This window comes from Panthera leo, chromosome E1, assembly GCF_018350215.1.
Source record: "Panthera leo isolate Ple1 chromosome E1, P.leo_Ple1_pat1.1, whole genome shotgun sequence".
NCBI lineage: Eukaryota > Metazoa > Chordata > Mammalia > Carnivora > Felidae > Panthera > Panthera leo.
The window spans coordinates 24,650,208-25,226,923 of NC_056692.1; the positions used below are offsets into that span (position 1 = coordinate 24,650,208).

The 576,716-nt window shown below is 39.7% G+C and overlaps 5 protein-coding genes, 1 long non-coding RNA gene, 1 other non-coding gene and 1 pseudogene across 10 annotated transcripts; 5 read left to right on the forward strand and 3 right to left on the reverse strand.

Moving 5' to 3' along the window:
* Positions 1-50,479: 50,479 nt before the first annotated feature.
* Positions 50,480-54,914, forward strand: LOC122205854 (annotated as a pseudogene).
* A 50,316-nt stretch (positions 54,915-105,230) lies between these two features.
* LOC122206221 (zinc finger HIT domain-containing protein 3) lies at positions 105,231-110,692 on the reverse strand. Its single transcript, XM_042915205.1, has 5 exons — positions 110,555-110,692; positions 110,395-110,426; positions 108,594-108,677; positions 107,270-107,353; positions 105,231-105,799 (listed from the first exon to the last, which is right to left on the reverse strand). The coding sequence occupies exons 1-5, from the start codon at positions 110,638-110,640 to the stop codon at positions 105,618-105,620; spliced, it is 468 nt and encodes a 155-aa protein (XP_042771139.1). The 5' UTR covers positions 110,641-110,692; the 3' UTR covers positions 105,231-105,617.
* Positions 110,693-159,716: 49,024 nt separating this feature from the next.
* CA4 (carbonic anhydrase 4) lies at positions 159,717-168,670 on the forward strand. The gene is made up of 8 exons (XM_042915445.1): positions 159,717-159,847; positions 164,382-164,435; positions 165,225-165,380; positions 166,086-166,231; positions 166,350-166,448; positions 166,707-166,773; positions 166,915-167,081; positions 168,056-168,670. The coding sequence occupies exons 1-8, from the start codon at positions 159,790-159,792 to the stop codon at positions 168,248-168,250; spliced, it is 942 nt and encodes a 313-aa protein (XP_042771379.1). The 5' UTR covers positions 159,717-159,789; the 3' UTR covers positions 168,251-168,670.
* A 17,365-nt stretch (positions 168,671-186,035) lies between these two features.
* On the reverse strand, positions 186,036-437,346 carry USP32 (ubiquitin specific peptidase 32). Of its 2 annotated transcripts, none has more exons than XM_042914568.1 (34): positions 437,173-437,346; positions 360,639-360,766; positions 309,250-309,355; positions 304,708-304,826; positions 298,834-298,993; positions 275,630-275,761; positions 273,978-274,085; positions 272,555-272,670; positions 271,514-271,576; positions 269,038-269,121; positions 260,786-260,847; positions 249,537-249,639; positions 239,575-239,770; positions 234,330-234,505; positions 233,406-233,546; positions 227,567-227,726; positions 223,339-223,493; positions 222,012-222,093; positions 221,135-221,209; positions 219,978-220,116; positions 219,664-219,769; positions 217,271-217,444; positions 216,377-216,551; positions 215,548-215,699; positions 214,211-214,322; positions 212,669-212,880; positions 206,168-206,352; positions 201,780-201,866; positions 200,727-200,847; positions 192,722-192,913; positions 190,447-190,735; positions 188,338-188,762; positions 187,744-187,836; positions 186,036-187,034 (listed from the first exon to the last, which is right to left on the reverse strand). In XM_042914568.1, the coding sequence occupies exons 1-34, from the start codon at positions 437,228-437,230 to the stop codon at positions 186,861-186,863; spliced, it is 4,860 nt and encodes a 1,619-aa protein (XP_042770502.1). In that variant the 5' UTR covers positions 437,231-437,346; the 3' UTR covers positions 186,036-186,860. The 2 variants fall into 2 exon arrangements, with proteins under 2 accessions (XP_042770502.1, XP_042770503.1); XM_042914569.1 differs by having other exon boundaries at positions 227,609-227,726; positions 437,173-437,345.
* Positions 196,648-196,754, forward strand: LOC122207524. The gene has a single exon (XR_006196925.1). It is a non-coding gene; the product is annotated as a U6 spliceosomal RNA (small nuclear RNA).
* Positions 248,865-377,874, forward strand: LOC122205925. Of its 2 annotated transcripts, none has more exons than XR_006196301.1 (3): positions 248,865-249,120; positions 252,027-252,120; positions 377,756-377,874. It is a non-coding gene; the product is annotated as an uncharacterized LOC122205925 (long non-coding RNA). The 2 variants fall into 2 exon arrangements; XR_006196300.1 differs by lacking the exon at positions 377,756-377,874 and adding an exon at positions 321,134-322,844.
* A 19,402-nt stretch (positions 437,347-456,748) lies between the features above and the next one.
* On the forward strand, positions 456,749-466,357 carry CE1H17orf64 (chromosome E1 C17orf64 homolog). Of its 2 annotated transcripts, XM_042914735.1 has the most exons (7): positions 456,749-456,920; positions 458,063-458,164; positions 458,422-458,597; positions 459,062-459,161; positions 463,513-463,708; positions 463,916-464,002; positions 466,083-466,357. In XM_042914735.1, exons 1-7 carry the CDS (start codon positions 456,870-456,872, stop codon positions 466,166-466,168), a joined length of 798 nt encoding a protein of 265 aa, XP_042770669.1. In that variant the 5' UTR covers positions 456,749-456,869; the 3' UTR covers positions 466,169-466,357. The 2 variants fall into 2 exon arrangements, with proteins under 2 accessions (XP_042770669.1, XP_042770670.1); XM_042914736.1 differs by lacking the exon at positions 463,916-464,002 and having other exon boundaries at positions 456,753-456,920.
* A 13,469-nt stretch (positions 466,358-479,826) lies between these two features.
* APPBP2 (amyloid beta precursor protein binding protein 2) lies at positions 479,827-529,654 on the reverse strand. The gene is made up of 13 exons (XM_042914734.1): positions 529,225-529,654; positions 508,198-508,286; positions 505,307-505,458; positions 502,703-502,826; positions 496,796-496,964; positions 492,419-492,508; positions 490,663-490,730; positions 490,477-490,582; positions 489,656-489,780; positions 486,686-486,771; positions 484,389-484,579; positions 483,278-483,443; positions 479,827-482,222 (listed from the first exon to the last, which is right to left on the reverse strand). The coding sequence occupies exons 1-13, from the start codon at positions 529,360-529,362 to the stop codon at positions 481,969-481,971; spliced, it is 1,758 nt and encodes a 585-aa protein (XP_042770668.1). The 5' UTR covers positions 529,363-529,654; the 3' UTR covers positions 479,827-481,968.
* Positions 529,655-576,716: the final 47,062 nt, after the last annotated feature.

A 576,716-nucleotide genomic window follows, 5' to 3' on the forward strand; every position in this document is an offset into this window, starting at 1 on the left:
CTAAATTCTTGTTCAGTTATAATGCTTAAGTAGGTTTTGATCAGTTTGTTAGCTGTCGCTACTTCCTCAAATTTCTTTTGAGAATTCTTCCGTTTCATCATTTTGTCTAGTGTTCTGTCCCTTATGCATTTTAAAAGTTTGTAGCATTTTCTGCACCTGCGAACACTGCTATATTAAAAGGGGGTCAAAAACTCTCCAGGGCCTGGCCCCTCAGGAGGTGTTTTTTTGGAGATTGTTACTTGCTCTCTGTTGTGACTTTGGTTATTTTATTATCCTACCTGTAGTGATATTTTGGACCCTCCAGCAGGTGTGCTTTGATTGGTTCCTTGGAGTACTCCTATCTTTTCTCCAGTTGACCCATTTTATTCCTGGTAGATTCTGTCTCTTTTCCTCCCAGACTCGGGGGTTCAAAGTCCTTTGGCTTCAGCACTTCTTTGAGAGACGGAAGAGGTATGAATCCCCTACTTCTCCACCATGTTGGCCCCAATTCGACCTGTATTCTGCTCTTTCTTTTGGGGTGAATTACTTCATTTCATCGTTTTGAAAGGAGAAAAAGAATGAGGTTAAATTTTTTAATTAAAATTAAAAAATTAAAATTAAAAATTAAAAACACACACACACAAATCAAATAAGTGATGCTAGATACTAGGTGTGTTTTGGTCTGGATGTTGAGAGGGGCTTGATAGATTAGAGAAAAAAAAGGGGAAAAAAGAAAAGGAAATCATTTGAAAATTTTAAAAAATGAATACACTGAAATAGAATAAAATGAAATGATGGAAGTAAATAGAATTTGAAAACCTTTACAGAAAAGTAAAAAAATATAGTAGAAAAAATTAAAGAATATTTTTAATAAAAATTGAAAATAAAAATAAATTCTTTTTACTGTATTCAAGATAAAGAAAACAAACAAAAAAGGGGGGGGGGAGAAAATTGAATAGATGGACCAGTGACCAGACTGAAATTACTTCTTTTTCCCCTAGGGGTCAAACTATGAAGTGCTTTATAGTCTGTAAACTAAGAAGGCAGGGAGACTTGTGTTCCTGAAGAGCGAAGTTGGTCCAGTTGGGCAGGGCTTAGCGCAGTGGCTCCATTCTCCACTAGATGGTGTCGCTTAGCACTGGGTGGATTGTTGTGGTGCTTGTAGGTGTGTATGTGCATGCATGGTAGCGTGAAATTGGTGAAAATGGTAGTGTGAAATGAGACCCAGCTATGCAGTCTCTAGTATCAGAACTCTGCTCTCCCCGATCAGCAATCACGCACCTGTCCTTTGTCTTCAGCTTCTATCCATTCCCCACTTTACAATGTCCATGACCAAGCCTCAGGCAGCACCTCCATCCTGAGTTTTATCTCAGATGTGGCTGTGTTTCCTGATCCTTTATTTCTGAGGGACTGTGGTTTTGACCCATTCTGTCCCTCTGAGGGAGGGTCTCACCAAGCAATGTCCAGGTGCTGGCTGCACCCAGGAACATTCAGAGGACCATGCTGCTGAAGATGCCCACAGACTGTGGCTGGGTGCCAGCCTGCCCCAGGAAAAGTTCATGTGATCATGTAGCATGTGATCATGCAGCTTTTCAGGGATTATGACAAATCACAACACAAATGGCACCAGGCTTCACCCCCAACTACCTTGTTTCAGCACCAGCGAATGTGGTTGTTCACCCAGATCCACTGGGGCCTTTGCCTTTGAGGGAGCCACACAGCCTCTACCAGATGTCCACCCAGCAGAGGAACCACTTCTCCCCATATGGCCCGAAGACCCATGGACTTCACTCTGCACCTGGGGATTCGCCCTTCTCACTAGAGCACCACCAGGTATCGAGATGCAGAGTTTCAGACTCTGTGCTCCCCCTGTTTATAGAGTCTCAATGGAATATAAGCCCTCTCCTTTCTCCTTTCTCCCTTTTTAAGTTCAGTCCCTGTGGCTATTTCCACTTTTCCATTTCTCTCCAGCTGCTTTTGGAGGTGTGCTTTTCCTGTATTCTTCCCCCATCTCCATCCTCTCTCCACATGCAAAAATAGCTCCCTGCCTTCTGTGGCTTCTGTATTCCCCAGTTCACCTCTCTGTGCCATGCACCTGCTAATTTCTGTGGTTCAGGTTGTGCAGACTGTTGTGTTAATCTCAAATCAGTTTTCTAGGTGTGCAGGATGGTTTGTGTTGGTCTGGCTATATTTAATGAATGCAAAACACAAAAAAAAAAACCATGCTGTTTTGCCATCTTGGCTCCTCCCCTGTAACGTGAAATTGTGATGGATATATTGCCTGTGGTGTATATTTGGCATGGTTGTTGTATATGTAAGATGTGTGGGAGGTATATTTATGGTGTCTGTGTGGCATATGTCTATTTGTGTTGTATGGGTGATGTTTGGTGTGTGTGCAATGCATGTGTAGGATATATATTTGGTATATGTATGATGTGTGTTTGGCATGTGTGTTTTATGTTTGCTATTTGGCTTAGGTGTTTTGTTTCTGTGATGTGTATGTATTATGTGAGTGCTGTTTCTGTAGTTTATGTGAATGTGGGAATGTATCTGTGGTGTGTTTTTGCTTTAGAGTTTGTATGTGTGGTCTTTATGTGGGATGCGTGTGGTTACTATGTGATTTATGTGTCATGTGTGTGGTATATATATGTATAGTATGTGTGTGTAATGTTTCCAGTATGTGAATTGTGGGTAATGTCTGGGTATGTGTGTGTAGTGTATGCATGTTAATGACTGGTGCATGTGTATTTGTGTCTGGTATTGGCAGTGTGTGTCGTGTCTGTAGTGCATGTATTGTGTGTCTGTTCTGTTTATGTCATGTATGTTTGTTTAATATATGCCTTGTTTGTGTGGTGTGGTTTTTCAACTTTATTATTTCCCAAGGCAGAGTATATGCGCTTCCCTTACATTCCCCCTATAGGTTTTCAAACACTTCTTAGTAAAACAAGATGTTAGTTTAAAGATAGTTTTTCATTACATTTTTAACACTTCTAACTTAGTGAAACAAGATGTTAGGTGAAAGATTGTTTCTCCATAGTGTTGTTTATATGTTGTTATATGTTTATAGAGTTGAGTTATAATTCTACACCTAGGTTTTCAACCACTTCCAACTTAGAGAAAAAGATGTTTGTTGAAAGATAGTTTCTTCAGTGTTTTACAGAGTGGACCATATGGTACTTTCCTTATAATTCCCTGTAAAAATCTTCAAACACTCCTAACTTGGTGACACAAGATGTTAGTAGAAATTTGCTTTCTCCATAGAGATGTTTCACAGAGTTGAATATATGACACTTTCCTTATAGTTCTCCACATATGTTCTCAAAAGCTTTTCCTTTAGTTGAAAGATTGTTTCTCCACAGTGTTAAGTCACAGAATAGAGTTATGACACTTTAGTTTTACTTCGAGGCCTAAGTTTTCAAACATTTCCAACTTAGTGAAACAAGATGTTAGTTGAAAGATTGTCTCTCCACAGTGTTCCTTCACAGAGTTGAGTATATTGCACTTTAATTATAGTCTAGGCCTAGGTTTTCAAGCACTTCTAATTTTGTGAAAGAATATGTTAGTTTAAAGATGGTTTCTCCACAGTGTTGTTTCACAGAATTGAGTATATGGCACTTTCCTTATAGTTCCTTTCCCGGGATTTCAAACAACTCTTAGTGAAACAAGATGTTAGTTGATAGATTGTTTCTCCACAGTGTAGTTTCACAGAGCTGAATACTTTCCTTAAATTTCCTTCATAGGGTTTTAAACACTTCTAAATTAATAAACAAGATGTTAGTTTAGAGATGGTTTATCCACAATGTCTTTTCATAGAATTGAGTACATGGCAATTTAGTTAAACTTCTAGGCCTAGGATTTCAAACACTTCAAACTTAGTGACAGAAGAGGTTCTTTGAAAAATGGATTCTCCACAGTGTTTACAGAGCTTGAATTATGGTACTTTAATGATAATTTTATGGCTTGGTTTTCAAACACTTATACCTTGGTGAAACAAGATGTTAGTTGAAAGATGGTTTCTTCCCATGTTTTTAAAGAGTTGAACATATAACATATTCTTTCCAGCTCCCCACTGAGGTTTGCAAACACATCTACCTTAGTGAAACAAGAGGTTAGTTGAAAGATCATTCTCCACAGTGTTGTTTCTCTTTCACATAGTTCAATATCTGGCACTTTTATAATACTTCCAGGCCAATATTTTCAAACCCTTCTAACTTTGTAAAACAAGATGTTAGTCAAAAGATGGGTTCCACATAGGGAAGCAGAGTTGACTATATAGTATTTTTGTTTCAGTTCCCCACTTAGATTTTCAAACACTTTTGTCTTCATGAAACATGATGTTAGTTGAAAGATTGTATCTCAACACAGATTGTTTACCAGAATTGAGTATACGGCACTCTCCTTTTAATTCCATGAATAAGTTTGCAAACCCCTCTAACTTAGTGATACAAGATGTTAGTTGAAAGATAGTTTCTCCACAGTGTTGTTTCTCAGAGTTCAGTATATGGCAGTTTTGTGATATCTCCATAGGCCTAGGTTTTCACACTCTTCTAACTTGCTGAAAATGTTATTCAAAAGATAATTCCTCCTCCATGTCTTTTCCCAAAGTGGAGTATACTGAACTTTCTGCGAATTCAATGCAGAGGTTGTCAAACATTTCTCACTTATGTAAGCAAGTTGTTAGTTTAAAGACGTCACCTCCACAGTGTTTTTGCTTAGAGTTGCATATAGAGTACTTTCCTTGTATTTCTACGAGTATGTTTTCAAAAACTGAAATATTAGTTGCAAGATGGTTTCTCAAAGTTGGGAACAAACCTACACAGGCTGAATGTCATGTGATCTTGGTCACCAATTGGTGGGCACCCTGCAAAAGCCAGAACTCAGAAAAGGCCAAGACACATTCCTGGTGGGAAACGAGGCCCAGAGGTCCTTTTCTAAGGATACAGTACTGTGCAGAAAACACCTGCTTTCCTGAAAGCCTGAATTCCACCTGGAAACAGCTCCCTTAACATGGGCAAATATCGTGAGATCTCAGGCCAAATCTCCCAAGACATCAGGAACCATCTGGTTGACACCTTGCAAAACCTGGAACTGCCTAGAGGAGGCTCATTCCAGGAGGCAAAGGAGGCTGTGAATTCCTTTTCCATAGATGCGAGATTGTTGAGAACACCCATGCTCCACTGAAACGCAGACTGGCTCCATTTGGTCACGCTTCACAAGACCCAAGGGCAAATCTCACAAGATCTCAGGAGAAATCTCATGAGATCACTGTCGTCATCTAGCAGGCACCCTGCAAGTGCTGGAATTCCCTGGCGAGCCTCATTCCTGAGGTGAAAAAGCCCTGAAATTGCTTTTCCGAGGATTTGAGAATGTTGGGAGCACCCCTTATCCCCTGAAGGACAGCCTGGCTTCCGTTTTGACACACATCTCAATTTCCAGGGGCAAATCTCATGAGATAAAGGGCAATTCTCCAAAGACCTTGGGCGCCTTCTGGCAGTAACCCTGCAAGAGCCAAAACTAGCAAAGCCTCTTTTTCTGGAGGGAAAAATGCCTGGAAGAGCTTTTTGCAGATTCTAGATGGTTGGGATCACCCTGCTCCCTTGAAATGTAACCTGGCTTCCATTTTCACAAAACTAAGGTGACCCTGTGGTAAATCTCATGGGATCTCAGGACAAATCTCATAGATCTTGAGCACCACTAGGCAGACACCAGGCAAAAACTGGAATTCCCTAGCCAAACCTCATTCTGAGTCATGGAAAAAGTCCAGATTTCCATTTCTGCTAATTCAGGAATATTGGGAACACCACTGCTTTCTTGAAAGTCAGACTAGGGGGGAGGGAAGATGGTGGCGTAGGAGGACGCTGGGCTCACTGCGCGTCCTGCTGATCACTTAGATTCCACCTACACCAGCCTAAATAACCCAGAAAACCGCCAGAGGATTAGCAGAACGGAGTCTTTGGAGCCAAGCGCAGATGAGAGGCCCACGGAAGAGGGTAGGAAGGGCGGCGAGGCGGTGCGCACTCCATGGACTGGCGGGAGGGAGACAGGGCGGAGGGGCGGCTCGCCGGCCAAGCAGATCCCCCGAGTCTGGCTGGCAAAAGCGGAGGGGCCTGATGGACTGTGTTCCGACAGCAAACGCGACTTAGCGTCTGGGAGGTCATAAGTTAACAGCTCTGCTCAGAAAGCGGGAAGGCTGGAGGACAAAGGGAGGGAGAGCTGCTGAGCCCCCGGATGACAGAGCTCAGCTTGGCGGGGAACAAAGGCGCTCGCCAGCGCCATCTCCCCCGCCCATCCCCCAGCCAAAATCCCAAAGAGAACCAGTTCCTGCCAGGGAACTTGCTCCTCTGCGCAAACACCCAACTCTGTGCTTCTGCGGAGCCAAACCTCCGGCAGCAGATCTGACTCCCTCCCGCTGCCACAGGGCCCCTCCTGAAGTGGATCACCTAAGGAGAAGCGAGCTAACCCTGCCCCTCCTGCCCCCATGCACCTTGCCTACCCACCCCAGCTAATACGCCAGATCTCCAGCACCACAAGCCTGGCAGTGTGCAAGTAGCCCAGACGGGCCACGCCACCCCACAGTGAATCCCGCCCCTAGGAGAGGGGAAGAGAAGGCACACACCAGTCTGACTGTGGCCCCAGCGGTGGGCTGGGGGCAGACATCAGGTCGGACTGCGGCCCCGCCCACCAACTCCAGTTATACACCACAGCACAGGGGAAGTGCCCTGCAGGTCCTCACCACTCCAGGGACTATCCAAAATGACCAAACGGAAGAATTCCCCTCAGAAGAATCTCCAGGAAATAACAGCTAATGAACTGATCAAAAAGGATTTAAATAATATAACAGAAAGTGAATTTAGAATAATAGTCATAAAATTAATCACTGGGCTTGAAAACAGTATAGAGGACAGCAATCTCTTGCCACAGAGATCAAGGGACTAAGGAGCAGTCACGAGGAGCTGAAAAGCGCTTTAAACGAAATGCAAAACAAAATGGAAACGACGACAGCTCGGATTGAAGAGGCAGAGGAGAGAATAGGTGAACTAGAAGATAAAGTTATGGAAAAAGAGGAAGCTGAGAGAGAGAGATAAAAAAATCCAGGAGTATGAGGGGAAAATTAGAGAACTAAGTGATACACTAAAAAGAAATAATATACGCATAATTGGTATCCCAGAGGAGGAAGAGAGAGGGAAAGGTGCTGAAGGGGTACTTGAAGAAATTATAGCTGAGAACTTCCCTGAACTGGGGAAGGAAAAAGGCATTGAAATCCAAGAGGCACAGAGAACTCCCTTCAGACGTAACTTGAATCGATCTTCTGCATGACATATCATAGTGAAACTGGCAAAATACAAGGATAAAGAGAAAATTCTGAAAGCAGCAAAGGATAAACGTGCCCTCACATATAAAGGGAGACCTATAAGACTTGTGACTGATCTCTCTTTTGAAACTTGGCAGGCCAGAAAGGATTGGCACGATATCTTCAGTGTGCTAAACAGAAAAAATATGCAGCCGAGAATCCTTTATCCAGCAAGTCTGTCATTTAGAATAGAAGGAGAGATAAAGGTCTTCCCAAACAAACAAAAACTGAAGGAATTTGTCACCACTAAACCAGCCCTACAAGAGATCCTAAGGGGGATCCTGTGAGACAAAGTACCAGAAACATCACTACAAGCATAAAACATACAGACATCACAATGACTCTAAACCCGTATCTTTCTATAATAACACTGAATGTAAATGGATTAAATGCGCCAACCAAAAGACATAGGGTATCAGAATGGATAAAAATACAAGACCCATCTATTTGCTGTCTACAAGAGACTCATTTTAGATCTGAGGACACCTTTAGATTGAGAGTGAGGGGATGGAGAACTATTTATCATGCTACTGGAAGCCAAAAGAAAGCTGGAGTAGCCATACTTATATCAGACAAACTAGACTTTAAATTAAAGGCTGTAACAAGAGATGAAGAAGGGCATTATATATTAATTACAGGGTCTATCCATCAGGAAGAGCTAACAATTATAAATGTCTATGCACCGAATACCAGAACCCCCAAATATATAAAACAATTACTCATAAACATAAGCAACCTTATTGATAAGAATGTGGTCATTGCAGGGGACTTTAACACCCCACTTACAGAAATGGATAGATCATCTAGACACATGGTCAATAAAGAAACAAGGGCCCTGAATGATACATTGGATCAGATGGACTTGACAGATATATTTAGAACTCTGCATCCCAAAGCAACAGAATATACTTTCTTCTCGAGTGCACATGGAATATTCTCCAAAATAGATCATATACTGGGTCACAAAACAGCCCTTCATAAGTTTACAAGAATTGAAATTATACCATGCATACTTTCAGACCACAATGCTATGAAGCTTGAAATCAACCACAGGAAAAAGTCTGGAAAACCTCCAAAAGCATGGAGGTTAAAGAACACCCTACTAACGAATGAGTGGGTCAACCAGGCAATTAGAGAAGAAATTAAAAAATATATGGAAACAAACGAAAATGAAAATACAACAATCCAAACGCTTTGGGACGCAGCGAAGGCAGTCCTGAGAGGAAAATACATTGCAATGCAGGCCTATCTCAAGAAACAAGAAAAATCCCAAATACAAAATCTAACAGCACACCTAAAGGAAATAGAAGCAGAACAGCAAAGGCAGCCTAAACCCAGCAGAAGAAGAGAAATAATAAAGATCAGAGCAGAAATAAACAATATAGAATCTAAAAAAAACTGTAGAGCAGATCAACGAAACCAAGAGTTGGTTTTTTGAAAAAATAAACAAAATTGACAAACCTCTAGCCAGGCTTCTCAAAAAGAAAAGGGAGATGACCCAAATAGATAAAATCATGAATGAAAATGGAATTATTACAACCAATCCCTCAGAGATACAAACAATTATCAGGGAATACTATGAAAAATTATATGCCAACAAATTGGACAACCTGGAAGAAATGGACAAATTCCTAAACACCCACACTCTTCCAAATTTCAATCAGAGGAAATAGAAAGCTTGAACAGACCCATAACTAGCGAAGAAATTGAATCGGTTATCAAAAATCTCCCAACAAATAAGAGTCCAGGACCAGATGGCTTCCCAGGGGAGTTCTACCAGACGTTTAAAGCAGAGATAATAACTATCCTTCTCAAGCTATTCCAAGAAATAGAAAGGGAAGGAAAACTTCCAGACTCATTCTATGAAGCCAGTATTACTTTGATTCCTAAACCAGACAGAGACCCAGTAAAAAAAAGAGAACCACAGGCCAATATCCCTGATGAATATGGTGCAAAAATTCTCAATAAGATACTAGCAAATCAAATTCAACAGCATATAAAAAGAATTATTCACCATGATCAAGTGGGATTCATTCCTGGGATGCAGGGCTGGTTCAACATTCGCAAATCAATCAACGTGATACATCACATCAACAAAAAAAAAGATAAGAACCATATGATCCTGTCAATTGATGCAGAAAAGGCCTTTGACAAAATCCAACACCCTTTCTTAATAAAAACCCTTGAGAAAGTCGGGATAGAAGGAACATACTTAAAGATCATAAAAGCCATTTATGAAAAGCCCACAGCTAACATCATCCTCAACGGGAAAAAACTGAGAGCTTTTTCCCTGAGATCAGGAACACGACAGGGTTGCCCACTCTCACCGCTGTTGTTTAACATAGTGCTGGAAGTGCTAGCATCAGCAATCAGACAACAAAAGGAAATCAAAGGCATCCAAATTGGCAAAGATGAAGTCAAGCTTTCGCTTTTTGCAGATGACATATTATACATGGAAAATCCGATAGACTCCACCAAAAGTCTGCTAGAACTGATACATGAATTCAGCAAAGTTGCAGGATACAAAATCAATGTACAGAAATCAGCTGCATTCTTATACACTAACAATGAAGCAACAGTAAGACAAATAAAGAAACTGATCCCATTCACAATTGCACCAAGAAGCATAAAATACCTAGAAATAAATCTAACCAAAGATGTAAAAGATCTGTATGCTGAAAACTATAGAAAGCTTATGAAGGTAATTGAAGAAGATAAAAAGAAATGGAAAGACATTCCCTGCTCATGGATTGGAAGGATAAATATTGTCAAAATGTCAATACTACCCAAAGCTATCTACACATTCAATGCGATCCCAATCAAAATTGCACCAGCATTCTTCTCGAAACTAGAACAAGCAATCCTAAAATTCATATGGAACCACAAAAGGCCCCAAATAGCCAAAGTAATTTTGAAGAAGAAGACCAAAGCAGGAGGCATCACAATCCCAGACTTTAGCCTCTACTACAAAGCTGTCATCATCAAGACAGCATGGTATTGGCATAAAAACAGACACATAGACCAATGGAATAGAATAGAAACCCCAGAACTAGACCCACAAACATATGGCCAACTCATCTTTGACAAAGCAGGAAAGAACATCCAATGGAAAAAAGACAGTCTCTTTAACAAATGGTGTTGGGAGAACTGGACAGCAACATGCAGAAGGTTGAAACTAGACCACTTTCTGACACCATTCACAAAAATAAACTCAAAATGGATAAAGGACCTGAATGTGAGACAGGAAACCATCAAAACCTTAGAGGAGAAAGCAGGAAAAGACCTCTCTGACCTCAGCCGTAGCAATCTCTTACTCGACACATCCCCAAAGGCAAGGGAATTAAAAGCAATAGTGAATTACTGGGACCTTATGAAGATAAACAGCTTCTGCACAGCAAAGGAAACAACCAACAAAACTAAAAGGCAACCAACGGAATGGGAAAAGATATTTGCAAATAACATATTGGACAAAGGGCTAGTATCCAAAATCTACAAAGAGCTCACCAAACTCCACACCCGAAAAACAAATAACCCAGTGAAGAAATGGGCAGAAAACATGAATAGACACTTCTCTAAAGAAGACATCCAGATGGCCAACAGGCACATGAAAAGATGTTCAACATCGCTCCTCATCAGGGAAATACAAATCAAAACCACACTCAGATATCACCTCACGCCAGTGAGAATGGCCAAAATGAACAAATCAGGAGACTATAGATGCTGGAGAGGATGTGGAGAAACGGGAACCCTCTTGCACTGTTGGTGGGAATGCAAATTGGTGCAGCCGCTCTGGAAAGCAGTGTGGAGGTTCCTCATAAAATTAAAAATAGACCTACCCTATGACCCAGCAATAGCACTGCTAGGAATTTACCCAAGGGATACAGGAGTACTGATGCATAGGGGCACTTGTACCCCAATGTTTATAGCAGCACTCTCAACAATAGCCAAATTATGGAAAGAGCCTAAATGTCCATCAACTGATGAATGGATAAAGAAATTGTGGTTTATAGACACAATGGAATACTATGTGGCAATGAGAAAAAATGAAATATGGCCTTTTGTAACAACGTGGATGGAACTGGAGAGTGTGATGCTAAGTGAAATAAGCCATACAGAGAAAGACAGATACCATATGGTTTCACTCTTATGTGGATCCTGAGAAACGTAACAGAAACCCATGGGGGAGGGGAAGGGAAAAAAAAAAGAGGTTAGAGTGGGAGAGAGCCAAAGCATAAGAGACTGTTAAAAACTGAGAACAAACTGAGGGTTGATGGGGGGTGGGAGGGAGGGTAGGGTGGGTGATGGGTATTGAGGAGGGCACCTTTTGGGATGAGCACTGAGTGTTGTATGGAAACCAATTTGACAGTAAATTTCATCTATTAAAAAATAAATAAATAAATAAAATAAACATCATAAAAAAAAAAAAGAAAGTCAGACTAGCTTCCATTTTAACACACTTGGCATGCCCCAGGGTCAAATCTCATCACATCACAGGCCAAATCTTGTGAGACCTCAATCCTCACTGGCAGACACTCAGAAAGTGCCAGAACTGCATGGCCAAGCTTTGTTCCTGGAGGAGAAAAAGTCAAGTAATTGCTTTTCTGTGGATTTGGGATTGTTGGGAGCACCCATGATCCCCTGAACCACAGCTTGGCTTCCACTTAGTCACATTTCACATGACCCAGGGGCAAATTGTTGCAAGATGTCAGGACAAATCTCGTGTAATCGCTGTGGCCATTTGGCAGGCACCAGGCAAGTGACAGAATTCCATGGTGAGCCATATTTCTAGAGGTGAAATAGCCCTGCAATTGCTGTTCTGCAGAATCAGGACCATGGGGAACACCCCTGCGCTCCTGAAACACAGCCTGGCTTCCGTTTGGACACAACTCATGTGACCCGGGGGCAAATCTCAAGAGATCTAGGGCACCATCAGGCAGCAGACAGCAAGGCCAGAACTCCACAGCTGAACCGGGTTCCTAGAGGCAACAAATAACCTCAAGAACATTTTCTCAGAATTGGGACCATTGGGAATTCACCTACTCCCTTGAAACGCAGCCAGGCTTCCATTTGAACACACCTAGAGTGATCCAGGATCAAATTGCACAAGATATCAGGGGCCCTCTGGCAGGTACCTGGAACGCAGTAATTCCCTAGCCAAGCCTTGTTCCTCGAAGTAAAAATGTCCTGCAAGGAATTTTTGGCAGATCCAGGATCATGGGGAACACCCGTAATCCCCTGAAAGTCAGTCTGGATTCCACTTGGAAGCAGTTTGCTTTAGCCAGGAGAAAATCTCATGATATCTCAGGGCAAATCTCCTGAGATCTCAAGAGACACCTGGCAAGATATGGAACCAACTTAGCCGAGGCTCATTCATGGAGACAAAAGGAGGCCCTGACTTGGGAATTGTTGGGAACACTCCTGATCCCCTGAAACACAGCCTGTTTTCCATTTGGACACAGGTCGCCTGACCCAGGGATAAATCTCACGAGATCCAGGACAAAACTCGCCAAACCTGGGGCACCTCCTGGTGGTCACACTGCAAGAGCTGGGATAGCCATGCCAACTATGGTTTTTGGAGAGAAAGAAGGCAAAAAAGGCCTATTCAGCACTTACAACACAATTGAGTACAACCAACTCCTGCTCCCAAGAAAGGCAGACTGGCTTCCATTTTGAAAAACGTTGGGTGACCCAGGGCTAAATCCTGTGAGTTCTCAGGCCAAATATTAGAAGATCTCAGTGCCAAATTCGTGGGCACCAGAGAATAAGAATTTGCCAGCCAAGCCTATTTCCTGGAAGTGACAAAGGTCCAGAATTCCTTTTCCACACAGTTGGGACCATTGGGAACACAGTTGCTGTCCTGGAAGGCAGCCTCTCTTCCAGTTTGACACATGTCATGTACTCTAGGGGGAAATCACATGAGACCTCCAGCCAGACCTCGGGGAAACATGGCCACCATCTGGTGTGAAACCTGCAAGAGCCAGAACTCCCTAACAGAACCTCCTTCCTGCAGGGAAAAATGCCCACAAGGCCTTTTCAGAATTTTGACAAGGTTGCAATCTCCCTGCTCTCCTGGAAGGCAGACAGGCTTCAGTTTGGAAGTGACTTGCAAGACCGAGGGAAAACCTCATGGGACCTCAGGCCAAATATCATGAGATCTAGGGCACAAATAGGTAGAAACAAGAGAAACGCTGGAAATCCCAAACCAAGCCTCATTCCTGGGTGTGGAAAAGGCCCAGAATTCATTTTCTTCTCTTTCAGGAACCTTGAGACCACAGCTTTCCTGAAAGTCAGCCTGGCTTCCATGTTAACATACATAGTGTGCCCCTGGGGCAAACCTCATGACATCACAGGCTAAATATCCCGATACTCAGTGGCCAATGGCAGGCCCCCAGTAAGTGCTAGAAGTCCATAGCCTAGCCTCTTTCCTGGAGGTGAAAAAGTCCTGCAATTGCTTTTCTGTTGATTTGGGACCATTGGGAGCACCTCTGATCCCTTGAAATGCAGCCTCAATTCCCTTTTGACACACCTTGCATGACCCATGGGCAAATCTCCCAAGATCTCAGGTGCACTCTGGCACTTAACCATTAAGCACTGGGACACAGAGCCTGGCTTCTGGAGGGAAAGAAGGCCCAGAAGTCCTGTTCAGAAGATTCCACACAGTTGGGAACACTCGAATCCTGTTCCCCCAAAATGCTCCCTGGCCAGCTTCCATTTTGACAAACCTTACCTGACCCAGGCCTAAATATTACAAGATCTCAGGCCAAATATCATGAGAACTCAGGTGCCATTGGGCAGTCACCCGACAAAAACCTGAATTTCCTAGCCAAGCCTTTTTCCAAGAGGAGAAAAGGGTCCAGAATTACTTTTCCGTAGGGTCTGGACCATTGGGAACATGGTTGCTTTCCTAAAACGCTGTCTGGATCACAGTTTGACACACATCACCTGCCCCAGGGACAAATCTCGTGAGACCTCAGCTCACATCTCCCCATACCTTGGCCGCCAACTGGTGTGCACCCTGCATGAGCTGGAACACCCTAGCAGAGCCTCCTTCATGGGGGAAAATGCCCACCCGGGCTTTTGGGCAGATTAGACAGGATTCCAAACCCCCTGATCACCTGACAAGATACCAAGCTTCCATTTGGACATGCCTGGCATGAGCAGAGAGTTAATCTCGTGGATCTCACATCAAATCTCGTGACCTAGGGAGCCAATGGGTGGATGCCAGGGTAACTCCAGAATTCCTTAGCCAAGCCTTTTTCCTGGTTGTCAAAGAGGTCCTAAATTACTTTCCTGCTCTTTCAGAAACTTTGGGAGCACTGACTTCCTGAAATGCAGCCTGGTTTCCTTCGTGACACACTTGGCATGCACCAGGGGCAGTCCTCATGACATCACAGGCCAAATCATGTGAGACCCCAGTGGCCAACTGGTGGGTCCCCAGCAAGTGTAGGAACTCCAGAGCCAAGCCTCGTTGCTGGAGGGAAAAAGTCCTGCAATCTCTTTTCTGCTGATTTGGGACCATTAAGGGCACCTCTGATCCCGGAAATGCAGCCTGGCTTCCCTTTTGACACACCTTGCATGACCCTTGGGCAAATCTCATGAGATCTTGGGCACCCTCTGGCACTTACCCCTCAAGTGTGGGGACATGCTAGCCAAGCCTGGCTCCTGGAGGGAAAGAAGGCCCAGAAGACCTATTCAGCAGGTCCCACACAGTTGGTAATACCCAACTCCTGCTCACTTTAAATGTCACCTGGATTCCATTTTGACAACAATTGCATGACCCAGAGCGAAATCTGGGGAGATCACAGGCCAAGATCATGAGATCTCTGGCACCCATCAGGCGGGCATGCAACAGAACCGGAATTCCCTAGCTGATATTCTTTCCAGGAGTAGAAAAGCCCCAGAATTCCCTTTCTGCAGGGCCGAGACCATTGGGAACATGGCTGATTTCCTGAAATGCAGCCTGGCTTCCAGGTTGACACACCTTGCGTGCCCCAAGGGCAAATTGCATGAGACCTCAGGCCACATCTGATGATACCTTGACCACCATCTGGTTTGCATCCTGCATGAGCTGGAACTCCCTAGCAGAGCCTCCTTCCTGAATGTAAAAATGCCAACAAGCCCTTTTCAGCAGATTGGACATGGTTGCAATTCCCCTGCTCTCATGAAGTGCAGCCTGGCCTCCAATTTTTCAAACACTGAGTGACCTTGTTGTAAAATCATGGGATCTCAGACCAAAAATCATGAAATCCAGGGCACTGATGGGAGGGCCCCAGGTAAAACCCAGAATTCCTAGAGCAGAGCCTCGTTCCTAGATGCCATAAAGGTCCTTTTTCTCTCTGTCAAGAACATTGGGACAACTACTTTCCTAAAATGTAGCCTGGCTTACGTTAGTTGAAAGATGTTTTCTTTACAGTGTTCTTTTACAACCTTGAGTCCATGGAACTTTTGTTATACTTCCAGCCAAAGATTTTCGAAATCATCTATCTTAGTAAAGCAAGATATTAGTGAAAAGATATTGTACTGTCTTGTTTCAAAAAGTTCTGTATATGGCACTTTACCAAAGGCCATAGGTGCTTCTATTTCTTGAGAGAGTCAACTTGCTAAAAGTTTGTACTAGTCGCTTCATTAACAACAGTCTCCATTCTAGTCTCTAATGAAGAGCTCTAGCTGCTGGCAATAATTTTGAACCCCTTTACTCTATTTTCAAAGTAGCATCTCCCTGGAGTTCCTTCCTAGTGAGTTTCTCAGAATAATATCCTCTGCTTCTCAAGTGGTGAAGTCCTTGTGACCGTGGAATAGGTATTGTAACAGGACAGCCCCTTAATTTGGTTTCAGAAGTATACGGACATCCAGAGGCCTGAGTCATTGGAAGATGCCCAGTAGAGAATGTTTCTATGTATGCTGGACCAGAGGTTTCTGGGGAGAACTGGCCTCCTTTATGGACTGAGAGGAAATGAAGTGAGTCATCTCCTTTCCAGACTGATCCTATTCCAACTTGAAGTGTCGAGCTTTAGTCCTCCTCCTAGCCATTTCCTTACCATGGCTGTGTGTCTAAAAAAATTTTGTTCACACATAGAAGCCATAGAACTGTCACTCACTAAGCTGGCACCCTGGGGTAGGCCACGAGCTCCCACTTTGATCTTGTGCCCAGTGAGAGCCATCAGTGTCTGCTCAACAAAAGGAATGATGGCCTTTAGCCCCTGAGTGCATGGCGCTTGGCCTGCTCTGGTATAGAAGGTGAAGGGGAGCCAGCTTTATTCACTCACCTGGTTGACTGAGTTGCTTTCATCCTGAGAAGCAGACTGTTTGTACATGGGCTGTATGAACCAGGAGAGGATCGGCACAGGAAAGGCCCATTTCAGGAACAGGGAATGAAGTCCTTGTTCCAGCAAGAGCCAGGAAAACCCGATAACTACAGCTCAAGCACTGCTGCCTCTGAAAATTGAAGGAAATAGTGGGAAGGACAGACAAAATTAGAAAATTGTGGCTCCTGAAGAAAGAATAGTGGTTTCTTGCTGACAATGCTCCCTGGTGTAGCTCTGTAGAGGGATCCTTTGCCTAAGTCCAGGCATTTCTTTTTTTTTTAATTTTTTTTCAACGTTTTTTATTTATTTTTGGGACAGAGAGAGACAGACAGAGCATGAACGGGGGAGGGGAAGAGAGAGGGAGACACAGAATCGGAAACAGGCTCCAGGCTCTGGGCCATCAGCCCAGAGCCCGACGCGGGGCTCAAACTCACGGACCGCGAGATCATGACCTGGCTGAAGTCGGACGCTTAACCGACTGCGCCACCCAGGCGCCCCAGCCCAGGCATTTCTTACTCCTGATACAACCAGGTTGGTAGGGCATTGTGCTGGGTACTTCAATCTCAACATTCCCCATATGTCAACTCTAAAGAAGAACACTATCACTCTGGGTCTCCATTTACACAAATTTGCTCTTTTTTTTTTTTTTTTTTTTTGAGAAAAGGCTCTGCCTGGAATCTGTTCAGATCCAGTGTTTGAGAGTAATATCACCTTTTTTCAATTTGGGAGTCTGGTGATGTCCACGTGATGGTGATATAGGTTTTGCATTGGGCCCTTCTCAACTTGGTTCTAGAGGCATGTGGCCATCCAAACACCTAGGGTATATGAAGGTCCCAGGGAGAATGTGTGTGGGCAGCCTAAGCCAGAGGTTAGAGGAGGATCCCGCCTCCCTTGTGGGACAAGAGAAAGGGACTATAGCTATCTCCTTCCTAGATTTACCCATGCCAGTTTGAAATGCAGAACTATGACTCACCTCATAGTCATTCCTATCCCATTTCTGCTATTCTAACTTGGTGTCAGTTCACACTCCAAGACCATGGAGGCTGTCACATACACATCCAGGGTCCAAGTATTGGTGGCGACATTTCAGTCAGTTCCTGAGCTAGAGGGCTCTTGGAGTCTAATATCCCAGAGGACAGTTGACCCTCCCAGCCCTGACCTCTCAGTGCTTAGCAGGCTACAGTCATCATGGGAATGGTTAGTCACATTAACTCCTGCCCATAACTGATGGAGATACCCTCATTCAGAAGAACAGACACTCTGTGCATATGCAGTATTCTCCAGGACCTGATCAGCACACAAATTGCCTTTTGAAGAAATAGTGCACCAAGGCCTCATCCCCACCACTTGGTCATCAGATGGAAGCACATACTTAATATCCCATAATCACTGCTGATCTGATGAACAGAAGCATGCCAAAACCCAAAGGTTTCCCTTTCTTTCTTAAGGTAGAATGTAGGCCTCTTGCTCACAGGGAGCCAAGAGACAGTCCGTAGAAGACTCGTTAGCCAAAGCCCACCAAAGGTTCTTCTGATTCCCGAGCCAGCCACCTTGCTAATACATTCTGCTACACACTTTATTCTCAACATTAGCTAATTCTCACCCATAATGAAGAACTCTGGACCTGCATATATCCATTTTTACCACATTGCTTTATTATCAATCTAGGTTTTCCTTGGGGTGCATAAATTCAGGCTTTTAGAGTAATATCTTCTGCTTGCAAATGTCAATCTTGGCCCAGCCCTTGTGACTGTGAGATAGGTTGAGTTGAAGTGCCCCTGGCATTTTACTTTCATGACTACATGGACATTCAGAGCCCTAGGCATTAGAAGAGATCTAGCTGAGATCTTTTTGTGTGGAGACTGAGCCAAGGGTATTAGGTGGGAGGTGGCCCATTTTCTAGGATGAGGGGGAATGAAGTTAAACATCTCCTTTCCACATTGATCACATTCCCATTGGAAGGAAATGGCAAACAAACTTTTGTCCCCTGTGCAGCCATTCTCTTCCCCTTACTACACTTGTGGCCATATCTTTCTTTGCCCTTTGGAGCCAAGAAGCTGGCACTCAATTACCCAGCACCAAGGGATGGGCGGATTTTTCCCACTCTGTTCTGCACTTGGTGACAGCCATCACTGTCTTAATCCCAAAGGAAAATGACCCTCCTATCCCTGAGCTTGGTGGTAGGCTCTCTCTGGAATGGGGCTGGGGGTAGGGAAGGGGAGCCAGCTTGCCTCATTACTTTGTCTGATTGCAGTGACTTCATCCTGATAGCAGACAGTTCACACAGGAGTTGTAAGCTCAGGACCTGGTCAGCAAAGAAAGAGCTCTTTAGAAGGAGATGGCACCAATGCCCATTCTCACACTTTGGATCAGCAGCTGGACTCAACTCACAGGTGCAGCACAGTCACTGCTCACTCCACTCCCTGATGGGAAAAGCAAGAAAACAGACAAAGCTCCAGTGCTCTCCAGGCCTTTCTGAGTGAAGACAGGTCAGTTGCTGACAGGACACCCACATGGAGACTGTAGAGGACTTTTTCCTCTAAGCCCACTGGTGTTTCTTCTTCGTCTTCACACAGCCAGGTTGTTAGGAGCTTGTGTTGGGCACTGGCTCCACACAACTCCCTTCCAATCTCTGAAGAGCTCTTTCCTTCCATATACACCTTTACATTTCTTTGCAATTTTTAAAGCATAAAGTCCTTCCCTGAATCCATTGAGAGGGAGTGTCTCAGAGTCATATCCTCTGCCTTCAACCTAGGAGTTGGGTCCAGTCCTTGTGACTGTGGGAGAGGTTTTGCCACAGGGCCCACTCTTAATTAATTAATTTGATTTCAAAACTATGTGGATATCCAGATGCTCAAGGCATTTTCAACTTGCCAATCAGAGGAAGTTTGTGTGTAGGCTGCGCCAGAACTTGGGGGAGATAGTTGGCCTCCCCTCCGGGCTGAGGGGAAATGTAGTTAGCTCCTTTCCAAGTTGATCCCAATTTCCATTGGAAATTTCAAGCTTTGGCCTTGTTTTATTTCTTAATATGTTTTTCCTCCCTGAAAAGCCATGGAACTGTCAGTCACTCAGCTGACACCTTGGGGTAGGAGGAGTGCTCTCATTCTGGTCCTGTGATCACTGAGAGCTAGTAGCATCTGCTATACAAAGGAAAGATGGCCTTTAGTCCCCAAGTGATTGCCGCTTGCCATTCTATGGTATGGAAGGTGAAAGGGAGTCAGCTTATTTTACTCACCTGGTTGATGGAGTTGCCTTCATTCTGCAAAGCAGACAGTTTGCCCATAGGCAGTATGGACCAGGAGGGGGTCGGCACATGAAAGAGCCCTTTCCAGGAATAGGGAAGGAAGTTCTTGTATCAGACTTCTAAGAAGCAGAACCCAATAGCTACATCTCAACCACTACTGTTTCCATCAACTGATAGAAAAAGTGGGGCAGAGACAGCCATAATTCCTGGCTTCTAACAGAATGAAGGCTCCTTGCTGATAGGGCTCCCAGGTGTGGCCCTGTAAAGGACTCCCTTTGCTGAAGACTGCATGCATTTCTCATCCCAGATATAACTAAGTTGATAGGAGAATGTCCTGAATACTTCATTCTCCACATTATCCAAATCTCATGTGTGATGAAGAACTCGCACTGTGTGTCTTTGTTTCCACCCCTTATCCCTTTTTTGAAAAATTGTTCTGCATGAAATGTATTCAGAGAGTGTTTTAGAGTACTATAGTCTTCTTTTAACTTGGGAGTCTGGTGGTGTCCTTGTGATGGTGCTATAGGCATTGCATTGGGCCCTTCATAATTTGAATTCAGAATTATATGGCCATTCCCAAACCTAGGGTGTATGAAGGTGCCCAGGTAGAATACTCATGGGTTAGCTAAACCAGAGGTGAGGGGGGGATCCTGCATCCTGGGTGGATTAAGAGGAAAAGAAGATAGATATCTCCTATCTCAATTTGACCTATGCTCATTGGAATGCAGAACTTGACTCACCTTGTAGTTATTCCTATCCAATTGCTGCTTTTCTGACTTGGTGTCACTTCACACTCCAAAACCATGGGGCTATCCCTTACACAACCAAGGTCCACGGATTGGAGTCAAGTTTTCAGGCAGTTCCTGAACCAATGGAGTCATCTCAGAGTCTGATATCCCAGAAGAGCCTTCAGTGCTTAGCAGGCTACAGTACTTGTGGGAATGGATAGCCACATGGATTCCTGACCCTTAATAAATGAAGATACCCTCATTTTGAAGAACAGACCATTTGTGCATGTATAGTATGCTCCATGACCTGATCAGCGCACAAAAATCCCTTTGAATAAATAGTGCACAAAGGCCTCATTCCTGTCTTTTGATCATCACATGGAAGCACACTCTTCATATCTCTATCATTGATGTCACAGTAGATATACTGATACAATGGGCAGAAGCACTGTGAAAGCCAAAGTTTCACTCTATTCCTTAAGGTAGAATGTGGGTCTCTTGCCTACAAGGCTCTAAACAGCATCCTTTGGAGTACTCCTGTAGACAAAGCCCACAAAAAATTCTTTTGCTCCTGAGAAAGCCAGCTTGCTAATATATTGTGGTAGTCAGTTTATTCTAAACATTATCCAATTCTCATCCTTAATGAAGAACTCTGGCCCTCTGCATATCAATTTTCACCAATTTCATTTTCATCTATCAAAAATCCTCTTGGAATACATGCCATTCAGTATTTCAAATAATATCCTCTGCTTGCAAATGTCCAATCTGGACCAGCCCTTGAGACTGTGAGACAGGTTGTGCCAAAGGGGACGTGGCATCTTGGTTTCATGACTACATGAAAAGCTAGAGCCTTAGGGTATTGGAAGCTGTCCAGCTGAGAACTGTTTATGTGGAGGCTGGGCCAGAGGTATTAAGGGAGGATATAGCTTCTTTGCTGGGCCTAAGAGAAATGATGTTAAACATCTCCTTTCCACACAGATCACATTCCCATGGGATGGAAATATTGAGCAAACGTTGCCTTCAGCAACGGCTCCCTTCAGCCATTCACTTTCTCTTATTGTATTTATGATTATGTGTTTCTATATGCTTGGGAGTCATGGAGCTGGCACTCACTCAGTGGGCACCAAGGAATGGCCATTGGGTTCCCACTTTCCCCACACTCCATGACAGCTATCAGCATCTGATATCTCAAAGGAGAACAGCCCTCCTATCCTTGAGATTGGTTCTTGGTTATTTGCAGCAAGAGTTGGGGGAAAGGGAGCCAGCTTGCCTCATTGCCCTGCTTGATTGAGGTGCCTTCATTCTGAAAAGCAGACATTTCACACAGCAGTACGCTTCAGAAGCTAGTCAGCACAGAAAGATTACTGAAGATTGCACAAATGCTCATTTCCACACTTTTAAAAAAATATTTTTAATGTTCATTTATGTATGAGAGACAGAGAAACCAAGCACGAGTGAAGGAGAGGCATAGAGAGAGGGAGACACAGAATCCAAAGCAGGCTCCAGGCTCTGACCTCTCAGGACAGACACGTGGCTTGAACTCACAAGCTGTGAGACCATGACCTGAGCCTGTCAGCCACTTAACTGACTGAACCACCCAGGAGTCCCTCATTTCCACCCTTTTGAGCAGCAGATGGTGGCACCTCACAGTCACCACACACTCACTGTTCACTCCATTCCCAGATGGGAAAAACAAAAAAAATGGACAAAGCCTCAGGATTCTCCAGGTCCTTCTGAAGGAAAAAGGAAGGCTTTGATGACATGGCTCCCAGATGGAGACTGTAGAGGCCTTTTTTGCTAAGCACACATGTGTTTCTCCTTCACACAGCCAGGTTGCCAGGAGCTGTGGCTGGGCAGTTCCTTCTCCACATAATTTCACTGAAGAGCTCTGGCCTTCCTTGTACATTTTTACACATATTTTCTCTTTTTTTGGAAACAAGGTCTTCCCAGAATTCATTAGGAGTCATGTCTCAGAGTCACACCCACTGCCTTCCACCTGGGAGTCTGGTCTAGTCCTTGTAACTGTGGGAGATATTTTGCCACAGAGCCACATAATTATTTAACTGCGTTTCAGAAGTATGTGAACATCCAGAGGCCCAGGGCATTTGAAGGTGTCCTGCAGAAAATTTTTGTGTGTAGATTGGGGAGAGATTTTGGGAGGGAACTGGCCTCCTTCTGGTCTGAGGGGAAATGAGGTAAGACATGCCCTCATCAAGTTTATCCTAATTCCCACTTGAAATGTTGATCTTTGGTCCTCCTTGTATTCATTCCATTCCCCTTGCTGCTGAAGTTTTGGCTATGGATTTTTTTCTGCCTTAGGAAACATGGAGCCATCACTCACACAGTTGGCAGTCCCTCCTGCATAGGCCGCAACTCCCACTCTGGTCCTTTGCTGAGTAAGAACTATCAGTGTCTGCTCTAACGAAGGAAATATGGCCCTTAGTCCCTGAATGCTTCATTCTTGGCCTGGTGTAGTATGGAAGGTGAAGGGGAGGCAGCTTGACTCACCAATATGAGTGAGTTGCCTTCATTTAGAGTAGGAGACAGTTTGCACATGGGCAGTATGGACCAGGAGATTGTCAGCAAAGCATGAGCCCTTTGCAGGAATAGGGAATTAAGTTTTTTCCAGACGCCTGAGAAAGAGCCAGCAGAACCCAATAACTTCAGCTCAACCATTGCTGCCTCCAACTGATGGAAAAAGTGGGAGAGATAGACAAAGCCAGATGTATCTGTCTCCTAAAGAAAGAATGCAGGCTTCTCACTGACAGGGCTCTCAGGTGTGGTCCTTCAGAGGGCTCCCTTTGCCTAAGCCCACAGGGATTTCTTATTTCGGATACAACCAGGTTGATAGGAGACTGTGCTGGGTATTTCATTGTCAATGTTCTCCAAATTTCATGTGTGATGAAGAACTCTGGCAGTGTGTATCTCCATTTCCATCACTTAGCCCTTTTTTGGAAAATTGTATCTGCCTGAATCTTTTCAGAACCAGTGTATTAGAGTACTATCCTCTTCTTTCTGATTCGGAGTCTGCTGGTGTCCTTGTGATGGTGCTATAGGTATTGCATCGGGTCTTTCTCTATTTGGTTTTAGAATTCTGTGGCCATCCCCCAAACCTAGAGTGTGTGAAGGTGCCAAGGGGAAATGCTGGTGGGTGGGGTAAACCAAAATTTTGTAAGGATCCCACCTCCTATGTGGGAAAAGAGGAAGGGAAGATATATATCTCCTTCCTTGACTGGACCCATGCCCATTTGAATGCAGAACTTTCACTCACCTTGTAATTCCTTTCCCACTGCTGCATTTATAACAAGGTTTCAGTTTACACTCCAAAACCATAGGGCTATCCCTTACGTGACCAATGTCCAAGTATTGGAGGTGAATTTTCAGGCTGTTCCCTAGCCAATGGAGGGCTCTCAGAGACTGATTTTCCAGAAAACAGCTAGCCCTCCTGTCCCTCAGCCCTAAGTACTTAGCAGGCTCCAGTAATTGTGGGAATAGGTAGACACATGGAATCCCATCCCTAATTGTAGGATATACCCTCATTTTGAAGAACAGGTAGTCTGTGCATGTGTAGTATGCTCCATGACATGATCAGTGCACAAAAAACCCTTTGAATAAATAATGCACAAAGATGTCGTTCCCATCTTTTGATCATCACATGGAAACACATTTTTCATATCTCAGTGTCACTGATGCCCCTATCTACTGATAAGATGGGTAGAAGCACTGCAAAGGCTAAAGTTTCCCTCTATTCCTTAAGGTAGAATGTGAGTCTCTTGCCCACAGGGCTCCAAGCAGCATCCTTTGGAGTTCTCCTGTAGCCAAAGCCCACAAAAAGTTCTTCTGATTCCTGAGCAAGCCAGATCGCTAGTATATTATGCTAGTCCGTTCATTCTAAACATTATCAAATTTTCATCCTTAGTGAAGAACTCTGGCCTTACGTGCATCAATTTTCACCACATTGCTATTTATCCATCAAGAATCCTCTTTGGTTCCATCCAAATTCAGTCTTTCAGAGTAATATCTCCAGCTTCCAAATGTCCTATCTGGACAAACTCTTGTGACTATGGGACAGGTTGGGCCAAAGGGGATTTTGGTTTCATGACTACATGGACATCCAGAGCCCTAAGGCATTGGAAGGTATCCAATCGAAAACTACTTGTGTGGAGGCAGGGTTCTGATGGGTATTAGATGGGAGCTGGCCTCCTTGCTGGGCCTAGTGGAAATGAAGTTAAACATCTGTCCACATTGATCACATTCCTATTGGATGGAAATATTGAATGAACTTTGGTCCTCCATGCAGCCATTCACTTTACATTCCTGTATTTCTGACTATGTATCTCTTCACCCTTAGGAGTCCTGGAGCTGGTACTCATTCAGCAGGCACCAAGGGATGGGCGTGATGTTCCCACTCTGTCCTGTGTTCAGTGACAACCATCAGCATCATATATCCCAAAGGAGAACAGCCAACCTATCCCTGAGCTTGATGCTGGCTGTTTGTAGTAAGGGGAGGAGGGGGAGACAGCTTGCCTCATTTCCCTACCTGAGTTACATTCCTTCTTTAAAAATTTTTTTTGTGTTTTAACATTTTTTTTCATTTTTTGAGACAGACAAACCATGAGTGGGGGAGTGGCACAGAGAGAGGGAGACACAGAATCTGAAGCAGTTTCCAGGCTCTGAGCTGTCAGCACAGAACCTGATGAGGGGCTCAAACTCACAAGCCTCTGGATCATGAACTGAGCTGAAGTCGACCACTTAACTGACTGAGCCACCCAGGCAAAGCGAGGTGCATTCCTTCTGAAAAGCAGACAGTGAACACAGGAGCAGTAGACTCCAATTTTCTCCTTTACAAGAAGATGACACCAACACCCATTTCCACACTTTTGAGTAACAGGTTGGTGCACCTTAAAGATTCAGCACAGTCACTGCTCACTTGTTTCCCTGATGGGAAAAGCAAGAAAATCAGGCAAAGCCCCAGGGCTCTCTAGGTCCTTCTGAAGGAAGAAGGCAGGCCTGTTGCTGACAGGGCTCCCAGGTGGAGACTGTAGAGGACTCTTGTGCTAAGCCCTCAGGTGTTTCTTCTTTTTCTTCACACAGCTAGGTTCCAGGAGCTGGAGCTGGAAGATACTTCTCCAAATAATTCCCCTTCCATTCACTGAAGAACTCTGGCCTTACTTATACTTCTTAACACATCTTTTCTCTTTTGTAGAAACAAGGTCTCCTCTACCCCCAATGTTTATAGCAGTGCTTTCAACAATAGCCAAATTATGGAAAGAGCCTAAATGTCCATCAACTGCTGAATGGATAAAGAAGATGTGGTTTATATATACAATAGAATACTGCCTGGCAATGAGAATGAAATCTGGCCATTTTTAGCAATGAGGATGGAAATGGAGAGTATTATGCTAAGTGAAATAAGTCAGTCAAAGATGTATACCATGTTTTCACTCATATGTGGATCTTGTGAAACTTTTTTTAATATGAAATTTATTGTCCAATTGGTTTCATACAACACCCAGTGCTCATCCCAACAGGTGCCCTCATCAATACTAATCACCCACCCTCTCGTCCCTCCCACCCCCCATATACCCTCAGTTTGTTCTCAGTTTTTAAGAGTATCTTATGGTTTGCCTCCCTCTCTCTCTCTAACTTTTTCCCCCCCTTCCCCTCCTCCAGGGTCTTCTGTTAAGTTTCTCAAGATCCACATATGAGTCAAAACATATGGTATCTGTCTTTCTCTGCCTGACTTATTTCACTTAGTATAATACCTTCCAGTTCCATCCAGGTTGCTACAAAAGGCCATGTTTCATTCTTTCTCATTGGCACATAGTATTCCATTGTGTATATAAACCACAATTTCTTTATCCATTCAGCAGTTGATGGACATTTAGGCTCTTTCCATAACTTGGCTATTGTTGAAAATGCTGCTATAAACATTGGGGTACAAGTGCCCCTATGCATCAGCACTCCTGTATCCCTTGGGTAAATTTCTAGCAGTGCTATTGCTGGGTCATAGGGTAGGTCTATTTTTAATTTTTTGAGGAACCTCCACACTGTTTTCCAGAGCAGCTGCACCAGTCTGCATTCCCACCAACAGTGCAAGAGGGTTCCCGTTTCTCCACATCCTCGCCAGCCTCTATGGTCTCCTGATTTGTTCATTTTAGCCACTCTAACTGGCGTGAGGTGGTATCTGAGTGTGGTTTTGATTTGTATCTCCCTCATGAGTAGCGACGCTGAGCATCTTTTCATGTGCCTGTTGGCCATCTGGATGGCTTCTTTAGAGAAGTGTCTATTCATGTTTTCTGCCCATTTCTTCACTGGGTTATTTGTTTTTTGGGTGTGGAGTTTGGTGAGCTCTTTATAGATTTTGGATACTAGCCCTTTGTCCAATATGTCATTTGCGAATATCTTTTCCCATTCTGTCAGTTGCCTTTTAGTTTTGTTGATTGTTTCCTTGGCAGTGCAGAAGATTTTTATCTTCATGAGGTCCCAATAGTTCATTTTTGCATTTAATTCCCTTGCCTTTAGGGATGTGTCAAGTAAGAAATTGCTGTGGCTGAGGTCAGAGAGGTTTTTTCCTGCTTTCTCCTCTAGGGTTTTGATGGTTTCCTGTCTCACATTCAGGTCCTTTATCCATTTTGAGTTTACTTTTGTGAACGGTATAAGAAAGTGATGTAGCTTCATCCTTCTGCATGTTGCTGTCCAGTTCTCCCAGCACCATTTGTTAAAGAGACTGTCTTTTTTCCCATTGGATATTCTTTCCTGTTTTGTCAAAGATTAGTTGGCCATACTTTGTGGGTCCAATTCTGGAGACTATTCTATTCCATTGGTCTATGTGTCTGTTTTTGTGCCAATACCATGCCGTCTTGATTATAGCTTTGTAGTAGAGGCTAAAGTCTGGGATTGTGATGCCTCCCACTTTGGTATTCTTCTTCAAAATTACTTTGGCTATTTGGGGTCTTTTGTGGTTCCATACAAATTTTAGGATTGCTTGTTCTAGCTTCGAGAAGAATGCTGGTGCAATTTTGATTGGGATTGCATTGAATGTGTAGATAGCTTTGGGTATTATTGACATTTTAACAATATTTATTCTTCCAATCCATGAGCACGGCATGTTTTGCCATTTCTTTATATCTTCTTCAATTTCCTTCATAAGCTTTCTATAGTTTTCTGCATACAGATCATTTACATCTTTGGTTAGGTTTATTCCTAGGTATTTTATGCTTCTTGGTGCAATTGTGAATGGGATCAGTTTCTTTATTTGTCTGTTGCTTCATTGTTAGTGTATAAGAATGCAACTGATTTCTGTACATTGATTTTGTATCCTGCGACTTTTCTTAATTCATGTATCAGTTCTAGAAGACTTTTGGTGGAGTCCATCGGGTTTCCATGTATAATATCATGTCATCTGCAAAACGTGAAAGCTTGACTTCATCTTTGCGAATTTGGATGCCTTTGATTTCCTTTTGTTGTCTGCTGATGCTAGCACTTCCAGCACTATGTGAAACAACAGCGGTGAGAATGGACATCCCTGTTGTGTTCCTGATCTCAGGGGGAAAGCTCTCAGTTTTTCCCCATTGAGGATGATATTAGCTGTGGGCTTTTCATAAATGGCTTTTATGATGTTTATGTTCCTTCTATCCCGACTTTCTTGAGGGTTTTTAGTAAGAAAGGATGCTGAATTTTGTCAAATGCTTTTTCTGCATCGATTGACAGGATCATATAGTTCTTTTCTTTTCTTTATTAATGTGATGTATCACATTGATTGCTTTGCCAATGTTGAACCAGGCCTGCAGCCCAGGAATGAATCCCACTTGATCATGGGAATAATTCTTTTTATATGCTCTTGAATTTAACTTGCTAGTATCTGATTGAGAATTCTTGAATCCATATTCATCAGGATATTGGCCTGTAGTTCTCTCTCTCTCTCTCTCTCTCTCTCTCTCTCTCTCTCTCTTTTTTCTGGGTCTCTGTCTGGTTTAGGAATCAAAGTAATCACTTCTCGGCCTTTTGGCTAAGATCAAGTGTGGTTTAGGAATCAAAGTAATGCTGGCTTCATAGAATGAGTCTGGAAGTTTTCCTTTCTACTTTTTGGAACAGCTTGAGAAGAATAGGTATTACCTCTTCTTTAAATGTCTGGTAGAATTCTCCTCGGAAGCCATCTGGTCCTGGACTCTTATTTGTTGGGAGATTTTTGATAACTGATTCAATTTCTTCGGTGGATATGGGTCTGTTCAAGTTTTCTATTTCTTCCTGTTTGAGTTTTGGAAGTGTGTGGATGCTTAGGAATTTGTCCATTTCTTCCAGGTTGTCCAGTTTCTGGCATATAATTTTTCATAGTATTCCCTGATAATTGCTTGTATTTCTGAGGGATTGGTTGTAATAATTCCATGCTCATTCATGATTTTATCTATTTGGGTCATCTCCCTTTTCTTTTGAGAAGCCTGGTTAGAGGTTTATCAATTTTGTTTATTTTTCAAAAACCAACTCTTGGTTTCATTGATCTGCTCTACAGTTTTTTTAGATTCTATATTGTTTATTTCTGCTCTGATCTTTATTATTTCTCTTCTTCTTCTGGGTTTGGTGTGTCTTTGCTGCTCTGCTTCTATTTCCTTTAAGTGTGCTGTTAGATTTTGTATTTGGGATTTTTCTTGTTTCTTGAGATAGGCCTGGATTGCAATGCATTTTCCTCTCAGGACTGCCATTGCTGGATCCCAAGGCATTTGGATTGTTGTATTTTCATTTTCATTTGTTTCCATATATTTTTAAATTTATTTTCTAGTTGCCTGGTTGACTCATTCATTCTTTAGTAGGGTGTTCTTTAGCCTCCATGCTTTTGGAGGTTTTCCAGACTTTTTCCTGTGGTTGATTTCAAGTTTCATAGCATTGTGGTCTGAAAGTGTGCATGGTATGATCTCAATTCTTTTATACTTATGAATGGCTGCTTTATGACCCAGTATGTGATCTATCTTGGAGAATGTTCCATGTGCACTCGAGAAGAAAGTATATTCTGTTGCTTTGGGATGCAGAGTTCTGAATATATCTGTCAAGTCCATCTGATCCAATGTATCATTCAGGGCCCTTGTTTCTTTTTTTATCCTGTGTCTAGATGATCTATCTATTGTCGTAAGTGGAGTATTAAGTTCCCCCGCAATTACCACATTCTCATCAATAAGGGTGCTTCTGTTTGTGATTAATTGTTTTATATATTTGGGGGCTCCCATATTCAGCCCATGGACATTTATAATTGTTAGCTCTTCCTGATGGATAGACCCTGTAAATATTATATAATGCCCTTCTTCATCTCTTGTTACAGCCTTTAATTTAAAGTCTAGTTTGTCTGATATAAGTATGGCTACTCCAGCTTTCTTTTGACTTCCAGTAGCATGATAGATAGTTCTCCATCCCCTCACTTTCAATCTGAAGGTGTCCTCAGGTCTAAAATGAGTCTCTTGTAGACAGCAAATAGATGGGTATTGTTTTTTTATCCATTCTGATACCCTATGTCTTTTGGTTGGAGAATTTAGTCCATTTACATTCACTGTTATTATTGAAAGATATGGGTTTAGAGTCATTGTGATGTCTGTAGATTTCATGCTTGTAGTGATGTCTCTGGTACTTTGTGGTCCTTGCAACATTTCACTCACAGAATCCCCCTTAGGATCTCTTGTAGGGCTGGTTTAGTGGTGATGAATTCCTTCAGTTTTTGTTTTGGAAGACCTTTATCTCTCCTTCTATTCTGAATGACAGACTTGCTGGATAAAGGATTCTCAGCTGCATATTTTTTCTGTTCATCACATTGAAGATTTCCTGCCATTCCTTTCTGGCCTGCCAAGTTTCAGTAGATAGGTCTGCCACTACTCTTATGGGCCTCCCTCTGTAAGTTAGAGCCTGTTTATCCCTAGCTGCTTTCAGAATTTTCTCTTTATCCTTGTATTTTGCCAGTTTCACTATGATATGTCATGCAGATCGATTCAAGTTATGTCTGAAGGGAGTTCTCTGTGCCTCTTGGATTTTAATGCCTTTTTCCTTCCCCAGGTCAGGGAATTCTCAGCTATGATTTGTTCAAGTACACCTTCAGCCCCTTTCTCTCTCTCTTCCTCTTCTGGAATTCCTACTATACGTATATTGTTCTGTTTCATTGCACCACTTAGTTCTCTAATTCTCCCTTCATACTCCTGGAATTTTTTTTATCTCTCTTTTTCTCAGCTCCTCTTTTTCCATAATTTTATCTTCTAATTCACTTATTGTCTCCTCTGCCCCTTCAATCCGTGCTATGGCCACCTCCATTTTATTTTGGACTTCATTTATAGCATTTTTTTAGCTCCTTATGACTGTTTCTTAGTCCCTTGATGTCTGTAGCAATAGATTCTCTGCTGTCATCTATGCTTTTTTCAAGCCCAGTGATTAATTTTATGACTATTATTCTAAATTCTTGTTCCGTTATATTGCTTAAATCTTTTTTGATCTATTTGTTAGCTGTCGCCACTTCCTGGAGTTTCTTTTGAGGAGAGTTCTTCTGTTTCATCATTTTGGGTAGTCCCTGGGGTGGCTCCCAACTGCAGGGCACTTCCCTGTGCTGTCCGGAGTAACTTGTGTTGGTGGGCGGGGCTGCAGTCAGACCCAGTGTCTGCATTGTGTACCATATCTTCCCCTCTCCCAGAGGCAGGACTCACTCTGGAGTGGTGTGGCCCCTGTCTGGGCCACTTGCTCACTGCCAGGCTTGTGGTGCCTCTTTGATGGGATCTGGAATATTAGCCAGGGTGGATCCGCAAGGGGCGCAGGGGCGGGAGGGGCAGACTTAGCTCACTTTGCCGTCAGTGGTCCCCTGTGGGAAGAGCCCTGCAGCACCGGGAGGGAGGAATATGCTTGGCTCCAGAGACTCCATTCTGCTAGTCTTCTGGTGATTTTCTTGGTTTTTAGGCCAATGTGGGTGGAATGTAAATGATCAGCAGGATGAGGTGAGCCGAGTGTTCTCCTATGCCACCATCTTCCCTTGAGTCCTAAATAAATGTAAATAATATAAAACAGGGGCACCTGGGTGGCTCAGTCGGTTGAGTGTCCAACTTCAGCTCAGGTCATGATCTCATGGTGTGAGTTCGAGCCCCGCATCGGGCTCTGTGCTGTCAGTTCAGATCCTGGAGCCTGCTTCCGATTCTGTGTCTCCCTCTCTCTCTGCCCCTCCCCTGCTCATGCTCTGTCTCTCTCTCTGTCAAAAATACATAAACATTTAAAAATAAATAAATAAATAATATAAAACATTTAAATAAAAGAACAGAGCACACTGACATATTTCAGAATGGTTCCATTTTTCCTCTCTGTGCTGGCAGCATGAGGGGATTTTTCTCTCAGCCTCTCTAAGAGAATTTGGTGGATCTCTTGAAGGTAAAACTCACAAAAGTGTGAGCACACTTCCCTAAGACTTCCCCTCCCCGCCTCAAGTTATTAAGTCTCAGACTTGTCCTCATGGAACCTCCAACAATTTATCAATTATCTAATTCCAACAGTTTCTGCTCTTGTAAGTCATGAGTCTATGTATCTGCCTGTCTGTCTCTGCAGTTTTGGGAGTAGTTTGCCCTGTGACCTCAATTCTATGATGAATTTAGAAGACTTGTTGATTTCAGTTTGTCCAGCCTTGTACTGATTAACATAGAGTGGTGACTTCCACGTCCCTTACATATGGAATTGAAAACCAGAAGTCTCAGTGCAACTTTATAGACTCATGAACTTGAAAGCCTACACAAGCAACTCTGCCAACACCCAACATCTTTGCTTTTTGAAGCACACTGCTTTTATTTTGGACTCAATTATGTCTAAAGTAACTAGATGTTTTGTAAACATTGGAATTTGGGACACAGAACCAATGCAAGATTACTCGCCAGGAACATGGGAGGAATAGATGCCATTTGCAATGATCATGATAGAGCGAGAGAGTAGGATTCAGAGGGCAACCCTAACTTTAACCCACAGCAACAGACAAACACTGAATGTGAACCTTAAGCCTGACCTTCACACTGACCATTGCCCTCAATTCAGCCCTCTATGGAGGGTTCTGCATGCTGGCGGATCAACCACTACTATCTGCCAGGCACTAACCCTAATTCTAGTCATGACTCTGTCCCTTCCTGGGCCCATATCCCTGGAAATTGTGCCATTTGCAATGGGACTGGGGGATGGTAGTGGCCTGTCCACCAGTACCTGGAAGTACTACCCAAAGGGTTGAGTTGAGGGCAAGTGTTAGGATGTGGGTCAGGAATATGGATCATGTTCAGGACTAGGCTGATGGTATCGGTTATGATTAAGTGTTTGCCCACAATCCTACACTTGAATTCCATCCCAGTCATTGCAAATGTCACACCTTCCTTTTCTGTTCCTGGCTGAGTAATCTTGCATCAGTCATGTGTCCCAAATGCGTTGTGTCCTCAGAACTAGCATTCATGCACAAGTAGGGTCAGAGCCATGGCTAGGGTTACAATTAGGGTGAGGAAAATGTTAAAGGTGTATCTGATGGCAGTTGAAAGATCTACAGGGAGGGCTCATTTAAAGTGAGTGTCAGTGTAAGGGTCAACCTTAGGGTTGACTTTAGAGGTAGGCTGATGATGTGGCTTAGCATTAGGTTTTCACTCAGAATCATACTCTCTGGTTCTATGCCAGTCTTTTTGAATGTCACCATTTTGTCTTATAAGCCTGGCTGAGCAGTGCTGCATCAGTCATGTGTCCCATATCTATTGTTCCCTTAGTCCTGGCATTCTGGCTTTGGTAGGGACAGAGCCATGGCCAAAGTTAACATTAGGGAATAGGAGATGGTAGTGACCACATTGCCAGTAGTACTGAACACTCCCCAAAGGGCTGAGTTGAGGGAGAGTGTTAGGTGAGTGTGAGGTTTATGGATTGTGTTTCCTAGGCCTCTTGGGTGATGGTGAGGGTTAGGTTTGGGTGCTTCTCACAATCCTACACTTGAGCTCCATTCCAGTCATTGCAAACAGTACAACTGCCTTTTCTATTTTTGACTGAGTAATCTTGCATCAGTCTTTTGTCCAAAATTTCTTGGTTGGTCAGACCTGGTATTTGGGCCCAGGTAGGGACAGAGTCATGACTAGGGTTAGGATTAGGACCTGGGAGTTTGTAGGAGTCAATTCGCCAGCGGTGCAGAACCCTCCCTGGAGGACTGAGTTGAGGGCAAAAGTCAGGATTTGTGACAGACTTTGGTTTTGTTTCAAGGGCTAGGCTGATTATTTGCTCTAGAGTTAGGATTTTGTTCATAATCCTATTCTTTGTATCCTGGTCCTTGAAAATTGCACTGTATCCTTCTTTGTTCCTGGCTGACTCATCTTGCATCACTCATGTGTCACAAATCAGTTGTGTTCTCAGAACTAGAACTCAGGCCCAAATAGGGCCAGTGCAATGGCTAAGATTAGGTTAGGGCATGGAAAATGGTAAAGGCCCATCTTCTGGCAGTGCAAAGACTCCACACAGAGAGCTAAGTTGAGGCCAAGTGTCAGGGTCTCCATCAGGGTTTGGTTTTGGGTAAAGAACCAGGTTGATTGTGTGGTCTAGGTTAAGGTTTTCACCCAGAATCATACTCTCTGGCTCCATTGTGGTCTTTGTCAATGGCACCATTTCCTCTTATGTGCCTGGCTGAGCAATCTTGGGTCAGTCATGTCTCCTACATCCATTGCTTCCTCAGACCTAGCATTCAGGTCTATGTAGGGCCAAGGGCTGTGCCTAAGGTTATGGTTAGGGTGAATAAAAATGGTAAAGGCTTATCTGCTGATGGTGTGAAGAAGTACACAAGGGCTCAGTTGATGGTGAGTGTCTGCATGAGGGTCAACCTTAGGGTCTGCTTCGGTAGTAGTCTGATGGGGGGGGGGGTTACTCAGTATCATACTCTCTGGTTCCATCCTGATCTTTGCAACCAGCACCATTTCTTCTTATGGGTCTAGCTGAGCCATCTTGAGTCAGTAATTTGTCCCAAATCCATTGTTTCCTTCATCCTGTGATTCAGACTTGGATAGGGAAAGAGCTATGCCTAGGTTTAGGGTTCAGGTCCAGACAATAGTAGGGATCTATCTGCCAGCAGTGCCCAGCCCTCCTCAGAGAGCTCAGTTGAGGACAACACTAAAGGTAAGGGTGAGGCTTAGTTTTCAGCCTTAGGAGCTAGGCGGATTGTGTGGCTTAAGGTCAGGTTTTCACACAAAATCGTATGTTCTAGCTCCATCCTCATAGCTAATGGCACAGTTTCCCACTGTGTCCCTGGCTGCATCAACTTCAATCAGTCTTGTGTCCCAAATCCATTGTCTCCTGAGGATTGAAATGTGGGCCTGGGAGGACCACATCCATGGGAAGGGTCAGGGTTGAGGCTCAGGAGACAGTAGGACCCTATCCACAAGTAGGGCATGATACCCTTTCTGAAGAGGTCATTTGAGGGCAAGGGTGAGGGTGAGGGTCAGCCATAGTGTTGGGGTGCAGAGACTGATGGCATGCAGTCCAGTTAGATTTTCAGCCTGAATCATACCCTTTTGCTCTATCCCAGTGATGGCCAGGGCACGGAATCCTGCTGTGTTCCTGGCTGAATAATCTCGCGATGGTCGTGTATCCCAAATCGTTATTTTTTTCCTCAGACATAGGTTTGGGGCCAGGTTAGAACCAGTGCCAATGCTAGATAGTAAGATTAGGGGCCAGGAAATTGTAGGGGCCTATCTGCTGGCAGGGAGAAGCCCTACATGGGGGACTGAGTTGAGGGCGATGGTCAGGGTGAAAGTCAGGCTTAAGGTTTACATTAGGGGCTAGGCTGTTTGTGTGGATTAAGGTTCAGGTTTCGCTCTGAATCCTACTCTCTCACTTGATCCAGTCATTGGAAGTGGCATTAATTCCTACTATGTAACTGGCCGAGTAATCTTGTATCAGTTCTGTGTCCCCAAATCATTGTTTCCTCAGATCTGGAATCTGGAACCAATTTGGTAGGGCCAAAGCCATGGTTAGGGTTAGGGTTAGGGTCCATCAGATGATAGGGGAGTATCCGTCAACAATGCAGAGCCCTCCCTGGAGGGCTCAGTTGAGGGGGAGTTTTGGGGGGGAGGGTAATGCTTAAGATTTGGTTCAGGGGCTAGGCTGATGGTGGGGGTTAGGGTAAGATTCTCCCTCATAATCAAACTCTCTGGCTCCATCCTGGTTGTTGCAAATGGCACGATTTTTTTCTGAGTCAGTCATTTGCCCCATTTCTACTGTTACCTCCAAACTGAGGTCTGAGCCTGGGTAGGGCCAGAGGCATGGCTCAAGTTAGCTTTAGGGTCCAAAAGATGGTAGTGGCCTGTTGGCAGTAGTGTGGAGCACTCCCCAAAGGGCTGACTTGAGGGCAAGTGTTAGGGTGAGGGTCAGGCTTATGGATCATGTTCAGTGCTAGGGTGATGGTGGGGTTAGTGTTATGTGTTTGCCCACAATCTTACACTCAAGCTCCATCCCTGTCATTGCAAATAGCAGAACTTACTTTTCCATTCCTGGCAGAGTAATCTTGTATTAGTCATGTTCCCCAAATTCCTTGTTTGGTCAGACCTGGGTAGGAACAGAGTCATGATTAGGGTTGCACTTAGGGCCCAGCAGATGGTAGTTGTCTAAATGCCTGCAGTGCAGAACCCCCCACAGAGGACTGAATTGAGGGCAAAAGTCAGGATTTGCAACAGGTCTTGGTTTCAGGCGCAAGGGCTAGGCTGATTGTATGGTCTAGGGTTAGGATTTCACTCAGAACCTTACTCTTTGGTTGCATCATGGTCATTGAAAATGGCACCATTTCCTCTTTTGTTTCTGGCCAAGTCATGTTGCATCAGTCATGTGTCCCAAATCCACCGTTTCCTCAGAACTAGCATTCAAGTCCTATTAGGGTCAGAGCCATGATTTGGGTTATGGTTAGTTCACGGAAAATGGTAAGGGCCGACTTGGAAGGCTCAGTTGAGAGAAGTTGTTAGGGTGAAGGTCAGCATTAGGGTCAGGTTCTGCAGTCAAGAATACTCTATCCAGCATGAGAATCATTCAGAGTATGAGGAGAGTTTCCCAGATGACCAAAACTAAACCAGATCCTCAAGAAATATTAAAAAGGACTCTTTCAGTGGAATGGAGAGATGAAAGTATCAGTATAGAGTTAGGAAACACAAAGAAGTTAAGTGAATTTTTCTGTAAATAAACCAAAAAAGTCACCAAAAAAAAGGATATAAAACATAACAACATATACCTCAAATGTATGGAGGAAAGGAGAAAAGAAAGGTTTCAGTTAAATGATGATCAACATAATCATAATCATATGTAGTAGAGGTTATATATAAACCTAAACATTACCATATCTGAAAACCACTAATACGCAAAGAATTAAGATAAAGGAATCCAAGTATATCACTAAAAAAATCAGACCTAAAAACATCTGCAGATTAAAAGTGAGAGGATGGAGTAGCATTTGTCATGCAAGTGGTTGTCAAAAGAAGGCTGGAGTAGCAATTCTTATATTAGACAAAATAGACTTTAAAACCAAGATTGTAGCAAGAGACAAAAAGGATACTGTATCATAATCAAAAGGACATTCCAACCAGAATTTATAATAATTGTAAATATTTATGCACCCAATTTAGAAGCACCCAAATACATTAAACAGTTAATAACCATAGGGGACTTTAACACCCCACTTACATCAATGGACAGATCATCTAAACAGAATATAGACAAGGAAATATGACTTTGAATGACACACTGGCCCAGATGGACTTAACAGATATATTCAGATCATTCCATCCTAAACACATTCTTTACAACTGCACATGGGACATTCTCAGAACACGTCACATGTTAAGTCACAAAATAGATCTGAACAAATAGAAAAAGGCTGAAGTCATTCTATGCACCTTTTTTGACCACAGCATTATGAAACTAGAAGTCAAACACAAGAAAAAATCTGGAAAAAACACAAAATACATGGAGGTTAAATAAATAACATGCTACTAAGCAATGAATGTGTCAATCAGGGAGAAAAAGGAGAAGGAGAGGGAGAAGAAGGAGTAGGAGGAGGGGAGGAGGAGGAGGAAGGGGAGAGGAGGAGGAAGAGGAAGAAGAGGAGGAGAAATTTTAAAAGTGCATTGAAAAATACAAAATCTATAAAGAACTTATCAAACAACACACCAAAAACAAATAATCCATTAAAGAAATGAACAAAAGACATGAATTTTTCTGAAGAAGAAAATTCTTCAGATCACTCATCATCAGGGATATACAAATCAAAACCACAATGAGATACCACATCACACCTGTCAGAATGGCTGAAATTAACAACTCAGGAAACAACAGATGTTGGTGTGGATGTGGAGAAGGAGGAACCCTTTTGTACTGCTGATGGGAATGCAATCTGTTGCAGCCACTCTGGAAAACAGTATGGAGTCTCCTCAAAAAAATCAAAAACAGAACAACACTACAACCCAGAAATTGCACTACTAGGAATTTATCCAAAGGCTATGAAAGTGCTAATTTGAAGGGGCACATGCACCCCAATGTTGATAGCAGCACTATCAACAATAGCCAAAGTATGGAAAGAGCCTGAATGTCCATCGACTGATGAATGGATAAAGAAGATGTGGTGTGTATATACAATGGAATACTACTCAGCGATCAAAAAAAGAATGAAACCTTGCCATTTGCAACAATGTGGATGGAACTAGAGTGTATTATGGTAAGCGAAATAAATCAGTCTGAGAAAGACAAATATCATATGATTTAAATCATATGTGGAATTTAAGAAACATAACAGATGAAACTAGGGGAAGAAAAGCAAAAATAAGATAAAAACAGAGAGTGAGACATATAAGATAAGGGAGACAAAAGTAAGATAAAAATAGTGAGGGTTGCTGGTGGGGTGTCAGGTTGGGGGGATGGGCTAAATGGGTGATGAGCACTAAGGAGACCACTTGTTGGGTTGAGCACTAGGTGTTATATGTAAGTGATAAATCACCAAATTCTATTCCTGAAATCATTATTATACTATTATGTTAACTAACTTGGATTTAAATTTTTAAAATGTGCATGGAAAACAACGGGAATGAAAATATAATGATCCAAAACTTCTGAATGCAGCAAAATCGATTCTAAGAGGGAAATTATACCAATACAGCCCTACCTCAAGGTTCAAGAGAAATCTCAAATAAACAGCCTAATCTTGCACCTAAAGAAACTAGAAAAAGAACAACAAACAAACCTAGAACCAAAAGAAGGAAGGAAATAATGAAGACTGGAGCAGATATAAATGATATAGAAATTAAAGAGAAGAAAGAAAGAAAGAAAGAAAGAAAGAAAGAAAGAAAGGGAGGGAGGAAGAAAACAAAAACCATAGAAGGGATCAACGAAACCAGAAGCTGGTTCTTTGAAAAAATCAATAAAATTGATAAACCTCTAGCTGGGCATTTACAGAAAAAAAAAAACATAAAATAAGAAAGGAGAAATAAAATGAGAAAGGAGAAATAACAACCAACACCACAGAAACACAATTATAAGGGAATATTGCAAAAACAAAAAACAAAACAGCAAACTGCCAACTTAGAAGAAATGATTAAATTCCTAGAAACATATAAATGACCAAAACTGACACAGGAGGAAATAGAAAATTGGAACAGACTGATACGCAGAAAAAAAAAAAAAAATCAGTCGGTATTTAAAAAACTTCCAACAAACAATATCCAGGACCAGATGGCTTCACGGGCAAAATCTACCAAGGCATTAAAGATTTCATACCTGTTCTTCTTAAACTATTCCCAAAAATAGAAAAGGAAGGAAAGATGAATTCATTCTATGAGACCAGCATTATCCTGACACCAACACCAGGTAAAGAGAAGTACAGGCCAATATGCTTGATGAACATACATACAAAAATTCTCATTACAAGAATAGTAAACATAATTCAACAACCCATTACAAAAATCATTCACCATGATCAACTGGGATTTATTCCTGGGTCACAAGTGCAGTTCAATATTCACAAGTCAATCATTGTAATACATCGCATCAATAAGAGAAAGGTTAAGAACCATAAGATCATTTCAATAGATTCAGAAAAAGCATTTGGCAACATACAATATCCATTCATGATAATAATTAAAAAAAAACCTTTCAATAAAGTAGGTCTAGAGGGAACAAACCTCAACCTAATAAAGGCCATCTATGAAAAATATAGCTAACATCATCCTTAATAAGAAAATACTAAGGCCTTTTCCCCTAAGGCAAGAACAACACAAGGATGTCCACACTCACCGCTTTCATTCAACATAGCACTGAAAGACATAGCCAAAGCAATCAGACAACAACAATAAAAAAGGAAATCCAAATCAATATGGAAGAAGTAAATCTCTCACTATTTGCAGGTTATAGGAGACTATAGTATCCTATAGAAAACCCTAAAGACTCCACAATAAAAAATGACTAGAATTGATCAATGAATTCAGTAAAATCTCAGGATCCAAAAATCAATGTACAGAAATTTGTTGCCTTTATATAGACTAATGGAAAGAGAAATTAAGAAATTAAGAAAACAATCTTGGGTGTTGTATGGAAGTGATGAATCACTGAATTCTGCTTCTGAAATAATATGTTAATTAACTAAAATTTAAATTAAACAAAGAAAAAAATCTTAACAGTCCACTCACTTGGTCATGGTCTATTAAAGGGTTTTGACAACAGTGTGAGATATACTGTCTAACACCATCATTTTAAATGGCTGTATCATGTCCTGCTACCAGAGGAAACAGATCCTCTCCATCTGAGAAAGAGGCATCCTATTCAGAGATCTTAGTGTCAAAGCAGAGATGACACATCCCTACATGAATTCTTTGTGCAATTCTCTAATCACTGTCTTTTGTTTCTAGAAGCCGACTCCTCCCTACCAGAACCAAAGGTAATGGCAGCTGAAATCACAGCAACAATCGCCCTCCAATGAAAGAGTTGAGGCCCCTCTCACTACTGAAAAATGAGTGCGCTTATCTCTAAAGGGCTCTAGTTTCAGGAGTTTGGTGAAATATTTTTTCTGGTTTGATGGATGAGAAACTACACCAAATCTATTGTCCTATTTTCACTTTTCTAAGGATGAGTGAGGCTGGATGTTCGTCACTTACAGCCATTTCCAAAATGTAGCCACTGCTCTCAGTTCTGGGGTGAGCCTGCTGGACACACAGTCTCCTGGACATCCCAGGGGATGCAGACTGTGATCTATGTCCAGTCAGGAAACTTCACTCCTTGTAAAACCACTAACCTGTTAGTTACTGGCTTCTAACCAGCAGAATTCAGCTGGAGTGATGGGAGGTCATTTTCAAGATTTCATGACACAAATTCTGTCATTTTCTTCTTACTTGTTTTGTCCTGTGTTCCATCTCTATGTCTCTCTACTCCCCTCTCCCTCCCTCCCCTCTCTCTCTATTTCCTTACCTTCTCTCTCTCTCTCTCTCTCTCTCCCCACTTTCTGTCCTCATGTCCTCCTTCTGTTTCTCCTCTACCCCTGGAAATGTGGAACCAAGCACTTAAGTTTGGGGCTACCAAGGTCTCCTATATAGGAGAGACACAAACAAGCTCCCAGGTCAACAGATTGAAATAGGCTCCCAGTTCAAACTGAATTCTGACATTGCCATGGGAGTGAACTTGGGAGTAAAGTATCACCCTGTTGAGTCTCGGTTAAGACCACAGCCCTGGATTCATAGAGACTGTGAGGCAGTGTCATGCAGCAATGCTGTGCCTGGATTCCTCTCCCACAAAAATTGTGAGCTTTTAAATATTTGTAGTCTTAAGATTCAAGACATTTAGACAATGTTGTCATAGAGGAATGGACAACTAACAGTCTACCAGGTCTCAACATCTGGTCTATCCTCTGCCTCCTCCCTGCCTCTCCCCTCCCACGATCCCACAGCCACATTTTTCACCTTTCTAATGTTTCTAGACAAGCTAAGTTCCATCACCTATTCTCTGCAACAGCAATATCTTCTCCCTGACACAAAGCAGACATGTGCAGGGTGGTTTCCTCTTGCCTCTTGTCATTCTGGCCCCAACAAATGCCACCTCAGTGAGGCCTCTCATACCTTTCAGTGACTCCCCAGCCTATCCTCACAGCACACTCATTATTTTTGCTATTACAGTTCTTGCCCTTTTTTTCACGTCTTGTCTTTCATACTTTTGTTCATCTCCCCTCCAGACTGTTAAGACCTGGCAGGCAGGGACCACTCAGTCATTGTGAGCCTTGCACTTAGGCCCACCAGATCCCCAGCACAAGGTGAGTGCTTGAAGAAGTTACTGAATGAATAAATAGAAGTACTTTGTATCACTTATCTAGATTTTCACCAGTTTATTCAATTGAGATAACTATTAGTAATAGGAAACATATGTTGGATCTGAGGCAGGCGAAATCCAGAATGACTTCTGCATGACATTTCCCTTGTTCAGTTGCTCCAGCAAAACTCAGTGGGCACGACTGACACAGGAAGCTGCCTGTTCTCTGGGATCCATCACTCACACTGGAGCCACAGTCATAAAGATGACCAAACAATATCAGTACCTTTATGTGGCTGACATGAAGGCAGTTGCCCTTTAAGGTCCCAGGGTAAATCTCAGGACTTACAGGCTCCAGGGCTGTGCAAGGGATCTCAGGATTCTGCCCTTCCCCTTTCTCTGTCCATACCCAGTGTATACTCTTTACTCAGGAGGCCAGGAAAATGACACCCTATTTCCAAATGAAGATCCTGGGGGTCCAACAAGGACAGGTATTGTACTTGGACTCCAGACTCAGCATACAGTGCTCTGACATGCCCTTCCCTATTCCAAGTCCTCACCAATCCAAGTCCCCAAGCCTCTCTAAAGTCTAAAAGACTCCCAGCCAGTATAAAGCATTGCTCTAATATCTCAGAACACAGTGAGTCATTGATGGAGAGCCAAGGCCAATTGACACTTAATGATTATATGGAACTCTGGAGAAATCCACTGGGAATGCAATATTATACAGGAGAACACTGAAGTCTTTTCTTCTGTAGCTATTGACTAAACTAAATCATAAACCCAGGAAGCCACAGAGTTGGACTGCAGTACCATAGTCCTTTCCTCTGGAGCCTGGGCCAGTGACGGCCCTGGGTCCAGCAGAAACCTACAAACTTCAGGAATTCCTTGCCCATCGTTGGGCCTTTGAGCATGCAGCTATGAAAATGGATGCTGCTGCCCCATGGCGGGGCTCTCTGTAACCTCTTTCTTCTTTCTCTCTTGTCACAGTGTCAGCTCTTTCTTAAACAGAACTTTAGAATGTGTGTTCCAGAGCACATTTGGGGATTTGGACAGTAAAATGACCCCAAATCAAGTGGACATGATTCCTCCCAGAATATTAGAGTCTCTCATTTCTAAAGCAAACATGATGGGAGGGGCTTGAGCCATGGCCTAAAATGACAGACGCCAGCCTTATCCTCTGGACTCTTCCACCTCCTGTTATCTGGGGAGGTTCTATTCTCTTGATCATAGCAACCACCCCAAAGTACAATGAGAGATTGCATACATAACTACAAAAGCCAGTTCTCAAGAGGATGTGATGTCAGGCTCCGTTAATACTGGATGGGGTGTCAGGTGGGGAGTGCTCAGCCACACCTGCATACTTTATACAGGTATGGAGTATATTCGTTTACTTTAGATAGGCATAAAGATCTGCATAAAACAGGCAAATGTTTGGAGCCAATGAAGAAAAATCAAGTCTGTGTCCACCACCATGTATGCAGGACATCACTAATCCAACAGTGCATGAGTGTGCTCCCTGCCTTATGAGGCATGGTAATGCAGCAAAGACTCTGCTCAAGAAGTAGGTCTGAAGCAAACACCCCACCTCAATACCACCCACTGTTCAACCAGACAGAAGGACTATATCTCAGAATTACACAATCTGCTTCCACATCTGCCTCTGCTGCTAGCCATACAGGGATTTGTCCTTCAGAAAGACAGATATCCTTTCCAAAGTCACACAGTGCTCCAATGGTAAAGTTCTTTCTTTGGTTAGGGTTAGATTTGGGCACATGTAGTAGGTGTCAAAGTAATAGTGGCACAAACAGGATACTGAGGTGTTTCTTTTTCATATAAATAAAACTGGATGTGGCTAGTCTATAACTGATTATGGATTGTCTACCATAAGAGATCTCATACCATTGATCTCCCTGCCCTAACACCTTAGTATATGATTTCCCTTTTTAAAACTTAAAAAAGCAGAATCTATACTTAATGCACTATGGTAACAATCAGTATTAATCAACCCTACTTTGCATTGCTACACATTTGTACACATGCATTTTTCAAAGCCATACTGTTCATATGTTCTAAATCAATTATTCACAACTTAAACGATGAGCAAGATATCTGAAAAATAGACAGCTTATATAAATCAATACCATTCACCACTACCTCCTTCATTATTGGAAGGCTTGCATCCCCAGGAATACCTTTCCTAACAGGCTTTTATTCTAAAGACCTAATCATCGAGACTGACAACACATCGTATACCAACACCTGAGCCCTACTAATAACTCTCATCGCCACATCCCTGACAGCCACCTATCGTACCCGAATCATATTCTTCACACTTCTAGGACAGCATCATTTCAATTCCTTAATTTTAATCAATGAAAATAATCCCCTCCTAATCAACTCCATCAAATGTCTTTCAATTGAAAGTATTTTTCCGGGGTATCTAATTTCTTATAATATCCTCCCAACAACAATTCCACAGATAACTATGCCTCATTATCTGAAATTAACTACCCTTGCTGTGACTATTATAGATTTCATTCTGGCATTAGAACACAACCTTGCAACTAAGAACCTAAAATTTAAATATCCTTCAAACCTTTTCAAGTTCTCTAATCTCCTGGGATACTTCCCAATCATTATGCACTGCCTCCCACCAATAGCAAACCCAACTATAAGCCAAAAATTTGCATCAATGTTACTAGACATAATCTGATTAGAAAATTTATTACCAAAATCCATCTCCTATTTTCAGATAAAAATATCAACTGCTGTATCTAGCCAAAAAGGATTAATTAAACTATATTTCCTTTCTTTTATGATTACCTTAATTCTTGGCCTATTCCTACTTAATTTCCATAGTAACCTCCATAATCACCAATACACCAGCAAGCAAGGATCAACCAGTGACAATAACTAATCAGGTTCTGTAGCTATATAAAGCTGCTATTCCCATAGCTTTTTTACTAAGAAATCCTGAATCACCTGTATCACTCAATCACCTGCATCATTAAACTTAAACACAACCTCAACCTCATCTTTTTAAAAATATAGGAAGCCATTAACAACTCTGCCAATACCCCTGTAATAAACATTCCTAACACAGTCTTATTAGATGCTCAAACCGCAGGGTACAGTTCAGTAGCCATAGCTGTAGTATAACCAAACACCACAAGTAACCCCCCTAAATAAATTAATAAGATTATTAAACCTAAAAAGGATCCCCCCAAATTTAATACAATTCCACAACCAATACCACCAGCCACAATTAAACCAAACCCACCATAAATTGGGGAAGGCTTTGAAGAAAAACTAACAAAGCTAATCACAAAAATAGTACTTAAAATAAATACAACGTACGTTATCATTATTTCCATATGGAATCTAACCATGACCAATGATATGAAAAGCCATTGTTGCATTTCAACTATAAGAATTTAATGACCAACATCCGAAAATCCCTCCCACTCATCAAAATCATCAATGAGTCATTCATTAACCTCCCTGCTCCATCCAACATTTCAACATGATGAAATTTCGGCTCCTTACTAGGAGTTTGCCTCATTCTATAGATTCTGACAGGTCTATTCCTAGCCATACACTATATGTCAGATACAGCAACCGCCTTTTCATCAGTAACTCGTATCTGTCACAACATCAACTTTGGCTGAATCATTCGATACATACATGCCAACGGAGCTTCCATATTTTTCATCTGCCTATTCATGCATGTAGGCCAAGGCATGTACTATGGCTCTTACACCTTCTCAGAAACATGAAACATCAGAATCATATTATTTACACTCATGTCTATAGCCTTCATAGGCTACATCCTACCATGAGGCTGAATAACCTTCTGAGGAGCTACCGTCATCACCAACCTCCTGTCAGCAATCCCATACATCGGAACTAACTTGGTATAATGAATCTGATGAGGGTTCTCAGTAGATAAACCCTAACACGATTTTTTGCCTTTCACTTTATCCTCCCATTCATTATTTCAGCTCTAGCAGCAGTCCACCTTTTATTCCTACATGAAACAGGATCTAACAACCCCTCAGGAATAGTATCTAATTCAGATAAAATCCCATTTCACCCATACTATAAAATCAAAGACATTCTAGGTCTTCCATTCCTAATCCTAACACTAATATTACTTGTCCTATTTTCACCAGACCTTCTAGGAGATCCAGACAACTACACCCCTGCCAACCCCCTAAACACTTCACCACACATTAAGCCCGAATGATGCTTCTTATTCACATATGCAATCCTTCAATCTATCCCTAATAAACTAGGAGGAGTCCTAGACCTAATTCTCTCTACTTTAATTCTGTAAGTCATTCCGCTATCCCACACTTCAAAACAAGGAGGAATGATATTCTGACCACTAAGCCAATGCCTATTCTGAGTCCTAGTAGCAGACTTACTAACCCTAACATGAATTGGAGGACAACTAGTAGAATACCCTTTCATTACTATTGGTCAATTAGCCTCTATCCTATACTTCTCAACCCTCATAATCTTCATACCTATTTCTGGCATCATCAAAAATCGTCTTTCAAAATGAAGAGCCCTTGTAGTATATAAAATACCTTGGTCTTGTAAACCGAAAAAGGAGAAAGCCCTCCCTAAAACTTCAAGGAAGAAGCAGCAGCCACACCATCAGCACCCAAAGCTGAAATTCTTTTTAAACTATTCCTTGCAATACCAGAAATCGACCCCACAACTTTCATAATTCATATATTGCATACTTTCATACTGTGCTTGTCCAGTATGTCATTTTCCCATTATGATGCAAACCAAAGCATGTACAATGCATCTATTAATATTATATAAGACATACTATGTATAATTGTGCATTGGACAGCTTTATGAGCAGTCTCTCTATGGATCTCAACTGTCCAAAAAAGCTTAATCACCTAGCCTCGAGAAACTAGCAATCCTTGCTTGAATATGTACCTCTTCTCAGTCAGGGTCCATTTCAACATGGGGGTTTCTATTCTGGACCTATACTGGCACCTGGTTCTTACCTCAGGGCCATTCTAATTCTTTAATCCTACAGCCATCTCAAATAGGACATCTCAATTGACTAATGACTAATTAGCCAATTTCACACATAACTGTGGTGTCATGCATTTGGTATCTTTTAATTTTTAGGAGGGGGTATTGCTATGACTCAGCTATGACCGTAAAGGTCTTGATGCAGTCAAATAACTTGTAGCTGGGTTTATTCACTATGCTGTGTCTCTATGCTCACACAAATAAGGTGCAATTCAGTCAATGGTTACTGGACATACACTTTAACTTCAATGCTTCAACAGGATGCACACACGCACACACATATGTACACACATGGATGTAAACATACACACGCACATGCACATGTATACACATACACACACGTACACATACACACACACACACACATATACACGTATTTATCCAACAGATAAGCAATTAGTTTAACCAACCCCACTTATGCCCAGTAACCCTATGGTGAGAATACATATTTATTATTGTCCTGCCAAACCCCAAAAACAAGACTAAATTCGCATCCAAACATAAGGCCTAAGTATGTCTTTATAAATACACCAAAAACATCCCAACTAAATATTAGCTAAAAATACCAGTGTTACACATCGATTCACAGCTATCTATATATACAAAACCTTAAGCTCTAATTCGTCCTTATTGAGCAATATTCTCTCACAACTAATTCCATTAAACCAATTAACTAACCCAATATATCCCTTGTTAATGTAACTTAAACACACAAAGCAAAGCACTGAAAATGCCTAGATGAGTTGTCAGACTCCATAAACACAAAAGTTTTGCCCTAGCCTTTCCATTAGGTATTAATAGGATTACACATGCAAGCTTCCTCGCCCTGGTGAAATGCCCTCTAAATCGTTAATGATCCAAAAGACCGGGTATCAAGTACACAACAATGTAGCTCATGATACTTGCTTAGCCACACCTCCCACAGGATACAGCAGTGATAAAAATTAAACCATGAATGAAAGGTCGACTAAGTCATATTAAACAAGGGTTGGTAAATTTCGTGCCAGCCTCCAAGGTCATATGATTAACCCGATCTAACAGACCTACGGTGTAAAGTGTGTTATAGAGGCATTCCACGTTAAAGTTAAATGTTAACTAGGCAGTAAAAAGCTACAGTTAACATAAAAATATAGCACGAAAGTAACTGTAACACCTTTGACCACACGATAGCTAAGACCCAAACTGGGATTAGATACCCCACCATGCTTATCCCTAAACTTAGCTAACTAAATAAATCTATCCACCAGAGAACTACTAGCAACAGCTTAAAACTCAAAGAACTTTATATCCCTCTACAGAAATCTGTTCTATAATTGATAAACCCTGATGCGCCTCATCACCCCTTGCTAATCCAGTCTATATACCACCGTCTTCAGCAAACCCTAAAAAGAAAGAAAAGTAAGCACAAGTATCTTAACCTAAAAAAGTTAGGTCAAGGTATAACTTATGAGGTGGGAAGTAATGGGCTACATTTTCTATATTAGAACACTTTTCAGCGAAAGTTCTTATGAAATTAAGAACAAAGGGAGGATTCAGTAGTAAATTTAGAATAGAGAGCTCAATTGAACTGGGCCATGAAGCACGCACACCCCTCCCATCACCCTGCTCAAGTGAAAAAACTCAAAGGCAATCTATTCAAATTATAAAAAACGCAAGAGGAGACAAGTCATAACGGCAAGCATACTGGAAAGTGTGCTTGGATAAACAAGATGTAGCTTAAATAAAGCATCTGGTTTACACCCAGAATATTTCATATCAAACTGACCATCTTGAGCCAAAACTAGCCCAAACAACCATAAATTCAACTAACATAAAACACTAAATCAAAACATTTAGTTAATTCTTAAAAGTATATGAGATAGAAAGTTAAGTTGAGGCTAAATAGAAAATATCATAAGGGAAAGATGAAAGAAAAATTGAAAGCACTATACAGCAAAGATTACCCCTTGTACCTTTTGCATAATGAATTATCTAGAATAACCTAACAAAGAGAACTTAAGCTAGGCTCCCCAAAACCAGATGAGCTGCCTATGAACAATCCTTACAAGATGAACTCAGCTATGTTGCAAAATAGTGAGAAGATTTGTAGGTAGAAGTGAAAAGCCTAACAAGCCTAGTGATAGCTGGTTACCCAGAACAGAATTTTAGTTCTTTAATTTTTTTAACGTTTATTTTTGAAGGGGAGAGAGACAGAGTGTGAGTCGGGGAGGGGCAGAGAGAGAGGGAGACACAGAATCCGAAACAGGCTACAGGCTCTGAGCCATCAGCACAGAGTCCGATGCGGGGCTTGAACCCACAAACTGTGAGATCATGACCTGGGCCGAAGTCTGACACTTAACCGACTGAGCCACCCAGGCGCCCCTGGTTCAACTTTAAACTTACCTAAAACACCAAAAATTCTTTTTTTCTTAAATTTTTTAACATTTATTCAATCTTAGAGACAGAGAGAGACAGAGTGTGAGTGGGGGAGGGGCAGAGAGAGAGGGAGACACTCTGAAGCAGGCTTCAGGCTCTAAACTGTCAGCACAGAGCCCGATGTGGGGCTCGAACTCACAGACCATGAGATCATGACCCGAGCTGAAGTCAGACACCTAACCAGCTGAGCCACCCAGGTGCCCCAAAACCCCAAAAATTCTAATGTAAGTTTAAAATATAATCTTAAAAGGTACAGCATTTTAGAACTAGGATACAACCATTTTTAGAGAGTAAGCATAAACATAACCATAGTTGGCTTAAAAGCAGCCATCAAGAAAGCATTCAAGCTCAATAATTAAAACATCTTAATATCAAAAATATGCAATCAACTCCTAACTCAATACTGGGTTAATCTATCTAGCAATAGAAGCAATAATGCTAATATGAGTAACAAGAAATATTTCCCCTGCTCCTTATGCCAGAGCAGATAACCACTGGTAGCTAGCAACAAGATAAAAATAATCTAGCCTATAAACTAAATATCAAACCAATTGTTGATCCAACACAGGCATGCAACCAAGGAAAGATTAAAAGAAGTAAAAGGAACCTGGCAAACATTAAACCCTTCCTGTTTACTAAAAACATCACCTCTAGCACTTCTAGTATTAGAGGCACTGCCTGCCCAGTGACATTCATTAAATGGCTGCAGTATCCTGACTGTACAAAGGTATCATAATCACTTGTGCCCTAAATAGGGACTTGTATGAACAGCACCACGAGGGTTTTACTCTCTTACTTCCAATCCGTGAAATTGACTTCCTGTGAAGAAGCGGAAATACAACAATAAGATGAGAAGACCCTATGGAGCTTTAATTAATTGGCTCAAGGAGACTACACCAACACAGCTGACAGGGACAATAAACCTCCACATGAGCCAACAATTTAGGTTGGGGTGACCTCGTAGAATAAAACAACCTCCAAGTGATTCAGGTCTAGACTAACCAGTCAAAAGTATAACATCACTTATTGATCCAAACTATTTGATAAATGGAACAAGTTACCCTAGGGGTAACAGCGCAATCCTATTTTAGAGTCTATATTGACAACAGGGTTTATGACCTCAATGTTGGATCAGGACATCCCGATGGTGCAGCAGCTATCAAAGATTCGTTTGTTCAATGATTAAAGTCCAATGTGATCTGAGTTCAGAATGCAGCAATCCAGGTGGCTTCTATCTATTAAACAATTTCTCCCAGTACAAAAGGACAAGAGAAATGAGGCCTACTTTACCAAAGCACCTTCAACCCAATAGATGATATAATCTTAATCTCCAAAGTTTATCTATTTACATCTCCGGAGAGTTTGGGTTTGTTGGTGTGGCAGAGCCCCGTAATTGCCTAAAACTTAAACCTTCATAATCAGAGGTTCAACTCCTCTCCCTAATAACATGTTTATAATCAATATTCTTTCATTAATTATCCCTATTCTCCTCACCATAGCTCTCCTAACATTAGTCGAACGTAAGGTACTAGTGTATATACAACTTCGCAAAGGACCAAACATTGTGGGGTCACATGGTCTGCTCCAACCCATTGCAGATGCCATAAAACTCTTCACCAAAGAACCCTTACATCCTCTATATCTATATTCATCATAGCACCTATCCTGGCTCTCTCATTAGCCCTAACCATGTGAATTCCTCTCCCCATGCCATACGCACTCATCAACATAAATTTAGGAGTACTATTCATATTAGCTATGTCAAGCCTCGCTGTCTACTCAATACTATGGTCAGGATGAACCTCAAATTCTAAGTATGCTTTAATTGGAGCCCTACAAGCCATAGCCCAAACAATTTCATACAAAGTTACACTAGCCATTATTCTCCCATCAGTATTACTAATAAATGGGTCTTTCACACTAGCCACACTAATTACTACCCAAGAACACATATGACTAATTCTTCCCACATGGCCCCTAGCCATAATATGATTCATCTCAACATTAGCAGAAACCAACTGAGCCCCTTTCGATCTAACAGGAGAATCAGAGCTTGTTTCCAAATTCAACATAGAATATGCAACAGGTCCCCTTGCCCTATTTTTCCTAGCGGAATATGTTAACATCATCATAATGAATATTCTCACAACAATTCTATTCTTTGGAGTATCCCACAACCCGTATATACCAGAACTATATACCATCAATTTCACCATTAAAACTCTACTCCTAACAATCGCCTTCCTATGAATTTGAGCATCCTACCCACGATTCTGATATAACCAACTGATACACCTTTTATGAAAAAACTTCCTACCCCTCACCCTAGCCCTATGCATGTGACATGTATCCTTGCCCATCATCACAGCAAGCATTCCACCTCAAACATAAGACATATGTCTGATAAAAGAGTTACTTTGATAGAGTAAATACTAGAGGTTTAAATCTTATTTCTAGAATTACAGGACTTGAACCTAATCCTAAGAATTCAAAAATCTTCTTGCTACCATATTACACCATATTCTACAGTAAGGTCAGCTAAATAATCTATCAGGCCCATACCCCGAAAATGTTGGTTTATATCCTTCCCATACTAACTAAACCCCCTATTCTCATTATTATGATTCAACTGTCATCTCAGGAACCATAATCACAATAACAAGCTCTCACTGACTAATAATCTGAATTGGCTTTGAAATAAATATACTAGCCACTATCCCTATTCTCATAAAAAGATATTTAACCCATGAGCCATAGAAGCATCTACAAAATATTTCCTAACACAAACAACTGCATCTATACTCCTAATGACAGGAATAATTATCAATGTTCTATATTCAGGACAATGAATAATATAAAAAAAAACTCAACCCCATAGCATAAATTATAATAACACTGCTTTGGCAATAAAACTGGGCTTGGCTCCATTTTACCTCTGAGTTCCTGAAGTTACACAAGGAATCTCCCTATCTTCAGGTCTAATTCTATTGACATGACAAAAAAATCACACCACTATCCGTCCTCTACCAAATCTCACCTGCCATTAACCCCAATTTACCACTAACAAGAGCTATTATACCAGTCCTAATCAGAGGATGAGGGGGACTCAACCAAACACGACTACAAAAAATCCTAGCATACTCCTCAATCGCCCATATAGATTGAATAACAGCTATCATACTATACATCCCTACAATAACAATTCTAAACCTAGCTATTTACATCATTATAACACCCACCAGCTTCATACTATTCATACACAGCTCCACCACAACAACACTATCCCTATGACAAACAGGAAATAAAACACCCCTGATCACCTCACTCATTCTGATATTAATATTATCTTTAGGAGGTCTCCCGCCACCCTCAGGATTGATCCCCAAATGAATAATTATCCAAGAATTAACAAAATGGGATAATTATTATACCCACACTACTAGCTATCACAGCATTACTCAACCTATACTTCTATATACAACTAACATACGCCACAGCACTAACCATATTCCCCTCAACGAACAATACACAAATAAAATGACAATTTGAAAGTACAAAAAAATAACTTTTTTATCCCCTCTCATCATAATCTCAACCATACTACTCCCATTCACACCAATATTATCCATTCTGGATTAGGAGTTTAGGTCCAAACAGACCAAGAGCCTTCAAAGCCCTAAGTAAGTCATATAGATTTAACTCCTGCACACCTTATTCTAAGGACTGCAAGAATCTATATTACATCAATTGATTTCAAATAAAACACTTTAATTAAGCTAAGCCCTTACTAGATTTGTGGGCTTCCATCCCTTGGAATTTTAGTTAACAGCTAAATACCCTAATCAACTGGCTTCAATCTACTTCTCCCACCACCTAGGAAAAAAAGGCAGGAGAAGCCCCGGCAGCGTTGAAGCTACTGCTTTGAATTTTCAATTCAATATGATACTTTACCAAAGAGCTTGGCAAAAAGAGGACTTAAACCTCTGTTCTTAGATTTATAGTCTAATGCTTTACTCGGCCATTTTACCTAAGTTTATAAACCGCTATTTTCCACTAACCAAAAAGATATTGGCACTCTCTATCTCCTATTTGGTGCCTAAGCTGGCATAAGTAGGAACCACCCTTAGGCTTATAATTCAAGCTGGACTTGGCACCGGGCACTCTATTGGGAGATGATCAAATCTATAATGTAATTGTCACTGCCCATGCATTCGTAATAATCTTCTTTATGGTAATACCAAGCATGATTGGAGGCTTTGGGAATTGATGAGTACCATTAATAATTGGAGCACCTGATATGGCACTCCCCCCAATAAATAACACAAGCTTCTGACTTCTCCCTCCATCCTTCCTACTCCTGCTCACATCATTGATAGTAGAGGCCAGCTCAGGAACCTGGTGAATTGTATATCCCCCTCTAGCTGTCAACCTAGCCCATGAAGGAGCATCCGTGGATCTAACAATTTTTTCCTTACATTTTTTAGGTGTCTTTTCAGGCTTAGGTGCTATTAACTTCATTACTACAATCATTAATATAAAAACCCCTGCCATATCTCAATATAAGACACCCCTTTTTGTCTGATCCATCTTAATTACTGCTGTCCTGTTACTCCTATCATTGCCAGTATTAGCGGCTGGAATTACCATATTACTAACAGATCAAAACCTAAATACCACTTCCTTTGATCCTGCTGGAGGAGGATGTCGCATCTTATATCAACACTTATTGTGATTCTTCAGACACCCAGAGGTTTATATTCCAATTTTACCAGGCTTCGGAATAATTTCACATATTGTTACTTACTATTCAGGCACGAAGGAACCCTTTGGTTATATGGGAATAGTATGAGCAGAAATATCTATTGGTTTCTTAGGTTTTATTGTATCAGCCCATCATACATTTACTGTAGGAATAGACATTGACATATGAGCATACTTTACATCAGCCACCATAATTATTGCCATTCTTACTGGAGTAAAAGTATTTATCTGACTTGCTACTCTTCATGGAGGAAACATTGAATGATCCCCTGCTATATTATGAGTCCTGGGCTTTATCTTCCTATTTACCGTAGGGGGCCTAACAGTCTTGCAAACTCTTCATTAGACATTTTTCTTCATGATATATACCATGTAGTAGCCCATTTCCATTATGTATTATCAATAGAAGCAGTATTCACTATTATAGGAGGTTTTGTTCACTAATTCCCCCTATTCTCAGGATATACTGTTGATAATACCTGAACAAAAATTCATTTCACAATTATATTTGTAGGTGTTAATATAACATTTTCCGCTCAACATTTCCTTGGATTATCTGAAATACCTCGTTATTCTGATTATCCAGACGCATACACAACTTGAAACACAATCTCCTCAATAGGCTCTTTCATTTCACTAACAGAAGTAATATTAATAATATTTATAGTTTGAGAAGCCTTTGCATCCAAACGAGAAGTAGCAATAGTAGAATTAACGAAACTAATCTCGAATGATTACATGGATGTCCCCCTCCATACCATATATTTGAAGACCCAACCTACATGTCCTTAAAATAAGAAAGGAAGGAATTGAACCCTCTAGAACTGGTTTCAAGTCAATGTCATAACCACTATGTCTTTCTCAATAAAGAGACATTAATAAAAAGATTACATAACTTTGTAAAAGTTAAATTATAGGTTTAAATCCTTTGTGTCTCCATGCCATATCCCTTTCAACTAAGTTTTCAAGATGTTACATCCCCTAGTATAGAAGAACTTCTGCACTTTCATGATCACACATTAATAATTGTATTTCTAATTAGCTCCCTAGTTCTCTACATCATTTCACTAATACTAACAACCAAACTTATACATACAAGCACAATAGATGCCCCAAAAGTAGAAACTGTATGAACAATCCTGCTGGCTATTATTTTAATTCTTATTGCCCTACCCTCTCTAAAAATCCTTTACATAATAGACAAAATCAACAACCCTTCTCTAACCGTAAAAACTGTAGGGCATCAATGATACTAAAGTTATGAGTATACAGATTACGAAGACCTAAATTTTGATTCCTACATAATCCCCACTCAAGGATTAAAACCTGGAGAACTGCGACTGCTAGAAGTTGACAATCAAGTAGTACTGCCAACAAAAATAACCATTCATATACTAATCTCATCAGAAAATGTCCTGCACTCATGGCCCTCCCATCCCTAGATCTAAAACCTGATGCCATCCCAGGCTGACTAAATCAAACAACACTAATGGGCACACAACCTGGACTATATTATGGCCAATGCTCTGAAATCTGTGACTCAAACCACAGCTTTATACCTATTGTTCTTGAATTGGCTCCATTAACATACTTCGAAAAATGATCAGCATCTATACTAGAAAATTATTAAGAAGCTAAATAAGTATTAACCATTTAAGTTAAAGATTGGGAGTTTAAATCTCTTAATGATATGCCACAACTAGATACATCAGCTTGATTCATCACTATCATATCAATATTCATAATGCTATTTATTATATTTCAACTAAAAATTTCAAAACATTCACACCCAGGAAATTTAGGACCCGAATCTTCAGTAACACTAAAACAACCTAACTCTTGAGAAAAAAAATGAATAAAAATGTATTCACCTCTTTCATTACCCCAATAATAATAGGACTACCTATTATCCTAATTATTCTATTCCCAGTCATTCTATTTCCTCACCTAATCGACTAGTCAATTACCATCTGATTTCATTACAACAATGATCAGTTCAACTGACATCAAAACAAATACTAGCTATCCATAGCTACAAAGGACAAAACTGAGCTCTAATATTAACATCCTTAATCCTATTCATTGGCTCAACAAATTTACTAGGCCTATCACCACACTCATTCACACCTATCACCCAACTATCAATAAACCTAGGAATAGCCATTTTCCTGTGAGCTGGCACCGTAGTCACCAGGTTCCGATATAAAACGAAAGCACCCTTAGCTCACTACTTCAGGGAACACCTTTCCCCTAATCCCTATACTTGTAGTCATCAAAACCATTAGTCTCCTTATCCAGCCAATAGCTTTGGTCATACAACTCACAGCTAATATCACAGCAGATCACCTGTTAATTCACTGAGTTGGACGGGCTACTCTAGCCCTAATAAATATCAGCACCACTATCACTCTCATTACCTTTATTATTCTTGTCTTACTAACAATTCTTGAATTTGCTATGGCCCTTATTCAAGCCTATGTCTTTACCCTGTTAGTAAGCCTATACCTACATGACAACACCTAATGATCCACCAAACCCACACATATCACATAGTTAACCCAAGCCCATGACAACTCATGGGAGCTCTCTCAGACCTACTAATAACTTCAGTACTGGCAATATGATTTCACTTCAACTCAACATCATTATTAACTATAGGACTGACAACCAACCTGCTAACAATATATCAGTGGTGATGGGATATTGTCCAAGAAAGCACATTTCAAGGCCCCCATACACCTATTGTTCAAAAGGGCTTGTGGTATGCAATAATTATCTTCATCATTTCAGAAGTATTTTTCTGGAGATTCAGGGAGGAGCCAAGATGGTGGAACAGCATGGAAGTTTTTGTGTGTCTCATGTCCATGAAATCCAGCCAGACCAACACTAAACCATCCTACACACCTAGAAAACTTACTGGAGTATTAACACAACAATCTACACAACCTGAACCACAAAATTCAGCAGGCACATGATGCAGAGAGCTGAACTTGGGGAGCGAGAAGCCGTGAAAGGTAGGGAACTACTTTTGCGGCAGAGAGAGGACAGAGACTGGGGGTGGGGGAGAGTATGGGAAAAGCACCCCTCCCCAAAAGCAGCTGGAGAGAAAATGGAGAATTGGAAACAGCCGCAGAGACTAAACTAAAAAGGGAGAAAGGAGAGGGTTTAAATTCCATTAAAACTGTAAACAAGGGGACCACAAAGGCTGCAACTCCACAGCTTGATACCTGGTGGTGATCTGGTGGGAAGGGCGAATCCCCAGGAAAAGAGTGGGGTCCACGAAGTTCTTGGGCCACACAGGGAAAAGCGGTTCCACTGCTGGAAGGACATTTGGTAGAGACTGTTGAAGCCATCTGGTCCCAGCATACCCCAGAAGGCAGCCACATTCGCTGGTGCTGGGTCAAGTCGTTAAGGGTGAAGCCTGGTGCCAGATGTGTGCTGTGATTTTCCATAGTCCCTGAAACGCTGCTGCTACACTGTCTCTCAAACATTTTCTGGGACAGGCTGGCACCTGGCCACAGTCTCAGGGCACCGGCAACAACAGGGTCCAGAGGGCATTCCTTGGTGCAGCCAATTCCTTGGCCATTGCTCGGTGAGACCCTCCTGCAGAGGGGCAGAACAGGTCAAAGCCACAGTCCTTCAGAATTAAGGGGTCAGGGAAAAAAAACAAACCTTGGGAGAGAGGTACTGCCTGAGACCTGGTCATGGAGAGTGAAAAAGATGGAAGTGGACAAGAGCTGAAGACAGAGGATGGGTGCGCAATTGCTGATCCAGAGAACAGACTGGGTAGCTGGGTGGCGCCATTTTCACTGCTCCCGTGCATGTGCATACGCACCTACCAGCACCTCAACAATCCACCCCAGTAGACTAGCAGCACCACCTAGTGGAGAGCAGAGCTGTTACACTGAGCCCCGCCCAACTGGGCCAACTTCGCTCGTCAAGAACACAAGTCTCACTCCTGGCTTAATTTATGGACTATAAAAAGCTACATAGACTGACTTCTAGGGGGAAACGAAGCAATTTCAGTCCTACTTCAATCTGTTAGCAGTTTCATCTATTCAATTTTCTTTCTTTTTTATTTTTCTCTTTTACAATTCTTTTCTTTTTCTTGGATACAGAAAGAGAAAAAATTCATTTTTATTTTCAGTTTTTATTAAAAATATATTCCTTTAATTTGTATTACTATATTTTTTAGTTTTGTGTAAATTTTTTCAAATTCTACATTACTTTCATCATTTTATTTTAGTCTACTTCAGTGTATTCACCTTTTCAAATTTTCAAACAATTTCCTGTTTTCTTTCTTTTTCTTTTTTTCTTTTTCATTTCTTTTTCTTGAATGCAGAAAGAGAAAAACTTCATTTTTACTTTCAATTTCTATTAAAAATATTTTTATTTAATTTTTATTACTATATTTTTTGCTTTTATGTAAATGTTTTCAAATTCTATTTTACTTTGATACTAGCAAATCGAATTCAAGAGCATATAAAAAGAATTATTCACCATGATCAAGTGGGATTCATCCCTGGGCTGCAGACCTGGTTCAACATTCACAAATCAATCAATGTGATACATCACATTAATAAAGAAAAGAAAAGAAAAGAAAAGAAAAGAAAGAAAAGAAAAGAACTATATGATCCTGTCAATCGATGCAGAAAAAGCATTTGACAAAATTCAGCATCCTTTCTTACTAAAAACCCTCAAGAAAGTCGGGATAGAAGGAACATACTTAAACATCATAAAAGCCATTTATGAAAAGCCCACAGCTAATATCATCCTCAATGGGGAAAAGCTGAGAGCTTTCCCCCTGAGATCAGGAACACGACAGGGATGTCCACTCTCACCGCTGTTGTTTCACATAGTGTTGGAAGTGCTAGCATCAGCAGACAACAAAAGGAAATCAAAGGCATCCAAATTCGCAAAGATGAAGTCAAGCTTTCACGTTTTGCAGATGATATGATATTATACATGGAAAATCTGATAGACTCTACCAAAAGTCTGCTAGAACTGATACATGAATTAAGAAAAGTCACAGGATATAAAATCAATGTACAGAAATCAGTTGCATTCTTATACACTAACAATGAAGCAACAGAAAGACAAATAAAGAAACTGATCCCATTCACAATTGCACCAAGAAGCATAAAATACCTAGGAATAAACCTAACCAAAGATGTAAAAGATCTGTATGCTGAAAACTATAGAAAGCTTATGAAGGAAATTGAAGAAGATACAAAGAAATGGCAAAACATTCCATGCTCATGGATTGGAAGAATAAATATTAAAATGTCAATACTACCCAAAGCTATCTACACATTCACTGCAATCCCAATCAAAATTGCACCAGCATTCTTCTCGAAGCTAGAACAAGCAATCTTAAAATTTGTATGGAACCACAAAAGACCCCAAATAGCCAAAGTAATTTTGAAGAAGACCAAAGTGGGAGGCATCACAATCCCAGACTTTAGCCTCTACTACAAAGCTATAATCAAGACGGCATGGTATTGGCACAAAAACAGACACATAGACCAATGGAATAGAATAGAGTCTCCAGAATTGGACCCATAAAAGTATGGCCAACTAATCTTTGACAAAACAGGAAAGAATATCCAATGGAAAAAAAGACAGTCTCTTTAACAAATGGTGCTGGGAGAACTGGACAGCAACATGCAGAAGGATGAAACTACACCACTTTCTTACACCGTTCAAAAAAAAAAAAAAAACAAAAAAAAACAAAAAAAAACCAAGAAAACTCAAAATGGATGAAGGACCTAAACGTGAGACAGGAAATCATCAAAACCCTAAAGGAGAAAGCAGGAAAAAACCTCTCTGACCTCAGCCACAGCAATTTCTTACTTGACACATCCCCAAAAGCAAGGGAATTAAAAGCAAAAATGAGGAGCGCCTGGGTGGCTCAGTTGGTTAAGCGGCCGACTTCGGCTCAGGTCACGATCTCGCGGTCCGTGAGTTCGAGCCCTGCGTCGGGCTCTGTGCTGACAGCTCAGAGCCTGGAGCCTGTTTCCGATTCTGTGTCTCCCTCTCTCTCTGCCCCTCCCCTGTTCATGCTCTGTCTCTCTCTGTCTCAAAAATAAATAAACGTTAAAAATAAATAAATAAATAAATAAATAAATAAATAAATAAAAAATAAAAGCAAAAATGAACTGTTGGGACCTCATGAAGATAAAAAGCTTCTGCACTGCCAAAGAAACAATCAACAAAACTAAAAGGCAACCGACAGAATGGGAAAAGATATCTGCAAATGACATATCGGACAAAGGGCTAGTATCCAAAATCTATAAAGAGCTCACCAAACTCCACACCCGAAAAACAAATAATCCAGTGAAGAAATGGGCAGAAGACGTGAATAGACACTTCTCTAAAGAAGACATCCAGATGGCCAACAGGCACATGAAAAGATGCTCAATGTCACTCCTCACCAGGGAAATACAAATCAAAATCACACTCACATACCACCTCACGCCAGTCAGAGTTGCTAAAATGAACAAATCAGGAAACCATAGATGCTGGCGATGATGTGGAGAAATGGGAACCCTCTTGTCCTGTTGGTGGGAATGCAAATTGGTGCAGCCACTCTGGAAAACAGTGTGGAGGTTCCTCAAAAAATTAAAAATAGATCTATCCTATGACCCAGCAATAGCACTGCTAGGAATTTACCCAAGGGATACAGGAGTGCTGATGCATAAGGGTACTTGTACCCCAATGTTTATAGCAGCACTTTCAACAATAGCCAAATTATGGAAAAAGCCTAAATGCCCATCAACTGACGAATGGATAAAGAAGATGTGGTTTATATATACAATGGAATACTATGTAGCAATGAGAAAGAATGAAACATGGCCGTTTGTAGCAACATGGATGGAACTGGAGAGTGTTATGCTAAGTGAAATAAGTCATACAGAGAAAGATAGATAACATTATGTTTTCACTCTTATGTGGATCCTGAGAAACTTAACAGAAGACCATGGGGAGAGTAAGGGGGAAAAAAGGTTAGAAAGGGAGGGAGCCAAAACGTAAGAGAGTCTTAAAAACTGAGAACAAACTGAGGGTTGATGGGTGGGAGGGAGGGGAGGGTGGGTGATGAGTATTGAGGAGGGCACCTGTTGGGATGAGCACTGGGTGTTGTATGGAAACCAATTTGACAATGAATTTCATATTAAATAAATAAATAAACAAACAAACAAACAAAACCAAAATAACAACAAAAACAAAGTTCTACCTGGGAGCCATTCAGAGCTATATACTGTGTTTAAATTAGAACATTCCAGCATCCATGGGGCTGTGTCAGCTACACAACCCATGTCCAAAAACCAATGTGGAGATCCCAGTCAGTTCACAGTCAGTGTCTTGCATCCCAGAGGAAAGCAGACCCCTTTGTCCCTGGGGGAGTGGCTATTAGCCAGCTAGGGTAATTTTGGAGATGGGTAACCAGCTGGCCTCCCTCCCCTGGCTAACAGAGTTGCCTTTATCCTGCAGAGTAGATGGTTCATGCATGTGCACTCTGCTCCAGGCCATGATCAGTGCACAAAGGGACTTTGAATGAAATACTGCACCTAGACTGGGTTCTAACCACTTGACCATCAGCCAGGAGCCCCAAACAGCCACAACTGAATCACTGCCACCCCTGTCTACTAATGGGAAGGGCGAGATACATACCCAAAGCTAGGGCTTTTCCTCCCTTTCTGGAGGGAGAATGCAGTCCCCTTGCTGACAGGGCTCCCAGATGTAGCCTCTATGAGGCTCCCTTCACCAAAGCCCACAGGTGTTGCTTCTTCCTGAGACAGCCGGCTTGCTGGGAGATGGCACTGGTCACTTCATTCTCCACATCATCCCATTTTTATAACTAATGAAGAACTCTGGCCCCCTCTGGATCTTTTTCACCCCTTTGCTCTATTTTCAAACTAGGTCTTCTCTGGGGTCCATTCCATGTAGTCTCTCAGTAGCTGGGGATCCTAGTCCAGTCTTTGCAACTGTGTGATAGGTTTGGCCACAGGGCCCCTGTAAGGTTGGTGTTAAAAACTATGCAGGCATCTAGAGGTCTAGGGCACTTGAACGACCCAGAAGACAGCATTTGCCCTTAGGCTGGGTGAGAGGGCTGGGAAGGGAGCTGTCCTCCTTTCCTGGCTGAAGGGACATAAGTTACATAGCCCTTTCCAGAATGGTCCCATTCCTATTGGAAATATTGAACTTTGGCCCTCCCTATGACCATTCCCTTCCCATGGCTCAATGTCTAATGATGTCCCTGTTCAGACTTAGGACAATGGGGGTGTCACTCACTCAGCCAGGGCCCAGGGGTAGTTCTTCACACAAGCCTGTGCATGTTGGAGGTGGGCAGCAACCAAGGCAGGACAGCCACTACTAATGGCAGCACTTGCACTTACTCAGACTTGGATTAGCCTTCCAGCTGGGGCACAGAGGGGACAGGGGGACCACAGGCATCTGTGGTGGGTACAGGTCATAGCTACAAGGAGTTTTCTGTGTCGGGTGCCAAGGCATGAAAAGCCCTGTGCATCAGGCAGTTCCATAGCAGCCTCAGTGGCCCAGCAAAGCCACTCTGTGGCCATGGTGTGGCAACCATGGCATTGGCCTGTGTAGTACTGTCTTCCTTCAGCATACTCAACAGTAGCAACAGTGACAGTTCTGGCTTGCAGGACCAGTTCCACAACAGCCCTAAGGACAATGGCAGAAGGCAGGGACTGGCATATAGAGCAGCACCTGGTGTTTGCCTCCTTACCCATTCACTTCTCCCAGCCCACATTTGTAGGATTATGGTGCCTTCACATGTTTACCCTCACATGAAATGGGAATAATGTGATGTGTTGAACAAAGCCAAAAATAACGTATAATGAGGATGTGCCGAGTAAAGATGCTGGCTAGTGTCCAATATGCCTGGAAGAAATTCAGAGGGAGGCTCTACAACAGGGTTGCCTTGTCTATCCCTATATCATTAAGGTTGCATTGGTTTAAAATAAATAGATCTTTCTTTTAGCATCTTTCAGATATTATAACAACTTCCCATTTTACAGTTATTCTTGTCTTTTCAAGATGCTTGAAAACCTGGGAGGATCTGTGGATATGTCCCTGGAAAAACAAAAACAAAAACAAAACAAAGGCCTACTTGGCCATAAATCTGAGCTATGCAAGACTCATGCAGAGATGAGCAATCATATAGGGGAAAATATCCTGCTGAAGAACCAGGAGCCCTTTGGGCAAACATGCCACAGTCATAAGGAATGGACCAGAATCCCCAGTTGAGGGCCAATGGTATGACTCTGAGACAATCACATGGAATGAACCCCAGGGAGGGCTCAGAGTTAGAGCAAAGGGGTACAAATGGATACAGGGAGGGCTAGAGTTCCGCATCAGGGATAAGAATGAGATAATGTGGAGAGTGACTATAATTAGCACAGTCTTCCCCAGATCGCTGACTCAGGAATGAGAAACAGCTGTGGACTTGACCAAGGGTGCCCACTATAAGTTCCACCTGGGAGCCCAGACAGCAAGAAGTCTTCTCAGATTCTTCTTCATAATCAGAGGGAAATCCCTGGCTTTGGATATGTGTCCTGACCTTTCCCTCAGTACATAGGGGCAGCAGTGATACAGTAGTATCACAGTGTGCTTGTGGCTGATGGGTAAGTATTTGGAAGTGGGACTTGGTGCAGTATTCCATCTAAAGGTGATTTCTGTGATGAGCAGATCCTGGAACATCCTGCCCACATGAAAACCTGCTGCTCTTCAGAATGAAGGGATCTCCATTATTGAGGGTAGGGAGGCCAACAGGCTACCCATGTTCATGCATACCCTGGCCAGCTAAGCAAGAACATGTACTATGGAACTGAAGGGCCACCTCTCTCTGAACTATCAGACTCAGAGAGCCTTCAATTTTCTTAGGAATGGACTTGGAAACCACCACCATTCATACAGACATGGCTGTGCAAGTGACCCCATGCTTCTGGAATATGAACTGAGACCTAGCTAGAAAAGCAGCAATGGGATGGGGAAGAGTACAAGCAGTGCCAAAGTTCTGCATCTCTAATGGGACTGGGATCCACCTGGGAAGAATATATCTCTCTTAATTTCCTCTCACCCAGACAGGAGGCCATCTCCCTTCCTAAAACCTCTGGCTTAGCCTACACACAAGCATTCTCCACTGGGCACCTGCAGATGCCCTAGGCCTGGTGATGTCCACAAATTCTGAAACCAAATTGCAGGGGTCCTGTGGCCAAACCTCCCACCCACTCACCACGATTGTACCAGATTCCCCACTTAATAGGAGAGGATATGAGGGGAGCCTGTGTGGCTCAGTTGGTTAAGCATCTGACTTCATCTCCAATCATGATCTCAGTGTTCATGGGTTTGAGCCCCACACTGGGCTCTGTGCTGACAGCTCAGAGCCTGGAGCCTACTTCAGATTCTCTCTCTCTCTCTCTCTCTCTCTCTCTCTCTGCTCCTCCCCCCATTCATGCTCTATCTCTCCCTCTCTCTCAAAAACAAACCTTTTAAAAAATAGAAGCTATGACTCTGAGTCACTGGCTCTGACAGGATTCTAGGGAGAACCTTGTTTACAAGCAAGGGCAATTATTTACAAATGCTATAGTAGCCTGCTAAGCTACAAGAGCTCAAGGACAGTAGGACCAGCAGTCCTCTGGGATATCAGACTCTGAGATCCCTTTATTTCCTCAGGAACTGCCTAAAAACTTGCCTTCAAAACTTGAACATGGGTTGTGTTCAGACAGCCCCGTGGTCTTGGAGTGTGAACTGTGACCAAGGTAGAAAAGCAGAAAAGGGATATGAATGACTGAGTACAAGGTGAGTAGAAGTCCTGCATCAAATGGTCAAAGTCAAATTGAGGAAGGACATATCTATCTTGCCCTCCTCTTGTTCCACACAGAATGTGGGGTCTCCCCTAACCTCTGACTTAGGCTATCCACAAGCATTCTCCATGGGCACCTTCACCACAGACTCTAGGTTTGAGGATGACCACATAATTCTGAAACCAAATTGAGAAGGGCCCACTGCAATACCCATATCACCACTGCAAAGGCACAACCAGACTCCCAGCTGAAAGATGAAGATATTACTCTAAGGCACTGACTTTGAATAGATTCCAAGCAGAACCATTTTTTTTTTTTGACAAAAGGGATAAGTAATGGAAATGGAGACACTCATTGCCAGAGTTCTTCATCACATATGGGATTTGGATAGCGTTGAGAACGAAGTACCCAGCGCAGTCTCCTATCAACATGGTTGCACCTGGAATAAAAAATGCTTGTGGGCTTAGGCAAAGGAAGCCCTCTGAAAGACTACACCTAGGAGACCTGTCAGCAAGAACCTGCATTCTTTTATTAGGAGCCAGAGATACCTGGCTTTGTCTGTCCCTCCCACTATTTCCACCAGTTGATGGAGGCAGCAATTGTTGAACTGTAACTATTGGGTTCTGCTGGCTCTTACTCAGGGAGTCTGGAACAAGAAATTTTTTTCCTATTCCTGGAAAAAGCTCAGCCTGTGCTGATGACCTCCTGGTCCATACTGCCCATGTACAAACTGCATCTCACAATGAAGGTCACTCAATCATCCAGGTGAATGAGGGAAGCTGGCACCCTTCACCTTCCATACCACAACAGGCCAAGCACCAAGCACTCAGGGACTAAAGGCCATCATTCCTTTGGTATAGCAGACACTGATAGGTCTCATTGAGCACAGAACCAGAGTGGGAGTTTGCAGCATACCCTGGGGTGCCAGCTGAGTGAGTGATGGCTTCATAATCCTAAGGGAGAAAAAAACAGAGTGAAAAATACAGCAAGATGAAAGGAATTGATGCAAGGAGGGCCAAAGCTCAACATTTCCAATGGGAATTGGGATCAAAATGAAAAAAAGATACCTTAATTCATTTCCCCCATTGCCCAGAAGGAAGCCAGCTCCCTTCCCCAAATCTCTGTCCCAGCCTACATACAAACATCTGCTGGGCACCTAAAAATTCCCTGGGCCTCTAGATGGCTATAGACTTCTGAAACCCAATTAACTAAGAGGGACCCCTGTAGCAAAATATCTCCCACAGTCACAAGGACTGGACTAGACTCCCAGGTGGAACACAGAGAATATGACTCTGAGACACTAACTCTGAATGGATTCTGGTAAGAACCTTGTTTCTACAAAAGAGTAAAGATGTATAAAGGTGTATAAGGAGAGCCAGAGATCTTCAGAAATTGGAAGGGGAATTACGTGAAGAAGGAAGTACCTAGGACTGGAGTGAGCAGTGACTGTGCTATAGCTGTGAGGTGCCCCCTGGTGTTGCTCAAAAGTGTGGAAACGGACATTGATGCCATCTTCCTGTAAAGGGCTCTTTCTGTGCTGACCAGCTTCTGAAGCCTACTGCTCCTCTGTGAAGTGTCTGCTTTTCAGAAGGAAGGCACCTCAATCAGGCAGGGCAATGAGGCAAATGCCTCCCTTTGCCACCCCTTGCTACAAATAGCCAAGCACCAAGGTCTAGGCTAGGAGGGCTATTCTCCTTCATGATATCAGATGCTGATGGCTGTACCTGAGTGCAGGACATAGTGGGAACCCAATGCCCATTCCTTGCTGCTTGTTAAGTGACTGCCAGCTCCATGGTTCCTATGAGGGAATAACCACATAGTCAGAAATACGGTAAGGGAAAGGGAATGGTTACAGAGAGAACCAAACTTCATTCATATTTCCATCCAATGGGAATGTGATCAATGTAAAAATGAGATATTTAACTTATTTCCCCCTAGGCCTATCAAGAAGGCCAGCTCCCCCTTAATACTTCTGGCCCAGCCTCCATACAAACAGTTCTCAGCTAGATCCCTTCCAATGCCTTAGGGCTCTGGATGTCCATATAGTCATGAAACAAAATGCCAGGGCACCTTTAGGTCAACCTGTCCTACAGTCACAGGGGCTGGTCCAGAGTGGACATTTGCAAACAGGAGATATTACTCTGAAGGACAGAATTTGTATGGAACCCAACAGGAACTTTGATGGATAATAAAGCAATGTGGTCAAAATTGATATACAGAGGGCCTGGGTTCTTCATGAAGGATGAGAGTTGGATGTCTAGAATAAATTGACTACCACGATATATTAGCAAACTGGTCTGCTCAGGAATCAGAAGAACCATTTGTGGAATTAGGCTACAGAAGTACTCCAAAGGATGCCCCTTAGAGCCCTGTGAGCAAGAGACCCACATTCTATCCTAAGAAATAAAGGGAAACTCTGGATTTCAGTGTGCTTCTGCCCATGATATCAGTAGATAAGGACAGCAGCCCTGTGAGATATGAAGAATGTGCTTCCATGTGATGATCAAGAGGTGGGAATGAGGCCTTGCTACACTATTTATTCAAAGGGCTTTTTGTGCGCAGATCAGGTCATGGAGCATACTGCACATGCATAAACTGTCTCTTCTTCAGAAAGAGAGAAAAGGAGCAGGAGCCATGAGGCTACCCACTCCCAGGATTACTGTAGCTTGCTAAGCACCAAGGGTTCAGGGACAGGAGGGCTAGCTGTCCTCTGGGATATCAGACTCTGAGAGGCCTCTATTGACTCAGGAACTTCCTGAAAACTCGCTTCCAATCCTTGAACCTTGGTTGTGTATGAAACAGCCCCATGGTCTTGGAGTGTGAACTGAGACCAAGTTAGAAAATCAGCAATGGGATAGAAATGACTACAAAGTGAGTCAAAGTTCTACATTTAATGGGACACGGGTCAAATATAGTAAGGAGGTATCTGTCTTCCCTTCCTCTTCCCACACAGGAGGTGGGATCCTCCCCCAACCTCTGGCTTAGCCTACCTACAAGTGTACTCCCTGGGCACCTTCACAGTCCCTACATTTATATATTACCACATAATACAGAAACCAAATTGAAAAGGGCCAAATGCAGTAACTATATCACCATCACAAGGACATGCCCTGACTGACAAACTGAAAGATGAAGATATTACTCTAAGACACTGAATTTGAATAGATTCCAGGCAGAACTACTTAAAAAAAAAAAAAGCTTGGGATGTCTGGGTGGCTCAGTCAGTTAAGCGTCCGACTTCGGCTCAGGTCATGATCTCACGGTTCGTGAGTTCGAGCCCCGCGTCGGGCTCTGTGCTGACAGCTCAGAGCCTGGAACCTGCTTCAGATTCTGTGTCTCCTCCTCTCTCTGCCCCTCTCCTGCTCATATTCTGTCTCTGCCTCTCAATAATAAATAAATGTTAAAAAAATTTTTTTTAAAGGCTAAGTGATGGAAATGGAGACACAGACTGCCAGAGTTCCTCATCAGACCTGAGATTTAGAGATTGTTGACAATGGAGTATTCAGCACAGATTCCTATCAACATTTTTGTTCCATAATAAGAAATATCTGTGGGCTTAGGCAAGGGTAGTCCTCTGAAGGACTATACCAGGGAGCCCCATCAGCAATAAGCTTGCATTCTTTCTTCAGGAGCCAGAAATTCCTGATGTTCTGTGTCCCTCCCACATTTTGCATCAGTTGAGGGAGGCAGCAACAGTTAAGCTGTAGCTATTGGGTTCTGCTGGCACTAGCTCAGGAGTGTGGAACAAGGACTTCGTTCCCTATCCCGAAAAGGGCTGTACTTTTAATCAGTTAAACACTTGGCCTTTTCCTATTCCACAAATAGAGTGTTTCAATGAGTTTATTTGAAAGTCATTAACCAGTCTTGAAATAGGGTAGTTTTAAGCTGTTAAGGATAAGTGTTTATACAAAGAAATTTGAGAACACTGGTTACTTCATGTATTTTAAAAAATATTTGGGGGGCGCCTGGGTGGCTTGGTCGGTTAAGCGTCCGACTTCGGCTCAGGTCACGATCTCGCGGTCCGTGAGTTCGAGCCCCTCATCGGGCTCTGTGCTGACAGCTCAGAGCCTGGAGCCTGTTTCAGATTCTGTGTCTCCCTCTCTCTGTGACCCTCCCCCGTTCATGCTCTGTCTCTCTCTGTCTCAAAAATAAATAAACGTTAAAAAAAAATATTTGGATATTTTACTGAGCACATGGCTGTTTCAGGCAGTTAAGCACCTGTACATTCCCTAGTGATTATACAGAAGGATATAAGCACACTTCTTATTGGATAAATCTAAGGAGCTAACTCAAAGATGCCTTAGCCACAATGGTGTTTGTGGCAATTAAGTGCATGGCCATTCCCTTTTGATAATAAAGAGATTTTAAACAAATACCCAGTTATATCCACGTTAAAAGCCAAATGAAAGACATATCAAGCACTGTATAGTTAGTCCCTTCCATAGCGTTTATACAAACAAGTTTAAGAACAGTTGTGATTACAGGTATTTAAAAGGAATTTGAAATCCTCATTTACAACACAGATATTTCAAGCAGTTCAGCACATGGGTATTCCCATGTTCATACAAATGGATGTAAGCACACTTCTTACTGGATGTTTATGAGATGCTAATTCACAAATGTGTTAAGAAAATCTTTTTTTCTAGGAATTAAGAACATGGACATTCCCTCATATGAATATAGAGGGTTTAAACAAAAGTTACTCCTAGATATACACTTAAAGCTACATTAAGAATGTTTAATTACACTGTGCTTTTAGGCACCTAATGGTAAGCCATTTCCTAGTGCTTCTACACAAGGGTTTAAGAATACTTCTAACTACACTTCCCAAAGGCTTTTGAAAACCCTCTTGGGGTATAGGGTACTTTTCAACAGTAAAACCCAAGTGTTTATACAGAGAGGTTGTGAGGAAAGTGTTACTATGTATGTCTATGAGGGACAGGATTGTCACTTGAAGCACAGTGATGCTTTGATCTTAAGCACGGGGCCTTTCCTTATGGCTTATATAGAATACTTTTTAAAGTTTTAAATTCCAGTTAGTTAACATATAGTGTAATATTAGTTTCGGGTGTAGAATTCAGTAATTCCATCCACCCTTCCATACCACACCCAGTACACATCACAAAGCGCACTCTATAATCCCCATCCCCTGTATAACCCAATCCCCACCCATGTCTCCTCTGATAACCACGTTTGTTCTCTAGAGTTAAGAGTATATTTCTTGGTTTGCTGATCTCTTTTTTCTCCCATGATCATTTATTTGTTTTGATTCTTACATTCCATACATGAGTGAAATCATACGGTATAAGTCTTCCCTGACTGACTTATACTGCTTAGCATAATACTCTAACTCCATCCACATCATTGCAAAGGACAAGATTTCATTCTCTTTCATGGCTAATATTCCACTGTGTGTGTATGTGTGTGTGTGTGTGTGTGTGTGTGTGTGTATCACATCTATATCCATTCATCATTAAATGGACATTTGAGCCCTTTCCATAATTGGCTATTGTTCATAATGCTGCAAAAAAACATCAGGGTGCATGTATCCATTTGAATTGGTATTTTTGAATCCTTTGGGTAAATACCAGGTAGTGCAATTGCTGGATCATAGGGGAGCTCTACTTTTTAAATGGCAATTGTTGTAAATTAATTTATTTGAGATGGGGGGTCAGAGAGAGGGAGGGAGAGAGAATCCCAAGCAAGCTCCACACTGCTAGTGCAGAGCCCAACAATGGCTCAAACACATGACTCTAAGGAGTCCATGTTTTTAACATTTGAGGAAACTTCATACTGTTTTTCAGAGTGGCTGCACCAGTTTGCATTCCCACCAACAGTGTAAGAGCATTTTCCTTTCTTCCCATCCTTGCCAACACCTGTTGTTTCTTGTGTTGTAGCCCTTCTGACAGGTGTGAGTTGATGTCTCATTGTAGTTGATTTGTATTTCCCTGATGATGAGTGATGTTGAGCATCTTTTCATGTGTATTTGGGGAAATGCTCACCTTGTGTGTTCCCCTGTGTGCTCCTTTTCCTCTCACCCTTTTCCCCAGTGAGGGCTCCCTCTCCTCTGCAGCACCCTTGATCTGTTCCTCCCCCAAACTACCTTTCTGTACTTTCTACCTTCTTTGATGTAGCTTCTTTTTCCCCCGTGTTGTGTACTTGTGTACTTTGTTCTTTCAGTCTTCACATTGGTTTCTGGAATATTTAGAATGATTTCCTAGTTATTAGCTATGTTCAAGGGACAAGACTACACTGCTTCCATACTAGCTCTCCCAACACACACTAATAAAGAATGTTTCAACAAAATTTCTATAAGATGTGAAAGGCTACATGAAAGGCACTTGAACAGTGTAGTCTTGGGCGGTTAACCACAAGGTGTGTATGGTGTCTACAATGTGTGTCAGGGGGTACATGTGTGGTGTGGTATACATTTGGGGTGGTTGTGGTTGAGTGCATTTGTCTGTTCGGTATGTATGGTATGCATGGTGTATATGTGGTTTGTGTCTGTGTATGGCATTTGTGTGGTGTGTGTATGGTGTGTCAGTGGTTTTTAGGTGGTATATGTGTCTTTGTGTGTGCTGTAAGTGTGGTATGCATCTTGTGATTGTGGTATATGTGTCATGTGTGTATGCTCTACATAAAATATATGCTTGTGTGTGGTCTTTGTATGGCATGTGTGTTGTATATGTGGTGTATGTGTGCTTTTGTGGAGTTTGTGTAATATAAGTGTGATGTGTGTGGTGTGTGTGATGTCTGTATGTCATGTATGTAAGGATTATCATGGTGTGTCTGTTGTATATGTGGTATCTGTGTACTATAAGTGTGTTTTGTGTGGTATATGTTTGGTGTGTATGTAGTGTATGTATAGAGTGCGTTTGTGTGGTATATGTGTGGGGTGTATTTGTGTTTGTGTTGTATGTGTATAGCGTGTAGTAAATTGTGGAAGATATCTGTCTGGTGTGTATGTGACATATGTGTGATGTGTTTGTGTGGTAATCATGTATCATATGAGGTGTTTGTACTATATGTGTGCTGTGTGTTCAGTGCAGGTGTGGTGTAGTTGTGTGGTATATGTGTTATGCTTCTGTCTATATGTGCAGTGTGTGTGGCATACATGTAGTTTATATGTGAAGGAGGTGGCATGTATCATCTGTATATGTGGTGTATGTTTGGTGTGTGTGGTGTATATGTGGAGTGTGTGTGTATATGGTATATGTGTGGTGGTTTGTTTGGTAATTGTGTGTTATATATATGTTGAGTGTGGTAATAGTGTTTGAGGGGATATAACTGTGGGTATATTGGGCACATATGATCTGTGTTGGATATATTTGTGGTATATGCATAATGAGTGTGTGGTGTATTGCATTTGTGGTGTATATGCATATGTGGTGTGTGTAATGTATGCATGGTGTGCCTCATGTATGTGTGATGTAGGTGTGTATGTAGTATTCGTGTGGCTAATGTGTGTGTGGTAGTGCAGGGTGTGTGTATATGAGTTTGAAGTGTCTTGAGTATGTTGTATGTGTGGTCGTGTGGTATATTTTTGATAAATGTTTTGTGTTTGTGTGTTATGTTTGTGTAACGTGGTATGTGTGGTAAATGTGTGGTGTTTGTGTGTAATTTGTATGCTGTGTGTTGCATGTATTACATGTGTGTGTTATATCTGTGCTGTGTATGTGGTGTATATATGGTGTTTGATGTCTGTGTGTGGTATATGTTTGGTGTGTATTGGTATATCTATGGTGTGTGTGTGATATACCTTTGGTATGTATGTATATGGTATGTCGTGTTGGGGTGAATGTGTGTTGTGAGTATCGTGTATGTGTGGAGTTTGTGGGTTGAACATTCTTTGTGTAAGTGTGTGTGGTATGTGTGGTATGTATTTGGTATATGTGTGGTGTGTGTGTTGTTTTCCTTTGGATTTACATGTGGTATTTGTGTAAGTGTTGTTTGTGTTGGTATATTTGTGGCATGGTGTGTGTGTGTGTGTGTGTGTGTGTGTGTTGTATGTGTGGTCTGTGTCTTTGGTGTGTGTGCTATATGTGTTGTGTGTGAGAGATGTATGTGTGGTTGTGTGTGGTGTATGTGTGTGTGGTATATATCTGGTGTGTGTGTTGCTTGGTATTTTTGTGATGGGTGTGGTGTTTGTGTGGTGTGTGGGTGTGAAGTGTGCATGACGTATGTGTTATATGTGTGGTTAGTGCTTGTGTATGTCCGGTATGCATTGTGTGGGGGTGGTGTGTGTGGAGAGTACATTATTTCCATGTGCTGTATGGGTTGTGTGGTGTGTGTGTGTGTGTAGTGTGTGAGTAATATAGGCGTGGGTCATGTGTTATGTGTGTGTGATATGTGGTGTGTGTGTGGTATGTGTGGTATTTGTGAGATAAATGTGTGGTTTGTCTCTCATGTATGTGTAGTGTTTGGCAAACATGTGGCATGTATTAGGTATATGTGTGTTCAGTGTGTGGTATATGTGTGTTGTGTGTGGGGTGTTTGACATGTGCAATCTTTGTGATATATATGAGGTGTGTGCATGTTTGGATGTAGTATATTTTTGGTTAATAGCTGATCTATGTTTTGTGTGTGGTATACACATGGGTGCAGTATATGCGTGATGTTTTTGGTGTGTCTTCTACGTGTTGTATATGTTGTGAGGGTGGTGTGTATGGTGAGTCTGTAGTGTATGTACATTTTGTGTGTTGTGTGTAATGCATGTGGGTAATATATGCGTGGTGTGTGTGTGGTGTCCATGTGGTGTATGTATAGTGTTTGTGTGGTTTTGTTTTGTGTGTGGCAAATACGTGTGGAAGTTTGTGTAGAATATGTGTGCTGCATGTGGTAAGTATGGTTTGCATGTCATCTGTGTGGTTTATGTGTGGTGTGTGCATGTCGTGTGTGTGGTATCTTATGGTAAGGATTGGTGCATGTGAGGTATGTGTGCGTGATGTATGTGTAATATGCATGTACTGAAATTGTGGCGCATTTGGTATGTGTGGTGTGTTTCATGTCTTTTGTGTGTGTGGTGTGTGTTTCTGAAATGTGTCTTATATGTACAATGTATGTGTGGTGTATGTTTGGCTTGTGTGTGCATGGTACATGTATGTTGTTTGTGTATTGTGTGTGTGGTATATGTGCAGTGTGTGTGCTGCATGTGTTGCATGTAAGTGTGTTGTCTATGTGTGGTTTGTGTGCAGTGTGTGTGGAGTATGTGTGTCCTATATGTTCAGTGTTACCTGATGTGTAGGTTCAGGTTGTGTGTGTGACGTATATGTAGTGTATACATTATTATAGTTCTATGTGTGTGTGGAGTGCATGTGTGTGATGCATGCACTGCGTATGAATAGTGTAGCTATGCTGTGCTGGGACATGTATCATCTGTGTGAGTGTTATATGTGTGTGGTATGTAAGTGGTATTTGTATGGTGTACATGTGTGTGGAATATGTGTAGTGTGTCTGTGGTGTCTGTGTGGGCCTGTGTTTTGTGGAAGTCTTTGTGTTTGTGAGGTATATATGTTGTCTGTGTGTGGTGTATGTGTAGTTTGTGTGTGTGGTAAACATGTGGTCTATGTGTAAAATGTGTACTATATCTGTTGTGTGTATATGTGTGGTATACATTTGCACATGTGTGTTGTGTGTAGTGTGTGTGTGTACACTGAGTGTGGCATTTGCATGATAATGGTGGTTGTCCCCATGGTATGGATTTGATTTGTGTTTTGTGGTGTTGTTTCTGGTTTGTGTTTCATGTGTGTGGTGAGTACATACAGTCTCTATGGTGTGTATATTGTGTGTTGTGTTTCTCATGTGTGTGTAAGTGGTGTGTGTGGTGTATTTGTCCAGAGTGGGTTGTGTCGCATGTATTGTTATTTTTTTTCAATGTTTATTTTTCAGAGAGAGAGAAAGAGCACAAGCAGGGGAGGAGCAGAGAGAGAGGGAGACACAGAATCCAAAACAGGCTCCAGGCTCTGAGCTGTCAACACAGAGCCCAATGCGGGGCTCGAACTAACAAACCATGAGATCATGACCTGAGCCAAAGCCAGATGCTTAACTGACTGAGCCACACCAGTGCCCCTAGTGTATTGTTATTTTATGTGTGGGGGTTGTGTAATGCGTGTGTCATGTATTTGTTGTGTGTGTTATAGCTGTGGTCTGTGAATGCTATATGGGTAATGCCTGTGTTATATGGGTGGCGTGTGAGTGCTTCATGTGTTGTGTATTGATTTGCATGTGGTAAATGTGTGTGGTATATTTTTCTCGTGGAAGTGTGGTACATGCAGTTGTGTGTGTTGTATGTATCATGTGTGTGCTTTCTGTGTGGCATGGGTGTGTGTTCAGAGGATATGTTTGAGGGGCGTGGTGTATGTTTGGTGTGAGTGTAAGTATGTGGTGTGTTTGTGTTTGGAATGAGTGCTTATGTGTGGTATATGTGGGCTGTATATGTGCTGTCTGGGGTGTCTGTGGTATGTACGGTGTGTGTGTGTGGTATATGTGTGGTGTGTGCATGTGTTGTATATGTGTTTAGAGGGTGGTATATCTGTGGAGTGTGTGGGTGGAATAGTGTTGGTCTGTTTGTGGTGTATGTATGGTATATTGTGGAGGGTGTGCGTGGTATACATTGGTGTGTTGCTGGTATATGTATGGTATGCCTATGTGTATGCCGTGCATGTGCTGTGTATGAGTGAGAGTGTGTAATGTATGTGTGGTGTATATGTGATGTATGTTTGATATGTGAGGTGTGTGTGACACGTATGTGGTGCATATGTGCAGTATAGGTGTGATGTATGTGAGGTATATGTCTGGTGTGGGTGTGGTGTATGTGTGTTTCCATGTGGCATATGTATGGTTTGGGCAGTGCATGTGTGGTGTGTATGTGGTATATATGGAGTGTCTGTGGTGTGCGTGGTGTGTATGTGGTATATTTGTGGTGTGTGGGGTGGTGGTGTATGTATTGTGTGTGTAATTTATATGTTTTGTATGTTGTGCACGTATTTTGTGTGTTTAGTGTAAGTGACATGACATGCTGTGTATGTCTTTCATATGCAGTACATGAGTGGCATGGGTGTTGTGTATATGTAGTGTATGTGTAGTTTATGTGCAGTGTGTGGTCTTTGTGTGGTGTTTTGGCATTTTATGTGTGATGTAGGTGATATATATTTGTGGTGGTATGCTTCCTATGGGTGATGGGATGGAGTGGAAGTGGTGTACGTGTGGGTTGTGAAGTGTCTTGTGGTGTGCATGGTGTGTATTTGATGTGTGTGTGGTATAAGTGTGGTATGTGTGCAGTGAATTTGGGTTGTCTTTGTGTGTGTAGTATAGGCATGTTATGGCTGTGATGTGTGGATGTATGCGTGGTATAAGCTGTGGTATATATGAAGTGTATATGAAGTATATGTGGAGTTTGTGTGTGTGGCATCTGCATGGTGTGTGTGGTGTATGTGTCATGTATCTGTGCTTATACTATATGTGGGCATATTATGTTTCTTATGTGTGGTGTGTGTAGGTGGTATATGTGGTGTGCATGATGTGTGTATGAGCATTGTGTATGTGCATCAAGTGTGGTGTATGTATCATATTTATGTAATGTTTGTGTTATTTGTGGTGTGTTTTTGATGTGTGGTGTATGTATGTAATGTGTGTGCTGTATCTGTTGTTTTTGGTGTGCACAGTTTGTGTGTGGCATATGTCTGGTGTGTGTGTGTGGTGTGCATCTATCAGGTATATGTGTTGTATATATGTGGACGAGGTATGGTGTATGTGTGCAATGTGTGTGTGTTTTGTGTGTGAGTGGTGAAATTATATTGTATATGTTGTGTGGTGTATATTTAGCATGTGGTTTGGTATAAATGTGGTGTGTTTGTGGTGTAACTATGGTGCATGTGTGGCATATATCTGTATATGTTATATGTGTGTTGTTGGTGCAGTTTGTGTATGGTACAAATATGACATATGGGTTATATGAATCCTGTATGTGGTGTATGTGTTGTGTGTGGTCTATGTTTGCTGTTTGTAGTGTGTTTAGTTTGTGTGTCACGTGTGATATATGTGTGGTTTGTGGTTTTGGTATATGTATGCACTTGTGGCTTATATGTGGTGTTTGATGTGTAGTGTATTTGTGGTGTGTCGTATGTGTGGTTAACATGTGTTGCATGTGTTGTGCATGTGTAGTGTTTGTGATGTGTGTGTCGAGTTTCTATGTGTGGTGTGTTTTTGGTTTATCTGTGGAATTTGTATTGTATCTGTAGATTTTTTGATTTTTTGATGTGTGGGCATTGGTGTGTATGGCAATATGTGGTAGTTGTGTGGTGTGTATCTGGTGTTTGTGTGTGAGATATATGTCTTGTGTGTGTGTGGATTAGGTATGATTTATGTGCAGTGTGTTGTGTGCATTTGTGCGTGCAGTGAAATTATAGTGAATATGTGAGTTGTGCATATTTGTCACATGTATAGGGAATATGTGTGCTGTGTATGGTTTACCCATTGTGTATGTATGGTGTAAATCTACATTACACCTGTGCTGTTTGTGTGGTGTGTGTTTGCTTTGTGTGGTGTGTTTGTGGTGCATGTTTAGTGTGTGTGGTGTATGTATATTGTGTGTGAGTTTTAAGTTGGGTGCTTTTGATTTATATGTGGTGTGTGTGCGGTGCATGTGGTGTGTGGTATCTGGTTGGTTTTTGTTGTATGCGTTTTGTGTGTGGTATGTACAATGCTTGTTTGAAGTGTCTGATGTGAATGTGGTGGTACACATGTCGTGTGTGTGGTGTGTGTGGCATGTAGTTATGTGCTTTTGTGTGTTGAGGGAGTGGTTTGTGTAATATATGCATGTCATATATATGGTGTATGTCAGGTGTCTGTGCAATATATGTAGTGTTTGTGTAATGTAAGTGTATTTTGTATATGGTGTATTTTGTACATGGTATGTATGTTGTGTGGTGTATGTGAACTGTGGTATCTTTGGTTTATGTGTCACATGTGTGGTGAATGTATGGTGGTTGTGACGTATGTGTGCGCGTTTCCATGTGTGGTGTGTGTGTATGTATAATGTGTGTAGGTAGTGTGTTGGGGTGCATGTGCTGTGTGTGTGGTATATTTGTGGTGTATGTGTAATGTATGTGTTGCATATGTGTAGTGTGTGTTTGGCCTGTGCATAAAGTGTGTTTCTGTGTAAGTAGTGTGTGTGGTATGTGTGTGGCATATATGTGGAATATGTATATTATGTCTGTATGGTTTTTTGGTGTGTGTGTGTTGTATGTGTGATATTTGTGTGCATGGTGTATCTGTGGTGTGAATGTGGTGTATTCGTAGTTTGTGTGTGCCATATGGGTGGTTATTGTGTGATGTGTATACTATTTGTGTGTGTGGTATATATGTTGTGTGTGGCATATATGTTCTGTGTGTAGCATGCTTGTACAAGCATATGTGTGGTAATGCTGTATGTGTAGTGTGTGTGGCATATGCATGCTGTGTGTATATTATACATTGTTATATGCATCATAATGAATGGTGTATGTGTGGTGTGTGTGTGGTATGTGTTTAATGTATGTGCTGTGACATTGTGGTGAATATGTGTTGTGGTGTATATGTTAGGTGTCTTGTGTGTGGGATCTGTGAAATATGAATGCTACATGTGTGGTGCATGTGAGGTATGTGTAGTGTGTGTGGTGAAATTGTGATGTACATGTTGTGTATGTGGTGTCTATTTGGCGGTTGTGTGGGGTATATATGGTGTATGTGTACTGATGTGTAAGTATGGTGTATGTGTGGGGTGTGAGTGGTGTGTTGTGTATGGTGCATGGATTTTCTGTGTGTGTTGTATGGATGGAAAATAAGTGGAATCTGTTATGTGGGTATGGAATGTGTGTTGTGTGTGGTGTGCATTTGCTGAGCATGTGTGAGGTATATGTGTTGTGTATTTGTGGTGAAGGTGTGTGTGTGATGTATGTGCTCCTGTGAGTGGTATTTGTGTGGTGTATTTAGGTGTGTGTGTTGAATATGTTCAGTGTCTGCAGTGTATGTGTAGGGCTTGATTTGTGTGTATTGTGCATGTGTATGTGTATGTGGTACATCTGTGGTGTGAGTGCAGTGTATGTGTAGATCTTAGTGTTTACTATATGTTGGTTATTGTGCAGTATATGTTAACTGTGTGGTATATACAAATTGTGAGTGTGGTATATATGTGGAGTATATGTGGTGTGTGGTCTGTGCAGTGTGAGTATGTGTGTGTGTTATATGTGTGACAGTGAGTGGCATATGTGTGGTATGTGTGTTTGTGGTACATGTTTAAGGTGCGGTGACATTACAGTGTCTGTGTAATGTATGTGCTGCGGAATTGTGTACACAAGGTGTTTTAGTGAAATGTTTTCTATATATGGTACATGTGCGATGTGTGGTGTGCGTAGCATGAAACTGTGGTGGATATGTTGTGTGTGGTGTATATTTGGCATAGGTGTGGTATATATGAGGTGTGTCGGAGGCATATCTATGGTGTATGTGTGGCATGTCTGTGTCATATGTGTGTTGTCTGGTGTGTGATGCAAGTGTGTCATGTATTATGTGTGGTGTGTTTTGCATGTTGTATGTTTGATGTTTCGTTTAAGTGTTTTGTTTCTGTGCATGTGATATATGTGTTATGTGAGTGGCGTTTTTGTGGTTTATGTGGATGTGGAAGAATATGTTGTGTGTGGTGTGTTTTTGCTGTAGAGGTTGTATGTGGAGTCTTTACATGTGTGTGGGACATGTGTGGTTATTTTGTGGTATATGCATCATGTGTGTGGTGTGTATATGTGTGGTATGTGTGTGTCACATGGGTAGTATGTGTTGTGGGTACTGTGTACATGTGTAGTATATGCATGATTATGATTGGTGTATGTATGTGTGTGGTACTGACAGTGTGTGGCGAGTGTGTGCTGTCTATGGTGTGTGTTATCTGTTTTGGGTATGTCATATATGTTTGCTTAATATACACCTTGTTTGTGTGGTATATGTGTGGTGTATTTGTGGCATATGTGGTGTGTCATATATGTGTGGTGTTGGGGGCATATGTGTAATGTGTGAGGGGTATTGCATGTTGTGTGTTGGTATATGTGTGGAGTGTGGGTGGTGTACATGTGGAGTTTTTGTGTGTGGTACCTGTGCAATGTACGTGTGGTTGTGTATGCCTGGTTTGTATGTCATGTGTGGTATGTGCATGTTGTAGGTGTGGTATGGGTGTTTTGTGTGGTGTGTGTGTGTGTGTGTGTGTAATGTATACGTGTTGTTCCTATGGTGTGTGCATAGTGTATGAGCTGTGAATGCATGGAGTATGTGAGTGTGGTATATGTGTGTATGTGAATGGTATTTGTGTGGTTTAAGTTAGGGTGTGTATGATGTGTAGGTTTTGTGTCTGTTGTGTGTGCAGTGTGCATTTGTAAATTTGTGCTTAATGTATGGTGAATGTGACATGTATGTGGTGTGTGTGCAGTGAAAATATGATGTATATTTGTGGTATTTATTTGGCATGTATTGGAAGGTATATGTGTGGAGTGTGTGTGATGTATCTATGCTGTATGGTGGTGTAATGAAGTTTATGTGTGTGTGTTTTGTGTAGCATGTGTGTGGCAAATGTGTAGTGTGGTGGTATAGCTATGGTGTGGGTGATGTATTAGTGTGGTGTGTGTGTGCTATACATGTCTTTGGAATAAGTGTGGTTGGTGGTTGTTATATGTATGATGTGTATGTGATATTTGTATAGTGTGTGAGTGGTGTTTCTGGGATATCTGTGAGTGTATATAGTATATGTGGTCTGTGTGTGGCTTATATTATGTATGTGTTCTGCATATATGTGGTTTGTGTTTGGTGTTAGAATTACATGTTTGGTGTGTGTGAGGTGCAGTATATATGCAGTATGTGTTCTTCATTTTGTGTGTGTGCATGTTTCTGGTGTGTGTGGTATGAGGATTGTGGCATTATGTGCTATATGTGTACATGTATTATATGCTTACTGAATGTGTGGTGTGTCTGTAATAAATGTGAGGTATGTGGAGAGCATATGCAGTGAATATGTGGTGTGTTTTTTGGTGTGGTATACGTGAATGGTATGTGAGGTATGTGTGGTGTATGTGTTATATGTGTGGCGCATGTAATGTATGTGTTTGAAGAATATGTGTGATGTTTGGTGACACTGTTATCTGTATGGTATATATGTTGTCTGTTGTGTGCTTATGCTGTGTTTGTGAATTAAGCTTTCTATGTGCGATGCATGTAGGGTGTGTGTGGTATGTGCAATAAAATTGTGATTATATATCATGCATCTCAGGGGTATATTTGGTGTGTGTATGACATATATCTATAGTGTATTATGGTGCTAGTCTGTTTTATATGTGTTTTGTGTGTGACATGTGTGTGTGCTATAGGTGTAGTATGTGCAATATGTATGTGCATAATGTCTGTGTTACGTTTTTGTTTGATATATGTGTGGTGGGTATGTTTGATGTCTGTGTGTAATGTGTGTGCATGATATGTGTGGTGTGTGAATAGTGTTTGAGTGGTGTTTGTGTGTAGTAAATGTGTTGTGTGTGATGTTTGTTGTGTGTGTGCAATTGTTATATGTATGGTTGTTGGTTTATGTAATTTTGGTGTGTGTGTGATGTGTGTGGTGTATGTGGTGTGTGTGTAGTGTGTATCCAGTGAGTATGTGAAGTATCAGTTTGGTGGCATGTGTGTTGTAGGTGTATATGTAGTATATGTGGGGTGTACATGTGGCATATATGTGATATGTCTAATATTTGTGTGATATTTGTGTGGTTTCTGCGTAGTTCTTGTGTGGTGAAGGTGTGGTGTGTTTGCTGGCATGCCATATAATTGTGTATGTGTTGTGGGTGTGACACGTGACACATGTTACATGTGTGGTGTATATGTGGATTCTGTATTTGTGGTGTCTGTGCTGCGTATACGTGTGTAGTTCAGAATTGTATATGTGGAGTGTGGGGGGTTGTGTTGGTTAGGTGTGTGGTGTATGGGTGAGACGTGTGTATTTATGTGGTTCATAAGCACTAAATTCCTGGTGTATGAGTAGTGTATTTCTGTGTGTGGTATAGGTGAAGCATCTGTGTGGAATATGTGTACTGTGTTTGTAGTGTAGTATATGTGTGGTGTTTGGTCTGTGATTTATATTTGGTGTATGTGATGTATGTGTGTTATGTATGTTACAAGTAAATTGGTGTAGTGCAAATGTGGTATATGTCTATGTGATTTATAAGCAGTATGAGAAAGAGCACATGGGTGTTCTACATGAGGTGTGAATGTGTATGGTACTTTAGGTATGTTGTGGTTTGTTTCATGTGTGCTATATGTTTAGTGTTTATGTATTACATAGGCATTGGGTGAGGTTTATGTGTGGTGTACAAGTGGGATATGTGTGGTGTGTTTTTGGGGAGTGTTGGCTATATGTTGGTTATTGTATGCTGTATGTAAAACAAGATTAACATTAATTTGGTATGTTAGTTTAAAGATGGTTTCTCCAGTGTTCTTTCACAGGGTTCAGTGTATGGCAGTGCCTTATAGTTCCATGCACAGGTTTTCAAACACTTCTAACTTAGTGAAACAAGATGTTACTTGAAAGATTGTTTCTCCAAAAGTGTTGTTTCACACAGTTGAGTATATGGCACTTTCATTATACTTCTAGGCCTTGGTTTTCAAACATTTCTAACTTTGTGAAACAAAACTTTAAGGATGGTTTCTACTCAGTGTTGTTTCAACATAATTGAGCATATAGCACTTTCCTTATAATTCCCTGCATAGGTTTTCAGACACTTCTAACTTAGTGAAACAAGATGTTAGTTGTAAGATGGTTGCTCCACAGTGTTACTTCACAGAAATGAGTGTAGAGCATTTTCATTTTACTTCTAGGCCTAGATTTTCAAACACTTCTAACTTGTATCAACAAGTTGTTAGCTGAAATATGGTTTCTCTACAGCGCTGTTTCACAGAGTTGAGTATTGGGCATTTTCCATAGTTTCCTCACATAGGTTTTCAAACACTTCTAACTTAGTGAAACAAGATGTTAGTTGAAACATGGTTTCTCTACAGTGTTGTTTCACAGAGGTGAACGTGTGATACTTAGGTTCCTTACAGTTCCCCAGATAGGTTTTCAAACACTTCTAACTTAGTGATACAAGATGTTAGTTGAAACATGGTTTCTCTACAGTGTTGTTTCACAGAGTTCTGCATATGGCACGTTCTGTACAGTTCCTCGTGTAGGTTTTCAAACACTTCTAACTTAGTGAAACAAGTAGTTAGTTGAAAGATGGTTTCTCCACACTGTTGTATCACAGAGTTGAGTGTATGGCATTTTCATTATACTTCTTGGCCTAGGGTTTCCAAAACATATCACAGTGAAACAAGATGTTATTTGAAAGACTGTCTCTCCACAATATTGTTTCACAGAATTTAGAATATAGCACTTTGTATATTTCCCCACAACAGATTTTCAAACACTTCAAACTTAGGTAAACAAGATGTTATTAAGGTTTCTCCACAGTTTTGTTTCTCAGAGTTCAGTATATAACAGTTTTGCTATAGTTCTAAGCCTAGGTTTTCAACCACCTCTAACTTAGTGAAATAAGACATCAATTGAAAGATGTTTTCACCAACAGTGTTGAGCACAGAGTTGGTGTGTAACACTTTCCTTATAGTCCCCAGAATAGGTTTTCAAACACTTCTACATGGTGAAACAAGACGTTAATTGACATATGGTTCCTCCACAGTGTTGTTTCACAGGGTTAGTATATGGCACTTTCCTTATACTTTCTGCATAGGTTTTCAAATACTTCAAAGGTAGTATAATGAGATAACAGTTGACAGATGGTTTTTATACAGTGTTGTTTCACAGGGTTGAGTATATAACACTTTCATTAATTTCTAGGCATAGGTTTTGAAACCCTTCTAACTTAGTAAAACAAGGTGTTAGTTGAAAGATGGTTTCTCCACAGTGTTCTTTCAGAGTTCCATATATGAAACTTTCTTTATGGTTACCCACAAATACTTTCAAACCCTTCTAACATAGTAAAATAAGATGTGAGTTGAGAGTTGGTTTCTCCACAGGTCTTTTTCAGAGTTTAGTGTATGGAAATTTCATTATACTTCTAGGCTTAGGTTTTCAAACATTTCTACCTTATTGGTTGAAGATGGTAGCTGTAAGATGGTTTTACCAGTTTGTTTCAAAGTTGTGTATGTTGTGTATATGGTGTTTGAAACTCTTGTTTCAACACGGTTTCAAACACTTCCATTATAATTCATCACATAGGTTTTTAAACACTTCTAAAATAGTGAAACAAGATTTTAGTTGAATGGTTGTTTCTCCAGTGTTGTTTCACATAGGTGAGTATATGGCACTTTCATTATACTTCTAGGCCTAGGTTCTCAACTACTTCTAACTTACTGAAACAAGATGACAGTTGAAGAATTGTTTCTCCTCAGTGTGGTTTCAGAGAGTTGAGTATATGGCACTTTCCTTATAGTTCCCCACATAGGTTTACAAACACTTCTAAATTAGTGAAACAAGATGTTAGTTAAAAAATGATTTCTCCAATAGGAACCCTCTTGCACTGTTGGTGGGAACGCAAACTGGTACAGCCTCTCTGGAAAACAGTGTGGAGGTTCCTCAAAAAATTAAAAATAGACCTACCCTATGACCCAGAAATAGCACTGCTAGGAATTTACCCAAGGGATACAGGAGTGCTGATGCATAGGGGCACTTGTACCCCAATATTTATAGCAGCACTTTCAACAATAGCCAAATTATGGAAAGAGCCTAAATGTCCATCAACTGATGAATGGATAAAGAAATTGTGGTTTGTATATAGAATGGGATACTACTTAGCAATGAGAAAGAATGAAATATGGCCTTTTGTAGCAACGTGGATGAAACTGGAAGGTATTATACTAAATGAAATAAGTCAGAGAAAGATATCACATGTGTTCACTCTTATGTGGATCCTGAGAAACTTAACAGAAGACCATGGGGGAGGGGAAGGAAAAATAAAAGTTAGAGAGGGAGGGAGCCAAACCATAAGAGACTCTTAAGGACTGAGAATAAACTGAGGGTTGATGGGGGTGTGAGGGAGGGGAAAGTGGGCGATGGGCATTGAGGAGGGCACCTGTTGGGATGAGCACTGGGTGTTGTATGGAAACCAATTTGACAATAAATTTCATATTAAAAAAAATTAAAAAAATAAAGTTTTAAGTATGAATGACCATCATAAAGAACAAATAAAAAAATATGAATTTTGTTTTTTATTTGCTTTTGAAAATGAATTTTATTTACTTATTTATAATATTCCAGTCTAAAAAGTCATGGAATGCATTAAAATCTTAGTGGATTTGTTTCCATGATTTGTTGCTTATTGCCTTTTCAATATGAGTGAATAATCTTTTGTGTGTGTAATCTGCCTAGATTCTGTGTTTTACTATAGTAATTGCCTATTTTTTGCGTTCACTTTAAAGAAACAACAGTATCTCAGTCAGGAAAGAGCTAATTTTTTTATGATCATGTTACTTTGTTTACTATCAAATATTTTATGATCACATTAATAAAATAGGTAAGCATGTAAAAAAAATGGTTTATTCACAGTATTGTTTCAGAGTTGAATACATAGTACTTTCCTTACAGTTCCCTGCAGAGGTTTTCAAACACATCAAACTTAGTATAACAAGATGTTAGTTGCAAAAGGGTATCTACACAGTGTTCTTTCACAGAGTTCAGCATTTTCGTTATATTTCTAGGCCTATGTTTTTAACACTTATAACTTAGTGAAGCAAGACGATAGTTGAAAGATGGTTTCTCCACAGTGCTGTTTCATAGAGTTGAATCTATGGCACTTTCCCTCTAGCTCCCAGCATGGTTTTGCAAACACTTCTAACATGGTGAACCAAGATATTATTTAAAAATGTTTTCTCCACAGAGTTGGCTCACAGAGTTGAGCATATGGCACTTTTATTACAATTCCCAGCATAGTTTTTCAAACAATGTTAACTTAGTTAAACAAGATGTTAGTTGAAAGGTGGTTCCTCCAGTGTTGTCTCACAGAGATGAGTCTATGGCATTTTCATTATACTTATAGGCCTAGGTTTTCAAACACTTCTAACTTAGGGAAACAAGGCGTTACTTGAAAGATGGTTTCTATACAGTGTTGTTTCAAAGAGTTAAGTATATGGCACATTCTTTATAGTTCCTCGATAGATTCCTAAACACTTTTAACAAGATGTTAATTGAAAGATTGTTTCTCCACAGTGTTGTTTAACACAGGTCAGGACATGGCACTTTCCTTATGGTACCCCGCCTATGTTTTCAAACACTTCTATCTTACTAAAACAAAATGTAAACTGAAAGATGGTTTCTTCACCATGTTGTTTCACTAAGTTGAGTATATGGCACCTTCATTATACTTTTAGACTTAATTTTTCAAACACTTCTAACTTAGTGAAAATGTTAGTTGCATTATGGTTTCTCCAGTTTCTTTCACAGAGGTCAGTATATGGCCCTTTCCTTATACTTCCCCGCAGAGATTTTAAAAGTTCTAACTTTGAAACAAGATGTGAGTTGAAAGATGGTGTCATTTCCAGAGGTCAGTATATGGCACTTTCATTAAACTTCTAGGCCTAAGTTTTCATAAATTTCTAATTTAGTGAGACAAGATGTTAGTTAAGAGTTGTTTTCTGTACAGTGTTTTTTCAAAGAGTTGAGTATATAGCATCTTTGTATTACTTCTAGGTCTACCATTTCAAACTTTTCTAACTTTGTGAAACAAGGTGTTGGTTGAAAGTGTTTTCTCCACAGTGATGTTTCACAGAGCTGAATATATAGCACTTTCATTATACTTCTAGGCCTAACGTTTCAAACACTTCTTACTTTGTGAAAGAAAACGTTAATTGAAAGATGGTTTCTCCACAGTGAGGTTTTACAGAGGTGAGTATATGGAACTTTCCTTATACTTCCCAACATAGGTTTTCAAACACTTCTAACTTAGTGAAACAAGTTGTTAATTATTCACTCAGTTAGGAGTGCTTGAGAACCCAGGCCTAGAAGGATAACAAAAGTGCTATATACTAAACTCTGAAACAACACTGTGTAGAAACCGTCATTCAACTAACATCTGGTTTCACCAGGTAACAAGTGTTTGAAACCTAGGGCAGAGTAAGTATATAACGTAAGTGCCACATACTCAACTCTGAACCAACACTGTGGAAAAACCATCTTTCAACTAAAATCTTGTTTCAAAAGTTACAAGTGTTTGAAAAAGGCAGGCCTTGATGTATAATGAAAAGTGCCATATACTCAACTCTACAAAACAACACTGTGGAGAAACCATCTTTCAACTAACACCTTGTTTCACTAGTCCTGGAAGTTTAACGAAAGTGCCAAATACTCACCTCTGTGAAACAACACTGTGGAGAAAGATTCTTTCAACTAACATCTTATTTCTCTGAGTTAGAAGTGTTTGAAAATCTATGTGGGGAATTATAAGTAAAGTGTCATACACTCAGCTATATGAAACAATGCTGTGAAGAAACATTCTTTCAATTAACATCTTATTTGACTAAGTTAGAAGTCTTTGGGAGTAAGGCCAAGATGGAGGAGCAGCATGAAAGTTCTCAGCTTCTCTCATCCCTGAAATGCAGCTAGATCAGCAACAAACCATTTTGCACACCTAGAAAATTGATCTGAGGATTAAAACACAATCTGCATAACTTGAGCCTCAGAACTCAGCAGGTATGTGGTACAGAGGTGAATGAGGAAGAGAGATGCCACAGAGGATACAGAACTGTTTTTCTGGAGAGAAAGGGGGTGGAGGGTTCAGGAAAAGCACTGTCCCCCAAAATAGCTGGAGACAGAAAGAGCAGGAACACTCACAAGGGACTGAACAAGAAAGGAGAAAGGAGAGGGCTTCAATACCATCAGGACTCTAAAAACAGGGGAGAGAAGAGTTGGAAATTCTGTAGCTCAATACCTGGCGGTGCTCATATGGTATGGGCGAATCCCCAGGAGCAGGCAGTGAGGTCTGATGGGTCTGTAGGCCACACAGCGAGCACAGTTCCCCAGCTATGAGGACATTTGGTAGAAGCCGTAAGGCCTCCCCACTGGCAAAGGTCCCAGCAGACCACAGAGAACAGCCACGTTTGCTGATATTGGAACAAAGATGCCAGGGTGTTGTGAAACCATTTGTGTGTTGTGATTTGCCATAATCCCTGAACTGCTGCCACTATGAGATCTCACAAACTCTTCCTGGGGAAACCCAGTACCCAGCCACAATCTCAGAGTCTCTGCAGCAGTGCAATCACATGACTGTTCCCAGGGGCAAGCCGGGACCTAGCCATTGCTTGGCAAGACCCTCTCCCAGAGGGTTGGAGCGGGTCCAAGCCACAGGGCCCTCAGAAATGAGAAGTTTGGAAACATAGCTAAGATAAAATTTGGGAGGGAGGTACCACCTGGCAGGCTGATGGCTTGGATGCAGACAGTGTAGAAGTGGGGACTGGATGGAAGCTGGAGACAAAGGAGGGGTGCTTGATTGCCAGTGAGAGTGTTGTTCATGGGCCAGAGACAGGGAAGCTGGGTGAAGACATTTTCTCCTCCCCCCGCAGGTGCATATACATGCACACGCCTCCGACACCTATCCACCCCAGTAAGCTAAGCAGCGCCACCTAGTGGAGCACAGAATCATTACACCAAGCCCCATTCAACTGCGCCAACCAAACACTAGAGGACCACCAGAAGTCTCTCCACCAACTTAGGGTACGGACTATAAAGTGCTTCATACTTTGCCTTCTAGGGGAAACTAGATATAATTTCATTCAGATTTCATTCTGTTCACTGGTCCATCTATTCATTTTCTTTCTTTTTCTTTTTGTTTGCTTTTCTTTTCTTTTTTAGGGGTATAAAAAGAACATTTTCTTTTTATTTCCCATTTTCTTAAATTTTTTTTTAATTTTTTTACTACTTTTTTACTTTTTATAAATTTTTATTCTACTTTATTCATTTCATTGTTTTACTGTATACATTTTTTTAAATTTGTAAACATTTTCTTAATTTTTCTTTTCTCTTTCCTTTTCTTTCCCTTTTTTCTCCATTCTATCAAGCTTCTTTCAACAACCAGGCCAAAATACACCTAAGATCTACCTTCTTTTGGATTTTCGTGTTTTTTAATTTTTTAATTTTAATTGTTTAATTTTTCTAATTCTTTTTCTTCCTCCGAAATGACTAAAAGCACAAATTCACCCCAAAAGGAAGAACAGGAAGAAATAACACCCAGGTATTTACTCAACGCAGGTATAAGCAAGATGTCTGAACTATAATTTAGATTCATGATAATAAGAATACTAGCTGGGGTTTAAAAAAAAACCCAAATCCCTTTCTGCAAAGATAAAAGAACAAAAATCTAGTCAGTCCAAAATTAAAAATGCTATAACTGAGATCCAATCTCAAATGGATGCCACAGCAGCAAGGATGGATGAGGCAGAACAGCAATTTGGCAATACAGAAGACAAAATTATGGAGAACAATGAAGCAGAAAAAAGAGGGAAACTAAGGCAAGATAGCACAATACAAGAATTAGAGAATTCAGTGACTTATTAAAAAGGAAACACATCTGAATCATAGGAGTCCCAGAAGAAGAAGAGAAAAGAGGGGTAGAAGGTTTATGTCTGCAAATTATACCAGAAAACTTTCCTAATTTGGGGAAAGACACAGACATCAAAATCCAAGAAGCACAGAAAACTCCCATTACATTCAACAAAACCAACCATCAACGAGGCATGTCACAAATCCAAAAAATACACAGACAAGGAAAGAATTATGAAAGCAGCAAGGGGGAAAAAGTACTTAACCTATAAGGGAAGACAGATCAGGTTCACAGCAGACCTATCCACAGAAACTTGGCAGGTCAGAAAGAAGTGGCAGGATATATGCAACCTGCTGAATCAGAAAAATATGCAGCCAAGAATTCTTTATCCAGCAAGGCTATCTTTCAAAATAGAAGGAGAGGGGCGCCTGGGTGGCTCAGTCGGTTGAGTGTCTGACTTTGGCTCACTGAGGTCATGATCTCACGGTTTGTGAGTTCAAGCCCCACGTCGGGCTCTGTGCTGACAGCTCAGAGCCTGGAGCCTGCTTCTGATTCTGTGTCTCCCTCTCTCTCTGTCCCTAACCCACTCTCATTCTGTCTCTGTCTCTTTCAAAAATAAATAACAAAAAACATTTTAAAAAATTAAAAAACAACAACAACAAAACAAAATAGAAGGAGAGATAAAGAGTTGACCAGACAAACAAAAACTAAAGGAGTTTGTGACCACTAAACTGCCTGCATGAAATTTTAAGGGGGATTCTCTGAGGGGAGAAAAGATGAAACAAAACAAAAAAGGCCAAAAGCAACAAAGACTAGAAAGGACCAGAGACCACGACCAGAAACTCCAACTCTACAGGCAACACAATGGCAATAAATTCTATCTTTCAGTACTTGCTCTAAATGTCAATGGACTAAACGCTCCAATCAAAAGACATAAGGTATCAGAATGAACAAGAAAACAAGATCCATCTATATGCTGTTTACAAAAGACCCATTTTAGACCCCAAAACACCTTCAGATTGAAAGTAAGGGGATGGAGAATCATATGTCATGCTACTAGTCACCAAAAGAAAGCTGGAGTAGGCATACTTATAACGGAGAAACTAGATTTTAAAATAAAAACTGTAACAAGAGATGAAGAAGGGCATTATATCATAATTAAGGGGTCTATCCACCAAGAAGAGCTAACAATTATAAACATTTATGCCCCAATGTGGCACCCCCAAATATATATATCAATCACAAACATAAAAAAAACCTCATTGATAATAATATTATAGTAGGGGACCTCAACAACCCACATACAGCAATGGACAGATAATCAGCAGCTAGAACTGATACATGAATTCAGCAAAGTCACCAGATATAAAATCAATGTAAAAAATCAGTTGCATTTCTATACACCAATAATGAAGCAACAGAAAGAGAAATCAAGATACTGATCCTATTTACAATTGCATCAAGAACCATAAATACCTAGGAATAAACCTAACCAAAGAGGTAAAAGATCTGTATGCTAAAAACTATAGGAAACTTATGAAACAAACTGGACCCAAAGAAATGGAAAAACATTCCATGCTTATGGACTGGAAGAACAAATATTGTTAAAATGTCAATATTACCCAAAGCAATCTACACATTCAATGCAATCCCAATCAAAATTGCACCAGCATTCTACTCAGAGCTAGAACAAACAATCCTAAAATTTGTATGGAACCACAAAAGACCCCAAATAGCCAAAATAATGTTGAAAAAGAAAACCAAAGTGTGAGGCATCACAATCCTGGACTTTACCCTCCAGTACAAAGCTGTAATCATCAAGAAACTATGGTATTGGCACAAAAACACACATAGACCAATGGAATAGAACAGAATAGGGAACCCAAAATTGGACCCACAAATGTATGACCAACTCATCTAACAAAGCAGGAAAGAGTACCCAAGGGAAAAAAAAGACACTCTCTTTAGCAAATGGTGCTGGGAGAACTGGACAGCAACATGAAGAAGAATGAAACTGGACCACTTTCTTACACCATACAATAATAAATTCAAAATGGATGAAAGACCTAAATGTGAGACAGGAAATCATCAAAACCCTAGAGGAGAAAACAGGTTTCTTTGACCTCTTTGATCTCAGCCGCAGCAACTTCTTACTTGACACGTCTCCGAAGGCAAGGGAAATAAAAGCAAAAATGAACTAAATAAAAGCAAAAATGAACTACTGCGACCTCATCAAAATAAAAAAGTTCTGCACTGCAAAGGAAACAATCAACAAAACTAAAAGGCAACTGACAGAATGGGAAAAGACATCTGCAAATGACATATCAGATAAAGGGTTATTATCCAAAATCTATAAGTAACTTACCAAACTCAACACCCAAAAAAACAAATAATCCAGTGAAGAGATGAAAAGACATAAATAGACACTTTTCCAAAGAAGACATCCACATGGCTCACAGACATGAAAAGATGCTCAACGTCGCTCATCATTAGGGAAATGCAAATCAAAACCACAATGAGATACCACCTCACATTAGTCAGAGTGGCTAAAATTAACAACTCAGGAAACAAGAGATGTTGGTGAGGATTTGGAGAAATGGGAACCCGCTTGCACTGCTGGTGGGAATGCAAATTGGTGCAGCCGTTCTGGAAAACAGTGTGGATATTCTTCAAAAAATTAAAAATAGAGTTACCCTATGACCCAGCAATAATACTACGAATTTATCCAAAGGAAACAGGAGTGCTGATTCAAAGGGGCACTTATACCCCAATATTTATAACAGCACTTTGAATAACCAAATTATGGAAAGAGCCCAAATGTCCATCAAGTGATGAATGGATAAAGATGTGGTTTATATATACAATGGAATACTACTTGGCAATGAGAAAGAATATAATCTTGCCATTTGCAACAATGTTGGTGGCAACTGGAGGGTATTATGCTAAGTGCAATAAGTCAGAGACAGATATCATGTGTTTTCACTCGTATGTGGAGGTTGAGAAGCTTAACAGAAGAAGATGGAGTAAGGGAAAGTTTCAAACAGAGAGGGAGGCAAACTCATAAGAGACTCTTAAATACAGACTGAGGGTTGTTGGGTGTGGCGGGGAAGTGGGGAAAATGGGTGATGGGTATTGAGAAGGGCACTTTTTGAGATGAGCAATGGGTGTTGTACGTAGTGATGATGCATGGGAATCAATCCCAAAGCCAAAAGCACACTGTATACACTGTATGTTAGCTAACTTGACAACATATTAAAAAAAAGAAAGAAAGAAAGAAAAGAAATTCAACAAGTAAACAATGGCTTTGAACGACACACTGGACCAGATGGACTTAACAGATATATTCAGAACATTTCATCCTAAAGCAGCAGAATATACATTCTTCTCCAGTGCACGTGGAACTTTCTCCAGAATAGACCACATACTGGGACACAAATCAGCCCTCAACAAGTACAAAAAGATCGAGGTCATACCGTGCATGTTTTCAGACAATGCTACGAAACTAAATCAACCACAAGAAAAATTTGGAAAGACAACAAATACTTGGGAGATTAAAGAACATCCTACTAAAGAATAAATGGGTCAACCAGGCAATTAAAGAATTAAAAAATATATGGAAGCAAATAGTCAAACCCTTTGGAATGCAGCCAAGGCAGTCCTAAGGGGAAAATACATTGCAATCCAGGCCCATCTCAAGAAACAAGAAAAATCCAAAATACAAAACCTAACCTGACACCCAAAGAAAGTAAAAGCATGAGAGCAAAGAAACCCCAACGCCAGCATAAAAGAGAAATAATAAAGATTAGAACAGAAATAAACAATATAAAATCCAAAAACAAAAACAAAAACAAAAATAAAAAACCAATAGAACAGATCAATGAATCTAAGAGCTGCTTTTTTGAAAATATAAACAAAATTGACAAACCCCTAGCCAGACTTCTCAAAGAACAAAGAGAGAGAACCCAAAAAGATAAAATCATAAATGAAAGAGGACAGATCTGTAGCCCTTGGGTGGCTCAGTTGGTTAAGCATCCAACTTCAACTCCGGTCATGATCTTGCGGTTTGTGACTTCAAGCCCCGCAGCAGGCTCTGTGCTGACAGCTCAGAGCCTGGAGCCTGCTTCAGATTCTGTGTCTCCCTCTCTGTCTGCCCCTCCCCTGCTTGAACTCTGTCTCAAAAATAAACATTTTTAAAAATTAAAAAAAAAAAGAAAGAGGACAGATCACAACCAATACAACGGAAATACAAACAATTATTAGAGAATACTATAAAAATTATATGTCAACAAATTGGACAAAATAGACAAATTCCTAGACACCCACACACTACCAAAACTCAAATGGGAAGAAATAGAATATTTGAACAGACCCATAACTAGTGAAGAAATTGAGTCAGTTATTAAAAATCTCCCAACAAAAGTCCTGGGCCAGATGGCTTCCCAGGCCATACATTTAAAGCAGAGTTAACACCTATCCTTCTCAAGCTGTTCTAAACAATAGAAATGGAAGGAAAGCTTCCAGACTCATTCTATGAAGCCAGCATACCTTGATTCCCAAACCAGAGACCCCACTAAAAGGAGAACTACAAGCCAATATCCCTGATGAACATGGATACAAAACTTCTTAACAAAATACTAGTAAATCAAATTCAATAGTATATTAAAAGAATTATTCACCATGATCAAGTGGGATTCATTCTTCGACTGCAGGGCTGGTTCAATACTCACAAATAATGTGATACATCACACTAACAGAAGAAAGGGCAAGAACCATATGATCCTGTCAATAGATACAGAAAAAGCATTTGACAAAACACAGCATCCTTCTTAATAAAAACCCTCAAGAAAGTTGGGATAGAAGGATCATACCTTAACAACACGAAAGCCATATATGAAAACCCACAGTTAATATCATCCTCAATAGGGAAAAACCAAGAGCTTTCCCCGTGACATCAGGAACATGACAGGGATGTCCACTCTCACCACTGTTGTTTAACATAGTGTTGGAAGTCCTAGCCTCAGCAATGAGACAACAAAATGAAATAAAAGACATCCAAATCAGCAAAGAACTAGTCAAACTTTCATTTTTCGCAGATGATACAAGATGATATGATACTCTACATGGAAAACCCAAAAGACCCACCAAAAAGCTGCTAGAACTGATAATTGAATTAATCAAAGTTGCAGGATACAAAATCAATGTACAGAAACTGGTTGCATTTCTATACACCAAAAATGAAGCAACAGAAAGAGAAATCAAGAAATTGATCCCATTTACACTTGCCCCAAGAACAATAAAATACCTAGGAATAAACCTAACAAAAGATGTAAAAGATTTATATGCTGAAAAATATAGAAAATTCATGAAAGAAATTGAAGAAGACACAAAGAAATGGTCATCTCCAAAAGTAAGGGAAATAAAAGCAAAAAATGAACTATTGGGACCTCATCAAGAGAAAAACTTCTGCACTGTAACGGAAATAATCAACAAAAGTAAAAGGCAACCAATAGAATGGGAGAAGATATTTGTAAATGGTGTATCAGATAAAAGGTTAGTATCCAAAATCTATAAGGAACTTACCAAACTCAACACACAAAAATCAAACAATCCAGTGAAGTGGGCAGAAGACATGAATAGACACTATTCCAAAGAAGACATCTACATAGCCAACAGACATATGAAAAGATGCTCAACATCACTCATCAAGGAAATACAAATGAAAACCACAATGAGATACCATCTTAACACTGGTCAGAGTGGCTAAAATGAACAACTCAGGAAACAACAGATGTTGGTGAGGATTTGAAGAAACGGAAACCCTCTTGCACTGTTGGTGGGAATGTAAACTGGTGCATCTGCTACGGAAAACAGTGTGGATGTTCTTCAAAAAATTAAAAATAGAACTACCCTACCACCCAGCAACAGCATTACCAGAAATTTATCCAAAGGAAACAGGAGTGCTGATTCATATGGGCACTTGTACCCCAATGTTTACAGCAGCACTTTCAACAATAGCCAAATCATGGAAAGAGCCCAAATGTCCATCAACTGAAAATGGATAAAGAAGATGTGGTTTATATATACAATGGCATATTGTTTGGCAATGAGAAAGAGTGAAATGCTTTCACTTATGCTAAGTGAAATAAGTCAGTCAGAGAAAGACATATACCACATGTTTTCACTCATATGTGGAACATAAGATACTTATCAGAAGACCATTGAGGAAGGGAAGGGGAAAAAATATTTTCAAACAAAGAGTGAGGCAAACTCATAAGAGACTCTTAAATACAGAGAACAAACTGAGGGTTGAGGGTTGTGGGGAAGAGGTGCGAGGAAGAGTGGGAAATGGGTAATGTGTATTGAGGAGGGCACTTGTTGGGATGAGCACAGGGTGTTGTATGTAAGCAATGAATCACAGGAATCTATGTATACAATGTATGTTGGATAACGTGACAATAAATTATATTTAAAAAAAAAAGAATGAATGGGTTAACCAAGAAGCTAAAGAGGAAATTAAAAAGTACATGGAAGCCAAGGAAAATAATAACACGACAGCCCCAAACCTCTGGGATGCAGCAAAGGTGGTCATAAGAGGGAAGTATATAGTAATTCAGGCCTTCCTAAACATACAACCTAACCTTCCTATACAACCTAACCTTACACCTTAAAGAGCTGGAAAAAGAACAGCAAATAAAACCTAAAATCAGCAGAAGATGGGAAATAACAAAGATTAGAGAAGTCAATGATATTGAAATTAAAAAAAAAAAACAAACAGATCAATGAAACCAGGAGCTGGTTCTTTAAAGAATTAACAAAAATGATAAACCTAGCCAGACTGAACAAAAAGAAAAAGGAAAGGACCCAAATAAATAAAATCAAGAGTGAAAGAGATCACAACCAACACTGCAGAAATAAAAACAATAAGAGAGTATTATGAGCAATTATATGCCAATAAATTGGGCAATCTGGAAGAAATGGACAAATTCCTAGAAATATATCAATTACCAAAACTGAAACAGAAAGAAAAAGAAAATTTGAATAGACCCCTAACCAGTAAAAAATTGAATTAGTAATCAAATATCTCCCAAAAAGCAAGAGTCCGGGGCAAATATGGCTTTCTAGGGGAATTCTACCAAACATTTAAAGAGTTAACACCTATTCTTTTGAAGCTGTTCCAAAAAACAGAAATGGAAGGAAGATCTCCAAACTCATTTTATGAGGCCAGCATTACCTTGATTCCAAAACCAAAGACCCCACTAAAAAAGAGAACTACAGACCAATTTCCCTAACGAACACAGATGCAACAATTCTCAACAAGATACTAGCCAACTGGATCCAACAATATATTAAAAATTATTCACCATGATCAAGTGGGATTTATACCTGGGATATCCACAAATCAATCAATGTCATATATCACATGAATACAAGAAAGAATAAGAACCATATGATTCACTCAATGGATACAGAGAAAGCATTTGAAAATACAGCATCCTTTGAAAAAAAAATCCCTCAAAAGTAGAGATAGAAGGATCATACTTCAAGATCATAAAAGCCATATACAAGAGACCCACCACTAATATCATCCTCAATGGGAGAAACTGAGAGCTTTCCCCATAAGGTCAGGGACAAGACAGGGATGTCCACTCTCACCATTGTTATTCAACACAGTATTGGAAGTCCTAGCCTCAGCAATCAGAAAACACAAAGAAATAAAAGGCATCCAAATTGGCAAGGAGCAAGTCAAACTTTCTTCACTCTTCGCAGATGACATAATACTCTATGTGATAACTCATAAGATTGCACCAAAAACTGCTAGAACTGATCCAGGAATTCAGCAAAGTCTCAGGATGTAAAATCAATGCACAGAAATCGGTTGCATTTCTATACAGCAATAATGAAGTAGCAGAAAAAGAAATCAAGGAATCAATCCCATTTACAACTGCACCAAAACCCATAAAATATCTAGGACCAAACCCAACCAAAGAAGTGAAAAACCTATACACTGAAAACTATAGAAAGCTTATGAAAGAAACCGAAGAAGACACAAAATAATGGAAAAATATTACATGCTCACAGATCGGAAGAACAAATATTGTTAAAAGGTCGATACTTTCAAAAGCAATCTACATATTCAATGCAACTCCTATCAAAATAAAACCAGCATTCTTCACAGAGCTAGAACAAACAATCCTAAAATTTGTATGGAATCAGAAAAGACCCAGGATAACCAAAGCAATCCTAAAAAAGAAAACCAAAGCTGGAGGCATTACAATTCCAGACTTCAAGATGTATTACAAAGCTGTAATCATCAAGACAGCATGGTACTGGCACAAAAGGAGACACTCAGATCAATGGAACAGAATAGAAAACCCAAAAATGGACCCACAAAGGTATGGCCAACTAATCCTTGACAGTAGAAAAGAATATCCACTGGAATAAAGACAGTCTCTTCAGCAAATGGTGTTGTGAAAACAGGACAGTGACATGTAAAAGCAGCATGAACCCAAACCACTTTTGTACACCATACACAAAACTAAACTCAAGATGGATGAAAAACCTAAACGTAAGACAGGAAGCCAAACTCCTAGAGAGGAAAGCAGGCAAAACCTCTTTGGCCTCAGCCGCAGCAACTTTTTTTTTTTCCTTTTTATTTATCTTTACTTTTTTTTTTTTAATTTACATCCAAATTAGCATATAGTGCAACAATGATTTCAGGAGTAGATTCTTTAGTGCCCCTTACCGATTTAGCCCATCCCCCCTCCCACAACCCCTCCAGTAACCCTCAGTTTGTTCTCCATATTTATGAGTCTCTTCTGTTTTGTCCCCCTTCCTATTTTTGTATTATTGTTTCCCTTCCCTTATGTTCATCCGTTTTGTCTCTTAAAGTCCTCATATGAGTGAAGTCATATGATTTTTGTCTTTCTCTGACTAATTTCACTTAGCATAATACCCTCCAGTTCCATCCATGTAGTTTCAAATGGCAAGATTTCATTCTTTTTGATTGCCGAGTATTACTCCATTGTATATATATGTATATATATATATATATATATATATATATATATATATGTATATGTATATATATATATATATATATATACCACACCTTCTTTATCCATTCATCTATCGATGGACATTTGAGCTCTTTCCATACTTAGGCTATTGCTGATAGTGCTGCTAGAAACATGGCGGGGGGGGGGGGGCATGTGTCCCTTCGAAACAGCACACCTGTATCCTTTGGATAAATACCTAGTAGTGCAATTGCTGGGTTGTAGGGTAGTTCTATTTTTAGTTTTTTGAGGAACCTCCAGACTGTTTTCCAGAGTGGCTGCACCAGCTTGCATTCCCACCAACAATGCAAAAGAGATCCTCTTTCTCTGCATCCTTGCCAACATCTGTTGTTGCCTGAGTTGTTAATGTTAGCCATTCTGACAGGTGTGAGGTGGTATCTCATTGTGGTTTTGATTTGTATTTCCCTGATGATGAGTGATATGGAGCATTTTTTCATGTGTCGGTTGGCCATCTGGATGTCTTCTTTGGAGAAGTGTCTATTCATGTCTTTTGCCCATTTCTTTACTGGATTACTTGTTTTTTGGGTATTGAGTTTGATAAATTCTTTATAAATTTTGGATACTAACCCTTTATCTGATATGACATTTGCAAATATCTTCTCCCATTCTGTCAGTTGCCTTTTAGTTTGCTGATTGTTTCCTTCACTGTGGAGAAGCTTTTTATCTTGATGAGGTCCCAGTAGTTCATTTTTGCTGTTGTTTCCCTTGCCTCCAGAGACGTGTTAAGAAGTTGCGGCGGCCAAGATCAAAGAGGTTTTTGCCTTTCTCCTCGAGGATTTTGATGGCTTCCTGTCTTACATTGAGGTCTTTCATCCATTTTGAGTTTACTTTTGTGTATGGTGTAAGAAAGTGGCCCAGGTTCATTCTTCTGCATGTCGCTGTCCAGTTTTCCCGGCACCACTTGCTGACGAGACTGTCTTAGTCCATTGGATATTCTTTCCTGCTATGTCAAAGATTAGTTGGCCATACGTTTGTGGGTCCATTTCTGGGTTCTCTATTCTGTTCCATTGATCTGAGTGTCTGTTCTTCTGCCAGTACCATACTGTCTTGATGATTACAGCTTTGTAGTATAGCTTGAAGCCTGGGATTGTGATGCCTCCTGCTTTGGTTTTCTTTTTCAAGATCGCTTTGGCTATTCTGTCTTTTCTGGTTCCGTACAAATTTTATGATTATTTGTTCTAGCTCTGCGAAGAATGCTGGTGTTACTTTGATAGGGATTGCATTGAATATGTAGATTGCTTTGGGTAGTATCAACATTTTAACAATATTTGTTCCTCCTATCCAGGAGCATAGAATCTTTTTCCTTTGTGTGTGTGTGTGTGTGTGTGTGTGTGTGTGTGTGTGTGTGTGTGTCTTCTTCAATTTCTTTCATAAGTTTTCTATAGTTTTCAGTGTATACTTTTCACCTCTTTGGTTAGATTTATTCCTAGGTATTTTATGGTTTCTTGTGCAACTGTAAGTGGGATCGATTCCTTGATTTCTCTTTCTGTCGCTTCATTGTTGGTGTATAGGAATGCAACCGATTTCTGTGTGTTTTTATATCCTGCAATTTTGCTGAAATCATGAATCAATTCTAGCAGTTTTCTGGTGGAATCTTTTGGGTTTTCTATATAGAGTATCATGTCATCAGCCACAGCAACTTCTTACTCAACGCGTCTCCAGAGGCAAAGGAAACAACAGCAAAAATGAATTATTGGGACCTCATCAAGATAAAAAGCTTCTGCATGGTAAAGGAAACAACCAGCAAAACTAAAAGGCAACTGACAGAATGGGAAAAGATATTTGTGAATGACATATCAGATAAAGGGTTAGCATCCAAAATCTATAAGGAACTTACCAAACTCAACAAATAATCCACTGAAGAAATGAGAAGACATGAATAGACACTTTTCCAAAGAAGACATCTGGACACGTGTTGAGTAAGAAGTTGTGGCTCACAGACATGTGAAAAAATATTCAAGATCACTCATCATCAGGGAAATACAAATCAAAACCACAATGAGATACCACCTCACACCTGTCAGAATGGCTAACATTAACAACTCAGGCAACAACAGATTTTGGCAAGGATGCAGAGAAAGAGGATCTCTTTTGCATTGTTGGTGGGAATGCAAGCTGGTGCAGCCACTCTGGAAAACAGTCTGGAGGTTCCTCAAAAAACTAAAAATAGAACTACCCTACAACCCAGCAATTGCACTACTAGGTATTTATCCAAAGGATACAGGTGTGCTGTTTCGAAGGGACACATGCCCCACCCCCCATGTTTCTAGCAGCACTATCAGCAATAGCCTAAGTATGGAAAGAGCCCAAATGTCCGTCGACAGATGAATGGATAAAGATGATGTGGCATATATATATACAATGGAGTATTACTAGGCAATCAAAAAAATTGAAATCTTGCCATTTATAACAACATGAATGGAACTAGAGTGTATTATGCTAAGTGAAATTAGCCAGAGAAAGACAAGTATCATATGACTTCACTCATTTTTGGAATTTAAGATACAACACAGATGAACACAAGGAAGGGAAGCAAAAATAATATAAAAACATGGACAGAGACAAAACATAAAACATAAAAGACTCTTAAATACAGACAACAAACTGAGGGTTTCTAGAGGTGTTGTGACTGGGGGGATGGGCTAAATGGGAAAGGGGCATTAAGGAGGACACCTGTTGGGATGAACACTGGGTGTTGTATGTAGGGGATGGATGAATCACTGGATTCTACTCCTCATTTAAATCATTAGTGCTAACTTGGATGTATAGTTTTAAAAAATTAAGAAAATAAAAAGAAGTGTTTGAAAACCTATGTGGGGAATTATAAGTGCCATATACTCAAGTCTGTGAAACAACACTGTGGAGAAACCATCTTTCAACTCACATCTTGTTTCACTAAGTTAGAAGTGTTTGCAAACCTATGGTGGGGGGAAGTATAAGTGCCATATAGTCAAATCTGTAAAACAAATCTTTGGAGAAGCCATCTTTCAGATAACATCTTGTTTCACTACGTTAGAAATGTTTGATATCCTAGGCCTAGAAGTACACTGGAAGTGACACATACTGAACCCTGTGAAACAACACTGTGAAGAAAACCATATTTCAACTAACATGTTTCACTGAGTCAGAAGTGTTTGAAAACCCATGTGAAGAACTATAAGAAAGTGCCACATACTCAATTCTGTGAAACAACATGTGGAAACACCATCTTCAAGCAACACCTTGTTTCACTAAGAAGTGTCTGAAAACCTATGTGGGGAACTATAAGGAAAGTGCCATAGAGTCATCTCTGTGAAACAACAGTGTGGAAACTGTCTTTCAACTAACATCGTTTCACTAAGTTCAAATGTTTGAAAATATAGGCCTAGAAGTATAACGAAAGTGCCAGTCAACTCTGTGAAACAACACTGTGGAGAAACCATCTTTCAACTAACTTCATATTTCACTAAGTTAGAAAGTTTGAAAACCTAGGCGTAGAATGATAACAAAAATGCCATATACTAACCTCTATGAAACAACACTGTGTAGAGACCATCTTTCAATTAACATCTTGTTTCAGTAGGTTACAAGTGTTTGAAAACCTAGGCCTAGAAGTGTAATGAGCTCTTGGACCATTGACTTACCTGCTTGTTATTTGCTCCACTGGAATAGGAGATAAACCAAGTGATAATTTGAGGAAAAATGCTAAATCCAGTGCTATTTGAGGGAATAAGCTGTCATCACAACCCAAACTGCCATATATTCAACTCTGTGAAGCAACACTGCGGAGAAACCCATCTTTCAACTAAGTTCATATTTCACTAAGTGTGATGGGTGTTCTTTAGAGCCAGGTTTGCTTCAGGTATTCACTTTACCTCCTTACTCTATGTAGTGGCACGAGGTAGCCATTCACTGAAAAAGTACCTATTCCAAACTTCTTCAGCAGATGGGGTGTTGCTGCAGAGCCAGGCTACTAACAGTTCTAACCAACATTTCATTTATTTCTTCCTTGTTTCTGGGCAAACCCTTTAGCCATTTGTTCCTGGTTAACTCAGAAACACATCCAGAAGCTGCACGCAGGTGCCACAGCCATCAAGTGCACATGGCAGAAATGGAGAGTCAGTATCTGACTCCAGCAGTCAGGATGGGCAGTGGGTAGTCTGGTATCAGGTGGCCCTAGGGTGGAAGGTTGACCCTGCCACCACACACTAGATGGCCTCAAGCTCCTCATGTACGAAATACCAGCAACACTGCAGGGTGGTTCGGACACAGAAAGAGTGGCATAAGCAATTCTGGGAATATACTAAAAACCACAGAATTATACACTTTATTCAAAGAGGTGAATTTTATGGTCTATCAATTAGATATCAAGGTTATTAGTTTTAAGGTAGCACATGTAAGACCTAAGTACAGTTGCTTTGGGTATAAAGTTCTGCCACATGGCGCCAATCTAGTTGAAGGTATCCAGCTGTTGACCAGCCAGGTGCCCTTCAGTTTACCTCATTAAGCTGTTTTATTAAACATAGTTTTGATTTCCCTTAAGAGAGCTAATAAATTGAACACTACAAAGCGGCATTCTTCTTTTAAGATCAGAATGGCCTTCCTTGCTTCTAAAGAACTGGATGGTGTAGATGAAAAACACGTGTCAAGTTCCTCTTCCCATGGGCTCCCTCCTGCTGCCCCAGGCACAGACCAGCCTCCTGGTGGCAGTAATCCATCTCTGGCCCCTAGGCCTGGACTTGGCCAATGCAGCTGTGGGTGTATGCGGCTTTCAGAGGAAGCTGGTGGTCTGGGCCTGCCTCCAGCTCCCCATGGCCAGCCCAAGTAGCTTCACAGTCCAGACAGCACAAGAACAAGCTGGTGTTGCATCCATCCAAGCGCTGCCTCAGGTAAGCTGTGTGACAGGATGGCAGTCCTGCCCACCATGGCTCTGGGTCCCTCATATCTTATAGAAGGCAGGAAGCAAAGCCCAGGAGTCCACAGTGGGAACAGGACTAATGCTGGGACCAGAGCCATCCTGACCCTGCTCAGGAAATCAGAAACCTGAGATTCCCAGCTAGCTGCAGGTCTGGGCTGTTACCATCATTACAATTAGGAATTTTCCAGAACCCTTTCACTTTTTAAAAACTGCCCAAGTCTTCTGGTATCTCCTCTGAATCTCCATTGAATTTGCCCCACTTTTTAAAGATTTGGGTTTGATGACAGCTTATTCCCTCAAATAGCACTGGATTTAGCATATTTTCCTCAAATTATCACTTGGTTTATCTCCTGTTCCAGTGGAGCAAATCAAGCAGGTAAGTCAGTCGTCCAAGAGTTCTGTTTTTATAGTATGGGCAGTCAGAGTAAAAGAACCAGCATGGAACGTGGGCTAATACTCAACCTACTACATGGGGTCACAGCAAAGATTAAGTGACACTGACAAGGCAAAAGGAAGGAAACAGTGAATTTCCATACCAGAGGAATTACTCTCTAGGGCATAATCTGGATAAAATCTCCCATGACAGCACGCAGGCTAGCCAGAATGTAAACAGAAGTATAACTGTTCTTCCAGTTGTAAGTAGTTTTATGACAGGTAATAAATACTCCTAGTAGGGGAGAGCTCCCTTGTGCATCACAAAGAATGGATGTGAAATTTTATGTTTTAATATAAATTAAATATTTGGACTCTGGACTTTGCCAGTGGTTTAGAATGAGAAAAGAATGTTAACTGAATCATACCAGTACTTGTCCACGACCTGCATTTCTAGCATTTGCTCTAGGCACCCATACAGGTGGCATTCCTAGAAGCCAGAGATAAGCTATATCTCTCTCTCCAGGGCTCCATCAAGTTACACTGCAGAAAGTGTCCATTGTCTTATACTGACATCTGCCCTGAACCTTCACCCTATAGTGTTACTGGCTTTAATCAGGTTATGCTGGAAAGACACAGCTTGGGCCATGTGTGAGTTCTTCTCACCTTCTAGTCTCACCTGGCTGGGCAGTCCTTTGGTGCTTTGTGTCCAAAAGGCCTTTTCCTGCCAGCTGCCTTGCCAAAGACATTTGAATGACACCAAGCTGCCAAACTACTCCCACAGCAGCTCTAAGTACACATGAGCAAGCAACAGCTCCCGCCCGCAATCCAGGGCTGCTGCAGCCACCAGTGGCGTGGGGCTCCCACCTACATCTCAAGCCCTGACAGATGTCACGGGTTGGTTACCAAACCGTGACTAAGAAACCTCAGGGCCACAGAGAACTTCCCACATTTACTACCTTTGGGCATCTTCGATTCCCCACAAACAGAACAGGTCAAGTCAGCTTGAAATTAACCCTAAAATTTCAACTGGGATATCTGCATTTAGTTCCTTTAAAAAGAACAAAACCCTCAGGTGCCTGGGTAGCTCAGTCAGTTGAGCATCTGACTTCGGCTCAGGTCATGATCTCACGGTTCATGAGTTTGAGCCCCACATTGGGCCCTAGTGCTGACAGCTCAGAGCCTGGAGCCTACTTCAGATTCTCTGTCCCCCTTTCTCACCGCCCCACCCCTGCTTGTGCTTTCAAAAATGAATAAACATTAAAAAAAAAATTAAAAAAAAAAAAGAAAACCTTACTATTTAATATGTTGATTTATTTAACGTAATTTCAAGCAATTATGAACTAAGGATGAACAATGCAATTTATCAGAGAATCACATCTTGATTTTATTTAGCAACACTGAGGAAGTTTTAATTCAAATGGGTATAAAACTTGACAAAAGATATCATTTGTAATGTCTAACCTGTACCAAAATTAAAACATTTAAAGACAACTATCTGAATGTCAAGTTCTCTCTCCATAAAGGGCTTGCCACCTTGAGTGTCCCCCATCTTGCCCGAAATCCATGCCACAGTTTTTGACATAAAGACTTATGCGGCCTACCCTACATCAGGTGGCCTATGCCCTGGAAGTCACCACCCTTGCTCACAGGACCCCACACTAGCTGTTCTCCTGGGAGGAGGAGCAGGCAAGTTCTGAGAGCCACGCACATGATTGAGCAAGCAGCACAATAATCCATCTTAAGAATCCTCATCCTGGGATGGTTCCACAATCCGTAAACAGCAGTCAGCAAACTCTACAAACAAGGGTTCCTGCATGTAGGCCCTCATGAGTTTTGCCTTGTTATCCCCCTGATCGAGGCTGACCATCAACTGTCTAAGGTGTGGATTGAGCAGTAGGCTTCTTAATGCTGCAGACTCCCCTTAAAAATGAACAAGAAAGCCAATGTGAGTTCAAGTGGGAACAGATGGAGATAGATAAAAGCTAAATGTTTCTAATGCAACAAATATCAAGAGTGCTGTATCCCCCTTAACCTTTAAAACCAAGAACTGAACCAATGCTTCACATAAATAAGGTGAGATCAGCATATCAAAGGATTTCCAAGTTAAATGCTATCACAGATTCTTGTTCTTGGTATCTCTGTAAATAATTTAACTTTATGCCATTTCAATTAGGAAAAAATATTTTACCAGGACAAATATAAAAAATAATAGCACTAAGCTGTTGGCATGTTTTTGTTCTTCATAGGCCTGAAGGTTCTCACTGGGTGAGGACAGTTACACTACATACTCTGAATGCTGTTTAAGCAAACACTTGATCCTTGCAAAGCAGGATCTGTAGCAATGAACGGACACACACATCTGCATGGTACTTTGCAGTTTGAAAAACTTTTCACACCTACCCTCATATCTCAGCTTCACCCTCAGTATAACTAATCACTACCATGGGAATGGGTACCAAGCAGTCAGCCTACGTTGAGATGGAAACAATGAAAATTTCCATCTTTAGAAACTACATTGGCTTACTAATCACACACAGAACAGAACTGCTATAAGGGCTGACTGCACAGTCCTACACAAACGCTGGGCATTGTTAACACCTGCATCCCTCTGAAAAATCAGATCCTGGGATTGCCCAGTCTGCATTAATGGCTAGACCATACACTGTGCCCTGGGTACATGGGAATAAATGTAGGCCCCTGCCCTACAAATTGGTGTGGGAGAGAGAAATTACTATAAAATATGAGTGGTGTATTACAAGGCCTGATGGGAAGGCAAAAAAGGGCTTACTTCTGAGAACAACAAAAAGTCAAGAGAAGTTTAGCTGAGGAAAGGTAACCTGAACCAAGCCTTGAGGGAGAATTTTGTCAACCCACAAAAACAGGATTCCAGAGCAAGAGAGTTGTAGGCAGGCTGGGAGGTGTTGAATGAAGCCCTCAGTGTTCACAGAATCATGCAACATAAGGGCTCTGCACGCCATACTCAAGTGCAGCTGACCCTGAACAACAGGCTTGAACTGCACAGGCCCACATATACAAGGATTTTTTCCCCCATAAATACAGTGCTGTGTTTCTCTTCCTTATGATTTTCTTAACATTTCCTTTTCTCTCATTTATTGTAAGAAGACAGCATATAATACATATAACATACAAAATATGTTAATCGACTATGTTATATTGGTAAGGCTTCTGGTCAACACTAGAATATTAGTTAAGTTCTGGGGGAGTCAAAAGTTATACACAAATTTTCATTGCATGGTAGTTGGGGAGTGAAGCCGAACCCCAGCACAGTTCAAGGGTCAACTGTATTTATTAATAACCAAAAAATCACGTTATTCTTTGGATTAAATGTTATCAGTAATTGACAAAGAAGTAAACACAGCAAAGACTTACCTAAATTCTTTAAATTCTGCAAAGAAACTCTGTCCTCTTCCTCATCACTATTGAGAAAATCAGCTACAGAGTCATCATCATCATCTGAGGAATACAGAACACAATCAACTAATTAGGACTAGAAACAAAACCTAGATGCCAGATTTTAACAACTACTGCAATAGATTAAAAATGTGCACACAAGTGACAATAGCAGGACAAAGTAGGTATAGACAAAACAAAAATGACTTTTCTGGAACTTATAACTGTACCAACATTCCTCTTTTTGGAAAGGGAATGAGAGCAAAAGCAAAGAATTAGTGACTTTAACAAGCACACCCTAGTATTCACATACTTGTTTATTCTATGTGTCTCTGTGGTCTTCTGGACAGGAGCCTGATTTTCCAATTCCTATCACCCCAGGTCCCCTCACTATGGCTCCAGCCCTGTCAGGACCCAAAAAACTAGGTGTTCTATAAAAACCTGCTAACACAGGGGCACCTGGGTGGCTCAGTCGGTTAAGCGGCTGACTTCAGCTCAGGTCATGATCTCTCAGTCTGTGAGTTTGAGCCCCGCGTCGGGCTCTGTGCTGACAGCTCAGAGCCTGGAGCCTGTTTCAGATTCTGTCTCCCTCTCTCTGCCCCTCCCCTGTTCATGCTCTGTCTCTCCCTGTCTCAAAAATAAATAAAAAATGTTAAAAAAAAATTTTTAAAAACCTGCTAACATGAATGCCCTGTGCTTTTAGCATGGCCAGAAATTTCTGGCACTGCCTGAACCCAACAAGGAAGTTTCTCAAAAGGCAGAAATAGGCTATCCCCATGCTGTGAATGTTCAGGCAGCAGGAGGGGCTGCTTTCAGAGACTGGCATGGTACATGAAACCCAGGAGATACTGAAGTGTGGATAAATGGATGAGACAGCCCACTCCCACAATAAATCCATAGAGTCCCAGCAGCATGAAGGTGACCTAGGCCAAAGGCAGTCGCCCACCCAAGCCTAGCTCAGGTGAACTGACAGCTCCAGCCAGGCCCATGGAGGGAAACCTGAAGCCATGACTGGAAAAGGATCCTACCAGCAGGGTCCCTCCCCCCTCATCCCCAAACCACAGCTACAGGCTTTATCCCCTCTGCCTCTGTCCTCCTTGTTTCTTGCCCTTAACAATACCTTCAGGCTGCTCTATAATACATAACAGGTGCCCCACTCCTGGTGCTCCAGGCTAAGGAAGGTGCTGCTCCTTAATGAAGCCATCGTTCCTGACTCCCTGCCCCAACCCACATCTCTTTCCTTTCAGCTTCTTTTATTTGAAACCTTTTCCTAGGTTGGCTGGTTTGAAATCAACCAACCCACCTTTGTCTTCTGCAGGCTTTATAGTTTTTGCAGTAACAGCTGATCTTTTTCTCTCAATAGGACGAGTTTCAGGGTTGCACTCCTCTGAAAGAGACACAAATCAGGCGCACATCACTTCTACTTTAGCAACAAGGCTGCACCTCTCCACCAAGCCAGCATCTAGGTGGGAAGCTATGTTCAGGGTAAGGGATGTGGGTAGGGATGATGGATGCAAAGGAAATGAGGGATCAAATCACAGGGCAGTATCCAGAAAACAAGCAACCCTGGGCTTGGCAGAGGGTGGAGGAAACAGGTCTTGTGTATCCTGAGGATCTGTCCCCATCCAACTTACTCTGCAGAACCTCACAGGGCTTTCACCAAGATCAAGTGGCACACTGACTTCAATTACCAAACTATTTTCTCAGCAGTTTCAGACACTAAATTTGCATGTGCCACGTGCCAATTACACAGATAAAGTCATCAGGCCCCCATCAAGGGGCTGAGTCTTAGAGATGGCAGTTGGAGAGATGGAGAAAAGTCTGATTTACATCACCTGAGAGGGCCGGGAGACAAAGAGGAGGCACTTTCAGGTGGAAAGAGCATTCCTGGCAGAGGGAAAGGTCTACGGCTGGACCAGACCCCTGAAAGAACAGGGTCAGGAGCAACCACATGGTGATGAGCAACTACCAGTTGATTGACAGGGCAGGCCTGGCAGGAGGCTGGGGCCCACACAAGTGGAGGAAGAGCAAAAGAATACCACAAAGGGAGGTTGGCCTTTCTTCCCAAGACCAGTGTCTCTCATCAAGGGCACTGTGGTGTTCAAGAACGAAAGGTCTTTAATGGTGTGAGCCTCACACACCACAGGCTGTTTATCTGAGTCAATACCAATTGCCAGAATTGCCCCCCAACCCTCCTCAGCTACTGTAAAACAGAAACAGTGTAACAGTGCGTCTCCCTAGGGAGAGCAATACCCAAGTTAAGAATCACTGGCTTCCTTTCCTAGAGAGGCTGGAGTGTTCAACAAGGGAGTTAATTACTCAAATGTGCATTTCAGGAAAGACCTTGGCGGCAGCCCGGCCACACAGTTGAGAGCTCCAGATTGCTCCAGATTGCCTTAGGGATTCTTGGGCCACCCAGGGCTGCACAGCCAGAGCAAAGCCTACCCAACCCGGCTCCACAACCCTATTTCCAGCAAAGCGGTTCTCCTTCTTTCCTATCTTGAACCAAAAAGTTTCCTTTGAAAATGCTCCACGGTCATTAGGGTTAAAAAAAACAGCAGGGGGAGGGAAGCAGCTTGAAATGGACCTCTGAGTCAGAGTCTGGAAGGGGGGACACGAGAGGCAAAAAACCAATGAGGAACTTTAACAAAAGAGTCAACCCAGCATGCGGTCGCGGCAAAGGGTCCCTGAGGACTGAGAAGAGACCCCGAATTGGAGTTAAAATGTAGACTAATCGCTCCTTATTGTAAACAGATCTACCTCGTTGTTTCTAACAAAACATTTTTGAAGGAAAGAAAACGTTCTCGTTAACCTCAGCAAGAGCAGCTTCTGCGTCAGAATTCTAAGATGAAGAAACTACTAGGGTCGACTCTGTCAGACCAAAGTAGCCCAGTATTTAAAATAAGAAAGAAAAGAAAAGAAAAAAAAGAAAAGAAAAGAAAAGAGAAAGTCTATAAAAGAAAAGGCAGGGCAGAAGTTTTCACTGTTCGAAACCCGAGGAAGCATTCACAAGTAGAGGTTCCCCGTGGGACGAGGCAGGGATTGACGGGGGTTGCCCACACTAGGGGAGTGCCGGGGGCTCAAGCGGGGCGCCGGGGTCTTACCTTTGTGCTTCCGGAAACATCCCACGGAGCAGCTGCAACAACAGAGAACACGACCGCGTCAGCCCGGAAAGCCTCGCGGACCCTCCCGCAGCCCCCGCCGGGTCCCCGAGCCGCCCCGCAGGCTCCACCCGGCCTCCTCCCCCACGACCCCCACTCTTACTAGGGCACACGGCAGGCGGGGCAGCGGTATTTGGGTTTCTCCAAGCAAATCACGCAGACGACAGCGCTACTATTCAGCGACGCCATGGTCGCTCCCCAGCCTCACTCTCACCCGCAAGCGCCAGTCTCTGACGGAAGGTACCACGTGCACGCCCTTTTTTTTTCTGTTTCCTTAACCCGGACCAATCGGCGAGCAGCACTTGCTGGCAGTCAAAAGCAATGGATCGATCCTGCTCATCGCTCCAGTCCTGATAAGTAGACAGTCGATATACTCGATGCGCATCCAGTAGCAGCTTTGGCTTCCAGGATTAAGTCACAGTTGTCGTTGGAGAACTTGCTATGTATCCCTGTCCTGTCCCTAAGGGCAAGTCACTGTTACTCTCCAATTCTGTTGCCCCACATGTAAAAAGAATACGTGGGACTAAATGTCATTTACCTTCTGGCTTGGACTTTCTGAATCTTGCAAGGGCACTGGGTTCTCACCCCCACCCCGGCCCCCCACATCTCGTTTGCTTATGTCTAGCAAATGAGAAGTCCAGACCCTGGCCAATTAGATCCATCGGTTAGATCAAGTGACGTACATGTGCTTTTCCCAGCATAGGCCCTTTTTCTCTCAGGGAAGAAAGATGAGACTTGACAACTGCCAAATGTTTATTGAGCTCCAAGTGACAGCAGTGCACTGCCCAGAGGCTGGGTTGGGGACACCCAGGCAGTAGCAGCCACAGCCTCTTCCCTCTGGGAGTTCAAAGCTTAGACCTAAGGCAGGAGAGAGAGGTGAAAGAGAAGAGACTCTGTCTTAGGGTCCTGCCGGTGTTAGCCTGCACTTGCACAGCCCTGAGAGAGTGCCTCTTCAAATTTCACAACATACACTCTTCACTTGACTCACCCAAGTCACAGCCCTGCGTGGGATATCTTGGTCAGGGAACAGACGAGTAAGGTCTGGCCCAAAGATGGGGACCTGGCCTAATAAGTCTGGATAGGTAAACTGTGATGGGCCTTGAGTGGCACCTCAGGCTTTGGGAATAGACGATCGTGTTTTATTGACAGGCTATGTCTCCTTGAAGCCCTCAGTACTGCCCAGCCTAACCAGGGCTCCCACCCCACATTGTGCAGTGCCCACCTAGGGCCATAAGTCATTCTCACTCCTAAGTGCCTCCTCCCTGTGTTGGCCCATAAGTCCACAGAATCCCACTACTATAGGGCCCCACATGACTGTCATTGTCTTTGTGGATAAATCTGTTATGACCAAAGCAGCTGTTTGAGTCTTGGTTCAAACCCCTCCCTGAATATGTGACTTTTACCCTCTCTGAGGATTCTCACCTATTAGTGTGGATTTTCAGGCCTACTTTCCTGAGCTGTTGAGAAGCAGAGAGAAGACCATGTATAAAAATGTTTGTAATTTGAAGCACTACAAAAGGCTATTTATGTGATACCCAGAGTCTGTAATTTCTGGATCTTGGGTCTGAACCCTATAAATGCAGGTGTCAGGCCCCAAGTCCCTCAAGGCTAGGGTCCTGAACAAAGCTCAAGCCCCTCCAAAAGGGTTCTGCCATCAGCCTCAAAGGGCCACACTTGGGTGGGCAGAACAACTATCCATCCCTCTCTTGGCTTTGCTAAACTCTCCCTGGGACGCTGTCCAGTCCATAGTGCTGAAGTGGCATGGCTCTCTACCTGCCTTGGCATGCAGCTGCCTCTGTGTAGACCAGGACCAGCCTGAAATCCAAGACATGTCTACACTGACCCAATAATCAGAAGCATTCCCTGTATTCTTCCACAGTTGTAACCATCCCAGAACCATTCCAGAAGGTTCACAAGTACCTGAGAAGGCCAGAGATTAGTGATTAGCACACTTGGATCCTGTGCCCTGTCTGGCACCCGGTAGGAACTTGCTGTGTGTGGACATCACCACTGCCCACTCCATATTCTTCCTGTGAGTTGTGTTTGGAGGCTGAGGCCATAAAGAGTCTCCACAGTTTTCAGCATTCAAACCCTTCTCACCCAAATCCAAGCCACGCTGATTCCTCTACCTTCGGGTCCAAAGGTGATGACATCAGCAAAAAGAGAGTTTCTGGAATTCCTCCCATGCAACATTCTGCCCAGTAAAGACACTCTTCTACTCTGGGAGATCCCCAGCTCTCCCAGACAGCCGCACCCCTCCTGCTCCAATGTCCAGGAAAGGAAGTGACTCAGGCGATGAGGTTGGGGAACACCAGGAGGTCAAGCAAGCCCAGTATGCAAGCCTCTTGGCAATGGCTAGTTCAGAGAAAAACGACACGTATGACTCCAAGCCCAGCAACTACATGTCCACACTGATAAAGCTAAGCTTAGCAGCACCCTGGTTTTCCCTGGACCCCCACCACGCCCATCCTAGCGGCTGTCTAAGGCTGTGTCGCGCCTCCCCGTGCCCGACCTGGAGAGAGGTGAGGTAATAATCAAGGCAGAATGGTTTTCAGAGCTCCACCGCCTGGCAGGCTCTGTCCAGCGCATTCCGGGAACCAAACCCAAAGTCTGGCGCTGTGCGTGGAGGTCCAGGCCCGGCACCCAGCACCGCCAGAGGGCGCTCCAGGCCCACACTAGCCCTGGAGTAGCTGCGCTCCAGCGGAATTGGAGTAAACTCCACCCCATTCCTGGCTGGAGACTAGGCTGTCTCGCAGCACCGGGAAGGGTAAACTCAGGCACTGGCGCGCACCTGGAACACCGCCAAGTGGCAGGAAAGAGCGTGGAGAGCGAGATGCTGAAGCCGGCGACCGGATGGGCAGGAGTGTCTCCTCCACAAAAACAAGGTGCATATCAGCAGAGGTCCCCAAAGGCAACTAGCCTTTGTCCAGGGACAACTTCCAGATGCCTATTGCCCCACGCTTCCTGGCATTCCTATTGGGTGGAGCTGCAAACTGGCCACGCACGTTAGCTGATGAAAGTTTAGCCGTACTTCGGGAGCATGGGGTTACTAACTAGGGCCTGAGCCACTGCCCTGCACCTTCCCCAGTGCCATGATGGGGCAGGCAGAGAGATCTAATCGCCCAACATGAGCTACGTGTTGCAGTTGTCAGAGGCGGAGGATCCATAAAGTTGGGCTCCCTGATGCCTTGCCAGATCTTAGTTCTTGCTGCAACTCTAACACCTCTTTCCCTCCCAGGGCATGGGGATCCCAGGGCCAGCACCAGGAGAAGTGTCTGAGATTGACATCTTTAGGGGACCTACTGCCTTGTTCTCATCTGCTCACCTCTGTTTCTCCTCTGGTATTGAAGTAGTTCAGATGTTAAAGTGAGTAGGGTTGTTGGTGGGAGTCAAATAAAGGAGGCCTGAGGTTCAGGTGGAGTGATCAGTTTCCAGCTCTCTGCATGTTATTTTATAGCAGTGAAATGCTATTCATTCCCCAATTCTAGACAGTAACAGTCTGACCTATAGTTAGACTTCAAGGAAAACTTCAAAAGAACAAAAGGGATAAAGAATAATTGCATTATTCCCAGTCCCAGAACCATTGGGAGAGCACAGACAAAAGAAGTTACCATTGTTTTATGAACACACTCATCCTACCACCCAAACCCCACACTTTTCTATTTTTCACACCCTCTCCCACTTGCAGACCCACAAAGATCCCAACCTTAAATTCCCTAACACAAACAGAGATCAAAGGAATCAGGACTTCCCAGCCAGATTCTCCAAGAAGACTCTCAGGACAGGGAATGGATCTGGGGCTTTGCACAAACTTCTTAACCATGTGACAGAGATGCTTAGGAGCTCTCCTCAGTGAGAAGTAGGTAAGAGGAAGTGAGGCCCAAATTTCCCTTCCCCTCTCTTAAAACTAAAGACAAAATAAAGACAAGACAAAAGACAAAAAAAAAAAAAAAGACAAAAACCATGAGAAATTTTCATTAGCAGATCTGCACAAGAAAGTTATTTGGGCCAAAGGAAAATAATATAAATAGAAATTAAAATCATAATATGATACCACCATACTCTGTACAGAATGACTAAAATTTAAAAGACTGGCAATACCAAGTGCTGGCAAGGAGGCTGCTATGGTCTGAATTTGCATTCCCCCAAATTCATATGTTGAATTCCCAACCCCCAATGTGATGGTATTGGGTGGTAGAGCTTTGGGAGGTGATAAGGTCATAGGATGCTGTGCTCATGAACAAGAGTGTGCCTTTGTATAAGGGACCCCAGAGAGCTCTCTTGCCCTCCTTCCACCTTGTGAGAAAATGGTGGTCTGTGAAACAGGAAACAAATCTGCTTGTGCCTTGCTCTTGGACTTCCCATTCTCCAGAACTGTGAGAAATAAATGTTCTTGTTTAAGCCACCCAGTCTATGGTATTTTTGTTATAGCAGCCCAAATGTACTAAGTCGGAATTGGTACCAAGAAATGGGGCGCTGCTGTAACAAATACCTAAAAATGTGCAAGCAGCTTTGGAAGTGGGCAATGGGTTGAGGCCAGAAGAGTTTTGAAATGTATGCTAGAAAATGAGATGCCTACATTGCCATGAATGAACCTTTAAAAGGTAATTCTGGTGAGGGCTCAGAAAGAAAACAGGAGAGCTGTGGGAGAAAGCCTCCATCTCCTTAGAGAACCCCTAAGAGGCCATGAACTGAACATTGGTAGACATGTGGACAGTGAAGGCAGTTCTGGTGATGGCACACAGAAATGAGGAGCATGTTATTGGGCACTGAAAGAAAGGTGATCCCTGCTGTAAAGTGACAAAGAACTTGGCTGATTTGTGTTTGTGTGCTGATATTTCATGAAAGGTGTCCACCTTGCAGGTGATGGAACTGGATGTTTAGCTGAAGAGATTTCTTTTTTATTTTTATTTTTTAAATGTTTATTCATTGTTTGAAAGAGAGAGAGAGCATGAGCAGGGGAGGCACAGAAAGAGAGGGAGACACAGAATCAGAAGCAGGCTCCAGGCTCTGAGCTGTCAGCACAACTTGAAACCACAAACTGTATTATTGTGACTTGAGCCAAAGTCAGAGGCTCAACTGACTGAGCCACCCAGGAGTCCTTAGCTGAAGAGATTTCTAAGCATTGTGTGGAAGGTGTGACTCGGATCCACCTAACAGTTTATGGTGAAATGTGAAAAGAAATGACTTAAAGGTATAATTGTTGAGCAGACAAGAGCAGAACTTAAAGATTCTCAGCCTACACATATTGCAAAAAATGAGACACTAGTGATGAGACTAAGTCACCATTTGACCAGGAGGTTAGTGTGGATCAGTCATCTCAATAGAAGCCAGGCGCTATTCTTGAAAAAACACTGGGATGATGGAAGAATGTCCCTGAACACTATTCAGAAATCAGCAGGCTGCTGTGCCCACGACAGGCCCAGAGTACACAGCCCCTAGACAGAAGAGTTTTCAAAGGGTGGGACTGTCTCACTGGTTCAGAGTGGCCAGGATGCTCCCAATCTCCTCAGAGAAACCCCTAACCCCCTCAGAGAGTTTCAGGCAGAGCATCAGCCAAAAGGGATTATTCTCAGTCTTTATAGTTTAATGTTGTTTGCCCTATTCTATTTTGGACTTCCTTAGGACCTGTTACTCCTTCTTTCCTATTTCTCCCTTTTGGAAGTACATTAGTCTGCCTTCTTTGGTCTCTGCCAGTCTGTTTGATCTTATGGTTTCCCTTATAGTGGCCCTGATTTTAATATTTTATATTCTTCCACATCCATCTCCCTGCTACATATATCCATTACCCTATACATGTGCTTCTCACTCAGATGCTGGCTTGGTAGAGAAGTGCAACCCTGTCACTAAAATGGAGAGGACATGTCACCTGAGATCTGTGTCTCTTTCAGTGCAGTGCAACCCTTACACTCCTTCTCCTGTTGAGAAATAAAATTTAGCTGTTACTGCAAAAACTAAGCTAAAGTAGCATCCATATAGAAGGTCCCTTTCTTCCTGTTGTGTCTGCAATTGACAGCAAGTGATAGGGTCTGAGAGCTCTTCCTGCTAGCCTCCCCACTCGATTATAAACAAGGTTTTCTTTTATTAATTCCCACATTTCCCCCTTTCGATCAAGATATTTCTTTGAAAGCATCACTGATCAAGAGTTAAGTTTCTCAGGGCACCTGGCTGGCTCACTTGGTGGAGCATGTGACTCTTGATCTTGGGGATGTGGGTTCAAGCCCCACGCTGGGGCTTAAGTAGAGATTAACTTAAGTAGATATCACTTAAAAATAAAATATTTAGGTCGTATCAAAATAACACCAGCATTCTTCACAGAGCTATAACAAACAATCCTAAAATTTTTATGGAACCAGAAAAGACCCCAAATAACCAATGCAATCATGAAAAAGAAAACAAAAGCTGGAGGCATTAAAATTCCAGACTTTAAGATATATTACAAAGCTGTAAACATCAAGACAGTATGGTGCTGGCACAAAAACAGACATTTAGATCAATGGAACAGAATAGAGAACCCAGAAAGGTATGGCCAACTAATCTTTGACAAAGCAGGGAAGAATATCCAATGGAATAGACAGCCTCTTCAACAAATGGTGTTGAGAAAACTGGACAGCGACATGCAGAAGAACAAACCTGGACCACTTTCTTACACCATACATAAAAATAGACTCAGAATGGATGAAAGACCTAAACATAAGACAGGGGCCATCAAAATCCTAGAGGAGAAAAGCAGGCAAAGGTCTATTTGACCTCAGCCATAGCAACTTCTTACTCAGCATGTCTCTGGAGGCAAGGGAAACAAAAGCAAAAATGAACTATTGGGAACTCATCAAGATAAAAAGCTTCTGGGGGTGCCTGAGTGGCTCAGTCAGTTAGGCATCCAACTTTGGCTCAGGTCATGATCTCTCAGTCCATGAGTTCAAGGCCTGTGTCGGGCTCTGTGCTGTCATGACAGCTCAGAGCCTGAAGTCTGCTTCAGATTATGTGTCTACCTCTCTCCCTGCCGCTCCTCTCTCTCTCTCTCTCTCTCTCTCTCTCTCTCAAAATAAACATTTAAAAAAGTAAAATAAAATAAAACAAAATAAAATAAAATAAAAAGATAAAAAGCTTTTGCACAGTGAAGGAAACAATCAGCAAAACTAAAAGGCAACTAACAGAATGGGAAAAGATATTTGCAAGTGATATATCAGATAAAGGGTTAGTATCCAAAATTTGTAAAGAACTTATCAAACTGAACACCCAAAAAACAAATAATCCAGTGAAGAAATGGGCAAAACACATGAATAGACCTTCTTCCAAAGAAGACATCCACATTGCTCACCGACATGTGAAAAAATGCTCAACATCACTCATTAGCAGGGAAATACAAATCAAAACCACAATGAGATACCACCTCACACCCGTCAGAATGGCTAAAATGAACAACTCAGGCAACAACAGATGTTGGCAATGATGCAGAGAAAGAAGAACCCTTTGGCACTCCTGGCAGGAATGCAAACTGGTATAGCCACTCAGGAAAACAGTATGGAGGTTCCTCAAAATATTAAAAATAGAACTACTCTATGACCCAGCAATTTCACTACTAGGTATTTATCCAAAGGATACAGGTGTACTGATTCGAAGGGGCACCTGCACCCCAATGTTTATTGCAGTGTTGTAGACAATAGCCAAAGTATGGAAAGAGCCCAAATGTCCATTGACAGATGAATGAATAAAGAAGATGTGGTATATATATATACAATGGAGTATTACTAGGCAATCAAAAAGAATGAAATCTTGCCATTTGCAACAACATGGATGGAACTAGAGTGTATTATGCTAAGCAAAATTAGTCAGAGAAAGACAAATATCATATGACTTCACTCATTTTTGTAATTTAAGATACAAAACAGATGAGCATAAGGAAGGGAAGCAAAACTAATATAAAAATGGATGGGGACAAATACAGAAAACAAACTGAGGGTTTCTAGAGGGGTTTTGGGTGGGGGGATGGGCTAAATGGACAAGGGACATTAAGAGGACCCTGTTGGTATGAGCACTGGGTATTATATGTAGGGGATGAATCACTGGATTCTACTTCTGAAATCATTATTGCACCATATGCTAACTAACTTAGATGTAAATGTAAAACAATAAAAAAGGTCAAGAAAAAAATAAAAATAAAATAAAATATTTAAGGGTGCCTGGGTGGCTCAGTCAGTTGAGTGTCCAACTGTTGATTCTGGCTCAAGTCATGATCCCAGGGTCATGAGATTGAGCCCTGAGTTGGGCTCTGTGCTGAGGATGGAGCCTGCTTGGGATTCTCAATCTCTCCCTCTGTGCCCCTCCCCCACTCGCACATGCTCTCTCTTTCTCTCTCTCTCTCTCTCTCTCTCTCTCTCTCTCTCCCTGTCTAAAATAAAAATTAAAAAATAAAATACAAGAAAATTGAAACAAACAAACGAAAAAAGAGTTTCTCCATACTTAGTGGTTTGTCCCTCAGGACCAGGAAGAATCTTTCCTGGTTGTCATGTCCTACATCAGAGGCAAAATGCATAGCAATTGGAAACTACTTAAGGCCACATTTGAGTAACAAGGTTAGAAAGGACGACTCTCAGGTCCTTCCCATCTAAACTCCATATCTTCCCAAGGTTGTGTCAGAAATTATCTTGAAGCATTGAGCCAGCATCACCTTATTGGGTATATTATTGGTTTTTGGTTTTTTTTTTAAGTTCTGTAGGCAACAAAATATAAAATTTAAAACAATTATACAAAACAGAAAGAGTAACTTAACAATTCCAAATTGTATCATGGTTCTAAATCAGGGCTCTAGGTCTCAAAGGAGCCAACTGAAATATTTATTGGCACTTATCCAGACTTAGGAAGGAAGGTTCATCCCATGAAAGCAAAGCTGGAGTCGTGTATACTTCCTAAAGTCTCTGCTTAAATCAGCCACAAAAGGGGAATAGTGAATAGTGTAGGAGCACACTGAAAGAACTAACCAAGTGCATTTGGGAAGATACAGGGCAGGTATAAACATGGAACAGTAGCAAATGAACTTTTTGCAAAACAGCAAAACTTCAAAGATGTTTTATTTATTATTTATTTTATTTTATTTTTAATATATTGTCATATTGGCTTACATACAACACCCAGTGCTCATCCTAACAAGTGCCCTCCTCAGAGCCCATCACCCACTTTCCCCTCTCCCTCACCCCCATCAACCCTCAATTTGTTCTCTGTATTTAAGAGTCTCTTATGGTTTGCCTCCCTCCCTCTCTGTAACTATTTTTTCTCCTTCCCTTCTCCCATGATCTTCTGTTAAGTTCCTCAAAATTTACATATAAGTGAAAACATGATATCTGTCTTTCTCTGACTGACTTATTTCACTTAGCATAATACTCTCGGTTCTATCCACGTTGCTGCAGATGGCAAGATTTCATTCTTTCTCATTGCCAAGTAGTATTCCATTGTATATATAAACCACATCTTTATCCATTTATCAGTTGATGGACATTTAGGCTCTTTCCATGATTTGGCTATTGTTGAAAGTGCTGCTATAAACATAGGGGTACATGTGCCCCTATGCATCAGCACTCTGTATTCCTTGGGTAAATTCCTAGCAGTACTATTTCTGGGTCATACGGTAGTTCTATTTTTAATTTTTTGAGAACCGCCACGCTGTTTCCTAGAGTGGCTGCACCACTTTCTTTCTTTCTTTCTTTTTAACGTTTTTATTTATTTTTGAGACAGAGAGAGACAGAGCATGAACGGGGGAGGGTCAGAGAGAGAGGGAGACACAGAATCTGAAACAGGCTCCAGGCTCTGAGCTGTCAGCACAGAGCCCGACGCGGGGCTCAAACTCACGGACCGCGAGATCATGACCTGAGCCGAAGTCGGCCGCTTAACCGACTGAGCCACCCAGGCGCCCCTGCTGCACCACTTTCTATTCCCCCCAACAGTGTAAGAAGGTTCCCATTTCTCCACATCCTCGCCAGCATCTATAGTTTCCTGATTTGATCCTTTTAGCCACTCTGACCGGTGTAAGGTAGTATCTCACTGTGGCTTTGATTTGTATTTCCCTGATGATGAGTGATGTTGAGCATCATTTCATGTGTCTGTTGGCCATCTGGATGTCTTCTTTAGAGAAGTGTCTATTCATGTCTTCTGCCCATTTCTTCACTGGATTATTTGATTTTCAGGTGTGGAGTTTGGTGAGTTTTTTTCTAGATTTTGGATACTAACCCTTTGCCCGATATGTCATTTGCAAATATCTTTTCCCATTCTATCAGTTGCCTTTTAGTTTTGTTGATTGTTTCCTTTGCTGTGCAGAAGCTTTTTATCTTCATGAGGTTCCAATAGTTCATTTTTGCTTTTAATTCCCTTGCCTTGGGAGATGTGTCAAGTAAGAAGTTGCTGCAGCTGAGGTCAAAGAGGTTGTTGCCTGCTTTCTCCTCTAGGGTTTTGATGGTTTCCTGTCTCACATTCAGGTCCTTTATCCATTTTGAGTTTATTTTTGTGAATGGTGTAAGAAAGTGGTCTAGTTTCATTCTTCTACATGATGCTGTCCAGTTCTCCCAACACCATTTTCTAAAGAGACTGTCTTTTTCCATTGGATACTCTTTCCTGCTTTGTCAAACATCAGCTGGCCATATATTCGGGGGTCCAATTCTGGGTTATATATTCTATTCCATTGGCCTATGTGTCTGCTTTTGTGCCAGTACCATACTGTCTTGATGATTACAACTTTATAGTAGAGGCTGAAGTCCGGGACTGTGATGCCTCCTGCTTTGGTTTTCTTCTTCAGTATTACTTTGGCTATTCGGGGTCTTTTGTGGTTTCATACAAATTTTAGGATTGTTTGTTCTAGCTTTGAGAAGAATACCAGTGCAATTTTGATTGGGATTGCATTGAATGTGTATATTGTTTTGGGTTGTATTGACATTTTAACAATATCTATTCTTCCAATCCATGAGCATGGAATGTTTTTCCATTTCTTTGTATCTTCTTCAGTTTCCTTCATAAGCTTTCTACAGTTTCCAGCATACAGATATTTTACATCTTTGGTTAGGTTTATTCCTAGGTATTTTATGGTTCTAGGTGCAATTGTAAATGGGATTAGTTTCTTTATTTCTTTTTCTGTTGCTTCATTGTTAGTGTATAAAAATGCAACTGCTTTCTGTACATTGATTTTGTACCCTGCTACTTTGCTGAATTCATGTATTAATTCTAGGAGTCTTTTGGTGGAGTCTTTTGTAGAGTATCATGTAGTCTGCAAAAAGTGAAAGTTTGACTTCTTCTTTGCCAATTTTGATGCCTTTTATTTCATTTTGTTGCCTGATTGCTGATGCTAGCACTTCCAACACTATGTTAAACAACAGTGCTGAGAGTGGACATCCCTGTCCAATTTCTGATCTCAGGGGGAAAACTCTCAGTTTTTCCCCATTGAGGATGATATTAGCTGTGGGCTTTTCATATATGGCTTCTGTGATGTTTAAGTATGTTCCTTCTTCCTGACTTTCTTGAGGATTTTTATTAAGAAAGGATGCTGAATTTTGTCAAATGCTTTTTCTGCATCTATTGACAGGATCATATAGTTCTTTTCTTTTATTAATGTGATGTATCACATTGATTAATTTGTTAATATTGAGCTGGCCCTGCAGCCCAGGAATGAATCCCACTTGATCATGGTGAATATTCTTTTCATATGCTGCTGAATTCAATTTGCTAGTATCTTGTTGAGAATTTTTGCATCCATGTTCATCAGGGATATTGACCTGTAGTTCTTTTTTGTGGGGTTTCTGTCTGGTTTGGGAATCAAAGTAATGCTGGCTTCATAGAATGAGTCTGGAAGTTTTCCTTCCCTTTCTATTTTTTGGAAGAGCTTGAGAAGGATAGCTTTAAATGTCTGGTAGAATTCCACAGGAAAGCGATCTGGTCCTGGACTCTTATTTGTTGGGAGATTTTTTTTTGAAAAAAAAAATATATGAATATATGAAATATATATGAATATATGAAATTTATTGTCAAATTGGTTTCCATACAACACCCAGTGCTCATCCCAAAAGATGCCCTCTTCAATACCCATCACCCACCCTCCCCTCCCTTCCACCCCCCCATCAGCCCTCAGTTTGTTCTCATTTTTTAAGAGTCTCTTATGCTTTGGCTCTCTCCCACTCTAACCTCCCTTTTTTTTTCCTTCCTCTCCTCCATGGTCTTCTGTTAAGTTTCTCAGGATCCACATAAGAGTGAAAACATCTGGTATCTGTCTTTCTCTGTATGGCTTATTTCACTTAGCATAACACTCTCCAGTTCCATCCACGTTGCTACAAAGGGCCATATTTCATTCTTTCTCATTGCTGCATAGTACTCCATTGTGTATATAAACCACAATTTCTTTATCCATTCATCAGTTGATGGGCATTTAGGCTCTTTCCATAATTTGGCTATTGTTGAAAGTGCTGCTATAAACATTGGGGTACAAGTGCCCCTATGCATCAGTACTCCTGTATCCCTTGGGTAAATTCCTAGCAGTGCTACTGCTGGGTCATAGGGTAGGTCTATTTTTAATTTTTTGAGGAACCTCCACACTGTTTTCTAGAGTGGCTGCACCAGTTTGCATTCCCACCAACAGTGCAAGAAGGTTCCTGTTTCTCCACATCCTCTCCAGCATCTATAGTCTCCTGATTTGTTCCTTTTGGCCACTCTGGCGTGAGGTGGTATGTGAGTGTGGTTTTGATTTGTATTTCCCTGATGAGGAGCGATGTTGAGCATCTTTTCATGTGCCTGTTGGCCATCCGGATGTCTTCTTTAAAGAAGAGTCTATTCATGTCTTCTGCCCATTTCTTCACTGGATTATTTGTTTTTTGGGTGTGGAGTTTGGTGAGCTCTTTATAGATTTTGGATACTAGCCCTTTGCCCGATATGTCATTTGCAAATATCTTTTCCCATTCCGTTGGTTGCCTTTTAGTTTTGTTGATTGTTTCCTTTGCCGTGCAGAAGCTTTTTATCTTCATGAGGTTCCAATAGTTCATTTTTGCTTTTAATTCCCTTGCCTTTGGGGATATGTCAAGTAAGAAATTGCTACGGCTGAGGTCAGAGAGGTTTTTTCCTGCTTTCTCCTCTAGGGTTTTGATGGTTTCCTGTCTCACATTCAGGTCCTTTATCCATTTTGAGTTTATTTTTGTGAATGGTGTGAGAAAGTGGCCTAGTTTCAATCTTCTGCATGTTGCTGTCCAGTTCTCTCCGCACCATTTGTTAAAGAGAGTGGGGAGATTTTTGATAGCTGATTAAATTTCTTTACTAGTTATGGATCTGTTCAAATTTTCTATTTCTTCCCATTTGAGTTTTGGTAGTGTGTGGGCATTTAGGAATTTGTCCATTTCTTCCAGGTTGCCCAGTTTGTTGGCATACAATTTTTCATAGTATTCTCTGATAATTTCTTGTATTTTTGAGGGATTTTTGTAATAAATCCATTGTCATTCATGATTTTATCAACTTGGGTACTCTCTCTTTTCCTTTTGGCTAGAGGTTTATCAATTTTGTTTATTTTTTCAAAAAACCAACTCTTAGTTTCATTGATCTGTTCTACTGATTTTTTTATTCTATGCTGTTTATTTCTGCTCTGACCTTTATTATTTCTCTTCTTCTGCTGGGTTTGTAGGTTCTTTATTGTTCTGCTTCTAGTTCCTTTACATGTGCTGTTAGACTGGGATTTTTCTTGTTTCTTGAGATAGGCCTGGACTGCAATGTATTTTCCTCTTAGGACTGCCTTTGCTGCATCCCAAAGGGTTTGGACTGTTGTGTTTTCATTTTCATCTGTTTCCATATATTTTTTAATTTCTTTAATTTCTTCTTTAATTGCCTGGCTGACCTATTTGTTCTTTAGTAGGATGTTCTTTAACCTCCATGAATTTGGAGGTTTTCCAAACTTTTTCTTGTGGTTGATTTCAAGTTTCATAGCATTGTGATCTGAAAGTGTGCATGGTATGATATCAATTCTTTTATATTTATTAAGGGCTATTTTGTGACGCACTATGTAATCTATCTTGGAGAATGTTCCATGTGCACTTGAGAAGAATGTATATTTTGCTGCTTTAGAATGGAAAGTTCTAAATATATCTGTCAAGTGCATCTGGTCCAGTGTATCATTCAGGGCCATTGTTTCTTTCTTGATTTTCAGTCTAGATGATCTATCCATTGCTGTAAGTGTCTATTTCAGCAGTTACCACATTCTTACCAATAAGATTGCTTATGTTTGTGATTAATTGTTTTATATATTTGGGTGCTTAGAATTCGGTGCATAAACATTTATAATTGTTAGCTCTTCCTGATGGATAGACCCTGTAATTATTATATAATGCCATTCTTCATCTTTTGTTACAGCCTTTAGTTTAAAATCTAGTTTCTCTGATATAAGTATGGCTACTCCAGCTTTCTTTTGACTTCCAGTATCATGGTAGATGGTTCTCCATCCCCTCACTTTCAATCGGAAGGTGTCCTCAGGTCTAAAATGGGTCTCTTGTAGACAGAAAATAGATGGGTTTTGTTTTTTATCCATATGATACCCTCTATGTTTTTATTGGAGCATTTATTCCATTTACATTCAGTGTTATTACTGAAAGATATGAGTTTAGAGTTATTGTGTTATATGTAGGTTTCATGCTTGTAGATATCAGTCTCTTGTCCTTTGTGGTCTGAGTGAAAACTCAGAATCCCCCTTAGGATCTTTTATAGGGCTGGTTTATTGATGAATTCCTTCAGTTTTTGTTTGTATGGGAAAACCTTTATCTCTCCTTCTATTCTGAATGACAGGCTTGCTGGATAAAGGATTCTTGGCTGCATGTTTTTCCTATTCAGCTCATTGAAACTTTCCTGCCACTCCTTTCTGGCCTGCCAAGAGTCAGTAGATAGGTCTGCTACTACCCTTATGTGGTAACTACCCTTGTAGGTTAAGGCCTGTTTGTCCCTAGCTGCTTTCAGAATTCTCTCTTTATCTTTGCATTTTGCCAGTTTCACTATGATATGTCATGCAGAAGATGGATTCAAATTATGTCTGAAGGGAGCTCTCTGTGCCTCCTGATTTCAGTGTTTGTTGCCTTCCCCAGATAGGGGAAGTTCTCATCTATGATTTGTTCAAGTACACCTTCAGCCCCTTTCTGTCTCTTCTTCTTCTGGAACTCCTATGATACAGATATTGTTCCGTTTCATTGAATCAGTTCTCTAATTCTCCCCTCGTGATCCAGAATTTTTTATCTCTTTTTCTCAGCTTCCTCTTTTTCCATTTTATCTTCTAATTCACCTATTCTCCTTTCTGCCTCTTCAGTCCTTGCTGCGACTGCCTCTATTTTATTTTGCACCTCATTTATAGCATTGTTAAATTCATCATGACTATTTTTTAGTTCCTTGATCTCTGTAGCAATAGATTCTCTGCCATCTTCTATGCTTTTTTCAAACCCAGAAATTAATCTTATGACTATTATTCTAAATTCTTGTTCAGTTATATTGTTTATATCTGTTTTGAGCAATTCTTTAGCTGTAATTTCTTCCTGGAAATTCTTTTGAGGAGAATTTTTCAGTTTTATCATTTTGGCTAGTTTTCTGTCCCTTCTGTGTTTTAAAAGCTTTTTATGTGCCCTGCACCTGCAAACACTACTATATTGAAGAGGGGTCATACACTGTCCAGGTCCTGGCCCTTCAGGAGATGTTTTTGGGGGAGTGTTATTTGCTCTCTATTTGTTGTGCCTTTGGTTACTTTATCTCCCTACTCGTAGTGATGTTTTGGACCCTCCACAAACCAGTGTGCTTTGATTTTTTTGTTGAAGTAGCCCTGGAAAGGAAAACAAACAAACAAAAAATAAACTGAAAACAAAAACACACAAACAAACAAACAAACAATAACCAAAAACACCAACTACAACAGGGTGGAGGCGGTGCTGATGGAAGAGGTCTTATCCAATACAAAGAGAGAAATGACAGGGGTGGGGGGAAAGAAAGAATAAAAATTGGCCAGAGAAACTATACTGCTTAATCCAGAGAAAGAGAAAGGAAAATAAAGGGGGAGGAGAAAGAGAAAAAGAAAAAGAAAATAAAGTTATTCAGAGAAACTATACAGCTTAATCCAGAGAGAGAATGGAGAATAAAGAAGGGGGTGTGGAACATGTATCAAGAGAATGGACTAAATACGTCTGCTTAAACAAACAACCAGAATAACCAGACTGGAGGAGGGAAGAAATAAGAAGGAGAAAAGGAAGGAGTAATGTATCTATATAATAAGAATTGTCCTAGTGTTAAACCAGGCAATGCAACACCGCTTCTCTGGAGGAGGGGCCATTTGGTTCCTCAGTGTCTATCCCATTCCAGTAGATACACAGTTCCCCGTCATGGAGGTGAAAGGTTTGGTGCAGGTGAGTCCAGCCTCTGCTATGGGTCTCACTGTCCAATCCCTGAGGCCCCACCTTGGTGGTTATGGGGAGAAAAATGGCAATCCTCCAGTCTCTCCTCCACAGACCCGGTGTCCCAAACCACTCTGTTCAAGCTGTCCTCACTGTGCCACGGGCATAAATGAGGCAGTTTGTCTCACTCCCCTGATTTCCATGCCTGGCACTTGGGATTCAAACTCTCACTCTGCACATCCCAGCAATTGGGAAGTGTCTCTCTGTGCCACCCGATATGTAGTCCCTGGCTGGTGGGTGCAGGCAGGCTTTGTCCTATCCCACAGCACTCCAGGGAGGGGATTGCTTGCTCCTACTGTGGACTGCACCCCTGATCTAGCCATCAAGCCCCGGGATGCCTCCCCTCCTCCCCGGTGCACAATCTGGGCAGCAGGCCTCAATCCAGAGCAAACCCCATAGTTAGAGATTGGATCTTTCTCCACCCCCGTCCAAGGTTTTTCTCTTGTCCAGATACAGTCCTATGCTTCTCCAGCCACTCTTCCTCTTCTCTTTTTGTCTCTCCAGAGAAGCAGATCCCTTCCTTCCATTCATCTTATCTCTCCCAGTTCGCAATCATGAATCTATGACCCATCAGGTTGTCCCAGTGGATCCCTGGACATCCAACTGTCTCTTTTCCTCCCAGACTCTTGAGATTCAAAGTCCTTTGGCTTCAACACTTCTTTTTGAGAGAAGAGAGAAGTTTGGATCCCCCTACTTCTCTGCCATGTTGGCCCCTCCCCCTCCAAAGATTTTTTTTAATTTTTTAACATTTATTTATTTTTGAGAAACAGAGTATGAGCAGGGGAGGGGCAGAGAGAGAGAGGGAGACACAGAATTCGAAGCAGGCTACAGGCTCGGAGCTGTCAGCACAGAGCCTGACACAGGGCCCAAACTTACAAACCACGAGATCATGACCATAGCCGAAGTTGGACACTTGACTGACTGAGCCACCCAGGTGCCCCCAAAGACGTTTTAAAGTACTATTGTTGTCTCAAAAAAACTGTTTAGAACCAAATGTGTTATCAATAATACAGTCCCTAAAGATGTAAATTCAGAAACCATGAATTTCAATAAGAATCCAGAGTCAGATAATAGTTCCCATGAAAGAAGACTTTTGTGAATTCAGAACCTTGTAACCCTTCAGAAAAGGCAAGTAAAAAATAATTTGTCACAGGATCATGAGACTGTTTCCAAAAGGCCATAATCATAGAAGAGGTTTGTCCTTTTGGTAAGGGTTTTGGGAAACTTGGACAAGGACATTTTTTTGCCACAAAAGAGATAGAAGAAGCAACAGTGAAAAAAGGGTATACAGGCCAAGTCTGGACATGTTGGCAGAACTGTATCTGTTTCAATTCCTGGAAATATTTACTCTCATTGTCACCAGATGGCAGGTCCAGTCAAGGTTTTGTGTTTTCTTTACATGTGTCATATGCATCCATGAGTCTATTCCCTGGAGTTTGGTGGCACAAGGGATGGCAAGCAGTTCCAAAAAAGGGTCTTTCCAGTGAAGTTGAAGAGTCTTTCTGGAAGTGTCTTTCTTTCCTTCCTTCCTTCCTTCCTTCCTTCCTTCCTTCTTCCTTCCTTCCTTCTTTCCTATTTTTTTAAAAATGTTTTTAACAGAAACTCTTTATTTTCTTTTTTAAGTAAATTCTACACCCAATGTGGGGCTCAAACTCACAACCCCAAGATCAAGAGTTGCATGCTCTACCAACTGAACCAGCCAGGTACCCTGGAGGTATCTTTTCTAGTAGACTAAATCCCCAGGTTGCAAGGTGTGATACTTTAGGTCATCTTCTCCAGGGAGTGCATGGTGAAAAGACTGTTCTATCAAAACACAGTTGTTGTTTTTTTTTTTAAGTAGCCTTTAACAACACAGGGCTTGAACTTACAACCCTAACACCAAGAGTTGCATGCTCTACCAACTGAGTCAGTCAAGTGCCCCAAAGAATGGTTATTTTTAATATGAGCAATTAGGTCTTTACAATATTGAAGTATATCTCCTTTATCAATAGTGGATCAAAGGAGGCAAGGGCCAAGTGTATTGGACATCTTGTTCCAAGGGGTAGATCTGAGATATATAAGAACCAATGGCAATGCTTTCAGCCAAAGTGTTTGGAGGGGCTTTAACAAGTTTTGCCAATTGAGTCCTAACAGTGTCTTTAGTGTGTTCAACTAACCCTAAGGATGGAAATGGTATACACAATGAAAACACAATGAAAAAGTTGTAAAACTGACCAAATAGCACAGAATTGTCAAAGCACCTGACTGGTAAAATAGGTTCCCTAATTACTATACAGTTTGAGAGGGGTTCCCCAGGAAGGGATAATCTTTTCCAACAGAAAAAGCATTGGCCTGTCTACAAGAGAAATATTTTGTACAGTGAGAACACATACAAACCATGACTAAAACATATTTATTCAACATATTATGAAATATTGAGAGAGGAAGTTGTATGAAATCCATTTGTTTGAAAAGATTTCCCTGGACTGTACTTTGGAAAGGTGCAGAAAGTGAGGTAGCCACTTTTTGCAGCCTTATTAACTTTCCCCCACAAATACTAGTTTATGAATGCTATCAGTTTGTCAGGTGATCAATGGGTCAGTGCATGTACAATGGTAAGTACTGGGGATTTTAGAATTTCTGGTAGGGCCAGATTATTATTTGGTTGAAATCAGAGTGCTCTTTTATTAAGGCAACAATTATTAAATTTCTAATTAAAATTTTCCCTTTCTGGGACAATTCTGGGATGTCTCTTGTCAACTTTTTCAAAATATCATTTGGGATAACATGCCCTTGAACCATGACAGAGGTTTGGCTGTTGGCTTCCTTGAAAGCAGCATTTTTGATGGAAATATCAGCAAGGTAGTTTACTTTGGCCTCCAAGGAGTTGAGTCTGGAATGCCCAGGAATCTTAATAATCACCAGAGCAACTGGAAAAAGTACAGCATCCAAGGGGCAACTGGGTGGTTCAGTTGATTAAGTGTCCAACTCTTGATTTAAGCTCAGGTCATGATCTCACAGTTCATTGGTTAGAGCCCCCTGTCAGCCTCTGTGCTGACAGCATGGAGCCTGTTTCAAATTCCCTGTCTCCCTCTCTCACTGCTTTCCCCCCCGCCTCTTTAAAAAATAAATAAATAAGCATTTAAAAATATATGGCATCCAATAAATTTTTGGACATAGGAGCCATTTTAAAATCCTCTTCCCTGGGTTCCTTGGTGGCTAAGCTGTTTAAGCATCCAACTCTTGATTTTGGCTCAGGTCCTAATCTCATGGTTTCTTGAGTTTGAGTTCAGTGTTGGGCTCAGAGCCTGCTTAGGATTCTTTCTCTCTCTCTCTCTGCCCCTCCCTCGCACGCTCTCTGTCTCTCTCAAAATAAATGAATAAACTTTAATTTTTTAATGTTTATTTATTTTTGAGAGAGAGAGCTAGACAGAGTGTGAGCAGGGGAGGGGCAGAGAGAGAGGGAGACACAGAATCCAAAGCAGGCTCCACACTCTGCACTGTCAGCACAGAGACTGACATGGGGCTTGAATTCATGAACCATGAGATCATGACCTGAGCCAAAGTCAGACCCAACCAACTGAGTCATCCAGGCACCTCTAAATAAACTTTAAAAAATAAAAATAAAAAATAAAATTCTATTCCTATTGGAAGTAAGGATATCTTATTGTTTCCATAATGTTCCAAAGCCATGAGCTACCCCAAAGGCATACCAACAATCAGTATAAATATTTGTAATTTTACCCTTGGCTACAGTCCAAGCTTCAGTAAGGACATTTAATTCAGCCTGTTAAAGGGTGCCTGGGTGGCTCAGTCAGTTAAGCGACTGAATTTGGCTCATAATCTCACAGTTTGTGAGTTCAAGCCCTGCATCAGGATCTATGCTGCCAGTTCAGAGGCTAGAGCCTGCTTCAGATTCTGTGTGTGTCTCTCTCCCCCTCCCCTGCTCATGCTCTGTCTCTCTCAAAAGTAAATAAACCTTTAAAAAATTTTTAATTCAGCCTGTTGGGCTAAAGTACCAAAAGGTAAAGATATTGTCTCAATTACTTCCAAAGGAGTTACAATAGCATACTCAGCACAACATTCATCCTTTAAATAAGAACCATCAGGAAACTATGAATAATCTGCATTTGTTAGAGTTTTCTGTAAATTTCCAAGGGGAATCAAAAAGTAGTCGGTCAGTGTTAAGTTGTGAGGGGTTTCATCTGGGTCCAAATGTAGTTCTCGTTCCCAGATCAAGTATTCCCTAAGTATTGAACCTGAATTTGAGCAAACTACATATTTTTCTTTGGAGACTTTATGTCCCTTTAAGGCCAAGAGTTTTAATAGGTGGATGCTGTCTTCCTGTGAAGAGGATTGAGAAGGGGAACAGAGAAGCAAATCATCTACTCTCTGCAACCAAGTGGAGCTTGCAGAAATCTATCATCCAAATCAGCTTTTAAGATTTGTGAAAAGTAAGGACTCTGTGAAACCCTGGGGCATGCTGTCTATATATATATATATATATATATATATATATATATATATATATATCTTTCCATATATCTTTCCAAGTGTAAGCAGAAAGATATTGGCTATCCTTATCAACTGGAATACTAAAAAGTCACTGCATACATCAATCACAGTGAAACATTTGCTTTCAGTGGGAACAGATGTCAGTAGCATGTGGGATTTCGGAACAACAGTGTGCCCAGAGATAGCAATGTTATTTATTACTCAAAGGTCCTCCATCCTCAGCCACTGGGTTTTCTCAGTAAGAGTATCAGAGGGACTACCGTAGGCCTTAAGTCTAAGGCCTTAAGACTTGTAATCTTCTATTACGAGCTTGATGCCTTAAAAGGCTTCATTATTTTTAGGGTATTGATTAATGCTGGAGAAAGTCTTTGAGGAATACATTTGAATCTTTTCATTTGCAAGTTTATTTACTTTAATAAAGAGAGAAAGAGAGGCAGAGAGAGGGAGAGAGAGAATCCCAAGCAGGCTCCATGCTCAGCACAGAGCCAGATGCAGGGCTCAATCCCATGACAGCAAGATCATAACCTGAGCCAAAATCAAGAGTCAGACACTTAACTGACTGAGCCACCCAGGTTCCCCTGGGTGAATCTATTTGAATCTTGATTGGAGGTGCATTGTGGATTCTGCCAAAATCAGTTGGGGTTTTTGCCCATAAAGAGGATGGTAGCTGATACAATAGGAATAAATGATCGGTGTCCCCAGACTCAGCTACAATGCTATCAGAGATGGAACAAATAAAAGACGTTGAAAAGCCATTTAATTCCTCTGGTTGGGGGGTGCTTGGGTGGCCCAGTCAGTTAAGTGTCCTACTTCAGCTGAGGTCATGATCTTGCAGTTCATGAGTTGTTCAAGCCCTGCATCTGACTCTCTGCTGTCAGCAGGGAGCCCACTTCATATCCTCTGTTTCCTTTTCTCTCTGCCTCTCCCCTGCTCATGTTCTATCTTTCTCTCAAAAATAAGTAAAGATTTAAAAAAATGTTTAACTACTACCATCAAATTCTAAAATTAATTCCCCCTTCAGGGGGAAATTCTGGCATGATACTTTTCTAAGAAATATCAGCCCAATAAATGAATAGGGGCAGAGTAAGGAGAAAAGGATGCGTATCTCTCAAAGGATCTAGAAAAAAGGAAATAGGTTCAGTGACAAGAACCTGTTGAAGTTTATTAGAGACCCCCACTCCTTGAAATGTTTTAGTAATCCAAGCCTTCACCTTTATCTCCACAGATGTTTCAGACACAATGTGGCAAATTCCTTGTGGAAAGACAAATTGACATTAGCTTACTGCCAAATGGTTGTTTGCAAACATTTTGAGATTTTGGTATAATGAAGGTAGAGCACATAAAAGAGTATATCACTTGGTAAAGTTTTCTTTATTAAAAACTAAGGTTTGGTCCACTTTCAAAAGTAACTATGTGCCAAATCCCTACTTCGTCCCCAGCCAGAATTTCAAATCACATTTCATTCTGGTTTTGTTTAGGTGATCACACCGTTCTCTTCCTAAGTGCTCATGGGGAGTCTGTAAAGAGGTATCATAAAATGTCATGGGGGGAAATTACACAACAATTAGAAAAACTTTAAAAAGTACCTAAATTTTAAAAAAATTGAGTATCTAAATAATGGAATGTTAATCCTGTGTACTAAAAATACCAATTATCCCCTAATTTATCTAAACATTCAAAGAAATTCTTTTTTTAAAAAAATGTCTAGTTATTTATTTTGAAAGAGCAAGCAGGAGTGGGGCCAAGAGAGGGGAGAGAGAGTCATAAGCAGGCCCTGCATCACCAGCACAGAGCCCGGTGCCAGTCTCGATCCCATGAACCATGATATCATGACCTGAGTCAAGATCAAGAGTCAGATGCTTAACAGACTGAGCCACCCAGGCACCCTAATATTCAAAAAAATTCTATTTAAAATGACCCCCATCAAAAGTTTCTGGCTAAATAGGTCTTCATTGAATGGATCTGTGTTTTCTAAGCAGGATTTGACTTGATAAATCGAGCCACACTTTAGGCTTTGAGTTCAGGGATGGTGTGGGTGAAGCTCAGTAATCACAGCCTTTAATGGAAGTGGACAGAGGCTAGGAAGAGATGCAGCCTTAGTATAGGTCCTGGGAGTAGTGGGGCCCTAAGACAACTCCCAGAGGACAGGCTGTGGTGTGGATGGAATCCCATATACATGAGGAATGTGAGGCCCAGAGAAGTTCAGTGACTTGCCTGAAGTCACCCAGCTTCCAGTGGCAGAACCAGCCTTCTGACTCAGTTCTGTCTGGTGCTGAGTCTCCCCCATCACCTCCTTGAGCCAAACAGTTGGATACTCACTCTGCTATGCATAGTTGGGGAAAGCAGCAGCCATGTGCAGCCTCCAGCTGTGTTTCTGAATTAACCAAGAAGTAGCTGCTAACAGAAAAAGGAGAAAAATAGAAATGTCATGAGAGGTGTTTTGTATCTGTCCCTAAACTGACACCAGTATTACTGTAAAGGTTTGAATATATTATCCTTCTTCATAAAGGTTAAATTTTAAAGTCAGCACAAAAAAAGTCAGAAATTACCTTGAAAACCAACCCTCAACCCATAGCTTGGAGAAATGCCTGCATGAGTAAGAGGCTGGGGGGCTGAGAATGTCTAAGTGCCCAGCAGAGTCTCATCTTCATCCCAGGCTCGGCCCAGGACACTCAGGGAACAGAAGGGAACTGGATTGGCCTGAGCCTGTTGTAATTCTTTCTCTGTCTCTCCTTCCCTCACTGCCATTTCTTCTGTATTTTACTTTGGTTCCAGGGCCCTCAGCTGAATCTATCTGTAACTTCTCAAAGCTCCAGTTGAAAGCAGTGGGACACCACTGAGGGTCAAGGCCCCACATTTCCCTGAGCCCTGAGACCCCTGCCCTGGGAGTGCTACATCCCCCACCCTGATTCTTCAGGTGACATTCAGACATTTCCCAAATGCTTGTGAACTGGATCATGTCACATGGCACTGGAGCAAGAGTGGTTTCATCTGGTCAACAAATGTGGCTGCTCCTCTAGTTAGGAGAAGAGAGGTTGTAGTATGGCCTCCTTGGGATTTGGGGGCCATCCAGGGGCAAGAGATGAGAGCCCCTCAGTGCACAGCTGCCTGCATTTGCCTCCTTCATCCCCTTGCCCAGCCTCGAGGAACTGGCTCTGGCCCCCTCAACACTCCAAAGGCCTCTCCCACTATTCTTGCCTCTACCCATTTCCATTCTTCCCTTTGGACATTTTCTTTCTTTTTCTTAATGTCCTAATTACAATAGTTTTATTCCTTGTATTTATTTTCTTCTGTCTTTAGTTTTTATTTCTCTTTTTACATTTTATTTTATATTTTTACTTTTATTTAATTTATTTTTAAAATTTACATCCAAGTTAGTTAGCATATAGTGCAACAATGATTTCAGGAGTAGATTCCTTAATGCCCCTTACCCATTGAGCCATCCCCCCCCCACAACCCCTTCAGTAACCCTCTGTTCTCCATATTTAAGAGTCTCTTATGTTTTGTCCCCCTCCTTGTTTTTATATTATTTTTGCTTCCCTCCCCTTATGTTCATCTGTTTTGTCTCTTAAAGTCCTCATATGAGTGAAGTCATATGATACTTGTCTTTCTCTAATTCACCTTAGCATAATACCCTCTAGTTCCATCCATGCAGTTGCAAATGACAAGATTTCATTCTTTTTGATCGCCAAGTAATACTCCATTGTATATATATACCACATCTCCTTTACCCATTCATCCATCGATGGACATTTGGGCTCTTTCCATACTTTGGCCATTGTCAATAGTGCTGCTATAAACATTGGGATGCATGTGTCCCTTCAAAACAGCATACCTATATTTCTTGAATAAATACCTAGTAGTGCAATTGCTGGGTCATAGGGTAGTTCTATTTTTAATTTTTTGAGGAACCTCCATACTGTTTTCCATAGTGGCTGCACCAGTTTGCATTCCTACCCTTTGGTCATTTTCTAAGGAGCTCAGGATCTGGCCATTCTGAGGAGTCTTGTAATCCCACTTGTGACTGTGCCCTGGACTTGCCTGTAACCTCCATTGCTGTGGGTCCCCCTGAGCAGGGTGGCAAAGACTGCTTGGTGGCCAGCAGGATGATTCCTTTTAACCTGGGGTCCTAAGCTTTCTGGTGAATGCTTATGAGGGCTGGTGGGCCCACCACTCACTGTCTCTATGTAGAAGTAAGAGGATGATGAGAACTGCCAGCTCTGTGAAGGCACAGTGGACCCCACTGCCTGCCCTCCTATATTCATGGGACCCACTCGCTTGGACTTGGAATTTACCTGAGCACTCTGACCATATTTAGCTTCCCAGTGCCTGTGGGCAGGCAGAGGTTGCAAAAGGGGAGACTGCAGATGATAAAAGCAACAAAATCCATTACAACAAGAACTGAGGTTCTGGGCTCTTAGGCAAGAGACACAGAAGGGCTCTTAGACAACAGACACAGAACAGGAAAGCAAACCATGAAGAGCACAGAAGAAAAGAGAGGTGGGGGGGGGGGGGGAAGAGAGAGTAAAAGTGATAAAACTGTGCCCAAGGTAGGAGAAAAGCAAAGCAGAATTGTCTCCACAGGGCCTTAGGGGTAAGGCTGTGTGGGTGTCTCACTATGTGTAGAAAGGACCCACTTCCTCTTTCCAAGCCCCCTGCCAAGAATCTGGTCCCCCTGAAGGGAGACCACATGGCTGAAAATGGTCAGTGGTGGTCAGGAAGTGGTAGGGGGATAATTCAGCTCCCTCCCTAACTCCAGTCCCTGAATTAGAGCTATATACTGATTTAGGGGCTAGAGTTGTTTTCCTCCCCTGGTTGGGCACCTCCTCTGACAGAGTTGTGGGGTGGGTTACCTGCCTTCTGATGGATGCAAACAACCTGTCCCACAGGCTCATTGAGGAGATGAAAATCATGAGATCCAGGCTCCCTCAGTGTCCCCACTAAACACCACTCCAGTTTAATCCCCACCTACCCCATCTTGCACAGGCTGATTAGTCACTGGGCTATGGCTCCCAACAATGCCCATTGACCTGACTTTTTCACAGACTACTTGTGTGTAAGACGTGTACAACTTATTTTCAAATAGTTCAAAACAAGAGTGATAATAACAATTGTGTGTGTGTGTGTTTACTCAAGAGACTGAGAAACAGAGAAGGAGGGAGAGAATGAAAGCAGAGTATAGTAGAATGTTGGCAAAATACTACCAATAGCTGAATATGAGCAATGGGTTTACTGAAGTTCTTTGCTCCACCTTCTCCAGTAAATTTTAAAGTATTTCAAAATAATAAGTTTAAAAATTAGCATAGCTTTTAAAAAGTGCCCTTTCCTGGGGAGCCTGGCTGGCTCAGTTGGTTAAGCACCAGACTCTTGATTTCGGCTCAGGTCATGATCTCATGTTTCATGGGATGGAGCCCTGTGCTCAGGCTCTGCCATGACAGTGCGGAGCTTGCTTGGGATTCTTTGTCTCCCTCTCTCTTTGCCCCTCCCCACTGCCCTCTCTCTCTCTCTCTCTCTCTCTCTCTCTCTCCGTCTCAAAAGAAATAAACATTTACAAGAAAAATATTTTTAAGTGCCCATTCCTGCACCAAGGCCTCCTCTGGATTTTTACTATCATACAAACATGCTAGAGCCCCATTGCCCATAGGCCTTTTCTGATAGCACAGTACTATCCACTTCTACCTGATATACCTGCTCCTATTTAAGGGAACACTTGCAGACAGCATTTTTTCCTCCCAATCAGATCCAAACAACTCTGTTTCTCCTGGTAGTTGACAAGTGATCACTCTTTCAGTCACATTCTCAATTTTGGGGGACTGGAAGAGACAGCTGTGGCCTGAGACCAGTCTTGCTGCCTCAGCCAGCATGGCTGGCTTCACAGCAACAACAAACCCCAAAACTGTGTCCAAAAATGTATACAAAACTGTGTCCAAAAACTTGAGAGCATGTTGGGAGGTTCTAGTGCAGCTGCATGATGCCGTTCGGTTCGTGGAGTGACTATGTAGACTGAGGGTCCACATGCCTATAACAGGAAGCTGAATTCGGGGCTGCTGTTTGGTGGTTTCTCACAGGTTTAAGTTGGAATGAAGTTTTCCAGATATTTCAGGTCTGACCTAGCACTGGCTTTCTCCTGCCTCGCTAATTGACTTGGGGTGATTCCCAGGCCTTCTCTGGGTCAGTTGCTGGTGGTAGAGTTTGCTAGAAAGGGTGAATCCCGAGGCAGGGATCCAGCATCCCTGTGGAGCCTTTCTCCACATCTGCATAATGCCATAAGTCCTGACACTGGCTAATGTGGAATGGTGGCGCTGGCTGGGTCATGTGACACTTACCTCGCTGCGCTGGGACAAAAACAACCAGCCTCTCACCTCACTACCCCCATCCCTTTACCCCCTCTCCCCCGCTCCCGCTAAGGGCCCACCCCAGCAACTCTCCTGAGAAGGTCTAGTTAAGAGCTGAGGAGTCAACCCAGCCAGGCGCCAAGCGCTTGCTCCAAAGGCGCTGTCCAGCCCGTGGTGCTGGAGCATCCTGGGCCTTCCCGCCAGAGAACAGAGAATAGTCCCTGCTTGCAGTCACCATCCCCAACCCAATAGACTCCACGCCTTGTTCACAGTGACCTTTTAATCGGCAAGGATGCTTGTCTGCCTCATCAGGTTTAAAATGGAATTGCCTTGGAGGTCTGAGTTTCCCAGAGGGATCCAAGGGAGGGTCAATGTTTTCCAGGGGCCTCTCAGCATGGGAAAATGGACAGTACTCAATTCCTGCGCTCCATTCTAGAATGAGTAGGCATTCACACACTGTGGGCATCTCCACTGCCCTCTCGTAACTTGTTCTATAAGTTGTGTGGAGAGATTGGGCCCAGGGGAGGGTCCACTCACTTTCCAGGAACTCAGTTCTTCCCAACTTGCATCCAAACCCGGTAGGCCTGACACCTGAAGAATATGAGGTTAGAAAATCCCTGGAATTCCTCCTATACACACTCCCTGCAGTGAAGATGTTTCTCTTTCCACTCTGGATGACCCCCAACTTTTGTGGATGCCAACAGCCCCTCCCACCCCACCCAATGTCCATGCAGACAGGGGACATCAGGTGTCCCCAGTGAAGGGCTGTGCAACTTAAAGTCTAGACTCTTGTCCTCAGAAAAGTAAATGACACAGTTGCCCAGCATAATCATGATGGCAGTAATATTGGGCAGCATGAAGAATCAGGGTACACTCCTTAGGGAAAAACTAGTCCAGAAAAGAAGACTGGTAGGACACCAAGAGAAGCAGACATATGGCTGCACTGGTGCCCACGACCAACCCCACATATGCCCTGACTTGTCCTGAATTCCATTGGCAACCATCATGGCAGTCCAGGGCCCAGTCATACCTCCTTAACATCAGCTGAACTTCAGTTCAGGCTGGAAGAGAGAAGGGGTACTGGCTGAGGCAAATGGGTTTTGAGAGAACACTCAAGAGGAGCTGAGCATAAGGTCATTTAACAGAAGCAAATGTCATGTCCTGTTCTCCAGAAATGTGTGAAAGGATGTAGGTCCAGTGTCTATGACCACCAGCAGCCCCAGTTTGAAATTCTCCAAGCTGTAGAGAGCATTCTGGCTGAACATAGCTTGCTGGTCCCCAGAGGACCATGTACCCATGCAGAGATTAATTCAAATCATGGGGAAGGGCAGATAGTGGCCTCAGGATTGTTAAACCATCCAAGAATGAGGTTTCATAAAATCAATTATTGTGCTGCATAGTGAATCATGTTGCTTGACTCTTGAAACCTACCCCTCTCCTTATCCAGGGTGCCTGCTGGTATATCCTGGATGAGTGTCTAAAGATGGGCAGGGCCACTCAGTCCACTGAAGGCACACACCTCTGTGGTTTAGAGTGGACAGTCTACCAGAACATGAGAAGGTCTAATCCCCAACACATGGGCTCCATACTGTGGTCCCCATGGCAATAGATAATACTTAATGTCACCCTGGGCATCATAATTACCCAAATCAGCAGACAAAAAGGATATTAGCAAACCTGTTAGGCAAATGGGATGACAAAGGAGCAAGAGAAGGCATGGGACAGTCACCAAAGGCTCCAGAAAAAGCCTAAAGGCCAACTTCTGGTGGTCATCTCACCACACCATCCTTCCTATCATCTGCTCTCCACTTCATCCATCAAGGAGCTGATGCTTATGGAGGTCCCTCTCAGTCAGAAGCTAACAGCTTTGGCTATCATGGTAAATTTACAAACAGCGACTCTAGGCTCTCAACAACATAATCCTAGGGGGACAGGAGGAGGGCCCTTGTGCCTGAGGACCAATGTGCCACCGCTTGGCTGGCCCCACAGCCAAGATAAGGACCCAAACAGTGTCCAAAGAAGAAATGATGCTTCTGGGATGACCCTGGGGAAGGGCCTGGAGGAAGTGCATATGTCTTCAGGATTTGATTTCCTCCCACACTTGCTGGGCCCTTAGGCAGTGAACCAGAAGTGCTGCCTCATCTTCTCATTGCAGTGGTTAAACCACAGCTGTGCCATTCTGTTGTTGGGAAAGAATGTGAATCCACACATGTCCAGCAGGCCTGGCAGAATGAAGGAAACTGAAGGGCCACTGCAAGAGATTACCAGGAGAAGGTTCCTGCCAAATTGAATAGGCATCCACATGAACTAGAAGAATTTCACAACCTGGATGACCTGGGGTGAAGCAGCATGCAGAGCAATAACACCCCCACTCACACTTGCCCAGGGTAGTTCCTGTCCCCTCTTCTTCCCTCTCTACGAGCTCAGAACATGAAAAATTGGAGGCTAAGGTTGAGGAAAATCTCCCGAATGTTAAAGAAAGGAGAGTTATAGAATAGCCTTTTTTTTTTTAAAGATAAGACACTTAGATGATTAACTTCATATTTGTAGAAGTTCTGGAAAGAGAAAATGGTTGAGAGGAAATTATTAGAATTTTTTAAATCTCCATAATGGAAAAGCATGAGTTGAGAGGCTGAAGGGACTCAAACTACATAGTCACACAAATGGATGAAAAGTACCACACAAGGCACTGCACTGGGAATTTTAATAATGCCTCTGGATAAAGAGAAGATCCTAAAACTTTCTGCAAAAAAAAAAAAATTCATTACACACTAGGGACTAGAAATTGCCACAGCGTACTGAAATAATACAGAAGAAAACTTCAAACTTTGGAGAGAAATTTATCTCCAACATAGAATCATATATCCATTCAAAACATCCACCAAATGTGAGGTTATGTAGGAGAAATCATTAAATGCTCAAGGTCTTGGGATTGTCTGTCTGGCACCAGGTTCATGGGTTCAAGCCCACATTGGGTATGAAGACTTCTTTAAAAAAATGCAAACAAAAAAAATGTTTAAAGTCTCAAGAATTTACCTTCCATGTTCCTCTACCAGAAAACTGCTAGAGAATGTACTCCACAACAAACACAAGGAAATGAACTAAGAATGAAGAAGCTGTAGAATCTAGTAAAAGGGGATCTAGTACAGATGGGGGTACCCTCAGGATCCTCAGATAGAGGGGCAGAGATGCTCTTGGGTGGCAGTTATATGGTAGCAGCACTAGGCAGCTGCCAGTACAAATAGGAGCAAGAGGTCTGAGAGCTCCAGGAAGTCCATAGAGAAAAGGGGCCAAAAGGACATGATGGGATTCAGCATGATCAAGTGGGTGTTTTCCAGCTCTGATGGTCAGGTTGTGAAAGAATTAGTAATAGGTAGCAGAAACAGAATAGAGTCCAGAAATAGATCTACCTTATATGGTCAACTGATTTTCAACAAATGTGCCAAGGCAATGCAACAGGAAAAGAACAATCTTTTCAACAAATTGCCATATGCAAAAACTAAAACAAAGCAAACAAACAACAAACAGAAACAAAAAGGGCTTCCACCATATCCTTACAACTGTATAGAAAAATCAACTCAAAATGAATCATGGACTTACTGTGATGAGGTAAAACTATAAAATTCTAGAATAAAGCATAGCAGTGACCAAGGGTTTGGAAAAGGTTTCTTAGATAGGACATAAAATGTATGAACTATTACCAAAAACAAAAACAAAAGACAAGCAAGTGAAAAATAAGTTAACTATTAACTACAGAAAAACAAAACATTCTTAAAATAGGAAATTCAATCTGATTGCATTATATGGCTCTCAATATTTACATGATAATAACAATGGAGACATAGCATATTGACTTAATTACAAAATGTAAAACATTATATTGGAGTGCAGAAAGAAGTACAGGCTAAATCCACATCAGAACAGGAAGTTTGAACAGATGTCTAAAATTAAAAACCCTATAAGTAACAATAGAAGCATGTGATTTAAAGATACAGACATAAATACTTCCAAAACTGCAGAACAATTTGAAAGCAGCTGCCTCTGAAGAAGGGAACTTGTGTAGGGCATGTGGGACACCATGCTATTTTTGCCATAAGCCTTACAGTACTCTTTCTTTCCAACCACTCCCCCCCCAAATTACTTAGAAATAAATAATTTTAAATGACACCAGAGGGCCACTGGGATCTAGGTGTGTGGGCCTCAGCCAAGTCCAGTCTGGTGAGCAAACCTGAGAGATGCCAGCAATGGGCACTGCCCTATTCTGCATTCTGGAAGTCAAGCTTTGTCCAGGAGCTAAGGCGTGGCCTACTTCATTGTCTAGTTCAAGTAGGTCTCAGAGAACCCTCTCCTCTTACTCATGCTTGGCACACCACCTCACTCTGTTCCCACTACCTCCTAGTCATAGCCCTCGTCACAGCACTTCTCACCTCCTGTCCTCACCTGTTTCCTTGAGTGTCTCTTGAAGGAAACTGAGAGCCCCCAGAAAGCCTGGAAGATTCACTATTCATCTTCTTCCCCCACCCCACCCCAACTCCAGTGTCTGGCCCAGGGCTGGCACACTGTGGGACTCAACCTTCTCCTGCATGGATGTTGGCAGCCTGTGTTCATGGACAAAGAAGGTATTATGAAAGTAAAAGTGCTAGGTCATGAGCAAGACCCTGGCAGGTGGTTCCCTCTGCCCAGTTTGCCACTTCCCACCCACCTTGTACAAGATGTTCTTGTACCAGCTGTGGCACTGCCATCCAGAGGACTTGTGACTGTCCCAGGAGCCTCTGTCCTCTCCCTGCCAGTCGTCAGCACTGCACCTGCCCCTGTGGGAACAGACACAAGTGGGAGGCAAATGAGGGGTAAGAGGGCTATGCAATAAATCATTTCCAACAAGTAACCCAGTAAATTTCTGGGGTTTCATAAGCACATGCTAGGCATGGCACCAAGTGCTTTATGTGCACTGGCTTTTTAACCAGCTCAGAGTCCATTTTACAGACAGGGCACCAAAGGCTTGGAGCTTGGGGTGGGCATACCAGGCTCTCTCTCCTGAATTATGCTTTGGTCCAAATCCAGATATTAACTCACAACTTCAAGTCAGAAACCTGTCCCTCACAGACAAGTGACCCGGCATTTCCAAAAAGGATCCCTGGCCTGACCCAGAAGTGGATGATCAGGTCTTTGTGGTCCCCAGTACATGAGCTCTCCAAGGCCCTAGGTACATGGTAGGGTATTCTGGGACCCCCCAAGGCCCAAGAGTGGTAGTGAAGAGCAATGAGAAGAAGTTTCCAGGGGAAAATATAAATAAACCAGATAATATGAGATTTGGATTCTGTTCTGCCTAGACCCATACTAGATGTGGGAGAGTGAGCGCCCACACTCCTGGTTCTGATGGGTCAGGAAAAGGCCCAGTACACACCCTGGAACAGAATCTTCAGGTCAGGGTTATTGGGCAGAAGAATATCAGGCATCTAAACCAGTCATCAGGCAGGAGATTGGGGAGTGCTTCCTGGAGGGGGTGAAGAGTGACCAAGTCTTACAAGATGAGTAAACTTTAACCAAAAAAGGGGGGAAGGGAAATCCAAGCCTAGGGAACAGAATGAGAGAGGGCACAGAGCTGGTGTGTACAAGAGCATCTGGTGAGAGGCAGGAGTACTGAGGTAAGACTAGAGAAGAGGTACATGAGGCCAGAAAAGTGAACTTGTTTGTTGGAATTACTGATTTTATAGGGGAAGAAACAGGGTGGGAGCCACTTGACACTGGATGATGGAGCTCAATTATATTTGAATTATAGAAGAGAAAGCTGAGGTCCAGACAGGACAGTGGCAGAGCTGAAATTTGAAGTCCCTCCCAGGGCTCCTTCTATGCCCACCGTCCTGCCTTTGGCTCACTGGGATCTCCAACCTCTCCCAGACCCTGTCATCTGCATCCTCTGAAAGGCAGTGATACCAGGAAGAGTCTACAGGGACTCTGGTGTCCCTAGGTGTCTGTTGAGATCAAACCCAAAACAAAATAAGGCTTAATCAACAGCCAGGACTCCCAATCCAGCTCTCTGCAATGGAGAGCAAAGATAAGAAAAGCTCCCTTCTTGCCAGGCTTGGACAAGCTGTTGCTCCCCTCCTTTCCCCTTCACCCCAAACCTACGTGTCCTCCCTGGGCTACTGAGGTAATCCTGGGGGAGTGAACAAAGCAGGGGGAGGGCTGAAGGTGGTCACTGGAGTATGATGGGGCCTCCTTGGCAGAGAAAGTGAAGGAACATTTTGCCTTTAAATACTTTGAAATAGCAACAGACATAAGAAATAAAAAATAGTCCCTACAACACAGATGGCACATGTTCTCTTGCAGCCTGGGGGTCCCACCTTGCAAGATCCCACGCATGGAAGCCCAAACTCACTCCAGCAAGAGACTGGGACCAGAGCTTTTGTGGACTTTCCAAGTGTATTTATTGATATTCCTGTGGGCCCCTGAGGGCCCTGCCAAGGTTCCTAGTGTCTGCTGAGGATGAAAAATCATGGCTCCTGACATTCAGAACTGATCTGACATTCATAATTAGACCTCAGTGTTGCTACAAACTGTTCTAACACTCACAGCCAAGTCATTTTCTTCTCCTGTTGGACATAAACAATCAACAAAACCAAGCTCAGACATGGTTACTCTGAGACCATGATAAAGTGAGACAAAATAAGGCCACTTCAAACTTTCTAAGCACAAAAACAAGGTCACTGTACCGACACCCATAAAATACCAAACTTACCGCTCTTTTGGCTACAATAAATGACTAATATATTTTTAGCAGCTTTATTGAGATATAATTCATATATCATATAATTCAGCCATTTAAAGTGTACAAGAGACCCCCTGGGTGGCTCAGTCGGTTGAACGTCCAACTTCAGCCAGGTCATGATCTTGCAGTTCATGAGTTCAAGCCCCGCATCAGGCTCACTTCTGTCAGCACAGAGCCCACTTCAGGCTTCAGATCCTCTGTCTCCCTCTCTCTTGCCCTCCCCCAGCTCGCACTCTTTCTTTCAAAAATAAATAAACTTATAAATAAATAAACAAATAAATAAGTGTACAGTTCAGGGCGTCTGACTGGCCCATTCAGTAGACCATGCAACTCTCAAACTTGTGGTCATGAGTTCAAGCCCCACATAGAATTTATATTACAAAAAATTTTTTTTGATAAAGTGTACACTTTAGTGGCCTTAATTATAATCACAGGATTGTGCAACCACCACTGTGGCAAATTTAGAACGTTTCCATTACCCCAAAAAGAAACACTGCACCCCTTAGTCATCACCTCCAAATTCTCTCATTTCCTAGGCAACCACTAATCTGTCTATTGATTTGCCTATTCTGGACATTTTATATAAATGGAATCATACAATATGTAGTCCTTTGTGACTGTCTTCTTTCACTTAACATCATGTTTTCAAGTTTTATGCATGCTGTAGCAATGCATCAGTAATTAACTCCAGTGATGGATAATTTCATATGTCAACTTGTCTGGGATACACACACACACACACACACACACATATGTTTATGTATGTGTACAGATATACGCTACTGGTTCTGCGGCAGTGTGCACCAAGAAGCTTAACCTTCATGCATTTGACCCCAGTAATTCTACTTCTAAGAATGAACTAATTCTACTACTAATGAAATAACCAAATTGAAATAATTTATTTAGCATCATGCTCATAGCAGCATTGTTTTTAAAACTAAAAAACTTAGAGGGGCGCCTGGGTGGCTCAGTCAATTAAGCATCTGACTTCAGCTCAGGTCATGATCTCGGCAGTTCACAAGTTCAAGCCCCACATCGGGCTCTGTGCTGACAGTCTCCCTGTCTCCCTCTGCCCCTCCCCTGTTCATTCTCTCTCTCTCAAAAATAAATAAGCATTAAAAAAATTAGAAACAATCCAAATATCTAATAGAAGAATGGCTCAATCATGGTCCACCCTTCATTAGATGTGGGGGTGTCCAGAAAAAATTCTGCAGGAAAATACAGATGTGAAAGCATCAAGGGGGGTGAGGTTACAGGTAGTTTTTAATTTCATCTACAAATGCCAACATCCTGAGTTTTATGTAATACCTCATTTTGACTTAAAAACAAAATGCAGGAAATATAAAAGTACAAGTTATAAATCCTCACACAAGGAACTGGAACCCTCATACACCGTTGGTGGGAATGTAAAATGGTACAACCACGCTGGAAAGAGTTTGAATTTCTTAAAATGTTAAACGTACACCTACCAGATGAACCAGCCATTGAAGTAATATAATATTCTTTTCTAGGAAGGTTGTATTATGCTTCCTCATAAAGGTTTCAGCACAAATAGCAAGAAGTATTAAAAAAAAAAAAAAGACCTCCAACTACCCTTAAGCCTGGAGAAATACCTGCATGCTTAAGAGAAAACAGGAGCTGAGCCTGGCTGGGGGCAGAGGTGCCTCTCCTAGGGCCTCAGGCTCACTTCTGGAATGGAAGAGGATGAAATGCCTGCACCTTTAAAATTATTTCTTTTTCTCTTTTCTTTTTTGTTTGCCAATCCCCCATCAACTTTATCCATGATACACTCTACCACATGAGAAAATACCCCATCAGCCCCGCCTACTTCCCAGGGGTAGAAGTCAGGCAGCCTAAAAGCAGTTACGTTATCAGCAGACATGTCTCTCAGGCTGATGTCAGCGGTTTTACCTTAGCCATGGCCTTCTGAATGAAGCTTTTAGAGCAGTAACACATGCAGCCAGTCTTTCCCCAGTTCAGGACACCATCTCTGGGGAAACAGAGGCATGGGGAGAGGAGGGGGTTGCTTGCCAGCAAATACTGTGCTCCAGTTTCATGTCTGGACCTGGCATGGTGCTGGAGGCCCAGGAAGACACTGGCTTTGCACTAACAGTTAAGAGCCATGCCTCCCCCAATCAGACTGTGAGTTCCCCAGGGTGGGAGTTGTGCTCTTAATCCAAGCTACTCTCATCAGGAAGGAGGCTGGAGACCCCAAAGCTCTATATGCTTCTTTCTCTGCAGTGTCCACCTTCGTTGCTCTACAGACAGTTCCAGGCCTCTCCTCATACATTATCTATCCAATTTTAGGCCTTTCTGGGCCTGGGATCCCCTTGGCCTGCCACTGACCCTCTCCCATCCACAGGTCTACAAAGGAACCAGTGAGACCAGAGGCTCCAGTAGCACCTCCCCACAGGAACTACCTTCTCCTGGCTTTCCAACGCTGAGAGGGTAGTTTAGGGGGAGCCCCACTCAGCAGTCTGAGTCATCCAGAATGCACCTGACCGCCTTCCCTACCTGACCTGCCTCCCCAGGCTTGCCAGCCTACTGGGATTCTTTTGCAGAAGTTTGTCTTGAGGTGACCAGGCAGGCCATACTTTACTGAGAATCAAAGCCTCATCAAGAAGAATGCCTGTAAGGCCAGGAGAGCATCTGAGAGGCAACTAAAGTCAGACTGTCCTAGATTCAAACCCTAGCCTTTCTTTCTGCAACTGTGTGATCTGCACTAATTTAATTTCTACCGGCCCCACCTGTGTGGTGGGCATTGTCACAGTACACACTTCACAGATTGTGAAAGGAGTCTATTAAATGATGCATACAAGTTGCTTGCATTATGGTGGGCAGAGTCATGTAGTGAATGTGCATCAATTGGGAACTTCTATTATTATTCTGTTATCATGATTATATTCATCAGGAGAGCCCCCACCCCCAATCCAGGCTAGGCTCCAGCTCTTGAGAAGGTGCTCATACATGTCATGTCCTCTCCTGCCCATTCAGCTCCTGACTGGACTGCTGCACCTTGGAAACATCTGGTTTGCTGACTCTGAGGATGAAGCCTAGCCCTGCAGCTGATGGATGATGCCAAGTGTGGGGATAGGGTGAGGGCCTGTGTCACACACCCAGGCAGGCCCTGCCTGGAAAAGGGCCAACATTGGTGAGACTGGGTGGGAGTCCAGAGGGAGAAATCTGGAATGTGATACCCTTGATGAAACCATTAGCTATAGGTCCCTGCCCTGTATGCTTCTCCTCACCCCGTCTCTGATAAACCAGGCAGCAGCATGTCCACTATAGGTGAGAAACAAGAGTTTGAGGATTTATAAAGTGGTAGTGTAGACTGGGGCATAAAAGTCTTGGGTTCAAGTCCTGCCTCTGACATTTATGGGGGCCTTTGGTGAGTCTCCTCACACACCAGAACCTAAATTTCCTCTGTCCATTTGTCACAGAACAAGGTGACAAGTGTCACATTGGGCAACATAGGGACTCCAAGAGGCAAAGTGGGTATTAGCAAACCCATTAGACAGATGAGAAGACAGAGGGGCAAGAGACGGCCTATGACAGTCACCAAAGGCCCAGAGAAACCTAGACCAACTTATGGTGTTCAGCTCACTGAAACACCCTCCTCTATGTAACTCACTGTCCATCTCATTTATCAAGGAGCAGATTCTGTCCCCTCCGTCAGATCCAAACAGCTCTGGTTATCATGGTAAATAACAACTTACTCCAGGTTCTCAACAACATAATCCTCCTTGGGGGACAGGAGAAGGGTTTTTGTGCCCTGAGAACAAACATGCCACCCTGTGGCTGGTCTGACAGCCATTGCAAGCCCATGTACAATACCCAATGAGGAAAGTAGACTGCCAGTCAGACCCCGGGAGAAGTGGGGGGGACATGAAGGAAGTACAGGTGCCTCCCACACCTGCTGGGCCCTCAGGAGATGAGCCTACAGTGCTTTTCAGCTTCTCATTGCAGTAGTTGAGCCACAGCTGTACCAAGCCATCATTGGGATGAAGGTGAATCCAAACACACCCAGCATGTTTGGCAGAATGAAGTAAATTCAGGGGTCACCAGGATAGGTTTTCCTGAAGGCCATGGAGGAGCTCTTCCACCAAATTGAATGATTGACAGCCTAAGCATCTACATATGACCATCATGAACCAGAAGAATCCCACTACTGGGGTGCCTGAGGACAAGGCTGGGGAACACGATGCCGGGAGGTATACAGAGCAATAACCTCATCTCTGTACACACATCCAAAGTGGTCACATACTCCTCTGCCCAATCTGTGAGTCCAAAACAGGCATAAAGGCTCAATGAAGGATGGGGCAGCCAAGGCACCAAGCCACCAAGGCCCATCCAAAGATAGACACATGAAATATGTGTCTCTTGGGTATAACTGATCTCAAGGGGCTGTGGATTACACAGTGAGGGCCCCTCACCCACTGCTGATGAAGTCACTGGGAGGTACTAATTACAAGAACCTCTGTGATCTAACTGGTTCCTACCTCCCAGGTACCTCCCCAAGACTCCACCTTGAGCCAGAATTGGCTTGTGGCTTCCTCCAATTACCCACACTCTCCTTTTCCCTAAGCCTTTCTAGGCACATGCTATGCTTTTCACCTTCTGGAATGCATTTCTTTTTTTCTTTTTTTTTTTTTCTTTTGGAACGCTTTTCAACCACTGCCCCCTCAATTCTATCCTCAGCCCCATCTTCCACATCACTTCATAGTTTATTCATTCTCCTTATTATAACCTCAGCTTTAACATCAGCTGCCACTGAAGGACCTCTCAGGACACGTAGGTTTGGTTAGCACCCTGTGCGTGCTCTGGCATCAGTCCCAGGTACCCCCACTGTGGCCCATTAGACTCTGAGCATTGAGAGGGCAGAGGTGGCTCATGTTGTAGCCCTGATACAGCTGCTGGCACACAGGAGGGATTTAATAATAATAGCTGGTACTTGAAGGAATGAGAAGGGCATCTTGACACTGTTCTCTCCTGGAAAGATTGTTCTGTTATGGAGGGGGGATGGGGAAGAACACAAGATCAGAGACAGAAGGCTGAGTCAAATGGAAGTCATAGGTCAAGAAGACTATGTGAAGGAGAAGCTGGGGAGTGTTGGGAGGTTGAGAGAGGAGTGTGCCTAGGGCTTCTCAGTGAAACCCCCTGTAGTCATCAAATGGGGAATCCCCAGATACACGAGGATCCTAGTCTGGGGACCCCAATCTCAGGGCTCAGAGGGTCCCTGTAGGTGTCTGATCTAGTCAACAGCCCCTGGTTTGTCCTCATCCTCTCCTCAGCTGCTTTCTCTCCCCTATGAAGGCTTCCTTAGACCATCTCTTGCAGGTCCTGCACAGCACCACACTCCCTTACATTCTCTGCATCAAATTCAACAGCCAGGACAAACACAGACCATACACCAGGAAGAGGTCATTAACGTAGGGCCTGGCCTCTCTGCACAAAGACTAGCCTGGCCATGACCTGGGCTGATAAGGAGTAGGACCATCAGCTCTGAATGAGGTGAGCAGAGGAGGTCTCTCAAGCTGGGTCTGACACTCTGAAGGGCTGTTCTCACCTGTTCTGGGAGGGGTACCAGGTATGTGGTACAGTCTCTGCACTAGACAAGGGCTTAGCCAATAAAATACTGTGGGCTTCAACCCAGCCTCCCCCAGGATGAGACACCTCTTCCAAGTAACAGAAAGGCCCTCTCTCTTAAACCATTCACAGGCTCTGTGTCTGACTGGGGTGGGTGAGCCCTCCTACACAGACCATGCCCCAAAAAAACCCATACCCCTTAACAGTCACTCACATTCCCCCCTGATACTGCCAGCCACAGGCAGTCACTAATATTTATGTCTCTATGGATTTGCAATTTTGGACATTTCCTCTAAGTGGAATTATGTAATATGTGGTCTTTCATGAACTCTCTTTAACTAAACATTTTCAAGTTTTATGTTGTAGCATATATTAGAATTTTCTTTTTATGACTAAATAATATTCTATTGAATGAATAGAATACCACATTTTATTTATCCACTCATCAGTTGATGGACACTGGATTATTTCTACCTTGTGGCTATTATGAATAATTCTGTTATGTACAGCCATGTGCAAGTTTTCACCTGAATATGTTTTTACTTCTCTTGGGTAAATACTTAAGAGTGGAATTTCTGGGTCACGTGGTAACTCCATGATTAACCTTTTGAGGAGCTGCCAGCAGCATTCGTGCTTCCCCACAGATCATGCTGATGGCCTCTACCCATGCCTGGTACTCTCCAGGGCCCTTTCATGCATTGTAGGGGGAGCAGAACCAGTCTAGCTCAGCCCCTCTTATCCCCTGGCCAGCATAACCAATAGTGTGACCCTGTTATTCCTCAAGTCCTTGGAAGTAAAGCATAACCATAAGAGACTAGGGCTAAATTTGGGAACTGGGTTTTCTGGCTGTCTCCTGGTCACTAAAGGATCAGATTTTCTGGGGATATAAAGTGATTTCCTGAATCCACTGATGTCTTAGAAAAACTCTGACATTGTTCATTTGAAATTTCAAGAGTTTCCCAGGTGTAATCTGAAATCAGTCCCCATATCCAGGGTCGGGGGGGGGGGGGGGAGGAAGCAAGGGACCTTACATATGATGCTTATTTTGGCCAGCTGCAAGATGAGTATATCTCTGCACCCACCTGACAAAATCTTAAGAGTTTATATAAAGGCCTTAACTGGGTTCAGTTACATATACAACCAAGATGGTCTCAACAACACACTCTCTCAAGGTTCTGTCCTTGGGTAGCTTCTAGTGTGAGGAAGGCAAGCAGCTGAATGCACATTCCAAGGACAGGGGAGAAGGTGAAGAACCTCCCTCTGATTGCCTGTGTCTAGCGTGAGGGTTAACCAATGGTCTTCTCAACAGACATTGCCCTGCTCTACCTCACTATGTAACTTGGGACAAACTATAGCCCCATCTACAGACCTATCTGTAAAATAAATTCAGACTGCCCCTCAATCCTGAGGTTCTCCCCATCACATTATTTTCATAACAATGTCAATACATCTTGCAACTGGATAAACCTGGATTGGCACCAGCAGCTGGGTCCTGAGACAGTTATTTCACAGAGATGCTCTCAGGGCAGTTCTGAGCCACTGGCATACAGGAACCCACCTTTCTTCAGTCAGACCACCCACGCTGGCCACGCTGAGTAAAGCAAGACAAGGATCATTCACTGACAAATATTTGTGTAGCTCCTAGAGTAGCACTGCTCTGGGAGAAGCCAACCTCATTCCTGACCTGACTGAGCTCAGGTCCTCAGGGTTGGGAGAGATTGATGAGGGAAGAGACAAGAGGACCACACCCAGTGGCATCTGCTGTCGGAGCTGGGAGCCTGGGCCCAAAGGCCCCAGGCTAGGGAGACATCACCCAATTGGAGGTGTTGGGACATTTCAGGCCTGAAGGGATGTACAAGCTTGATCAGGAAAGGTGTTCTGGGTAGGTGGAATCAGAAATACCAGGAGACTGAAACAGCTAGGAGCCAGACTGGTGCTGGGGGACTGCCAGTGGAGTGGCCATGGGCAGAGATGAGCAGGACAGTTTGGGTTAATATGAGCTCAGGAGATGAGGTTTTATGTATAGATGGAGTTTGGGGGGGGGTAATATATTTTTATTTAATTTTTTGAGAGAGAGAGAGAGAGAGAGTGCACACAAGCTGGGGAGGGGCAGAAAGAGAGAGAAATCCCAAACCAAGTCCACATTGTCAGCACGGAGCCCAACATGGGGCTCGAACTCATAAACTGTGAGATCATGACCTGAGCTGAACTCGGACATTTAACCAACTGAGCCACCCAGGAGCCCTGATGGAGTTGTGTTTAACAGAAGCACTGGGCCTCATCCTGTTCCCAGGGAAAGGATGGGGGTCCTGTCCAGGGCACACCACCTGTGTTTGCCCTCCCATAACCATAAATTGCTTCCCTAAAGTGTCTCCCCTCTGCCTTTGTCCACTCATTTCCCACCTACCATTGCATTCTGACAGAGGGGCCCCATGACCAACCTGGAGGCTCTGGGGACATTGTGGCTGCTAGAAGGCCCTGGCTGGGATGCCACCTAGCTCAGAGATGTGTAATCTGAATCACACAAAGGGTTATTTTCATGTTTCCTAGAAACACTCCATAACTTCCCTCACTGTCACCAAGTCAGTGTAGTTGGATTGCTCTACCTCCCTCCCCTGAAATAGCCCTCCCATACCTCCATTTCTGCTCAGAGGTGTCCTTATCTTTTCTTTTAACGTGGGGCAGGAGGTAGAGGCTGCATACTTGGGCCTGAGGGTGCAGGAAGGAGAGTTTTTCACAACAAGCACTGGTGCTAGAGTCTATACTGGAATTCCAAGTGAACAGGAAAGAGGCTCCAGGGCCATAACCAGGTCTCTGCCTTCAGCTCCTGGCTCCATGGTCCTGGAACACCAGCCTCTCCCTGTTAGATCATTTCAAGCTCCCTCCCTCCCTTCTTCCCCCTTACCTCTGACCTCTAACTCTGGCCAAATCCCCTGAGCACAGGCTCCAAGCCCCATCCATCCCTGGGGCTTGTGGCCTGGCCCAGGAGCTTGGCCCCACTGGCCCACCCTTTCGCCTTGCTTCCCAAATAGAATTCACAGTGGGGGAGTAGGGCTGTCATTGACCTTATAGAGCTCCAGCCAGCACCTCAAGGGTGCTGTCCATCTCGTGGTACTGAACTTCACGACTACTTCAGCGCCTATCAGGAGCTGCATCCCCCACTGTAACCTCCACTCAAAATCCAACCCAAACTCTAGGACATGTTCACACTGGTCCAATAACCCGCATGGATCATCCTCTATTTCAACAGTTCAAACCATCCCTGATTTGAACTGGAAGCACGCAGGAGATCCAAGCTTCAAGAACGCAGAACGTGACCCAGCTGAGGGCTCCACAAGGGGCTGCTGGTCCATGGGTCCTCAGAGTTACCATTTTCTGCCTCCTGGCCAGCCCTAAGAGGGTGGAGATCCAACCAAAAGACTGCACCCCACTCCTCACCCCACCCTCATCCCCATATCTGCTACAAAATGAAAATGCAGAGCACCCCATTCAAAAATTGTCAAGAATGTCAAGAGGGTGACAGCAGAAGTCCAGCCACTCTGTGACTACACAAGTCCCACACTCAGGAAGCCAACCCTGCCCTTTTCCACCCCACATAGGTCTCATTAAACTTTACATTTCAGAGTTAGCTAGGGGTTACCTACTATGGCAGCCACTTGCTTCCCACCTTCCTTGGTTGCCAGAAAAGGGAGGCAGGGAAGATTAATCTAACCATCCCATATGTACCCACACATAGCTCTTACCAGAGGCAGGAGGTCAGCTATCTATGCAGCCTTGCTAAATCTCAGCTTCTATCTGCCGTTCTGACACCTCCATCCCACCCCAGGGTATGCAGAGCCAGGGCCACACCTGAATGAAGTGTCTAAGGTGGGGTACTTGCTGACACATTCTCAATTATTTTTCTCAGTTTCACTTCTGATATCTGAGAGTAGTTCAGATGATAAATGAGGTTGCACAAAGTAGTAGCATTCAGGAAGTCTCTTGGGAGGTAAAGTTCTGGGAATCAGGGGTGGACCTAAAGAGTTGTTTTCCAACTCTCTGAATCTATTTTAGTGTCATTAAATGATGCCCTTCCCACAACTGAAAAAGAAGCACCAGGGCAGGACAGACTGATACAGTTATCGTGAAGAACTTCCAAACTGTAAAAGGTCCTGATAGGCTGGAAGCGCAGGGACAGCAGAGGGCGCCATCTCTGTGCAAACCACAGCGGGGAGGAGGCATCCACAAGCACGCACTTTTTCCTCATAGCCTCTCTACCTTGCAGATCTATAAAAGAACACCCCCACCATCACCTCACAACCCCACACACATGTTCCCTATCTTACAGGCACACCAGAGGTCAGAGAGTTAGAACTCCAGACTCAGATCCTCCAATTGGCCTCTGAGGGTCCTTTGGGGGCAGGGAGGGGGGACCTCACAAATCTTTTGCCTTGTCCTTTACCGCACCTCCAAACTATTCTCCTGAACTGATGGTAGTTCTGCTCAATGAGGAGCTGGGGGAAGGAACTGGGATGCCTGGTTTCCCTCCCAAGCCTATGGCTCTGCTTCTCCAGTGAGATGTTCCCTGCGGTGTTATTTACAATGGGAAGTCAGCTGAGGACACAGGCTATTGTGGAACTACAAAATGACAATTGCAAAGGCTGTGAGGTAATAGGACTCATGTTTACACTGAAATGTGAAGTTTAAAAAGTAAGACACAAAGCTGTTCATTATGTCAATAGTGTTTTGCGTAATGATCAAGACTGAAAGAAGATGGAAAAATTCAACATAGATTAAGGTGGCGGTGATTATTCTGTTTAAAGCTTTCTTTCTTAAAAATATGTCAAATTGTAAAATAGCTGCCTCTGGGAGATGAGGTTATTGGTGATTTTTTCCCCATGCATCTTTCCAAATATTCTACAATGAGTAGGTATTATCTGGATAATCAGAGAAAAAGAAGTACACACACACACACACACACACACACACACAGAGTCTGTTCTCTTCATGTTGCCTCAGCATGAATTGAGGAGCGAGCATTCCCCTTTCCTCCAAGGTTGCCTTTTTCTCCCTACCTGGTTCAACCTTCATCACCCTCTTTAGAGTTTTTTCTGCTCCAAAACCAGAATGTAAATGAATACACTTGGAAAATCCAAAGCAGCTCTGATCTCAGCCTCCTGCTTGTGTGAACCTGGACTCCTGTAGCTGAGACAGTGATAGGAGAGGGGACAGCCATGGGAGTTTTCCTGACCTCTCTGCAGGGCAGGAAGAGAACATATGTCATTTCCATTGCTGGATCATTCCATGCTTTGTACTGCTATTATTCCAAAATGTCCAGGGCAGAAATTTCCACCAGCCCCTCTACTAAGGAGGTCCCTATCCTGCTCCATGAGAGCCTCCAACTCTTTCCCCTTCTTCCTGCTTCCCCAGGATTCTCCCTACAGACCAGAGAAACAGGGTAGGCATGAAGACAAGGGAAGAGTAACTACAGGTTTCACAGGTGCTGGCAGGAAAGGAGATTTCTTATCTCTGCTAGAATATGGCAGAGATCCCTGTTGGGGAGTGCTGGAGAGCAGGATATTGATTAAACCTTGTCCTGCATGTGGGTTTCATCTCAACACCCAGGGACACAAACCTGGAGTCTCTGCAAACATTTCTTTGAATCATCTGCTAATCATAGAGGCCCTGAGGGTGCAGAAAGCAAGAGGAGATGGAGGCTAGGCGTCTCAATGGGAGGGAGGTGTGTGTGTTGTGGGGGAAGGGATGAAATGGCATGGAAAGAGTATGGGGAGGAGAACAGGAGACCAGGGTTCAGACCTCAGCCCTGTTTTCTCTTTGCTGGGCAACTTGGGTGAGTCACTACCCTCTCTGAGTCTCAGCTTCCTCTTTTGTAACTCAAAGAAGTTATTAAAGGTCCCTGTCCCTTTCTAGGGCCAAGCAACCCTCTCTGAAGAGGTTTCCTGACCCAGAAAATCACGGTCTTGATATATACCCCTCATCAAAGGAAGTATCAGTACAACCTTCTAACTCCAACATCTGATGCCAAATGCCCCTCCAATCCCATCTCTTGGCACCCTCACCTCTCACTTGGTGATTATCCATCCCACTCTATGTCTCTTCTCATCCTGTTCTCTCCGACTGGATTTCCCTTCTCATTTTGGGTTAACACCTACTTGTCTTCTAAAACTCAGCTTGGGTCTCATCTCCTCCAGGAGGCCTTCTCCAATTCCCCACTTACTGGCTGGGTTAAGTACCACTTCCCTGGGCTCCTATAATATCAAGGGCATATTCTATTTTTGCCCCTAATGGTTAGTAATTACAGCTGAGGCTTATTGAACTTTACTAAGCTCCTAGACCTCTACCAGGCTATCTACCCAGCATCACATACTTGGATCCTAACCATACCATGTGAGGGAGTGCTGTCTTCATCTCCATTTTCCTTAACCTACTGAGCCACCCAGGTCTCCTTTCCCCATTTTCCTGATTAGGACATTGAGCCTGAGGGCTGGGGTTGGGATGTGAACCCAGAGCAATATTGCCTAAAGCCTGTTCTAAGCTTCTGCCTTATACTCTGCCCACCTTACCGCCTGAACATAGATGTGGTAGTTTTCTCTTTAGGGGTATACATTAAGCCTTCCTCTGACCTATTAACACCAGGAATGCAGTATTCTTGTTCCCTGTGCTTCCACCCCATGCCAATCAGAGTCCCAACAAGGGCTGAATCTGAATCTCACATTCTTGAGTCCGTGCAGTTGGGGCTGCAGGCTCCTTGCTCCTCAGCCTCCCTCACCCCTCCCTAGGTCCTGGGAGTCCAGGAAGAACCTTTCCTGGGCCTAGCCCAATGTCCCACCTGATGCCACATCCACACCTGCCTAGGGTCATGTTTAATTCAGGTAAAGGGACCTTCATTTAGAGGTCATGGTGACATGCGTTAATGTGCTAGCCTGGGCCAGCCTATCTCAGACTTAGGTCACAGAATTCTCACAACAACCTATGAAGAAGATAGGATATGATTTTCATTTTACAAATGAGGGAAACTGAGACTCAGATGACCTCATAGAGCAAGTGTGTCGAGCCAGAAGTGATCCCAGGGTTGTCTGCCCTCAAAGCCCTTTAGTTTTCCCACTGCTTCTGTCCTGCTCCAGGGCCATGTGAGTGAACATCCCCAGAAGATGACAACCGTGATTCATGTCTGCACCTGCCACAGGTCAATGGCTACACCCAGGAACCATGAGGCAGGTTGTGAAAGTCTGGGCTGGGCAGGCGCTGGCTCACAACTGGTTCCCAATAACTGTTTATTGACAGAGGTCACCAGGGTAGAGATTATCATCCCCACTTTATAGATGAGGAAGTTGCAATCACAGAGGAGTAGGAAAGTTGCCCAAGGCCATCCCTCAGTTAGAGGAAGAACAGAGACCTGAATGCAGGACACTTGGGGACCCTGGGCGGAATAAGAGGAAAGAGCCTGTGCCAGGGCTGGGGCTGGTGGGCCTGGGCTGGCAGCTTTATGGGTCCTGTAAGTCACTGAGATGCGTCAGGGCCCATCCCAGCTCTAATGATACCTGCTTGAATGAGGGCTTTGTCCTCTCCAGGGGAACAGGGCCCTGAGCCTAGACAGTGACAGGTGACTAGTTTATAGCAGGCCAGGACAGGGGTCTAGGCTGGGAGATAAGGCTGGGAATGTTAAGACTAAAAGTGGGGGGCCTCCTGACCTGTGTAACCTTGAAGAGATGACATATAGAGAAGGAGCCACCCTCTGACCTCCCACATTGCAAATGTACAGCCTTTGTGGTGTCCGTGATTAAGGAACATTCATGAGGATGTGCCCAGACTTAACCTCCCCCCATTCATGCCCCATGCCTCAAACGGTACACCATACCAGGGCCTGGTTCTCCCCCCTATCTTGTTAGCCCCAGTATCTTAGGGGGCGCACTCAAAAGTGTGGAGTAGGATTACCTGGGTGTAGCTCTCCCACCCACATTCTTCTCCCCTGGGAGGCCCCAATGGAATGGACTTTGAAGGGGATCAGTAGCCCCTTAACCCCACCAAAGGTTTCCAAAATCTCTCCTGCAGTCAAGGGGCTGGCCTGGGGTCACAGGGAATCCCTGAAGTAGATTTCATTCCCAGAAATAGAGTTCCTTCTCACTCCATTCCTCAGTCCTGAAAGATATATTTTTATAGCCCCATGGACGTAAATCCACTCCACAGAAAAGGCCCTAGGGTGTGGAATCCCTCCCCTGACTCCCATGGTCCTGGTTGCTGATTAAATTCTAAAGCAGTGTGGACAATAGAGCCCTAAGCCTGGTGTGGACGCCCCCTCTCCTCTCTGTAGGATCAAAGTTGCTCCTTGAGGCTGTGTGATCCTGGGCCAGGACGGGGGGAGTGCTGATTAGAGCCAGGACTCTAAGGAGGAAGCCCCTTTGCCTGGATAGTTCTAGGGGAGACAATCCCTCTTCAGAGGTCCCTAGCTTAGGTTCAAAGGCTGGTGGGGGCTGAGAGGTTGGCAGCGGATGGGGAAGCGACTAGACCAGAAAACAGGGGCTTCCTGTTGATGAAGGGGGCCCAGGCCCACTGCTTGATTCCCTGTCCCTCTTCCTTACCCAAGTCTGAGCCTTTCAAACTCCCACGGAAGCCTTCACCAGATGTGGGACTCACAGTACCTAGAGCCATGAAGGAGTCCAGAGGCATTGCAGCAGGGGGGCCAAAGCCAGGAGAGGGAGTACCCCTCCTGAGACAAGAGGCAGCTTCCTCTCTATGGCGGCCCTCAGCCCAGTTCCTTCAAGAAAACTTTCCTTTCCCTGGCCCTCTCTGAAGATCCTGACAGACAAGTGAACTAAGGGTCCATTCAGACCCCTGTCTTTTCTCTTCCCATCTCATCTTAGGGGTTGGGGGGGCCTCAAGAGGAACCAGCCCCGTCCCTCTGACCCCATAAGTTTCTCTCTCACTGAGCCCTTGGACTCTACTTCTTAGTTCTGCCGCCTCACCGCACCCTTGCTCTGGCCATCACAAAAACACACAGCAATTTAGGGGCGTCTTCACTGTTGGAAGAAGGGTCTTTGGTCTGCTTAGAAAATAAGTTTGGAGCAGCCTAGGAGGAAACAGAAAAGAGATGATACCCAGAGTATCAGCGACCACTGAGTGAGAAAAGCAAGCCTTCTTTCTGAGGACACCTGTTTCAACGAACACCCGTACACATTCCTCAACTCCAGCATCCTTCGGAGGCTATGTACACCCGCCTCAACTCAAGCCCATTCCAAGGCCCCGGCGGACTGCTTCCGAGGCGAGAGGGCTGCGCAGGGGTCCAGGCCAAAATGATCAAAGGCAGGAATATGGACACCCACCGTTGTGTCGAGCAAGTACCTCGCGAAGTCGCCACCCTGTTCCCAAACCGGAGACCCCGTGTGGGATGGGGGCAGGGGGCTATGGCGGGGAGGGCACGACCTCTGGGCAGAGAGGAGAGGAGCTGGCGGAGGAAGGGAAGAGGATTGTTCCGGGCACAAGGCACAAGGTGGCTCGGCAGGGGGTGGGAAGGCCAGGAGGGGAGCGGAGGATTTCAGCGCTGGGACAGGACGCGGGGAGGAGAGGCTCCGCCAGGGGGAGGAGCTACTCTCCGCGTCCCGCTGTCGGGGCTCCCTCCCGTAGCGGCTCCGCTATAAAACCCGGTCCCGCATGATCGCGGCACCCCCGGAGGCCTCCTCGGCGCGCGCCCACCGGCTCTGCGGCGTGTTTGCTCCTGTGAGGGATGCGGCTGCTGCCTGCGCTCCTGGCCCTCGCTGCTGCCCGGCCCTTGGCCTGCGCAGGTGAACGCGCGGGCTCCCGCCCGGCCCCTCTGCGCCCCCAGCCATAGTGCGCGCGAGACACCGGGCGCGCGTCGGGCTCTGGCTGCCTGGGTACCGCCGCGGCGACGGGGGCGAGCGGATGGGACGGGCGCGAGCCAGTGGGCGCACACGAACGGGCACGTGCGGCTGTGGAGCTGGTGTGTGCACGAGTGTGGAGGGCTGCGGGGGGCGCGCGGGGCCCTGCGGGACCTCGGCCCTGCGAGCGTGACAGTGATGAGGATGCTTCTCCCACCCGCCTCGACGCACGCAGCGGTTCTTTCCCTTTCTGGAGTTGCGTGCGCCTTTGCTCCTCAGACGGTCGCAGTCCGTCCCGCCGGGGCTCGGTGCTGAGTGGCTGTCCCCCTCCCAGAGCACGGGTGCAGATTGTGTGCGGTGGGTCCCTGGTATCCCCCCTTCCCCCCCCCCCCGCCCCCGGGTTCCTTGTCGCCTGAGGCTGCCTGTCCCCTTCACTTCCCCAGCCCCCAGCACTGTACTGGGAGCCTGCAGGCTAGGGACACTGGGAGACCCGAGGCCCTGGCCGAGCCGGTCTTTCCGGCCAGGGTGATTTTCATGTAAAGATTAATGTGTGTCCGAGCTCTTAATTATTCGTCTAGATGGGAGGTGGCGGGAGTGGTGTGTTAATATTTGATAAAGAGCCGAAAGCACCTCCAGCCGCACAGGGCGCAGAGATCCGGGGAGGCATCTTTTCTGCGACCCCACGGGGACGGTCTCCTTTTCAGGAAGCCCCCATCTGCTAGTCTCCAGCTTAGCTACCCCTCCGATGGTCCCCCTAGGGGTTCACCCGGCTAGACTTACTCTCCAAAGCTAGATGCTCCTCTCTTTGGAGTTCTGGAATTGAGTGGTGAGGGTGTCCTCAGGAGCAGAGGAGAGTGTGTGCCCTTTGCAAGAAAGATTTAGCTGGCCGGTTGTGTGTGTGTGTGTGTGTGTGGTGTTCCGGGGGGAGGGGGGGATGAGGGGAATCTTGCAGAAACTGTTGGCTTCTTTCTAGGAGAGGAGAAAAGAGAAAAGACAGGGTGTGAAAAAATTTCTAGGTAAAGTTGAGAGTTTGAAACCCGCTTCAGTGGGCTTAGTAGAAAAAGAAAAAAGAAACAGTTGCAATTAATTCGGTTGTTTTGTACCTGTGTGGTGGTGGGTAAATCACTTAATCTCAAATTTCTCATTTACAATATAGGGATAGTCATTCTGACCTTAGGTGTTTTAAGGATTCAAATAAGATAATGGGTGTAAGTACTTAGTGCAGTGCCTGCATGGCGCGTGGCAGACTCCCCCAGATGTGATGACAGTGATGGCTCTACCACTGCCTGGGACCAGCCAGCCAGGAATCTTTCTCAGCTGCCCCTTCATGCAAGCTGTGCTCTCCTTAAGTGCTGAGGCTTTTTCACTGGGAACTATCTTGGGACCTGTCTTCCTCCACCCATTTCATCCCCTTGGACATTTGAGGCTGAAGAGTGATGAGGCTGCACATCACACTCCCGAGTATCTGCTGCTGTGGAAGGTGAAGGAGGGGAGAGGAACATAGACTTCTTCTGAGCCCCAGAACCCTGGCCAGGAGTTGCTGAGACTTTGCCAGGACATACTTGGGTTTTTTGCTGAGCTGGTTTCCAGGATTCCTCCTTCCCCACAGAGTGGGAGGGTAGCTTGAGCAAGGTCCATCAGAGAAGTTCGGTCACCTCTAAAGAACAGAAGGGTGGTGGGCAAGTGATTGGTGATGTGGTTATGTCTATTACTGCATCCCTGGTCAGAGCAGGTCACCTAGGTAGAACTTGGAGTTTGGAGCCAAGATCTGTCTGTGGGGAGCCTCTCTTGCCCTATGGAGATGGACTGAGGCAGCAGGCTCGTAATTATTTGCAAGGGCAGCCCTCTCATGAATGAATATAGGAACCTGAGCTGGTTTGCGACCCTGCCGCCTCTTGCTTGAAAGTCCCTCCCCTCAGCCCAGGGACGTAGACCTGACCCCTGGCCTCATCAACATTATGTTTTCCTGGATCTTGACTCCAGAAGAGAGTAGTTACAAGAGCATTCAGCCAAGCAGGGCAAAAGTCTCCATGATTAAGACAGTGGATCAGAGGTCACCATTCCAAAACCAGGAGCTGTAGCCAGAGTCAGGGGAACAGCAAATTCCTAAGAAAGGCTCAGTGTGAATCAGATGGGCCCTGGGGAGGCTGAGAGGGGGTTCCGCCCTTCAGGACTCTGATGTAAGCAAGGCTTCCCCTGGAATGGCTTCCCCTTGGGCCTCCCAGTCAACCTTGGAAGCCCCTTCTGCCTTCAGGACCTTTGAGAGGGGAAGACATAGGAGAATTTTTTTTAAATTTTTTAATGTTTATTTATTTTTGAGAGAGAGAGAGAGAGAGAAAGAGAGAGTGCAAGTGGGGGAAGGGTAGTGAGAGAGGGAGACACAGAATCCTATACAGGCTCCAGCCTCTGAGCTGTCAGCACAGATCCCGATGCAGGGCTCAAACTCATGAGCAATGAAATCATGACCTGAGCCAAAGTTGGATGCTTAAGCAACTGAGCCACCCAGGTGCCCCAAGACATAGGATAATTATAACAAGGAGCCTTCCATGGGTGTGAATGACCTTCCATGTCATTCAGTGTCTGCTCGGACACTGACCAAAGTCCTGGGTGTTTGGTAGCAGTTCGTTCTGAGGGAGAATGAAGGGCTCAGAAAAGTTCACGTAATCCTCCTGCAGAGATTGAGCAAGAGGCAGAGCCAGGACTGAGGCCAGGTGAACAGGCTCCAACTTCAGAGCTCTATCTACCTGCAGAGATGGGCCTGGGTGGGAAGTGGCCACAGCTCCTTGCAGAGTTGACCCGCATGGAGGTTCCTCAGATGCAGCAATTTCTGGGAACAGCAGAGCCCAGTCCAGGGCAGGGACAGATTGTTGTGGGGAAGACACTGCAGGGACTGTCAGACTCTGAATGAGGCTGAGCCAGCTTTGACCCAGAGTTGGGAAACTCAAAAACCCTAGGTGACTCTGAAGGGCCTGGAGTGAGAAAGTGCCCTGTTTTCTGTGGATGCTCACTCTCCTGACCTGGAGCCCCTCCTTCCTTCCCCTACCAAGAACTTGACCTCCTACTGGCTCCCTCCTCACCACATCCCCATTCCAGGGACTCCAGAGGAGGTGGGGTGGAGGGAGGCAGCCTGGCAGGAAGGGGGAGATGTGCTCAGAGACCTTAGCTCAGCTGAGTGGGAAGCTATGCTTTTCTTAGGAATTTTCTCATCCCTGAGTTCTTTCCAGCTCACTTCATTTGTCTCCTCTCTGCCCAGCCTTTGGCCATCTGTGCACTGATCTGAGGCCAGAGGGAGGGAGGCCAGAGAAGGGAAGGACCCATTAGGGAGTTTACTATGTTCTAGGTTGCCTGGAATACTCTACTATCTCTCATTTAATCCTCCCACAGCCCAGTGAGGTGGATGGTATCAGCTCCACTTGACAGATGATAAAACTGAGGCTCAGAGAGATTAGGTGACTTGCCGCTAAACCTGCCGTGCCCATGTGGCCCAGCCAGGATTCCAGCTCTGGATCAAATGTTTTGTCTATCCTGCTGCTTCAGCCTTTTTTTTTTTGTAATCAATAGACTATACTTATAGAGCAGTTTTAGGTTTACAGAAAAACTGAGCAGAAAGCACAAAGGGTGTCCCCTCTGCCCTTGCAGTTTCCCCTGATGGTAACATCTTGCATTTAGTGTGGTAGGTTTGTAGCGCTGCCTCTTTTCAGAGATGCTGGTTCTACTGCCCTGAACCAGAGCTGGGATTAGAACCTGAATCTGGACCCATGAACCAGGATTGTGAGATAATGGGACAGGGGAAAAGGCCTGACTGCCTTTCGAGATGGGTTGTGAGAGTTTAGCCCAGAATGGGTCTTAATAACACAAGAGGGTGTGTGTTCCAGGGAGGGGCTAGTCTAATCTCCTCCATCATCCGGATCAACTCTGGGAAGAGGGCCAGGCTGAACCTGGCTCTATTGTCCCAGGAAGGGAGACTGGGCTAATACTTCTCCTGTGCTGTTGCCAGAACCGCCCTTCCAGGTTTAGGGTGGGAGATGCAAGGGAGGAGGGGGCTGAAAGCAATTGGAAGAGAGTGTGGAGACCAAGCCCGGGGTAGAGCTGGTAGCCTCAGAAGGCCCCCCTAAGGTCCCTCAAGGGTGACTTTTTTGCCTGAGGAGTAGTGCCCTGGGCATGATGTGCTGTGGGTCAGGACACCTGGGGCCTGGCTGATTCTACTGCCTCCGCCCCATCCCTATATTTTCTTTAGCCTCCTTCCTTTGGGCCCTCTGTCCCAGACTCCAGGAATGCTCCATCCCAACCCAAGGGGGTCTCTGACTCTATGGATATTCCTAGCCTCTGACCCACCATGTATGTGCACACGTGCGTGCGCACACACAAACACACACAGAGACAGTGTTGCTTGTGCATACACAGCTCAAGTGCATTCCTAGAGACATGTGTGCACAAATACACTGACACAGACTTCATATCCTTCCTCTGCCTATTCCAGATTCACACTGGTGCTACGACATTCAAGCCAAGGCCTCCAACTATGCTTGCCTGGGTAAGTATAGCACGTCTTACTGACAGGCCTTTCTGTGTGGTGGGGACTGCCCAAGTCAAAATGAAGACCCAGGGAGGGTGGGAAGGATAAGGGTAATGATGGCTCCTTAGTCAGATATCAGTTCTTCATACACACACACACACATACACATACACACACAGTCCTGGTCCTGAGGAGACAGGGAATGTAGAGTGACCTGAATCGTCCCTGGCATCTCCTGTCACTATCACCAAGAGGATGTCTTCTATCAAATAAATCAGCAGTAGCATCAGATGTAAAGATACATTTTGCTCTTTTTTTTTTTTTTTTTTTAAGTAGGCTCCACGTCCAGTGTAGGGCATGAACTCATAACCCTGAGATCTAGAGTCACATGTTCCACCGACTGAGCCAGCCAGGTGCCCCACATTTTGCTCATATAACAAAAGGAAGAGTTGGGTCTGTTCCAGTGACACCTCTTTGGGTGGACCTGGGAAGTTGTCCTTTGCATTTTCCCCCCAAATTTGATCCATGCCCCCACAGTCTGCTTTCCTCTGGTCTGTACTGTGTTTCAGTGACTGGTGCTGCCCCATTCCCAAGCCTCTATCAACTGGCTACAGGGAATCAGCCTCCTCCAGGTCTGCTTCCCTGCCTCTTAGTCCTCAGATAATGCTTAACATTAGTCAGGCTTTCCTAAGCCCCCTTCCAGGGCACTCCTCTCCACAGCTTCCAAGCACCTTCCCATCCCCCTCCTTGAACTTGAGGAGGTGCTATGTGCCCCTGACTCTCAGCCCACCCTCCCTCCTTGCTCAGGGCCTAGCCAATGGGGTGGAGACTGCAAGAAGAACCGCCAGTCCCCCATCAACATTGTCACTACCGAGGCACAGGTAGACCCAAACCTGGGACTCTTCTCCTTCTCTGGCTATGACAAGAAGCAAAAGTGGAAAGTCCAAAACAATGGGCATTCAGGTGGGTCTCAGGCAGATGGGATAGGGGACCTGGGCAGGCATGGGCACCTGGTCCGGGGACCCTTGAGTTCCAGAAGACTTGGATGGGTGGGCTCCTCCAGGGACGACTAGGTGCAGGTCCACCTTTGCTGAGGAAGGACTGCAAAGCCTAGCAGTGGGAGGGTAGGGGGAAACAGGAAGGGCCTTAGAAAGGAGGGAACACTTCATAGTATTTTCAGTACTTTAATCAGACCGGTCTGCTATGGGAGAAGGGCAGCATTCTAGGAAGAAGGAACAACATGTGCAGAGGCACAGAGGTATGGAGCAGCTTGGGGTGCTCAGGGAACTACGTGTGGCTCCGTGTGCCTGGTGGACAGAGAGCAAAGGTAGGAGGGATCAAAGTCCATCCAGGGTTGGCCAAACTGAACCCAGGGGCAGGTGACCCAGGGCTGAGGACTCTGGACATTGCCTTGAGGACACCAGGGCACCAGGGAGAGGGCTGAATTGCATGTTTGGGATGTGCAGAGGGAGAGGCAGGCAAAGAGGCCAATAAGAGGCCAGAAAAAAATCTGGGCCATATCACCTGTCCCATTCCATCCTATTTCCACAGGCCCAGGCATGTAGCCTACGAAGGGTCAGAGGTAGGAGAGAAGGTTCTGCCTAGGTGGAATTGGGAAGGGCTAGAGGAGGTGGGTGCAAGGACTCTGTCCCCTCTTGTGCCCTCCAGTGATGATATTGCTGGAAGATGAGGCCTCGGTCACTGGAGGAGGATTGGCTGCCCGCTACCGGGCCAAACAGATGCATCTGCACTGGTCAAAGGAGTTGGATAAGGGCTCAGAACACACCCTCAACAAGGTTCGCTATGCCATGGAGGTGAGTGCCCTTTCCTGGGTTGACACCTTTGTTGGGCTCTGGGTGGACCTGCCTGTGGCAAGAAAAGTGGTCCAGCCGCCTCACAGGCCCTCTCTCCATTCCTCTCACTCCCCACCAGATGCACATAGTACATGAGAAAGAGAAGGGGACATCGAGGAGCGAGAAAGAGGCCCAGGATCCCAAAGATGAGATTGCAGTGCTGGCCTTCTTGGTGGAGGTGGGGCCCTCATCCCCCAGGGTCTGAGAGGCTCCTTCTTGGATCCAGAGATCTGCAAGGCAGGAGGGGACTGGGGGGATCCAGACTTCCCCTCTGTTTCTCAGTGACTTCTCTGCCCCCAGGTGGGGAGCCCAGAGCCTCTCAGGGCCTCAGTCCCAGAAGCTGCCTGCCCTCCCCACCACAGTCCAGAAGAATGGGCTGGTGGTCACCCCTGGCTCTCCACATGTCCCTGTCAAGCCCCCTTCTGTTCTGTTCCAGGCCGGATCTGAGGAAAATGATGGCTTCCAGCCTTTGGTGGAGGCGCTGTCTTATATCCCCAGACCCAGTGAGTGGCTGGGGGTGAAGGGAAGAGAGGAGACTTCTTCTTACAAAGGAAGAGCTAGGGTGATGCAGTGGCCTGGGTTCTCAGGGATCCCCTGCTTCTCCCACCAACTGACAGTATCCTCTGTTTCTGCCTCTGCCCCAGAGATGAACACCACAATGAATGACAGCATCAGCCTGTTAGACCTGCTCCCCAAGAAGGAGACACTGAGGCACTACTTCCGCTACCTGGGCTCACTTACCACTCCAGGCTGCGAGGAGAAGGTTGTCTGGACTGTGTTCCAGGAGCGCATTCAGCTCCACAAGGACCAGGTACCTAGGACCCAGCCAAGGGTGTGGCCCCCCACTGCCCAGTTCCCCACACCATTCCTCTGGATCCCCACAGAGGCACCCTGGACTGGGGTGGAGATGGGTCACCAGGGAATCCATAGACATTCCTTGGGGCAGACAAGACAGGTCTGGCCTATCCCATCCCTGGTTTGAGGGCTGGAGGGGAGGCTATGGCAGAGGAGGTCAGAAAAGGCTCCCATGCTGCCCGCTGTAAGTAGGTGGGAGTTGTCCAGCTGAGGGCAGGGAACCAATGTCCTGAGGAAAGGGATCAGCATGGGGGAGGGTCCAAGGCTGGCCAGGAGCAGCTGAGAGAGGGTCAGGATAGCCACAGTAGGAACAAGTCCATTCATTCAACAGATGGTGCTCGAATCCTTATAACACACTAGGCTCTAGGGATAGAGCAGTGAACCAAAGGGCCCAAATCCCTGCTCTAGTGATACTTGCATTGCAGAACAGTGGTTCTCAAAGAGTGGTCCCTGGACCAGTGGCATCAACATCATCTGGGAACTTGCTCAACATTCACATTCTTGGGCCTCACCCCAGTCCTACAGAATCAGAAACTGTGTGGGCGGGGCCTGGCAAAGTGGGGCCCAGCAAGCATCCCCCCTTCCTCGCCCCCAGCTGTGATACTACTGCACACTGAAATCTGAGACCCACTGTTCTATAGTAGCAGTGATAATACAGCAGTGATCAGTGACTGTGGGGCTGCAAAACGGTGAGCTGTATGTCCTTAGCTTCCCAGCTAAGTGAAGCTAATAGGAACTAAGCCGCCACCAGTGCCAAGTAGTCTATATCCCCTTTTTCTTTTCATCTGCACAAAACCCTGAGAGTTAGAGATTCTGAGCCTCCTTATTAGTGAGGGCTCAGAGAAGCAAGGTTACTGGCCTGGGGTCACACAGCAGGAAATGTAGCTATGCTTGCTCCCTGCTTCCTGTTGAGCCCTGCCCCTTCCACAGATCGCTGCGTTCTCCACGAAGCTCTACTACGACTCGGAGCAGAAACTGAAAATGACAGATAATGTCAGGCCACTGCAGCTCCAGGGACAGCGCCTGGTGTTCAAGTCTCAGGCCCCAGGACAGCTGCTGCCCTTACCCTTGCCAACCCTGCTGGTCCCCATGCTCACCTGTCTGTTGGCTGGCTTCCTTGCATGATAGCTCACTTCTGGACACTTGACCTCTGCTCTCATCCCATAGAGGCCTGGGGCTTCCATTCCTCAGGCTTCCTAGCTTGGATTTTGATGATGATTAAACAGATATATTTTTGGAGAAGCCTTTCTCAGGTCTATTTTTAGTTTCCATGACTGTCTCTGTTCTGTTCCCTTCAACCCACCGCCATTCCAGGGTAGGAGCCTTAAGGCCTGGATATTTCTTCTACGCAAGGACCATGGGGCATCCCCTCCTACCTTTTGCCCCCCTCCCACCTTTTTTGAACTCTCTGTCTGCATCCCATTTGGAGAGATGCAAAGATAGCTCTGAGTTCCAATACAGCGAAAGCCAGAAAAATTCTGGGAACCTGGGTGGCTCAGTTGGTTACACTTTTGACTCTTGATTTCGGCTCAGGTCATGATCTCACAGTTTGTGAGATCAAGCCCTGTGTCAGGCTCTATGCTGACAGTATGGAGGCTGCTTGGGATTCTCTCTGTCCCTCTTTCTGCCTCTCCCCCTCCTCCATTTCCTGCTCTCTCTTAAAATAAATTTTTAAAAAGAAAAGAAAAGAAAGAAAAGAAAACCAGAGAAGTTCCAATCCAGCCTCTTCATTGTATAATGGGGGAAGCTGAGGCTCAGAAAGGAGAGGAGAATACGTGGAGGCCACAGAGGGGGCTCTGGCAGAAGTGGCTCAGGATCCAGCCTAGCACTTTCTCCTCTGTACTAGGGGTGGAGAGTGCAGGTTGTGTGTGGTACAGCCTAGGCAAGGTAGGTGGGAGGGGGTTCATTTATTTGTCCAAATATTTCTTGAGCATCTATGTTTTAGGCACTGGGGATGTGGCAGGGAAGACAGACAATAAATGCCTGCCTGCCCTCCTGGAGTCCACAGTCTAGTTAGAGTCACTATAAATAAAATATACACACTGTACATGTATCAGAAGGCAGCAAGAGCTATGGAGAAAGATACACCAGGAAGGGAAGGTCGTTAGGGAAGGTCTCCGCAGACAGAGGCAGACTTTCCATCAGGAAGCCAGCAGGTATTCATGTGTGGAGGGGAGGGTGCCTGTCAGAGGAACAGGATGGAGACCAGCCAGCAGGAGTGGAGTGAGGGAGGGAGAAACTGTGTTAAGAGAGCTGGAGGGAGAGGGGGGAGGGGGAGGAAGGGGGGAGGAGAAAGGGGGAAAAGGGAGAGGTCAGTTGTGTGGGGGGCAGGAGGGGCTTGCACTAAGACATTATAAGGATGTTGGTTTTGAATGTGAAAGAGCTGGGAGCCCCTAGAGACAGCTAGCTAGAGCCTGATGTGCTTCATTGGGAAACAGCTAAGGGGTGATGAGTGAGGGGAGGCTGCTGCAGGGATCCAGGAGCTGATGGATCACAGGTCTTTGAACACTTTGCAAGTGAGACCAGGAAGAGGCAGGTATGGGCGGAAGGGCCCAGAAAACTGGAGGAGAAGGAAATAAGGGCCCCATGGACAGGTCCCAAGTCGGCAACCCAGAGTTAAGGGGCCCCAGGCTCTGGGATCTCATCATCTAGGGCAGGGCTGGATTTTGGAGGAGCATGAGGGTGGGGGAAGGGGAGGAGAAGGGGCCTTGCTAGGTAAAGAGGAGGCCAGGGCCATGTCTGTGGGGACAACCTCTCTAACAGTTCCATCTGTACACGGTGAACTTCCCCGCAGGAAGACATGCGAGCTAGTCAGGCACTCAAGGGATTCCATTATGCGATGCTAGAAGCCCTGGCAGGCATACTGTCGCTCTCTGAAGGGGAGCTGGTTGGCAGAGGTGACCTCTAAGCCCTCTGCCGCCCTGACACCCTCAGAGCCCCTGACTGACCACTCCCAGCAGAGCCTGCCGAGAGGGAGAAGCCTCCCCTCCCCTTTCCTTTCGTGACCAAGAATAAGCACCCCTCTCCCTTCACCAGTGACCACACAGCCGTGGGGGTGGTGTTATGGTCACCATGACAACAGCAGGTGGCGTGTGTCAGCAGGGGGTGTGTGGGCACCAAACCTGTTCTTTTTGGTTCCTGGTGCAGCCTGTGGGGGATCTGAGATTTTTTGTACCCGCCCCCTCCCACCCAAGGCTCAGGGCTCTCAGAAATCCAAACTCCCCCCCTCCCCAATAAAGCCCCACCCCTATCCCTGCCCTCAAGGCAGGATTCAGTAAAAAACAGGGCAGCAGAACCCGGAAGTCCCAACTCTCTCCAAGGGACTTAAAGGAACCCCTGCGGAAGGCATGTGACCCTCTCCTGTCCCCCTGACCCCACAATAATAAACCTGGCCAGTGGAGGACAGAATCAGCACAGCTTGTTCAGGTCCCAGGGCTCAAGCCTCTCCCCTGACTTCCCCTGCGTGCTTAAAGCTGAGTAGGTGCCGTCAGCACATGATTCATAGCAAGGTCATTCCCAGCCAGTTACTGCAGGAGCCATTCCTGGAATTAGCCCCCATATCCTGGAGGTTGAGATTGACAGGCAATCCCTCTTGTGGGGTGTGTGTTCTTGAGAGCCTCCTCTTCTGAGCAAATTCAATCCCTCCATGCTGCCCCACCACCACCCTGGGCAGATCCCTTTCTAGAGAGGCCACTCTAAGTTCCTTGTGCCCAACCCAGACTGGCTTCTGACACAACGTGGCCAGAGATGATAGGGGTCACCAGGGGCAACCTTATTCAGAAAGAGAGTCCTGCCTGCCTTCCCCACAGCCCTGCTTTCATTTACTTCTGATGCTCCTCAGTCATTGCATCAGGCATACAGTGTGTACACACACACACACACACACACACACACATGCACACTCTTCACTGCCGCTGGCCAGGCCTGAGGAAGGCTCAGTGCCTGACAGTTTTGGTCAGCACCTGACTTCTTTGAGGTTACTGGCTCCGAGCACAGACCATGATTCACATTCATCCAATGCCTGCTGAGGGCCAGACATGGACCTCTCTACAATCCTTGTAAAGGGTGGCGTTATTTCTTTGTTGCACAGATAAGGATGCTGAAGCACGGAGAGGGGTTAGGAGACCTGTCAGAATTTGGGGTCACTACTCTGCACCTCCTTGGTTCCCACTGCCACTTTTGGCCTGTGGCAGTTCCCAGAGAGACAGATCTTTGGATCGGGGGTAGGGTGGGGTCTGTAGCACCCTGTCCCACCCTGTCTCCCTTGGCTGCTCTGTATCCCTGATGGCTCTTCTCTCTGGCCTCCCTCTCTGGCCCCGTTTAGGTTTGGCATCTGGGTGGAAGCCAGGGGCTAAAAATACTCCCCATGTGTTTAGATGATTCTTGGAAAATAAACTTCCCCATCTTGGCTCTCAGTTTGCACACTTGCTGGTCCTGCTTCCTGTGCTCTGATCTGACAGTGCCTGGAGTATATGGGGGGGTGGGCGGTGGGCGGGTGGGGAAAGTAGAAGGGTCTATAGGGGCCCAGCATCATGGGCGGTGGTGAAGTGAGCATGCACATGCATACCTGTATGCAAAAAGGTCACCATGTCACAAAACTCTAGGGGTGCCTATATGGAGACCACATTGTGAATAGTATCCCCGTGTGGTGGGACCACCCTGAGGCTCTGTGCTTATGTGTGGGAAGAGGCAGGGAAGCTGGTGGCCTTGCAGGCCTGGGAACAGGGCTCCCATGTTTCTGGGCCTGTTTATCCATCTACAAAATGGGCCAAGCTTGACCCTTCCATCTAACTGGGCCTAGCTATCTTCAGGCTCCTGCTGGTGACCTTGGGAGGAAAGCCAGGCCCATCTCTGTGGGTGGGGCGCTGCTCCTGCACCTTGAATTACACATCTAGCAGGCTATGTTTGTTTATCTGAGTAGGGACAAAGGCATTATCTCCTCTAGGGACTAAGGACATGTCCCTGGGCCCAGGCAGCCCTGGGGAGGGGCTTCCTTTGGAGGACAGCTACAGGACAGACAAGTCACAAGCCAGTTCCTTCCTCTGAGCCTTAGCACCAGCTGAGAATGGACACGTGGAAGGCTCTTCACATTCCAAGTGTTGGCTGCTGCAAGGCCTGGGAGGAGAGGGAGAGGGCCAGGGGACAGGGAAGGGACAAAGGTACATTTTGATCTTTCAACAAACACTATTATTTCCTCTGTGCCAAGGACTGAGGATTCAGGTAAAAAAAAACCAGTCTGTGCTCTTTCCCCAGGACTTCTGACCCAAGGGCAGACACATAGGGCACAGCAGTACCAGGTCTACAAAATACAGGCATAGACACATGGGAGCATGGGCCCCAGAGCCACACAGATTTAGATTGTAGTCCTCTTCCACAGCTGTGAAAGGCAAGTGAGAAGCCTTTGGTAACTTCATTCACCTACCTTTCTTTCTTCTTTCTTTCTTTCTTTCTTCTTTCTTTCTTTTCTTCTTCTTTCTTTCTTCTTTCTTCTCTTTTAGGTTTATTTATTTTGAGAGGGAGTGAGAGAAGGTGAGTGGGGCAGGGGCAAAGAGAGAGGGAGAGAGAGAGAATTCCAAGCAGGATCCTCACTGCCAGCGCAGAGCTTGATACAGGGCTCAAACTCACTAACAGCAAGATCATGAACTGAGTTGAAATCAAGAGTCAGATGCTTAACCAACTGAGCCACCCAGGCGACCCATTAATTCATCTTTCTGAGCCTCCATTTCCTCATCTGTAAAATGGGCATGATGATGATTTACTTCATAAGGTCAGTGTAAAGATGAAACAAGATGCCTGGCCAAGAGTTTGTATTCAATAATTTGTAGTTATCATTATGATTGTTTTTATTAGAGCACTGAAGGATGGGTAGGACCTACAGACAGAGAGAAACTGACCACTTCCAGAGATGGGAGTAGGGAAGAATATGTGGAGGTCAGGATTCTGAGGGGTGATGCATAGATTTGCCCCTGTGGTAAGGAGTAGGTATGAGATGGGCTGGCAGTCCTACTATGGAAGGGAGAAACTGTAAGACCCCTCCAGGGGTCCACTTCTCCACTCAGACACCCTGATGTCCCCCTCCTAGCACTCCACCCCACCCATACACAGAGCAGTCCACTGAGGCAGGCCCCCCAGCCTGACCTTTGCCCAGAGTTCACCAAGGTCACTCAGAACAACAGAGAGAGACAAGAGGGGGAGGCCAACTGAGGCCCAGCCTGCTCTGCAGCTCTCATGTTCCTGCCTTATTGGGTGGTGGTCCAGGTTAGAGTTTGGCTGAGACTATCCAAGGCCCCTGCCGCTTTCCTGCTGTGGGATCCATTTCATTTTCCTCTGGTCCTTCCTCAGGAGCAGCAGGATTACCACATTTGCCCTCTGATGGGTCCTTTTCTCCACTGCTGGTTCTGTCCCTGGCCATCTGCCAGTACACCTATTACACTGTCTGGATTTGCTGCAGGCTTCCCCCAGCTTATGGTCTGTACCCACCCAGTATTGCCTGATAAATTTGAATTTCAGATAAACACTTTTTTTTTTTTTAGTGTATCTCCAAAATTGCATGGGGCATACTTATACTAAAACATTATGTTGTTTAGCTGCATAAGCATCTTGATTTTGTATTTACCAGATGTAGTGACCCTACCCTCATTCCATCTATGTCAGGGAAACTGAGGCCAAGAGGAAGGGCAGACAAAAGGAGGGGTCAGAGACCAAGGCAGCCACCACTTCCTCCTTGGCCATCTCCTCTCCCTCCCACTGGCCACACCCTCCAGGAACTGATAGCACACTGGTTGAGGGGTTTTCCCCTTCCCTGCCTGGTATTGGGTTCCCTGTTGGAAGGGCAGCTGGGTACACTTTGCAGCAATGGACTTCCTCCCCACAGTTTTCCAAAGACTTGGGAGAGGCCAGTGCCAAGGCCTCATTCCTTCTCCTTTGGCCTCTGCTTGACTCCCGCTTCCCTGAGCTGGAGGGCCAGTGTCCCTTCCTGCAGCCCCGCCACCATCACACCAGCCACCTCTTGAGGAAGGGAGCCCTCAGGCAGCGTCTGGCCGCCGTGTCCAGGTGGGGTCAGAAGGGGCTGGGTGCCAGGGTTTTATTTACAAACTGAGGAGAGACTCAAGAGGTGCAGAACACTGCGGGCGTCGGAGTGCTTATTGGCGTCACAGCCTGGAGTACAGGAAGAGGACCCAGACACCAGTCAGCAGCTGAGTTCCCTCTGTCCATCAGACACCCTTCCTCCCATTCCTTTCGCCTTGTAATCACCCTGATCTGTTTTCCTACCTTCAGCTATCATTATCTGCATGCCAGGCCCTTTGTAAGGTACTTTACATCCACTATCCCATTGAATCCTGACAGCAATCTTTAGAGCAAGAGCTCCCACTGGCACAGCCTCTTCAGGGCAGCAGGCATTTCCATCCGTTTGTAGTGGATGATGTGCTGCCCAGCTCAGAGCCCTAGGAACGGCTTGTCCCAGCAGTGAGCACTGTCAGAGTGTGGATGCCTTTAGTTGTCAGCCTCTCTAGGGGAAGGAAGCCCCTTCACTCCAGGTCACACTCCTTTCTGCAGCAGCCTCTAGCCAAAAACCGATCAGCATGGGGGGATGAAGAGTTAGCCCAATTCGAGGTGACTCCAAGGGACCATTCCAGCTCCAGAGCTCTTGGTGGGGCCAGCCAAGGTCACCACCGGGCCTGTGTGGCAGCTCCATCCCTCCCTTATCCTACCCTGCTTCCTTTGCTCTCTGCCACAGGTGTTGGAAGGTCCTAGAGGCACTTCTTAATAAACATCTTGTACACTGAACTCTGTCAGCTTCCTGGGGAAGCCAACCTGTGGGGCAGTTTGGGCTCATCAGTGCCCCAATGGCATAGAGCACATAGTAGACTTTCAATCAATACTGGATTGGAAGAACCCAGGCACAGGCATTGCTAGTCCTGACTCTACGCAAATAACAGTATACTAATAGCAGCTAATATTTATTCAGGTAAAACTATTTGACATGCTTTATGTCTCAATCCTTAAAACAAGCTTCTGAGATGTGCATTTCTATTTTCTCCATTTTCAGAGGAGGGAACGAAATGCAAGGGACCCATGAGTGGCAAGTGGTACAGTGGTGCTGGGACTTGGACCCATACAATTTGGTACTCATGCCCACCCTTGGATCATCACCATGCTCTGCCATTTTTCTGAAGGAAACTGAGGTTTAGAGAGGTAAAGGGACTTGCCCCTGCCAGCCAATGGGTGGCTGCCAGATCTACAAACTCTACGGTCTGCGCTGCTTCCCTTGAACTGGTTGCTGCTGGCCTGGAAGTGCTTCCAGGGAAGCTTGAATTTAGAAGTCACTAGCCAGCCCGAGACATGTTGTTCCCTAGACCTGAACGCTATCCCCTGCCCCTCCCTACTTGTGTTTTTCTCGTGAGGTTAACACGCCAACCAAAACCCAGCTCAAAAGGGACTCCTTTGTGAAGCCCTCCTCAATGTCTGCTCTCCACCTTCTTCCCCACCAAGATCTCCTGAAGGAAGAAGATTTGAAGGGTCGCAGCCTCTTAGCCATCAGAGTATGGAAGTGCCACACCTTGGCTGGCCACACAAAGCGGGGCAGGCAGCAGATGTTTGCAGGATGAATGAATTTAAAAAAATGATAGCAAAACACAGAATTAGCAGGCACCATTCCAGGGCTGGAACTAAATATTTACCTTGCCCACGGGGCAATCCTGAGAGATAAGCCAGGTTTTCCAAGCTCTATTTATGCTGACTTTCCTTCTGTGACTGACACAATCAGCCTGGTTTTGTTACAGTTTGAACAGCTGTTTCCACATGTAGGGCCTGGGCGTAGGAGATACTTGATTCTGGGCTTTCACTGTTCCCCAACATCGTGTGTCCTCCTCATGGTATTTGCTTCCCAATCCTTGGCCCGAGGTGACACTGCCCCTCCAATCTGTGAGCCTGGACTGGCCACAGTCTCCATAAGTGAGTGAATTGGGCCTTTACTCTAGTTTAAGTTGTGGGTTCATGCACAGCCACAGGGTTAACAGCTTTATCAGGAGCTGCTTGGAGTATGTAGGACAGATTTGCCAGGGTCTACTGCCTGAGTGGTCACCTGGGAGACACCTCTTAAGGGAAAGGGGTTGGCTGTGATATGATGGGTCCAAGTAAAGGGTCATAGGGGAGGAGGACTTGGAGTTCAGTGTGGCATTTATGAGTCAACCTCTGGGATTCACACTGGAGTCTGTTAGAAAGAAAACCTCAGGCCCAAAATGGAGTCACTTATGTTAAGAGCCCAATGTCAGCAAACCAAGACTTAATATCTAACCTAACTGCAGTTTCAGGTCCCCCTAGGAATGTAACCTTTAGCCAGTCAACCTGAAATTTCCTGGTCAGCACTAGGAAATTTACTGATAGACCCCTTCCATTGCCCTTAGGAGGGTGACCTCGCCTAAAACAATGCTTTTTTTTTTTTTTTTTCTTTTTGCTAATAATTTCCTTTTTTCTGTGCCCTGTCTGCCTTTAAAACCCTTTTCTTTCCTGCAGCTCCACGGAGCTCCCTTCTACTTGCTAGATGAGATGTTGCCTGATTTATGAATCAATTAATAAAGCTAGTTAGATCTTTAAAGCTTACTTGGTTGAATTCTTGTTATTCAACAGGTCATAAAAGTTATGGACGTGGCATATGAAAATGGAAAGAGCAATCTCATCTAAACAAAATGGAAAGAGCAATCTCATCTAAACACTAACACTGCTTGTGGGGGCCAGGCAGCTCTGATTTGGGATCAGGCAGCTGATTTGGCAGCTCTGATTAAGGGCCTAGTGAGCAACTCTGCCCCTGGTTTTCACTCTGTGAGGGGACATTTGGGGGAGGAAGTGGTAGTTTTGCATGAGGGGACCAGAGATTGGATGTTCCTGCTCAAGGGACACCACATGACAAGCTGAAAGGATTAGTTTAAGACATACTTGAGGGGCACCTGGGAGGCTCAGTCAGGCGTCTGACGTCGGCTCAGGTCATGATCTCACGGTTCTTAGGTTCGAGCCCCACGTCAGGCTCTGTGCTGACAGCTCAGAGCTTGGAGCCTGCTTCAGATTCTGTGTCTCCTTCTCTTTGCCCCTCCCCTGCTCATACTCTGTTTCTCTCTCTCTTCCTCTCTCAAAAATAAATACTAACAAATTTGTGTGTGTATACCTATATAGATATAGATGATATAGACAGATGATACAGATATAGATAGAGATATAGATAGAGATAGAGATAGAGATATAGATGATATACTTGAGATACCCTCTAGAGGCTGCCTTCAACATGTACATGGGGAGTGGGACTTTATGGGGATAAGAGTAAGGTCCAGGGAAACCCGTGTAATCACAGGGAGTAACCATTCACTGAGCCTGAGGCTGCTGTGGCCAGGCCAGCACAGCCGGCATATAAGCAGATTCATGAGGCGCTGCAGTGTGGAATCTGGTGATAGTTCCAGTTCAGGGAGGGGGCCTGTGCTCTAGATGAGGAAAAGGTTTTCCACAACGGACTATCAATGCAAACAGGGTAACAGATGAAATGTTTCATCCAAGCCTTTGCCAGGCACAGTGCCCAAGCTGCTACCTCCAGAAAGGTGTTACCTAGGCAGTGTAGCAGTTCCCTGACCTCAAATTTCTTTTTCTTTCTTTAAAAAAATTTTTTTAATTTATTTTTGAAAGAGACAGAGACAGTGTGAGCAAGGGAAGGGCAGAGAGAGAGAGGGAGAGAATCCCAAGCAGGCTCCACAAAGCACAGAGCCTGATGCAAGGGCTCAAAGCCACAAAACTGTGTGATCATGACCTGAACTAAAATGCTAAACTGACTGGGCCACCCAGGTGCCCCTCAATGTTCTTTTCAAGTAAGTAATGGAGTTTAGACTTCACTCCAAATTTATAGTGATTATTTCCTTAGAGTCCACACTAGGCATGCTTCTCTCTCTCTCCCTTCCTTCTTTGCTTTCTCTTCCTTCCTGTTCTCTCTCTCTCCACTTCTCTCTTCCTTGCTCTTTCTTTTTTGACATAGGTTTCCCTCACTATCCAAAAGTAGAGCATTTCTATGAAACCTCCCATAAACTGAAGTGTTGTAAAGTGAAGAGTATCCCCCACTTTCTGAAAGTTCATGTTGTGCCACTTAGCTTTCATGAAAGATCTATATTAGTATGGTAGTGGCTTTTTTCAGAAAAGTGAAAATCCTCTTTGGATTTCTTTCAGTTAGTGAGAACAGGTACTAATGTAGGTTGTCTGTAAAAGTGAAGTGCGATAATGTGAGCTTTCAGAAAGTGGGGGGATACCTGTATCCATTTTGGATTGGGGTCTAGCATTTCCATCATCATGGAAGAGGATAGAAAATTAAAGTTGGGCTCATAAACCCTGGGGGAAAAGACAATGGGCTGCCTCTTTGGGGCTCACCATAGCCCCAGTCGAATGGAAGGCAGCTGAGGAGTTGGCCTGCTGTGTGATGAGCCTGCCATGGTGGTTGGATAGACATGTGGTATTTGGTTTAGGCCCAGGCTTACAGGGACAAACACCTGGGTAGAATGGTTAGGCTCAATTGTTCTCCCTCCCTTCCCGGGAAAGGCCAGGAAGGAAAAGGCCCCAGTTTAAGGGAGGAGGCATTGTCCTCAGTGGTTAAGCATCATCAGGTAGCCCGGTTTGGCAGGGGGCCAGTAGGGAGCACAGGAATCTCATGGCTGCTATAGCTGGTGGCTGGCTTCCCAAGAATAGCTCATTCAATTCTCATCTTTCCTATCCTGCCTCTGGTACCATCACATCCCTGTTAAATGCCTGATATTTTCAGACAGTTCAAAGTTCAGTTTGGAGCTACAGGCCTTGAGTTGACCCAGAGTCCTTTTTTCCTCCCTCCCCAGTCCCACTTCCCCTCCTACGCCCTCCTTCCTCCTTCTGTCCAGCTCCCAAGGCCCCTGGGCCACCAGAAGTGGAGATAACAAACCTAGGATGTTAAGAGTCAGTTAAGAGTCACTTCATGGCTGTTTGCTCCCAAGAGTTTTTATCTTCCAGGAACAGGAGGAGGAGGCTGTTCTCAGGACATCCACTTCCTCTCCTTATGTAACAATAATACTTCATATTTGCATAAGTGTTATCTGTTATAAAATGGTTTCACATTACCTTTTTTTTTTTTAAAGTTTATTCACTTATGTAAGTAATCTCTATACCTAACATGGGGCTCGAACCCACGACCCTGAGATTGAGTCATGTGCTCTTCTTTCTGATTGAGCCAGCCAGGCACTCCATCACATTCTCTTTTTCATTCAGTGCTTACCACAACACTATAGAGTAGTCAGGGTCATGGCAACCCTAATCCTTCATCAAAGAAGCCCACTGGCGGAGTTTGGAGAACTGGGTTGGTGAGCCTCGGAGATGTGAGGGGAGTGGGGTGTCTGGAGAGGGCATGAAAGCACCACACCTTTTCCCACATACCTTGTCCTATGTATCTAAGCTGTTCCTGAGCTGTATATTTTTGTAATAAGTAATCCAGTTGGGGAGAAAAAAAGGCAGCCATGCGGGTTCAGAGTGCTTGACCATCTTGCCAGAGCTTAAGTGGTGGATGACAGACTCCAGCCTAAGCACAAGTGAGGTATGGAATAGAAGCAGCCAGAGTAACCTGAGTTTGAAAGCAGCTCAGAAATGTTCCATGTGTGGGACACTTTGGACAAAAGACTTAATTTTATTTAGTCTCGGTTTCCTCATCCATAGAAAGGGATGATAATGCATCCCTCACAGAGCTGTGGTGAGCATTTAATAATGAATGAGGCATGCATAGCATGGGATTTGGTAAGTAGGAGATGTCCACTCAATGTCTGAGCACCCCTTCTAACTGTTCTGGTTCCAAGTGCCAGACTATCCTTTATGCCATGTAGTAGATACTCAATAAACATTTGATGTATGAATGATAAACTCTCCCTTCCCCAACTCTCCCGAAGTGAGAGGATGTTTATTTACAGCTGCAAGCAACAAGGAGTGGCAACAGTGTTTCTTCAGCTGACACAATGGAAAGTCATAGGCCCTGGGGCTGCCTCCTTGTGGATACCCAGCCACGGGCACCAGGTGCTACCTGTGGTTTCTGCAGGGAGGGAGGCAAGACTTCACTCTAATTCCTGGCTGTCTTTTCCTGCCCAGATGTCCTGAGAGTAACAAAATGGCTTTGGAGAGATCCACCCTGAGGCCACAGTGATTTCCAGACCAAATGGAAATCTTGTTGCTTGGGACAATTCTCTGGGAGCTCCTCCAGCACTGCATGACAATTTTCTGTATGTTGAGAGGCCAAAGGTGCTTTAATGGGCGTCTGACCCCACACATTAGAGCACTCACAAGTTGCTCAAACAGTACCCTACCTCCCCCCTCACTTTAACCTGAGCAACTCCAACCTCACCTGCTCTAGCCACCAGTCCTTCAGATAAAATGCAGTTGTAAGGCTCCAGGCCCAATGTTCCAAATTAAAAGTTGAAGACCACTGACTTAACACAACCCTTTCATTATTCACAAAGGTGAATAGGAACTGAGGTGCAAAGGAACAGGTGACCTGTTCAAGAGAATACAATTCTTTTTTTTTTTTTTTTTTTTTTTTTTAAGCAGGCTCCATGCCCAGTGTGGAGCCCAATGCCAGGCTTAAACTCACATCCTGGGATTATAACCTGAGCTGAAATCAAGAGTCGGATGCTTAACTAAGCCACCCAGGCGCCCCCATACAATCCTTCAAGGAGCAAACAGACTAGATTTCTAGTTCATTGCTTTCTGTGGTGGCAGCTAAGATGACTGCCCTGAACTTGAGGCTATAGCAGCCTTTGGTAACCATAGGTATCTCCTGATGCATTCTGGGAGGCTCTCTGCTGATCACCAACCTGAAGTCCCCTTCCTTCTACTTGACCTATAAACCCACTGAGCACTGGGGTTTAGCCATCAGTAGCAGAGGATCCTGCTGAAGAGAATTAAAGAAGCCTGCTTCTGTGGCCCCCAAAAGCCTTAGATGCCCTCACCAGCTCACTCTCCTTTTTTGGGCCTCCTCTCCTCCCATTCTCGAGGCCACACTCAGCTCCTCTCTCAGCTTGCCTTCTTCCTTTCCAAAGCTCTTCTAGTTTTTCTCCCACCTCTTGACTGATTCCATTTTTTCTTCCACTTACTGGTTGGAGTACCATAAGCCCAGCACCCTTCTGTGTTCCTCTTGGGCTTGCGGTAAGGTTCAAAGTTCATTATGAACAGAAATGTCAGCAAAAGGGGATTGTGTGTATGAAAAAGAGAGTTAAATTATGGCAAACAAAAACTGTTTGCCATAAAATGGTCTAGGGGGGCCTGGGTGGCTCAGCCAGTTAAGCTGGACTCCTGATATTGGCTCAGGTCGTGATCTCTTGGATGGGAGATAGAGCCCTGTGCTGGCACAGAGCCCGCTTTGGATTCTCTTTCTCCTCTCTCCCCCCCCCCCCCCCCCCCCACTGCCCCTCCCTTCTCTCAAAATAAACATTAAAAAAATCAATAAAATGGTCTAAATGTAGTGTGTACTTATGTAAACCATATGAAAATGTTTTGCAACCATACCAAAAACGTGGCATCGTGAAACTTTTATAACTGGTCTGATCTTCAAAGGCTTTCACAACATGGTTCCTGTTATCTTCTACCATGCTCCCCAAGCACCTTTAGCTCAGCCTACAGGTCTACATATCTCTGCTTCTTTGTCTAGACTGCCAGACTGTTTTGCACACTTCTGATAAAATCTTGCTCTTGCTTCATGGCACAGCTCACTTCCCTTTCCCATTTGGTTTTTCCAAAGTACTTTGTCAATAGCCTACTGTTTAGTGTCCTCAAGTCAGCACTTCATCAAAGACAATTATATGCAGGGACCTTTGGTTAATTACTATTACTCCTCCTTGCATGTGTGCATGTGCGCATGTACAGATCATCATTCCCTAATTAGACTGAATACTGATTCATTCCCTGGAACAGTGGTTTCCGTAAATGACCAATCTGAAGACCAGTGCAAACTGGCTGGTTGTAAAACATTCTCTCTTGAGGAACTTCTTAAAATGCAGATTCTTGGACTGCATGGGAGAAGATCTCATAAATCTTACTGTAGAGTGATATGGAACACAGGTTTAATAAGACAATGATGGGATCATCACTTTAAACAAGCTTCTAGTTGATTTTGATGATACTGATGAATTGCCAGATTGGGAACTGCTGCCCTAGAAAACTTAGCACAGAGCTCTATACCTAGAACGTGCTTACATGTTGTTAGCTTCATGCCTCTGGACTGCTAATGAACTTGATCATAACATTACTTTTACAGTATTTACCTGTGTTCTGTTTCCCTAAATGAGGAAAGAATATTGAGTACCTAATATGTGTCAGATTCTGTGCTTATTAACATAGATTATCTACTCCTTATAATAACCTTTTGAAGTGAAGTGGTGTTCTCATCGGGCATGAAAATTTGAGCACCTAAGGAACTTTTTAGTGCACAGCTGTTATAATAGCAGAGCTACAATCTGACTTCTAATTTTTTTATTTATTTTGAGAGAGAGAGAGAGAGCACACATGGGGGAGGGGCAGAGAGAGAGGAAGAGAGAATCCCAAGCAGGCTTCTTGCTGATAATGTGGAGCCCGATGTGGGATTCGATCCCACAAGCCATGAGCTCATGACCTGCACCAAAATCAAGAGTGGGACTTTCATCTGGGTTGCCCAGGCACCCCTACAATCTGACTTCTGATTTAAATCCATAACCGTCTGACTTACAGAGGGCATGTACCTATGGCTTGTATCTGGCTTGCAGATACGCTTTATTTGAACAGTACAATGTCTACAATTTTTTAAAAACTGCCAACATTTCTAAATTGGGTATTTTGCATTAATATCTGGATTTCTGGTTTCTCTTTGGGGGAAAAAAAGATATGGTAACATTGGAGCCCACATTCCTGCATGGCAACAATCAAAGGGAGCCTTTAGATGGATGTGCATCCTAGAACCCACCTTAGTCCCTACCAGTCCCCATTCTCATCCATGGCTGAACCCGCTTCTCTCACACTCTGTTCCCAAACCTGGTCCCTACAGGCCTCTGAGTCTGCAATTCTTGGACTCTTATTTACTATCTTGCTTCCCCATTGTTCAGGAAGTTTGGCAAACCTAAAGACATCCTATTTTTATTTGCTCTGTCTTGTATGAGTCTCTGATCATAGGGGTGTATTCTGGATTTTGTGATGTCAATACTAGGGAATCTACAGATACATCATCAAGGGAACTGGAATCTCTTTTCCCTAAGCTAATATTCTGGCTCTGGCCTAGTAAAATCCTATATACAACCTTTAAAATAGTTGGGGAAATGTGGCAATTCATCAGTTTGCTTCAATTCAGTAATGTCTACATTTGAGAAAGGAGCCCACAGAGAGCAATGCCACCATGTGGTGGAGAGATTTTTATGTAGAAATGCTACCTTCAGTCAGAGAGACTGGAAGGCTGACGACCTCTCTCAATTTATTTATTTATTTATTTATTTATTTATTTATTTATTTATTTATTTTAATGTTTTATTTATTTTTGAGACATAGAGAGACAGAGCATGAACAGGGGAGGGGCAGAGAGAGAGGGAGACACAGAATCCGAAGCAGGCTCCAGGCTCCAAGCTGTCAGCACAGAGCCCGACGCGGGGCTTGAACTCACAAACCATGAGATCATGACCTGAGCTGAAGTTGGACGCTTAACCGACTGAGCCACCCAGGCACCCCAAAGACCTCTCTCAATTTAAAGGGCCACTCAGAAACTAGAAACAGAGACACAGACTGGCGCTTTAGGAACTGTGTTTTAGTGTTGATGACTTTCTGGATCCTTTTTCTGTTTGTCTCCTTAAACAAGCTACCACTGCTGCTGATTCAACATGTTTCATCTATACATTTTTAATGTGTATTCCTGTTATTGAGAATGTGAGCAAAGAGCTATTAAATTCTTTTAGCATTAGTATAGCAAGAGTCAAAACAAAACAAAACAAATCTTTTTACAAAACATGATTGAATCTCATGGGGGTAGGATTTCACATTCAATGAGCACTTACCAAGAAACTGCCAGGCTTTTATACACTTCATTTACTTAAGATAAGGCTGAGAGGTACGCAGTCTATTTTTAAAGATAAACAAACAGGGACTGAGGGTGAAGAACCCACAGCCCTAAATCTTCAACTCTTCTCAATACTGCCAATTGCTTCCCTGGAGGGCTCCCAGAGAGACAACCAGGGACATCCTTGGTTTCTCAGCATCCCCTAGAAACCCAGGATCATTTCAAGGTATTATTCAATGAGAAGTCTTCCTCTTCACCTCAACTCCTAATCTGCAAGAAAACTATCATTAAGGCCTCCTACATCAATTCTCCATTCACCACCAACTCTGCAGCCCCCGCCTGTCCACACTGCCCAATGCCTTCCAAACAGTTTCCTAACAGGGATGTGAGCAAAGTTTAAATCAATTCAGCTGGCCACTGCAGGTATCTTGTTCTACCTTCAATAGTTTCCATTCTCTCAGAGATGGAGCATCCACTCTATAAGTCAGGTACGTATTATTCGAGTAGGAGAATTAAATAGGGTCACAGAGAGAAAAGGCTGAAGAATTTGACTTTTTTCTTTACTTGTATAGAGGAAAACCAGCACATAGATGCATCCACAGTATTTAATTTGTTTGGATAATAGTTACAGATAAACAGGTACACTCCATATACAATTACCAATACTTTTTTATACAGTTCATATTTCAGTACATCAACACTATTTTATTTACACTCTATTTATGTACATTAACATCTTTCTAAAGTCAGTGCATTGTCAACAAGTTTTATACAGTAATTTACAAGGTGAATGTAGTTAATAGTTAATTTAATAAATTTTCTGCTAGTCATGAATTAAAAAATTAATTACAACCAATATAACAAACACAGATCAAACAACATTAGTAGATTGTGCTACCTGCTTAAATAAAACATCTGTAAGTAAATTATTTAAAATCTTCCACTTTTTCATGGGACTTGTCCAGGTAGAAATGGACAGATTTTTATATAACTGAAATCATGAAACTTACAAAGCCTGCATTTTGTCTGACTTTATAATATTTTATCATTTAGGCCACTCCTTCCTACTTGTAATTACGGTCTTTTTCTGAATAGCGTTTAAACTTACATAGCCATTTAAGGCAACCTTTCCAAATGCTCTGAGAAGAACTGAATAATAACCGGCCTCAGATATCAGAATACAAATGCTTAATTACATTGGTACCTACTATCTATGAGGAGGGAAGGTTAATGAAATCTGACAATTAATGAGAATCACTTCCAGGTTCCAGATTAATAAAAAAAGACTGAAATAAAAGTGAAATGTTCACCTCACATATATTTAAAAACAACACAGGGGGAAAAAATGCTGCCTGAAATAAATAACATTTATACTTTTGTTCCAGTTTTGAATTATCAGAGGAAAAAATGAAGTAAGCAAGAAACGTAACTTTTGATGACCATTACTGTGAAATTATTAAAAAAAGAAAGAAAAAAAAGACAAACTCCAGAATTAAAAAATAACAGACATGCAAAAAAACCAAAAGTTTACTTCCTAAACCCACCAATTAAATTAAAAATACACACTATCAGTGTTTGGGATGTGTTTTGTTTTTAAATTTAATATGGGGGCAAAATACCCCATATTCAAGTTAATTTATAGCCCTTACAGCCATCAAATACGAACAAGTTTTAAAAAATTCATTTGCATGTATTCTCTCTTTTTCTAAAGTGCAAAACAAAGAAACAAAGAACAAACAACCACTAGTTGTAAAACACCATCCAGCTTAGATGCCACTTTCCCTCTGAGAAGCTCTTTGTGCAACATGGGCATGTGACGATGGTGCAAATGTTGGCAACTATCCTACTGCACTCAGCAGTGGTGGGGGATACATTTTTGAGGACACTTGAAGTAACCTCAAGGTAAGATGCCTCTATCTGGAGGGCTCTTTTAGCTGGATTTCCCAGGATACATTTTTTTTTTCCCTACAAGGTCTCCAACCAAGGCCCTGGGTAGAAGGCACACAGCTCTTAAGAGATTCTCCCTTTCAGACTGACCACTTATATACATGCCTCTGCCATGAATGGCTGGTTGTGTCTCAAACACAAACACGACAACAGAAACAAAAAGCAAGAAAGGCATAGAAATAGTGGGAAAATGGTTTAAAAAATAAATAGAAAAATGTGTGTCCATGCCGTAAGAATCCTTTGCACGCCTTCTGAACTTGCTTTCTCACATCTTGTCAATAAAATGGAATAAAACTTTAGGAAAAAGGAGGTAGCATATCATGTCGTCCCCAGACAACACTACAATTTTTTGTTTTACTTTGACTCCAAGGAAATTCTTAGCATTTTGTTATGATTATTGGTAAACTCTACACTCACTACATTTGTTTATATCTGGACAAGCACAATTTAGTTCTTATTTGGTCCCAGGTGGCTGGTGCCAAACCCTTTTGTTTACAGGCTAATGGTGGGCTCCGCCTGAAAGTTCTCTACCAGAGAGCTTGTGTGAGACACTTCCAAACCAAAGTATTACTACTGTTATGCTAACTGCTATTTTAATTAGGATTTTTATTTTGTGCTTCAGGGTCACAGGATAAAATAACTACATTTAGCTTGCCTTTCACAGAGAAACTTCTGCCAAATGTCAGCTACAGGGAGTCATCTCCCTCACCACCAGCCTGTCTAGCAGCCAGAGTGGTAGCTTTACTGTAACACACAATACTTTTTGTAATCGGACTCAAAGTCTTCATCCATGCTGCTTGTGTCTGCCATCTTTTTGCCATCGATCTTTGGCAGAAATTGTGCATAGTCTATCCCCTGCTGCTCATAGAAAAGAATGTAGGCAGAGTCGGTGTCAATTTCATCAGGGTGAAGTTCCTGAAGAGGCAAGAAAAGCCTTTAATAAAAAAGTCATTACTATGCTGGCCCTAAATCCTTGCTAGGGAAGGGAGCACCAACCCTCTTTAATTACTAAACCAGACTGATTCCAATCAGCTTAACATTTTGGCTGTCTGATACCTGCCCTAAACTAAGCCCCATTATTTTCAATGTTTGTTTTGGGGAAAATATTCTGACCACAGACAGTCAAAAGAATGACTAAAAGCAAACAAAAAACCATCAAATTCTAACAGCTCAAAAGATAAGAACTTTTTCTCATTAACAAATACCTTCTTTTTCTTCACCGTCCATGTTTTCATTCTGTGCTCTGTACATCATTTAAAAAAATACTTTTTAATGTTTATTTTTGCGAGAGAGAGAGAGAGAGAGACCACGAGTGAGTGCGAGCTGGGGAGGGGCAGAGACAGAGGGGGACAGAGGATCCAAAGCAGGCTCCACACTGATAGCAGAGAGCCCGATGTAGGGCTTGAACTCACAAACGATGAGATCATGACCTGAGCTAAAGTTGGATGCTTAACTCACTGAGCCACCCAGGTGCCCCTGCACATCGTTTTTGTTCCTTTAATACTGAAGACACCTATATACTAACAGAAATATTTCCTATTGAGTACAAAGTCTATTATTTCAGCAAATGTCCCTCAGATCTGTTGACATTTGTTTCTTTTATTCAAAGACGGGGGATATTTACCTTACAGCTGCTGTCATTATAACAGTACCACTTGCTGTTTGGGTTTTTGGCATAAGTGACGTAATGGCCCCCACCCAGAATTCCTGAATGGCACTGTAAGAGAGAAGAAAGTAGAGGTATGTTAGTAGTTAACAGTAGTCTGGTCAGGGCACAGTACTAGGACACAATGGGGAAAATACCAATCACTTAGGTGATTAAGAAAGATGTTTTGGAACCATTTACCTTTTTCTAAAAACAAAACAAAAAGAAAAATCAAAATTTAAAAGCTCCAAATCTTACCATTTTACACTTGTAATTATATTTTAGAAAGAAAAAGTTCTTAGGAGTACATAATTTTTCATGACTTGAACCCATGACTCCAATTATAATGATTACATTACTATGCCCTGCATACACTGGGAGTATCTTGAATTCTATCCAAAAGGCCAAGATATCTACTGCTAACTTTGTCTATCACCAAGCTCAATGCCCAGCAAATAAGCAGGTCCTGAAAAAAATGACTGACGAATGAATGAATTAATGAATGAATGAGATGAATGAACAAATCATTGAAAAGTGCAGATCATTCTGAAAACCCTACAACAAACCACTTACCGAAATTGCATATAGATTATAAATAGGCTTAACACGAACATCTTCTCTTTGGTCATCAGTGCTGTCTTCTTCACTGTGGTTTTCAAGCTGACCATTGCTGTAGCCATTGCCACATGCCTCATGCTCATAAAGAAATCCATTGGCCAGAGCTACTTCGTGGTCCTGGGGGGTGACCAGTTCAGTTTGGCTACCCCCCATCATGTGCCCCCGGCTCAAGGAATCAGCCAGCTCACAAACTTGCCCACCTCCATTCTCTTTGCTGGCATCCAAGTTCTCCTTACTACTTGACAGTTTATTTTTGCTGCCAATCTGGGGTAGCCGGAGCCTCCCTTTGCTCCTCCCTAAAGTCCTAGGGCTACTGTTAGGGCTGCTATTTTTGCTGGAGGGACAGCTAGTTCCACTCTTTCTTGACGAAGACGGAGAACCTATGAAAGGGAGAAAAGGAAAAGATTCTTAAATCCAAATGCCACAAGTTTAACCAGCCACCAAATGCTAACTTTGAAGTAAACTTCACAAGTGTACACATACAGGTAAATACAGGGGTGTTCTGACCAGCTACTTTTTATTCCTATCATGCAGTGACAAGTTATATTCTTGTCTTCCTCAGGCCAAGCTCCTAAAGGCAGCAATGTCCTAAAAACGTGAAGTACCATGTAGGGACTTAAAAACAGCAGAAAGATGAGGGGCGCCTGGGTGGCTCAAGCAACTGGTTGAGCATCCAACTTCGGCTCAGATCATGATCTCACTGTTCGTGGGTTCAAACCCTGCACTGAGCTCTCTGTTGTCAGCACAGAGCCTACTTCAAATCCACTGTACCCCCCCTCTCTTTCCCTCCCTCATTCTCTCTCTTACTCTCAAAAATAAACGAAAACATTAAAAACAAACAAACACAACAGGGTGCCTGGGTGGCTCAGCTGGTTAAGCGTCTGACTTCGGCTCAGGTCATGATCTCATAGTTTGTGAGTTTGAGTCTTGCGTCAGGGTCTGTGCTGACTGCTCAGAGTCTAGAACCTGCTTTGGATTCTGTGTCTCCCTCTCTCTCTGCCCTTCCCCTTTCTCTCTTTCTCTCAAAAATAAACGTTGACAAAAAATTTCGTTTAATAAATTTAAAAAAACAACAGAAAGATGAAAAATAAAAAAAATAAAATAAAAACAACAGAAAGTTGTACACCTGAGACAAATATAACACTGTGTAATAATTATACTGGATTTAAAATAAATAGAATAAAATAAAATAAAATAAAATAAAATAAAATAAAAAATAAAATAAAAAATTTAGGTCAGATTCAGTTCAAAACAAACAATTGGAGGAAGGCATAATACAAATACATACTCTCCTTTGTTAAATTAGATTACAGAATATGATTAAGTACTTACTATTGGTAGGCACAGTATTGGGAACTCTCTACTATTTCTACCTCTGTAGATGCTGTAAGGTAGTGGGTCTCAAAGTTTTTGGTCACAGCCTCACTCACTTCCATATATACTCTATATACTCAAAAATTGCTGAAGACCTTAGAACTTTTGTTTATATAAGTTATATATCAATATTAATCATATTAGAAATTAAAACTGAGAAATTTAAAAAATACAATACATAAGCACATATTTCACTGACAGTATCATCACATATCATGTTGGCTCTGACTCCACTACATATCTGTTAGAGAATGAAAGTGAAAAGGTGAATACTGTCTTAGTATTTTTATGAAAGAACTTCTAATCCTTCAGGTCCCCTGAAAGGGTCTCTCAGAGACCCTCTAGAGGTTGCCAGACTATACTTTGAGAACCTCCGACGTAAGGGAACAAGGATGACAACTATTATTCATGATCACCATATATGTCAGGCATTACGTAAAGTGCTTCACTCTTGATGCAGCAAATCCTCAGACACTATGAACTTTTACAAATGAGAAGCTGTATCTCTTGCTAAAAGTCACACAGGTGACTCAAATCTAGACAGGTCTGGTTCAAGATAGGTTCCTTCTACCTCACACCAAACTGGTGCTCCAGAGTGGAAGACAGGGAAACATGCAACCTACAGGGGTCCCAGGAAAGCCCCTCTCAGGGTGACATCTGGGCTCCATGAGGCCCTTCAGGCTTCCTCACCTTTAGGGCTACTGATGATGTTTGCACTGAGTGAAGACGGGCTCTTGCTCAGGAACACATCTTCTTCCCCAGTTGAATTCTGAGCATCCACTTTCTTCACCTCTCCTGGCAGAACCCTGGGTTCAGAGAGGTCATCCCCCTGGGGTGTGAGTGGCTTACACTGACAAAGAGCCGGGTCTCTTGGTACCAAAAAAGCACTAGGGTCAAAACTTTCACGAGGAAATTTAACAATTTTCTGTGATTTTATCCATCGGCCATTTACAAATTGAAATCGTTTAAGGTGAATAATCTGGAGAAGGAAAGGTAGAAAACAATTACATTAAAGGGCTCTGAAGATACAAAATTACATTTAAAAAACCTCAAGTCTAATACATTTTCAAGAATATATACATTTTTTTCAAAAAGAATGCATCTTATTATTTAATGGAGTTATCAGTGGGGCCACTGGCCTTTAGATATATAGCTAACCTGATAATCTCCCTAATTTCATAGTCTATGCATATCCAAAATTCTCTCCCAAATTTCTGCAACATCCTGGGTGTCTGTATTTTGCATGTTTTCCTCTGTTTCCTGGGCCTGTCACCCAGACTGACCTTTACCTTTCTCTAACATCACAGAAAATCCATCCACAAATATACTCATGAAGACAGAAGACTATACTGAATATTTTGAAGAAAAATGGAGGAATTTTCACAGATGAAACTTACCCAACCTCCGATAGGAGGCTTCTCATTTCTTACCATATCCTTTGGTTCCTACCAGGGAGTTTCAATGTCCTAAAGAGCATAATAAGAATCTCCCTTCTCCTTTTTGCCCTCTCTTTTCTTTTCCAAGAGCAACAAATTCCTCTAATCTTTATACAGTGTTATAATACAATCTAGTGTGGGCACAGATCTTTGGGTGGCTATCTCTATCCTAAATACTAACAATTTACTATTTATATAAAGAGAAACTCTTCCTAAGGGACATACTGGTATATGGATCTACAGCAGTCCACCAAGCTCTCAACATAATATTTATTTTTCATTATTCTTTAAAGATATCAAAAACATAGTTTTTATATAAATGCCTTTACTGCTTATGTTCTATGTGATTATTATACAAGTATATATAATTATCAAAACTCACCAAACTGACATTTAATCTATGCATTTGATTTCATGCTAATTATACCTCAATTAAAAATAAACTTGCCCCCTTCCCACCTACCTATCCCAAGCCTGCCCTGCCCTTTTCGTCTCTTCCCAGAGTTCTCATCCCTGGAGCTAGCTAATCAATGTTATTAATTTCCTAGGCATCCATTCCTGGGAAGTCTTTCTGGTCTAAGTAAAGCAAAACCTACATTTACAGTCTCACATAGTAATAAAAAAAAAAACATGAATAAAAAAGTACACACAAGGTCTAGTTAAAATATATCAATGCCTGGGGCACCTGAGTGGCTCAGTCGGTTAAGCGACTGACTTCGGCTCAGGTCATGATCTTGTAGTCCATGAGTTCGACCCCCACATCAGGCTCTGTGCTGACAGCTCAGAACCTGGAGCCTGCTTCGGATTCTGTGTCTCCCTCTCTGCCCTCCCCACTTGCACTCGCTTGCACGCTCTCAAAACTAAACATTAAAAAATATTCTTTTAAACATATCAATGCCTTACATTTACATTTGCTATGATACTTCTACCTGTACAGAAAAAATTTTCTTAAATGAACAGGAAGATCTGTCACTTCAAACTCTCCTGATGAGCAACAGAAGCATCTTCTATTCCATGAAGGAAAAAGGCAGAAGTAGTAAATCACGTGTAAAAGAACACATAAGCCCAAGTGCACCTGTGTGCTTGTGCTGTGGCCATGTGACCAAGCACAGTGGGACTGGAGACTGAGGCTCAGCTGTACTTCTACATAAGAGCCTAAAGGGCGAGCATAAAGATTCTCTCTCTAGAGCCACAAGTGCTTTCACCTTCTCCTGAAGTTCAAATTCACCAAGATGCAGAACTTGTGGCACTTCTCACATACTGCACTGAACTACAATTAATGGTCTCTCTCTCCAATTAATGACTTCTCTCTCCTTCTAGCCTGTATGCTCCTTCAGAGCAGAACTGGTAATAACACGTGTAGAACAATTAATCCCTGTGTGCAACACAAAATCCTTGCACAGCACAAGTGTTTTAAGCACTGCCACAGGGAAGGTTTTATTCTCAAAAGTAACAAAATTCCTATTAGTTCATGGCTTCTTTCTTTTATGCTAGGCTCCTGCTCTCTCTTAGGCAGGGCTGAAACATACCAGGATAGGGGGAAGCCTCCAGAGATCCAGCTTCTTGGTTGCCAAGCAGTGGGTCTTACACTTGGAACAATAGTACATCTCATTTTCCCCTAGTTCCTCCTCACTGGTGAAAGCACGGAGGCAGCTGTCCAGGTTGATGGGCTCAGCTTGTGCTCGCCGACTCTGTTCTACACTCTCATGCTCATCTACAACCTGGAAGTGGAAGGAATAAGAGGAATTGGAAAAGGGGTGTAAGGGAGGAAAGGAGTTTAAAATGATCCCATGGCTATGTATCATGTTAGGTGACTCACTCTCGTTTTACTCTACATGAGGAAAAAGAAAACATAACCCAAACTAGAGTCTTTGAGCAAATACCATACTTCCACATTTACTTCCAGAATTACATCAGTAACATCCTGGATCAAATTTCTATTTATATGACCATAATAGCTTTTCTTGAAAATTTTCTGAATTCTTCAAAATGACAAAAACAAGGAACTGCCTATTTTACAACTTTTTAATTATAATGGTATGTTTTATTTATATATATAAAAATATATATTTGTATTTGACATATATATATATACACATATATATGTATATTTATATAAATCCAAAACAGTATCATTTCAACATGTGATCAATAAAAGAATTATTGATGACATATTTTAGATTCCTTTTTACTAAGTCTTTGGAACTATAATACTTCTTAATTTGAATCAGGCACATGTAAGTGTTCAATAGCCACATGTGACTAGTGGCTATTGCACCTCTTTTTTACAATTCTGACATCCTAAAACAGCTTATATGTGAGCTCACCCTCAAGTCAGGGGTGATGAGATTAGGCCATTTATTTTCAACCACAAAGACAGAACATTATCAATATGCTGCAGGCTTTGTAGAGGCTAGGAGAAATAATATCATCACTGGAACACAGATGCCAGTTATAGATTAAATAAGAAAGGGTACCAGAAAAGCTCACCAGGAGAAGGCAACATACCAGAGCATGAAACCTCATGGGATAAAACTCATTTGCATAGTAAAGTCATGTAACAGAGTTACCAGAATACCATGTGTATCATCTGTTTCCTGCCTCATGGGGCCTTTTCATCTGAGGTGGCAACAAAGAGATGGCAATAAAAGCAAGAGCAGGCTCAAAAAAAGCCTATGTTGAGAAGGCCCCTAATACCTGCCCAAATCTCTCTAGTTCTATTGACCAGCATGCTAGACTTTGGAGTAAAAAGGACATAAGTCTAATAAAGGAGAGAGAGCAGAGGAGGTAGTGTGCACGTGTGTTGGAAGTAGTGTGGGGTCAGGAAGGAGAGGAGGACGTACCTAGAATGCAACAGAAAAGGAAAAATTCTCCCTCTCCTGTTCTGGGTTGCCACTTAACAGCAATGAAGAACCATAGTGGGTGAGGCCTAGCACCAGGACTTTGAATGCTACCATAAGACTTCACACACAGATCTTTTCACCCCAGCACGGGTCCTCGACACTCACTAAGTCCAACAATAAGTGCCTCTCTTTCTGGGCAAAGGGCACACACAGGTCCATCACCAAACTTCTTACTCTGTTCCCTTTTTGAACTCATGATAGAACATTGAGCTGCCTGGCTTACAAACTGGCATGGCTCAGCACATTCAGTTTACAACAGGTTTTCATGTGTGGCTTTTTCCTGACATGAGAGGATAGCTAAGTCACAGGCTGTCAAATGCTAGGGCTGATCATGCAATTAACAGTTTTAGCATTGCATCACTGTCCATTTCTAAAGACCTCACATAAAAAGAGGAACTTAGAGGAAAGTTCTCTATTTCAGAATGATAAATGTACTGCCGTCTTTCCTGATACTAACTTTCATCATCTTTAGAGCTGGTCATCTGAGGGAAAAACTGACATGCTTCAATGTCAGTGAAATATGTTGCATCATGGTTGCTGGAATCAGAGTAGAAAAAGAGTAATATTCTTTTCTCATAGCCAGTTAAACATTATCCCTATTATTTCTATCAGGGATGCTTTATGGCCTACCACAAATTACAGTAAGCTGGTAAAGATACTGTTGATCTTTATTGACTATATTTCTTATGGAACACACAGGCTAGATGGAGAAAGGGAGGAAGGTTGACCAAAAAAAATGCAACTGACAATAATTTTTATTTACCAATAAAATTTCCCTAAATGACAAAGATTCCCTTTTTACCTCTTGGGATCCATTCCCAGATCCTCCACCACTATTCAAATAGTTTAAATCACTCATTGGCACCCTCCTCCTTCTTCTGCTTGAAAGCTTCTCCTTAACACAAAACATAAGGAATTGGGGTGCCTGGGTGGCTCAGTTGGTTATGTGTCTGACTTCGGCTCAGGTCATGATCTCACAGCTTGTGAGTTCGAGCCCTGCGTCAGGCTCTGTGCCGACAGCTCAGAGCCTGGAGCCTGCTTCGGATTCTGGGTCTCCCTCTCTCTCTCTACCCTTCCTCTGCTCATGCTCTGTGTCTGTCTCAAAAATAAATAAAAACATTAAAAAATTTAAAAAAAATTAAAAATTAAAAAAACCAAAACATAAGGAATAAAGTCATAGCTTTCTCACATGATAAAGAACATTAGAAAAAGAGGGAGATATAAGAAGCTATCTAGTTCAATTATCTATTGAGGAATGTGAAGTCTAAACAGGTGAAAAATAAAAAGACTAAGAGCAATGGTCTTTTTTTTGTTTACCAAATAAAGCATTTACATAGAAATTTTGGAAAGCATGGAAAAATATAAAAAGGCAGGGAAACTTTTATTCTTAATACAAAGACAAATATTGTCAAAATATTGGCAGCTTTTCTTCTGTCCTTTTCCTAAATAGTATATATTTTTTAATATTGAAAAGATTTTTTAGTATATGTAGTTTTATACTTTGCTTAAAAAAACAAAAACCAAAAAACCATGAGGGGTGCCTGGGTGGCTCAGTCAGTTAAGCATCTGACTTCAGCTCAGGTCATGATCTCGCGGTTTGTGGGTTCGAGACCCGTGTTGGGTTCTGTGCCGACAGCTTGGAGCCTGCAGCCTACTTCTGATTCTGTGTCTCCCTCTCTCTGCCCCTCCCCTGCTCACGCTCTGTCTCTGTCTCTCAAAAATAAATAAATGTAAAAAAAAACCCAAAAAACAAAAAACCATGATACTTCTTTGACTAGGTTTATTCCTAGGTATTTTATGGTTTTTGGTGCAATTGTAAATGGGATTGATTCCTTGATTTCTCTTTCTGTTGCTTCATTATTGGTGTATAGGAACATAAGAATGCAACCGATTTCTGTGCATTGATTTTACATCCTGAGACTTTGCTGAATTCATGGATCAGTTCTGGCTGTTTTTGGTGAAATCTTTGGGGTTTTCCAAATAGAGTATCATGTCATCTGCAAAGAGTGAAAGTTTGACTTTCTCATGGCCGATCTGGATGTCTTTTATTCCTTTGTGTTGTCTGATTGCTGAGGCTAAGACTTCCAGTACTATGTTGAATAACAGTGGCAAGAGTGGACATCCCTGTCATGTTCCTGACCTTTGGGGGAAAGCTCTCAGTCTTTCTCCATTGAGGATGATATTAGCAGTGAATCTTTCATATATGGCTTTTATGATCTTGAGGTATGATACTTCTATCCCTACTTTCTTGTGGGTTTTTATCAAGAATGAATGCTATATTTTGTCAAAAATCGATACACTGAAAACTACAGAAAGCTTATGAAAGAAATTAAAGAAGACACACACACAAAAAAAGGAAAAATATTCCATGCTCCTGGATTGGAAGAACAAATATTATTAAAATGTCGATACTACCCAAAGCAACCTACGTATTTAATGCAATCCCTATCAAAAAAACACCAGCATTCTTCACAGAGCTAGAACAAACAATCCTAAAATTTTTATGGAGCCAGAAAAGATCACAAATAGAGCAATCTTGAAAAAGAAAACCAGTGCTCGCTTTGGCAGCACACATACTAAAACTGGAACGATACAGAGAAGATTAGCATGGCCCCTGCGCAAGGATGACACGCAAATTTGCGAAGCGTTCCATATTTTTAAGACATCCAGATGGCCAACAGGCACATGAAAAGATGCTCAACATCTCTCCTCATCAGGGAAATACAAATCAAAACCACACTCAGATATCACCTCAAGCCAGTCAGAGTGGCCAAAATGAACAAATCAGGAGACTATAGATGCTGGCGAGGATGTGGAGAAATAGGAACCCTCTTGCACTGTTGGTGGGAATGCAAATTGGTGCAGCCACTCTGGAAAACAGTGTGGAGGTTCCTCAAAAAATTAAAAATAGACCTACCCTATGACCCAGCAGTAGCACTGCTAGGAATTTACCCAAGGGATACAGGAGTACTGATGCATAGGGGCACTTGTACCCCAGTGTTTATAGCAGCACTCTCAACAATAGCCAAATTGTGGGAAAAGCCTAAATGTCCATCAACTGATGAATGCATAAAGAAATTGTGGTTTATATACACAATGGAGTACTATGTGGCAATGAGAAAGAATGAAATATGGTCCTTTGTAGCAACATGGATGGAACTGGAGAGTGTGATGCTAAGTGAAATAAGCCATACAGAGAAAGACAGATACCATATGTGTTCACTCTTATGTGGATCCTGAGAAACAACAGAAACCCATGGGGGAGGGGAAGGAAAAAAAAAGAAAAAAAAAAGAGGTTAGAGTGGGAGAGAGAGCTAAAGCATAAGAGGCTCTTAAAAACTGAGAACAAACTGAGGGTTGATGGGGGGTGGGAGGGAGGGGAGGGTAGGTGATGGGTACTGAAGAGGGCATCTTTTGAGATGAGCATTGGGTGTTGTATGGAAACCAATTTGACAATAAATTTCATATAATAAAAAAAAATAAGAAAATAAAAAAATAAAAAAATAAAAAATTTGAGATAATCAGGAAAAAAAGAAAAAGAAAAAGAAAACCAAAGCTAGAGGCATCACAATACCAGACTTCAAGTTGTATTACAAGGCTGTAATCATCTAGACAGTATAGTACTGGCACAAAAACAGACACTCAGATCAATGGAACAGAATGGAGAACCCAGAAATAGACCCACAAATGTATGGGCAACTAATCTTTGACAAAGCAGGAAAGAATATCCAATGGAATAAAGACAGTCTCTTCAGTAAGTGGTGCTGGAAAACTGCACAGCGACATACAGAAAAATGAACCTGGACCACTTTCTTACACCATACACAAAAATAAACTCAAAATGGACGAAAGACATAAACATAAGACAGGAAGCCATCAAAATCCTAGAGGAGAAAGCAGGCAAAAACCTCGTAGACCTCAGCCGCAGCAACTTCTTACTCAACAGGTCTCCAGAGGCAAGGGAAACAAAAGCAAAAATGAACTATTGGGACTCGTCAAAACAAAAAACAAAAACCAAAAAACTTCTGCACGGCGAAGGAAACATTCAGCAAAACTAAAAGGCAACTGACAGAATGGGAGAGGATATTTGCAAATGACATATCAGATAAAGGATTAGTATCCAAAGCCTATAAAGAACTTATCAAACTCAACACCCAAAAAACAAATAATCCAGTGAAGAAATGGGCAAAAGACATGAATAGACCCTTTTTCAAAGAAGACATCCACATGGCTCACAGACACATGCAAAAATGCTCAACATCAAAAAAAAAACAACAACAACAAAAAAAAAACCCCAAAAAACAAAAAAAACCCACAAAAAATTAAAAAAAAAAATTAAAAAACAAGAAGGGGCAACCTGGGTGGCTCAGTCGGTTGAGCGTCCGACTTCGGCTCAGGCCATGATCTCACAGTCTGTGAGTTCGAGCCCCATGTCAGGCTCTGTGCTCACAGCTCAGAGCCTGAAGTCTGCTTCGGACTCTGTGTCTCCCTCTCTCTCTGCCCTGCGCCCCCCCCCCCCCCCCCCCGCTCTGTCTGTCTCTCTCTGTCAAAAATAAATAAACATTAAAAAAATAAAAATAAAAAATGCTCAACATCACTCATCATCAGGGAAATACAAGTCAAAATCACAATGAGATATCACCTCACACTTGTCACAGTGGCTAACATTAACAACTCAGGCAACAACAAATGTTGGAGAGGATGCGGAGAAAGAGGATCTCTTTTGCACTGCTGGTGGGAATGCAACCTGGTGCAGCCATTCCGGAAAACAGTTTGTGGAGGTTCCTCAAAAAATTAAAAATAGAACTACCTACAACCCAGCAATTGCAATAGTAGGTATTTATCCAAGGGATACAGGTATGCTGTTTCAAAGGGGCATATGCACCCCAATGTTTATAACAAACAGCACTACTGACCATAGTCAAAGTATGGAGAGAGACCAAATGTCCATTGATGGATGAATGGTATATATTCTTCCATCTTCAGATGGAAGATGTGGTATATATTTATACACATTTGCAACTATGTGGATGGAACTAGAGGGTATTATGCCAAGCGAAATTAGAGAAAGACAAATATCATGACTTCACTCATAAGGAATTTAAGATGCAAAACAGATGAAGATAAGGGAAGGGAAGCAAAAATAATATAAAAACAGGGAGGGGGACAAAACAGAAGAGACTCATAAATCCAGAGAACAAACAGAGGGTTGCTGGCAGGGTTTGGGGGGGGGGGGGGGAGGGAGGGATGGGCTAAATGGGTAAGGGGCATTAAGGATTCTACTCCTGAAATCATTGTTGTGCTATATATGCTAACTAACTTGGATGTAAATTAAAAAATAAATAAAAAACCAAACAAAGCCATCACATCGTTAAGTATCATGGTAATCATGGTAAAAACTCCTGGTAATCATCATTTTCAATGACTGCATAATATTTTATCAAATTTATATACTATGCTTTATTTAACCAATCTTCTAATGTGGGACAAATACAAGTTGTGTCTAATTTTTTTAGTGTTCTAAAAAATGCTATGATGATTATTTGTCAGCATTAAAGTATTTCCCTAGAATAAATTCCTGGAAGGGAAATTACTGGAATAAACAACATAAAATATATGGGTAATAATGTCAATTTTGAACCAAGGTAATCACTTTGTCTACGTGACTCACTAAGCACATGCAGAAACCACAGGTAGGAAGAGAAATTTAGTAGGAAGAAATTAGTCATGTGGCCACAGTCCCCACCAAAGCAGGATATCTCAATAGCAAGTTGGTTTCCATGGTATCCTAAGAGCATCACTGAAAGTGGAAATGGGGTGAGATTTAACAGGTCACGTAGGCCCTTCTTTCTATAAGCAGGATGTCCTCCAGAGCTTTTCAGATCATACACTGGAAATTTCCATCAAGAGCCACATAAATGCAAAAGCAACTACAATTCTTCATGTAACTAAAAAAAAAAAAAACAAAAAACCCGTTGATTCTGTTGCTTTTATTTCTCCATCAGATTCATCATATCTCTATCCACCAACTATCTAGCCAATCTATCCTTCAACAATATTTGGCAAATATTTTTATTGTTAGTATGGAGTTATTAGTCTTTTTGAAGTAACATTTTCAAAATGTAAAAACTGTTTTCCCAGTAGAGGAATGCTAAGTGTGAAGGAATAGCCATTGAGATACATTCTTAGGTGCCCAGTCTTAAAACATTCAATCTTTCCTTTAATTTTTCTGATCACTATGCCCAGTAAGCAGCTGTAGCCCTGGGATGCCTTCGAGCTAAGTTACAGTGTTACTAAATGCTGCAGATGTAATAATAATTAATACATAGGCAAAGAGGTATTTATTGCTTGGAGGCCAAACAATATAATGTCTTAGTCATACCCAGAATTTCGAGATTTACTTATTAGTGGTGTTTTTTGAAATGTAATGTCCCAATACAAGTAACTCTGTAAGTGGGAAAACTGAAACATCCATGTAATCATGTCAATATATTAAGTGGCTTAGAGAATACCAATGAATGTTTTTCTGATTGTATTTAGATCACCTAAAACAGAAATGTCACAATACAGTTAAACTGGGAAAATTTTTACTTATGAAAACTACCATCTTATGGTGGCCTTGAGTACTTACCCTTTCCTGTGATGTTTGATAGCGGAGGTGAAGAGCTGTGGGGTCCCAATCTACAGCAATATAGGCATTTCCAATGAAAGCTCTGTCTTCTCCACAATCAATTTTACAGCCTCTGCAAAATCTAAAGGGATGAAAATGATCTACTAAGGAATGAATAATTATGAAAGAATCAACATTTTCTTTATCAGAAATATTTTCTCTTTCTACTTCTCTACTTTCTTGGGTTCAGAATCGGTCATGGGCCTCTAACTTAAGACTGATAAATGTATGAATATGTATTAGTAATTATTTTTATTTTAGGGAAGCATGCTCATTACTTCTCAAGTCTTTGGTTTTTCAAAGCACTTGATAACCATTTGTTAATCCACATGAATGTGTGGACTTTATGGAAGATAAATGACGCGGGGATTGGATATTTGAGATAATATACCTCTAAGAAAATTCTAAATTTAGTCATTTAATACTCTGAGGAAGGACAATTCATCTGATATAACAATGCCTATTTCCTTGTTTGTAAAGTGGCACATTAAATAAATGTTTGTAAAAATTTATGGGAAGGGAAGGACCATGACAAAGCCATGATTTCAATGCCTATTTAGATTCCATTTGCTAAGTCTATTATAGTTCTCTGAAGGTTGTTGACTTTAGCACTCAGATATTTCGCAAGCTGCAACAATACTGACCAATCAGTCTCCATAATTCTTCTAAAAGTCAAAAACAGACTTCCACGAAGTCTAGTAAGTAGACTATGTTCTACTGGGCTCAGAATGCTAAACTGATTTATATATAAGGAGCAGAAGGTATAAAATAATAAATGTTAATCATAAACTATGAATTTAATGAGGATCACAGAGTTTACAAAACCAGCTAAGGCTCAAGAGCAAAACTTAGCTATGGACCACATAAGAAAAAGATGAATCAACAATTGCGATGTTTATTTCAAGCTTCTTATTATTTAGTATTACTTCTAAAAACTGGAAACCTTATGCAAAAGGTATAATATCTGAAGCTGCAATGCTACTAAAATTTTTCTTTTGCATAAGATTACTTTACCTATACCATGGGCACCAAGCACAGGAGTTCCCATCTTTCTGCACAACTCGTAGAGTGAAGGGATACTGATAGCCCATACTGTCATCACTGAAACAGAACATAAACCAAACAGTATAAAAAACATTTTTTAAAAATTTGTTTTATTTTTTATTTTTTTAAATTTACATCCAAATTAGTTAGCATATAGTGCAACAATTTCAGAAGTAGATTCCTTAGTGCCCCTTTACCCATTTAGCGCACTCCCCCCCACAATCCTCAGTTTGTTCTCCATATTTATGAGTCTCTTCTGTTTTGTCCCCCTCCCTGTTTTTATATTATTTTTGTTTCCCTTCCTTTATGTTCATCTGTTTTGTCTCTTAAAGTCCTCATATGAGTGAAGTCATATGATTTTTGTCTTTCTCTAATTGACCAGTTCCATTCATGTAGTTGCAAATGGCAAGATTTCATTCTTTTTGATTGCCGAGTAACACTCAGTTGTGTATACATATAAACCACATCTTCTTTATCCATTCATCCATCAATAGACATTTGGGCTCTTTCCATACTTTGGCTATTATTGATAGTGCTGCTATAAACATGGTGGGGGGCATGTGTCCCTTCGAAACAGCACGCCTGTATCCCTTGGATAAATGCCTAGCAGCGCAATTGCTGGGTTGTAGGGTAGTTCTATTTTTAGTTTTTTGAGGAACCTCCATACTGTTTTCCAGAGTGGCTGCACCAACTCCCATTCCCATAAAAAACATTTCTATTTGAGGTCTCAACTCCTTTTCATTTTTTCTTGAAGTAACCCTAGGAAGGGGCATCTGTCAGAGCAGTATGCTCATGGTTGACAGTTCAATGCTAGTTATTTTAACCCATTAGCAGCAGCCCTGTACCAACCCCACTTAGGGCTCCCATGTTGTATCCCTGTTACAGAAGGTAGACAGACTAGACTGCCAGATGTCTCTAAGAGAGGCCATGTGGTCCACACAAAATTTTAAGATAAGCTAATAACCTTATAAGCTAATAAGCTAATCATGAAATCAACTACCAATTATCCTTCAGCCCTAATTCTATCACAAGATTTAATTCACATTAAACTAAAATAATTAGACCTTTCCATGACAAGAACATTGCCACAGCACAGAAAGCCGAAAGATCATAATGGTTTTTAGAAGAGCGGACTATATATAATATATATATATATATAAAATATATATGTATAATAATATATATAATATATATATTATATAAAATATATATTTATATTTACATATTTCCTTTTTTTTTGTTTTGTTTAAGTAATCTCTACACCCAATGTGGGGCTCAAACTTACCACCCTGAGATCAAGAGTCACATGTTTTTCCAACCGAGCCAGTCAGGCACCCCAGAAGCGTTCTTTAATCAGAATCCTGATGTGGTACACTGTGAGGCACCCTTTTCCCTGCCTTAACTACTCAAAGCTATAAGCTACCTAACATTTTTAGAGTAATGTCTTTTAACTGCAAGACAGCCTTGATTCTCCCACTTAAACAAGTATTTTTCTTCATCCTTGCCCCAATAAGAAGCAATGCAAGACACCACATTTGGCAATTGGTAGTAGCTGTTACATGGTGGCTAAAGGTAATGAAACCATGATAAGGACTTTGCCACCTCCAAAACGTTCAGTTCCAAATATCCTACTTTGCAATAGCTACCTCCTAACTTTTTAAATCGCTTATTCAAGTATCACTACTCTAACAATTCTTTGACCAAAGAGAAATTTCTAATTACTGCTCTCAAATCCTCACTTTCCTCCTTATCCACTGTCGCTCAAAATAATAATCTTTTATATAGATCCTCGATTCCAGGAATTTGTCCATCTAATCTAAACATTCAAATTTATTGACAATAACACTCACAAAAATAGAGAACTGTACAATGAACCCCCATGTATTGGTCACCCAACTATAATCATCATCAACCCTCAGCCACTTTTAATTCACCTATACCCTTAACCTAGCTCTATAGATTCTTTCATTCCATTAAAAAAAATGGGAAAATATACATAAAATTTACCATTCAACTTTTTTTTAAAAGTAGGCTTCAAGAACAGTGTGGAGCCAAACATGGGGATTGAACTCACAACCATGAGATCAAGACCTGAGCTGAGATCAAGAGTCAGACGCTTAAGCAAATGAGCCACCCAGGCACCTGTACCATTTAACCATTTTTAAGTATACAATTCAGTGGCATTAAAGGCATTCACAATGCTGTCTGTGCAACCATCACCACCATCCATCTCCAGAATTTTTTCATCTTCCCAAACAGAAACTCTGTACCATTAAGCAATAATAATACTCCTTTCCTCCCAAACCCTAGTAACCTCTAATCTAATTTCTGTCTATGAATTTGCCTACTCAAAATGTCTCATAAAAGTGAAATCATACAGTATTTATCCTTTTGTATCTGGCTTATTTCACTTAGTATAATGTTTTCAAGGTTCAACCATGTTGTAGTGTGTATCAGAACTTCATTCCTTTTTATGGCTGACAAATACTCCACTGTATGTACATACCACAGTTTATCCATTTGTCTGCTGATGGACATTTGGGTTGTTTCCACCTCTTGGCTATTGTGACCCACTAGACTATTTTGAAGGAAATCAGAGGCATTTTATCATTTTCATTCATAAATATTTCATTGTGTTATCTCTAAAAGACTCTTACTATCTTTTTTATTGCCTGTAGGACTATTTTCTCTTTATTCTAACCTCCATGCTTTCATCTATACCATTCCATCTATACTAAAATAGCTTTTGCAAAGGTCACCAAAGACTGCCATTTTATCAATTCCAGTGGTCAGTTCCCAGGCCTCTTCTTACTAAATCTCTCTGTAGCATTTGAAACTGATCCTTTAAACACTTCTTCACTTCTGGGACACCACTCACTCCTAATTTTCTTCTTTCGTCACTGGCTGCTTCTTCTCAATCTCCTTTTTTGTCATTTTTCAACCTCTAAATGTTGAAATGCATCAGGAATTACATTGGCGGGGGGGTGTCTTCTCTATCTCTTACTCTCTAAACGTTATCATCTGGTCTCAGGGATTTAAATACCAACTATTTGTGATGACACCTATATTTTTATATCTCCAACAAAGGACACTGAAGTCTATATCCCACTTAAAAATATAACATACATGTTGAATTTAACTTGATTCCTGTCATCTCTTGCTCAAACCTACTCCTTCCTCAGTTTTCCTCACATTAAATGTTACCACCATTCACAAACAATTGCTCAGGCTGATAACCAAACTTGGGTTCCTCTTTCCCTCATACTCCATATCCAATTCATTAGCAAGCCCAGGGAAAAGTCCTCATCTGGAAGTTCTTCAATTTAATCGCACTTTCACTTCAAATTTAATCTTGCCCTATTGTCATTTTTACTTAACACGACATTCCTCAACTAAATTGCTTATTATTTGCAGTTTTCCTTTAAGATTTATTCTTTTTTCTTAAATTACTTTTTTTTTTTTTTAATTTGAGGGAGAGAGAGAGAGATAGAGAGCGCACAGGGGAGAGGGACAGAAGGAGAGAGAGAGAACCTTAAGCAAGCTCCGCACTCAGCAAAGAGCCTGACGTGGGGCTTGATCCACAATCCTGGGATTATGACTTGAGCCAAAATCAAGAGTCAGACACTTAACAGACTGAGCCATGCAGGTGGCCCTCCATGTTAAACTAACAAGGCATGGAAACAATCCAACTGAATCATTTGTTATGGTATGGGGGTTTTTCAGAGTTCATGTATAGAAATGTACATGACTGTTTCCATTCTGCATTCCAGCAAGTTGAGAGGATACAAACTCCCTGGTGAATTTATACTCCCTAGTTTTGCAATAACAGAAGTCAAGGATAATACCTGAAGCATTTAAAGCATTAGCAGGAGGGACTTCAGGTAAGAGAGTACACAATGAAAGGATTATTAGACACTAGAATGTCTAGGTCATGAAAGGAAGTTGTACAGTCTCTCCTACTCAATAGATCAAACCACATGGTTGAATTATATGCTTTCTGGATGGCTCTTCAAAGAGTGATTAACTTAACATGGAATGTGTCCTATATATTACATAGAATTCATATAAATTCTTCTTTTTAAAAATTTTTTTTTTAACGTTTATTCATTTTTGAGACAGAGAGAGACAGAGCATGAACAGGGGAGGAGCAGAGAGAGAGGGAGACACAGAATCTGAAACACGCTCCAGGCTCTGAGCTGTCAGCACAGAGCCCGACGCGGGGCTCGAACTCACGGACCGTGAGATCATGACCTGAGCCGAAGTCGGACGCTTAACCGACCAAGCCACCCAGGCGCCCCTAAATTCTTCTTCTTGAGTTTGGAAACCACCTGTCCAGGCTTATCGCCCTCTCAACTCACCAATCCTGAGCATGGTTACTGGCTTCCTGAGGTGGGAGTGGGCTGGCTAATCGAGACACCTGAATCCAGACCGCATCATACAGGTCCTTCTTCCGGGTATGCACAGTACATGGAACAATCAGTGGCATTCCAAAGAGGCTGGGGCGATTCTTCTGAGATGAAAGGAAATACAGTTCTGTCCTCATCTGTATGTACAAACAAGAGAAGAAAGGGCTGAGAAGACAGGCCTTTGATTCCTCCCTTTCATTCTAAGAGCCAATAACAGGCAACAGTATCATTTTCAAAGTAGTCCCTACCACACTTCTCTTTATTTATAAAACCACGTTTAATTAATATAGAGAATATGGTTATTTAGAGTGGAAGGTTGAAGATTGAAGTATTGCCAGTTTTAGAATTGCTATCAAACTTTTCAGCATTTAGTATTTTCAAACTAGTTTTCTCTGATAAATATTTCTCACACACACAGAACCACATGTAAAAACTAGTAATAGTTTCCTAACTCAAGGTTTTTAAAAGCACTTAAAATCCTTTCTCTAGAAAGGATGCCAGTAAACCAAACTGCCTCAAAACACAATTTTCTAATAAGGTGTTGACAGCTGTTGTTAGAGCAGCAATTCCTAAACTGTTGGGAAGATATGAAACCCAGCCATTTAATGTTATAACAACTTATGCACCTTCCTAAAAGTAGCTGAGCTGACTTTAGTCTTTTTTGTTTTTTTTAATTACGTAATAGAATAAAAGTAAAGTAAACTTCAAAAATATTTGCTTTTAGTATGTTAAGAAGATTCCTTAATATAGAGATACTGCACAGAAGTAGCTTGGAAATGGCTGTTTAATAAAACAAAAGTTTAGTATAATAAAAGGTTGACTGCAATTAAGGATTACTCAAAAAACTGCTGAGCACTTGGACATTTAATTCTTTAAGTGTGGTCTTTGTGTAGTAGTTAGAGAAGCTAAATCAACAACTTACAAACTCACCAACAGTTAGCTAGTTTCTTAAAGACTTCTATTTCAGATTCTCAAGCATTTTATCTTGCCATTATTCATTTTTTAAATTAAACCCTTTTTTTTTTAAAGATCTTATTTTTAAGTAATCTCTACACCCAACATGGGGCTCAAACTTACAACCATGAGATCAAGAGTTGCATGCTCTACCAACTGAGCTAGCCAGGCACCCCTTGCATTATTCATTTAAGCTTAGCTAAATACATGATTCTAAGACTGTATTTCATGTGCTGATGTTCTTATAAGACTCACAGTTGATACGTGGACAGAATTCAGAATAACTATTTTTCAAAAACCTAAAAACAGGGGCACATGGGTAGCTCAATCAGTTGAGCATCTTACTCTTGATTTCAGCTCAGGTCGTGATCTTGTGGTCATGAGATCAAGCCCTGCATCAGGCTCTGTGCTGGATGTGGAGCCTGTTTAAGATTCTCTCTCTCCCTCTCCTTCTGCCCCCCACCCCTGTGTGCACACTCTCTCTCTAAAAAAAACAAACCAATAAAACAAAAATCTAAAAATATAGGTTAATTCTTCTCTCCTTAAACTTCTGCTGTTCTTCCACTCTCTCAGCAGATGACTTATTTTACTAAATAAATGAGATCATCTAAGCAATGACCTCTTCATTCCTCAGTGTAGCTCTTTTCTAAACCCACAAAAAATTTTCATCCTCTTGAAGGTAACTTCTCCCAGTAGCACTGGGAGATACTACTCAGTTCCTCATGGGAATAACACTCCCAGCTTTCCTATACCAGAAATCCTCCTTTTGCTCTCTCCTAACAACTTTTCCTCCCAGCTGGAAAAACTCATTTGGCCCAACTGTTCAAAGGAGTTTTGCTCCATTTCTTTACTTGGTTATACTGCAAAACTTCAATTTTCACTCTTTCGATTTCTCTGGTCCATGTAAACCACTTCTTTCTTTTTTCCTTTAAATTGACTTTTCCTTTATTTGTCACATCAATACCGTTTTCCCATTTCTCTATTTTCTGAATATTCTTGCCTAGGTTGCCTTGTCTCATTCTTATTCATCTTTTACCTTGTAGAAAGGAGGAGACAAAAAATAAACTACTTTCAAAGTAATTCAATCATGAGATCAGAAAGGTCTGAAAGAAGGTGGCAATAAAAATGAAGAAATGGTAAATTCAAGTAGTATTTTAAAATAAGATATTAAGGGGATGGGGACCCTGGGTGGCTCAGTTGGTTAAGCATCCGATTTCGGCTCAGGTCATGATCTCACAGTTCGTTGAGTTCAAGCCCTGCGTTGGGCTCTGTACTGGACAGCTCAGAGCCTGGAGCCTGCTTCGGATTCTGTGTCTCCCTTCCACTCTGCCCCTCCCCAACTTGTGCTCTTTCTCTCAAAAATGAAAGAATAAACTTAAAAAAAAAGAAAAGAAATTAAGGGTTGCCTGGATGGCTCAGCTCGTTGACTGTCGGACTTCAGCTCAGGTCATGATCTCATGGTTTGTGAGTTCAAGCCCCCATATCAGGCTCTGCTGTCAGCACAGAGCCCACTTAGGATCCTCTCTTCTCCTCTCTCTCTGCCACTACACCACTCGTGCTCTCTCTTTCTCTCAAAAAATACATTGTTTTAAAAAAAAAGAAGAAATTAAAGGGCATAGTGATATACTGAATATAGGGTTTTAGAAGAAAAGGGGAGAAAAAAATCTAAGGATACTCTCAGCCTTTAGCTTTTAGATGGAAGAATGGTGTTGCCTTTCACAGAAATAATAGGAAAAGGGACTTGACTTGAGACAGACAGATGGTAAAATCAATTTTAGGTATTCCTAAAGCACCTGTCTAGATCATGAAAGAAACTGGAAATCGATAACTGGTTAAAAGGTGAAAATTAAGAGTTGACAATGTGGCTTTATGGTCTAATAATTACAAAAAAACTGTATATAATGCTTTAGCACTTACCAAGTGCTCTATAAAACATATTCATGAAAATTCAAGAGAGTGGTTTTCCAAGACTTTTTAAAAAGTACATGAGAATTCTTTATTTATGATCTGATAATACTTGGTTAAAAAAAAGAGAGAGAGAGACATAGGGAAATGCTGATGGGAGTAGTTGGAGCTGTACTTAAAGCCAATACCAAGTACAAATGGATGCCTTAATTCTCTATCCACTCATATAATCCCATACAATCCCGTCTAGAACGTGGCCCATAGAACGTCATCTACGTTGTCAGGTGCTCACTTTAAGTCATGAGTTATTAATTCGAAAGGGTAGACAAGTACATTTTAAAGAATTATCACAAAGCAAATAGCTGTATAATCACTAGTCAAGACAGAATACAGCTAGCACTCCAAAAGCCTCCCTCTGCTTCCTCCCAATCACAATTTCTTCCTTCCTTCAAAAGTTCAGTTTTTCTAATTTTATGGTAATCACTTCCTTGCTTTTTCTTTATAGTTTCATAGGCTACGCATAAAAACAGTAAATTTCATTTTCCCTGTTTTTAAAGTTTTTATTTATAAAAAGAATCATATGTCTTATATTTCTTTTGTGTCTGGCTTCTTTTCCACATTAGGTTTATGAAATTCATTTATGTTGGGTACAACTCTAAATTCATTCATTTTCATTGCTGTAGAATATTCTATCATATGAATGTCTCAACTTCCTTATCCTTTTTCTACTACTAATGGACATTTAATGTTTTTATTTTTTGTTTTCAGCTTTGGGCGATTACAGATAATGCTGCTAATGCTAATGCTGCTGAATGAATATTCTTGTACATATCTCCTGATACACACGTCTGTTTGGTAGATGCTTAAAAAGGAGAATTGCTTACCTTTAACTAGAAAACTACTTTCCAAAAGAGCTGTATTAACTTATACTCTTATTAGCAGTGTATGAGAGTTCCTGTTGCTCAAATATCCTCATCATCACTGTTAATCAGTTTAAGCTGCTCTGGTGGGTGTGCGGTGATATGCTAATGGAGCTTTAATTTGTATTTCCCTGGTTAGTAGTCTGGCTGATCACTTTTTCATATGGTTACTGGCTATTTGTATATCCTTTCTGTGAAGTGCTTATTTAAAATTAACCATTTTTTATTCAAAAATTTTTTTTATTTGAGAAAGGGAGAGACAGAATAAGCAGGGAAGAGGGGCAGAAGGAGAGAGAATCTTTAGCAGGCTCACAGCACAGAGCTGAGGCTCAACTGTGGGGCTCAATCCCACAACCCTGGGATCATGACCTGAGCCAAAATCAAGAGTCAGATACCCAACTGACTCAGCCACCCAGCGCCTTGAATTGTTTTTTAATGATTTATATGAGTTCTTTATATTTTCTAGATTGAGTCTTTTTGTGGTTATAGGAGTGGCAGACATCTTTGACTCCAAGGCTTGCCTTTCTATGCAATGGCATCTTTTGATGGAACTAAAGTTCTTAATTTTAATGATGTCCAATTTATTAATCTTTTCCTTTATGGTTAGTGCTTTTTGTGTCCTATTTAAGTAGTCTTTTCCTACATCAAGGTCATGAATGTATTCACCTATTATCTTCTAGGAGCTGTTTTATTGTTTTGCTTTCATATTTAGTTCTGTAGTCCACCTGGAATTGAACATTATGTGGTAAGAGGTAGGTGTCAAGTTTCATATGGCTATTCAATTATCTCAGCACCATTTACCAAGAAAATTGTCTTTCTCTCACTGCTCTGCAATGCTATCTTTGTTATAACTCAAATGTTCATACATTTGTGAATCTGTCTCTGGGTCTCTATTCTAAACCACTGTTAACTACTTGTCTTTTCTCATACCAATATCACAATGTCTTAAGTACTTAAGTGTTATAAAATAATTGTAATATCTTGTAGCTCAATTCGTCATGCTTTACTCTTCTTCAAGAGCGTCTTGGTTATTCCAGTGCTTTGTATTTCCACATTTTTTTTTAATTTTAATTTTTTTTTACTTTTTTTTATTAAAAAAAAATTTTTTTTAATTTAGTTTGAGAGAGAGAGAGAGCAGAGGAGGGGCAGAGAGAAAAGGAAAGAGAGAATCCCAGGCAGGCTCCGTGCTGTCAGCACAGAGCCCGATGCAGGGCTCGAACTCATGAACCATGAGATCATGACCTGAGCCAAAACCAAGAGTCAGACGCTTAACCAACTAAGCCACCCAGTGCCCCCGCACCCTGTTTGTTTAAGTTTCTTTATTTTGATAGAACACAGGAGGGGCAGAGAGAGAGAATAATTTTTTTACTTTTTAAGTAAGCTCTGTGCCCAACATAGGGCTTGAACTTATGACCTCAAGATCAAGAGTCCCATACTCAACTGAATGAGCTAGCAGAGGTGCCCTTCTGCTTCCACATTTTAGCATCAGCTTATCAAGTTTACATACACGAGCATACATACATATAGTAAGCATTTATATTGGGATTGTGCACTGAATCTGTAGATGAGTTTGTGAAGAACTCAGATCTTTGAAATAGCTGGTCTTCTAATCCATGAACATGGTCTATTTCCCTCAAATATTTATTTGAGTCTTCTTTAATTTTTATCAATATTTTTATTGCTTTCCATATAGATACCTTGTGTATCTGTTGCAGTTTATTTCTAGGTACTTAAATCTAATGACAAGTGCTATCAGTAAATCTCATTAGTGAACAGCAGAGGGAGAAGCAGAAGATCATGTAAAGATGGAGGCAGAGATTGGAGTTATGAGATAAGAAATGCCTATGGAAGTTGGAAGAGGCAAGGAAGGATTCTCCCCTAAAGCTTTTGGAGGGAGCACAGCCCTGGTGATTTCAGATGTCTTGAGATACCTATAGAACTAAGAAAGAATAAATTTCTGTTGTTTTAAGCCATGAAATTTGTGCTAATTTGTTACAGCAGTCCTAGGAAACAACTTGTTTTTACCCAAGAACGTTCCTGTTTCTCTCCAAAAAAAACCAACCAACCAACCAACCTCCAAATACATCCATGCTTACATGGCAGAGAAGATGTATATGCCTACGTGAAAATATGAGAGACACAAACTTTTAAAAAGGAAGTAGTATTTGGATGTAGCAGCCATCCTGTTGCTGCTTAATATGAGTGAGGAATGACACTTCAAATTTTTAAAAAATGTTTATTCATTTTGTGTGTGTGTGTGTGTGTGTGCGCGCGTCTGTGTGTGTGTGTGTGTGTGTGTGTGTGAGAGAGAGAGAGAGAGAGAGAGAGAGAGAGAACAAGTGGGGGAGGGGCAGAGAGAGAGGGAGACACAGAATCTAAAGCAGGCTCCAGGCTCTGAGCCATCAGCACAGAGCTGACACAGGCTTGAACCCACAAATTGTGAGATCATGACCTGAGCTGAGTCGGACACTTAAACGACTGAGCCACCCAGACGCCACTGAGGAATGGTATTTCATACAATGGCCAGCATGTGTGATACTAAATCCTGGCTCTGATCACTTACAATAACACCCTGAAAGTGAACACAATGAAGAGGCTTCAAAGACAGAAAGTGGCTATGTTTCACAAATGACATTGGTTAAGATGAGCAGTAAGTTGCCTAATTTAAACTAACCATTTTTCGGTGGACTGCAATGATGTAGCCTGTAAAGGAATTGTCAGGAAGAGATGGCATATGACCATTCACCATTCCATTTGTGAAGTTCTTCTCAGTTCCACATGGCACAACAGTGTTTGGCATTCCATTGGGTATAAACATTGGTCGGGGCAAGTCTCCATTGGTTGTTAGGGTCAACATTCCATTTGTAGATGGGGAAGAGGAGAAATCTACAAATTCATAGATAAATACAGCATCATAAGCTTGTGGTGTTTTCATCTTTGCTCTTTTCTCAAATAATGTGGGGACCAAGACCACTGTAGTAGAGTCTCTTTTAGCAAAGGACAGGGAGAAATCACAGTTCAAATAATAATTCTGGACTGACTGGAAGATTTTAATTTCAGATTTTCCTTCTATAACTCACACTTAAGATGAAATGACAAAGCAAGAATAACTGCTGGAAGTAACTGCTTGGAAGTATAAGTAAAAAAAAAAAAAAGTTGCTTTTCTTTTAGTTTTCTGAAAAGTAGAAGTAAAATTTTTGTAAGAATCTTTATCAGCATCATACTGTCACATACAAATAGTTCTGCCACTTGTTTTCTTTTCCCTCTCTACGAATTCATTTCTCTATTCCCCTAAAAATGTTCAGTTAAAAACAACAGTCTCTAGCTAGATGTTCCTTTATTTTTTCATTTTAGTTTTTAAAAAAATATTTTTTAGATTAGTTTTAGATAAAGAGGAAAGTACAGATTTCGCATTTGTCCCCAAAAATGCAAAGCCTTCCCCATTAGCAACATCCCCCCAACCAAAGTGATATATTTGTTACAAATGATGAAAGATGCCTTTTAAATTTAAATTATATTAAAAATGTATTTCTCTTAGTCTCAACAGTGCTCAACAGTCCATATGACTTGTGAATATTCTATTGGATGGAAAAGATTACAGAAAATTTCCATCATTGCAGACAGTTCTATTGAACAGTGATTATCTAAACAAAAAAGCAGTATTAAATCATCCATCAACCCACTATCGATACTCTACTAAGTGCCAACAAGAGGAGCCTCATTCTCTATGAGGCCCTTTATAGTCAGGAAATAAACCTAATTATAAGCAGTATGAAGAATAGACCAACAATGTTAATGGTCAAAAAGATTTAATTGATAACCATATCAAACCACATGCATATTAAACAGATTCTTTTTTTGTTATTTCCTACCCCCACTTAAATAGATTCTTTTTGTCATGTTTATTGTTTTATTCTCTGATAGTATATTATATATCTCTCACACCATTTGTTGCCATGTTAGTATCAGATAAAAGAATTAAGAGATCTGAATTCCAGTGGTAGACTTAGTTAAACAAGCATCTGCTTGTCACTTACATTGCCTGAATTTTAGGTTCCTCATCTAAAAAATGAGGAATCTGAGCCAAATGATCACCAAGGTTTCCATCAGTCTCCAAAATTCTTTTGCCTGAATATCCTTAGCCCAAATAAATATAAACCCTTAGGCCAATATTTTAAAGCCGAAATAACGAGAAGGAGCTCTAGTTCTACTTTACCTGTCTGTGTTGGACTAGAAGCTGAAATTGGAGATCCAGGAATGGGAATTTCAAATGCACACAAAAATCCACTCACTGAGAGTCTCACTTTTTGGTTGTCTTGAGGGAAATTCTACAGAAAAAGAGGATGAGAAGGAGGAAATGTTTCATATAAAATGGAAAATCATTTGAAACAAACGTCTTAGATGGTTTCACGAATAAAACAAACAAAATGACTGAATAACTTTTCTCAAACAGCTAAAAGATGAAAGCTTGATAAACTGACTGAAAACTAACCTCACTGACAAAACATGCTATCCCATTCCATAGGAAAGAAGTTGTTTTGAATAACTGATGGCTTAAGTTTTGTCCTTCATTTCAAGCATCTAAATCCCAAACCTCAGAGAGATCTTACCTTTGCATTACACATGAGAAAACATCAGTTGGGAGTTTGTTCAGAAAGCCCAAAGATGAATATGAATAATATCAATGGTAGGAGTTCAATTGAGGGTAGGCAATATATTATTATTTTATTAATTTTAATTTTTATTTATTTTTGTTTCAAGCTTTTACTTAAATCCTAGCTAGTTAATACATATATAGCGTAATATTAGTTCCAGGCAACGTATTTATTAAATTGCTTGCTTCTCCAGCTGGTATGCACGAAGAAGTGATTTATGTCAATTTGTCTTTGCTCTCTAACATCTTAGTGTGTTGAAAGGCCAGGTATATATATTCATAAATAAATAGTAAAAACATACATTTATAAATATGTAAAATACTTTAACCAAGGAAGAATTCTAGTAAGAGTGGTAATACAAAAACCTGTAAAGTGTAGCAGCAGTAGTCACTGGGGGAAATCTATACTGTAGTGATGTAGCTAGATTACTCCATACAGATAGCGCTAGGCTTATATTTCCCTTCTTTTAAAATGCCACTATCAGGGTACCTGGGTGGCTCAGTTGGTTAAGTTAAGTGTCCATCTTCAGCTCAGGTCATGATTTCATGATCATGGGTTTAAGCCCCGCATCAGGCTCTGTGCTGACAGCTCCCTGGAGCCTGCTTTGGATTCTGTGTCTACCTCTCTTTCTGCCCCTTCCCTGCTTACTCTCTTGTCTCTGCCTCTCAAAAATGAATAAAAATGTTAAAAAAAAAATTTTTTTTAATGCCACTATCATTATTACTTCTTTATGCTGGTAGATACCCTTTTTAAAGTTTCAGGGATGGGAAACTGTTAAATTTTGTTCATTCTTTGTTGTGTTTTGATATCCCCTTCAGTCATTTAATAATTAATTGAGAAAACTGTGATCTTTAAAGGATGGAATCAAGGGTATCCTAGAAAGAATAATCAATATTACCTTTATGTTGGACCCATGTACTTCTGCAAGAAGGATCTGTTCTGATTTAAGTCCACAGAGATCGCTCAGCTGTTTTTTTAAACCTGTGTACTTTTCATCCATATTCAGTCGTAGTCCATATCGTACAGGGGTAGTACCATCCAGCTTAATAACTAGTAAAGAGAAAACATCTTTTAAGTATAATGCACATTTCACTGAAAGCTCTACTGTGTGTGTGTGTGTGTGTGTGTGTGTCTGTGTGTGTGTGTGTGTGTGTCTTGGAAACAGCAAACGTTTCAGTCTAGAATTTTTATTTTACATGTAAACTACAACAGATGGTTGTATCATCAGGGATGATACTGAGTGAAATCATTATTTTTTGATGTTCATCTGATATAGAAGGGTGAGTGGTTTTGTAAGATTTTAAAGAGTTTCTGGCATGTTTGAAACTAACAGAGGTATCAATGGGCACAAGGCGTGGTCCCATGTTCCAGGGTCTGGAGTTCCTGCCTGAAATTACACTGTTGGATTATAACATGCTGACCAATTTTTATGATAATACATTATAATGTTTGTTTATTTGGGGGGGGGGGCAGAGAGAGGGAGACACAGAATCCAAAGCAGGCTCCAGGCTCTGAGATGTCAGTACAGACCTTGATATGGGGCTCGAACCCATGAGCCATGAGATCATCCTGAGCCAAAGTCAGACACTTAACTGACTAAGCCACCTAGGGACCCCTATGAGAATGCATTATAAAGAAATGACTATACTTAGAAATTCAAATTCAGGCTACCTGATCAATGTAGAAGACATTGAAGTTAAGTAGATTTTCAGAACTTTGTGACCTACCTGTTATTTCTAAGTGCATATAACTGTCCATTGGTAGTGGCAAAGACAAAAAATTGAAAGGGTCAAATCGGACACTTATATGCCCACACGTTTTGCATCTGACTTGGGACCTCAGCTGCCCATGGAACAAATCCACAACAATCGATCTATTCCTTCTCAGATGGTTGTCCCATGCCTAGCAAGGAAAAAGGTCAGAGAGCTTTCTTTTTTCAAAATTCGAAAAATAATTATTTCTACATAAATTCAAATAAATTGGTTAAATATTTTAGGTTTAAATGCCAAGAATATAACCCTCTGAAACTAATGTAACATTATGTCAACTATACTCCAATAAAAAAAAAGAACATAATCCTTAATCTTCATTTAAGATATAGAAACTTTCTGCCTGCAAATTTACAATTCAGATATGTAATTTAAAATGTACTGGCCTACTGAGATAGGAGAGAAAACCAGTTCTTGATTAGAATGTGATTCTTTCTGTTCAACCTAAATGATATTAAATTCAGAGGGAAAATCCCATTTTTTTGTTCTTATCATGGTAACAATGATGAGAATTAAAGTTCTTTGTCCATTAAAGAGCAGATAAAACATACATATTCATCACTGTACACATCATTTTAGCAATTATGGGGACTCCTGAAGTTCTACTGAATAAGTCCTGCATCCTTTCCCATAAGTTTACAATGTAAAAAGGCAACATTTAAAATTTTTCATTAAAGATGCCTTGTTTTGGCATTACTGAACAAGAATCAAGCAGAGAAATATAAATTCTTTTACTTCCATAGTAAAATTTTGATCACAGAATAGTTTAGTTAGCATTCAACTTGTACAACACACATCTGTGGCCAGAACATTTTATCTATTGCTTACATTAGAAACTGAAAACTGACAAACCTCTGCAGCTACTTCCCAGTCTGGTCGGCCATCACTGTCCTTCAGTTCCACATAGGGCTTCTCATGGACTCGGTTAAGATCTTCATGGAGACCATCCAAGAGAAAAGCCAGAAGTTCTTGGGAGTCTTGTTGCTGGAACCCATTAAACCTGGGAGCATATTTTGCTATGGTCCACTATAAATATAACAGAATCAAACTCATTATTTGCTACCCCATAAAATTTGGAATGAACATGCCCCATAATTCAATCAGAGGCATTTTAAGAAGATAAAGTATTTAGTCTGCCTCCATTTCAGCAAATATATTTGGAATAATCATGAAATCTCTCGTGTCTTAATTTCAAATGACAAAAAAAAAAAAAAAAAAGGGAAGAAAAACAAAAAAGTATTTTCATTAATTCTGTGTCCCAGTTCAGTATCATATAAGCAAAAAGTTCTTTAGGTACACAGACATTATTTAAGACAGGTAAAGACAGAAATATATATATATATATGTATATATATATATATTTTTAAGGTTTTTATTTTGAGAAAGACAGAGACAGTGTGAGCAGGAGAGCGGGAGAGAGAGAAAGGGAGAGAGAGAAATAATCCCAAACAGGCTCCACACTGTCAGCACAGAACCCAATAAGGGGCTTGAACTCCCGAAACTGTGAGATCATGACCTGAGCCGAAATAAAGAGTTTGACACTTAACTGACTGAGCCACCCTGACACCCCAAGACAGAAATATTAAAATAGCATTTGCTTTCATTGAAAAATTCCTGTTACAGTTTTCTTTTACAGTTAACCTATCTAGTCTTATAACCTTTTATTACTAGAGGCAGAATAGCCTCATGTTTAACTCTGAGGACTTACTATCTTGTAATCTTGGGCAAACTATTTAACTGCTCTGAACCTTAGTTTCCTGAGCCATAAAATGAAGATAATAAAATGAAGATAATATAATGCTTTATATTACAGGACTGTTTAGAAGATTAAAGGAATTAATACACACAAAATATCATTAGAATAGTGCCTGGAACATGAAAAGATGCTCAACATCGCTCCTCATCAGGGAAATACAAATCAAAACCACACTCAGATATCACCTCACGCCAGTGAGAGTGGCCAAAATGAACAAATCAGGAGACTATAGATGCTGGCGAGGATGTGGAGAAATAGGAACCCTCTTGCACTGTTGGTGGGAATGCAAATTGGTGCAGCCACTCTGGAAAACAGTGTGGAGGTTCCTCAAAAAATTAAAAATAGACCTACCCTATGACCCAGCAGTAGCACTGCTAGGAATTTACCCAAGGGATACAGGAGTACTGATGCATAGGGGCACTTGTACCCCAATGTTTATAGCAGCACTCTCAACAACAGCCAAATTATGGAAAGAGCCTAAATGTCCATCAACTGATGAATGGATAAAGAAATTGTGGTTTATATACACAATGGAGTACTATGTGGCAATGAGAAAGAATGAAATATGGTCCTTTGTAGCAACATGGATAGAACTGGAGAGTGTGATGCTAAGTGAAATAAGCCATACAGAGAAAGACAGATACCATATGTGTTCACTCTTATGTGGATCCTGAGAAACTTAACAGAAACCCATGGGGGAGGGGAAGGGAAAAAAAAAAAAGAGAGAGAGGTTAGAGTAGAAGAGAGCCAAAGCATAAGAGACTGTTAAAAACTGAGAACAAACTGAGGGTTGATGGGGGGTGGGAGGGAGGGGAGGGTGGATGATGGGTATTGAGGAAGGCACCTTTTGGGATGAGCACTGGGTGTTGTATGGAAACCAATTTGACAATAAACTTCATATATTGAAAAAAAAAAAAAGAATAGTGCCTGGAAGTGGTTAAGTTGTCAAATTTTTAGCTATTATGATTATTAATTTAAACTAAGTTTAAAGTTTTTGTATTATTTTTAAATAAAGATAAAAAATAACCCTAACTTTACTACATATGATATTAATGCAAAATTTGTATCCATGAATTTCAGTAATTAAATTCTTTCAGTTTTTTTAAATTCTACAGATAGAATTAATTACTTTAGTAATGTCAAAAATATATGGAGTATCATTAACTAGACTCAGAGGTATATCTTGCAGTTAGAATACTGTTAATAGTAAAGGACTAACAATGGAAGATTTACTATACATACAAGTAAGATATCTGATAAATTAGTAAACTGAATGACATTCCAAATTTAGACTGTGACTTTGTTTCCCAGTATTTTGCATACATCTGAACAAGTAAAAGTATTTGACATCTATGTCTAGTGAAGGATCTAAAAAACATTAGTTAAACTAAAACTAAAAAAGCTAAACATAAAAAGCATGTGGAGAAAAAGAATTACTTAAACAACTGCTTAGGACTTAAATACTTTCATATTATTTTAATCTGCTTACCCGAAGCTTTAATGGGGCGACATTCTTCTGAGTTCCACTCCAAAGTTCCTGTACTAAATCCCCATAGCACTTAGCCATATGCCCCTTCATACCAATGGGATTTGTCCTAGAAGTTTAAAGAGGAGAATTTTTGCCAAAGATTCTCATAAATCACAATCACAGAAATGCCTAGCATCTATTTTCTCACATCAAAATATCTTTTTTAAACAAGTATGTCTTTCCCCTCATTTCATACTAAATAGGGCAAATACGACTTTTGGGTTCATATCAAAATTATAAAGAGAATATATATATGAATCAGGAAATATTATTACCTGTTGAGTTCATAAAGATGTCTCCCTGAGATAAAATACTGTGTCAGTGGCTGTGTGTTACTAACACACTGGATGCTTGAGTTCATGAAGCATGTGTTTCCCAGGTTACTCAGACCTGTGGCTCCTTTTTCTGTGGGAACTGGAACAAACAATATGAGAAAGAAGCTTAGCTATAGTAAGATGTCACAGACCAAACAGTTACTTGTATTTGATGCAAAGATTTTTAAAATTCTTTCAGTTGGCTAAATGGAGCTAATACTTCTTTATCCAGTCTTGGAATGCTAAAAGTAGAGAAGGTTTTTCATGGGATGTCACTGGCAATCATGATAATCCAAGTTCATTTGTGATCTAAAAGTAGCAATGATTCTCTTTAACTGCTATGATAGTTTTTTTTTTTAATTTTTTTAAATGTTTTTATTTATTTTTGAGACAGAGAGAGACAGAACATGAGCAGGGCAGGGGCAGAGAGAGAGGGAGACACAGAATCCGAAGCAGGCCCCAGGCTCTGAGCTGTCAGCACAGAGCCTGACGCGGGGCTCAAACTCACGGACTGTGAGATCATGATCTGAGCCGAAGTCGGATGCTTAACTGACTAAGCCACCCAGGCACCCCTGCTATGATAGTTTTTTTAGAATTCAAACAATTCTCTCCTAGTATCGGGTCTCTAAAAAGATATAAATTATTTAATTGTGAGGTTAGAAAAAATGTGATGCTTCAGGAAAAAGTAAAGTAAAAGGGGAACTAGTTCACTTTTGAACTAGAGGGCCAAAAGTTGTTAACACTTCAATAGATAAGAAAATTAAAAAAAAAAGAAGGAGTTGGGGCGCCTGGGTGGCTCAGTCGGTTAAGCGGCCGACTTCGGCTCAGGTCATGATCTCGCGGTCCGTGAGTTCGAGCCCCGCGTCGGGCTCTGTGCTGACAGCTCAGAGCCTGGAGCCTGTTTCAGATTCTGTGTCTCCCTCTCTCTGACCCTCCCCTGTTCATGCTCTGTCTCTCCCTGTCTCAAAAATAAATTAAAAAAAAAAAAAAAAAAAAAAAAAAAAAAAAAAGAAGGAGGAGGAGGATGAGCATAAGCAGAGGAAGAAGAAGAGGAAGAAGAAGAAGAAGACGACGACTTTTAAGATCATCTCTTTAAAAATAATACATCAGAGACTTACCCTTGTGTCTATCTATTTTACTACTGTTTGCTATAAAGGACATTTCCTCAGGCCAACTCATATCTTTATTGCGAACTGGAAAGACAGAAAATGTGTTAATTTGTTATCTATATCCATTTAATTGCTTCTGTTTTTTTTTTTTTTGAAAAGAGTTTATTTCTAAATAAACCAGAAACTGAAAAAAAGGGGTTAATTTTGTAATTGATTCTAAACTATTCCAACTCTATATTGGGGACTTTACAGTCACTTAATTAGAATTCATTAGTAAGCTATTCCCTCAATTACCTGCCTGAATTAAAATTATACTCAAGTATCGATAAATGTAATTAAAGCTCTTAAACTCAATGCATTAGAATTATCACAATTCCTTCTTAAATTGTGACAACTGTTAGAGTAAAACTCTATTTTAATACAAAGGCAGCTAGCAATGTTTCCAAAAATCTTGATGGGAAAAGACACATTTTAAATTTTCAATGACACATGCATGCCACTATGTAAATGTACATGTGAATATACAAGTAAGCTTTGTTGGTGAGTGACCAGTGTTGATGACTAATGAAAGCCTGTGCCACTAACTGTGCCAGAAAGTTAGTTTTCTTACTCAAACTCAAAAAAAGCAGCTTGAAATTTCTAAGAAATTTTGTAAATTTATAACCAAATTCACTTGTTTCTACCCACCATTTCCATCCATTGCCAGCCAATGAATGTAGACATATTTTTCTTTTAAAGCAATCTTGATAGTATGTAGGATTACATAAGACCTTAATAGTTTTTCTTTACTATAATAGTTAGAAAAATTATAAAATGAATTATTGAGTAACTAAACCTTAAATTCTTTCCCTAAAATCTAATATAGATGCATGCTTCCATCTTGTACCTTCAATTACCAGATGCTGCTCATCCTGGATTTTCAAATATTCCAATCTATGATCCTCATCATCCAGAAGAGTAAGGTAATTCTGGTAAGGAGGAGGAAATGTTTTTGTTAAATTGATTACTAAATTTAAAACAAAATGGAAATAAAATAAAAATGAATGACAAACACATCCTTGAAGTACTATAACTTATGTGACAGATATGTGGATATTATAGTTGTTCAGAAATATTAATAATTTAGTTGGCAACATGAGAGAAAAACAATGTCAACTTCATAAACAAATACTTTATGTCTCTAAAACAAAGTTATAACAGAATTTTGGGGAGATCAGAAGACTCACCATACATCAAACCAAAATTCACTGAGATTTAGATTTTCTGAAGCACTTACAGAACTTTTCTCTAGTACCTGGTATGAAATTCAGTAAACATGTTTGTGAACCAAAACTAGGGGTGTCTGGGTGGCTCAGTTGGTTAAGCATCTGATTTTGGCTCAGGTCATGATCTCATGGCTTATGAACTCGAGCCTGTGTTGGGCTCTGTGCTGACAGCTCAGAGTATGGAGCCTGCTTTGGATTCTGTGTCTCCCTCTCTCTCTCTCTGCCCCTCCCCTCTCATGTCCTCTCTGTCTCTCTCTGTCTCTCTGTCTCAGGTCATGATCTCACAGCTTGTGAGTTCGAGCCTGTGTTGGGCTCTGTGCTGACAGCTCAGAGCCTGAAGCTTGCTTTGGATTCTGTGTCTCCCTCTCTCTCTCTGCCCCTCCCGCTCATGTCCTCTTTGTCTCTCTCAAAAATAAACATTTAAAAAAAAGAACCAAAATATAAAATCATACAGGACAATTACACGTTTTTGTTTGTGCTCGCCCTATTTAAAGTGCTCACAAAGTTAAGTCATTTAATTCTAAGCGAGATCTATTATTTTGCCTGTTTACTCATGAGAAAATTGAGACAGTTAAGTAACTTGCTCTGGGTTATACAGCTAAAGTGGCAGAGACAAGATTAACCCCTGGCAGTGTGGTTCCAGGAATCGTGCTATTCACTATTATACCATACTGTCTCTCAATGGTGATCATAGGAGGATGTTACAAAGAGGGAACAATGGAATGCAGAACTGGTTAAAACTATTTATGATCCAATTTCAAAGTATAATCTGAAAACACACTGCATATATTAGGAAGAACATATATGCATTTAATAGCGCTGCCTCTGAGGAAAGTGGGAGATAGAGGTCAGAGGTTGGGAACAAAGAATTTTCACTATATACTTTTGTACCATTTGATTCTTTTCAACATGTGTATATAAATTACCTTACAACAGGAGATGACTTACCTCACTGTTGTACAGCCACAGACGCATATCTTCCTCTTTGATGCGTAGCCTCTGAGATAGATATTCATGAATTTCCTTGATGGTCTGCATTCGACTAAAACAGCCTGTATAGGCTAAGACCCGCTTTAAGGGCGCATTCGGAGAAGGTACATTTCCTATGGTCATAGTAATCATGATAAGGAAAACGGCAGATATAAAAAAGAGCTCCCTGATCAGCAATGACTATTTCAGAAAATAATGATGAGAAATGAGAATTATAGCTTTAATAATTTTAAAAATTAAGAAGCTTTAGGGGTGCCTGGGTCTCTTAGTTAAGCATCCGACTTCGGCTCAGGCATGATCTCGTGGTTTGTGGGTTCGAGCCCCACGTCAGCCTCTGTGCTGACAGCTCGGAGTCTGGAGCCTGCTTCAGATTCTGTGTCTCCCTCTGTCTGCCCCTCCCCCATTCACACTGTCTCCGTCAAAAATAAATTAACATTAAAAAAAAAAGAAGAAGCTTTAAAATAAAGCTGTAAAATGAAGACAGGGGACCAACTGTGTTAAAGTAAGTTTAAAGTCAGTCTTAACTTTGAAAGGAAGAGCAACAAAATCAGAGGCCCAAATTAATAGGCAGTATTTGGATCCCAAGAAAGGTGGCATGTATCAACAATTGACCCTGGTATCTTGGCTGTCCTCGGCAGGGTTATTATGTGCAATAGCAAAACCAAAATTCAGTGTAAGAATGGGGAAGATAATATGGGACTGGATTTGAATTCCACAGTTAACTGGATTCATTGAAAAGAAAACCACTGGCCCAAAATGGCATCACTTAGGTTAAAGCCTTAAGTCAATAAACCAGGACTTAAAACCTAACCTAACTGCAGTTTCAAACCCCCAGAAATGTAACCTTTAACCAGTCAACATAGGAATTTCTTTGTCAGTACTAGGAAATTTACTGATAGACTCCTACCATTCCCCTTAAGAGGGAGACCTTGCCTAAAACAGTGGAATCTTTGCTAATAGTTTCCCTTTTTCCACTCCCTACCTTTAAAAACCTTTAGTTTAAAAAAAAAAAAAAAAAAAAAGGGGGCGCCTGGGTGGCTTGGTCAGTTAAGCGTCCGACTTCGGCTCAGGTCATGATCTCACGGTCCGTGAGTTCGAGCCCCGCGTCGGGCTCTGTGCTGACAGCTCAGAGCCTGGAGCCTGTTTCGGATTCTGTGTCTCCCTCTCTCTCTGCTCCTCCCCTGTTCATGCTCTGTCTCTCTCTGTCTCAAAAAAATAAATAAACGTTAAAAAAAAAAAAAATTAAAAAAAAAATAAGAAAAAAAAAAACCTTTCCTTTTCTGTAAGCCCTTGGAAGCTCCCTACTACTTGCTAGACAGGATGCTGCCAAATTCATAAATTGATTAATAAAGCCAATTAGATCTTTAAAATTTCCTTGGTTGAATTTTTGTTATTTAGCAACCTGACCCACTTTCTCCCTTTTTTTAAAGTTTATTTATTTTGAGAAAGAGAGCAAGAGAGCGTGACTAAGGGAAGGACAGAGGGAGAGAGAGAATCCCAAGCAGGCTCCACATTGTTAGGGCGGACAGAGCCTGACGTGGGGCTCAATCCCACAAACCGTGCGATCATGACCTGAGTCAAGATTAAGAGTTAAATGCTTAACTGACTGAGCAACCCAGGCACCCCCTGACCCACTTTCTTAAAATAAACTATCTGTGAATTACTAACCCTATCATTCTCAGTCATTAAGTGCCCCAATAACCTGGCACATTAGTACAATTACATAAGAAACTTTTGTTTAGAATTCTAAGTAGGCATACACTCTACCAAGCAGAGTTAAAAGTGAAATCAAGAACCTTCCCGTGAATAAAAAAAAAAAAAAAAAAAAAATCGCCCTGCTGAAAAGGTAGGAGGAAAACCGTATGGCCTGCCTGCCCAGTAAGAAGATAGCAGACATGATCTTTAATTCCTAGAGGGCTCAAGAAACAAAAACAATGGCAGCAAGGGAAAAGAGTGAAAAGTAAAGAAAGAATATATTATGTTTAACCACATACTTCAAAAGAGAAGGTGGATGAAATGACAAGGGATTATGGAAGTCAAAAATTGTTTGCTAAAACAATCTACTAAACCCTGGTTAATTTTTCAGCCAAAAACCCAGGCAAGAGTTGTAGCTTAAAATGGTCCTCTCTAGCTATATAGCATGTTATAGTTTACTGAACAACCCAAAACAAAACAAAAAAACCCTTAGCATATCAATATAATCCACCTAGGGTACAAGTATACATGCCAGGCAATTTTCTACCCATTCAATGGAGACTTAGCTTTTTTCCCCTTATTAAATGCATGTAAGTCTTCATCTACTAAACAAAGCAGAGAAAAGTATTGGTATCATCCACTTTTTAAAGAACTTCCAAAAAGAATTCACTCACCTACAATAGGTTGAAAAATCATATAAGAAACAAAGGCCTCTGTAGCTTTCTCTGTCAAAAAGGCTACATTGAAGGCTTTAAACATGGTTTGTACATCTGTCACTTCAAAAGGAGTAAAAGAGCCTAGTAAATAACCCTTAATACATTGAGTAAGAAGAAAGATGAAAACTATGTTACAGCAGAACAAAACCCAACCATGATCAATTTTAAACACACAGCACAGCAAATCTTTTACAATCATCAGTGAGCAAAGAATAATTCCTAACAGAAAGTAATAGAGCAAATTTCTCCAATTATACATCAGAGGATTAGTTATAAGATTACAGCAAGAAAGCATCTTTTTTACAAACTTCAAAATGATTAATGATTGATTTCAGAACTAATTAGTAAGGAATAAAAATTTCAAATTAAGAATAAATTTAGAGCAATAACTACCCAGTTCTAGGATTCAAAAGCATTTGCAAGTGTAGTGTCCAAGTCAATTTCCATGGTCTTAAGCCACATAAGAAATTTATTTGAATTCTAGACAGTTTTTATAGCATAGCTCATTAAGCAGGCAGCCACTTATTACACATACTTTTGTGTTTTTGAATAGCACCAACAAATCTAGTGGAATTTACAGAAGCAGCAAAAATCTAGGATCAGCACAAGAGTTACAAAGAATACTTACTAAAAGCACAACAACACATTTTTCCTCTCATGTTATCTTTCAAAGAGAATTGAAAAAAATATATGCTAGGGTGCCATGGAAGCAAGGCAAATACTTTTATTCAACGGAAAATTAAATCAAGAATGTTTCACAGTGATTCTATTTCACTGTTCCTTGATTTTGACATTTTCCCCAAAGACAAAATTTGGTTAGGTAGAAGCCAATGCTTTGCTATAATTCTTACCAAACAATATGTGTAAGAATCTCCATATATAATTTGAATATAACCTTTAAGAAAGGCATAAAACTAATTCTATTTAATTTCAAGGGAGGGATGATAGTGATTATAGAGTTGGTTTGGGTTCTTACATACTAAGTTATATTAATTATAATAACATTGTGGCATTATTAACACAAAGTCTGAGATTTTGTGTAAATGGATGAACTGATTACTTCTGCTGAAGAACAATGTCAAATATTTACAAAGTAAAAGCACAAGGCAAGTCCTGCCTGTCAATAAAATTTAACATAACAGAGAAATCAAGGGGGAGCTTTTTGTATGTAATACATCAAAATGGGAACTTTCATGTCATTTTGATAGGCTTGATGTTTTTCAAAGCCAATGTATCATTATAGTTTTCAAAAATATATCCTTCATTTTATATACATTATCTGTCTTTTTATAAAGGCTCTGTGGGCCAAGCATGAGAAATGTATCATGTTTTCTCAAAAAAAGTCCCCCAAAACACCAACAAACAAAAATATGATATTGCAAAAGAAATTACTTTCAGATATTTGAGTGGAGGTGAAAAGATTAGTTCGTCAGTCACAGACTGACAGATTTTACCTTAGGTCAAGGAAATAATTTACAATGGATGGTTTTCAAAGAAAAAAAGTATATGAAATATATTTCTATTTATTTTCTTTGTATGTTGACTAGCCAGAAAAAGAAACAACTCTTCTCAGTTTGCTGCTGAGATTTTGCCACTACCCCATCTAGTCTTGTGCATGACCATAGATCTAAGCCCCATTGATGATTTACTGATTCTGAATGAAAGCAGATGGGAATGTGTATTAGTACAGTGGCACCAGACTTCGAGCAACTTGGGTTTTGTTTGTTTGTTTGTTTCAACAAATGCATGGTATTCTTGCTGCATTCTTAAGTTACCTCTTGGTAAATGCTGAGGAAACATTCTCAGGCTCATCATACCCATATTCACCCAGATGTTAGACTGCTGTGTCCGAGTGGCAGGCTGCTGTCTTAGGAAGAGAAGATATCGAGGAAATAACTCTAGCTCTGGGATTTCTGTCTTGCTATTCTTGATTACCTGTTGTCATGAAAGATATAATGTGATCACTATAAAAGAAGAAACAAAATTTGTCATTTTTATCTAATTTCTGAGATGTATGTATGTATGTATTTAGAGCAAGCAAGGGAAGGGCAGAGAGAGTGTGGGAGAGAGAGAATCCCAAGTAGGCTCCCTAGTGTCAGCGCAGAGCTTGGTGTGGGGCTCGAACCCACGAACCGCAAGATCATTACCTGAGCTGAAATCAAGAATTGGACGCTTAACTGACGGAGCCACCCAGGAGCTCCATGGACAAATTCCTAGGACTAGAGGTATAAGTCAAAAAGTATGGAAGGTCGTATCATTAACTACAAGTCCTTTTGCCAAAGCGTAGCAATTTTCTTAAAAGTGTATGAACGTACTTCTCTCATAAGATATTCTCCGAAATGTATGAACATTTATTTTACAATATTCTCAGAAACCTATGAATGTGCTTCTCTCATAAAACCTTATCATTGGACATCATTTGAAAACACCTTATTTCTTCAATAAAGAATATAATAAATTTGCTTCAATTTTTATTTATTATATTACTTAGGATAAAAATGTTTTCATATAAAAATTTGCTATCTAGGGGCACCTGGGTGGCCCAGTTGGTTGGGCGACTGGCTTGATTTTGGCTCAAGTCATGATCTCACCATTTATGAGAATAGGCCCCACCCATATTAGGTTCTGTGCCTGCTTGGGATTCTCTCCCTCCTCTGTCCCTTCCCTGCTCTCTCAAAAAAAAAATAAAGAAAAAAAAAACCTTTAAAAAAAATTTGCTATCTATGTTCTACTGTGTAACTGGTTTGTTCAGTGTATTTTTGTCTATGATTAAAACAACTACATTGGATGTACAAAACTAAGACTTATGTTGTTGAAACAGGATTTTTCTGGGGCACCTGGGTGGCTCAGTCAGTTAAACATCTGACTCCTGATTTTGGCTCAGGTCAGGATCTCACGGTTTGTGGGATCAAGCCCAGTATCAGGCTCCGTGCTGACAGCACGAAACCTGCTTGGGATTCTCTCTCTCTCTCTTGTTCTCTCTGCCCTTCTCGCTTGTACTCTCTCTCTCAAAATAAATAAACCTTAAAAAAAAAAAAAAAAAGAAACAGAATTTCTCAGTAATCCCCTGCAATAATGTGTTTGCCAGCCCAAAGATACAGGAAAACATTTCATTATAAAAATATTGCTCTATGAATTTTAAGAGTTGAACATTATCAAATTAGTATTCCAAAAGGATAGCAGAATTAACACTCTTTAAAACATAAAATTCTACATAATGTTTAACAGTCTCCAGTGATCAGGCTTTATTTTATTTCCCTCTGCCCTAGTAACCAGTGTTTTCTGCAATAGAGCATTTTTCAACACCAAGAGGGGGCAGTAAAGAACCAGATAAAAACAATGATACAAACCACACTTTTAGTACTTTTTCTTAAAATTCTGACAGGCTATAGTATGGCACTCGAAAAGCTCCACTTGGGAGGTTTTTCAAATCCTACTTAAATGATAAGCAGTAACTCTCTCCCTGGTATTCTCCTCTAAGACTGCTAGAAGAAGTCTGTCCACTTCTAAACAGGCGCTGACAGCTACAAAACCAACCATCATTCTTATGGTTTCAGTTTTACATGATTTGAGGAAAAATTAATAATTCAGTATCTGAGGCACCTGCCTGGCTCAGAGGAACATGTTACCCCTTGGTCTCGGGGTAGGGAGAGATTACTTAAATAAAAAAAATAATAACAGTATCTGTAGTTGTAAAGCTATATAAAAACATACCTTTGGCAGAATCTGAACTGATAATGAAGTAGTTTTTATAATGCCCATCTTGCTTGCCAAGATAAAAGTGCTTTCGTGAGCAAATTACAAATTAACAAATTCTTATGTACAAACATACAAAACACATTTATTTACATTTTAATTATTCTTGTCTTTGAACTTCTTAACCTCAGTGACAACTGCAAACAACAGATGCAATTCCATTTACAGGAATTTACCGTAAAGAGATCACCACACCATGTTGGGAAAGAAAACGCTCGCCAGAAATTTTTTTTTCCAGAAATTTTTTTTAATAATTAGGTGCTAGAGGCAAACTAAATGCCTATCAGTAGGTGATTAGTTAATAAATTATGATTTATGTACATATGCAAGTGTATATGTATGCAAAGTATATAAAGGAACACTATGCAATTACTGAAAATAATGGTACAGATCTAGATTTACTGACCTAGAATGATATCCACAGCATCTATGTTAGATTGAAAATAGCAGGTCACAAAACATCAGGTATAAGATGATTCAATTTCATAAAATTACCCACACATATCTACTTACATATGTATATGTATGAGTAGGCACAGAGGAATGCACACTGCTTAGAAAGATACACACCAAAATGTTAATAGTGGTTATCTTTTAAGTAGTAGGATTTGGCATTATTTTTATTTCTTTGTTTTTTTGTGTGTGTGTGTCACTTATCACTGAGCATGTACAACATGTACAAATTAAGTATTTTTAAAAAATATTTTATTTATTTATTTATTTAAAAAACATTTTTTTTAACATTTATTTATTTTTGAGACAGAGAGAGACAGAGCATGAACGGGGGAGGGTCAGAGAGAGAGAGAGAGACACCCAGAATCCGAAACAGGCTCCAGGCTCTGAGCTGTCAGCACAGAGCCCGATGCGGGGCTTGAACTCACAGACAGCGAGATCATGACCTGAGCTGAAGTCGGACACTTAACCGACTGAGCCACCCAGGCGCCCCTATTTATTTTTGAGAGAGAGTGAGCACGAACAGAGAAGGTGCAGAGAGAGGGGGAGAGAGAGGATCTGAAGCGGGGTACACACTGTCAACAGAGAGTCAACGTGAGGCTGGAACTCCCAAACCATGAGATCATGATCTGAGCTGAAGTTGGACGTTCAACTGACTGAGCCACCCAGGTGCCCCCTTGGTGTGTATATGTATCTATATACTTTAATAATTTGTATTTTATTTAGAGAGAGAAAGAGTGAGCACAGCAGGGGAGAAGGGCAGAGTGGGTGGGGGGAGGAGAGAGAGAGACAGAGAAAGAGAGACAGAATCTTAAGCAGGCTCCACACTCAGTGCAGAGCCCAATGTCGGGCTCAATCTCACAACTGTGAAATCATGACCTGAGCTGAAATCAAGAGTCGGACGCTCAACTGACTGAGTCACCCAGGTGCCCCAAAGATATTATTTAAATAAATAGTATGACTTATATAAGTATGAAGGTGAAAAACATTAATTTTTAACCTTGCCATGGCAATACATTTAATATTCTCTACCTGAAAACACCATATTTAAATTTTTTTACAGCACTTTTTCCTGTAAGCAGGCAAATTTAGAGATTAAAAAAATACTATTAAGCCAGTAAAATGCAGCTTTGATCTAGTAAAATTACTTTAATATTTGTCTGACCTCAATGTAAAAACATGACCTTGCATGGGGCTCTGAAAAACTCATTTAATAATTATAATGATGATGATGATAATATTAGCAATAGTCAATATTTACTGACCACTTACTATAAATCAGATGCTGTCCTAATCATACATATTATTTAATTATCAAAACTCTAATGAAGTAGATATTGTTATCTTCATTTTACAGAGGAGGACACTGGGATTTAGAGATTGGAACACTGGTAATCCAAATCTAGGCAGCCTCTAAAACATCAAAGTATATATGTGTCAAACATAATTATCAACAATGTTTTCCCTGTAGATATAGAATATTAAGATACAGCAGGAAAGTCCCAGAAATTAAGGGGTGCCTGGGTGGCTCAGTCAGTTAAGTGTCCAACTTTGGCTCAGGTCATGATCTCAAGGTTCGTGGGTTCAACCGTGTTGGGCTCTGTGCTGATAGCTCAGAGCCTGGAGCCTGCTTCAGATTCTGTCTCCCTCTCTCTCTGTGCCTCCCCTGTTAGTGCTCTGTATCTGTCTCTCAAAAATGAATAAAAACATTAAAAAAATTTTTTTTAAGATACAGTAGGAGGGGCGCCTAGGTGGCTCAGTCGGTTAAGCAGCCAACTTCAGCTCAGGTCACGATCTCGCGGTCCGTGAGTTCGAGCCCCGCGTCGGGTTCTGGGCTGATGGCTCAGAGCCTGGAGCCTGCTTCCGATTCTGTGTCTCCCTCTCTCTCTGCCCCTCCCCCGTTCATGCTCTGTCTCTCTCTGTCTCAAAAATAAATAAAAAAAAAACGTTAAAAAAAAAAAAAAAAGATACAGCAGGAAAGTCCCAGAAATTAAGTGACTAACTGAAGGACTACCCCCCCTCCTGATAAATAAAGTATATATAAAGACTATAGATAAAGAATAAAGTACATATAGTATATATATCTATGTATATTCATATTTATATGTATCTGTTTAGGGGTCCTGATGACAAATACAGTAGGAAACTTTTGGAGCCAAGAAACACAATACTAAATTCCTGATTCCAACTTAAACACAATTTTTAATAAACATTATTATCAATAACTCAAAATCAACATCAAAATTATACACTAGAGCTTTATAGCAGATTTTACTCTTTTTAGAAGTGATCTAAGTAACTGTATCTCATCCATGCAAACTTTCCTAGTATAAGAAAGTTCTATCTTGGGGCAAGTTCTATCTTGGGGCTGCCTTGGTGGCTCAGTCAGTTAAGTGTCCAACTGCTGATTTCGGCGCAGGTCATGACCACATGGTTTGTGGTATTGAGCCCCGCACTGGACTCCATGCTGTCAGCTTGGGACTCTCTCTCTCTTCCTGTCTTTCTGCTCCCCCCCCACCCCCCCACACGCTCTCTCTCAAAATAAATAAATAAACGCTTAAAAAAAGAAAGTTCTATCTCAGACATTGTATGAAGGAGAGTGTTTCTTGATCTACAAAAAGAACCTTTTTACAAAGTATTTTACTGCATTTACAATGCAAAGTATCAGGGTAATGAGTCCTGTTGTTTACTGTATAAGCACAACAGATGTTGTATAGTAAACTCATTAATATTTTGATATTATATACTTCAAGTCTTTTAAATTATTTTAGAACATTTTATTTATGCTCTGAATGACTCATCCTAGTAATGGCAACAATCAGCATTCACAAGCCTTGAATTCCTGTTATCATTTGTTGTGATCATTTTTGTGTCCTTCCTTCAAAAAGACAAAACACAAAAATCTACCAACAGCTATGGGAAGAATCAATCCCTAACTGGATGCCTGTGTGGTTAATGCAAATTACAGTTTCAGAAGTAACTACTACACCACTTCCTCTATATTCACTGAACTTTTTGGCACCGGCTTTCAGACTTCTGCTCAGCCTAAGTCCTGCATTATCCTAAAGTCTGTGTTTATGTGGATGACTTATTTAATAGCCTAGCCTCATAATATCCTTGACTTTACTTAATTCAGTGACTATTCTCTCCACTCCATGTAGCCACACACTCCCATAAACACATCACTGAAGAGTTGGTACCTAAAACAGTGCTCAGTAAATGTCTGAACAAATGAATGAATACATGTAAAAGGAACATAAATTTTGTTCAACTAATTTACAGGTACTGAGTATTCTGCTGTCACAGGTAAGAACTAATTTGTAGATAGTGAAATTCATATAGAAAAGTAACAGAAGACCCAAACTAGGACTGTTCCTTAGATAAAGCACTACTAGTTATACTTACAGGTCTAGGAAGGGCCAGGTTTGCTCCATACCAGTGATAAAGTGCTCTCCACACAGGTTCTGGAACCATTTCATAATCTCTTCCGTGGATCAGCTGTGGGGTTCGTTTTAATCGTCCTCCTTCTAGTGTTAACGATGTAGCCTTAGAAAGAATGGAACACAAATGTTGATTTTTAGTATTTTTAGTATTTTACAGAGTCTTGTGTTTTAACATAACCTAGACACAGGAGAACAAACACATATGTCACGACTCAGTTTTATGTTACTGGAAAAAAAATGAATTTTCTATAAGAGATTTTTATTTTTAACTTTCAAAATAAATTATTTAAGGAAGATAACTCAAGGCAAATTATTTGAAAAATCATTAGAGCATCTGGAAATAAGACTGGTTTTCACAGATTTCTTTCAAACACAGTAGAAAATATTATTTTAGGAAAAAAAAATCCACATACACATAAAATTACATTTTCACAGTAGCTGTCCTAAGAATTTTTTTTTTTTTTTTACATTTATTTATTTTTGAGAGACAGAGAGACAGAGCACAAGTGGGGAGGGGCAGAGAGAGAAGGAGACAGAATCCAAAGCAGGCTCCAGGCTCTGAGCTGTCAGCACAGAGCCTGATGCAAGGCTCAAACTCACAAACTGCAAGATCATGACCTGAGCCGAAGTCAGACTCTTAACCGATTGAGCCACCCAGGAGCCCCAAGAATACTTTTAAAGATTACTACTGCTTCTATATCATAAAATATTCTCTAAATCATAAAATATTCTCACAGATGTGTACTATGCAGACATATCCGTCTACACCAGGTTAATTAAGTGAATCATGAATATATGAATGTTGTGCTATGTGTTAAAACCCCTAGAAAGAAATTTATTTGCCACTTGAAAGAGAATTATTTTAAGTAGATGTCAAATCACTTACCTTTACTGGTTCTTGAGTTACTAATGGCTGGTTATCAATAGCCCCTGGTTTCTGAGGACTGAGATGCAACAAAATGTTCCCATTGGCTCCTAGCAAACATTGGTTGTTGTTGTCAGAAGTGTTATGCTGTCGAGCAAAGCACATATCTGCCCCTGGTGTGGCAGAATACAGAAAGCCTGTAAGGGAAAAGAGGATGGAATCTCTTTATTTTTAGTTATTATACATAGGCTTGAAGATATGAACTCAGTGTCCATGTATTATGCTATTTTTGTGTTGGCATGTCAGTCAGTACAGTATAATATTCTGATAACTCTGTAGAAGATAGGAAATATACATGTATTTTTTTCTGGAAAACACCTAGCATAACACTAGGTGGAAGAAAAGCTTTAAAAACTGTCACCAAATGGACATTTGGCCAACCTCCTAAAATATCTAGTAAGTCACAAGAATTACACATCCTTTGACAGAAAAAGAAGTATGGCCAAATAGCTGGGCTCTCACACAGTCACCTCTAATTCTTCTCTTCCACCTATAAACACATTCCAAATGTTCTTAGTAGATAATGGTGATAAGAAGAAGTATTAAAAAAAAGAGGGGGGGGAGGAAAAGAGGGGAAGAAGAAGGGGTAAGGGGTAGGGATAGGGGGTAGGGGGAGGAGGAGGAGAAGTCTCTAAACCAAAGGGAAGGAGCTAAAACAAGAATAGAAGAGTACCAGAGGGGAAGGAATGGTTTCCTAATAAACTTATTTCAAAGGAAGACATACAGGTTACAAAAGAAAGATGCACACAGAAAAATGATTAATGATGACCTAGAGTTGTGAACCTCAATGGTATTTTAAGGTATTTCAAGTCTAAACTATAGGCTAATCTAGGGTAAACATTCTAGCCATCAATCACTTTAAATCTCCTATCTGTGGCACTGCTTAGCCTGTGGATAGCACAGGTCAGAGTGAGCACATATCAAAAAGGACCTTAAGGGGCGCCTGGGTGGCGCAGTCGGTTAAGCGTCCGACTTCAGCCAGGTCACGATCTCACGGTCCGTGAGTTCGAGCCCCGCGTCAGGCTCTGGGCTGATGGCTCAGAGCCTGGAGCCTGTTTCCGATTCTGTGTCTCCCTCTCTCTCTGTCCCTCCCCCGTTCATGCTCTGTCTCTCTCTGTCCCAAAAATAAATAAACGTTGAAAAAAAAAAAAATAAAAAAAAAAAAAAAAAAAAAGGACCTTAAGAGGGTTAAGAAATAATCTTGGTGTTAAGGCTCATGAGAGGGAGCACTTATAGGGCTGCTAAGTGATCACTATAATGTCAGATGGGGAACAAGGAGTAGATTCTACAAAGAACTTTGTAGAGAAGATGCTAGCTCTGTCCAATTTGAATGCTCCCTCCATGGAAAGGAAAAAAGATCTCAAAGATGAAATAACAAGAAAGTAAGTCTAAGAGTCCTGCTACTGTTATCAGCAGAGTAACAGGGATCAACTCAATTCAGTTGGGCCACAAAAACATCAAGCCATTTCATCCAAATGTATAGAAACACTGAATTTTAGATAGGTACCAAGGAGTGAGGGGGATTATGGGAAGCATTATGACTTTTGTCAATAGTTTTACAAAATAATCCCCCAGTTCTGGCCTGAAATGTCTGTAGAATCTGGTATGAGGATGCTTTAAATCCAATGAAAGCAGAGAGAGTCTTGGAGATGGAAATTTAGACTTTTCTCAAAAATGGTCTTCTTAAATCTAAACTTATTAACAAAATATTTTTTAAGTTATTTTGAGAGAGAGAGAGAGAGAGAGAGAGAGAGAGAGAGAAAGAGTAAGAGAATGAGTGAGAGAGACAAAGAAAGAGTGAGCGGGGACAGGGCAGAGAGATGGGGCAGAGTATCTGAAGAGTATCACAATGTGGGGCTTGACCTCACAAACTGTGAGATCGTGACCTGAGCGGAAGTCCTATGTTTAATCAACTGAGTCACCCAGGCACCCGACAAAATAATTTAATATGGAGAGAAGTGGCTTAATCAGTGAATATATTTTCAAATTGAGAGATTAATGAAGTAGAATATAGAAGAGCTTCTCTTTGTAAAGCTACTAATGAATTCAAGAAACATAATTGACCATTTCATTCAAAACTTATTTCTGTGAATGGGCCAGCATTACCTTGATTCCAAAACCAGACAAAGATCCCACAAAAGGAGATTTCCCCATGGATACAAAAATTCTCAACAAGATACTAGCAAACCAAATCCAACAATACATTAAAAGAATTATTCACCACGATCAAGTGGGATTTATTCCTAGGCTGCAGGGCTGGTTCAATATTCACAAGTAATACAAAAAAGATAAGAACTACACAATCCTCTCAATAGATGCAAGAAAATTGTTTGACAAAATACAGCATCTTTTCTTGATAAAAAAACTCTCAAGAAAATAGGGATAAAAGGAACATACCTCAAGATCATAAAAGCCATATATGAAAGACCCACTGCTAGTATCTTCCTCAATGGGGAAAAACTGAGACCTTTCCCCCTAAGGTCAGGAACATGACAGGGACGTCCACTCTCACCACAATTGTTCAACATAGTGTTGGAAGTCCTAGCCTCAGCAATCAGACATCAAAAAGAATTGGCAAGGAAGAAGTCAAACTTTTACTCTTCGCAGACAACATGATACTCTACGTGGAAAACCCAGAAGACTCCACCAAAGAACTGCCAGAACTGATACATGTATTCAGCAAAGTCACAGAATATAAAATCAACATACAGAAATATGTGGCATTTTTTTTTAACTTTATTCATTTTTGAGAGACAGAGCATGAGCAGGGAAGGGGCAGAGAGAGAGGGAGACACAGAATCCGAAGCAGGCTCCAGGCTCCAAGCTGTCAGCACAGAGCCCAACGCAGTGCTCGAACTCACGAACTGTGAGATCATGACCTGAGCCAAAGTCGGATGCTCAACTGACTGAGCCACCCAGGTGCCCCCAGCCAGAAATATGTGGCATTTCTATACACCAATAATGAAGCAGCAGAAGGAGAAACCAAGGAATCAATCCCATTTACAATTGCACCAAAAACCATAAAACACCTAGGAATAAACGTAACCAAAGAGGTAAAAAAGATCTATATGCTGAAAACTATAGAAAGCTTATGAAAAACTGAAGACACAAAAAAAATGGGAAAACATTCCATGCTCCTGGATTGGAAGAACAAATATTGTTAAAATTGTTACTATCCAAAGCAACCTAAATATTAAATGAATTCCCTATCAAAATAACACAGAATTCTTCACAGAGCTAGAACAAACAATTCTAAAATTTGTACGGAACCAGAAAAGACCTCAAATAGCCAAAACAATCCTGGAAAAGGAAAAACAATCATAATTCTGAACTTTAAGATGTATTACAAAGCTGTAATCATCAAGACAGTACGATACTGGCACAAAAACAGACACATAGATCAATGGAACAGAATAGAGAACCCAGAAATGGACCTACGAATATATGGTCAACTAATCTTTGACAAAGCAGGAAAGAATATCCAATGGGAAAAAGACAGTCTCTTTAGCAAATGGTGCTGGGAAAACTGGACAGCAACATGATGAAGAATGAATGTGGATCACTTTCTTACACCATACACAAAAATAGACCCAAAATTGATGAAAAACCTATACGTTAAGACAGGAGACCATCAAAATTCCAGGGGAGAAAACAGGCAACAACCTCTTTGACATCAGCTTGCAACAACTTCTTAATAGATATGTTTCTGGAGGCAAAGGAAACAAAAGCAAAAACGAACTATTGGGAGCTCATCAAGATAAAAAAACTTCTGCACAGCAAAGGAAACAATCAGCAAAACTAAAAGGCAACTTTTGTAATGGGAGAAGATATTTGCAAATGACATATTGGATAAAGGGTTAGTATCCAAAATCTATAAAGAATTTATAAAACTCAACACCCAAAAAACAAATCCAGTAAAGAAATGAGCAAAAGACATGAACAGACACTTTTCCAAAGAAGACATCTACATGGCTAACAGATACATGAAAAGATGCTCAACATCATTCATCATCAGGGAGATACAAATTAAAACACAGTGAGATACCTCACACCACCTCATACCTATCATATTGGCTAAAATTAAGAAATCAGGAAACAATGGATGTTGGTGAGAATGCAGAGGAAAGGGAACACTTTTGTACTGGTGGTGGGAATGCAAACTGGTGCAGCCACTCTGGAAAGCAGTATGGAGGCTCTTCAAAAAATTAAAATAGAGCTACCCTACAACCTAGCAATTGCACTACTAGGGATATATCCAAAGGATACAAAAATGCTAATTCAAAGGGGCACATGTATCCCAATGTTTATAGCAACACTATCAACAATAGCCAAATTGTGGAAAGAGCCCAAATGTCCTTTGAATGACAAATGGATAAAGAAGATGTGTATATATACACAATGGAATATTGGCAATCAAAAAGAATGAAATCTTGCCATTTGTAAAAATTACAACAATGGGGATGGAACTAGAGTGTAGTATGCTAAGTGAAATAAGTCAGTCAGAGAAAGATAAATATCACGATTTCACTCATATGTGGAATTTAAGAAACAAAACAGATGAACATAAAGAAAGGGAAGGAAAAATAAGATAAAAAGAGAGAGGCAAACCATAAGAGACCCTTAAATACAGAGAGCAAACTTATTGGATGGGTTGCTGGATGGGTGTTGGGTGGGGGGAGTGGGCTTACTAGGTGATGCACATTAAGGGGGGCACTAGTTAGGGGTGCATGGGTGGCTCAGTTGGTTGAGTGTCCGACTCGTGGTTTCGGCTCAGGTCATAATCTTATGGTTTTGTGAGTTCGAGCCCCACATAGGGCTCTGTGCTGACAGAACAGAGCTTGCTTGGGATTTTCTCTCTCCCTCTTTTTCTGCCATCCCCCCATTCACACTGTCTCTGTCTTTCTCAAAAATAAATAAACTTTAACAACAACAACAAAAAGGAAGCACTTGTTGGGATGAACACTGGGTGTTATATGTAAGTGATGAATCATTAAATTATACTTCTGAAATCATTATTACATTATATGTTAACTAATGTGGATTTAAATGAAATTTAAAAATTAAAAAATAAAACACCCCCTCCACCTCAAAACTTATTTCTGTGAATGAAAGCCTGATTATATCCTACCAAGCACACTCTCTGACAAAGTATACTTCTTTAAGAAGTAACCCTGAATAAACTTTATGGGAAACAAGTCATACTTACCACTGCCAGCCGTTTCTGAGGCTTCAGACGCAGTAGAAATGTTGTCTGAAAATCTCTCCTCTGTGGTGTTCATATAACCGAGGCCGCCACCTCCGATTCTATCTTCACTTTGCTCTATAGAGTGTACTGCTGTTCCAAATGAGTGTTTTCCTCCATTCAGAATAGATGATGGCTCAATTACAACAGGGCTGGCATCCTAAAAATCATGAAGTCAGAGATTTAGGCATAAGATGAATCCCCAAATTATCTATTGCTTCTAATTCTCCTATAGTTAGCTACCACCAATTAAGAACATTTTTTTAATAGAGAAGATACAATTTTTTAAAATACTTTTTAATGTTTTGCTTTATTTTTGGGAGAGAGAGCACGAGCAGGAAAGGGGCAGAGAGAGAGGGAGACACAGAATCCGAGGCAGGCTCCAGGCTCTGAGCTGTCAGCACAGAGCCCAACGCTTGGCTCGAACTCACAAGCAGCGAGATCATGACCTGAGCCAAAGCCGGACGCTCAACCGACTGAGCCACCCAGGCCCCCCCAAGAACATTTTACCATATAACTAAATTTTAATTTCTTCAAAGGGGAAGAGGTGGACTGGGAACATATTGCAAAGCACTCTGTAACACAAAGTGAGTGAATGAATGAGTGAGTGAGTGATGTATGTATATATCTATTTTTGAAGTAATCTTATGCCCAATGTGGGGCTTAAACGCATAACCCTGAGATCAAGAGTCACATGCTCTACCAACTGAGCCAGCCAGTCAGGTGCCCCCGACATAAAATTATTTAGAGTTTATTCTGTTGAAAATTGAAAACCACGGAAGATTTTTTTTGATATTAAAAAATTAAATATTTGCTCTTTTTATTATTACAGATTATAGTGTTACTGTAGGAAATCTAGAAAAATATGAACAAAAATATTACAAGTATTCAGATTCCAGCATTTAGCATTAGTTGACACTTTGATGTGTTTATTTTTTTGTGACTGAAAACATGTATGTATATGTAAAAAATAAATAGCATGGAGTACATAGTTAGAATTATGGGGAGTGCTGTGACATACCAGCTATTCGGCCTTTCACAGTAAGTAAATTTCTAAGCTCCAGTTTCTTCAGGAGTACAAATCAGGATAATATTCGTATTTATCTTAGAGTTATTGCAAAGATTACATGAGCAACACATGTAAAGTGCCTGGCATTTAGTAAATGTGAACTATCATTCTGGTTGTTATTAAATTTTATTTTTTTAATTTTTATTATTAAAATGTTTTTTATTTTATTCATTTTTGAGAGAGAGAGAGAGAGAGAGAGAGAGAGAAAGTGAGAGTGCAAGCAGGGGAAGGGCAGAGAGAGGGGAACAAAGGATCTGAAGCAAGTTCCATGCTGACAGCAGAGAGCCCAAGGCAGGGCTGGAACTCATGAACTGCGAGATCATGACCTGATGACCTGAGCCAAAGTCAGAAGCTTAACTGACTGAGTCAGCTAGGCACCCCAATATGTATTACATTTAAAAAACAGCATATGGGGGCGCCTGGGTGGCGCAGTCGGTTAAGCGTCCGACTTCAGCCAGGTCACGATCTCGCGGTCCGTGAGTTCGAGCCCCGCGTCAGGCTCTGGGCCGATGGCTCGGAGCCTGGAGCCTGTTTCCGATTCTGTGTCTCCCTCTCTCTCTGCCCCTCCCCCGTTCATGCTCTGTCTCTCTCTGTCCCAAAAATAAATAAAAAACGTTGAAAAAAAAAAAAAAAACAGCATATGGTTTCTTTTTCTTTCACTTAACATTATATTCACAGGATTTTCCTGTGAGAGGGTTTCAAACAGGGGAACACTATAATCCATTTTTTGCTTTAAAACTACAGAAAGGACTAGAGACAGAAACTGAAAATTGAGACACAAGTTAGAAGACTCCTACAATAATTCAAGGCAAGAGATGATAAGCTACTATACCATAAAGCTAGATTCAGAAATAAGGAGATGGAGAGAACATGGACTTAGGATATGTAGGAGGTGAAAAAAATTGACAACTACATGAAAAAGAGGCAAAGATAATTCCAAAGTAGAACCTGAGGTGCTGGTGAAGACAACTAGATGGGAGCTGACACTTTCATAAGGTAAAGTATGTGAGTTAATGGGATCATTTGGGGAAAGAGCTTATTTGGGAATATTCTTGTTTGAGTTACCTAGACACTTGAGTCCTGTGTTCAGGACAGAAAAAGAGGCTAAATATAAAATTCTGGAGCTCAAGAGACTTCCTAAAGCATAAGAAAATGTTGTATGTAGAACAATGAGAGAACAATATTTACAGAATAGGCAATGGAAGAATCTGAGAAGGACACTGAATCTGAATGATGAGAGAGAAATCAAGAGATTTTGCAGTACCAGAAGCAGAGACTGCTTGCATAGAATTATTTGCTACTAAGTTTAGTAATGGAAAAACAGAAAGATAAGACTTGCAGAGAAGCAGGAGGAAAGGTGCTATGAGAATGTGCATTGTGAATGTTTTTAGAAGATTAGGATATTTGTAACTGAGAGGGGAAAGAGAAAGACTGAAGGAATTAACCAGTAAAACAAGATCCCGTAGGCATCTGAGGAGATACACAAGAGCATGGGTAGAAGAACTCAAGTGGCATTCAGTAAACACTGACATGCATTTTAGTAGATAAAATTGATCACTGAAGGCACTGCTCATAAAGTAAATAATTGCAACCCAAGAAAAAAAACACATCAAATTTAAAAGACAAACTCCAAGTAACAGCATAGCAATAGCACAGTGGGTGCTTTAGTTTCTTTTAATGCAATTATAGCATCTCTAATTTTAGCCCAAACAGGGAGACACTGTATCAACATTTTATTATATGCTTTCTCCTCTTTGATCTATAAACCAGGTGAATACCATCAATTTGTAGATCCTTCAGAAGCCAGTTCTGAAGAAATTTCAGTGCCTTTAATAGAGTGGCAAGAAGAATGAGAATAAAACCCAGGTTTCTACAGCCCAATTCACTTTATGGATTAAATTTTTAAAAACAGCAATTGTTTAAAACTTCAAACAATTCAGAAGTATACAAATTCATATTTTAAGTTTTATTTATTTTGAGAGAGAGAGTGAGAGAGAGAGAGAGAGAGAGAGAGAGAGAGAGCAAGCAGGGGAGGGGCAGAGAGGGAGAGAGGGAGGGAGGGAGGAAGAGAGAATCCCAAGCAGGCTCTTCACTGTCAGTGTGGAGCCCAATGCAGGGCTCAAACCCACGAACTGTCAGTGGGATTCTCGGTCTCCCTCTGCACTCCCGCCCTGCCCGTGCTCTCTCTTTTAAAATAAATAAACATCTTAAAAAAAAAAACAAAACAAAACAGATTAATGTGCTAATCTAATACTTGATCTGCTGATATAACATTTAATAACTTCTCTTTTTAACAGAGAACAGGCTTTAACACTAGTCTTTAAAGGGCAACACTATTTAGCTAGAATTTGATATTATATCTTATTTTCACTGAATTTATTTTTATTTGACCTATTTCTGGAGTGTGACACTGATTTTCTATTTAAGATAGTGATATAGGGGTGCCTGGGTGGCTCAGTCGGTTAAGCATCCGACTTCAGCTTAGGTCATGATCTCGCGGTCCGTGAGTTCGAGCCCTGCATCAAGCCCTGTACTGACAGCTCAGAGCCTGGAGCCTGCTTCAGATTCTGTGTCTCCCTCTCTCCCTCTGTCCCTACCCTGCTCGTGCTCTGTCTCTCTCTGTCTCAAAGATAAACATTAAAAATATTAAAAAAAAAAAAGATAGTGATATAAAGTTTACTCTTAAAATATTTACATAAAAATGATAAAATATAATTAAAATGATAAAGTTACTTACATAAACGTATTAAGCAAATAATAGCATGGGTATTATATGGCAAAATAAGATGACCACAGTACAGAAATGACTAGAAATTGGGAATCTACATTAAATAGGATTTTGGGTCATTGGCATACACACACACACACACACACACACACACACACACATATATATACACACATACATATACACACACACACACACACACACACACACACACACATATATTTTTTAAGTAAGTTCTATGCCTAACGTGGGGCTTGAACTCATAATCCAGAGACTGAAGAATTGCATGCTCTATCGACTGAGCCAGTCAGGCACCCCATAGTATTTTAAATTACACTATCCATCAAAGTCAAAATTGTATGGACAACAGAACAAAAGAACCAAAATGACTCATGGCCAAAGAAGTAGACATGTAAATTAGGTTTGAGTAGTTTACATCATTTATCATACGTTTGGCTTTCAGTGTGTGGATTTCACAGCAATTTCTTAGAGATAATACTTATTTTCTCAAAGTTTTTCTGATATTGAGTTCATATCAGCAAAAATGCATTAAATTTAGATTTCAAAAGAAATTTTCAGTGAACAAAAATGACTTATATTACTCCAATGGTTTCTGATTTATTAGGTTTGGAGTGGAACAGAGGCATTTCTTTTCTTTTTTTTAAAAGGTCTTTATGTGATCCTATTATGCAGTGAAAATTGATAGCCATTGTCCTAGTGAGGATTATTGTCTCAAACTTCTGTTTTCATAATGTGCTGCAAATACTGAGAGTATAGTAGTAACTGATTGCTTATTGAATGTATTACTTGCTCCGGAACTTGCTTTTCAGTTCCAATAGTTGATTTTTTTTTTTTTTTTTTTTTTTTCTTATCTGCCAATACAGTCTTCTTCCTTCGGGGAGAGACATTCTGGAATTTCTCTTTTAGCGGTTCTCCAACTTAGTGGCACATTAGCATCACTTGGGAAGCTTTTAAAATCCCAAGGCCAAGGTGGCACCCAAATCAATTAAATCAGAATTTCTGAGGGTGAGATCAGGGCACCAGGTGTTTTTCTTTTAACCCAGGTGATTCCAGTGCACAGTCAAGTCAGAGAACCACTTTTCTGGAACAATGTGCACACCCCTGAAAAAGTGGCAAATTACATATAGGCTATTTGCTTTGTATTCAATGTCTTCCACATAAAAATAAATAAAATCTGAGAAGGAATAGAGGTCATGGGGGAAGGATGCTCTCAGGATAAGGCAATATGCCTACCACATGGCCTACTGTCAGTCCCACCCACCAGGTCTGAACACAGGTTCTCTTCTTGGCAGTGAATTTAGGTTCTGATTCCTTATTAACTAGACAATCCCATTTCTACAGGGTTTATAGTTGTGATTCCCACAGTCTTCTACCAATTCTCTGATCTCAGGAACAAGATTACATGGAATGGGATAGAGAGGAAGATAAAGAATCCTAAAACTTAACAACCCACAGAGGTCAGTCTCCCTTGTTTAAAGATCAAGGGCCCAAAGCCAAACTCAATCTGGGGTGTGGGTGTAAGGAGTGAGTTGCTAACCAAGATACAAACTGCCTCTAAAAACAGCTGGGAAGGGGGCCTGGATGGCTTGGTCACTTAAGCATCTGACTTCAGCTCAGGTCATGATCTCATGTTTCGTGAGTTCGAGCCCCACACTGGGCTCTCTGCTCTTAGTGTAGAGCTTGCTTTGGATCTTCTGTCTCCCTCTCTCTCTGCCCTTACCTCACTCATGCTCGTTCGCTCTCTGTCAAAAGTAAACATTAAAAAAATAATAAAGTTAAGCTCTTCTTAAAAAAATAAATAAAATTAAAACTCTAAACAGATTCAGATTTTAGTGAGCTTTTGGGTCATTTACTTCTTTCCTATAAAGAAGGAGTAAGACTGATAGCATAGCCATTTTGAAAGAATAACTTTTGAAAAATTAAAGTCTTCTCCTAGATCACTCCGTTATCGTCCAGAAAAATCACTTTATTTTTGCTGTAACTGTTCTTGACCTTAAATGGTGGGTGCATAACTATCACATGGTTGACAGGAAACTCTTTTTAAAATTTATATTCATTTCTCTATTCCATTTATTTTAAGTTTGTTTATGCACTATAATTACTTTAAGTTTTACAATAATTTAGCAATTGAATGATTTTAATAGCTTATCAGAGACTGAAATCTTTGCTGCCAGTGACTGCACACTGTACCATATGCTTTTAACATGGTGCAGTGAATGATAACCTTTTTAGACTTAGAGAATAAGAGCTTTTCTTCACTTATTTCCCACTGTTCCAACTAGAGTGGTCTGTCTTCTCACTGTCTGACTTTCTTTGCTATTCTAGGAATCTACTGCTCTCGGTGTCCGGCACTGACTGAAACTGTCACCATTACTCAGGTTCTTTCTTCTTTCCCCTTCCTCCTCTATTTTTCAGGTCATTGCTTCCACTCTTGCTTTCGGTGAAATTATCAACATTTTCAGTCAACTAATCTTTCCTTCTGCATGTTAAGCAAACCAATAATAGTCATATACTGTAGTCACTGGCTCTTTCTGAGAGTGTTATTTCCAGTTGCTCTGGAAATTTTTTTCCCCTAAATATCAAAGGATCTTTTGTTTTGTTTTTAGTGACTTCTGGCTCTGGAACTATTAGCAACTGTCCTGTGTTTTTAAGAAGATAGGTCTCTACAGTAGATAAGGTTTCACCCAGGGTGAAAATTTTCCTCATTCTCTTGAGTCGATGATTCCTAAAAGGGCTATGTGGCACTTTAACATACGATAATTCTATTTTGAGCATTTCATGATTCCTTCTGAGTTGTATCAAATGATTAATGATGTTCCAAAATAAGGGTCAGGATTCATTTTCTTCTCTATCAGTGATGATGCTACTTCTTTTTACACATATGTATATTCCAAGTATTAATTAACTTAAGCAACTACTAGTTATGCCAATTTTATATTACATCAGTCTGCAATGCTGGTTTTCAAAAAATGGAAGGCAGTATAGAGTAACGGAAAAAGCACTAAGGTAGGAATCAAGAGACCCAAGCTCTAGAAATCTAGATTGAGTAATAAAGTAATTGCCTAATACAACTCTGTGCAATTACAAAACCTAAAGAGACCTCAGAGGCTTTGTCTATAAATTCAAAAAAGAGAAGTGCTTCAAATGTTTCTTAGATTAGAAGCATTATGTAATAATAATAAATCATAATAAACAATAAGACTAGTACATGAGTACTAGTACTCATGAGTACTAGTACATGAGTAGTAATACTGCTCCCTCAGTTCTCAAACAGGAGGAAAGACAAACATATATACTACAATGATGACAAACAGAAAAGATTTCACCATTTCTCCTCATTTACATTTTTACAAAGGGAGATTTCACATGGTAGAAATACCTTTGGCTCATTAATGAACAGATTGCATGAGCATATCAAATATTCAACCTCAAGTCAATCATAGCAAATTTGAGGTAAACCACTACAGAGTATGCCATTTTATGGAGACATTAACTAAAGCTAATTGATGGTCTTATTAGGTGGGCAGATTAAGCCCACAGTAAGATCAAATTACCCAAAACAATAAAAACACCAATTAATTTTTCTTAAACAAAGTATTTCCCAAAATTGCTATATACTGCAAAGGTAAATAGAAATCATTAATTACTATTGCTACTGCTGCTAAAACCACTGTTAATATTACTACCATTACTTCCCTAACTTTACATAGGGTTTCTACTTGCCAGGCATGGGGCCAAGTGCTTCACAAATGTTAATTTATTTAATTCTTTATAACAACCCTATTGAAATAATCTTGTTGTTCATATGAAGAAACTGAGGTAGGGAAAGGATAAGTAACTTGTTTAAAGTCATACAGCAAGTAGCAGGTCCAGGACTCTACACAAGGAGTACAAGCTCACTGCTATTATCCTATACTGTTTTCTCAGGCTATTAGGTAATATTTCAGTACTTACTATGTACCAGACACTGTCCTAAAATGCTTCATAGGGGCGTCTGGGTGGCTCAGTCAGTTGAGCGTCCGACTTCCGCTCAGGTCATGATCTCACAGTTTGTGGGTTTGAGCCCCACATAAGGCTCTGTGCTGACTGCTCAGAGCCTGGAGCCTGCTTTGGATTCTGTGTTTCTATCTGTCCCTCCCTGCTCACGCTCTCTCTCTCAAAAATAAACAAACATTAAAAAAATTTTTTTGTTTTAAATGCTTCACATGTATCAGCTCCTTTAATCTTCTTAACATGCTATGATGCAGGTTACTGTTCTTTATCTCATTTTACAGATGAGGCCCAGAATGTCATTTTTTAAAATAGTTATTTGCATATAAAACAAAGTTACCTTTTATTTACTAAAGATCACTTTTCTAATACATATCTTCAGAAAAGACTGCTCTTACTCAATTTACATTTTTCCCCCTTATTAAGTAAGTTGCCTTAAGTCTCTGCTACTTTTCCCTACACATAAATTGATACCTTTCTCACAACAGTTAACCAGTTTCATTTTAAAGTAAACTTTAAGTCTGCATTTGACAGACATACTAGACAACAATACAGAATGCCACAGTGGAGAGAATATGATACTTAAGTGTAGATTTCCACCTCTATATCTCTCCCTTACTACCCTCCACTAATTCTTTTCATGCACAGAAGGGTTATGAGAAGCAAGAGCAAATCAGGTTTGTGTTCTCAACACTGCACTTCTGTCTATTTATGAGAGATGTGCTGCTAAAAACAAGACCTCTACCATGTTCCTACAGGAAATAAAAATAACACTTCAAAACACAAAATGAGGATTTTCTTTGAGTCTGTAGCCAGTAAGACTTTAATAAACATTAATTCTAAGGCCAATTTAAGAATATAAAGAACAAAAAGCATTTCAAGAAAGACTTGATGCTTTACCTCAATGTTTTCATTTTCTACCTACAATCACCATCATTACCTCCTACAAGGTTTGAAGTCATTTGCCTACTTCTCCTTCAAAAACATCAGTCTATTTTTTCCAATTAACATATTTTATATGTGAAAACACAATATTAAACTCTGCAAAATGGAAACAGAACCAGTTAGAATAATGAAGTAAATAATGTGAACATCTACTAATATTCTGATAAATAAGCAATGACACAAAAGGACATACAGGAAAAAATATGAATCAAACTATCAGGTTAGTGATCATTTGGTTGGTGACCATTTGGTAACTAACGATGAATCTATAGATCAACTGGCTCTCCAAAAATGGGAGAAATATGATTCCTAGCATTACTCTGAGTCTTTTCATACTGAAGAAAAATCCATTCTTTGTTTTACATAAGACTCTAGGGGTGCCTGGGTGGCTCTGTCAGTTAAGCATCTAACTCTTGACTTTGGCTCAGGTCATGATCTCATAGTTCATGAGATTGAGTCCACTGACAGTATGGAGCCTGCTTGGGATTCTCTCTCCCTCTCTCTCTGCCTCTCCCTCACTCGCGTGTGATCTCTCTCAAAATAAACAATCAAAATACACACATACATACATAAAGACTCTAGAATTTTCACTGAGAATTCCTCTTTTAACTTTTTATTTGGAACAATGGCAGATTATCATTTAGAAACTGAATCTAATGTTAGTCCTGAAATTAACTTTGTTGAACAGAAAAATCAACACTTCTTACCCAAGGGTCTTCAACATTTTGATGAAAAAGGTGAACAAATGAAGGATAAGGTAAGTGATGTGGTTGAGATACCACTGGCTTAAAAGTCAGACCTTAGGTTTGATCCCAGTAAGCAAGATATTTAGGTCACCTTTAATTTCAGCCTTAGGTACATCACAGGTAAAATGAATATAATACCACTTTTCTCCCAGGGATATTGTGAGCATTAAATGAGATATGTAAAATGCATATACATGCACCCATGCGTCCATTATCACCTTCCTCACAGAGTTGTTTCAAGGCAGGAAATTTATGTGGCAGTACAAGCACAGAGCTTGGTCTATAGCAAATATATCACACAGGTACTCATTTCTTTCCCCATCAAATCCTCATCTATGTAGAAGGATTTTATTACTGGCCAGGAGCCACCAAAGTCTGATAGAGTTGAAAATCCTATGAAATATTACATGGGGGGGGTCATACTCACATATTTGACATATTCTTTCCACTGCTGCCACCACTGCATGGAGATGATAAACCAATTGTGTCCTGGTTGCAGACCATACCTGCTCTCTCGTTCTAACCATCCTCTGTACATACAAAAGACATTCAGTATATCAAATAATATGAAACAGATGACCACACATCCACATATTATCATTAGAAATTTTTACAAAGGAAAAACATGACACATATACTTGGGGGACTGCCATAGTTTAAATTAGTGAAACACTGGTAAGCCAAATTTAGGAGTCCTAAATACCACTATCAGGCTTCACACTGATGTTTTAAAAACAGCTTTACTGAAGACTAACTTACATAACACAAAATTTACCTGAATTCAGCGTACAGCTCAATGATTTTGGTAAATTTATAAACATGTGCAACCATCACCAGAATCCAATCCTAGAATATTTCAATTACCCCCAAAAGCTATCCTGTACCCACATTTAGTCAAGTTACATTACCACCCTCAGCCCAGGAAACTACCAGTCTATTTTCTATCTCTTACAATTTGCCCTTTTCTGAACATTTCATATACATGGAATAATACAACACATGGTCTTTTATACCTGGCCTCTTTTCCTTACCATAATGTTTTTGAGGTTCATCTATGTTGCAGCAGATATCATTAGTTTGTGCCTTTTAATTCCATTCCAAATATTACTTAAAATCATTCCAAAGGTCTGTATACACATTTTGTTTATCTACCTAACATCTGATAATCTGAAACTGGCAATCTATTTTCCAAAGTGGCTGCACCATTTAACATTCCCATCAGTAAGGTACAATGGTTCTAGTTTTTCCACATTCTTGGTAACACTTGTTATTGCCTGTCTTTTCTATCAAACGTTCAAGTGGGTATGAAGTGGTAACACATGGTGATTTAAAAAAAACTTTTACAGAGGAGAAATTCATAACATAAGGTGTTGATTGCCTATTTTGAATGTACTAATGCCAGTGGACTGTTATGCTTTAAATGGTCACTTTTATGTTATGTGTATTTCTCCAAAACATTTTCATACATCCCAACTGAGTAGTGATACATTAGGCAGTTATTTCCTATTATTCCCTTCCCCCAGCCCTTGACAATCACCATTCTGTTCTCTTTATCTATTCACTTACCTATTCTGGATATTTCGTATAAATAGAATCATACAATATGTGACCTCTTATATCTGGCTTTTTTCATTTGTGAGGTTCATCCATGTTGCTGCACGTAGGAATACATCGTTCCTTTTTACAGCTGAATAATATTCCACAGTATGCATATACCACATTGTGTTTACCTATTCATCCACTGATGGCTACTTGGGCTGTTTCCAATTACTACTTATTGTATACAGTGTTGCTATGAACATTTGTTTACAAGTATTTGAGTCCCTGTTTTCAACTCTTTGGGGTATATACCTAGAAGTGGAATTGCCAGGTTACATGGGATTCCATGTTGAGGAACTACCAACTTTTCCACACAGCAGCTATACCATTTTATATTTCCACAGTGTCCCAATTTCTCCACATCCTTACAAAATTATTTTCCATTTTTTTAAATTATAAATATCCTAGTAAGTGCAAAGCAGAATCATTGTGGTTTTTGAGTTGCATTTCCTTAATGACTAATGATTTTGAGTATCTTTTTACGTGCTCGATGACCATTTGTAGGTCATCTCTGGAGAAATGTGTATTCAAGTCCTTTACCCAGTTTTTAATTGAGTTTTCTTTTTGTTAGTGAGCTGTAGGAGTTAGTTAGTTGACCCCTGGTTAGTTGACCCCTGGCAGATCTGTGATTTACAAATATTATCTCCATTTTATAGGTTGTTTTGTCACTTTCTTGACAATGTCCTTTGATAAACACAAGTTAAAAAAATTTTTTTAATACTTATTTATTTTTGAGAGAGAGAGAGAGAGAGAGAGAAAGCAGGGGAGGGAGGGAGGGAGAGAGAGAGAGAGAGAGAGAGAGAGAGAGAGAGAGAAAGGGAGATACAGAATCTGAAGCAGTCTCCAGGCTCTGAGCTGTCAGCAGAGCCTGACATGGGTCATGAACTCACGAACCATGAGATCATGACCTGAGTTGAAGTCAGATGCTTAACTGACTGAGACACCCAGACGCCCTGATAAACAGTTTAAAATTTTGATGGTCAGGGGCACTTGAGTGGCTCAGTTGGTTAAGCGTCCCACTCTTGATTTCAGCTCAGGTCATGATCCCACAGTTCCTGAGTTTGAGCCCCTCAATGGGCTCTGCACTGACAGTGTAGAGCCTGTTTGGGATTCTCTCTCTGTCCTCTCTCTCTGCCCCTCCCCCCTGCTCACGTGTGCACAATCCTTCTCTCTCAAACTTAAATTAAAAAAATAAAAATAAATAAATTTTGATGGTCAAATTTATCTATTTTTTCTTTGGTTGCGCATGGTTTTTGTTGTCACACGTAAGAATTCAACTTAAAATCCAAATCACTTTTGAAAAAAATATTTTTCCTAGATACAGAATAAAAGTACCATTCTGCTCACTCCTGGATTCCAAGATTTCTGATGAGAAACCTGCTGTTAATCTTATTGAAGATCTACTGCATGTGGTGGGTAGCTTTTCTCTTGCTACTTTAAAAATTTTCTCTGTCTCTGGCTTCTGATCATCTGATTAAAATGAGTCTTGGTGTAAATCACTTACAGTATTATCCTTCTTGGAGCTCGATGAGCTTTTCTAATGTTTAGGTTCATATCATTTATCAAGTGTGGGGAGTTTGGACCCATTATTTCTTCAAGTATTCTGCCACTTTTTCTCTTCTCCTTCTGGGATTCCTATGTGTATGATGGTATGGTTGCTGCTATTTCAACAGGTCCACTAAACTCTGTTCATTTCCCTTAGTTCTTTTGTCTTTCTACTACTCAGTCTCAATAGCTTCAATTGACCTATCTTTAGATTTTAACTTCTCTCAAACCAGGCTTTATAGTTCTTGATATATAAAAAGAGTGTAAAAAAACATTTCTAGCTTGTAGGCTGTATAAAATCAGGTAGTGGACCAAAGTTAGCCAATGGGCCACAGTGTAATAATCCATGGCTTAACATATAGTCTGTCCTAGACAATATCACATGTGTACTTGAATATGTACCCTGCTGTTGTTGGGTGGAGTGTTCTGCTGCTGGGTGCATATACATTTACAACTTTTATATTTTCCTGAAGAACTGCAACTTACCATTATAAAATGTCTGTGTAGTAACAATTCTTTGTCTAAAAGCCATTTTTTCCTAAATATGCATGGTTATATTTATTTCAGCATTTTACTTTGAATCTATTTGTGTCTTTGAATCTCAAGTATTTGGATTAAAAAAAATCAGTCTAGCTTTTGATAATTGTTTAATCCAATTATATTTAAAGTAATTATTGATATGGATTTGTGCCTACCATTTTGTTACTTGTTTTCTATTTATCTCAAGTATTTTTAATTTTCTATTCCTCCTTTACTTCCTTCTTTTGTATTAGATTGTTCTGTATTAGATAGCATATCATTTTAATTATCTTTTTAAAGAAACTATATTTGGGATTATATGCTTATGGCTGCTTTAGAGTTACAAAATAAAGCTTAACACATGCTACTTCAGATTAATACTAATTTATTTCAGTAAAATATAGATGCTGTTCAAATATAGCTCTAGTTCCCATTCTCTTGGTTGTATTATTGTCATGCATATGACGTCTTTTTATCATGTAAGAACAACATAGCTTTCAAATTATTGTCTTATGATTTTGTATTTTAAGTCAGTAAAAAGGTGAAACAGAAATGTATTGGTATATCATTATGTTTACTGGTGCTCTATATTTCTTTATGTAATTCAAATTATTGTCTGGGGTCACTTTGTTTTAGCATGAAGAAGTTCCTTCAATATTTTAAGTATTTTATTCCTTCAGTATTTAAGACATGTTAACTAGCAATAGTGTTTGTATGGACTGTTTTCAAATTACCTTAATTTCTGAAGGATAATTCTGCTGGATAAAGAATTCTGGGTTAACAGTTTTCCCCTTTCAACACTCTGAATGTCATCACACTGCCTACCGACCCCTATCATTTCTAAAAGAAAAAAAAAAAAAAGGTCAGCCATTAATCTTATTGCCTTCTACAGAAGGAGTCATTTTTCTCTTCCTGCTTTTAAGATCTTCTCATTGTAACTTTGAACAGTTTGACTGTGATATGTTTAGATGTGGATCTGTTTTTAGCCTGCTTGCAGTTTGTTGGGCTTCTTGGATTAGTGACTTTCAATACTTTTAGAAGATCCAGCCATTATTTTGTCAAATATTTTTTCCTGCTCCTTTCCTCCTTTTGGGACTTCCATTATGTGTGTATTGGTATACCTGTCTCTGGTGTTTCACACACCTCAGGTTCTGTTCATTTTTATTTATTCTCTCTGCTCTTCATACTGGAAAATCTCTATTGATCTATATTCTATTTTGCTGATTATTTCTCTGCAACTCTAATCGGTTGCTGAGTCCCTGTAGCGAATTTTCATTTCATTTATTGTAATTTTCAACTCCAGGATTCCATTGAGTTCACTTTTAAAATTTTTATCTCCTTATTGATATTTTATATTTGACTAGTTATTGTCATTATATTTTCCTTTAAATCTTTAAACAAAGATTCCTTTAGCACTGAAAACATTTATAACAACTGCTGTGAAATCTTTGTGTCCTAAGTCAAACATCTGAGGCTACTTCAGTGACAGTTTCTATTATCTAGTGTTGTCACCACCACCACCACGGTATATAGGTCACGTTTTCTATTTTTTGTATGTTTCATGATCTTCTGTTATTGAGAACTGGACATATTTGATATATGTTTCACCAACTCTGGATTCTGATACCACCTGTGTGTTTTGCCTTGTGACTTCCTGGACTAATTCTAGAGTCTGTTTCCCCTGCAGTGTGAGGCAGCTCAGTTTTATTATTTTTTACAGTTAAGTTTGGCTTCCTTGGGAACAGCATAATTTACTGATCAGACAATAACTGGTGAGGGGCTATGCTGAAACATCTTGAGCCAGTAATACACTTTTTCTTGATGGAAGAGTTCGCAGTTTGAAAAATGATGCGAAGTTCAGGCAGATAACGAACTTCCTTGGTTTTTACTTTTTGCATGTGCAAGGTCTCACATTCAATCAGGAATGAATAGATAGCTACAGTCTCCTTGGTTTCTGCTGAGCTTGGGCCTAGCCTTGTATATGAGCAGGCTTCCAGATCATTTGTGATATGGTGAAATATATCAATACTCATTAGGGTCATCTTGTTCCCTGGATCTCTTGGTTAAAATTTTGACTGGCCTGTCAGTCTGATGTTTTCCTTAATCAGTATCTCAACCCCAAGCTAATGATGTTCCTTGATTGTTTGCCAACATGATTGTCATATATATTATATGACATATAAATATTGTCAAATTATGACTATATATATATAAATTACTTGTTTATATATATACACACACAAAATATAAATATTGTGTATATGCACAATTTTCTTGGGCAGGCATTCATGCCTGTCCTATTCCAAATTAAGTCAGCCTTGTCATCTCTGCCTTGGTAAAACTACCATGTTGGGTAGGAAGGAATGGGAACAGCCCCAAGTAAAATTACCACAGATTCCCATTATCCTTACCAAGGTTTAGTGGTTTTTCTTGAATAAATGCTTCCCAATTGTCGAATAGCTTTGGTCCATTTCCAAAGTCCTAAAATAGCTGGCTGACAATTTTGTACAATGTTCTATTTTGTCCAGTTGCTTTTCAGGGAGGATATGCTGACATCTTCACTCAGCCATTGCAGAAATACTAATTTTGATATAAATTACTGATTCTTTAAGTTAGAGAGAAATATTTCTTTCATCTCATTGCATATATACCAACCCGATTCATACTTTAAAAATCATCCGACAAATTCAAATGAATTTCTAGGAGTAAAAATGCAGGCAAAATAACACAAAACTCAAAAGTCAAAAATGAAATGAACACTTTGGAATCTAGAATTTAAAATTCAGATTTAGTAAAAATAAGGAATACAGAGGCAGATTATTTGTGTTTGCAATGAAAAAAGTCATTGACTTGATCCTGCCACTTCCATGCAATTTTTGGTAATAAGTTCCTCAACTTTTGTGTTCTCAGTTTCCTCTTCTATAAAATGGGATGGTGATACTAATTTAAAGCAGTTATTCTTTTTTTTAATATAATTTATTGTCAAAATGGTTTCTGTACAACACCCAGTGCTCATCCCAACAAGTTAAAGCAGTTATTCTAAGGAATAGATGAAATAATGCAAATGGAACTACTGTGTAAAGAACAAAGTTCTATAAAAACATGAGATTTTACCAGTATTATATTTTAAAATAGGGATGCTATAAGCATTTGCAAAATAATTAAACCAAGAAATGTATATACAGGTTATACAGCATTTTTTAAAGTTTTTATTTTAATTCCAGTTAGCTAACATACAATGTTATTTTAGTTTCAGGTGTACAATATACTGATTCAGATTCAACAATTCCATACATCACCTGGTGCTTATCTAGATAGCATTCTTAATATGTATACTAAGTCATACTGACTTCAGAAGATATTAGCATGTGATGAAATTAGATTACAATACTGTAAGAAAAAGCTACTGCAGCTACATAAAAGGCTTTCAGTATTTCTTTACCATATCTCATTTGTACATTTCAATGTACTTTAAAATTTTATTTTATGACAGTTAAAAATCAGAAAAAATCAAGACAACACTGTCAACATCTGAATACAAGATGAGTAAATAAGAATGAGTTTTCTGAGCATGAAAATTAAAATGACTACATGAGACTAGAGTTTTTATGAAAACATTTTCAAAATGGATACAGCTAAAAATTCTTTTAAAAAATAACCATTTTTTAAAAGAACCCAGTTTTTGTTAAGTTCATTTATTTTAAGAGAGAGAGAGAGAGCAGGGGATGGGCAGAGAGAGGTGGGGAGAGAGAAAATCTGAAGCAGGCTCCATGCTCTCAGCACAGAGCCCGATGCAGGACTCAAACCCATGAACTCTGAGGTCATCACCTGAGCTGAAATCAAGAGTCAGACACTTAAGTGACTGAGCCACCCAAGTGCCCCTAAAAGAATCTATTTTACAAAGATGGAAAATATATTTGCTACTTAAATTAATCTGAATCTCAATTGGCATTTCTCTTTAAATGTTAACTACATAATCCTTCCGGTCCTCAGGTATTCCAAACAACTCTATTCAGTATACTCTCTTATCAAGCAGTCATACACCAGAAGAAACTACTGAAAAATTTGCATACACACTAGTTTCAAGAGTAAGTGACAAACTATATATTGAATTTATTCTAAAAGCCAAGTTTAATAGTGATTCAGTCTTGTTTCTGAAACTTCCTACACAAAAGTAGTAACACTAAAGCAATGAAAGATACTTGATATATTAAAAATTGAATTATAGCCATAAAAATATGCAGGCCTATTAACCTAGATATTTCACCTCAAGTAATACTGCCTAAATAAATACCTAACCAAAGACATACAGAATTTATTACTAAATTACTAAATTATATTAAATAGAGATTAAAAAATAGGGGATGAATGGGGCCTACTAGCCAGTCATTTAAATTATAAAAGGCTTTTATTGATATGTAAAAGTCTCATTTGATGTAATCTGCAGTGAAAATGGAGGCCAAAAGTAAAAGAGTGTTTTGAAATATCCTTCGTTCTTTCCTTTTATTTAAAAAAATTTTTTTTAATGTTTATTTATTTATTTATTTATTTATTTTAAAGTTTATTTATTTTTGAGACAGAGAAAGACAGAGCATGAACGGGGGAGGGTCACAGAGAGAGGGAGACACAGAATCTGAAACAGGCTCCAGGCTCTGAGCTGTCAGCACAGAGCCCGACACGGAGCTCGAACCCACCGACCGCGAGATCGTGACCTGAGCCGAAGTCGGACGCTTAACCGACCAAGCCACCCAGGCGCCCCTTAATGTTTATTTTTGAAGAAGAGAGAGAGTGTGAGCAGAAAGAGAGGGAGACACAGAATCCAAAGCAGGCTCCAGGCTCTGAGCCATCAGCACAGAGCCCAATGCAGGGTTCGAACCCACGAACTGAGAGATCATGACCTGGGCCAAAGTTGGACGCTTAACTGACTGAGCCACCCAGGTGCCCCCCTTTCTTTCTTTTAAATGTTTATTTACTTTTGAGAGACACAGTGTGAGTGGGCTAGAAGCAGAGAGAGGAAGACACAGAATCCAAAGGAGGCTCCAGGCTCTGAGCTATCAGCACAGAGCCTGACATGGGGCTTGAACTCACAAATGACCTGAGATCATGACCTGAAGTAAAGTCAGACACTTAACTGACCGAGCCACGCAGGCATCACGAAATATTCTCATTTTTAAAAAAACATTTACAAATCCCATCAGAGGCATACATATGTGGGTATATGAATATAAAAGTGTCAATAGTGCAACCATTAACAAAATGAAAAGGCAATCTATGGAGTGGAAGGAAATATTTGCAAACCACAGATCCAATAAGGGCTTATATCCAAAAAAAAAAAAAATATATATATATATATATACACACACATATATATATGAAATTCATTACCACTTAATAGTAAAAAGATAATAATAATCCAATTTAAAATGGGAAAGAACCTGAATAGATGTTTTTCTAAAAAGGACATACAAATGGCCAAAAGCTACATGAAAAGGTACTCAACACCACTAATTATCAGGGAAATACAACTCAAAACCACAATGAGGTACTACTGCATGCCTGTTAGGATGGCTATTATCAAAAAGACCAGAGAGAATATCCATTCACAGATGTGGAGAAAAAAAGAATCCTTATACACTGTTGATGGGAATATAAACTGGAATAGTCACTATAAAAACTAGGTTTCACATGAAATCAAAAAAAGAACTACCATATGATCCAGCAATCCTACTTCTGGGTATAAAACCAAAGGAAACAAAATCATGATCTTGAAGATGATAGCTTTACTTCCATATTCATTGCAGCATTATTCACAAAAGCCAAGGTGTGCTAACAACCTATGTGTACAATAATGAATGAATGGATAAACAAAATGTGGTGTGTGTGTGTGTATATATATATATATATATATATATATATATATATATATATATATGATAGAAACAAAATGTGGTGTATATATATACACATACATATATATATGTATATGATGGAATATTATCCAGTCTTAAGAGGAAATCCTGTCATTTACAACAAAATGCATGAGTCTGGAAGGCATTACACTAAGTGAAATAAGGCAGGCAAAGACAGACAAATATTGCATGGTATATCACTTATATGCAGAATCTTAAAAAAAAAAAAGAGTTGAATTCAGAAACAGAGAGTAGAAGAGCAGTTGCTGGAGGCTGGGAGAATACAGACAGGCTGATAAAAGGGTACAAACTTTTATAAGATAAATAAAGTTTGAAGATGTGATGTATAATATGGTGACTACAGTTGATAACACTGTAGTGTATAACTGAAATTTGCTAAGAGAGTAGACCTTAAATATTCTTACAATTAAAAAAAAAGGGATCCAAAATCTATAAAGAACTTATCAAACTCAACACCCAAAAAACAAATAATCCAGTGAAGAAATGGGCAAAAGACATACATAGGCACTTCTCTAAAGAAGACATCCACATGGCATACCAACAAATGAAAAAATGCTCAACATCACTCATCATCAGGGAAATACGAATCAAAACCACAATGAGATACCACCTGACACCTGTCAGAATGGCTAACATTAACAACTCAGGCAACAACAGATGTTGGCAAGGATGCGGAGAAAGAGGATCTCTTTTGCACTGCTGGTGGGAATGCAAACTGGTGTAGCCACTCTGGAAAACAGTATGGAGATCCCTCCAAAAATTAAAAATAGCACTACCCTACGACCCAGAAATTGCACTACTAGGTATTTATCCAAGGGATACAGATATGCTGTTTCGTAGGGGCACATACACCCCAATGTTTATAGCAGCAGCACTATCAACAATAGCCAAAGTATGGAAAGAGCCCAAATGTCCATCGATGGATGAATGGATAAAGGTGTGGTATATATATATACATACACATACAATGGAGTATTACTCGGTAATCAAAAAGAATGAAATCTTGCCATTTGCAACTATGTGGATGGAATTGGCAAAATTAGAGAAAGGCAAAGATCATATGACTTCACTCATATGAGGACTTTAAGATACAAAACAGGTGAACATAAGGGAAGGGAAGTAAAAATAATATAAAAACAGGGAGGGGGACAAACATAAGAGACTCTTAAAAATGGAGAACAAACAGAAGGTTACTGGAGGGATTGTGGGGGGGGGGGTGGGTTAAATGGTTAAGGGGCATTAAGGAATCTACTCCTGAAATAATTGTTGCACTATATGCTAACTTGGATGTAAATTAAAAAAATAAATTTAAAAAAAGGAAATATGTGAGGGAATAGTGATGGATATGTTAACTTGATGGTTGGAATCCTTTTACAATCCGTACCCATATCAAATCAAATTGTACACTTTAAATATTTTACAATTTTAGATATCAATTACACCTCAATACAGTTGAAAAAATGTCAACAGCAATTACCTATAAATACAGAGATGATGGGCTTTTTTTTGCTTCTTTTTATTTAGCTTTACTTTATAAAAACCTTTTTACAATAAACATGAACTATTTTGTAGTAAGGAAAAATTGCAACCTTTCATCTTATAAAATATCTTTTTTTTTAAAGTTTTTTTATTTTGGGAGAGACAGCATGCACATGTGAGCAGAGGAGGGGCAGAGAAAGAGAGAGGGAGAGAATCCCAGGCAGGCTCAGGACTATCAGCACAGAGCCCGACATGGGGCTCAATCTCATGAACCGTGAGATCATGACCTGAGCTGAAACCAAAAGGACGCTTAACGTCTGAGCCACCCAGGTGTCCCTAAGATGTCTTTCTTATTTCAAAAAATTAAATTCAGTACTTGGTGCAATTTTAAAGCTAAAGAGAATATGATTTCTAAATTAATCCAATCCCTTGGTTAGGAAATTATTTTAACAAAAATATTTCAATATAAACTAATTTGGAGAAACAAGGTGTCACTATAATGATTATATTAAAATGGGACATGTTACTTAATAACAATATATTTCAAGTGTCGGAAATTTCAACTATATAATGAAAAGTACACTGATTGAAACTATAAACTTACCTAATAATTTGTCCTTCTTCTTCAGGAGTAGCTGGTCTTAACCCCAGAACTATGTGACATACCTAGAGAAAAAAGTGGTAAATCAAACTTCACGGGTGCCAATGACTGGACTGTATAAAATTTCACATGCTCTGCATGAGTTCCATTTTGTAGATGGGAATCTGAATTAGCAGTAGCTTTCAACTGATGAATTATCAATGTTTGAACTTTAAACTTGAGCTGTTTGTTTGTTTTCTAAACAAACTATTTCAATGGAGGCCAACTTCCAAATCTCTGTGTGAGACAGGAAAGAAAGGAAGGGAGGGAGGAAAACGGAGATAGAGACAGAGACAGAAGAAAAGAACTATTTACCAGAAGATTTCATTAATACTATGTATTTTAAGATATCTCACACAGGGAATATTATTTTCTTTCCTGAAATCTGAAGAGCAAATCATGGCACTCAAGGAGAAAGGCGAGGGGAGATGCAGAGGATATAGGAGACAAAAAATATGGGTAGCATTTCAGTTTAATCAGTTCAAAGAGAAAAAATTATTGCCACTAATGCTAAATAAGCTTTTTAAAAATATACTTTTTAAGGCTCATTTCCTCTATGTGGCTTCTCTAAATATCATCAACAGATGTAATTTTTCAATATTTTCTCATGAAAAATTTCAAAAACACAGAAAAGTTTAAAGAATTTAACACTGAACATGTCATACCCATTATCTAGATTCTAACATTAACGTTTTATTATACTTGCATCTATCCATTAATTCATCCATCCTTAATTTTTGGATGCATTTCAAAGTAAATTACAGACAGTAGTACAGCTCTTTATAAATACATCAGCATGGCTAACATTAACCAGAGAGTTCAAGATCTGTTTACAGTTTTACCTTTTGAGGTGACATTTACGTAACAACAAAATCCACAAATTGGGTTTTTGAGATTTATCTATTTAGGAGTAAGTAGTTCATTGTCATTACTAAGTAGTAGTCCATTGTTTGAACACACCACTGTTTTATCCATTCTCATATTGACAGATATGAGCTTTTGAAACCTATTTTTCTAAGCAAACTTATAGAAAATGGAAATACACATGCTTACAAGTGAACAAATCTTAAGTGTACAGTTCAACAACTTTTCACAAAGTAGTATCTATGAAACCCAGTAAAAAAACAACTGCTATCTCACCCAAAGCCCACTTTGGGTTCCTTCACAGACACCACTGCACCTCTCTGATGTATCCACTATCCTGAATACTATCACCATAGAATAGGTTTGGCATGCTTTTGAACTTTTTGGTTTAGTGTTTTCAGCTCAAGTTTATGTAAGATTCATCCATGTTGTTGGGTGTAGCAATATTAGACTTATTTTCCAGTGCTTTAAAGTATACCACTGTATGCACATGCCACAATCTACTTACTATGTATTTATTTATTAATAAGTATTTGGGTCATTTTCTGGGGTTTTTTGGGCTACAACAAATAGTGATTTTAAGAACTTACTTGTAGGTCTTTTGGCGCCCAGATAACACCAGTTTCTGTAGGTTTTACATATGGAGTAGACTTTACGGGTCACCAGGTAAATATATGTTCAACTTTCATAAATACTGCCAAACAATTTCCAATGTGTTTGTAATAATTTACAATTATTACAAATTGTACAATTACATCCTATTGGCAATATATGAGAGTTCCAGGTGCTTGTTATCCTCACCAATACTTCATATCACTTAAAAACTAACCATTCTGGGGTATGTCTACTGAATTTCACATGTGGTTTTAATAAGTATGTCCATGATGACTAAGGAGCTCCTTTTCATTTATTAACTACTGGGACATTCTGTTTTGTGAAGCATCTCTTCAGGATTTTTTTTCACATTTTTATATTGAAGTTTTTGCCTTTTTCTCATTGATTTTTATTCTTTGTATGCCCTAGATACAAGTCTTGTCAGATGCAGGTTTCATAAATATCTTCTCCCACTGCATAACTTATCTTTTCACTTTTTAAATGGTAGCTCCTCACTTAAAAAAAAAAATGACTTGTTGTTTATTTAGCTTTTTGTTTTGTTTTGGGGTTTTTTTGTAGATATTTTATTTTTATTTTTTTTAATATATGAAATTTATTGTCAAATTGGTTTCCATACAATACCCAGTGCTCATCCCAACAGGTGCCCTCCTCAATACCCATCTCCCACCCCCCATCAGCCCTCAGTTTGTTCTCAGTTTTTAAGAGTCTCTTATGCTTTGGCTCTCTCCCACTCTAACCTCTTTTTTTTTTTTTTTTTTTTCCTTCCCCTCCCCCATGGGTTCCTGTTAAGTTTCTCAGGATCCACATAAGAGTGAACACATATGGTATCTGTCTTTCTCTGTATGGCTTATTTCACTTAGCATAACACTCTCCAGTTCCATCCACATTGCTACAAAGAGCCATATTTCATTCTTTCTCATTGCCACATAGTACTCCATTGTGTATATAAACCACAATTTCTTTATCCATTCATCAGTTGATGGACATTTAGGCTCTTTACATAATTTGTTTATTTAGTTTTGAGAGACAGAGACAGAGTGAGCATGAGTGGGGTAGGTGCAGCGCAGGGGGTGGGGTGGGGGAGGGAACAACAACACGGGATCTGAAGGAGGCTCTGTGCAGACAGCAGAGAGCCCAATGCGGGCTCAAACTAACTGTGAGTTCATGACCTGAGCCAAATGGAGACACTTAATCGACTTAGCCACCCAGGTGCCCCTAAAAAAATTCTTAATTTTACTGAAGTCCAACTTAGAAACTTTTGCTTTGTGGTTAATGCTTTCTGTGTCCTAAGAAGTCTTTGCCACCTCAAAGGCACTAAAATATTCTTGCAAATTATTTTCTAGATGCTTTATCTTTACCTTTCAAATTTATTAGATTTATAATCCCACTTGGATTAATCTTGATATATGGGTAAGAAGGAAGAATAATAATGCATTTTTCCCCACAGAGATACCAATTGACCCAGTACACCATTTATTGAAAAGATCACCCCTTCCCATATGCAATGCAAAGTCTTCTTTGTTATAAGTCAGGTGATCACATACATGTAGGTCTGTTTAAAAACTCTCAATAGTGTTCCACCGGTCTATTTGTCTACCTTCACGCAGGTATCACATCGTCTTAATACTACTGTTTTATACTAAGTCCTAATATCTGGTAATGTAAGTCCTCTAACATCGTTCTTTACATTATCCTGGTTGCATTTGGCCTTTTCCACTTCTGTATGTACTTAGAATCAGCTTGTCCAGTTCCACAAAAACAATGACAACAATAGGCTTTTTGGCATTTTGATTGTGAATGCGCCACATCTACAAACCTATTTATTTATTTATTTATTTATTTATTTATTTATTTATTTATTTATTTTTAAATATAATTTATTGTCAAATGGCTAACATACAGTGTGTAAAAGTGTGCTCTTGGTTTTGGGGATAGATTCCTGTGGTTCATCGCTTACATACAACAACCAGTGCTCATCCCAACAAGTGCCCTTCTTAATGACCATCACCCATTTTCCCCTCTCCCCCAAGCCCATCAATCCTCAGTTTGTTCTCTGTATTTAAGAGTCTCTTATGATTTGCCTCCCTCCCTCTCTGTTTATAACTAGTTTTTTCCCTTTCCCTTCCCCCATAATCTTCTGTTAAGTTTCTCAAGATCCACATATGAGTCAAAACATATGGTATCTGTCTTTCTCTGACTTATTTCACTTAGCATAATACCTTCCAGTTCCATCCATGTTGCTACAAATGGCATGATTTCATTCTTTCTCAATGCCAAGTAGTATTCCATTGTAAATATAAACCACATCTTCTTTATCCATTCATCAGTTGATGGACATTTAGGGTCTTTCCATAATTTGGCTATTGTTGAGAGTGCTGCTATAAACATTGGGGTATATGTACCCCTGTGAATCAGCACTCCTGTATCCTTTGGATAAATTCCTAGTAGTGCTATTGCTGGGTCATGGGGTAGTTCTATTTTTAATTTTTTGAGGACCCTCCACACTGTTTTCCAGACGGCTGCACCAGTCTGCATTCCCACCAACAGTGTAAGATGGTTCCCATTTCTCCACATCCTCACCAGCATCTGTTGTTTCCTGAGTTGTTAATTTTAGCCACTCTGACTGGTGTAAAGTGGTATCTTATTGTGGTTTTGATTTGTATTTCCCTGATGATTAAGTGACATTGAGCATCTTTTCATATGTGTCTGTTGGCCATCTGGATGTCTTCTTTGGAAAAGTGTCTATTCATGTCTTCTGCCCATTTCTTCACCGGATTATTTGTTTTTCGGGTGTGGAGTTTGATGAGTTCTTCATAGATTTTGGATACTAACCCTTTATCTGATAAGTCATTTGCATATATCTTTTCCCATTCCATCGGTTGCCTTTTAGTTTTGTTGACTGTTTACTTTGCAGTGCAGAAGCTTTTTATCTTCATGAGGTCCCAATAGCTCATTTTTGCTTTTAATTCCCTTGCTTTTGGAGATGTGTAGAGCAAGAAACTGCTGCGGCTGAGGTCAAAGAGGTTGTTGCCTGCTTTCTCCTCGAAGATTTTGATGGTTTCCTGTCTCACATTTAGGTCTTTCATCCATTTTGGGTTTATTTTTGTGTATGGTGTAAAAAAGTGGTCTAGTTTCATTCTTCTGCATGTTGCTGTCCAGTTCTCCCAGCACCATTTGCTAAAGAGACTGTCTTTTTTCCATTGGATGTTCTTTCCCGCTATGTCAAAGATTAGTTGGCCATAAATTTGTGGGTCCAATTCTGGGGTCTCTATTCTATTCCATTGGTCTATGTATCTATCTTTGTGCCATACCATACTGTCTTGATTATAGCTTTGCAGTAGAGGCTAAAGTCTGGGATTGTGATCCCTTCTGCCCCTTTGGTTTTCTTTTTCAATATTACTTTGGCTATTTGGGGTCTTCTGTGGTTCCATACAAATTTTAGGATTGTTTGTTCTAGCTCTGAGAAGAATGCCAGTGCAATTTTAATTGGGATTGCACTGAATGTCTACAAACCAATTTAAAGGGAACTGACACTGACATCTTCAAGATGCTGAGCCTTCCAATCCATAAATATGGATTATCTCCCTCTGCATTGGTTTTTTTTATTGCTTCTATAACAAATTATCACAAATTCAGCATCTTAACACAAAGTAACTTTATTATCTTATGGTTCTGTAGGTCAAAAGCTAGACACGGGTCTCACTAATTCAAAAATCAAGGTGTCAGCAGAGCTGCATTCCTTTCTGGAGATGAAAAGAACACACTTCTTTGCCTTTTCCAGTTCTAGAGTTCACCCACATTATTTTGCTCATGGCCCCTTCCTCTATCTCAAAGCCAACAAGTTTGCATCTCTAACTTTCCTCCAACGTCATCTCTCTCTCTCTTTCTTCCTTTCCCTCCCTCCCTCCCTCTGACCACAGCTGGAAAAGGTCCTCTACTTTTAAGGACTTATTTGAATTAGACCCATCTGCTAGGCTAATCTCCCTATCTCAGAGTCCTTAGTCCAATACATCTACAAAGTCCCTTTTACCATGTAAGATAACGTATGCACAGGTTCTAGGGATTAGGGCATGGATAACGTGGTGGTTGTGGTGGGCATTATTCTGTCTACCACACTCTTTAAAATTTGATACTTTTTGATAATGCACAAGACAGAACACCCCGATTATGTTTAGAATACTTCAAAATATTGGCCACTGAGTTTATGAAGGACTGAAAATAAAGATATTACCACAGGGATGGTTTTCCAATTTTGTTAACACTTACATATGTTACACTTAAATACCTAAAACACTCAGCCAAGAGGGATCTTGGCAAATAAAGTAAGAGTATAATTCAAGCTTTTATCACTAGACTTACCAACTAACTCTACCAATTTTAAGACACAGATAACAATTAAACCTTAGCGTAGCATAATATAACTTAGCATAACTTAGCATATCAGTCTTCTTACTCATATACTAAGTGAACATACAGTTTTAAAAGCATATTGAATATGAAATAAATACAGTAAAATATAATGTTAAAATGTAGGTGATAAGTATTCATGTGAAAAACCTTTTAGCTCTTCATAATATAATGTTAGAAACACACATACACAAAGGCAAATCTCAAGCATTTGGTTATTTATAAATTAGAGTCAGAAAAATACTGCCACTGCAAGTTCTTGATAAGAATGAGAAAAAAAAAAAAGAATGAGAAAATAGGAAAGACAATACAAAAGAATCAAAATGTTATGCTATGCAATAGCTACAAGATGATATAGGCATAAGCCTAAGTGATCTAAAAGTTATGAGATAAATAAGGATATTATTTTAAATGAGATAAAAATAGTTGATCAATTTTCATATTACCAATTTTCATATTACCAAGTCATTTCTGTTTGGAGTAGTGACTTATATTATTTTTGTACGTTTATATTTTATAAAGCCATCAAGTTAAAATCCCTGCTGAAAATTGTAACTGATGTGGAACAACTGATTGATATAAATGGATATTATAGGTTTATCAGATTGTGTGTGTGTATGTATACACACACACACACACACACGTGTATGTGTGTATATATATATATATATATATATATATGTGTGTGTGTATATATGTGTGTATATATATATATATATATATACATACATACGTGTGTGTATGTATATGTGTATATATACGTATATGTATGTGTATGTATACGCACGTGTGTGTGTGTGTGTGTGTGTGTGTATGTAATTAGTCATTAGCTATCAGGAAGAGACCAGTTTCCATTTATTCTAGCATAGCCATGTTTATTCTTTACATAAAACAGAAGAACATGATAGATATAAACATAACAAACTTCTGACCTTCACAGGGGTATAAGGAAAGAAAAATAAAATAAGGAATCTAAAATAGGGGCACCTGGGTGGCTCAGTTGGTTAAGCATCTGTCTTGATTTTGGCTGGTCATGATCTTGCAGTTCATGAAATCGAGCCCTGTATCAGGCTCTATACTGACAGTGTCAAGCCTGCCTGGGATTCTCTCCCTCTCTCTCTGCCCCTCCCCTGCTCGCTTACATCCTCTCTCAAAATAAATAAACTTAAAAAAAAAAAAAAAAAGAGGAATCTAAAATATCACTATTAAGTCAACTTAAATATTTGTGAAAAATTATAAAAAATGGAAACCATAAATTATTGTTTTTAATTGAAGCAAGAGAAGAACTACAACTAGGAAAATAGTTGAAATCTGGCAAGCCTTATGACTTAATGTTCATTCCTGGCACCTTTTCTCTCCTCCTTCTTCAATTTTTGTTTCTTCTAAAGAATTTTTTAAAAAATTTAGAAACAGCCTTGCAGCCAAGATAATCTCCTAACTGGAGACACTGTGTACATTGAAAATTCTACAGCTGCCTACTTATGATTCATCTTTCTGTTCACACTGCCTCACTTATTAGGAAGGACCTTTAAAAAAGACAACAGTGAAGAAAAATAAGAAATTATGATGGCTTTTGCAATCTAAATTATTATCTATGCATCTAACATGCTGGTCTATCATGAATTATAAGATAAATATACATAATCAGCTATATTCTACTTTTCTATCTCCCATGATTTTGAGATGCTTCGGTGGGCTCTCACCCTCTGTCTTAGCATCTTTCAGGTGTATACAGGATAATGTAGTTTTTTTTAATAATTTAAAAAAAAAATTTTTTTTAATGTTTATTTATTTTTGAGACAGAGAGAGACAGAGCATGAACAGGGGAGGGGCAGAGAGAGAGGGAGACACAGAATCTGAAATGGGCTCCAGGCTCTGAGCTGTCAGCACAGAGCCCGACGCAGGGCTCGAACTCATGGACCATGAGATCGTGACCTGAGCCGAAGTCGGACGCTAACCCACTGAGCCACCCAGGCGCCCCTAAATAATTTTTTTTAAATGTTTATTTATTTATTTTCAGAGAGAGAGAGCACGCGCGTGAGAGCGCACAAGTGGGGGAGGAGCAGAGAGAAAGGGAGAGATAGGAAGAATACCAAGCAGGCTCTGCACTAACAGTGTAGCCTCAGGGCTCAAACTCAGGAACCATGAGATCAGGACCTGAGCAGATATCAAGAGTCGGATGCTTCACCAAGTGAGACCTCCAGGCACCCCTACAGTTCTTTTTATAATATGCGGTTTTGTAGCTGAGTTGCAGTTATACTACACAATGAAACAGATGTAGAACTACTGGTACTATTACTCTCTGTACCTGTCATTTACTTCAAACCTACCTGGAAAAGGAGATTCAAAAACTCATTGGCAAGAACATTTTTCACGCTCCAAATCTGGTAGTCTTCTAGAGTAAGATGGCCCATCTGAAAGAGAAACAATGTTTAAAAAGATCTCATGTAAAGAATGTCCTCATTTTTACTGAACTTGAGTAAAATCTGATTTATTAAATGTATATTGGTCATTTTTATTTTAAAGCAAACAAATAACTTAAAGTAGATGCTGCATGTTCATCTGAAAACTAGGCCAGCTAGGATAAGTTTAAAAGCAACAAAACTCTCTCAAAGCAGTCAATGGTAATGAGGATAATTTATCATCAATAAGCTTTATCCTCCAATAACCTGGGAAATAATTCACATTATCTTCTGCTTCAAGGGTTATCTAGGGAAAACCACAAAAGGCTCTGAATAAAGTGGAGTATTTACTAATTAAAAAAAAATTTTTTTAGTATCTATTTCTGAGAGACAGAGCATGAGCAGGGGACAGGCAGAGAGAGAGGGAGATACAGAATCTGAAGCAGGCTCCAGGCTCTGAAGCAGGGCTTGAACTCACAAACTATGAGAGCATGACATGAGCTGAAGTCGCCACCTATTTACTAATTTTTGAAAGCAAAAAAGCAGACTCTGGATTATGTCCTTTCATTCTAACAATTTTCTACAACCTTCTTAGAAATATCTACCAATATTATCAGACTTCTTAGACATTTAAAGGAATTTGATAATAAATTTCTGATATATCAAAAATGAGTATCTATATAAGATTTTCCCAAAACAAATTTAATAATTTATAAGTTGAGTAAAGGCAGCATTTTTATAGTGTCAATGTGTACAAAAAATTCCATATACATATAAAGGCAATATAACCAAATATTTCTTACTGCTTGTGTTCACATAATTACTTATCAATCTTAGATGAATAATGTTTTTTGCTTTCATTATTTAATGATATTGATATGTTCTCTTTTCATTATATGCTAACCACATTAAGAAAAGATTTTCAATTACTACAGTTATGATTATTAGCTTTCACAATACAACTTCTTAGTATGTTAATATTAAATCCAAATTTAGTATGTTAATACTAAATCCAAATCCAGTATTACGCTTTTTTTTTTAATAAAAAAAAAAAGCATAATATTGACATAATCTGTCTCTAGTGAACAGCTTTGGCTGAAGGGCCCAAGTTTTATTCTGAACTGTTACTATTTCATTATTGTTGCTACATGGAGATGGAACAGCTAAATTAAATTATCTTCTTGTTAAAGTTTACAATAGAGCCAGAAGTAGAAACTCCATCTTACATAAATAGACAGCAATAATTCCTACTATTTATTATTCAGAAAAAAAAGTATTAAAAATTGTACCTCTACATGAGGCATTTTCTAACAGAAATTGTTGCAGGTTTCTACGCATATCAAATAGAAGTGGATACCTTAGTTTCTGGTAGAGAGAGGTAAACAAGGGAGACTATCTGTACTGCCAAAGCTCAAGCCCTATAAAACTCACCTCTGTTACTGAGCATTAGTTAATAAGCCTATGATGATTCCTTCTAGAATCATGATTGAAGAAAGAAAAAAAAAAACTAATGTCACTTATTTTATCTAAACCTCTGTAATACTACTGTAGTCTACATCCTACCAATCTGGTACTTGGTACATGTCAAAATTTGAAGGGAAAGGCTCAAAATAACTCAAATATGCCTCACATATGTGCATTATTTTCAACTTCACACGGTGACACAAAGACATTACAGTAATGTAAGCTATAGGAATAAACCTATTATAATATCCTTACTAATAAATGTTGTCAAACTAAAAAAAAAATAAATAAGAAGAATTTATTCTTTGTTAAGTATATGCTTACTCTTGGTATTACGTGATTATCCTGGCTGCTATTAAATAATTCAGAAGACATCATTATTAATACTATTAGAAAAAAATAATTTAGGAATATATGTATCACCCAAATTGAGATAAAAAATCATTTCTATCATCCCAGATATCCTATGGTCCTTCCCAATTAATCCATGCATTCCCCAAATCACTATTCTAATACCTATCACCATTTATCAGTTTTGCCTCTGTTTTTGAGTTTCACATAAATGGAATCACACAGTAAGTACTCTTTTTTGTGTGACTTTTTTTGCTCAATATAAGGTTAGCCCTACTATAACTTATTAAAATGGAAGAAATAAATATTATAAACCATAGATGTCAAGGGCTATGTCTATTTAATTTTTATAAAACATCTAGTTGTAAAATATAAGTTTATATATATAAACACTTAAGGAGCTGTTTAAAGACGGAATGGGCTATCTTTAGAGACAACTTCGTGGTACTATAACTGTAGGTCCAAATAAACCTTTGGTGGAAGTGATGCAGAAGGGATTCAAATATGTATATAAGCTATATATCCTAATTCATTGTACATGGTATTTTCAGAAAAGAATATAATTTATCCTAGCCCTAGCTAGACTCACCTTTGTGGTGTCATGTGCATTCAATATGCCTTCTACAATGTCAGATAGATCCGTATGTAATTCCTTAAAAAAAAAAAATCCAAAGGAGTAATTAGAAAAGAGTAGTTACATTTTATTATTCAATGGCTACAGAATACTGTATTTTAGTCAAGTATTGTTAATTTTTTTATTTAAAAAATTTTTTTAATTTTTTTTAACATTTATTAATTTTTGATACAGAGCATGAACGGGGGAGGGGCAGAGAGAGAGGGAGACACAGAATCTGAAACAGGCTCCAGGCTCTGAGCGGTCAGCACAGAGCCCGACACAGGGCTCGAACCCACAGACCGCGAGATCATGACCTGAGCGCAAGTCGGATGCCTAACTGACTGAGCCACCCAGGCGCCCCTATTTAAAAATTTTTTAATATTATTATTATTATTTTACAGTGTTATATTCATTTCAGGTATACAATACAGTGATTCAACATTTCCATACAACACCCAGGGCTCATGACCACAAGTGCCCTCCTTAATCCCCATCATCTATTTAACCCATTCCCCTACACTCCTCCCCTCTAGTAACCATCAGTCAAATATACATTTTTTTTTTTTTGAGAGAGTGTGTGCATGTGGGGGGGGGGGGGGGGGGGGGGGGAGAGGGAGAGAGAATGTGAAGCAGGCTCCATGCTCAGTTGGATCGCATGAACCTGGGATCATGACCTGAACAGAAATCAAGAGTCAGACACTCAACCAACTAAGCCACCTAGGTGCCCCAAGTATTTTTTTAAATTACCTTAATAAGTTCTTAGGTTTCCTTTAAAAAAAATTAAGACAATTTTCCTGTAATTTCATTCTTTACACAGTAAGTTCAGTTTATTAAATTTTCTAAGATACATTCTCTTTCCTATTTTGTACCTTCAGCTATGAATATTTTGAGTATGTAGCATTAATATAGCAACTCAAAATAATAACAAATCCTTTTCTCTCTCTTTTTAAATTCTCCACTCCACTTTCCTATTGGAAGTTTACATACAACAATATGTATACAATCAGAACTTACTGGTATATCATCAGTGCGGTTGTCCTTCCACACCTCTAAAAGTGCAACCACCATGTCTCTCAGTTCAACCCTGGAGAGAACTCCATCACGGTCAACATCAAATACCTTGAAACAAACTAAAGAAAAGAAACTCTTATGGAGGAAAATTACTTTTCTATTCTGAAGTACAATGCCTTTTACTAGACGCTGACCTAGCAAAATTAGTTTCTCAAGCAAGTATATTTGGATTAAGTTCTCATCTGGAGCAGACTATAATATGTCATTAAAGTCCTCTAAACTTGTAGGGCTTCCTGCATTCTTCGTAAATCTCTCTCTGAATCAGTACCTGGGTTACAGTCCTATGCTTTACCCAAATTTAGAGTTAAATTCCTTGCAAACTGATTAAAAAAGGGGGGGGGGGGAGTTACTATACAATAAATATCACAATATCTCACAGGTTTTGAGGAGGCAATTCAAGCCTTTATATTACTTTCTAATATTTAAAACTGATAAGTTGATTTTTATAGTGCTGAAAGTATTCCATTTACACGGAATATCAGCACTTTGCTAATTAGCTCCAAACAAATCACTATAGTTACCTTCTGTTAGCCCATCAGCAAAAAAAAAAAAAAAAAAAAAAAAAAAAGTTAAAAACAAATTTAAGGTGATAATTCACCTCATTTGAGATGCAAAATTTTGGCCTCCTTATTTAATATTAGAACTTTAATGGGAACAAATGATCTACCATAAAGTCAGATTGTAGTAATGGCATATCATCAGGGAAGAATTCTGAATTTTTAAAATTAAGTATCTATTTCATGTTTGTGAAGCTGTATTTTAGAAAGACAGTGATGATGACCCTAGTAAATACATTAGAATTAGGTTCCAATTAAATGTAAACTGCTCCATTTTCTCATATCTGGTTAAGATTTAACAATGTAATATACTTATGCTTGTAAATTATGCTACAATAACATTTTAGCTAGGTTAAAGAGACCATTTTAGTATTTAATAAAATTATGTTTTGATCATAAATTTCATCTTGCTAATAAAATATTAATGTATACAAGTGACAGAAAATGAGTTGTACTTTAAATTATGCAAGACACAAAATTCTCTATAGACTACCAGAATATATTTTCCAAATGCTTAACACTGTCAAATATATTGTAAGTGATATAGTTCATTGATCATGAACTGCAAATTCATCAGGAAAATCAATCCCATTATTAATCAAAAAGATCCCAAACTACTCCACAGTAAAAAAGAAGAGATGAGTGAATCCTTAAACTGACCTCAGGAAAACCTCAACATGAGACTAATATTTACGAACCTGACAATGTGATAAAAATTCAAGCCTTAATACACAGATGATTTTATATAGATGAATGCTAATTCTTTCTGTGTAGTTTGCAAATTTTGTGACAAAGTTTAACACACTTACATTTTTGTCTTTCAGCCAGGGGTCCCCTACAACAGGCTGATAACCCACAAGATATCTCCTTAAAATCTATGTGATTGTCACGATTTTCATCAAAAGCATTAAACAAACCTGTAAAATAGGAAAAGATACCATAAATCACAGCCAACAAGTCTCCTAATATTAATAATATCATGTTTATGAAAAGAGGCATGACTCCCACAAACTGGTCAAATTAAAAAAAAAAATTGTTTATCAGTAGCTCCTACTGCCTCAGGAAGTATTTTTCTCCTGGCATAATTAAAATTAAAACTAAAGACCATAGCAGAAAACACATTCCTATCATCCTGTGTTTGGTTATATTTGCCTGTTTGTCTCTATCTTCTATCACTTGTAACAGCTAAAAATGATGATGGCATGTAAAAAATTAAAATAAATTGAAAAAAATTAAGAACTGAAAAAATAATCAGAAATTACTATTATCCTTACTTAGATTGAGAAGAAAAAGGAAAAAAGGAGAAAAGCTGAACTGTATACTTAAAGATAATATATGAGCTCCCATAAACCTCTTTCATTAAGCAAAGAAAAACATGTTACAAACAAAAGAAATTCTGTACTGCAGTCTTCTTTGTAGTTTATGTTTTATAAATAAATACTTAAAATCAAAAACAAAAGAAAATTTGTAATCTTGTGGTTTTCAAACTTTTTAACTCAGGACTCTGAGATCAAGACCTGAGCTGAGAATAAGAGTCGGATGCTTAACTCACTGAGCCAACCAGGCAACTCTGGTTTTCAAACTTTGTGTAAAACATAGAAATGGAATAATTTTGTTCTCAAATAAAATGGTTTTTCAACCTGCAATTCTAAAAAGGTGAAAACACAATTGTACTGTTGAAGTAAGGTGGAAAAGCCCAGATCCCCATCTGTCCTGGCTCCCCCAATAAGTACTTCTAAAGTACCCCAGGAATCTGAAGAACACAGACTATATTTCAAGAATTCTGTGCCCTTAGTTTAAAGAGTAGAAAACTAAAGCTCAGATGGGGTTAAGTGATTTGCCAAAAGTAAGAAAAGTTAAGAAGAACACAACCCAAATATTCAGATCCCAAATATGATTTTTATGATATTATCCACAATTATTCTTTGTATTCCTAATTAAAAAAAAAGTTATAGCAATGAAAAGTTTAGAGCTAGCAAGAACCTCAGAGATATTCCAGGCTAGTAATTTTTAAATCTTTTTTGGTAGGGGGAAGGATATAGCAGTGGAACCTTCTTATGTAGAAGAAAAATAGTGGAGGCACTTGAGGTGAGAAAGAGGTGGACTTATGGGTGGAAACCTGGAGCTTTACCCACACAGTGGCCACCACCCTATTCCATGCACCATAGGCTAAGACACTTCATTGGAATACAGTGACTAACTTAGTCCAACTCATTTTATATTTGAGGATATTCAGGTGCAGAGAGAGCTAACCTGATTTATGAAAGGTTACACAGGTAGAATAGGAAGCTCAAGACTACAATCTTCATTCCCCTTTTCGTTTTTTTCCCACTAAACAATGCTATTTGCAAGAAATTTGCAAACTTATAACATTATGGCATTTTAGAGTTAAGATGGATGTAATGGTTAGAAATAAGAGATGGACTCAGGTGTGTTTGCCATTTGTAGAAAACAGACCTACCTTCACTTAGAGATGGACGAATGGGTGGTGAAACCAATGGGCCAAATGTCTCTAAATCAAATCGTCCAGTCCGGGATTGAGCCTTTAGCAACCAATAGCGTTTCTCCAGATCAATGATGTCTGATTCTTCCACTGAGAGTCAAATCAAATAACATTATAAAACCTCAGACTTCTCTTCTGGGCAGTTAGTTCATCCTGATCACATAACTTCCAAGGATATATTTTACTAATTTTCTGATTCAATTGTTAAAAATAATAATTACCTAAAACAAAACTCTGGAAGACAAATACGTTCTATCTAAAATGGCATGAGAATTAAATCTGAATTAATATAAAAGTGGTTTTAAAAATCAGGAAAAAATGTTCACAATTTCCCATTAAGTAGGCTGCTTAAACCCAACATGTAAAATAATAAACAACTGAGACATTTCTTTTTGGCTTCCTATACCACTTTTATCTATACTCCCTTTTCATAATTTTCAACTTCTATCTTGGATTTAAAGATTTTATATACATATTCGCTCCTGGTTACACTGTAAACATCCTAACAGCAGGATCCATGTCTGATTCATCCTGTCAATATGGTAACTACTTACACATTCAATACTTATTAAATAAATAAAAAAGAATATGAAAAAGATGCTATAAATGACAAAAGTCAATAAATGACAGATGAGGTAGGATAGGATTTACAATGTGATAAATAATAGGTGCATCATGAAAACATGAATGTCCTTCACCCCTCATACATCAGAAGGCAGACTAAAAAATTACAGATATGCTCCAACCACAGTTACATTTTCCATGTGCTGTTCCCCGCCACCCCCGCCCCCCCACCCCATGCAAAGAAGTAAGATTTAGAAAGCAAACAAAGTGAGTCCTTCCAGTGCCCTGGCTTTTTGCCTGCAATCACCTTCCAGACCTTGGCAAGATTGGAGGAACCTAAGCAGTGAGAGATTTCGCTGAGTTAAACAGAGAAGTTATAGTTCTGGGAGGTTAAGATAGCCGAAATTTGCAAAGCAGAATACTGGAGAGGAAAGAGTTATACAAAGAAAGAGCTCCAGAAATCTGCATAGGACTCTTGTTGAGTTTTGGCAGAATAGTAAGCTATGTATGTATATAGTGAAATTCATTTGAGGCTGGGCTAGGAGATACCTAAGTTTTGGCTAGCCAGAGTAGAGACACTTTCCTGAACACAGGGAGTAGATTAAGAAGGTCACACTTAATTAGAAGGGAAAAAACTCTAGAGTAAATGCTACTTCAGACTTAATAAAGCTTTAAAAAATTTTTTTTTTATGTTTATTTATTTTTGAGAGACAGACAAAGCACAAGCAGGGGAGGGGCAGAGAGAGGAGACACACAATCTGAAGCAGGCTCCAGGCTCTGAGCACAGAGCCCGACACTGGGCTTGAACCTGAGAACCATGAAATCGTGACCTGAGCCAAAGTCAAATAGTTAATGGACTGAGTCACCCAGGCATGCCACCCTAATAAAGCTTTTAAAAAAATCCTTGAAAATGCCAAGCTGATCCACAAGTAATTTACCGGCCTATCAAAAGAAAACAAATTCCTTTTAAAGGAAGAATCCACTTAGCCATAACATTCATAATGTCTAGCATCCAAAAAAATATGACACAAGCAGGAAAAAGTGATCCAAAATCAGGAAAAAATTAGTCAATACAAAAACCTATAGAAATAACAGAGACTTTGGAATTAGCAGACAAGGCTTTAAAACATCTATTGGAAACAGCTCAAGAATTTAAGGAAAACCATGACTACGTTGAGGGGAAAAGGGGGGGAACTAAAAAAGCACCAACTGATACTTTCTACTTATTTTTTACAATTTTTTAAATGTTTTTTTAAATTTATTTTTGAGAGAGAGACAGAGCGCGAGCAGGGGAGGGGCAGAGATAGGAAGACACAGAATCTGAAGCAGGCTCTAGGCTCTGAGCTGTCAGCACAGAGCCCAAGGCAGGGCTCGAACCCACGTACCGAGAGATCATGACAGAGCTGAAGTCAGATGTCCAACCAAGCTACCCAGGCATCCCCCAACTGATAGTTTTTTAAAAATATGTTTATTTTGAGAGAGAGCACCGGAGTCTGCATGTGTGTGCATGTGCACAAGTGAGGTGGGGGCAAAGAGGGAGAGAGAATCACAAGCAGGCTCCGTGCTGGCAGCACAGAGCCCGATGTGGGGCTTGATCTCATGAAACTGTGAGATCATGACCTGAGGTGAAACCAAGAGTCCAAAGTTCAACCGACTGAGTCACCCAGGTGCCCACCAACTGTTATTTTGATGAATACAAATATTTGAAATAAAAAATTCACTAGAGAATTTCATAGCAATTTAAAAACTACAAAGGAAAGATCAGTGAATATGAAGACCAAGCAACAAAAACTATCCAAATGGAAGCATAAGGAGAGAAAAAAACTGAAATATTAGAACCGTACTGAACTATAGTATCAAACAGCATAACATGCATGGGGTCCCAGAAAGGGAAGGCAGAAAATATCTGAACTAAAAACAGTTGAAAATTCCCCCAAATTTGATGAAACCTATAATTCCACAGATACCAAAGTTCAATAAATTCTGTGCAAGAAAAATTCAAAGAAAACCAAACCAAGGCAAGTCACAATCAAATTGCTAATAGAAAAAATTTAAAGCAGCAAAAAACAGAAGCAAAACCTACTACAAACAAGGGAACTATGATAAGCAATGATTTCCCTTCAGAAACAAGGGAGCCAGGGGTGCTTGCATGGCTCAGTCAGTTAAGTGTCTGACTCTTAGTTTCAGCTCAGGTCATAATCTCAACAGTTCATGGGGTTGAGCCCCATGTCAAGCTCTGTGCTGACAGCACCTGCTTGGGATTTTCTCTCCTTTTCTTTCTGACTCTCCCCCACTCAAAATAAATAAAAAGTTGAAAGAAAAGAAAAGAAAAGAAAAGAAAAGAAAAGAAAAGAAAAAAAGAGAAAAGCCAGAAAACAATGGGGGAAAAATGTTGAAAGAAAAAAAACCTGTTATTTTCATATTCTATATCCTATGCAAATATCCTTCAAAAAAGGGGAGGGGGGATGAAGAACTTTTTGGACAGACCAAAGCTCAAAGAATTCATCAACAGCAGAACTGCATCAAAAGGAATATTAAAGGATATTCTTCAGACTGAACACCAGATAGCAATCAGTATCTATCTATCTATCTATCTATCTATCTATCTATCTATCTATCTATCTATCTATCTATACAAAGGAATGTTGAAAACAGGAAATGCCCAGTCTTTAAACTTCCATGGGGCGGATATCACTGACCATACAAGATTTTGGATAGGAGCTTGATGGCAGCTTTGGTTAGACTAAGTTTTTCTTCAGTTCAAATGCTTTGAAAACTGAGTTCAGATTTCTATTCAAGAGAACCCAGAAACTGCTAGCTTTTGAAACTAGGGGTCCATAAACTCCAGCCTGGAGGCTGCATGCATGTTCATATAAATAGTGTTTTATTAAAGCACAGCCACACCATTTACTAACATATATAATTTATGGCTGCTAACGTATTACAATGGCAAAGTTGAGTAATTGTGATAAACAGATATATGGCCCACAAGTCTGAAATATTTACTATCTGCCTTTTTTAAGAAAAGGTTTTGCCAATCTCTGTGTTAGACCTTGAAAGTGCATGACTGCAAGACTTCAAAACTGAGACTACACAAAATGACAGCACCTAGGGACCAAAGAGCCTTGAGACTGTGACCCTTCAAGAGTCTGAGATTTTAAAATTGTTAGGCCATAAAACTGTAAAATCAAGAGATGTCTTTTCACTTCTCAGCCTGCCCCCAATCAGCAAGATTTCCACCTGAGAGAACTGGGTGGCAAAAATTATCTTTGTATGTAGGGTTCCTTCAGATTCAAATCTGAAACAGGTTTCTCAAAAGTTTGGCTACTTTTTCTTCATTCCAGCACAACTTGTCCTCAGGCAGGCTCACTCCCCTGCCAGCCTTACTTCCAACCTCAGCATCTGGCCTGAGATTTGAAAACACCCTATATACCCTTGATCACCCAGGAAGGGCTTTGTCTCTCTGGAGTTTCACTTTCTTTTCTTTTTTTTTTTTTAAAGTTTATTTTCATTTATTTATTAATATTTATTTTATTTACTTATAGAGAGCAAGCAGGTGAGGGGCAGAGAGGGGACAGAATCCTAAGCAGGCTCTGCCACCAGCACAGAGCCCGATGTGGGGCTCAAACTCACATACCTTGAGATTGTGACCTGAGGTAAAATCAAGGTCAGATGTTTAATCGACTGAGCCAACTGGGCACCCTCTTTTTTTTTTTTTTCTAAGATTTCTTTGTATGCAATGGCTTTATTATTTTTTTTTTTTAGTTTATTTTTGAGAGAGAGAGAGAGAGACAGACAGACAGACAGACAGACAAGTATGCACACAGCAGGGGAGGGCCTGAGAGGGAGACACAGAAGCAGGCTCCAGGCTCCAAGCTGTCAGCACAGAGCCTGATGCAGGGCCCCAACCCATGAATGGTAACCTGAGTCAAAGTTGGACATTTAACTGACTGAACCACTCAGGTGCCCCTGCATGCAATGGCTTTAAAGAAGAGTATGATTGTTTCGTCTATGTAGTGATTTCATGTTATTACAGCGTAAGTGAAAGTCTTTTATACCCTTCTACTTCCCAACCTAAAGCAGAACCCTTCAATTAGCATTTAACATGAATCTGAAAATTCTCACCAGTGCAATAAGATATAAATATGAAAGTACAATATTAGAAAAGAAGAAGCAAGGTTATTCTTTGTGTAAAGCAGAATGCATATCAAAAAACTCAGTTTTTTACAAATTATAATTGGGTTTAAAAATCTATAAGGATACAAAAACATATACAAATATCCATGCTTTTCTTATATAACAATAGCATGTAAGAAAATATAAAAGACAAAAAACACAAAAATAGCAATTCCCCACAAGAAACAAATATCTAAAAGTAAACTTTAAGATATAAATGAAACTTTTATGAAGAACACTTTGTAACTAATATTACAGATCTGAATAAATGAAGAAGCATACCATGGCCCAACAGGGCCTTGATAGAGGCATACCATGGAGTTAAACAGGGTGTAAGATCACACTGTGAGGGTGGTATAAGAGTAGAGATCTGAAGGAGGCAAGGGGACAAATCACAGAGAAAAAACTTTCTAGAGAACAAGGAAGGCCTCAAGATGAAAGCTTGCTTAGCAAGCTCAAGGAAAACAAAGAAGATCAGAGTGGCTGAAATGGAGTTAATGAAGGGGAGAATAATAAGAGAGTAGTAGGAGATAAAATCAAAGAAAAAATGGTCAGATTATGTCATTGTGAGAACTATGGGGTTTTTTTTTTAATGTTTATTTAATTTTAAGAGAGAGAGAGAGCAAGAGAGAGCAAGAACAAGCAGGGGAGGGGCAGAGAGAAAGGGAAGAGAGAAAAGGAAGACACAGAATCCAAAGCAGGCTCCAGGCTCTGAGCTGTCAGCACCGAGCCTGAAAGTGGGGCTTGAATTCATGAGTCATTAGTTTATGACCTGAGCCGAAGTCGGATACTCAACCTACTGAGCCACCCAGGTGTCCCCCTATAAAACTTTTTTTTTAACGTTTATTTATTTTTAGAGAGAGGGAGAGAGACACAGAGCATGAGTGGGGAAGGGGTAGAAAGAGAGAGAGGGAGACACAGAATCCAAAGGAGGCTCCAGGCCCTGAGCTTCAGCACAGAGCTAGATGCGGGGCTCAAACCTACCAACTGCAAGATTTTGACCTGAGCTGAAGTCGGACGCTTAACCAACTGAGCCACCCAGGCGCCCCACTTCACGAAATTTTATTTTACTTATTTTTTAATGTTTGTTTGTTTGTTTATTTTGAGAGAGAGGGAGAGACAGAGTGTGAGTAGGGGAGGGGCAGAGCGAGAGTGAGACACAGAATCCGAAGCCCGACGCGGGGCTCTAACTCACAAACCGTGAGATCATGACCTGAGCCAAAGTCGGACGCTCAGCCGACTGAGCCACCCAGGCACCCCTAAAAGAAATTATATTCCTTTTACTTGACTTCCAAGGGGCTCCCTGGACTTAAAGCTAATATCTATTTTCCTTTCCTACCTCCATTCTTTTTTTTTTTTTTTAAGTTTATTTATCCATTTTGATACAGAGAGAGGGAGCAAAGCCAAGTGGGGAAGGGGAAGAAAGAGGGAGAGAGGGAATCCCAAGTAGAATCCACACTGAAAATGTGGAGCCCAATGTGGGGCTCAAACTCACGAACCTTGAGATCATGGCCTGAGCCAAAGGTGAACACATAAATGACTGAGTGAACCAGGAGCCCCCCCTACTCATTATACTGCCCTGATGCTATGCCTAAAACCTAAAAAAAAAAGAGGTTGTTACTTAAAAGATCTAAGAGTAAAATTCTTTTGAAAGTAAAATATAAAAATAACACTGCACTAGGAACATAGAATTTTGTGTAATTATACATCAACAGATGGAAGAAATGAGATATTCAGAAAGCCAGTATTGTAATTTACTCTGAAGCAGAAGAAAACTCATGGAAATGACCACACCTGCCATAGGCAAAAACAAAAAAGGCCTTGACAATATGTACCTGGGGTCAAGTACACTGGTTCTAACTTGTCCCCATTTTACAAAGAAGAATGCTCTCTTGGGAAGTTCTTAACTTTGCTATCTCCAGAATAGTCCTCTTAATGATCCATAAAATCTATGAACAGGAATTCTAAGAGTGACAATGAAGTTACCCTACACTTTGGCATTTAAAAAGAACTAATTACTTATTAATTATTAAAAGTAACTATACACTGAGGAACAAGATTACTTGTTTTTGTCAAATTACACAAAATCATTGTTCATAGTTTTAAATAATGGGCTAAGTTCATTTTTAAAATTTTACAGAAAAATCATCAAGGAAGATTATGATACAAAAAAGATAAAATTTTCATACAAGAGTACACACTGTCATAGATTCTCTTTTGTAACTAAATATCAAATATACTACATTCATTGACACTGTAACCTCCTGATGAATCCACCTTTGCAAAGGTCCAATAATTTTGAAACTAAAACTAAATTTTAAAAATATGCAAAACTTCTACATAAGTACATAGTTTTCATTTTTTTTTAAAACAGAGGTATCTATCAAATACCTATATAACTGAATTTACTAAAAAGGAATATTTAGGGGTTCCCAAGTGGCTCAGTCAGTTGAGCGTTCGACTTTGGCTCAGGTCATGATCTCATGGTTCATAGTTTCGAGTCCAGAGTCGGGCTCTGTGCTGACAGCTCAGGGCCTGAAGCCTGCTTCAGATTCTGTGTCTCCCTCTCTCTCTGTCCACCCCCCACCCCCGCTTGTACTCTCTCTCTCAAAAATAAATAAACATTAAAAAAAGTTAGTAAGGAGAGTAATCACAGGAGTCTGATATATAAACTGAGATAGCACTACTGTTTCCTTTTCCAAAATAAGATACCTGGTCACTTCATTTACAATGTATGAAAGAAAAAGAAACCTTTTTGTTCCTGCAGAGAAACTGCTTTCTCAAATTCTAAACTTTCTTCTAAGTAGTAGATCTACATATAAAAAATCTGACCCTGAAACAAAACAAGGAAGACAGTAGCCTTGACAGAAACTATGTTCTCATTTGAATACTTCTAGGTACTGACCATATGCTCAACAAGTACTTCTGATTAATTAGTGTTTATACAATACACTAAATTAGAAACACACACAAATCACACTGACTTGACTCTCAAAATTTTTTACCTTTGATAACTGTTTATAAATCTCCTTAAAAAGCACAATTTCTTTGCTAAAGGAGAAATGCGGAGGGGCGCCTGGGTGGCTCAGTTAAGCATCAGACTTCAGCTCAGGTTATGATCTCATGGTTCATGGGTTGGAGCCCCGCATCAGGCTCTGTGCTGACAGCTCAGAGCCTGGAGCCTACGTTGGATCCTGTGTCTCCCTCTGTGTCTGCCCCACCCCTGCTCACTCTATGTCTCTCAAAAATGAATAAAGGCTAAAAAAAAAAAAAAAAAAAAAAAAAAAAACCAAAAAAAAAAACTTAGAAAAAAAAATGTGGAAAGATGTGTTGAATATATTTAAAAGAAAAAAAAAAAGATCAGATCGTCATGGTCACCAATTAAAACCATGCTTTACAGTTCCCTCTTACGCTTATGTGATCTGTTCATATTTTGGTTATAGACTGCATGCAATTCATCATCAAATATTTGCCAAAAGCAGGCTAAAATAAATTATATATATTATTACATTAACTGGCAACTGAAGTGCTGGGAAGAGGGAAGGGAACTAACTTTATTTTCACTTAAAGAAGTTAGAGGTAATGACTGCAATAATAATTACTCTACTTGCAACTCATAGATCAATATCAGAACTTATATTTTACTAGCTAAATACGAATGAATCTATCACCCATCTAAAAGTATAATTTTTTTCTGGTTCACAACAGCAGCACACCATACTCCCAACATTCTAAATAATTCCTGGCCTACACTTGGGCCATCCTAATCAAGTCCCATCTTACCAGAGGTTCCAGCTGCAGAAATAGCTCTTTAATGCCAGAAATGGGTTCTCATTAAAAACAAACAAACAAAAAACTGGCAAAACATCCAAGCGTTTTCAAACAGTAACACATTTCTTGAACACTGTTGAGGAAGCAACCTGTTCACAAATGCAACGACCTTCTGAGATCTACTTAAAATGGCTGTAATCCTTACATCTCGTACAACCGATAAGAGGATAATGAAAAAGGGACATGGAGATTTACTAGGGGTTTATGGTCAAAGAATCATTGACATACTTTTTCTCTTATTGAAAGAAGGTGCCAGCAATGCCAGCTAAAATGTTGCAAGGGAATATAATAACACACATATTTTTAATTGAGATAATAAATGCTAAAATAGAAACAATATAAATTTAAATTAGACATCAAAAGAATAATCAAAATGCATTCAAAATTAGCCCAAAATACTACATTAATTACCTCAAATCCACTACTAAAAAATCTGAGTTATTCATCAGGCTTATTCATTCTTATGATACATTTTAAGGAAATTCCAAAAGTTCTTTCTTAGTTTATTTAGAGACACGTTTACACGAAAGAATAGGCACAAATATTTTCTTCCAAAAATATGGCTAAATTATATGAAAATATCAATATTAAAGAAAATAACTCTCAATTCATTTTTATCTTGTTAGTTTTTGAGAGAGAGAGAGAGAGTGTGTGCACACACAAGCAGGGGAGGGGCAGAAGGATAGAGATAGAGAGAGAATCCCAAGAAGTCTTCACATCCAGCTTGGAGCTCAATCCTACCACCAGCTATGAGATCATGACCTGTGCTGAAATCATTGAGTCAGATGCTCAACCGACTGAGACACCCAGGCACCCCTCAATTCATTTTTAAAACATAGTTCTTAAATCATAGTTCTTCTACTGCCCAATTCATTTCTAAGTATCCCAAGGGGGGAAAAAAAGGAAATTGGAAAAGTGAATCTGCAAGATTGTCTGAAGTGAGTCTGAAGAAAATGGTGCACCACAACCACAACTCCTTCTATCTCAATTAACAAGTTACTCATAAAAGATTGAAGAATAAAATGACTGTGTGTCCATAAACTGCCTTCATCTCAATTTTGGCACCTAGTAGCCATCTGATCTTGAGAAAGTTTCTTTAACTTCTCATAGTCTTAGTTTCCTTAGTTTTAGAATATGAATAAAATGAACCTCAGAGAGGGCACAAGGATTAAATGAGAGGATATACAGAGTGCACATAGTGCCTTCTTTAGTAAGTGCTCAATCTACACTAATTAGAACTCTCATAAAGAGAAATTAAGAAAACAGTCCTGTTTACAATTGCATCAAAGAGAATGAAATACCTAGGAATAAATTTAGTCAAGTAGATAGAAGATCCGTACTCTAAAAACTGTTAAGACCTTCTTTAGTATTATGTTTAGATTCCTTTCTCTTTATTTTTTGTGGGTATCTATTAGTTTTTGGTTTGTGGTTAACGTGAGGTTCATATATAATACCCTATATATACAGCAGTCTATTTTTTTTTCTTTTTTTTTTTTTTTCAACGTTTTCTTTTAATTTATTTTTGGGACAGAGAGAGACAGAGCTTGAACGGGGGAGGGGCAGAGAGAGAGGGAGACACAGAATCGGAAACAGGCTCCAGGCTCCGAGCCATCAGCCCAGAGCCTGACACGGGGCTCGAACTCACGGACCGCGAGACTGTGACCTGGCTGAAGTCGGACGCTTAACCGACTGCGCCACCCAGGCGCCGCTACAGCAGTCTAAGTCTGTGGTCACTTAAGCTCAAACACATTCTAAAAACACTACATTTTTACCATCTACTTCATATGTTTTTAACACTATATTTTACTTTTTATTCTGTGTATCCCTTAATTATTACAGAAATAGTAGACTTTACTACTTTGTCTTTTAACCTTCATACTAGCATTACAAGTGGTTGATCCCCTACCTTTACTGTATGTTTGCTTTTACAAACAGATTTTTCTGTTTCATAATTTTCTTACTTCTAGCCATGGCCTTTTCTTTTTCACTGAGAGAAGTCCCTTTACTATTTCTTACAAGGCCAGTTTAATGGTGCTAAACTCCTTTAACTTTTGTTTGTCTGGGAAACTATCTCTCCTTCAATTCTGAGCGATAACCTTGCAGATAGAGTATTCTTAGTTGTAGGGTTTTTTCCTTACAGCACTTTGAATATAACATGCCACTCCCTCTTGGCCTGCAAAGTTTCTGCTGAAAGATCAGCTCATGGTCTGATGGGGGTTCTCTTGTATTTGCTCTTACCACTTTGAAGTTTCTCTTTTATCTTTAATTTCTAACATTTTAATTACTATGTTTCTTCATGTGGATCTCTTTGGGTTCACCTTGTTTGGAAAACTCTGTGATCCCTGAACCTGGGTGTCTGTTTCCTTCCCCAGATTAGGGAAATTTTCAGCTATTATTTCTTCACATATGTTATCTACCCCACTTTCTCCGTATTCTTCTTTAGAGACCCTCATAATGCACATGTTAATATGCCTGACATCCCAGAGATCCCTTAAACTATCCTCATTTTTAATAATTCTTTTTTCTTTTTGCTGTTCAGCTTGAGTGCTTTCTACCACTCTGTCTTCTAGACTGCTGATCCATTCTTCTGTATCATTAATCTGTTGATTCCCTCTAGTCTATTTTTCATTTCAGTTACTGTATTCTTTACTTCTGATTGGTTCTTTTTTAAAATTATTTTCTATCTCTGTTGATGTTTTCACTGTTTATTCATTCTTCTCCTGAGCATCTTTCGATGAGCATCTTTAGTTTTTTTTTGTGTGTTTATTTATTTTTGAGAGAGAGAGAGAAAGGAAGGGGCAGAGAGAGAGGAAAACACAGAATCTGAAGCAGGGTCCAGGCTCTGAGTTGTCAACACAGAGCCCGACGCAGGGCTTCAACTCACGATCCTTGAGATCATGACCTGAGCCAAAGTCAGACAACTGAGCCACCCAGATGCCCCTAGGTGAGCATCTTGAGGACCATAACCTTCAAGTTTTTTATCAGGTAGATTGCCAGCTTATCTCTGTTTCATTTAGTTCTTTTTCTGAGGTTTTATCTTGTTTTTTTCATTTGGAACATATTCCTGTGTCTCCTCATCCTGCCTGTTTGTTTCCATGTATTAGGTAGATCAACCACATCTCCCAGTCTTCTTTTTTTTTTTTTTAAGTTTATTTATTTTGAGAAAGAGAGAGAAAGAATGCGAGTGGGGAAGGGGCAGAGAGAGAATCCCAAGCAGGCTCCACACTGTCAATGAGAAGCCCAACGCGGGGCTCAAACTCATAAACTGTGAGATCAGGACCTGAGCCGAAATTGAGTCAGATGCTTAACCGACTGAACCACCCAGGTGCCCCACACATCTCCCAGTCTTCAAAGAGTGGCTTTATGTAGAACATGTCCTGTGGGGCCCAGAAGCACAGTCCCGCTAGCCACCAAAACCAGGAGCTCCAAGGGTATCCCCTGGGTGGGCTGTGTGTGCATTTCTATTACACGGGGCTGTGACTGCTGGAAGTGCATTGATAAGTGGAGCTGTCCCTAGCATGACCGGCTTAGATGCCCCGATGCAGTTACTACAGGCACATTGGTAAGGTTTGGCTGCCCTGCTGAGGCTGGAGCCAGTTTGGGAGGCTGCTGGTCCAGGCCAAAGCCACCCACTGGATGCAGCATGGTGGGAGCTGCTTTGGGGTCCCTGGTTCTGGTGGAGGCCACCCAATGGGTGCTGTGGAGTGGAAGCCATTTGGAGGAGTACTAGACCCAGCTGAGGTCACCTACCAGACAGATACGGTGGAGCAGAAGCCGCTTTGAAGAGTCACCTGTTTGGGAGAGAGAGTTAGGGATGGAAGGATATTGAGGCAGGGTGAGTGGTGCTAGCAAGGCAGATGTAAAGTATCAGAAATGGCACCTACCAGCACTAGGCCAACTAAGTAAGAGTAAGAAAAATGGCAACCGCCTGTGTTTCTGTTCCAGGAGAAAGTTCCTTCAAATCCCTGCCCCTTCAGCACATGCACTAAAACTAACGAATAAATCTCCTTTACATATGACCCTGGGGACTTCAAACCCCTGCCTCTGTGCTCTTGGAGTGGATGGATTTGTGCACAGTCTACTTTTAAGAGCAGAGTCTCAGGTTTCCTAGAGCTCAATGGGTTTCCTATAGCTCAACAGCTTTCCTGGAGTTAGGCTCTGCTGTTTCAAATCCAGGCTTTGTGGGAGCTCATCTTCCCAGTGCAGGTCCCCAGGCTGGGAATGTCCAATGTTATGCTTGAAACCCCTTGCTCTTCAGGGAGGACTTCTGTGTTTGTGACATCCCTTCTGTTTAAGGGTCACCACACTGGGGGTATTAGTCCTAACTACACATCTCTGCTCCCCTCCTACCTATCTCCATGTGGCTTTTTCTTTATACCTTTAGTTGTGGAATAGCTGTTCTGCTAGTCTTCAGGTTGTTCTGAGAAAGAGTAGTTCTATATGTAGTTGTAGTTTTAGTGTATCTATGAGAGGAGGTAAGCTCAGAATCTTTCCACTCCACTCTCTTGATCCTCTTCAGGTCTAATCTTAGGTATTTAAATAGCAAATTATGAGAGAAAAACACAACAGCTCTGATAAAAATTTGATTAAGATCTACTCAAATATTAAAAACTTGAACTCTGGGCTAATGTTCTAATTCAATTTCTTTTTTTCTTTAAAAAAATTTTTTTAATGTTTATTTTTGAGAGAGAGAGAGAGAGAGAGAGAGAGAGAGACAGAGCATAAGCAGGGGAGGGGCAGAGAGAAAGAGGGAGACACAGAATCCGAAGCAGGCTCCAGGCTCTGAGCTGTCAGCCCAGAAACCGATGCAGAGCTTGAACCCACAAAATGCGAGATCATGACCTGAGCTAGTCAGCCACTTAACCCACTGAGCCAACCAGGTGCCCCATAATTCAATTTCTTAAGCTTAAAAAAGATACGGAGGCACCTGGGTGTCTCAGTGGGTTAAGTGTCCAACTCTTAATTTCAACTCAGGTCATGGATCTCTTGGTTCCTGGGATGAACCCTGTGTTAGGCTCTGTGCCGTGAGCAGCTTTCCTGGAGTTAATCTCCAGCTTGGGATTCTCTCTCTCCATCTCTCTCTGCCCCTCCCTACTCACACATGCACACACACTCACTCTCAAATAAATAAAATTAAAAAAAAATAATAATAAGGTAACAATAATCTGGAATTTGCAGTTCTGAAAAATGTACCTGCCATGACAAAATCTAAAATCTTACTCTCACTCTGTATTGAATACAAATAGATTCCCCAGTTTCACTTGTGATTTAAATAAAAGAGAACATCTGATTAAATATGGCAGTGTGTTCAACTTACTATGACTTTAAATTTTACTTTATAATTGTATGTGAAAAATAAAAGGCATCTGCATTCTAATATAAATGTTACTTACAAGTGAAAAATTGTAATTCCTTTTTGTTTCCTAGATATCTTGGCTCATTACACAAATTTAAATGTAGTCACTGATGCTTTAAAATAAATATTTTCTGTCTACTTATAAATCAGTTAATAACATTATTTTTTTATCCTAAGTTTCCACATTCAGGACACATTATTTGAAAAGTTTAATGTACCAAATATCCTTTGAATGGAAGAGCCTGCAAAGAATTTAGTGGTGAATTGCTTAGCCAGAAACTGAGAATGTATAGGTAATATGATAAACCATAGCCATCAGAATGCAAACCTACCATGTCAGAATTTCTAAATGAAATTTAGCAGTAATTCTGACTTTACGATAATGTTTTCATATAAGCCCCATGAAGAAAGTAGCTATTTGCTGAAGCCCATTGCAACTGAGACGTGGACAAGTTGATTTGTGTACAGATCTACAACCCTCTGTTATGAAACTGCTTGCTTCCAAAACAATAACTCTCTAGAGATAATGGGTAAAGCTCACTGATATTTGCAAGCCAAGTGTCCAATGATAAAAGAGGTTACATATTCATTGTAAAGCACCCATTCCACAACAGGCACCAAGCTGAGTCCTTTAGAAACGGTATTATCTCATGTAATCCTAAAGGGTAGACCAATATGCCACCCCAAATATCCTACTTGGCATAAAAATTATATTGAGTTGAAGGCAATTGAGAAGAAGCAGATAAAAGAAAAGCTCTCTGCAAACTCCCCCTACCTTTTGCCTAATTTGTAAAGGTGTCTTCCCGCTCCTCTACCAGAAAGACAGAAGTAATCACCAGAGACTACTCTAGACCCTTATCAACCTGGAGATTGTACCTGATAAATGAATCTATATAACAAACCTTACTAGCCAGCCCTACCATTAGTTTCTCCACACATTTGCCTTCCCATAATTTGCCACCTCTAGAAACTCAGTCCTTTTGTCTTGTCCCCTCTCTACAAAACTATTGTTCTTTGCTAAGATGCTATATAAACTCCAGGTCTAACCACCATGCATAAGCAATGTTAATAAACTTGTTTCTCGCTTGGTATCTGCCTCCTGTGAGTCTAATTTAAAGGGCTCTATCGGGGCACCTGAGCGACCGACTTGGGCTCAGGTCATGATCTCACGGTTTGTAGTTCAAGCCCCGCGTTGGGCTCTGTGCTGACAGCTCAGAGCCTGGAGTCTGCTTCGGATTCTGTCTCCCTTTCTCTCTGCCCCTCCCCCACTCATGCTCCGTCTCTCTCTGTCTCAGGAATAAACAAACATTAAAACAAACAAACAAACAAACAAACAAACAAACAAATAAAGAGCTCTATCAATGAACTCAAGATGGGTAGAGGAAGAAAGACTTCCTCCCTACATGCCTTACAACACTCCTGTGAGGTAAACTGTATCATTACCTCTGTTTTCCAGAGGAGGAAAAAGAAGTTGAGAGATTAAACAAATTTCCCACTGTTACATGAGTAATAAGCAGCAGGCCCAGTGTCTGACTCAAAGTCTGAAGAACTCCGAAACATCCTATCTGTATTCCTCAAAATATAGTTCAGAATTACCTTAGATGTCTATTGCCCACTGAATAAAATCATGATTATAGAACCAATAACCAACATGTTTAACACCCTCTCCAAATAATTCTAATGCTCAATGAAGGCTGGTAACTACCAATATACCATGGTAGCTTTATATGTTTTTATTAATATTTATTTATTTTGAAAGAAAGAGAGAGAAAGAGAGAGCACAAGCAGGGGAGCAGCAGAGAGGCGGAGAGAGAGAATCTAAAGCGGTTTCTACGCTGTGAGCACAGAGCCCAATGTGGGGTTTATTCCCATGAACCTCAAGATCATGACCTGAGCCAAAATCAAGAGTTGGACACCCAACTGACTGAGCCACCCAGACGCCCCCATAGTAGGCTTATATTTTATTAATTTTTTATTTTGGGATATTACTCTTACAAGAAACAAGGATACAACAAAATTCAACTAAGGTGCTAGCAATTTAAAATGTTATAAATAACTGAGAAAATTTAAAGCATAGCATTTCTTCAGACTTTTACCATACACTACTGACTTATTTCCATGGCCACCAGGGAGATCCATGGGTGTACTATAGGAGTAGATAAAATAATTAGTTTAGTGCTCTATACTCCTAAAACAACATATAACTCCTGCTTACTCCTGGGGAAATCAAACGTTTAAATGAGTACTTAGAATGTAGACTTTTAGTAGCTAAAAATTTTTCAATACTTTACAGTCCAAAAACTTGCATTTAGACCACTGTACTAAGAAGAACTCAAATATGAACTGGATAAGAGCCTTGTCCCTATGGGACTTGTAACTTCTGAGGGGAATCAAAGCCACTTCCAAATGACCCTAAGAGAAGGTAAAAAGCATCTTAATTGCTTTAATAGAAATGTAAGATGTGCAGGAATGCAAACAGTAAACTTAATTCAAACTGAAGAAAAATGGAGAAGGCATGACTAAAGAGCATATGGATTTGGCTTTGAGGATGAAGAAGTATTTCAATTCTTAAGAGCTGAAAGATGAAATGCAATCTAAATAAAGGAATATTAGAAGTGATATACGGGGGCGCCTGGGTGGCTCAGTCAGTTAAGCGTCCGACTTCGGCTCAGGTCACGATCTCGCGGTCCGTGAGTTCAAGCCCCGCGTCGGGCTCTGTGCTGAATGCTCAGAGCCTGGAGCCTGTTTCAGATTCTGTGTCTCCCTCTCTCTCTGACCCTCCCCCGTTCATGCTCTGTCTCTCTCTGTCTCAAAAATAAATAAACGTTAAAAAAAAAAAAAAAATTAAAAAAAAAAAAAAAGAAGTGATATACAGAGTAACTATAAAAGCCCATGGGGTATAATCATGGAATATTGACCAGTGCTCTGTAGTTGAAGCAGAGAACACATATAAAGAGAAATGAATATGGAAAATTAAGAACAGGAAACTATGCGACCTTAGAGCCATGCTAAGGAGTTTAAACTTTGTTCTATAGAAAATGAAGATTCCTTAAAGGCTTCTGAAAAGAAAAAGTATTTTTTTAATGTAAACTAAGCAACAACAACAACAACAAATTTGCCCTTCATTCTCTCCTATCATTAACATATACTCAGATAAATAAGGACAAACATTGCAATGATGGCAGCAAAAAAGAAACTCTTAAGAAATAAGGCTGAATTAAGATTGATGGGGTCTAATGTGAAGTTTGACAAGGAAAAGTCAAAGTTAATCTCAAACTGGATGACTGGAATTACAAATACTATTAACCATGATAGAAAAGACAGGAGGAAGAACATGTTTGCTTTTTGAACCTTTAAGATGGGTTGAAAACAAGGAAACATGCATTTGATTTTACATATGAGATTAAGATGTTAGAATATATGGAGTGAATACTCGACAGTCAAAAAGAATGAAATCTTGCCATTTGCAACTACGTGGATAGAACTAGAGGGTATTACACTAAGCAAAATTAGTCAGAGAAAGGCAAATATCATATGACTTCATTCATATGAGGACTTTAAGATACAAAACAGATGAACATAAGGGAAGGGAAGCAAAAATAATATAAAAACAGGAGGGGGACAAAAACATTAGAGACAAATATGGAGAACAGAGGGTTAACTGGAGGGTTTGTGGGAGGGAGGATGGGCTAAATGTGTAAGGGGCATTAAGGAATCTACTCCTGAAATCATTGTTGCATAGATGCTAACTTGGATGTAAATTTTTTAAAAAATTTAAATTAAAAAAAATAATAAATAAAATATAGAAAAAAGAAAAAAAGAATATATATATAGATATAGATATAGATGATATAGATATATAGTGGAAAAAAGGAACAATAGGCCCCAAATGGAGTCACTTGTGTGGAGCCCCATGTCAACATACCAAGACTTAATATCTCATCTAACTGTAGTTTCAGCCTTTCCCAGAAATGTGACCTTTAACCTCTCAATCTGGAATTCCTGATAAGCACTAGAATAAGGTAATCTGCCTGAAAGACCTCAGGCATTCCCCCAAAGGAAGATGACCTTGCCTGAAAACAATCTACTGTTTGTTAGAAACTCCTTCCCACCCCCCACTTCACTCTCACTCCTGCTCCCTCCTATCTATAACTCTTCCATTTTGTGGAGCTCCTCAGACCTCCTTTCTATTTACTAGATGGGATACTGCTCAGTTCATGATTTGAATAAAGCCAATTTGATCTTGAAATTTATTCAGTGGAATTTTGTTTTCCAGTAATACTCAGGAGGTATTTATTAAAATGAATATACAGTTTGGGGTGCCTAGGTGGCTCAGTAGGTTTAAATGGCTGGCTCTTGGCTTCAGCTCAGGTCATGATCTCACAGTTCACTGGTTCGAGCACTGCATCAGGCTCCACAGTGACAGTGCGAAGCCTGCCTGGGATTCTTTCTCTCTCTCCTCTCTACCTCTTCCCCAATTGTATGCACAGCCATGTTCATACAGGTGCACATGCTCTCTCTCTCAATATAAATAAATAAACTTAAAAAAAAATGACTATACAGTTTGAGATACCTCAAGACCAGAAAACTCCATCAAGGTATCACCCACAAAGATATGAAGTATAGGTGAAGCAATGGAAATGGCTGTAATGAAACAAAGCACACACATCATTTAAGAATAAAACAGAGCTAAAGTCCAACCCATGAGAAACCCTTTCTACATTTAAAAGATAGAGAAAAAAAAGGAGAACAGTAAAGAAAACTCAAATAATTAAAAACTAGGAAACTACAATGGTTCCAAAGCCAAAGAACGGAATTTCATGAAAACTGAATGGTCAATAGTGCTAACAATGCTGCAGAGAGACAGGGGTAGATAGAATGACCCTAAGAAGAAACCATTTGGTTTAGAAATTAGAAGGTCATTATTACAGGTGAAACAACACATCTACATTAATATTTGCTGTAAATTCAAGGTAAAATTTTTTTAATAAGGCAAAGGCACTGTAACTTTCAAATACTATTAAAACTTCAAAAATCTTCCCAAGTGATAAAAAGCTAAAAATAGAGAAGATCATCTTTAAATAAAAATGGAACCATATAATGGGATAACATTTTTAACATTTTGATAATTATTTTTACTGATTGAATTTAAGTAAGTCAGTCTGTAATCTTTAATAATACAGTGCTTTCTGGGAGTGCAAGCTGGTATAGCCACTCTGGAAAACAGTATGGAGGTTCCTCAAGAAACTAAAAATAGAACTACCCTATGATCCAACAATTGCACTACTAGGCATTTATCCACGGGATACAGGTGTGCTGTTTCAAAGGGACACATGCACCCCCATGTTTATAGCAGCACTATCAACAATAGCCAAAGTATGGAAAGAGCCCAAATGTCCATCGATGGATGAATGGATAAAGAAGATGTGGTGTATATATATACAATGGAGTATTACTCGGCAATCAAAAAGAATGAAATCTTGCCATTTGCAACTACGTGGATGGAACTGGAGGGTATTATGCTAAGTGAAATTAGTCAGCCAGAGAAAGACAAATATATGACTTCACTCATATGAGGACTTTAAGAGACAAAACAGATGAACACAGGGAAGGGAAACAAAAATAATGTAAAAACAGGGAGGGGGACAAATCATAAGAGATTCATAAATATGGAGAATAAACTGAGCGTTACTAGAGGGAGTGTGGGAGGGGGGATGGGCTAAATGGTTAGAATCTACTCCTGAAATCATTGTTGCACTATATGCTAACTAATTTGGGTGTAAATTTAAAAAATAATAATAATAATTTTAAAAAATAATACAGTGCTTTCCAAAATAAGCCATAAGCAGTATTTGCATTTGCAAAGTATGTCAGACCTAATTTCACTTTAGGCAACTGACAAAGACTTTCTCCTTGACCATACTTAAGTCTCTTTGAGCCCTCTTTCTGACTAGGCCTCCAACTAAGCCCCCATCCAGTCTCTGGCTTGCTCAAATCCAGTCTTAGCTAAGAATGCTGCTAAGTCGTCCCCCTACCCTTGATATCTGATCAAGTTCCTCATACCCCATCTCTGATGAATAAGTCCTTGGCCTTATCCCCCTACCTTTGATGCCTCCTCTTAGTAACTTTCCCTCCAGTGACCACCTCATCCTGCTCCTTGGCCAGAACTCCCTACTTGTCCTTGTTATATTTAGAATCAAGACCAATCTTTGTCTCCTACTGCAATACACCACTACAGAAGTCTTGGGTTGTCTTTCTTACCATTTTAACAAGCGTCAGAGTAATTTTTTCTATAACATGAGTCATTAGGGGCGCCGGGGTGGCTCAGTCAGTTAAATGTCTGACTTCAGCCCAGATCATGATCTCATGGTTTGTGGGTTCAAGCCCTGCATCGGGCTCTGTGCTGACAGCTCAGAGCCTGTAGCCTTCTTCAGATTCTGTGTCTCCCTCTCTCTCTGCCTTCCCCTGCTCATGCTCTGTCTCCCTCTGTCTCTCAAATATAAATATTGAAAAAAAATTAAAAAAAAAAACAAAAACAAAACCATGAGTCATTAAAAGAAAGCAGTCACACTCTTAGCATATATTAGCAGAAAAATAATTCACCACATAATCACAAATGAAAGCACGAGTTCAGCAAAATATCCGTAAGACTGACAATTTAAATATAAATCTAAGTTAAAATTTACAATGAGTATAAAAAGATTCCCTAATTTTTTATGCAAAACAATTTTTTTTAAAGGCTTTCCTATCAAAAATAAAAACAAGAGCACTGAAAAGTAGTAGAATCAAGTCCATTGCCTATTCATGCCAGAATTTATCAGAACTTCTGGTAATAATGGAATGAAAATGGGCAGAAAAATAGCTGCTGTGTAATTAGTAGCCAGTCATAAGTTGTACAAAGCAACAGATACAAGTAGCACTTAACATCCAGGCCCTCTATTCAGTTAATAAATACTTATTTTTTAAGGGCTTGGCACAGAGGGAGAAAAAGCAAAGAATAATATAGATTCTATGATTTAAGAGAGATGACATGTACAAATAAATGGAATGCTATAAATAATTTCAGTAAGAGGTGGAAGTGATAAGTTCATCCAAGAAGGGTACAAAAAAGGTGTTATGAAAGTTCAGAGGAATGAGAGATGATTTCTCACAGAAAGACAAGAAAAAGTTTCCTGGAAACAAAGGGGCATGTGATTTAAGTCTTCAAAGATGACTAGGATTTATAGGGAGAAGTAAAGGGAAAGGCACTCCAGTGTTAAGAAGCAGCATAAGCAAAAGCCCAGTGTAGGTACTTTTCTGTACCCACAGAAAAGAATAAAGGTTAACATTTAAGGTCTATGCAGTGGTTACTTCAATGATGTCCCTCAAAAATCCATGGTCACCTGGAACCTCAGGATGTGACCTTATTTAGAAATAGTGTCTCTGTAGATATAATGAATTCAGCATCCTGAATTAGTCTGGGCCATAAGTCCAATAACTGGTGTCCTCATAAGAAAAGGAAAGGACACAGAGAGATACAGAGAAGGCCACAGGAAGATGGAGGCAGACACCAGAGTTATGCTGCCATAAGCAAATCCTGGGGTCACCAGAAGCTGGGTGAGGCAAGGGAGAATTTTTCCCCAGGGCCTTCAGAAGGAATATGTTAACACCTTGATTTCAGCTTCCAGAACTGTGAGAAAATAAATTTCTGTTATTTCAGTTTACAAATTGTGCTAATTCGTTACAGGAACTTTAGGAAACTAATACCACTAGGTTAAGGGCAATTAGTAGAGGGCTATTGTGAAATAGTATGTAATTGGTCTCTGCCCCTGGTTCCTCCTAATATTTAGTTGTGACCAAACTCTTGTTAACTTCCCGAGTGATAAGGGTTTCTGACACAGTGGCCCTAAATCCCTTGTAATTTCCTGGGTGATACTCCAGTACTTTGTTCTAATGCCTGAGGTGACTCTTAGTGGGCTTCTGGATAGAGGCTGGTCACCAGGAAGACCAAGCCATAATCAGAAACTTGGAACTTTCAGCCCTACTCCCCATTTGCTGGAGACAGGAAAGGAGCTAGAAACTGAGTAACTGATTATGCCTACATGACGAGGCCTCTATAAAAATCCCAAAGTATGGGCTTTAGCGAGCTTCTGGATTGATGAACATATCCATGTGCCAGAAGGACTGACACATCCCAGCTCCTGGGCTTGGGACCCTTCCAGACCTTGCCTCTGGTTGCTCATCTGTATGTTGTTTTTTTTCTTTTTTACACAACCTTTATTATATATTAAGTCAATAAATATAAAATGTTTCCCTGAGGGGCGCCTGGGTGGCTCAGTCAGTTAAGTGTCTGACTTTAGTTCAGGTCATGATCTCACAGTTGGTGGGTTTGAGCCCTTCTTCAGACTTTGTGCTGATAGCTCAGAGCCTGGAGCCTGCTTCTGATTCTGTCTCCCTCTGTCTCTGTCCCTCCCCCACTCTCACTCTGTCTCTGTCTCTTGAAAATAAATAAGTGTTAAAAAAAATTTTTTTTAATGTTTCCCTGAGTTTTTATAAGCTCTTTTACCAAATTATCAAACCCAAAGCATAGGTAACATCTAATTTAGAGCTGTTTGATCAGAAGCACTGGCAACAACCAGGATTTATGATTGGCCTCTTCTGTGGGTAGCAAAAAAATGGTCTTGTGAGACCGAGTCCTAAACCTGTGGGGTCTGTGCTAACCCCCCCGGGGGAGATAGCGTGTCAGAAGTGAACCAAATTGCAGAACACGCAATTGGTATCTACAGAGCATTGAGGAATAACTTTGTGTGGGGAAAAAACCTACGTATTTGAAGTATAAAAGCATTCAGTGAGTACAGAAAAAAAAAGTTTTCTTTTTCAGCTATGTACTCAATGCTCCAGCATTTTTAAAAAATGTTTGTTTTATGCGCGCGTGCAAGAGAGAGAAAGAGAGAGAGAGAGAGAGAGAGAGAGAGAGAGAGAGAGAATCCCAAGCAGGCTCTGCACTGTCAGCGCAGAGCCTGATATGGGGCTCAATCCCACAAACCAAGAGATCATGACCCAAGCTGAAATCAAGAGTCCGTTGCTTAACCGACTGAGCCATGAAGGTGCCCCATAAAGCTCTAGCATTTCATTTTATTACACTCTGGAAGAAAAAAAACACTGACCGGTAAATTTCTCCTTAATAGGCATATTCTCATATTACTAGGCAACTGTATTAAAAGTGGACAGAAAACAATGAAATGCCATTACTTACAATGTGTGACTCCAGCTAGAGTTTGGTAGAAAGTGGGAGTATCACTATCATCAGTGAGGGTCACATAAACACCTCCAGATAGTAGCCAACGAGAGAAGGTAAAAGCATCTTTGTTTAGAAGAAGCCAATTTCTAAATTTTTCATAGTTTACTTTTTCACCCTAAAATTAAAAGGAAAAAAAAATACATAGGCTTAGTCAAATTTTAAGGTATCTTACTTAAAACTGTACAATTTGAAATTTGAAATTTGTTAACATTTATCTTGCTAATATCTACAAAGAAAGGATTATCTAACACTACAGGGTGTATATTTGGAAATCAAACTGTTTTAAAAAATAATTGTATTTTCAGAACTTCCACTTGCATAAAATCTATGCAATTTAGTTGTAAATCACTTCATCAATTCATTAAAGCAGTGCATTGTTACTAATAATTCACATATTATTTTCTAAGGTATATCCTGAAATCAGTAAAGTATTTTTTCCTCTTTGTAAAAAAACAGTTTTATTGAGGTATTATTGGTATACAAAGATACTTAGTATGTACAATTTGATGAGACTGGACATATGCAAAACCTATGATACTATCACCACATCAAGATGGTAAACATAGCCAACATTTCCCAAAGTTTCCTTGCATCTTTGTTTTTACTTGTTTGTTTGTTTGGTTGGCTGGTTTGTGGTAAGAACATTTAACATGAACTCTACCCTCTAAACAAATTTTAAGGTGCACAATAATGCATTATTAACTATGGGCATTATGTTATACAACAGATCTCTGTAATTCATTTAGCATGACAGAAACTTTATACCCATTGAACCGCCCCATTTTCCCCACCCTCTAAAAGTGCATTTTTTTTCTATATTTAATAAGGCCAATTTTTTACTTGCCTTATCCCTCTTCTTCAGCACCTTAAACTTTAAGAATGAGCATATTTTAATTAAATATGTATGGTATTAAAATGCTCTTTTAAATTTCATTGGCAAATTAAAAACAACTATCCAGGAGCCCTCTTCTAGAAGGCATCACTAAAAACATGTATTCACAAGTCAATTAGAATACAAAAAAAACAAGTAGATTGCTATTTCTTTGCTTTTTTTGTCAAGTATTTTGTCTTCTACATCTCTGGATTAAAAAAAAAAAAAAAAAAAAAAAAGTATCCCGGATGAGAAAGAACATGACATAGCTGTGCAAGTCAATTTCTTAATCTGGAAGACAGGAGGACCGAGGGTGAATGAGGGCCGGATGTTTCTGAGAAAAAGACAGAAGCAACCCACATGGAAATACAATGAAGAATGACATTCAGGAGCCTATCAGGTCCATTCCTGATAGAAATATTAAGGGATACAAATAATTCCTAACCTAAAAGAGATATGATAGAAATCATTTATATACCGTTCGGCAGCATCCTATTAAAATACAGCAATATGCTTAGCTTACTAGTTTCAGAACATTTAACAGTGCAATCAAAACATCTAGACAACATTGACAGTCTTGTTTTTCTGAATGGAAGAATATGGCATTCAGACTTGCTGCAGGGATATGGGAGGACATTGCCAACATGTTGAGAGATTAGGGATCATACCCTTATTCTCTCTGTTCCCCATGTTTAGTTTAGAAAGAGGATTAGTAGTATAAATCCCATAAGCTCATGTACATTTTTACATATTAACATCTCTGACACTGGGATGAATTTTCAAACCAAGAGTATCCTTCAACTAAAACTGGCAGGTCTTTTCTCTCTTTATAATACATAAAGGTACATCTTATAATCAATGGGATTGTAGATGAAGCAAAACATGTAGCATCAATGGTTTCAGTGAGACTAAGATGTTATAAAATGTACCCTCATGTACAAGAAAGCAAAAAGTTGCTAATTATAATAGGCACTTCTACCACCTTCACATATCATTAATATTGAGTATTTACAATTCCCTAAGCACTGTTCTGAACATTCTTTTTTAAGATTTTGTTTTCAAGTAATCTCTCTACCCAACGTGGGGCTCAAACTCACAATCTCAAGATCAGGAGTTATAAGCTCCAATGACTGAGTCAGCCAAGCACCCCTAAACATTTCATATTAATTTAATCTTCAAAGCAACACTCTATTCTACCGTCCCCATTTTACACATGGGAAAACTGAGGTTTCAAAAAGTTAATTAATCTAAGATCTAAGATAGAGTGGCAAAAATATGATTAAACCCAGGTAGTCCAAAGTTTCTGAGCCTAAGCTATGCACCACACTTCCTGGCTGACTTAGTGAAATATAAAGTAACCACTGAAATCCACCTGTCCATTCAGATCACTGCATAACTGGTAGCACCAAAATGCCATCTGTTAAACCTGACTTTTTATGTTTTCGAGTCATGGGTGTCTTCTAAAACAGAAAGCAAAGGCAAAGTTTCCTTTTATAAATTGTCACAATAGCAGTTTAGAAAAAAAAAAATCCAGTAACATAAAAGGCAAATAAAAATAAACAGACTCCTAAAATTGACACATCTTTTAAGAACAATATGAATTTCCATCTTAAAAACTGACAACCAAAGAAAATATAAGAAAAGAACAATACAATTCCTATGTGGATTCCTTTATAACTTCATCTTTTAAGGCTAAAAAAAGCATAAGATAGAAAAAGTTGAGGGGCGCCTGGGTGGCTCAGTCAGTTAAACTTCCGACTTTGGTTCAGGTCACAATTTCACAGTTCGTGAGTTCAAGGCCCATGTCAGGCTCTGTGCTGACAGCTCAGAGCCTGGAGCCTGCTTCGGATTGTATGTCTCCCTCTCTCTCTGCCCCTCCTCTGCTCACACTCTTTTTCTCTCTTTCTCTCAAAAATAAACGTTAAAAAAAATTAAAAAGGAAAAAAAAAAGAAAAGGCTGAAACCTATTCCATGTCACTTAAATCTAGGTGCTAGGTCCACATCATTTAGCTAAAGTGCTTCTCTTTATAGTTTTGGTGGCTTTTTAGGATTGCAAAAAACAACACAAAACATTGTTATGGGAGGTCCAAATAAGTCTTTTCTAATATAAGTAGACTCATACTGAAACATGGTAACTTGAAAAGCAAGGGTTTGCACACAATCAGACACATTACTCAGAAATTACAGCACGTAATATATTAAATAGTTGAATCAGATAAAAATTAGCCCATTTACTGTGATTTTGTTTGTTTTGTTTTGTTTTTAACCAACTATAAGTATCTAGTGGTTTAAATAGCCATCTACATGAGTATTCCAAAACCAGGGCCTCTCATTTCTTTGATCTTTCCTTTTCCAAAGATCTTGTCCTTCATACAACACTTAACTGCAGACTTAACTAACAAGTCTTACGATCTTATTATAATAACTGTTCCCTTTCCATTAAGTGCAATTTTAAGCATTCCACTTTCCCCCTTCGCTACTTTCTCTTATGAGCAAACTTCTTTTGGTATCCTAACTCCAGTGAATTTTTTAACTCCACAGGACCTCCACCAAGGACCTTCCTCTACATTGCCAATTCTAATGATCACTTCTCAGTGATCAAAAATCAACTCATTTGACCTTTCAGTTTATTTGATATAAACACTCTTTTCTATTAAAATATTTTCATCACTTGGCTTCCAGGACACCATTCTCTTTTGGTTCTCCTCACAGGCTATTCCTTAGGCTCCTGTTGTGAGTCTTCTTCATTTCATTAACCTTTCAACCCTGGAGTAAAGGACTCAGTCTTCCAATCTGTTTTCTATCTAAATTTACTCTAAGATGATCTCATCCTCAACTCTAAGCCAACAAATCCTATCCTCTGAATGCTAATTTATATTTCAAAAAGCATAGTTGGCATCAGTTTAATGTCTAAAATGATTCTCAAATTTAATTATGTCCTAAATCTCTCTTGATATCAAAACCCCAAACCTCCCCCAAGTAGTTTTAGCCATCTCAATTAATGGAAACTCCATTCACTTACTAAATCAAGTCAAACACTTTAGGCATCCTCTTCTCTGCCACAGCCCATAATCCATATAAGATCCTGTCAACTCTCCCTTCAAAATAAATGCAGAATCTGAAAACTTCTCACCACCTCACTGCTATATTATGATCTACATAATCATCACCTCTTACCTAGATTAGTCACAGATATCTTGTATGGACTCTGTTTAGCCTACCCTGTACGTAAGAGCCAAAATGATCATGTTTAAAAAAAGAAAAAAAAAATCATGTATTTCTCTGCCCCAAACCCTCTAATTGGTTCCACCTCACTCAGGGTGAAAATCAAAGAACTCATACTGTCCTAGAGCCATATGTAATCTCCCCACTTCATCTCACCCCCTTCCCCAACCTCTGTAACTTCTACGAGTCTCTTAATCTAATCCAGCTCATTTGGCTCCTCTGTTGTTCCTTGGACATATCAAGCACACTCCAACTCCAGGCCTTTGCTGTATTCTCTTCTTAAAAAATGTTTTCCTCCAGATTTCTGCATAGTTTGATCTTTCTTCCTTTAAATTCTTGGTTCAAATGTCACTTTATGTGACAAGCCTTTCCCAACTACCCTATACAAAATACCAACACTCTGCCACCTCCTCCCCATCACCACCTATCCCCCTTATTCTACTTAATCTTTCCCTATAGCACTAATTATCATCTCATATATGTACCTGCTATTGTGCCTAAATTTTGGAGAACTGGGTAGCTAGCCACATTGAACTCCCATCAAAATGGGAATATGTACATAAAACTTAATAAGAAAAATATATATTCTCCAAGATGTACAGAGTATTAATGCATTTTACATCTGTGTGAAAAATTCAATTAATCAGGCCTGCAAAGATTAGGTTACTTTTTTTGGACAGGAAATGTTTGTTATTGGAGAGGAAAACCATAGCCTAGCTTGTCTTGAAGTACTGAAATACTATCACAGCAACTTGCAGTGCAGGAAGCCAATCCTTTTGCACCAAACACACAGAAATATGGAGTAAAATATAATACCATAACCACTACTAAAAACTGTACAGCCAAGTTGAAGGCAAGATACAGAAATCTCCAGGTGCTATCAACACAGAAGAAACTCAAAGCCAGAGTAGTGAAAAACTAAAGCTACAGAGTCCAAAGAGCTATGAAAACCAGATACATGCATATAGCTGGAGTACTGACAATCAAGGCCTTTACAGTTAGGAAGGCGACTAAACTAAAATGAATAAAACCCACAGCAGTGAGGGACTGTCATATCTATAAAACGCAAGTGGCTCAAACAGCCACCCATGAGGAATCATGCAGCATTGAGTGTGCTGCAGGAAAACATCAGAAAATTCTAAAAGGGTTTTTTTATTCTACCATCTTTAGGGCATTTCCCATATTAGCAGACCTGTGAAAAGGAAGAAAAAAAAGAATTTTCTCTGTTAAAGATAGACATTTTCTACTGTTTTTCTATAATGAAAATATATTATTTATGAAAATAGAAGAAAACGACAGGTTTTTCACACCCAAATATTTCACTATGCAAATCAGCTAAGTCAAGTAAGTGATAAAATAGACCTTGATGGGTGAGAGTCACAGAATGACTTAAGGTCAATGATACACTATAAGATGAAAAGCAGTGGCACGTATGATCACCAGTGAGTGTGTATGTATTGGTGTAAGAATGTGAGTGTGTTTTATTATCCCTTAAGTATAGACAGTTGTCTTTAAAGTAGAACTGGAAATTTTAAGATTCACAAATATAACAGTATTAAGTGTCATGGACCCTTGAGAATAGCACACAAATAAATGAAACATCAACCATTAAAAACAAAAATGTCAAGAATATGCTGCACATAAACATCTATTCATCATAGCTAAGCTCATTATATAACTAAGAGTTAATACTTTGTAACAGGCAGGGATGAAATGTAAACCTTTAAATATACCTCTGAGAAACACTTCCTGAGTGTATCTGGGACTTTACCATCCACCACATGGAGCATTCTTTCCATTTCTTCCCGTACAACATAGCTCCCAGATTCACTTGCAAAAAGACTAAAAATGTCTAGAAGAAAGAAAGAATAAATTAAACTTACCATAGATTAAATATACCCTGGCAGAAGTAGAGAGGGAAGAGAGAGGTAAATATTACTAAGTGATTACTAGTGCCAAGCACTTTATCAATATATAATTTAATTTATTCCTAAAAAAAAAAAGAAAACTAACAACGCAAATTAAAACAACAATATGATATCTTTTCAAACATCAAATTTGCAAAAATGTTTAGGTGTGACAATACAAAGTGATAGCAATAAAATGGGAAAAACAGGAACTACTGTACACTGTTAACGAGAGTATGAATTACTGCAACCACTTTAAAGAGTAACTTGCCAAAATCTGGCAAAAGTGATGTATGCTAGAAATTCAACTTCTTTTTTTTAATTTAAAATTTTTCTTAATTTGAAAAGAGAGTGTGTGCAAGTGGGGGAGAGGGACAAAAGGAGCAAGAGAAAGAATCCCAAGCAGACTCCACACTCAGCAAGGAGCCCGATACAGGCCTCAATCCAATGACCCTGGAATCATGACGTGAGCCAAAATCAAGAGTCATTCAATCAACTGAGCCACCCAAGCACCCCTAGAAATTCAACTTCTAAGCAGCTCGACTTCCACCCTCAAGAAACTTTCATACGTGTGCACAAGAACAACAATGTTCACTGGAATATTATGTATAATAGCAAAACTTAGAGGAAAAAAGATAAATATCTATCAATAAGAAAATAGGTAAACTGACATACACACACAATGGAATACTACATAGCAGTTAGAATATAGGAACTAAGAGCTTCAAGATGGATAAATATCAAAAACATTCAGGGAAGGGATACCTGGGTGGCTCAGTGAGTTAAGCATCTGACTCTTGATTTCAACTCAGGTCATATCTCATCGTTCCTAAAATTAAACTCCATGTCGGTGCTCAATCCCTGCTTGGAATTCTCTCTCTCTCCCTCTCTCTCTGACCCTCATGCACTCTCTCTCAAAATAAATAAATAAACTTAAAAAAATATTCAGGTAAATATTTTTGGGATTGTAAAGCAAATTATAAAATAATCTGTATCATATACCATTTACTTAGAAAGTTTAGGGGGACCTGGGTGGGTCAGTTGGTTAAGCATCTGACTTGTGCTCAGGTCATAATCTCACGGTTTGTGAGCCTGCTTGAGACTCTCTCTCTCTGCCCCTTCCCCACTTGTGTTCTCTCTCCCTCTCTCAGAAGAAATAAATAAACTTTAAAAAAAGTTTAAGAAGTTTAAAATCTGCAAAACAACTGAAGATACGTTTAAAGGTATATAAAATATCATAAAGGTAGAAACACCTGCATGAGGAACAAAAGATCACTATATTCATGAGAGTGGTTACAGTTGTAAAGGGAAGAGTGGGGGGGCGCCTGGGTGGCGCAGTCGGTTAAGTGTACGACTTCAGCCAGGTCACGATCTCGCGGCCCGTGAGTTCGAGCCCCGCGTCAGGCTCTGGGCTGATGGCTCGGAGCCTGGAGCCTGTTTCCGATTCTGTGTCTCCCTCTCTCTCTGCCCCTCCCCCATTCATGCTCTGTCTCTCTCTGTCCCAAAAATAAATAAAAAACATTGGAAAAAAAATTAAAAAAATAAAAAAAATAAAAAAATAAAATAAAGGGAAGAGTGGGAATGAGACCATGGAGAGATACAGAGAGACAGCCTCACTTTGGATGTAATACTTTATTTCCTAAAAAATAAGATCCAGCACAAATATGACACAATGTTAAGAAATAATAAAGCGGGTAGATGTACATATTGTATGTATGTTTGAAATACTGCTGTTATGGATTGAACCGCATCTCCCAAAAAGATATGTTGAAACACTAACCTCCAGGAACTTATGAATGGGACCTTATTTGGAAAGATAGAAGATAGAAAGATAGAGGAGACATTCCATCCCTTTGAAGGCCCAGGGGGTTTCATTGCTTGCCTTCCCACATCCCACGGAGGATTTCTTCAGGGGGAGTATTTGCTGGAGTGCTCTGACTACCTGTTACGGGTTGAACTGTGTCCCACCAAAAGATGGTAAAGTCCTAACCCCAGCATCCACAAATGTGACCTTATTTGGAACAGGGTCTTTGCAGATATAATCAAGTTAAAGTAAGGTCATTAGGGTGAGTCCTAATCCAATATGACTGATTATAAGAAGAGAAGACAAAACACAGAAGAAAACCATGTGAGGAGATAGGCAGAAATTAAGAGTGATGCACACACAAGCCAAAGACAGCAAGGACTACCAGCACCAGAAGTTAGAAAAAAGGAAGGATTCTTCCATATAGGTTTCAGAGGGAGCAGGGCCCTGCTAACATTTTCAATTTGGACTTCTAGCTTCCACAACTACGAAATACGTTTTTGTTGTTTTAAAAGCCACTTAACAAAAGTTTGCAGTACTTTGTTATGGTAGCCCTAGGAACCTAATACAATTGTATAATAAAAATAAAAAAAGAATTTAGGGGCGCCAAGGTGGCTCAGTCAGTTGAACGGCCGACTCTTGATTTTGGCTTAGGTCATGATCCCAGGGTTGTGGGGTTAAAGCCTAGTGTAAGGCTCTGCGCTGAGCCAGCTTAAGATATTCTCTCTCCTTTTCTCCCTGCTCCCCGCCCACCCTTCTTCCCCACTAGCACTCTCTCTTTAAAATAAAAAAAGGAAGGAAGGAAGGAAGGAAGGAAGGAAGGAAGGAAGGAAGGAAGGAAGGGAGGGAGGAAGGAAGAAAGGAAGGAAGGACTTTATATGTTTGTGTTTATGATGCCCCCAAATGTTATTTTTAATTACTGGCTGCCTGGAGCCACAGTATCTGTTTGTTGGCAGAGGAGCGCTAATTTGAAAAACCAGGATCACAGTTAAATTCCAAGTTGGTTCATGGATACGTTCAATATCTTAACTGTGATAATGTGGGTATATATACGTCCCCAAACCTATCAAAGTCCACACTTTATATGTGTGCATTTTATTGCAAGTCAATTATACTTCAATAAAACTATAAAAAAAGAAATAGATTAAAAAGAACAGCCTAAATTTAGGATTAAGAAAGAAGATTCTGAGGGATTTAGGAGAAGCAGTCAGAAGGCAGGTTAGAAAAGGAAGAAGGTTGGGGCGCCTGGGTGGCTCAATCGGCTGGGCGTCCGACTTTGGCCTAGGTCAGGATCTTGTAATTTGTGGGTTTGAGCCCTGCGTTGGGCTCTGTGCTGACATCTCGGAGCCTGGAGCCTGCTTCGGATTCTGTGTCTCCCTCTCTCTCTCTCTCTCTCTGCTCCTCCCCTGCTCATGCTCTGTCTCTGTCTCTCAAAAATAAATAAATGTTAAAAAAAAAGAAAAAAAGAAGAAAAAAAAAGAAAAGGAAGAAGGTAAATCTGGAGAACAAACAGAGGGTTACTGGAGGGATTGTGGGAGGAGGATGAGCTAAATGGGTAAGAGGCATTAAGGAATCTACTCCTGAAATCATTGTTGCACTAATGCTAACTAACATGGATGTAAATTTAAACAATAAAAATAAATTAAAAAATAAAGAAAAGGAAGAAGGAAGAGAGAAAACCCAGCATCTGGTGGCCAAGGGTTAAAACCTAGGAATTTTCAAAGTAAATGTTTCTTTACTTCTCCTGGGAAATTTTCAATAAAACTTTCACCCCAAAAAGAAACCCTACATTCATTAGTAGCTGCTCTCCATTTTCCTATTCCCTGCCAGCCTCTGGAAATCACTAATCTACTGTGTCTATGCATCTGCCTAATCTGGACAATTCATATAAATGGAATTACATACCATGTGGCCTACACTTTGACTGGCATTTATCACTTTAACATAATATTTTCAGGTTCATCCATGTTGCAGCATTAGTACTTTATTCTTTTACTGTTGAGAAGTATTTTACCATATGGAGGTATCACATTTTGTTTATGTTGAATGCAACAGTTGATGGATAATAGGGTTGTATCCATCTTGCAACTACTGTGCACAGTGCTGCCATGAATACTCTTGTACATTTTTTTTTTTTTTTTAATGAATACATGCTTTCAATTTTGGGGTGAACATACTCGAGTGGAATTGCTGGGTCATATGATAACTCGATGTTTAGCAGTTTGAGGAACTACCTAACAATCTTCCAAAGTGATGGTACCATTTTACACTCCCAGCAGCAATATATGAGGGTTTCAACTTTTCCACTCTTCACCAACTCTAATTATTACCTATCTTTCTTATTTTAGTCATCCTGGTAGGTATGAAGAAGCATCTCACTGTAACTTTAATATATATTTCCCTAATAAGTTTACATTGACCATTTTTTCAAGTGCTTATTAGCTACTTGTGTATCTTCTTTGGAGAAATATCAACTCAAATGCTTTCACTGTCATCAGAATTTTCAGGTAAATTATTCCGCACACAAATGTAGTATTATCATTTTGAGATATTAAAGTACGTACATTTTGCCTTCTCTTCATCTCTGCCTCTTGTAAGAAGGACAAGTCCAACTATTAAGTTATTGAAGTGCAGTCCTTTGGATGTTCCACCAAAAGAACAGTATATCACCTAGGAGAAAATGATAAAGCCAACATTAGAGGTTTCAGTTGTTGAGGAATTTGAGGCTCATACCACCTTTACCAAATCTTGTCTCTATCTCCAAACAAGACTCTGGTAAACTTTAGTAAAATGATGTTATACATCTTGTTAGTGCACTCAGCCAAAAATACACTTTATCTATTCTACTATATATATATCACTGGCTCACACACTAAATATTCTTTCTCTTTGGAATCCTTACAAAGGTCAAATCAGATAAAGGTTCAATAGCCCCAATAATGTGGTAAGAATTTTGTGTAATTACAGAATTTCCTTCAACCTCTGTAAAACTTACATACATTTTGATTTGAAAGATCGACATCTGGGGCCTCTGAGTGGTTCAGTTGGTTAAGCGTCCGACTTCGGCTCAGGTCATGATCTCAAGATTTCTAGGTTCGTGGGTTCAAGCCCTGTGTCGGGCTTTGTGCTGACAGCTGAGAGTCTGAAGCCTGCTTCAGATTCTGTGTCTCCCTCTATCTCTGTCCCTCCCCCACTCATGCTCTGTCTCTGTCTCTCAAAAATGAATAAACATTAAAAAAAATTGAAAGACTGACACCCTCTGAATGTTCAAAAATGGAATGACAATCATATTGCAATATATAAATACACCAAATTAACACCTTGTATACTTTAAATTTACACAATGTTATATGCCAAATATATTCAATTTTATAAAAGTAAAAAATACAGAAACCCCTCAAGATGTTTTATACACTCTTAGAAAGGAGTATCCTAGTAATCAAAACTAAAGAAGAAAAGCTATGCATAAGAAAGGGACAGCAAAAGCAATGACATAAATTCATTCAGTTAGTAATTCTTTATTGAGCGCCTAAGGTGATATTGTGATATAATAAGAAATAAATATTTGGTCTTCCTCCAAGTTTCTGACACAAGAGCTTCTAAAACTCCTTGCTGAATGATATAGGTAAAAGAAGCATCTTTGGTTATTTACCCAATAAGTCCCTTTCATTCATATCTGAGTTTATGCTAATGAAATGACTCTTGGTGGGCCTTTACAAAGCTTCAGAATGTGAGCTGGTAGTCAGAGGAAAAGATGTGATTAGAGGGTTAGAATATTCAGCAGCACTTCCCAATCTCCAGGAAGGGAAGGGTGCTGGAGATTTATTTAATCACCAATAGCCAATAAATGGCCAGTGATTTAATCAGCCATGCCTGCATAATGGAACTTCCATTAAAAACCCCTAAACCAGGGGTTGGTGAAGACATCAAGGTGCTAGCAGAGGGGAACACCCAGAGATGGCATGGAAGTTCTGCATACCATCCCCCTCCCTGCCCACCTTCACCCCTTGCCCTTTGCATCTCTTTCCATTTGGCTGTTACTAAGTTGCAGTCTTTAAAAAAATAAACTGATAGGGGTGCCTGGGTGGCTCAGTTGGTTAAGCGTCCAACTTCAGCTCAGGTCATGATCTTGCGGTCCGTGAGTTCAAGCCCTGCATCAGGCTCTGTGCTGATTGCGCAGAGCCTGGAGCCTGCTTCAGATTCTGTCTCCATCTCTCTCTGCCCCTCCCCTGCTCACACTCTGTCTCTCTCTCTCTCAAAAAATAAATAAACATTAAAAAAAAATTTTTTTTAAATAAATAGGCAATAATAAGAGGAGGGGCCAAGATGGCAGAACAGCATGGAAGGTTTTTTTTGTCTGTAGGACCTGAAATGCAGCCAGATCATCACTAAACTACCTTGCACACCTAGAAAACTGATTTGAGGACTAATATAACAATCTGCACGACCTGAACCACACAACTGGGCAGGTATCCGGAGTGGAGAGGCGAACTGGGAGAGAAAGAAGCTGCTGAGGACAGGGAGCTGTTTTTGCCTGGAGAGAAGAGGACATGCCAGGCGGGGGGTGGGGGAATACAGGAAAAGCACCCACCCCTGAAAGCAGCTGGAGAGAAAAAGGAACAGTGGAAACAGCCACAGGGACTAAACAAAAAAGGGAGAAAGGAGAGGGTTTAAATTCCATTAAGACTCTATAAACAGGTGGAGCGCAGAGTCTGAAACTCCACAGCTCAATACCTGGCGGAGCTCTGGTAGGAAGGGGAAATCCCTGGAGACAGAGTGTGAGGTCTGAGGGGTCCGAGGGCCACACAGGGAGAGGTGGTTCCCCTACTGGGAGGACATTTGGTAGAGGCAGTGTGGCCTCCCCACAGGCAAAGGTCCCAGCAGATCCCTGAGAATGGCCACATTCACTGGTGTCAGAGCCAGGATGTTGAGGGTGAAGCCTGGTGCCAGATGTGTGCCGTGATTTGCCGTAATCCCTGAAATGCTGCTGCTACATGACTGCACAAACTTTTTTCTGGGAAGGGCTGGTGGCTGGCTGCAGTCTCTGGGCATCAGCAGTGGCACGGTCTCCCGAACGTTCCTGGGGGTGGCCAGCACCCAGCCACTGCTGAGCGAGACCCTCCCCCAGAGAATAAGTACAGAAATGAGGGGTTGGGAAACACAGCCCCATCTGAGATAAAACTCAGGAGGGAGGTGCCGCCGGGCAGCCAGATGCCTTGGTCACACACAGTGTAGAAACGGAGAATGGACAGAAGCCAGAGACAAAGAAGGGGTGCTTGACTGCTAGTAGGGAAAAGCACAGAGTTCTGACACTAGAGACTGGGTAGCTGGGTGACTCTATTTTCACCCCTCCCATGCATGCCCCTACACACCTACACCCACAACAATCTACCCCACTAAGCTAAGCAGCACCATCTAGTGGAGAATGGAGCCATTACACTAAGCCCTGCCCAAATGGGCCAACAGCACTCTTGAAGAACACAAGTCTCTCTGCCTGCTTAGTTTGAGGACTATAAAGTGCTTCATAGTTTGATTTCTAGGGGAAACCGGATGTAATTTCAATCATATTTGACTCTGTTAGTCCAACTATTTAATTTTTTTTCTTTTCTTATTCTTGAATACAGAAAGAGAAAAAATTTATTTTTATTTTCCATTATTATTAAAAAGATCTTTAATTTTTTTCTACTATATTACTTTTTTGTAAATTTTTTATATTCTATCTTACTTCCATCATTTCATTTTATTCTGTTTTATTGCATTCATTTTCTCAAATGTTTTCCTTTTTCTTTTCTTTCTTTCCTTTTCTTCTTTCTCCCTTTTCTCTATCAAGTTTCTTTCAACAATGAGACCAAAACACACCTACGACCCAGCATTCTTCATTTGATTTTGTTGTTAAGTAATTTTTTTTTACTTTATTAATTCCTTTTCTTTCTTCAAAATGACAAAATGAAGAAATTCATCCCAAAAGAAAGAACAGGAAGAAATGACAGCCAGGGACTTAATCAACACAGATACAATCAAGATGTCTGAACCAGAATTGAAAATCACAATAATAAGAAAACAAGCTGGGGTTAAAAACAGACTAGAAACCCTTACTGCAGAGATAAAAGAAGTAAAAGCTAGTCAAAATGAAATAAAAAATGCTACTATTGAGCTGCAATCTCCAATGGGTGCCACAGCAGCAAAGATGGATGAAACAGAGCAACGTATCCTCGATAGAGAGGACAAACTTATGGAGAATAATGAAGCAGAAAAAAAGGCACACTAAGGCAAAAGAGCATGATATAAGAAATAGAGAACTCGGTGACTCATTAAAAAGGAATAACATCAGAATCACAGGGGTCCTAGAAGATGAGGAGGGAGAAAAAGGGGTAGAAGGTTTATGTGAGCAAATCATAGTGGAAAACTTTCCTAACCTGGGAAACACAGACATCAAAATCCAGAAAGCACAGAGAATGCCCATTAGATTCAACAAAACCAGCCATCAACAAAGCATATTATAGTCAAATTCACAAAATACTCAGGCAAGGAAAGAATCCTGAAAGCAGCAAGGGAAAGAAGTCCTTAACCTACAAGGGAAGATAGATCAGGTCTGCAGCAGACCTATCCACAGAAACTTGGCAGGCCAGAAAGGAGTAGCAGGATATATTCAATGTGCTGAATTGGAAAAACATGCAGCCAAGAATTCTTTATACAGCAAGGCTGTCATACAAAATAGAAGGAGACTTAAAGAGTTTCCCAGACAAACAAAAATTAAAGGAGTTCATGACCACTAAACCAGCCCTGCAAGAAACTTTAAGGGGGACTCTCTGAGGGGAGAAAAGAAAAAAAAAAAAAAAAAAAAGACCAAAAGCAACAAAGACCAGAAAGGACCAGAGAACAACACCAGAAACTCCAACTCTACAGGTGACATAACAGCAAATTTGTATCTTTCAGTACTCACTCTAAACATCAATGGACTAAACGCTCTAATCAAAAGACACAGGGTAACAATGGATAAGAAACCAAGATCCATCTATATGCTGTTTACAAGAGACCCATTTTAGACCTAAAGACACCTTCAGATTGAAAATAAGGGGATGGAAAACCATCTATCATGCTAATGGCCGCCAAAAGAAAGCCAGAGAAGCCATACTTATATCAGAAAATCTAGATTTTAAAAGGAAAACTGTAACAAGGGATGAAGGGCATTATATCATGATTAAGGGGTCTATCCACCAAGAAGATCTAATAATTGTAAACATTTATGCTCCAAATGTGGATGCATCCAAATATATAAATCAACTAATCACCAACATAAAGAAACTCACTGATAAGAGTAGGGGACTTCAACACTCGACTTCCAACAATGGATGGATAATCTAATCAGAAACTCAACAAGGAAACAATGGCTTTGAATGACACACTGGAACAGATGGATTTAACAGATATATTCAGAACATTTCATCCTAAAGCAGCAGAATATACGTTCTTCTCCACTGCACGTGGAATACTCTCCAGAACAGATTACATACTGGGACACAATTCAGCCCTCAACAAGTACAAAAAGATGCAGATCACATCATGCATATTTTCAAACCACGACACTACAAAACTCAAAATCAACCACAAGAAAAAAATTTGGAAAGGTAACAAATACTTGGAGATTAAAGAACATCCTACTAAGGAATGAATGGGCTAACCAAGAAGTTAAAGAGGGAATTAAAAAGTACATGGAAGCCAATGAAAAAGATAACACCACAGCCCAAAACCTCTGGGACACAGCAAAGGCGGTCATAAGAGGAAAGCATATAGGAATCCAGGACTTCCTAAAGAAGGAAGAAAGGTCTCAGATACACAACCTAACCTCATACCTTAAAAAGCTGGAAAAAGAACAGCAAATAAAACCCAAAAACAGCAGAAGGCAGGAAATAATAAAGATTAGGGCAGAAATCAATGCTATTGAAACCAAAAACAAAACAAAAACAAAAACAAAAACAAAAAAAAACAACAGTAGAATAGATCAATGAAACCAGAAGCTGGTTCTTTGGAAGAATTAACAAAATTGATAACCCTCAAGTGAGTCTGATCAAAAAGAAAAAGGAAAGGACCCAAATAAATAAAATCAAGAATGAAAGAGGAAAGATCACAACCAACACAGCAGAAATACAAACAATAATAGGAGAATATGAGCAATTATATGCCAATAAAATGGGTAATCTGGAAGAAATAGACAAATTCTTACAAACATATGAACTACCAAAACTGAAACAGGAAGAAATAAAAAATTTGAACAGACCCATCCATAGCCAGTAAAGAAATTGAATTAGTAATAAAAATCTCCCGGGCGCCTGGGTGGCTCAGTCTGTTGGGTGTCCGACTTCGGCTCAGGTCATGATCTCACAGTACGTGAGTTCAAGCCTCACATCAGGCTCTGTGCTGACAGCTCAGAGCCTGGAGCCTGCTTCAAATGCTGTGTCTCCTCTGCCACTCTCTCACTTGTGCTCTCTCTCTCCCTCTCTCTCTCAAAACTAAATAAACATTAAAAAAATGTCTTAAAAAAATTAAATTTATTTTAAAAATCTCCCCCCACCCAAAAAAGTCCAGGGCTAGATGGCTTTCCAGGGGAATTCTACCAAACATTTAAGGAAGACTTAACACCTATTCTGTTGAAGCTGTTCCAAAAAATAGAAATGGAAGGAAAACTTCCAAACTCATTCTATGAAGCCAGGATTACCTTGATTCCAAAACCAGATAAAGACCCCACTAAAAAGGAGAACTACAGACCAATTTCCCTGATGAACATGGATGCAAAAATTCTCAACAAGATACTAGCCAACCGGACCCAACAGTACATTAAAAGTATTATTCACCATAACAAGTGAGATTTATACATGGGATGCAGGGTTGGTTCAATATCCGCAAAACAATCAATGTGATACATCACATCAATAAAAAAAGAACAAGAACCACATGATCCTCTCAAAAGATGCAGAGAAAGCATTAGGCAAAATACAGCATCCTTTCTTGATTAAAACCCTGAAGAAAATAGGAGTAGAAGGATCATACCTCAAGATCATAAAAGCCATATATGAAAGACACACTACTAATCTCATCTTCAATGGGGAAAAACTGAGAGCTTCCCCCTGACATCAGGAACACAACAGGGATGTCCACTCTCACCACTGTTATTCAACACAGTGTTGGAAGTCTTAGCCTCAGCAATCAGACAACACAAAGGAATAAAAAGCATCCAAATAGGCAAGGAGGAAGTCAAACTTTCACTCTTTGCAGACAACATGATACTCTATATGGAAAACCCAAAAGATTACACCAAAAACAGCCAGAACTGATCCATGAATTCAGCAAAGTCGCAGGATATAAAATCAATGCACAGAAATCGGTTGCATTCCTATACACCAATAATGAAGCAACAGAAAGAAATCAAGGAATCGGTCCCATTTATAATTGCACCAAAAACTATAAAATACCTAGGAATAAATCTAATCAAAGAGGTGAAAAATCTATACACTGAAAACTACAGAAAGCTTATGAAAGAAATTGAAGATGACACAAAAAATGGAAAAACATTCCATGCTCCTGGATGGGAAGAACAAATATTGGTAAAATGTCAATACTACCCAAAGCAATCTGCATATTCAAAGCAAACCCTATCAACATAACACCAGCATTCTTCACAGAACTAGAACAAATAATCCTAAAATTTGTATGGAACCAGAAAAGACCCCAAATCAAGCAATCTTGAAAAAGAAAACCAAAGCTGGAGGCAATCACACTCCTGGACTTCAAGACGTATTACAAAGGTGTAATCAACAAGACAGCATGGTACTGGCACAAAAACAGACACTCCTATCAATGGAACAGAATAGAGAACCCAAAAATGGACCCACAAACATATGGACAGCCAATCTTTGACAAAGCAGGAAAGAATATCCAATGGATATTCTTCAGCAAGTGGTGCTGGGAAAACTGGACAGCGACATGCAGAAGAATGAACCTGGACCACTTTCTTACACCATACACAAAAAGAAACTCAAAATGGATGAAAGTCCTAAATGTAAGACAGGAAGCCATCAAAATCCTCGAGGTGAAAGCAGGCAAAAACCTCTCTGATCTTGGCCACAGCAACTTCTTACTCAACATGTCTCCAGAGGCAAGGGAAACAAAAGCAAAAATGCACTATTGGGACCTCATCAAAATAAAAAGGTTCTGCACAGAGAAGGAAACAATCAGCAAACTAAAAGACAACTGACAGAATGGGAGAAGATATTTGCAACGACATATCAGATAAAGGGTTAGTATCCAAAATCTATAAAGAACTTATCAAACTCAACACCCAAAAAACAAATAATCCAGTGAAGAAATGGGCAAAAGACAGGAATAGACCCTTTTCCAAAGAAGACCTCCACATGGTTCACAGACACATGCAAAAACGCTCAACATCATTCATCATCAGGGAAATACAAATCAAAATCACAATGAGATACCACCTCACACCTGCTACAATGGCTACCATTAACAACTCAGACAACACCAGACATTGTTAGAGGATACAGAGAAAGAGGATCTCTTTGCACTGCTGGTGGGAATGCAAACTGGTATAGGCACTCTGGAAAATAGTATGGAGGTTCCTCAAAAAATTAAAAATCGAACTACCCTACGACCCAACAATTGCATTAGGTATTTATCCAAGGGATACAGGTGTGCTGTTTCAAAGGAGAACATGCACCCCAATGTTTATGGCAGCACTATCAACAACAGCCAAAGTATGAAAAGAACCCAAATGTCCATCAATGGAGGAATGGATAAAGAAGATGTGGTGTGTGTGTGTGTATGTGTGTGTGTGTGTGTGTGTGTGTGTGTGTGTGTGTGTGTGTAAAGGAATATTACTTGGCAATCAAAAAGGATGAAATTTTACCAGTTGCAAATACGCGGATGGAACTAGAGGGTATTACACTAACCAAAATTAATCAGTCAGAGAAACACAAATATATGACTTCACTCATATGAGGAATTAAGATACAAAACAGATGAAGATAGGGAAGGGAAGCAAAAATAATATAAAAACAGGAAGGGGGACAAAACATAAGAAACTCTTGAACAAACAGGATTGCTGGAGGGGTTGTGGAAGGGGAATGGGCTAAATGGGTAAGGGGCACTAAGGAATCTATTCCTGAAATCATGGCTGCACTATATGCTAACCTGGATGTAAATTAAAAAGTTAATTAATTAATTTTTTAAAAAAGATGTGGTATATATACACGATGGAGTATTACTCACCAATCAAAAGAATGAAATCTTGCCATTTGCAATTACGTGGATGGAACTAGAGGGTATTATGCTAAGTAAAATTAGAGAAAGACAGATATCATGACTTCACTCATGAGGAATTTAAGATGCAAAACAGATGAACAGAAGGGAAGGGAAGCAAAAATAATATAAAAACAGGGAGGGGGACAAAACATAAGAGACTCTTAAATGTAGAGAAGAAACAGAAGGTTGCTGGCGGGGTTTTGGGAGAGGGAATGGGCTAAATGGGTAAGGGACATTAAGGAATTTACTCATGAAATCATGGCTGCACTATATGCTAACTAACTAGGATTGTAAACTAAAAAATAAATTTATTTAAATAAATAGAATAAAATAAACTGGTAATAGTAAATAAAGTGCCTTCCGGAATTCTGTGAGCCATCTAGCAAATTGTCAAACCCAAAGAGGAGGTCATGGGAACCCTAGATTTATAGCCAACTGGTCAGAAATACAGGACTTGAGACTGGCATATGAAGGAGGGGGCAGAACTGGAGGTCTGCACTAATTCCAGGTACTTATCTCAGAATTGAATCGAAATTATAGGACATCCAGTTGGTGTCCAGAGAGTTGAAAAATTGACTGATATAGGGAAAAACCCCATACATTTGGTGTCAAAAGTGCTGTTGTTTAAAACAAAGTGACCCAGTTTTTACCATGCAGAATTTTTGTCGAAAAATGTATGATTAAGAATAGTTCAAACCCAAAGCAATCTGTAGATTCAATGCAATCCCTATTAAAATACCAAGTATTTATGGGGCGCCTGCACGGCTCAGTCGTTTAAGCGTCCAACTTTGGCTCAGGTCATGATCTCATGGTTTGTGGGTTTGAGTCCCGTGTCTGGCTCTGCCTGCTTCAGATTCTGTCTCTCCCTCTCTCTCTCTGCCACTCCACTTGCGCGCGCACACTCTTTCTCTCTCAAAAATAAACATTAAGAAATTTAAAAAAAGAAAGTATTTTCCACTGAACTAGAACAAACAATATTAAATTTGTCTGGAACCAAAAAAGACCCCCAAATAGCCAAAGCGACCTTGTGAAAGAAGAACAAAGCTGATAGTCCCAGATTTCACGATATACTATAAAACTGTAATAATCAAAACAGTATGGTATTGGCATAAAAACAGGCATATGGATCAATGGAACAGGACAGCCCCAAAATAATAACTGACATTTATGTGATCAATTAATTTATGACAAAAGAGGCAAGAATGCACAATGAGAAAATGTCAGCCTCTTCAATAAATAGTGCTGGGAAAACTGGACAGCTATAGCTTTTGGCTATTTACCCAAAGAAAATGAAAACATTAATTTGAAAAAATACATGCACCCTTATGCTTACTGCAGCATTATTTATAATCGCCAAGATATGGAAGTAACCCAAATGTCCACTGATGGATGCATGGATAAAGATGTGGTTTGTGTGTACACACACACACACACACACACACACACACACAGGACTTTTACTCAGCCATAAAAAAGGTATGAGATCTTGCCATTTGCGACAACATGGATAGACCTGGAAGGTATTATGCTAAGTGAAATAAATCAGACAGAGAAAGACAGAGAAATCAGACAGAGAAAGACAAATCTTGTATGATTTCACTTATATGTGGAATCTAAACAAACAAAAAGCAAAAAACAGACCCACAGATATAAAGAAATGAAGGCTGCCAGAGGGGAGAGGGTGTGAGGATCAGCAAAATGGGTGAAGGGGAGTGGGAGATACAGGCTTCTAGTTATAGAATGAATAAGTCGCAGAGATAAAAGATGCAGCATATGGAATATACTGGTCATTGGTATTGTATAGTGACTGACGGTAGTTACACTTGTATAGAGCATAGCATAATGTATAGAGAAGCTGAATCACTATGTTGTATACCTAAAACTAATGTAACATAGTGTATCAACTATACTTCAATAAAAAAGAATTCAAGAAATAAAACTTACATAGTAATATGAAAAATGAAAATATATATTTATGAAGTGATATTTAAAAATATATTCAATAACACTCTTGACAACTGATGCCAAAAATTATGTATCTCTGGTGCCACTAACAGAAAAGCCTAGCAAAAACTAGTCTAGGGAAATGGTTCCAGATCAGAACATAAAAAACACTTTAAAAAAAAACCTTAACAGGGGCACCTGGGTGGCTCAGTTGGTTACACGTCTGACTTCAGCTCAGGTCATGATCTCACCACTCATGAGTTCGAGCCTTGCATCTGGCTTTGTGCTGACAGCTCAGGGCCTGGAGCCTGCTTCCAATTCTGTGTTTCCCGCTCTTCGTGTCCCTCTCCTGCTTACCTTCTCTTTTTTAAAAAACCTTAACAAATATACTTTGTGGAATAACTATTTTCACTTGGTATAACTAAAAATAAACTGCATAAACTGGAGGAAGGTAACAGAAAAAACCTCTATCCCTGAGACAGGGGTAGAAAACATCATAGACCTTTAGATATCCCCTACCATTGGGGAGAGGCAGAATCACTAAGAAGTGGGGATACACTGTCACAGCTTTAAACTGAAACAAAAACATGAAACAGAATGCGTCCCCCCCAACTAGCACCCTCACCCACTTCCACCACTGTGTTAGCAAACACTGAAGAATAAATAAGATCAGTCTACTGCTGGGGAGGGAAGAGCATACAAAGAAACCCTTTCTGAAGTATCATAACAACAAGAAAATAAGATAAAAAGTTGAAGGTAGAGCAAACATTTGAAGAATCCTCTGGCAAATGAGACTCCACCCTAAAAAAGGTAACCCTAGACTTGAATTTGAAGCCTATAGTGCGCTATGGCTAAGTATAGCAATACAAAATACAGCTCAACCACAGATGAGACTGACTCAACTACTCATGCTAAACGCCTAGCCAGGCATAAATACTATCTTCCTCAGTCTCTACTGTCCAACATAAAACATCCACCTTTCAACCACAAATTATAAGTTACACGAGGAAGCAAGGAAAAACATGAATAGTGAGTTCAGTAAAGCTTTGGAATGGTTCAATAGTAAATTCAACAGAATCAAGTAATAGATTGTACAAAATGAAACAGAAGGGGAAAAAAATGTGTGGGTAGAAAAGAACAAAACAAAATTCAAGAGCTGTGGGATAATCAAATGATTTAACACACATGCAGGTGTAATCCTAGAAGTAAAAGAGAATGGAGCAGAAGAAACATCTGAAGACATAAATGCTGAGAATTTCCCAAAACAAAGACACAGACAGAAGTTGCTCAGACAATAGGTAGGATAAATTATACCTCTAACCCCACCCCCAAACCATATTCAAATAGACAAATCATATTCAAACTACTCAGAACCAAAGATAAAAAGAAAATGTTTAAGGCACCCAGAGGAAAAAAGACATACTGTATTGAAACATTTCTCACTGAAAACTAAGTAAGCCAGAAGACAGTCAAGTGACAAGTTTACAACACCAAGAAGAAAAACCGGAATCCTATACCCAGAGAAAATATCTTTCAAAAAGAAAGGTCAAATAGACTTTTCCAAGAAATGAAAACAAATTAAGTCATTACCAGCAAACCTGCACCACATAAAAGGGGGAAAGAGTACTTTAGGTGGAAGGAAATCGAATACCAAACCAGACACATGTATGTACACAAAGGAAAAAGAATAAGGAACAGCATAAATGAAGGTACACAGAAAATATAGTTGTTCTCTTATTTTTAACTTCTCTAAAAGATAATTGGCTGTCTAAAAGCATAACAGTAAAAATTTAATGTGTTTATAGCATATGTTAAATTAATACACATGACAGTAGCAAAGATGGGAGAAAGGAACCTAATACACACTGTTGTATACTACAGGTAAAATGCTATATCACGTATCTCAATCTTTATGTTGCCAGTCAGTAAGAAATTACTTAATCATAGCACTACAGTGTTTAACCCAATACTAACTCCATTAATAAATTATTTTTATAATAATAAAAACAATAGCCAACATTTAAATGCTGGAAAATACTGGTACCTCACTCCCAAAATATAAGAACAGTAATAACTTTCCCAAACCACCAAGTTCAAAAGTTCATCTGACAGATGAGGAAAAGAGGCCCAGGAAAATCACCATATTTTCTGAATTCTAAGACATATTTGTATTTTCCAGCATTTTTAATGTTCCAGAAATCATGACGCATTCAACACATCTAATGTGTAATATCTTTCTTCATCCCCCCAAAATTATTTCTAAAGCAATAGTTACATTACAACTGACAATGCTTTAACATTTATGAAATACTAAGTGCCATGCTCATTACCTCAGCTTTGTTTTTAGGATTGGTGAGAGGGGGTGTGCAAAGGATAGCAAGGATATTTTGATGCTACTTTTAAAAAAAGCACGTGTTTGTTATTATTGTAACTGGTTACAAGATCTTTATTTAAAAATCTCTTTGGCGATTTTCTGTAGCTATTAAAAAATAAGGAAGAATAAAAAACATTTCTTAAATATTTGGTAGCCATGAATATCCAGACTGAGACCTGGCATACTGTTATACTAATGTGGCATAAAAGTGGTATAGAATTGATGGTTGTGGTAATGATCTCACTAACCCCCTTTCAGATAATGATATCATCCAGTAAATAATATGATGAGTTCAGAAGAGAGGGAAATTAATCTGCATTTTAAAAGAGAAAGACTTATTCTATAATATATCAAGAACTCTTAGCATGTAGTTAAAAGATTTTTTTAAAAAGGCAGAGGTACATAGGTCTCCACAGTTAAAGAAAGGTTGTGCTGTGTTTCAACCACTAGTATATGCCCTGATCCTTCTCTTCCACTGTATTTTGGCTACAAGTTACAAAGGTATTCCACTATTCCTTGGGAAAGTAGTAAGTGATGCAAACTGTTTCATATCACGGCATTTCAAGTGAGAGAGACTTGGGTTTGAAGCCAGGCTTTATTAATTTATTGGCTCTATGATCTTAGGCAAATCACTTAACTTCCTGAGCCTTAGTTCCATCCTATTGCATACAGGTGAAGGAAATATGTCACATGTCTTCTCATTCCAGGACTCAGGCTGAAAAGCTGCTCCTGTGTGTAAATGCTATTCTCAGGGCAGAAGACAGAAAGCAGAGCTTGACTCCACTTTGTTAATAAGAATTAATTCATGATCAATGACCTCATGACTTTTCTCTGAGTAAATTCTACTACAGCTTTTAAACTGTGTGATTAATAGTCAATAGAACCAAATAAATATTTTTAATTTTTGCTTCATTTTACATAATTTTCATGAGGATCAACATTTTTCTATTTAAACTTTTAATGAAGATTTGATTCATCAATTAGTTTTACTCCCTTATCAAAATTTTTCTATGTGATCTTTTGAAGATGTTATTTCTTTCAAAACTAATTTTCTCACAACACAGCAGACCTAAATTTGTTAGTGAAGAATTGATTTTTCTGGAAATGCCCAGACAACAACAAACTTATCCTGTGCATTAAAAAAAAGCTGCTATACAGTTTATTCTTAATTTGATATGTAAATATTTTATTATGTATCTCTACAAGATACTTTAAAAATACAACCATACTAGCATTACTACACTGAAAACAAAACAAAACAAAAAACAACACAAAACACGATTTCCCCCAAATTCTTATGTTGAAACGCAATGTGAGGTGGGATGCTTTGGGGGGTGATTAGGTTGTGAGGGTAGAGCCCTCATGAATGAGATTAGTTGCCCTTACAAAAGAGGCCTGGGAGAGCTCCCTGAAGACATAGCAAAGACGGTTATCTAACGAAGCAGGAAGCAAGCCCTCACCAGACATTATAGGTGTGGGCATCTTAATCTTAAACTTCCCAGACTCTAGAACTGTAAGAAACCAATTTCTGTTGTTTATAAGCCATTCAGAATATGGCACTGTATTACATCCCAAACAGACGGAGACAAAAACTAACAAAAATTCCTTAGTATCACCAAATATTTAGTCAGTATTCAAGTTTCCCCAATTGTCTCACAATTTTTTTTGCAACTTGTTTGTTCAAATCAGGATCTAAAACATATTATAATCGGTTGCTAGATTCTTAAGTGTCTTAATATGTACATTTTCTTTCTCTCTCTCTCCTTCCTCACAATTTATTTGCTGAAGAAACCAAGACATTGGTCTTGAGTAGTTTCCCAAAGTCTGCATTTTGATGATTCTGTCCTCTGTATTTCCAAGGGCAATGGTAGTCAGTTCCAGAGAACTGATCAAATTTAAACGATATTTTTTGGCAAAAACCATCTCCCAGTTGGTACACTGTATCTCCATCAGGAGGCACATAATGACTGCTTCTCTTAGTATATCTTTATGATATTAGTAGCCATTGATGGTCACTGCCTACATTCACAAATTGATTAAAGGTTAAAAAATGCTGGTAAATATAATCCTACCATTTTTTTGTTAATTGGCTAGAATACTTTATTTTATTTTATTTTTATTTTTATTTTTATTTTGAGAGTGAGAGAGACAGAGCATGAGTGGGGAAGAGGCAGAGAGAGAGGGGGGGAGGCAGAATCCGAAGCAGGCTCCAGACTCTGAGCTGTCAGCACAGAGCCTGAGGCAGGGCTTGAATGCATGAGGGATCATGCAAGAACCCTCATGACCTGAGCCGAAGTCAAACACAAATGACTGAGTCACCAAGGTGCCCCTAGAATACTTTTATAGTGAGAAAACTCCCCTAATCTACTATTTGGCCTTCCTGATACACACACACACACACTTTTTTATTTTGAGAGAGAGAGAGAGAGAGAGAGAGAGAGAGAGAGAGAGAGCGCATAAGCAGGGGAGGGGCAGAGAGTGAGGGGATCCAGGGAAACCTCTATGCTGTCAGAGCCCGATGCAGGGCTCAAACCCACAAACTATGAGATCATGACCTGAGTTGGATTAAGAGTCAGATGCTTAGCCACCCTGGCACTCCACTGAGATATATTTTGTATACAAGAACGGGGGGGGGGGGGGGGACAAATAGTTGATTAGAGGTGCTAGGGGTGCTTATTGCTTGGATATTAGTGATTGTTTCTCAGACTTTTCAGTGGACAGTGCTGGAAAACACATCGTGAATTTATACTTATATTCCCATATACACATAATCTTTTCCTTCTCTTCTCAACTAAATTAATCACTACATTTTTATATAGATTAAATGTTTCAATATGAACAATGTTTCAATGTTCCTTCCTAGAGGGCATTCTGAAATAAGGTAACAGGGAGGTAGGATAATGAGAAAAAGAAAGTAATTCCAAGGATATCTTCAAAAAGGGTATATTTAAGCATAAAGCATGAAAATACTAAGCCTAGATAGATATTTGTAGAAGAGACTTCTGATGCTCTCATAAATCTACTTCTCCTTTCTTTTGGGGCAAAAGACAAGGAGACATTTCCTCATGCTCCTTCCAATTGAAAAGAGCTATATGACTATTTGTGGCCAAAGGGTTAATGACAGAATGACATACACCACTTCTGGGCTAAGTACCTAATAGCAGGGAAGAGACCCCTCCCTAGCATGACCACCTCTACCATGGTGATTTATAGCTCTTTCTGACAAAGGAGTTGTCATGGAGAATCACTAACTCCATCAACAGAATTTTTCTTAGTGAAAAATAACCTTGTGTTATCTCAAGCTACTACTGTGGGGGAAACGTCTGTTGCAAAAGCATAACCTCATCTCTATTGACTCACAGAGTTAAAAAAGAAAAGGGTACAAATGCTAAAAGTTAAAAAATATATATTTTCCCAAAGACCATGATTCCACCAACCTATATGCCTAAGATTTATCTTTAGGTAATTTAATGACAAATACATACTAATATGAATACACAAAATGAGTCACACTGTATGTTGCTGAAGTTCAATGAATAATTCAAGTACACAATAAGACCCACAGTACATAATCTACAAAAACATGACGTGCTCATTTGCATAAAATATACTTAACACCCATAAAATTTCAAATATTGTTATTCAAATGCAAAGTCTGATTCTCTATATATATGTACTGAAAAAATGTTTCCTTTTACAGATAAAAAGTATTTCTGTCTACACTACTGTCTTTGAGGAGAGTCTATTACAACAAAATGTGTTTTTTTCAAATGCATTTCATTATACTAATCAAATTTTCCTTTTCTGTAATTTCTATACCAAAATATCATTAAGAGAGAGTCAGACTTAGCTCCAAAAAATAATAAAGGGCCCTTGAAGTTCTGAATAAGATACAAGAGCATAATGTAAATTCCATAAAAAAAGAATAAATACTAAGGAAATGACTATCAGGGATTGGGAGGCCAAAGCTCATAAGAGTTGACCAGTCAGAAGACAAACCTCAATTAATATCCAGTGCTTTTAGAAGGGACCCCAGAAGGGGCGCCTGGGTGGCTCAGTCGGTTAAGCGTCCGACTTCAGCTCAGGTCACGATCTCGCGGTCTGTGGGTTTGAGCCCCGCGTCGGGCTCTGGGCTGATGGCTCAGAGCCTGGAGCCTACTTCCGATTCTGTGTCTCCCTCTCTCTCTGCCCCTCCCCAGTTCATGCTCTGTCTCTCTCTCTCTCTCTCTCTCAAAAATAAATAAACGTTAAAAAAAAAAATTAAAAAAAAAAAAAAAGAGACCCCAGAAGAATCAATCCTTACTATTAGAGCTGTTAAACAAGATTTAGAGCAAAGACTACTTTAAAACAAGCCTCAGAACGATTAGACTAATCTGCAATTAATTTCACCATATGCTAGAATAAAAGACTGGCAGCATTCTTTAACTGAACACAACAAAATTCAAGTACTCAAGACAGAAAGTTTATAATATCCAGCAGATGTAAGCAATTACTAGACATAAGAAGAAAAAGGAAAATGTAACCAATCACCAGAAAAAAAATCAGGCAAAAGAGAGAGAATAAAAACTGGCATAAAAGAAGCTGAAAATAACTATTAAATAAGCTTAAAGATTTTTTTTTGACTTTTTTTTTTTTTTTTTTTTTTTGAGACAGAGAGAGACAGAGCATGAACGGGGGAGGGGCAGAGAGAGAGGGAGACACAGAATCGGAAGCAGGCTCCAGGCTCTGAGCCATCAGCCCAGAGCCCGACGCGGGGCTCAAACCCACAGACCGCGAGATCGTGACCTGAGCTGAAGTCGGACGCTTAACCGACTGAGCCACCCAGGCGCCCCAATAAGCTTAAAGATTTAAATGAAGACATGAATATGAAAACTGAAATTATATTTTAAAAGAAAAATGTAATTGTTAGAGTGAAGAAAATAACAATACCTGAAAAAGTTTACTATAGAGCTTTAACAGCATATTTAACACTGGCAAATAAAAAAATCAGTGAACTTGAAGACAGGACAACAATAACTATCCAAACTGAAGTACAGTGAGAAAAAAAGGCTACAAATGGGGGGTAAGGAGGAGATGGAAAGTAAATAAAAGAAGATCAGAGTCCCAATAATACAAAAAAATCACTATTTTGTATACATGTAACTGGAGGCCAAGAAAAGGGAAGACATATTTGAAAGATAGTGGCAGAATATCTCAAGTTGATTACAGATCCAAGATGCTCAAAGAACCTCATATAAGATAAACATAGAAAACCAAGGGGTGCCTGGGTGGCTCAGTCGGTTGAGCATCTGACTTCAGCTCAGGTCATGATCTCGTGGTTTAGGAGTTCAAGCCCCATGTGGGGCTCTGTGCTGACAGCTCAGAGCCTGGAGCTCTAATACTGTAGCTTTGGATACTGTAGCTTTGGATTTCTGTAGCTTTGGATACTGTGTCTTCCTCTGTCACTGCCCCTCCCCCCACTCACAAGTCTGCCTATCTGTCATCTCTCTCTCAAAAATAAATTAACATTAAAAAAAGAAAAAGAAAACCAAACTATATCATAAATTTTTGAAAAAACAATGAAAATCTTGAAAGCACTGAGGGGAAAAAGGACACATTACATAGCAAAACAAAAATAAAAATGATCACTGACTTCTAATCAGAAACAATGCAAGCCAGAAGACAATAAAAGGAATCCATCTGAAGTACTGAAAAGAAGAATAAAAACTTCCGCACACTGCCTAGGATTCTATATTCAACAACAAAAGGCCAAACAACCCAGTTAACAATGAGCAAATGAAAAACAAAAACCAAAGAAGGAGACTTTATAACAAAATGGGCAATGACTTAAACAGACATTCATTTCTCCAATTAAGATATACAAATGACCAATAAGCACATGAAAAGATCCTCAGCGGGGCACCTGGGTGGTTCAGTCGGTTAATCCTCAGACTTCAGCTCAGGTCATGAGTTCGAGCCCCACATGGGGCTCTGTGCTGACAGCTCAGAGCCTGGAGCCTGCTTCGGATTCTGTGTCTCCTTCTATCTCTGTCCCTCCCCCACTTGTGCTCTGTCTCTCTCGGTCTCTCAAAAATAATAAATGTAAAAAAAAATTTTGTTTTTTAAAAATCCTCAACATCTTAGTCATTAGGGAAATGAAAATCGAATAAAACTATCTTTTAATCACTAAATATATCAATTCTTACATTTTTCTATTACTTTGAAAAAGGGCTCAATTAAAATCTTTATAAAACTGAATTTAAAAATGCACCTTTCTAAGAGGTCATATATGAGAAATAGACCAACTCCCTCATATTCCTAACCCAGTTAACCTAGAAGTTACAAAAAAAAAAAATTAGATTCCATATTATGACAAAGATCATGTTCTAGAAATTTTAAATGGTACAGTAATCAAATTAACCAATAAGAATTAAAGTAAATGTATGCTTACTTTATTTAGACAAGTGTTTGACAAGATCTCATAATATTATATTTTAGATATTTCCATAGACTGTGGGCTGAATATTATAGTTAGGGCCATGCAAATATGGCTGAATGATTATAAACACAAAGAGTATTGATTAAACAATTCTATATTTTCCTTGGGAAAAGGCTCTAAAGAAGTTCTAACTGGACTCTATTTTGATCTAACTATTAAACATCTTTTTATCAGTGATTTGGATTTGACATAGAAGGCATATGTATTAGTTCTGTAAATGACAAAAGTGGGAGGAATGGCTAATAAAATAGGTAACATATAGTATCAAATTCATCTTAGGCTAGGGCACTAGGCTAAAGGCAACAAGATTAAATGTATTTAAATTAGCTTCTTAAAAACTCAGAACATATAAGGATAGAAAAACAAGATTAAGCTTGAAAATTTTAGCTAATAAAGCTATGACCTTTTTGCTTAAGTTAATACAATTTTATGCTGCATGGTAGTGATTAAAGAATTAAATATTCTCTTACTGTTCATTAATCTAATTCGATCTAGATAGAGAACAGCATGTGATTAACCAGTATGCATATTAACTATGGTTAAGAAGCAGCAGGGGAAAAGGACACGTTCACATGCCTAGAAAAGAAGGTTCCAGTTTCCCAATTCAAACAGCTGAATTCCATCCCTATGACATAGCAGATTTCCAATGAGCGGTTCTAGTAGTACAAACTTCGGGATCATGATACTGTACCAAAATCCCCCGGTGGCTTCTAGTTCCACCCCCATCTCTAAAGCCAGAAAATGAGGCTGGGACTAGGTCAGGGGAATATACCTAACTGTTTCAATGCTTCCAAATTTAAATGGGATGAAACCAAAAAAATTTTTTTTCATTGAATTTATGACATCCTACATCTTCAAGTTGAGTTGTCACATCAGTTTACAACATTAAACAATTAGCAAGATTTAAAAAAAACTTGAATACTGTAAGAGAAATGCTAAACAGAAGGATGTTGTGAGTGAAAAACCTACTACTTTTTTTTTCTTTTAAGTTTTTTACTTTGGGAGACAGAGACAGCACAAGTGGGCAGAGAGGGGCAGAGAGAGGGAGAGAGAGAATCCTAAGCAGCCTCTGCACTGCCAGCGCAGAGCCTGATGTGGGGCTCAAACTCACCAAACCGTAAGATCATGATCATGAGCTGAAACCAAAAGTCAGACACTTAACTGACTGAGCCACTCAGGTGCCCCTGACAAACCTACCACTTTTAAAAGTCATTACTTACAATGAGATATTATTGAGCCATAAAAAGAAATGAAGTTCTAAAACATGCTACAATATAGATGAATTTTGAAAACATTATGTAAAAAGTGATATAAGCCACACACAAAAAAAACAAGTATCATATGCTTCCACTTACATGAAATATTTAGAATAAGCAAATTCAATACAGGTAGAAAGTGGACTGTGGTGGGGGAGAGGGGTGCATTATTGCTTAATGGGTACAGAATTTCTGTTTGGGGTGATGATAAAAACATTTTAGACAAAGATAGTAGTGATGTGTCCCTAATACTGTGAATGCAATTAATGCCACTAAAATGCACTTAAAATGATTAAAATGGCGGGGCGCCTGGGTGGCTCAGTCGGTTGAGCGGCCGACTTCGGCTCAGGTCACGATCTCGCGGTGAGTCCGAGCCCCGCGTCGGGCTCTGTGCTGACAGCTCGGAGCCTGGAGCCTGTTTCCAATTCAGTGTCTCCCTCTCTCTGACCCTCCCCCGTTCATGCTCTGTCTCTCTCTGTCTCAAAAATAAATAAACGTTAAAAAAAAAAAGTTTAAAAAAATGGTTAAAATGGCAAAATTTGTTCTATATATTTTACCACAAATGCATCTCTGCCCTCTCTAGCTTAGTAAGATCTAGCAAAGAAAGTGAATTACTTCAGTCCTGACCACTGCAAGTCTGTAGTGTCATGGAATTACTCACAAAATTTAAAGACTGACTAGCAAAATCAAACAAAACCTAACCCAAAGGTAGCCCTTAAATAACTTACAAGTAGTTCTAGTTATTAAGAAAGAAGGAAATCATTCCCAACTTACAAATGCACTATACACCTACAGTTTGTAAAAATGACTATTTAGAATACAGAATGCATTTTCCCTTAGTAATTAATGATCAGATTTCCCTAGGTAGCCCCCAGAATTCTACCTAAATTATAATGTGGCTATAATACTGAGTAATTAACAACAACCATGATAAGGACTTTAAAGGCATATTACTGTGAATGTATGTATTTCATCTGTATTATCATTAACTAAATAAGCTTGGGAGCTAGTATAGGAATGCAGTCATCATTTACAAATATTGTTTCCAGAGGGAAATGCTTCCACTCTGTGATAAGAAAGGTGAATAAAAAGACAACATGAATATGTCCCCGCCCATCTCTCCTTCCTTTCCTGGTCCTTCCTGCTGGGATTATTAGACAGACAAAAATAAGCTAAAAAACAGAGTGAGCAGCTGGAGGAGGGGCAGGAGATATTATCAGGTCCCTACATCCCAGAAATGGTACATCTAGCCAAAATCACATTCACAGAACCTGGACTACCATTCCCCTAAGGATGGATAATCAAGATAGTAACATGTTTGTGACTGCCTTTTGCCCATTCCTTCCTATTATTTTAGGACCCTAGGTCAAGTCAAGAAATAATGAGGCAACTGATCACAGAGCATTCTTTCTGCACTATATTCACTGACTACTGGCAATAATAAACCTGCAGGGAAGTTAACAGTACCAGGGAATGCTAGTGAGGTGCTGTCACATGCCAATGCTGCCCTGGGACTTTAAAAAGATAGGGACTCTAAATACTATTTTGAAGAATGATGATAGTAACTTTGTGCTAAGACATTGTTTTCTTACTTGTTCCCCCAGTAACCACAGATACACATTTAACAAATAAATAGCCTTTGGGATATCTTATTATCAACCAAATTTGAGGAACACCCCACTAACCCAAACACATATTCATTCTAGGCAACAACAACAAAAATAAATAAGTGGGACTATATCAAACCAAAAAATGCCTGCACAGCAAAAGAAACCAACAACAGAATGAAAAGGCAACATATGGAATGGGAGAAGATATTTGCAAATATTCGCAAAATATGATAACATATATATGTTGTATGATACCATACAATGCAATAGTGCGCGCGCGCACACACACATACACAAACCTGATTTTTCAAATGGCACAGGAACCAAATAGACATTTTTCCAAAGACATACAAGTGATCAATAGGTATATGAAAAGGTGCTCAACATCACTAATCATCAGAAACTGAAAATCAAAACCACAATGAGATAGTATCTCACATCTGTTAGAACAACTATCACCTATAGACAAACACATCAAAAAGTATAAAATATCAGGAAATGAATTAACCAAGAAGGTGGAAACTTATACTCTGAAACCGTAAGACAATGATGAAAGAAACTGAAGACCCAAAGAAATGGAAAGATATATTGCACCCATGAATTGGAAAAATTAGTATCGCTAAAATATTCATACTACCCAAAACAACCTACAGAGACAATGTAATCCCTATCAAAATTCCAATGGCATAGTTCACAAAATTGGAACAAATAATCCCAAAATTTGTATGAAACCATAAAAGATCCCCAAAAACCAAAGCAATCTAGAGAAAGAAGAACAAAGCTGGAGGTATCACAAATCCCAGATTTCGACCTATACTACAAAGCTATAATAAAGTCAAAACAGTATGGTACGGGCACAAAAACAGACACACAGATCAATGAATAGAATAGTGAGCCCAGAAATAAACCCATGTTTAGAAGGTCAATTAATCTTCAACAAAGGAGATAAAAGGAACAGTCTCTTCAGTAAATGGCTGTTAGAAAAACTGGACAACTACATGAAAAAGAATAAAACCAGGACCACTTTCATTATAGCATATACAAAAGCAAACTCCAAATGGACAGAAACCTTAATGTAAGACCAGCAACCATAGAGCTCCTACAAGAAAACATAGGCAATAAGCTCTCTGACATTAGTCGTAGCAATATTTTCTTTTGGATCTGTTTCCTCAGGCAAGGGGATCAAAAGCAAAAATAAACAAATAGGGCATCAAACTAAACAAAACTCTTGCACAGCAAAGGAAACCATGAGCAAAATGAAAAGGCAACCTACTGAATGGGAGAGGATATTTGAAAATGATATAACCGAGAGGAGAGGGAAGATGGCGGCGTAGGAGGACCCTGGGCTCACCGCGCGTCCTGCTGATCACTTAGATTCCACCTACACCTGCCTAAATAACCCAGAAAACCGCCAGAGGATTAGCAGAACGGAGTCTCCGGAGCCAAGCGCAGACGAGAGACCCACGGAAGAGGGTAGGAAGGGCGGCGAGGCGGTGCGCGCTCCACGGACTGGCGGGAGGGAGCCAGGGCGGAGGGGCGGCTCGCCGGCCAAGCAGAGCCCCCGAGTCTGGCTGGCAAAAGCGGAGGGGCCTGACGGACTGTGTTCCGACAGCAAGCGCGACTTAGCCTCTGGGAGGTCATAAGTTAACAGCTCTGTTCAGAAAGCGGGAAGGCTGGAGGACAAAGGGAGGGAGAGTTGCTGAGCCCCCGGACGACAGAGCTCAGTTTGGTGGGGAACAAAGGCGCTCGCCAGCGCCATCTCCCCCGCCATCCCCCAGCCAAAATCCCAAAGGGAACTAGTTCCTGCCAGGGAACTTGCTCGCTCCGAGCAAACACCCAACTCTGTGCTTCTGCGGAGCCAAACCTCCGGCAGCGGATCTGACTCCCTCCCGCTGCCACAGGGCCCCTCCTGAAGTGGATCACCTAAGGAGAAGCGAGCTAACCCTGCCCCTCCTGCCCCCGTGCACCTTGCCTACCCACCCCAGCTAATACGCCAGATCCCCAGCAACACAAGCCTGGCAGTGTGCAAGTAGCCCAGACGGGCCACACCACCCCACAGTGAATCCCGCCCCTAGGAGAGGGGAAGAGAAGGCACACACCAGTCTGACTGTGGCCCCAGCGGTGGGCTGGGGGCAGACATCAGGTCGGACTGCGGCCCCGCCCACCAACTCCAGTTATACACCACAGCACAGGGGAAGTGCCCTGCAGGTCCTCACCACTCCAGGGACTATCCAAAATGACCAAACGGAAGAATTCCCCTCAGAAGAATCTCCAGGAAATAACAACAGCTAATGAACTGATCAAAAAGGATTTAAATAATATAACAGAAAGTGAATTTAGAATAATAGTCATAAAATTAATCGCTGGGCTTGAAAACAGTATAGAGGACAGCAGACAATCTCTTGCTACAGAGATCAAGGGACTAAGGAACAGTCACGAGGAGCTGAAAAGCGCGTTAAACGAAATGCAAAACAAAATGGAAACGACGACAGCTCGGATTGAAGAGGCAGAGGAGAGAATAGGTGAACCAGAAGATAAAGTTATGGAAAAAGAGGAAGCTGAGAGAAAGACAGATAAAAAAATCCAGGAGTATGAAGGGAAAATTAGAGAACTAAGTGATACACTAAAAAGAAATAATATACGCATAATTGGTATCCCAGAGGAGGAAGAGAGAGGGAAAGGTGCTGAAGGGGTACTTGAAGAAATTATAGCTGAGAACTTCCCTGAACTGGGGAAGGAAAAAGGCACTGAACTCCAAGAGGCACAGAGAACTCCCTTCAGACATAACTTGAATCGATCTTCTGCACGACATATCATAGTGAAACTGGCAAAATACAAGGATAAAGAGAAAATTCTGAAAGCAGCAAGGGATAAACGTGTCCTCACATACAAAGGGAGACCTATAAGACTCGTGACTGATCTCTCTTTTGAAACTTGGCAGGCCAGAAAGGATTGGCACGATATCTTCATGTGCTAAACAGAAAAAATATGCAGCCGAGAATCCTTGATCCAGCAAGTCTGTCATTTAGAATAGAAGGAGAGATAAAGGTCTTCCCAAACAAACAAAAACTGAAGGAATTTGTCACCACTAAACCAGCCCTACAAGAGATCCTAAGGGGGATCCTGTGAGACAAAGTACCAAAGACATCACTACAAGCATAAAACATACAGACATCACAATGACTCTAAACGCGTATCTTTCTGTAATAACACTGAATGTAAATGGATTAAATGCGCCAACCAAAAGATATAGGGTATCAGAATGGATAAAAAAACAAGACCCATCTATTTGCTGTCTACAAGAGACTCATTTTAGATCTGAGGACACCTTTAGATTGAGAGTGAGGGGATGGAGAACTATTTATCATGCTACTGGAAGCCAAAAGAAAGCTGGAGTAGCCATACTTATATCAGACAAACTAGACTTTAAAGGCTGTAACAAGAGATGAAGAAGGGCATTATATAATAATTACAGGGTCTATCCATCAGGAAGAGCTAACGATTATAAATGTCTATGCGCCGAATACCGGAGCCCCCAAATATATAAAACAATTACTCATAAACATAAGCAACCTTATTGATAAGAATGTGGCCATTGCAGGGGACTTTAACACCCCACTTACAGAAATGGATAGATCATCTAGACACACGGTCAATAAAGAAACAAGGGCCCTGAATGCTACATTGGATCAGATGGACTTGACAGATATATTTAGAACTCTGCATCCCAAAGCAACAGAATATACTTTCTTCTCGAGTGTACATGGAACATTCTCCAAGATAGATCATATACTGGGTCACAAAACAGCCCTTCATAAGTTTACAAGAATTGAAATTATACCATGCATACTTTCAGACCACAATGCTATGAAGCTTGAAATCAACCACAGGAAAAAGTCTAGAAAACCTCCAAAAGCATGGAGGTTAAAGAACACCCTACTAACGAATGAGTGGGTCAACCAGGCAATTAGAGAAGAAATTAAAAAATATATGGAAACAAACGAAAATGAAAATACAACAATCCAAACGCTTTGGGACGCAGCGAAGGCAGTCCTGAGAGGAAAATACATTGCAATGCAGGCCTATCTCAAGAAACAAGAAAAATCCCAAATACAAAATCTAACAGCACACCTAAAGGAAATAGAAGCAGAACAGCAAAGGCAGCCTAAACCCAGCAGAAGAAGAGAAATAATAAAGATCAGAGCAGAAATAAACAATATAGAATCTAAAAAAACTGTAGAGCAGATCAACGAAACCAAGAGTTGGTTTTTTGAAAAAATAAACAAAATTGACAAACCTCTAGCCAGGCTTCTCAAAAAGAAAAGGGAGATGACCCAAATAGATAAAATCATGAATGAAAATGGAATTATTACAACCAATCCCTCAGAGATACAAACAATTATCAGGGAATACTATGAAAAATTATATGCCAACAAATTGGACAACCTGGAAGAAATGGACAAATTCCTAAGCACCCACACTCTTCCAAAACTCAATCAGGAGGAAACAGAAAGCTTGAACAGACCCATAACCAGCGAAGAAATTGAATCGGTTATCAAAAATCTCCCAACAAATAAGAGTCCAGGACCAGATGGTTTCCCAGGGGAGTTCTACCAGACGTTTAAAGCAGAGATAATACCTATCCTTCTCAAGCTATTCCAAGAAATAGAAAGGGAAGGAAAACTTCCAGACTCATTCTATGAAGCCAGTATTACTTTGATTCCTAAACCAGACAGAGACCCAGTAAAAAAAGAGAACTACAGGCCAATATCCCTGATGAATATGGATGCAAAAATTCTCAATAAGATACTAGCAAATCAAATTCAACGGCATATAAAAAGAATTATTCACCATGATCAAGTGGGATTCATTCCTGGGATGCAGGGCTGGTTCAACATTCGCAAATCAATCAACGTGATACATCACATTAACAAAAAAAAAGAGAAGAACCATATGATCCTGTCAATCGATGCAGAAAAGGCCTTTGACAAAATCCAGCACCCTTTCTTAATAAAAACCCTCGAGAAAGTCGGGATAGAAGGAACATACTTAAAGATCTTAAAAGCCATTTATGAAAAGCCCACAGCTAACATCATCCTCAACGGGGAAAAACTGAGAGCTTTTTCCCTGAGATCAGGAACACGACAGGGATGCCCACTCTCACCGCTGTTGTTTAACATAGTGGTGGAAGTGCTAGCATCAGCAATCAGACAACAAAAGGAAATCAAAGGCATCAAAATTGGCAAAGATGAAGTCAAGCTTTTGCTTTTTGCAGATGACATGATATTATACGTGGAAAATCCGATAGACTCCACCAAAAGTCTGCTAGAACTGATACATGAATTCAGCAAAGTTGCAGGATACAAAATCAATGTACAGAAATCAGCTGAATTCTTATACACTAACAATGAAGCAACAGAAAGACAAATAAAGAAACTGATCCCTTTCACAATTGCACCAAGAAGCATAAAATACCTAGGAATAAATCTAACCAAAGATGTAAAAGATCTGTATGCTGAAAACTATAGAAAGCTTATGAAGGTAATTGAAGAAGATATAAAGAAATGGAAAGACATTCCCTGCTCATGGATTGGAAGAATAAATATTGTCAAAATGTCAATACTACCCAAAGCTATCTACACATTCAATGCGATCCCAATCAAAATTGCACCAGCATTCTTCTTGAAACTAGAACAAGCAATCCTAAAATTCATATGCAACCACAAAAGGCCCCGAATAGCCAAAGTAATTTTGAAGAAGAAGACCAAAGCAGGAGGCATCACAATCCCAGACTTTAGCCTCTACTACAAAGCTGTAATCATCAAGACAGCATGGTATTGGCACAAAAACAGACACATAGACCAATGGAATAGAATAGAAACCCCAGAACTAGACCCACAAACGTATGGCCAACTCATCTTTGACAAAGCAGGAAAGAACATCCAATGGAAAAAAGACAGTCTCTTTAACAAATGGTGCTGGGAGAACTGGACAGCAACATGCAGAAGGTTGAAACTAGACCACTTTCTCACACCATTCACAAAAATAAACTCAAAATGGATAAAGGACCTGAATGTGAGACAGGAAACCATCAAAACCTTAGAGGAGAAAGCAGGAAAAGACCTCTCTGACCTCAGCCGTAGCAATCTCTTACTCGACACATCCCCAAAAGCAAGGGAATTAAAGGCAAAAGTGAATTACTGGGACCTTACAAAGATAAAAAGCTTCTGCACAGCAAAGGAAACAACCAACAAAACTAAAAGGCAACCAACGGAATGGGAAAAGATACTTGCAAATGACATATCGGACAAAGGGCTAGTATCCAAAATCTATAAAGAGCTCACCAAACTCCACACCCGAAAAACAAATAACCCAGTGAAGAAATGGGCAGAAAACATGAATAGACACTTCTCTAAAGAAGCCATCCAGATGGCCAACAGGCACATGAAAAGATGTTCAACGTCGCTCCTTATCAGGGAAATACAAATCAAAACCACACTCAGATATCACCTCACGCCAGTGAGAGTGGCCAAAATGAACAAATCAGGAGACTATAGATGCTGGCGAGGATGTGGAGAAACGGGAACCCTCTTGCACTGTTGGTGGGAATGCAAATTGGTGCAGCTGCTCTGGAAAGCAGTGTGGAGGTTCCTCATAAAATTAAAAATAGACCTACCCTATGACCCAGCAATAGCACCCTACCCTATGACCCAGCAATAGCACTGCTAGGAATTTATCCAAGGGATACAGGAGTACTGATGCATAGGGGCACTTGTACCCCATTGTTTATAGCAGCACTCTCAACAACAGCCAAATTATGGAAAGAGCCTAAGTGTCCATCAACTGATGAATGGATAAAGAAATTGTGGTTTATAGACACAATGGAATACTACGTGGCAATGAGAAAGAATGAAATATGGCCTTTTGTAGCAACGTGGATGGAACTGGAGAGTGTGATGCTAAGTGAAATAAGCCATACAGAGAAAGACAGATACCATATGGTTTCACTCTTACGTGGATCCTGAGAAACTTAACAGAAACCCATGGGGGAGGGGAAGGGAAAAAAAAAAAAAAAGGTTAGAGTGGGAGAGAGCCAAAGCATAAGAGACTGTTAAAAACTGAGAACAAACTGAGGGTTGATGGGGGGTGGGAGGGAGGGGAGGGTGGGTGATGGGTATTGAGGAGGGCACCTTTTGGGATGAGCACTGGGTGTTGTATGGAAACCAATTTGACAATAAATTTCATATATTAAAAAAAAAAAGTTAAAAAGGAGCACAGAAAAAAAAAAAAAGAAAATGATATAACCACAAGAAGTTAATATCCAAAATATGTAAAGAATTATCACAGGACACCTAGGTGGGTCAGGCGGTTAAGAGTCTGACTTTGGCTCAGGTCATGATCTCGCAGTTCCTGAGTTTAAGCCCCACATCAGGCTTGTGTTGACAGCTTAGAGTCTGGAAACCACTTCAGGTTCTGTGCCTCCCTCTCTCTCGCTGCCCCTCCCCCACTCATGCTCTGTGTCTCTCCCTCTCAAAAATAAACATTAAAAAAAATTTAAAAAAAACAAAACCTCACACAACTCAATATCAAAAGAACAAACAATCCACTTAAAAAATGGGAAGAGGACCTACATGCACATTATATAATAGAGAACACATACAAATGGCCAATAGGCACGTGAAAAGATGTTCAACATCACTAATCATCAGGGAAAGGCAAATCAAAACCACAATGAGAAATAAGCCAGACAGACAGACAAAAACTTCATGGTATCACTTACATGTGGAATATTTATTTTTAACAAATTTTTAAAATTTATATCCAAGTTAGTTAACATATATTATAATGATTTCAGGAATAGAATACAGTGCTTCATCACTTACATATAACACCCAGTGCTCATCCCAACAAGTGCCCTCCTTAATGTCCATCACCCATTTAGCCCATCCCCCCACCCTATACCCCACCAGCAAATCACAGTTTGTTCTCTGCATTTAAGAGTCTCCTATGGTTTGTCTCCCTCTCTGTTTTTATCTTATTTCTTCCCTTCCCCTATGTTCATCTGTTACATGTGGAATATTTAAATAAAAAAAAAGAAAAGAAAAGGGATTCACACTCTTAGAAACAGAGTAGGAAAGTGGTTGTCAGGGGCTGGCGAGTGGGAGACAGGTTGGTAAAAGTGTACAAACGTTCAGCAGTAAGATGAATAAAGTTTCAGGTTCTACTGTAAAACATGGTGACTATAGTTAACATTGTATTATATAATTCAAACTTGTTAAGAGCTTAGAACCTAAATGTTCTCATCAAAAAAAAAAAGAAAGAAAGAAAGAAAGAAAGAAAGAAAAGAAAAAGAGAAGAAAAGAAAAAAAGGAACCCCCAAGAATTAGATACTACCAAAGGAAACTGTCACATTGTCAATTAAAAACAAAAAAGTAAATATCTCAATTCACTTGTAATATAAGACATCTTAACTCTGATAGAATACATCCAAAAAATGGTAAGATCCTTCTCTCTAGGAAGGCAAAGTAGGTGGCCAGGGGACTGGGTGAAAAGGAGATTTTTCACTGTTCGTTCTTCCCCCTTTTTTTTTTTTTTTTTAATTTTGAACCATAAGGATATATCATTTGTTTAAAAATACAGAAAGAGGGGGGAAAAAAAGCATTTCCTACTTGCCCTCACAAATTATAGAGTACCATCAGAGACATACATAACTCGGGCAAAAAATGAAGTCATTGTCACTAGGCAAGATACTTTTCCAAGTAAGACAATGCTACACATTTTATATAAAAGTAAGAGTCAACATGACAAATCAATGTAAAAGTCTGCAATTCTCAGTGAAACACAGTTGTTAACTCAGGAACCAAACAGAAATGAGTTCAAATCCTAGCTCTTCTACTCAGGGATTGTGTGGTCTTGGATAAGTTATATAATTTCAACTTAAGTTTAGAAAACAAGATTAATAATAATAGCACCTATACCCCACATGGTATATAGAATGTGGTGTAAGAATTAAATATGATTTACATGTTTAGCATAGTGCCAAGTACATGGTAAATAAGTCCATAAATGTTATTTATTTTCATCATCAGTTGGAGGCAACATAGAAAAGTAGTTAATATGGATTTGGATACTTGGACTTGAATCTTGGATCTATGCATTAGCTTTTAATATTTTAGATAGTAAACTAACCTCCTTAAACCTCAGTATTTTTCCTCATTCATAAAATGGTAATAATATCATTACTTGCATCATGAGAAAAGTCATATAACTTAAACAAGATGTCAAATAAAACTTTGTAAATTCACTAGGCAAACACAATCTTAACCAAGTGTTCAAAGTTAACATCCCCAATAACAGGATAAACCAGCTACATGTGGTTGTTCAAAGCACTGAATGACATGTTCACAAAGTAGCTAATAAAGTAACAAGCATATAGTATTAATAAAGAACAACCAAAGTTCTTCATAGTTACATAGTTTCTCTGAGGGAAAGGTTTGGTTTCAAATAAACAAGTTGCTTTTATTTGTACCTTGTATAATATTTGCAAACTGTTATTATATATAACTATGTTATTGCCAGTTTTGAGTTCTCAGGCTGAAATTATCCATGAGGATGAAACAAACAACTTTGCCATTACAGCATGATGCTCTCAAATGACCTAATAAGTAGACTAATGACAATTAAACAGTTCAGGTAGTATCTCTTTGGAGTTTAAGTGTAGTAAATATCCTATTATCTTTCAAAATAAATACACTGGTGAGGGCTTAATGTGGCTCCCAAGGATTATTGAAAAAAATAATCCTAACCCTATGAGGAAAAAAAAGAGACAATAAAAAATAAATAGGGGCTATTTTTCAGTTCCAAAAACTTTTCGATACACAGCTTTGAAAAAAACAACAAACTCACGCCAATTCCTGTCCTTACCTACACCCTTTGGTAGCTTATACTGACCTAAACTCTGTACCACTCAACCATTACATAAATACTATATAACTCTATGAGAAATGGGAAAAACAAAACCTAACTCAATAACTTGAATAAGAATGTGCCAAATACTGTATCAACAGCTGGATTTTATCTTATTAACAAGAGCAACTGGAATACTCATTATAAAACAAGGGAGGACAGGTTATAAATATTTTAAATATCATCATCAGAACAATGTCACCCACACAATAAATTTTCAGTCATCTGTTGAAAATCTCAAACTGAGACTTAAACAACCAAGAATACATAAGTATATAAACCTATTTCCAGTAGTCAAGGAAGATGCTCCTAATTAAATAAAAATATTTTCAGAAAGTAGTAAGTAACTAACCTGGCATATTAGAACATGGGCATTTATTACCACAATTCCACAGACACATGGCCACATGCAGGTTCTAAGGATTAGGACCTGGAGAGTCTGGGGGGCCATTATTCAGCCTAACACACTGTCCAATCAGAACACCTATAGTCCCAAGAGGGATGGAAAACTCCCATTTTTTTCCCTCTCTGTTGTCCTACAGATTGGCTCTGGACACAATCACAGTAGTGGAAAGTGTGGCACCAGCCTTCTGATAGGTAAACTGAAAACGGCAGCACCAGGGAAAGAGAAAGCACTATAGATACTGAAAGGAGGAAGGAGCTCAGGAGAGTTGGTTTTGAACTCCTTGGTTCATCTCCTAACTGCACATGCATGGATCAGAATCTAAACATCACCACAAAGTCTGAGAACTAAAATTTAGGACAGATCACTGTCTAGGTTCCAGACTGGCCACTGGGTGGTGCACACATGAAACATATCCAAATAACACTGCACGGCCTTTGATAACTCAACATTGAGCCATCAACCAAAATGGAAAAAAAAAGATAGATTGGAACCTGCAGCCTAAATGATCAACATCAATGATCAACAACCTAAGACAACAAATATATCAACCTCTCCATAGATTTTTAAGAGAATCAGGGACACCTGGTGGCTCAGTTGGTTAAGCAGCCAACTTCAGCTCAGGTAATATCTTGCAGTTCGTGAGTTTGAGTCCCACATCAGGCCCCGTGCTGACAGCTCAGAGCATGGAGCCTGCTTTGGATTCTGTGTTTCCCTCTCTTTCTCTGCCACCGCCCCTCTGTCCCCCACCCACCCCAGCTTGCACTCTGTCTCCGTCTCTCTCAAAAAGAAATAAATGTTACAAAAAAATTTTTTTTAAATAAAGAGGATCAGAATCTCATAGCATTGTATTAAAAATGTCTGGAATAGGGGCGCCTGGGTGGCGCAGTCGGTTAAGCGTCCGACTTCAGCCAGGTCACGATCTCGCGGTCCGTGAGTTCGAGCCCCGCGTCAGGCTCTGGGCTGATGGCTCGGAGCCTGGAGCCTGTTTCCGATTCTGTGTCTCCCTCTCTCTCTGCCCCTCCCCCGTTCATGCTCTGTCTCTCTCTGTCCCAAAAATAAATAAAAAACGTTGAGAAAAAAAAAAAAAATTAAAAAAAAAAAAAATGTCTGGAATAAAACCCAGAATTACATAGCATGTAAAGACCAGGAAAGTCTCAATTCAATTAGGAAAAGACAATCAACAATTACATGAGACAGATACTAGATTTATCAAAGACGCTGGGGGAGCCATTATTAAAATGACCAAAGAAATGAGGGTAAACTCACTGTTGAACAGAAAGACAGAAAGTCTTAGTACAGAAACAGAAGATATAAAGAAAAACCAAATGGAAATTTAAGAACTGAAAAATACAGTAACAACAACAAAAAATACCACCTCGCTAAATCTACTAATTGGAAATTTGGGAAAACAAGCTCCTCTTTTAAGAATGACAACTCTGGGGCTCCTGAGTGGCTCAGTTGGTTGAGCATCCAGCGTCAGCTCAGGTCATGATCTCAGTTTGCGAGTTCAAGCCCTGCGTCGGTCTCTGTGCTGACAGCTCAGAGCCTGGAGCCTGCTTCAGATTCTGTCTCCCTCTCTCTCTCTGCCCCTCCCCTCCTCACACTCTGTCTCACTCTCTCTCAAAAATAAACATTAAAAAAAATTTTTTTTTTTAAGAATGACAACTCTTTGGGGCACCTGGATGGCTCAGTCAGTTAAGCATTGGACTTCAGCTCAGGTCATGACCTCACGGTTCGTGAGTTCAAGCCCCACGTCGGACTCTGTGCTGACAGCGCAGAGCCTGGAGCCGGCTTCGGATTCTGTGCGTATCTCTGTCTCTGTCTCTGTCTCTCCTCCACCTGCACTCTGTCTCTCAAAAATAAAATAAAAACGTCAAAAAATTTTTAAAAAAAGGACAACTTGTGAAAGCCAATTCTATTACTCACTAACACCTAAGTATTATTTTAATCAGATGGCTTCCTTCATAACCCAGTGGTTCTAAATGAGAAAGAAATATTTCAACTTTGTCACAACTTTAACCATCCCTTTTTGATAAAGTGCCCACCGAGTTTCCACTCAGTAACTACTGAAAAAAGTTAATGAACAGAAATAAATAGTATCAAATCATAACTACTTATTAGATGGAGAAAACAAATTAAAATTGACTACCAGTTACAAAACAGGTCTACTGCTTCACAAGATGTATTTAATATATCTTGACACTCAAGATGCTGTTTCTTTCATGTGAGAAGGGTAGGTCCCTCTGCAGATCTAAATCATATTTATGTGTTAAAACAATGTTCTTAGAAAGATGAATTTAATAAGTATTACAATATACAAACCAAGAAAATGTATGCTGTGACTTAAATCCAATGGCATTTCATCTCTACATTAGTGAATCTTCATAAAAATTTATTAATACAAAATTAATAACAGAATACTGTAGATACCACTTCACACCCACTAGGATGTCTATAACCAAAACACAGATACTAACAAGGTTGGCTAGGATGTAGAGAAGTTGCGACCCTCACACACCATTGGCGATAATGTAAAATAGTACAGCCACTTTGGAAAATAGTCTGGCAGTTCCTCAAAAGGTCAAACACAAAGTTACCGTATGATCCAGAAATTCCATCCAAGGTATATACCCAAGAGAAATGAAAACATACATCCACACAAATGCACATGAATGTTCATTGCATCACAATTTATAACAGCAAAAATTATAAATAATGCCAATATCCATCATTAGATGAACAAAGAAACAAAATGTGATATATCCATACAAGGGAATGTTATTCGTCAATAAGAAGGAATGAAGGACTGATACACACTGCAACAGAACATAATGTTTTTAAGATCTAAGTCAAAGAAGCCATCTAAGCCACAAAAGACCATATATTATATTATTCCATTTTTTTAAATGTTTATTAATTTTGAGAAAGACAGCATGTGAGCAGGGGAGAAGGGGAGGGAGAGAGAAGGAGAGGGAGGGCAGGAAGGTGAGAGAGAGAGAGAGAGAGAGAGAAAGAGAGAGAAAGAGAGAGAGAGAGAGAGAATTCCCAAGCAGGCCCAAGCCCAGCATGGAGCCTGATGCAGGGCTCGATCTCATGAACCATGAGATCATAACCTGTGCCGAAATCAAGAGTCAGACGCTTAACTGACTAAGCCACTCTGGAGCCCCTATATGATTCCATTTTTATGAAATGCCCTGAAAGATAAATCTATAAAGATGGAAGTACATTAATTACTATATTAGCCTAGGGCTGGTAGAGGAGGGTATGGAGAAAATAGGGATGACAAAGGTATAGGGTTTCTTTTGAGGGAGAGGAAATTGGTTGTGGAGTGATGGTTGCACAACTCTGTGAACAAACTAAAAAGCCATTAATTGTATCCTTTCAATGGGTGAATTGAATAACATATATTATATCTCAATAATTAGGAAACTATTAGAGAAAAAGCTATTAGGAAATAATACTCATGTTTCATTTAAAGCAAAGGTCTGTTATACATAGCAAAGTTGGTTTAACACATTTTTCTGAAGACTGCTCCTATAAGCCTTTTTACTCCTCATCTAAAATTTTTGGAAGTCAAATGTAAAAATAAGAAAGAATGAAGATAGGAAAAATAGTTCAGAATAAATCTTATGTATGTACTGTATGCCAATATGGTTTTCTATATAAATTTCAAAACACCACTGGAAATTTGGAAATTAATGAGAAAATTTGTCATTTGGAAATTAATGAGACAATTATTCTTCAGAGAATACTATTAAAGTTGCCACCAATATATAAAATAACTTAAGCAAACTATTTTGTCTACTACTAATTTCTATGAGTAATGCCAACTATAAACTGGTTTTAAAAAGTATACACTAGGGGCACCTGGGTGGCTCTGTTGGTTAAGTGTCTGACTTTGGCTCAGGTCATGATCTCGTGGTCCGTGAGTTTGAGCCCCGCATCGGGCTCTGTGCTGACAACTCAGAGCCTGGAGCCTGCTTCAGATTCTGTGTCTCCCTCTCTCTCTGCCCCTCCCCCGTTCATGCTCTGTCTCACTCTGCCTCAAAAATAAATAAACATTTAAAAAAAAAAAAGTATACACTATTTAAGGGGCACCTGGGTGGCTTGGTCAGTTAAGCATCTGACTCTTGATTTCAGCTCAGGTTATGATCTCATGGCTTGTGAGATGGAGCCCCACATCAGGCTCTGTGCTGACAGTGTAGAGCCTGCTTGGGATTCTCTTTCTCCCTCTCTCTGCCCTTCCTCCACTCATGCACACACTCTCTCTTTCAAAATAAATAAACATGAATTTAAAAAATGATAAACTACTTAAAAAAGCTAAACTCTACCCAGAATCCGTAAAAAAAGAAAACACATTTTTAGAGATGCTACTAACTTGATTCTGAAGAGTATCTCAGCTTCTTTCACATTAGACAAGAAAAAAAACCTAATTCTTTTTTTTTTTTTTTTAACGTTTATTTAGTTTTGAGACAGAGAGACACAGAGCATGAACAGGGGCGGGTCAGAGAGAGGGAGACACAGAATCTGAAACAGGCTCCAGGCTCCGAGCTGTCAGCACAGAGCCTGACGCGGGGCTCGAACTCACGGACCACGAGATCATGACCTGAGTCGAAGTCGGCCGCTTAACCAAGACTGAGCCACCCAGGCGCCCCAAAAAAATACCTAATTCTTAAGCCTGATTTTTCCTTTCCTCTGAGGTCAAGTGCTTCATACAGGTGGAATTTTAAATTTATTTTTTAATTTTATTTATTTTGAGAAAGCACTGTACAAGAGCAGGGGAAGAGGAGAGAGCAAGAGAGGGAGAGAAAGAATCCCAAGCAGGCTCCATGCTGACAGTGCAGAGCTGGATCCCACAACTGTGAGATGATGGCCTGAGCCGAAATCAAGAGTCAGATGCTTAACCGAATGAGCCACCCAGGTGCCCTACAGATGGGATTTTATATCTAGTATTTTCCCACTGTTATTATTAATGGTAATTTAACAACATGCAAATGATGTGATTAAAATTCATCCTCAATTCACCACCTGTATTTTATCTTGATGTCCCACATTACTTCAATGGCAAATAAAACTAATTAAATTTTGCATCAGTTATTTTATGCACAGTTGGGACACGGAAGGCCAAAAAGCATAAAAGTCCATGGAATATTAGAGGATAGAAAGACAGCCTGATATAGATAGATAAATAGAAAGATAAATATATACAAAGTACATATGTATGTATCACAACTAAAATACTTAAGCTAAAGTACATTTGGAAGACCAGTATAAAAAATTAACTTTTGTCTCACAAAAAATTATACTAAAAAACTGGTGGAATGTTATGGGATGATTTAGCCACAGATATGAAAACTAAGCAAATGAAAAAATAAGCTTAACTGTTAACTCCAGGAAAATAAAAAATAAAAAAAAATAAAGAAAACTAAATCATAACATACCATGTTGCAAAAAATATTTATATATCATAATACTGTAGGGGCGCCTGGGTGGCTCAGTTGGTGAAGCATCGAACTTCAGCTCATGTCATGATCTCATGGTTCATGAGTTCAAGCCCCCTCTGTGCTGACAGCTCAGAGCCTGGATCGTGCTTCAGATTCTGTGTCTCCCTCTCTCTCTGCCCCTCCCCCACTCATGCTCTGCCTCTGTCTCTCAAAAATGAATAAACGTTCAAAAAAATTTTAAATATATATATATATATATATATATATATATTCATAATACTGTAAAAAACAAATACTGATTTATCCAAAAACTGTGATATACTGCACTGAGAAGATGTGGAGGGGAGTGTATAAGAAAGCTAAATATTTCCTGCAATTGGAAAGCAAAGAGTAAAATCTAAAATCAACTAAGAAACAGCAGTAAAGACTACTAGTTAGTAGACAGATATATAAACCAGAAGCTATTTCTAGAAAATGGTTGCCTCAAGATTGAGGTAGGTGGGGGGACTCTTGGTTTTTAACTAGCTCTTTCTGATTCTGCTTTGACCATGTGCATATATCACTATGATAAAAAAATTAATTGAAAAACTTGATTTGCAAAGCAGGTTAACTGGCTGCTACTGGAGAAGAACTCTAGGTAATGGGAATAAAATGGAGGTTTACTTTTCACTAATACTTCTGTAAGTTTTAAATAGTGAGCCACAAGCATACATTACCTATTTCTTTTAAATCAATTCATAAATAATAGGTCACAGGATTATAAAACATGAAATACAGAGCAATTGAAAATAAGAGCACTATAATTCAACTTAAATAATATAACTAAAACATTCATTGCATATATTTTTCAAAAGGCAATTTTATTAAATAAAATTTTCATCTATATAGGAATGACTAGCCTCCACAGGACTGTCCAATCTATTTAAATAAATTCCTGTGTCTACTCACCCTGGATGATAATACAGCTTGTATGATATAGCTTGTGGCAGAAACTGTTAGCTGTCTACACAATATCCGTTTTTTCTTTCCTCCTCAGTAACAGAACCTCAATTTTTTCCATGATATTAGTGATCAATCATAAATCAAAACTTGCATTTCAGATCATCTGCTCTTATAATTTGATTTGGGGGCCCTTATTGGAAACAAGGTTTATTTTCTCATTCAACTGAGACTTAATGTTTTTGGTCACATGGAATTCTTCGACCTCAGTATGAGAAATGCTGTAAAATGCCTTTTCTTTTTAAGGTTTTATTTTTGTTTGTTTTTGTTTTTATCAGTTGGTTGTTTTTGCACATTAATTTTTTTTAATTTTTTAAAAAATCTTTATTTATTTATTTTTAACTTAATTTTTTATTTTTTTAGATTTACATCCAAATTAGCTAGCATATAGTGCAACAATGATTTCAGGAGTAGATTCCTTAATGCCCCTTACCCATTTAGCCCACTTCCCCCCCCACAACCCCTCCAGTAATCCTCAGTTTGTTCTCCATATTTATGAGTGTCTTCTGTTTTGTCCCCCTCCCTGTTTTTATATTATTTTTGTTTCCCTTCCCTTATGTTCATCTGTTTTGTCTCTTAAAGTCCTCATATGAGTGAAGTCATATCATTTTTGTCTTTCTCTGACTAATTTCACTTAGCATAATACCCTCCAGGTCCATCCACGTAGTTGCAAATGGCAAGATTTCATTCTTTTTGATTGCTGAGTAATACTCCATTGTATGTATGTATGTGTATACATACACGTATGTATACACATACATACATATATATGTATGTATGTATATATATACCACATTTTCTTTATCCATTCATCCATCAATGGACATTTGGGCTCTTTCCATACTTTGGCTATTGTTGATAGTGCTGCTATAAACATGGGGGTGCATTTGTCCCTTCGAAACAGCACATCTGTATCCCGTGGATAAATGCCTAGTAGTGCAATTGTTGGATCATAGGGTAGTTCTATTTTTAGTTTTTTGAGGAACCTCCATACTGTTTTTCAGAGTGGCTGCACCAGCTTGCATTCCCAAGGTTTTATTTATTTTTAAGAGAGAGAGAGAGAGAGAGTACTAGCAGGGGAGAGACAGAGAGAGAGGGAGACAACAGAATCTGAAAAAGGCTCCAGGCTCTATCTAAACTGTCAGCACAGAGCCCAATGCGGGGCAGGAACTCATGAACCATGAGATCGTGACCTGAGCTGAAGTCAGATGTTTAACCAGCTGAGCCACCCTGATGCCTATCTCTTTGAGGTTCCACCAGAGGATCACTAAAGGAAAATTCATGCGCATAGGACAGAATAATCTATAATTTAAGTCCCATTTCCCCAAAAAGACTTACCAAATTTTATTTATATAGATTATGACCCTCTCAAATTACTTTATTGTTAAAGAACAAATTGTTAAATTTGTTAAAGGGAAAATGTTAAATACTATTTTTAGAAAAAATGAAATAATGCTATTTGCTCCATATTCTTAAATATTGTTTTATTATATCTGCCCTACAATCCATATTTTTTTTTCACATAAGAATTATCGTAGAGCTTCATAGGCCTGTGTCAGGTATCTATCCTGCAGAACCATTGACTATTAGATGTTAAGCACAAGTCCATATCATAAAATGTTTGTGTAACACAAGAGTCCAAAAATAAGTTCTAATACTCTTCTTAAATTCAGAGAATAGAGTACTCCATATTACTTCCCTCCCTTCCTCAAGCCAAAAGAAAAGGAGCCTTGCCTAAACAAAGTATCCAGGATACCTCTGTATATTACCTATTTTTAAAAATTTTTTTAATGTTTTATGATTTATTTTTGAGATAAGAGTGCAAATGGGGGAGGGGCAGGGAGTGGGGATGACAGAATCCAAAGCAGCTCCAGGCTCTGAGCTGTCAGCACACAGCCCAACATGAGGCTCGAACCCACCAGCTGTGAGATCATGACCTGAGCCAAAGTCGGACACTCAACCGACTGAGCCACCCAGGCGGCCTGTACATTACCTATTTATATCTGACAGACTGCCTGTCTGACCAATAAACTAATCCTAGAATTAACTGGACAAACCAGATTACCAGCTCTGTTTGTCTTAGGTAACTTCCTGTTGCCATCATACCCAATAGCAAGTCCTGAGATTTGGTCTCTACCTCTTTTCTCGTCTCTAAAGATACCTTGTCTTAGGTCTTCTTAATTGTCTAATTAAGTCTTAAGACTTAATTGTGTGTGACTTGACACAATTACAAGTCATACAGCATAAAACCACAGTGTCACCAGACATCAGTGAAGTAAATTATTGGTATACCTTCTCAATTAGCTTGGCAGTGGTTTAAAATAATTAAATAATTTCTTAGAAGTTCTGGGTTGTAACTCCCCTTCCATTCACTAACATCCTTAAAGCAAATATTTGTCTCTTTTCATAGTTGATCTATTCCCACCTCAATGAAAAAGCTGAAGTCTCCTTATACCCACAGGTGCTTTGAAAGCCTATTACAGGTTCAGGTTCAACCACTAGGTTTCAAGTCAAAACTGCTCTCCTTGGAATCAGTCAGTGTTCTGAATTCTGCCCGTGGAGAATCCCTGGCTAGCTTTTTTTCTTTGCTGTTTTCACACCTTAATCCATAACCTGAAAACTGGATCCTTGCCCTCACAACTGGCTCCTTGTCCTACTTTATTATGCATACTTTTCTTGGAAACTGATTATCCTGGATCTTCTATTTTTAATGATCTCATTCTGGAATTTCCTTGCTTTAACTTCAAGTTTCTTAAAGTGCAATTTAATCCATACCTTCAGATCAGGAGAGAAAAGGCAGAATTCCAAATTTATCATTGAGAATTCCTTCCTTTTCACTGCCCCAACTTTCCCAGCCTAACCTAGCCTACATCCTTTCCCCTCCATTCCAGACTGATTTCAAAGGCCACTAAAACATCATAAATTTAATGGCACTTCTAACTTCTCTAATTACAATCAAGCTGGTCATATACCTAATTCTGACAACAATTCTGATCAAAAGTTTGGAGGTTCTTTTGCCTCAGAACTTAAATGACTAGGAAAAGACCCTGAAGTAAATTAATAAAGTTAGAACTAAAGCCCAAATATTTAACAAAGACTGAAAAGGAAATGATACATTTTATCAATAGTCAATTTTTATATTTCAGGCTCACTTTTCCAAGTAGTATAAGTGTTCTTCCTGAAAAACACAAAATGTACATCCAATTAAATATTTTACAAGGTTTTTGAGGGATAACTGAAGTATAATAAACTGCATATATTTTTTATTAGTTCCATTTAATTTTATTTTTTTAAATGTTTATTTATTTTTGAGAGAGCTAGAGCATGAGCGGGGGAGGGGCAGAAAGAGAGGGAGACACAGAATCCAAAGCAAGCTCTAGGCTCTGAGCTGTCAACACCGAAGGGCTCGAACTCACGGACCGCAAGATCATGACCTGAGCCAAAGTCGGACACTTAACTGACTGGGCCACCAAGGCAGCCCTAGTCCCAGTTTTCAAACTGCACGTATTTAAAGTATACAAACTAACCAGTTTTGTGATGCCATGTCATACAACTGAGAACATAACATTTTTATCACTTCAAAAGTGTCCTAATGTCTGCATATAATCTATCTCTCCCTCTTCTTCCCCCTGTACCAACAACACCCAGTAAGCTTCCTTTCAGGATAACTTTGCAATTTCTAGAATTTTATATGAATGAAATAATAAGCATGTGTTCTATTTTTATTTGGGTTCTTTCACTTAACACAATGATTTTGAGATTCATTCATGTTTTTGCATGTATCAATTGATCTTCCATTTTATTGCCGAGTCATCAAATATAATTTTACAAAGTAGTAAAAAGAAAATCCTCATTGTGAAAACATCTTACTATATTTATGATGTCTAGAACAGATATTTTTAATATGCTTCTGTGTTTTTTTAAGTCTACTTATTTATTTGGGGTGAGGGGAGGAAAGGAGGGGCAGAGAGAGAGGAAGAGAAAGAATCCCAAGCAGGCTCCACGCTGTCACAGCAGAACCCAACAAGGGGCTCAATCTCAGGAACTGTGAGCTCATGACCTGAGCCGAGATCAAGAGTCAGAGGCTTAACTGACTAAACCACCCAGGCACCCCCGCTTATTTTAAAAGGAAGAATGTCACAGAAAAACTGCACAATGAAGAAATATATTTTATTAATCACCTCTGGAAAAAAAGTAAGAATTAAAAATTTCAATGATCTAACTTTAGCAGCTAAAAATACAGGACTACGTTTCTTTAAAACTTACTCCCACGGAAATGAAAAAAATGTAAAACAAACAAAAAAAAAGGCACCTGTCTGGCTCAGTTGGAGTATGAGACTCTTGATCTCAGCGTTGATAAATTCAAGCTGCACACTGGGTATAGAGATTACTAAATAAATAACTTAATCCTGTGGATTAATTTTTTTTAAAAATTTTTTAATGTTTATTTTTTGAGAGAGAGACAAAGTATGAGTAGGAGAGGAACAAAGAGAGTGAGAGATGAGAGAATCTGAAGCAGGCTCCAGGCTCTGAGCTGTCAGCACAGAGCTTGACACGAACCATGAAATCATGACCTGAGCCAAAGGTGAATGTTCCAAGCACACCCCCCCCTTTTTTAAGAGAGAGAGAGATCACACACAACCCAGGGATGGAGGAGTAGCGGGGGAGAGACAGAGAGACAGAGAGAGTGAGAGGGAGAATCCACAGCAGGCTCCATGCTCAGCTTGGAGCCCAACATGGGGCTTAATCCCATGAGCTTGGGATCATGACCTGAGCCGAAATCAAGAGTCAGATGCTCAACTGACTGAGCCACCCAGGTGCCCCTCCCATAGAATAATTTTTAAATGTGTATTATTGAGAAAAGTTAATATGGGAAGAAAATAAAGCAATAATTTTTACTGTATGTACTGTAACCCATTTATTACATGCTGTCCAAAGTTCAAAGAACTTTTATGCATTCACAAAAAATCACAGGCATTTTACAATAAATATCTAGTTTAAATAATGTGTATAAATGAAAGATTCCTACTAAAGAAAAATACTATAAAAAAAAGGATGAATTATAGTAAAGACTTCCTTTCTAGCTAAATATAAAAACATTTTTCAATAATTTGCCCTCCTATACTAGTTTGCATACACATAGGAGGATACACTGTTTCTTATGCCATTTATTTCTGAGAATATATCCTTGAAAATCCTAAAATTGGCTGAAATGTCCCTTAACTACAAAATTAATCCAAAAATCCTAACTTTTATTATATTTTACATAATATTTGAAGCTACAATATATGTAGTTATATTGCTTATACATGTGCATTGCTTATAAATTTTTATTTTAAATTATAATGTATATAATCTGCAATGTTAACCATTACAAAGCTAACAATTTTTTAAAGTCTGTCATTTTTCATAATAGCATATTATTTGGGTAATATCTCAGATTCTTAGAAAGGTGCTGCAGGATATTCTTATAACTTTAAGAAGAGGATAGGAAAACATGAATCCTAAAGCTCTAAGTATAAATGACTCAAAACACAAATTTTTTCCTCTTCATATTCTCAAGCAGCTACTCAGAAAAAGTATCAAGGTATTACATTTAAAAGTACATTAAGAAAGGATTCTCACATTTATCACTTAATGACAAAAATAAATATAAAAGTCCAACTGTATTTATAACTCTTTTCCCTACAATTTAATCTAAATACTGAATGTAATAACTCACACTAGTCAAAGATGACAGACTCAAAAGATAGTAACTACCATACGCAAGGCAAACAAAATAGTTCCATTTCTGTGACAAACAAATTTATTAGGTAGGTACTCAATAAAAGAAAGTTATGTTTATTCCACCTATGGGCATGGGGAGAAAAGGGAAAAGGTAAGAATTCAGATGTCTGCCCTCTACATTCACCCAAGTTTAGCAATATTAGTTGCTTTCCCTATCATTTAGAATTTTTATATGAATTTTATGTTTCTATAGTCAAACTTAGCTAAATCTCACCAGCTAAATTGTAGCAGTTTTGAACATGGTTATAAATTAAATCTACCTTACTTTACCCTATAATACCAATTAAGGAACATGCTATTGGAGAGATGTGTTGATCAAGACCGACTTAAACAGGATATTAATTATTTTTGTCATCTCCTACACCAGTCATGTCAGTAGCTCAGTTAATAAACCAATTCAAGTAAATGAATATGCATAAGTTAATTTCTCTAAGAGTATTTTTCAGTATCAATATAAATAATTTCAATGACAGCTGTAATACCACTTAGAAATTCATAATTTGTGTAATGTACTTGATGTAATATTTTAGATAAGAAGTTCACTAGTTCCATTATGCTCAATGACATATCAGCTCCCCTACTTTAAACTCTGTTTTTCAAAAGTTTATGAAGCTGTTAAAAACCACTCTAGAGGGGCGCCTGGGTGGCTTGGTCGGTTGAGTGTCCGACTTTGGCTCAGGTCATGATCTCACAGTCCGTGAGTTCGAGCCCCGCGTCGGGCTCTGTGCTGACAGCTCAGAGCCTGGAGCCTGTTTCAGATTCTGTGTCTCCCTCTCTGTGACCTTCCCCCGTTCATGCTCTGTCTCTCTCTGTCTCAAAAATAAATAAAAACATTAAAAAAAAAAAAAACCACTCTAAGATAGGGGTGTCTGGGTGGTTCAGTAGGTTAAGCATCTGACTCTTGATTTTGGCTCAGGTCATGACCTCGTGGTTGATGAGTTGGAGCCCCATGCTGACAACAAGAAGCCTGCTTGGGATTCTGTCTCCCTCTCTCTCTGCCCCTCCCCAGCTGTCTGCCTATCTGTCTCTGCCTCTCTGTCTCTCTCTCTCTCAAAAATAAATAAACATTTTTTAAAAAATCACTCTAGATAAAATTTGGCAGTTAAGAACCAAAAAGACAATAATGCACATTTTTTTAAAGTCCATATGTATGTTTACAAGAGAGTGAAATATTCTGTCAATATTTTCATCTAACAGAATCCTTGGAATCTTTTCTGTCCAGAAATATTGAAATCTTGAAAAACAATGAAATTTAAGAACCAGCATAATTACACTGTGAACAAAAAGTGATGCAGTTAAACTCTAGTAAACGTTTTACAGATTCTAGCTACAGAGAAAGATTTTAAACCAGAATCCTGCTTAGTGTTCTCCTGTCAGCTATAATATCAAGATCAGAATTTACCATAACAAATGAAAACATTAGCTATTCTTCTCTGGTGGATATAAATACATTAGTTATTTCAGTATATGACAACAGTCAATGATGAGTAGCATCAAATGCTGACAATAACTTTGAGTTGTCAAGGAAGTTGTTTTCATCATTTAAGAAAATCCAACATAAAGGGATATAATAAAAATACAGATCAACTAATATCAAAACAAGAAAACACTAATCATAATTCTGTGGTCAGTCCCCCTAAACCTAGACTATCTAGTAAATACATGTCCCTAGTCCCAATATGAATACTTCAGTATAAACTTACCACCTCTAACGGAAAAATATCCTACTGATCAACTGTTTTCACATGTTGACCACTGTGTCTGAAAATACACCAGGCTCTAAGATTGCTTTCACTTAAAATGTGTATTTTCCTCTCATCTGGAAAAGGTTAAATGTTCAAAGACTGCAAAAGTTAGCAAAGCTGACTTCACAAATATTGGTTTCCTAGTCATTGTTGTAATAAGATTTTGCAGAATAACATAAATATTTTTTAAAAATCATTAACAAATCAAATACTCATTAAGTTTACACTATGCACAGCACTCTGGGATGTATTTTTTAAAAGCCATAAAGTCTGCCCATCAAGAATCATAACTTAGTTGAGAGACAAGATTTAAATGAATAATTAGCGAACAAGCCATTATTTCATAAAATGTTGTGCTACATAGTAGATAGAGGCAGGCTTTAATACCTATAAGGAATCAGAGTAAAACAATGTAGGCTAAAACTGTCGAAGGGAGCTATAAGGAGAAAGGTGGAATGGTATTACTCTACTAACCAGTCATCCAGAGTTGAAATCAATCCTAAAATAGAAATTTAAGAGTTTCCAGTTAAAAGAAATCATTAATGAGTAGGTACTCATTAACGAGCTACTCATTAATGATTTCTTTTAACTGGAAACTCTTTAAATTCATTAAAATGGTGAGAACTACTTTTAAGTGAATGTGAAAACAATAGGAAATGATTACAAATTAATACTACATGGAAATATTTTGTTATTAGAATTTCTTTGGGAGAATAGGAGTTGGGGGATGGGTGATTCCCTAAAGAAAATATAAGCACTGGTTTATTAAGAACTAGTGGCTTTGCTTCCAAAAAGGCCAAATTCAAGTATTATACATCTTTCATTTACTTACCATGTACTTCATTTTTACTTTGTTTTCTCAATCCCCTCAAATTTTATTCATTTAATATTCTATTCAAATAATATGTGGTTACTACTATTAGCAAGGTCAGAGTTGCATCAAAATATTTAATTACACTAATCTATCCTAGAAACAAGAGACGAATGAAATCAAAGCTTAAATTCTAAAAATTGTAAACTGTCATGAGTTCTTACTCTTAATCCAAAATGTCTTGAAATTTATCATAGCAAGTCTTCAGAGAAGGTAAAAAAAATGGGAATTCAGTTCTAAATAAATCTCTTTTGCTCTAAAAATATACAGCTTCTCTCTTCTAGAAAATAACTTAGAAACTTACCTTGGCTCCTTAATTAACATATTAAGGACTAAAGTTATTGTCTTTTTAAGTTTAACGTCCTTTTGCACTAAGATTCTAAAAATATCTCCCCTTGGGGTGCCTAGGTGGCTTAATCAGTTAAGCTTTGACTCTTGATTGACTCTTGATTTCAGCTTAGGTCATGATCTCAGGGTCATGAGATCAAGCTGTATTGCATGCTCCCGACTCTACCCTAGGTGTGGAGCCTGCTTAACAGTCTCTCCCTCTCCCTCTGCCTCTCCCTTGTCGCACACAGAAGCTCACTCTCTCTCAAAAAAAAAATTAAAAAGAAAGAGAAAAAAAAAAAACCTCCCCTTGCTCTCAAAAAATATGTTATTACATTTCCTTTAAAGAAAAACACTGATTAACTAGGAAATGAACTTCTCTCCCCACCCACAATTAGCAGCTTAAATGGTTCCTGGGGCTTTTCTTATAGAGATACTGACATTAAAATAATGCTGTTGTGCCTCAAAACATTAACTTCAGAATCTCACCAAGAGTACCCTCTTCACCCAAATTTAAGGCCAAACTTCTCCATAGGATTGTAAGAAAGATCTCACAAAGGACATCACTTCATTTATAAATCCTATCATTTAACTTATTTCTCTGCAGCTGTAGAATACAGATCCTCCATTCTGAGTCTACCTACTAAGACTAAATCCAAGCTTCAAAACTTGAATTTTGAATGGGAAATTCACATCCATTTTATTTAAAATGTGCCATTTCTCCTTCAATAAATTACTCTGCAAATGTGAATTATACTAATAAATTCTCTCCCTTTCCCAAACACACAAAAGCTGATGAAATCTATCTACTAACACACCTATCTCAGAGAGATGGCTAAAATAAAACACAAGCTCATTTTATATAAATGTTAAAACTATTCCAGAACTCAGCTTTTTTAAGTTCTTTCTGAGCTTTTTGGGGTTCACTCATCCTTTTGAGATTACAGTGTGAGAAACTATTATAAAGACTTCATTTTCTGAGAAAATACCAGAGACTAATCAAAGATAAAGTACTTAGTTCCTTATCATACTTTACAACATACACAATATACTATACATACTAATCAATATACACATGCTAATAGTACCTGTCCTCACTTAAAATAAGCCTATGTCAGTAAATTAGGGCAAAAAAAAACTAACATCATCACTAAAAGCATTTATAGAATTTATATGTGTTTAATACAGTGCTAGAGTTTACACCAAAAGGCATTAACTACAATGAAACTGAAACCTGAAACTATCATTGTTTACAAATTGTTTACAATTTAAAATTAAGATCATTCTTGTAAAATAACTACCTTAATTATTGTAGCCAGTGATGACTCTCAACAGAGTCCAAAGGACAGAGGCAAGATCCCTGAAATAGTTTTGGGTGGAATGAAATTTATGGAATATTTACATAAAAATTATGTTGCAAGGAGTTCCACTTCCACCTTATATGTACAAAGTCTGAAAGAGAGTTACTCCTAACCTAAAAAACAGAAAAAGCCAGATAAACTATCATACAACATTTCTTGAGCCTGTCAGAGGCAACCAAGTAGCCTGACATCCCAGGAAGAACAGATTCCTCCAAAACATAGGATGCATGAATTGCCTGTCCAATAGCAGAGCATGGGAGGAAGATGCAGGTGCTACTAAAAAAGAGTAAGAAAAAGAAACAGCTAAAATTTTAACTGATCTGTTTTCTGTTTCCATAGAGTTGGCTATTCCCACCATTTCATACAAATGGAATTTAAAAAATTGTGTCTTTGTGTTTGGCTTCCCTGACTTAGCATGTTTTACGGGTTCATCCATGCACATATCAGAAAACTTCATTCCTTTTTATTAACAAATAATATTTCACTATATGGATTTACAACATTTTGTTCAGTTGACAGACATCTGATTTCTGCAATGAAAACTACAAAACATGAAAAAAATTAAAAACCAAATGTAAAAACTTCCTAATTTCATAAGTCAAAAGATTTAAATATTGTTAAAATGGTTAATACTCATGCTGAAACAGAAAGCTCAATAAGTAGTATTAAGAAAAAAGTTAACTCTATCATAATTCTGAAACAATGGCAGAATACATAATTTTACACAAGAATACATTTAAGAGAATTAATGCAACATATATCCTGATCCAAAAAAAGATAAAAATTAAAAATGCAAACCCCATATTATGTAAACCTCAGGTTCAAAAGCACACAACACAGGTTAGAAACAGAAACTGTCATTAATTAAGAATGGTGAATTATGGTTCTTTATAATATACCAAACCTAAAATTCCTATAATTTTCAGTGTTTTATTAACAGTTTCAGTGTTTTATTGTCATTTCATATTCAGAATAACATAGTGCATATCTGTGTCTATAGCTATAAAATAATTAACTATTTTTAGAAAGAGTATATTTATATAAACTTAGCACATTTTACCTCTATGTAAAATTTTTGGTAGAAATTAAATAAGCCTTTACAGGTTCCAGTGAGCTAGCATTTCATTTATAACACTTAATTTTAATTTTTTTTTTCCTACTGTTTACTTACTTTTGAGAGAGAGAGACAAAGCACAAGTGGGAGAGGGGCAGAAGGAGAGAGACACAGAATCCGAAGCAGGCTCCAGGCTCTGAGCACAGAGCCCAACGCGGGGCTCGAACCCACAGACTGTGAGATCATGACCTGAGCCGAATTTGGACGCTCAACCAACTGAACCACCCAGGTGCCCCAACACTTAATTTTATACAATTAACTTAATTAGGTTTTACTAAAATGGAAAGGTTTTCTTTAACACAAAATGTATAAAACATATTCCCAACATAAAATTTATGTCAGAGTAACAAAGTTTGTAAGAATAAGAAGCCAGTCATACAAATGGTCCCACGATTATAATCAGTGGCTATTAAAACTCAAAAATATAAAAGTACAACTGCAGATCTGTGTTACTCCCCTATGGCCTCTAAAAACACAATCATACTGACATCTAAAATAAGACTTGCTTTAAGATAAAGGGAGGTAAACCTTTGAGAGACTCTTAAATACAGAGAACTGAGTGTTGCTGGAGGGGAGGTGCGTGGGGAGATGGGTTAAAGGAGTGATGGTCATTAAGGATGGCACTTTTAGGAATGAGTACTGGGTGTCATATGTAAGAGATGAATCATTGGGTTCCACTCCCAAAACCAAGACTACACTGTATGTTAACTAACTTGAATTTAAATAATAAAAAATGAAATAATGAAATGAAATATAAAAAAATAAAATATAAAATAAAATAAATAAATAAAATAAAATAAAATAAAATAAAAGTAAAAATAAAATAAAATACCTGTTTACCTACTTGGCAAGAAAAATAACTGTGAGGAAGATTATACATGTTAAGGCCAGAAGGCTCCTCAGGAACTCAGGCTGGTGGGTAACTATCTCAAAGGAAAACCTAGAATATAAAGATTACCTCAGCAACTTTTGGAGGCACTCCATCCCCAAGCACCTCCCTGATGAAGCAGTGTTGGCCCATATAGTATGAGAGTCCACAGGTCCTCTTGAAGGCATCTTTCAGTCGTTTCAGCTCTACGTCGGTAACTGTAATCCAGAAATTGAAGAGGGTAAGAAACCAGAAGAAAAACGAAGTCTTTCAAAATCTTCGTTTTTTCAAAATAAGTGTTGGCAAGGATGTGGAAAAAAGGGAATCCTTGTGCATTGTTGGTGGGAAGGTAAACTGATGCAGCCACAATGGAAAACAGTATAGAGGTTCCTCAAAAAATTAAAAATAGAAATAACATACAATTCAGCAGTCCACTTCTGCGTATTTGCCCCCACCCCCCCTTCTGAGCATTTATCCAAAGAAAACAAAAACACTAATTTGAAAAGACAGATGTGCCCCTATGTTCACTGCAGCATTATTTACAATAGCCAAATTATGGAAGCAACCCTAAGTGTCCACGAACTGATAAATGGATAAAGAAGATACGGTATAGATATATCTAGATATATAATGTGGAATATTACTCAGCCATAAAAAAAATGAAATCCTGCCACTGGCAACAACATGAATGGACTCAGACAGTATTATCCTAAGTGAAATAAGTCTGACAGGGAAAGACAAATCCTGTATGATTTCACTTATATGTGGAATCTAAAAAAACAGAAACAGACTCATAAATACAGAGAAAAAACTGGTGATAGCCTGAGAAGAAAGAAGGGATGAGGTGATGGACAACATAGGTGAAGGAGATAAAGAGGTACAAACTCCCAGTTATAAAATAAATAAGTTACAGGGATGTAAAGTACAGCATTGGGAATATAGTCAATAATAGTGTATTAACTTAGTATGGTGACAGGTGACAACCATTTCATTATGTATATATATATATATATAGTTTTTTCAATTTTTTTAATGTTTATTTATTTTTGAGAGAGACAGAGCCCAAGTAGAGTAGGGGCAGTGAGGGAGATACGGAATGCGAAGCAGGCTCCAGGTTCTGAGCTGTCAGCATAGGGCCCAACACGGGCTGGGACCCACGAACCGTGGATTATGATCTGAGCTGAAGTTGGACACTTAACCAACTGAGCCACCCAGGCATCCTTCATTATGTATATAAACATTGAATCACTATGTTATATACCTGAAACTAATATAATATTGTATGTCAACTATACAATTGTTTTTAAATCAAATTAAAGAAATCTTTACATTTTTCCAACCAAATTCCAAATAAAAACTGGCCCTAAAAAATATAAATATTACTCCTAATAAAATATTATTCCTAATAAAATATTACAAAATATTATTCCTAATAAAAATAAGGAATACATATCTCTTTCCAGATAAGTATGACAAAGCCAAAGATATTTTGTCATAATTCCAATACTTTCCAATCTAACGAAGAAAATAAATGGGAAAATTGTTGACCCACTACTTTCCAACAACAGAATAGTAAACATACAAATTTTAGGCAGGGGCAAGGAAGAGGTAACAAGTATTTCAAATTAGCTGATAATCTAAATGCCATTAGATTCTGCAATTAATATGTTTTCAGCAACAATGCATTCATTTCCTTTGGATAAAAATTATATTATCTGTACTTCTTCAGCACTTATCTATCCATGTGAAGGACAGATCCCAAGTTTAGCTTAAATTTTGTCATCATTTATAAAGAAAGTAATCTTCTATAAAGAATTATTTTAACAAACTAACATTTTCTTTCCTTTTTTTAAAAAAATGTTTATTTTTCAGAGAGAGAGAGAGCAGGGGAGGGACAGAGACAGACAGACAGAATCCCAAGCAGGCTCTACCCTGTCGGCACAGAGCTCGATGTGGGGCTAAAGCTCATGAACTGTGAGATTATGACCTGGGCAGAAATCAAGAGTTGGATGCTTAACCAACTGAGCCACCCAGGCACCCCTAACAACCTAACATTTTTAGGCCCCCACTATCAAAAAAATTAGAGTCATTACTTTATTTTAGGGATTGCAGACTTTTTTCACTGAATAGAACAATATCTGTCTACAAGGACAAGAAAAATACCCTTTAATATTACACAGTCAGTTCAAGGATCATAATGGAGGCAGAGAAATGGTAGCTTTAGCCCAAGCTGGAGGAAAAGAAGACTGGACAGAGAGAATGATTACATAAAAATTTAAAGGCTAACCAAAGCCAAAGGAACAAAGGCATATCAGGCAGAGATAATAGTTTGTTTCAAAGTACAATGATGTATGGAATGTATGGAGAATTCTATGTTACTAGAACAAAATAAACAAGGCAGGGGCAGTAAATGATAGACCTACATAGGCGGTCATTTGACCAAGGCATAAAAATTTTGCTCTGTCATAATAAGGAAGGGATATGGTCACATTCAATTCAGATACAAACTCCTGGCAGATAAGAAACAGGACATAGATACAATTCAGACAGTTTATTCTGCTAGTAGTGTAAAGAAGCAAAAAGTAGACTGCTAATACAAGAAAAGGAGAAGCTAAATCTGGGAAATGTGTACAAGGAAGTCAGTAGAACTTGAAGCCTGAGTGAGAAGCTATCTAGAATACTACTCAGTATTCTAGTCAGGGAAACTTGTAAGGTGGCATTTCCATGCAGAAAGGGAATGTAAGATCATAAAGAAAATTAAAGAAATTAATTAAAGAAAAAAATTAAAATTGAAGAAAAAATTTAAAGAAAAATACTTTACTAAAAATATTTTTCTTTAATTTTTTTCTACTATATTCTTTACTTTTGTGTATATTTTTTCAAATTCTATTTTACCATCATCATCTCATTTTAGTCCACTTCAGTGTATTCATTTTTTCAAATTCTCAAACGATTTCTTTTTTTTTCTCCCCCCACCCCCACCTTTTTTTCTCTAATCTGTCAAACCACTTTCAACACCCAGACCAAAACACACCTAGGATCTAGCATCATCTATTTGATTTTTGTGTCTGTGTGTATTTTTAATTTTTAATTTTAATTTCCTTTATTTCATTTTTTCTACCTCATTAATTCCTTTTCTCCCTTCAAAATGACAAAACGAAGGAATTCACCCCAAAAGAAAGAGCACAAAGAAACGACAGCCAGGCATTTAACCAACACAGATAAAAGCAAGATGTCTGAACCAGAATTTAGAATCACAATAATAAGAATACTAGCTGGAGTCAAAAATAGATTAGAATCCCTTTCTGCAGGAAAAAGAAGTAAAACATAACCAGAATGAAATTAAAAATGCTATAACTGAGCTGCAATCATGGATGGATGCAGCGGCGGCAAGGATGGATGAGGCAGAACAGAGATCAGTGATATAGAGGACAAACTTATAGAGAATAATGAAACAGAAAAAAAGAGGGAGATTGAGGCAAAAGAGCACAATTTAAGAATTAGAGAAATCAGTGACTCACTAAAAAGGAACAACATCAGAATCATAGGGGTCCCAGAAGAGGAAGAGAGACAAATAGGAGTAGAAGGTTTATGTGAGCAAATCATAGCAGAAAACTTTCCTAGCCTGGGGAAAGACACAGACATCAAAATCAAGGAAGCACAGAGGACCCCCATTTGATTCAACAAAAACTGAAAATCAAGGCATATCATAGTCAAATTCACAAAATACTCAGGCAAGGAGAGAATCATGAAAGCAGCAAGGGAAAAAAAGTCCCTAACATACAAGGGAAGACAGATCAGGTTTGCAGCAGACCTATCCACAGAAACTTGGCAGGCCAGAAAGGAGTGGCAGGATATATTCAGTGTGCTAAATCAGAAAAATATGCGGCCAAGAATTCTTTATCTAGCAAGCCTGTCATTCAAAATAGAAGGAGAAGTAAAAAGTTTCCCAGACACACAAAAATTAAAGGAGTGTGTGACCACTAAATCAGCCCTGCAAGAAATTTTAAGGGGGACTCTCTGAGGGTAGAGAAGATATATAGATAGATAGATAGACAGACAGACAGACAGATAGATAGATAAATACCAAAAGCAACAAAGGTTAGAAAGGACCAGAGAACATCACCAGAAACTCCCAACTCTACAAGCATCATAATGGCAATAAATTCGTATCTTTCAGTACTCACTCTAAACATCAATGGACTCAATGCTCTAATCAAAAGACATAGGGTAACAGAATGGATAAGAAAACAAGATCCATTTATATGCTGTTTACAAGAGACCCACTTTAGACCTAAAGACACCTTCAGACTGAAAATAAGGGGATGGAAAACCATCTATCATGCTAATGGTCAACAAGAGAAAGCCGGAGTAGCCATACTTATATCAGACAATCTAGACTTTAAAATACTGTATCAAGATGCAGAAGGACATTATACCATAATCAAGGGATCTGTCCAACAAGAAGACCTAACAATTGTAAAAATTTATGCGCCAAATGTGAAAGCACCCAAATATATAAATCAATTAATCATAAACATAAAGAAACTCATTGATAGTAACACCATAATAGTAGACTTCAACACCCCATTTCCAGCAATGGACAGATCATCTAATCAAAAAATCAATAAGGAAACAATGGCTTTGAATGACATACTGGACCAGATGGACTTAACAGATATATTCAGAACATTTCATCCTAAAGCAGCAGAATATACATTCTTCTCCAGTCCACATGGAACGTTCTCCAGAATAGACCATATACTGGGACACAAATCAGCCCTAAGTAAGTACAAAAAGATCGAGATCATACCGTGCATATTTTTAGACCACAATGCTATGAAACTCGAAATTAACCACAAGAAAAAATTTGGAAAGGTAACAAATACTTGGAGACTAAAGAACATCCTACTAAAGAATGAATGGGCTAACCAAGCAGTTAAAGAGGAAATTCAAAAGTATATAGAAGTCAGTGAAAATGATAACACCACAACCCAAAACCTCTGGGACGCAGCAAAGGCGGTCATAAGAGGAAAGCATAAAGCAATCCAGGCCTTCCTAAAGAAGGAAGAAAGATCTCAGATACACAACCTAACCTTACGCCTTAAGGAGCTGGAAAAAGAACAGCAAATAAAACCCAAAACCAGCAGAAATAATAAAGCTGGAAATAATAAAGATCAGAGCAGAAATTAATGCTATTGAAACCAAAAAAACAGTAGAACAGATCAAAGAAACCAAAAGCTCATTCTTTGAAAGAATTAACAAAATTGATAAACTACTAGGCAGTTTGATCAAAAAGAGAAAGGACCCAAATAAATAAAATCAAGAATGAAAGAGGAGAGATCACAACCAACACAACAGAAATAAAAACAATAATAAGAGAATATTATGAGCAATTATATGCCAATAAAATGGGTAATCTGGAAGAAATGGACAAATTTCTAGAAACATACACACTACCAAAACTGAAACAGGAAGAAATACAAAATTTGAACAGACCCATAACTGGTAAGGAAATCAAATTAGTAATCAAAAATCTGCAAAAAAAACAAGAGTCCAGGGCCAGATGGCTTTATAGGGGAATTCTACCAAACATTTAAGGAAGAGTTAACACCTAATCTCTTGAAACTTTTCCAAAAAATAGAAATGGAAGGAAAACTTCCAAAGTCTTTCTATGAAGCCAGCATTACCTTGATTCAAAAACCAGACAGAGACCACACTAAAAAGGAGAACTATACACCACTTTCCCTGATGAACATGGATGCAAAAATCCTCAACAAGATATTAGACAACCGGATCCAACGATACATTACAAAAAGTATTCATCACAACCAAGTGGGATTTATACCTGGGATGCAGGGCTGGTTCAATATCTGCAAAACAATTAACGTGGTTCATCACATCAATAAAAGAAAGGACAAGAACCATATGATCCTCTCAATAGATGCAGAGAAAGCATTAGGCAAAATACAGCATCGTTTCTTGATAAAAACCCTCAAGAAAGTAGGGATAGAAGGAGCATACCTCGAGATCATAAAAGCCATATACGAGCGACACAACACTAATATCATCCTCAATGGGGCAAAACTGAGAGCTTTTCCCTTAGGTCAGGAACAAGACAGGGATGTCCACTATCGCCACTGTTACTCAACACAGTATTGGAAGTCTTAGCCTCTGCAATCAGACAACACAAAGAAATAAAAGGCATCCAAATTAGCCAGGAGGTCAAACTTTCACTCTTCTCAGATGACATGATACTCTATATGGAAAACCCAAAAGATTCCACCAAAAAACTGCTAAAATTGATTCATGAATTCAGCAAAGTTGCAGGATACAAAATCAATGCACAGAAATCGGTTGCATTCCTATACACCAACAATGAAGTGACAGAAAGAGAAATCAAGGAATCGATCCCATTTACAGTTGCACAAAAAAACCATAAAATACCTAGGAATAAATCTAACCAAAGAGGTGAAAAATATACACTGAAAACTATAGAAAGCTTATGAAAGAAATTGGAGAAGACACAAAACAATGAAAAAATATTTCATGTTCACAGATTGGAAGAATATTGTTAAAATGTCGATACTACCCAAAGCAATCTACATATTCAATGCGATCCCTATCAAAGTAACACCAGCATTCTTCACAGAGCTAGAACAAATAATCCTAAGGAACCAGAAAAGACCCCAAATAGCCAAAGCAATCTTGAAAAAGAAAACCAAAGCAGGAGGCATCACAATCCCAGACTTCAAGCTATACTACAAAGCTGTAACCATCAAGACAGTATGGTACTGGCACAAGAACAGGCACTCAGATCAATGGAACAGAATAGAGAACCCAGAAATGGACCCACAAACGTATGGCCAACTAATCTTTGACAAAGCAGGAAAGAATATCCAATGGAATAAGGACAGTCTCTTCAGCAAGTGGTGATGGGAAAACTGGACAGCAACATGCAGAAGAATGAACCTGGACCACTTTCTTATACCATACACAAAAAGAAACTGAAAATGGATGAAACACCTCAATGTAAGACAGGAAGCCATCAAAATCCTTGAGGAGAAAGCAGGCAAAAACCTCCTTGATCTTGGCCGCAGCAACTTCTTACTCAACACGTCTCCGGAGGCAAGGGAAACAAAAGAAAAATGAACTAACTGGGACTTCATCAAAATAAAAAGCTTCTGCACAGCAAAGGAAACAATCAGCAAAACTAAAAGGCAACTGACGGAATGGGAGACGATATTTGCAAATGACATAACAGATAAAGGGTTAGTATCCAAAATCTATAAAGAACTTCTCAAACTTGACACCCAAAAAACAAATAATCCAGTGAAGAAATGGGCAAAAGACATGAATGGACAATTCTCCAAGGAAGACATCCAGATGGCCAACCGACACATGAAAAACTGCTCCACATCACTCATCATCAGGGAAATGCAAATGAAAACCACAGTGAGATACCACCTCACACCTATCAGAATGGCTAACATTAACAACTCAGGCAACAACAGATGTTGGTGAGGATGCAGAGAAAGAGGATCTCTTTTGCATTGTTGGTGGGAATACAAGCTGGTGCAGCCACTCTAGAAAACAGTATGGAGGTTCCTCAAAAGGCTACAAATAGAACTACCCTACAACCCAGCAATTGCACTACTAGGCATTGATCCACGGGATACAGGTGTGCTGTTTCAAAGGGACACATGCACCCCCATGTTTATAGCAGCACTATCAACAATAGCCAAAGCATGGAAAGAGCCCAAATGTCCATTGATGGATGAATGAATAAAGAAGATGTGGTATATATATATACAATGGAGTATTACTTGGCAATCAAAATGAATGAAATTTTGCCATTTGCAACTACGTGGATGGAACTGGAGGGTATTATGCTAAGTGAAATTAGTCAGTCAGAGAAAGACAAAAATCCTATGACTTTACTCATATGAGGACTTTAAGAGACAAAACAGATGAACATAAGGGAAGGGAAATAAAAATAATAATAATAACAACAATAATAAAAACAAGGAGGGGGACAAAACAGAAGAGACTCATAAATATGGAGAACAAGCTGAGGGTTACTGGAGGGTTTGTGGGAGGGGGGATGGGCTAAATGGTTAAGGGGCATTAAGGAATCTACTCATGAAATCATTGTTTCACTATATACTAACTAATTTGGATGTAAATTTTAAAAAATAAAAAATAAAAAAAATTTTTAAAAACCACAAATAAGCAGCACAATAAGTCAGAGACAAAACCACAGAAATCAATGCTTACAGTATCTGCAGACAAAGAGAAAATACTCTAAGAATACTGAATAGGAATAGTTAAAACAAGGAAAACAAGAAAGTATAGTCTCCAAAGGACAAGAGAAAGGGACTGGTCTACAGTCTTGTGTAAGACAGAAAGGACCCAAAAAATAAAGACTGAAGAGTCCCTGGCACATAGATTAACATTCAATAAACGTTCATAGTAGCGAGAGAAACCTCATGGGTTTGACAACTTGGGATTCTCTCTTCCTCTCTTTGCCCCTCCTCAACCCATTCTCATTCTCATTCTCTCTCTCTCTCTCTCTCTCTCTCTCTCTCTCTCTCTGTATGTGTGTGTGTGTGTCTCTCAAAAATAAAGAAATAGTGTGCCTAGGTGGCTCAGTAGGTTAAGCGTCTGACACTTGTTTTCTGACTCAGGTTTTCGGCTCACAGTTTGTGAGACTGAGCCTCTCATTGGGCTCTGTGCTGACAGCATGGAGCCTACTTGGGATTCTCTCTCTCCATGCCTGTCCCGCTTGTGCTTGCTCTCTCTCCTCTCTCTCTCAAAATAAACATTCAAAAAAATGAAAAAGTTAAACAAAAATAAATAAACTTGCCAAAATACTAGAAACAACTCCTTTGTCCATAAACTGGTGAAAAAATAAATATGGTATATCCATACAAGGAATGGTAATCTGCAATAAACATAAAGAAACTACTGATTAATGCAACAACATAAATGAATCTCAAAAATGATACTGAGCAAAAGAAATCAGACACAAAAGAACATACACTGTATGACTACATTATATCAATATCTTGCAGAGGCAAAACTAGCTATGATGACAAAGACAACTAGTAGCTGACCAATGATGAAGTAAAGGGTGTGTGGGTGGGACTGTAGGGAACAGACTGCAAAGAGGTAGGAGGCAACTCTTCTGAGGTGATGGAAATGTTTTATATATTTGACTGGGGTGGCAATTACACAAGAGAAACATTTGTCAAAACTTATTAAGCTGAATACTTAAAATTTGTGCATTTTATTATATCTAGATTATATTTCAATAGAATAGACCTTTAAAAAATGAACAGCCAAAAAGCACCAAATATTGAGGAAGATTCCAACAAGGGAAGGTACCAAAACAAATAGGGGTGAGAGGAATGAATAGAAATAATGGAGAAAGAAGAAAACAATTACTAAAAACCTCCAAATAATCTTAGAGAAGGATAAAAAGAAAATTATATCCAAATAAGTACCAAAAGTCTATGGCCATACCACCCTGAACGCACCTGATCTTGTCTGATCTCGGAAGCTAAACAGGGTCGGGCCTGGTTAGTAGTTGGATGGGTACCAAAAAATGTAATAATGAGAAAGTAAGAATAATCTCTTGAGCCCTTTCCCAGCCAACTATAAGAGAATGTTCTACATCAAAATGAGAGGATAAACAAAAGAAAGAAAAGGGACCTAGGAAACACGGACTCCAGCATGACAGAAGTAAAGGGAATCCCTGGGCTGATTATGATATGACACCCCAGGATGACAGCTATACAGGAGGCCTAGAGGATAAGACCAGATCAAAAATGAAGAAGAAGGGCTCAAGAAAAAAAAAAGAAAAACAAGGAGGACAGGACAGTAAACCAAAGACAATAACCACAGTGGGAATAGCTTTAAGAAGCATTTCACCTTCAAAAAATAAATCTCAAGGACTAATTTTACTTTAGGTTTTTCTTAACAACCTAGAAAAAAAGAGGAGAAGCATTTCAAAGTACAGCTGAACCTTGAACAATACAGGTTTGAACTGCATGGGTCCACTTACACATGGACTTTTTTCAATAAATATATTGAAAAATTTTTTAGAGATTTGTAATTTGAAAAAACTCACAGATGAGCTGAAGAGCCTAGAGATATTGAAAAAATTGAAAAGGTATGTCATGAATGCATGAAACATATGTAGATACTAGTCTATTTTATCATTTACTATCATAAAATATACAAAATCTATTAAAAAAGTTAAAATTTATCAAAAACTTACACACACAGTCTGTACATGGTGCCATTCCAACTGAGAAATGTAAACAAATGTAAAGATGCAGTATTAAATCATAACTGCATAAAACTAACTGCAGTATTACTGTACTACTATAATAATTTCGTAACCACCTCCTGTTGCTATTGCAGTGAGCTCAAGTGTTAAGACTGTCTGCTTCAAACTCTATGTGATGCTAATCATTTCCACATGAACAGTTCATCTCTCCAGTAAACTGTGTATCACAGTAAAAAGTGATCTCTCATCGTTCTCATGTATTTTTCATCACATTTAGTGCAAAACCATAAGCCTTGAATGACACCAAGACCCACACAAAGTGCCACTGGTGATGCTCTAAGTGTACCCAAAAAGCAGAGAAAAGTCTGAAAAAGCTGAATTGCTTGATATGTACCACAGATTGAGGTCTGTAGCTGCGGTTGCCCATGATTTCAAGATAAATGAATCCAGTGTAAGGACTGTTGTAAAAAAAGAAAAGGAAAATTCATGAAGCCATCACCACATCTGTGCCAGCAGGAGTGAAAACCTTGAACTTTTTGTGAAATACTTTTTGATCTTGTATTGAAAATGCAGCTTTTATGTGGGTGCAGGTTGCTAACAAGAAAGGCATACCTGTAGACTCAAGATTCTTCAATTCAAGAAAAACTGAAGTCCTTATATGACAACTTACAGCAAAAGGAAGGTGAAGGTTCTAAAGCAAGCTGAAGAATTTAATGCCGGCAAAGGACGGTTTGAGAATTTTAGAAAGACGTTTGGCTTAAAAAATGTAAAGGTAACAGGAGAAGCAGCTTCTGCTGAGCAAGAGGCAGCAGATGAATTCTCAAATGCCATTTAGAAAATCACTGAGAAGGATATCTGCCTGAACAAGTTTTTAATGCAGACAAAAGTGCTGTATCCTGTGAAGAAAATGTCACAAAGAAAAGAACATTTATTAGTAAGGAAGAGAAACAAGCACTAGGATTTAAGGTGGGAAGAGATAGGCTAATTGTACTGTTTTGTGCAAATGCAGTAAGGTTCATGATCATCAACTATAAAGTTGCTAACACCTGAGCCTTGAAAGGAAAAAGATAAACATCAGCTGCCATCATTGGGTTGTAGAGCAAGAAGTCTCTGGACAACAAGAATCCTTTTTCTAAACTGGTTCTACCATTGCTTTGTCCCTGAAGTCAGGAAGTACCTTGCCAGTAAAATCTACTTTTTAAAATTCTTGGGGACACCTGGGTGGCTCAACCAGTTAAGCATTCAACTTCAGCTCAGGTCATGATCTTATGGTTCGTGAATTCGAGCCCCACATCTGGCTCCACGATGACAGCTTAGAGCCTGGAGCCTGCTTCGGATTCTGTGTCCCGCCCCCGACCTCAAAATTAAACATTAAAAACAATTTTTAATAAAATAAAATTCTTTTGATTCTCATCTTTATTAAACTTTGGACAATGGACCCTGTGGTCAGGGCTGCTATTGCTGCTGCTCCTGGTAACAGGACAATACTAGTGCCACTCATACCACCTGTGCCAAATGCATTCTGCACAGTTTCAGCCTCTGTGTCAGCATGCCTTGAGTCAGAATCTGGCATGTGGTCACCAGAGTGGTGGAGCCTCACGCCATGTCCAGCTTCAAAAATGTCTGGGAAACTGGGGTTTCCCCTCTTATGGACGAAGGTGGTCTCTACCTCTATTAAGAGTCTTTAAAAAAAAAAAGAAAAAGAAAAGACTCTCCAAGTGTGGAATCCCTTACACAGGAAAAGGGGTAGAAATTCTGGGGGTGGACACTGGAATTGAGGAATGGAAAAACAATGACAAATTTCAATTTTTGAAGCAGTGATCTGAGACTAGAACTTGGTAGTCTCAGGTTTGCTTAGAGGAATGAGTGACTAATCACATTTTTCAAATAAAAAAAATTCTTCTGATATTGAACAATGCCCTTGGGCACTCAGAACGCCATAACTTTACCATCAAAGGCGTCAAACGGTCTACTTGCCCCCAAACACAGTATCTCTAATTCAGCCTCTAGATCCAGGGGGTCAGGTCATGAAGACCTTTAAGGCTCATTACACACAGTACTCTGTGAAAAGGACTGTCAATGCTATGGAAGAGATCCCCGATAAGAGAGGACATCATGAGGGTCTGGAAAGATTACACCACTGAAGATGTCATCATTGTTACACAAAAAGTAGTGAAAGCTATCAAAGCCTGAAACAATAAATTCCTGCTGGAGAAAACTGTGTCTAAATGTTATGCATGACTTCACAAGATTTACAACAGAGCCAATCAAGGAAAACATGAAAGAGTCTGTACATATGGCAAAAAAGGTGGGAGATAAAGAGTTTCAAGATAGGGATCTTAAAGAATTTCAAGAGCTAAGAGACACCACACCAGAAGGCAGAATTTGATGGAGACACATTGATGGAGGTAAGTGTTTCCAAACCAGTGCCAGATGATGACAAAGAAGAGGTAAAAGAAGCAGTGCCAGAAAACAAATTGACATTAGACAATTCAGCAGAAGGATTTCAATTAGTCAAGACTGCTTTGACTTCTTTTTTGACCAGGACCCTTCTATGATACCATACCAATGCTGACGTCTCCTGTATGACATTTTTAGAAAAATGAAAAGGCAAAAAAGTCAAATGGAAATTATAATGTATTTCCATAAAGTTACATTGAGTGTGCCTGCCTCTCCTGCCTCCCCTTTCACTTCTTCTGCCTCTGCCACCCAAGACAGCAAGACAAGCCCTCCTCTTCCTCCTCCTCAGCCTATTCAACATGAAGAAAATGAGGATGAAGATCTTTATGATGATCCACTTCCACTTAATGAACACTAAACAATTATATGTCATAGTTAATAAACTTATCTTGGGGCACCTGGGTGGCTCAGTTGGTTAAGTGTGTTTGTGAGTTCAAGCCCTGTGTCGCTCTGCATTGACAGTGCAAAGCCTGCTTGGAATTCTCTCTCTCTCCCTCTCTCGCTCTCTGCCCCTCCCTGCTCATGCTCGCTCTCTCTCTCTCTCTCTCTCTCAAAATAAGCAAACTTAAAAAAAATTAAACTTATCTCTTGTATATGTGTCTTCATGTGAAAATCAGTAACTGTACAGCAAGAACTGTAGATGTTTCTGTGTCATCATAATCATCGAACTATTCACCACATAGAACATCATGTGCAAAAAACTCATGTGGAAGTGGATAGCCTATCTTTATGATGACATTTAATATAAAATCAATAATGTATTAATAAAGTTTTCTTACTGTTTTATAACTTTGCTTTCAAAAAACTATATTACATACAGTATGTCTCTCTCATAATTGGAGAAACTTCATTATCAGACTATCACAGGGTTGCTGTTTTTTTTTAATGTGACAATGCTTCCAATACTGTATTATGAATAGGACTACAATATTGTATGCCACAAAAATTTCATAATGATTCATTCATTAGAATGAATTCTTTAGGAGTACCTGAGTGGCTCAGTCAGTTAAGCATCTGACTTCAGCTCAGGTCATGATCTCACAGTTTGCGAGTTCAAGTCCACATCACAGAGCCTATTTTGGATCCTCTGTCTCCCTCTCTCTCTGCTCCTCTCCTGCTCATGGCTCTCTCTCTCAAAAATAAATAAATATTTTTTAAAAACTGAAGAGAAAAAAAAAGGAATTCATTAGGGTAGGCTACTGTGAAGCAATCATATGAGTAACACCAGGCTACCACAAAGCAATCATACTTGATACTTCTTCACTATAAATGAATGAATCATTAAACCTGTAAATATGAATGTCTTTTTCATATTATCATTTTTGATGCCTAAATGTTAGGAATACATATAACATCTACAATGTTTTATATCAAAAAAGAGAATATTCTTGTAGATACAGACAATTCATCTTGTAAACATATGACACAAACTTAATACCAATAAATACAATATAGTGCTATAAATGTACTTCCTCTTCCTTGTGATTTTCTTCTTTTTTTTTTAATGGTTAAGGCCTTTTTTTTTTTTTCATCTTTATTTTTGAGACAGAGAGAGAGAGAGAGCAGGGAAGGGGCAGAGAAAGAGAGGGAGACACAGAATCTGAAGCAGGCTCCAGGCTGTCAGCACAGAGCCCAACATGGGACCCCAACTCACGAGTAGTGAGATTCTGACCCGAGCCAAAGTGCTTAACCGACTGAACCACCCAGGTGCCCCTCCCTGTGATTTTCTTAATAATATTTCATTTTTGCTAGTTTACTTTATTATAAGAATTCAGTACATTATATATATAACATACAAAATATGTGTTCACTGTTTGTGTAATCAGTAAAGCTTCCAGTCAACAGTAGTTAAGATTTGGGGGAATCAGGGACACCTGGCTGGCTCAGTCAGTGGAGCATGCAACGCCTCATCGCAGGGTCATGAGCTCAAGCCTCACATTGGCTAAAGATACCACTTTAAAAAAAATTTGGGGGTGGGGAGTAGGGATCAAAGTTATATGTGAATTTTCGACTGCACACGGGGTCAGTGCCCCTAACCACCAAGCTGGTCAAGGGTCAAATGTATATCTGTAACATTCGGCATGAAAGTTAAGAAACCAACCAAAATCTTTTTGAAAGCTATAGGGACAGAACTGTAATCCCTCCTCAAACAGGAAGTGTAAGAGAAGACAAGAGAACACCAAAGGCAAAGAATAAGGGAGAAATTTTCTCATATCAAAACAGATTTTCAAGGAAATTTAACACAAATCTCATTTAACAAAAAGCCTTGGTGATTTCAAGACATCTCAGTTTTTAAAATACTCAATTGGTAAGAATTAGCAACTCACAATCAAATATCAAGATCTGGTAATAAAAAGAAAGTACTGGATAATCACTTTCTGATTGTAGCACAAAAGAAGTAAAAGCAATTACACAGAAAGGGCAAATACTGGAACAGAGATAAAACAAAGATTATGATATTCACCACTGAAACAATCCTTCCAGTAAAAGCATTCTGAAATGCAAATCATAAAAATTATAATATTAAAAGCTACTGGGGGCGCCTGGGTGGCTTAGTCAGTTAAGAGTCCGACTTTGGCTCAGGTCATGATCTCACAGTTCGTGAGTTCGAGCCCCGCATTAGGTTCTGTGCTGACAGCTCAGGGCTTGCTTCGGATTCTTTGTCTCCCTTGTTCTCCGCCTGTCCCCCACTCGCACTCTCTCTCTCAAAAATAAATAAACATTAAAAAAAATTTTTTTTAAAGCTACTGAACTCTTATCATATGCCCAAACACTGTGCTATGCAATGCGGAACACAAACCTTCAAGGAATCCATGGCTAAGAGACAGACTCATGAATAAATAATGACAATATAGTAAATATAAAAGACATAGCTGGGCACATAGGAAGAACACCTAAAAAGAGAGAACAAGTGCTCTAAAACTACACTAGTACACACAACTTACAGCAAAACAGCAGCATCTAGTGATTACTTCCATATACACTTTCTATAAAGGTCTCTATTGTGAATTCTTCCTACATTTCATCACGTATAGCATGACATTCTAAAAACCTATCTAACCTGTAATAAACCTAATATAGCAACTTATCAACATAAACAGCCTAACCACCACTTACAATGTTTTTAAGAGAAAACTGCAGTACTCTGTGATAAGATTTACAGGTTTTATCAATTGACTGGGACTAATGTAACTGGACTTGAGTTAACTATGATGAGAAGGACAACAGATAAGTAACTTCTGGAATTCCCCTTGTGCTTTAAGGCCATCAACCTCCCCATCTGGATGGGAAAATGAAAAGTCCTCAGATGTAGACAATGGTGCTAGTCACCAATCTGGGCTTCCTGGACACTCTCCCATCCCAGATTTTCCCATCCTCTCCCATCATTTAGTTTTCTGAGCAGGGCAAAGGAAACAAAGTACTCTGGTGAGCTAAGGGGAGGACACTGAATTCACTCCAAGCAGTCTGTGTCCTGCTGAAGAACTACATCTTCAGGGTAATGGGTGCTAACAAGAAATCCATGTTTCTTCGGTACTCTCCACTATTTCTAAACCACATTCCCTCTGATCCTTTAACAACACTATCAATAGATATTATCTAAATAAATGAAAATACATGCATAATTCCAACTGAAAAGGCCAGAAACATCAGCTATCTCCCCTACACTTGACTATTCTCAGATCTGACACTGACACTGGAAAGAAAAGTTGTATTAATAAAAATATTCAGTGGCTCCTTTGTTCTTGAATAAAAGTTCAAGCATTAGTAAAGAGTGATGATGCAAAGCTCAAAAACTGAAATACCTACAGGGATGAATGAGGAGGGCAATACAAATGATGAAGTGGGCCAGGTGGGGTATGTGGAACCCTAGAGAACACATACCTACAGGGTGCAGCTGCTTCTAAGTTCCAGGCATTTGCTGCAACGTAGCAATGAGGAAACCAAGAATATATATGTGTGTGTGTGTGTGTGTGTGTGTGTGTGTGTGTGTGTGTGTGTGTGTGTTGTTTGTGTGAAAGCTCTCTCCTTTAAAAGCGTTGGCAACTAACTTTTTAAAAATTTTAAACAAGATGCAGTTTCGATATGTCTAGCCAGCTGCCACATTTGATAACCTCTGGCCAAATGGTTAAGGGCAGAAAGAAAACATATGCGTGTTTAAATTGAACAAGGTCACTTACTAGCTATGAGAACATGGGCAAGTTCCTTAATATCTGTACCTACTCTTCTGTAAAATGGATATAGACATATGGAGTTGACAAAGACAAGAAAGTAACGGATGCTCAACAAATTACAGTCTGGGAGGAAGGGATTTCTAGCAGTAATGAGGGTGTACCTTGTTCATTTTCTATTCCTAACTCTGGAAAAGGTATGAAAATGAAGATTGGAAAAAGAAGGTACAAACCCAAACAACAATAAATTTTTCTTCCCTTATCCTCTTTCCTCCTTACCATAGATCAATATTACCATCCCAGCTGACCCAGCTACCGTCTAACATTGGAACAAAGGGGAAGAAGAAAGAGTGCAGAAGAGGAAGAAGGGAAATATCAAGAAGGCAACAACTTCTTTAGCTCTTGACAGACAAGCATAAGGGAAGGGCTATTGTAATTCATTGTAACGAATGTATCAAAACCACTGTGTTAGATTAAAGCATGAGTGCTGTTTTACTCAAAGCCAAGTAGGTCATATTACTAGGAGTATTCATCAACGCCCTAAAATATAAAAGGTCATTAACATTCCATAAAATTATAAACAAAATCATCCTTTGTAAAAAAAAATTTGCTACCAACGTTACATAAAAGAAGCAAGTCAGGAGTCAGTTCATATTAATAGATGAAAGGTTCAATCTGGTAAGTCAATCTGTATTCACTGGCTACAGGCTGGGCTAAATATGATATTTACTCAAAGCATGCATACATTCTCTTGCTCTATTTTATTTATCTACCAAAGCTCCTAATCAATCATACAAAAGCTGCTTGAACTAAAGTCACCAAGAATTCAATATGTACTCATTTTAAAAATATGACTACTTTCCAACAGATTACAGAATGGGGCTTATTATATCCAACCCATAGATAAAACACAAGAACTACTTCAAAGTTCACAAAATCCAAGACATCTCTAGAGGGTATTTTTAAATTTGTTTTTAAAATACAAACAAGCAGAAAAAGCATTTCATTGTCTAGCAGTTTTTAGTTACATAGTAATCCAAGTATATTCTGGGTGGCCCATAATACATGAGATATAAAAAGTAAACAGATCTGTGTATTTCACCTAATTTATATATAATTGGCAACAGTGTGCTGGGTTCTATGAGGGACACAAAGACAAGGTATTGTCCTCGGTGTTTTGTTTTGTTTTGTTTTTTGTCTTTGTACTTGGTTTTAAAAGCTTAAAATCTGCCAACAAATACTTGAGTTTTATTCTGGTGAGAGTGTGAAAGAAGTATAACAAGGTGTAAACTTTGTTAAATAGGAATTCAAATCTGAAAGCTATTTAAAGAGTAAATTTAAGAGTTCTATTAAGTGTTCAGTGCTCATATAGACACAACTTTTTCCACACTGAAAAAAGTTTACATTTTGAAAAAGAAAGCCTAGAGAGCCATATATCATCAACCCTCATACAAACCCACCCCGTCTCATTTTATTTCATTTTCTGATAACAGAGGAGAAGGAAGAAGGGTCACTGGACCTCAATTTGAGATTTCCAGGATTATGGAAAAATATTTACCAAAATGCCTACCATCTATCTGCATCTGCTCCCTGGACAAAGAAACAATGCAACAAAAGGGAAAGAAGACAAGATTGAGAAAGGGAAGAAAAACATTAAGAAAGTTAACAAAGCTGAAGAGAAAGATTAGGTAGAAAATATTAGACAAGGGTGCCTGGGTGGCTCAGTCAGTTAAGTGTCTGACTCTAGATTTTGGCTCAGGTCATGATCTCACAGTATGTGATATCAAGTCCCACACTGGGCTCTGCGCTGGCAGTACAGAGCCTGTTTGGGATTCTCTCTCTCCCTCTCCCCCCAAAAATAAATAAATTTTAAAAAATATATAAGAAAAACATGCAAAGGAAACCAAATACATTTCACTGGTATATGTAATAAAAAGTTGAAATGACAAGACTGTCACTTCTTCTACAGTCACAAGCCTATCCAGATCTAAGAGGAGCAACCAGAGATCTAAGAGGTACAAAACCAAAAGGGAGGAGAAGACAGAAGAAAAACACGTGATATGCTACCCAACTGGGAAAGATCAAAATCCCATCTGTACTACACCTAAAGGTACCATTTCAGAAATCAGAAGTAACCTAGTCTTAAAGAAAAAAAGGAAGGAAAGGGGACTGCAATTTATTTCTTCACAAAGAACTTCAGTATTCAAGATCTATTAAAAGACTAAGGAGGAGGGAATGCAAGCTGGTGCAGCCACTCTGGAAAACAGTATGGAGGTTCCTCAAAAAGCTAAAAATAGAACTACCCTACAACCCAGCAATTGCACTACTAGGCATTGATCCATGGGATACAGGTGTGCTGTTTCGAAGGGACACATGCACCCCCGTGTTTATAGCAGCACTATCAACAACAGCCAAAGTATGGAAAGAGCCCAAATGTCCATCAATGGATTAATGGATAAAAAAAATGTGGTGTGTGTGTATATATGTGTATACACACACACACACACACACACACACACACACACACACACACACACTGGAGTATTACTCAGCAATCAAAAAGAATGAAATCTTGCCATTTGCAACTACGTGGATGGAACTGGAGGATATTATGCTAAGTGAAATTAGAGAAAGACAAAAATCACATGACTTTACTCATATGAGGACTTTAAGAGATAAAACAGATGAACATAAGGGAAGGGAAATAAAAATAATATAAAAACAGGGAGGAGGACAAAACAGAAGAGACTCATAAATATGGAGAACTGAGGGTTACTGAAGGGGTTTGGGGGGGGGGGGGGGGAATGGGCTAAATGGGTAAGGGGCACTAAGGAATCTACTGAAATCATGGTTGCTCTATATCCTAATTTGGATGTAAATTTTTAAAAATAAAAAATAAAATTAAAAAAAACTTTTTAGTGTTAAAAATTACAAAACACTGCTGACAGAAATTAAAGAAAATCTAAATAAATGAAAGTAATCAACCATAAAGAAAAAAAGACTAAGGAGTAAAGAGGCGGGGGAGGGAGGAGGGGGGAGGGAAGAGGGAAAGGGAAGAGGGGAGAGGGAGGCAGAAGAAAAGACATGTAGTCCAAGGCAAAAGGATGAGAAAAAGTAGTCTAGTTTCAAGCGACTCCCATATCTAGATAGATTCTAGAGCCTTTTTCCCTCAGAGTTTAAGTGACACTTTTCTCTTTTTCCTTAGTCAACTTCACTTCTATAATGCGTTATGACTTAGCAAGGCAATGGAGACACTGTTCCTGGGAAAGAAAATCAAAGATGAAACAGAGCTAGTGAAAGTTGTAGCTAAGATTTTTTAAAAAGGTAGGGGTAAGCATAACCTGAAAATAATCCATTTATAAAAATTCATTTACAAAGCAGAGCTATCGAGACTAATTCTGTTTAACTTTGTTTTAAGCAATAAGTACCTTCAAATCAATGAACTAGGAATTTCAGAAATTTCTCTAATTTTATCATTTTAATGTAGGGATGCCTGGGTGGCTTAGTCAGTTGGGCTCTTGATTTCAGTTCAGGTCATGATCTCACGGTTCAAGCACTGCATTGGGCTCTGCATTGACAGTGCAGAGCTTGCTTGGGATTCTCTCTCTCTTTCTCTCTCTGCCCCTCCCCTCTATGCTCTCTCTCTATCTCTCTCTCAAATAAGCTAAAATTAAAAAAAATTAATGTTGTAGTCTGTATATCCTATATATTCATCATCTGTAGTTCCTAGAGGCAATTCTGAACTGCATGTGGCCTGAAAGCATAACAACATTCCTCCTTTTTAAAAATTGTACTTTTAGGGGCGCCTGGGTGGCTCAGTCGGTTGAGTGGCCGACTTCGGCTCAGGTCATGATCTCATGGTCCGTGAGTTCGGGCCCTGCGTCGGGCTCTGTGCTGACCGCTCAGAGCCTGGAGCCTGTTTCGGATTCTGTGTCTCCCTCTCTCTCTGCCCCTCCCGTGTTCATGCTCTGTCTCTGTCTCAAAAATAAATGTTAAAAAAAAAAAATTTTTTTTTTTAAATTGTACTTTTACCTGATTTTTCTCAACAGTCATTTATTAAATGCTACTATGTGTCAGGTACTATCAAGATGAATAAGACCCAGTTCACACATTCTAATACTTCAAATTTTAGTAGGGAAGATTGGCACACTCCAAATAACTGCAATACTAGATAGGAAATGTTAAAGCAGAGATATTAAAATGGAGTCCCAAAATAGGGAGTGATTAATTCTGAGTTGGTGACTAAGAAGGGGTTCCAAGAGGTATTGATTCTTGGGGTGCCTCAGTCGGTTGAGCATCTGACTCTTGATTTCAGCCCGAGTCATGACCTCAAGGGTCGTGGGTTCCAGCCCCGCATCAGGTTCTGTGCTGACAGTGCAGAGCCTGCTTAGGATTCTCTCTCTCCCCCTCTCTCTCTGCCCCTTCTCTGCTCTCGCTCACTCTTTCTCTCAAAATAAATAAATAAACTTAAAAAAAAAAGAGGTGTTGATTCTTTAAGTGAAGGGGATCACCTGACCAAAAAAAAAAAAAAAAAAAAAAAAGGCTAAAGGGTATTCCATGCAAGAAAAACACATATAACAGAATGAAGTAGCACAGACAATCAGGGAACTGCAAATAGTTTGATATAAATGGAGTATACGGTGCAAGAAGCAGAGCTATAGGGATTGAGATTGGAAGGACAACTGGCAAAAAACAGAATCCTACTTTATTGAAGGTGATAATGTTCCCAACTAAACACTACTATACTTTCCAGCTTCCCTTGCAACTAGAAATGGCCAATGAAATGTAGACAAAATTGCTAGGGAGGACCTCTAAGAAGACTCCTGAAGGGGCACCTGGGTGGCTCAATCAGTTAAGCGTCTGACTTCGGTTCAGGTCATGATCTCATGATTCTCAGGGTCAAGCCCTGCAGGGTTGTGAGTTTGGGCGACACACACACACTCACATATACATATACTCAAAGGCAATCCTGGTGAGGTTTAGAAAGAAAGCTACAGATAAAGTCCTTACCATCTTAAAGAATATATCATGGGGGCGCCTGGGTGGCGCAGTCGGTTAAGCGTCCGACTTCAGCCAGGTCACGATCTCGCGGTCCGTGAGTTCGAGCCCCGCGTCAGGCTCTGGGCTGATGGCTCGGAGCCTGGAGCCTGTTTCCGATTCTGTGTCTCCCTCTCTCTCTGCCCCTCCCCCGTTCATGCTCTGTCTCTCTCGGTCCCAAAAATAAATAAAAAACGTTGAAAAAAAAAAAATTAAAAAAAAAAAAAAATAAATAAAAAAATAAAAAAAAAAAGAATATATCATGAACAGGGGTGCCTGAGCCTCGGTGGCTCAGTCAGTTAAGCTTCTGACTCTTGATTCCAGCCTGGGTTACAATCCCAGATCCCCCAGTTGAGGGATCCAGCTCCATGCTGAGCATGGAGCCTCCTTGGGATTCTCTCTCTCCCTCTGTCTCGGCCTCTCCCCTGCTTGAGATCTCTCTCTCTCTCTCTCTCTCTCTCTCTCTCAAAATAAACAAACATTTAAAAAAGAATATATCATGGATAGAATATAGGTTAGGAATATGAACATTAAAGGCCATTCTGGTGAGATACCAGACAGAAATTAGGAACATGTTACTGGAAACTGGAGGGGAGATTATCCTTGTTAAAAAATGGCAAAGAATTTGGCTAAACTGTGTTCATGTTCTAGTGTTTTCATAGAACACAAAACTTTTGAGTGACAAAATTGGATATTTAGCATAGAATATTTCTAAGCAAACTGCTGAAGACTTGTTTTCTCCTTACAGCTTTTAGCAAAATGTGAGAGGAAAGAGATTAAGGAACTGGTAAGCAAAAAAAAAGACTTGAAGATTTGGAAAATGCTCAGCCTCTCCATGCTACAAAAAATGATAAAGCTTATTATTCTGAAGAGAACACTAAGGGTGTGGCTGAACAACTATTTGATAAGAATAGTGTGGATGTGAGCCACAAATTTAATCAACCACCTCAGCAGTAGCCAGGAATAAAGATGGGATCATAGAAGCAGAAATCCTGCCAGTTGGGACTAAAGGGAACAGAAAAAAAAAATGGGATAGAATGAAAGACAGCTGTAAGACTTCTGGGATTCTACAGGATGAGACAATAGAGTTATCCAGCTTTGAATATGAATTATCCTTCAAGAAAAGAGCAGACTGACCCCAAAGGTGATACAGAGCTACTAGGGCTACCACCCCCACCACAGGTCCAGAGGGCAGGTCTGGTTCTTCCTCATTTCAAAAGGTGAAGCCTCCTAGGTTTGGGAGTGGGGAACCAAGAAGCCACCACCCAGTGCCTCAAGAGCAAGGCCATGGCCCAGTACCCAGGAGCAGAGCTGTTCCACAGAACCATGAGAGAGGCACTGACTTCCCAATGGACCTGGAGACCAATGCTCTAAACCAAAGAGGATTGTTCCCAAAAAATAACAACTGATGGAATTTGCCTTGCTAAGTTTTGAACTTGGAAAGTTTGCCTCTTTCTTTCCAATTTCTTCCTTTTGGAACGAGAATGTCTACCTTGTTCTGTCCCACTACTATATTTTGGAAGCATCTAACTTTGTCTAGATTTATAGGTTCAACAGCTGGAGAAATTTTCCCTCAGGATGAGTCCTATCTCCAGTTTCAACCATGTCTGGATTTAGAGAATATTTAGATGTGACTCTAGGCTTCAGACTTTAGATATGCTGCTGGAATGAGCTAAGATTATGGGGGCTATCAGAATAGAATGAATGGATTTTAGATGCAAGGAGAATATTAATTTGGAGGACCAGGGGTAGAATGTTATTGACTGAATTTATATGTCCCCCAAAATTCATGTTGAAACCCTATACCCTATCTAGGCTATATTCGGAGCTAGAAAGTAAGGTTAAATGAGGCCATAAAGGTGGGGTCCTGATCAGATAAGGTAAGATTAGCATCCTTATAACAAGAAACACCAGACAGCTTGAGAGTTCAGGCACAGGGAGGAAAGGCCACGTGGAAACTCACATAAGGAAGCCATATGCAAGCCAGAAACAAAGCCTTCCTTCACCAGAGGCCAAACCCTGCCAGAACCTTGATCTTGGACCTTTCAGCTTCCAGAACTGTAAGATAATTAATTTTTTTTAAATAGTTAATTTTTAAAGTTTATATATTTACTTTGAGAAAGAGAGAGAACATGAGGAGGGGAAGGGCAGAGAGAGGGAATCCCAAGCAGGTTCTGCACTATCAGCTCGAAGCCCAATGCAGGGCTCAAACTCACAAACCATGAGATCATGACCTGAGCCAAAATCAAGAGTAGGACTGAGCTACCCAGGTGCCCCTAATTTCTGTTTTTTAAGCCTTCTCGTCTATGGGATGGCAGCCCAAGCAGACTAACACAATTTCTATAGTGCCAGTAATAAATAGGTCAATTCCACCTTTCTGATTTAGATGGAGACGCTTTTAAATGGCTTTTGCAGGGTCATAAGAAGAAATTAAAGCTCACTGTCCTTGAACAGAAAATAAAATATGTACTTTAATGATGGCACCAAAAAAAACCCAGTATAAAAGAAAGAACAGTAGAATGTTCATCTCTCTTACAATTTTTTTTTGTCTATAACAGTAGTTATCAACCTTTTTCTGTGGTGCCAGGATGGATGTTTTCATTTTATGGGCAATCCCTGAACCTTACCTGTAACTACACTCTTTTCACTTCCGGTCAAGAAATCATATGTATATGTGAAATACAGGAACGGTAATCCACACTTGGTATGCTTTTTCCCCCCAAAGTTCAGTACTTCGTATTACTCATTATATGGCTATAAAATATTCCACAATAAGCCATGGTATGGTACTGGTGTTCTATACTATTATGTACTGCCTTATTAACCTTTTTTCCAAAGGTAAAGTCTTATCTCTCCAAGTAGATTTTAAGTCTCTCAAAAGCAGAGACTAGGTATAATCTATTGTTTCTCTCTCACAGAGACAAAGTAGTGTCTTGCATTCAGATTTACGCTAAAATATAGGAGTTGCTGTTTTGCCAGTTTGGTTCCAAAGGAATAGATAAAAATTTAACAACTTCTGAATCAGAGGATAACCACAGAGGTAAACAAACACCGGGAAATATGCTTTTCACTGCCAAAGCTGAATAAGAATTTCCAAACACAGACGAGGCAAAAAGCAGAAAGTAGCAAAGAAATCACAACCAACATTAATTTATAAATATGCTTGGTGAACTTCCCTACCAAAAGACTCTCTGGCAGGCTACCTACAGCAAAAGTTACTGCAAAGCCACTTCAGGTAAATAATAAAGTGTATCCCAGATGGAATATCTCAGACAAGAGGCAGCCTACTAACATTAAGTTTTTTGCCACTAGTGACTTTGTCGAGGACACAACTTCACCAGAATTTGAGAATGTATCTCAGGCTAACTGGTATTGTAAGTTTTTTCTTATGAAAAAGGGTAAAGCAAAGTTAAAGGGTTAAACTCTCATACATATTCATAACCTTTAGTCAAATGGCAAAAAATTGAAAATTCTGAAACTTGCCTATTATTTGTTCTATAAACTAAAATCTCTAACAATATATATTGATCACTTCCTTCAAAGTAGACCTTCATTTTTCTTTTTTTTTTTTTTTCCCAATGTTTATTTATTTTTGAGAGAGAGACAGAGCGTGAGCAGGGGAAGGACAGAGAGAGAGGAAGACACAGAATCTGAAGCAGGCTCCAGGCTCCGAGCTGTCAGCATAAAGCCCACCAAGGGGCTCAAAGTCACAAACGTGAGATCATGACCTGAGATGCTTAACTGTGACTGAGCTACCTAGGTGTCCCAAAGCAGACCTTCATTTTAATTCTAAATTGGTTAGTATGAATTTTAAGGGTTAACAAAAAGTGTACAAGGAAATTACCTCTAAATAAGACAATGTAAAAAAATAATTTTAGTCATTATATATTTATTCTTCTAAAAAGATTAAAGGACTTCTGAGAGCCACCATTTTCCACAATACCTCCATAATGCAGGGAAGAAGTTTCCAATTTTTATACGTGAGACCAAAAGACTAATTTCACAAATAAAAGACAATGCTAACACTATAACTACTGATTTTGATCCCTAAGCAATATTACCCTCAAAAAAAGTAATGGCTCATAGGATTTATTATGATGTTTATACAGATTGTTTCTGTGGTCAATAATGGTAGATTTGGTTATGGTCGTACCTACAGGCCCAAAATATATATTTATTATAGTTTAAATTCAATGAACTTTATACCTATTCTGAATTCTGTCCATCAAAATACACAAAATTGAGATCATTAAAATTCCACTGCTAAAGGGATGCCTAGATGGCTCAGTTGGTAAAGCGTCCAACTCTTGATTTCAGCTCAGGTCATGATCTCATGGTTTGTGGGATTGAGCCCCACATGGGGCTCTGCACTGGCAGCGCAGAGACTCTTTGGGATTATCTCTCTGCTCATCCCCTGCTCACACTCAAAAATAAATAAGCTTTAAAAAAAAAATTCTGCTGCTAAGACCCCTGACCAATCCAAGAAACAATCATACCAGATTCAAGAGTATTAACTACATTGCTTCTGAATATCTATACCTCCATGTCTCACAGGAAGATCTCTAAGTATCAGGCTCTTCATCTTCTTTGAAAGCATGTATTAGAAAGGCAATGAGGGCTGCCTGGGTGGTTCAGCTGGTTAACTCACGGTTCATGGGTTCATGAGATCAAGCCCCGTGGCAGAATCTGCACTGTCAGCTCAAGCCTGCTTGGGATTCTTTCTCTTCCATTGTCTCTGTCCCTCCCCGACTTGCACACATGCGCTCTCTTTCTCTCTCTCAAAATAAATAAACATAAAACAAAAAAAGAGAGCCCAATTGACAGAAAAAAAAAAAAAAAAAAAAGACTTAAAAGAGCACTTCATAAAAGAGGATACCCAAATCAATAAACATTAAAAGAACATCAAATGTTGGCAAGGATATAGACAACTGGAATTCTTATTCATTGCTAGTGGGAATGTAAAATGGTATATCTGCTCTGGAAAAAGGTTTACCAATTTCTTATTAAGTTAAATATATACCTGTCCTATGAACTAGTAATTTTACACTATTTACTTAAGAGTAATGATAACATATGATCCCAAAAGATTTATACAAAATGTTCAAAAGATTTATACAAAGTGTTCACAGTAACTTCATTAATGAAAGTCAAAACCTGGAAATGACCCAAACATTCATGAATAAAAGAAACAAAAAAAATGATACATTAATATTATAGTATACTATTCTGCAATAAAAAAAGAAAAACCTGATACATTTAAACAACGTGGATTAAGCTCACCAGGCAAAAGAAGGCTGGTTTTGAAAAGTATAAAATCTGCCTACATGAAAAACCAATAAACCTATCCCAGATACATAAGAACAGTCCTACAGTTACAAATATCACCAGCTCAGGGCACCTGGGTGGCTCAGTCAGTTAAGCGTCCAACTCAGGTCATGATCTCATGGTTTATGAGTTTGAACCCTGCCTCGGACTCAAAGTTGACAGCATGGAGCCTGCTTGGGATTCTCACTCTCCCTCTCTCTTTGGCCATCCCTCTCTCTCTCAAAAATAAATAAGCTTAGGGGTGCTGGGTGGCTCAGTCGGTTTCAGTGTTTGACTTCCGCTCAAAGTCATGATCTCACAGCTTGTGAGTTCGAGCCCTGCGTTGGGCTCTGTGCTGACAGCTCAGAGCCTGGAGCCTGCTTCTGATTCTGTCTCCCTCTCTCTCTGCTCCTCCCCTGTTCACTCTCTCTCTCTCTCTCTCAAAAATGAATAAACATTAAAAAAAATTTTTTTTAAGAAATAAGCTTAAAAATATATATATCCCCAGCTTTTCACAAATCAACAAAAATTCCCTAAAAATAACTCATCCCTCTATATGACTAATTTTATTGTTATTGTGCTTCATCTAGTATTCCACAGTATTGTTTTACTGCAAACATACAGTATTTCAGCTAAAACAATGACTTAAAATTTCTGAAAGCTACAACCCTAGAAACCTAATCAGCGTTCATAACACTGTTTCTATGGAGAAATAAATGTTAAATTCTGTGAAAATTAGTAAAAGGAAACATCATTTATAATGGAGTCTAGAGGCCAGCAGGGGGAGCTCTCATGCCCAGTACTCTTGTCCATTGCAGACCCAACAGGAAGAGAGGAACTTTACAGGTGGATACTACTCTACTATCCTGGCAGAAAGAAGCAAGTTTTTTTCCTGCCCAACAACAGCCCAGCCAATGAGACACAACTCAGCCAACGAAAAGCCACTAAGACCGCCCAGTCTCCACTAATGGACTTATTTATAACAGCCCTCCCAACATTCCTCCTTTCCTCTTATAGAAAAGGGTATAACCTATCCTTTGTTCTGCAGACAAGCCATAGCTTGTTTGTCCTGGATTGCAATTTTCTGCTATTCCTGAATAAAGCTATCTTTTGCTGGTAAAATAACTGGCAGTTTTATCTTTAAGGTTAACAATTCTGAATAAACTTTTAGAACTCAATCTATACATAGAGTACTTAAACTAGACTCACTCTTAGATTTAAAAAAATAAGAACAAAAACCACATGTTCCAATAGTTTAATCCAATATATTTCTCTAACCTCATTAAATCAATAGTACAAATCTAATCTTCGATAGTGAACAAGTCTACCAAAATTACATTTTCACAAATCCCTTTAAGCAGTCACAATATTTTGTTTTGACTCTAAACTCAAACATAGAAACACAGCCTTTTGAAGGTAAAGCCAAAAATAACCATCTCTCCAAAGTTTACAAAATATCTATTAGAAAAAGAATGGTAAAATATAAACTGAACACAAAAGGAGAAATAATACACAAGAAATCCCACAATAGAAAGAGAAATTTCTATAAATATGACCCAGGAAAAGCACAAAAAGCAAACTAGTGATTAAATTATGGCTAGCATGATGGGGCGCCTGGAGCCTGCTTCAGATTCTGTGTCTCCCTCTCTCTGCCCCTCCCCTGTTCACACTCTCTTTCTCTCAAAAATAAAATAAACATTAAAAAAAAATTTTTTAATTGTGGCTACCATGAGTAGATTGCAAAGCTAAGTATAGATACATTAATTTAGTAGAAAAGAACAAGTTCTGGACTAGATCTGTATATCTAATATAACAAGGAAAGTATATAAAAGACAATGGCTACTTGAAATATGTAAAAATGTATAGGAAGCAATCAGAAAAAAATCAGTTACAGGTCAAAACCTCACAACTGAAAAATGGTACTAGAAAAATGTAGATAATGCAAAATTCAAAGGAGAACATCAGTAAAGTAAGGCAAGTTTTAATAAAGGCAATGTTACTCCGTACATCACAAATATCAAAGGCCACTGAAAGTAGATGAGAACAGGATATTGATGAGGAGAATACTTCCTAAGGCTTTGATTCTACCTTCTGGGGCATCTCAGAAACTGACAAAATATAGCTTATACCATGGTTATAAGACCAGGAAGAATGTCACTTCACAAAAGAATCTAAAATGTTCGGACAACTCTGGTTTCTCTTCAGACTGAATAAATCTTTCACCTTTTACTAAAAAAAAAATAATAAAAGGTTCTGACAGCAATAAGCTGATGAAAATTATAAATATAAACCTTAGAACCAGAAGCAGAGATATATACAAAGGCTCCAGCTAAACCAAACTACTTAGCATTTCCTAACCATATTATGCTCACTTGCCATCATCCTTACAATGTCCTCTGACTATTATCCCCGATTAATCTAACTGGGCCAACATCCTTCAAGACCTGGTTTAATGTGTCTTCCTTATTTTTCAGAAGTCTTTTCCAAATGCTTCTGTGCCCTGCTACCTACAGTTAGAGGTGTCTCTTCTACAGAATGACCTTGCTTATAATCACTTACTCAGTATCAAACTTTCTGTTTTAACACAATACTATATTTTCTAATTTGTGTATCTCCCCTCTGCTCTTTGAGAACAAAGAAATGGACTTATTTATCTTATCAAAGAATCTTAAATATTATTGATGTATAATAAATTTTTGGATAAAGTTTAGATTTTTTTAAATGATTAAACAAATGTTCTATCTAGTCTCTCATTCACAGACTCCCACTTCTAGAACAATACTAACTCACAGTAAGGGCTCAATAAAATGTTTTTTCATTAACCTAACCTACATCTGATGTTTGCCATCACTAAATGTGACCATAATGTAAATGTAACCATAGTACAAGTATTATCTCCTCACAGCCTTCCTCAGCTTAAAATCCAATTTGGAATCACATTCATTTAGTAACCTACTAAATGAAACCCAGATGAGAAACACAGAATTTATAATGTTAATTCTAAAAGTGCTGGAATAGGTGTAATTTAAACATTTACCTGCCCAAAGGCAAGAAATCAAACAATGGCTTTCTTAAAATCTCTTACACGTGATAAATGCATCTTTTTTATCATTAAAAACATATACCCCAGGGGCGCCTGAGTGGCTCAGTCGGTTAAGCGTCAGACTACAGTTCAGGTCATGATCTCGCAGTCCGTGAGTTCGAGCCCCGCGTCGGGCTCTGTGCTGACAACTCAGAGCCTGGAGCCTGTTTCAGATTCTGTGTCTCCCTGTCTCTGACCCCCCCTCCCCCGTTCATGCTCTGTCTCTCTCTGTCTCAAAAATAAATAAACATTAAAAAAGAATTTTAAAAACATATACCCCATACTCAAAAATTACATATTTATATAATTATGTAGTATGTTTTCGCTTCAAATGACAAAAAGTGACAAATTTTAGAAAAATAATCACACAGTATCAAACAAGGCAGATAAGATACAACCCGTACACAACACAGTCTTGTTCCAAAGATCCTCCAAATTATCTTTTTTTTTTAATTTTATCAAACACTTCCTCTTTGCCAAACAGTATTTTAGTTGTTTTACAAATATTATTTCACTTAATCTTGTAAAAATCCTATGGAGAATGAAAGGGCGGGCCTACGCCGGCCGACTCCATCTTGTTCTGTGTTCTCCACCTTGAGTGACTATGTCCCCGACATGACCCCTTTTCCGGGAAATTCACAGAAACCTCAGACTGCGCCTCCTCCCCTTGAGTAACCTCCCGCTCACCCGTTCAAACTTTCTGATCAAAACACGCCCAGCGACCTGCGTAACAGGACTCCGACCCTTCCCCAACCAATCGGCTGAGGCCACGACCCTTCCCCAGCCAATCGGCTGAGGCCACAGCCATTACCTCACCAACTGCCCCTAGACCCCTATAAAACCTTTGTGCTTTTGAAACTCGCTCTCTCTCCCTGGTATCTCACCGCTGCGTCGGTGCAGGTAGGGGATTGAGCTCGAGCTAGCTCGAATAAAGGTTCTTTTGCTTTTGCATCGGACTCGGCTCCCTAGTGGTCTTTGGGGATCACGAATTCTGGGCATAACATTTGGGGGCTCGTCCGGGATCCCCAAGACCCCTGAGGGACCCCCGACCCGGAGAGCCTGACTGGCCACGGTTAGTGTCTGTTTGTTTGTTCTGTCTTTTCTGTGTGAGCTCACTTCTGGAGTTCTGGTAGTGCCCGACGCGGTCTAAGTGGACGCACTGGAGGACCACGGGCCGGGAGTTTCGGAAGACGTTCCGATTCTCCCTTCTGGAGGGACGTGGAATCCCCTCAAAGGTCTGAGACGAGGCGGGTCGCTCCCGCTGGTCGGCGTGAGGCCGTCGTCTTTGGAGGGACGTGGAATCCCCTCATCGGTTTTGGAGGGACGTGGAATCCCCTCAAATGTCTAAGCTAGCTTTCAGTTTTGCTTCCATGGAGTTGGAAGATTTTCTAGGGGCCCTCTGTTTGTCTGTTTTTGTGTTTCTGTTTTGTTCTGTGGACTTACTGGACGGACGTTATGGGACAGACTCAGACTACTCCTCTAAGTATTATGATTGATCACTTTAAGGATGTGAGGGGAAGAGCTAACAACCTCAGTGTGGAAGTCCGAAAGGGTCGGTGGCAGTTTTTTTTGTTCTAGCGAGTGGCCAACTTTCAATGTCAGATGGCCACCAGAGGGGACCTTCGACCTCCCTACCATCCACCGAGTCAGGAGTATCATCTCTCAGCCTAAGACGGGCCATCTTGATCAGCTCCCTTACATTATCACTTGGCAGGACCTTGTGGAAGACCCACCCTCTTGGCTTAAACCCTTCCTAGCCCCGCTCCCTCCGGAGCCAAAACCCATTCTTGCTTTGCAGGGGACAAAGAAGAAGAAAAGTCTTATCCAGCCTTCAGCACCCCTCTACCCTGTCTTACAGGGGGGTACTGAAGAAGAATTAATTTTTCCTCCCTCGTATAACCCCTCTAGGATGCTGGAAGAACACCATCCTCCCCCTCCGGGGGAGGCAGACGCTGTTCCGAGAGCGGGAGGCGGAAACGCTCCAGTGGGAAGCCCGCCCTTCACCAGACAAAGGGCTCAGAGGGAGCAATCCGCCTCCGCCGCCAACTCCACTATTCTGCCCCTGCGAGCCACCGGACCCCCAGACGCGGAGGGGAACCAGCCCCATCACTATTGGCCTTTCGCCACTAGTGACCTCTACAATTGGAAAGCTCAGAATCCTAAGTTTTCCGAGAAACCGGCAGGGCTTATTGATTTATTAGACTCTGTTCTTTTTACCCATCAGCCCACGTGGGACGATTGCCAGCAGCTTTTGCAGGTCCTGTTCACGACTGAAGAAAGAGAAAGAATCGTCAACGAGGCCCGAAAACTAGTTCCGGGCACAGACGGGAATCCCACCACCAACCAGGCTCAGATAGATGCCTCCTTCCCCTTAACTCGGCCCCAGTGGGATTTCAACATGGCAGAAGGTAAGGAGAGGCTCCGGGTCTACCGCCAGACTCTAATGGGGGGTCTCCGAATGGCTGCTAGAAAGCCAACCAATTTGGCCAAGGTAGGAAATGTACAACAGGGAAAAGATGAATCTCCGGCTGCCTTTTTAGAACGGATCATGGAGGCATTCCGTACCAATACCCCCATGAATCCAGAGGCTCCGGAAAGCAAGGCAGCTGTTATCATGGCCTTTGTAAACCAATCGGCCATAGACATTAGGAGAAAATTACAGAAAATAGATAGACTAGGAGAAAAAAGTCTGCAGGACTTACTGGTGGTAGCCGAAAAGGTATATAATAACCGGGAGCTTCCTGAGGACAAGCAGGCTCGCGCCATGGCGGCTGCCAGCAGTAAGCAGACTCGAGACCTGGCGAGAATACTACTAGCTACCACTGCTGACTCCCCTGAGGAACGAGACCGCCGTCTCTGGCAGCTGGCAGACGACGCAAGAAAAGGTAAAAGAACCACCAAGGGGGGGAAGCAGAGGCTGCAGAAGGATCAGTGCGCATACTGCAAGGAGATAGGGCATTGGGCCCGAGATTGTCTGAAAAGGGCCGGCGGGAAAGGAAGCAAGACTGATCGAGTAAAAGTCCTAGAGCTAGATGAACTAAGTGATTAGGGGAGTCGGGGTTCGGACCCTCTCCCCGAACCCAGGGTAACTCTTAAAGTGGAGGGGACCCCTGTTGACTTCCTTGTCGACACCGGAGCACAACATTCGGTCCTCCGCACCCCACAAGGAAAACTAGCCAGCAAGAAGTCCTGGGTACAAGGGGCAACTGGTATGAGCCAGTATTCATGGACTACCCGAAGAACAGTAGATTTGGGAATGGGCCGGGTATCCCACTCCTTTATGGTAATACCAGAATGCCCCTACCCGCTGTTAGGACGGGACTTACTGACCAAAATTGGAGCTCAGATAACTTTCAGACAAGGGGGGCCTCAGGTCACCAATGGCAAGGGCCACCCCATCCAGGTCCTGACCATGAAACTGGAGGATGAATACCTCCTCCACCAGGAGGCGCTCCCGAGAGAGGATAATATAGACAGATGGCTACAAGAATTCCCCTCGGTTTGGGCAGAGACTGGGGGGGGGGATGGGACTAGCCGCTCATAGGACCCCAGTCCTGGTAGAGCTCAAGCCAGGAGAGAGTCCGGTAAGGATCAAACAATACCCCATGTCACAGGAGGCCCGGAAGGGGATCCAGCCACACATCCGGAGACTACGAAGCCTAGGGGTACTAGTTCCTTGCCAGTCTGCCTGGAACACCCCCTTACTGCCGGTCAAAAAGCCTCACACAAATGACTACCGACCGGTACAAGACCTCCGGGAAGTAAATAAGAGGGTCGCGGACATACACCCAACTGTTCCCAACCCATATACTCTCTTGAGCTCCTTGGCGCCCTCCAGGGTCTGGTATACTGTACTAGATTTAAAGGACGCCTTCTTCAGTCTGCCGCTGGCACCCCAGAGCCAACCCCTGTTCGCCTTCGAGTGGCATGATCCGGAGGAGGGCTACAGTGGGCAACTCACCTGGACACGGCTACCTCAGGGATTCAAAAATTCACCCACCATCTTCGACGAGGCACTACACGAGGACCTGGGTGAGTACAGAAGGGAGCACCCTGGCCTCACCCTCCTACAGTACGTAGATGACATCCTGACTGCTGCTGACACGGCCAAAGACTGTGAGCGAGGGACCCAGGACCTGCTGGCTACCCTGGGGGCTTTAGGGTACCGGGCATCCGCGAAGAAGGCTCAGATATGCAGGGAGAGGGTAAGTTACCTGGGATATATCCTGGAGGGCGGACAGCGGCGGTTATCATATGCCAGAAAAGAAACTGTCCTAAAGATCCCTACTCCCACCTCCCGAAGAGAAGTGAGGGAATTCCTAGGATCAGCCGGCTACTGCCGCCTCTGGGTTCCAGGTTTTGCTGAGATCGCCAGGCCCCTATATGAAGCTACCAAAGAGGGGAAAACATTTAAATGGACTGAAAAAGAAGAAATTGCCTTTAATCAGTTAAAAAAGGCCCTCCTAAGTGCCCCAGCCCTGGGCCTACCAGACATTATGAAACCCTTCCACCTCTTTGTAGACGAACATAAGGGAATAGCAAAAGGGGTTCTAACTCAAGCCTTAGGCCCCTGGAACCGCCCAGTGGCTTACCTGTCTAAGAAACTAGACCCAGTGGCTGCCGGCTGGCCGCCATGCCTAAGAATTATTGCGGCGACAGCACTCCTAGTCAAGGATGCAGACAAACTGACCCTAGGACAGGAGATCTGGATCACAACCCCACACGCCATTGAAGGGGTCCTGAAACAGCCTCCTGATAGATGGATGAGCAATACACGTGTGACTCATTACCAGAGCCTCCTACTCAACCCTCCACGAGTGCGGTTCCACCCCAGTGCAGCCCTCAATCCTGCAACCCTGCTGCCCGACCCTGACCTAGGTGCTCCACTACATGACTGTGCGGGAATCCTGGAACAAGTACATGGATTCCGGATGGACCTGACCGACCAGCCCCTCCCCGATGCCGAGGCTACTTGGTTCACTGATGGCAGCAGCTTTGTGCGAGATGGACACAGGTATGCGGGTGCAGTGGTGGTCACCGAAATGGACACCGTATGGGCGGAGGCTCTACCCTCCGGAACGTCAGCCCAGCGAGCGGAGCTCATAGCCCTCACCAAGGCGCTGATGCTGGGAGCTGGAAAACGGCTTAACATCTACACAGACAGCCGTTATGCATTTGCCACAGCTCATATTCATGGGGCAATTTATCAGGAGAGGGGGTTACTGACGGCAGAAGGACGGACTATAAAAAATAAGCAGGAGATACTTAACCTGCTTACGGCTTTATGGCTTCCTGCCAAGCTAGCCATTATCCACTGCCAAGGGCACCAAAAAGCTGATAACCCAGTAGCTAGAGGTAATCGAAAGGCTGACCAGGCAGCCAAGGCCCTTACTCCAGTCCCCACCATGACCATACAACTACCGGACCCGGGAGACCCAGTTTTACCAGACCAGCCCAAATACTCCCAGGAGGAGTTACAGCAGATCAAGAAACTCCCCATGGCCCAGGAGATAAAGGGATGGTGGTATACACCTAACAAGGAGCTCGTGCTGCCAGACCGGCTCGGAGTCTCAATATTAGAGCACATGCATCGGTCTACTCACATGGGGGCCCGAAAATTAAAAGACTTAATCCGACATGCCGGAATCAAGATTCACCAACAGGACACCAAAATAGAGCAAGTTGTATCTGCCTGCAAGACCTGCCAACTCACCAACGCGAAAGCCACATCAAATAAAAAAGGAACCAGGCTCAGAGGCACCAGACCGGGAGCCCAATGGGAAGTCGACTTCACTGAAGTCAAACCAGGAAAGTATGGTTATAAATATCTTTTAGTATTTAGAGACACCTTCTCTGGCTGGGTGGAGGCATACCCAACCAAGCATGAAACGGCTCAGACGGTGGCTAAGAAGCTACTAGAAGACATCTTACCCAGGTATGGTTTTCCTGCCATGGTAGGATCAGACAATGGACCAGCTTTTATCTCTCAGGTAACACAGGCAGTAGCCAAGGCGGTGGGGGCAAACTGGAAATTACATTGTGCTTATAGGCCCCAGAGCTCAGGACAGGTAGAAAGAATGAATAGAACCCTAAAAGAGACCCTTACCAAATTAACCATGGAGACTGGCGGGGACTGGGTGACTCTCCTACCGTACGCCCTTTACCGGGTTAGAAACACTCCTTACACTCTGGGTTTTACTCCCTACGAGATCATGTTTGGCAGGCCACCCCCTGTTATTCCCAGCCTTCGAGCTGAACTTCTTGCAGAGTTTAAAGATCAAGAACTTTTTCTTTCCTTGAGAGGGCTCCAGAGGGCGCACGAGGATATTTGGCCGCGCCTCCGTGCCATCTACGAGGCTGGCCCGACCCCGACACCTCATCAGTACAAGCCGGGAGACTGGGTCTATGTCAAGAGGCACCACCGAGAGACTCTCGAGCCGCGCTGGAAGGGACCCTACATTGTAGTGCTGACAACCCCCACCGCTCTCAAAGTAGACGGCATCGCGACCTGGGTCCATCACACCCACGTTCGGCCAGCGGACCCCTCCTCGATCCGGAAGGACTTCGTCACGCGATGGGCCATCAGTCGGGACCAACACAACCCGCTCAAGCTCAAGCTCAAGCTACAGCACATTCGACCCACCTAATATTGGTAACTCTGTTAACTCTGCTTGTCATTGCTCATGCTACCGGGAGTCCCCACACCCCCCCCAAAACATCACCTGGCAGATCATAGATACCAGCTCAGGGACAATACTTAATTAGACCTCCCAGAGCCACCCCAGGGACACATGCTTCCCAGAACTTAGCGTAAACTTCCAAACTCTGTTCCCCTTGTCACCATAAATGCAGCCGGTCCCATGATTGGGTCCGTAAGTTACATGACAAGGGGGGAATGAAAGGGCGGGCCTACGCCGGCCGACTCCATCTTGTTCTGTGTTCTCCACCTTGAGTGACTATGTCCCCGACATGACCCCTTTTCCGGGAAATTCACAGAAACCTCAGACTGCGCCTCCTCCCCTTGAGTAACCTCCCGCTCACCCGTTCAAACTTTCTGATCAAAACACGCCCAGCGACCTGCGTAACAGGACTCCGACCCTTCCCCAACCAATCGGCTGAGGCCACGACCCTTCCCCAGCCAATCGGCTGAGGCCACAGCCATTACCTCACCAACTGCCCCTAGACCCCTATAAAACCTTTGTGCTTTTGAAACTCGCTCTCTCTCCCTGGTATCTCACCGCTGCGTCGGTGCAGGTAGGGGATTGAGCTCGAGCTAGCTCGAATAAAGGTTCTTTTGCTTTTGCATCGGACTCGGCTCCCTAGTGGTCTTTGGGGATCACGAATTCTGGGCATAACAGAGTAGATATTGTTACTATTCCCATTTTACAGATGAGGAAGTTGAAGCACCAAAGTCACTTTTCTGAGTTCACATAATTAATGAGTGGCAGAGGCATGATTTGCATGCACAAAGTCAGGCTCCAGGGTTCATACTCTTAATCTCTGCTATGTTGGGTTTTTTGGGGTTTTTTTTAACATTTATTTTTGAGACAGAGAGAGACAGAACGCGAGTGGGGGAGGAGCAGAGATAGAGGGGACACAGAATCCGAAGCAGGCTCCAGGCTCTGAGCTGTTGCCCAGAGCCTGACGTGGGGCTGGAACCCACAAAACATAAGATCATGACCCAAGCTGAAGTCAGATGCTTAACCAACTGAGCCACCCAGGCACCCCATCTCTGTTATGCTTTTAAAAAGAAATTTGAATGGTAAGGTATGGTGAAGTTAGTGTACTTCACCAAGGCTGGTAGCATTATACACTGGTAAAATCCTTTTGTAAAATAATATGGCAATACTTAAGAAGAGCCAGAAATGTTCATGTGGTTAATTCTTGGGAATTTCATTTAAAGAAATATTTAAGAGTATTGTTACAGATGGTAATAAAGACTTCACAGAAATATGAAAACGTGTTTGTAATATAATATATTAACAGCCAAAGATTATGAAAAGTTTACAAATATATACACAAATGAATGACAATGTGCAAATAATAAAGTGGTTGTTGTATTGGGTAGTACTGGGGGATAATTTTTTAAATTAGTTTTTTATTACACAAGCAGTAAGTAAACAAATTCTTCTTTTAAATTCAAACAGTACATATAGATAAGGCTAAAGACATCGCCAAATCTGAGTCACTTCTTCCCTCTAGTCCTGATCCCTATCTGTCCCTCACACTTTCCCAAGAGATAATCAATGTTTGGTCTGTCTCCTTTTAGATCTTTTTCAATGCTTTTATAAGTACCCATAGAAACTTACAGTGGTATCATAATATACATACCACAATGCAACTTACTCTGTTATAAATGTAGCTCATTCCTTTGTGTACTGAATAGCATTCCATTACATAATACTAGACTATCTAGCTATTCACTTATTTTTTTTTTTACTGTTTATTTTTGAGAGAGAGAGAGAGAGCGAGCTTGAGCGAGACAGGGGCAGAGAGAGAAGGGGACACAGAATCCGAAGCAGGCTCCAGGCTCTGAGCTGTCAACACAAAGCCTGACATGGGGCTCTAACTCACAAACCATGAGATCATGACCTGAGCCGAAGTCGGATGCTTAACCGACTGGGCCACCCAGGTGCCCCTAATAGCTACTCACTTATTGCACAGTTAGGATGTGTCTCATTTTTTCCTTCATACAACACTTGCTATGAAAAATCATGGGCATGCCTCCTTGGAGAAATATATACACATATCCATATGCTTCTCTAGTAAGCAGTAGGTCATTCACATTTTTTGGTTTAATAAATATTGCCAAATTTCCTTCCAAGTGACTCTCCCAATTTACATTCCCATAATTATCCTTCTTTTATCCGCTATTGTTTACACAGTCTCCAAATTCAAACAAACAAAAATTCCTAAAAGAATCCCATATAGCCCATCTTAGTGTAGCTGTTTAAAATAGAGAGGGGCGCCTGGCTGGCTCAGTCAGAGGAGCATGTAACTCTTGATCTCGGGGTCATGAGCTCAAGCCCCATGCTGGTTGTAGACATTACTTAAAGAAATAAAATATATAGAGGCGCCTGGGTGGCTCAGTCAGTTGAGCTTCCAACTTCGGCTCAGGTCATGATCTCACAGTCGGTGAGTTCGAGCCCCGCATCGGGCTCTGTGCTGACAACTCAGAGCCTGGAGCCTGCTTCAGATTCTGTGTCTCCCTCTCTCTCTGACCCTCTCCCGTTCATGCTCTGTCTCTCTGTCTCAAAAATAAATAAACATTTAAAAAAATTTTTTTTTAATAAAAAAATTAAACATATAAACATATATATAAAGGAGAAAATGAATCCCTATTTCTCTTGTTACTGAGAAGATATAAATCTAGCTGTCTATATTATATCCTAGTTTATATCCCTGAGCATAACATCTATAATTCAAAGCAGAAAACAGTGTGGCAATTCATATACTGCTTGGCCTTAGTGCTCAAAGATATAATGTTGATAGTACTGCTCTGTGTGGGTTTGTAGAAACTAAAAGTGGATCCAGTCATTTCTTCTACATCCATACAAAGTTGTTCTTGGCTTTACCACAACACACATGGTTAGTACAGGTTGTAGAATATATTGTGGCTCCATATCTTCACTTCACAGACTGCCAAGGCCTGTAATCAAAATGAACCACCCTATCTTTGCAGAGTGTCGGTTTGGACCATCTGCCACTACTTCTGTTCCCCAGTATCCCTAAGCTTTGCTGCACTGCATAAAACAATTGAAGTAGTCTAAGAGAAAATTGTGCTTCCACCATCCTATTGGTTTTTATTAACAAGCATATGTGAAGAAAAAAATAATACAGAATGGAGTCTGTGCTACACAGTAAAGCTACTTTGTCAATGAATGAACCAGTAGTAACTTATAAACAGAGTATAAATGAAGAAACATGCAAGTTGTACAACTTTTCTTCTACTAAGAATGACAGTTCATATTATGAAGCATACCAAACATGCCACTTTATAGTTAACAACTTCAAATAATTCAAGAATGTGTCTTTGAAAACTGCCCATAAGAGAAGAACATAAATCAAAAAAGACACCACTTAGTTTATGGTCACAGAAATCTACTGTATACTTAAATGCTGCAGGAGAGTCTTAAAAATGTCATGAAAAAAATGCCTTCTTTTATTTTCCATAACATAACAAAATGACTTTTCAACATATGCTGATGACAAGTTTTCTAGTTCATTCACTTGCTCCCAGCAGTTTCTCAAATCAAATACACAATTTATCATTCTTCTGGTTCATAAGCTTCTGACTACCAGCAACATGGCACTCATCAGTTCAACTATATTAAAATATAAGTTTACAAGTACCCTCTTTTCTGCCAGAGGGGAAAAAAAGCTTAGTCAAAACATCTAGTAGCCCAAATCCCTTTGGAAATTTAACCAAAATGTAATGACAGGTTATCATCAGTGCTTTAACCTTAAACATATTAAAATTAGTAACAGCTGTTGCATCTAACCTAGCATTTTACTACTTTTTAAAATTTTAATTCTAGTATAGTTAACATATAGTGCTATATTAGTTCCAAGTATACAACATAGTGATTCAACAATTTTATACATTACTCAGTGCTCATTGTGATAAGTGCACTTTAATCCCCCTCACCTATTTCACCCATCCATAGCATTTTACTCTTTAAAAAGCACTTTCACAGAAACTATCTCATAAGATTTTTTAAATAGTTTTATGAGATAAGGATAACATATATATCTGTGTTGATGCTTTTGTTCTAAGGAGAGGAGGGAGAAAGGAAGGGATAAAAGGCAAGGAGGGAAAGGAGGCAGGGAGGCAAAAAAAGTAGGAAGACAGGAAGGAAGGAGGGAAGGCCATCGCCCACATAAACGTAGGCCCACACATAAGTACGTATGTTTTCAGGTTCCCTAAAGGAACCAGTGATGTTTTCCTTTCACCAGCATCCCCCCAAACCTGCTAAGCCAATCACTTTAAATACCCATGAATTTAAAATCATTTATAATTTCTTCCCCTTTGCAGAAACTTTATTATTCACTAATATGTTCACAGGGTATGTCCAATCCTCCAATTAGTTTTCACAAATGAGAAAGCCACAAATAGTAACACACATTTACATCACCAACAAATGACTACAGAATTAAAAGTCAGACCTTTTAGGGGCGCCTGGGTGGCTTGGTCGGTTAAGCGTCCGACTTCGGCTCAGGTCATGATCTCACAGTCCGTGAGTTCGAGCCCCGCGTCAGGCTCTGTGCTGACAGCTCAGAGCCTGGAGCCTGTTTCGGATTCTGTGTCTCCCTCTCTCTCTGACCCTCCCCCGTTCATGCTCTGTCTCTCTCTGTCTCAAAAAATAAATAAACGTTAAAAAAAATTTAAAAAAAAAAAAAAAAAAAGTCAGACCTTTTATAATCTACCATCGGTACTAGCCAAACACATAATATTCAAGTTGGAAGCTGTTACCTTGTGCCTTTTAATTAAGAAATCATGAAATTTTTCCTACAGTTCTATGAGAATTCACCCATCCTTATGTATCACTAAGATCCTTGCTGAAAGGCATTACAAAAAAACTACCTTAGAAGAGAACAAATTAATGTAATTTGTAACAAAAAAAAAAGTTGGTCAGAAGAAAACATATTAATGAAATTTGGAATTATTCTTGTCCTCTTCCATACAGTTTTTAACACTCTTCTTGGCAAACTGGGGAATAAGAAAACATAGAGTATTCTATTCTCAATGCTGCTGTCACTTGGGAAGAATTACTGTTGAAAACAAACTGATATCTTGGCAGCCATACGTTACAAATGACAAAAATGTCATTTTCAGTACTATTAATGGTAACAACATATACGATCTGACAGAACTTCATATGCTATTCTTTCTCATATCAAAAGCAAGTCTGAAAAAAATCACATAAATGGGTAAGAGTCAGGTGTGGACAATACTGAATTCTTTAAAGAAATTTACATATTGGGGCACCTGAGTGGCTCAGTCTGTTAAGCGTCTGACCTCAGCTCAGGTCATGATCTCGTGGCTCACAATTTCGAGCCCCGTGCCAGGCTCTGTGCTGACAGCTCAGAACCTGGAGCCTGCTTCGGATTCTGTGCCTCCCTCTCTCTCTGCCCCTCCACACCCCTCGTGCTCTGCCTCTCTCACTCTCACTCTCTCTCAAAAATAAATAAAAAACGTTAAAAAAAAAAGAAATTCACATATTTACAACTGTCAAAATGAGCTCTTCTCAAGAGTGTTTACCAATACTTTACAACTAGAAAATGCATACCAATCTGGTAATGACAATGTTTTAATCTGAAAATTTTAAATTAAAATGATAATAGGGGTGCCTGGGTGGCTTAGTCAGTTAAGTGTCTGACTTTGGCTCAGGTCATGATCTCGCGGTTCATGGGTTCAAGCCCTGCATTGGGTTCTGTGCTGACAGCTCAGAGCCTGGAGCCTGCTTCAGATTCTGTGTCTCCCTCTCTCTCTCTACCCCTCCCTTGCTTGTGCTGTCTCTCTCACTCTCTTAAAAATAAATAAACATTAAAAACATTTTTAATAATAAAATCTAACAGCTTCAAATTTTTGTAGAAAGGCCTCATGTACCATAGATACTTAATTTTCATGAATATTTTAGATATTCTTCCTGATCTTAGATTTTCAAATAGCAATAATACATATTCTTTCTATCCTAAACTCTCATTCACAAATTTTAGACAGGTACCTAACTATAAAATTATTAGCACAGATGGCAAAACACTAACACTAACCCATAAGCATGGAGGAAAAAGTCATTACTATTCCACTAAACACTCAGGTAGAACAGACAACAGCATTACCAGTTTATGGTTTGAAGAAAAATGAAAAGAAAGTTATTTCAACAAATGAAAGTTAATTTGTTTAAATGATGAAAATGTTCATTGTTTTCCAATTTTCCTTATCAACCAAACTCTAATTATTCAGTTAATCTAGTTTCATAAATGAGTTTTCTTCTTTAAAAGAGATTGCATTTTAAAGTTGAATGTAACTTTTAAGTCAATTAATCTGTAACTAAAGAATGACCTTCCCTGTATTCATTCACTAAATATTTCCCAAGGAATTTTTGTCCTATTTATGTACAAAAATTTTATTACTTTTTTCATTACTCTACATACACCATGACTTCATGGCAGTGGTTATTGAGTCATCAGGAAATAAAGTAATTTACTAAAAGAATCCATTTAGAAAAGGCATTTTTTACAAATAAAAATTTTTATGTAATTTTATTAAAATACCTAAAATAATGTCACAGAATAAACATATATAAGAAAAACTAGAATGAAGCTATCAAAGAGAGTTTGGCCTTGAACCCAAACTCCTGCAAAGGGTAGGTTTCAAAATGACGTAAGAAATTAATTCATACTGGGAATGCAAGCTGGTGCAGCCACTCTGGAAAACAGTATGGAGGTTCCTCAAAAAACTAAAAATAGAACTACCCTACAACCCAGCAATTGCACTACTAGGCATTGATCCACGGGATACAGGTGTGCTGTTTCAAAGGGACACATGCACCCACATGTTTATAGCAGCACTATCAACAATAGCCAAAGTATGGAAAGAGCCCAAATGTCCAACGATGGATGAATGGATAAAGAAGATGTGGTATATATATATACGTATGTATATATATATATATACATACGTATATATATATATATATATATATATATATGTATATATATATACGTATGTATATATATATACATATATACACACAATGGAGTATTACTCGGCAATCAAAAAGAATGAAATCTTGCCATTTGCAACTACATGGATGGAACTGGAGGGTATTATGCTAAGCGAAATTAGAGAAAGACAAAAATCCTATGACTTCACTCATATGAGTACTTTAAGAGACAAAACAGATGAACGTAAGGGAAGGGAAACAAAAATAATATAAAAACGGGGAGGGGGACAAAACAGAAGAGACTCATAAATATGGAGAACAAACTGAGGGTTACTGGAGGGGTTGTGGGAGGGAGGATGGGCTTAATGGGTAAGGGGCACTAAGGCATCTACTCCTGAAATCATTGTTTCACTATATGCTAACTGATTTGGATGTAAATTTTCAAAAATAAAAAATTAAATTAAAAAAAAAAGTTTGTTTTAAAAAAATAAAAATTAAAAAATTAAAAAAAATTAATTCATATGTTTAATAGTAATAGTTCTAGTATCCTGACACTTAAAACTAAAATGAATATTTTATTAAACTTTTAGAAAAAATAAATATAAATTAGATTTGGTAAGAGTTTGCTATTGATTCTTGATTTCTATAATTCTGAAAATATTCTAATTTAAGTCTATTGTTGAAAGCTGGGTACTGCTTGTCTCCCAGAGCTAGAAACACATTGCTATTATGAAAGTGGATAAGAATCTTAAGCCCACTTTTTAAAAGAAACCATATACCTACCTCAAAGAACCACATAAGCCAACAGGCAATAAGCAAATTTTAAAAAAGAAAATGCAAGGGTTGACAGTAAATAAAAATTCCACCTAACCAAATATACTCTGTTTCATAAAACACAGTTCCTCCTTACTGCAACAGAAATACAGTACAGTTTGATCCTTGAACTACATATGTTAGAAGCACCAATCCCCCATTCCTCTTTGCCTGCACAATCAAAAATCTGCATCTCGAGAGGGAGAGAGAGAGAGATAGGAGATGGAGAGGGAGAGAAACTTGACTCCCCCAAAACTTAACTACCAATAGCCTAAGCTTTAACAATAACATAAACAGTCGACTAACACTTATTTTGCATATTGTATGTATTATACATTGTATTCTTATAATAAAGTAAGTTAGAGAACATTAAGAAAATCATTAGGAAGAGAAAATATATCTGCAGTATTATATTATGTATTGAAAACATCGTATTAAGTGGACTCATGCAGTTCAAACTCATGTTGTTCAAGAGCAAACTGTATTTAGAAATAGTAAGTACTTCATGCTATATTGCAATAGTGGATAGTGTACCACTTGCTTACTTATTTTAATGTAAATTTAAGCTTGACAGAGTTATATAAACATTAAATTGCTTTCCATTCCAATATGTAATTTTTTGGTGTTTGGTTGGTTTGTTGTTTTTTATTTATAGAAATCAAGGGGAAGGGAAGTTCTATTGCTGATAGTTAATAAGAAATCCTGATATAAAAATCTAAAGAACTATCTCAACTTCAGGAAAATCTTCTCACCTGAGGGCCTGGATTCAAAAACAAGGTTACTAGTTGTGGGGTCATTATAAAAATAACAAACACTGAAGAGAAAATATATGTTAAACTGAAATCCTAGTTAAAAAACAAAAACACAATAAACTGTTAAAACTAAGAATTGAATCTGGCCACAAAAAATAAGCACAAAATAAACATAAAATAAACCTAGGAGTTTATTTTCGTTATTCTGCGGAGTAAGCACTTCATAGTTGTCAGCAATTTCCTGATAACCATACATGGTTTTATAAGCAATCTCAAGATGGCAACATTCTGAAGTTGTATTACATAAAAGCAAAAGGTGTACCAACACTTCCCAAACAACTAAACAAAATAATTCAAAATAAGGAAGTCTAGACTTCATATGATGCAATGAAAGTTTCTCTGAGAAAATACACAAGTTTCTGATATGAGAATAAATGAAGGAATAATTGCAACAGAATTTAAGAGACAAAAATAGAAATTACTATACATATTCAAATTATTTTTAAAGGATTTTTTTAATGAAAATGATTCCCTGACTGATATTTGATTAGCTACTTAGCAACTAAACAAAAAACAAAATCCCTCAAATTTAGATCCTTTTAATACACTCCAAAATAAATTTCAGATGAATGAAACTAAGCTGAATACTAAAAATATGAAGTCATACATTAGAATCAATTATTTTTCAAGCATATGTTAAGGTAAAAATGTGAAACCAGAATGATACAAAATATATAGTTGGCAGATCTAACTACATACAAATTTTGAGCTCATGAATATTACTCAGCCATAAAAAAGAATGAAATCTTGCCATTTGCAACAACATGGGTGAACCTATATGGTATCATGCTAAGTGAAATAAGTCAAAGGAAGACAAATACTTATATGTGGAATTTAAAAAACAAAACAAATAAGCAAAACAAAACAGAAACAGACTTATAAATATAGAAAACAAACTGGTGGCTGCCAGAGGAAAGATGGGCAAGGAAAGAGACTAAATAGGTAAAGGGGATTAAAAGGTACAAACTTCCAGTTATAAAATAAGTCACAGGGATGTAAACTACAGCATTGGGAATATAGTCAATAATATTGTAGTAATTTTGTATGGTGACAAATGTTAACTACACTTACAGTGGTGAGCATTTCATAATGTATATAAATGCTGAATCACTACGTTGTACACCTGAAACTAATACAATGTTGTATGTCAACTATACTTCACTTTAAAACAAAAATACATAAATAAAAAAGAAAATAGCAAAAAAAGGCAAACACATTGAGAAAATATCTGCAGCAAATCTGTCCAATGGTTAACACTCAAGACATTTATTAGAAAGAGTTCTACAAATTGATTTAAAAAAACAATTTTAGGAAATAGAAATGTTAATAAGAACAAAGGACAAAAAGATAAATGATGAGGACATGCACCTACCAACAATGTGGAGAAAGGTTCTACCTTGACAACTAATCCAGAAAATAAAAATTAAAGCAAGGTGCCATTTTAGACTATTAGCAAATAAGAGGGTTTTTTGCAAATTATAATACCAAATTCTGATAAATGTTTAGTAAAATCAACACTCAGAAAATAATCTGAGTCAAAAGATGATTATTTCTGGAAATATAAGGAAATAATCCTAAAAATGGGGAAACTTAAATGATGTTCATTTCAGTATAATGTAATAAGTGAAAAACTGGAAGAAATTTAAATATAAAGTAATAAGGCAACAGTATATTATGGGCAATCTAAGCAATGGAATATCATGCAACCAAGAAAAAGTATAATTATGAAAATATTTTGAAAAAAGATATGCTATGTAACAAAAAAAATATACAGAGTTCTGATAAAAGGACATTGGATTGAAACACATTTAATTTCACCCCCTTTTTAAAGCCAATAAAGGAGTTCTTTTAGACACTTTTTTTTTTTTAAGTAGTCTTCACACCCAGCATAGAGCCCAATGTGGAGCTTGAACTCACAACCTTGAGATCAAGAGCTGAGGTGAGATCAAGAGTCACATGCTTAACCGAGTGAGCCACCCACATGTCCCAAAGGAGTTTTTTTCTTTTTTAAAGGCATAAACCCAAAGACAAAACAGTCATAAACTAAGAAAATTATGGAAGTTGAAATGAAGACAGTCACATATTAAAGGACTTAGCTGATGTAAGAAAGCTGAATCCTAAGCTGCCAATAGGAAAAGATGGGCTTTTTATACAGAGGAATCCCATAAAGATTCAGAATTAGTGGGATCAGGGTACTTCCAAAAGATGTAAGAGGGTAGGGGTAAAGAGGGAAGTTGTGCTATTGGCTCAAATCTATTTAAGTAGTGACATTCCAAAGATCCCCAAACCCATTCCAGACAGCCTGGCTGCCAAGTCTCCCCACCCATGACAATATACTAGAAGTGTATTGTCTGGAAGATGTGAAACACCAGAAAATCTCTGGACATCAGACATAAAATGAGGTTAACTAAACTACTCTAAGAACAGAAGTACTGGGGCACCTGGGTGGCTCAGTCAGTTAAGAGTCTGACTTCATTTTGGCTCGGATCACGATGTTACGGTTTGCAAGATTGAGCCCAGTGCGGAGCCTGCTTGGGATTCTCTCTCTCCCTCTCTCTCTCTGCCCCTCGTGCATGTACACACACACACACACACACACACACACACACACACACACGTGCACACTCTCTCAAAATAAATATTTTAAAAAGATAAAAATAAAATAAAAACAGAGGTATTAATGGCGATTAATTCCCATGGATGGGAATGTTAAGACATCTCCTCTCTTCCTCTGAGCTTCCAAAATCTGGCATCCAGACCTTTACCTGCCAGACAGAAGAGCTGAGGAGAATTTTCTGAGAAAAGGCCTAAAGATACTAACTTGGAAGTTGGGAGGAGGTTCCACATTGAAAATGCTCAGCAACAAGTCCCACTAACACAGAACTTATAATCAGCTTTATGAGCAGATAAACAAGATTACTAGACATCTGTATAAAGCCTGTAATAATAAAGAAGCAAAAAAACAGGAAAAAAAATTTTTGAAGAAACAGTCTATAGAAGGAGGAACAGAAACTTTTTGAAAATGTATCAATATCCTCAAAGAGATAAGATTACAACAAAAGTGAAAAAAGACAACATACTATTAAACAAACAAAAAAAGGCTCTTAAAGGATCTACACATGGTCAACGTGCACAAGTAAAGGTGTTCAACATCAACAGTCATCAAGGAAATATAAATTAAAAACCACACTGAGATACTACTTCCCACCAATCTGAATATCTAGAATTAAAAGAACTCACAATACCAAGCACTGGTAAGGAGGCAGAGCAACTGAACTAGCACAAGTGAAAAAAATTATTATACAACCACGTTGAAAAACTATTTGGTGGTTTCTAAAAAAGCTAAACATATACTACTCTATGACCAACCATTCCACTCCACTCCTAGGTATATAAAAAATATATGTCCAGAAAGACTTATACAAAAATGTTTAAGCGATTTTATTCATAATAGCCAAAATGAGGAGACATCCAACTGAAGAATAATCATGTTATATTCATATAGAATACTACTCAGCAACATGGATGAATATCACATCTTTTAGATATTATGTTGAGCAAAAAACGGCAAACACAAAAAGATATATATGATTCCATTTGTACTAAGTACAAAAACAAAGGAAACTAATATATGGTGATAAAAATCAGATAGGTAGTTGCCTCTGGTGGGTGGGGATGACTGACTGGCATGAAGGATTTTTCTAGAGTGATGGAAATATTCTATATCTTGAATTTGGTGATAAGTACAAAGCATTTGTCAAAATTGAACTGAATACTTAAGATCTGTATCTTTTTTTGTTGTTGTTTAATCCTTACTTTTGAGAGGGAGAGAGCATAAATAAGTGTGGGAGGAGCAGAGAGAGGGGGAGACACAGAGTCCGACCTGTCAGCACAGAGCCTAATGCCAGGCTTCAACTCACCAACCGTGAGATCATGACCTGAGCCAAAGTCGGACGCTTAACCACTGAACCACCCAGGCACCCCACTTTAGATCTGTATCTTGATAGGAGTATAGGTTACATGGGTGGAATTTTTTCATTTTGGGGTTTTTGTGCATAGCCATGGGCTTTATTAGCACATTTCCTCATGAGCATCAGCCTACAGCCTTACTCCAGAGGTAACAGTTTTGGTAAAGTTGGGTGTACGTACTTTTAAATTCATTGAAGTATACACGTGAGATTTAAGCATTGTATATGTAAAATTTTATTACATGTAAATTTATCTCATGAAAATTTTCAATAAGGAAAAAAACTAACAGCTCTTAAAAATGAGAGCAAAAAGACAAAGATCAATTAAAAGATTAGAAGGTAAGGTTAAAGAAATCTCCCCAAAAAGTAGTAAAAAGACAAAGAGAAAAAGGTAAGCTAATCAGAGGATCAGTCTAGGAGCTCCAACATCCAAACACAAGAAGTTCAGAAGGAAGAAATTCTAAGAGAAGAAATCATCTATGAGATAATCAAATTTCTCAGAACTGAATTCAGGACATCAGCCTTCAGGTTAAAGCCCATATTTACTAGCAAATAGGTGAAAACAGTCATACTAAATGACATCACTGTGAAATTTCAGAACACTGCAGATAAGTATCCTATAAGCTTCCAGAAACAGAAACAAATACAATGGCCCAAGAATTAGAAAGGCACTGGATAGCTCAAATCAACATGGAAAGCCAGGCTAAAAAAGAAGCATTACTTTTTCAAAATTCTAAAAAAAATGATTTCTAACTTAGAATTCTAACTCAGACAAACTTCCAGTCAAATGCGAGGACAGATACAAGGTATTTTTATTTTTTTTAATTTACGTTTTTAGTAATCTCTACACCCAACATGGGGCTCAAACTCACAACCCCGAGATCAAGAGTCACTATGGACCAGGTTCAAAGAGTAACCAATCCAGTTTGAAACCAGTTCACAGTCCACATGAAAACATCAGAAGAAACTCACAATATGTGATAATCTTGAGAAGAGACTTGGGCAAGTGACAAGAGTGTATTTATGGTTAAATTAGTGATAAATACTCAACAAACACAAATAAATACTACAATTATTAGCTCTAGGGAAAACAAAATTGTACTAGAAAAAGAACCATAGCTTACTACATAACTTGAGCTGTGTACCATATGTGTACATGGTCATAAGGTAAACATTAAAATATTTATCTAACCAAAATTACCATACAACTATAGTGGCAGGATGAAGTAACAGGGAGAGGGGAAGAGGAAGTGGCTAAGGGAGAAGGAAGGGGAAGAAAGCTAAATTCTCATGCTCTGAAGTGGGAAGTCAACAGAAAATGCCTAAAACTGAAAAATCAGTAGCAAACACCAAAAACCAACTAAGAGAATATAAAATGGTACTTTCTCGGAAAGAGAAAATACCAAGATTAGGCAACTGCTTCTTATTCAACAAATTTTTTATTCAACAAATCTTATACAAACTATTTAACACTTTAAACTATGTGAATGTATAACATTGATAAAAATAGACATCTCAGAAAAAAACAAGATATAAAGTTGCATGTATGTTATGATTAAAATAATATAAAAAATATAAAACATTTATGAGAAAAAAGAATAAAAGCAAATAATTAGCAGTGTTAGGTGACAGGATTATTAATGGAATTTTCCTCCTTTCCCAATTTCTCAATAATGTTATAATGTATTATAATTTTTAAACAAAGTTTACAAAGGCACTGTTTGTTGTCAACTGACAACCTGTTTGCTTACAATACTATCTCCTCTACATATACCACCCTACTTGCAATGCCACCTGAACTGATCGTCTTTTATGACCTGAGTTAAAACATCACTTCTTTCCTTTCATTTCCAGACTTCTCTCTCTCTCTCTCTCTCTCTCTCTCCAATAAGCTCCTTGAGGCTAGTATCACTTCTTACTTGTCTTGGTAGCCCTAGCACTCAGCACAAAGCCTAGAACATTACGTAGGCATTTAATAAATAACCAATCAATCATTCAATTATGTAGTTACTCCAATAACCATAAGAAATCTAAGTGCTTTTGTCATATCAAAGCACAGACCATAATTTTTTAAATATTTATTTATTTTTGAGAGAGTGGGGGAGGGGCAGAGACAGGGAGACACAGAATCCAAAGTAGGCTCCAGGCTCTGAACTGTCAGCACTGAACCTGATGCAGGGCTCGAACTCATGAACCACAAGATCGTGACTTGAGCCGAAGTCAGATGCTTAATCAACTGAGCCCCCCAGGTGCCCCAACACAAATACTTTTAATGGTGATGCCAACAAATAGCCTTAATTTTTCTGCTGCCCAAAAGATTTTTTTAAAGCTGTTATAAAATGAAGTGAATAAATTAAAGAGCTATTAAAGGACATCTGGCTGGCTCAGTGGGTGGAGCATGGGACTTTTGTAAGTTCGAGCCCCATGTTGGGTAGAGAAATTACCTAAAAAACAAAATCTTAAAAAAAAAAGAAAGAGCTATTAAAAGCTTCACAAAACACAAATCTATTTTCATGAAACTGATTATACAACACACAAAAACCATTTTACATATTAACTTGAAAAAATTAACTTTAAAAAAAGTCACAAAAATTTTACAATAAGACTTTCATCCCATTGGAATACCAAAAGAAATAGAACTTGTTATTACATCTAAATGGGAAAGAAACACAGTCTTTCATGAACAGGACTAAAAAGTGATGCTTTTGGTGGGGGGGGGGGGGGGGGGGGTGATAAGAAAAATAGTTTTAAAAATACCAATTAAAATTTTTTTTAGATAACAAAGATACACAAAGAGACAATAAAAACCACCTTCAACTTCACAGCACAGACATAATCTATTAATGTTTTGCAATATAGTTGACCCTTAAACAACTTGGGTGGTGGGGTACTAACCCCACCTCCAGTGGAAAATCCATGGATAATTTTTTGACTCTCCAAAAACTTAACTACTAATAGCCTACTGTTGACTGGTAGCCTTACCAATAACATAAAGTCAATTAACACATATCTTGTATATGTATTATATACTGTATTCTTACAATAAAGTAAGCTAGAGAAGAAAATGTTATTAAGAAAATCATAGGGAGGTCACCTGGGTGGCTCAGTAGGTTGAACATCTGACTCTTAATTTAGGCTCAGGTCATGACCCCAGAGTCTTGGGATCAAGCCCCACATGGGACTTTGCACTGAGCATGGAGCCTGCTTAAGATTCTCTCTCTCTCCCTCTACCCCTTTCCCTGGCTTGTGCTCTCACACACACTCTCTCTCTAAACCAAAAAATAAAAAATAAAATAAAATAGTCTTATCACTAAATCTTGTCGGTGAAAAGAGAGTATCTTTGTTAAGGTAAGTAACAAATAAAACCTCTAATCCTACAAATCTCCCTACAGAAACAAGTACATCACACACTGTCTATATTAAAAGCAATAAGCTCACACAATTTTATAAGTGTAAGAAAAAAGCTGAGGTTATTATATAGGTCAGCTTGAGCTTCACATCCTTTTCTCTATAAACCACAAACACATTCCTACTTTCTTGAAATCAAATCCTCACCAAAACGAGTATTTTATGAATAATTAGAGACAGTAATATTAATTCTTCTTAACATAAAGGCAGTCCTTGCTTTGCATGGTTACCATATTCATGAATTTCAGTTTCTACAGGTTTGGTTAAATAACACAAGCCCTTCAAAAACACAGTTCAAATTTCAGTACCACATCATATTAACTGTAAATAATTTCAAAAAATACAAACTTCACGGCTGGTTCTTCAGTCCATGAATCCCGATGTAAATAAAAGATGCGCATTATAATCAGTGACCAATCATGTCACTTCTTTCAAAGCCTGTCTATAATTGGCCCCTATGTAGCTGTTAGAGAGAAGGTGTAATTGTTGTGTGATAAATCCAAGTGATATTTTATGAAAATGGATAATCAAAAGAGGGAACTGGCCAACAAAGATAAAAATGTAGCAAAGAAATGAAGTGATAATGATAAATTCCAATTAAACACAAATGGACATTTAGAAGAAATAGCTGACCATGGAAATGTTGACATTGCTACCTTTCAAGGGACACTAGATATGCATTCAGAGGAACTTAGTGAAAGGTAAATGGGAAAAATAGCCATGACAAAACACCAAGATGTTCCAGAAGAAGCAACACTGGTCAAAAAAAAAAACAAAAAACAAAACTTTTAGAGAGCTCACAACATACTTTCACAACATTGAAAACACAAAAGAGAAAATGTTGGAAGCTAACCCAAACTTAGAAAGGAATGACAATGCACCAAAGCATAGAAAAGATGCCCATTCCACATTTTAAGTTATGCAACAAGGCAAGCGTGAAACTACTCTTGACAGGTTTTTCCACAAGGAAATAAAACACTAATTCTGATATTTTATGTTTTATTTATTTTATTTTTTTAAGTTTATATATTTATTTTGAGAGAGAAAGAGAGGAAAAGCACGCATGTGTGAGCAGGCGAGGGGCAGAGAGGGAGAGAGAGAGTATCAGCACAGAGTTCAACACAGGATTCTATCTCACAAACTGTGAGATCTTGACCTGAGCTGAAATCAAGAATCAGACACTTAACCAAATGAGCCACCCAGGTGCCCCCATTTATTATTTTTTTAAAGTAAGCTCTACACCCAACATGGGGCTTGAACTCACGACCCCAAGATCAAGAGTCCCTACTTCTAACATTTTAAATTACACTGGAGTACATAAATATTATCATTGGGCATTTAAAGGAATATCTATAATGCACTGTAAATTACATAAGATGAAAGAATTTGCATTCTAGGACCATAAACATATATACAAACTCATGAAGTATACAAAAAACACATACACTAAATTACCTCTTCGGTTAACACTGTTTCTTCTTTTCCTATTTTAAATATAGTAGAAATAAATAAATAAATGTATGTATATATGTATGCATGAATCCAAGTAGTAGAGCTGAGTACATCTCATGGATAAAGCCAGAGTTATGATTACCTTTATGCCATCAACTTTGGTAGAGGCAATGTGACAAAACAATGCAGAAGTAAGCTGAAAATGACAATCAGAGCTGAGATGTAAATTCTAAGCATAAAATGACAGCAGGACAAAAATATCAATAGCAAGTAAAAAAGTAAATATGAATTTGATGTGCCATTTTTTTTCTGACAATCTTTAATCTCTAAAATAATATAGTAAGACAATAATTCATATCTTCCAACATATGTGAACAGAAAACAATAAATCAGAATATGCACTGCACTTTCACTATCAATTAATTTTTTGCCAATATTCTGATTTTTTTTATTTTATGAAAAGTAACAACTTCTAAAAGATGAAGAAAATTTAATTTCTTCCCTGGAATACTCTAACTGCACTAAGTTACAATATGTCAATAATGGCATTAATGTTTAACACAACATTTAAGTATTAATAATCAATTAAAGTCAGTTATCCAATATTCAAATTTGGAAAAAAAATTTCAGACTGACACAGCATATCAGATTCCAGTCCAAAATAAAAGTTTCTGCTAATATATGAAGCTACAAAATGCCACTACCAAAAGATAAGAACTTCTGGAAGAATCATTAGATGAATGGCTAACAATCTCTATTAAAAATGCACACAGAACAATGCTATAATAAAATTTTGATATGCAAAAGACTACATCTAAGGGATTACATAGTTAAAAAGAAACCTCTTACAGCCAATATTTATCACCCTCTTGAACTCACCTATTAATCTATATATGCCCATTAAGATATATTAACTTTTAAGAACCTATCGCCAGACATTAAGTTAAAAATACACAGGCAGAGCTCTCTTTTAAAAAGTGCCTCTTATACCCTCTTGCACTTTCAACAATAGCCAAATTATGGAAAGAGCCTAAATGTCCATCAACTGATGAATGGATAAATAAGTTGTGGTTTATATACACAATGGAATACTACTTGGCAATGAGAAAGAATGAAATATGGCCTTTTGTAGCAACGTGGATGGAACTGGAGAGTGTTATGCTAAGTGAGATACGTCATACAGAGAAAGACAGATACCATATGTTTTCACTCTTATGTGGATCCTGAGAAACTTAACAGAAACCCATGGGGGAGGGGAAGGGGAAAAAAAGTTAGGGAGGGAGGCAAACCGTAAGAGATTCTTAAAAACTGAGAATAAACTGAGGGTTGGGGGCACCTGGGTGGCTCAGTCGGTTAAGCGTCCGACTTCGGCTCAGGTCATGATCTCAGTCTGTGGGTTCGAGCCCCGCATCGGGCTCTGTGCTGACAGCTCAGAGCCTGGAGCCTGCTTCCGATTCTGTGTCTCCCTCTCTCTCTGCCCCTCCCCTGCTCATGCTCTGTCTCTCTCTGTCACAAAAATAAATAAAAACATTAAAAAAATAAATAAATAAACTGAGGGTTGGTGGGGGGCCGGGGGGGGGGGAGAGAAAGTGGGTGATGGGCATTGAGGAGGGCACCTGTTGGGATGAGCATTGGGTGTTGTATGGAAACCAATTTGACAATAAATTTCATATTTAAAAAATTAAAAAAATTAAAAAATTAAAAGTGCCTACCTAAAATAAAAGATCTTAAAATATATAAATGTCATCTGCATCACTAAGTAGCAATCATATAGTCTCTATTCCAGCAGCATATAGAACATATAAGCCTTAGGCAACCACAGCACTTCGGCTAACAAAGATTAAATTTTAGAATTCATGAAGACACAAGGCACTTCTCATCCTTCAGGAAGAGACTACCTGCTACCATTTGTGTATGTGTTTGCAGAATAGAGGCTGACTTTTTTCATGTTCCTCAAAGAATAGCCTGACTTTCCACCCTGGCTAAGATTCGATAATAAAGTTGGCTCTCCTGACAGCACTGCTTTTACGAGTATTGTTCGTTTTTAATTTATCCATGAAATGTGTGGATTATTTGGAAAATTATTTTTAAAGGATTCTCTTTATGGAGGGGCAGAGTCTTTGCATTATAGGAAGTAGGGTTCTCTCTACCATGGTTTTCTGCAACTATGAGGTCAATCTTTCAGGGTTTTGTGGCTTTATCTCTGCATAATCTAAAACTTTAAATTCCAAACTGCCTGACATCATCAAAATTAAAAACTTCTGAGTAACAAAAGATACTATCAAGAGCATGAAAAACATCCCACAGAAAGGGAGAAAATATTTGCAAATCACATACAAGCATACCTCATTTTACAGTACCTCACTTTTCTGCACTTTGCAGATATTGTTTTTTACAAATTGAAGGTTTGTGGCAACTCTAACAGCATCATTTTTTTCAATAGCATTTGCTTATTTCGTGTCTCTATATCACATTTGGTAATTCTCTCATTATTTCAACTCTTTCATTATTACTATATTTGTTATGGTGCTCAATGATCAGTGATCTTTGATGTTACTATTGTAATTGTTTTGGGGCATCACGAACCATGCCCATATAAGACAGAAAACTTAACTGATAAATGCTGTGTATGTTCTGACTGCTCCACCAACTGGGCATTCCCTCCCTGGTCACTCTTCCTCTCCTCAGGCCTCCCTACTTACTGAGACTCAAAATTGAAATTAGATCAATTAATAATCCTACAATGGTCTCAAGTGTTCAGGTGAAAGGAAGAGCCCCACATCTCTCATTTTAAATCAAAAGCTAAAAATGGGGGCGCCTGGGTAGCTCAGTTGGTTAAGCGTCTTAATTTGGCCTAGGTCATGATCTGGCACTCCATGAGTTCAAGCCCCACATCAGTCTCTGTGCTGACAGCTCAGAGCCTGGAGCCTGCTTCCAATTCTGTGTCTCCCTCTCTCTGCCCCTCCCCCATTTACACTCTGTGTGTGTGTCTCTCTCAAAAATAAATAATAAACATTAAAAAAAATTTTTTAAATAAAAGCTAAAAATAACTAAGCTCAGTGATTAAGCTTCAAAAGCACGCTGAAACCTAAGACAGGCCAAAGCCAAAAGCCAGGCCTCTTGCACCAGTTAGCTAAATTGTGAATGCAAAAGAAAGGGGTTTTTTCCTTAATATTTATTTATTTTTGAGATAGCGCACACAAGTAGGGGAAGGGCAGAGGGTGGGGGGGTGGGGGAAACAGAGGATCCGAAGTGGGTTCTGTGCTGTTGCCAACGCACAGAACCCAATGTGGGGCTTGAACTCACAAACAGTGAGATCATGACCTGAACCAAATTCAGACGCTTAATCTACTGAGCCACCCAGGCACCCAAGAAAAATTCTTGAAGAAAATTAAAGCACTATTCCAGTGAACACACAAATGACAAGAAAGCGAAAGTCTTGCTGCTGATAAAAAGTTTTAGTTGTCTAGATTGATCAAACCAGCCACAACATTCCCTGAAACCAAACTCTAATCCAACATAAGGCTCTAACTCTCTTTAATTCTATGAAGGCTGAGAGAGGTAAGAAAGCTGAAAAAGACCGAAGCTAGCAGAGGTTGGTTCGTGAGGTTTAAGGAAAGAAGCCATCTCTACAACATAAAAGTGTAAGATGAAGCAGCAAATGCTGATGTAGAAACTGAAGCAAGTTATCCAGAAGATATTGGCCGAGATAATTAATGAAGGTGGCTACATTAAGACTTTCACCGTAAATGAAACATTACACTGGAAAAAGAGGTCATCTAGGACTTTCCTAGCTAAAGAGAAATCAATGCCTGGCTTCAAAGCTTCACAACACAGCTGCCTCTCTTGCTAGAGGCTAATGCAGGTGGGGACTTTAAGTTGAAGACAATGCTCACTTACCATTCTGCAAGTCCCAGGGTCCTTAAGAATCCACACTATGTCTACTGCCTGTGGTCTACAAATGGAACAAAGCCTGGATGACAGCACATCCGTTTATATGATTTACTGAATATTTTAAGGCCACTGTTGAGACCTATTGCTCAGAAAAAAAAAAAAAAAATCCTTTCAAAATACAACTGCTCATTGATAATGAACCTGGTGGTTACCGAAGAAAGCTGACGGAGATGGACGAACTTAATGTTGTTTTCATGCCTGCTAATACAACATCTATTCTGCAACCCACAGACCAAGAAGTAATTTCAACTTTCAAATCTTTTTCTTTAAGAAATACATTTCAGGGACACCTGACTCTTGATGTCCTCTCAGGTCAGGTCGTGAGATCTAGCCCTGCATTGGACTCCCACTAAGCATGGAGCCTACTTGGGATTCTCTCTCTCCCTCTCTCTGCCCCGCCCCTACTCACACACGCACACGCACCCGTTCTCTCAAAATAAATAAACTTTTAAAAAATAAATTAAAAAGAAAATAAAAAGGAAAAAAAATACATTTCCTAAGACTACAGCTGCCATAGACAGTGACTCCTCTGATGGATCTGGGCAAAATAAATTAAAAACCTTCTGGAAATGATTCATCATTCTAGATGCCATTAAGTACATTTCTGACTCATGGGAAGGGGTCAAAATATGAACATTAACAGGAGTTTGGAAAAAGTTGATTCCAACCCTCATGGATGACTTTGGGGTTTCAAGACTTCAGTGGAGAACCTGCAGATGTGGTGCCTATAACCTAGAGAACTAGAAGTGGCGCCTAAAGATATGACTGAATTGCTGCAATCTCATGATAAAAGTTTAACGGGTGAGGAATTAATTTTCATTTTTTTTTTTTAAGTTTATTTATTTATTTATTTATTATTATTGAGAAAGAGCAAACACAAGCAGGGGAGGGGCAGAGAAAGAGAGGAAGACACAGAATCTGAAGCAGGCTCTAGGCTCTGAGCCATCAGTGCAGAGCCCAATGCAGGGCTCAAACTCACAAACAGCAAGATCATGACCTGAGCCAAAGTCAGACACTTAACCAACTGAGCCAACCAGGGGCCCCTAATTTTAATGAATGAGTAAAGAAAGTGGTTTCTTGAGATAGAATCTACTCCTGGTACAGATGCTGTAAAGATGGTTGAGGGATGCCTGGCTGGCTCAGTCAAAAGAGCACGTAACTTTTGATTTCAGGGTCATGAGTTCGAGCCCCACATTGGGTGTAGAGATTACTAAAAAAAAAATTTTTTTTTAAACCTATAAACTATAAAAAAAAGATGCTGAAATTACAACGAAGGATATAGAATATAAACTAAGTTGACAAAGCAGCAGTGGGGTTTGAGAACACTGACTTTCAATTTTGAAATAAGTTCTACTGCAAGCAAAATGCTATCAAATAGAATCTCATGCTACAGAAAAACTGTTTATGAAAGGAAGAATCAATCAATACAGCAGACTTCACTGTAGTCTTATTTTAAGAAATTGCCACAGCTACCCCAACTTTTAGCAACCACCACCCTGAGCAGTCAGCAATCAACACCAAGGCAAGACCCTCTACCAGCAAAAAGATTATGACTCGCTGAAAGTTCGGATGACGGTTAGCATTTTTTTTTATTTTTTTAAGTTTATTTTTTTATTTTTGAGAGAGACAGAAACAGCATGAGCAGGGGAGGGGGAGAGAGAGAATCCCAAGCAGGCTCTGCACTGTCAGCACAGAGCCTGATGCAGGGCTCAAACTCACAAAACCGTGAGACCATGACCTGAGCCTAAACCAAGAGTTGGACACTTCACCGACTAAGCCACCCAGGTGCCCCTAAATAGTTTTTAATTGTGGTATGTAAATTGCTTTTTCAGACATAATGCTAATTCACACTTAACAGACCATAGTATAGTGTAAACATAACTTTTATATAACCAAGCACAGGAAGACATGCTCAACATCACTAGCCATTAAGGAAACACAAAACTACAATGAGGGGCCCCTGGCTGGCTCAGTCAGAAGAGCATCTAACTCATAATCTCAGGGTCATGAGTTCAAGCCCCATATTGGGTGTGGAGCCTACTTAAAAAAAAAAAAAAAAAAAAACAACTACATGAGACACTATTTCACAACCAATAGGATGGGTAAAATAAGAAAGATAACAACAAGTACAGGCAAGGATGTGGAAAAATCATAACTCTCATACATGACAGGAGTATAAAATAGCGCAGCCACTCTGGACAATAGTTTGGTAGTTCCTCAAACTTAAACATCAAGTTACCATATGACCCAGCAATTTTACTCCTAGGTAGACATTCAAAAGAAATGAAAGCAAGGCGCCTGGGTGGCTCAGGCAGTTAAGTGTCCGACTTCACGTCAGGTCATGATCTCACAGTTCGTGAGTTCAAGCCCCACATCGGGCTCTGTGCTGACAACTCAGAGCCTGGAACCTGCTTTGGATCCTGTGTCTCCCTCTCTCTCTGCCCCTCCCCAGCTTGCCCTCTGTCTCGTGCTTTCTCTCTCTCAAAAATAATGAATACACATTAAAAAAAATTTTTTTTAAATAAAAAGAACTGAAAGCAGGAACTCAGATCTTTGTCCACCAATGTCCACATGTCTATTAATAGGTGAATGGATAAACAAAATGGAGTACACACATTATTCACCCATAAGAAGGAATGAAATTCTGCTACATGCTACAACATGGATGAATCTTAAAAACGTTACGCTAAGCGAAAAATGACACAAAAGGGTAAATATTGCATGATTCCACTCATATGAGGTACCTAAAATGGGCAAATTCAGAGACAAAAAGTAGAAGAGAGGTTACCAGGGTAGAGGGTGGGGGAAGAAAATGGGGAGTTATTTAAGGATTATAAAGTTTCTGTTTGGGGTAATGAACACGTTCTAGAAACAAATATTGGTGACAATTATACTATATTATGAATGTACTTAATGCCACTGAATTATACAATTTTATTTTATTTTATTTTATTTTATTTTATTTTTTTAACGTTTATTTATTTTTGAGACAGAGAGAGAGCATGAACGGGGGAGGGTCACAGAGAGAAGGAGACACAGATCCGAAACAGGCTCCAGGCTCTGAGCTGTCAGCACAGAGCCCGACGCGGGGCTCGAACCCATGGACCATGAGATCATGACCTGAGCCGAAGTCGGACGCTTAACCGACTGAGCCACCCAGGCGCCCCTGAATTATACAATTTTAAATGGTTCAGAGGATGGGGTTCACAGGTTTGAGCCCCACATCAGGCTCTGCGCTGATAGTACGGAGTCTGCTCAGGATTCTCTCTCCCTCTCTCTCTGTTCCTCTCCCACTTGTGCTCTCTCAAAGTAAATACATAAACTTTAAAAATAATAAAATAAAATAATAAAGTTGTCCAAGCAGTAGATTTCATCTTATGTATAATTTACCACAGTAATAAATTGCTAAAGCCAGAAAATCAAAACTATGTACATAACTGAACTTGTGAAGATCAGACAAAAATTCGTATGAAATATCTCATAATTCCCTTACAACAATCCTAAAACATATGGTTGAAAATACAATACTGATCATAAGGCTATATTCCTATTACAATCAGAAATCGTGAGGCGCCTGGGTGCTTCAGTCAGTTGAGTGTCTGACTTGATTTCAGCTCAGGTCATGATCTAATGGTTTGTGGAATCAAGCCCTGCGTCAGGCTGTGCACTAACAGTGCAGAGCCTACTTTCTGCCCCATTCCCACTTGCACTCTCTCAAAACAAATAAACATGTTTTAAAAATTGTAATTTAGTGCAATTTTTGCTTTCTCTCTCATATATATGAGAAAAAGCATATTTATGTATTTGTTAATATCAGAATCACAAGAGACACCGATAAGAAGTAAACACCTTGGGAGCATTCTCAAATCTTCAAACTGAGGCAAACACATAAGATGAGCAAAAGTCTTCTAAATTCCATTGCAACCTACAATTGTCTACCTTTTTTTTTTTTTTTTTAACGTTTATTTATTTTTGAGACAGAGAGAGACAGTGCGTGAACAGGGGAGGGGCAGAGAGGGAGACACAGGATCTGAAACAGGCTCCAGGCTCTGAGCTGTCAGCACAGAGCCCGACGCGGGGCTCGAACTCACAGACCGTGAGATCATGACCTGAGCCGAAGTCAGACGCCCAACCGACCGAGCCACCCAGGCACCCCACAATTGTCTACCTTCTAATAACTTCTTCTAACATATATAAAACTGCCTGCCATGCACTGCAGTTCTCTTGGACCTATAATTTTAACTTTCAGTCACATTCCTATAAACTGCAAATTGGGAGTTTGAGATAAGAGCCACATGTTATTTAAACATTCAGAAGAAAACATGAAAATGAAAGTTAAAAGATCTTAAAAAAAAAAAACTAAATAAGATAACTTCATTTTAAGAAGCAACACATCACAATCATATAAAGACACCAAGTAACCATCTGGTTCTCTCCCTCATCAAGCATATGCTGAACAGCTATTTGTGCTGAAAACAATGCAAAGTGGTTTTTAAAACAAACAAAATTCCGGGGCGCCTGGGTGGCTTGGTCGGTTAAGCATCCGACTTCGGCTCAGGTCATGATCTCGCGGTCCGTGAGTTCGAGCCCCGCGTCGGGCTCTGTGCCGACAGCTCAGAGCCTGGAGCCTGTTTCAGATTCTGTGTCTCCCTCTCTCCGTGACCCTCCCCCGTTCATGCTCTGTCTCTCTCTGTCTCAAAAATAAATAAACGTTAAAAAAAAAAAAAAAAAATTCCTCCTCAAGAAACTTAAAGTGGGGAGATTAAGTTAATACATACAACACAATGCCATAGGTATGTAAAAATATTCAAAATACCAAGGACACAAATTAAGAGTCATAGGACTTCAAAGGAGATAAGTGCTGAATAGTCCAGGAATATTCCAGAGAAAAGTTAAGATCTAGGCAAAGTCCAGAAGTCCAGAAAGATGAGGAGAATCAAATGAAAATGAGCCCTTCATAATCTAGCCTCATCTTGCCTGTCCAACACTGTATACAATATAAAATTATTAGAATAGATGAAGGTAGAGAAAAACTCAGTCCACATAAGAGAAATCACAGAAATACAAAATGGAGAGCAAATCAATTGGCCCACATAATGCTTATTGTGGAGAAAAAATTAAAAATTTTAAGTAGAAGTACATACTGTTATATAAATTATATTTAAAAAGTTCCAGGGGCGCTTGGGTGGCTTAGTTGGTTGAGCATCCGACTTCGGCTCAGGTCACGGTATCCCGGTTCGTGGGCTCAAGCCTCGCATCGGGCTCTGTGCTGACAGCTCAGAGCCTGGAGCCTACTTCAGATTCCATGTCTCCTCTCTCTCTGCCTCTCCCCCGTTCACACTTTGTCTCTCTCAAAAATAAATAAACATTTAAAAAAAATTTTTTTTAAAGTTCCAAAAATTGCATGGAATTTTGACCTAACTTTAGCATATTTTTCTATTCACACCAATAAGTATTTTCTATTTATGAAAAATTTGAGTGTCTCAGAACCAATCAAGGTTCACCTGCAAAATGTGAGCATTAATTTTAATGCTGTTTTTAGCTGCTAATTATAACACAACTTACAAATCTACAAGTCTTTTCGTATAAGATTATGTTTCCTTTTCCTTCATATTTTCTACTGAGTGCTTCATAAATTCAGGTAATTTTAGTTTAGGGCAAGCAGATATTCCTTTTAACCCAAATTTTAAATGTTTATTTTTCTGGAATATTTGAATATTTGTATAAATGTCATGAAACTATAATTTATCCCATAAAAATACAATTTACCAAATTTTGACTATTAGTTTTATTCTGTCAGCTTTCTCCTTTATTCAGAGGGCACCCATTCATTCAATCAACATTTTAATAAGCCCTGTCTTATTACCTTCTAAGCTCTAGAGTTATTCTCAAGGATTTCAGAACTCAAAGTAGACAGCCAATTAAACTAGCAGCTGTAATGAAGAGGGATAACCACTACAATCAAAGTGTGTTACAGCAGAGAGGAGGAGGAAAAGTAGGAGCAATATGAGGGAAGACTACTGAGAGGACTTGATGCCTGGGCTTAGTTTTAATGGATAAGGATCTGGTAAAGCTGTCAGTTCAGGGAGAAAGATGTGTGTCAATTCATCAATAAGCACATACTTCACGCCAGACACTATGCCAGCTTCTGGAAATAAAAAAAAAATACACTAGCCCTAATTTCAAGATACTGGTAATCTTTTCAGAAATGTACTTCATAAAGAAAAGGTTTAAAATTTGGTGGTTTAATTTTTATTTTTTCAAATTTATATCCAAATCAGTTAGCATACAGTGCAACGATGATTTCAGGAGTAGATTCCTTAGTGCCCCTTACCCATTTAGTCCATCCCCCCCCCACAATCCCTCCAGTAATCCTCAGTCTGTTCTCCATATTTATGAGTCTCTTCTGTTTTGTCCCCTTCCCTGTTTTTATATTATTTTTGTTTCCCTTCCCTTATGTTCATCTGTTTCGTCTCTTGAAGTCTGCATATGAGTGAAGTCATATGATTTTTGTCTTTCTCTGACTAATTTCACTTAGCATAATACCTTCCAGTTCCATCCATGTAGTTGCAAAAGGTAAAATTTGGTCTCAAAAATGAGTTCATGGGGCACCTAGGTGATTCAACTGGTTACACATCAGACTTGATTTTGGCTGAGGTCATGCTCCCAGGGTCATGGGAGCAAGCCCCACGTTTGGCTCTGCGCTGAGCATGGAGCCTGCTTAAAATCCCCCACCTCTCTCTGTCCCCCTGCCCCTCACCCCTGCTCATGTGCTCTCTAAAGTAAAAATTAATTAATTATGGGCACCTGGGTGGCTCAGTAAGTTAAGCATCCATGACTCAGGTCATGATCTCTTGGTTTGTGGGTTTGAGCCCCACATCAGTGCTGACAGCTCAGAGCCTGGAGCCTGCTCTGAGTTCTCTCTCTCTCTCTCTACCCACCCCTGCTCGCACACTCTCTCTCAAAACTAAAAAAAAAAAATTTTTTAATTTTTAATTAATTAAAAAAATAGGGCACCTGGGTGGCTCAGTTGATTGGGTGTCCAGCTTCTGCTTGGGTCACGAGTTTGTGGTTCGTGGGTTTGAGCCCTGCGTCAGGCTCTGTGCTGATGGTGCAGAGCCTGCTTAGGATTCTCTCTTTCCCCCTCTCTCTCTTTCATGCACTCTCTCTCTCTCTCAAAAAAATAAACTTAAAAAGAAAAAAGAACACAGTGCTCTGGGTGTATTAATATATACATGAAAATTAAAAAATGGGTTTGCATCTCATTTAAAAAATTTAGTTCACCATGCACACACATACAAAATGAATATTGTATGATTCATTTATACAAGACTCAAACATAGGTAAAGCTAATGTATAGGGATAGAAATTAGAATAGTGGTTACCTCTGCGGGGCAGTATCAACTGGGAGAGGGCAAGAGAGAGCCTACTGCAATGCTAGAAATGTTGCTCTCTATCCTGGTTTTGCATGGTGGTTGCTTAGGTACATAGCTAGAATTTCACTAAGCTATATAGTAAAATTTGTGCACTTTAGTGTATGTAAGTAATAAAGGAAGGCATTCCAAGATCTAGGAAGCAGCATTTCAAAGGCAGAGAGTGTTCACACAGAAGCCAAATCACAGAAACTACAAGGGCTTGCCAGACTAAAGACTGTCTTCAAACCATAGGTGTTGGGCACTTCCCACTGATGAGCATCTGAGTAAAATGACCAGTTGTGTATTTCAGAAAGATTATTCTGGTGGAAATATAAAGAATGGATTGAGGAGATAGGAGACTAATAATAGTCCAGAGGACAGAAGGCCTTTTCTAAGGCAGTAACTTTAAAGATGCAGAAGTAAGGGGGCACCTGGGTGGCTCAGTCAGTTAAGCATCCGACTTTGGCTCAGGTCATGATCTCGTGGTTTGTGAGTTCCAGCCCTGCGTTGGGCTCTGTGCTGACAGCTCAGAGCCTGGAACCTGCTTCAGATTTTGTGTCTCCCCCTCTCTATGCCCCTCCCATACTCATGCTCTGCCTCCCTCTCTCAATAATAAACATTAAAAAGTTTTTTAAAAAAAAGATGCAGATGAAACGTAAGATAGTAAGAAGATATCATCAAAGGGACACTGTGATGGATTAAATTTGAACAGAGAAAATTTAAAAAAAGGTCTCAACTGATAAACCAGGTTTCTGGCTTGGGATCATAGGCAGTAAACCACATACATGCAATATATAAGCCGATCTGTGGAAAAATAAGTTGCATTTAGTTTGGGACTCTACTGAAATAATATTAAAAAACACGCTCCAAAAAAAAAAAAAACTCCACTCAAAATAGAACATTTTTCTATGACGTTATTTACTGCCAAGTGCTCATTCAGTTGATATCCTATTTCTTTCATTATTTAAATATAATTTATTTGGCAATCTTCTGTCAACTTCAATTTATATCTATATGTACCAGTAATGTGACAATATAAAATGCTTCCACCATTAGATAATTACTCCTTACTATGCCTCTAAGCCTATAAAGAATAAGTAATTTCTTGTCCTTCCATAATTAGCTGTAAAGAGGTATTCTTACCTCAGCATCTCTGACAAAGAATTAACTTCTGATCTATAAAACTCCACACAGTGAAATATTTCACTTATGGATGCTTGCATAAACTAAAGAATCTCTAAACCAAATTTATTAATCAAACAACTGCTCTAAACCCACCACAGCTTCCTACCACAGCTGCTCACCAACAGATTCCAAAACCAACTTTAAAGCAGAGCCAGAAATGACATAATAAAACATTAATACAAGTAACATTTTTTAAAGGCAAAAGATGCATTTAAATATATGTACACAGATATAAAAATACAAGTTTTAAACCTCAGGGCATACACCCATGAGCACACACACATTTATCCTGAACAAAGTTTTCTCTAAAAGTTTAATCTGGTTTTTAGAAAAGATTGCTTTGATATACAATTCAGCCATTCAACAAACACGTACTGAGTAGCTAACATAGGACAAATAACATGCAATTGCTAGAAATAGCAGTGAACAAAACAGACATGTCCCCACCCTCATGGAGGTTTACAATCTAGTGGTATGTGATCATGAAAACTGCAATCTAGGGCAATGTCTTCCTCTTACCCCAGTTTCTAACTGACCGTGCAATGAATCTGCCCTAAGGCTTAAATTAAGACCCACATGACCAGAGATTAAGGATTACTAAAAAGGAACTTCAGTATCAGTATAATTACTTGGTTAAAACAGAGACAGCCTCTTAGAAACTGAAGAGTGGAAAAAAAAGAATAGAGATATAAGAATTATTTTAAAGCAAGAAAGCACCGGGTCAAGAATGAAGGTCTTAAAGCTTCACTACCCATTGCACCCTTCTTCAGGAAGCTACCAGAGAACAAGCTCCATCAAAATAACGCGTAAGTCAAGAAAGAGGAAACAAGGCATACAACACGAGATCCAACACAGAACACTGAAGGAAATCTCAGAATAAATGGTAAAGAAGATCCCAGCATGGCAGCTATGCTTCAAGCACAAAGGCAATAGGTACAGACCTGAATAGGCCAAAAAGCTCCAAAAAAATTTTCCAATATAATGAGCCTAGTGAACATTAATATATGGATTAGATTTAACTATTGGTGGGATTTTGGGGGTTGAATTATAGTGAATAGAATCCCAAGCAAATAAAAGAGAAGATAATTATTAAAGGAAATATTTAGAAGGAAAGTATACAGGAAAAGTAATCCTACTATATTAAATGGCTTAGCTATGAAAAGCATTTATAAAAACCTAATCATGTAAATACTGAACAATGATCTAACCATAATTAAAATATACATATACCAAGATGAGGAAATGGGACTACAGGGGGCGTACATGTGTGTATCTGGAGGGCAGGTAGCAGTGAAATAAAGAGCTAAATCCTAATCTTTAATACTGGGATGCCAAATAAACATTCCTTAAATGAAAAAAAAAAGTATCAATATAAATATATTACTTAGAGATAAAAAGTAAAGACCAATTAATAGATTTAAAATATTAAAAGTACTGGATAATAAGCAGAAGAAAACTGCCAAGGGAGACAGGGTAACAGTACTACTGCTTTCATAAGTAACCCTGTAGAACTATTTGATTCTAAATTCTGTACATATATCACTGTGATAAAAATTAAAACTAAAAGACTAGAAAAGAAGGAGGGAGGAGGAGCATTAGTTATGGAACTTAAGAGAAAAAGAAACTTCGAGCCAAAAAAAGGGGGGGAGGGGGCACCTGGGTGACTCAGGCGGTTAAGCATCCGACTTCTGCTCAGGTCATGATCTCACGGTTTATGGGTTCGAGCCCCGCATCAGGCTCTGGGCTGACAGCTTGGAGCCTGGAGCCTCCTTCGGATTCTGTGTCTCTCCTTCTCTCTGCCCCTCCCCCTGCTCATACTGTGCCTCTCTCTCTCATAAATAAATAAACATATATTTTAAAAAGCTATACATACATTTTTTATTTATTTATTTATTTATTTATTTATTTATTTATTTTGTTTTTAGCGAATTCTATGCCCAATGTGGGGCTCAAACTCATGAGCCTGAGATCAAGAGTTGCATGCTCTACCAACTGAGCCAGCCAGGCGTCCCTAAAATTTACTTTTAAATCACCTGGACTATTTCAAACCAATGAGAACACTCTGTATATTGATGTAAATCTTATTCTCAGCTTCCAAATTAACACTGTACATTTTAAACAAGTAAGTTTCCAACTCTTAGATTTGGCAGTAGGATGATGCTTGTCATCATGGATGAAAAGCACATGAAGATCACTGTCTAAAAATAAATCATTTCATGAGCAAAATTATTAAATATTACATTTTTACAAAAAGACATTCTCCAGTGTTCATAAACATAATACTTAATGACACACTAGTCTCTTAATATCCACTTAGTAATTTACATTATGAGGTATCAACTTAAATACCTGAACTAAACAGATAAAATTATATATTATATTTAAGGCTGTTACATTTTTATCTATCATTCAAAATCTTTAGCACATTTTTCAAAGCTGATTTAAGGAAATCTTGAGATGAATACATTGTTTGGTATACTGAGTCCTTATCAGTACCTGATCATTTACCCTCCAACCTTACAAACATTATTCAAGTTCTCCAAATCTTCTACCCATCATTTATACATTCACCGCCATCCAATATTTACTGAACACTTAAAATACACCTGGCACTGCACCTATACTGGTACCGGAGATTCATGATCATGTCTGACAATAAACATGTTAATTATACATTATGATAAAGGCTACAAATGACCGTTACAGAATAGTGCAACACTGATGGAAAACCACTTCATATAAGATAAGAGAAGGCCTTACTAAGGCCATCAGAGCTTGGACTTCAGGTATGAAGAATGAGCCAGACCTGTGAAAATTTGTAAGCAGCCTTTCCAGCCTGAGAGGAAAGGAATCAACAGAATCTCATTTGAATTGTAGGATTACACTGGCTGCTGCCGTGAAACTAGAAAACCACTGCATGGTATCTTAGAAAGAGATGATGGCAGCTAGGACTAGAGTAGCAGCAGTGAAGATGAATAGAAGTTAACAGACTAGACTGGATACCAAACTAAATGAAGTTAGATGGCCAACTCAAACTGGGGATAAGAAGATAGGCCAGATGGTGAAAGAAAGGAAAAACTGAGGAAGTCTGCAAGATTCTTCACTTTAGCAACTATCTTGCAATAGCAGTACTAATTATTATCCTGGAAGAAAGACTAGGGGAGGACTACTTTGATAGAAGGGTCCTTTTCATAATGCAATCTCTTTAGAGTCTTTCACAAGTCATTAAAAAAGGCAAGAATCACAGCAAACCTTAAAAGCCTTTTCCTCTGAGGGCTACAATGCTGAGACAACCTAACTTCTTTATGGAAATGAAAGAGGAGCTGGAGAATTTCTTTGTAAAACTTCATTTTAGCATAGTTTCCTTTAATGCTGTGCAACATCAAGGATTCCAAGAACCATATTACAGCAAGGTCTTGATATATCAATTTTTCTGACCCTTGTCTACAAAATAGTTATTAACTTGAGATTTCCCTGAACTAAAAAGAGACTTATGTCAATGAACATTAAATCCCTAATAAGGAAGGGTGTTAAAGAAGGCCTTCATCTTTGAATAGATAGGTCTTCTAATAGATAGGTCTCTGACTTTAACGTAAATACTAAAATACTAGTTTCATCAGGCTTTTGTGTCAGTTAGTAATTAATGATCCACCTTTTATTTTCAAAAGATCCTTATTACTAGATAAGAGGAACAAGAAAATTTATTCGCATAAAGAAAGAGGTGGAGTGGCTCAATTTAAATATTCATTTTTTTAAAAAGCAGATTTTTTGTTTAAAGTTATTTATTCATTTAAGTAATCTAAACCTAATGTGGGGCTCAAACTCACAATCCGGAGATCAAGAGTCCCATGCTCCTTAGACTAAACCAGCCAGGTGCCCCTGCAGTGGCTCAATTTAAATACATACATCATGAAGCCTAAAAGGTAAAAGCAGAAGAATAAACAAGTCCTGAGCAGAGAAGCCATACTTTCTGGATACAGTATGAAAAGAACTCTCAGTCCCATCTTAGTCTTCTCAGTACCATTATCAAACCATCGCCCATTTTTTCTAATTGGAGTATAACTGACATACAACATTATATCAGTTTTAGGTGATCTGACAATTATATACATTACAAAATGCTCACCATGATTAGTGTAGTTAGCATCTGTCGCCAAAGTTATTACAATATTATTGACTATATTCTCTCTGCTGAACTTTCCATCCCCGTGACTTAATTATAACTGGAGTTTGTACCTCTTAATCTCCTTCACCTAGTTTACCCATTCCCTCACCCGCCTCCCCTCTGGCAACCACTAACTTTTTTCTCTATATTTATGAGTCTGTTTCTCTTTGTTGCTATTGGTTTGTTCATTTGTTTTTTAGATTCCACATATAAGTGAAATCATATGGTATTTGCTTTTCTCTATCTGACTTGTTTCATTTAGCATAATACCCTCTAGGTCTATCCATGTTGTCCAGATTCAAATCACCAACATTTTTTTTTTTTTAAGTAGGATTCACACCCAGTATGGAGCCCAATGCAGGACTTGAACTTACAACCCTGAGATCAAGACCTAGGCTGAGATCAAGAGTCAGATGCTTAACCAACTGAGCCACCCAGGCACCCCAAAACCACCAACTTTTAATTCATAAATAAAATACCTTCACCTCTGCAGCTATTTAACATCAAACCTTCTAATCCAGCTCTCAGACTTAATCTTTAGTACTCCAAATCCAAAGATGGATTTCCTATAGTCCTAGCAAGAATAATAATCATTTCTCTAACTTTTCCTGTGACCTACATATTATCAAGTACCAAAAATCTTCCTTTTCTCCTGAAAAAACAACTCATGATTGGTTGGTCACCACATTACTAACCCTAGGTTACTTACACATCTTTCTGGAAGGCGACCCTGAATGCTGTCACTGTGAAGTCTCACTAACCAGGCACAAGACAAACAATTAACAAAAAAAAAAAAAAAGAAAAGAAAAAAAAAAAAAAAACAACAGCTGTTCAGTTTGGTAAATGGAAGGCCATTATCCATCAAGTGATGTCACCTCATTCTGCTCATCCTCCCCAAATCCAGGGTTCATTAGTGTATTTATCTCCTCTTTGTCATGGACACTCCATAAGGAGTGTCGAACTGGAGACTATGAAGAACAGCACCTACGTAATTATTTAGGTGACTACATATAAAGAGACTAACTTAAAACTGCCCCATTTTTCTCCTTTATGTATAATAACAGCTGGTTAGGTATACTTGCAAATGGCTTAACCAAAACTTGCAATTCCACTGTAATGCAAGAAGAGTTCACTGATAGATTTAATAAATTCAGATGAAGGCAAATTAAGTGCCTTAATAAGAGAAAACAGTGCATCCTAGAAGATGCCAACTGTGAAATTAAATTTTCACTGATACAATGATATATTATGCTAAACCACCTAACATCACATCATAGGCAGTATAATATCAACGAGATTTTAGTATTAACACTATGAAACTTGATGAATAAAATCTTGATTGGTGAGTCAATGTTTTAGAGCTTATTAGCGCTGGTAGATAATAAGCAAAATGAAAAGTACTGGAATCTTCAACTATTACATGCTTAATTATTTCACTAGCAAAGACAATAACCTTTAAGTGACGAGGAAATAAAACACTTTAATACACAATTATTGAGCACATACAATGAAATGAATAGTGTTAGGGCACTTTCAGGCCAATACACCAACACACACTCTACATTCCTATAGCACTTCGTTCTATAGCACTGTAGAATTTAACATACTATATGTTAGTTATTTATAAATGATATACATATATACTACTTTTTGCAAATATTGTCCATTATCAAACATACACAAAATAAGGGCACCTGTGTGGCTCAGTCAATTAAGTGTCCAAGTTCAGCTCCGGTCATGATCTCACGGTTCGTGAGTTCCAGCTCCGCATCGGGCTCTGTGCTGACAGCTCAGAGCCTGGAACCTGCTTCAGATTCTGTGTCTCCCTCTCTCTCTGCCCCTCCCCTGCTCATGCTCTGTCTCTCTCTCTCAAAAATAAATAAAAATTTAAAAAAAAATTCACAAAATACAACTTTAAAAAGATGTTTCAATATTTTATCCCTACCTCATATGGATAGTCCTGCATACACCTTGAGTTACATACACTTCAGTGGACTGACCAGGCTATATGCTCCTAGAGAGAGGGTTTTAGTCATCTTTGCTTCCTTGGTGCCTAAGTCACAGGTAGCACTCAGTAAAAATTGCTGTATTTCATCACTCAACTATTTAGTCCAATGTAAAGTGCCAAAATTCTTTCTAAAAAAATTTTTTAATGTTTATCTATTTTTGAGAGAGACAGAGAGCAAGCAGGGGAGGGCAGAGAGAGAGAGAGAGACACAGAATCAGAAGTAGGCTCCAGGCTCTGAGCTGTCCGCACAGAGACAAATGCAGGGATTGAACTCACGAACCATGAGATCATGACCTGAGCCAAAGTCGGACACTCGACTGACTGAGCCACCCAAGCACCCCAGTTCTTCTTAAGGAAAGGGATTAGAAGAAATTCACCCACTATATTTTATTAACATCATTTAAAAGTTAAGGACAATTTTAATTCAGCCAATTCTAGGGGGGAAAAAAAAGCCTTATTATTCTCAGTTTCCAGAATGATGAAACGGAGAGAGGAGCAGGAAGAAAGAATTAAAGAACTGGAGATTTTTAAGTTTCTCGGAGTTCTAAAATACTCTAAACTTCAACTCCTCTTTCATTCAATATTTTTTAATACTATGCTCCAAGCATTTAGAATATATTTTCAGGAATACACAAGCCACAAACTTAGATGCAATAGGAAGTGAAATAGAGAGATGAACATAGCTGCTAAAATTCTCAGTACTCGTGAAGTACAGTAGATGTACTTCAGAAAATACCAGCAATCTAAACCAGGGTCAAGCCTTTCAAAGAAAAGCCTATTTGCATTCTATTCAAGATATTCAAGATAGATAACAAAAATAAAAGCTACCACAAATCTCCCTTAAAAAACTTTAAAGGTATGATTTCAGAAAACTATTAATGTTTATATAACTGGCACACAGTCTAGCTAAAATAGCATGCAAAATCAATCTTCCTAATTTCTAGAGCTTCTGAAATGTAAATGAGAAGTCACTAAACTGCCCTTCGCTTAGGTAGTGTTATCTGTCATTAACATAACACTCCATTTCCAAGGCTCTGTTTTACAAGATAAACTGCCTGCAATTCCATGTTTGCTTCCAGCAATATACAGTTGACTATTTTTTTTAATACTACCTAAATATGGTTAGGCATTATTTACTGGTCAGTAATTTTAAGAAAGCCAAGAGGGGTAGGCATTTCAGTAGTTTATCAAACTTGCTTTTTTACTTGTACAGTGATTCATATAACCTACATTGTGTTTGTCCAATCCTCTCCCTAACACCCACCCCTATTCACCCTAAAAAGTAAATAAGACCAACAGATAGAGGTTTTGGTACCTATTTAGTTCATGTGCCCCCGCCAAAAGTTCCCAGACCATTTTTTAGCTCTACCAAAAGTTTTATAAATTCTTTCTATATAACCTCAGTAAATGAAATTCTATATTAAAGTCTAACATTTACTACGGTAAATAGTATATTCAAAAGAATTGCCCACTTTAAAAAAAAAAAAAAAAAAGCTCCTGGTTTACATTTAGAAATACTACTTATCAGTTTGGTTCTCTCTTTTGCTTTAATTTTCTTCTGGAGCAAAACTGATAAAACAAATTTATTCAAAGAAGAGTTAAAGGTTTTAACAAATATTTTGCTACCTCTTCAAATATACATTTTAAATTCAACAGGCAAACACTTCATAATAAATTGAACAAAGACCTTCAATCAAATCAGTTTAAAACACACCAACTATTTATTTCCTTTATATTTACAAAAGTACTAAAACCTTAGTTTGATATGAGAGAAAGTGGGGTACAGTTGAATAAAAGTTAAATTTTAGAATTCCTTTAATGCCAGCTACATCACCCTCAAACTTAACAAACAAAATACTTCTAAACCATGAAGCTGTGAATCAATTTGATTGATGTCCTCTTTCATGCCATGTAAAGCCATTGCCTAATTGAGGCCAGACCTGTCAGGCTCAACAGCATCCCGGAAATGACCAGCCTACTAGGGCTGGAAACACATCAAGAATTTGGAATATTTCTCATATTGAGAAAAAAGTTCAAGTAAAATTGTCCATAAGAACAATCATTCATTGTTCTGTAGGAAAAAAAGATATAAAAAGCATATTTTCGTTATTCTGGTCAGTCCACAATGAACACATACACCTAAATTCTTTATTTTCAGGTGATATCCCACTGAATTTACCTTTGTTTCTTACATACAAACAAGAGTTTACTACTAAATCCTCATTTTGAATGTCTGTCTTTCAAGCCAATTTTTATTTTATATCCTTAGCTACTGAAACCATCACCTGGAGCAAGGCTGGTTTCTTGACTTAGAAACCTGTTAACAATAATGCCAAGCATCCAACCTGCTTAATGTTTCACTTCTTATCAAAAAAAAACCCCATTAAATGTCGAAAAGAAATACACGCATACATACATACACACACACACACACTCAAATCCCACTCATGAAAAATTAAGTCACATTCCGGCCATAAACTGCAACAGACACTTCCAGTTAGCGTGTGCTTTAGTAATCACCGACAGCGGTATCAGAGAAAGTGGTAGGGGGTTGGGGCTATTAGCAACACACTGCATCAGAGCCAATAAGCAGCAGGCTAGGACTGGCAGCAAGGCCGGTCTCTAAAGGGAGCTATAACACAATATCAGAATGCTGAATTTCCGAATGCCATTTTATAGGAAGGGAGGGGGTGAGAACTGGGGATCAAGTGCAATAAAAGGCTCTGGCCAACGTCTAAGGAGATGTAACCTAAGACAAGGTCTTGTGCAAAACCAGCTGTCCAGTCTCATCTCACCTCAAATACAACTTAATTTCAGGTCGTTCTTATCAAAGTCAGCCGCTCAAAAGGTGAGGGGGTGGCAGGAGTGGATGACGATAGCCCCCTAGAGACTAGCAAAGGCCCTCGGAAAAGGCGGAGACTCCACAACTGGAAGGGGCTTCCAACAGCAAAAAGAGAAGAGGGCTTTGCAGCCGCCTCCCCTCTCCCTTCCAACCAAGGTTGTTGGGTATGAGCTTAGGATGTTGTCGGGTTTTATGAAGGAGTGATATGAGAAAATGGCAGTAAAGGATGAGGGGGGCTGGAATGGCTGATGCCACCCAAGAAAGGAGGGAGAGAAGACTTCCCTGGACACATCCAAGATAACAACGCCACCAAAGAGCACGGGCATTTCCGTGCCAGAGCCAGATACCCCTCTCTCTGGGAAAGCTTCTCCCCCTTTCCATACGGTCCCAATTCCCAAACACTGCTCCCACCCGACCCTTCTCCCTCATAATATTCCCCGTCGCTCCCCCAAAGAGGGCCTCCTTTCCCATCCTCCTCAGGCACCCTCAAGCGCTCAACCTCCCCTCCCCTTCCCCGGTCACCCACCCTCGGGGCAGCCTGTCGCTGGCCTCCCCCGCACCTCGTCCAGACCCCTCCCCCCCTCACCTCTCCTCAGAGCCTCCTCGTAGCTGAGGAATCCGATCCGTGACTCCTTGGCGCCCATGCTCCCCTCATCCCCTCGGCCGGGGGTCGGAGCCTAATCTCGCCCCCACCCCCCCTCCCGCCTGCGACTAGGCGTCCCTGGGTGACGGTGTCGGCGTCCCCCAGCCCCCTCCTCTCCCCACACTAACAAGTGCGGCTTCTGCCCCGGCAGCTCCTCCCGGCCGCCGCCACCGCCTCCATGCCTAATCACGTGACCCGCTCCCACCCCGCCCCCTTCCCCTCCCTCCTACTCCGCCCTTTTCTCTCCTCCCTTCCCTTTCCTCCTCACGCCCTTTTCCCTCCCCCCCACCCCCCTCCCGCCGGCCCCGCCGAGGGTCACCTGACCCGAGGCCGGGGATTGTTCCGGGTAATGGCCGCCAGGGGCCACTCACTTCGCCCCGCCCCAAGCTCTCCGCGCGCAGGAGCGCAGAGGAGGGGCCGGATCCCGCGCGTAACGCATCATCTCCCAGTTTCCCTCCAATCCGAAGCCGCAATGCCGGGGAGCCTCCGCCCGTCTGCGGGGGTGGGGGGAGGTGACTTCCGGGGCGCTCGGGGCCGCGTCTCCCGCCCACGGGTTCTGGAGCCTGACGGGCGGGGCTGGAGCAACTGGCGGTTTGTCTGGCCCTGGTCAGGCCCTGTCTTGGGTGGAATCTTAGGGAATCGGGGTCTCAGGGGTGCAGTGAGAGAAAGAGGCAGGCAGGGGAGAAACTCCTAACGTTAGGGAAATTTTTGGCTGGGAGGGAGTTGTGAGAAGAAAAGAGACTCTCAAGGATTTCCTGTGATGAAAGCATTCTTAATCCTGGTGGGGAGATCCCTGAGGAAAATGAACCTTGTGACAAAGTTTAGAATATATTTCTTTTCACGTTACCTGTACCTCCCCACCCCTGTTGACTCTAGATTTCCTTTCACATTGGCAAGCCCACCTCTGAGCCTGCCTCTACTGGAAACTGCTGTGCAAAAGGCTTCAGCTTGCTTATGTCCAAGCATTGCCCACCCCGCCCGCCCATGGGAGATGTGAGGTTTATGAGATTTACAACAGTTTCTTGCTTTTCAAAAAAAATTTTAATTGTGGTAAAATACTAACAACTATTTTTAAGTACCTCATGAGTGGAATCATATGGTATTTCTCCCTTTTGTGCCTGGCTTATTTAACTTAGCATAATGTCCTCAAGGTTGGTCGCTGTTGTAACATGTCAGAATTTCTCAGATTTACAGAGTTCCCAGAATTCCACTTTTTAAGTATATACCCGAAGAATTGAACTCAGGGACACATATTTATACACCCATATTTATAGAACATTATTGACAATAACTAAAATGTAGAAACAACCCAAGGTGTCCAACAATGGACAGGTGAATAGATGTGGTATAGTTGGCCCTTGACCAACACAGATTTGAATTGCATGGATCCTCTTGTATGTAGATTTCTTTTTTTCTACAAATACGGTACAGTACTGTGAATGTATGTTCCTTAGTTCTTAGCATTTTCTTTCGTCTATTTTATTGTAAGTTATATATAGCATGCAATATATGTGTTAATGAACTTTTTACGTTATTGGCAAGTATTGGCAAGGCTTCTGGTTAGTCAACAGTAGGCTATTAGCAAAGTTTTGGAGGAGTTATATAAGAGTTTTTGACTGCAGGAGGATTTGTGCCCCTGACCCTTTCACTGTTCAAGAGTTAACTGTATAGGGGCACCTGGGTGGCTCAGTTAAGAGCCCGAGTTCAGTTCAGCTCATGATCTTCCAGTTGGGTTCCTGGGTTAGAGCCCAGCATTAGGCTCTCTGCTGTCAGCAAGCAGTCTGCCTTGGATCTTCTGTCTCCCTCCCTCTCTGCTGCTCCCTAAATTGCTCTCTCTCTCTCTCAAAAATAAATAAACATTTAAAAAAAAAACAGAAAAGTTAACTGTATGTACAGTGGAATGCACTTTTTTAAGTCTATTCAATTTGTTTTTGTTAGTCTTCACCCTCAAAGTCACAGTATAAAGCTTTTGGATAAGGAAAGAACTTTTAAAAAATAACCATTTGGATTAGATTACACAGGAGGTGCCAGTTAGGCAATTCAGACCCAGCGAAAGGATTTTAATTCCTTAAGCCAACAGATTATAATATGCTCTGCTAAAGAAAGAAGGTAATACTCTTGTTTCTGTACTCACCTTTCCTGGCAGACCAGATGAGCAGCGTGGCTTTATTAGTCACTGTGTTGCCCTTTCCAGTTCACTGTGAGGCAGTTAATTTTAAGACCTCAGATTAGTTAAAGGCCATGAATAAAGGGGTTGGGAATGTATTTCAAAGCCTTTAATTTCCAGATCATTAATTTGGTGTAGACAGAAGTATCCAGACAAAACAACTCTGTCATCTTCAGCCTATACTTAGATTATCGTAATTAATGGGAAGTGAATCTTAAGGGCTCAGCTGTATACAGGGGAAAAGACCCTCAAGAATTCAACTGCAACATACCTAAGTATTACTACTGTCCCAGATAATCACTACCTAAAGCCAACCTTGGTGCACAAAAGACAGACCTGCGTGATTATCTACCCATTTGATTTACAGTGGAATTGGAAGCAAATTGTTTTAGGTCTTTGTAGTACTTGCCACACTTGAAAGGTGAAACTAGAGTTGGACTTAATCTGTCACATGAAATAGTAAATTATTATACTCAGCAAAGAATAGAATATGAACTTTATAATGAAAGATTTAGAGCAGTACTAACACAAGAACTTTAAAATTCTCCTGCTTGGTTTCAGGCCTGGCTTCCTATAGGGCCATAAGAATTTTCACCCCATCACAGCATTTACCATGGATTACACACTTCTCAAAATTTTGAGTTGAGATAGCAAACTAAGAAATAGTATTTCTCCTTTGTCTGAGTTAAATTAAGCATATTATTGAAAGCAGTGAAGCAGACAGTTATGTCTGATGGGAATTTTAAATGTTAAGCTGGGATTAAAACGCCTTTTGGTTTGTATTACACAGTATCAGGCAGTCAAATGTTAAACACCCCTCTCTAAGTTAAAACTGACACAGTACTTAAGTTTGATTATGTAGAAAATCTAAAGTCTACTTGTCATGCTTAAAGGAATTCTATTAATCATTTAGTTTCTTCACTTTCATTATATTTCACTTTAATCCACTGAAGAGTTGGCCAGAGACCTGACTCTAAGCATTAGGTTGCACTTGGGGAACCATTGTTTTCACTATAATTACATACCTGTGAAAGAGCTGTCCATATGAAGATTTAAAGCATGGGAGATTGGCATGTAATTTCTGCTTCCAGTTGAGCAACCCAAATGACAGAGGTCCTCAGTTTATTCTCAAAGAAATCACACAGGAATAGGACAGAGTCATTTTAGTACTTGCCAAAGAAGCTTAGGTCATAGACAGGGAGGTCAATACAATAAAGAAGGGTGCAACAGCACCCAATTCATGTATAACTTTATTTTCACCAAGTGAGGCCAACAATGTATGAAGCATGACTATACAATAAGAGAATTGATTTTTGGGGGGAATGCAAGCTGGTGCAGCCACTCTGGAAAACAGTATGGAGGTTCCTCAAAAAACTAAAAATAGAACTACCCTACGACCCAGCAACTACTAGACATTGATTCAAGGGATACAGGTGTGCTGTTTCCAAGGGACACATGCACCCCCATGTTTATAGCAGCACTATCGACAATAGCCAAAGTATGGAAAGAGCCCAAATGTCCATCAATGGATGAATGGAAAAGAAGAAGCAATCAAAAAGAATGAAATCTTGCCATTTGCAACTATGTGGATGGAACTGGAGGGTATTATACTAAGTGAATTAGAGAAAGACAAAAATCATATGACTTCACTCATATGAGGACTTTAAGAGACAAAACAGATGAACTTAAGGGAAGGGAAACAAAAATAATATAAAAACGGGGGGGGGGGCGGGACAAAACAGAAGAGACTCATAAATATGGAGAACAAACTGAGGGTTACTGGAGGGTTTGTGGGAGGGAGGATGGGCTAAATGGGTAAGGGGCACTAAGGAATCTACTCCTGAAATCATTGTTGCACCATATGCTAACTAATTTGGATGTAAAGTTTAAAAAATAAAAAATTAAATTAAAAAAAAGAGAATTGATTTTTTTCCCCAGTATTATATACTTGTCACCTTATAATGACACAATATAAGGATGTGGTCACTTGTGTTGTATTTTTAAAATATTGTGTTTTAGAATAAATAAAAATATAACTTAAAAAAAATTTTTTAGACAGAGAGAGTGCGAGCCAGGGAGGGGCAGAGAGAGAGGGAGATGCAGAATCCAAAGCAGGCTCCAGGCTCTGAGCTGTCAGCACAGAGCCCGATGCGGGGCTCCAGTGCATGAGCCATAAGAGCATGACCTGAGCTGAAGTCGGACACCCAACTGACTGAGACACCTGGGTGCCCCTAAAAATACAACTTTAGGGGTGCCTGAATGGTTCAGTCATTAAGCATCTGACTCGATATCGGCTCAGGTCACTATCTCGCATGAGATCACACCCTGCGTGGCTCTACACTGATGCACAGAGTCTGCTTGGGTACTTGGGAGTCTCTCCCTCCCTCTCTCTCTGCTTCTCCCCACTCAGGCTCCCCCCCTTCTCAAAATAAGTATGTAAACATTTAAATATATATATAACTTTAAGCACTTTAAGCTATTTTTAATGAAAATAATATATATTCTATGTTAAAAAATGTTTTTCCACCACTAAAAAAAGTGTATGTGAAGTAAAAGATCACACTTTTTTTTTTTTAACATTTATTTATTTTTGAGACAGAGAGAGACAGAGCATGAACGCGGGAGGATCAGAGAGAGAGGGAGACACAGAATTCGAAACAGGCTCCAGGCTCTGAACTGTCAGCACAGAGCCCGACACAGGGCTCGAACTCACGAGCAGTGAGAACATGACCTGAGTTGAAGTCAGATGCTTAACTGACCGAGCCACCCAGGCACCCCAAAGATCACACTTTCTAATTCACCCAGTCTCATTCCCTCATTCCAATTTTCTGTAACTACACCCACTGCACACCTTCTTCATAGTCCACATACTGATCTGCAATTTGTTTTTCACTCAATAGTATAGCTCAAATTGGTTTTCATATCACCTTATAGAACTACCTTATTCTTTTTAACATATATAATATGCCAATTTTGTGTATTTAATGTATAACCAATTACCTGTTGACAAACATTAGGTTGTTTCATTTCAATATTACAAACACTATTGCAATAAACATCCTAATACATATATCATCTTAACATATATGACTGCATCTGTAGATGGGATTTCCAGAAATTGAACTTCAGAGTCTAAGAGTATGTTAGATGTTGCTGAATTGCCAGCCTAAATATTTGGATCAATTTACATTCTAATCAAGAGTATCAGAGAAAGCCAATTTCCTTTCACCTTGCTAACATTAATATCAATTTAAGCTGATTTTTGTCATTACCTTCTACCTATCACAAATCCTACCAGCACAGAACTGAATCCCTGCTTTTTTTTTTTAAGTTTGTTTATTTATTTTTGAGAGAGGGAGAGAGAGCACAAGCAGAGGAGGGACAGAGAGAGAGGAGACACAAATTCTGAAACAAGCTCCAGGCTCTGAACTCTCAGTACAGAGCCTGACAAAGGGCTTGAACCCATGAACCAGGAGATCATGACCAGAGCCAAAGTCGGACGCTGAGCCCCAGACGCCCCTGAATCCCTGTTTTTCTAAACATGAAATTCATTTTCATTTTAAACCTGAACAAAATATTTTAGGAATAACTAAAAAAATGTCATTCTCTAGTCTGCATTTAAAGATGTTTCTCCTTTCTATTTATCATTCTTTAGAAGGCACCTAAAATTGGCAAAATTTCAACAGGGCACATTCCCTAAGAGCTTCTGCTTCACAAGACACATAAGCTAAAACTAAGAATGGCAAAGAAGTAAAACATTCAAAGTGAAGGCCTTTAACTTAGACCTAGTTTAGAAAGTCTCTTTTTCTGTCTTACCACGATCCATGCTTGGCAAACAATTTGCACTACCCACTGAACCTGTGAGTAAATGTTTACTCTTTATAATATTGCAAATTGCCCTCCTCCACCCCAACTGCAATGAAGGTGTATTTACATCTCTTTCAACAGTTTACAAAGGTTGGGGAGTGGGTATTGTGTACAGTTCCTGAAAATTCAAGCAGTTTCTTTTTAGTCTTCCTCTGATCTTATTCCTTCTAATGTGGCAACTGCATTTTACTCTTAGGCCAGCTTTTTCCAGCAAAATACAAACTACAAGTTTAAGAATAAGTACATTAATTGAATTCTAATCAGCAGTTAAAACATAGAATAATACAGACTCCAGCTGTAAACAGATAAGATATACCTTACCTCACTTTCCAGGTTCTAAATAGACTTTGTCTAGTCATCTAAAGTCCAGCTTATCATACTAATATGCTTTGTTAGATATTTGAGAAAAACCAACTCCAGCTGTATACCTTAGACTTTGATTTCTTTGTCTAGTAGATGAAAGATTTAAACTCAACCAGGCTTTTTCCAGTTCTTAAATTCTTTATCTCTTGAAATGTACATTCTTTTGCCAGCTCAAATCTTTTTATTTTTAGTTCACCCTGAGTTTTCTTCTCACCTGGTTATTAACACAATACTTCTATTCTCTTTTCCACCTTTTGCTGAACTACCAATTTGCTGTTTGTCTAATTGTCCTCCCTTTCTTGACTCCAGGCTTACTTTTGATCAATAACTATTATTTTGATGGGGGAGACCATGTATGTGTGGGGACAGAGGCTATATGGAAAATTTCTGTACTTTCTGCTCAATTTTGCCTCAAACCTAAAACTCTCCTAGAAAAATCTGATAACCAAAAATTCTGATACAGAGATGCACCTGCCTACATGTAAGTATTTAATAGCTAGTAATTGTGGTATAATAAAAAAACCCTTGAGAGAGATTCACTGTAGGAATGGGGATGGGGTAAATCATTATTAGTCTTCAAAGGTTTTAGTACATGAAGCTAAATATGCAGTATGTGAGTTGTGATTTTAGGTTTAGGTAAAATTCTTTGTTTGGTGGTCCTGATCCAACAATTAGCATTTTTAAAAATCCCAACATTTTCTTCCAAAAAGATTTGAAAGCTATAAAATAGCATTTGGCTGAATGTTTTTTGGCAATTATATTCACTTACTGGCATTCTGGGGGTAAGAGTGGAATCAAATCTGGATTTCTTTGAAAAAGGAAGGAAATTTATATAAAAACAGAGGAAGTTAAGTTTCTCACTCATGCATATCTAACAATTCACTGCCCCAACATTTGGTATGGATGTCGCAAATAGTTGATTTTAACATTTATTAAACATTTTCTGTGTGCAAGGGACTGTGCTAAACCTTAGGGAATACCAAGACGATTTTTTTTAAAGCCTCTAAGAAGTACTATGATCAAGATAAATATAGTGTGTTATGGGAACTGAGAAGAGAGAGAGTCCAGAATAAAGGAGTGGCAGAGGGAGGAAAGCCTTGGGGGATGGGAGTCTTAAAAAACCAAGTAAGAAATCAGCCGTTCATTTACTCCTTCAACAAGCTCAAAGTGCCTTACTAGACAAGCATTGTCCTAGGTACTGAATATACAGATTTGAACAAAGAAAGATTCCTGGTCTTATGAAATGTACATTTTAGTGGAAAAGAATAGACAATAAACAAAGTAAGTAAAATAATGGTAAGTTAGTTGGTAACAAGTTCTGTGGAGAAAAATTGCAGAGAAAGGAGACAGGAAGTGCTGAGATGAGGGTTGCAATTTAAAATAGAATAGTCAGGGGACTCCTGGGTGGCTCAGTGGGTTTTCAGCCCAGGTCATGATCTCACCATCAAGCCCCACATCAAGCCCACCTTGAGCCCTGCGTCCAGTCCTGTCGGGCTCCTTGCTGAGTATCAAGCCTGCTTAAGACTCTCTCTCTCTTCCTCTGCCCCTCTTCCCTGCTTGCATGCTCTCTCTCTAAAATGAAAATAAAATAAAATAGAATGGTCAGGGGTGCTTGGGTATCTCATACAGCTGAGCCTTTTGGCTTAGGTCATGATCCCAAGGTCATGGGATCAAGCTCCTTGTAGGCACCACACTGAGAGTGGAACCTGCTTAAGATTTTCTCTCTCTCTCTCTCTCTCCCCCCACCCTGCCCCTTTCCCCAGCTCGCATGCATGCTCTGTCTCTAAAATAAAAATAAATAAAAAATTTTTTTCAAAGAAAACAAGGTGATTTAAAAAAATAAAATGGTCAGAGACAAGCAAAAACATGACATTTAAGCCAAAATCTGAAGGAGATGGTGGAGTAAAACTTGTGGATATCCTAGGCACCTTATTCCTGGCAGGTATAAGGATCAGCAACTGGGGCTGCAACAGTAAGGGAAGTGGATGGAGGCATATCCTCCCTGAAGATTTTAAGAACTTAGTTGTGTTTTTTTGTTTGTTTTTGTTTTTTAATGTTTATTTTTGAGAGAGAGAGAGACAGAGTGTGAGTGAGGGAGGGGCAGAGAGAGAGAGAAAGAGAGAGAGAGAGAGAGAGAGAAACACAGAATCTGAAGCAGACCCCAGGCTCTGAGCTGTCAGCACAGAGCCCGACACGGGACTTGAACTCATGAACAGTGAGATCATGACCTCAGCCAAAGTCAGACACTTAACCAACTGAGCCACCCAGGCACACAGAAGCTTAGTTGTTCTTTGTCAGATTTTTGTTTTGCTATGATTTCTTTGACCTGTCAATAGGTCAATACTTGAAAGGAGGTTCTGGGGACAATAGGCACCCTTAAAATTTGTTCTAAAAGAATGAATGGAATTAGGCTAAAGTATGATAATTAATGGTTGAAGGTAGATTTCTATCCATGCATGAACTTCAGCCTGGATATCACTCAAGAGAGTTCTTTACGCCCATATATTTTTTTGCATGCATTAGTAAATAATACTGACATCCTAATTAACTCATGCAAACCTCTGAGGAAGTAGCCAATATATACAAAGATAGTCCCCAGAAAATTCATAGGAAAAGGGTTCAAATTTCCCCCATTCAGACAAACTCTCTTCATTAGTAGCTCAGATCATGTACTAGATTCATGGACAACTTTTCGAAAAAACAGTGCTAATTTAACCAAAGTCGTCTAGTTTCTGTGGAATTGGAACAAAAACAAAAGTGGACAGACTTAAATTCTAGTTTATAGGTCACTGTGTGCATTTATTAACTGCACCCAATCTTGCATTATGCAAACACTAACATAAGGATTTTCTCCATCCTCAATATTCCATCCCTCATTGATCTCAATTTTTTTCATTCTTCTGAGGTACTAGAGCACTAAGTGGAATTACATTGCAGTGCATGGTAATTTGTTTGTACATGTCAATGTACCTGTGCTATTGCATGTGATTTTGATTATTATTGCTGCACAAGAAATTACCCCCAAAACTTAGTGGCATAGAACAATGACAATATTTATTTTGCTTATGAATCCTCAAATTGGGCAAGGTTCAGCAGAGATAGCTAAACTCTGGTCCATTTAGCCAGCGGCAACAGCTTGAAAGCTAAGGAGTAGAATCCTCTGAAGGCCTGCTCGCTCACATGTCTGACAGTTGATGCCTGTTGTTGGCCGAGACCTTAGCTGGAGCTGTAGGCTGGAACAACTACACGTGTAATATGCTTCCTTTTTCCTCACAAAACTGTGGCTAGCTTCCAAAGGTGAGCAGTGTGTGTGTATCTGTGTGGAGTCGGGGGAGGGAGTAATCAGCATAAGCTGTATCACCTTTTATGACCTAGCCTTGGAAGTAACACAGTGTCACTTTTGCTGCATTCTAGTCATTGAAGTGGTCACAAAGTTCTGCCAAGGTTCAAGGGGGATGGGAAATAGTCTCCAGCAATATTGCTGCATCACAGCCTGCCGTCTGCTCACAACAACTTGCATTTCTCCTGTATGTAATATACATTCACCCCTTTTTCCAAAATCCCCATTATGATATCAGGTTCAAGCCTGGAGTGTAGGATCTCCTGATCTAAATCAGGTACAAGTGCAAATGAGGCTCCTCAGGTGTGTTTCCTCAAATACAATATCTGTCTTTTCTTTTTTTTTTTAAGGTTTTATTTTTAAGTTATCTCTACACCCAACACAGGGCTCAAACACAACCCTGAGATCAGGAGTCTCGTGCTCTACTGACTGAGCCAGCCAGGCACTCTCAAATGTAGTATCGCTTGACTTGAATACCTGTTCTTAGTAAATGTACACTGGGGTTATTTAGGCGAAAGGGACCGTGATGTGTGAAACTTACTTTTAAGGAAAAAAACACAGTTTTTTATGCACACAATACAAGCATTTCTGGAATATATATATTGAATGTACATATATGCATAGTGTGTGTATACATATATACATAGAGACAGAAACAGAATGGGAAAGAGGGATGCTAATAATAAAGCAAATTAATTAAAATGTTAACAAATGACTGAGTGAAGGCTATACGAGTATTCTTCATTGTTCTTTTTTTTTTTTTTACAACTTTTCTTGTAGCTTGAAATTATTCAAATAGAAAAAAAAAATTGTTGAGTTTACTTATTTTGAGAGAGATAAACACAGCATGAGTGGGGGAGGGGCAGAGAGCAAGGGAGGGAGAGAATCCCAAGCACAGAGCCTGACATGGGGCTCAAACTCATGAAACTGTGAGATCATGACCTGAGCTGAAACCAAGAGTCGGACACTTAACCGACTGAGTCACCCAGGTGGCCCCCCAAATTTTTTTTATGTGATGCACATGGCATAGGTCCTGAGCATTAATCTTTTGATATTTTTTATTCCAGGGGTGAGTCCTAACTTGATCTTGGTATTAACTTTTGGAGATTGAGAGAAGACCCTTTAGTTCTCCCTTTGCCCAGGTGTCTGTGAGAAGGCACTATCACTTCCCACTTTAGTCTATGTTCCTCCACATCTCATTTCCTTAAAGAGCTAGTCTGGGAAAGATCCCTTTTTGAGAGGGTTTTTGGCTATGCTGAAACACAGCTTTTCAATGGTCTTTGTGTTACCTACTACACAAAAGGCATCTTTAAGTGTGGCTTGGTTTATCTGGAGAAACTGTAGAAGGATGCGCATCAGCCCCCTTGTAACAAAAGAGACTGGGAGGGGTGCCTGGGTGGCTCAGTTGTATGAGCAACTGACTTTGGCTCAGGTCATGATCTCACAGCTTGTGGGTTTGAGCCCCGCATTGGGCTCTGTGCTGGCAGCTCAGAGCCTGAAGCCTTCTTCTGATTCTGTGTCTCCCTCTCACTCTGTCCCTTCCTGCTTGCATTCTGTCTCTTTGTCTCTCTCTCTCAAAAATAAATAAACATTTAAAAAAAATTTTTAAAAGAGAGAGAGACTGGGATTAGCTCCCCTGAAGCACCATCATTGTGCTCCCAGAGCACATACTCTAAAAATAGTGGCTGTGAGAAACAATCTTCTCATGTTTCCAGTTTGAAAAGGACACTTAAATAGAAAGCTGGTCTTTTTAGCCAGTGTAACTATCCCCAAACAAACAGAATAATCACTAGTAGAAGTCCCAGTTTAGAAGGCACAAGCTGGTCATTGAGCAAATTTATTCATGGCCATCATAGGCTTGTTGGCTGCCCAGAAAAAGCTTCCCAGGTTGACAATAAGTGCAGTCACCACTGTTCTGTTTTCTTTTCTTATGCAAGTACTCAGGACAGAGTTTTGCACAGAGTTGCACTCGAACTCAATATATTACTGCTGCACAAATGAAGCATCCATGGATAATTATCCCAGAATGCAGGCCTGGAAAGGAAGCCAGGTTTGATCCTACCGAAACAGCTTAACGTTTTTCCTGGAACCAGGTTCCTGGAATGTAAATATATCTTTTTTTTTGTGGGCCAGCAGAACCTAGAAAAAAGGTGTTTTTGTTTCTCTGCCAATGGGAATAAATGAAGGTTCCTTGAAATGTACTCTGTCAGGTGGCACAAATAAACCATATAATTTTATTCCCTTAAACAGAAAATCTCAAAATGTAAGGATACTTGGGTTCCCTGGGTCAGACCAAAGGCCATGTAATTCAGATTTTTTTTTAAGTTTTTTATTTGGAAACACAGATTTACAGAAAAGTTACAAAGATTGTATCGAGAATTCCTGTATACCGCTTAATCAACTTCCACCATTGTTAACATATTACCATGCTACATTTGTGAAAGCTAAGAAATTGACATTGGGGCGGTGTGGGGGAGGGGCACCTTGGTGGCTCAGTCAATTAAGCATCTGACTTTGGGTGCGGTCATGATCTCACTGTTTGTGGGTTTGAGACCTGCATCGGGCTGTCTGCTGTCATCATAGAGCTCACTTCAGATCCTCTGTCTCCCTATGTCTCTTAAAAATAATAAACATTAAAAAAAATTAACATGGTATATTATTATCTAAATTCCAGGCTTGCTTTGGATTTCACCAGTTTTTCCATTAAAGTTCACTTTTTGTTCCAGGATCCAACTCAGAATACCACATTACATTTCGCTGTCATGTCTCCCCAGTCTTCTCTAGTCTGTGACAGTTTCTTAATGTCTCATTTTTCATGACCTTGCCAAACTTGAGTTCTGGCCAGATATCCTGTATAATGTCTCCCAATCTGGGTTTGTCTGATTTTTTTCTCATGATTAGATTGGGGTTATGTTTTTGTTCGTTTTTGTTTTGTTTTGTTTTGTTTTGTTTTTGAAAGAATACTACAGAAATAAAGTCCTCTTCTCATCATACATCACATCTAGTAGTACATGAAATTCACATGACACCACTGATAATGTTAACCTTCTTCACTAGGTTAATTTAGTGTCTACCAGGCTTCTTCACTGTAAAGTTACTATCATCCTATTTTCCTACTCTGTTCTTCAGATAGCTCAGATTTTGCTGGACATCAAAAAGTATTTTATAAGGGAGTAGGGTAGTTTGACATTATAATGGCTTTACGTTTTATGGATTTACCCAGAACATTCCTAATTCCAACAGGAGTCCAAAAAGACAAAGAATCCTCTCAAAGTCTATAGGAATTATAGGAATATAGTCTCTGAGCAATAGGAGTAAGCCAAAGTGTATTAATGCCCACTGGTGAAGCAATGGAACATTACATAGCTATAAAAATGTCAACATTAATTGAATATAATCCATTGGCAACTAAGATCTCCCAGCTCTTTAAAATCTAGAGAGAGTTGATTCAGCTCTCCAATCTATAAACCATGGAAGAGTGTTTCTCAAGTTTTCTCCAAACTCCCAGGATTTATGTCATCATGGTGGTCCCTTCTGATCACATTTCTTGCCTCTGCCACATTTTTTCCTCTGTACCATATCTTGTTGCTGCCCCTTATCTCTCACTGGCAGCCTGGGCCCAAAATAGGATAGCCCAGTTTCTTTTTGTTGCATCTCATTCTAAAATAAACACAACTCCAAAGCTGTCAAGTAGAGTAGACAGAGGTTCTAATGAAATGTTGCATCCCATGCCTTACAGCAAACGAATACAACCCATATTCATCCTTTGGGTCATCCTTCCCAGGCGTGCCTTATTGGAAGTGTAGGGCCCATCCTACCCAGCCTTCACCTTGTCCCATGGTGACCCAGCCTCTCATCATCTATTTTGGTAGTTTTTATCTCTGTAGTGTCCCTTCTCTCCTCCTCTCCCTTCTGACACCCTTTTCTAGATCAAAAACAAAACCAAAGGCCAAATACTTCTCATTTTCTCTTTCAAAGCAGCTTGGCTATCTCTTTTTGCCTTACCCTCAGATCTCACCTTCTGCCCCCAGCTAGTGAAGTTACTTCCTCTCCTAAAAGTTAATTCTGGTGCTCGCTGATAAGATAATAACATTTTCTCCATTTGTAATGGGAACAGCCATCCATTCATTCATTTATTCAACTCAACAAACATTTATTGAGCTCCTGTAATAGAGATCTGGAGGATAGAAAGCTAATTTGAGCAGGATTCTGTTCTTGAGGAGCTCATGGTCTCCAGTGAAAGGGAATGCTAAACAAACACCTCCTATGTGGCAGTCACATGGATGGGCACTTTCACCTGAAAAATCTTAAAAACAATTTTTAATTCTTAATTGACATATAACATTGTATTAGCTTAAGGTGTACAACATAATGATTTGATATATGTATATATTGTGAAATGATCCTCACAATAAGTTTAGTTAACCTCCATCAATTCCCACATTGAAGTATCTTTAATCCTCAGAGAAACTCTATGTTATAAGTTTTGTTATTTCCTCTTTGCCATTGAGGAAGTTACGGTTTGGAAAGAGTGGTGTGCGGGCAAATGCTTAACAGTTTGGTGGGGAGGAGAGGACCCTGATTTGCAGTGGTTTTAATTTCTCTTGTGTAAATATTTCCACTATGGCCAACATCCAGTGACCAATGTAACATCACTGGATGTGCAGTTGGGAAGGAATGCTCCTCAGCATACGATTATATAGTATTTCTACTACACAGATACAACAGACACAAATAACCTCAAGGGCAAAGATAACTATTAAATGTTGAAAAATAAATAGGAAGGGTGTTAAGTATTTTGTTTTCCATGTCATTTCTTTCATTTTAAGTTGATATTTAATTTTATTTTTACAGAAGTAACTTTTTTATTGTCTTATACATAGCATAAAATTTACCACTTTAACCTTCATTAAGTGTACAATTTAGTGGCATTAAGTATACTCACAGTGTTGTATAACTACCACCACTATTTCCAGAACTTTTTTTATCATCCCAAACAGAAACTCTGTAATTATTCTTCCTTCCTCCCATGCTGGTAACTTCTGTTCTACTTCTGTCTCTATGAATTTTCCTGTGCTAGATATTTAATATGAGTGGAATCATACAATCTTTGTTCTTTTGTATCTGGCTTATTTCATTTAGCATAATGCTTGCTAGAGTCATCCATCCGGCAGCACAGATAAAAATCTCATTCCTTTTTTTGGCTGAATAAAATTCTATTGTATGTATATACCACGTTTTGTTTACCCATTCATGTGTTGATGAACATTTGGGTTGTACCCACCTTTTGGCTGTTGTGAATAATGGTGCTATGAACACTGGTGTACAAGTATGTATCCGAGTCCCTGCTTTCAATATTACTTAATAATGTCTGTTCAACAAACAGCTGGCAAAATTCCTGAAAATTTAGTAATCTGCTCTCATAAGCCTGTTAGAGCCAGCTCTGGCACAACACTGAAAACATAATTTATCCAATTGCATCTAAACAAGGGCCAATTTGGGATTCACCTCACCACATAGCCTCTTCCAAATTTGCCTGATGATAAGAATTCCCCGGGACCTATTAAAATATTGGTTCCTAGGCCTTCCTGGGAGATTCTGAAAGTCTGAGATGAGGTGACTTTTCTCATTCGAATTTTTCTCAGTCTGGAAAACCTGATATTAGCCCCCCAGTACCACCAGATCTAGGCTGAGGGCAGGGGGTAAAACTGTGGTGTCCTAAAGGAGAGGAGGTGAGAGTAAGTCCTACAGGGAGAACTTGCATGACTTGTAGCAAATTTGGGGGTGGCATTTTTTCTCTCCAAAATCCTTCCCAACTCCAATATTTGTTGACTATACAATTCTCTCCAGCCTGTCTCCCTGCTTCCCATCTTAGGAAAGAACACCTTCCAGAGAGAGGCAAGTGGAAATCATTAGGCTCAGCAATTTAACACCATCTCAGAAAGCTTGCATATCATTAAATTGTTTAGAAACATGCTTTGAAGTTATGAGTTTGCCATTCTGTGGTGTTATTTTGATATCCTGACAAGATATTTTTAGAGCACATAAAGCCCAAATTAAAACATTGCTACCAAAAAAAAAAAAAAAAAAAGTGAAATTAAAACAGGGCTCCATAAATGGAAAACTACAGTAAACATCAGATAGGAGTGAAGGAAAAAGTACCAAATATTTTTGAGAACTATTTTGAGCAGAGAAGAGATGAAGAGATGCTTCTGACCAGCATGCAGAGATGTGCCTATGTCCTGCCAGGGTGAGAGGGAAAGGTGTCACGCCTATAGGCCCTACCGTGACAGGCTCTCACCCTGGGATTGGTGCAGGAGGAGCTTCATTCCCACTGGTGAGGGATGGGCATAGGCTGCTGGCAGGGGATGCAGTACTTCAGCTTTACTGGACACAGTAAACGATTTTACTGGCTTTCTCGTTTGTCACTGGTTTCTTGGTTTAGGTCTGGAATATGGTTATAGTTAGGCCTATAACCCCCTTGCCTTCTTCCTTTATCCTGTTTCTTTCCAGATTAGCTGTGTTCTGGCATTTCTCACAATTGAGGGCTTCCAAGAGCTCAGATTTAAAGACTCATCTGAAAAACCACTGCTGAGAAGGTCTACACCCTTAGGTTAGACCTCTTAGATCATTGGTTCTTAACTTCTTTAGGGCTACAGACCTCTCTGATTACCTGATGAAGGCTACAGGTCCTCACATATAACTTGCTAGTTAGAATTTCAAAGGGTTTATTGACTCCCTCAAGTCTATCAGTGAACCCCATGTTAAGAGACTCTGCCTCAGGTAGTGATAAGAGTCCTTCATCGCCTTGGATTAGGGACGCCTTGGCCCTCAGCTGGGAACTGTCCCATTTCCTCCAGACCCAGCACTTCAGCTATGATGGGAGTTTGAGTGGTCTTCCTTTTTCTGGAGACTTGATACAATTCTAATTGGATAACTGGACAATTCAGAACAAGATCAAGAGGCTTTTTTTGAAGAAAGATCTTCAAGTCTATGAGAGGATGCATAGGCAGTGGATGCCAAGAGTCGTTTTCCCTGTTCACTGAATTCAGGGTATACAACAAAAATTTCATGAGCTCTATCTGGTCACTAGAGGGTATGAGTGAGACATGATGTTTATGAAACTGGCCCATGCCATTAAGAAACATGCCAGCCTGCATGGAGTAGAGGGTGAACAAATTAACATCCTCACCCCCACCTTCTCCACTCCAGATCCACCTGCCCGAAGTATATGGCACATAGAGTTTTCAAAATTAACTATTGGAGGAATAACTCAGGTCAATGAGTTGATTTGCTAACCGGCCATTTTAGAGTCATTTTCAGCTAACTGGTTGGATTTTGAAGACTGTCTCCCAAAGGCAATGGATTTTTATTTTGTTTTAATGTTGAGTGTTGAGCCATTATTCCTGGCTGCTGTCAGACTCAATGGTCTCTTCAGGCTACTCCCTAAGGTTGATAATAAAATGCTTATGGGACTAGGGCAGGCATCCAGAGTCTAGGACTTGCTGAAGGCTCTGGAGGGAAGAGAAGTGGAGTGGGTTGAGGGAGCAGGCAGGGACAGATAAGCTTTGAGATTCTGACTTACTTCCCCCTTCTCAATTGTAAATATTATTTGGGGCAGGGGGAAGGATAGATATATAACATCTATATCTATATTCAATTCCTTGTTTCTTTTTACTGTTTTCTTCCAGTGTCGGTCCGTATTCATGTCAACTTATCTAAGTAGGAGTTATAATGTAATACTCTTTTGTGTTCTGTGTTTAAACTTAGTATTATATCACGTTTTTAATGATGTTATTTATTGCTTTTAAAAACAGACTCAGCTCTTTTTTTTACTGTAAATGTAAAGTATATTCATTATTTCTTAAATGCAGACAATATGCCCAAAAAATGAAAAATCATTTTGAAGTGTATCCTTCAGGACTTTTTCTATGCATGTATAATTACATACTTTCAAAAATGGAATCATACCAGACATGCTGCTTTAGGTCTTGTTTCCCATTTGTTAAATATAGATGTAAAGTTGAAATTAAAACATTTTTAATTTTAATTATTACTATATAAATATAAAATAATGTTTTAATAATTAGTAGTATTTTGGTGGTAAGGCATTTTTAAAATTAATTTTGTTTACTATTTAATAGAGTAGTATTTTTAAGTATAGGTGTCCCATAATTTATTTACCCTTTCCTACTGATGACACTTCAGTTGTTTCCAAATTGTCACCACTGCAACCGTCCTCATACATACATTTTCTCTCGGGACCAATTCCTGGAAGTAGAATTTGTGGGCCGAAGGGAATGTACATTTAACATTTTGCATTATTCCCAGAAGTGAGTAAGAGAGCCCCTTTCCCCGTACTCTTGCAAATATAATTTTCCTTCTTTTTTTAAAGTCCATTTTCATGTTTTATATTTGAGAGAGAGAGAGAGAGAGATTGCGCAGCGGAGGGGCAGAGAGACAGAGGGAGCCATAGAATCCGAAGCAGGCTCCAGACTCTGAGCTGCCAGCACGGAGCCCGGTGGGGGGGCTCCAACTCAGGAACTGTGAGAGCATGACCTGAGCCACTCAGGCGCCCCTAATTTTCCTTAATAGCCACAAAATAGTCCTGGAGTAATGCTCAGAGAACACACCTTCCAGTTTGGAGGAGAGCCACATTCCCTAGGACTATCAGGAGCCACAATGTCCCTATCAGGTGCAGGTACCGCCGCCAGATGGCGAGAGGGAGGCCTGGGACGACCCTTGAGGGGTCTGGAGGGTGGGGAATACTAGCCCGGCACGTTTGGCCACGGCGATCCGACCCGACCCCGCGCGGGCGAAGGCAGGAGAGGAAGTGGAAAGTATGGACTTGGAAGAGACGGGCCCCGGGCGCAGAGGACATGAGGGCAACGGCCTGGAGACGGACTTCAGCGCCGCAGGGAAGAAGATGCGGGTTGTGTACACGGGGGCTGCAACGGTCCCATCAGCGCCGTACCCCGCGGTGCGCGCCGGTGGAGGTCGCGAGCGGGCTCTGGGGCCGCGTGAGGGGAGAGGTCGGGCTGAACGGGCCGGGGAGACGCAGGGACCCCGCCGGCAGCGCTTACTCTCCTTGGAGGGCGGTGTCGGTGGGAAAGGCTAGAGTGGTTGGGATCCAACAGAAAGCCCCTCGCCCCACTTAGTGGCCGCCGACCTGTGCAAGTCACGGGACCTCTATGCGTCTGGGCTCCTCTTCTATGAAATGGGATCACTGATGGTACCACCTGAGAGAAGACTGTTGTGAGGATTAATTGAGATAATACCTGGTGGCTTGTATTTTTTGCACACTCCCTCAAAACACCACCACTCTTCAACCAACACCCAACACAATCGACTTATTAACTTCCTGGAGGCTACAGAGGCGTAGAAGAGAAGATCTCAGTAGAGATTTACTGTATTCAATTCTCTTGGTGCACCCTCTAGTCCTTTGCCCCAAATCCAGAAAGAAATGTTATAAACCATGGTCTTCATCTCAGAGGGCCCACGGTGTGACTGAGGAGTCGTGAATGGTACACATGCAAGAAAATTACTTCACAAGTCTTACCAGTGTTCACAAACACTGGTTCTGACAGTTCTCCTGGGAGAAGGGGTGCCAGCCCCTCCTGGCCAGCTGTGAGCTCTAAGAAAGTCCTGGGTCTACCCGGCACATCTTGCTCACTTCCCTGTTCCAGTTCCCAGTTGAACAAGATGGATGGGCCACCCCTAAGAATGAGGGCCTGGCAGGGGGAGGGGAGCTAGGTTCTGTGTTGGCAGTTGCCATGGTTTCACTCAGAGTTCTGGAGCCAACCTGCCCACCCCCTGAGACACTCAGGTCACAGAAGCAGTAGGTCAGAAGCCTGAGGGGATATAAGGAGTGCCACTCTGGAGCCCCCCAGTGCACCTGTTGAGATGGAGGCCTCAAATGGGCAAGGGGGTGAAGGAGACAAGCCCCTAAAGAAGGTGAAGTGGGGTGAGGGATGTGAGGGAGGGAAGAAAGAAGGTCCTTGAGGGGCTAGTCTTGGAAAGCAGAGAACATGAAATTAAGGGAAGGAAAGAAGAAGGAAAAATGTTGATGTACACGAGTTAGCAAGAGACCAAAAGAACAAAAGGATAATTCATTCAAACACAAGTTTATCAAAGACGTGTATTCCTGGCAAGATGATTGTTGGTTATGGAGACACAAGGGCATGTGTGTGTGTGTGTGTGTGTGTGTGTGTGTACACTTGTGTCATGGTCTGTGTGTGTGGTTGTGTGGTGTGAGGGGTGTGTTTATAGATTTGATCGGCCAGAGTCCCCTCTCTCTGGGGCCTGGAGGAGCCTAAGATACATACTCTCTCCATCTACTTTCCTCCGTTTCCCTGGTCTCTCCCTTCAGAGTGGTCTGGGCCGGGATCTTCCTTGTTCCCCCTGAGCACAAGCAGGAATTAATGCTCCCTTTTCTGAGAGGCTTTTGAAAGGTCAGGTGCAAATCCCACCATGTCAGTTTAATCCTGTGCTCTGACTTTAAGTATTATTTCGTAGTCACTTTGTCTTCATTAATTTTCAGCTTTTGGGGGGCCCACTTTTGCTGTCAGAAATCTCCTCCTCATCACCATCACTGTCACATGGTTTTCTGAGTGCCTGTTATCATGGCATGATGCTAAAGGTTAGAGGTGGTCCTGGGGCTTAGGCCCTCAGTAAATGTTTGTTTGAATGAATGAATAAATGACTCCTTGCTCATTCCCCCAAGGAGTTTCTTACATCTCTTGGCGCCTCAAAGTGTTCTTATCTGTAACCAGGGATAATGATATCTAACCTCACAGAATTTGTGGGAGAATAAAATGAGTTCGTGTTTATCAAGTGATTTGTACAATTGACTACTATTCTGTGCTATAATTATTATAAAAGAAATGGGTAGGGCATTCTAGGTTTCCTAAGCAGGGATGTTCAGGGATGGGTTTCTTTGCTAGGGCTTACTGCTTCAGGACTGGGCCAAGAAAGGGTCCTCAGGGAAAATGGAGAAGGGCTTTGGCTGGAATTTGGATCACTGGTTGCCTAGCACTGCCCCTCAAGAGCACCTGCCTAAGCTCCCCAGCTGACCATTGCCTCCTGCCTCTTCCCAGGTGACAGATGCACCCTACTTAGAGAAGAGCTCCCGCACCACCCCTTCTGGAGACTCACTTGTACGCCATGCCAAGGGTCTGGACCAGGACACCTTCAAAATTGTAAGGGGCCAGCCCAGGACCCTGTCTCTTGTTCCCTACAGGTCAGGAGACCTGGATCAGAATTGGCAGGCCTCAGAACCATAGCTTATTGTCCCACTTGTCATGCTCTTAGGAAGGAAGTGGGGCAGGAGCTTGACTGGAGCCTCCTTACTTAACCCGCTTAACACTTCCTGCCTCATAAAGGCTTCTGGTTACTTGGGGCTGCCCATCTGCCTCTTTTCTCCTATGACCCCTCACTTGACCTGTTGCCTCCTCAGTGCAAAGAATATCTAAGACCACTGAAGAAGTTCCTGCGAAAGTTGCACCTGCCCAGGGACCTTCCTCAAAAGAAGAAGCTAAAGTACATGAAGCAGAGCCTGGTGGCCCTAGGGGACCACATCAACACCTTTCTGCAACACTACTGCCGAACCTGGGAAATCAAGCACTGGAGGAAGTAGGGCAGCCTCCTTGCCCTTCCCACTATTCCCACTCCTGGGCCACATACCTTTCCCACCCCCGATTCAAGGTCCCACCTCAGTCAAGATCCCTGAGTCCTTCATTCTTTCATCTTTATGTGAAAGAGTCAGGATGCTAGAGTGAGCATGGTGAAGAGGGGGTGGAGAGAATGGGATCTCTAGTTACTCAGGGCAGCATTGATTCATGGCAGCTACATACACAGTGGACTCTCCTGACTCTGGAGAATGACCTCTGATTGAACAACTGCTGTGTGGTGTGGGTACCCATCACCAGGTTGGGGTATTCAAGGTCTAGCAAATTTCCACCTCTCCACGTCCCCAGCGAAATCCAAGGAGGCAGCATGTGGTCCATTTCTCCCTGGGTGGGTCCTGGACACAAGACAAATGCTGAAGGGAGAGGGGCTGTGCTCTGCCTCCCTCAGCCTTGGTTTCTCCCCTGCAGGATGCTCTGGCGATTTGTCTCTCTCTTCTCAGAACTGGAGGCAAAACAGCTTCGCAGGCTCTACAAGTACACCAAGAGCAACCAGACAGCTAAGTTCCTGGTGAGGCGCTCAGGAAAGCTCCTCCCCAGGCCTGGCTGAGGGTTGGCTGGTATATTCTTGGATTGTGGGGGGAGGCCTGGGGCTGAAGGTCCCTCTGATACCACCAGCATCCTTCCAGTCATTTCCACACTCACTGGCTCGGGAAGACCCCACTGCCCCTACCTTTACCCCTATAGGGGGCGAAGTGGGGCTAAAAAGGGCAGAGGCTCAACTTCAAGTTCTTGATACTTACTCTCCACACCAACACCCTGATGTTAACAAGGGCAGGGACCTTCCTGAGGAGCTATAGGTGGGGACGGTTGAGGCCAGGCAGAAAGGCACAGCCAGCTTGGGGAAGGCTCCAAGGACTAGCAACAGCCTGGCCTGGCTTTGGTCAAAAGCAGTGACTCTCAAACATTTTGGTTTCAGGTCATGTTCACTCTCTTAAAAAACCATTGAGAAGCCCCAAAAGCATTTATGTAGGTTATATCAATCGATATTTGCCTCATCTGAAATTAAAACTAAAGAAAAAATTCAAAATAAGTACTTACTAATCCAATTAAAAATAAAAGCAAGGAGCCCACTACATTTTAACATAAATAATTTTTACAAGAAATATCTGTATTTTCCAAAACCAAAAAAATTAGTGAGAAGAATAGCATTGTTTTACATTTTTGCAAATCTCTTTAGTGTCTGGCTTAATAGAAGACAGCTCAGCTGTGTTCTCATATCTGCTTCTACAATCTCTTATGATATGTGATTTGGCTTAAGTACATGATGAAAACCCAGACTTGCACAACTGTATAGTTAGAGAAGAGAGGAATATTTTATTAGCATTTTCAGATAGTTATGGATATTTTTTTAAATTTATTTACTTTGAGAGAAAGAGAGAGCAAGGGAGAGGGGCAGAGAGAAAGAGAGAGCAGACTCCATGTTCGGTGAATAGCCCTATGCGGGGCTCAACTCTCATGATAGTGAGATCGGCACCTGAGCTGATAGCAAGAGTTGGACGCTTAACCTGCTGAGCCGCCCAGATGCCCCTGTATATTTTTCTTTGCTACCACACCAAAACTCAACAAGTGGCAGCTACTTAGTAGCAATGTGGAATCTGAAACCATATGAATGAACGTTATAAAATACTTCTTTTTCTTTTTTTAGCACTTTTAGGTTTACAAAAAAATTGGGTAGAAAGTTCAGATGTTTCCCATATACTACCCCCTCTTGTTTTCCTTATTATTAGCATCTTGCATTAGAGAGGTACATTTGTTACCATTGGTGATCCAGTATTGACACATTATTAACTAAATAATGTCCGTAGCTTACATTAGGGCCCACTCTTTGTGTTGTACATTCAATAGGTTTTGACAACTGCATAATGACATGTATCCACCATTACAAAGCATACAGAATAGTTTTGCTGCCTTAAAATGCCCTGTCCTCCCCGTATTCATCCTTTCATTCTTTCCCTCCAAACTCCTGGCAATCATTGATCTTTTTACTGTCTCAATGTTTTTACTTTTTCCAGAGTGTCATACAGTTGGAATCACACAGTATGTAGCCTTTTCAGATTTGTATCAATGACTTTTTCACACTGGCTTACATTAGACTCCATTGGTTTCTCTCTTGCACTTTGGGTAGACCCCACTTTTCAGGGGGTCAGTGAGGTCAAAATATTTCAGGGGCCCCCAAGGGCTCACAGAGCACACTCTGAGAATCACTAATTCAAAATAATAATCATGGGTAACAGTTTCTATGTTCCAGCACTTTATGTTCCCTCCCGTGATCTTCAAAAGTAACCCTGGGGCACCTGGGTGGCTCAGTCAGTTAAGCGTCTGACCTCGGCTCAGGTCATTATCTCATGTCTCATGGGTTTGAGCCCTGAATCTCGCTCTGTGCTGACAGCTCAGAGCCTGGAGCCTGCTTCAGATTCTGTGTCTCCTACTCTCTCTGCCCCTCCCCTGCTCACACTCTGTTTCTCTCTCTCAAAAGTAAACAATTTAGGAAAAAAAAAAATAACCCTACATGGTAACTAGAAATAGTGTTCACAGTGTGTAAATGAAGATACCAAATGCAGAGAGCTTGACCCAGACCACATATCAAGTAGAGGGAAGAGCCAGGTTCAAACATCTGGTTCAGAGGAAAGCCCTCCTCTGACTGGCACCTCACTCTTGCTGGGCAGCTTTAACAAAATCCTTTCCCCCCTTGGGTCTCTATTTCTTCCTCTGAGCATGAATGGGTGAGTCGTTTCAGTGATTCCTCCTCTGAATACAAGGAGTTGCCATTTTAGTGATATCTGGATTTCACTGGCCAGGAAAATCTCAAAAGATATTTTCAGGTTCTCAATTTTAATTTTGTCAAGGACTTTAAAATAAGTACCATTGTTTCATTACAAAGAAATGCATAAGACTCTATAATTCTAGACTAATACACACATGAAAAAATGCTCAACATCACTCATCATCAGGGAAATACAAATCAAAACTACAATGAGGTTATCAGCTCACACCTGTCAGAATGGCTAAAATTAACAACACAGGAAACAACAGGTGTTGGCGAGGATTCGGAGAAAGGGGATCTCTCTTATATTGTTGGTGGGAATGCAAATTGGTGCAGCCACTCTGGAAAACAGTATGGAGGTTCCTCAAAAAGTTAAAAATAGAACTGCCGTATGTTCCAGCAATTACACTACTAGGTGTTTTACCAAAGAATACAAAAATACAGATTCGAAGGGGCACATGCACCCTGAAGTTTATAGCAGCATTATCAACAATAGCCAAACTGTGGAAAGAGCCCAAATGTCCAGTGACTAATGAATGGATAAAGGAGATGTGGTACATATACACAATGGAATATTAGCCATAGAAAAGAACGAAATCTTACATTTGTGATGATATGGATGGAGCTAGAGTGTATTATGCTAAGTGAAATAAGTCAGTCCGAGAAAGACTACCATATGATTTCACTCGTGGAATTTTTTTTAATGTTTGTTTATTTTGGGGGGCACCTGGGTAGCTCAGTTGGTTAAGTATCTGACTCTTGATTTTGGCTCTGGTCATGATCTCACGGTTTGTTAGATCAAGCCCCGCATTGGGCTCTAGGCTGACAGTGCAAGGCCTGCTTGGAATTCTCTCTCCCCCTCTCCCTCCCTCTCTGTCCCTCCCCTGCTCATGCTCCCTCTCTCATTCTCTCTCAAAATAAATAAATAGACTTAAAAAATAATAATGTTTATTTTTGAAGGGAAGAGAGACAGAACATAGTGGGGGAGGAGCAGAGAGAAAGGGAGACACAGAATATGAAGCAGGCTCCAGACCCTGAGTGGTCAGCACAGAGCCCGACTAGGGGCTCAGGAACCGGGAGATCATGACCTGAGCGGAAGTTGGACGCCCAACTGACTGAGCCACCCAGGCGCCCCTCACTCGTGGAATTTAAGAAACAAAACAGATGAGGGAAGACTGGGTGGCTCAGTTGGTTAAATGTCTGGCTTCGGCTCAGGTAATGACCTCCCTGTTCGTGAATTCAAAGCACTCCAGGAAGCTGCTTCAGAGCCTGGAGCCTGCTTGGGATTCTGTGTCTCCCTCTCTCTGCCCCTTCACCCACTCAAGCTCTGTCTCTCAATCTCTCAAAAATAAACAACAACAAAAAAATAAAAACAGATGAACATGTGGGAAAGGAAAAAAAAAAAAGAGAGGCAAACCTAAGACTCTTAACTATAGAGAACAAACTGAGGGTTGTTTGTTGGAGGGGAGGTGGGTGGGGGACAGGCTAGATGGGTGATGGGTATTAAGAAGGGTATTTATTGTGATGGGCACTGGGTCTTATATATAAGTGACAAATCACTAAATTCTACTCCTGAAACTAATACTACACTATATGTTAACTAAACAGAATTTATTTATTTATTAAATTTCTTTTTAATGTTTATTTATTTTGGGGGAGAGGAGCAGAGAGAGAGAGAGGGAAAGAGGATCTGAAGCGGGCTCTGTGCTGACAGCAGAGAGCCCAATGCAGGGCTCAAACTCACAAACCGTGAGATCATGACCTGAGCCAAAGTCGGATGCTTAAACTGACCCACCCAGGAGCCCCAGCTAACTAGAATTTGAATACAAACTTGAAACAAACAGAAAAAGATACTATAACGCTAAGAGTTGGAGGACGTATATCAAAGTAAAGAACCACCCAATAAGAGACAGTTGGCAGCCTGGCCTCAGTGTCTCTGTTTCTCTCCCACATCTGTGACCCTTTGTTCCTGCTGACTAGGCACGTGTGAGGTGCAGCCAGACCACAGTAATTTCCTAACAAGGGCAGGGCTGGGGCTCTGGAGTATGGGGCCTGTCTTCTCCATACTCTCCTAAACATTATGGGCCCATTGCAGGTGGCATTCTGTCCCCTGGACACCCCGGAAAGCTCCTTGCTGGCCAACCAGGAAGACAGTCTGCCCAAGCTCTGCAGTGTCTGGGGGCTGCACGGCAACATCAGCGGCATGAAGGAGAGGCTGTCCAAGATGCAGTCCCCTGGCCGAGAGGCCTCCCTGCTGGGGGAGCCAAGATCCCAGATCCAGGTCATGAAAGGTAATGCCCCTTCCATGTGGGAACCATGTCTGGAGGAGGGGTCTCGCCCACGGTGCCACATGCCCCCTACCCCCCCCCCCACCCGCCCCCAGCAGCCTGACACGTTTCCCTTCCCATCTTCTTTTTAGCCCTCTATTTCTCTTTCTGTCCATTCTCCTTCCTCTTCTGCACTTTTTTCTTTTCTCTGTTTTGTCCCCCTCCCTGCAGGCATGTTTATCATAGAAAGTTTGAAATGTACAGATAAGTATAAAACACAAGAGGGGAAAATCACCCATCACCCAGAGACCATGACAGGTAACATTTGGGTGTGTTGCCTTCAGTGTTCTGTATGATTTCCCTCCGGAGGTCTCGTGATATATAGTTTTGGTTCCTGCATTTTTCAGTTAACAGTTTAAATGAAGGCGCTTTCCCACAAGACTAGAAGCAGAGACAGTTTCTAGCAGCCAAGAGTGGGGGCTCCAAACAGGGGCAGGGTGCCTACTCCCTGTTTCAGGTGGCTACGGGGTAAGGGAGTGGTTCATTCCCAAGGTGGGGAGAAAGTCGAGTCAGATGGACTGGGGATGGCCTTCCCAGCAGCTTTGGTCTCTGCAGTGACTGCACCGTTTGGCCCACTGGACGGAGGCTGTGGGGTTAGGGACAGACTTTCCAGCGAGGGGTCCCAGCCAAGGTTGGAACCTACGAAGGCCCCCTCCTGTGCACTGAGGTGCAAAGAGATGTGGGAGCCACATACCCCTTCCTCTTCTGGATCTGGCTCCGGGGACCCCACATACAATGGGATGAAGGCCAGGACGTCATTAAGATAATGTAGGCCAAGCAGCTCATGAATCAGATCAGGAAAGTGAGGTCTGGGCTTTTGGGGTCAGCCTTTCCCTGTACCAGGTGCCCTGTATCTCTTTATTTCACTTAACGCCTGCAACATCCTCATGAGGAGGGTATTATTGTCCCCCTTGCACAAATGAGCAATCTGAAGCCATAGGGCAAAGGGTGGGACAGGCTGACTGGAGGAAGTAACTCTGGGACAGGCTTTAAAGAAAGGGAAAAGGAAAGGAGGGGGGAAGGAAGAGTAGGAGGAGAGAGGAAAGGTGTGTGCAGAGGTGAGGGGCAATGAGCGTACAGTCCGGAGCCTGGAGGTGAATGGAAGAGCAGGTTGGAGAAGTGCAGGATGGGGAGGAGGGGAGGATAGAAGGGTCTGGGGGGGTGGGGGGGGTGGGGGGATAATAGGAAAAAGCCTTGCATGGTAGGTTAAGAACTTTGGCTTTCATGTAATTCTTTTTTTTTTTTTTAATGTAATTCTTAAAATAACATTTTATTCCTACCTATAAACAGAAGCATAGCATAGAAAATTGGGTAATACCGATAAACAAAAATAAGCAAATATAAACACCACATTGTTATCACTACTGCTAGCACTTTCCAGATGTTTTTTATGCATATAAATACCTGTATTTTAGCCAAATGAGACCTCGCTGTGTGTAGGATTTTGCTTGGAACTTGCTTTTTTCAGTTAATTAGATCAACCTTCCATGTCAACGTTTTCATTTCATCTCATTGTTGGATTAAATACTTCATATTCAAATTTTCCAAGTAGTCAAAGATATTTTTTGCGCTGGTTTCTCAAGCATGAATTGCCCTGGTTATGCCCCTTCCATCTCTTTTAACCTAACAATGTCCTCTTTTTTACACCCTGACTTGTTGAGGAGATCAGACCACTGATCTGCCGAATGTTCCACTTTTGATTCTTGTTGCTTCCTTTTGGCATTTTTAAAGCTTGTTCCTCTTTAGATAAAAAGTCTTGGTGAATTCACGTTAAACATTTGTTTGGGATACATTAGAGCCGAGGTTGTGTTCTTCACATTGTGGTAATATGACAAAACACACACTATTAGGCGGGCCCACCAGGAATGGGCTAAGGTCAATCACTGAGTCTATTCATGATATTAAATGTACCCCATGTGGTGTTTCTTTGACTCTATGTTCATTAGTCCGTTTTTACGAAAAAAGATGGCGGTGGTGTTTGCAAACAGTCTGGCAGCAAAGTCCTGGGACCTGGGGCATGAAACCTGAGAGGGGTGCGGGGAAGAATCAGAGTCAAGACACATGGTATAGTCCTGACTGTGCCCCTAACTTGCCTTGGGCTTTGGGTGGGCTATTTCCTTACTCTGTGCTTGGGTGAGATCCTTCATCTGTAAATTAGGGTGATACCATCTTCCTCTGCCACAGGGTTCTTTGAGAAAAGAGGGACAGAGGTTGCAAGTTAAGATAAGATTGTGTTGTTCTTCCTTTCTGTCCTTACCATATCCCCCGAATGTTACAGCCTGAGATTCTCTTACTCTTTGTGATGTTATCAGGACTGTGTTTGACCTTCCCTTTTCAGATTCTCTAAGGAAACTTCCTCACAAAACAAAACTCAAGAATAAGAGAATTAAGGAAGCACCAGAGACTCCAGAGACCTGCCCATAAGAACATCAGGCTAGAACAGAGGGCCAGCTTGCCCTGGGTCCCAGAGCACTTGTCTTCAACACCTCTGCACCCTGGGGGCTGGGACCAATGAAGGGAAAGAAGAAAACTGTCTTTATCAGAAGGATGCTCAGGTCTTAGTTACGTATAAATGGGGCGGGAAATAAACAACCTTAAGACAGTTCTACCTTACTTGGCTAACAATCATCATTCATTCGTCTTTTTAATTTATTTAAAAAAAAATGTTTGCCAGCTACCTTCTGATTGGCAGGTATGAATAACACAGATGAATAACACAGATGAATAAGAAGTGATCACCATCATACTCTAGTGCAGGAGACACACATGAATAGACATTACAACAGGCTGAATAGAGGTGCACAGGGAAACCTCGGCAGGTGACAAAGGAGTGATGTGTGCCAGGGGAGAGCACAGTAGAGAGTGGAGGGGGCCTTGCAGCAGAAAGGGAGAAGTCTGGCAGTCTGCCTCAGTTGTCTGGACTTGGTCTCCTGGATAACCTGGGGGGAGAGAGGTAAGGGAGGTGTCAAGCAGTGGAATGAGCTGATGTGACCTGGCGATTGGGGAGATGCTCCAGAGGCAGTGAGCACAGTGCATGGAAGCGAGAGAGGGTGGAGGCCAGAGACCAAAGAAGAAATCATATCAGTAGCCTTAGCTGGGATGATGGTTCAAACTGGTGGTCAAAAGTCAGCAGCTGCATGCTGCCCGTTGTGGTGGTCTACTTACTGTTTAAAATTAAAAAAAAAATTAGTTGCCAATATTAACTTGGTACATTTCACCTTAAAAACAACAAAAAGGGGCACCTTGGTGGCTCAGTCAGTTAAGCATCCGACTTCAGTTCAGGTCATGATCTCACAGTTCATGAGTTCGAGCCCTGCGTCAGGCTCTGTGCTGATGGCTCAGCCTGTAGCCTGCTTTGGATACTGTGTCTCCCTCTCTCTTTGCCTGCTCCCTGCTCATGCTCTCTCTTATTCTCTCTCAAAAATAAACAAAAACATTAAAAAACAGACAAACAAACAAACAACAAACAGCAACAGGGTCGCCTGGGTGGCTCAGTCAGTTGAATGTCCGACTTTGGCTCGGATTATGATCTCACGGTTCATGGGTTCGAGCTCCGCGTCAGGCTCTGGGCAGACAGCTCACATCCGGGAGCCTGCTTCAGATTCTGTATCTCCCTCTCTCTCTGCCCCTCCCACGTTTGTGCTCTCTCCCTCTCTCTCAAAACAACAACAACAACAACAACAACAGATTTCTGGTTTTTAAAAACTTGCCCCACCTTGGATGTGCCTTCCCACATGACCGCGCCAGGCTGGAGCTCAGAAACAATTGCTCAGGTTTCACTGATATTCTTTCTAGTTAGTTCACCACAGTCTCCACCCCCTCTCTCTTGCGTCACACACTGGCCTTCTTCACCCAGTTGTATCACCCATTTGACTCTTCTGGCTTTTCATATTTGCTACCTTGGGGATATACAAAGTCAATGAAGGTGTGCATAAAAGGGGGATGAGTACATTTGTAACATTAGATAGAATAAAATTGACAATTTTAGGTGACAGATGTGCGAGATAGGGAGGGAGGAGGAGGAAGTGAAGATGGTCGATTTTTTGTAGATGGTGTTCAACTCCAGGAAGAGAAGGAGGTGCAATCGTTTTCTGAAAACGAGGCAGAGTCGGAACTCTGCCTGAGGCAGCAGCAGACAATGCCCAGTGCTGCCTTGGAGGGGGTAGGACCAGAACATATGTGTGTGACCCTTTCTTCTCCCTTCCCTCGATTTGTCTTCATGAGTGAATATCATCAAAATGTTTAAATGATAAAATGATAAATGATAAACATTTAAAAAACTTAAATGACAGGGAAGCATAATGCATGAAAGAAGGCCCCAGCTCTCTCTTTGTTCTTCACACTCATCGCCTCCCAGAAATGGCAAGATGAAGAGTACTGAGGCACAGGTCTGCAGGCCAGCCTCACTCCATTGGTCCCTGACAGTCCTAACAAAGCAGGGAGGATTTGCCAGAGAAGGTGAGCAAGCTGGAGGGTGTCCCTGATGATGGGGAGGGGGTGCTCCAGTTTTCTCTACTCCTGAGTGATTTCACTGACAAGGTCCCAGGAAAAGGGCCAGTGGTTCTGGGAACAGATGAAAACAGGGAGGTGTCCTGTGTGTGAGGCAGCACCACCCCCTAGAGGAATAATGGGATTCTATAGCAGAGGCAGACACCAGGAGGAAGTGGGGGGAACTTTATATCAGCCTGGGGACCAGCAGGATCCCTGAAGGCAAAATAGGCAACAGTCTTGGTTTTTGAGCCCTCTTAACTCTTTCCTCAAATTTAGTGAGATCTCATAATTCCAAAAACGAACATCACATAACATTGCTTCACTCCAAACCCTCCGAACAGCGCAGAGGATTATTAGGCCAGTGAAAATACTGAGTGTGACACTAGAATGGTGATACATGTCATTATACATGTGCCCAAACCCATAAAATGGACAATATCAAGAGTGAACCCCAGTGTAAACTAGGCACTCTGGGTGAGGATGTGTCACTAAAACAGATGTATCACTCTGGTGGGGGGTGTGGATAATGGGGGAGACGATGCGTGTGTGGGAACAGTGGTATATGAGAAATCTCTGAATCTTCTGCTCAGATATGCTGTGGACTTAAAACTGCTCTACAAAAATATTAAAACGAAGGAATAAAACCCTCCAACAGCTCTTCATCTCATGCAGATTAAAATCCAAAGATTTTGCAAGGGCCTATAAGGCCTACTATGATATATTCCCACTGTCCATTATGTTACCTCTCTGAACTAATTCTTTTCTCATACTTGTCAAGATACTCCTGCCTCAGGGCCTTTTCACTGGCCGTTTCCTCCATCTGGAATGTTCTTTCCTAAGATACCCAGTTGGCTAACTCCTTCATTGCCTTCAAATCTCTGTTCAAATGTCACCTTCTCAGTGGAGCCTTTTAAATTCCAACAACTACACACATTCTGAATATCCCTTAGTCTATTTTTATTTTCCTAAGGCACGTATACCTCTCAAATATTATATAATTTAATGATTATATTTCTTATTTATTGATGGTATCCTCCCACTAACATGTAAGTTCCACAAGGGCAGAGTTTTTTGTCTGTTTTGTTCATTGCTATATCCCAAGCAATTACAACAGGACCCAGCACAGAGTACGTACTTAATAAACATTTGTAGAATGAATTAATGAATGAACTAACAAATCAAACTAGAGCATTTAGTCCAAACACTTCCTGGTTCAGAGTGGGGGGAAAAAGAGGCCCAGGAAGAAAGGTTGACTTCTCCAAGTTTGGATATTAAGTCAAACACCAGAACTGGGACTAGAATTCAGACTTGACGCCTACTGGCCATACATACATGTGTCATGCCGGCCACCTCCCATACACCAATGACACGTGCTCTCCTTGCTCTTGGCCAAAATGCTTGTATCACTCAAATAACTCAAAATGCTTAACGTATTGCTTCTAGGATAATTTGTATTTTCTTAGTTAACATATCTCTGCATAAAGTATGACTCTCTAAGCTGGACTTGGAGACACCAGAAGCAGGTGGCTGGGGAAGGTTATTTGGAGGTGCAGGAGCCGATCGTGCCGTAGGGGTAGTCTACTGTGGGGAAATTGCCTGGCTGATAGCCAGACCAGGCAGCCTTCAAGGAGAGTCCCTTCCCTAGAGAATAGTGGATACTTTCCCTAAAGTCTTAGATGGAAGAGGCTCCCAACCACAGATATACTGATTGATCACTGCCTGACCCACTCCTATCCCAGGCTACAGGAGTCAGCTGGCAGCCTCCTCTTCCTATAACACTACCACAAATGCATGTAACTCAGCACAGATGGCAAAAGGCTTTGTATGCATTCACATTGGATCTTCATGACAAGCTTGTGGGAGAGACTCTGCCCCATTATAGAGAAGAAAGCAGCTAAGCACAGCTTAGAGGCTGGCACAGCTGAACTGAAATACTGACTTTCTGTGTCTTCGGACTCCACACCCAGTCCTCCTGTGTTTTACGATTTTTCTTTTGCGCATGCATTTTTTCGTTTTTTTAAGCATTTTTTAAAGTTTACTTATTTTGCAAGAGAGAAAAGGAGAGGGCTGTGAGTGGGGGAGGGGAAGAGAGAGGGAGAGACACAATCCCAAGCAAGCTGTCAGCATAGAGCCTAATCAATGTAGGGCTCCATGTCACATCTCCATCTCATGAATCGTGAGATCTTGACCTGTGCCAAGATCAAAAGTTGGATGCTTCACTGACTGAGCCACCCAGGCACCCTGTACAGACATTTTTTATTTTTATGTAGTTAAATTCACAGTCCTTCCTTTAATGGCTTCTTTAGGACTTTGAAAGGTTTTCCCCACTCAGAGAATATTTAAAATTGTATCTTTCCTTCTAGCACTAGTGTTTCAATTTTTACATTTAAATCTTTAGTCTATCTGAAATTTATTTTGGTGTAAGTTGTATAATAGGAATCCAACTTTTTTTTTTTCCAGATGGCTAAAAGTGTCCTTGCACATGTGGGAGTGTATTTATAGGATATACCATATAGGGGGAAAAAATCCATCTTTCCTGAATTGTTTGAAATGTCACTCTTATGATACTTTAAATTCCTGATTTATTTGTGTCTATTTCTGAACATTCTGTTCTGGTCCATTGATCTGTGTGTCCATGTAGGGTTTTAATGAAAAAGGAGAAAAATATACTACAATAACAAAACAGTGTATGATAAGGGGCACTTGACTGGCTCAGTTGGTAGAGCGTGACTCTTGATCTTGGGGTTGTGAGTTCAAGCCCCACATTGGGTGTAGAGATTATTTTTTAAAAATTAAGCAAAACATCATATGATAGGAAAAGAGTATAGACAGATTCTAAAAAGAACCAAGTACAACTTTTAGAAATGAAAAGTCATCATTGATATTAAAAACCTACTGGTCAAGTTAAACAGTAAAGAATATCTGAATTCATGGATCAATCTGAATATCATAAAGAAAAATAACCAGACATTATGGCACTCCAGTTAAGCAATATTTTTGCAAAAAGAAAATGTAACCTGAATTTGATCAAATTTCCAGTTCATGGGAAATACAAGGGACTGAGAAACATATTAAATGACACTATGGGTGGGGACAGAATCCACATTTCTAGACTATGGGAAAAATCTACTGAATGGATGAACCATTTACTTTAATAAATAAAAGTTGGGCGGGGGAGAGGGAACCTAAAGATTAGGAGAGACTGAAAAGATATGGCCAATGAGGGCCATGTTTACATACTGATTAGAACAAACATAAACATGACACAGAAACATCTATAAAACAGGGAAATCAAACATGAACTGACTACTTGAAGATGTAAAGGTATTACTAAATATTTTTTTAACGTTTATTTTTGAGACAGAGAGAGACAGAGCATGAACGGGGGAGGGTCAGAGAGAGAAGGAGACACAGAATCTGAAACAGGCTCCAGGCTCTGAGCGGTCAGCACAGAGCCCGTCGTGGGGCTCGAACTCACGGACCGCGAGATCATGACCTGAGCTGAAGTTGGACGCTTAACCGACTGAGCCACCCAGGCGCCCCCATAACTAAATATTTTTAAGTATGGTAATAACTTTTTGGAGTTATGTACTTTTTAAAAAGGAGATAGAAGTTTATTGAATAAAACAAGGGAGCAGCGGGCAGAACTGTAGAGGAGAAGCTCTCTGCTGGAGTTAATGTATTTAAAAAAAAATTTTTTTTAGTGTTTATTTATTTATTTTTTTAACGTTTATTTATTTTTGAGACAGAGAGAGACAGAGCATGAACGGGGGAGGGTCAGAGAGAGGGAGACACAGAATCCGAAACAGGCTCCAGGCTCTGAGCTGTCAGCACAGAGCCCGACGCGGGGCTCGAACTCATGGACCGCGAGATCATGAGCTGAGCTGAAGTCGGCCACTTAACCGACTGAGCCACCCAGGCGCCCCTTTGTGTTTATTTTTGAGAAAGAGAAAGCAAGCAGAGGAAAAAGAGAGGGAGGTGGGGGAGGGGCAGAGAGGGACAGGGACAGAGGATCTGAAGCAGGCTTTGTGATGACAGCAGACAGCCCAATGCAGGGCTTGAACTCAAGAACCCCGAGATCATGACCTGATGAGCCAAAGTCAGATGTTCAATGGACTCAGCTACCCAGGCGCCCCTGGAGTTATGTATTTTTAAAGTACTTATGTTTTAGAGATAAACAATGTATTATTTGTAGACGTCTGGGATTTGGTTTAAAATAATCCAGTGGTAGGGGAAGCTGGGTGGCTCAGTCTTTTAAGCATCTGACTCTTGATTTCAGCTCACATCATGATCTCATGGTTCATGAGTTCAAGTCCTGCATTGGGCTCTGTGCTGATGGTGAAGGGACTGCTTGGGACTCTCTCTCTCTCTCTCTCTCTCTCTCTCTCTCTCTCTCTCCCTCTGTCTCTGCCCCTCTTCTCTTTCTCTCAAAATAAATAAGTAAACTTAAATAGATAAACAAATAAATAAATAAATAAATAAATCCATCCAGCGGCAAAGGCAGGGTCCATAGCAGATGAAGGAATAGTCGTAACAAGATTGGCCATGGATTTATAAATTGGATGAGAGGTACAAGGCAATTCCTTATCCCAGGTTCTCTACTTTTGCATATATTTGAAATTTTCTTTCAATAAAAAGTTTCAAAAGATTAGCTAATCCATTGCCTCTCTCCTATTTCTAAAAGAGCTATAATCCTCCTGATTTAAAACAGAGGATAGTCTTCAGCCTTGATGTAAGCCTAGAAACTTGCCCCAAAACAGATCCTTCCCTTAGGATTGTTTTTCTATAAGGAGGTGGGATGAAGGGGCAGACTAGAATCCAATTCAAGTCTTGAACTCCAGATAGCTGACAAGTTTCCAGAGAACTGGAACAGGAGTATCAGAGTCATGGAAGATGTTCTGGAATAAGGAAATGCTCTTGATGCACATAAGACTGATACAGGGGGATGGGGCACCTGGGTGGCTCAGTTGGTTAAGCGTCCGACTTCAGCTCAGGTCATGATCTCGTGGTTCGTGAGTTCAAGCCCCGCGTTGGGCTCTGTGCTGACAGCTCAGAGCCTGGAGCCTGCTTTGACTTCTGTGTCTCCCTTTCTCTCTCTACCCCTCCTCAACTCGTGCTCTGTCTCTCTCTCTCTCTCAAAAAGTAAATAAACATTAAAAAAAAAAAACATTAAAAAAAAAAAAAAGACTGATACGGGGCATTGTTTGCCAGCAGGAGACTTCTAAGTCTCTGAAAAGTCAGTGGTTCACAAACCTAAAACACATCCTCTTATTGCACTAACCCAAGAAATGCAAATGAAAAGAATGAGATTCTTTGTATCACACTGGCAATGAAAAAAATTATAAAGCCCAGAGTTGCTGTGGGTGTGGAAAAATAAGAATTCTGATATATTACAACCTGAATGGAAATTAATACAACCTGGCACTGTGTGTCAAAATTGGACTCAGCAACTCCATTATGAGGAATTTATAAGACATGAATCTGAGATGTGCACAAAGCTCTAGTGTCAAGCATAATCATTAAGAGAGGTAATTACAATAGGGAAAAACTCTATCTAGTACGGTGGTTTTCGAGTATATCCACAAATTCTGATACTGCTCCTTCCAAGGCATGGGAATAATTCCCCTTCCCTGTGTGTGAGCTGTCATTAGTGACCAACTTCTAATGAACAGAATATGGTGAAAATGGTCAGTGTGACTTCCAGGTAGATCACTAAAGATACTGTGGCTTTTGTCTTGCTCTCTCTGTTGGAATCACTTGTCCTGGGGGATGTCAGTTGCCATGTCATGAAGACACTCAAACAGCCCTATGGAGAGCTCATGTGACAATGAACTAAGACATGCCAATAGCCATGAGAGGGAGAGATCTTGGAAATAGATCCTTCAGTTGTAGACCAGTCTTAGGATGACTGCAACCCTCATACCATCTTTTTTTGAAAACCTTTTTATTTTTGAGAGAGACAGCGTGAACGAGGGAGGGACAGAGAGAGAGGGAGGCAGAATCCAAAGCAGGCTCCAGGCTCTGAGCTGTCAGCACAGAGCCCAACATGGGGCTCGAACTCATGAACTGTGAGATCATGACCTGAGGCAAAGTCGGATGCTTAACCAACTGAGCCACCCAGATGTCCTGGTGCCATCTTGATGCAATCTCATGAGACACCCTAAGTCAGAACCACCCAGCTAAGCCATTCCTGAATTCCAGTTCCATAGGAATTGTTAATTCATAAATATTTTTTGTTTAAGCCATTAAATTGGGGGTAATTTGCTGTAAAGCAATAGATAACACTTCCAACAATAGAAGATGCATTAAATAGATTATGGTCCATCCACATGGTGGTATACTGTGTTGTCATTAAAAATAACATTTTCCATATATAATAGTGTAGGGAAACAGTTTGATAGAAATAAAGCTGGATACCAAAATGCATATGAAACATGAATGAAATGTGAAATACACATATACAGAAAAAAAAAGAGAAATGTGCCAATATTTTAAATGTACTTATCTCTTGGTTATACAGTTACAAGAATTTTTCTTAGTAAAAATATTTAAAATGTAAAGATAGTTACAAAATGAAAAGTTTTTCCTCCCTTATTAGAATTCTACCCCTACTCCTTCTTTCCAAAGGTGATCATTGTCAATATATTTTTATAATGAATATACTTTGAGAAAAATGGTTTCACATATATTTTTACATAAATATGTATGGGTTTTTTTGTTTACATAAAGTAATCACTAGTTATTTACCATGGGCTTTTCCTATATTCATGTTTCTTGGTTATTTCTACATAAACATACAGTTTGGTATTTTAATAATTTCAATCGTTTGATCTTCTGCATATTGTTTATTAACTGAATCTATGAGTATCTAACCACATTCCTATTAATGTTTAACTAGCATGTTATTTTGTTTGTTTTTATCATAAGTGTACTCTAATTCTGATCTGCTGTTTCCCCCAGTCCCCCACCTGCCTCCCCTCTGGTAACCACCAGTTTGTTCTCTATAGTAAGAGACTGTGTTGTCTTTTTTTTTTTTTTCCCCTTTGCTCGTTTGTCTTAAATTCCACATGAGTGAAATCCTAGGATATTTGTCTTTCTCTGACTTATTTTGCTTAGCATTATCCTCTCCAGCTCCATGCATGTTGTCGCAAACGGCAAGATTTAATTCCTTTTTATGGCTGAATAATATTCATATATATATATATATCTATACATATATATATATATGTATAGATATATATATATGATGCAATCTCATGATATCTACATATCACATCTTCTTTATCCATTCATCTACTTATGAACACTTGGGCTGCTCCAATAGTTTGGCTATTATAAATAATGCTGCAATAAATATCAGGGAGCACATATCCCTTTGATTGTTTTTGTATTCTTTGGGTAAATACCCAGTAGTACAATTCCTGGATTATAGGGTAGTTCTATTTTTAATTTTTTGAGGAACCTCCATACTGTTTTCCACAATAGTTGCACCAATTTGTGTTTCCATGGACAGTGTTAAGAGGGTTCCTTTTTTAAAGTTTATTCATCTATTTTTGAGAGACAATGCATGTGTGGGTGGGTGAGGCAGAAAGAGAGGGAGCAAGAGAATCTCCACGTTGTAAGGCTCTCCAGAGAGCCTGATGCCGGGCTTGAACTTGAATGGTGAGATCATGACCTGAGCCGAAACCAAGAGTTGGATTCCTAACCAAGACAGCCACCCAGGTGCCCCAAGAGGGTTCCTTTTACTCTGCATCCTTGCCAATGCTTGTTTCTGGGTTTGGTTTGGTTTTGTTATAGAGAGCACGAGCAGGGGAAAGGGGCAGAGGGAGAGAGAATCTTATGCAGCTCCATGCTCAGCACAGAGCCCCATGCAGAACTCAATCCCACAACCCCAGGATCATGACCTGAGCTGAAATCGAGTCAGTTGCTCAACTGACTGAGCCACCCAGGCACACATTCTGACAGGTGTGATGTGATACCTCATTGTAGTTTTGATTTGCATTTCTCCGATGATAATGTTGAGCATCTTTTCAGGTGTCTATTGGCCATCTGTATATCTTCTTTGAAGAAATATCCGTTCATGTCTTCTGTCCATTTTTCAATTGGATTGTTTTTTGGTACTGAGTTGTAGAAGTTCTTTATATATTTTGGATATATATACTGATGAGTTTGCCTTGAATTTTCAAACTACAAAAATAAATGTCTATAAAGTAAGTGAGTGTGGTTTGCTAACACACTTAGAATAATATGTCAGGGGCACCTGGGTGGCTCAGTCAGTTGAGTGTCTGACCCTTGATTTCAGCTCAGGTCATGATCCCAGTGTTGTGGGACTGAGCTCCATGTCAAGCTTAAACTCCTGCTTACGATATTCTCTCTCTCTCTCTCTCTCTCTCTCTCTCTCTCTCTCTCTCTCTCTCTGCCCCTTGCTCACTTGAGCCCTCTCTCTCCAAAAAACAAAACACACACACAAAAATCTCTCTCTCTAAAAAAAGAAGAGTATCTGTCAAGGAGTAAACTCTATGTTAAATTTGTTAAATGCACAAATCAGCAATGTTTATAAGCTGGGAAGTTTTAATTCTTGAGTTACACGATCATATGGTAATGGCTTTAGCAAAGCTTTAAATAAAATGCTGCTTAAGTACCAAGAAGAGGCAACTCAGGGAAGTTTCAGGGAAGGCTTCCTTGTCCTTTGAGGTTGACAGATGAATTAAAGTTTAGGCAGAAAATGAGATTCCATATGAAAGAGAGAACAGCATGTTCAAAGTCATGGAATGTAAAAGGAAAAATTTTACAAGTATCACTGAAGGTGGCAGTCGAGATAAAACCAGTGCTATTGCAAGTGAAGGTGGAATTTTTTAAATGTTAATTTTCTTAATAGTAATTTAAAATTTGGTGTCATTTCCTGTACTTGCTGTTCTGAGTGCTTAAGATTCATGTTGTTTCATGGCAGATGTTTTAAAAGACCTATTTTGACACCCCCCCCCCCCCCATTCATATGAAGAAATGAAACACAAAGAGGTTCATAATGACGGATCTCAGATTCTTACTGCTCAGAGGCAGAGCTGGAACTGAAACCCAAATCCAGGGTTCTCTCCACTATTGCCAGCAGAGTTTCAACAGGTCTCCTCACCCGCCTTCAGCTTCAGAGATAGAAGACTAGGGAAAATGGTGTAGTTACTTTTGTAAAGACTAAACACCTCCTGCATTAAGTACTACCTTGTCTTTTCCAAGTACCTTCGTGAGCACCATCTCCAGATGCTGTTACCACGTGTCTCCTCTGCCACACATCTTATTTTTCTTGAACAAGAGCACTTTGTTCTGGTTCCAACAGCTTCTCTCACACTGTTCTCTAATAAAGACAGGCTGCAATAATAATCCCAAGTCCTGACCAAAAGTGATCACAACTACATTCGAAACAGATACACTATGAATGCAGGAACACTATATTTATTAGGTCAATAATTCATTTTTAGCAATACAAGTACAGAATATATCACAATGCTGGTTACAAACATACTTAGTATGGTTCAATGGTTACACATAATGGTGGGCACTACAAGTTTGTGTTAAGGATGATATGAAAGGTCATTCTGACACAATGAAGAATCGTCTTAAAAAAAATCTATCAATGACCCTAGATATTTCTATAGAAATTACTGTGGCACTATTCGTGGGGATTTTCATGTAAAGAATTGTTAGTAATTTGTTTCATTAAGAGCTTTTGAGTCTACTAACCTAAAATCCCCTGTTGCTTAATAAAGTATAAAAATAGTACTGACTTGGTAATATTTAATAAAATGTAGCATTCATTCACATCATAAAAGTAGAACTAAATTGAAAAGTTTTAGTTACCATGGCAACATATCTTTCCATAAAAGGAATATACAGAAATGAGTAATGTTACACAAATGGTACCTGCAACAGTTATTTAGTGATCCAACACTTAATTTGTGCACCACAAACCAGGTTTTCTAGATATCTATATATAGCATATATTTTTAATCTTAAATTTTACTTTTGAAAAAAATGTGCACTTCAACAAACTCACTAAGGCCACTCATGCTATAGATACCTAGGATTGCAATTAAAGAATAGTATTATTTAATAAATCCTAAAGCACATTCCTTCAGATCACCAACAGGGTAAAACCAGTTTTCTGCCTAACACATTCCTGAGATTTGTGGACAATACAACTACTAGTGTTCAAGCTGGATAGTAATCCAAGTGTCAGATTAAAAAATTTTCTTTTTCCTAGCAAGAACTGAGGTCCTCCAAAGCCAAGAGGTGAAATATATACATTAATTTTTAAAGCAAAAATAAAACTCTTAAAAAAGTCTATACTTATATAAATAAGTATTTTTCCAGTAGTAACTTTGCCATCCAGGAAAGGAAGAGTTTGCAAGCAGCAAGGCTACAAATTCTGGGGAGAAAAATAAAGACCAAGTGGTAGTTAAGAATACCTGCTACTAAGCAAACCGTTGTTTCAATTCGTAAAGTACGGCCACAAGCTTCAATTGTGTTTCAGGTGTGTTTACTGTTCAGCATTCTGTTTGCACGTAAGGAGCTACCAAATGGCACTCCCATTTATGTATAAGATTGCAGCCTCTGTACTTAATTTTCACAACATTATGAACTCTTCCCAAACAGGCTGGGAACAAAGGCCTTTGTCAAATCCTTTATTTTCACTAATGAGCGCATACTGCACAAGGGTTACTACAGAGCAATGGTGAGTTTGTTTTTAACCAAGCAGAGACAGAGCTTTGATGACAATAGAGGTCCTAAAGCCTAGGGCAAAGTCAGCTTTGGGAACCCTTAAATATGGTGTTCTAAAAAACCCAATCAGTTCTGTTACACTGGATGCTGGAGTGACTGACAATCTGTAGCACATGAGTATTTGTAGAGCCCCCTGATGCACCCAACTTGAATAGCACCAAACTTTAGGAAAAAGACTGGGTAAGAGGAAAGAAAGTCAGGAAGAATGAGACCAAAGGCCCATTATTATTTTGCTGAACTTTCAGAAATATCTTTAGGTTGGTTTAGGCTTCCTTACACCTAACCCCACCCTATGTGAAAAGCTTGTGCAAGCTATTGGTTATTGTGAGGTAAATTTTATTCTTTTCTTTCTTTGAGATTCTTTTTAACCCCATAAATCATGGTGACATTCACCTCTCTAATTTACCCTAAACATCCCTAGGAAAAGGATAAATCCCACACTTAAAATCATAAGGGTATTATTCATTAGAACCAGAATTAATAACATATTGTTAGATCATTAACAGAAACTGGCAATCTCTTTTCTCATCCTACAGTGTTTGCATTAAATCAAACAGATTTACAGAACACTACATTAAAGCAGTGGTAATAAAGGGAAACTACCAATGGTTTTTAGAAAAACTGGCTGCCACTTAACATTATCACCCTGTGATCTTAGGCTTCTAAATATCATGTTGCTTTATAGCTCAAACTGAATTAAGAGAGGATGAGGCCTTAAGTCATTTGCTTGATTTTATCATAGGAAATGCTGTATGTGCACAAAACCAAAAAATACAGATTACAAAAAAAAAAAAAAAAAAAAACTTCGTATGGAAACGTGAGTTTCAAAATATTTATTGAAAAACAATTTACCATGACATTCCTATACCACAAACATACCACAGGACTCTAAATAACCAACAAAAGTATACAAAGCCTATCCTGAAAATATCTTTGGAGGTATTAAATATATAGGCCCACGAGGATAGAGCTGAGTAACTTAAAAAATGTTAGTCCTTGGTCACAGACTATTTGGTAATTAACAAAGAGGTGCCTCTTGGCATTAGACTGCAATGAGCTGGGAGGGGAGATGCAGGTGTGCCAATGTACTCCTTTTAAAATTAAAAAGAAACTAATTCAATTTGAGGAATAAACTCAGGTTTTGAAATCATAGTTATAATCCTAGGGTCCAGGCTTGTTTCATCTCTTTACGTACCTCCCCCAGTCAATCCCCTCCTGGGGTCTTAAAAACACTGGCTCATAACTAACAAGACTGCAAATTATAGTTTTAAACAAGATTAGATTTGCGAAGTTCAAAAGTGTTTAAAATCAAATTGATCTGAAATCTCTAATTAATTTTTCTGTACTCAATGTGGCAGACAGTTTAGATTTCTTCCCCCCTCCAACCCCAACGTGCATGTTAAAAGAAAACCAAAATTCAACACACATTCACTCACCCACAGACTACTCCAAGCATTAGCCAAGAGTAACATCTCTAACAGCCAAGTCATGAACCCCTGAAAATAGGGGGGAAAACCCTGATTCTTAACTATAGAGGCACCCAATAGGCCACTATAATAAGAACTGAGGTAACAGCAAAAGACCTTTTGTTTCTTGAATTGCTACATGTTACAACTTCCCAAATTTGAATATTAATTATCTCAACATTAAATAACCCGACTGGGTTAAAATTTAAAAAATCAAAACCCAATAAAAGGAAGACAAGTTAGTGAAATAGATATATAATTAGGGGATCTTTGTATTTGACTCTTGAAGTTCAAATAAAACGACCCAGTTGTACTATTATTACCATAAAAACAAAGGATCTCAGAAGAATTGCTTCTTTTGGGCATTCATTTTTTCATGAATCCCCACAAACCACATAGTAACCTAAAAGTCCCTCCCAAACATGAGCTATTATTTCATGACTCTTAGCCAATATACTTGTTAATTGCACTGATTATTAGGGTAACATTTAAAATGAGGGGGTTGGTTGCGGCAGATATTTATAGACTTGCTTATGGCACTGCCATCTGTGCACACTGACTAAAGATATGCCACTGAAATTGCCAAATTTCCCAAGTTTCGTGTCTAATTACATGAATATAAGTTTTGCATTATTACTTTTCATCATATATCTAAATGAAACATTCTACTGATAAAAGTATATGCAGGGGCTAAAATAATAACCTAAAGCCTCTGGTCCAAATAACCCCTTTCTAGATTAGGCTGGTCCATTTTAGGTCCTCCTGGTCCTGTCAGCAAATGCTATCAGAGCATCTTGCATTGTTGTACCAAAAAACCCCAACACAACCAAAGGGTTAATAAAAGTGCTGGTCTGTCAGCTTTTCTATGATTTACAGATCAACACTGGTCCAGTTCAGATGAATCTGACAGTCCTTCTCTTGTAAGAGAGCTCTGGAGTGGCTGTATCCACTTCCGTGGGTAAGGTGGCCAAACCTAAGTCAGGATGTCCCTCTTCTATCAGCGCTGTGTTAACTTTTCCATACTGCATATAAAGATTTTCCCCATAAAATTTCTTTACAATACAGTATTGAATACCTCCACAAGGAAGAATTATATGTTAAAAAGTTGTTAAAATCATCCTTACGTAATAAGAATGCAACTCTTTTAAACTCTTAAATAGTTTTATTTAGGGGTTCTTTTCAGGCTTTCTGCAAAATGAATTATTTTTTTAAATGAAAAAAAAAAAACAACAACAAAAAGATTTCCTGTTGTTTGTTCTACGAGGTTGAAAATATGGGCCAGACTACTTATACATGCGGTACATGCTGAATATAACTGAATATATGCTTATTCCTACGGACACTCTGCAAGATAGGGATCACCCAAATAGGGTCAATGGACTGGACCAGTGTTTCAATGCAAATTCCAGCCCCAAAAAACAACATGGTTTTGATTTCACAGTATGAATTCCCTGGAATCTGGGAAAAGGTAAATTAGTTAACTGAGGTACTCCCTCAGCAGCTCGGTCCCTCCACATTCTGAGAAATCAAGAAGGACTGTACCACTTCTTCAGTGGACTGGGGGCTGGTGTTGACGTCTTCAAGAGCATCGGTCACCGAATACTGACGATCTCGCAACCGGTTCCAGTTAGACAGAACGTTGTGATATTCAAACACTTTCTCATAATTCCCAATGGAGTTGTAAAGTTTAATGAGACCTCGGTAGTCATATTCTAGTCCACTGTAGCCTTCACCAAACAGTTTCTTCCCTGAAAGTAAAACACACACACACACACACACACACACACACACACACACAAAGAAAGAAAGAAAGAAAGAAAGCTCAAATAATGAAGCAACAAGAGGTTCTTAAAGACAACACAAGTTCAATTCTTTAAATAAGGTGGCTTGGTTTTATTTCCTAGGATAAATGAGAAACTAATGAGATTGCGTACCCACAGACAAGATAAATATATTCGATTACATTAGAATTAAGAACTTCTGTTCTTTGAAAGGCACCATTTAGAAACAAGCAACAGAGTGAAAGTTATCTACCTGCAACACATATAACCAACAAAGGGCTTGCTGCATCCATAGTATATAAAGATCTTCTATAAACCAGTAAGGAATGATAGGCAATTCAATATAAAAATAGGGAAGAATTTTTTTTAAGTAATCACTACCCCCAGTATGGGGCTCAAACTCATGCTCTACTGACTGAACCAGCCAAGTGCCCCAAAACAGGGAAGAATTTTAACAGGCACCTTAGATGATGGCCACAGTATCTTATTTTGTAAAAGGCCTGAAAATGGAAACAATCCAAATGTTCTGAATATCCATTAACAGCAGAATGGATAAATAATGATACACTAATCCAATAAAATATAGCGCTGGAAATTAATAAACAACAGTGATATGGAACAACACAGATGTATTTCACAATTCACGTTCACCAAAAAGAAACCAGACATATAAAAATATACATTGTATGATTCTATTGTATCAAAAACAGGTAAACATCTATGATGTTAGAAGTCAGGAAAAGGGAGGCGGAGGGAGCAGTAACTACACAAATAGTTTAGAATTACTGCTTTTGCCTATCCTTGACACTCTGCCTAAACTGTCATACTTCTTGCTACTGGCTTCAACATTAATAAATCATCTTTAGCCAATGTTTCAGATGAGTTTTGAGTGGTTTCTGGATATCCTTAGCAGCTCTAAACTCACTGAAGTCTTAGTAATTACACTTCCCTACACAACATATAGGACATGTTGATATGTTGATTTCTAATCAGTTGACTAACAAAATTTTAAAATAACATACCAATCGCTATAGAGCGCAAATAAAGTTTCTCAGCATTTTCATACTGATTCATGTCATAATTGTATAAAGAAGCCAGATGTCCCACGGAAAGGGCTACTTCATAATCTTCTTGACCAAGAAGTTGCTCTTTAATCTGAATTGCTTTGATGTGCATTTCTTCAGCTTCCTGAAAAAAAATGAAGCTGTATTAGCATTAGATTATATTCTTTCTTATGTTAACAATTCTTACCCAACAAGCAAGATTCTTCTAAATGCCAAAAACATGGATGGCATAACATAATCAGATCAGAAACCATACTATGTTAATCCAAAAGTCGCCTATGCGCAGCATTACTACTTTGGGAAGTTACACACTTAGTTGATGACAGTAATAGTGTCCTATGCCAAAAATGATGAGAAAACTTGTCCTGGTAATAAAAAATTATTAGAAGAAATTAACATTAAAATTATTTTATTATTATTACTTGATTAAGTAATACACTTGATTAAGAATTTATAACCCAAAATTCTAAAAGAGAATTCAGTAAATTTTTATCATTACAATTAATAACACCTTAGTATCTGACATTCCCTGTATACCAGCCTGATGCCCCGCTAACAGCTATGTTTTAAGTCTAACTATAATAACCATAATAGCCTTTATGGTTTTTGATGTAGTCTTATTTTTCCAGGGTCTGGATTTTGAATTTTGTTTATATTTTGACTCTGTTGTTTTACACTAGCTATCTTCTCAATTTTTTCATGGAATAAGGTAGGAGTAAAATAAATGTACACTCTGTTATTTTTAAAAATTGTTTAACGTTTATTCATTTTTGAGAGACAGAGAAAGAGGGTGAGTGAGGGAGGGGCAGAGAGAGAGGGACACACCCTGAAGCAGGCTCCAGGCTCCAAGCTGTCAGCACAGAGCCTGACACAGGGCTCGAACTCACGAGCCATGAGATCATGACCTGAGCCGAAATAGGATGCTTAATTGACTGAGCCACCCCATTAAATGTACACTTAAATAGTTAAGATTACTGATGATGTATTATTTAAGACTTGTTATTTAAGACTGGACTTTATTACCTAAAATTATTTAGTAAGAGAAAAATGTAGTAAAACAGGCTTTTACCTTAAATTTTCTCATTGACTGGTAAAGTCTTCCAAGGTTTCCATAGTGTTTTGCAGTCTGTACATTAAATTCCCCAAAAGCTTTTTTAGCTAGTTGGAGTGAAGACAGGTGCAAATCATGAGCTTCTTGAAGCAGCCTCTGTTCAGTTTCTTTATTATGACAGTCAATTGCAATCTCCTCTAAAATAAGAGCTGATTAAGAAAGCAATAAAATTAGCGTAAATAAAACCATCAAAGCTAATCAGAGCATATAATTTAAAATTAAATTCAACAAATGTTTGTGGTTATGGTTTAGAACTGGTAAAGATGAAAATATTCCACTTTAATGAAAAAATATACTTTGGGGAGGGTCATTCTACTTCGGATAGTATAATGAACTTCGAATTTAAAAACAATGGTACACATCAAATATTTTGCAGAATTAATTTCTGCTTTACTAGAGTGTTATATTTTGCCAATGTGAATTTCTTACGTAAAGCAATCCAAGACAAGGAGGAAAAGGCAAAATTTTTAAAGTTATGAAACTGTGTCAAGGAGTACCTAAGTACATTTTGAAGCCAAACTTTATAAAATATAACCTTTAACCAAATACAACAGAAAGAACTGGTTTCCTCCTACTCATTTGACCAACTAAATCAGGCAAGAAGACAGTGCAATTTCAAAGTCACATACAAGACTTTCAAATTCCACTTAAAGTCTTAAAAATACATATTCTTTTACGAGGTGATTTTATTTCTAGGAAAATTGTCCATATGCACAAAAGTAAAAGAAGTTTAGTTCATTATAGCATTAAAAATTTTTTTTTAATGTTTATTTTTGAAAGAGAGAGAGAGAGAGAGAAACAGTGTATGAGCAGGGAAGGGGCAAAGAGAGAGGGAGACACAGAATCTGAAGCAGGCTCCAGGCTCTGAGTTGTCAGCACAGAGCCCAAAGTGGGGCTCGAACTCATGAACCGTGAGATTATGACCAAGCCAAAGTCAGATGCTTAATTGGCTGAGCCACCCAGGCACCCCCATTATAGCATTTTTAAAGAACAAAAGGTTAAAAACAATATAAAGGACAAATAATAGAGGTGAGGTTAAAAACATTAGAAAAGGATATATATCCGCATGTACTGCAATGAAAACCTGTTCACAATGTATAAAGTGAAGAAAGCAAAATACAACTAAAAAAGTTCATTCATTTCATAATTTGGGGAAAAACAGTATAAAAAGTATTCACCAAAATGCTGAATCTGGATTAGTGGGATTTCAAGTGACTTAATTTATTATTTTTCTTTTTTCTCTAACTTTTAATTTTTACATTAAATATGTATTACTTGTGCTTCTTAAAAATGCAAACCTAGAGAGAAAAAAGAACCAGTTCCAGAATTAAGGTAAAAACTTCTCCAATATGCATGGCATTACACGAGTGGCCCAATCATGCTGGCAAAATAAATGCTTTCAATGAAAGGGCTTTGGTGGTGATTAGAAGAAAAGTGAAAATAAGAAGAGAAGAAAGTCAGGGCACCTGGGGGGGCTCAGTCGGTTAAGCGCCCAACTTCTGCTCAGGTCATGATCTCATGGCTTGTGAGTTCGAGCCCTTATCAGGCTCTGTGCTGACAGCTCAGAGCCTGGGGCCTGCTTTGGATTCTGTCTCCCTCTCTCTCTATGCCCCTCCCCCGCTCACACTCTGTCTCTCTCTCTAAAATAAATCAACATTAAAAAAATTTTTTAAAAAAAGAAGAGAAGAAAGCGGTATTTAGTAAGAGTGCTGCAACCTGATATAAAGCTGCGTTTCAAAATCCTGCACTATAAAGTTGAAGGTATGTAAAAACTCATCTGTAGTCTGCTATCCATGTTACTGTGCAATAATCATGTGCTATTCTTTCATCCTCCTCTCAAAAGAAATGAATGAATGAAGGCATGACAGAGAGGAAAAGGAGGAAGGGAGGGAGGAAGAAAGAAAAAAGAGACAAAAGATATTCTGGCTTATTAAAAATACTATATGAGAGAAGTTAACCTTTTTACTATGAACTACTGGAGATTCTTAAGTAGAGCTGCAGACAGATACATTAAATCAATGACCTGGCTATCTTAGTAATATATAGATATAGTCTAATCCTATGCTACTACCCAAGGAAACAAACAGTCTTAACATATACCATATATCATTTAAAAAAATATGAGACTAGACATATATTACAACTGACAGCAAAAGAAATCTAAATATATATATATATATATATATATACACACACACACACACACACACACACACACACACACACATATATTGGAGACTAATTGCAAAGGGTACCTTTCACCCTCTTTGAAGAAGCCAAAAGAAGATGATCTTCAGGTAGAATGTGGGTAATGATACCAATAGCTCTTTCTGCATGAAATCTGCAATACAGACAGATATACTCTGGCATTTTTTAGTTACAAATAATTAAAGCATTTTTTAAAAAATCACAATTTATAATGTAATACCGATGGAATTTCTAAAACTATCTGTGGTAAAGGGTGCTGGTTTTTGTTTTTTAAATTTCCAATCTGTTGTGGACTGAACTTTTGGCATCCAACAGATTTCCATCTCCCACAGAATAAACTGTGAAACTGTTACTACAGCCTACAAGTCTCAACATGATCTTTCACTGGGGCTGCTTCTCCAACCTCATCTACATTCTCAGAAACAGCCCTCTCCTTGCCCTCCAAACACAAAGGCATCGCAGTTTTCTGAACATGCAAAAGCATACTCTCACCTAAGATTCTTGCACTTGCTTTACCGTCTCTACAGAATACTCTGCCCCTGAATATCCATCCATGGCTTACTCTTCAATGAAAAGCCTTTCCAGACAAGCCTATACAGAAGTCCCTAAAATATTTACTATAGTTCTTTACTCTTAGTTTATTTTATTCTTCTTCACATAGCAAGTATTCTCATCTGATGTGTTTGGTTGTTTGTTTATGGCCCCTCTCACCAAATAGAAGGTAAGCTATCTGCCTATTTTATCTACCAGTTCCTCTCAAATAACTCCAAGTCTTCTATCCCCATCTGCCAGGTAATTATTAATTTTCTCATATCTGTCTTCCAATTCACTAATGGTCTCTTTTGTTGTGTCCAATGTGCTGTTTAACTTGTCTACTGAGTTTTAATGTCAATGACTATGTTCTAATACTAGCTATTACATTTTATTTTTTCAAATAGCTCTTACTGAAATATGATTCATACCACACAATTCACCCATTAAAATGTACAAATTCAGTGGTTTTTAGTATATTCAGAGTTGTGCATCCATCACCACAAGCAACTTCAGAATATTTTCATGACTCTAATAAGAAACTCTGGCATGGGATACTTGGCGGGGGGTGGGTGGGTGGGGCAGGGGGCGCCTGGGTGGTTCAGTTGGTCAAGCATCTGACTCCTGATTTCAGCTCAGGTCATGATCTAATGGTTTGTGAGATCGAGCCCTGCATAGGACTGTGCACTGATAGTGTGGAGGCTACTTGGGATTCTCTCCCCAACCCCCCCTCTGTGCCCCTCCCCCACTCACGTGTGGCACATGTGCATTCTCTCTCAAAATAAACATTACAAAAACAAAAACAAAAAAAGTCTCTCTTGACTTTCTTCCAACTCTATCAGCCCTAGGCAACCACCAATTTACTTTCTGTCTCTTACGGATTTGCCTATTCTGGACATCTCATACAAATGGAATCATACAATATGTGGTCCTTTGTGACTGGTTTTTCAATTAGAAGAATGTTTTCAAGGTTCATCCAGGTTGTAGCATCTATCAGTTGTTTTATTTTAAAATCTGCCCTTTTTTTCACCTTTATCTACCCTCCAAAATATTACTGATTCCTTCTTTTACATCAAGGTCAGCAAATTTATTCTGTAACGAGACAGATAATAAATATTTTATGTTGTGTGGGGCCATATACTCTGTCCCAACTTCCCAAACTCTCCTGATGTAACATGAAAGCCACAGACAATACATGAGTGAATGAGTATTGCTATATTCCAATAAAACTATTTTCCCCATAGGCCATAGTTTGCTAACCCATTTTATATATTTAATCATTTAAGAATACTTACTTTATAGTATCAACCAAAAAGTTTTGTTAGCTGATACTGTTTGGGTTCTAATCCTGTTCATTATATCTGCTGATTCCCACTAATAGAAGAAATGCTTCCCTAGTGGATTTTGAAATATATATTTTTAAAGTCTATTTATTTTGAGAGAGAGTGACAGAGAATCCCAAGCAGGCTCCATGCTGTCAGCACGAAGCCTGATGCAGAGCTCAAACTCACAAACCATGAGATCATGACCTGAGCCAAAATCAAGAGTCAGATGCTTAACTGACTGAGCCACCCCGGTGCCCCTATTTTGAAATATTTTTATGGTGAGTTCATCTTAGGTAGAGCTAGATCTATGGAAAATCTGTATGGTTTCAGTTGAGAATTAATCATTTTCAAGAGTTTTGCATTTTCTTCCAAAAGGCATCTGAGGAGAACTAGCAGTCCTAAAGTACTTTTTAAATGTTTTCCTTAGTTTGGGGGTTCCTGAATGTATGACAGTTATAAATTCTTCTATGAGGCTCCTTTTTTGTTCAACTGAGAGCCCAACCTGAGATGAACAAGTTTCCTTGCCCTCTTTCTTGCCAATGGGAAAATTTTTTTTCCTCCCAGTCTGCCCTTTCTTTCCCTGAGGGTGCAACCTTGATCTTGGCTTCATCTGAGTGTTTCACTTCTAACTCACACCTTCCTGTGGGCTAAACGCCTCTTGAATCCAGGATTGCTGTCGAACCAAGGGTACAGAAACTTCTAAGCTTTCTCATCACCCCAGGGCAGTTATGCCATAGTTCATGTCTACCCGATTGGATTTTAGTCCATGACTGGCCCTTGGGGATTTCCTCTCTCTTCCTGAAGCTCAGTTACACATTTAAAAAGATGATTGTTATATTTTATTCAGTATTTCTGCATGTTTTGAGCAAAATGTTTCTAAGTCTATCATTTAGACAGAGGCTATTGTATTACCCAAGAAAAATTATTAAAGCATTCAAAAGATAAACCATATTCTGCATGAAGATACACAAGTCCCAACATTAAACCACATAAAATCTAAATGAATGGCTTATAAATTGGTACTATTTTGGATGACTTCAAAAAAATTTTAGGCATCTTGTTAAGACTCCAGGAAGACAAATTTAATCCATAAAGGATTAAGAAAAACAAAATAACAGCAACAACATTTAATCTCTCACTGAAAAGGAACGTGGAACTTACAGTGCATTGTCAAATTTCCCAGAGCTATACTGGTGAACATAAGAAGAATAAGCCAAGTCTTCATGAGCTGTTGCTACATGGATATTTTTGCCACCAAACACTGACTGCCGAATGTCAAGGGCTGCCTGAAAGAGTAATGAAAATACTACTATAAATCCTTAGAAAATGCTACCCAGTAATATTAAGCACCCTAGTAATTTAAATATATATTCTATGTACAATCTCATCAGTTTTGAGGCAAAAGTCCTACTGTATTTAAATCACAAGAGAACATAAAAATCACTTATAAGGCCTGATTTTCTGAAGACTGAATCGAACTTAAAAGGCAATGGTTTCATACTATAAAAATCATTCATATATCTAGGAATCATATCAGTATTTTTGTCTATGTCCTTCTTCAAAAGTGAACTATAAAATCAAGAATGCCTTGTCCAGAGTGATGGCATAACACATTTACCTGAGAATGACTAATATAAGACCTAAAAGAATTGTTATCAACTCTCGTTGCTATTACAAAGACAGCTCTAATGACTCATACCAAATCAACAATGAAGACAAGTCATTACGGGGGCAAAATGATAAATGGAAAAGTACTCTTAAATATGAGCCCACAAGCTAAAAATTCTTTTCCTGGATAGTTCTCTTTAACTCTTAAAACATTTACTTTTAATCCTTCTAGATATTATTTAGTAAAATAATGTGCCATATTTGAGGAGGGGCTCAGAAAGAGTTGTTCTTAGAAAGCGGGTTATACACCACAAACAAATACAGGTCAGCAAGTCAATTCCGGTTTAAAGAAAAAAGTGCAACCATTAACATACCTGATAAATTGCAACAGACTGACAGATATTATCTACATTGAGTAAGTAGAACCCATAATCTAGCAGTGTATCAGAGTATTTTGGGTGTTTGGATCCAAAATGATCCCTATAAAAAGATATAAAACTATTAGGATATAAAGCAGGGAGAGACAATTTGAAATGGTATTTTTATTAATCATCACCTACCGTGCCAAATACACTGCATGTTTAATTAGCTGTTCTGCCTTCTTAAATTCACGTTTTACAACACAAGCCTAAGGATAAAGCAAAAGATTATTAAACAACTCTCAGTTAATTAGTGTGCTAAAATAAGTACATATTATACATTCAGACTATAAAGGTCAAAAGAAAAAAAGCATCTTCAAACATAAATAAAAGGGTTCTATTTATTAATTTCTTCCCTTCCAAGCACTTGAAAATTCTATTATAAGCAGATCTGTACATATTCTGGGAAATTACAAAATTAAAAATTTTGACAGTCATGCCCAATACAAACCTGTTATAACAAAGTTATCTTACAAAGCTGGTATACTCCCATCCTTCCAGATTACATAATAAGTAAGTGGGGGGGGGGGGGTTCAATATAGTATTTTCTAAGCTGCTTATTTATATCTCAGTTCTAGAGTGGCTTAAGTATCTTGTAGTTTTCCTCTGTTAATTTTAAAATGCATAGAATTTCAAGTTTTCTTATTCTTAAAATATTCTGATTCATGAAAATAGCCAATAGTTTTCAAACTCTAAATATTATCTGCATATAGAAATACAAATCTTGGAATCTTGCACCTATATATATTAAGTTTATTTTGAGAGAGAGAGAGAGAGAGAGAGAGAGAGAGAGAGAGAAAGGATGAGCAGGGGAGGAGCAGAGAGAGAATCCCAAGTAGGTTCCGTGAGGCCAGCGCAGAGCCCAGTGCGGGCTCAAACTCATGAGCCATGAGATCATGACCTAAGCCGAAACTAAGAGTTGGATACTTAACCAAATGAGCCACCTAGGCACTCCTAAATCTTGCATATATATTAAACTGTCTTAACATTAAGTGTATATTCAATGTTTTAAATTAATTAAAAATATAGTAATATCCCTCTTCTAGCTCTGATAATCTGAATAAAGTTATGCCACTTACTTGTCTAAAATGACTTATTTAAGAAGTTTCGCAGAATCTTAGACCCTTTTAAATTACAAATTTAGGATCTTTATTCTAACTGAAATTTCCATAATTAAAATCAACCAAAATGGAATACTCAAAACTGAAAAACCTCTGGGTAGAAAGAATATACTTGAAAAGTATGACACTGTGAGGCTGTAATACTACCACTCTAAGATTTAATACTAGGTTAGCCTTGAGGAGAAAAATGACCAAAGTCCCTACAATTGTGGCATAAGGAATTGAGGCTGCTGGAAAGGCTAAGAAAAACAAAAGCAAAATTGGGGCGCCTAGGTGGCTCAGTCAGTTAAGCATCTGACTTCAGCTTAGGTCACATCTCATGGTTTCTGAGTTCTAGCCCCATGTCCGGCTCAGTACTGACAGCGCAGAGCCAGTTTCAGATTCTTTCCACACACACACCCCACCCCTCCCCCTCTCATGCACACGCACGCACGTGCACGTTCTCTCTCTCTCAAATAAATAAACGTAAAAGAAAAAGAAAAGCAAACTCAAGTTAGGATAGCACCAAAATAATGTTTCAATCTGTACTTCAGTGAGTTGTATTATCAAAATGAATTTTTTCATGGGTTTTCTGGATATAGGAAAATTAGCTCAATTCTATACATAGGATAGTTTTAGAAACCAGTTTTCTAAAACTGAGCATAGAAACTTAGAAAATAGACCTTGTTGGTCCATGAAGTACATAATACCTAACTTGTTAAATAACAAGTTAACTAAAACAGATTTAAAGCTTGCTAAATCTTGTAATTCATTAATAATTTTAACATTATACTCACCTTAGAAGCTTGTCTTAAAACATCCACCACAACTTTGACTGGTAAGCCCACTGTGATTTCTTTCATGGCCTCAATGCACCATTTGTAAGCCTAAAAAATATTTACAAAGAGTAAAAACTGATTAATCAAACTGACAGTATGTAATGAAATGATTGTGTATCTCTCTCCTAAGCTTTCAAGTACCTGAATAAGAACACACACAAAGTATTTACACTTAAAATTTTCTGAGACTAAGTTTTCTTGAAAGCGTAAGTTTGTTACATTTTTCTTTGAAAAACTGACAATGAAGAAATCAAGAGCATGTTCTCTCTTGCCCACAAGCCTTTGCAGATACTGCTCCCTCTGCCTTGTATACATTCTTCTCTCCTGAACTCTTAAACCCAAGTTAAGTTAACCAAGTTAGTTAAGTTAAACCCACCTAACTTGTCTTTCAAGCCCTAGATTAGGCTTCCTATACTTTCTTCTCCTAAGGCAATGCTTATTATTTTGTATCTTAACTACCTGTTTAGTTGAGTGCTCACTTTGTGAGAACTACTACTCTAAGCACTTTATGTGTATTAACACATTTAACTGACACAACAGCCCTATGAGATGCAAACTACTATGTGAAAATGAGGTGCAGAGAGGTTTAGTGCCAGGCAATGTGTTAACACCTAGGTATCTATTGGGAAATAAAACAATATGTCCTTCCTCTCCCAGTGCTTAGTGGAAGAAAATACTTCCTTTGCAAGCTTCCTTCTCCATTCCACCTAAAAGATTCAGAAGCAATTTTTATATAAAAATGAAATGTATGTGATTTAGGCCAAGAAAACCTGGTTTGTTAAGACACTAAATAACCAGATGTTGTTTCAGAGTAGTAAGTTAAAATCCTTCAAACTGTAGTGGACTGTAATACTGCTTTAAAATATTTACTGCTCCTGGGGTGCCTGGGTGGCTCAGTCAGTTAAGTGTCTGACTCTTGGTTTTGGCTCAGGTCATCATCTCATGGTTCATAAGTTCGAGCACTGCATCAGGCTCCGTGCTGACAGCACAGAGTCCGCCTGGGATTCTCTCTCTCCCTCTCTCTCTGTCCCTTGTCCGCTCTGTCTCTTAAAGTAAATAAAAAAAAAAAAAAAAAAAATTTAAAATATTTACAGCTCCTCTTTGGGGAAGGATATACTTCCCTTCCACATTAAAGATGACATGGTCATGTGATTTCCTTTGGCCAATTTAAAAACTAATTAAAATATGAGAAGTGAAATGTGTGATTTCTGGGAAAAAGCTCTTAGAGTAAGTAATACTTCCTCATGATGTTTTTGCCTCTGCTCTAAGGCTGGTAATGTTCTAAATAGAGGATGCTCACCACATGGTTTTGATCAAAGTGTAAACAATGTTAAGCAGAGCCACAGGAATCCCAAGACAGAATGTAGCATGAGCAAGAAAACCTTATTTTTCCATGTCATTGCTATTTTGGGGCTTATATTACCTCGGCATAGCTGAAGCCATGCTAATATCAAAATATGATGATAATTCATTAAGCTATATCCTCGATATTTGCATACTTTTCTGTAGCTATCAATGACAAACTTATCTATTTTTAAAAGAATAAGCTATCTAGGGTGCCTAGCTGGCTCAGTTGTTAGAGCATGTGACTCTTGATTTTGGGGTGGTGAGTTCAAGCCCCACACTGGGCACAGAGTTTACTTAAAAAAAAAAAAAAACTATCAAAATCCTTCAAGATACATTTACGGCCTTAAACATTCCTCATGAATGTGCTGAGTGTTGCAAAGACCACGAATAAAAAACAGTATAAACTCTTAATCTAAATGTAGACACAAAATAACTGTCAATTAAACAGTAACTGCCTAGTAAAGAAAGTGGAAACTGATAAATAAAAGGCATTTTTGTTCCACTGAATACACTGGTGGGTCTGGACCACCAATACATTGGTAGAACTGGGTATGAAGCAAAGAATGGCAAGATATGAATCAATCTACGTGACAGAAAGAAGAGTGCAGAGTTCCAGAGGACAGTATGAACAACAGGAATGAAAAGATGAATCAGAAGTGGCTAAGATGAGTTCCTATGCAGAGATATAAAAAGATGGGGGGGGGGGGGGGGGCCGCACCTGAAGAACTTTAGAAGTAGGCATTTCTTTCTCTCTCTTTTTTTTTAATTTCATTTTTTTAAAAACGCTTATTCATTTTTGGAGAGAGGGAGCGAGAAAGAGAGGCAGAGGGAGAGAGGCAGACGGAGAGAGGCAGAGAGAGAGGGAAACACAGACTCTGAAGCAAGCCCCAGGCTCTGAGCTATCAGCACAGAGCCCGACATGGGGCTTGAATTACTCACGAACCGTGAAATCATGACCTGAGACGATGTCGGACGCTAAACCAATTGAGCCACCCAGGCGCCCCTCTTCTTTTTAAGTAAGCTTCACACCCAGCACGCAACCCAATCAATGCCAGGCTTGCGTTCATGACCCTGATATCAATACCTGAGCTGAGGGGTGCCTGGGTGGCTCAGTTGGTTAAGCATCAGACTCCGGATTTTGGCTGAGGTCATGAACTCAGGGTTGGTAAGATGGAGCCCTCCCTGTGCGTTGGGCTCTGTGCTAGGCGTGGACCTGCTTGGGAGTCTCTCTCTCTCTCTCTCTCTCTCTCTCTCTCTGCCCCTCCCCAACTTGTGGGAGCATGCATGCACATCACTCTCTCAAAATAAATAAACTTAAAAAAAAAAAAAAAAAAAAAGACCTGAGCCAAGATCATGAGTTGGATGATTAACCAAATGAGCCACCCAGGTGCCCCTTAAGGTAAGCATCTCTACTACTCAAACTGTTGTTGGAGATCTCTCTCTTACTTCCTCCTTTACTGTCACTGGAGATCTCATAAAGTCAGCTATCCACACAAAGGTCTTCTGTGAATGGGTTCTTTGTTCTTGGTGTGTGAAAATAAAAGAAAGAGGCTAAGTTCTATATTTGGGTTGAGAAGCTATGGAACAATCATTGCACACAAGGGGCAGCAAAAGAATCCATCAACAGAACTAATTCAGCAGATATAGGATTCATCATCAAACGTAACCAGAAAAACATACATAACACCCCTAAGAAATTGCAGGCATGTTGGTAAAGGTTTTAGATTTTTACAGGTGGGTTTGATGTCTTCTTAGATGGATATGAATAGCAGGATGATCCTAGCAGCAGGGTTGCATGTCATTGTATAATCATTCTAGAATTTTCTAGCTTTACCTCTAATTGTAATTTTCCTTTATGGAGAATATGGAATATATTAATGGGGCAAAAATCAAGATAAGAATAATTATAAAATATGAAAGTTAAATGACAGTTATGTGGCAGCATAAAATACTTATGATATCCTTCCATAAGTAAAGCAATCAAGTAAAGGAGTTAAAAAGACATAAATCACTTCTCAACTACATATTCATTAGTGCTGAAGCATTAATTTAATAGTATAAAGACAGGAGCAAAGTTATCTTTCTCATAAGGCAGAGGAAGGAGAAAAACAATGCAATAAAGTATAATAAATAAAACCTAGCTTCCCATTAAAATGAATGCCTTCAAGTTATGATATTTTACCCAGAGCTGCACATCCAATAAGAAACCATCTATAAAGGTTCATTTGACAGAGCATGCCCATCAAAATAATTTAGATAGCAATATATTTGGTCAAATTAAAAACAAAATAGGCCATAAATCATATATGTGTATGTTTAAAATACATCTCACAGAATGTTTTTTTGTCTCATTTTAAATATTCCATTACAAAAAATAAAATCAAAACAAATAATAAATATTCCATTACAAATGTGTATTGCTTTAAGTAAATCCAGTATGTAAAAATATGATTAGACAAATATAAGATTGTATGATTTATCCTTTCAAAATTTTTATTTTATTATTTATTTTCATTTTTTAAACACATTTCATTATTTTTTTTTAAGTAATCTCTATACCCAATGTGGGGCTCAAACTTACAAACTTGACATCAAGAGTCACATGCTCTACCGACTGAGCCAGCCAGGCACCCCCAACCTTTTTTTTTAAATCGAAGTACAGTTGACATGCAATGTTACAGTGGCTTCAGGATACAACGCAGTGATCTGACAATTGTATACAATATGCTATGTTCACCACAATAAGTGTAGTTCCATCTGTCACCATACATTATTACAATATTACTGACTACAGTCCCTATGCTGTACTTTTCAAGCCCATGACTTATTTTGTAACTGGATATTTTGTACCTCTTAATATCCTTCACCTATTTCTCCCATCCCCTCAGCCTGTACCTATTAGTTTCTCTTTGTTTATCTGTTTGTTTTGATTTTATCCTGTTTATAGCTACCTGCTGATCACAATGAAATGCACTTCAAAACACTCACCTCATCATAGTGACTTTTTGCAAATAGTAGTGCACACAATTCTCCATACAGTGCAGCTTTGTTTGCTTGCTGGCCATGTTTTGAGAGTTTATCCATATATGTCTGAGCTAACTTAAACGTCTCTTCACCCAAGTGATATTTGCAGTTTCCATTTCGCACATGAAGCAACCTGCAAAACCAGAAATAACATTCCTCTATTTTTGACATTTCTAGCATGGTCCTCTCACAGATCGCTACTTAGTACCACCCAAATGAGTTAAGGAAACTAGATGTAAGAAGTACGGGGCAGCACTGGAAAATAACCATCTGCCCCAAACCATGACTGACTAAAGCACACAAAGAGTTGTCTCTTCCCAGAAAACTACCCATGATTAATCTGATCCAACTCTGATTCTTTTTCTTCTTTAAATATTTTGCATACTTTGTGCACTCAGAATGTGCTACATCTAACCCTTAACTCTTTTTGTTTCAAATCCAAAAGTAATGCAGTCTCATTATAAAAAAATTGGAAAACAATGAAAAAACAAGATCAACATGAAATACTATTACCTACCATTACTTTCCATTCTTTTGTTCTAGTTTATTTGTGCAATACTTGATTACTAACTTTATCTCATGTTGCTTCATAAATGCTCATTTTTTGGTTATCTTTCCAGTAAGGTAGGTTGACTGAAAATAGTGGTATTGTCACCTATTTCTTTTATAACCTTTATCTTCTACGGTGGAAAAATACAGTTTTTTACACAAAGTAACTGTAAAACCATGTACACTATCTAATGATATGTAAGAGTAGCAAAATGCATTAGGTCAGATTGTGGTACCAACAGACTACATACATCTGTATAGACTATGCAAGACAGAACAGTGAGGAACTGACATATATTTATGTATCTATTATAATGCTGGCTAGAACTTTATGTGCATGTATTATGCCAATACAATCTTCTGAAAATGCTCAGCCCTGAGAGGGAACAGGGTATAAAAATCATTTAAAAGAAACCAGGTATGGAGAATCTGGGAAGGATTCTTCAAGAATATAAAAAACAGATATTTAAAATTTATTTTTTCTAACTATACCAAAAATATTAACAGATCAATGACTCGGGATGAGAAACATGTAACAGTCTTCTAATCGCTATCATTTCTTTGTACAGTCAGGGAAAACAGATGGAATAACTTCAAATGAACCAAGACAACTCAATAAGGTGGCAAACAGTATACAATGCCAGTGTGTATCCTTCCAACATTCTTCATACAGTTATCTGCTTTTAGAAAAGCCTAAAACCCTCCAGCAAAATAATATACTAATGTTAACCAAAGATTCTGAATTTTTTATAATGTCAAATTCAAACTTAAAGCAGAAATAAGCAGTCATTTTCAGGCTTTCCTAGAATGGAGAATTGAATGGATTTATATTTTTAAGCAGAAATATAAAAGAAAAAATGTATGTTTTGGTATACATTTCAAGTAAAAAAATTTTTTCAATGTTTTATTTTTGAGAGAGAGAGAGCATGAGTGGGGGAGAGACAAGGAGGGGAAACAGAGGATCTGAAGCAGGCTCCAGGCTCTGTGCTGACAGCAGAGAGCCCAACGCAGGGTTCAAACCCACGAACCATGAGATCATGACCCAAGTTGACGTCAGACGGTTAACTGACCAAGCCACCCGGGCATCCTGGTATATAGAAAATTTTTAATGCTAAAGTAAGTGTACTGATACAGAAAAAAGAGACAATGTCATTTGACTGCCAAATTGCTATTCTAATGGTCAAGTAGTTAGCAATGATCCCTGTCACAATGGAAACTACGCACAGGAAAATAGAACTGAAAACTAGTAAAAGATTACTGGAAAAAGAAATATGCTGGTTCATATGATAAAGTTTTGAGAGACTCTTACAGTCCATTATTGACTGAACACCTATTATGTGCCAGTCATTTTTCTAAGTGAAAGGGATGCAGTGGTAAATAAGACCCTAAGGAGATTCACTCTAGGGGGAAGGAGTATAGGATAGGCAGACAAACACACCAAAAAGTAAGACATTCATTTAAAAATAAATGCGGGGTGCCTGGGTGGCTCAGTCAGTTAAGCATCCAATTCTTGATTTCAGCTCAGGTCATGATCTCATGGTTCTGTGAGTTCGAGCCCCGCATGAGGCTATCTGCTTGGGATTCTCTCTCTCCCTCTCTCTGCCTCTCTGTCTCAAAAATAACAAATACACTTAAAAAAATATAAATGCTACGTATCTTATAAAAATAGGGTAACATTATCAGGAGCTTCCTTTTTTTTTAAAGATTTTATTTTTGGGGCACCTGGGTGGCTCAGTCAGTTACGTATCCAACTCTTGATTTCATCTCAGATCGTGATTCCAGGGTCATGGGATTGAGCCTACACTCAGCGTGGAGGCTGCTTGAGATTCTCTTTCAATCTTTCTCCACCCCACCACCTCTCTCCCCCACTCACTCTTGCTCTCTCTCAAATTAAATTTTTTTTTTTTTTTTTTTTTTTTTTTTTTTTTTTTTTAAGAAATCTCTACATCTGGGTGCCTGGGTGGCTCAGTTGGTTGGGCATCTGATTTCAGCTCAGGTCATGATCTCGCAGTTCGTGAGTTCAAGCCCTGTATTGGGCTCTGCACTGACAGCAAGGAGCCTGCTTGGAATTCTCTCTCCTTTCATCTCTGCCCTTCCCCTGCTCACACTCTCTCTCTCTCTCTCTCAAAATAAATAAAATAAACATTAAAAACAAAATAAGAAATCTCTACATCCAATGTGGGGCTCCAACTCACAACCCCAAGGTCAAGAGTCATGCTCTACCGACTGAGCCAGCCAGGTGCCCCATGATCAGGAACTTCCTAAAGAAGGTTCTCAGGGTAGATATGGAAGAATTCTCTTGAGAAGCTAACATTTGAGTTGATACCTAAATGATGAAGAAGCAATCATGTGAAGGTCTGTGAGGAAGCATGTTTCAAACAGAAGGAATAACTGCAAAGGCCCTGAGAAAGGGAAAAAAATGTGGCATAATCAAAGAACAGACAGAAGACCAACATGTCTGAAGTATTATGAATAAAGGATTATGTAAAAAGAGATGAGAAAGCAGGGGTGTCTGGATGGCTCAGTTGGTTAAGCATCCAACTCTTGATCTCAGCTCAGGTCATGATCTTAGTTTGGGAGATCAAGCCCTTAGTTGGACTCTGTGCTGACAGCATGGAGGCTGCTTGGGATTCTCCCTTTCCCTTTCTCTTTGCCCTTCCCTCCCTCTCTCTCTCTCTCTCAAAATAAACAAACTTAAAAAAAGAGAGAGAGGGGCACTTGAGTGGCTCAGTCAGTTGAGCGTCCAACTTCAGCTCAGGTCATGATCTCACATTCCATGGGTTTGAGCCCCACATCGGGCTCTGGGCTGACAGCTCAGAGCCTGGAGCCTGCTTCGGATTCTATATCTCCATTTTTCTCTGCCCCTTCCCTGCTCATGCTCTCTCTCTCACACACTCTCTCTCAGAAATAAATAAAACATTAAAAAAAATTTTAAGAAGAGAGAGAGATGAGAAAGCAGAGATAACAAAGATTTAATAGGGCCTTGCCAGGTCAGGGTAAGGAGTTTTGGCTGTAACAGTGAGATCTGGTTTATGCTCTAGAACAACGCTAATAGAATTTCCTGAAATATTCTATATCTGCTCTGCTCAATCTGGTAGCCACCAGCCACAAGTGTCTACTGAGTATCTGAAATGTGCCTAATGTGACTGAGGACCCAGTTTTTAACTTTAATTAATTTTATAAAGTTGTACATGGTTAATGACTATATACTGGACAGTGCAACTCTAGAAAGACTCCTCTGGCTACAGTGTGGAAGATGGATTATAATAAAGCCAAGAGTGAAAGGAAGACAACCAGGACAGAAGGTATTACAACAGTCCAAAAAAACCCAAAAATGACCTTGAGAAAAAAAGATACATATTAGAGATACAGAGTTGGTAGTGATCCAAAGGGTTCAATGAGGAAAAGGTTAAACTCAAGCACAGGCTGTAAATTTACAGAAGGAAAAGAACAGTATTCACCTCTCATTTATACAATACTAGAAATTGCATTTCCAACAATATTCACTATATTCTCACTAAAAATAAATTTCTAGAAATTATTTAATAATTGGCATATGATGGGGTATCAAACTAAATATTTTAAGCCAGAAATGCACAGCTTGACATTTTCTCCACTTCCTGCTGGTTGTCTACTGAAACAAAAGGGCAAATTAAACATATGGAGACTCTTCAGGGTCTGTATGTCCATCTGGGCTAACACAGAGCAGGATGAAGGATCCAAGAAACTTTTAGATTCAACTGAGGATCCAATTTTGCCTTAATATACTCAGTCTAATGAAAAGGCAGGTTCTCAAGGTTCTCCAAATGTGGTTCTACAATGTAAGTATAGTATTTTATTATCTTTTAAAAATATTTTATTTTTAAGAGCAGTTTTAGGTTCACAATAAAACTGAGAAGGTACAGATTTCTCATATACCTTCTTTCTCATAGCATGTTATTCTTTTTTAATGTTTTGTTTTTGAAAGAGGGCACGCAAGCAGGGGAGGGGCAGAGAGAGAGGGGCAGAAGATCCAAAGCGGGCTCTGCCCTTGACAGTTGCAAGCCTGATGCAGGGCTCAAATTCATGAACTGTGAGATCACGACTTGAGCTGAAGTCAGACACAACTGACTGAGCCACCTAGACGCCCCTCCCATAGTATGTTATTTTTATGAGAAAATACATTTGTATCTACCTGATCAACAGCTATTGTCAAAAGCAATTACTATTTAACTGGTTAAACTATTCACTGTTTGGAAGGAAAATATACAAGTTTAGAAGTCATTAGCTTATGAATATATTCATGTTAAGACTGAGCAAGATGGGGTGCCTAGGTGGCTCAATTGAGTTCCAACTCTGGATTCTGGGTCACATGATCTCATGGTTCATGAGTTTGAGCCCCATATGGGGTTCTCTGCATCAGCACAGCCCGCTTCAGATCCTGTCTCCCTTTCTCTGTGCTCCTCCCCTGCTCGCACATGTGCAGGCTCTCTCTCATTCTCTCTCTCAGAAATAAATAAACATTAAAAAAAATGTCAAATCAAATTTGGGGACAGAGAGAAAACTTACATAAAAATACCCATAACTAAATGTTACATAGAAAAAACGAAGACAGTAAAAAAGAAGAGTTATTTCTAGCCTTGCCTGCCTTTCCTTTAAGTACATGTTAAAAAATGTATTTTTAAACAAAATAGTTATTTATAAATAAAATACTAATCTTATTACACAATTCTAGAAATGTAAACAAGGGTAAAAAAAAATAAACACCCAAGAAAAACATGTTTTTATTTTCCCAGCATCCAGTGCCTAGCACAGTTTTGGGTACACTGAGGCATTCAATAAATAATTGTTGAGTGAATGAACACACAAGCTCTACGACATAGCAAAAATATATATATAAAATAGGGACACCTAGGTGGCTCAGCTGGTTAAGCATTCAACTTCGGTTCAGCTCATGATCTCAGGGTTCGTGAGTTTGAGCCCCACATTGAGCTCTCTGCTGTCAGCACAGAGCCTGCTTCAGATCCTTTGTCTCTCTCTCTCTCTGCCCCTCCCCACTCTCATGCTCTCTCTCTCTCCCAAAAATACACACATACATACATACATACATACATATATACATACATAAAATATACAGTCTGGTTCATAATATTCAAATCTAAACTAAGATGCCCATAGCAAGTTAACTATATTTTGGTGATCAGAGATAGGAGGCCAGACTAATGAAACTATGACAAACAAATATAACCTCTGAGGTTTGTCCAATTGTTAGGAGTATACTTATACAAGCTAAAACTATAAAAGCCACTAAGGACCATTACAGTAGGATTTGTTCCAACTTACCTCACACAACATTCTACTGCACGAAACCAATGAAGCATCTCATCATGTAGAGTACACAACTGAAGGCAGGACAGAAAAACTTTCTCAGCATCGCTGTACCACCCTGCATCTGAAAGAAAGCCACCTAAAGGACAAGAAAACCAGTAACTTTAAATAATTTTAAATAATTTAATAAGTAATTTTTAAAATAATTTAATAAATCACTTGAAAGCTAAAATGACACGCTTAAAATCAGTATTATCTAAAATGAAAACACCCGTAATATTAAAGTCCTGTGTTTAGCCCAAAACAAAGCTACTGTGAAACAAAAAACAAAACAAAAACTTTCAAACTAGGGGGATTAGATCAAAGTTGAGACCTTGAATAAGGAGTCAAGAGTTTTAACCCTCTAAAAATACTCTATACTCTAAGAATTGACATTTTCCAGTTAATTAGCCATATATTTCAATAATCCTAACATTTTCAGTCTCTCTATACCCAATCTCAAAGAACATCTCAATAAAGCTATTATTAAGAAAATTGTCTCCATTGTCTCCAAATTGCGATAATTTTAGGATCAAGACCAATAACTTAACTATGAGTTTGTTAGAACTTGATTCTACCTGCAAGATATTTCTTCAGTCTGGCTCATTATAACAACCAGACATTGGTATAAATGTTTGTGGAGCTGACAGAGGACGTCAATGAACACTAAAAACTTTCTGCCTTTCACTTTGGTTGATACTGAAGTTGTTCTACAGATTTTTACATAATCATCTAGGACCAAAGGGATGTCAACCTTAACATTCATCAAGATCACAGATACTCTTTTGCTAGAGACATTTTTGGGGGACAATTCTTGGCTGCAGTTTTATTCCATGGACTATCAAAGGATAAATTTCTTTTCAGGAAAAATGTTCTCAAGTTCTTCCAGCAAACTGTCTATGACCACTACAAAGAATTATTCTAAGATTGAAGGAAATGATCATGAAAATTTGTTAGCAAAGAAAGTGTATGTGCATGTGTAAGAGAGCTAAAACAGGCATGTGCACACATTAATGTGAGGAGTTAAAAATGAAAGGTAGTCTGTGTTGATGGAACAGTCCTGTATCTTGATGGTAATGAGTTATATGAATCTTTACATGGAATCAACTGCATAGAAACATACACACGCGTGAGTACATGTAAAAATTGTTGAAAATGCAATAAGGTCTGTAGTCTACTTAACAGTACTAAACTTGGGGGCACCTGGGTGGTTCAGTTGGTTAAGCATCCGTCTTTGGCTCAGGTCATGAACTTACGGTTCATGAGTCCGAGCCCATCAGGCTCTGTGCTCACAGCTCAGAGCCTGGAGCTTGCTTCAGATTCTGTGTCTCCCTCTCTCTGCCCCCCCGCCCCCCACATCTCTCTCTCTCTCTCTTTCCCTCTCAAAAATAGACATTAAAAAAAATTTTTTTAAATACTGTTAAAGTCATGTCAATTCTTGGTTTTGATATTGTCTGTGAATCTATAATTATTTCAAAAAAAAATTTTTAAAGAAAGTAAAAAGAAGGGTAAGTAACAACTTTAATAAGTAGTTGCCTGAAACATACTTATCTATGTAGATTTGTAAAAAATATATAAAATGTTATGCAGGGGTGCTTGGGTGGCTCAATTGTTTAACCGTCTTCCAGCTCAGGTTATGATCTCATGGTTCATGGGTTCGAGCCTCATGTCAGGCTCAGTGCAGACAGAACAGAGCCTGGTTGGGATTCTCAATCTCCATCTCTTTCTGTCCCTCCCCCATTCACACTCTCTGTGTCTTTAAAACAAACATTTAAAAAAATTTCTTTTTAATGTTTATTGTTTATTATTTATTTTTGAGAGACAGAAACAGAGCACAAGTGGGGGAGAGACAGAGGAGGAGACACAGAATCTAAAGCAGGCTCCAGGCTCCAAATTGCCAGAACCAATGCAGGGCTCGAACTCACGAACGCGAGATCATGACTTAAGCCAAAGTTGGCTGCTTAACTGACTGAGCCACCAGGCACCCCCAAATAAACATTTTTTTTAATGTTCCACAAAATGTGAACAGTATTTTTCTCTATATATAACAAACAAAACCTTCTCAGACTCCTTCCCCATATGTTTTCAGTATTCTTGTAACATCCCATCAGGAAATACAGGATTACCCTCATTTTAGAGACTGAAAAACTGAGGCCTTAAAAGGATTAAGTCTCATGCCACAGCATATGGTAAGCTGGTGAAAGAGGCTGGAGGCAGCAGGACATGTTAGCAAAACATGTGGTAAGGAATTTATAGATGCAGGATTCTAAACTTTTAGTACACTACCAGCTATGTGACTTGAGCAAGTTCTTAACTTTTCTGAATCTTTCATTTGTAAAGTGCCATTAATACCATCACACCACTGGAATGTTATGAGGATTTGGAAAATATAACATTTAAATGCCTACTTTAGTGTTTGGCACAAAGTTAACATTCAATAAATCACACCTAATTTTTCTGATGTTTTTCTCAACCTCCTTATGTAGACTTTGGGAATGTTCTGGTGTAATCCTTTATCATTAGTAGGTTTAATGAGCCATGTCCTACAATAAAACACTTCTCTATTTTACTATTACTTACCTAAAACAAAGCCAACCTGAATGGCTTTTTCTTTTACTGCAGCATCAGATTCTGCTATGTAAGAGCACCGCCTACTGAATGAGTAGGCCAAGACTGAAGCAACTTTCACACCATGATCCATCAAAGCCTGGAAACAATGATGAAGCAAATGTCTGAAAGAGAAGAAAAGATTATTTTATAAAGATAACATATTTTACAGTTTTAGAAAGTGCTAGCTTGATTTTTATTTCTTTTTAAGTTTATTTATTTATTTTGAGGGAGAAAGAAAGAGAACACATGTGCATGGGTGTGCACAGGTGTGTGCAAGCAAGCAGGCAAGGGGCAGAGAAAGAGGGAGAGAGAGAATCCCAAGCAGGATCCACGCTGGGAATGAAGGGCTTGAACTCACGAACTGTGTGATCATGACCTAAGCCCAAATCAAGAGTTGGACACTTAACTGACTGAGCACCCTGGCATCCACTAGCTTTCTTTTTAAAAAATAACACTACCATTATTTTCCAAGATGGAATAAGATACAAAAAACTTTCTGCCTTATGAATTATGAAGCCATAATAATCCATAATTTAGCCTAATATTTTTATTCAGTAGATCACTGTGTGTTCCTGTATGTGTAAACAAATGTCAATAAAAAAGAATAAAACTAACTTTTCTTTTTTATTTTTTTTTTAAATTTTTTTTTTAATGTTTTTATTTATTTTTGAGACAGAGAGAAACAGAGCATGAGCAGGGGAGGGACAGGGAGAGAGGGAAACACAGAATCTGAAGCAGACTCCAGGCTCTGAGCTGTCAGCACAGAGCCCGACGCGGGGCTCGAACTCACGGTCTGTGAGATCATGACCTGAGCTGAAGTTGGACGCTTAACCGACTGAGCCACCCAGGCGCCCCTAACTTTTCTTTTTTAAAAATTATTTGAGAAAGAGAGAGAGAGAGAGAGAGAGAGAGAGAGAGAACACAAGCAGGGGAGAGGGGCAGAGGGAGAGAGACAGAATCCTAAGCAGGCTCCACACAGTGTGGAGCCTGACGTGGAGCTCAATCCCACAACCCTGGGATCCCGACCTGTGCCAAAATCAAGAGTCCCTGAGCCGAAATCAAGAGTCAGATGATCAACCAACTGAGCCACCCAGGCGCCCCTAAAACTAACTTTTAAAAACCAAATCATCTTATAATTCAATAATAACCCAATTTAAAAATGGGAAATGGATTTGAATAGAGATTTCTCCAAAGAAAGTACACAAATGACCAATAAGTACAAGAAAAGATGCTCAACATCATTAGTCATAAGGGACATGCAAACCCAAATCACAATGAGATACCACTTCACACCTGCTAGGATGTAATCATTATTCTAAAAAAGTGATGACAAAAATATGTAAAAATTGGAACTCTCATACATTGATGGTAGGAACACAAAATGATACAGCCACTATGGAAAACAGTTTAGAGTTTACTAAAAAAATTAAACAGAGTTATCATATGTATACACCCTTAGTTATATACACAATTGAAAACATATGCCTACACAAAATCTTGTCCATAAACGTTCACAGCAGTATTATCATAATAGCCAAACAGCCAAAATGTTCACCAACAGATGACTAGATAAATAAAACACAGTATATTCATACAATGGAAAATTATTCAGCCATAAAAGGAAAGAAGTACTAATACAAGCAACAACATGAATAAACCTTCCAAACATTGTAAGTAAAAGAAGCCAGTCACAAAAGACCATATACCATATGATTCTCTTTTCTAGAACAGATAAATCTAGAGACAGAAAATTGATTAATGGTAGGCTGGGGGTAAGAGGAAATAGGAAGTGATTGTTAATGGGTACAGGGTTTCTTTACGGGGTGATGAAAATGTTCTAGAATTAGATGGTGGTGATGGTTGCAAAACCTTGTGAATATACTAAAGACACTGAATTAATTATAATTTAAAATGGTGAATGTGGTGGTATGTGAATTATATCTTAATAAAAAACTCTTAAATAACAAAATTGTAAATACCAGAATCACTGCTTTGGATAAAGGGGAAAAAAGTCAAACTACATGCTTTTAGTTTCACAAATACATTAAACACTTACCAAGGGATTTTGACTTGGTGAAAGATAACCTGAGAGATGAAAGAGAGGTATTCCACTAAATCTTTACAATGGCTACGTTTAGAATTGTATAGAGAAATTTAAATTCCAGAAAGGTAACCTTTTCTTAAAGAATGCTCTTTTAAAAGTTTTGCTATAGCCTTCTTTTACCAAAATGAAGTTCTCATTTATTTATTTTACAGATTAATTTTAATTATTCAACTAACCAAAAAGTTCCTCTACAGTACACAGGCCACATTTCAAAGTTACCTCTAACAGCGAAATTATATTATTTACTTATTATTTTCCTCTCTCAAATACAAAATCCATGAGGAAGAGATATCGTAGAACTTATTCACAGCATCTTGAACAGTACCTGATGCGTACTAGGCATTGAACAAGTATATACTTAGTTAATTTGTTGAACAAATAAAACAACTTGGCAATATTCATATTAGAAATTAGCAGTATTTTGTAAAACTATATTCTTATTTTCCTAGAAGTGTGGGTTAGGAAAAAGAAATAGCATTTAAAGCAAATTTCAGGAAGAATGCTAAAGAGAACAGCAAGTATATAATCAAAGGCTGTGTCGTCTATACTCGTATGTGGCTCCACCACATGTAACAGCCAAAATAGGGAAGATGAATTCAGTCTCCTTTTCTTGAACACAAAAAGCAAGGTGGTAATGATGGTTTCACAACAATGGGTAGGTAGGTACTTAATGTCACTGAATTGTACACTTAAAAAGTTACAATGATAAAATTTAGGTTATGTATGGTTCACTACAATTTTTAAAAAGTGTATTTACCTTTTATCCAAAGCTCTCAATACTTTAGCAAAAACTTCCAATTCACAAAATTCACTGCCCAGTTGACATAAGCGTCCCTGTTGGTAAAGCTGAAATGAAAAATAAAAAAGGTAATTAAAAATTTTTAATTTAATTTTAATTTTACTTTAATTATACTTCTAGATATAATTCGATGGACTTAATATTTAATGAATTTAATGGGTACTACCCAAAGTCAGTATGATTCCACAGCAATAGTAAATTAACAAATTTTTACAATTCATACAAGACATTTTAATAGTTGTATATAAAGTTAAAAATTAACATTTAAAATTAATTTAATTTAAAAATTAGTATCTGATACATGTTAAATTCTACAAAGTGCTATACACTTATTAAATAAACATAAAAAGTTATGTTCAAGAAACTTTTAAAATTAACAGATCATGTCTAAAGTAATCCAGGATGGCGGGGGGGGGGGGGGGGGGGGGGGGGGGTGCCTGGCTGGCTCAGTCAGGAGAGTGTGCAACTTTTGATCTCAGGGTTGTGAGTTCAGGCCCCACATTGGGTAAAGAGACTGCTTAAAAATAAAATCTTAAATAAAGTAATCCAGGATGAAAAAATAAATTAAAATAATCCAAGATGGCAGGATTTCTAATCATGTCACAATCCCTTACTCATTTTGCCTGACTTTTTAGAACTTCTTTTAAAAGTAACATTTTAACAAATGTGTTCAATGTTTATCACAAATAATATATGCACACGGTTAAAAAGAGACAAATACTACTGTCCCTCCTTCTCCCACTCCAGCTTCACCAAATGCTTTGAATTTTTATATGCTATATAAATATAGTGCCTTAGAAGGCTGGAATTTTATCTTATTCACTTTATATTACACTTAACTCTTAGCTCAGTTTACAGAACAGGGGTTTCAAAAAGAAGACAAGATCTAGAGTTCATGTGCCAAAATGGGCCAGTTAACTTTGTGCTGGGAAAATATACTACAAACTCAATCAACTAGTTCTTGGGCATAAATCACTAGTCACAATGGAAGCCAGGTCAAATTACATAAGTATATTAATGCAAATCAATAAGGACTGCTGTGAAAAATCCGTAACAATTACCGAAGAGAAGAGATAAGGGGCTACCACATGCCCAGGAAGGGGAAGCAAAATGTCATCTTCATATAAAACGGTTGGATACTCATATTAACAGTAAACTTTCGTAAGGAAAGATTTGCTAATTTTAGAGATGATTATGTTTTCTGCTATAGTAAGAACTTCTGGGAATGTAAACAGTAAAATTCACTATTATTAATCACTGTCATATTTACTTTGACTATTAACCAACAGAGAATAACTCAGAAAATAAAGTTGAGAATGTATGACCTAATCCGTATTTGGGAGCTTAACAATGTGATAAGTTTTTATTTAGGGCAGAAAAGTAAATCTACTTATCAAAATAAATATATACACACACTCCCAAAATGGTATAGTACAAAAAAACCTCACTTCTTACCAAAATAACTTATCATTAGCAAACTTAAGGCTTAGAATTTCTTTAAGATAGGAGAATGAAAACAAGTTATACAACCTTTTTGCCTGTACTCACCAAAGACAATTAAGCTTTGTATACATTACAACTCATCGTATGCCTTTAATGACTGAAAACTGGTATATCTTACTAAATGGGATTTGAAATTAAAATTCTGAAAAGTTGCTTCCTTAGTTACAATGTAAACATGCCCTTATTAACACAAGCCCCTCCCCCCCCCTTTTACTCTGTTCAATTTTTCTAGCTAAAAATGGGTTCACATTTAAATTCTGGGAAGAGGGTAATGACTTAATTGTTTCCAATTATCCTTACCAGGTTTATCCAAAAATGCAAACTTAGACATTCTGTGAATGGGATTTGCGGATACTGATCCAGAATAAAAATAGCATTTAATTCTTAAAAAGATCTAATATGTGCCAGGCATTGTTCTAAGTGCTTTTCATAAGTAACTCACTCTATACTTTCACAGATAAGGAAATTGAGGCATATAAAATTAAATAACCTGCTCAAAATCATACAACTAAAAAGTGGTAAAGCACAAATCCGGCCCCTGGCAGTCTGTCTTTACATCCATGTTCTTAATAATGTACACTACACTGCCAATCTATCAGGAAGGAAGAGTATATATAAAAAGAGTAATTTTTAGCTTGGTTGGGGGGAGTCGGATGGGCTAAATGGGTAAGGGGCATTAAGGAATCTACTACTAAAATCATTGTTGCACTATACGCTAACTTGGATGTAAATTAAAAATAAATAAATAAATAAATAAATAAATAAATAAATAAATAGGGTGATTTTTAACGTTTTTATAGCAGACTTAAAGCTTTATTCTTTCATAGATTCATACAGCTTATAGAGTAGAGCTTGGAGGAAACTGAGGCTCCAGATTCCTTGGTAAGAATTCTGATTAGATTTTTAAAAATCTGACTTATTTAGGGGGTCCCTGGGGGCTCAGTTGGTTAAGGTAATGATTTTACAGTTCGTGAGTTCGAGCCCCACATTGGGCTCTGTGCTGACAGCTCCGAGCCTGGAGCCTGCTTCAGATTCTGTGTCTCCTCTCTGCCCCTCCCCTCCTTGTGCACACACGTTCTCTCTCTTTCTCACAAATAAAGAAACATTAAAAAAAAATTTTTTTTAAATCTTACTTACTTCAGTTCATTGTTAAGTGTTTCATATTATATTCTGTACCCAATGAATAACAAGGCTATTAAAGGACTCTATCAACTTTTGGTTCTTTAAGGGAAAATAGTTTATTTTTAGAAGTAGGTAAATTACCTCCTAAGAGATATAAAACCAGACAATATAATACAACTAAAACAATACTGGAAAGGTATGAAGACAAACCAATCAATGGAACAAAATGCAAACTTCAAAAGCAGACCACAGTGTGTAAAAAATTAACATGATGAAGAAAAAAATTTTTTGATCACTGAAGAAGGAGCTAACAAAGAGTGCATAAAAATGGGGAAAGGAGGAGCGCCTGGATGCTCAGTCGGTTGGGCATCCGACTCTAGATCAGGTCATGATCTCAAGTTCCAGGTATAGGCCCCATGTGGAGCCTGCTCAAGATTCTCTCTCTCCACCCTTCCCTGTGGGTGCATGCATGTGCTCTCTTTCTCTTTCTCAAAACTTAAAAAAAAAGGGGGGGGGCACCTGGGTGGCTCAGTAGGTTAAGCATCAATCAGACTTTGGCTCAGGTCATGATCTCACGATTAGTGAGATCCCTTTGTCCCCCGTCTGCCCCTCCCCTGGCTCGTGTGCATGCTGTCACTCAAAAATAAACAAACATTTAAAAAAAGAAAAAAAATGGGAAAACAAAGTTAGATGTCTCCTAATAAAATATAGTAAAAATAAATTCCAGACTTAAATGACAGCAATATTAAAAGCTACTTGGTAAACACTGCCTTTTGAAAACTATCACAGGCAAAAATCATAGAGATAAGTGATTATATAAAACCCTAAAATGCCCGAGAATATAAAATATTATAAATAAAAAATGTAAATACAATGAAACCAAGTAAATATTAGTAACACACATATATAAGAATTAACACCTTGAAGATACAAAGGGATGGAATTCCTGGTGATGTTTTAGAACAGACTAAAGTAAAAATCTTATAACATACTGAAGGAAAAACTACTGCAAGGGCAATGCAAGCCAGCCCCAAACCCAGAAAACTCTTTGGGAGATAAAGATGGGGATGAAAGTCTTCCTTAACCAGAGGGATTTTTAATTGGTTGCTTTCCCAGCCAATTCAAAATCACCACAGGCTAAGACTGAACAGCTTAGTTCTGACATCAGATTAGCATACAAAATAATCTTGGCTAATTCCCAACAACAGAAACTTGGAAAGGTTTAGAAAAAAACATAAAAGAAAGTGAATTCAAGCTATGGTCTAAGAACATACAGACACAATCTATGAAACTCATGTACCTCACTCATGTTTGAAACTGTTATCCCCTCTTGAAGAGTCAGTAAAGAGCAAAAATCTTCAGAAATGAAAAGCAGTTGTTATCAAAGAAAAATTACCATGACACGTAAAAATGAACAAGTTTTAGAAAAGTTTGAGCAATATAGGCCCTCTTTTGTTTTTAAATTGTTTATCTACCATTACATATGTGTATGTTTTTTCAAAAGCTGGACAATATTCAATAAACTGCACATATGTGAGACAGGATTTATATTTCAAATCGTTCACTTGGATTACTGAAAAGGTTAGGTAGAACTGGCTTCTCCATTACCACTCTTGTCCTCTTCTAATCAATTCTGCACAGCAGTCAGAATGATCTTTTAAAAATGTAAATTATTTCATGGCATTCCTTGTTTAAAACTTTTCAATGGCAGCCTCAGTGTGAACATAATTCAAAATTTTTAATATGGGCTACAAGTCTCTAAAAGTTATCTGACTCCTGCCTATTTTTCAAACCTCATTTTTTACCATTCTTTCTCCCTGTCTCCTATATTCCTGCCACATTAGCTTTCTTTTAGCTCTATCTCACCTCGTGAGTTTTGCACACATATGCTACTGCCTCCACATGAAGCACTAGTACTGTGATTCTTTGCCGGGTTAATCTGTAACTCTTCCTAATGGTCTCCACTAATTTGTCACCTTCTCATAGAGACCTGCCCTTTACTCCCCAATCTAAATTCTGTTCCCTGTTATACTTTCTCATGACATACTGTATTTTCCTCCATATCAGCATCAAGACATACATGCACACATTCACTAAACTTGTTCAACATGTCACTCCATTACACTCTACACTCTGTGAGGTGACCACTGTTATCACTATACCCCCAATACCTAGCACACTGCATAGCATTAGCTAGATATACATTCAATGCTTTCTGAATCCGTAATCCAAATTGGTAGCGATCTACTTTGGATGGAACTCAACCTCAGAAAAAACAAAAAAAAGCAAGACACAGTCTCTATTCTGAAGTTTACAGTTAGAGAATCAAATATTTAGTATTGTTATTCTATCATTATTTATTGAAACTGCCCAAATTTAGCTAAAGAATTCAACACTTAGGGAAAAACCCCAGCTTCATACATAGTTACTTATTGTCTCCCAACCACACTGTGAGCACCTTAAAGAGAAACACTGATTAGGCATAATCTTATGTCCTTTCTCCATAGTACTCTATACAATAGTGCTCATACAATAAACTCTGAGAACAAATTTCAATGCAAACTTTATACACTAGTGTACCCTAGTGATGAAGAACATAAACTGCCAGTACCTAAATGTGAAAGTCAAGAACAAATTCTAAATAATAGATGCTTAAGTTGATAGACAAAAATAGATGTTTCCTATTAACATCTGATCTTTTACCAAGTACCCTGGCATATTAAGTACATGAAACTCATGGCTTACTGAACCTGTTTTATCTTTGTCATTTTTCATATCAAAGGCAAGAAAACTATAGCTAGAAATATTCTACTTATTTTCTCATTAATAAATATCAGGAACATTTGTGTAAGACACTGTGCTAGGTATCAGGGATATATTAGTGACTATGGTCATCACAGGAATACAAAGTAAGAGTTGTTCTCTGATCTCAAAAAATGTAGAATCTGTCAGAGCAGAAAGATAATGCTCACAGATTATACAATGGAGGTAAACAGAGTGTTTTAGTATCACAAATGAAGTAACTACTCTAAGAAGAATTTCAGCTGAGTTTTGAAGACAAACAGGAGTAAAGCTTCTGGCAATAGGCAGATGACAGCGACACATATGAAAACCTTCCAGCTCTTTTCCAAACAAAAGGAACTGCTGAATAAAGTTATCAGAAGAGAACTTTTGGATAAATAGCTGAGTTTGAAACCAAGAGCAAAAACTTCACAGCTGTCAAAACTGAAAAACAGCTGGGAAGGAAGAAAAACAGAATAGTTTATACCTCTGAGTGGTTGTGGGTAGAGTACAAAACACCAGATAGGAAGGAGTCCAGACAGCAGATCCTTGTAAGCAAAGGGACTTGGAGCTGAACTACCTGCCTAAACCAGGAATGAAAAAGTCAAGAATATCCACAGCCTTCAAAGTCTGCAGTGAAAAACTGAAACTTCAAACCTAAGACACATAGGACTATGCAGTCCCAATTCATACTACCTAAATGATTTACAGACCCCAAACCCAAAACTTGGTATTAAAAGCTGAAATCTGAAATCAGTGAAACCCATGAAGCCCCCACAGAGACAAAGACTAAAACATCTAGAAAGGATGATGAAAATGTTTTATATCATGATCACTGAAATCCAGGCTACAGGAAAACTATGCACTGTCTGTAAGACAAAGGATTCTCTTTCTTCAACAAATAAACTGCAAAGATAAGAAAACAGATGGAAAGGCCACCTATAGATCAAAAAAGACTTACGAGAGAGATCAACCAACAGCCAACCTGTAGAACTTATCTAGATCCTGACCCAAATAAGCAAACTGTAAAATTACATACAAATTTCACATTTAAAACTGAAAATTGAATAACTGTATATTCAGTAACAGTAAGAAACTACTATTAAATTTTTTAGGGGTTGTAAGAGTAAGGTGGCTACTAAAACATTAGCAGATGAAATTATATGATGCCTAGATTTGCTTCCAAATACTATAGGAAAGGGGGATGTGGTAGAACAGATTTACCAAGACTGGCCAAAAACTGGTAACTGTTAAAGCTGGACAACAGACACACAGAGGTCATTCTATCTACTTTTGTGTTTAAATGTTTTAATAAAAGGTTTTTAAAAAAGAATGTCTCCTTTATCTCTAAACAAATGTATCCTTCGCCTCTAAAATAAAAGTAACAAATTGTTCTATTTAATACACACGTACGATCTTCACTCATATATTTACTCGAAAAATTCTCTAATCTCAAAATTCATCTGAAATGTAGCTCTGAAAAAATTCACATTGTAATATAATATTTCCTTTGTTCTTATATTGTATATGATATGTAAGTCCTGTAACTGATTACATTGGGGTCTCAGATTATAAATTCTTGGATTAAAGTGTCACAGAAGTATTTTAACATAATACACACATAATTAAAAGGTAAATGCTTTCTTTTGAAGATAAAACAACACTTAAATGTCTTGCTTCTTATTAACATTTTAATTTCTTAGCTGCTCTACCCTCATTGGTTCCATGTCATACTTTTTTAAATTTAATTCAACTGACCAACATGATTATTCTTATATTGCAGGGCAAATGCTTTGCTTATTGGCAAGTAAGTCAAGAGGTTAATACACTCATATTATTAAAAAGCACAAGAAACAGTTAACACTCAAATAAGAGGGCAACCCTTTACTAAAGTTTAAATATGCTGTCCACATATGAAGATGCTATTGCATCCACATCCATTTAACAAGAAACTAAGAGTTTTTTCCCCATTCATTATGAGGATGAAATCAGGTCTAGTATACAGATTCTCTAACTCTATCCCTCAGTTGAGGGGGTCACTTGTGTAATTTACATGAGTATGTTAATGGTGGAAGAGGCTACCATGATATAAATGATCAAAAAATCTGGGTTAGTAGTAATACCTAACAACGATAACCAGCCATATGTAAGTCAATATGTGTCTGTGATCTCTTTTATTTGGTAAGAAGTTTCTCAGCTTCTCAAAGCTTCATTACCAATCTGCGGTGAAAATTAGGTCTATCCAGGAGGCAGTAGAAAGACAGCAGTATAGTTCTAAGAAATACATTCTGTCTCTATATGGAAACTCATTCTGTATTGTAGGTAACCAACTTTAAACAATTTGCTTCCTCTGACTTAGAAGAATTACATGTTTTTAGAAAAATTAGAGAATATGGAAAATAACGTATAAAAAGGAAAAACATTCACTCAATTTTACCATCTAGTGAAAATCACTATCAACATAATAGCACATTTCTTTTCAGTCCTTTTTCTTACTGATTTGCAAGAGCCTTGAGTATGTTTCATAAACTTTAATACTCCATTATGTAAATTAAAACCTTTTTCCATTTCACATTTTTTAAAATTTGTATTTAAGAGAGAGACAGAGAGCATGCAGGGGAGGGGCAGAGAGAGGGAGAGAGAGAATCCCAAGCAGGTTCCATGCTGTCAGCATGGAGCCAAATGTGGGGCTCAATCCCACCACCACGGGATCATGACCTGAGCTGAAATCAAGAGTCAGACACTCAACTGAGCTACTAGGCACCCCTTAAATTTCTTTATTCTAATTGCACTAATCAGCACCTCAGAAATCCTGAATATGCAGTATACAGTTCCAGAAAGAAGTATGAAAAGTCTAACCACTTAAAAAAATAAAAATAAAAAAATCTAGGGGTGCCTGGGTGTCTCAGTTGGTTGAGCATCCAACTCTTGCTTTCGGCTCAGGTCATGATCTCACAGTCAGTGGGTCCAAGCCCCACATCAGGCTCTGTACTGACAGTGTGGAGCCTGCCTGGGATTCTCTCTCTCTCCCTCCATCCTGCCCCTCTCCTGTTCGAGTGCACACTCTCTCAAAATAAACAAAAATAAACTTAAAAAAATAAAAACAAAAAAACTGAATGATACTCAACTATATTTCACTTAAGAAAAAAATCAGTCCAGGGCACTTGGGTGGCTCAGTTGGTAAAGTGGCCGACTTCGGCTCAGGTCATGATCTCATAGCTCAAAGGCTGTTTGAGCCCCGTGTCGGGCTCTGTACTGACAGCTCAGAGCCTAGAGCCTGGAGCCTGGAGCCTGCTTTTGATTCTGTGTCTCCCTCTCTCTCTCTGCCCCTCCCCTGGTCACCCTCTGTCTCTCTCTCTCAAAAATAAACAAACATTAAAAAAAGAAAAAAGAAAGAAAGAAAGAAAAAAGAAAAATATCAGTCTGGAGTGTCTGGATGGCTCAGTTGGTAGAGCATGCAACTCTTGATCTTGGGGTTGTAAATTTGAGCCCCATATTGGGTACAGAGATTACTTAAAATCTTAAAAAAAAAAAAAAAAACAAACAAAAAAAGGAAGAAGAAGAAGAAGAAAAAATCAGTTTGGCTTCAGTGGCCAAAAGAAACAACAATGGCAACGATACGGATAATAGAAGGTATCTTATTATAGTCCTGATTTTAATCGGAATGCTTTAAGTGTTTCACCACTAAGTATTCCTGTTTATATATGTATATTATCTTTTGATTAAGTATGTTTATAATGTCAATCTGTATTTCCTATTAAAAGTTTAAAGGGAGAGACATTTAGGTTTTTATATTATGATGATAGTTCCCTGTCTTATTAATATGAATTATATTAACAGACACAATGATTGGTATTTGTTATTATTTATAAATTCTGCCTCATGAATCACAAGTGAGGTTCTCAAGAGATCTTCTTTTTGTTGCTACTTTAGGTTTAGGTATCAGTGTTACGTTGACCTGTTTTGTTTTGTTTTTGAGGGAGGGGAAGAGGCAGAGGAAGAGAGAGAATCTCAAGCAGGCTCCAGGTCCAGCACAGGACCCAACTCGGGCTGGATTCCATGATTGTGAGATCGTGACCTGAGCTGAAATCGAGACTTGGACGCTCACTGACTCAGCCACCCAGGCACCCTATGTTGACCTCTTTTCCTTTTTTTTTAATTGGAAAGAATTAGGTTGGTCTGAAACAGGTTAAGTTCCAGTAGCATCAATTCTTCTCTGAATACACTCAAGAAAGTTCCTGAAGTCAGTGGTAGTTGTTTGCTTGCTGAGGGAGAAGGCAGATGTACAAAAGGAGAAACATAATTGTTCAACTTTTTTTTTTTAATTGTTCTAAAATGGTTTTTAGTCTATTAACTTCTTTGGTCATTTATATTTTCCTAGAAACATAATTTCAGTAAGGTTTTCAGGCAGATTAGCATAGAATTGTACACGCTCTCCTACAACTAAAGAAGCCATTCTACAATTTAAAAAGCTACTTTCCTCTTTCCAGTGCATCTGTGTGGTTTTATTATTTTCTTTCTTATTCTTAATTTTGAAAATGAGAGCTTTCACTCATGTTTCTTGATTTGGCTAGCTACTGAATCAACTATGTAATTAATTAGTTGAATTATTTTTTTGTATTAAACTACATGGACTTAGTTCTCATTCACACTGACAAATATTTGAGTTTTTAGGCTATTTTCCTCTTAGGATGATTTCACGTTCAGATATCCTTTCTTAAAAATTCAATTTTTAACTCAACTGAGACTGGGTGGCTCAGCTGGTTAAGCATCCAACTCTTCATTTAGGCTCAGGTCATGACCTCACAGTTGGTGAGTTCGAGCCTCATGTCAGCCTCCACTATGACAGTGTGAAGGCTGCTTGGGATTCTCTGTTTCTCCTTCTCTCCTGCTCGTGCACATACACACACTCTCTCCCTCTCAAAATAAATAAAACTTAAAAAAATTCAATTTTACTTATTTTATGTATCAAAATAATACATGGTCATAAAAATCCAAGTATTAAAATAAAACAGAAAGGATGTATGTGCAAAGTAAAAAGCAACTGGAATCCTATCCCTTGAATAAATACCACTAAAACTTTGTGTTTCTCTAGATTCTTTATTTCAACGCACATAGAAACATACACATATATTCTTCTACTTTAAAACACACGCACGCGTGCACGCACACACCCCTGGGTGGCTCAGTCAGTAAGTGTCTTGACTCTTGGTTTCAGCTCAGGTCATGAGCTCGTGGTTGGTGGGATCGAGTCCCATGTCAGGTTCTTCGCTGACGGTGCACAGTCTGCTTGGGATTCTCTCTCCCTCTCTCTCTGCCCCTCCCCCCACTTGCTCGCTCTCTCAAAATAAATAAATAAGCATTTTTAAAAAAAAACACACAAACAGGATTATGTTATTCATACTACTTTATAAATAGCTTCTTATTCTCCCCACTTGATGTGCTCTGGCATCTCTACCTCAGTATATACAGCCTCCTCATTCTTTATAACTGCAGTATGATATTCTGTTCCTGTTTGATTAGCATTTAGTTTGTTTCCAATTTTTGCCATCATAAACAACATTGTAGTGAACATCCCTAAATGGAACTTTCTCCACATTCACAAGCAGTCCTGTAGGATTAAAATCTGTAAATGGTATTGTGGTTAAAGGGTATGAATGATTTCAATCTTTAAGTTTGACAATCTGATAAAGACGGATGTTATTTTTTAAAAACCTTTTTACTGAAGCATAACATAGAGTGTACAACTCATATTTAAATGCAACAATAAATTTTCACAAAGTGAACACACATGTAAACCAACATCTAGATCACAGAGTATTATCAGAATTCCAGGCACCTCCCTTTGTGACCCTGTGTAATCAATATCCTCCAAAAACTAAAAAAGAAAAAAGAAAAAAAAGATCCTCTCTTGACTTCCAACACTTTTAATTTTGATTGTTTTTGAACATTAAATAAATGGAAAAATACACAATATACCCACAGTTTCCAAACTGCACCAAGGGTGCCTGGGGACTGCAAGTTATTTTAAATTTGAGAGAAATGATATTCAACATCTGTATTACACCATGCCAACTACTAGATTGCTATATTCTTTTCAGTGATGTCTAATCTTTGTTAATAAGCTGCCATTTTCAGTGGTTGCTATAATAATAAGTAATGTGTAAAAATCAACATGGAACAGAAAATGAGGGTGGTGGGTGTCCAATCTGATTCCAAGATTTGAGAAGTTGTACAGTGCTGAAAGTATACATCCCATTACTAATTGTGGTTATTTAAAAATGAAGTAAAAGTACTAATTTTTTTTCAATTTTTGTGCATTATTTTAATGGCTCTTAACTTGTTGGGACGTAAGTATTACTAAGTTGTTCATATCTACTACTTAATAAACAGAACAGTTTAGGTATTTCTTTTGGCCTACAAGTGCCATGAACCAAGTACCATGAAGGGAGAAAGTCTGGGAGCCTCTGGTGTATATTCCTGTCACTGGTTTCTTACAGTATCACTTGTAAGATTCATTCATATTGTGTCAAACAACTGCAATTCGTTCATTTTCATAGCATAATATTCCACTACATGACTATTCCACTACTTACTAATTCTATTGATGGTGTGTGTGAATTTTAAAAATTTAAATTCCAGTTTAGTTAACATACAGTGTTATATTAGTTTCAATGTACAATATGGTGATTCAACAATTCTATATGTTACTCAGTGCTCATCACAATGAGTGTACTCTTGATTCCCTTCACCTATTTTAACTACCCCCCCACACACCCATCTCCCCTCTGGTACCATCAGTTTGTTTTCTATATTTAAGACTCTCTTTTTTCTTTGTTCACTTTGAATGTTCTTAAGTGTACATTTCTTGAAGTGGAATTGCTGTGTTCCAGAGTATGTATATGCTCAGTTTTAGCAGACAGGCTAGTTTTCCAAGATAGTTCATCAATTTACACTCCTAGTAACAACGTTTGAGAGTTCTGATTGCTCCATGTCCTAACATTGTTTTTTGTTTTGCTTCATTTAGTCATTCTGAAGAATGTACACTACCACAGCAATTTCCCAAAATGAGGCTGAGCCCCTTTCATGCAATCATGATTGCTTTCCAAACACTTGCTTGGTCCTTTGAATATTGGTCTTTTTAGGTGCCTATTCAAGTTCTTTTCCCATTAAAAAAAAGGGGGGTATATTAATATTAGATGCAGGATATTTGTCTTTTTAGGTGCCTATTCAAGTTCTAATTCTAATATTAAAATATAGCATTGAATATTGGTCTTTTTAGGTGCCTATTCAAGTTCTTTTCCCATTAAAAAAAAGGGGGTGTATTAATATTAGATGCAGGATGAGTCTTTGATCAGGCATATGTCCTTCAAGCATCTTCTCCCACTTCTCCCACTCTGTGCTTGGTTCTTCATGATCTTAATGGTATCTTTTAATGAATACATGTTCTTAATCTTAACATAATCCAATTTATGGAATTATCCTGATGTTTGGGCCATTTTGTAAATATATCTTTGTTGACATAGTGAGAATTGTTTTCCAAATTTAGATCAGCAAACCATCCAAAAATGATCACTGCATATGGTGGTAAGGTAAAATCATGATACTTTTCCTCCTATATGGATATCTAATTGACCAGCACCATTTATTTGACTTTCCTTTCCCCGCTGTACCACTGTGTTACTTTTATCATAAATCATGTGACAGTATACATATCAGTCTGTTTCTGGACTGTTTTATTCCATCAATCTATTTGTCTATCCATGTGCCAATGCTATATTAATCTTAATTGCTACAGCTTGATACTTGGTAGTGTGAGTCCTCCAGATTTTTTTCTTGTTCCTCGTGATTGCTTTGGCTTGATTCTGCATTTCAGTTGAGCATCTTTTGATGTTTACTGGCCATTCATATCTTCCTCTTGTATGAGCTGGCTGTTCAGGTCTTCTGGAAATGAGTTGGTTATTCTTCACATACTGATTAGTATTACATCTTTCTCAATTAGAAAATACACCCCTTATAAACATTAAAAAGAAAAAACAGGAGGGGGCACGGCACCTACCTGGCTCAGTCAGTTAAGCATCCAAACTCTTGATTTCGGCTCAGGTCATGATCTCACAGTTTGTGGGTTTGAGCCCTGCATCAGGCTCTGTTATGACAGTGCTTGGGATTCTCTGTCTCCCTCTCTCTCTCTGCCCCTACCATACTGCTTAAGCTATCTCTTGCTCTCTCAAAAATAAATAAACATTAAAAAAAAAAGAAGAAAAAATATAACCCATGTGTCAAATGCTGTCGTTTCCATAGTCTTTAAAAATGCTTACATTTTTTCCTACTTTTTTAATGTACTTAGAAGTATTGATTTTTTTCCTTCTAGGTTCTGGTTTCACGCTTAGAAAAGCCTTCTCCATGCCAAGATGGCATCACAGTGTCGGCAAAATGAGTAACGTAGGACTTCATCTTTTACGTTACTTATTTTTATAATGTTTGACTTTTTAAATTTACTTATTTATTTATTTTTTATGTTTATTTTCAGAGAGAGAGAGAGACAGCGCACATGCACATGCGAGTGAGGTGAGGGGCAGAAAGAGAGGGAGAGAATCACTTGGGGCTCAATCCCACAAACCTTGAGATCATGACCTGAGCTGAAATCAAGAATCGAATGTTTAACTGACTGAGCCAGCCGGTGCCCCTATAATGTTTGACATTCTTTACATTTGTAAAGCACCTTAATAATTTCTTCAAAGAAGAAATTTCAGTCATTTCCCACAACAGAATAATGGCCCAATAATTTATTCTGATACTTATATGATTTCATTTGCCATACTTAAATCTTTAATACACCTGGAAGTCATTTTAATATATAGTGTGAATATATTCCCCCAAACAGCCAGCTGCCCAATGTATTTTATTTTCCCCAATTAAGGCACCTGGCTGGCTCAGTCGGTTGAGCGTCCGACTTCGGCTCAGGTCATGATCTCACGGTCCGTGAGTTCGAGCCCCGCATTGGGCTCTGTGCTGACAGCTCAGAGCCTGGAGCCTGCTTCGGATTCTGTCTCCCTCTCTCTCTGACCCTCCCCCGTTCATGCCCTGTCTCTCTCTGTCTCAAAAATATTTTCCCCAATTAAAATACAGCACTGTTGGGGCACCTGGGTGTCTCAGTTAGTTAAGTGTAGCTCAGAGCCTGGAGTCTGCTCCAGATTCTGTGTCTCCCTCTCTCTCTGCCCCTTCCTTGCTCGCTTGCAGGCATGCTCTCTCTCTCAAAAGTAAATAAAGCATTAAAATATAGCATTGTCTCTGGGGTGCCTGCCTGGGTGGTTCAATCAGTTAAATGTCCAACTCCTGATTTCGGCTCAGGTCATGATCTCATGGTTTGTGAGTTCAAGCTCTGAGTCAGGTTCTGTTTTGACAGTATGTAGCCTGCTTGGGATTCTCTCTCTTCTTCTCTGTCCCTCTCTGCTCGCTCTCTCTCTCCCAAAATAAATAAACTTAAAAAAATTAAAATATAGCATTGTCTCTTTACTTAATCATTTAACAAATTCTTTTTGAAATTTTGTTTTAATGTTTATTTTAATTTTGAGAGTGTGTGTGTGCGCACGCGCGCGCAAGCAGGAGGTGGGAAGGGGCAGAGAGAGAGGGACATACAGCATCTGAAGTAGGCTCCAGGCTCTGAGCTGTCAGCACAGAGCCCAACGCAGGGCTTGAACCCACAAACTATGAGATCATGACCTGAGCTGAAGTCGGCCACTCAACCAACTGAGCCACCCAGGCGCCCCGTATCATTTAACAAATTCTTAAATGTGCTTTCACTTCTATTTAGACTGCCTACTATGTTCTATGAATCAATTTATCTCTCTGCTGTTCTTGTGCCAATGCTACACAGTTTTAAAATATGTAGCTTTCTAAGGTGCCTGAGTGATTCAGTTGGTTAAGCATCTGACTCTTGATTTCGGCTCAGGTCATGATCTCAGGATCAAGAGATGGAGCCCCACGTCAGGCTCTGTGCTAGGCATGGCAGCTTACTTGAGATTCTCTCCCTCTCCCTTCCCCTGCTTTTGTGTGCACATGCACACGCACACACACCCTCTCTCTCAAATAAATAAAATATGTAGCTTTCTAATGCACTGGACTACATTATAATGTATATGTCTCCTAAATATTGTGCATCTTGGAAATTTCTTTGACTCCTTTATTCTCATGTAAGCAATTTCTCCAGATGAACTTCATATTTAGTCACTTTCCTGTACTGGTAAAGTTTTGAGCATCTGATTCATATATCAGATGAATTCACAGCTTAAATTGAGATGAGCTGACATTATAACATACTACCTTACCATCCAGAGATACATGGTATGTTGGGCTATTTATGTTCTTTATGCCCTTCCCCCATAAAGTTTTTAGCTCTCAATTTATTAATCCCAAGAGCTCATTATATGAAAAGATTATTAATTCTTTGGCTGTCAAATATGTTGCAAGAATTTTTTTTTCAATTTGTTACCAGCCAATTTTAAAAGAGTACCAAGGATATTAGTTGAGGCTTTATATAGCTATACAACAGAAATATACATAGAAAAAGAAAAAAATTGACTCTAATACCAAGTAAAGGCATTAATTTGTACAGTTTTCTGCATGAGACAAAGCCAAAATCATTGAAGTTAAGACTAAAAATAATAAATTGGGGCACCTGGGTGGCTCAGTCAGTTACGCATCTGACTTTGGCTCAGGTTGTGATCTTGCCATTGGGAGTTCAAGCCTTCCATCAGGCTCTCTGCTGTCAGCCCAGCCTTCTTCGGATCCTCTGTCCCCCACCTCCTCAGCCTCTCCCCTGCTTATACGCTCTCTTTCTCTCTCTCAAAAATAAACAAACTTAAAAAAAACCTAAAAATAATAAATAGAACACACTGGGGCGCCTGGGTGTCTCAACCAATTGAGCATCAGACTCTTAATTTCAGCTCAGGTCATGATCCCAGGGTCATGGGATTGAACCCTGTGTCAGGACTTCATGCTCTGTGGAGTCTGCTTAAGATTCTCTGTCTGTCTCTCTGTCTCTCCCCCTCCCCTTTCAGCCCCACTTGCATGCTCTCTCTCAAATTAAAAAACAACAAAAAAAATTATGGGCGCCTGGGTGGCTCAGTTGGTTAGGCGTCTGACTGTGGCTCAGGTCATGATCTCACAGTTTGTGAGTTTGAGCCCCCGCATTGGGCTCTGTGCTGACAGCTCAGAGCCTGGAGCCTGCTTCGGATTCTGTGTCTCCCTCTCTCTCTGCTCCTCCCCAACTCATGCTGTCTCTCTCTGTCTCTCAAAAATAAAATAAAATAAACTTTTTTTAAATTAAAAAAAATTAAAAATAAATAAACAGAACACATTACTGAAACACCTCACCTAGCCAAAACTTAACTCTATGGCCAATTTTGTAATTGGAATAGGACACAAAACAGACCAGTCAGCAGTTAAAAAGATCCTAAACTTCATTCTTTAAAAACCCAGCCCTTCACTCTATATTTGCTTTCACTTGGTACACAGCTTTACAATTCCTTCTATTTATCTTTCCATTTCTATACCTAAATGGTTGAGCACTCCTGGTTAAAAGCTATACAGATTCAAAGACATTATTTTACAACATATGGATTTTTATTGACCCATCTATACCACCTGTGACTTTTTAAAAGTTTTTAAAATTTTTATTATTTTTTTCCACCTGTCACTTTAAAAAAATATATTTTCTTTTTTTTTTTTAATTTTTTTTTTCAACATTTATTTATTTTTGGGACAGAGAGAGACAGAGCATGAACGGGGGAGGGGCAGAGAGAGAGGGAGACACAGAATCAGAAACAGGCTCCAGGCTCTGAGCCATCAGCCCAGAGCCTGACGCGGGGCTCGAACTCACGGACTGCGAGATCGTGACCTGGCTGAAGTCGGACGCCCAACCGACTGCGCCACCCAGGCGCCCCTAAAAAAATATATTTTCTAATGTTTATTTATTTTTGAGACAGAGAGAGACAGGGCATGAGCGGGGGAGGGGCAGAGAGAGAGGGAGATACAGAATCTGAAGTGGCTTCAGGCTCAGAGCTGTCAGCACAGAGCCCGATGTGGGGCTCAAACTCACCAACTACAAGATCATGACCTGAGATGAAATCAGAAGCTTAACCAATTGAGCCACCCAGGCGCTCCTCCACCTGTCACTTTTTATTTTTTTTTTATTTTTTTTTTTTTTAAAAGATTTTTTTTTAATTTTTTTTTTTTTAACGTTTATTTATTTTTGAGACAGAGAGAGACAGAGCATGAACGGGGGAGGGTCAGAGAGAGAGGGAGACACAGAATCTGAAACAGGCTCCAGGCTCTGAGCTGTCAGCACAGAGCCCGATGCGGGGCTTGAACTCACAGACCGTGAGATCATGACCTGAGCCGAAGTCGGACGCTTAACCGACTGAGCCACCCAGGCGCCCCACCTGTCACTTTTTAAAACAAATTGTTAATAAACTTCCCTTCCCATATACATCAACAGCCACTTCCAACTTCAGTTTAGCTTCCCTACATAGAAACCACACCACTCCTATCCCTTACTCTCAGCAGATGATCTTACCTCCTTATTCAGGATAACCATTCTTTGCAAACTTAGCTATGCTGACACCTGAAGTCCCTAACTTGTTCCATTTGATCTTAGAGAAAAAAGTACTCTTTCTCCAACTACAATTTAAGACCCATACCTTAATTTACACATGAAGGAAGAGGCAAGACTCATTAATTAATTCTCTTGTTCCAGGTCTCCACTCCATAATTCATTTCGCACCTAACTTATACAATTAAACTCTCATTCCATTTTCAGCCAATAAATTCAGCCAATATATTCTAATGTCGTCCATGCTTTAAAAAAAAAAAAATCCTGGGGTGCTTGGGTGGCTCAGTCGGTTGGGCTTCCAACTTTGGCTCAGGTCATGATCTCACGGTCCATGAGTTTGAGCCCTGCGTCGGGCTCTGTGCTGAGAGCCCAGAGCCTGGAGCCTGCTTCAGAGTCTGTGTCTCCCTCTCTCTCTGCCCCTGCCCTGCTCATACTATGTCTCTCTCTCTCAAAAGTAAGTAAACATTAAAAAAAAAAAAAAAATCCCTTCACACTTTACCCTTTCTACATATCAACATATTTCTCCCTTCCTTTCCTTACTTAGGGAAAAGTCAGCATGCCTACTTCACCTTCCATTCATTCCATTACCCCATCTCCTAAAGCTTTATGACTGTGCCTTTGCCTGAAGCTACTCACAAAAATTAACAGTGACACTGGACTACAACGATCAAGGGGAATTGGGTATTTTTTTGGTTCCACAAATACTATGATTTTGTCTATAACTATGCCTATTGATGGAAGTTGGGACTGCTGAAGGAATCTGATTATGAATTTCTCCTTGGCTCTAAATTGGATAAAATTGGAAACTATAAGCAATCTCTTAAAATGCTCAAAAACTGGGCAAGGGGTATCTTATATTTACATGCATTAAAATGCTTAAAAAGCATTTTATATTTATGTACCAAAACGGTGGTTTAAAGCAAGAAAAGTTCCTTATATTTCTATCAAAGATTCAAGTCCAGGGAATTAGTTCTATAAATGTCTTTCATGAAATAATCGATTACCTCAAAATGCAAAATCTTCTCGAGCAAGAAGGCAAGATAGGTAGGAACTAAATACTAAATATTAGACCTTGATTAAATTACTTAACTTTCTCACCCTTAATACAGGGTTATACCTTACTCTACAGTTTAATTGTGAGGATTAAACCAGACGTGTAAAAGCACTTATCACAGTTCCAGGAACACATTAAATACCTTCCTTCACTTTAGCGCAATGCCATACTCCAAGATACATACAACTATTTAGAAGTAAAAGTGTACCAAAAAGAAACAATATTAAAACTTTGTTAACTATTTGAAACAGAAAATGTGGCAAAAGCAGCATCTGTTTATACTAATGATAATCTTCAAATGAAAGGCTTCAATTAGAAGCACAAGTTACTAAAAGATGTTCAAGTATTTTGAGGGAATTCAACTACTAAATGTACTTAGCTTGAATTTCCAACGTTCTCCTCTACGGAGTGTAAAAGATTACACAAAATTTAATAAAATGGACAGAGTAAGCATACACACAAAGCTGTAGTTTCCCAGGTTGAGAAAGACAAATCTAAACTCACCCTTCCTTGGGAGGAATGGATCTCAAATATACAAAGTTTCCTTAGATATACACAAAAGCAAATCAATGTATCAAAGGGATTTGAATGAATGGAGGCTTTCTTTACTTTAGGGGCCCAAATAATAAAATGAATAACCAAAATAAATCCTCTCCAAATATTTATGGGGGGGGGGGACATTTTAATTATTAGAATTGGTGTAAAGCAGCTGGCTTGAGTAGAATATAGCAAGTCAGTTGCTTTCTGAAAAAATATTGTGGGGTGGAGAAGGTGGGCAATCTTCCCAATAAAACAACTGCCATAAAACCTCATACATACATAAGAATATACACATCTGTTAAATATCAATTTACACTGTGTTCTGCCAACTTAGTAATCAAGAGGAAGTATTTAAGATCTAAAAAATAAGTCATATTCCACTTCTGGTCACATTTTGCACGGGTGGCTACTGGCAAGTAGGGGTTATCTACGCAGATTCAAGGCAGTGAGGACTGAATAATAAATCCACTGTTCACTTTCAAATGTAGGGGGAGAGGAAAAGGGAGGCTCCGAGTCCGTAAAGTATCTCCTCCCTCTCTGAACACTGCAAAAACTGTCCAAGTCTAAGACATTTACCTCTGAAACTCCTTGGAGAGTGACTTGGGAGACTTTTTGTTCATATTTTTGAGGGGCAGCTATTTAGGAATGCGGCAAGATTGCAACTTTCAAATACATGAACGTAACTTAAATTCTAAAGTATTTTTTCTTTCAGGAAAGATTTTCCCCCTTCCTTTCAAATAGTTCACCACCACTCACATATTAACAAAATCTCCAATTCAACCTCAAGTATAAACAAAAACCAAAGTTTAAAAAAAATGCCAATAAAGCAGACAACTACTTCTACTAATTCCTCATCTCCCTCTCAATTAGGAAGGAAGAACACGAAAGGCGAAACGAACACGAAGCAGGAAAAAAAAAAAAAAATGCTTGGCAAGAGGAGAAAGTAAGTAGGAAGGGGGGATAAGAGCAGAGCAAAAAGTTCAGCTGATGCTGACACTTAATATGGGTAAAAAGGGAGAAAATATTCTGAAGACACAGGTTAGAAGTAAAGAACTGAGTGGGACAGGGGAGCAATAGAGGAAGTCCAAGCAAAAGGCCTATGGGGGTGGGGGGCACGGTGTTGGAGGGAACACCAAAATACGGGGAAAGATTCATTAGGAAGAGATACCAATCAAGGCCCAAGAACTTGAGAGACAGAGGATATGGAGACAGAGTATTCCTATCCTGGCAACCACGAGACCGCGCCAGATGTCTGGGGAGGCGATCCTGCTACGAGGGGTGAGGGGTTAACTGCGGGGGCTCGCAGACGTGGAAGGGGGTGCGGCCCTAGGGGTTGCAGCAGGGGAGCGGAGAGCAGGCCTACGGTGCGTACCTTGTAGTAAACATCGAATTGGATGTTCTCGGGCAAGGAGCGGATGTCTCGGCGGGAACGGATGTAGTTGTCCACGACAGCGGAGATGGCGGTGTTATACAGAGTCTCTGGGATCCACTCTAGTTCCACGGCCGCCATCTTCCTTCCCTCCTCCTCCGCCTCCTCCGCCTCCTCCTCCCGAAGGCCCCCGCCTCCCTCCGTAGCGAACTCCTCTGCGGCCCCGGAGGATTCGGACGGGCGGCGGCAGCCACGCGGGCACACGGCAGAAGCGCACGGCCACCCTGGCTCCTTCGGGGCGAGCTGTAGGGCAGCAGCGGCGCACCCAGGCCCGGGTAAACAGCGGCGCACGGGTCCAGGGAGAGCCAAGCCCAGGCCTCACATTCCGGGTTTGAGAGAAACCCGGGTTCCGTCCCAGCACCGAGCTCTGCAGGGGCGGGGCTGCGTGTGCGGCGTCATGACGTCAGCGCACGCTGACGCGCCGGAGGGAAGGACTGCGGCAGGCGGAAAACTTGGGAAGAAAAGAGTGGTGGTTCTTTTCGCAGAGAACGTACTTTCCGAAGGGGCCGCAATTGGGTGGGTGGGGGTGGACTTTTTACACTAAGACGAGTAACGCTCTAGCGTTCCCGATTACACGGGCGCGTCAGTCGTGCCACGGCAGTTCCTAGGCATGGACCGTATCGCGGCTCAGGTAAAAGTTTGGATCCTTCACAAAAGTGCACAGTATCTGCACACTGAAAATTAGGCATTCAGGGGATTCACATGGGTCTCAACACCCTTCTTTAGATTCGGGTCCTTAAGCCAACTTACGAACCTTCGGTCCAGGAACTAAGTGTCGGCATAGGTCATTGTATAACTAACCACTTGCATTTTTGAACTTTTTACAATATTTTCTTTTTCCAAAGAAAACTTACAAACAAAAAATAAGAAGAAAACTCCTTCCTGCTGTAGAAGAATTTGGTAGGAAGGTTAGCCTGATTATGGAATTACAAATAGTGGTGAGAGAAAAAGGGCTAATTGCTGGCTGTGTCAGGGGTCAATGGTGAGATAGAAATCAAGATTTCAATTTTCTCCCATAATTCTAGTCCCAGCCTCAGGGGATTGTTGAATAATTGAGAAAACTTGTTTCAGCTCCCTTCCTTACTCAGCCTGAACATCTGCTATTTATGTAACTTAATTTTCCAAGTCGGCCATCTCAACAACTTTATGCAATATCTTTCTGCTCTAGGAATTTAACAAGGAAGTTACTGGCCGTAATTGATGACACTGTTTCATAGTCACTTTATAACAATGCAAAACTTGGAGACAATAATGATAATATGTCCTGACATTTAGAGCTAAAGGAATTGGAAGTGGTTCTTGGAGTTCACCTTGGTATTTCTATGTTAAATGTCTAAATAATTTGGCAAAAAAGAAACACAGTTCTTTTCTCAGTCTATACCAGTTCTATAATCCATGAATCTAGGAAAGCTCTGGTTGGCCATAAGGTAGGGTTGCAGACTGAGCAAGTAGAAAAAATATATAAATGCCCAGTTACATTTTAATTTCAGATAAACATTGAATGGCTTTTAATATAAGTATGTTGTGTACAGTAGTTTTACGCACCCATTTCAAGTCACTCTAGCACATCAGTTTCTTCCAACAAATTCTGCATCAGGAGTTCTTACATCTTTTGAGGCTGTTTGGACCTTTTTCCACAAAAATGTATAATTATCCGTATATTATCCATGCAAATGTTGCATGGGACATACTTATACTAAAAAATTATTCATTGTTCACCTGAAATTCACATTCGACTAGGCATCTGTATTTTATCCAGCAATCTTACCTCAACAGATCCATGAATGCCCTGAAATTGAATGCAGATGTTCTAGGAAATTTTGACTGAATCAAGACCTGGGCTCAAGTCCTATAAAAAGATTGAGCTGTGTCAGACACATTTATTGATTGCTATATGGACCTTAGATGCTGCTGGGCAGAGTTAGACATCAAAAATGTATATAGACAGAGGGGTCTCAATGGACAAACAGGCCTCTTGATCCCTTCTTCATTGTTTTAAGATTGAAAGTTATTAAAATGTGTTTGATGGACTGGGAAGCCCTGACCAAGGGTGACAGATTGCCTGAAAGGACAGGACCCCCAAGAAACAATTCAACATGAGGGTTGGAGGAATCAGGACCAATAGCTGGCATGTGTACAAAGGACTAAGCATCAAAGGGGAGCATTGACTCCAGAACTAGACCCATCTGCAGGTTTGGGCCCTCAAGAACTGGCTTAACAAAGAAACCAGTGGAAACTAGGCTATTTTTCTTGTACACTACCATCAACTGAGGGAAGAACGGTTCTCCCTTGTGCCTAGGAAATTAATGAGTCCCAGCAGAACTTGGATTTGAACTCAATAATTATATAAATAATGTCTTGCCATATATTGTACAATAGCATAGCATCTGAGTTTTCAGTGGTCAGGGCCAGATCATAAAGGGGCTTATATGTAATGCTAATGGACTGGGACTTTATCTTAGAGATAATAGGAAATCCTTAAAGGATTGTAAACAGGGAAGTAAAAGGATCAGATTTATGTGTCAGAAAGAAGACAGAAATCATCGATGATGGAAGAGCCAGAAGGTCCAGAATCATGCACTCTTAGCTATAGGAGGGTAGAATACAGAAGAGGCCTACTAATTTGTCATGACCACCTATACATTTGATGGACAGATGTCCCTTTTATCATGAAGTTACCTCTACAGTGCACCAAATCCATCTTTAAGCCTTGGTAGCCTCAAATTTGGCAGAAGTCTTTCTAGCATACAAAGCTATATGAGGCATGAACCTGGTCCAAAAAGAATCCTAAGAGGCAATCTACATCGTGACCATTTTTAAATTGCAATTACTCCCTTAATCGAGTTGTGGGGTCTAAGTACCTTCCTTTTGAATGTGGTTAGATTGTGTCTGCTTCAACAAGGAAAGTTCAGCAGAAGTGATACTAGGTCAGAAAAAGCCATACAGAGTCCACTTTATTCTCTGGAATACTAATTTTTGGATTCCTGAGCCACCATATTAAAAAGAGGAACTACCATGAGGCAACCATGCTCTCAAAAAACCCAAGCCACATGGAGATGCTATGCGTAAGTGCTCCAGTCAACAATTCCAGGTGAGTACAACTTTTGAGTCATCCCAGCTCAGGTGCCAGTTATTTCAGTGAAGAAGCTTCCAGATGATTCCAACTCCCAATACATTTGAGTCACCCTAAGCCAGTGTTCCCAGATGAGGGCTTAAGCACCATGGAGCTGAGACAAGCATCCCTGTTCTTCTCTGAGTTCCTCAACCACAGGAGCATAATAAAGTGATTGTTAATATACCACTAAGGTTGGGTGGTTTATTATGCTATAGTAGATCACTGGAACACCCCATTCCAGTCCCCTAAAGTTCAGGAACGCATCACCTTAGACTGCATATTGAACCTATTCCCTTGCAGGGCTACGTATTACTAAGGATATAAATGCATTCATGAAATGATACAATTCACAACCCATGCTAGACAATCTTAACTTTCTGATGAATTGTCCAACCATAGAGTATCAGCATAGAGACAATGATTTTTGTCCTAAATTTGAAGAATCTTTTTCAGAACCCTCCAAGTCTAAATCCACATATTCAACACCCGTTAGCCACAGACCAAAAATCACATGGACCTCAGAAATAAGATTGTCAAGGCACACCTATGACATCACACATCATAGAGGCAAAATGACTAGGTCATGTAACTTGCAGCCACCGAAGAACAGAGCAAGGGTTTGTCAACAAGTTCTTGTTATTTGGGAAAATAATGCAGATAGGAGATTCGGCCCAATTCTCATTCCTCTGTACTATTACCCATATCCCTAGAAAACTTATGCTGCTGATGCTGGTCCATTGTATGGAATAAAGGCTTACAGATCATTCTTGGAAAGACAGACACATAATAATACAGTGTGAGAAATACTGTGATAGTTTGCACAGGACATTGTGGGAGTACTAAAGAGATACTGAGTTGGTTTGGGATATAGTAATGCTATAACGGTTCCAATGTAGGTCAGTTCTCAAAGTATTTTTAGTTGCAATGAAATTCATAGGAAAAGAACATTTGAATAGATTCATTTGAACAATTATAAGTAAGTTCATTTTGCCATGACACTACACCACGAATTTGGGGGAAATTTCCTAATTATCAGAATGTAAAAAACACATGGAAAAGAGTGAAAATTGTAGTTCTTCAATAGTGACAGTGAAAAGTTTTAGCTTTTTCAATGAGGTAGAAATAGGAACAAGGTAAGTGATATAGTAATAACTCTTGAGCCATCCTAGAGAAATGCCATTATCCTACCTGAGTGATCCCATTCACCTCTAATGCCCCACTGAACATTTTAGTTAAAATATACAAAAAATATACATATTTTTAACTTAGATGACAAAATGTACGGTGAACACATTTACTGAGCTTAACAACATACTGAAGAGCTTAGGTCCAGTTTTGGACTTTTAAAGTATGATATATCTATAAGATACAAAGGCAGACTTGGGAAAGGTTTCAAGTGTGGGAAAAAAAAATCTTGATGATTGTTTATGATAGTTGAAGACAAGAGAGTATATAAAAAGAAAGGAAGACTGTGTATTCCAGAGAAGAGAAAAAACTAAGAGATCACATTATAATCTACCCTGTAACATCTCTTATAATGATGTCTTACATCAATTATATCATGCATGGATGCCTTATCTCCCCACAGTGCTCATTAACATCTTGAGGACTGGACCATAAATAGTGTGTGTTTCAGATACAAAGCCTTATGTCTTGGTGCACTAGCAGACATAAAGTGAACATTTGGTAATTAGATTGATAAATGGCCTTCCTACCTCTCTTTGGGGGGGGGGGCGAACCACACAATTTGCTGCTTTGTAAAATATTTATTTTACACTCAAATTTTCAAAAACATACTCTTTAAAGTGTTTTGTTCCTTTTTTAAAAATTGTGGCAAAATATACATAACATTAAATTTACTATTTTAGCTGTTTTTAAATGTACAATGCATTAAGTACATTAACAGTGTTGTGCAGTCATCACCACTATCCGTTTCCATAACTTTTTCATCATCTCCAACAAAAACTCTGTATCCATGAAACAATAATTCCCGATTTACCCCCTCTTCCCGTCCCCGGTAACCTCTAATCTGCTTTCTGTCTCTATGAGTTTGCCTATTCTAAGTACCTCATATAAGTGGAATCATGCATTTGTCCTTTTGTGCCTGGTTTATTTCATTTAGCATGTTTTCAAGGTTCATCCATGTTGTAACATGTATCAGAATTTCATTCATTTTTTTTAAGGATTTTGTTTTTAAGTAATCTCATCCAACCTGGGGTTCAAACTCACAATCCCAGGATCAAGAGTCACATGTTCAACCAACTGAGTCAGCTAGGCACCCCTATTATTTGTTTTCTGTTTTTGTTTTTGTTTTTTCTACTTTCATTCTTTTTTAAGGCTGAATAATATTCCAATGTATGTATATAACACATTTATTTATCCAGTCATTTGTTCATGGCCACTTTTTCCAACTTTTGGCAATTGTGAATGACACTGCTATGAACAGAAGTATACAAACATCTGTTTGAGTCCCTGTTTTCAATATTTTTAGACATATACCTAGGAGTATAATTGCTGGACATTTTGGTCATTTTACCTTTAGCTTTTTGAGGAACTGCCAAACTGTTTTCCACCCCCATTTATATTCCCACCAGCGATTCACAGGGGTTTCCATTTCTGCACATATTCACTAACACTAAAAAAAATTCCATTTTTTCATTTTTTGAATAGTAGCCATCCTAATGACTGTGAAATGTATTAGAATATTTTTGTGTTCCACCAAAATTCACATTAAAAATATTCAAATTCCAACTTAATTTATAGATGTTTCCTCACGTGTTCAAATAGACGTATATTTAAGGATGTTCACACAGCTTATGTGGTTATCAGTTTTAAAATATGTACAGCAACAGTCCTCCCCCTCCCTCCACATTGAGACAGCAGACAGAATGGTTCTATGCCATTTGTTTTTAGTGAGAGGACATGGAAGAGGGAAAACAAGGAACCTTTTATTTGCCTTTGCATTTTAAAGTCTAGGCCCTGCAGGGAAACAGAAAGAACTTATATGCATGGACAATTCAGTAGATTTGATCAGTAGAGCTTCCCCCTCCCTTACACCAGCCAGTGTCCCAGGAAAAGAGAAAGAATGAAGAGGGAAAACCCAAAGTAAAATGATGATTGTTTATGATAGTTGAAGACAAGAGAGTATATAAAAAGAAAGGAAGACTGTGTATTCCAGAGATTCCAGAGAAAAAGAATAGAAACCTGATAATGGAGGAAGTGCCCTACATGCTGTACCCTGACCACAACTACCCTTCACTTCCACATCTCTGTATGGATCCTAGAGTAGCTATGAAAAGAAGATTTAGGGTGGTCTGAGTGCAGAAGGTTTACTTTCATAAGTAGAATCCAGAAAGGCAGTAAGAATGTACAGTGGGAAGGGCTGCCTGATGACGGGCCCAGGCAGATGAGCCTAAGACAACATCACAGGGCTCTCCAGCATGATAGGAGAGTAGTAGAATGACTTTCTTTAATTATTTGGGGGTAACCAGCATTTATGAAGGGCTTTCAGCATCCCAAGAGTTGCTCAGAACAATTTCTGTGCCCAAGAGCCTTACACAGCCTCCCAGAGCTGGTCACTGGCAACCTGTCACAGGGGCAGAAAATCCAACGTACAGAAAGTGCCCATGAGGGAGGAGAAAGAATTTGTCTCTTAAGAACCTCTGAGATCCAGAAGGAGAAAAGTACAGCAGTGATGGGCATGGATTATGGCAAAGATCTAAATAGGACATTGACATCTTGAAGATGCTGATCATTAGCCAGATAAAACAGCTCCAACCCTTTTTGGTTCTCAGATCACATGACTCAAGATTCAAATTCCAGGAATAGAGAGTTTGATTGGTTAGCTTGGGTTACATGTCCACCTTTGGCCAGGGGAGTACAAGGCAATATAATTGACTATTCACCAAGACTATATTAAGTAGAAAAGATTATTTTTACATTTTATTTATTTATTTATTTATTTATTTATTTATTTATAAATATAATTTATTGTCAGATTGGCTAACATGCAGTGTGTACAGTGTACTCTTGGTTTTGGGGGTAATTCCCATGATGCATTTGCATTTTAGGGTCATCTGGTGGCTCAGTCGGTTAAGTGTCTGACTTTGGCTCAGGTTATGATTTTGTGGTTTGTCGGTTCGAGCCCCATAAGACTCTGTGCAAGACAGCTTGGAGCCTGGAAACTACTTTGCATTCTGTGTCTCCCTCTCTCTCTGCCCTCCCCATCTTGTGCTCTGTCTCTCTTTCCCTCTCTCAAAAATAAACAAAACAAACAAAAAACATTAAAAAATTTTTTTAAACATTAAAAAATTTTTAAGTAAAGATTTAATATTTTAGTTTATTTATTTATTTTAATGTTTTTTTTTTTTTATTTTTGAGAGAAAGAGAGGGAGAGCAGGGGAGGAGCAGAGAGAGAGGGAGACACAGAATTTGAAGCAGGCTCCAGGCTCTGAGCTGTCAGCATAAAGCCAGATGCGGGGCTCGAACTCACAAACTGCAAGATCATGATCCTGAGCCAAAGTTGGATGCTTAACCAGCTGAGCCACCCAGGCACCCCAAAATATTTTCCATTTTAAAGATTCTTTTAATAAAAGGAGGACGTGCTTTGTTTCCAGAGAGAAAGACAATAATGTAAAGATGTGATTTTTACTTTATTCTCAACAATTTCACGTCACTTTTATGGTCAATATAGCATATAGTTGGACTTTATCTTTTAAAAAGATACATAGATTCATATTAATAAGTGGTATATATAATTTTGCTCTAGTGATCATGGTTTACATTTTCTATCATTGTATATTCTTGTTTCCTTTCTTTTTCCTGTCCCTTTGGCTAAATAGATTTTTTTTAAATCTGTGTTTTTTAAGTACTGTACCCTATTTCCATTTTTAGACCAGTGAATTTTACCTTTTATAAAATAATATTGTTATTTTCTAATTATAAAAGTTATACATACCCATGAAAAGAAATTTGGAATAAATAGAAAAGTAGGAGAAATTTTGCTGTAATCCCACCATGTAGATGTTAATCACTGTTAATATGTTTAAACTTTTTATGTCTTTAAATTTTTTTCAAAGAAGTAATGCACACTTCCTGTAACAATTTCAATTAATACATGGCCACCATAGTGGACATCTTTTATTTTTGCTTGTCTTGTATCTATTTCTTCCTTTTCTGGTAACAATATCCTGATTTCCCTTTGAGGAACTCTCTCTTTCCCTCATTTTCAGTCCATATGTTTTAGATGGGACTGATCCCACCCCTCAGCTCCAAGCACAAGACTCAGGTTTGGTCAGTGATAAGGACCCAGGCTAGACTAATGAGAAACAATTCTAGAATATTGATTGAAACTGTTGGGAAAAAGGAATTCTCTTTCTCTGCTGTGACAAATAGAATATGGTGGAAAGCATACTATGTGACTTCCAAGGACATAGCTTCCACTCAGTGTTCCCCTTGAATTATTCATTCTGAGGTAAGCCAGTCACCATGTTATGACTCCTATAGCCTTGTGAAATGGACCTGAAAAGAGGAGCTGAGGCATCAGCAATGTGAGTGAACCATCTTGAAAGGGGGCCCCTCCACACTCAGCTGCGATTTCAGAAGACTGCAACTCCACCTGACATCTTGACTGAATCTTCATGAGAAATCCCAAGCCAATGCTGCTCAGCTAAGCTCCTCCTGACCCAAAGAAACCTTGAGAGGCAATAAATGTTTGTTGTGGCTTTAAGCGATGAAGTTTTAGGGTAATTTGTTATGTGGCAATAGATAACTAATAGAAGACTTAAGCCAATGAGAACATGGCATTCCCAGGTAAACTCTATTAGTTTAGGAACAGCCATATTACTAAACTGTCCCAAATCTACCAAAGGGACAGGCTTCCTTTTTTTTTTTTTTTTTTTTTTCAAATTGTTAAGTGAGCAACTCTCTTCCACTTACCCATAAACATTAAAACCTATATTCAGATTGTAACTGGCAACCATCCTGTTATCATAAAGGAAGCCTAGTTTAGGATGAATATAATATTGCAGGGTACAAATCACACAGATCAAATAAAGTGGGTCCTTCGTGAAATCATTGAGCTATAGAAATAACCATAAATCCCTCCTTAACTTTAGCCTTCCAGTTATATAAGCCAATACATTTCCTTATCATTTTACCCACAAAAGCCTTCTTTTGTTGGCACATGTTTTAATATAAAACATCTCCCTTTATTTTCAAACTGTTTTAGTCATATTATTTCAGGTGTGTCTTTGGGGAATTTTCTTTTCTCAACACGAGTGCCTACAAATGGGAGAATTTACTGCATTTACTTTTATTGTACTTAAATCATATCTATTCTTATTATTGCTATTTTGGCTCGTGCATTCTATGTATTTTACTTTCCTGATCTTTAGTAATTTTGAAGTCCTATATCAGTGGTTGCAAATTGATAGTTTATATTCAGCCCACAGATATGGTTGGGTTTTCTTTTTGTTTTTGTCTTGGCCTCATAGAGTATTTAAATTTTTTTGAGCTAATATTTAAAATTCTGGATATTTCACATAGAAATGCAGGTATCTGTCTAGCCACACTTGAAAAACCAGAAGATCTATAATAAGGTGCTCCTAGCATGGCAACAATCATCTGGAACTAAATGGTGGCTGGTCCCCTATAGGAGGTATGTGCCTTCTGGTCTACCATATTTCTCACCATTTTGTGTTCTTCTTTTCAAGGTGGAAAGTAAATCTCACTTTGTATTTATAATCTTTGTTTGCACTTTTGTTTTCTTATGGTAGAACATGCCTCTGTTCTCATGGTATGATCATTTTTATTAAAGACTGAAGAGGGCCATTGCCATGGGCTGAATTGTGTCCCCTGCCCCCCATATATATGTTGAAGTCCTAACCCTCAAGTGATAGTATTTGGAGATGGGGCCTTTGAGCAATAATTAGGTTCAGAGGCAGTCATGAGGGTGGGACTCTCATGACGGGATTGGTTCTTTTATAAGAAAAGATACCAGAGGGCTTGTTCTCTCTCTGTTCTATGTGAGGACACAGCAAGAAGGCAGCCATCTGTAAGCCAGGAAGAGAGCTCTCACCGGAACTAGATTATACTAGCACCTTGTTTTCAGACTTCTAGCCTCTGGAACTGTGGGAAAATAAATTTCTGTTGTTTAAGCCAACCAGTCTATGGTATTTGTTATGGTGGCCTGAGCTGAACAATACAGCTATGTTTCAAGGGGAAAAAAAAGGTAAGACTGCCTACTTCTATGTTACCTCTCTGACCCCTGTGGACATTTGAGTTTGCAATTTTTGTTCCAGTCCTTTTTCTCTTTTACATGTGGTTACCCATAAATTGTTAAGAATTATGATGGGAAACAACATTTTTTATAACCATCAAGATACATTATCTATAATTTTGCTCCCCTATAAACAATTATTTTATTTTATGTTATTTTATTTTATTTTATTTTATTTTATTTTATTTTATGTATTGGCTTAACAGCAGAAACTTATTTTTCTCACAATTTTGGAGGCTAGAAGTCTGAGATCAGGATGTTGACAGAGTTTCTCATGTAAATCTTATATCACTTTTACCTAAATTTATTACTAAGTACTTTCAGGGTATTTTTGCTATAACTAATAATTTCCACTACATATTGACCCATATTTTTCTAAGTATTGCTGCAGTAGAACAAAATGGGTTGATTTATGTTTATGTTTATTCCCTCCATTCACATTACCCAATTTTTTTAACATTTTATTTTTTTTTTAATTTTTAATGTTTATTTTTGAGAGAGAGCACAAGCAGAGGAAGGGCAGAAAGAGATGGGGACACAGAATCTGAAGCAGACTCTAGGCTCCAAGCTATCAGCACAGAACCCGACGTGGGACTCAAACCCACAAACCACGATATCATGACCTGAGCTGAAGTCGGATGCTTAACTGACTGAGCCACCCAGGTGCCCCCACATTACCCAATTTTGTGATGGATTCTAAACGTCTTTAATTTTTTCTTGGTTGCTTGCATTTTATGGAAATATAATCCATCAGCAAAAATAGAGCATTTTATTCTTGTTTTTCTAGTGTTTATGCAAGACATTGGATGCTCAAGAACTTCTAAGGCAATGAATAATAATGTTGACAATAGACATACCTGTCTAGTTCCTAATTAAATTCAAATCTTTTTTTAACTATGGATTTAATTTTATAACTCTTTACAAATTTTACCTTTTCAGAATTTCAAAAACTTGAGAAACATAAAATTTTTTTCATTTCACTAAAACACCTCAAGTCCAATATAAAATGTGCTCTATGACTATCATAATTTAATTGCAAAGGCCTATATTTTTATGGGGTTAGTTTTTTGGAGAAAAAAGTCTGTATCATATTTTATTAGTATTTATTTTTAATATCTTACTTATATAGAGAAGTTGTATGGCAAAAAAAAAACCCAGAGCTATTGAATTTAGTCAAATACATTTTCACTATCTACTGATCTACCAACATGAATTGTTTATTTTAGTGTGCTTTAATAATTATTATTTATTTCTGGATATTAAAATAAACTTGCATTCCTTAAACTCTAAAAAACAAAAAAAGATGTTGACAGAGTTGATTTTTTCCGAGGCTTTGCATCTTGGCTTGCAGATAGCTACCTTCTTCCTGTGTCTTCACGTGGCATTCCCTCTGTGCATTCTATGTCCTAATCTCATCTCTTTTAAAAAAATATTTGTTTATTTGTAATTTTTAAATTTTTCAAAAATTCCAGTATAATTTACATACAGGGTTATATTAGTTTCAGGTGTATAATGTAGTGATTCAACAATTCTATACATTATTCAGGGCTCATCATAAGTGTGCTTTTAATCTCCTTCACCTATTTCCCCCATCCCTCCATTCACCTGCCCTCTAGTAACCACCAGTTTGTTCTCTATATTTAAGATGCTGGGTTTGTTGTTTGTCTCTTTTTTGTTTTGTTCCTTTTTTTTTAATTAAAAAATGCTTATTTATTTTGAGAGAGAGAGAGAGAGAGTGCATGTGTGCACGCATGAGTGGGTGAGGGCTAGAGAGAGAGGGAAAGAGAGAATTCCAAGCAGGGATCTGTGCTGCAGTGTCAGCACAGGCCCAAGGCATGGCCTGATCCCACAAACCGTGAGATCATGACCTGAACCAAAATCAAGAGTCGGACACTCAACTAACTGAGCCACCCAGGTGTCCCCTTTGTTTGTTTTGTTTCTTAAATTTCACACATGAATAAAATCATATGGTATTTGTCTTTCTCTGACTCACTTATTTCACTTAGCATTATACCCTCTAGATCCATCCATGTTGTTGCAAATGGCAATATATATGTATATAGTATGTATATATGTGTATATACACATATATTATGTATATATGTAATGTAAATAACGCAACGATAAACATAGGAATGCACATATCTTTTCATATTGGTGTTTTCATATTCTTTGGATAAATACCCACTAGAAGAATACTGGATCATACAGCAATTCTATTTTTAATTTTTTGAGGATCCACTATATTGTTTTCCACAGTGACTGCACCATTTTACATTCCTGCCAACTGTGCACGAGTTTTCCTTTTTCTCCACATCCTCACCAACACTTGCTGTTTCTTGTGTTTTTGATTTTAGCAATTCCAACAGGTGTGAGATGATATCTCATTGTGGTCTTGATTTGCATTTCCCCATTGATCAGTGATGTTGAACATCTTTTCATGTGTCTGTTGGCTTCTTTGGATGAAAATGAGTTAAAAAAATGCTCATCACAACAGTCAAATGACATCAAGGTGTCTTCTTTGGAGAAATGTCTTTTCATGTCTTCTGCCCATTTGGATTATTTGGGGTTTTTTGAGTTGTAGAAATTCCTTACATATTTGGATATTAACCCTTTAGCAGATATGTCATTTGCAAATATCTTCTCCCATTCAGTAGGTTGTCTTTTAGCACTGTTCATTGTTTCCTTTGCTTTGCAGAAGCATTTATTTTGATGAAGTCCCAATAGTTTATTTTTGCTTTTGTTTCCCTTGCCTCAGGAGACATATCTAGAAAAATGTTGCTATGGCAAATATCAGAGTCATTTCTGCCTATGTCCTCTTCTAGGGTTTTTATGGTTTCAGGTCTCACATTTAGGTCTTTCATCCATTTTGAGTTCATTTTTGTGTATGGTGTAAGAAAGTGGTCCAGTTTAATTCTTTTGCATGTAGCTGTCCAGTTTTCCCAACACCGTTGGTTGAAGAGACTTTTTCCTATTGCATATGTTAGAGGATACTTTTACCAAGACTTTATTCTCCCCTTCCTTTTACCCTACTTTCACTTTTATTGTGAGTCAGTTCAAGATTGCTATTAATTTTTCTTATTTTGTCTCTTCTATTTTAAGAATTTCTTCTAGGAATCACCTTAAACTTCAAAATCACTTTACCAACAACTATTTATACTTAACTCTAAGCTTTCCAGTTTCTTTGCTTATCACTACATCTTATATATCATGCTTTTTTTGAGCTTTTTATTGTGATTAATTTTTTTATTAAGGACAAAAAACTGTTGATAGATGGTTTGCACTCCCTCAGAACTTGTGTCAGTCACTGAGCTGTTCAATTTCCCCTGAGCTAGGACTCCCACGCCAAGGCTGCAGCATTCTGCTGGCAGACTTTACTCTAGGGGTGATACATTGGCACAGAACGGATCTGCAAGAGAAGACCCTCCTGGGCAAGAAAGCAAAGGAGGTGGTGGTCTTAAGGTATTTCATTGATGTCATTTGACTGTTGTGATAAACATTTTTTTTTTTAACTCATTTTCTCTTTTTCCATTGTGGTTGCCTAAAATTAGTTTGATCTCAGCCAGCTGATCTCTCTGACTGCCACAGTAATTTGCCACTTCAGAGACAGCTAGGTATAACAGCCTAGGATCATGATCTTTTCCCCTTAAAACAGTTAGCAGAATTCCATTGTTATTTTGCATCTACATATGAGAATGCATAGAAACTTATGAGTTTCTACTTATCTTTGGAATAAGAAAGTCCCCAGGATTCATTTGGAATCACCTTTGATTCCCTTCTTTCTCACAGTGCATATCCTACCCACCAGGAAATCTGGTTAGTTCCTCCTTCAAATTATATGTAGGTAGAATCTGATTACTTCACACCGTATCTATTGCCACCAGCCTGGTCTAAGCCATCATCATCTCTCCCCTACATGCTGAGATAGTTCCTAAAATGATCTCACTGTATTCGCTCTTGTTATTCCTCTACTCAAAACCCTGCAATGGTTCCCCTTTCACTCAAAGTAAAAACAAAACCTTTGTAATAGCCAAAAAGACTCCACAAAACTTGAAGTTCCTCCCACCCTACTTCACCTCCCTGATCTGATCTCCTACTGCTTTCTTCTTCATTCTATTCCAACCACAGTGGTCATCTTGCCCCTCTGTTTTCTCTCCCTGGAACACTCTTCCCACAAATAACTTCACTATTAATTTGCTTGCCTTCTTTAAGTCTTTACTCAAATGATACCTTTCAAATGAGACCTTCATTGGTCACCCTAAATAATGTTGTAACTAGCCCTCCAACCCATCTACTCCAGATCCTCTCCTTTCTCTGCTTTATTTTTTCCCATAACACTTACAGTCTTCTCACATACTACATATTCTCATAATTATTATGTGTATTGTTTATTGCATCTTCTCCTGCTGGAATGAAGTTCCACAAGGGCAGGGTTTTTTGTCTGTTTTGTTCATTGTTATATTTCCAGTAACTAGAGCAGTACCCAGCACATAGCAGGTACTCAATAAATATTTGTTGAATTGAATGAATGCAGTATATCTAAGTGTGGCTTACCTTTTAGGAACCTAAAATAAAGACAATACCAGCTTATATTTTTTTTCCCCAAAAGAGGTAATCTTTGGGGAATTCTCAATGCACAAGGTTGTTTGTTTGTTTGTTTGTTTGTTGTTTGTTTTCTTTTATGTCTAAATGAGATAGTCCCAAACTTTAGAAAATTGTCTATATAGTTGCTTCTCTGCTCCAAACCTTTCAATAGACTTAGATCCATAGAAATTACATCAAGATTAAAGTGGGAAATGGGTTCCTCTTTAGTTTGCAGAAAAAATTTTTTTTTTACAATTCTTGAATCATTTCATCAGGAAGTTGGAAAGATAGGAAGTAGAAGTGTGTGATTTGTCCACTACCTTGGCCAATTCAACGTCTGTTTTTTTTTTAATTAATTTTTTTACTAAACAATATTTAACACATTTCTGACTTCTACTTAAAATGGTACTTTGTTTTTTTTTTTAATTTTTTTTAACGTTTATTTATTTTTGAGACAGAGAGAGACAGAGCATGAACAGGGGAGAGTCAGAGAGAGGGAGACACAGAATCCGAAACAGGCTCCAGGCTCTGAGCTGTCAGCACAGAGCCTGACGTGGGGCTCGAACTCACGGACTGCGAGATCATGACCTGAGCCGAAGTCGGCCGCTTAACCGACTGAGCCACCCAGGCGCCCCTAAAATGGTACTTTGAACAACTGTGGGTTTTTTTGTTTCTTTTTTGTTTTGTTTTGTTTGCCAAAGTTCCCTCTTGCAAAACTCCATTATAGAAACAATGAAGGTATTTACAAAATAAACAAGTAAGGATAAAGAAAACAAAAATGATAATAGCAATCATATTTTGGCAACTGGAATGGAGATGGATGGGTATCAACTGACTTAGCAGATCTTAAGGCAACAATGGAGAAAACAGGAAATCAATCTGATTTATATCAGAGAAACTCATAAAAGACTCAGAAGTTGGTGGCACCAGACACTTCTGAATTGGGGGAAAATGAGAGGCTAAACACAGAAAGATTGAAAATCTGATTAGGAAATGTTAGGCTCCCAGGTGCCCACCCACACATCTGCTGACAAAACAACTTTTGCTTCTTCCATCCTGGCAGAAGAATGGAAGTTTGTTCTTTAGAAAGGGTAAAATACAGGGTCACTGGACTAGGTGATACCAGGTTCATTTGAAGGTAAGGGTTTCACACTAGAAACAAGTATACTAAATAAAAATTCTTAAAACAAATCTTGAGGTGCCGGGATAGCCCAGTCAGTTAAGTGTCCCACTCTTGATTTCGGTTCAGGTCATGATTTCACAGTTCATGAGTTCAAGCCCCGCATCAGGCTCACTGCTCTCAGTGCAGAGCCCACTTTGGATCCTCTGTCCCTCTCTCTCTCTGCCCTTCCTTCACTCATACTCTTTCACTCTCAAAAATAAATTAAAAACATACACACACACACACACACACACACACACACACACACATATATATAGTTGTTGAGATACTTCCCTACCCCTGTCCTTCTTCCTGACTCAGCTCCCAGAATGCTAACATCCAGGTCCACATCTGTCATTCAAGAGAAGAGGCTTCTCTAGAGAGTCTGATCAGCCCAAAACAGCTAAAGAAAGTGACATCAATGGTTCCTTGATAAAATAGCTAAGTCAGGTTGCCATATAGTAAAGGCCACAGTGAACAATTCCTACCCACATACAGAGGCTAGAGGAAGCACAATATTAAATATGAGCACTTAGCCACACATCATCAGACATTAAATGAAAAATCTAACATGAAACACAATAACTAGAAAAAAAAAAAAACAGAAAAAGCAACTTGGAGGAAATCTATATCATATGAAAGAAGAAAACAAATAAAAAAACTATTTCTCATAGCTTCAGAGATATTTCATCTATAAAACAAGAATAAGTTGCAATTAAAAGGGACTTTAAATTTTTTTAAAGAGACCTTATTTTATTAATGTTTCTTTATTTTGAGAGAGAGAGTGAGAGTGAGTTGGGGAGGGGCAGAGAGAGAGGGAGAAAGAGAGAGAATCTCAAGCAGGTTCCACACTCAGCACAGAGCCTGAGGCAGGGCTTGATCTCACAAATCCTGAGATCATGACCTGTGCCAAAATCAAGCGTCGAGACACAACTGACTGAGTCACCTGGGTGCCCCTAAATTCTAAATTTTAAAGAGCAATACAAAGTCTTGGAAATTGAAAATATGATCACAGAAATTAAAATCTTGGCTGTAGTTTGGGATTCTGACTTGAAGAGATCTCCCTGAAAATTGAGGAAAAACTAAAAACTAAAAAAAAAAAAAATTATAGAAGAGAAAACAATGTAGGATCAGACTGAGAGGAATAACATTTTCAAAGAGTAGGAGTTTTGTTTGTTTTTTGCTTTTAAAAGGGGAGAAGAGAGAAAAATAGAGGGGAGAAAAATAATCCAGAAATAATTTAGGATTTTTTTTTTTTAACTGAACCACAGGACATGAGTTTCTAGACAGAAAAGGTCTACCAAGTGTCTAGTAAATATGGATGAACACAGGCTTCCACCAAGGCTTATCACTGTGGAATTTCAAAGCACCAAGGATAAAGAATAAATCCTTCCAGCAGGATTTTAAAACACAGTAAAAATGACACTAAACCTATCAGCAGGAACATTACTATGAAAATATTTATTAGTGTACACTCTCAGGAAACCTCTTTGAGAGAAAATTATTTCTAACCTAAAATTCCCTACTCAGACAAATTATCGATTGTGGAAGTAAAGTAAAAATATTTTCAGGCATAGAACATCTCAAAAAAAAATGTGTTCACCATTTACCCTTTCTCAAAAACAACTAGGAAATGGACTCCACCAAAGTCAAGGAGTAAACCAGGAAGGGGGGGAAATATGACACAAAATTGAAGGTCCAATCAAACAGAACTAAAGGAGTAAAACCCTTAGGAAGATGGTAAAGGCAGAGACCAGCAAAATAGTGGTACAGGTCTACAGAGAAACCAATATAGACTGTAGCCATACAGAAAGCTCTGGAAGAGATGTCTAAAAGTAGATTAAATTGATAAAATATTATTGCTAGAATACCAATGTTTTTGCATGTATCAAAAACATATTTCTATAACTAGAGGAAGTTTGAGGTTACATTAATAAATGAAAAACCAAGGGGTGCCTGGGTGGCTCAGTCAGTTGAGCGTCCGACTTCGGCTCAGGTCACGATCTTGCGGTTCATGAGTTTGAGCCCCACATCGGGCTCTGTGCTGACAGCTCAGAGCCTGGAGCCTGCTTCGGATTCTGTCTCCCTCTCTCTCTGCCCCTCCCCCACTCACACTCTGTCTCTCTCTCCTTCAAAAATAAATAAACATTAAAAAAATAAATAAATGAGAAACCAAGATAATCACAATAGATAAAATGTGAAAGAAAGGAGAAGTGCTCATAGTATAATACTAACTTCAATAAGAATAGCATTTATTTAGTTTTATTTTTTTATTAAGTTTTAAATTTTAATTCCAGTGTAGTTAACATACAGTGTTCTATTAGTTTCAGGTGTACAATATAGTGACTCAACAATTCTACACATTACTCAGTGCTCATCATGATGAGTGCGTGAAAACATCATTTACATAGTTATAATAAAGCAAATGCTGTATGTTGCTCTTTTGAAATTCTATTTCAATATATGAGAAGCATAAGGAAATGGGAAGAGTACATGTGACACGGTACAGAACAGCAAAAGAGTTAAATCCTCATCTTCCATGAAAGGAAGACAATAAATAATGCCTGAATTTGAAAAATAAGAAGCAGCAATGCAGGGGCACCTAGGTGTCTCAGTCGGTTAAGCGTCTGACTCTTGGTTTCAGCTCAGGTCATAATCTCATTGGTTCCCCACATCAGGATCTGTGCTGACAGCATGGAGCCTACTTGGGATTCTCTCGCTCCCTCTCTCTCTCTCCCCCTACCCACACCCCCCCCCCAACACACACACTGTCTCTTTCTCTCTTGAAAATAAATAAGCTTAAAAAAAAAAAGAAGTAGCAATGCATGTTATTTTAGAGACCCGGAGGTAAATTCCAAAAGAATTACCTAAGAAGGTGAAAATTGGTTGCCTCTTGGGAACATATTTCATAAAAAGGGTAAATAAGTAACAAACGTATTAAGCTTTTCAATGGAAACATCGTTATTGAGAAACTGTTACTTAGTGTATACACTCTGTGAATAACCTTGAAGGAAAAACTGTTTCCAATCTAAAACAGTCTGAGAACAGAAAATGGAAAGAACCGCTATTTTATATATTAGAACTTGTAGAATTATTTGACTCTTGAAATTACATGAAGGTGTCGCTTTGAAAAAACTAATTATAAAATATTTTATGTAATTCTGTTTGGAGTACCATTATTAAAAACAAAATGACTTATGGGGCACCTGGGTGGCTCAGTCAGTTGAATGTCTGACTCTAGATATCGGCTCAGGTCATGATCCCAGGATAGTAGAATCGAGCCCTGTGTTGGGCTCGGCACTGAGTGTGGAGCCCTCTTGGGATTATCTCTCCCTCTGCCCCTCTCTCCTGCTCACATGCTCTCTCTCTCTCTTTCTCTAAAATAAAAAAAAGGAAAGACTCATGATGATTGAATTAGCTGGTTAATTATTATTCATATATGGAAATAAAAAGCTAATTTTTCTACTTGATAAAGTAATTAGCAAGTGATTAAGTTTGATGTTTTGAAAATATTTACTTGTGGGGCGCCTGGGTGGCTTGGTCGGTTATGCGTCCGACTCCAGCCCGGGTCATGATCTCAGGGTCCGTGAGTTCAAGCCCCGCGTCGGGCTCTGTGCTGACAGCTCAGAGCCTGGAGCCTGTTGCAGATTCTGTGTCTCCCTCTCTCTCTGCCCCTCCCCTGTTCATGCTCTGTCTCTCTCTGTCTCAAAAATAAATAAACGTTAAAAAAAATTAAAAAAAAAAAAAAGAAAATGTTTACTTGTGTATGGATTCAATAAAGTCCTTTGAGGGGCCCCTGGCTCAGTCAGAAGACACAATACTTGACCTTGGGGTTTTGAGTTTGAGCCCTACCTAGGGTGTAGAGATTACTAAAATAAATAAATAAATAAATAAATAAATAAATAAATAAATAAAGTTAAACTTTAAGTTTTATAAATTTAAGTTTTTTGTGTTTATTTTTGAGAGAGAGAGATGTTTTTTAAAATGTTTTTAATGTTTATTTATTATTCAGAGACAGAGAGAGACAAACTGTGAGCAGGAGAGGGGCAGAGAGAGCAGGAGACATAGAATCTGAAGCAGGCTGCAGTCTCTGAACTGTCAGCACAGAGCCTGACGTGGGGCTCAAACTCACAAACTGTAAGATCATGACCTGAGCCGAAGTTGGTCGCTCAACCAACTGAGCCACCCAGGCGCCCCAAGAGAGAGAGAAAATGAATGTGAGTGGGAAGTGGCGGGGGCAAGGGGGTACAGAGGATCCAAAGCAGGCTCTTTGCTAACAGCAGAGAGCCTGATGTGGGGCTCGAACTCAAGAACTGTGAGATCATGACCTAAGCCAAAGTAGGTCACTTAACTGACTGAGCCATCCAGGCACCCCTAAAATAAAAAATATTTTTAAAAATTCCTTTGACCCACATAAAGAAAGAATGTGACATTCACAAAAATAATGTGACATTCATGTAGTGGTAACTTAAAATCCTTTAAATAGTTGTTCTGTAGTTTAACATTAATTTGGTTTTTCTTTTTTAACATGCTTATGTTATGAGAAAAAACTTCTGTCAAGCCTGAAAAAAGGGAATGAATTCTTCTTTTGCCTGAGGGTCCTGTCCTTCCCTGTGCTGAAACCACATAAGTGGCTGGACTTCAGTGGGAGCCAAGAAGAGTTGAGAAGGTCTGACTAACCAAAGGTATCTTCTCCACCTGGCTGTTAAGATGTCAAAAAATTTCCTCCTATCAGTTACTCTTTTATGTGGACAACAGGTTGAAACAGGTTTTAACTGAGCAAATTTACTAAGTCATCACTTATTAAAAATTTAGACAATAAGTTTACCAGACTTAGTCTCTTAGCAAAATTTTGGTGTTACACGACCAGAAATAGTGAGCATTGAGGAGGAGAGAACAAAGAATTGTCTGAATCAGCACTGTCCAACAGAAATGTAACATGAGCCACATATGTTAATTGAAAATTTCTGGTAACCAACATGTAAAAAGAAACGTGGAATTTTTAATATATTTTCTTTAAACCAATATATCTAAAATATTATCATTTCAACATAGAATCAATGAAGAAAATTACTAAGGAGATACTTTACATTCTTTTGTACTAAGTCTTTCAAATCCAGCGTGTACTTACAGCACACCTCGATTTGGACTAGACTCATTTGAAGTGCTTAGTAGTCACATGTGGCTAGTGGCTATTGTATTGGACAGAGTGGGTTTAAATCAGAGCTTCTCAAAATGTGCTCCCTGGACCAGTAGTATTGATAAGGACTAGAAGCAGAAAAACGTTCACCTTCAGCCCAGAAGGCTGACCTATATAGCCTGCATAGTTTCGATAAGGATAAAATACATGCTGATTGCCACATTCTTAAAGGGTCTCATGACTGCCTATATATCTCACCAATAGCTAATATCGAACTGAATGATAAGCACCAGAGAAATCTTGTGAAAGTAGTTTTATGAATAGAAATTCAAAGAAACATATATGATGTAATACTCCCTGCTCAAATCCCTCCCCCTTGGGCACAAAGCATATAACCACCAGCTTCATACAGCAAAAGTGTAGCTCTTTCTGCCCACTAGTCCTGCCCTCCTGATATTTAAATAAACTTACTAAGTTGCACCATAAAACATCTCAAGAATTCTTTCTTGACCATCCTGCAACAGTATCAGCATCACTCTACAAGTTGTAAGAAATACAAATTTTCAATCCCTACCCTTGACCTATTGAATCAGAAATTCTGACATTGGAACCCAGCAATCTGTGTTGTTTGTTTTTTTTTTTTTTAATTAAAAAAAATTTTTTTTAACGTTTTTATTTATTTTTGAGACAGAGAGAGCATGAATGGGGGAGGGGCAGAGAGAGAGGGAGACACAGAATCGGAAGCAGGCTCCAGGCTCTGAGCCATCAGCCCAGAGCCCGACGCAGGGCTCGAACTCACAGACTGTGAGATCGTGACCTGAGCCGAAGTCGGACGCTTAACCGACTGAGCCACCCAGGCGCCCCAGCAATCTGTGTTTTAATAAGTCTTTTGGTGGGATGCCTGGGTGGTTCAGTCCATTAAACATCTGACTCTTGATTTCAGCTCAGGTCATGATCTCATGGTTCTTGGTTTCAAGCCCCATATTGGGCTCTGCACTGATAGTGTGGAGGCTGCTTGGGATTTTCTCTCCCTCTCTCTCTGTCCCTCCCTTGCTTGCATGCACACATGCACACACTCACTCTCTCACTCTCTCTCTCAAAAATAAATAAATAAACTTAAAACAAAAAACAAAAAAACAAAAACAAGTCTTTTGCTGATTCTATCACATGTTAAATTTGAGAACACCAGTCTAAATCATGGAGGCTCTTTGGTCTCAGCTGTAGAAACAAGGTGACGAAGGGGGCGTCATCATTTGGAAAACATCACAGTAAGACCCGCTTATCGGTCATGTACATCATGTTGTGCCACCGCTGGGCTTCAAGGCCTACCACCTTCAGAAGTTGACCTGTGGTGGGCGTCTAGGTGACTCACTTGGTTAAGTGTCTGACTTCAGCTCAGAACATGATCTTGTGGTTTGTGGGTTCAAGCCCCACATTGAGCTCTCAGCTGTCAGCACAGAGCTTGCTTCAGATTTTTTGTCCCCCTCTCTCTGCCCCTCCCCTACTCACACTCTCTCTCAAAAATAAATAAATGTTAAAAAAAAAAAAAAAAAGCTGACCTGTGGTAAATGTGGCTATCCTGCCAAGCAGAAGAGAAAGTATAACTGGAGTGCCAAAGCTGAAAGACCAAATACCACTGGGACCAGTCGAATGAGGCACCTAAAAATTGTATACTGCAGATTCAGGCATGGATTCCTGAACCCATGAACAACACCTAAACCCAAGGGGGCAGCTGTTGCAGCATCCAGTTCATCTTAAGGATTTCAGCATTTAGTCACACAATATATGTTCTGATTTAAATAAACAAACACATAAATAAATCATGGAGAACTGGTAGGAGAATCTTTTTTACTTTACTTTTAAATCATAGGGAACTGGTAGGAGAAATGTTCTTGATATAAACAACATGGGGGGGTGCCTGGATGGCTCAATTAGTTAAGTGTCTGACTTCAGCTCAGGTCACAATCTCACAGTTCAGCCTACGTTGGGCTCTATGCTGACAGCTCAAAGCCTAGAGCCTACTTTGAACATGCTCTGTCTCTCTCTCAAAAATCAATAAACAGGGGCACCTGGGTGGCTCAGTCGGTTGGGCAGCTGACTTCGGCTCAGGTCATGATCTCGCAGTCCGTGAGTTCGAGCCCCGCGTCAGGTTCTGTGCTGACAGCTCAGAGCCTGGAGCCTGTTTCGGATTCTGTGTCTCCCTCTCTCTGACCCTCCCCCATTCATGCTCTGTCCCTCTCTGTCTCAAAAATAAATAAACGTTAAAAATTTTTTTTAAATAAATAAATAAACATTAAAAAATTTTAATATATTTAACATGGTTCAAAATATTTTTAAGTACAAAAGCATATACAGTGAAAAGCTTCCTTTCTTGCCCTGGCCCAAACCATCAGTTTCCCCTCCCCAGAAGCAATCAGAATGGTATATTGGTAGGCAGCCTCCAAGATGGCTTCCACTGATCCCTGCTTCCTGGTATTTACTCCTCTGATATTGTGATGTAATAAGAAGCATATGTTTTGGTCTTTATCCCCAACCCCTGGCCAGAGCTCTTAAAACCTTTGTAATTTTCTAAATGATAAGGGTGCTAGAAGCATCTTTTGTTTGAATATTTGGTCTTTGACACTGATTCTTGACAGAGCTCCTAAATCTCTTGGAATTTCCTGGGTGGTAGAAGCATTTTTTGTTCTAATGAGTTGATTTAGTCTGCTCCTGGATGGTTTCAGGACGGGGGCTGGTCACCATAAAGACTGAGTCATGATGAGAAGGTTTTCAGCCCCACAACCTACCCAAGAAGAGGAGTTAATAATCAATCATAGCTACATTATGAAGCTTCCATTGAAATTCCTGAACTATAGGGTTCAGGGAGCTTCCAAGTTGGTGAACACATCCACATACTGGGAGCATGGCACACTCATGAGGTGTCCAGAGGGACACCTATTCTGTGACCTATTCTAGCAAATTATCAAACCTGAGGATGGGGTCATGAGAACTCCAATTTATAGCTTCAGTCATCAGAAGTATGAGTGACAACTTGGGACTTGTGGTTGGCATCTGAAGTCTTGAAGATGGTCTTGTAGGACTGAGCCCCTAACTTATGGGATCTGTTGCTAACTCCAGAGAGATGGTGTCAGAACTGAATTGAATTGTAGGACACCCAATGGATTTGTTGGAGTATTGGTCAGTATGTGGGGGAAAAACACAACAAAACACATAATTCATGACCAGAAGTAGAGTAGGAAAACAGGGTATTTTCCACAAACAACTTCCTTGTAGAGTCTCCTCTCACAGTGTACAGGGATGGTCTGTGTGGCCAGTAGTATACTGCAGGGGTGATAGTATGTCCATTCTGAGGATAGGGTATAATAAGATACTATGGCTTTTGCCTAGCACTCTTTGGATCACTTACTGGGAGTGGGGTGAGGAACAGTTGCTATGCTGTGAAGATACTCAAGCAGCCCTATACAGGGTCCATGTAGTAAGGATCTGAGGACCCCGGCCAACAGAAAGAAAGAAACTGAGGCTTCCTGTTAATAGCCATGTGAGTGAACCATCTTGGGAGCCCAATAAGTCTGCAATGACTGCAGCCCCAAATGATACTTGAATTGCACTCTGATGACACACCCTAAGTCAAAAACACCCAACTGAGCCCGTTCTGTGATTCTTGACCCACAGAAACTGTAAATAAGAAATGTTTGTTATTTTAAGCCACCAAATTTTGTGGTAATATTCTATACAGTAATAGATAATAGTAATAGTAATAGATAATAGTAATAGTAATAGTAATAGTAATAGATAAAACACTATGTCCAGGATAAATTTCAAAGAGTTAACTCAAGGTTTATACATATAGGAAAAGCTGGGCCAAACGAATCTGAACTGCTGCCCTAAAAATATGTCACTCGTACTAGCTTTTGGAAAACAAAACAAAATAAAACAAAACAAAACATGACAATTCTTTCCTAAAGCTTAAAAATTATAAACATAATGTGTCTTTGTTTCACACACACACACACACACACACACACACACACACGCAGTACAGAATTATATGAAGTAAATAGGATACCTCATTCTCTGAAAATGCCCTGATTCCAGCAACTCCTGAGTATTAATTTTTCAACTTTTCCTTCCTTTTCATGAAATACAAGATATTTTTAGTATATTCTAATTTCCCCCCCAAAACCACCCAGAGTCTGTTTCTTTTTCCTTTTTTTCTTTTTTTTTCTTTTTATTTTTTTTAATATATGAAATTTATTGTCAAATTGGTTTCCATACAACACCCAGTGCTCATCCCAAAAGGTGCCCTCCTCAATACCCATCAACCACCCTACCCTCCATCCCACCCCCCCATCAACCCTCAGTTTGTTCTCAGTTTTTAACAGTCTCTTATGCTTTGGCTCTCTCCCACTCTAACCTCTTTTTTTTTTTTTTTCCTTCCCCTCCCCCATGGGTTTCTGTTAAGTTTCTCAGGATCCACATAAGAGTGAAAACTTATGGTATCTGTCTTTCTCTGTATGGCTTATTTCACTTAGCATCACACTCTCCAGTTCCATCCACGTTGCTACAAAAGGCCATATTTCATTTTTTCTCATTGCCACGTAGTATTCCATTGTGTATACAAACCACAATTTCTTTATCCATTCATCAGTTGATGGACATTTAGGCTCTTTCCATAATTTGGCTATTGTTGAGAGTGCTGCTATAAACATTGGGGTACAAGTGCCCCTATGCATCAGTATCAGTACTCCTGTATCCCTTGGATAAATTCCTAGCAGTGCTATTGCTGGGTCATAGGGTAGGTCTATTTTTAATTTTATGAGGAACCTCCACACTGTTTTCCAGAGCGGCTGCATCAATTTGCATTCCCACCAACAGTGCAAGAGGGTTCCCGTTTCTCCACATCCTCACCAGCATCTATAGTCTCCTGATTTGTTCATTTTGGCCACTCTGACTGGTGTGAGGTGGTATCTGAGTGTGGTTTTGATTTGTATTTCCCTGATAAGGAGCGAAGTTGAACATCTTTTCATGTGCCTGTTGGCCATCCGGATGTCTTCTTTAGAGAAGTGTCTATTCATGTTTTCTGCCCATTTCTTCACTGGGTTATTTGTTTTTCGGGTGTGGAGTTTGGTGAGCTCTTTGTAGATTTTGGATACTAGCCCTTTGTCCAATATGTCATTTACAAATATCTTTTCCCATTCTGTTGGTTGCCTTTTAGTTTTGTTGGTTGTTTCCTTTGCTGTGCAGAAGCTTTTTATCTTCATAAGGTCCCAGTAATTCACTTTTGCTTTTAATTCCCTTGCCTTTGGGGATGTGTTGAGTAAGAAATTGCTACGGCTGAGGTCAGAGAGGTCTTTTCCTACTTTCTCCTCTAAGGTTTTGATGGTTTCCTGTCTCACATTCAGGTCCTTTATCCATTTTGAGTTTATTTTTGTGAATGGTGTGAGAAAGTGGTCTAGTTTCATTCTTCTGCATGTTGCTGACCAGTTCTCCCAGCACCATTTGTTAAAGAGACTGTCTTTTTTCCATTGGATATTCTTTCCTGCTTTGTCAAAGATTAGTTGGCCATACGTTTGTGGGTCTAGTTCTGGGGTTTCTATTCTATTCCATTGGTCTATGTGTCTGTTTTTGTGCCAATACCATGCTGTCTTGATGATTACAGCGTTGTAGTAGAGGCTAAAGTCTGGGATTGTGATGCCTCCCGCTTTGGTCTTCTTCAAAATTACTTTGGCTATTTGGGGTCTTTTGTGGTTCCACACAAATTTTAGGATTGCTTGTTCTAGCTTCGAGAAGAATGCTGGTGCAATTTTGACTGGGATTGCATTGAATGTGTAGATAGCTTTGGGTAGTATTGACATTTTAACAATATTTACTCTTCCAATCCATGAGCATGGCATGTTTTGCCATTTCTTTATATCTTCTTCAATTTCCTTCATAAGCTTTCTATAGTTTTCAGCATACAGATCTTTTACATCTTTGGTTAGATTTATTCCTAGGTATTTTATGCTTCTTGGTGCAATTGTGAATGGGATCAGTTTCTTTATTTGTCTTTCTGTTGCTTCATTGTTAGTGTATAAGAATGCAACTGATTTCTGTACATTGATTTTGTATCCTGCAACTTTGCTGAATTCATGTATCAGTTTTAGCAGACTTTTGGTGGAGTCTATTGGGTTTTTCATGTATAATATCATGTCATCTGCAAAAAGCGAAAGCTTGACTTCATCTTTGCCAATTTGGATGCCTTTGATTTCCTTTTGTTGTCTGATTGCTGATGCTAGCACTTCCAGCACTATGTTAAACAACAGCGGTGAGAGTGGGCATCCCTGTCGTGTTCCTGATCTCAGGGAAAAAGCTCTCAGTTTTTCCCCGTTGAGGATGATGTTAGCTGTGGGCTTTTCATAAATGGCTTTTATGATCTTTAGGTATGTTCCTTCTATCCCGACTTTCTCGAGGGTTTTTATTAAGAAAGGGTGCTGAATTTTGTCAAAGGCCTTTTCTGCATCGATTGACAGGATCATATGGTTCTTCTCTTTTTTTTTTGTTAATGTGATGTATCACGTTGATTGATTCGCGAATGTTGAACCAGCCCTGCATCCCAGGAACAAATCCCACTTGATCATGGTGTAGAATTCTTTTTATATGCTGTTGAATTCGATTTGCTAGTATCTTATTGAGAATTTTTGCACCATATTCATCAGGGATATTGGCCTGTAGTTCTCTTTTTTTACTGGGTCTCTGTCTGGTTTAGGAATCAAAGTAATGTGGCTTCATAGAATGAGTCTGGAAGTTTTCCTTCCCTTTCTATTTTTTGGAACAGCTTGAGAAGGATAAGTATTATCTCTGCTTTAAATGGCTGGTAGAATTCCCCTGGGTAGCCATCTGGTCCTGGACTCTTATTTGTTGGGAGATTTTTGATAACTGATTCAATTTCTTTGCTGGTTATGGGTCTGTTCAAGTTTTCTATTTCTTCCTGTTTGAGTTTTGGAAGTGTGTGGGTGCTTAGGAATTTGTCCATTTCTTCCAGGTTGTCTAGTTTGGGGCATATAGTTTTTCATAGTATTCCCTGATAATTGCTTGTATTTCTGAGGGATTGGTTGTAATCATTCCATTTTCATTCATGATTTTATCTATTTGGGTCATCTCCCTTTTCTTTTTGAGAAGCCTGGCTAGAGGTTTATTAATTTTGTTTATTTTTTCAAAAAAACAACTCTTGGTTTCATTGACCTGCTCTACAGTTTTTTTAGATTCTATATTGTTTATTTCTGCTCTGATCTTTATTATTTCTCTTCTGCTGGGTTTGGGGTGTCTTTGCTGTTCTGCTTCTGTTTTCTTTAGGTGTGATGTTAGATTTTGTATTAGGGATTTTTCTTGTTTCTTGAGATAGGCCTCAAGAATGCAATGCAAATGTATGCAAAATGCAATGTATTTTCCTCTCAGGACTGCCTTTGCTGCATCCCAAAGTGTTTGGATTGTTGTATTTTCATCTTCATTTGTTTCCATATATTTTAAAATTTCTTCTCTAATTGTCTGGTTGACCCATTCATTCTTTAGTAGGGTGTTCTTTAACCTCCATGCTTTTGGAGGTTTTCCAGACTTTTTCCTGTGGTTGATTTCAAGTTTCATAGCATTGTGGTCTGAAAGTGTGCATGGTATGATCTCCATTCTTTTATACTTATGAAGGGCTATTTTGTGACCCAGTATGTGATCTATCTTGGAGAATGTTCCATGTACACTTGAGAAGAAAGTATATTCTGTTGCTTTGGGATGCAGAGTTCTGAATATATCTGTCAAGTCCATCTGATCCAATGTATCATTCAGGGCCCTTGTTTCTTTTTTTTATCCTGTGTCTAGATGATCTATCTATTGTTGTAAGTGGAGTATTAAGTTCCCCCACAATTACCACATTCTCATCAATAAGGGTGCTTCTGTTTGTGATTAATTGTTTTATATATTTGGGGGCTCCCGTATTCAGCGCATGGACATTTATAATTGTTAGCTCTTCCTGATGGATAGTCCCTGTAATTATTATATAATGCCCTTCTTCATCTCTTGTTACAACCTTTAATTTAAAGTCTAGTTTTTCTGATATAAGTATGGCTACTCCAGCTTTCTTTTGACTTCAGTAGCATGATAGATAGTTCTCCATCCCCTCACTTTCAATCTGAAGGTGTCCTCAGGTCTCAAAATGAATCTCTTGTAGACAGCAAATGATGGGTCTTATTGTTTTATCCATTCTGATACCCTGTGTCTTTTGGCTGGAGCATTTAGTCCATTTACATTCAGTGTTATTATGGAAGGATATGGGTTTAGAGTCATTGTGATGTCTGTAGATTTCATGCTTGTAGTGATGTCTCTGGTCCTTGCAACATTTCACTCACAGAATCCCACTTAGGATCTCTTGTAGGGCTGGTTTAGTGGTGATGAATTCCTTCAGTTTTTATTTGTTTGGTAAGACCTTTGTCTCTCCTATTTTGAATGACAGACTTGCTGGATACAGGATTCTTGGCTGCATATTTTTTTCTGTTCATCACATTGAAGATTTCCTGCCATTCCTTTCTGGCCTGCCAAGTTTCAGTAGATAGGTCTGCCACTAGTCTTAGGGGTCTCCCTTTATATGTTAGAGTGTGTTTATCCCTAGCTGCTTTCCAAATTTTCTCTTTATCCTTGTATTTTGCCAGTCACTATGATATGTCATGCAGACGATCGATTCAAGTTACATCTGAAGGGAGTTCTGTGTGCCTCTTGGATTTCAATGCCTTTTTCCTTCCCCATATCAGGGAAGTTCTCAGCTATGATTTGTTCAAGTACGCCTTCAGCCCCTTTCTCTCTCTCTTCCTCTTCTGGAATTCCTATTATATGAATATTGTTCCATTTCATTGCATCACTTAGTTCTCTAATTCTTCCCTCATACTCCTGGATTTTTTAATCTCTCTTTTTCTAAGCTTCTTTTTCCATAATTTTATCTTCTAATTCACCTGTTCTCTCCTCTGCCTCTTCAATCCTAACTGTGGTCACCTCCATTTTATTTTGCACCTCATTTATAGCATTTTTTAGCTCCTCATGACTATTTCTTAGTCCCTTGATCTCTGTAGCAATAGATTCTCTGCTATCCTCTATAGTTTTTTCAAGCCCAGCGATTAATTTTATGACTACTCTTCTAAATTCTTGTTCCATTATATTGCTTAAATCGTTCTTGATCAATTCATTAGCTGCCGCTACTTCCTGGAGTTTCTTTTGAGGAGAATTCTTCCGTTTCATCATTTTGGATAGTCCCTAAGGTGGTGTGGAACTGCAGGGCATTTCCCCTGTGTTGTCTGGAATAACTTGTGTTGGTGGGCGGGGCTGCAGTCAGACCTGATGTCTCTTCCCAGCCCACCACTGGGGCCACAGTCAGACTGGTGTGTACTTTATCTTCCCCTCTCCCAGGGGCAGGACTCACTGTGGAGTGGTGTGGCCCCTGTCTGGGCTACTTGCACACTGCCAGGCTTGTGGTGCTGCTGTGATGGGATCTGGCATATTGGTGGGGGGGGGGGGTCTACAAGGTGCACAGGGGCGGGAGGGGCAGGCTTAGCTCAGTTTGCCATAGGTGGTCCCCTGCGGGAGGGGCCCTGCAGCACCGGGAGGGAGGCAGACCCGTCAGAGGGATGGATCCACAGAAGCACAGCATTGTGTGTTTGCCCGGTGCAAGCAAGTTCAGTGAGGAGAACTGGTTCCCTTTGGGATTTCGGATGGGGGATGGGAGAGGGAGATGGCTCTGGCCAGCGCTTTTGTTCCCCACGAGCTGAGCTCTGTCTTCCAGGGCTCAACACCTCTCCCTCCTGGTGTCAGACTTGGTTTGAAAAATAATTGACTAGGGGCGCCTGGGTGGCTCAGTCGGTTAAGTGGCCGACTTCGGCTCAGGTCATGATCTCGCAGTCCGTGAGTTCGAGCCCCATGTCGAGCTCTGCTGACAGCTCAGAGCCTGGAGCCTGCTTCAGATTCTGTGTCTCCCTCTCTCTGCCCCTCCCCTGTTCATGCTCTGTCTCTCTCTGTCTGAAAAATAAATAAACGTTAAAAAAAATTTAAAATAAATAAATAAATAAATAAATAAACGTTAAAAAAATTAAAAAAAAAAAGAAAGAAAAATAATTGACTAGAGACTGGAAAGGCTCATTTCTTCTTCACTGTTGTTCTGTTGTTCCATTGGTTGGATGGAGTAGACACTTGATTCCTGGTGCCAGTGGTTACATTAAGCTATATTTCTTGGGGCAAGTAGTTATAAAGGTGGGGTGTTGGCTTACTGTTACATAGTTACTGATAGCAGGGTACATTTCTAAAGTATAAATATATTGTTTTACTTCCCTGATTAAAGACCTCTCGTGATTCATCATTGCCCAAATCATAAAGTCTACATTCTCCTAATTTGGCTTTTAAAGCCTTCACAATTGAATCCAAACCTACATTTCTACCTCTTTCATTATTCTTACCCTGCCTTCTACCCCACTCCCCTATTTTTTGAAATCCAGTTTTCAATTATGCTAAAAAACCGGCCATTGCCTCATTAGGCAACACATGATGAATGGTGTTCTTGACATTCTTATCAATTTTGAGAACACCTATTTACCCTGAATTACTCAGAGTATATCCTGTCTGGGCTGTCAGGCAGCTCAAAGTTAACTTTGATGTCTATGCACTGAACTGCTATTACTCTTATTAATTAACCTGATTATCTTTTCCATTTCTTTGGACAAGATCTCTGTCCTTATATTTGAGATCATGCTTTTTTTTTAATTATAAAATGTACAGGGGCGCCTGGGTGGCGCAGTCGGTTGAGCGTCCGACTTCAGCCAGGTCACGATCTCACGGTCCGTGAGTTCGAGCCCCGCGTCAGGCTCTGGGCTGATGGCTCGGAGCCTGGAGCCTGTTTCCGATTCTGTGTCTCCCTCTCTCTCTGCCCCTCCCCCGTTCATGCTCTGTTTCTCTCTGTCCCAAAAATAAATAAAAAACGTTGAAAAAAAAAAATTAAAAAAAAATGTACAGAATATAGAAAAGATAAAGAAGAAAAATATTATATATTAGGTTTTTAAAAAAATAAATAATGCTGTCATTTTTTTTAAAGGACTTAAATGTATACAGCTTTACTCCTAGGTATATATCTAACAGAAATGTAGATATATATAAACTAAAGAAAAAAATGTAAAAGAAACAATAAAAAAATATTCATAATAAATCAAAACTAGAGACAACCAGTTACAGACTGCACAAATAAATTTTAGTGTATTCAATAAAAATACCATGTAAAAACAGAAATTAACAAATTATAGCAAGATTCAATGTGACTATATCTTACAAATAACGATGCCCAAAGAAGCCACATGAAAGAAAAAATTCTGTATGGTTACACTTATATAAAGTTCAAACCAGGCAAGACTAATCTGTAGTGATAGAATGAAGAAAATGGTTATCTCTGGAGAAGATGCTTGTGACTAGGAAAGTGCATGAAGGGGCACCTGGACTGTTAGTGGGTGTAATTGCTTTGTAATAATTTATTGAGCTGAACATTGATGTGGTAAGAAGATATTGATCTCATTTTTAATGGCTCCAGAGTCTTCCATTAGATGGATGTTTACTAATTTATTTAACAATTTCCTTTTTATTTGATATTTACATTGAACTTGGGTGGGTTTTTTTTTTAGTTTTTTTAAAGTTCCTATTGTAATACTGCAGTGGACAACCTTCTACATGTATCTTTTTCCATGTATATGAATATGCCTGTAAGATACATTCCTAGTAAAGGAATTGATGCTTTAAAATAAGTACATGTTGTAAAGGTTGACAGGCATTGCCATATAACCCTGCAAAAAAAGCTGTACCAATTTGCATTTTCACTCACAGGACATGATTGCTCATTTCCATAACTTGAAAATTCACTTGGTAGTATTGGTCTTTTACACTGCTGCCTCTCCGGTAGGTGAAATGAAAACATTTTCTTACTGTTGTATTCATTTGTATTTTTAAATTTTTGGTGATATTGAAAACCTTTTCATATTATTAGCCATTTGATTATTATTTTTCATGAGATGCCTGTTTATTTTTTTCTCCTTTTTTCTCCCTCTAGGGAATGATTTCCTTCTAATAATATATATTAAGAATAGGAACCCCGTATCAAGTGGTGCAAAATATTTCTCCTGGTTTGTCCTTTGTAGTTTGTCTTTGTTTATGGTTATTTTTGGCTTTGGAGGAGTTTATATTTCTGTGTGTTCTGTTTTGTATTTTTAATGTTTTCTAGTATCTTGTCAGACTTGAAGTCCACTAGGCAAGTTTTTCAGAATTTGTCATGTGCTGACCATTTTGTATCAGTTTTTCCTGGAACAGTGTAAACTTTGCATGTTCTAGGGAAGGAGATCAAGTAATATCAGAGAAGTCCTACCCACACATCCTGGACTGGGCTCCCAGACACTGGTCTGGAGCAAGTAGGACAAGCAGTCTAGTTAGTTTAGCTCCTCAAAGCCTTTATGAATGCCTCTTTGATACTGGTCTCTGAAGCCTTTGAAATGGGTCAAGGCAGAACATTCACTTCTTATCCAACAGCTACATTATATACTACCCAAGAAGTCATGTTATTTTCTGCTCAGTTATATTTTCTATTTTTTTTTTATTTATTTGAAGGAGAGAGAGAGGGAGAGAGAGAGAGAGAGGGAGAGGGAAAGAGAGAGAGGAGAGACAGAGAGAGAGAGAGAGATACAAAATCTGAAGCAGGTTCCAGGCTCTGAGCTGTCAGCACAGAGCCCAATGCAGGACTTGAACCCATGAACCTTGAGATCATGACCGGAGTCAAAGTCGGGGCTCAACCGACTGAGCCACCCAGGTGCCCCTTTTCTCAAGTCTAGCTTATTAGATGACACCACCCAAATAATACTATGCTAGCTCTTTTTAAAATCGTAACATTGGATTTTAACAGAATGATCCCTTTTCCTTATGTTTTAAGAGAAATTGATGTTCCCCAAAATGAATCTGTTTCTTACTGCCAGAGAAAAATTAAAATCCCCCAATTTTCCCCTTCCCAATTCTGGATTTTAGCTGGAAAGGTCTCATTCAGGTACCCGCTTATCATCAGGGTTCTTTCTTTGACTACTACAGCTCTATCCATCTTTCACTAGACCCACTGTGGTTCTTCTCTTTCCAGAATGTGGCAATCCAATTCTATACTTTTCCTGAGTTTTAGAAGGACACATGAAAATGTTTCAGCATAATCCTCTTGTCCACAAAACTTCACTTCCTAAGCAACAGTGTTTTCCATAATCTAATAGCAATCTAAATCCACAGACTAGGTGTCAATCTAGGAGAGTTTGCATTGCTGGGGCTAGAAAGTAGAGAAAATAAGAAAGGGCTTCCTTGTTTTAGATTTGCCGTGAGTCTTATCAGTTCCTTCCAGATATTCAGAACATACCATCTATGTAATGGAACTTCAAGTGGGAGGAGGTCCACAGTAAGAAGTTGTGATGCTAAGCTTCCCACGGCCTGAGAAGAAAAATTTACCTCACATAGAAACTTCCCCTTCTCAAACAATAGCATCTGAATTACCTCTTTCTCTTTAAAAGAAAAAGAGAAAGGAAACTTGTAATAGTTATTCCTAAGACCCAGATTAATGGGCTTTGTTTTTTCCTGTCCACCATCCACCTATTTCCTGGTAAGAAGTAGCAGCTCTCTTCCCACTACATAAACCAGAGAGGCAAATCCTCCCTCCATCTTTCTCCTTCTCAGCAGCCACAACACAAAATCAAACAAATGCTCCCATCCAGGGATTTGAGCCTTGATCCAGAGATGAAAAGATAAAGTGATGGTCAATTTCTTCACAAAAGAGGCTGTTGTTTAAGGACACCTAGGGGGCATCTGGGTGGTTCAGTTGGTTAAGCATCATTGACTCTTGATTTTGACTCAGGTCATGATCTCAGTGTTCGTGGGTTCAGGCTTCTGTGCTTACAGCATAGTCTGCTTGGCATTCTCTGCTCCTCCCCCACTCTCACGTGCTTGCTCTCTTTCTCTTTCAAAAATAAATAGATAAACATTTGGGGCAATTGGGTGGCTAAGTTGGTTGAGCGTCCAGCTAAGTTCGTTTGGCTCAGGTCATGATCTCACAGTTTGTGAGTTTGAGCCCCACATGGGGCTTTGTTCTGGCAGTGCGGAGCCTGCTTGGAATTCTCTCTTTCTCCCACTCTCTCTGCCCCATCCCCTGCTCTCTTGCTCACTCTTTCTCAAAGGAAATAAACTTTAAATAAACAAATAAACATTTAAAGATACCTAATTTGTGGTAATTTGCTATGGTAGCCCTAGGAAACAAATACGGGCACTTACAATTATTTTCATAATACTATACCCTTCTAACTCCTGTCTTGTGGTGAGCTTCTAGAGTGAGATATGAAGTCAATGAGCCTAAGGTCTGAAAACTTCCTCTTAACCCAGCATGTCCTTGGTGGGGTTCTTAGGGAATGAGCTTTCCATTGTCAGCTGGGGATTCAACCCAGTCTGATGTATGACCTTTTGTGGTGCTGTCATTTGTGGAGCTTTCTGGCTCCCATTTCATGTGTCTCAGTGTCTGTGGGTTCCCTTGGCTTCATATACATTCTAAGCCCAGCTTCATATACATCCTAAGCATGCTCCTTTAGCATATGTCTTTATGTGTAAGATGGGCTTACACACACACACACACACACACACACACGCACACGCACAAATTTTTTTTTTTTTTTGCTTCTTCCAGAAGAGATTTTTCCACAACATAGAATTAGCTCTGAATCCCCCATTGTTTTGGAAAACAGGGGTAAAAGGGTGGGGACATCACTGTGCAATATCTGAAACAAAAGTCAGTAAGTTCTGATTGTAAGTTCAAAAGCCATTTCTGTATTGTAAAGCAAAAAATACTAAGAAAATAAATAAAAACATCCAGCAGAGAAGACCAGATAGGTAGACACTGAGAAAGTGACTTCTTACTTCCATGACCACCCTCCCATCCCCACTCAGGGAGGTTAAAGTCCAAAGGGAAGAAGGACCGAGTAGAAACAAAACTAAACACACTATATTTTATTAAAAAATTTTTTTTAAGTTTATGTACTTACTTTGAGAGAAAAAGAAAGTGTGAGTGGGCAAGAGGCAGAGAGGAGAGAAAGAAAATCTCAAGCAGGCTCTGCACTGCCAGCTTGGAGTCCAACATGGGTATTGAACCCACAAATTGTGAGATCATGACCTGAGCCAAAGTTGGATGCTTAACTGACTGAGCCACCCAGGTGCCCCTCAACACACTACAAGAATTAAGACATGACTGAATTTGATTGTTTGCCTTAAATTGGCAAGATTGTTTAATGCCTCAGGCAGGATGGAGACTCAAGGTCAGAAAATACACTTGAATTGTAGAGAATAGGTCTGCTTTATACACAGCCTGCACTTCTGGGAGCCTGAGAGGGAACACCTCCTTAATTGTACACTCTAGTGCCTCACTTACCAGCCCTGCTCTTTATTTACTGCTTTCAGAGGGTAGCTTTCTTTCTTCCTTTTTTTAATTTTTAAAGATTTTATTTTTAAAATCTCTATACCCAGCATGGGGCTAAACTTTACAACCCTGAGATCAAGAGTCACTTGCTCTACCAACTGAGCCAGCCAGGAGCCCCTCAGAGGGTAACTTTCCACAATTTCCTAAACTTTTTTCCAGGAGGAGATTCAGCTACTTCTGAGGGTACTGCTTGATTCTTCCTTTGTTATATCTTTTTGGGTCCCCAATCCTCCCTGAAATAGTAACAATTGATGGACTGCCTGTTTTCCAAGACCATTATATCTGAGTAAAGATTTTTCATGTGTCCCTTCACTTGTAAGAGCACAGTCTTTTTTTCTGATAGGGCTTTCTCCTCCCTCACGTCCTAATAACCCCTAGTCTATCCTCTGCCAATTCTGTATACAAACTGCTGTTTTCTTCTTTGTTTAAAATTTCCTATAGTCACAGGGACACCTGGGTGCCTTAGTCGGTTAAATGTCTGACTCTTGATCTTGGCTCAGGTCATGATCTCACTGTTTATGACTCCGAGCCCCAAATCGGGCTCTGCATTGATAGTGTGGAGCCTGCTTAGGATTCTCCACCCCGTCCCGCCCCTCTCCCACTTGCACTCTCTCTCTCTCACTCTTTCTCTCTCTCTCTCTCCCTCTCTCTCTCTCTCGAAATAAATAAATAAACTTACTAAAAGTTTTTTCCGGTAGTCATTCTTCTTTCTGCCAGAGGCCCTTCCTCCATCTCTCTCAGCCTAACTCATAAAGCTGAGGATTTCAAATGCAGATTCTCTTTAACTGAAATTTCATAAACCTAAAGGTCAAAAATGTCACTCATTTTTCTCCCACTTTTTTTCAAGAAGCCACACATGGTTCACATGGATTTTTCCGTTCACTGTTGTTGCATGGGCATCATGGATGTCTGAAACGCAGAAGTATAAAGGCTTATCTAACAACTACTCAGAATTCCTAATCAGCAAAGAATGGGAAAGTGGTGGTGGTGGATCAGTTAAATTCCTTTGGATTTAAACAGAAAGTGACTGCTACATGCTAAGGGAAATAGAAGAAATGCGATGTTTAAGCAGCTCATGGGCCTTGGAAAAAATAGTGTTGTTTTGTTTTGTTTTGTTTTGTTTGTGTGTGTTGCTGTTTTGACCATTTCAAAGTGTACAATTCAGTGGCACTAATTCTAATCACAGTGTTGTGCAATGTCACTACTATTTCTTTCCAAAACTTTTTTCATCACCCCAAACAGAAACTCTGTACTCATTAAGCAATAGCTTCCCCATCTCCCAACCTCCCAGACCCTGGTAACCTCTATTCTATTTTCTGTTTCTATGAACTTGACTACACTAGGTACCTCATATAAGTGGACTCATACAATATTTTTCCTTTTATGTTTGGCCTATTTCACTTAGCGTAATGTTTTCAAGTTTCATCCATGTTGTAGCATGTATCAGAATTCCATCCCTTTTTATACTTGTTTTTCTGTCTATCTGTGAGTGGACACTTGGGTTGCTTTTGGCGCTTGTGAATAATGCTGCTGTGAACATGGGTGTACAAATATCTAGTTGAATCCCTGGGTTCATTTCTTGTGGTCATATACCCCAAATTGGGCTGGCTGGATAATAGGGTAATTCTGTATTTAATTTTTTGAGGAATCACCATACTATTTTCCATAAATTAATCTTCTAGTAACATTTATTTTTTACTGATTACTTATGGGATTTAGAAAGTATTTCTTGGGGTGCCTGGGTGGCTCAGTCAGTTAAGCATCCGACTCTTGGTTTCACTCAGGTCATGATCTCTTGATTCGTAATGGTTTGTAAGTTCAAATCCCGCAATTGGCTCTGTGCTGACAGTGCAGAGCCTGCTTGGGATTCTCTCTCTCCCTCTCTCTCTCTGTCCTTCCCCTGCTCTCCCTCTCTCTCAAAATAAATGAATAAATAAACTTAATTTTTTTAATGAAGTATTTCTTAAATCTGATCATATCAGAAATCTTGGAATAAATAAAAGAATCTTGTCATTTTCCATCTGCAAAAGAATATGGGATTTTGCTAGGGATTACATCGAATCTGTAGATCACTTCAAGTAGTATTGACATCTTATCAGTATTAAGTCTTCTGATCCATTACATGAAATGTCTTTCTATTTGTTTAGGTCTCTAATTTTATCCAGCAATATTTGATAGTTTTAAGTATACAAGTCTTACACTTTCCTAGTTGAATTTATTCCCAAGTATTTTATTCTTTTTGATCCTATTACAAATAGAATTTTTTTTTGCCTGTTTGTTTTCAAGGAGCTTACTCTTTATTAGGAGTGTATATATACAAGCAACCTTTTTACATTAGTTTTTAATGTTCATTTATTTATTTTGAAGGAGAGAGAGAGAGAGAGAGAGCATGGAGGAGGGGCAGAAAGAGAGGAGGGAGAATCTCAAGCAGGCTCCACGCTGTCAGCGTAGAGCCTGATGCCAGGCTCCATCTCATGAACCATGAGATCATGACCTGATCTGAAATCGAGTTGGACACTTAACCTACTGAGCCACCCAGGTGCCCCAGAAATCTTTTTTTAAAGTGAGGCATAATTGACCTATAACATTGTATTGGTTTCAGGTGTACAAGATAACATTTTGATAATTGTATACATTGTGAAATGATCCCCCACAGTAAGTCTAATACACCATCTGTCATCATACACACTTAAAAAAATTTTTTTTTCTTGTGACAGGACTTCTAGAATCTACTCTCTTAGCAACTTGTAAATACCAGTATTATTAATTATAGTCGCTATGCTGCACATAACATTCCTATGAGTTATTTGGAATTGTTTTCTTAATTTCCTTTTTATATTGTTTGTAGCTAGTGTATAGATACAGAAGTGATTTTTGTGTGTTTATTTTGTATCTTGTAATATTACTAATGTCATGCATTAGCTCTAACAGGTTTTTTTGGCAGATGGACTCTTTAGGGTGTTCTACATATAAGATCATACCATCTGCAAGTAGAGACAGTTCTACCTCTTCCTTTATAATTTGGATACCTTTTCTTTCTTTCTTTCTTTCTTTCTTTCTTTCTTTCTTTCTTTCTTTCTTAATCACTCTGCCTAGATTGGAAAGAATAGACCCTAGAGCAGTCCAAGTGCCTCAGAGAACTTCTTGTTATGCTGACATAGGGCATCTCCATTCTAGACTGTTTCTATGTGTCTCCATTCAAAACTGCAATTCCTGGGAGATAGAATCTGCACATGTTCATGACTGCTGGTGCCCTAATCCCTGCAGGTGAGGTGTTATGATTAACCTAGTTTGGTCATATGCCTTCTCTCTGCCTAGAACGTGAGTCTGCTACCAGAAGAAAGTGATGGCAGAGATGCCAAGCAGATAAAAGCAATAAGTACTTCAGTAATTGAGGATTCCACAAAGAAACCACCCATCAGGTCTGTATAAATTTGATTGAGGTTGTCTGTTTTCTTGTTGATTTGCTAGAGATAAGTAAAAAGTTCAATCTTAGTATTTTGCTGTCAACTGGATGGATTAGGATTTTGGTGAGGCAATAAGAAAATTCTCTGTTTGGGATCAAAGCATTATACCTAATATCCAAGAGAAGATGGGAGAGTTCAGGTACTCCTAACTAAATAGAACCTGCCCGTGATCCTATGAACAATCAGGATCATTAAGTCCATCATGTACTAAGATCTAGAACCCAGATGAAACCTTAGTATCACTCACTGCGGACTAGCAACAGAAATCTCTCTTACATCCTGCTGATACGTAGTATCTTTCTTTTCTGCTAACAAGTGTCCTCAAGGGACCTGGTTTCTTCAGAAGAGACACACCCTCTCTGAAACTGGATGTCAATTTTAGAACTTTGGATCATTCCCCAATTAGGCAAGAGCAAATTTTGTAACATAATGTTATCCATTCTATTTTGAAAATGCCCTCTGGTGGACAGAACTAGTATTGTTCTGTAGTATTGTAACAGTTAACAACAGTCATTGAAGATAATAGAATAGGCATAGGGAGTGAACAAACCCCTCTACTTGGGTTCACTCTCCGTGTAATCCAGCCAATATGGCCTTTGATGACCACCACCATTTTGCTTGTCTTTTCTGCTTCCCTCTAAATTAATCATAATGCAATTATTAAGAGGAAAATATTTGTTTTTCCAATTTATGTTATCATGCTGTCCAAGTTTTTAGGTATTGTGGTAGCAAGATATTTTGGGAAGGTATATGCAGTAAAGGTCAAGTGCTATGCAGTTATGGGAAGTTAGTCATTAAAAATTTTTTTTAATGTTTATTTTTAAAAGAGAGAGAGAGAGCAGGGGAGGGGAAGAGAGAGAGGGAAACACGGAATTTGAAGCAGGCTCCAGACTCTGATCTGTCAGTACAGAGCCCAACATGGGGCTCGAACCCACGAACTGTGCAAGATCATGACCTGAGCATGTGCAAGATCAGACTCTAAACTGACTGATTCACCCAGGCGCCCCAGGAAGTTAGTTACTAGTATATCCACTCTCCAACAGCATAGAATGCCTGTGCTCAACAGGAAAACCACTAACCCAAAAATCCTATATATCATCTAAGAATTCAATAGATGCCTTATTACTTGCAAAAAGTATAAATCATGACTGTTTCCATGCATAAGAGTAGCAACCAAAAGCTCTGGAAGTTTTTTTAAACAAAGGTAAGAAGCATTCCTTGACCTCAGACATTGAACCATTTTAGACAAGATCCTTGAAATCTTATCTTGAGAAATGTCAGAGAAAAACTGAAATCCAATCTGGGTTTAAACAGAAAAACTATCTGAAACTTATAGAAGCACTTGAAACATCAAATTATCAGTGACTACACTTTTCTTGAGTCATGTAGAAGCCCTTTTGTGTTTCTTCCCTCCTGTTGATCTATCTCCTAGGGTTAGTGGAATAGTACATTTCTCCCTCTCTCCCAGCCAGGAATTTCGTATTTGAATGTTGTCAGTTAGAGGAAGTGACAGAAATAAACACCCATTATAAGTTGCCATCAATAATAGTTTCTGATGAGAAAGTTTTAGAAATAAGGGGAGGGGTCTATGGCAGACCCTCTGGGCTTCCTCCTTATATCCCCTCAACTCATCTCTGCTTTCAGTCACAGCTGTGGTGGATACTTCTGTGTGAATCAGGTGTGTTTAGCGCTGACAGTGCCCATGGCCATATACTGTGCATCTTCCATATTCTGCCCTAGGACAGTCTCCAGTGCCACAGGAGTCTGCTAGACCCATAGACAAGTGCAGTCCAGGGCAAACTCATCTGAAGGGGAATGAGAGGGGATGATGATCCAGGCTCCTATCCTTCAGACGGACCATTCTGAGAGGCATCCTATAGTTTCTCAGGAGGTCCTGGCTAACTGGAGCCCCTGTTGCCCACAAAAACAATCTAGTTAATGACCTTTATGTGATCTTTTCCTTCTCTATTTCATTCTCCTCAGTCCCTCCTGTGATTATCTTCCAAACAAACTACCTTTACCCAATTCCTTCTCGCAGGTTCTGCTTTCAGATGAACTGAATAGTCATCATTGGTATTTGAGTTATCTGTACAGGAACCCAGATATCTTGGCACTTGGTCCCTCCAGGGAACCATGTGGCTGGGGATATGTGGGAACAAACTGATGGCTTTGAGTATAGGATAATACTGCAGTGAACAGAGACAGATAAGGGAGGAGAGAAAAGAATTCAGACCTGGACAAGGCAGAAGAGGAAGGATTTTCATGGAATGGAGAAGAGGATCAGTGGGGGTCCTGGACAATCCAAAAGGAGCATACACCTTCACTCTAGAAAGGAGACTAGCTCAAGACTGTACTGAGGCTACATTGACATATTACTCCCCCTTCCTATTCTTCCCTAATTCTTATTCTGATATGATCTGTGAGCCCCAGACACGTGCAGGAACATACAATAATGGCTATTACCTCCATTCCAGGGATGATATATGACAAATATGAAACTTCTAAGGAGAGAAGGGAGTGCATGGGTCAGGTCCTATAGCCAAGAATCCCTAGTTCATTCCTACCCTTCCTTAGCCCCTTATCTCCCTGCTTTTTTTGATATTCCCAGCTGGTCATCAGGTAGACATTCATGATAGGTTATAGGAAGGCAAAGGGCATTGAGCTCTTCACTTTTACCCTGTATATGTGATTCTCGGGTTCAGGAGTTGTGGTGCAGCCTCAGTGCTAGGTCACTTTTGTACCCTTATATGATCACACTGTTATTTTGCTTTCTCCATTTCTCCCTCTAATTTGTCCAGAGGAGTAATTCTCTTCTTCTTGTACTCTTTGGGAATGGGGTTCTAGATACTGTTACTCATTCCCTAAACATATGAAGAAAAATTAAAATCCATTAGGAACAGACTTCAAACCTCAAGCAGTCTCTAAGACAGACTCAGCTTTCACTTTTGCTTGCAAAGAGCCTTAAAGTCAGCCTGAAATTAGTAACTAGAATCTTCTCCATTCCCATGTGTCTCCTGGGCATGTGCACAGCCTTGTGCATTTGCACAGTCTTATTTATTTATTTAATTTATTCATTCATTCTTTATTTATTTATTTCATTTATTTTTAAAGATTTTATTTTATTTATTTATTTTTTGATTGGTCTCTCTCTTTTTGTCCTTTGTTCATTTCTTTCTCTTTTTTTTTGTAATTTAACTTTATTTTTTATTTTTTAAAATTTACATCCAAATTAGTTAGTGTATAGTGAAGCAATGATTTCAGTAGATTCCTTAATGCCCCTTACCCATTTAGCCCATCCCCCCTCCCACAACCCCTCCAGCAACCCTGAGTTTGTTCTCCATATTTATGAGTCTCTTTTGTTTTGTCCCCCTCCCTGTTTTTATATTATTTTTGTTTCCCTTCCCTTATGTTCATCTATTTTGTTCTTAAAGTCCTCATATGAGTGAAGTCATATGATTTTTGTCTTTCTCTGACTAATTTCACTTAGCATAATACCCTCCAGTTCCATCCACGTAGTTGCAAATGGCAAGATTTCATTCTTTTTGATTGCCAAGTAATACTGCATTGTGTGTGTGTGTGTGTGTGTGTGTGTGTGTGTGTGTGTATGTGTGTGTGTGTGTGTACCACATTTTCTTTACCCCTTCATCCATCAATGGACATTTGGGCTCTTTCCATACTTTGGCTATTGTTGATAGTGCTGCTATAAACATGGGGGTGCATGTGTCCCTTTGAAACAGCACACCTGTATCCCGTGGATCAATGCCTAGTAGTGCAGTTACTGGGTTGTAGGGTAGTTCTATTTGTAGCCTTTTGAGGAACCTCCATACTGTTTTCTAGAGTGGCTGCACCAGCTTGTATTCCCACCAACAATGCAAAAGAGATTCTCTTTCTCCGCATCCTCGCCAACATCTGTCGTTGCCTGAGTTGTTAATGTTAGCCATTCTGACAGGTGTGAGGAGGTATCTCATTGTGGTTTTGATTTATATTTCCCTGATGATGAGTGATGTGGAGCATTTTTTCATGTGTCGGTTGGCCATCTGGATGTCTTCTTTGGAGAAGTGTCTTTTCGTGTCTTTTGCCCATTTCTTCACTGGATTATTTGTTTTTTGGGTGTTGAGTTTGATAAGTTCTTTATAGATTTTGGATACTAACCCTTTATCTGATATGTCATTTGCAAATATCTTCTCCCATTCTGTCAGTTGCCTTTTAGCTTTGCTGATTGTTTCCTTCGCTGTGCAGAAGATTTTATTTTGATGAGGTCCCAGTAGTTCATTTTTGCTTTTGTTTCCCTTGCCTCCAGAGACGTGTTGAGTAAGAAGTTGCTGCGGCCAAGATCAAGGAGGTTTTTGCCTGCTTTCTCCTCGAGGATTTTGATGGCTTCCTGTCTTACATTGAGGTCTTTCATCCATTTTCAGTTTCTTTTTGTGTATGGTATAAGAAAGTGGTCCAGGTTCATTCTTCTGCATGTTGCTGTCCAGTTTTCCCAGCACCACTTGTTGAAGAGACTGTCTTTATTCCATTGGATATTCTTTCCTGCTTTGTCAAAGATTAGTTGGCCATATGTTTGTGGGTCCATTTCTGGGTTCTCTATTCTGTTCCATTGATCTGAGTGTCTGCTCTTGTGCCAGTACCATACTGTCTTGATGGTTACAGCTTTGTAGTGTAGCTTGAAGTCTGGGATTGTGATGCCTCCTGCTTTGGTTTTCTTTTTCAAGATCGCTTTGGCTATTCGGGGTCTTTTCCAGTTCTATACAAATTTTAGGATTATTTGTTCTAGCTCTGTGAAGAATGCTGGTGTTACTTTGATAGGGATCGCATTGAATATGTAGATTGCTTTGGGTAGTATCGACATTTTAACAATATTTGTTCTTCCTATTGAGGAGCATGAAATCTTTTTCCATTTCTTTGTGTCTTCTCCAATTTCTTTCATAAGCTTTCTATAGTTTTCAGTGTATAGATTTCCACCTCTTTGGTTAGATTTATTCCTAGGTATTTTATGGTTTTGGGTGCAACTGGAAATGGGATCGATTCCTTGATTTCTCTTTCTGTCGCTTCATTGTTGGTGTATAGGAATGCAACCGATTTCTGTGCATTGATTTTGTATCCTGCAACTTTGCTGAATTCATGAATCAGTTCTAGCAGTTTTTTGGTGGAATCTTTTGGGTTTTCCATATAGAGTATCCTGTCACCTATGATGAGTGAAAGTTTGACCTCCTCCTGGCCGATTTGGATGCCTTTTATTTCTTTGTGTTGTCTGATTGCAGAGGCTAAGACTTCCAATACTATGTTGAATAACAGTGGTGAGAGTGGACATCCCTGTCTCATTCCTGAATTTAGGGGGAAAGCTCTCAGTTTTTCCCCATTGAGGATGATATTAGCATTGGGTCGCTCGTATATGGCTTTTATGATCTCGAGGTATGCTCCTTCTATCCCTACTTTCTTGAGTATTTTTATCAAGAAAGGATGCTGTATTTTGTCAAATGCTTTCTCTGCATCTATTGAGAAGATCATATGGTTCTTGTCCTTTCTTTTATTGATGTGATGAATCACGTTAATTGTTTTGCGGATACTGAACCAGCCCTGCATCCCAGGTATAAATCCCACTTGGTCGTGGTGAACAATTTTTTTAATGTATTATTGGATCCGGTTGTCTAATATCTTGTTGAGGATTTTTGCATCCATGTTCATCAGGGAAATTGGTCTATAGTTCTCCTTTTTAGTGGGGGTCTCTGTCTGGTTTTGGGATCAGGGTAATGCTGGCTTCATAGAAAGAGTTTGGAAGTTTTCCTTGCATTTCTATTTTTTGGAACAGTTTCAAGAGAATAGGTGTTAACTCTTCCTTAAATGTTTGGTAGAATTCCCCTGTAAAGCCATCTGGCCCTGGATTCCTGTTTTTTGGCAGATTTTTGATTACTAATTCGATTTCCTTACTGGTTATAGGTCTCTTCTAATTTTCTATTTCTTCCTGTTTCAGATTTATTTATTCTTTCTTTCTTTCTTTCTTTCTTTCTTTCGTTTTTAAAGATTTTATTTTTAAGTAATCTCTACACCCAATGTGGGGCTCAAACTCACAACGCTGAGATTAAGAGTCGCACGCTGTACCGACTGAGCCAGCCAGGTGCCCCTACACAGTCTTTCAGATCCCTGGAAAATGATGTAGCTTTTCAGAGTTCCCTGTGGTTATCCAGTTCTGCAGGATGTACTCTAAAATTCCTATCCTGTCTCTTGCTAACTGCAACCAAAAAAGCAAAGACTTACGCAGTAGCAATGTTGCCAGTAGATGGCTATTATTTTTGAAGATGCCCTGGGAGTAGGGCTTTTCTTTTTTTTTTCTTTCTACTGAGCTGAAAGAATTCTGAGTTAAATCAAACAGCCAGAACAACCTAAAGAAAGATTTTCCAGGGAGCTGCAAAGTTTGGACAAAGACACTGTCTGTGCTCTGAGGATGTTGCTTTTAACTGAGCTCCACAAGAGGTCAGTCCTCTCCATTGGCCATGAGACTGCTGACTTTTTTTTACCACAAAGTGAGCTGGGAATGGAGGGTGGATGGAAATAGCATCCCATCCACAAGTTAAAATACCCCAGATCCCACTTTCTAACCGAAGTTCAGTAGTTTCTTTTCAATAGATGATTTCCAATTTGTTCTGTGGCTTTGGTTAATTCCCAAAATTCTAAAATGGTTCACTTTAGTTGTTTTGCCAGTATCTTCATTGTTTTTGTGGAAAAGCAAGTTTCACTGAGGTCCTCATTCTGCTATTCTGGAAGTTGATTTCCCGGCAAGCTCATTCCTAAACATGGTTCTTCTCACATATCCTACATCTCTGCAACAGAGCTTTTATTTAAAGTTTGTGCTGCTTCCATCAGACTCAAGGTCAGAATGCGAGTCTTTGTCACAACATGATTTAAAATTATTTTGATGTGAAATATCCCAGTTATCTTTAAGGTGTATGGTTCTCTTAAATGGAACTTCCAGAGATCACTGGAACATATTTCATCAAGAGCATCCCACTAGCCTGCTGTGCAACAGAAGATTGCTTACTAACAGCAGACCCTGACAGAAGGTGATCACTTGAGTGCTGTCAAGTTCTCTGTACAACTGCCCTAGCTGAAACAAATCCCAGTAGATTCTTTTCGTTCTGTTTTCATCCTATTGCCCAGGATGTGT

Coding starts and splice junctions, on each gene's coding strand:
- CA4 (XM_042915445.1), top strand. CDS start 159,790: ATGCGGCTGCTGCCTGCGCTCCTGGCCCTCGCTGCTGCCCGGCCCTTG. Junction 165,381..166,085: donor CCAAAACAATGGGCATTCAG/GTGGGTCTCAGG, acceptor TGTGCCCTCCAG/TGATGATATTGCTGGAAGAT. Junction 166,232..166,349: donor AGGTTCGCTATGCCATGGAG/GTGAGTGCCCTT, acceptor ACTCCCCACCAG/ATGCACATAGTACATGAGAA.
- USP32 (XM_042914568.1), bottom strand. CDS start 437,230: ATGGGCGCCAAGGAGTCACGGATCGGATTCCTCAGCTACGAGGAGGCT. Junction 260,848..269,037: donor TTTTGAATCTCCTTTTCCAG/GTAGGTTTGAAG, acceptor TTTTTTCTCTAG/GTATGTCACATAGTTCTGGG. Junction 222,094..223,338: donor TGTGGCTGTACAACAGTGAG/GTAAGTCATCTC, acceptor CCTCCTTACCAG/AATTACCTTACTCTTCTGGA.
- APPBP2 (XM_042914734.1), bottom strand. CDS start 529,362: ATGGCGGCCGTGGAACTAGAGTGGATCCCAGAGACTCTGTATAACACC. Junction 484,580..486,685: donor TTCTTCAAAGAGGGTGAAAG/GTACCCTTTGCA, acceptor TTTCTTAATCAG/CTCTTATTTTAGAGGAGATT. Junction 482,223..483,277: donor TTTGCGCTCTATAGCGATTG/GTATGTTATTTT, acceptor TTTTACTTTCAG/GGAAGAAACTGTTTGGTGAA.
- CE1H17orf64 (XM_042914735.1), top strand. CDS start 456,870: ATGGAGGCCTCAAATGGGCAAGGGGGTGAAGGAGACAAGCCCCTAAAG. Junction 458,598..459,061: donor GAAATCAAGCACTGGAGGAA/GTAGGGCAGCCT, acceptor TCTCCCCTGCAG/GATGCTCTGGCGATTTGTCT. Junction 459,162..463,512: donor ACCAGACAGCTAAGTTCCTG/GTGAGGCGCTCA, acceptor GGCCCATTGCAG/GTGGCATTCTGTCCCCTGGA.
- LOC122206221 (XM_042915205.1), bottom strand. CDS start 110,640: ATGGCGTCGCTGAATAGTAGCGCTGTCGTCTGCGTGATTTGCTTGGAG. Junction 107,354..108,593: donor AAAGCCTGCAGAAGACAAAG/GTGGGTTGGTTG, acceptor TGTATTCCTCAG/ATGATGATGATGACTCTGTA. Junction 105,800..107,269: donor GCAGAATTTAAAGAATTTAG/GTAAGTCTTTGC, acceptor TTCATTTTTAAG/GGGAGTCTGCAGCATTAAGA.